We start from the raw sequence: 487,319 nt of genomic DNA on the forward strand, positions 1-487,319 counted from the left end.
AGCGTCTCATATCACACACTCCATTGTCCCCCTCATCCCCCCCTGACGAGCTTGGTATAATGGGCGCCGTGGTATAGCGTAATACTATGTAGTCGTTCGGAAACGAGGTCTCAAACCCCCCCTCTCCACAAGATTACTACGCTTGATCCTTACCTTACGCCCCCCTCCACACCCACCCATCCACCCACCCACTATTCCACAGTCAAAGCTGCAGCCATTGTCCACGTCTTACTTCAGCTGGCCTCAAGGTCGTCAATCCTCCTCGCATTCACTTTCTCACTGGTTTTCTCTTCATACCTCTAAGCCTTGTGCACCATATCACTTTTCTATCTCTTGTCATTTCTTTTTCTGTGCCTATTTTGTCCATTCGTGGCCGTTGTTTGGTCAGAAGCTCCTCCTGCCAGCTCGCTCTTCTCGCTCTGTCCGATTGCTGGCTTGGCCACCGCCGACCTCATCTCTCTCTGATGAGCTTACCTACCTATTCTCGTACTGATCCTTCGCGGCTGTAGTCACCTCGAGCGGCCCCCTGCAGTCTCTCTTCACCCCTCCCAGATCGGCTATCTGACGACCAACTCTCCCCTCATCCAAGCCGAGTACTATCAAGGTTCTCGCCCCTCGCAGGACACACCCACCACGGAGCAACCAACAGAAACTGACCCTTCTGGGTCGCACAACCCGGCCGGCCTTGCGCCACCGGCTTCTCGTAATAACGGGAGATCACCATCCCCTGTGGGACGCATTAAGGGTGTCTTCAGGTCCAAGAAAAGCTTCTCGAAGCTCTCAGGGGGCAGCGATACCTCCAGCCCAGAGAGGCGTCCTGCAACCGCAAGTTCCAAGCCCTCGACCGAGTCGCTCGACGCACTCAAGATCACCGTTCCCGAGCCTTCGGCGAGCAGTTCCTCGACCGAGCCAGACACTTCCATACCACAACCAAAGGTTGCCGAGAAGACCACAGAGCAGAAGCAGGGGCTTGCTGAGCGTTTCACTCGTCGGTCGCGAGCCCAGTCCGTTGAGATCGGCACGCCGCCAAGAACCCCTCCCTCTGCCTCGGATAAGGGCACTCCTGTGATTGTCAACACCCCTCCCACGCCGACGAAGACTACCTCGCCGAGGACGTTCGAAACTCTACGCCGAGGGACCGACTCGACCAGTGGTGGCGGTTCACTCTCGGAGAGACGTGCGAGGTCTGGCTCGTCGAGCATTGTGCCTAGCAAGCTATCCTCCATCTCGTCGACACCGCTGACGCCCATCGAAAGCGTTGCTGCTACTCCTACCAACCAGCCAACCAGCGGCTTCTTTACGTCTGTCATCTCCGCGGCCCAGAGTGCTGCCCAGAATCTCAGCAACACCATCGCCAGCACCGGCCCCAGCAATCCCAAAAATAAAGGGTCCCCGGCCGCTCAACCACAACAGGACGACACAGCCGACGAGGACAAGGTCGAGGTCGAGCCGTCTGCGGCAGCAATCCCAAGCTCGTTGATGGAATCCCAAGAACCTGCGGTCAAGACGATAGGCATGGGTGACCTCAGTTTGAGCCAGCTGGGCATCAGCGAGCCTATCTCTCGAAGCACGACTCCCCTAACTGCCAAGTTTCCAGAGCATCCTGATCACCGCAGATCAAGGTCCGAGTCCGCCCCGGTTGAGGTCAGTCCTGTCAAGGCCGCCATCGATGCGCCCTGGGACGATGCGCAGCGACCAATGTCCTCGTATGAAACACCGGCATATTATGGAGACAAAACGCCGCCCACAGGCAGCGTCTATGATGAGCCTTCTGGTGTCCACAGAAGCGGCAGTGTCAGGAGTGCAATCGGTCGTCGCAACAACAGGAAACGCGGGAGTACCAGTGGTACAGGCGGTACGGGGACTACTATTGGTGCTGCCCTGTCGGCTGTGAACTCGTCATTGGCTCAGCCCGCCGCGTCGCTTGCACCCAAACTTACGGGGTTTGCGGTGGCCAGCAAGAAGCGGAACCGAGATTTCCATGCGCTTTTCAAAAGTGTGCCGGACGACGACTACCTGATCGAGGACTACAGCTGTGCCCTGCAGCGGGAGATTCTGGCTCATGGGCGGCTATACGTTTCCGAAGGACACCTATGTTTCAGCAGCAACATTCTCGGGTGGGTGACCACCTTGGTCATGAGCTTCGATGAGATCGTGTCAGTCGAGAAACGGAGCACGGCGCTGCTCTTCAAGAACGGCCTCATGATTTCTACTCTGCACGCAAAACATATTTTTGCGAGTTTTGCGAGCAGAGATTCCACATACGACTTGATTGTCAAGATCTGGAAGCTGGGCCACCCTGGACTTCAGAGCTCCCTTAACGGGGTGCGACTGGACGACACGGGTGGCGACAAGACCGAGAAGATCGATGCTGGATCTGCGGTTGGGGACAGCCGAAGTGCCTCGGCATCGGAAGAAGAAGAAGAGGAGGACGAGAGCGATGACGGCGAGGATGTGTATGATGAGGACGAAGAGGAGCACGAGAGCCACGAGGCGGCTCAGGCTGCAGAGACACCTTTACAGGAGTCCGCCATCGAGAAGCCACTCACTCGCAAGGCATCAGGACTTATCGCAAACGGCGGTGCCCCATCCGAGAAGCCAAAGGATGCACCAGCGGCCCCGGCCCTAGGAGAATTTCCAGGCCCGGCCACGCATGCACCCACGGAGTGCGGCGATGCTGACACACACTACCAGAGGGTTGCAGGCGACGATACTATCCCGCTACCAATGGGCAAGGTCTACGACACATTGTTTGGGCCTGGATCTGTGGCGTGGATGACAAAATTCCTCACGGTTGATCAAAAGTGCAGAGATCTGCAACTTGACGACAAGAAGGGCTTGACTCAGGACAACAAGACGCGTTCATATACGTATATCAAGCCTCTGAATGCCTCGATCGGACCGAAGCAAACCAAGTGTATCATAACGGAGACCTTGGAGAATTTGGACCTGGAGAAGGCCGTCAACGTCTTGATTACGACACAAAACCCAGACGTCCCGAGTGGCAATGTCTTTAGCGTCAAAACCAAGTACTGTCTTTCATGGGGCGAGCATAACTCTACCCGGGTTCAAATCAGCTGTGTTGTGGAGTGGACAGGCAAGAGCTGGCTCAAAGGTATCGTCCTCTTCCCCGCCTCACACCGTGACCCCCTCTCCCTCCTGGAAATAACAAAGTATCTAATCTATTTGGCAAAACAGGACCTATTGAGAACGGTGCTTACGATGGACAAGGGCAGTATTGCAAGGATCTCTTCGTCGCCCTGAAGGCTGCCGTCTCCAAGCGCTCCTCAGCGGCTGCGAATGGGGCTGGAGGTAAAACCCGGAAGAGAGGCAAGAAAGGAAAGACCGCTGCAGCCGCAAACGTCGCAAGTGACAATGAAGACGCGGCAAAGGGTTCTTCCAAGCAAGACTGGGGCATCTTGGAACCATTGCATGGCATTCTCGGCCCGGTGGTCGATATCGGCAAGCCTTTGCTTACGGGAAATGTTGTCTACGGCCTGCTGGTTGGTCTCCTGGTGGCCGCCTGGTTCGGATTCGGGTTCACGAACAAACCTGTGCCTGGGCCCTACGGAGCTCCCTTGGGTCTCTATGGGTACCCTGACCGGCTGGCTGCATATGAGGAGATGTGGCGACGCGAGGAGAGCGAGCTATGGGAATGGCTGGAGGAGCGCGTCGGCATGGACCGCCTGCACAGCGGGGAGCCGCAACCGCGGAAGAGGGTGGTAGAGGCGCGCACCTTGGAGGAGAGGCTTCGTGAAGACCGCATGGACGAGCGGGAGATCAAGGATGCCATCAAGATCACGGAGGAGAAATTGAAGGTCCTAAAGTCGGTCGTGGAAAAGAGCGAACAGACCACAACTTCGGTCAACTAAAAAGACGGCGGCGACTGGGGAGGGGAGAACAAGGTACGGGATGGAAAACCTCTCCTACGCATTGAACCTTTTTTTTTTTTTTTTTTTTTTTTTTTTGGTATACTTTTGTGTATGTTAGTACATACTGTCTTTCTATTTCTCTCCTTTCTTTTTGTTTCTTCTTCTTTTCAATTCTGTCTTTAGCGAGCATTAGCAACGGAGTGTAAAGTATGGTTGGTAGGGGTGGGCAAGCTCTATTACATCTCAACTAAGAGGGGGCCAGGTACATGTTGTATCATACAAATACATAGACTGTACTAGTATCATTTCGAATCTGGTGCGAAAACAAAATACAAAATTGGCCGAGTTTTACATTGCTTTCAGAGTTAGAGGGCCCAGGATTACGTGGCTATCTATGTATAAGTTTTAACGGTGAACAAGTTGTAGAAAAGGGAGGGAGGTATCAGGACCAATGATCTTGCTGGATGTATGATGTACTTTGTGATGTTTTGGTTCTTTTGTTCTTTTCTTCCCTCTATATGCCTTTTTTTTTCTTTTTCTTTTCAAGTACACACACACACACACATATATATATATTATATATATATATGTGTGTGTGTGTGTGTGTTTGTGTGTGTTTGTGTGCATTGTGCGTATTCGTGTGTATGCGTGTCTACAGAATAATCCATCACTTCTGTTGTATCAACCCTCCTACATCTTCTAACCGAATATTCTCAGGAGGCGCACCGCGATCTATCCGTCCCCATCCTGCATGCCACTCCGGCGCAGCACCACCAGCATGACCAGCACGGTTTTCTCTACTGTCATCATCATAGTCATCATCGCCGTGGCTGGTTAACGCCCTCCTCCCACAAGAGGAGCTACTACTCGCGCCCCCACGCGACCCCGCCGTGACGCTCCTGTGATGCTGTCCCGCCCTCGTCCTCCTCCACCACTGCCCTTTTCTCCTCGCCGGCAGTGGCCTGCCCGTGTTTAGATCTGTGCCTGTCCTCGCGCTGGTCCACATACTGCCGCCGCCGCCGCCGCCGCCGCCGCCGCCGCTGCCTCTTGCGCTGGCTGTCCGCGGATAGGCGAACCCGGCGGGCTTTCCGCCCAGAAAAGGGTTCATCATGCGGCGTGCGGGCCCGAGCCATCGTCGGCCTCGGCTGCTGCTACTACTGCGGGCGGTGGCCAGGTCGACGTGGGCTATGCTCCCGTTGACGCCTGCGTTGTAGCTCGTGGGGTCCTCGCCGGCGAGCTCCTCGAGGGTGAGCCCCTTGGTCTCGGGGATGAGCAGGGAGGCGAGGGTGCCGCAGAGCATGAACAGGGCGAACAGGCGCATCAGGCTTCCCAGCCACGGGTTGCTGCTGCTGCAGCGCGGCCCAAAGCAGTCGTCTTGCCGTGTTGCGAGCATGGGGATGGAGATGACCTGGGCGACGATGGCGCCGGCTTTCCCTGCGGCGGCGGAGAGGCCGTGGGCGGTGGCGCGGTACCGGGTGGGGAAGCACTCGCCCGGGACGATGAAGGTGGTTGTGTTGGGCCCGAGGTTGAAGAAGAACTGGGCCAGGACGTAGAGGGCCAGCAGGGCGCTCGACGAGAGGCGGTGGTAGGCGAAGCCGATGACGCAGAAGATGATGGTGAGGACGAGGAAGCCGAGGACCTGGAGGGGCTTGCGGCCCAGCGAGTCGATGGAGAAGATGGCGACCCAGTAGCCTGGGAGGGACCCCGCGACGGCGAGGATGATGGAGCCCACGGCGGTGTTGTAGAGCTGGGTGTAGAGAGAGGCGCCGTTGGAGTAGCCAATGGCGGCCAGGACGAGGGCGTTGTTGAGCCCGAGGCCGTAGAAGGCGAGGTCCTGGAAGAGAGGAGAAGGTTGTCAGTTCTGTATGGGTTTCGCCTTGCAAGAGAAAGAGAGAAAGGTCCCTATTCTTGTGCCAAACAAGATTCTCTATTGTCACACTTACAAGAAAGAACCAGGACAGAGTGGTACCCATGAGAACTCGAAAGTTCTTCCACTGTCCAAAGTACGATGTCAGATCCCGCCACGACGCAGCGGGCACCGAGAGGGATGGCCCAGACAGCTTCTTCAGCCGAGCCTGCCTGACAATGTCCACCTCCCCTTTGCCCTTGCTCGCCATAAAGGCCTGGATATCAGCATCGGCCATCTCGACGTCGTGAGCAACGTCGAAAGTGTATCTAGGTCTGTAGATTTCCCATAGAAGGATGGTGATAATAAATAATTAGTCTTGGGAGGAAGAAAGAGAAAGCAAAAAGAGAGAGAGAGAGAGAGTCCATCATTGAAGATGGAAGGGAAACAAAAAGATCATACGTTTCTGGGATTGTGAGCCTGTAATACAAGGCAAAGCACGCAGGAAGTGCTCCCATGCCCACGATGATGCGCCAGCATCTATCTGCCGCGGTTTGGCAACTGTAGTCACACTCTGATAAATCCGAGACGCCCGCGAAGGAACCCTTGAATGCCGCCGTCACGATCAGGGCTACGATGGCCGCGACCAGTTGGCCGACGCCCTGCATGGAGAAGACACCTGCCATCATGGCGCCTCGCCATCTTGTGGGTGCGAATCTGCACACACACACACACACAAGTGTCAGTGAGGATCGTGCAAGCGAATGAGGGGTGGTTAAATGAAGAAAATAATATGCTGGGTGGGACGTACTCGCTCATGATGACGGATGACAGAGGATAGTCGCCACCAATTCCAATACCCTGAAGATTTATCATCAAGACTCAGCAGCCATCCCAAGTTCTCATCTCTTGTCACTGGAAGGGGACTTTTCACCCCCAACCCCAAGACCCAACTTACCATCATGACCCTCCAAAAGGTCAACAAGGCCGTCGAGCTCATCGACTGGCTCGGGCTGACCATGGCAAAGAGCAACGTCGAGACCACAATGATAATCAACTCAATCCCATACATCCTCCGACGCCCAAATGCATCAGCCATCCATCCAAACACGATCTGCCCGAGAATAATGCCCGCGCTTGCAGATGCCTTCAACGCCTGCGACACAGGCGTCGGCAGCACGCCGTCGTTCCCACCGAACCCATAGCGGGCATCCTCTGCAGGTCCTGACCAGAAGGCAAGCCCCAGGAAGATGGTGATCAGGTTGATGGCGAAGATGTCATAGCTGTCGAGGAAGAAGCCCACGCCCGCGACGAGTATAGCTCGGATGTGATAAGGTCTGAAGGGAACCTTGTCGATCTCAGATAATGCCAGCCGTCGTCTCAAGTTCGGATCGGCGATATGAGAGTAGTCGTTGGCTATGGTGGTTCATTTTTGCGGCCTTTCAGTTAGCCTTGTGGCCTTTGGCTGGGCTTTCCTCAGCGACAGCCGCGAGGATGACGCTCTGCGAGGATGACGCTCGTGGAGGATGATACTCCTGGAGGAAGGTGTGGTAGCATACCGAAATTGTGAAAGGCACGATCGCCACCATACGCCCTGTATATTCCTCCTTCTGGCAGCGAGCTCATGCTGATATGCTGTTGGGGGACCTGGTCATGAAGGCTCGCTGCTGCTTAGCATGCCGCATGCTTTCCGTCCATCGAGGACGCAGAGAGATCTTGTCTGTTTCCTGACCAGCCTGTCCTAGAAGACGTCCCCTCACTGCTCAGGAAAGACGGTATATGTCTTGAAGAAATTCTCCAGGAGGTCAAAGAATATTGCGCGGATCCTGACAAGGCAGACGGTTGTCGAACACAGCGTGCGTCTCTTGAGGCTGAGATAGTCGTCTTTTGGAACCCACGAGGACGAGATTCTAGAAGAACACCAAGAAGAACGGGACGAAAGTTAATGCAACTAGTACCTCGGCCCGTCCGGAATATATCACGCCCCAGCAGTAGCAAAAGCAGCGAGTAAGGCTCTTTTGCAACCACGGTACTACAGGTCAGCGGGTGGCGTACCTGATTTAACTAAGGCTCCAGGATAAGGCGGCGTTACAGCGACATGGGGAGCCTCATTTGCTGCGCATGAGACGGACTCGGTCCAAGGAACCAAAGAGATCACAAAGCAAGCAAAGGAGGACTTGCTGTTGGTGGCTAGTTGGCGAGCGCTGGAGCTGCAGCCTTACTGGCACTGACACACAGACTGACAGTCAAAGGATCGGCGTGCTGATAAAGTGAGGAGAGGTGTTCATTAGTAATGTGTAGCATCGCGCATGTTCTTGGCGAGGGAAGCAAACCTATCCTTGTGCTGCCGTGCTACCCCTCCCATTCTTCCAAGGTGTGGCACGTTTCTACTGCGCAACACGCCCAACGAGGGTGCCAAAATGCAAGCCCCGTTGCACGACGCCTCTTCTTCTGCTGCAGCCAGCCCCCCACGGCTTGTCGCAATAGTACGCGCAATTTGTTATAGTACAAATCTGGGATTACGCGCCTGTCGCGATTAGGTAGGGACTTCGTCCAGGTTTACGAGAAGCTTGATTCAGCTGGGTCTTATTGTTTTATTTCCGAAAGAGGGGGGGGGGGGAGGTTTCGCCCGCCGGCGGCCTGGCGCCATGCAGGTCAGCAGTACTTTTTTTCGGCTGCATAAATTTGTCGAGAGGGGTTTGGGCCTGTCCGGGGCACGATAAACCTCGCCGCGAACCCCTTGGACCCAAGATACCTGCCTCTTTGAGGGTGGACGCCCCGCCGTTGGTGTACGCCCGTATGCGCCCTGAACAGCCTGAGCCAGCTTTCCACTCCAAACCCCCTTTTCAATGCAACCAATCCACGCTTGTTGCAGGAAGATGATGATTGACAAATTACTACTGGATAGTAGTAGTACATAGCAGTAGACCTGACCATGCTCCGTTGTATACTTCAGGGGGTTTCTCGAGACTCATCCAAAGAGCGGCGACTGGCTGCAGCAGATGTAAGTGGCTGAAATCCATCGAATCTGCCCACGTGCCCCCCGCCCCCCCCCCCCCCCTTGGCGTCTAGTAACCCATTGTTTTCGACCATGTGCTTTTCTGGTGACACTTCGCGCACGTTGCATGAACGAGATAGAACGAAGATCTGCCCTCCTACCTTTTTCTTTTCCCTCTTCCTTTTCTTTCTCCATCGATCAATTTACACACAGAGAGAGTTAGTTGACGATGACCAACTTGAAGTAACAAATCATGCCGTACTGCCAAGGTGGAGAACTCCGAGACATCGACCGCTGGGCTGGGTTCCCCCGTCACTGGCGTCGGTCGCAAGTAGATGGATGGTTGATCTTTGATTCGGAACTCCATCCTCATCCCGTCTGTCCCTCGCCTTTCACTAGAACCAAGCTTGAACCCAAGCCGGCGGGTTGAACGCCGTAAGCACCAACCCTTCATATGGAAGAAAAGAGAAAGAAAAAACTCCCACCAGAAGACCGCCCAAAGTGCCAGAAACGCTGAATCACGAGTTGAACATAATCCAATCTTGCTTCGCTTTTGCGCAGTTGTCCCAAATCTCTTTCCGAGGATCGACGTGTGGCAACAACCTCTTCTTTCTTCCCACCTCTACCAAGCCGTGATATCCTCCACTTCAGCTTCGCCAAACGTGCTACTCTTGGTCAGCTGACCGGCGGAGCTCACGATAGCCGCCGGTTCGCCGTCTTTTTGCATGATGTCGGGAAGGACCTCGTGGAGGAACTCCAGGATGTACTTGTTGACCTGCTCGAACTGGAGCAGGAATGCATCGTGACCCTCAGGGCTCTCGATCTTCCCGAGCCTGGCGTTTCTGATATGCTCAGCCAGCTCCTGCTGCTCGGCAAAGGTGAACAGACCGTCGCTCTCGATGCCCAGGACCAGAGCCGGCTGTTCGATAAGGGCGAGGGCTTCCGCAACGGTCGGAGCACGGTCACGGGACACGTCGTGGGTGTCCAACTTCCTCGTTATGGCGATGTAACAGTTGCTGTCAAAACGCTTGACGAATTTCCCTCCTTGGTACCTCAGATAGGACTGGGCGGAGAAGTACGTCGAGCTGGGCACGTTCTCCCCTCCTGCGAGACTCTCCTGCCTTGGGCCATGGAACTGAGGATCCAATGCCTGCTCGGCCGCACCGTCAGCTCCTGGTGCTGCTGGGCTGCTGGCCTCACTCGCCCGCGGTGTCTGGCTTGTCCTTCTTGAGTTGGCGGGTCGATTGATCTTGTGCCCATCATTGTGTATATTGAAGTGAGCTTCCGAGGGGGTGCTGGGCCGAGATCTTTCACGGATTGTCTGGCGCCTTGAAGGATCGGGAGTGTTCCGGCCGAAACGAGACTCGAATGAGTTGCGACTACGATAAGTCAAGAGCGCGGACATCCTCGCTGCCCCAAGACCTGTGGAAGGCGGGTCGTCGAAGGAGTAGTAGCCGTCATTATACTTGGGATCGGCGTAGATGCTCTGCCTCTGTGCCTCACCCCAGCTGATGCACCATGCGCTGTGCCGGCTGGATGTTGCGATGGGCACGATAGAACGAACATAGTCTTTGCCAAAGTAGGCCCACTCGAGCACCAGCATTCCACCCATGGAGCCACCGACGACGGCAGCGACCTGTTTGACCCCCAGGTCCTCCAGAAGCAGCCGGTGAAGCCTGTGAAGTGAATCAGATTAGACAGCCGCCGCATATGTCCATGCCGAGAGCGTAGGCGACCTACCGAACATCGTCACGTATTGTGGTCAGAGGAAACTCAGGCCCATATCTTTCATTGCTGCTGTCTCCATCCTTGGCGGTCACTGGACTGGCGGTGCCATACGGACTGCCCAAGCTGTTCATGCAGACCACGAAGAAGCGAGACACATCAAACGCACGCCCGTTCCCACCCAGTAACGGCCCCCACCAGTCACCTACATCAGCACTGCCGGTCAGAGCATGACATATCACCATGGCGTTGTTTCCGGATGGAGACAGTTTTCCCTTGGTGGTGTACGCGACAGGGACATTTTGTAATGTCACGCCAGACTCGAGAGTGAAGGATGGTATCACTGCAATCTGCTGGTCTGGGATCAAGCCTGAGAATGGATTCTCGACCTGTGATTGTATTCTTTCTTGCATGTATTCAGCCACTGGTCATTATGCGCATTGTCTCTGTCCAAGACGCCAGCTTACCATATTTGCAGCCGTCACGGCCATTTGTGGTTGTCATTGTCTGTTCTGGACTTTTAGAAGGGAAGATAGGAAGAATAAAATGGGCCTTTTTCTTATGAAATTGGATGAGAGTGGGCAGGTGACAAGTCTCTTGAAGATCAGGAAGAGAATCGTGTGACTATTTGCATAAAGATGCCGCTGATGACAAGCAAAGAAGAGTCAACATCTCAAATGACTGTCCAAGTAAATAGCGGCGGCATCTTTTTTTGCTCTTTTTCTTTTTCAGTTGCGATGCCGGAGACGTCATTGCCTGGTCGAACCTGCCAAGGGGGCACTGCTAGGACCCGCCCTAGCTATCCTAGCACGCATAGCAGCCCTTGTCATAACGCCCGTGCTTACTTAGTCAGAAGGGCCTGCCTTCCGGCCGGCAAAGGCGCGACCGACCCAACGTCGTTTCTTTGGTACCATGGCAATAGCAGCAGCAACTCGCGAGGCTCTCGCAATTGACAGCCTTAAAGTTCTTTTTTTTTTTTTTTTTTTTTTGTCTCGTCGACGACCTCGCCCAGTCATTCCCTCTGCTCGATCTCGACTTGGTGACGGAGTGGTGCACAATATTCACACTTTCGTAGCCTGAACCAATTTTCTTTGTCTATTTCTTAATCTTCTTGCTTCGCTCAGGGTCCTTTCACCTCTTCTCACGCCGCTCCGAGCGGCAGGCGAGACGTGCTTTCGAACTTTATTGATTCGCGGTCGCGCCAGAACAAAGAGATCTCATCCGCACCTCGCATCCACGCCCCTCCTCTTCTTCATCAGGTGCTTTCAATCAACTTCGTCTTACAGACTCCTGCGATTCTCCTCTCCGCACTGATGACATTGCCGTCGCAGATACCGATCTGATCATGGCTCCGAAGCGCAAGAGGACTGCCGACTCGGGAGCCACCCGCCCTTCACCTCACCGACCAGGCGACACCAACTTGGCCCAACATGACAGAGGCCGTACTGGCAGTGGCTCTAGGTCAAGGCGCAACGACCGCCGCGACTCAGGTGCCCCCTCGGCTGGCTCTGGCGCAGCAGCAGCAGCTCCTCCCAACCCATCATCTCTCGCCCGACCCTCCAGCGCATCATCTCAACCTGCCGTCGCCCCTGTGACCACGAACGCTCCCGTTCCACAGTCTCCTGCACATCCCTCGCCGATACAATCCGGCTACCGCTACGACATTGTGACTGATGCCCGACTGGGCAGTTGGGCGCAGGGCGGTCGCCAGGAGCTGATTCAGCATGGCATCCAGTCGCGTGATGACGAGGATTTGCAGGAGCTGTCTACGATCTTTCAGGAACTACTTCAGTCATGTCTTGACTACCGCCTGAGGGCTTCCGAGGCGGGCGAAGTCACTAAGGAGATCATTGGGCCCCACGATGCCGACAGCAGCGGCGCGCCCACCTTCGATGCCCACATCTTGTTTCTCGACACTGTCTCCGTCTACCTCGATGTTGAGACGAGCAAAAACGGTCAAAATCTGCGTGACTTTATGATCGCAACCAATATCGACCCTGCGCTGATGCGCCGTGTTCTCGAACCAGCCGTGCTGGAGCAGTTGGGGCTGATTCGCGAGACATTCACCAGGGTGGGAATTCGTCAGGCTACCAACATCTTGTACAAACAAGCAAATTATAACTTGTTGCGTGAGGAGACGGAGGGATATGCGAAGCTTGCAACGGAGCTCTTCACGACTTGCAACCACCAGGCCCCAAGCTCGGACGCGGTTCAAGCAGCCTTTGAGAGAGTCAAGGGTCTTATCGGTACTTTTGACCTGGACGTCGGTCGAGTCCTCGATGTCCTTCTCGACGTATTTGCCTCCGTTGTCATCAAGCAGAACCGGTTCTTCGTCAAGTTCTTGCGCATCAGTTCATGGTGGCCCCGCAGCCATGTGAAATCTTCGACTTTTTGTGGTGGGCTGCCAAAATGGGCGCTCCCGGAGTCGAGTCACTGGCAGATCAGCGAGGAGGACGAACAGATACTCAGCGCTGAATGCTTACAGCGAGACCTTGACTTTTGGAGCAGGGCCCGAGAAGGGCGTCTCAGAACATACTTTGAACTCGGTGGCCGACAACTTCAGGGATCCGAGCTTCAGCGCATCAAGGCTGTCCTTGAATCGAGCGACCAACCGCCCGATGACCTCTCCCATCTTGACTCGGAATCTCAATGGATCTTGGCCACCAAGACCCTGCCGCCTCAAGGAAACAGGGTCGCCGCCCAGCTGCTCGGCTTCAAGCTGCGTTTCTACGAATCGGATGTTCGGGATCAAGAGAACGATGTTATTCCTGCCAACCTCTTCTATATGACTGCACTGCTTATCAAGATCGGCTTCATTTCACTTGCAGACTTGTGGCCACACCTGTCCCCTGACGATGCCAACATGGAAGAGCATCGGAGGGAGAGAGAGAAGATACTCGAGGAGGAAGAGCGAAAGAAGACCGGCAGAGGCAACAACGCTCTGACCATGTCCGTCCTGACTAACGACTCCCCCGATCAACAGCCCACAAAGCCAGCTACCCAGACGAAAGCAACTGATGCATCCGAGGAAAAGGACAAGGACAAGGACAAGAAGCCCGAATATCCTCCTCAGAAAGTGCAGCTGCTGACCGAGCTTCTCACCATGGGGTCCATACCCGAAGCTCTCTATATCTTAACGCAATATCCGTGGCTTCCAGAGGCATATCCGAACCTCTACAAGCTCATCAATCGCCTCCTTTTGTACTCCATACAGAAGGTCTCCGACGAATGCAGGGTCGTTCCTCGGGATTCTGGAGTGCAATCCGAGATTCCGGCGAAACGCCTTCCAGATATTGAGCAGACAGGTGTCGCCAAGGGATCTGTGAGACTTGGCCAGACACTGCAGAGGCGACCTTTCCGCTGGCCACACCCCGACGGCGAGAGCAACAATACGCCTTACAGGTACTACTGGGACGAGTGGGCTGACAACGTACCCATCTGTCAAACTATCGATGATGTATTCACGCTTTGTGATACACTCATGAACCTGTCAGGAGTCAACATTGGCAGGAACCCGACGCTCCTTGCAAAGCTCGCTGGAATCGGGGCTATGAGTCTGTCTCAGGATCAGTCGCCTCAGAACGTGAACCGCTGGCAAGAACTACTCACACGTCTACTGGTCCCCGCCCTGAGCCTGACTGAACACAATTCTTTCGCTGTTCATGCTGTTTGGGATCTGCTGAAGCGATTCCCAATTACCACGCGGTACGCCATCTACTCGGAATGGTTCCTCGGCCGGACCTCGCGTAACACAGCGATCAAGTCGGCCTTCGCCCGTACCAAGGCAGAGACGAACAGTGTGCTCAAGCGGCTCTCCCTCACGAACCTGGCCTCGATGGCCAAAAAGCTCGCAAAGACTGCCTATTCGTCCCCTGGCGTCGTCTTCAAGACCGCTTTCGACCAGATCGAGGCCTATCCCAACCTGATCCAAGCCTTTGTCGAGTGCGCGAGATATTTCACCGATCTGGGCTATGACGTTCTGACGTGGTCTTTGATGAGTGCCTTGGGCGGAAAATCTCGAAGCCGGACACAAGAAGCATCCGTGTTACTCACCAGCAAATGGCTGCAAGCCCTGTCCAAGTTCTCTGGCCGTGTTTTCAAGCGATACCAGAACATGGCACCATCTCCGGTTCTTCAGTATGTCAACAGCCAATTGTCCAAAGGCAACTCTACAGACCTGGTGATACTTCGAGAGCTCATCCTGAGCATGGCTGGCGTGGTCTCCGATGTGGACTTCACGGATGCTCAATTGCGGGCAATGACGGGCGGCGAGGTTTTGCGTCGGCAAACCTTGATCAAACTCGGCGATCGGCGATTCGAGTATGTCAGCGGTGCAAACCGTCTTATGCAGTCGCTGGTCGACACGAAGCTGGCTGGGAGGCTCCTGATCAACTTGGCTCAGTATCGCCAGTCAGCACTCTATCAGGACGATGCTCATGTCAAGTATCTCGCCACAATCATGGACGAGGTTCAACAAGCATTGGCACAGTATCTTGATCTCCTCCGAAGCAATCTGACCCCGGATGACTTTGACAAGCTCATTCCTGGTGTCGTGGAGCTGATGGCAATCTACGGTCTCGACGTCAATCTGGCTTTCATGATTGGAAGGGCCAGCCTGGCCCATCGTATGGCCAATACCAAAGGACCGGCAACCTCATCCACCAAGGATGGCTCCTCAAACCCTCAGACGGCGCGAGAGGTTATCGATGTTGATGGCGACCTGGCGATGAATGAGACCATCGCTGATAGCCCGACGGACAAACAGGCGGCTGTCAAGAACGAGGCGGAGGATAAGATGGCTGTGGACGACATGCCTGTCCCAGAAAATTCAGGAGATGCGAGCGTGCCTCAAACGTCATCCGAGACACGAAAGCTTGACCCAATCGCAGACGTGCTACAGCCTATTGTTGATAGCATCCAGGACTCCTTCCCTCCATCGACCTGGAAGAGCCTCAGTCCAGAGTTCTATGTCACGTTCTGGTCTCTCTCTCTTGGCGACTTGCACGTGCCGCAGATGAGCTATGAGGCCGAAAACGATCGGCTCAACAAGGAATCCAACGACGTCATGAGAGATCGCACCGACATGACGCGACATGGAATGAACAAGAAAGAAGAAAAGAAGAAGGCTCTCCAGGCACTTGCACAGTCTATCAGGGAAGAATTGGGAAGCCATATCGAACGTTATCAAAAGACCAAATTCAGATTGGCCCGACAGGCCAAATACTGGTTTTCTGGGTCGATTGCAGAGTCGGCAGTGGTTGCTGATGCTCTATTGGAGCATTGCATATTGCCCAGGCTTCTCACCTCTGCGGCAGACACGGAATACTGCTTTCGATTGCTCAAATGCCTGCACGAGAACCAGACACCAAACTTCAAGCTCTTCACGCTCTATGAACAGCTCTTCAACGCAAACCGACTCCGTGCAATCATCTTCTCTGCAACAGTCCGCGAGGCCGAGTATTTGGGACGTTTCCTCAGATGCGTCCTCGAGGATCTGGCAAGGTGGCATGCTGATAAGACGGTCTATGAGAAGGAGGCTTTTGGGCCCAAGCGCAAGTATTTGAGCTTCGCCACCACCTTCGACGACGAAGGCAACCCAACGGCATTCGTCGAGCATCCATTTTTCCGAGATTCTCATTATGAGTGGCACAAGAACCTTAACATTGCGCTGAAAGCCTGTCTGCAGGGAACTAAGGAGTGGATGCATATCCGGAACGCTCTGACGGTTCTCAAATGGGTCGCAGAATTCTTCCCCGCCGTCAACTTCATGGGGAACCAGATGCTGAAAGTTCTCGACGAGATCAAGGCCCGTGAAGACGGTTCGAAGGGTGGGTCCGAAGAAGAGCACCGTGTCGACCTCTCAGTTGCTGCTCAGACGGTCTTCGCGATGTTGAAGAGGCGAGACTCCAAATGGGTTGCTGTGCAAGCATTCCGTCCCAATGTGGTGAGCAGTACAAGAGCTTTCAAGCAGGAGACCAGCAGCGCTAACGCACCCACGCAGTCTGTCACGCCGCAGGATGGACCGAAGGATGTCGACATGACCGTCCCAGGGGCAAGTTCCACTCTGCGCCCGACTGCAGTAGAATTCAAGCCTCAACAGAGCACCACGTCAGTACCCTCGACAACAACTGTAAAAAGAAAACCCACCGCTTACAAGATTTACTGACATGGAACAGAACTGCTGCATCTGCCCAACCCGGGGAGGTGGAAGATGGCGAGGTGAAGGATGGCAAGGAATCCAAAGCCTCAGCGAATTCTGCCCAGAACGAAGAGGCAAAGGCCGCACCCGCAGCCAGCAGGACTCCGGCCCAAGACAACGAGGCGCGAAAGGATTCTTCCAACAGGGACAAGCCTGCTGCACAGGGCAGCAGGCCCGCGACGCCCAAACCGGCTTTACCCATGCCGCCAGCCTCCACGTCAAATGTGCGCAGCGACAGTTCGCGGCCGTCATCCACGCCGAGACCAGAAAGATTGCCCCACGGCCTGCCAAATCGGCCTAATGTGCCGATCCCTGGTCGTTACCACCCACAGCACTCTACTCCTGAACGTCGCGATCTGCCCAGCAGAGACGCCCGGGAGTCAAAACAGCCTCGAGAGACAAGAGAGCCACGTGACGCAAGAGAGCGCCACCGTGACCCTAGGGACCTTCCTCGTGATCCTCGAGATCTGCGAGATCATCGTCAGCAGGACAGCGGGCGTGGAGACAGACGAGATCACCACGACTCGGACCGCAGAGGAAACGAGGGTGTCGCTCGCGAGCCCGGACGACTCTCGGAGCGTGACTGGGCAAGTCGACCTGAGACTGCACCGCGTCGAGGTGAGCCGGCCAATGACCCAGATACTCGCCCGACCCGAGATCGCACCCAGAGTCGTGATGGCCGTGGCCCCCGAGAGCAGCCTGTTGCGCCTCCTCAGTCTCAAACGGCAGCCTCCAAAGAGGGACAGGAAGAACCGCCAATGAACCCTCAAAGAGCAGCCCTGATCCAGGCGGATGATCGACCCGAGATGATCAATCCCCAACGTGCTGCACTCATACAAACCACACCAGGCAATCCATCGGCACGGTCGCCAAGAGAGACGGGACGCGATCGTGTGTCATCGCGCGCATCATCGCCGAGGAGAGACGACAGACCAAGTCGAGAGGACCGGCATAGCCGCAGGAATGGGAATGCGGCTGAGCCACCACTTCATCCTTCTGCTAGGGACAGTGAAGCGCCGCGAGATCAAAACCTTCCATCGAGCGACCGCAGCCGCGGCGATGCATCTCACCTGGGACCAGCCCCGCGCACGCACGACTCGGATCGGAGCCGGTCCAGTCAGCAGGACCCAAACTACGGACGATTGAACTCACTGCCTGCGGCATCCTCTGTCCCAGACACTGTTCCGCTGGGTCCTCGGGGTCGCGGATCCAGAAGCTCGTCTAGGGCGTCTTCGACGCTTCCCGCACCACCTCGATCAGAAGGGCGGATGTTGCCTCCTGACCCTCCTCCCAGAGCGCCTTCACCGGATCGCCAACCTCCGACGGGCCCCGCATCATCACGACCACGCAGAGCCCAGCCGAGTCAGGCCGAATCGGCTCAGGCCGCTGGAGCCTCCAGTGTGCATGCTTCCTCTAACACTGGGATGCACCCCGATCGTGTGAAGCACTTCGACTCGAACCCCAACCAGGTGCCAGTACATCCGGATCGGATGAATCATATCGCCTCAGTGCCACCGCCGCCTCCACCACCACCAGGCGGGCCTCCTCCGTCCCGTGGCCGACCGAATATGCCACCTCTCCACACCAACGACCGGATGCCCACACCGACCGGCCCATCTGGCTCGCGTCACGGCCAGGGCAGTCTACCAAACACGCCAGTCACAGAGCACAACTCTTCTTATCCTGCCCCGACCGGCCCCGCAGCAAGCCACGAGCGCCAGAGGGGCAGCGCCAGAAGACAGCTCCAGGACCTCCAGAATAGTATCACGCCTAACAGGCGAGATGCCGAGTATCGGAGACAGAGGACGAACCTGCCGGACTCTGACGCGCAGGTCCTGACGGGCGCGTCACCGGTTTCGACTCCGGTCCAGGAACGGCCAGATCCAATGCGGCGGAGTACCGTCCCGGATCGTCCTCAGGGAGGAACTGACAGCAGCAATGGACCACCGCCTCGGGAGCCGTCAAGATCTGGACCACATCAAGACGACGTCCCCAGCAGCAGGGGCGACTATGATCGCAACGGACGGAGGGACCATCGGGACCGGTCAGAACGGTCTGGTCGACATGGTGGTCGAGAGCGGAGTCCTCGTGGAGATCGCGAAGCGAGGGAGCCACGTGGCAGTGACAATCACGAACGACACGATCGACGGGCTGCTGTGCCGCCACCGGGGATGGACCTGAACCGTGATCGAGATCGAGATCCCAACCACGAACCGATCCAACCGAGACGGCCCATGCGGGATCTGGCCGCCAACAGCAGCAGCCGAGAACCTCTTCCTGCTGGTGGTGCCGGGGGCAGGGAGCCGTCAAGTTCCGGTCGCGAATCGCGGCACCGCGGGGAAAGGGGTGACAACAGTAGGGGCGAGATGGGCAGGGGTGATGGAGGCAACAGTGGTGGTAGACCTGGCGATGAATGGGCTGGCAACAGTCGAGGATCGATGCGTGGAGGACCCAGAGATTCTGGCCCTAGGGATGGCCCTCGAGACAGCGGATCTGGACGGCTCGGCAATGATCGGCGAGATGCTCGCGGCGACGAAAGATCGTCGGGAAGGAAGCGCAGGAGTGACGTCTCAGAAATGCCGCTGAACGAGCGGGACAAGAGGCCGAGACGGTAGCGCCCTTGACGCCATTTCAGTTCGCTATGTTTGCTGGCAAGAATGTATAATGTTGGGAGGGCCGAGATGGGAAGACAAAGAGAGAAAAAAAAAATCAAGACGACAGAATACTGAAAGAGAGAGTGAGAGAGAGAGAGAGTTCTGGTCGGACGCTGTTTTCCAGAAAGCCACAGATTGGACATCAGAACTGGTCAGGGGTGGTGTCCTTAGCGACGAAAAAAGAAGAATGTGTGCAACACTTGCAGATTACCCCTTTTGTTTCCCGTGCACCTGGATTGGGAGACTGAGTTTCTCTCTTCCTACGGGCAGAGAGTAATGGCTTTTTCATGGACGAGACCCTCCGAAGCTGCCACGCGTCAAATATTCAACACACATACAACCAAATCAACCCAACTCCTACCATACGGCAAGACATCCATAACAAGGCGTACCCTACAAACTGCTGTGGCCTTGCCTTTTGACTCTTGAAACTCCTGAAAAAGAAAGAAAAAAGTAACAAGAACAAACACGCCGACCCTCTTCAAGAGAATGTGTTCGTTTTATTCAGCAAACATCTACAACATGTCTCTATTCAACTCTTGAATTTGCCAGCCCGACATTGTCCCGTACAAGGATCTTTTTATTTTTGTAAATCATTTAAAACATCATCTCGCAAGTTTGGATTGAAAAGATACCCAATTTAAGGCGCGCAGCGACCTCTCGCGGTCCCGAAAAAGGACAAATTTAATTGCATCGGCGAGCATGATGGAATGTGTCTGGCGTTTGGACGGACAACGCGTATTTGGGTTGGGGAAAGGGAATGCAATGAATTTACCCTTTTTGCCTTCTTCTTGTTCTTTTTTCTTGGTGTCCTTGGTTTTCTTTCTCTCTTTTTCCTTCTTCCAGCACGGTGTTTCGCGCGTGAGAAAAGGTCGGCGATAATTCCACACAATGAAATTATAAGCTTGATTGGACATGGTTCCATGATGAGCAAATGGGACATGAATTGGGCGTGGACAGTTAGTTGCCTTTTTTTGTTGGTAACCTTATTATGATTCTGGTGATAATTGCTAGATAACTTCTTAGTACTGCCAGGCATCACCCCAGTCGACCGTCGAGATACCCTTTCCCTTCCCTTCCATGATGGCCTCCAGCTTGTCCTCGACCGTAACCCAGCCATTCCTCCTGGTGGCAATCGCATACCGAATCGACTGCGCCCACTCCCTCCACCACTGCTCCTCGCTCTGCACCACACACACCCTCCTCGCCGTCGTCGACCCGGCGGGCCCCATTCCAGCCAGCTGCTGCTGCTGCGACTCGTCCTCCTTGCTACACGAGGCAAAAGGCCACACGGCCTTGACAACCTCATACGTGCTCTTGCCCGAGAAGAGCGTCGTCAGGCCCGTGAAGAACTTGTTCACCTTGTCCGGGCTCTGCACGACCACTCTCGCGTGCGTCACGGGGAACGTCACGCTCACGACGCCCTTGTACCCCGTCGCGGCCACCAGGCTCCGCACCTGGCCCTCGAGCCAGCTGGTGTCGAGGTTGACGACCGTGCGCTCCAGCACAAACGCCTTGACGGGGCTCTTGTCCTCGACGAACCGCCGCGCCCAGGCCTCCAGGCCGGCGTGGTCGCCTAGGTCTGGCTCGAGGGATGGCCGGGTTCCGCCGCGCAGGGCGGGCTCGCCTGGTGCGACTGTGCGGATGTAGTCCATGCGCTGCTGCCCTCTCTTCCCGCCGGTGGTGGTTATGGTGATGGTGGCGGTCTCGTCTGGGACGAGCAGGTGCATGAGGTTGAGCTTGAGGGCAAAGTCGGGCTTGCCGTAAGAGTTGTTGGCGCGCGTGCCTGTGATGTGGAGCTGTGGCTTGGGCGGGACGCTGGCCTGGGCGCGGATGAGGTTGACGAGGGCGGATGCCGAGGAGGAGAGGTAGGGCGCTGTGGACTTCAGGGTGGTGCAGTCCGAGGAGAGCTCGAACAGGGGCGGGGCGTAGAGCTGGTAGTTGAGGAGAGGGAGGCCTGGGTGCTTGTGGGGAGGCTTTTGGTGGTGGGAGGAGGAGGGGGAGGAAGAGAAGGGAACGGAGGGCTGGCGTGGGGTTGAGGTGCTTGTGGGCCCGGAATAAGGTGGTGGTTCTGCTGATTGATGATATTGGGTGCTGCTGCTGCTGCTGCTGCTGCTGCTGTTGTTGTTGTTGTTGTTGTTGCTGTCGTCGTCGTCGTTGTTATTGGGCACCGCGGCAGGGCTGCTGAGCGCCGACAGGCTTACAGGACCGTTGCTGGAACCCATTGGGGAGATGGGGCTGCCGAGGGTGAGGGAAGTCGGCGTTGGTGGTAGGTCCCGGTCTGCTTGATGGCTGTAGTGGACGCGCAGCCGGTCCTTTTCTGATTGCTGCTTCTCATTGCCAGCCATGTCTATGCGCCAGAGAGTATCACTACCTCTGGTTCGAGAGTGCGACTCCTCTCCCACTCCACAATGCTTGAAGCAAGACGAAGCTGGGTGGTGAGGATCTGATGGTTTCCAGACGAAGGCGTGAGGTGAAACAATATCCTTTAGGGAATAGATCACGCGATGAGCACGGCTTGTCAATGTCCTCTCAATTCAATGGTCTAGAAAATCCCACAGTGGCAGGGGAAATAGATCCCTAGATGAACGGCAAACTGATATTAAAGTAGTTGCTTAAGATCTTGGGAGCCTCACAATGTTAGGTTGGTCTTTTGTAGAAGTCATATTGAAGGAAGATAGACAGAGGATTGGATGCCTCCCTCCCTTCTCCCATGTAAAGAACGCATGTTCAGTGTGGCGGAGTTCAGCTCGTCAGCACCTTAGAGCTGCAGCAGTTGCAGCGCTGATCTGGCGCTGACAGGCACAGGGCATGCTTGGCCCTGGTGTGTCATTGGCCTTATCTCTCTGCGGCCATGATGGCAGTGCAAGCATTCTGCTTTGTCTCGTGGCAATTTTCTAGCCGTACGTGGTTAGCAGAGATCGTTCACGTGTTTGCTGTCAGACGGAGCAATCCTCTTAAAGTGAAGTTTGAATTGGTGGTTCTTTGATTTAATCCGGAGCCGAGCTCACCCAGGAGGGGATTAGTCGTCTCTGCTGGGACGATCCAGAGCCTATGGCAGAATGCGAATTCTTCACTCTGTCCCTCTGAAGCATTGGGTCCCAAAAATTCTCCCAGAAGAGAGAAAGAGAAAATAAAGCCAAAACCTCCATATACATACATGTATATATATATATATGTATATATGTATATATATGTATGTGTGTGTGTATGACGTTGTGAACCTTTGGGAAAGAAAGAAGAAGAGGAAGAAGAAAGAAGAAGAAAAAGACGGCCAGGTCATCTCTCAGCCGTGTCTCTTCTTCTTCTTTTCTTTTTCCTTAGATTTCCTTTTCGCGCCTGGCGAATATAATTATTCGAGGTATGAACAAAACACTCTTCATGCCAGCTCAGACATGGAGGACAGCTCCCTCCTCTGCTGCTCCCACGTCTTCCTGCACGCCTCTTTCATGAGCCTCTTAGGCGCCAGTCGCCCCGTCATGAGCTCGAATGCCTCGATAGCCATCTCGCTCACATTCTCGAGTCCGTCGACCACAACCCAGGATGGATTCCTAGTATCCCTATAAACTTGCATTTGAGCAACCAGAGGTGTGATGAGAGGTTCGTAGGCCAACTGTAAGCAGTGTCAGTCTTGTTGTTTCTTGGAATCTCGTTCTTTCCCCCTCATTGGGTAGTGGGAAAGCAAGACGAAGCATGACAGGGACTGCGCAAAAAGGCGCGCTCTCTCGTAAGACTAACCTCAAGCACCACCCCTCCAGTTGGGCTACCGAGCCACTGCATAGGCATCTCGAAATCCGCCGGTGGCTTCCCTTCCACACCTGTGGCCGGCACACACGATATGATCATGGTCGGCTGCTCATATCCTTGTGGCCAGGGCTCGGAGATGGACGTCAAGACATGGCATATCTGCTTGAGCCCGCCTTTACCAGGAGTCATTCCTTGCTTGTGCGCCCAGTTGTTGAAATGATCCGCCACGACCTGGGCGTTGGATATAGTGCGGTTGAATATGAAAATGTGGCGGCAGCCGAGCTGGATCAGTGCATAAATTGCGGCTCTTGCCTGTCCTCCAGCGCCGATGACCAGCCCTGTCGTTTTGGACGCCCGCACGAAATTTCGCGGGCTCATGCTTCTCTGCAGACAGGTAAAGATGGACGACCAGTCGGTATTGTCGCCGTAGAACTCGCTCGTCAAGCCAGCCTTATTGCGTGAGACGGCGTGGTCAAGAATGTAGTTTGTCTTGCCTCGCAGGGGAAGCAGGACATTGACGGCTCCGATGACGGTGGCATGGTAGCTCTTCAGCTTCAGGTAGGGCACGATAGCAACCTTGAAGGGAGCTGTCAGTGACGCTCCACCGAACGAAGCATTGCTGCAGATCGAATTCACGTCCTCCAGCGTGGAGCATGGTTCGGCGGTAAAGCTGTGTGGCATGCCTGTGTACTCGTAGGCAGTGTGATGTATGCAGGGAGATAGCGAATAGGAGACGTCCGCCCCCAGCGTATAGAATTGTAGAGGCTGCAGTTCAAATTTGCGAAAGAGCGCATCAAAGCAGCTTGCTGCTGTGCAGACGGTCGCCAGGTGATCCCGTTCGTTCTCCATGTCTGGATGCTTGACAGGGCTGAAGATGCGGGACTGCACAGGATTCCTAACCCCAAGAACAGAGAAGTCGTACGCCACAAGGGGAGGCCGTGGGTTGGGCACTATGGTGGCTATCTTGTTTCGAAAGTCCGTGAGCATGTCCAGAGTGCTGTCGCCTGAGCAGAAGCGGACCATGCGGACGAGGTCGCAGCCGAGCGCCTTGGCATGCTGGTAGTCGCGAAGGTGACTGTCGTCTGACCAAGGTGTGGTCATCAGGCCGACATTCCAGTAGTTGCCCATAATCTTGGATCGACCCTTGTGGCTGAGAATTTTTTCTATGGGGAGGTCTTTGCGTTGCAGATCCAGACTCAGATAGTCCACGCCGAGCCGGAGACCAAGCTCGAGGAGCTCTGTGTCCATCTTGGTCTTCTCATCTGGCGGACGGCGCCGTTCTTCTCTGGGGTTTTCCTCGACGTGGTAGACGATAGGAACAGCCATCTTCCTCCGGATAAGCGCCACAAACCTGGCAATTTGATCTGTCATGTTCTCGGGCCAGTGGTCGATGATGAGCTCCACGCAGTCACCCCTCGCCTCGAAATCCTCCCATTCCAGATCCATGTGCACAAGATAGGACAGCCGTAATCGTAGGGCATATGAGTACTGCCTGAACTCGGGCGGAATAGCCCTCACCGCGAAGGGGCTCTCAAGGAAGAGTTTGGCCAGCCCCTGGCCCGTGACAAAGTCGATGAACCGGGTGAAGTCTTGCTTGGCGTCCAGCAGGCTAGACGGAGCTGCCATCTGCATGTCCCACTCGCCAGCAGTAGATCCATCATGGGACACGGCAGCCTTCGATTTGGACGAGTCGAAGAGGTTGTAATACTCAAGATTGGAGCACAGCCTGTGCTTCTGGTCTGCGCGGAGGATACGCTCTCCATCTGCAGACTCGAGAATGCGCAAGACCTCGTCCCTCTCTCGGTGGATGTAGATGACGGGATTGGTCTCTGAGAACTGACGCAGGGCCTCCTGGGCCTTCTCGGAGAAACTGCTCATACCGCACTCGATGATGCACTTGTGACGGTGCTCGTCAAGCATACGCTTGAAAACTTCATCGTTGCGACGGTTGAACTCATGCTTGCCATGCTTGCTGAGGAAAGCAAGACGCGTATAACCGGTGGCCTGCTGAAAATAGTAGTCCTCAGTGATAAGACGACGGCGTAGGTGAAGGGCGCCTATGAAACCCAAAGATCGTTTTCCAGCGCCACGGCAGCCGACGAGGACAACAGAGGCGTCTGCATTGAAAAGGCGCTCATTTAGCGGAGTGGTGATCTTGGCATCTTCGACGGCCATGTCGCCATGCCCTGGACATACCGTGGGTTAGAAGAGCCGCCGGCTGTGGAGTGAAACGATGGTGGTTCCTTTTTGGGTTTTTTATTTTATGTATCGGGAGCCCAAGGGTGGGGGGCGGTTGCTATTCTGGGTTGGGTTTGGACAAGACCCGTTTTGTCGTCACAGGAGGTTGTTGACGGTTCAACACCAACCCGAAGCGACAAAGAGACTGAGAAGGGGGAGGGACTTTGTCAGGTTCGGAGTTCCGTTCTCCGGCAGACGCAGACAGCGAGAAGAATGATGGGTGGCAGATGTGGTGTGGTGCGCTGTTGTCGGTACTTGAGGGTCATTAATCAGGAAATGGACTTGGCGGCGGAAAAGATATCTTCCCTCTCTAGTGTTGAGGGAAGCTCGAGGCCAACTCTGACTGGTTAAGGGCCTGGATTGTGAGTGAGACCAGGCTGTATAAAGTTGGAACCTGATTTTTCAAGTAGTACTTGTTCAAATGAACAGTGCTAATACTACTTTGAAGAGGAAGAAGAAGAAGATGATGATATTGAGTCCGTCTTGGTGACCAAGATTATGATGTGAGGTGTGTTGACATTGTCAAGAAGGCAGCTTGATGATGAGATGAGGGGCAGGAGGAAAGGCTCTCGATGCTGAACGCGATTTGACTCGTAATAAAAGAAATTCAGGGCATGTATAGCGAAAGGGAGCAGTAGCAGCAGGAACAGGAACACTACTAACTTTGGTCAATATACAATGTCAGCACTTCCTGTTAGAGAGTACCTATGCAGACCTTACGTAGGTAACTCCTTGTAATACAGCAGGAGCACCTCTATGTACAGTGCACATGCTATGCTAATTACCCTGGCCTCGGCAGTTCAACCAGCCCCTGCCCAATACTGCAACCGAGCACTGACTGACTAATCTAGTCTCAACAAGGCTTGTGGTCAGGAATCTGTGGGCAGGAGCAACTGCCAGGCTGCCAGGGCCTGCCGGGCCTGTAGGGCCTGTAGGCCCTACAGGGCATACACTGGCATTTTGTCAGGCTTAAACTAGACTAGAGAGGACTTTCCCCCTCATCAACATCATCAACAACAGCTATTACCCTTCCTTTTTTTTGCGGGGGTCTAGTGATCCTACTCTGATCTGATCTCAATAGGCTTGTGAGGGAGAATCCCGGGGATAAATTTGGCACCCTTTATTTTTTCCAGACATGATGGGGATGGCACTTATACACGTCCGCTGAATTTACCCCACCTAGTATCATGGTCAGTACTCGAGCCTTTCTTCTCCAATTGACCTTCACCATCACTGGCTGTGGGACAGAGCCTACAGAAGAACTTTGACAGGCGGGGGTGGCGCCTGAGGACTCACCAGAAAAAACCCCCTGAAGGTCAGCTTGTGGGGCCCCAGCTTCTTCTAGTGCCAAGCTACTCCAACAGAGCCCTACTGTAGAGTACAGTTTGAAGCAGCCACGACCCAGTGCACACCCCCTCTCCTTGGCTTTCAGAGCTCACTAATCTAGCTAAGCTGCTGGGGTCGTCAGCCACCGCTTCGCTGGGTCAGTACTATATCCCCGCATGTCCAAAGTGGGTTTTCTCCAACGTTGCTCCCCCCCTAAAGATCTCCATCACCATATTCAGCACCCGACGACTTCAACTGTCTCTTGTGTAATGACCCGAGAGCCCTTGCGGCTAAGATGAAAGGTTTTGGGTGCTCACCCTCACACCATACACTCAACACAACGCCTCGCACCACACACTCACAAGCCAGAGCTGGCAGTACAATGCCGATGCCGATGCTGAAGCTGATACCCACATCTCAGCATAAAGACCAAGACACACAAAAGCTGTAACGGTTAGCCGCGTTATCATGTCGGACTTGGACGACCTCAAGAACACTGGCGGCAACGTCGACTCCTCCATCCACGCCCAACCCCTCGACCGGGAACCAGATCTAGATACGGCCGCCTCGGTCGCCGGAGACTCAGTTGCTGGGACTGTTTCCGCCCCCGCCAACCCTCGCAAGAGGAAGAAGAGCTCTCGAGCGTCAGTCACAGTCTCCCCTGAACCTTCTTGTTCTTCTTGTTGTTGGCATTGTTGTTGTTACATCAATGCCACAGCACTCTGCACGAGCTGCTGCGTCTTGTGACAGCGGTCGCACGCCTCACAGAGCACAAGGCGCAGCCCTCGTTGTGTTAACCCCATCTTCATGCCCCTTACTCATCCTCGTTCTCTTACTACTCATCCATGCACCTGCACACTCACACTCATACTCACTCATGCTCCGTCAATCCGAGCCCTCCAAAGGGGGCCGGGAATGACCATCTGACTGACATATATCTTACTATCATCTCCAGCTGCGACTTCTGTCATGTGAACCACCAGCCCTGCGATAATGCCAAGCCACGTTGTGGCTATTGTGAGAGGCACAACAAGTCTTGTCTCTACTTGAGACCCCAGAAGAAACGAGGTCCCGCCCAGGGCTATCGCAGTGCCCTGCATACCCTGCGTGAGAGTGCAGCTGCGTGGGGCGCTGCTCTCAATCTTATCCCCAGTCTGGGTCCCGTCGTCGAGGGCTATCTGCGGCAGCCAGAGGGGAGGAGACTCGTCAAGGCCATCAAGGACCCGGCCCAACAGGAGTTTTTTATACAGGCCTGGCAGCAGAGCGGCGTATTCAAGACTTTTTTCCCCGATGAGACACAAGCAGCCGACAAGTCGAGTGTCACTCCAGATGGGCCGGCTCCTGCGTCTATCCCTCAGGCCTCCCCCTCTATGTCGATACAACAACAGCCTTTCGGCCCAGAGTCTGAGCCTCTCGCCCCCGCACAGAATACCGTTATATCGCCTCCCCAACCGCCTGCTTTGCCACAACTCGCCCAGCCTCCGCATTCCGATGGCCTGTCTATGCCCAAGCCCGACGGCCCTGCCTTTGGATATGTGCCGACCCCGTCGCCCTCCTCGCACGACGGCGGTGGTAGGCCCAGACAGTCCAGCATGTCCGCCCGAAACAAGCCCAGACAAGAGTCCATCTCATTCTCTGATATTTTGGCTAAAGATGCAGCCAGATCGTATGTGCATTGTTTCCCCCTGCACCCCAAGGTCCTAAACTTTTTCATTTCTTCTTCTTTCTGCTTCTCACTTTCCCTTGCGTTATCAGCGAATAAAGACTGACGGGGTACAAGGTCTCTTGGTATCTCTCAAACCCTCGGCTCTTTGGGCTTCGCACCGAATGAAACACTAGAGGACTTCCTCGACATGAGTTTCAACCCAGAACCAATAGAACAGCCTCCCGTGCAACAAGATCCCATACTTGGGAGCGAACAGGACCAGCAGGCCTACTACGAGCTGCTTATGGGCAGACGCTTCGGCTGAGACTGTCTTGCAGCGGAGTTCACGAGGCCTAGGGGCACCTGCTGCCATACTTGAGCCGCGGGCTTTGTGAGCCCCCAAAGCTTAGCTGCGGTCTAATCGCACCCATTCTCACCGACCGACAATTTACGATAGGATCAACTCTTCATGAAACTCACCGGAAGAACCGGCTGCCAGCTCGTTCTGGGGCATGGAGCCAGCACGCAGTTGCAACTACTCGACGGCTCATTTTGCAGCCCTCCTTAACTGCATAGCCATCTTCAGTAAGCATAAGTGGTGCAAGACTTTGTGCAACTTTGCATAAGACTGGTGAGACTGTGGGAGACGACGACATGTCTTGAGCTGTGTATACAGACGATCTGGGCATAGCATGATGGTATGCACGCCCAAAAAAAAAAACAGCTGCACGTCAACATCGCCCGTGCCGTGATGTACGACAGAGGGACGAGCTGCGAAGTTGAAAGTCCTCATACCGGCGACGCCGTGGCGAAGTGGACGGGCCTTTGACGTGACGTCAGACCCTTTTAACACATAGCATTTGCCCGCTGCCTAAGAAGTTGTGATTCGATGCAACGCGAGTATTAAAGTGCGGTCTGATGTTTCCTAACCAACCCGCCAATTTTGTGGCCTACAAGGGGCGAGGGGCCGGGTGGTGGGTTATATCGGTCATCCTACACACTGCTGCATACGTCGATGGCATCTTTTTTCCTTCTTCATTTTGCCTATATTTATATATCATATTCTATTCCTTCTCCTTTTATTCTCCTCTTCTTTCCCCATAAGTTTTGGCAAGTTTGGCGTAGAACATATTGACTTAGTCTATGGTCTAGGTAGACTGGTCATAGCTCGTAACATGGGGTAACATGGGTTTTGCTGGCATGGCAGCAACAGGTGACAAGGTCGAAGGATTTGTGGGTATGTTGTTCGGGATCGGTGGTAGGTATATTGATGTGATGGCCATGTGCAGTTGGTTTGTGCGAAGTAAGCAGCTACTTTAACTGGGGGCCGGAAGGGGAGCGCTCTACAATGATTGGAAAGTTGTGTATGACAAGCAGGGCGAAGAAGGGCCGAAGCCTATATGTGTGTATGACTGTGATTTGCGATGTCCTCGCACTCACACAGATATACATATAATCTGTAATACACACAAGACTGAGATCTATTTATTCCCGTCTGCTTTCCGTCCGTTGTGGGGAACATATGCCAGAAGAGAGGACGATTTTGAATGCCAAAATTGACATTGCACACAGCCATGACAGTCAATTGCACACTCAAGTTATCGAAATTGGCAAGGGTCAAGCACATCATCTCCACTCGGGATTTAAAGAAAGCCGTTGGCAACCTTGCAGGCCTCGTACTATAGTACATACGTATGGTAGTAGCAGGGAGGGGAAACGGAGACAGACAAAGAGCTTGCTAAGATTTCTCTCATCTCTCGAGACGGGACGAAGCGTGTACACAGTAGCTCAGCCTCAAACGTTGTGGGCTGTGAGTGGCCCAAGCCTCAGGAAGGCTTGCCCTGGGGGCCTTTCTGTGCTGAGGGGATGCTCGGATGCTTGAGGGGGACCCTGAAAGAAGAAGAAAGAGGGAAGGATCTGTGACTTGACCAGTGACCCTGCGGAATCAGAGACAAGGGGGGTGGAGGGGGGCATTGTCTTGGCGTAAGAGTATGGCGCCAACCGAGCTTCTGACACTGCAGTCCTCACCAGCAGGCCCTGCCTCGAGATCTACACACGCAGCGGGAAGAGACACTGGCGGAACCATGCAAAGGACCTTCTGGTCGAGTTTCTTGTTGGAGCCCTCCTCAGGTCCTCACGTCGCGGATTTCCAGTCAGTGCACTACCCACCCATTCTGCCTCCTTCGTCCCTGACCTATCCTTGAGCAATCACACACGCAATCATACTCCTTACAGTGCGCCTACTCCGCTACTGTACCCCTTGTGTACGTTAGCACGTACCACCACTAACCACCACAGTACGGGGGGAATGTACGGTACACTTTTTCCTTCATCATTCACTGCCCAACTGCCCGACTGACTGCCACCGTACCCAACCCGCCCACAACATCGCCAGCACCTAACCTAACCTGCTCACTTGCCGTTCCTTCATTCTTTTGTCCTTGTGCAACCTGCGAGCGGGTCGTAGTGCCAGGCGCCATATGAGATAGTGCTGACAATAACGGCCGCTGCGGTCGAAACAAGGCCAACCGTAATACGTCTCGCGTCACGGCTCCGCTTACTAGAGCCAACAACTCACATTACCACGATCGACCGACTTTGATCTACCTCACCTTGCCCTGATCGACTGGGCAAAAGAAAACCGAGCGAGCGCCCGCCCCTTCCGACCTCCCAGACCAACTTCTGGTCCTTTCTTGTCTGTCCTGTTTCCTTCCTCTCGGACACCATCCACGGCTCGTCGCCTGCATAAACAGCAACAAACAGTACACAGCCTCCCTCACCACTTCCACTCGTCCGTTTCGACGGCTCGACACGGACAAACTCGACTCGACTTCCACCGTCACAATAGCTCTCCCTCTCTCTTGTATTCGATGGGCTGGAGTCGCTCTCTTGCTCTACAAAAAAATTGGAAAACAATATCTCGAACATTTGCTGGTCAAATTGGAAAACCAACCCCACGAAATCCCTAGGGGTGAATACGACCGAATGTCATAAAGAGCTTGGTTCTATTTTTGGAAACAGACGGCAGTCCAGACAAAGGGGACCAGGAAGTTGGGAGACAGCCACACACACATACACACGCGAGAAACCAAGGCAACCCGATTGATTCTCTGGCTAGAGGCGCGCACACGGTCGAGAGCAACCCACGTGGAGACGACTGCTTGCGCAGTCACGATTGCCCAAGATGCAGTGGAGCGTCTGCAATACGACGGCGGAGACGCAAAACAGTAAGCAGTTGCAACGACGGCGGCGGTCGCGGAGGGTCTGTCTTCTCGTTTTGATGATTCACGCAGCTAATTCTCGCTCTGGCAGTCTCGGAAAAACCATTGTTCAAGGACAACACCCTGACGTTCCATCAATTGGCCATACTAATCTCTGCCGCCGCAGGGCTAGGGTCTTTTATGCTCAGCTTCTTCTTGATTTATATGCATGCTGCTCATTATACCAAGCCAGCAGAGCAAAGAAAGTGAGTTTTAGACGAAGAATCCTGGCGGGAAACGGGCTCGCCAGCCCCCTTGCGTCTTGTTCGGCATGTGTACTGATTACCCATTGTGACAATTAGCATCATTCGCATCCTCTTTATGATACCCATCTACGCGGCCTCCAACTTTCTTCAGCTCTATTTCTACCACCATGCCGTTTACTACTCAGTCATTTCTGACTGCTATGAGGCGTTCGCCATTGCCGCCTTCTTCAGCCTCATGTGCCAATATGTGGCACCGAACCTCCACGAGCAGAAGCAATTCTTCAGACAACTATCGCCGATTCAGCCCTGGGTGCTGCCACTGAATTGGTTCAAGGCCATGTGCGGAGGAGATAGGGGGCCTTGGCGCACGCCTAAGAGTGGCTTGACGTGGTTCAACATCATCTGGATCGGTGTCTACCACTACTGCTTCATCCGAGTCATCATGACCATTGTTGCCGTTGTGACCCAACATTTCAAGAAATATTGTGAAAGCTCACTTAGTCCCCTGTTCGCTCACATCTGGGTAAGAGATAGATAAACACCCCCTCCCCCCCCCTAAATCTCACGGGAAAGGAGACTTCTGCCGTTGGCTATACTAATCATCTGGATGCCGCAACAGGTTCTCGCTGTCGAGTGTGTTGCAGTCGCCATTGCCATGTACTGCATCATCCAGTATTATGTCCAATTCAAGCAGCAGCTGGCATACCACAAGCCCTTCCTCAAGGTGCTCTCCATCAAACTGGTCATCTTCCTGAGCTTCTGGCAGTCTGTGATCATCTCCATCATCTCGTCATCGTGGCTCACCCTCCTCCACTCCACCTCCACGCTCCAGTACCCCGACATCTCTACCGGCATACCCGCGCTGATGCTCTCTGTCGAGATGTTTATCTTCTCCATCCTGCACATCTATGCTTATCCCTGGCAGCCTTATCGCCAGGGTGCGCCGATCGTGTTCTACCCCAAGCCGAACCCGGACGCACGAGAACCACAGGAGAATACGCCGCAGCCGCCTCTCGGTGTCGGGAGGGCGCTGGTGGACGCGTTCAACTTCTGGGACGTCGTCAAGGCCTTTGGCCGTGGCATGCGCTGGCTCTTCGTGGGGGTTAAGCGCCGTCACGAGGACGTTAGCTACCAGAAGAACATGGCTATGGACATCGACATGGATGGTAAGGAAGACGATCATTCTCATGCTTTATACCCTTACCAGCCGCGCATCGGCAGGAGCACCGACCACCTGCCCATCGCGACTCAGTTTCGTAAGCACCACCGCCCTGGCGCCGGCGATATTGATCAGCTTCGCACTCTTGAGAGGCAATCCTGACAAGAGGGTCATGGAGGACCCTGTCTGCCTGTCTGCGGCAGCTCGCAATACCGCCACCAGCATTCTCCACCCCTGTTCTCTCGTTCTCTCTTTCTCCCCCATCCCGGCTCTAGGCAGGGCAAGCAAAGACTGATTGTCGACTTAGGGCAAAGCACATACGCGATGAACCACCATAGCGGTCGAGCGAACGGGGGTAATGAGGAGGGAGCTGGCCTAATTGCCCATGCCCAGGCAAACCCGTCCAGTAGGGCACTTTCTCCATCCCACGAGTACGATCAAGACGGTCAGCCTTACGAGTCCGATCTAGGATACCCAGGGGCGGCCCGGCAGATCCATCAGCCACCACCACCCATGCCTTACGAGCCGCATTCGATGAGCAGCAGCAGCAGAAGCAGCATCGACGGTGGTGAGCAGCGAGGCCGTGCCCAGCAGAGACAGTATACAGGGCAGAGTCACGCCATATCGACGAATGAATATTATGAGAGCCACAGTCCACCGAGACAGGGGACCAACATAGTAGCACCAGCATACTATGCAGACGAGGCGGGAAGCGACCCTCAGCGGAATGATTCACAGGCTCGCAATACGGCGCAGGCGACGATAGGCGCAGCGCTTTGGGGCCCGAACCCACACCAGCACCCAGACGGTCCCATGATATAAAGGAGGCGGGTAGATGAGTTGTTCTTCTTGTTGTCCACTTTTAAAAAGGGACCTACCTCATTGCATTCCAACACATAGGCGTTGTGGGCTCGAATTTTTACGGCATCGTATCGGCACGGCACGGCATGGCACGGTTCCAAAAGAGAAAGCCAGGGAATTCTTGTTTCACTCAAACGGCACTCTTTGCACTTCATCTTCCTCTTATCCCTCTTGTTCTTTTATTGTTTTATGAAATGTGTTGATGAAGGATGAAATTCTTTCCCACCATCCAGGGCTGGCTTCTTTCTCTTCGTTTCCCCCACCAAACAAGTTTTTACAGGCGTTTCCCTCACATTTGCGAGGCTTGCTTTTTTTTTCTCTTTTTTTTTTTTGGAACAAAGGATACCATTTTATTTATGTACTTTTCGCATGTTCTGTGTTGTATAGTATTAGATTGTCATGAGGCGGCCTGTGTCGGGTGGTTGGGATTGATTGACTGAAAGCGGGCCTAGGCTCAGCGAAGAGAAAAAGAGACGAGAGACAAGCGCGAGGCAGGCTGGAAGGAAATGGTCTAGACCATAAATAGCGCAGAGCTCTTGTTTCTTGGGCATGCATACTAGGTACTGTGAGCATAATGCAGTGTTGATCAGTCAACTGAAACCTGTGGTTTGCTTCCCATGATATCTCCTGGTCCATGAGTAATCAAATGCATCGATACACATGCGGCAGACGTTGCCCGACCACGTATGCTCATCATGGGCGAGAGAACAATAAATGCAAGAATGAGCAAGTTACGAAACTGATTTGTTGACAAATAAGAAGATAACCAGGCTCTACAATATTCATAACTACTTTGGAGGGGAAAAAAAGAATTACGCAAGCCACCCACACCCGTTCCCTATCAACACAAAACGACCGTCTCCCATCTCGGCGCACAACTTTTCCACATCTCAGCATTGACAAATCCGACCTCGACTCTGCGCATGGCAAGCGGCTCGCCGGGAACAGGCTCGACCAACATGACGTGAAGCAGCCGCACCGACTGCGCCCGCGACGACGACGAGGACTTACCCGACCACGGCCGACCGTTGGACACCCCTGCGCTCAGGACCACAAACTTGAATGTCGTGCGTTGTGCTGCTACTACGCTGTGCTGCTGCGAGGCGATCCACCCGGCACTAGCACCGCTCAGGTATCCCACTGTCTCCCCCGTGGCCGGCGCGACGATCCTGCCCATCTTGGCCGTGCCGTTTCGTCTCGCCTCCTGCTCAACCCACAGGTCCGCCGTTGTCGTGTTGAACACCAGCGCACCACCGGGAAGGAACCGCATCGCGGCGGCGCACGTGGCCGGGTCGAGGGCACGGTGGGCGAGCTTTTGGGCTGGTGTGTGGGGACAGTCGCTCCAGGTGTCTGTCGAGGTCCAGTCGTCTTCCTCGCTCCAGGGCCGTTCGTCCTGGTCTAGCATGCGCAGGCCACCCGAGTTGGACGGATCGTGGACGTATAGGTAGACAAGGGGTACGACATAGGTTAGCTTGAAGGAGTAGTGCCTGTCGTCGGACCAGTTGTAGTCTGCCGGGTGGCCCGCCGAGGCCCAGCTCCAGCTGGGGATATAGGACGGCATGCCCGCCACTGCCACCAACCCCATGTTATTGCTGTTGTCGTCTGCTGTCTGTGGCCTGTTGCTGACCCGGGCACGGCTCCACATTAGGGAATGGACCAGATGCCGCTCTGGGAGGCCAAAGAGCATGCGAGTACAAAGATCCCGCCCAAAGGCGTTGGCCACTCCCGTAAAGGCGTTCAGGATATCGGAGGGGAAACTCAGCTGTCGTGCCGTGTAGTCACTAACACTCTCGAAGTAGGTCTGGAGATCAGTGGGCGCTCCGATCTCGTACCGGCTGATGGACCAGCCGTCTACCACGGTGCGGCTGTCGTGGCTGTACAGGTCCTCGAACCCAGGCATCTGGAGGCGGTGCTGACGGCGTTTCTCCATGTTCTCCCTGACGTCAGCGGTCTGCTTGTCCACCGGATAAACACCCTGGACGTCGCCGAGGATAATGGCATCGCGGTTGCGAGGCAGATACGAAAGCTCCTCGTATGCAGTGCCAGATGAGCACTGGAAGATGACCTGAGACTCGGTGATGAACAGCCGGCGCCGCGAGAGGAGGCGCTCCTGGAACGTCCAGCCTCGCTTGTTCCACTCGCACACGTCCACGACCTTGCGCAAGCCGACAGGCAAGATCCCACGTCGGCTCCCCTCACAGGCGCGCGGCGGTAGCAGTACTGACGATACTCTCGGCCGGCCAGAACAGCCAGGGAGCCCGGCACTGCCGTCGCGCGAGTCCAGTGCCGCCATGATGGTGAAGTTGGCGGTGCTGTAGATGGTGTCCATGGCACCAATCTGGCCATGTTTGGACTCGGCATCGTCCTGGACGATGCAGAGGCGGTCGACCCATAGGTACCGCTCGCCGAGGCTGCGGCAGAGGGCGATGGCGTCTGTGATGATGGGCGGCAGATGGATGCTGCCCAGCCCGCCTTCGGCCTCCAGGCGTGTCCGGTTGACTCTGGTCAACTGGTCGTGAATATCGACGGCCATACCGCCGCCGTAGGTTGTGGTTTGCCACATGTAGCTAAGAGCGACGAAACCACGAGGTTCGACGGGTCTCGTCACCTTCATACGCTCCACGTCGATGACCCTGAAGTCTGGAGGTAGTGGTCCTTTTTGTGTGCATGTTTATCAGCAAAGCGTGTTCTCCTTCTTATGATGCATTGGAAAGGGGTGGGAGGTCGTCTCTCGCCTCACCTGTACCAGCATCTTGAATGATCTTCTCATGGCCATGAATACCATCACAGGTATGAATCCAGCTTCTCAGCAAGGAGGTGTCGAAATATGGCACCTCCCAAGGGTCGACACCTATCAGCATTGTAGGCTTGGATCTCGCATGTCTCAAACAAAACTGCGGCGTCATGTACAAGGGCGCGAGCATGTCGTCCCCTCTCGAGCAAAAGATGTCCAGCTTGATGATGAGGCGCAGCCTCGTGCAGGTCGGGTCGGACCAGTCCACCATCCAGCTACCCCCTGAGCCATTGTCGGGCGAGGCCTGCTCGTGACAGCCCGAGTGGAGGAAATAAGGGCCATAGTTGAGGATGAGGACGTCGTGCACGTTGAGGTTCGGGTCTGTGCGCTGCTCATGAGCGAGTCTGGTCTGAATCGCCTTGCTCAGCGCCTGACAGACGAGGCAGTGGGTATTGCTCAGCATCGACTGCAGCGTCGAGTCCACTGAGCCGGCGATTGGGTAACCCAGCCTCAGTGGGTTAATCCCGGACGAGATGGAGACCAGGTCGTCCCAGGGCCGACATCGCTCGCAGAGCTGCTGATTTGGACCGGTCCTCTGGTTGCTGCTGCCTGATTTGTCGACTGGGTGGCGCGCCATGGCTTGCTCCTGCTGCTTTTGCTGCTGCTGCTTTTGCTGCTGCTGCTCCTGCTGCGGCACGCACTATCGCTCAGCTCTTGTGGGAAGGTTCACAAATAATGTTGTTTCCTTTTTTGGCCCTGTACAGACATCGTCGTTGGGGGGATTTTTTTTTTTCCCAAGGGGAAGTACACTTCATAGGAAGGAAAGAGAGAAGAAAAGAAAGGATCCCGCATATGCTACGCACAGCCACATGATTGGGTTGCCTCAAAAAAAGATATGCAACCACTGATGCGAGGCCACGTCGTGTGGGTTTGGTACCAGCAAAGTGTGCACGGTTTTTTTGGTGGTTTTTTTTTCTTTCATCTTTCCCTCATTATTTTCCTTGTCCTAAAAAGACACTTACTCTACTCACTCCTCCGGCTAGGCTGTTCGAATTCCACTCACACTGCAACTATCCACTCCCAAACAGTAGATCCTTTCTCGTCCTCCGCTCCCACACCACCACGCCGTCGCTCTTCCGCTTGAAGTACAGGATCCTGTGCTGCGGGATAAACTCCTCATGTGTCTGCTCTAACTTCCACGCATCTAGTGCCTTCTCCATGGCGCCCAGAAACCTGTCCTCGTAGCCAACAACATGGTCTGCGCTGTCTAGCGATGGATCCCAACGCAGCCGGTTCAGCACATCGGCTGCAGTGCGGAATCTACCCGCCCCTTCAGGCTTAGGCACAACCACAGCGCGAGGCTGGTTGGTGATGGCTCTGGCGGGCTTCTTCTTCTTTGGGGCGTAGTTCTGATCCTCATATTCGTCGCCGAGGCTATGGTTTTGCGCTGCTGCTGCTGCGTCCTCTCCATCTTCGTCATCCGACTCGTCGTCCTCCCCTATGGCATATTTGCCCCATTCGCGCCTATCGACTTGTAGCGACCCGACTTCAGCAGCCTTGACGACGCTAGCGCTCATCCATGAGGATTGGGCATCAAAGTGCCTCGTGTCACCACGGATCTGCTCTGCGAAACGACCAAGGACCGAGAGCAGCGTGCCGTACATGACTTTCTCGTCCTCCGTCGACATGTTGTCTTCTTTCAGCTTGTCCAGACCAATGAGGTAGCAGCCCTGGTAGTCGCCCCCAGAGTCGTCATCAGCTGCAGGTGTACCAGCACGATGGGGGAGGACAGACGTGTCTTCGCTCTTCTCCGTCCAGCGAGCTGGCCAGAACCTTGCATGCAGCGCTGGCGCGCGTCTGTTCAGGTCCACAAGGAGCGAGACACATCGAGACTCCACCCAGCCAACAAAACCCCGACCTTTGGTGATGGATCCACCCCAGAACTGCACGTCAATCTTGACGTAGCTCCTGAATCCCCGCAGAAAATCAAATGTCCCGTCAGAGTTGACAAACTTGGGCCAGGTCATGCTCATGCTCTCCTCGGAGAGCAGGCTGGCAGCCCGCTTGAACTCGGCTGCGATGGTCCGAACCGATGGGGTCGACGCAGCAAGACTTGTATTGAGGGCGGGCGGGAAGTATCCCAGAATTGCCAGAGGCTCACGATCGGTTCTCCTATAGTTTAACGTCTTGTGAAAGAACGGGTCAAAAACCAGGTTCCGCTTCCAAGCAAAATCGGCATAGTGATGGAAGAATGTCGCCAGCACGTCAGCAACTGATAGCAAAGCCGCATCGCGCGCCAGGAGTTTGTACACCCTTGCCAGGAGAATCGTGATCTGGAAACCGCCCAGGTATCCAAACTTTGCAGTATAGATGCCACGGTTCTTGGCCCATGTCTTGATCAGACGATGTGCACGGGCGAACTTGGTCATGTCTGGGACGGAATGCCGAACATAGTCGAGGTCACGGATGGCTCTTAGTTTCGACAGCGTGCTGCTCGAGAGACGCCAAACAGCATGTGAAGTCGGGAACCTGAGGACGGCCGGCCAGAGCTCTACAACCGCTTGAGCAGACGCGTACTGGAGGTCAAACCTGGCACCCTGCAAATCCAGCTCCAGCATTGTGCCGGTATTCGCCTTTACGCGGCGTATGATCCTGACACCTCGATCGGCAGCCTTTCGCAACCTCTCCGTCGCGAGGGAGAAGAACGTAGGAGCGCTGAAGGGCCCAATACACAGGCAGTCGATGTCGGAGGACAACGTCCAGACGCCCAGGCCATACGATCCCACGGGCAAAAATATGAGAGCCGTCGCTGACTGCGCCGGTTCTGAAGATGAGGTATCAAGAATAACACCTTTCAGCAGATGAAATGCAGCGGCCCGAGTTCTGATGTCCTCATCGGAGGGAATTGCGCCAGCATTTTGCAAAGCCGTTTCCAGAGCTTCTGAGTCTGCCAGGGCGCCCTTCGCCGTTCTCGACTGGACAGGAACAAGCTGAGAAGTCGCTGACCTTGTGCTCTCGGTCTCGAACCCAAGCTTCAGGACAGTCCGGATACCCCAGTGGTCACTGGCGTACAAGGTCTGAGGGCCGCTTTCCCCATTAGCTTCTGTCGTAACGTCCCCAAACTTATTGAAGTGCAGGACGTGTAAGAATCCGTCTCCCTTGGCCAACACCCTATCAATCCGCTGAGGACGCATGCCGAATCCACTGCCCACAATCTCTGCGGCCAAGGCGTTGACGGTCGGATCATACGTCGCACCCTGCTCGCCTTCTAAGGCGAACTCAATGACTTCCTCGTCTGGTCCTGCCCCCTTCTCCAGCTGGAAAACGGTCCAGGCATCGACGAAGCCATTCCGTGTGAAGGTCGCATCAAGATTGCGAAGATGTGTGGCAGCCTGAGCGGAGACGACGTTCCTCTCGAGTGCCTGGCTAATCGTATAGGCTGACGAGGTTATGTTGAAGTCCCCTGCCAGGACTGTCGGGTGATCTGGGTAGTTCTGGGCCAAGTACTTCAGCATCTTATCGATCTCAGACTTCTTGGCTGCAATAGATCCATCTTTTAGGCCGTGAGTAAGATGGACGGTGGCCAGTATCAGAGGGGTGAAGTCGGCATCATCCCATCGCCCAAGGCCCTGGAACTTGACAACAAGTGCGTTCTTGTGCTCCCGGTTGAATGGTACGCTCTCCCATTCAAAAGCGTGCCTGCTGAGAACTATGATGTTGTTGTGACTCGGAAGCGGCTCGACGTCTTCCTGGTTGGGAGGGCCATGACTGCAGAAAGGAAACGCTTGTCGGATGTTTTGATCTGCCAGCAGGTAGGACAGAAAATCGTCAGTGACTTCCTGCAGGGCCAGAACATCAGTCTTGGCCTTCTTTGAGAGTATATTTTCGATGAGCAACGGGTATCGCTTGTGCGATGGCGGGTACTGGAACTCGGCCAGCACGTTGTATGTCGCCACCGCCAAGGTAGTAGAAGAAGCATCTTCAGCGGTCTCTGTCTCGGGGAAGGTCCTGTCTGGTGAGATCTTCTTCCACCCCTGTCCTCCATCATAATTGTACGGAGCCTCTGGCGCTGGAATTGACAAATTCCCATCGTCCAATGCCTGTAGCGTGGCGGACTGATAGATCGTGCCGTCTTTCAAAGAGATCGTCGCCCAGCCTTTCATCTGCGCCGACAACGAATCTCCCACCTGAACTCGTTCCCTCACGAGGAGGTGAAGCTCGTCAACCTCCCACTCGATCCCAGGAAGCAGTCTTGCCTTTTCAAGGAGGAAGTGGTGCCACGACTCATCGACATCCTCGCTTTGCCCAAGACTCATGTGCATCCGGTAGCCACCAGCGTCCTTAGGCCTGGCCCCAAGCGCCACAAGGATAGCCTGGCGCAGGCGGCCGAGCTGCTCCCTCCGCGCCTCGTCGTCATCGTACAGGAAGATGGTGTTGTCGTGCCGGTGCCGAAACACATCCGCCGCACCAAATTGTACTCGAAAGGGGTCTCGGCCCTGCACAGCGGACCGCACCAATTCCAACGCCCTGGGAAGAGCGTCGACCTGGACAAAGGGATAAATAAGGTTGACATGCGGTGGCCACTTGCCGTAGGCCTTGTCGTAACGTGATCTCAGGCGGTCGATCCTAGGCCACAGGCTTCTTGGGGGTACGATACACAGGGCGGTATCGTGGGATACAGTGGCCACCGCTGGTGCTGCTCCTCCTGCTGCTGTCTGCTCGAGGCCCCCCATGGTAGTTCTGCGTTTCCTCTGTGGAGTGGGGGAGCCCAGGTTGTGTTCTGGTGAGTGATCAAATGTGAAATTTGATTCTGTAGAGGGAGAAGAGAGATCGTTACGGGGAGTGATCTTCTCTGACTTCGACTTCGAAAAGGTCTGTATATATCGATGATGGATGGCGAGTTAAATAGTAGTTGATTTAAACAATGATATGGCAAAATGATTGCAGCCGAAAGATGTAAATTGTGATAATACAACGAAGCGTAGTGGTGAGATGCTAATTGTCAGGCAAGACAACCGTCACCATAGACAGAGAAACTTTGATATATATGTATATGTATATCATTAGACTGAACGCAATAACGGATGAACGAGATGCTCGACCAAGCGACCACCTCCTTGAGACCTTACCTCACTTACTTATACATATTGATTTCACTCAATCATTCCCCTAAATATCGGGTACATAATCCCAATACAAGAGCCAAAATAATAAAATTAAAAATTCCCAATTGGTGTAATCGTCCCTGGAAGCAAGGTCTACCTCACAGCGGGGCGCAGTGGTTGGCATGCGCCGGTTGAGTCAACTTGTATACATCGTGAGATCAGAATGACAGGGGGGGGGGGGTTTATTAGGGAACAGGGGCCAATAGGGCGGCTAGGTTGCACTGCACGTACCCACCCAGACACCTTCCTGTCAGGGTGCCTAAAGTCAGTCAGCAAGCTACCTGTTGCTACGATAGTTTAAGTCTGGCTGCCATTCCAAAACCAGGAGGGTGCGTAGCAAGAGGGAAGATCGGGGTTGATGCGAGGCATACCTTACAGTAGAGTCAACCTTCGCAATCGCGTGTAGTTGAATTGGGGAAAGTGTTCTGTGCTTAGGGGGGAAGACGTATGCCTTCTTTCAGGCGGGAACAAAAGGATAGGGGCTTGGCACGTGCAAGCCACACAGCAGCAAATGCACTCCATTGCGAGCCGATCCTTCTCCCACAAAATCGTGCCGAACTTTGTTGTCTCCTCACCACCTCACAGTCAATCCCCAGGAAAAAGTGACACACACACACACACACACACATTGACAACCAGCGATGATGCTCTTTGATTGTACTGAGCCGCTGACTATATGTGCTATCTAATCATGTTCCGATCTCAACTAGGTCTACATAAGTACTTGAAAAGGTTGGCCACGCAACAATCGAGAGTGCTGTCGCAGTGGTAAGAAAGGTAATCGTGCATGCCTCCATACTGATGAAAAGGACCGCCCCAAACAACTCAAACGCTCCTCACTAGGTGAGTGGATCATGCATGCAAGTCAGCATCATCAAAGGCTGAGCAAATCTCTCGACCGTCTCTTCAACATGCAATCGTCTCCCATCACCCAAACACCGGTGTCTCTGGACTTCTGCGACAGGACAAATGCTTCCGACCCATCCTTCCTAACCCAAACTCCTGTCGACCGAATACTCAAAGGTACAGAAACGAGAAACATGGAAGACGTATTAAAATGTGGCAAGGTGATGATAACACGCGAAGGAGGCAGATGAGAGCGAAGAGTAGAAAGAGCAAGGAGAAGCGAAAGGTATTCAAGAAGAACAAACAGTACAAACGAACGGATCAAGCCACACCAAGCACATGCCCACCTCGCATGGAGACAGTATTTGTCGCTTAGTCGCGTCCATCTCGATCGTCTGCCACCCGGCAACTCAGACCAGCTCGAAACCGTCCTCGTCGATCTCCACCTCCTCGCCCGCCAACTTCGCATCCGCCGCCGTGCCCTGACGCAGGTTGCGACGTGCCTTGCGGCCTCTGAGGGCATCACCGTTGGTATCGATGACCTCGTACTCCTTCTCCACGAACTTCTCGGTCTCGCGGCCTGTCGTCTTGACGAATATCTCCAGCGTCAGTGGCCGGCCGGGCGAGTCAGTTCGGTCGAAGCTGTACAGTACGTGGTCCATGGGGTTTGGCCTCTGGTGTTGCGGGCTGGCGGGCAGATAGTCGAGGACGGAACGAGACGCGCTGGCCGCCTCCTCTATCTCCTCTCGAGCAGACACCTTGGAGCGGATGTGCTTGTTCCCACACTCTCTTATCCGGCCGGTTGTACGAGCGTACTTGTTGATGTTTCCCTTGGGTTTGGTGAACGGAGCCAGGCTGCAGCGGCTCCAAGTCAGAACGTCTCGTTCCACCTACGTGGAATTAGGGGTTTTGGAATACACGCGGAGACTTACTTATCGCTGGGCTTCCCAAGAGGCCGACGCTTGAAACTTGGGTCCATGTCCGCATCAGACGACAGTGGTGGATACCACAGGAAGTCCCTTTTCGTGCCGTACGACCACTTGACATCGGCGTCCTTGTCGCGTTTCCACTCCTGGTTGGCGCTGCGGAGGTCGCGATCGAACTGGGCAGGAGACTCGGCGATGGGAGTAGCAGCCATGTTTGATACCGGAAGAGAAGCCTCGAGATTCACAAGAGAAGAGATGGTTGATGGTTGGCTGGGTTGGGAGATTGGAACGTGTTGACAGACACGATGTGTCGGATGCGTGCAGGAGGGCCAGGTATTCTGCCTGTAGGAGTACAGGGGAAGGATAGCGGTTGATTAGGTGGGTTGCTATGGAAAGGAAATAAGAGAAAGAGTTGAAAGATGAGAGAAGAGCGTGGAGTGTTCTGGAGAGAGAAAAAGGGGCACTTCTCTTGGTGGAGAGTGCAGGTGATGATGACACGAGCAGGAAGTCAACTGGTTTGCTGATTCCGAGGGGAGGGAAAGAGAGAGGAGAGAGGAAGGCAGGGCCGCTCAGTGGCTCTTGCAGATGTTGTTCGGCGTGATCTCTGATCCCGGAAAGAAGGCAGGCGTGGGCGTGGGCCGCTCTGGGATTTGTAAAATATCCGCTTTGGATTAGATGCTAATGACAATAACGGCGTGAGGCTAGTGAGGCTGTGAGGATTTGAGTTGCCGAGTGACTCAGACAAAGGAGTCACGGACAAAGGGTACAAAGGTCACACTTGGTGAGGATGACAAGTGGTGGGGAAGGGTGTCTAGGCGATACCGAGACAGGCCCAAAATGCGAGACAGGAAAGTCCAACAAGTTTGCAGTTGCAGTATTGTTTTGTTTGCGTTTGTATAGAAAAGTCAAGAGATCATGGCGAGGAAGCAAAGGCAAGCGCGTAACCTCTTTGTATACAAATCGGGGCGTTCTGTTCTGGTCTCTCGCTCTCTCTCTCTGGGTAATCTTATCAGGCCGTGTTCGGGATGACGGTGTTGGAGCTTATCAGTTTGGGATGTGATCAAGGCTGAGCAGGGGTCATCTCTGGTGTGCCCGTGTGCCCGGAGCGGCCGCGTGAGACAGGATGTGATGGATGGATGACCTCGTCTTCTACTTGCCTTGTCCGGGGGGACGGACCAAGTCACTATGCGCTGGGAACTCGCCCGCCGGGTGACATGTGTGTGCCCTGCGTCTGGTGAACTGGTTGGCACTGTATACTACATGAGGTCTCGTCATTGTTGGCTTCAACCTTGGAAGAGAGCAGCCCTGTGTCCAGCCTCTCATTCTCCTTGGTTCAGCCCACGCCCCTCCTCCGTGATGCTTGGCCAGCTGTGAGCCTGTCGCTACATCACCTTACCACATGAGAGGGATCGTTGTCGTCAGGCAGGCAGCCAACTATTCACTATTCTTGGTTGCATCTGGGTATGAGGAGGCCCTGAAGCGCGCCCTCTCTCTCTCAGTGGGTATGCCTGCTACTTACTTGGCTAGTACAGTACCCAGTACTATGATAAGTGGCCACTGCCAGTGACGAAATCCCCCTAACCCCCCTTCTGGCACATGAGGACTTGTCACGGGGTCCCCAATCCCCTAGGCTGGGTCTATCTACTAGTTACTAATAGTCAACTAGTTGGTTCCCTCGGCCCAAGCGGAGAGCCTGAAACGGGCTGCTTCGGCCCATACACTTCTAATAATGGGATTCCTTGTGTTCCCGGCTGCTCTTCGATGCAATTTCCGATTCCGCTGCATTGGTTATCGACGTCCTCTCCTCACTCATCGGGAGGGGAGGGGGGCCAAAGGAGTGGAAGTTGCACCACCGTATACGCCATTCATGCAATCGATGATGATGATGTTGTTGTTCTTTTTTCCCATGGCTTGCATCTGAGACATTTCAGCCTTGTCACTTCCAGGAGAGGCCCCAGACGCCCACTTGTGCCGCCACGCAGACACGGCCACACAAGTAGGAAATAGAGTCTTCCGCAGATCAGGAAAACCAGTCATGGCCTCCCCCTTCCCCATCATGCAGCTAGCGAGGCCAGTACATGTGAAACAGGCTCGTTCGTGTAGCTTATAGAAGGAGAATGGGCGCCCCCGGCATGCATCGAACACATCTTGAGGGGAGAGTCCCACCTATGCCGAGCGGTACGGCTGCGGGGTCTTGTTACTCCCCGGCCAGTCAGAGATGTCAATCTACTTATCTCGTTGAGCATTTTGTGTGGCTACTGGCCATTTTGCTGGGCAGTGACAAACCCGTCTTTCTCTCTAGATTACGAATTAGAATCCGCGAGTCCATCCGTCCATGGCAAGTGGCTCATCCACCAGACTGCAGCCGGTGAGCCGAGGGTGATGCATGACCTCTGGGGGTTGACGGTTGGCAGGCTGGCAGGCCTTAGACAGGCCATCATGCCCCCTGCCCCTCCCCTAAGAATAGGAACACTAACAATATACACAGTGCCAGCACGTCACCGCAGTTGTTACTGACCTTTGCTTGTACACCTGGACGGCTGTCGCTCCTGAAGTGGCTCAAGACACAAAAGAAAGAGGCGGCGGTCCGACAATACAAGGCAAGGCTTGTTCTCTGTTTCTTTTTGGGACAAAGGACGTAATTGTACAGCAAACACCCTGGCTTCGAAGATAAGGCCTCTGGGTGTTTGATCGATGCGCCAAAAAAGAGAAACGCTACAGAGGCAGCCGCCCGGTTCCTTCACTAAACCAAGGCGCATGACCCTCTGAATTTCTGAGACCGGGAGGGCTTGGGGGCCAGAAAAAGACGTCACTCGATTAAATGAGGAGAGCCAGACCAGACAGCGACTTTTTGAAACTATAGACGACGCGCTGTATGTCTTACGACTCTAGAAAGTCACTCTGCAGTTGGCTTATGTAAGTTCAGTCAACAAACAACGCTTGCACCCATTGGGAGAAACGACTCCTCGCGCCAAGCACTGCTGCAGATAATCTAATCCACCGAGAGAAGGGCGGTGCTCGCTCCTCCGCCCTCTCTCCCACTCTCCTTGATCTTCCCTCCAGCTCCCATCGCCTGCGTTTCAAGGCCCAGTGAATGGGGCAAGCGAGTCTCGGTCTGCGGGCATGGGCGAATCGCTTCTCTTCAATGATCGACCCGCCCATTGTTGCGCGCCGGGGGTCTTGAGCGTGGCATTCCAGTGACTGACTGGCTGGTGGAGGTGACACGATCGTCGCTGAGTTGGCCCTTGCGCGTGTAAAACTGCAACTGTATTTGGAGGATGGCTCAAATGAATTGTACATAGTACAAATACTACTTTGTTGCTAGGACCTCCAACTGAACTGGCTTGCCTGCTCGCTCCTGCTCGCTCCTGCTGCATCTGCATACATAGTTCACCTTTCTTACACAGATACAACAAACGCAGGAAGGAAAGAAGAGCACCCAAGAAAAGCGAAGAAGAAAAGGAAGGAGGAGAAAGGAAAGAAGCAAAAATCCCTCAACACGCATCCAGCCAACCCAAGGAGCCAACCAAACCAACGCAATCATGAGTTTCATCGGCGAGATGATCGAGGAGGTCGTCGGCAACAACATCGACAGCCGCAATGAGGCGCCCATGGACCCGCCATACGTGCAGCCTCCCTGGGTGACGCGCTGGGACGACGAGGCCGGCCGCTGGATCTTCATCAACGAGGCCACCGGCGAGCGCAGCTTCGAGAAACCCGTGTTCGAGGAAGCTGGTAAGTCGAACCTGCACCCGTGCCTGGCCACCCCCTCTCCCCTCCCCACTACACTACCATTCGACACGGACCAATGCTGCTCTTGGTATTACATTTCATCCCTCTGTGCTTTCAAGCTAATCCGCCCACCAAGCCGAGGACTTTGGTCGCGCCGAGGAGCACGTCGAGCGCAAGTGGGACGACGGCGTCCAGGACGTCGAGGACCTGCCCGAGGACGCAGCCCGCTGGACCGGCGAGGCCGTCGGCGCAGTGGAGTCTGTCCCTGACCGTGTCGAGGATGACTTCGACCGCGCCGAGGACAAGGTGGAGCGCGGGTGGGACAACACCGTCGACGCCGTGGAGGACGCGCCCGAGGACGTGGCCGGCTGGGTTGGCGAGGGGGTGGGCAAGGTGGAGCGGTTCGGAGACGAGGTCGGGGACTTTGGAGACAGCATGGAGGCGAGCTACGACCAGGGACGCGACGAGGAGCGGTACGACTAAAGTCGAGGAAATGTCTCTGCTTGGGTTGTATGAGGACGATGGTCATAATGGGGCCTTCTCTCTTCAATGGGGTTGGCATGGCCGTGCAGTCTTTTGAGGCCAACAATACCGTCTCTGGCTGTAGTCAACATCCCTCAAGCGCTTACGATCGTCCTATACAAAGACGACAAAACATTGTTGTCATTGTCCGTCAGAAATAGCAGATGAATGCTATTGAGTCTCCTGTAGTATAGGCTGGAGACAATAAACCCCCATCACAAAGACGTCAACAAAGCATGCTCACACAGGCATAATTTCTTCCGGATATGTAGACACTGGCCCCGTTCACAAGTAGTCATCTTCAAACTTCTTGTTCTGTAAAACATTTCAGAACCTTTTTTCTTTTCTCTTTTCTCTTTTTTTCTCTCCCCTTTCGAAAACAACGTCCGAGTTACCGGCAACCTCGCTAATAGTAGATTTCGTAATAATGAGATTAGAGAGAAAGGTAAAACGAAAGCTCCAGCAAGCAGCCCCGAAGACTCCTGCTTGCCAAAGCACTGTTCAGGTTGGTCTCCCAGATCCGGATACTCTCCCAACGTATAAGTACAACTCTGAGCCAGAGCATGGCAACAATATGGTGGACATTGTTTACACTGATTCTCGTCCAACCCCAAGACTCAGCGACTATGTGGTTGACCCAGCAGACTGTAAGTGGAACCTACTGACTCTTTACATCCCTCCTTTTCCTCCCAAAATTTCTCCTTCGAATCTTTAGAGAGCCAGTCCAGCCTACAACACCTGACTAACACACCAGCTCAGGGACCGCCAGCAAACGTGGCCGCCGTGTAAACGATCCCGGCGCCCCCCTCGGCAGCACCACGGTCGCCGACATCCTAAGCGCTGACATAGACGGCAGCCAGTGCGAGATCTGTGACGAGGTAGGTGCCGAGTGCCACGGTGAGCCCTGCATCACCAAGTTCCACGCAGCCCTGGCTCGTGTTGAGGCCCACTACATGGAAATCCGCAGGGCGGCGGTCGGATTCGGCGTATTCGCGAGACGTGCGATTCCCAAGGGCACAATGCTCTGCGAGTATGCGGGACGGCTGATGCCCTTGGACGCGCAGGTGTTTGAGCCTGACACCAGCTACGTGTTCATGCTCGGCGGCACCGCGCGCATCGACTCGATCGAGTACGGGAACATCTCGAGGTTTGTGAACCACCACTGCACGGCGTATAACCTGGAGGTGGTCGAGGTCATGTACGGCCGCCGCAAGGTGTTATGCTACAAGACCCAGCGTGACATCGCTGGGGGTGAGGAACTTTTTATCACGTATGGATCTCAGTACTGGTCTGATATGAAGCCTTGTCTCTGTGATGCAGATGAGTATCCACATACTCTTAATCGCTATCACAGGCTCGAGAGAGTAGTGGGAATGGCACCGACATGTCTGACGGGCTTGAAGGGGAAGAGAGTGACCCGAGCTGCTGTTGCTGCCGCTCGCAGGCGAGCAAAGGTAAATAGCTCGAGGCTATGAGGGGCCCAAACATGTTATAAGCATACTTTTATGAGTATTCTTACAGAATATGTAAGTAGTGAGGAAGTAATATTGAACGAATTGAAGCCATACGCAGTGTCTTTCCTTTCATGTGTACATCTCGCTGTGACGTCATACTTGAGCAGAAGTGCCAGAGTCAGGGGTCTTCCTGCACAGACCATGATCGGCAACTACTGTAAGCCGCCAGCTGGGGAAGTAACGTCCAGGGAGGCTCGCTTGCACTATGGTAAGGCTGAGCGACGACCCTTGGGCCAAAATTTCCAAGACCGAGCACGACACCCAAACTCCAACAATTGTCCCAACCCTTTTCACGTTCACGTCCCTACTACTGGGCATCCAGACACATCCGCCCACCCACTCATCCTCTCAAACACTCCCTCACCATCATGCCCTCCGACCTCTCCTCGTATCTCGCAACCCACTACCTCACCGCCGACACAAAACCCACTAAGAAGCGCAAGCGCAAGCACGACAAATCCTCCGGCGGCGGTCTCCTCATCCAAGACGACGACGAATGGGGCAGCGGTAGCAGCTCTCACCGAAGGTCGAGAGCCCACGGTGGCGATGGCGACGAGGACGATAACAGCCCCGTGACGGTCGGCAAGGTCAAGGAGTTCCGAAAAACCACAAAGGCGAACTGGAAGACCGTTGGAGGCAGGCCCGCCGCTGACGACGCGGAGGCAGCCGCGGCAGACGCCATCCTTGCCTCGGCGGCGGCGGAGAACGAGGCCGCGCGCAAGGCGGAGGACGATGACCCGACCGTGGTAGAGGAGTCATCCGACGCCGCCGCCGCCGCGGCGAGGATGGCGGATGGCACACATGCCGGCCTGCAGTCTGCCGCTGCGGTCACCGCGCAGCTGGAGCGGCGCCAGAAGGAGGAGCGCGAGCAGTTCGAGGCAGAGAGGCGCGCCGGCGTGGTCAAACATGGCGAGGAGGAGACGTATTATCGCGATGCGACCGGCCGGAGGGTCGATGTGAGCATGAAGCGTGCCGAGGCGCGGCGGGCCGCCCTGGAGGCGGAGGAGAAGGAGCGCATGAAGGAGGAGATGCTCAAGGGTGAGGTGCAGCTCGAGGAGGCAAGGAAGAGAAAAGAAGTGCTGGAGGATGCAAGGGGGATGGCCGTTGCGAGGACGGCAGACGACGAGGAGATGAACAGGGAGCTGAAGGAGCAGAGGCGGTGGAATGATCCTATGGCACGGTTTTTGGACGCAGAAGAGGAGAGGGCAGGTCCGAAAACGAGTGCAGGCGGTGTTGATGAGAAGGGGTCCAAAAAGGCAAGCAGGAAGCCTGTGTATAAGGGTCCTGCACCGCCAAATCGATATGGCATACGTCCAGGATACCGGTGGGATGGTGTTGACAGGAGTAATGGTTTCGAGGCGGAACGATTCAAGGCTATCAACCGGCGAGAGAGGAATAAGGGCCTAGACTACGCCTGGCAAATGGATGAGTAATGCATGACAAGAGGCGGACGATACCACTATACATCATCATGAACAAAGAGGCGTTGAAGCATCAGCTCTGTCAACCGTAGTCGTACTGCACGTCTCAAACCATCTTCTTAAGATCATTAGACACTGTTTCGTATCAAGTCCTTTGCATTCTCGGTGACTATCCTGCTTTACCATCATAGAGGGCGCTGCCGATTGCTTGGCTATGAATCATCTATGAACATACGTGGACGACCAGTGGCGTGGCCATGTCCCCACAGACACAATGATGGGCCAGTGAAGACTTTTCTGTCTTCTCACTACTTCGTGGCTAGCAGCATGCCACAGTTTGGCCTTACTTGGTCCGCTGTGAACTAATGCATATATGGACTGGGGTCTTCGAATTTCAAGTTTTCCCCAGCCAAACCACATCTGTTTTTGGATGCTGCTGACCCATGATGACCCTCCGAGCGGCGAGTGTACACACTCACGCGCCCTTGGGGCGCAAGAGCTTGTCCGGGCCCCACTTGGCATTATTCTTAACAAGCGTGATGAAGAGCTTCCTATCGCTCATACGCGGTCCCTTAAAGTATTGCGCCATCTGGCTAATGTTCATGCCCTCAGGGTGAGCGTTCAGGCATGCGATGATGTCCTCCGCTGTGAGCGGCGGTGATGAGTTTGGAGCCGAGGGGCTAGTAGCACGGCTGGGAGTTTGCGAGCCTGTGGTCGCGATGAGTATATATGAATCCTTGGAGGGGCCTCGAGGAGGACTTGATAAGGCAACAATCGATAGGGATGACTTACCTGGAGGAAGCTGCGACGAGCCAGGGACGGGACTGCCAGCCCTCGAGCCTGTTGGGGTTCCCTTGCCATGAGATCCAACGACCAGCTTGGATTTCTTCTTGAGAGCCTTGGGCCGGCCGCTGTCCGACATCTCGGTCGCAGTGGCCTCGCCATCACTGGAGGCACCAGGGATCTTCTTGGGCCGCTGCGACACTGGGGTGGATGCACGGCTGTCTCGGACAGAGCCCGTGGCAGCCTTCTTGGCCCTCTTCCGCGATGATTCGTTTCCGCTAGATTCCATCTCGGAAAGGTTGGGAGAACCGGGCCGTTTCAGATTGTTGACCTTCTTGGAGTCAGGGCCAGCTTTCAGCTTGCTGCTGCCCGAGGGCGTGCCGCTGGGGCCCTTGGTGGCTGTTCCCGCCTTCTGGTCTGGCGCATTCTTCTGCTCATCTTCCGGCTTGACCTCCTGTTTCTCGGCGTCGGACTCTTCGTCGGACTGGATTTTTGGTTAGCCAGAAGATGAAAAGCAGACGACGGCGATGACGCCGACGACGAGTAGGAGGTGGCGGAGCTGTACTTACGGAAGAATCCAGGCCCAGGTCCGAAGAATCGTCGGGGTCCTCCTTATACTCGAGATGCTTCTCATACTTGACGAGATGCTTCGCAAGGCCTTTCCCGAGGCGCTTCCTAGCCTCTTCCTCGGCCTCCTCGCGGGCCAGCTCTTCCTCGATCTCCTTTTCGTCAGCCTCGCCAAAGAGGTTAGCACCCAGCTGCTCGCGACGGACACGGTCCTTGGAGTCCTTGACCTCCTCGTCATTGTCGCGCTCAAAGGTGGGGTTCTCGTCATCGTCCTGGAACTCGTCTCCCGAGAAGTCGATGTCGTCATGCTCCTGCTTCTCTGAGCGCGCGGCTGACTTGAATGTGGTACTCTCCGACTTGACCATGGATCTTCCGTACAGAGCTTGTCTGGTGGCGTTCATCTCCTCCCTGTCCTTGTCCTTCTCGTCCTGCCTCATATGCCAGCGGCTCGGCACGGTCTGCTTCTTCATCAGTGCCTCAGCCTCCTCAATGCTGTAGGCCCTGAATGGAGGCTTGTGGGTAAACTTGTAGAACTTCTCCAAGGGGACGGCGCGAACTTGCGTGCCCTCAAACTGCAACGCAACCGTAGACTCGGACAGAGGACCCATGTACTGGCTCACAAAAGCGCTCTTCCCATCTGCATCTTCAATGACCCAGGGGAGGGACTCTTCGTAGCGCAGATTGTTCTCTTTCTTGCGTTCGACAGTCCGCTTGGCGTAGAATGCCTTTGTCTCAAGTCTCTCCTGCTTCTGGGCGGGCTTCTTGGCCGCGGCAGCATCTCTGGAGACGGGGGCGATCTGAGCCTGATCCAAGGCGCGCTGGGCTTCCTTGTCAGCCTTGATCTTTGCGAGGCGCTCTGCCTCGACCGAGTCGACAGGTGCTGGGCTCTCGCTCGGCTCTTTCTCCTCCACAGGCGCATTGTTCACGTCTCGTGCATCCTTTCGGTGGAGCGTAACCGGTCGCGGGAATTGCGTGTCGTCCATGATATCGATAACACCGCTGGTACGCGTCTTGGCGAATCGCATGACGTGAGCTCGCAGGCCCTCCTTGATATCGGCCTTGGTCATATAGACCGACACCTCGCGAAAGTCCTCGGCAGCAGGTGGGGGGTCCCACCATCCACCGTTCTGTCGTCGGCGCTGCTTCCACTCCTCCTGTGTCTTCAGATCCACCTTAGGGGCAGTCACGCCATAGAAATTGGACGAATTGTTGTTTGTGCTCTTGGAGGCGCCTGCCTTGGGCTTGCTCGAGCTGCTGGGTGCCTTGGACTGTTGGGTCGGCGGCGGAGCAGACTTCTTGCGCGCGACAAGCGGGTTGGAAGAAACAGGTCTTCTGCGGCGCAGAGGTGGTGCGCCTGGAGGACGATTACCGCCGTTAGGCAGGCCATTGGGAGTAGGGGCGCTCATGATGACGACGGGGGTAGATCGAGTTCGGGGCGGTCAGCTGCCGATGCCGCAGCGGGCAAGAGACGGTTGTTTTGAGCCGTCCGTTGAGGCGATATCAGAGACGAATCCTCGAGCGTGAATGACGCGACATGTGGAAGGGCAGCGGGCTGACGAATGTGTTTTATTTCCGGGGGGGCACCCAACGCAACGTGAAGAAGCTGACGATGACGGTCGGAGACGAACGTTCGGTGATACGAGTAACGTCTCGAGTACGATATTGTCGTCACCAGAAGGAAGATGTTGAGACGTTGAGGTCTGCTGAACAAAGTCTGCAATTGATCAGCTTTGTTCGAATGCTGATGTTGAAGAAAAGAATTGAAGGCAGCAAGGCACAAAGAAAGACGTGGGTTTGACAATGAGGTAGAGTAGTGCGGTGCAGGTGCGGGTGGGTGGGTCCAGGCAGGTGAGTCCCAGCCTAGGCCACACCATGCACAGTACTTAAGTACTTAGCTCCTAAATTCATTCACTGCGTCACTCACTCACTGTATTTCACGCTGGGAACAAGAGGACTGGGGCAAGCAAAATTGACACCTATTAAAAAGAAGAATAATAATAAGAAGAGTAGACCTCTAAAATATGTGCCCTTTCCATCTACTGCAACAGAAATTCTGCAAAGACATACATTCATAAAGAAAAGGAAATAGCCCAATGCAGGACACAAAAGTCTCATTACATTTACATGGGGACAAGCCAACAGACATCTTGCGCTTAGTAGAGTGCTGGCTGGACTCAGTGAAGGGACAAGCTACTAACCCACTTGGTACTTAGTATAGTCGGGCCTCTAGCCCACCAACCCCACCACCCCGTACTCTGCACTCTGCTGTCCCTTGTCACTTATCCAGCTTCAACGCTCCCAGATCCACAGGCTCGCATATCAACTCGACCTCAGAACACCTCCAAACCTTGTCATCACGAACACAAAACACATCTCAACTGATACAACCCTTGAAAAACTTTGGAGAAGGGCTACCAAGCTCAGCTATGATAGAGCAAGCAGGGTAGATCCCCACAAGACATCATCCTCTACAGACTGTGTCACCCGTTCAAACAGTGACAGTGGAGCCATCGACATTGCAGACATCCAACGAGCAAAATCTCTGAGAGAAGTCACCAGCAATTAGCAGTCACACAGCAGAATCAGGGCTCACAAGTTACATCGTACAACTCACAACTCGGGAACCTGCAGCATACATACAAGCAGGCAGGCAGTAGTCGCCCCTCCAACGAAAGATTCCCTTCACAGCAGCAGCAGCAGCAGCTCAGCAGCCTGTTTACTGCCAATCTCTTCCGGTGCCTTCAGTGCTGTCAACTCTACACCAACCTCACCCTTCACCCTCGATCAAACAGTCCATCTCTTCTTTCCATCTTCCTTGACATGGCAACAAGCATGATTCAACATCGGTAGCCAGTCCTTCCACAGCACTTCGAGCCAACCCTTCACCCTTCCTGCCTGGGGTAAATCGAGTCTCTCGCTCTCTTTTTCTCGTTTATTTCTCAACCGACAGCACGTGTCAGTGCCTTGTCACACAATCGTTTTGGGAGATCCGTTTGCCTCTTGATATCGGACGGGTCATCAAGTTACTGCAGCCGTGAATACAGCAAACAACAAGTGTGGGCCAAGAGGAGGACACCATGGCCGACGGCAACCAGCAAGACGACATGCCATTGGACGTACGAATGCGAAATCTCATCTTGAAGAATGCTGAGAAGTCTCAGACTGAGGGAGGTCTTCCTCCTACATCTCAGCATCCGCCTGTAGAGGGTGGTCCCGCGCAGAATGCGGATGCGCTCTCGCAACCAGACCCGTCTCCAAAATCGCGACAGAAGCGACCAAATCAGGCACAACGTCGCCAAATGTCTTCTCAGTTGAACATCCCCATCGACCACCGCTCCGTCCAAGCGCAGGAAAACCGACACCATGGGAATTTCTCCAGCCAGTACCACCACCGCCAGAACCACCAGCATCGAAATCAACGTTCGCAGCCGAATGCCATTCCGCCAGCCAACATGCACGACGGCTACGCGAGAGGCGGTCCTCCACCTCAGAACCGTCACCATCCCTCACCGTCTTACCCAGGCTTCTCGTCTTCGCCTGCTCACTCTGACTGGAGACAGCCAGGCGGTGGTCAGATGGGGTATCAGGGATACCAGACTGGTCCAGCACGTTCGAACCCCTTTGGGAGGAATTCTATGACCCAAGGCCGCTCGTTGTACAACCCGCACCTTGACCATGCTCAGCCGGACAATCTCGAGGCTCAGGTCGCCCTTCTAGAGAAACTCACCACGACAATACTCGCCAATGCCGAGATTGACCTTGCTCAGATCCAGGAGAAAGAGAACTTTCGGCTGCTCATAGAGGAAGCATGCCGAGCCGCCATTACTGAACACCACAATGCGATCAGTGGCCGGTCCGACTTCCCGCCCATGTCCGTCCAGCTGCGATGCTTCGGCAGCTTGGCGTCCGGATTTGCCACCAAATCTGCCGACATGGACCTTGGGCTTCTCTCCCCCCTCTCTCACCCACAGCCTGATGCTCCCGGCTCGGAGATTCCTCGCATAGTGGAGAAGACCTTCTTGAACATGGGCTTTGGTGCCCGTCTGCTCACCAAGACCAGAGTGCCTATCATCAAGGTCTGCCAGAAACCTCCGCAGAAGCTTTACGCAGACCTCTTGGAAGAGCGGGAGAGGTGGGAGAGGGGAGATGAGGAGGACCAGGACCTCGAAGAGGATGATCCTGTGAGCGCGCATGCCAGCAGCCCAAGTGGAGTGCATGATGAATCTACTACCCGTCACGACACACACGCTTCTGAACCTGTCATTTCTCCTCCCAACGGTGATGGCCAGCACGATGATCCCTACCAGGCCCAGCTCAATAAGTTGAAGCAGGGAGGAAAGGCTTTGTCAACTTATTACGGGGCTGCAAAGAAGTTGCTTCGAGAACTTGGGGGACGAGACATCACCAATTCCACGGCAGCAAGCTTCAGCAAGGGTGATTTCCGCATCCTCAACGATGTCTGCTCTGCCTTTGTCCACGGCCTGGCCGATGGTGACTTGAGGACGCGACTGCAGAGATATCTGTCCCTCTCTTTCGATTCAACAGCTCCCATGTCCATCAATCGTTCGATATATGGAGTCATTTTACAGATCGAGGGTGAAAAGATGGTCATGGCTTGGGAGTCACGCTCCATCTATGAGAAGGATCAGCAATCTGAGATGAGGGGAAAACTACGGATCAATCAGTGGATTGATCTTCAGAACAGGCCAACTTTCGGCTTGGACCCCCTCGCTTACAACAAAGAGCTCCAGCTTGCGGTCGAGACGCTCAGGAATATTCCCTCGGTTGCCTTGATTCTTCTAGAGCAAGGTCAATTCGAGTCAGCCTCATCCTACCACAGTCGAGTCATCAAGCTGATGGTTGAGCTGGGTGGGCAGCACCTCTCGGCCGCTCAAACACCGTTATCAATTGCCATCGTCCAACAATATGCACACGGCATATACGATACCGCAATTCGATCGCAGGTCACGAAATACATGCGCTCTGTGGACATGCCCAGTCTTCAAGCGGTTGCAAGACGACACAAATCTTTGCAACTTGCCCGAGAACTTGAGAAGGCCCTGGATAAGGACCTGTATTCGCCTGATGATCGAGCTGACATTCAACGTTATATTGAGCTATTACGTGGGCCAATGGAATCCGGCGAGAGGCCTGAAGTGCAATCTGGTTATGTGCTGCCCATGACGCGGGAAGACTGGGCGTTGGTAGCCAAGATGCGCGACCTTCCAGACCCGTCTCGTATGACCCCGAACCAGCCTCGCGATCGCTATCATGATCGGCTAGAGTATCCCAAAAACGGCATCGGTGTTCAGTGCGATATCAACTTCTCGGCGCAGCTCGCACTTCAGAACACGTATCTGCTGAGATGTTACTCTCTTACGGATCCTCGCGTCAGACCAATCGTCCTGTTCGTCAAGCACTGGGCTAAAGTTCGAGGCATCAATACCGCATACCGCGGAACGCTGTCCAGTTACGGCTATGTTTTACTCGTGTTGCATTATCTCATGAACGTTGCTCGACCCGCCGTCTGCCCCAACCTGCAGCTCCTGGCGCCGCCAGTGCCTCCAGATCTCACTCCAGAGCAGATCGAGAACTCGGTTCAGTGCAAGGGTAGAGATATCCGATTCTGGAGGGATGCGGACCAAATAGCCGACGCTGCTCAGCGCGGCTTACTGAGTCAGAACACTGAGAGTATCGGCTTTCTTCTGCATGGCTTCTTTGAGTACTACGCTCAGAACAAAATCATGGGCGCTGGCCACATGCGAGGCTTCGACTGGGGTAGGGACGTCATCAGCATCCGTTCTCTTGGGGGCCTCTTGACCAAGCGGCAGAAAGGTTGGACAGGTGCGAAGACGGTGCTCGAGGTCCAGCAGCCCGACAAGCCTCCTGTCGCGACAGAATCAGTGGCCCAGACACCAAACCTTGCGCCGGCAGCTGAAAGTCAGGACGACGGTCCATCAGGTTCAGCAGCCCATCCACTACTACCTTCGCCCGGCCTTCCTACCGTGCCAGCGTCTGTTCAAGACCGCGGTAAGCCCGAAGTCAAGGAAGTGCGCCACCGTTTTCTAGTTGCGATTGAGGATCCCTTCGAGTTGGATCACAACGTTGCCCGAACGGTCACTCACAACGGCATTGTCTCGATCCGCGACGAGTTCCGCCGCGCCTGGAGGATCATCCAGAATGCCGGAAAGGGCCAGTCAGATGAATACTTGTTACGGGATGTCTCTCTGGAAGAGAAGAAGACTGACCAGTCATCCTTCTGGGAGCTCCTGGACGACATTCATGGTCAGCCGCCTCCGAGTATGACAGCTTAGCTCGTAGTAGTTGTGCTTATTGTATGGGCAAATTGAGACTATGCTTGTGTGGCAGGGAGTCCGTTAAAGGGAACCGAGTTTTTGGAGGGGTAATTTTGCTGGCATTGAAGGGTGCATCATTTGATGCATAGGCATTGGCGCTTGATTGTCTGTATTGGTATTCTACTCAATTGAAGGAGCATCTGCGACAACTGTATACTTTAGAGGTAGCACTGTATGTGAAGTCAAGAAAGGCATCAAAAAACCGACTAGCCATAAACGCTGAGGTTGTTCTTGTAAGAATAGATTTCCGAAATGGTCAACCTTGACCATCGACTCGAGCCAAAGGGGGCCGAAGGGTGATAATTGGAGTCCATCACGTTGTCTGGCTAAGATTGCTCCAGAGTGCGACTTGGGGCCAAGAATAATGTCGTTGGTGTCAAAAACACACTCATATTCAGCCAACCAAAAAACACTGTTTCACAAAAGGTCCAAGGCCAGTCCGGGCCTCTCCATAAGTGTTCAGCGCACATCATCTAATTATTCAACTCTGCTTCCTGGGGGCCGAAGGGATCCACACAAAACTACAGCATATGGAGACTGGGCGTATGAAGACTGTAACGAAATAAACAGCGCGGCTGAGCTAACAGCTGGTTGCGTTGGTTGTCACAAACGCACAGAGGTGGAGAAGAGAGGATGCCGGCCTTGGGGGGCGGACCTGGATCGATGCTATTCGCGGCCTACTCTGGCCTTGTTGGCCGGCCGAATCAGATTCATAGCCTTTCGAAAACATGTGATGAATTTCAACTGCAAGTCACTTTTGGTATCTTGACTCAAAATCCGAATTATTTAAGTAGACAAGATCTGCTCTGTTGAGTCTCTGAAATATTAAGAGCTCCCTCATCAACTTGCACATCTGAAAGACAGGCTTTCCCGAAATAAACCAGCAAAACTCTCTTATATTACCTCTCTGCCCTTGAATCAATTCCTCTCACCATTAGCCAACAAAAAAAAACAAAAAAAATGCATTCTAGATTCGCAATCGCCATGATCGCCGGGCTGGCTGCCAACATGGCATGCGCAGAGGACCTCGGGTTCAAAGAGTATACCACTACAGACTGGTCAGTACATTTGCCTCTGTTTCACCGATTCCATTCTTAAAGCAACACAGAGATGATACTGACAGGCACCCACAGCAGCGACAGTGACCCCATCAGTCACAGCGCGTACGCCCTTACTGACGACGGCTCGGCCGACGTGAACTGTATTGGGCTTGAAGACACCACCGTGGCTGTCACAGGCTACTGTACGTAATGCTTGAACAAAGACCTCTCTTCATATCAACTTGAAGGCTTCGGCCTACTCACACTCATCGTGATCATCATCCCGAGCCATCCTCGTCATTTTTTTTTATTTTTTTTTTTACTTTGCTGACTAGAAGAAAAACATCACACAGGGAGTGTCAACGACGGCGGCTATTTATACGCATACAACACCACGGATTGCAGTAATAACCTCCTCGACAGCATCCCACTCAAGACCTGCTGGACGGTGGACAACTTTATGGGCTGGGGCGAGACGGTCAAGGGTATCAGTTTTGTAGCAAGGGTGGCTTGAGTGGTCTTGAGTGGCAACATCTTCTTCAGCTGCTTTAGAAAGGACGATAATTGCCGGATGATATTCGTTCTTGCAGGTCAGAATCAGGTGTCTTGAAGGATGGGTGGTTTTATGCTATAATGGAGCAGGCTGGTTTCTTCGCTTAAATTTGAACTCTAACTCTTTTGAACATTTAATGTTGCCCACGGGTCCCTTCTTCATATCGAGACAGTGGATTACCTTGGGTGATTATTTTGCGAGCTCGTGGAGATATCGTCTCTATACCTCGAAAATGCCTTTTCATTGCGGCCAGGCGTCTCAACCCTGTGATTCAGATTTGCTAATAATGGCATTTGGTGTAAGCGATGCTCTTCGGAACGGAAATGGCGAACTTCAACAGACATAACGACGACGCGTCTAATAGTGTTCTTTCTGTCAAGATACTTAATTCCTTGCTGTTGCTCGAAGCAATCAGAATATCGAAGCCCGACAACTCAGTCGGCGGATCCTACTGCCACAATCACCTTAAGTTGGGAGAGAGACAAAACCTCAATACTTGTCATTCTGCCCTCTTAATACTCTCTACGAATACGGATATAATTATGCGAACAACCTTTCAAGTCCCGAGCTCGTCTATTGAAGCTCGAATTGCACGTCACGATGGCAAAGATACACCACATTCAGTCTGATTACGATGGGGCAATATTTTGTTGGACCCAGGCGTTAACGGAAGTTAGAAAATTCCAGTTGTCCAGTGGGCGTATAACTCGAGTGATTATGATGTCCATCTGCGACGTGCCAAGTCGTCTTGGTCAGTTCTCGTTGGTGCACCAAACTCTGGAGGAGGTGAAAACTCGGTCAACATGGCAAAGGCAGGAAGTGCCCAGTACTGGATTGCAGGCATATATCGTTGGTCACAATATTTGGAGTCTCAACCTCATAGTCTCCTATGATAGCTCATCTATTTGAAAGGAGAGTCCGATATTCATGGCTACTTTGTAGGTTGTCCATGTGACAACTTTCGGCACCTCCCACGGTGATATGAGACGCACGACATGGGCGTGGCTGTCTTTGTTCATTCTCGAGGTAATCAATGTTCTACCCCCCCTTACTTTCCATTCTCTCGAAGTGTACTGGTATAAATCGCTGGCCTTGAAAGGCTGGTGTGTCACATTGTTGAATCCCCCACCGCTCTTTGTTCGCCTGTAACACTCGTGGAATAGTATCTTCCGGATCCGTCAAGGGACACAATGGATAGCAATTTGATTTGTCTGTCTCTAGCAGAGGAAAAGAAATAGTAAGAGAATAAAAAGATAAAAAGGAAGAACGAGAGGAAAAGAAGAGGAGGGGGGAAATCCCCACAAAGTTCTATTCAGTTGGGAAGACGTTTGTACGTAGCCGGATCATCGAGCTCAAAGGCAAGAAGATTTTGAAAATTACCTGACCATTACAAGATTTCAACTAAGCTGTGAGAAAAGGGCTATAGTCAGAGAAAGAAGGAAAATATGGCTCCAAGACCAACAAGGTCTGTCTCACCCTCGTTCACCCCGTATCACTTACTCGCGGCTCTGAGAAGACTCTTCTGATATTGACATCTAGTGATAGTGATGATTCCAGCATCCCCAACGTCAGCGCAAGCGATAATGACAAGGAGGAGCGCGGAAACAACAAAGAAATCCAGATGAGGGTCAGGGCACGCAACACCGGGCGGGCCAAATGGCTTCGAGGCCTTGACGCCATCAGACGGCCGACACCACTGTACAGCGGTGTGGGTGTCCTGCAGCTTACCGTAGGCATGCCCCCGAAAAAGCAGACATTCGTGGACCTCCTAAGCGACAGTGATGACAATGGCAAGAACAAAACAACCAATAAGGGGACCGCCGCCGCCGCCCCGCCACAGTCCACAACAACCACCGTACCACTACACGCCATCTCGCCACCCCACGCAGTAGAACCCCAGACCTTCTACGGGCTTCCCGCCCAGGCAACAGGCCAGGGCGTCCGCAGCCAGCTGCGCTACCAGATCCGCGTGTCCAATATCGGACGACACCCATCACCAGCAGTAGGGACTCGGTTCGACCTGTCCCTGCTCCGTGACGACCTGGGCGGGCGCGAGGCCGACGCCAACGAAGACGCGGTGCAAGACTACCTGGCCTTCATAGACGTGACCACGCCGTTTACCTTTGAGCGGGCGGTGCAGCAGTACTGGCTGCGCGACGCGGCGACAACAGGCGCTCTGCTCCGGGGGTTCCCCATGATGGAGGAGGTGGCGTTCTTCCGGGCGGGCAACTACCGTGGGGCGCAGTCAAACTGCTACTGGAAGGCTGTGGCATATGTGGTGTACGGACATCACTGGTATGCCAGCAGGGTCAAGGCCGAGCATCTGACTTACTTTGGCGAGATCCTCGAGCGGCCTGACCACCCCCGGCACGCATATTATACAGACCTAAACCGCCTCTTTGTGCCCAGTTGGGTGACAAATCAAGGGAAGACGATCACGACCAGGGTGAATCTGTACCAGCAGTTGACCGTTCCTGCAGTGTGGACGTCAGACTCCATGTTCACCGTCACCGCCGACCTATACAACTTGTTCATCGTGACATACCGCGTGGAAGGCCTCCGAGGCCATGATGCGACAGCCAAAGCCGCCGCCGATGGGTACGTTCGAGCTCCCATCATCTACGGCTCTTACAACGCCAGGCATGTCTTCTTTCTGGGTCTCAACGGCCAGCATTATCAACCCATGGTTCCGAACGACTATTATGCGACGGAGTTTCAGCTACCGCGGCCCACGTTCGATTCCACGTATGGATACGAAACCACCGAGCGGAGACCAGACAGGGCAGCATCACTTTCGACAGAGCATCCTTGGAGGCGCAACAATAATGTGCCCAACATGCCCAGGGCGGAGGGACCGACGCCAGTGAATGTGTTCTATGACAAAAATTCGCTGAGGACCGTGATCACAGGCGATCCAATGGAGATTGAGGACGAAAGTTGATTCTTGCCTACATTATATATGCGCGTATGTCTCAAGGTGTTATCTTGCCTGCTGCCCACCCTTCCGAAGAAGTGACCAGGTCATGACAGCAGGCCTTCTTGTCTCGAGTTTGATCTGCCAACGGTCCGTTAAGAACTCATCCATGGAGAGCGGATTGAGTCCCTGCTACCAAAGGGTAGCAACGCTGGGAAAAGGGAAGGGATGATCCCTTGATGATAGTCATCGCATCTGAGCAGGTGATAGCGCAGGTGCTGCGCTGTTAGAAGGGAATAAGCTTTTATTTGAGAAGCCTAGACTGGTAACCTGAAGAGTCAATGCATAACAAAGTGCACGAGCCTGCCCTGGGCGCCTGTGCCCAGGGACAAAAGAAATATCAATCAATACCTTGACGCCGCGCTTCGATTGGCCCAGAAAGCATTCTGGTTTAGCAAAAATTCCTCCCAAGAAAGAAGTGACGAAATCATAACCACACTTGTCGCGTAGGATGCCGCTCTGCCTGACGAGATGGTATGCTAATCCTGGATGTGCTGAAACAGTGGGCTGATTGATTCGCCATAGTGGTTGCGCCGGATGGCCTCGGAGAGGAGATAGGACAGGTCGAGAACGGTGAGCTTGGAGGCGTTCCTAGCCCGCTCCTCGCTGATGGGATAGCTGTTGGTAACAACAATGGCGTCAATGCATTCGCACTTCTGCATCTGCTCGAGGGCATCACCACCAAAGACACCGTGAGTGGCAATGCAATAGACCTTCTTGGCGAAACCCCTCTTCACCACAGTCTCAGCAGCTGCGACCCAGGAACCGGCCTTATCGATCATGTCGTCGATGATCAAGACTGTGCGATTCTTCACATCGCCGACGAGGGTGATCATATGCTCGACCTTGGGGTCCCTCAGCTTCTCCTCTTCCTCGTCAGAGCTGGGTTCCGCGTCGCCGGATCCGCCCAGTGCATGGCCGTCCTGTGCGAAGAAGGACGATTCCTGCGACTGGAGCATCTGCGACTGAAGCATAGGGTCGTCCTCGGCGATGGTTGTGTCCGCAGCTGACATAGCTGGCGAGGGGAAGTCATCTGGCACAATGTGGCCCTGGACGAGGCGGCCATGCGTTACTTCTGAGGCCCTCTGGTCGTTGTAGTCAAGCACATCGCCCTCTGCCGAGCTGCTCGCCCTGTCCTGTACTGAAGAGGAAGCTGACAGCGGAGAGCCCCCATTCGCGACCGCACGGCTGGTCTGCACTCGCAGGCCATTGGACTGCGCTGCAGATTTTTGTCTCTCTTCATCGGCGAGGCTAGGCTGCACGATCAGAGTCCGCGGGGTCGGCGTCGACGACTGGACAAAGCTGTTTCTTGCGATGCGGTTCGCAGCAGGCTCCAGAGGCTCCAGACCCTCCAGCTGGTTCAAAAGCATGCTGTGTGTCATGCCGCCCCCTCTCTTCCGATCAGTGGTAACCATGCCAAAGTTGAGCTTGAGAGCGTCGGCCAAGGACGTGACACGCTTCGTGCCACCGGCGTTCTTGGACACCACGACCGCCTCTCGCCAGTTGGGCACGTTGTGACGGATCCAGCGGGCGATCAGTGGTTCGGCGTGGAGGTTGTCGACTGGACACTTGAAGAAACCCTGCATCTGGGAGGCGTGCAGGTCGACCGTGATAACGTGCTTGACACCAGCAATCCCTAACAGGTTCGATAGCAGTCTCGCAGTTATGGCACCCCTATGTGACTTCTTTTTGGACTGTCGACTGTATGGGAAGTATGGGAGAACGGCTAGACGGATGTTGTCAGCCGCAAGGACCAATGGAACAAGGACTTGCAGCAGATTGCGCGACTAACCAGTAATCTTGGTGGCAGAACCTCCTTTGCAGGCAGAGATCATGATCAGCAGTTCCATGATAGTATCGTTGATCTTGGGGCTGCCGGACTGGACGATAAAGACATCCTTCTCTCGAACGCTGTTCGAGATCTTGACACTCGTCTCGCCCTAAATAGACAAGGAAAGAAAATTGTGAGCACGGTCAGGTCCTGCCGAGATGACTTTCTTTTTGACGATGATAAAAGGCAAGGCAAGGCAAGCACAGGGCCAACAAGGCATCAACCAACATTTGAGAATTGGGAAAGCTCCGCCTCAGCAGGCGGCATGCCAAGGTTCTCACATATCTTGCTGGTGAGAGCTGGGCAGGAAGAGCCCCCGAAAATCAGCGTGTTTCGCATCGTGTCGAGGTTGAGTTGTGAAGGGGAAGAAGGGGTGGGGGGAGAGCAGATGTTTTTTTTTGAGCCAGAAATTTTGGGTGGAGCTCTTTCGTACGGCCCCTGTGGAAGATGGTTGCTAGTTGAGGTGAGGTAGGGGGGGGGCGCGGGGGGGGGCAGGCAGGAGTCACTGGCCTTTTTAAGAGTTGAACTGTCCCGCTCAAACACAAGCGCAGACACATCCTTGTCGCTGACGGTGCCCCGCCATTTCCCAAATATCCTAGCTCTCAGCTCAGTGTAGGAAGCTCGGTCTTTACTAAACTTAATGTATGAACTCATGGTCTTGAGAAGACTTGGACGAAAAGAGAGAGACAGAGAACGGAAAATAAAAACTGGGTATCATCATGCTGACATCTAATCATCTATGCTCAAGGCGTCAAATAGGTTCGACGAAGCTGACCGGGACAGTTTCGACTGCCGTTGAACGACAGGCTTGTTCTTACTCTCCCCCTTCCGTCTCCCCTCTTTGGTCATCACTGGTCTCTGCTCGAATGCTGGCTCCGAAATACCCACGACCTTCGCCAGCATCTTCAGCGCTCCAACTTGGTACAGCTGCTGAAAGAGGCTTTCCATGTCCACAGGAGCTGGGAATTCTGCAATGCACGGCAGCGAGGCCAGACATGCCTCCATCTCACGCAGGTGTCTTTGCTCCTCCAGATCCAAGCTCGCAAACACAGACCCGACCTTGCACATCAAGACCTGTTGAAGTATACGCAGTGAGTACATGGCGCCCTGTATCATGGCAGCCAGGTGAAGAGTATCCCAGTTGCCCGGGTCGAGTCGTCCGCCGCACGCCTCGGCCTTTTGGAGAAGCTTTAGTGCCGTGGACTCGTTGCCCTCCGCGGCGGCGTGCGAGATTTCGAAGCCCATACACGTGGCGATCCACTGCAGCCTCCGCGCCTCTTTATCAGCAGAAGCAGCAGCAGCAACGGCAGGCGCCTTAAAGAATCCGAGAATGTAGTTGTGGGTGTCGCGTAGGGAGCCCATGACCTCGGAGAACCCCAGCAACTGCACTTGCTGCCCTGTAGACTTCTCGGACAACGTTCGCCGGTATTCCGTCACCGTCGAGACGGTACTCTGACCGGCAACTCGGCAGAGACTGTACGCCAACTGGCGTATGGGCGTGAACGCATTCCAAGCGCTGGCTCGGTCCCACCGGTCCAGCAAGGAAGGTAAATAGACAATTGGCCTCCGCGCCAGCGTGACAACTAGTGAAGAGGGCTCATGTCCTGCGAGAGCGGCCCAGTCCAGAACGAATTCGGACACTCTAGGGTCGAGGAGGCCCAAATAGACGGGGATAGGAATGAGAGACGCCTTAGATAGGAGATACTGAGATGTGAACTCGGCATACTGAGAAGCTTGACAAGTCGCCTGGCAAGCCCACTGTGACCGAGGTTTCGAAATCAGCGCTTGGAGCGTCCGATCTTGAGCCAGACTCATCTCGTACGCCAGGGCCAGCATCCCTCCTTGCCCAGCAGGCTCCATCGTCAGCCTCCCACAGATCTCCATTGGGCTGTACGTCAGGGCTGATATGCACGGGTTCCTCTTCGTTTCTCCTCCTCCTCCCACGCCGCTCAGCTCGGCCTGGACGTCTTGGAAAAAGACCACGCTGCCCGTCGGGCCGAGCTCGTAGAGAAGAAAATCAGAATCACCCGTCAGCAGCGTGCCACCATGCTGGCGCACATCGCTGGCGCAGTACGGGTCTGCCTCCCCTGGGACGAGATGCGTGATGCGTTGGTACCTCTCCAGAGACCGCAGGCACTCGAGGACAGCCGGCACGACAAAGGGCGGCAGGGGCAAAGACGGCCTTGCTGACGCTGCTGCTGCTGCTCTGCCAGGTACTCCTGCGCTCGTGGCCAGGAAATACTGGTTCGACCTGCTCGAGCTGCCACATGTCCTCCGTAGGCGCTCTTGTGCCTTGTAAGACGGAAGGTAGCCATCAAAGTAGATGGCCGCGCTGTCGAGCCGAAGGTCAGCGCGAGAAAAGAAAACACCAAGCTCAAGTTCAAGAAAAGAGGGAGCATAGGGATGATGTGGACTTTCTTACATTGTCACACCGCAAGACTGCAGCTCGTCAAGCCACCATGCGGCAGTCTGGCCCAGCACAGCATAGGTGGGCTCGTCGAGCACCGTCGAAACGCCGGCCTGGGCTCGCGCGACTGTGAGGATGTGGTATGCCAGCCCGGGCCCGTCGATCACAACGCGGCCGCGTAGTTCAGAGCGTGAAGCAAATGGTTTCAGCGCAGCTGTGAGTCCACGGATGCCCATTGCGCCAAGACGTATTTATGTGAGGTGGAGGAGGGTCGTCCTCTATGGGTTTTCTTGCGCATCAGACTTTTTGACGTTGGCTCGGTTTTTCATGCGACACCGCATGACTTTCTCCACCGGACAGAGAGAAGAAATAGAGATGGAAAAAAAAAAAAATTTGGAAAAAAGGAGAGGAAAGAACATACAGCCTACCCACGAACAGTTGTACAAAAATCAAGGGTTAGGAGAATCGCGATTACTGGAATTTTGAGGATGAGGGTCCGTCGAAATCCAAAGCGAAGACCGCTCACTACAAGATCTTGACCTAGAAAATATTCGTACCGTTGACCAATCACGAGCCGCCTTCATGCACACCCAATACAGACAACCAGCCGCCGCCTGCTGGCATTTTCAACCTAAACATATATTTTCTCCTGCTGACAAGAGACCATATTAAATGGGAGTGAAGGGCCCCTTTTTAAACAGCCATCAAGTGTTACACGGCAAGTCCATTCTCTATTCTATATGCTTCATATCCATCTTTATTCCAATGAATATCCAGCGACTAATTTAAGAAGGTAGAAGAATCTTGAAGGAACAGCACAACACGCCTTCGATATGTCCCTCACATTATAGGACCACATCCCTACCCATTTCAAGCCGACTTCTTGTACAGCTGTCCCGGTGAAGCCTAGAGAGAGAGAGAAAAGAAAGGACGGTCAGACACATACCCAAAACGACACTCAGGGCTGAACAGATACCACATGAAAAAGCTTACCTGGTGCTGTGGGAAAATCAGCGTATCAGCGACCACGACATTCTCCCTTCGAGTCGCTGTGAAGACGACAACCTCGGCGATATCGTCAGGAGTCAAAGGTTGCACACCCCTTTTCATACACCATTAGCCTATTGAAGTCTTCCTCCATCATAATCACCAAGGGCGACATGATTGATACTCACTCATAGACCTTGTCCGCCTTGGCCTTGTCTCCGTAGAATCGGACGACAGAAAACTCCTGCATCTTCATCAGTATTCCCACATCTACACACACTCTCTCTCTCTTTCTCGAAGGGACATACCGTCTCGACCTGGCCAGGGTCTATCTCAATAACCCGAATCCGCGTAGAGATCAGCTCTTTCCGCAGCGCATCCGTAAAGCTACGGACCGCCGCCTTGGTCGCGCAGTAGATGCTACCACCGGCATACGGTTCCCGGCCGGCGATGGAGCCGATCATGATGACATCGCCCGCGCCGCCGTCGGGCCTCGTCTTGAAGATGGGCAGCACTGCCTGCGTCATGTTGATGAGGCCCGTCACGTTGGTGTCGAACATGACTTTGATGTCCTCCTCCGCGATCTCGGGGGCCTTGGCGACGCCCTTGACCAAGCCTCTGAGGGGAAAGAGTAGGTTAGACAAACTTTTTTTTTCTCTTTTCCCCCCACATCATCACCACCATCATATGTGAGTGAAGAGGGGCAATTGGGAACTTACGCGTTGTTCACAAGCACATCAATACCCCTCCATTCTTCTGGCAGCCCCGGCACCAGGCCTTTCACCTGCGCCGGATCGCTCACGTCCAGCTTGACGGGCAGCACCTTCACACCCCCTTCGGTCTCCTTCTCAATGTCTGCCGCGATCTGCTGCAGCGTTTCCACCCGGCGCGCCGTCAGGATGATCCTGAGTCCGTTCTTGGGCGCCGTCCGCGCAAACTCGAAGGCGCAGCTCTTGCCGATGCCGGATGATGCGCCCGTGATGAGGACCGTCTTATCCTGGAGACGCCTGGCAGCAGCGGAGGAAGCCATGGTTCTTCTTAGGATGCTGGTGGTAGTGGTGGTAGCAGCAATGCTGGCTGTGAGAGCAAGTGAGGGATGACGAGGCGAGACGAGAAGACGCTGGACAGTGCGGGATGCTGTTCTCGCCTTGAGGAACATGTGATGGTCAATAGGATCTCTGTGTACGAAAGAAGAAGAAATTGGTCCGTGACAGTCAAAGAAAATTGTTGAAAGGATGTTTTTGGGAGAGAATTATCTACTTTCCCACCCCTGTCACTGCTCATAGCACGCCATCCCGATCTATGCCCCGCCATGTTCACCCTGAACCCGATAAGAGAGGGGCATTGCAGCTCTGACAGGGCCGGAGCTACCCCTCACTTCAGTGGAGCCGGCACTGAGAATGTCCGATCTACGGGCCACGTCTTACTTGCCTGGCACCCCTGGGTGAGACTCTAAGCTTAGGGGCAGTCCCCCTAGGCAGTACAGTAATTATTGCCAACCTGAGCAGTAAACTCCATAAGAGCGGCAGTGGACAACCACCGTTTCGACAAGTGTACATCTTTTTGTACTCGGCCAAACTTCCATGTGTAACCTGAAACAGGAGCGACTCCTAAACTGTCAAGGTATAAATGCAGTCAGTGTGCAAGTCATAAGAAACAAGAAACGCCGACAATGCCTCCAGCCAGTCTAACAATTTCCCCCTCCAAACGCCCATCAAGATTTATACAACCGTCATCAATTTCTTTAGTTGAACAATCTCCCAGCCCGCGAGAATTATACAGTCTTTTGAATCGGGCTTCGGAATCCTTACAGTCAGGCTGACCGATTGGATGCATTTGAGCCCACCGATTCCTTCTCAGCACGGCGGCGCTCGGTCTCTTTTCGGACCTGCTGCTGTCTCTGCTCAGCAATCGACAGCCTGCCGCGGCGGTAGGTCCCTAATGTGATGAGGACGCCGACACCTGCGACTATCGCACACACCTTCATCGTCTCGGTGAAGGAATCGTTGTACGTTTTGCGGATCACGGCAAGCTGAGCTTCAGTCAGGTTCGCCTCTGCGCCCTTCAGATCCGCAAGGGCAGCGGGCGAGACAATTCCGACCAGATGTGTCCGCTGCTGAGCCGCAAGTACCGCTGAGGACATGGCAATCCCGATGCTTCCTCCGAGCATGCGGGACTGCGAGATGATACCCTGAGCGGGAGCTGGCGAGGAGCTTGTTTAGCCTTGATGTGCAATGGATCCCGGGTCATTAACCACCGCTGGGAGACACTTACCATGCTCCGGAATGGGCGACTCCAGCGACGTGAACATCGTCGCCGAGGATGCGATCATCCCATAGCCGAGACCGATGAAGACCAGGAATCCCAGGAATTTTGGCTCCACCTCTAAAGAGTCTGTTACCGTCGTCTCCAGCGCGAGACCTAGCATGACCATGGCTGTTGCGACTGTCATCGTCTCGCTCAGGTGATTTTGCTTCTTGCTAAACATCCCGGTGAGCGCGCTGCCAATACCTGTCCCTCCCAGCATGGGGAGCATCAGGATGCCGGCCATGATTGGGCTCTTCCCATTGACGACCTGCAGGCGTAGGGGCACCGCAAAGAGCGTGGCCAGGTAGGCAAACCCCAGGAAGACAGTGTTCAGCGTAGACGCCGCAAAGACATGGTTTCTGAAGAGGCCTAGAGGCATAGCTGCCATTTTCCGGGGCCAGGCACGTTTGAACACAAATTCCCACCCGAGCAGCGCAACCCAGCAGATGATCCCAGCCACGAGCGGCCCGATAAAGAGCCCTCTTGCCCAGGGGTTCGTCTCCTCCACCTCCGTGCCGGCATTCTGGAATGCGAAGGTGACGAGAACGGCAGCTGCGACGACAAGAAAGGATCCCAGAAAATCCATATCCTTCCAGGATCGCTTGCGGATGTCAGGGAGGTGCTCTGCCTTCGGCCAAGCGAGGTAAAAGAGGATCATGGACACAAAACCAAGAGGGCCACTAAGAGAACCCAGTCAGTACGGACTGCACAATAGCAGTAGTAACAGCCCCAGATCCAAGCAAACAAAAAGGCCATGAAACTGACTTGATCCAGAATACCCATCGCCATGACACGTATTTCGTAAACACACCGCCGAGGATGGGACCAAGCACGCCACCGGTAGAGATGATCATCCCTATCAGAGGTGCGATGCGGTTTGTGTAATTCGGAGGGGTCAGCTCAGGAAATATGATCATCGTCACTGAGAACCTAACTCAGAGTCAGTCTCATGTCAGCCTGGTGGACGGTGGTGGCCCTTGAGTTTGCTCACAGGCCGGCGCCGCCAATGCCTTGAAAGGCTCGGCACGCAATAATAGAGTTCATATCTTGAGAGAAGCCGCAGCCGAGCGAAAACGCAAAGAAGAGAACAAAGGCTGCAATGAAGGCGTTACGTCTGCCAACGACATCGGCCATGCTGGCAAAGAAGACGGAGCACCCGAGAAATGCCAGTGTATATGCCAGGGCGATCCAGTTTATATGCTCGAGGTCGTTAAAATCTGTACCGATGGTGTAGAGACTTGTGGCAACGATGGAGGCATCCATCATGGCCATGAGGAGGCCAAGGGAGAGGCTGTTTGACTTGTCAGTCAGGCCAGCGATCAACACAATTTGGCTGTCTTGGAAGAAGGGGGGGGGGGTGGGGGTCAGCCCGATGTTAGCTTACCCAACACAGAGGAAGGCGAAGCGCCATGGTGGGATAGCAGACTCTCGAAAGAGCAATTCTGATTCGAGCCGGGTGATCTGGTCTGCAGTATCATCAGGCTTGCCCTCATGTTCCTGCTGTCCGCCATGAGCTAATGGCACGTCTCGGAGGGCTACCATGCTGGCAGGCCCTTTCCATTCGAAAGGGGGTTAATGAGGCGAGAGACGGCTAAGAGATCGTCAAGAGGTTCCAGGTTATATGGTAGAGTGTTGCACTGTGGAACAAGGCGAGGCGGGTCCGAGGTGCGTTGCTGTGCTGTACAGTACGGTGCGAGTAGGCGGGTGAACGTGTCTTAAATTTCCTTTTATGGGTGAGACCTCCTCAGACGCGCCTCGACAGAAGCTTGCTGTCGTGCCTGTACTCATCGGCGAGTTCAAGGCACCACTGGTGCAGCACAGGGTCCTTGAAACTGGCTCAGGTCGGAGTCGGACTGATGAATCTCTCCTTGAGTCAGGTGGGGGTTTGGGTTACAGGTATTGTTTGGTGCGATAGGAAAAGTGCAAGACAGAGAGGAGAAGGATTTGAAGACACAGGGGATTTCTGAAAGAAACCTGTCGTTCTCGTTTTGGAGGTGGAGTGACGATATGACCGTTCACGAGATGGTCGTTTGCAATGCATGTAGCAGGCTAAGCCCCCAACCCGCCTCTGCCCTCGAAATCCATGCTAAAAGGAAGGAAGCGACAGGTCATCTTGCCACCTGCCAAACAAATCGTATCTTCCAGCTTGGATCCCGTTGTCATTCGTTAGTAGGATTGGCAAGCACGATGGAGAAGCTGACACAAGAGGGTAGGGAAGTGGGTAGATGAGGGCCCGGAAGTACACTCGTACCACGTCAAAAGCTTTCAAAAGGCTTTCCTTTCACCTAAAGCACAAGGTCAAACACAGTCTACGATACTGTGGTACAAGTGCTTGGAAAACTGTAGCAACAAATCGCATCCTTCTAAAGAAAGGGGAAAATGCCAGAGTTCAATGTTCATCCGAGTGTGCCTTCCAAGTGGTGTGAAGAGTAAGAGAAACTTACTACTATGGCGCTTACTATGGTGTTAGTAGCTGTCGCATAGCTCGCATTCTCGCATTCTCGCACTCTCGCATTCGCTTCCTGCAGCTAAGGTTAGGCTAACCTAGCCGTGATGGGCCCAAGATAAGAAGACACGCCCACCAACGGATCCCCCTCCCCTTCCAATTTTTTTTGTTCTTCTTTCTTTCGTTTACCGAATCATTCAAAACCAATCAATGTCTACCATATCACTCGCTTCGGATTTATTCGCACCCATACAAGATCATATTTTTACCTACAGGCACAAAGTGAAGTGAGTCCCTCCCTCTACCTGTCCAAAGCCAAAGAAGGTACGGGGACGGTGAAACAAAGGGATCCGTTTGTCATAGTCTAGTTTACACAGTAAGTATCCTGTAGAACGACTGCACGCACGCACCACCGCCTTGCCTTTGCTGGCCCAAGAGTAATAAAAAAAAATGGACTCGCCAATTTGAATGAGCCTGGCACGATCTCGTGCTACATCTATACGCTGCGATGTTCCGCTTGCCAACTGTGCGCTGCCGCTCAGGCAACTACACCAGAAACGTCGTGAACCGCCCACCCTCACGGCCGTAACTTGGTCAGCCACTCTTCCCAACTTGGCTGACCGCCCACGCCCAGGTCCCAGCTGAACAGAAGTGTTCAGCTGAAGAGACATTGAAGTTTATCCTAGACGGGGCCTTTTATTCCACTCATTCTGTGAAGATGCACTGTATCAGCAGAGGACAATTGTGATGTTTACGTCTCAGCTGAGCCGCCCACTAGAGTGCCGCCTGTTTGCTCAACGCATCTCCCTCGCGAGAGGCTTATTACGGTCCACACCAAGCATGACACATGTCCACCTACCTATGTAGGATGACTACCTGGGTTTGTATCCGATAGGGGAAGAAAAGATCGTCAGAGTGACAGTGCATGATCTGCTAGAAGACCCTACTATTTGATATTGTCACTGTCTATAGATGATATGTGTGTACTGTGCAAAATCGGGTATGCACCTGACGCAGTCCCTGCTTTCGAGATCCCAGGCTATCGGAGAAAAGTCTGCCCTTCGTCCTCTTCCAGTGATACATGCAAAAAGATGGCTTGCAATTCGTGGTTTGAGACGCAAGACTCAGATGAATCTGGACACAGGCATCCTGTGGTGCTCAGCCAACCCAGGTAATCCTTTTCAAACCATTCGGAGAGGAAGGTCAATTCACTAAATGTGTTGATCCGTAATTGACAGCTTGGAGGATTTGTAACGTTGAGGTCATAGCCTCGAAGAGGCCAAGATAAGGGTCGCTCATGCCTTCGTTGCTTTTGATCTTCAATTGTTTATTCAACTTCAGATATTTACTCCAATCGTTACATGTATCTGCCTTCCAGAAAGGCAGGAATTGTGAACTTCTTTCCGCCTGTCCATGTTTCCTTGTCAGAACCATCGGGTGTGTAGGCTCTGGGGTTCCAGCCAGGAATTCTGCTCCCAATATGATACACCACCATATTAGAACAGCTCTGTAGATCAAAACGTGACTTATGAGACCTTGACCTTCGTGGGTCTTCTATCGCGATCATGCTTTTACAAACCATCAACATGAGGAGGACTTGACACTTTCAGGACAGGTCAGGTAGGCCCAGACTCCTTTCAAGGTTGAGTAAGAGGCAGAACATTGTAGATATACACATTTCATGATACACTTATCCATAGCTTACCTAAATACCTAGTGAGTCTTAGAACCTTGAGTCTCATAAGACTTTTTGACACTAACAAGTCTGTTTCTGGTAAGTTCAAAGGCCTGCCACATGGTCTCTGACGGGGTTTCTTACGATCTTGTTGAATCAGCCTCCTAAGCCACAAATGTAATTATTGAATAAATTCATGGGAAAGGGCCCATTAATTGATAATTGAGAAGTAGATCAGTTGGTAGTCTGGTTGTAGAAGTAAGTCAATTCAATCATCCAGATATAAGTCCCGTCGCTTGCACCAAGAGCACGGATGGATAAACTTACAGTAGACTTCTACACCAGCTTCCAGCCAGAAGAAAGACAAAACACAGGCGCTGGGTGCGTATCTTGTCATACTGCATTGAAGATGTTGTATCTTTGATGCTATTGTATTTTCTCTATATATTTCAAGCTTGGGTGCCTTCTAACTCTACAAACATCTCTAACCGTATGCATGAGTGACAGCCACAGAATGACCCAGTTCAAGATCTTGACCTCAGAACAACACTGTAATGATGAAGATGAGATGTGATATAGAACAGCAATGGATGCAGTCCTCTACTGGACTTTATAAGGTTGCAAAGCAAGTCTGGTCCACTACTCATTCAAGACTACATATGTACTTGAGACACTATGCCGGCCCACTCAAGTCCGCGTGTTGATAATCGGGCCTTTCTTGAGGATCCGAATCAGGTCACAGAGCAACACTAATTTGAATTCTTGATAACGAGCGGCTTACTTAAGAACTTGCTCAGAGCCCCATCGAGCCTTTACAGCTCTTGAGATTGCAGGCTGACGCTGCTCAGCCCGGAAGAGCAGTGACCACACACATCCGTAGATGGGTTGGAGATAGGTATACCATGAAGTTCGTCTCATGTCCAGGAACGCAGTGAGTATGAAACAGCGACATTGAGTCTCCTTCATGGCATGTGTTGGTATATATGGGGGCGCATGATGGTTCATCCAAATCCCAAGCAAACTATAATGGAGTCCCCCCAAACATGGCCAACCATCCTCATGGTGTCCAATAAAGGACCTGAGATTTAATATAACAATATGAGATGAACTTGAGTAAGTATCTAATTGAATTGGGATCCACTGTCAGGCTGTCCAGTAGCCGAGTATATCAGTTCGCCCTGACATGTTGAGCATTCATTACAAGATGTGTCAATTACGTCTGAGATGCCTCAAATGAGTTGATCTTGACTTCAGTCACTTGTGAATTGCACCAGAGCAGAAAGATCGTATATAAGCAATAGCTCATAATGAGACCAATGACACTATCTGCCATGGCGCACATATGAGGCGAAAGCAATTTTCTATTTAGTTCTACTGGAATCTCCTCACCTAGGACCGGCAACAGTGCAAAACAACGTCCAGCCAACAGCTGAACACTGCACGATAACTTTTCTTCAGAAACACAGAACACAATTATTGCACGGCAGGGTCTGCAGGCTCACCTGTCATAGGCGTCCTGCAGTCCAGCAGCAGCCCTCCAACGCTCAAGTACCGGCATGACAGGCTATTACCTCCTCACAAGCAAAGCCCAGGGTCTTCCAACCAGACGTAGAGTGCAGAATGGGAACCGGGGGGGGGGGGCGGGGGGCTGTGGGAAAACCTCGCCAAAGAATACAGAAAGGGCCCCAGCCGATCTTCATTCTGCAAACATTGCTTTACCACACCTGGACGAACACAGCAAGGAGGAGGGTTTTCTCCGCTTTTTGGTCATCAAGTTGCTCTCATCACCACCCCATCCCGATCTGCAAGCCTCTTGACACCGTCGTATGTATGTATGTATGTATGTATGTATGTATGCTGCACCCCAGAAAAGACGACGCTGCCATGTGATAGACATCTGCAACCCCAAACTTGTTTTGGAGAGAAGGGAGAAAGAAAGGTGCGTTGCAACCGGCTTTCCCCCTCCTCCCTTACCCCTCTCAAGCTTCTTGCAGACGGGACAGAAAGTCTTGGTTCCGACAACATATCAAGTGCACGGCCACTATATTCCACGCCCCCCCCCCCCCCTTTTCCCTTCCCTTCCCTCCCTTGATTAAGCTCACGATCACCACAGAGATCATGAGAGATGGGACCAGTCGAAATGACTCGTCAGAGAGACCGTGCAAGTCAAAGGCTTCAGGGCCGAAGAGCCTTAAAGCACCTCGACTCCCGGATTACGCGCGCCTCTCACAGACCTCTGCAGCGGTTTCCGCGCCGCCCGGCTACCCCCGGCTTGATCGTGAACCGGTTTTTCTCCACCCTTGTCTCGACCCGCGGCCGAGGCCCGGGCTTTCGCCCTGCCGACGGGCCCGACGTCCATAGCAAACAGGGGAGGAGGGGAAGACATACCAAGCCTTTATGGGCAGCTATATCGAGTGAGTCACCTTGACATATGATAATGATATGATATCTCTGGAAAATGAGGCTGGCCCAACACTTTCTTTCTTCCTCTTCTCGCCCTGTTACACAGTGAAGGCAAAGCAAGAGAACTTTGAGCAACGAACCTTTTAATCGTTCCATCCTTCCCATACGTAAATATAGAGTCAATTCGCCACTGAACAGATTGGATGTAAGAAGAAACATTGCGGTCACTCTGTGAACATGATCCATTCCCGAATTTGCTAGCCAACATCAAGCCCAGCAACAATAACATGGCTGCGCCTCTGAGAAAGTGCGCAAAGGTACTTGATGGAAGGCTCGGAGACGATCGGAAATCTTGTTTCTGAGCTATCATCCGAAGCCAGCCACAAGAATTGTTGGGAAAGACCCAATATCTGACCCAACACTACGGAGAGACTCTGTATTATCATGGAGAGTGGACTTAATGCCTGTCGAAGTACAGTATATGGTGCTTGAATAACCGCTTTGATGCTCGAGCACAGTCTTGGCTCTCTAAATTAAGATTGTTGCTGGCTTACTTTGTTCTTGGCTCACGTCGAGCTCGTTGGTAGCCATGGCCAGGAATCTCTTGCTTTGCGCAGTTCATTAGCCAGAGAATATCTATAGGATGACATGGGGATCTGAACCCAGGTCCCTCTTTTGCTGCAAGACTCTCTACCTCGTATATTTCGAGGATGCTGATGGTTCCATGAAACCTACTCTGGGATGGCCTGCCTAGGATATTCAGTTTCGCAACAACTTCCTAAGCAAGGCGTTTTGTTCACAACCCTGAATCGTTCTCGAATGTTCGATCATGGGTTGTCCAGAAGATTGTCCTTTTTGTCGATGGCTGGACCATGCTTGTTGATCTCACTGCAGTCTACTGAAAGTATTGGTTGACCTTACTATGGCTTGTAATATGTACAGTAGGAGGTACCTGAAAGGTGCCGGGAAAGCGCTAGCTTCGGGTGGGTGTTGCCAGCATTGACTGCTGATTCAGCCGGGTTGTACAAGGCATTTACTGCTCTTTCCCTAGCAGGACGGGACCTTTCCCAGTTGCCTTTTGGCATTTGGTCCATCGAAGAGAAGCTACCCATATTTCCACGGCCCCCCCTCCTTTTCCTCTTCATCCCCCCTCTTCCAACAAAGTCATAAGCTGCACCAGCGGGTACTCTTACACGCAGATCACGTGACAGCACGCAGGGAGCGGTCCAAGCAGCCCCCGACGACCTAACGACGGATCGCGCAGCCCGGACCGCCTCACCGGCACTACAGAACAACATTGCAAGGACTGAAAGGCACGGATACCCCAGATCCTTATACCCGGGCGAGGGGAAGGATCCACATTCAATGAGAAGGAGAGGGTGGGATGCACTGGTAGTGGAGCATCGTGGGGGAAGAGAGAAAGAGTTGAGGTAGGAATTTTGGACGAGTCGATGGAACTGAGGCGCCCACCCCCCCTTCGTCACACCGTCTCCAGAGAGGGATTCTGAGACCGTGCACCTGATGGATCGCTACGGGCCGTCTCTCCATATTGCTGTCTTGTGGAGAAGGCAGAGAAAGGAAAGAAGAAGAAAACAGACTCTCACGCAACCTTGGTACTATGCACGCATTCTCCCACGCAGGCGCCAATCGCATCGCTACCACGGTCCTTTGCGCTGGTCCCACCACTCATCAGTCCAGCAGCGTTCCGCAATTCTATTTCTTTTTAACCTTCTTTTCTTCGTTTCACGCTCCCCCCCCCCCCCCCGGGGCTCCTTTCCACCTTCTCTGCTGCCGGGTACCGTGCCTTGTGCCTGACCTGACAGTGAATCCACCAAAGAATGGAAAGGACGGGCATGCAATCCATGATGGGGGGCTAATTTGGTCTCGTTGGCAGGGCTGGGCGTCAATGCTCTCCCCTGTCCCTCGTCCTCTCCTTCCTCCTGTCCGCTGTCCATTGGGGACCCTGACGTGGTGAGGAGGAAGAGGAGAAGCAGGAGGACCCGTCACCTTGGTAGGCTTTCGCTTCAATCTACCTACTACGGTAATAGTACATAGTAGTACTTCCAACGCCGTCTCCACGTTTCATTGCCCAGGACCAACACGGCCCGAAGACGCCTCGCAATGGTGGTCGAAAGCCCTGCAATACCTGGCGGAGATCGCCTTTTCTTTGGCCCCCTTCTGCCTTCTAACCCCCCTTTCCCTCCTTCCCAGGATCATCTTCTCCCAGAAACGAAGAAGAATCAAATTGACGGTTACCCTGGGATGTGAGATATGTGGAGAGGGAATGTGGGAGGGCGCTACAGAAGTGTCACCTGGGCTTGTGAGAATGCCTCCAGTCTGTCTGTCTCTCTCTCTCTCTCCCTCTCTCTCTCTCTCTATGGGACAACACGATCTTGTAAAGGGCATGGCTGGTTGTACCACCCCTGTCAAGGTGACATTCAGCGCATAGGGTGAATGATACATACCGTAGTACACACACACACAGAGAGAGAGAGGGAGAGACAGAGAGAGTGGTGGGGACCCTGGATATTGATCTGCACACGCTCACACCCCTTCTTGTCGTTCTCCTCCGGCGCTTTTTTAGAGTGGATTTGGTCGATCTGGAAGAGTGGTGAGAATCATCTCGAATGCTGGTCTCCGAGAAGATCCTCGTCGCCGACAGGAAGAACCAAAGCAGCAAGGTCTTCGAGGAAAAACAAGAGGACCAGAAAGGGGATAGGGCAGAAGGGAGAGAGAGGGAGAGAGAAAGAGAGGGAGAGAGAGAGAGAGGAAGAGAGCATGAATGTGCGTCCTGAAGCCCATACAACCAACCCAGCAGGTGTCTCATCAAGGCGCCGGAAATATCCTGAGGCCCCTCTCATCAAACTTGTGTCTGTCTCTTCTCTGTCTTTCCAACCAATCACCTACCAGGCTTTTTCTCGCCCAAGGCGGCTGACTGAATTTATTGTGCGCCTCCAACACCAAACTGATAACTAGGACAGAAACTTTTCCCTTTCTCTCTCTTTGCATAAATCACATGTTACAGGCGAGGAAAACGACATCACAAGTACAGTCATGGCCGGCTTTTCCCAACACCCGGCCCGGGTACAGTTCGTTTTCTGACCAATGGACACGTTCACAGCGAGGGTGTGTGCAAGTATAATTTTTCGTCACCTACATTTCGTGTTTGTCAGATGTCAGAAGAAATAGGAAACACAAAATACCTTGACATGTAAGTGAAGTCGGCTGCCGATGTGCCGAGGAAACCTATTCTTGTTTCCATCTGATACCAGCAACAATTCTTCTTCTAGCGGAGGACGGAGGTGCAACACCCCTTATGCTCTTCCTCCCCCTACCCTTGTCCAAAATAGCCTGCCTGTCTACTACTTGTCACCAGCCTTTGTCTATGGTTGCACAACACGTCACTGTTAAGTCTCTGTCTGCCTGTTCATCCATGCATCCATCCATTTGTCTCCGTTGGTAAGGGCAGACCACAAGGTAAAGCTGGCCCCCGATAGGCAGAATACCCTTTGGGGCTTCCCCATGGGGAATGCCCGGTGTGTGTGCGCGCGTGCATCTGTGTGTAGCACTTGCGCGATGCGCGTGTTGCTATCGGACCTGCATCTCCCATATTCTCTTGGGAAGGGGTCCTCGACTTGGGGTTTAGCCCCCTCAAAAAGAAAAGCGCACCATGCAGATCGATCGGACTGTTGTGCTACAACAATGCAGGGGCGGCTCTCTCTCTCTCTGTATCTCTCGCCTTGGATGAAAAGACGAATGGGGTACATGTGACGTGGCTGGACTTTTGGAGGAGGGCGGGGGATAGTGGTGTGGGTGGTAGTGAAGGTGAAGAGGAGAAAGAGGAGGAGGAGGAGAAGAAAGAGGGGTGGGAATTCTTCCCTCCCTCCTCAGCTCGACTCGTCTCATGTGCCTGCTGTTTACAGTTCTTGACTCGCGGAAAACGCATGAACGGCTTATTCCGAATGAGCCAGGAAGGGTGTACCGGTTTCAATCCTTGTTTTTCTCTTCTTTTCTTTCTTTTCTTTTACTTGTATATTTTTCTTTCAATTCGCTACCAGAGCCTTATGCGGCGGATCCTTGGAAACCCCCTCCCAAATTGGTGGTGGGTGACAAGCCGACTCTTTGTAATCCATCCCACCCTTTCTTCCCCGGACTTGTGTCCCGCTTGTGTAAAAGACTTTGAAACGAGGAAGAAAAGAAGTAAAAAGATACCGAGAAGATGTGTGTGAACGAGTGAATGAGAGAATAGGAAAGACAGAATAATCTGCAACCAAGGGACTTTTTTTTTTCTTCAAAAGGGTTGTTCTTTTGTTTAGGTTTTGTTTTCCCTCAAGGGGGTGTTTGGCTTCGTCAGGTCATGAATACTGGTTGTCTCTCACAGGAACATTGAAAAACATACACACCACCACACAAAGGGGAAAAAAATCAGTCTCGTTGCTCCCTTCCGTTAGTACCTGAAAAAGAAGAGGGGGAGAAAGAAAAAAAAAGAATCATGAGCCACCAAAGAAAAGAAACAGACACAAGTGTCAATTTGGGGTAGTAGTGGTTGGGAACAAAGTAGAAAGTAGAAGAGTAATCATAAAAAAAAAAAATTTACAAGATTGCGTTTTGTCGTTTCTGGCAGGCACACACACACACACACACTCTGACTGACATACACACCATCCCCAATCCTTAGCATGCTCATCCAACTTTCAATGTACAAAACCATATCCAGCAGTCTCCAGGGTGCCAGGATGTCCAGTGGCTGTTGTCGTCAGCAGGTTGTAGTCCAGGGGTATGCCGGCCAACCCACCATCCGTTGGTACGGGCGGGTATGGATCAAGGCCCAGGTCGTCGGCAGCCTGGGATGGCCAGTACATGCCTTCTGGGTCGAGCAACATCCCCTGCTGGTCCAGCATGCCCATCATGGACATTCCCTCGGGCCCGTCCAGCCCGATTGGCGACATGAGCTGGTCGCCAGCCGGAGGAGACGTGGCAAAGAGCCCGCCCAAGTCCTGATGCTGTTGCTGCTGCTGCTGCTGCTGTTGTTGTTGGTGGTGGAGATGATGATGGTGTTGTGACAGGAAGCTCTGCAGCGAGGTCGGGCTGAGGGGTGTGTCGATAGCCTCGCCTCGTGGCGCCCCTCCACCACGCGTCTGTGCAATGGTCCGGCTCGCCTCGTACATGCGCGTGACGACCTCGCGGCTGCGGCGGGCGGCCAGCGACCAGTCCTCCATGGCCTCGAGCAGCTCGATGATGGTGTCGATCTGCTTGTGCCAGTCGGGCACGCGCGGGCTGTCCCACTGCCAAAAGACCGACACGAGCGGCACCATGGCCGCCTGGTACAGGAACCACGCCGCGTTCCACCCGGACATCTGGTTGCGGCTCCACTCGCGCGCAATGTCGTCCACCGTGTGCTTGGCCAGCTCGCGGCACATCTCCACCGCCGCAACGTCTGCCTCGGCCGCCGACGTCGCGTTGCTGCTCGCCAGGCTGAGGAGCACGGGCCGGTGGATCAGCATCCGCAGGTTCTGGTAGCGCCACTTGATGATGCACCGCGCAATGTAGAGCGGCTCTGCGCACGGGTCCGTCGTCCTGAGCAGCCAGGGCAGGCTGCTGTACCAGCTGACCAGCTGCCCGTCCAGGTTGTGCCGGTCGTCCGTGGTGAGGAGCGGCGCGACGGCGAGCATGTCCTGGATCGACGTGGCAATCTTGCAGAACTTGATGTTCTCCACCAGCGGTAGGATCCCTGCGTGCTGTGACGAGTCTCGTGAGGTGTTGACCCCAAACTCGGGCGCGCGTATGTTCACAGCCGGGCCCCAGCGGCCGAACGACGGGCGGCCCATGGTGGTGGTGGCCCATGTGTCCAGGCAAAAGAGGCTCCACCACGTGCGTCTTCGCGTCTCGGCGGCGGCCACGTCGTTGGTGCTCTGCGCCAGGCTCTCCCTGTGCAGGCCGAGGGCGCTGGCCATCCTGATGGTTCCTCCCAGGACGGCATTGGCCATGTTCGGCCGGTTGATGTAGTGCAGGTAGTAGCCGCCGATGATGGCGAGGGCCTGCACCGTCTCGATGTGGCTGCTCCCCAGCGCGTCGAGCGGCAGGTGCTCCATGGCCCGGTTGTAGTAGTTGATGTGGTTGTGGTCGTCGGATTTCATGGCCACGATGCTGCCCATGGCAAAGACCATGTTGAGGAGCGCGAGCCAGGGCCCATCGAACCGCTGTCCCTCCAGGTAGTCGGCCCGGAACGACGTCTCGTCCAGCATCGGGATAAAGACGTGGATCCTCTTGAAGTAGGCATCAATCAACGTCTGTCCCTTCCAGGACCAAGGAATCCGCTGTGGGTCCTTTTGCGCGCTCGGCTTGCTGGTACGGGCCGCAGGAAAGCTGTGTGGCACCTCCGATGTGCTCAGCGGCGCGCTCAGGGCGCTCCTTAGCTGTGGCTGGACCTTGAGCATGACCATCAGGGCCGCCTTGATCGACGACGCTCCCAGGTACGACGTTTGACGGTCGACAGACAGAGACAGGGCATTCACATCGTCTGCCTCTGCCGGGATCGGGTCTCTCCCTCTTCGCTCCTCATCCCACTCTGTGTTCCTTGCAGGCAGCTGTTCCAGCCCGCAGAGGCTTTCGGTCGAGGATGGACAGATGGGTGAGTCTAGGTCGCCGCCAGGGAGCGGTGATGTAAGTGGAGGTGACGGCAGACCTCCCGAGGTCTCGTTGCCCGATCGGTCCAGGAGGTTGAGCAGATCGTTCCGGGAGAGTGGCAGAAGAGCCTGGACGTCGTGGTTGGGATATAGCCGCTTCAGGATGGACCGGCACTCCTCCAGAGACTGAGACAGCGCCTCCAGAGTCCTGTGTCCGTCACGATTAGTATCATCAGCTCAACAACCGCCATCGGAAATAGGCACCAAGGATCTGTTTCGACGACTTACTTCCTCGACGGTATCACCCTCTGACGGTGCTTGTCGTAGAAGCACCGCTTGGGAGCGCGGCTCGAGAGACATTGACCGCAGGGCTGCTGTCCATCACATCGACTGAAGGGAGGGAGAAGGAGTGCACAGTCAATTCAAAAAAGTTCTAGACGCTCCATCCATTGGAACCAGATATTAGAACTCACATCTTGCGGCGCTTGCACTCAGCACATGCATGTGGTGTTGTTATCCTCTTGGCTGTTGTGCTGATTGTGGTCTTTGGGTTCTCCTGCGGTTCCGTGGCCGGCTTCCTGGGGGTGACACCCTGGAACGTGTGAAACATGCCACCCTGAGAGGCAATTGTGATTGTCGGTGCCATGGTGTATGTATGTATGTATGTATGTATGTGTGTGTGTGTGTGTGTGTGTGTGTGTTGATGTTGGTGTGTGTACACCGTCTCAAAAAAAAAAAAAAGAAAAAAAGCCCAATGGTGATGAGTATGAAGATGTAAACAAGAAAGAAAAAATAGGACTAGCCCGAGAAGACGATGCCTTGAGCAACGTAGCACATATACACCGGTAATATGAGAACAGTATAGTATAGTATGTATGTACAAGAACGGGCCCCTCTTGTGATGGAGTCTGGGGTATCGATAAACTTCACGTCAAGAGGGGGTGTCTTCTCATCAAAGAGGGATCGTCCAGGTTCCAGACCGACAAGAGGCGAGGATGGGGAATAACGAAATATATATATGTATATATATACACATATACATATATATATATATATATACACACACACACACACACACACACATTTATTGCCACTCACTGTATACATACAGATGTGCTGACGGCCCACCTGGAGTTGCATGTACCATAGTATGGGACTGTGGGTGGGAGTTGTGACCATTTTGGTCCATCGAACCGGCGGCCGTGCTCCCAGTCCGTCCCAGGGAAGCCTTGACAGCCTGGCAGTCTGCGAGGGAGGGGGGTATAATGAGGGCATGTGCACCAAAGTCGATGCTTCACTGCAAGGGTAGGACGCAAGAAGAAGTAGAGATGAGGTGGGTACAACAAAGACAATCCTATCTCCATTGGTCGATTACCAAGTGAATGAATGGGTGGGTGCAGAACAGCCTTGGAGGGGGGATGGATGGGCAGAAAGTCACACGCATTACTGGCCAATGCCGCGGCGGTGAGCCCCGTCTGACGACGCAAGACATTGACAAGGACCAACGGAAGAAGTAAGTAGTAGTAGAGGGAGGGGCCCAGGTCCATACCACGGCTTAGGAGCCGTCCGAGATAAACAGCTCGACCAGAGAACTGGAGCGCATAGCAGGACCCAACAAACCGAAAAAGAAAGAAAAAAAGACCCACCTACAGCAGAACTGCAGCCCAGAATCTGTTCTGCGAGCTAAATACTTGACAGCTGCGTCAATGCATGGCCTTTAGGGAGACCAGTCTTGATTGATTGGGCGCTGCTCTCATCCAGAAGCAGAGGCAGTTCATAAGGGAAGAGTTGGCTCCAGAAGCAAAGCTTCCGACAGCAGACCCCAAAAGTAGGATGAGGAGAAGTATGGAGAAACCTGTTGCGCGTGGGTCTGAGGGAAAAGAAAGAAAAGACCCAAAAATGGTAAAAGTAAGGGTAGTTGCACAGGGGGAAGACACAAGTGGTATACTTCACGGGTTCCGGCGAACCGCGACGATCGTCAGGTACTCCGTGCACAGCAACCGAGAGATGGGGTGCAGAGAAAGAAGATCATGCAGCTAAGCGACGGTACTGTATTGTACCTCGAATGTATCGGCTTGAAGGTCCAGAATGCCTGGAGAACCGGGGGCTAAGCCCGCAGGCCAGGGCCAGGTGACGATATGTTGGCCGGCAAAGCAAGATCCCTGGTGCTGATCTGTCAAGGGTTAAGTGAGGGGGATCAAAGAGTGGAGGAGCTCCAAATGCGTGTGTATGTGTGTGCTTCCTCTTGGGGAAGGGGAGGGGGTTGGAATTGGAGGGAGGGGACCCCCCTTCGAGCGTCAGCCAGGAACAGAACCAAGACTGCATCGGCTGTACCGTAGTTGGGCGGCAAGGAGACCAAGACAAGGGGGCTGCTCGGCTAATCGTCCAAGTTATGTGACGAGTAACCTTAACCTTATTCCTAAAGGTGGGTATGGGGTGTGGTATAATGGTTGTCCTCACAAATCCCCCTGCTAGTCCTCCCGCGGGTTGGTGTATGGGAGACGAAGATTTGAAGAAACCGTCTCGCTTGTAGGCTCGGATATTGCTCGTCGTAGAGCCGTTAGTCCCTAGCCTCTTGTCACTCTTGAAACATGCCAAACAGGAGGCACACGGCTTAACAAGATGAGATCCCGACCACTAAGATTGACTGCGATGAAGGATCTCTTGGAATCTTGCGATCCGTCGTCGAGCCCTCCTGGGGTCCATGACGAAGGATGAGACCATCTCCATCTGTGCCTCCAATCTTTGCTCCTGCTGCAAAAGACTCAAATCAGACACGTCCCAGAGGAAAAGAAGCATGGCGTCGTACTTCATCAGCAAGGAAAAATAACACAACTGAGACCAAAGGATTCTCCGCCGATCGGGTGGCGGACTTTCAGACATCCAGTCTGCACGTGGCCATGAGAAATGACAAAATCAAACTTTGCTCCCCCCCCCCTTTTTTTTTCTTTTTCTTCTTCTCTTTCACCCAACGCCAGGGTTTGAGAGGTTTTACCGGTTGAAAGCGTCATGGTCACTGGGCCTGATTCGTTCAGAACAGTGAAAAGGCAAACAATTAATTTCCGGTGACGGCCTGGTAGTGGCCCATCTGATATTAAGTGCCACACTTGGTGCCCGTCCAAGAAGCTCACAACTTTGCTTCTGCTGGCACTGGATGCACGGCACATAGTATATCACCAGCTCGACTGGTTCGCCTAGCACCCCTTCACGGCGGCTTGCAGAGTTACTTATTCCTTGTAGTGGCATCTCGGCCCTGAGGCTCTGTCTCATGACCCAATGTTTAATATGTGCGCGTTGCCGCTAGCGTCTCTGGTCTCATGTGGAAGCAAGCTGAGAGCTTGGTTCTCAGACGTTTCGAGGTACGACTAACCAGCTCGCTTCCAGCTCTTCGCCAGCCGCCTGCATAAGCTCTGCTCTGGCTGGTGCCTCGAACTGAGGCATGGCGGGCTCAGCTCGGCTCTGTCACCACAACCCCCCCCCCCTGGGCCGAGTTTGGTCACATAGCAATATCTTCCTGTGGAAATGTGACTTCAGCCGGTACGACATGTGTATCCAACAAGCTGGTCCCATGTAAACCTGCCATCCATTGGGTAATCAAGACACGCACCAAGGGAGACTCGTCACCTTCGCTGGCCTGACAACTCGACAGACCTACACTTACTGTCGCCCAGTGTGGTGGAGGTGGTGATGCCGGTGATTCGTTTTTTCCTCCTCATTTTCTTTCAACCCGCACAATCCGCTAATGACATATTGTTGTCAGATTGCCATTGATAGGTTGCGCCGTGCAGTTGGATCGACATACGTCGAAGCGAGGGTTCATGTGGCTACCTGAGTTCCTGCGTTGGGTCGTGGAGCGTAGCATTCGCGGTCTGCTTCCTCTCGCTGCCGCCAGTGGCGGGCCGCCACATTCTCCACATTCCATCTGGTGGTGCGGTTATACAGGCGGTATAACGTCGCCTCACATGTTCGCCTGCAGACGACAGACTGATCATGGTAGCGGCTTGGCAGCCTGCAGTCCGCTCGACCAGTACCGGCCTCGAGTGATGACTCTTTGGACCTGCAGACGTCCTAGAGGGAGATGGTCAGGGGGAAGAAGAAAAAAAAGAGAGAGAGAAGGGGGGGGGGGGGGGCACAGACTGAAGCGAGACTACTCAGCTTGGCCAGTCACGCCTGCAGTTATCTCCTCCACACATTGTGTCTGGCCGGATTCAATCCAAAGGGCCTTCTAAGCCCGTTAGGAAGTCGAGATCCTGCAGATGAGATGCCCCCCCTGCTCGAGGCCGGATCGAGTTCAGTGTCCAAATGATACATCACGTGGCGATCTTGAAGATATCACAAACTTGAGGGTTTTTCCCACGTCTCGAATCATTGCCTATTTTGGGCGTTGATTGTATCAGAATATGACTTGACCTGCCCAAGCGAGCAGATGTGAAGGTTGCAGCTCGTGCAATCGTACTGCCCCACGCTTACAGCTGTGATTTATTATATCGAGTGACGTGCCCCTGACAAGCCCAACAACTCGGCCACTGTTGTGGCACAGAAGCGAGCATGCAGAAGTCGAGTAATTGGATGGAACCTTCATGGAGTCGGTAAATTCAAGCGACTTGAATGGTTTCTCCATCCCGACGGCCCAATGAATCGGGCTCACTTGACTTACGACTTATCATTCGAGGAGTTCTGCCACCCTTCCTTCGAGGATCTCACATTCTCCACCTCTGCGTATGTTTGAATCGCATCCTAAGAGGAGGGCTGACAGCGCGTCTACCCGCAAATATGCAGTCGCAAAGCGAGGGAACCGCCGCTGGCTAACCGAACCTACATGGCTGGTGGGACGGGAATGCGCCGGACGAGTGGGACCTCGGACTGCCCCCGAAGTCCCAGTCTCGGCAGACGGGCAGAACTTCCTGATGCAGTCTCATCAGCATGAAGATTTTGCGTGTCCACATGTCCATGAGATGCAGGTGGCCGCATTCAGCGGGAAACCAATCCTCTGCTAGACGACCTTTGGGTTAATGAGATGGAGAGGCACGCAGCTGGTCGGTACAGGTCTCGTTCGAGCCACTGGTGACACCTTGTCTGATTTCCCTTCTACTCGATACGTCAATCCGTGGCGTGGAAGGCTCACCACGTCATCAGTACATTTCTGAGAGGCTTGTAGTTTGGAAAGATCGTTTCCGCATCTGCGCAGCTTGGTTCCCACGTCTAGGAGGATCCAGTCTTTCAGTTTCGTGCAACGACGGGCGCCACTGCACTGCATATTCCTTGGGCAACTTACCGGCGCCGGTTGCTCGAATATGGTCCTCCAATGAAGAGTCAAAGGATCCAGCCTTCAGTTCCCTCCATTTCCAAAGCTTGTTGTTCATGCTTCAGGAGGTCTGCATGCTTGGGGTAACCCAGCAGGCATCCACACCTGCAGTGGACCTGGGTTGCTATGCAGGGCCACCCCCGCCTGTCAGTATGAGTACCCTAGGAACGATGAATGATTTCCTGCAACGCTGGTCTGAGGTGTGTTGTTTCATTTTCAGTCTGCCCATTTTCAAGCCGTAATGGAACTTACAGTCATCTGTTCGTACCGGCAATACCTTCGGCACTGATTTATCGCCTTTGCATAATAGACAACTAAACTACGCTTGAACATTTAGCAGCTGAACTCCTTCATTTCCTTCACGGGGAAGAGACAGACCTGGTCCCAGAGAATCTGATGGTGGTTTGATCAATTGAACTCACCATGCTATTCTTCCACCTTACGTTTTTGTCCTTCCAGCTTGTGCAAATCACTAGTACATCAGGGACTCAAGAAGGTGGAACTGAACAGAAATTCAACGGAAGACGGCCGTTCACCTGTCACCGGCTGCTATGTGCCCAGCATGGCTCCTTCCGAGGCTGTTGCAGATTTTCGGTCTCAATAGTGGTTCTGTAATTGCATGGCTGTGCTCGAACTGTTATGATGTCAGTGATGTTGTACCAAGTGGGAAGCGGGCGCGCAAGGTGACACATGGGCCGAGAGCCTTGTGTGACTTTCCATAGCCGCGATCCCAATACAGCCCGATCAAATGAGGGGCAAAATGGATGTGAACTTGAACTCTGGCTTGATTCCCCGACCTTTGCGGCCCCACTATCTCGGAGTGACCACCCTACCTGTGCATACAACGATCTCAGGGTTGCAGTACTGCTAGGACATGCGGTCCGAAGAGATTCCCCCTCTTTTGGATGTGACCCGGTCTCGAACTGTCAGCGGCCCGAAGGGGGCGATGGAAGATGCAGTGATTACCGCCTACTGGTCAGAGATCCCATGCTGGCGCACAATAAACATAGTCAGGGAGCTGCCCAGCTGTACCCTCCACCAGTCCTTTCCCAGTTCCCAGCCCTAATTCAGCCGGAGCTGCGAGGCCGGTGACGAACAGTCTTCTGCTGTTTCGTCTGCAACGCCGCCTTGATTCAGAACCACAACCCTCCAGCACTGGACCTCAAGTGATGTGAAATAAAAAAGAGACAGGCAGGGCACCTATTGAATCCCTCGCTGCGGCTCACAAGCGAAGTACCTGGCACCTGCTGCTTATACCGTCGAAAATGCAGGTGTTGTCGACAGGTATATACTGTTTAGTGATGATCTTAATTATCTCCTGGGCCACCATGCCACCGGTCAAGGCGGATGTGTTGTGTAGTTCTCCGCCACCAGCACGGGCAACCTCCTCAGCAACCTTGACCACTCGTCCATTCTTCGCGGCATCTGGAACAATATCTCCGATGGTCTTCACAATCTCTTCTGTGGAGGCCTGGGGATTGTGTGACGTCGCAAACAGAGCAAGGTAGATGGGGATCAGCGAAAGGGGCGACATCGTGACCTCCGCATTTGCGTCCTGAGCCAGTTGCTCTCCTGCATTGGGAGTCAATCTCATGTGACCCTTACCTACCGCACGACCTGCAGAACTGAGAATGAAGCCCAGCGGGGTGGTGACACTTACCTGCAACCCTTGCCAGACGATCAGCGTCCGCACCACCATTATTGACAAGCTTGACGAAGGCAGCGTTCTTGCAAAAGAGCTCCACCTCATCAGGATCGACGTTCTCGCCACCTGGAGACTGCCTGACTGTTTCGAGCACCTCGGCAACGTCCCGCCGAGCCCTATTCTTGTATATATTTTGGAGTTGGATGTAGACCTTGGACTGTGCCTTCATGTCTGGTACGTTGCCAGGCAGTGGCAAACTACCGTGCTTCTCATGGAACCTCTTGACCGCGTCGGCGATGATCCAGAAGCTCGATTGTTGCTCAATCTAGACAAGCTCACATTAGCACCTCAAGATTAAACCACTGTAACACTCCGTGGCCGACAAATGGGGAAAGGACCCACCGGATCATCGTGAGTGTACTCAAACACTTCTTTCAGACTTAATGGTATGCTGGGCGGCACTACCGTCTTAACTACGGCGGCGACCGCCTCGTCAAAGTTCTCTTCGCCACCTTCTGGGTTGTTGGTCCTTGCCCCAGCTGCAACCATCTTCCTGAACGCCGTCTTCTCGGCATATTTCCTTGGATAGTCTCCATGAACATCCTTCCACTTTCCCAGAAAGTACAGCAAGATGACCACGTATGGTAAGTGTCCATGCTCATGGTTGTCCATAGCGTCAATATCCTCCGTCAGGTCAGTGGCGAAAGTCTGCAGCTCGGGCCATGGTGAGAGCAGTCGCAGATCAGTTGTGGCGGTTTCGTCTGGGTGTGTGTCGACGATGGGAAAACTGCCAGGTAGGCCTACTCGAAAGTACGAGTAGAGGCCTGCGGAGTGGACGGCAACCAACGGTGTGAGGTGCTCGCTGCCGTAGTCTTCGAGGACCTTCAAATCATCTGGACGGATGGGGAAAGTGTAGACGATCATGGTGAAAGTCGGCACCTCAGAGAGCACCTTGCCCAGGTCCAACGACTCCTATACCCGTGTCTTGGTCAGCCAGATGCATCGTGGAAATGCCATGCTTCAAGACACGAAAAGAGACTGACTTGGTTCTTAGGAAACCAGTCACCTTGGACCTCCGGGTTCAGCTCTAGCAGGAGCTCTGCGCAAGACTGTGCCCTTGGCTTGCCCACAGAAGCCTCGTCGAGGAAGAAGTTGATGCCAAGATCAGCCTCAGTGGTGACAGCGTCATCAATGATCGTGAAGCGACCAATACCTGCGAACTCTTAGCAACCCCTTGTCTCGCTTATAGCATTGGGAAGTGACGTACCGGGCAGAACCAGATTTTTGAGCGTCTCTACTCCTACAGTGCCCGCGCCCGTGTTGAAGAGGAGGATGTTTGCGGACTCAAGTGCTGCTTGGCCGCTTGCAGCCCACAGACGAAGCTGTCGATCATACTTCTTCTCCTTGTCAGACGGTCCGTGGAGTATGGGCGGCGTTTGAGTCGCCACGACTTCTGTCATTTTGAGTGCCGTTGAGACTGCCGAGAGGTTCGACTTCCCAGAAGTGTTGCGTGGATTGAGGGGAGTATTCTGAATCCCAGGCTCTTCCTTCCCTCGCCTGCGTTCTTGAAAGGGCTACTAAGCAGCTTCGACCGGTGTCTTGGTAAGAAGAAGTCAAACGATAGTGATCCTGGGAAGGTGCAAGAAGCTCTGTGTGGAAGGTGCCCCACAACTTCCCCTCCACAAGCATAAGCTGGTTATGTAATCATACCTACTGAAGATTGTTCTTTCACTGCTTTCGAATTTCACCATGATTGCACACTGTCCTCTTTTTTTTCTTCTTTCTTCCCCTAGACATATGATACCCTGTGAGTGACTCTGATGGCTTTCTGACAAGATCCACAACGATGGATTACACATTTCGCTGCAACGACACTCATTGTCGGGCGGAGCTGCGTCAGCAAGCCCTGGTGACATCCTGCAAGTAAGTACACATGAAATAAGCTGTGCTTCACCAGCATGCTCAATACCCACACGAACTTGTCCACTGACTGTGTCTTCTGTGTAGCCATATCATCTGCGTTGACTGTGGCAACAGTGCTGGACTCAATGGTCCCTCTCCTGACCACCGCAACTGCCCACTCTGTGGAACACACCTCCCTAGACCAGACGATGTCTATGTTACCATGCTGAATCCCACAGAGGAATTCAAGACAAGAGCCCTGACTGGACTCGACCCAGATTCCATCATGGAGTGTGCAGGGCGTGCTCTGAAGTTCTGGTCATTGCAAATGACGCATGATCTGTTTGTGACTCTACTGGCAGCCAGGCTATTACCTGTCCTGAGGCCATGCTGACTAGCGTGGTGGTCCAGGACCTGGGAAAGCCACAGATTCAAGACCTTGAGAGATCGTTACGCTTTTCTGCAAGATTCAGTTGACGCAGAAATAAAAGATGCTAATTCTAAAATGACAAGCCTGCACAGCACGATTGCCAGTGAGCCTTGGCCCACTCATGGTAGAACACCAACGACTTATGCTGAATCATCGCAGGCATGTCTCTAGACCAAGAGTCACTCCAAAAGAAGTACAATGATCTCTGTCGGGCATACAGAGAAAAAAACCATAAATTATCGCAGACGCAGGAGCTGTACGACAAGCTCAAGCGTAAGGCAATGCTTGGCCACATACAGGATGCTGCATCTGATGCTGTTGACACGTCTCTGTATGGCTCAAACTGGGGGAGACCCCAAAGGCCCTATCAACAGCAATTGAGAACATCTCATATGGCCAGTCAATATGGCAACGGGCTGAATTCCCAGGTTTCGGTGTCTACCTCGCCCCCAGTGGGCCCACCAGATATCCCAAATTTGGCCTGGGCAAGGCCAACATCTTCGCATGGTATGTTGAGGCATCACAGAGACCCAAGATACCAAGGTTGCTGAAATTTGATAGTTGATGTGCCTGTGACGTCTTCAAACAATGGACAGCACCCAGGTACAGATGGCATGGGCTCTCCCGCAGGGCCGGGATTCATTGCTGGAGATCCAGCGGCCCTGCACGGCTTAGGCAGGACTCGACAGCCTATGCGAGAGTTACATCGCAACCAGCGTAGCAATGCTGACGCCTTCCGTGGAGTCGGGTTGAGTTCCCATGTGAAGACCAGCCAAGGACCTGTGGTGGTTGGTGCCGTTGTTTCCCCTGTGCGACCACGTGGTAGGAGGCTCCATTTCCTGACCTGTTTGGCCGAGACTCTACTGATCTTTTCGGCAGTCCATCGTTCAGGCGCCCCGTTGTTTGGTGACATCGCGCGAGGTTCCCACGGCATTGGTGGCAACTTTCCATCCTGAGCTGGAAGTTTGAATGACAAGGAGGTGCTCATACTGAAGCGTGCCGGCTTTACTGTTATGGCGGCTTGTGATTTAGGTACACTGACCAGATTGCTGGCTTGAAGATCATGATGTTTTGCAAAGCTTTCGGGGCCTTGCGTTGTAGCAGCTCAGGCACGAACGCGCCTGTCTCGCTACACTCGGTCTATCAGTGCTATTACAGCGTAATTGTCCAAGGCTTGACCGTGGTCGTTATCATGGGTCCGTATTCGAGCACGAAGATGGGTTCTTTGTCGCTTATCTGACTGTCAATTATCCCCGTCTTTGCAACAAAGCAAAGGTACGAACAATGGTGATTGTATTCACAATGAAAGAGGCATTAAATGAATCGCAGCGGCCATGGAGTCGGACAGCTCATCTGTTACCTAACGAGAGGAGGCCGAGTAAGCCCCTTATATCTAGTTACGAGGACCCGTCAGCTTCGTCGCCACTTACCAAGTGTAGCTGTGAGTTTGTTCTGAATAAGGGATGTCTTGGAGGGTTTTCATCTTCTCTTTTATCAGTCTCGAATTGCTCCAACGTGCACTGCCATGCTTCCCCTCAAGACCGGGCTCGCTCTCCGGGAGCCGATCTATCTTGGGTCAGCCTCACCAGCCGATACAAATGGGTGGTCGTTGTCTGGGCTGGACCATGCCCCCCGACGCCTCGCCCAGTCGACCCGCTGGTGCTCTCCTTCTTCTCATGGTGCCATCGATGCTGTGTGGTCGAATGCGGAACCCACGGCCATAAGCTGCGGGAGACTCCCCTTTGCCTTGGCACGGCTGTATAAGCGAGTCGAGAAGACTCCTCCGCAGCTGAGGAAGAGACAAGCCGTTTCAGGCCTTAGAGATCACATCTCCGAGCTTGTGAACATTAATGTGGACGTAGCACTTGATCCGTCCTTTCAGTTCAATGGAAAAGCCCTCGAGGTGAGCCTTGGCTACTCGCCTTCCCTCCTTCCTTCTTCCAACCTTTCTCTCTTCCCTGCCGAGAGACGTCTCCAAAGCTTCTGCCTTCCTCCCGTGCGCCACCCCTTCCCCCGTGCCCGCCTGTCTTGGCCTGGAAGGCCTCAGCCTCATTCTACAGACCGTATCCTAGCAGCATATCACACCGTGTCCTCGCGCTCGCCAAAGCGTCGTGGAAACAACGGGAGAAGAGGTAGGAGGTACAGAGGGAAGAAGATACCCTTGCTGCCTACCGTCTTCGAAGAGGCTTCAGAGGTACTCCGTGGGAATAGATTTTCCTTCGTTGATCACAAACCTGACCGGCGGCTCCGAGTCGGTAAGGTGAGCTCGCCGGCTAACATCCCGGACTTTCCAAGCCCACGCAGCGCACACGCCCACCAGCTCATGGAGGATAACAGCCAACTGCAGACGGACAACCGCGAGCTGAACTCGGCTCTCCACGATGCGATCTCGCAGCGCGTTGTTGTGACCGAGGAGCTCCAGAACCTAAAAAAACACCACGCGGTTATGGAGGAGACGCTGAAGACCCTGTGGACACTGGTCAAGGAGGACATTTCGGAATTCCAGGACATAACCACCATGGCAGAGATCCAGGACCAGGTCTACAAAATCTCGCGCTTGCAAGTCCAAAATGCTGTTGTTACGCAACGTCCCGAGGGACAAGAGGAGCCAGATACTGACCAAAAGGCGAGGCCCACTTCTCTTGAGCGGAAGCTTGCTCAGCGAGATGTCTTCCTCGAGCACTACAAGAGGGCCGAGGCTCTTTCGCGTCGCAAAGCGGAGAGGCTGACTCAAGAAAACCAGCAGCTCAGAACCCAGCTCGACAAGGCCGAGCAGGAGCGGAAGGGCCTGCAATTGAGTCTGAGTACGACTGAGAAGAGGCTGACATGGGTCGAGCAGCATTTCCCCTCCTCGGATAGACAAGATCTGGCGCCGCGCGATCCATCCGCTCAACAACAACAGCAGATTTGGATATAATGTTCCCGGAATTTTGCTGTTTCAAGCACATCTCGTACATATACATATATGAAGAGCCTGTATGCTCGTGTATCAGTCATATATCCAGTTAGTTACTGGCAAGGATTAAGTACCTTGTTGCGCAATCACGAAAATTCAACACAAACTTGCATGTTCAGCTAAACCCTCCTCTGTACATCTCCCGAGAGCCTGTGACATGAAAGCTTCACCCCTGGTATCCGGGATCCATTCTCGGGCGATGATGCTCCATGACGTATCCGTGGTCCTCAGGAAGGTGGTCATGATATATCAAATTGAAACAACGCCATGCTGGTACACAGTAGCTGAAGGCGAGGTGGTGCGGGGGTGATTCGGGGATACTGTGTACAGCACGCAGTTAGTCAAGGTAAGGGGGGCTTACGTGGGCCTCGTCGCAGATTTGGGGTGCCACGCAAAAAGGTGGCAAGACCGAGGCGACTTTTTTTTTTCCACTGGGGGGAAAGTAGGGTGCTTGGATTTCCAATAGTCTGTGACAATGCTGTGCACAAATAGCTGCAAGGGATGACCTGCAGTGGCCTGGTCTATTGAAAACGTCAAAAGGTAAGTCGAAAGGCGTCAAGGAGAAATTGAATACCAAGGCCTTTGCCAAGTTGCCACAAGTGCAGTAGACTGACAGTGGTGTGGAAACTAAGAATAGCAGTGGAGCCAGGGGGGCGTTCCCGTCCTGCCCAGGCGGCCGTTTCCAGGCTGGCCAGGGAAAAGACGACCCATGAAAAGAGATGCAGGCTAGGCGGGTAAGCAAGGGATGCACTGTTTTCGACGCCCCAGACCAGGCACTCTTGGCACTGGACGGCTATCTGGAACCCCCCACGAGCACGCTGGTGCACAGTAGAAGCCAACCGACATTTCCATGTGCCAATTCCCTCGTAACCAAACCTCGAAGATCCTGCCTCCTCCCAAAACCTGGGCTCTCATCCCGACCATGCCTAATCCATTCGACCCCTTCCCTCGTTAATCGATGCGAACGTATCACCATTTTTTAAGACATTGCAATTCTTTTTTATCACTCGCTACGATAATCCGACTTTTACCCACCACCCAATTCATCTCAAACCTGCTTTGCATCGGCGCGTCCCCTCGTTCTGCGCGGCGAGCAAGGCATTTCCGTTTCTAGTGATCCATTTTACCGTTCTTATCGTGCCTATTCTCGCTTGTCCTCCCCCCCCCCCTCTCGACCGACCACGAAGGTGTCACGATTCCGAGGCGACGTCACAAATATTCCATCTTTATCTTCGATTCACCATCATTGATTTCGTAATACGTCTCGATTCCGTCCTCACGAGGGCGATCGCGCTCTCCGACGTCGATAACGAGATCATTCGAGAGACATACGATCGATAGTTGATTCAAACCTTGACCCGTACTTGACGGAAAAGGCCACCGTCACGACGTCCCGATGGGCAAGAAATGTGCGCAATTTATCCATTCCACGACCGTTTTCTAAGAACAACGATGGCTGATGTTCCATGTATACAGGGAGATGGGGAGTCGTTCTCGATGCTGGCTCTTCAGGGACTCGACTGCACATATACAAATGGAAGGACCCCGCAAAGGCTAGAAAACATGCTTTGGAGGAAGAACTGCACAGCCTGCCGAAACTGGTGACAGAGAAGAAATGGACTAAGAAGATCAAACCAGGCGTGTCGACATTTGGGGAGAACCCAACAGCCGTTGGCGACGACCATCTCAAGGGCCTCGTCGACCACGCCCTCGGCGTAATTCCCAAGGACCAGATCGAGGACACGCCCATCTTTTTGATGGCGACTGCTGGCATGCGACTTCTCCCCAAGGTACAACAATCGGCCTTGACACGCGAGATCTGTTCCTACCTCAAAAGCACTACCGACTTCTCTCTGCCTGACTGCGACTTGCACATTCAGATCATCCCGGGCGAGACAGAGGGACTGTATGGTTGGATAGCATCGAATTACCTGCTGGGCGGCTTCGACCACCCGGAGGAGCACAACCATGGAAAAGGACACAACACCTACGGATTTTTGGACATGGGTGGCGCCTCGGCACAGATCGCCTTCGCCCCGAATGCGACAGAGGCTGCGAAGCATGCCAACGACCTGAAGCTGTTGCGCATGCGGACCCTGGACGGGCAGCGATCCGAGTACAAAGTCTTCACAGCGACTTGGCTCGGATTTGGCGTCAACCAGGCTCGCGAGTCTTATGTCAAGAAGCTGATCGATACGTACGATCCTGATGCCCAAGAGATCCCCGATCCGTGCTTGCCCAAGGGTCTGCGTACCACGACGTCGGGTGAATTACTGGAGCCTGGCCATTCGACGGGCTTGACACTACTCGGGACCGGTGACTTTACCAGCTGCTTGAAGCAGACATATCCCCTACTTGGAAAGGACGCCCCCTGCTTGGATGAGCCTTGTCTATTAAACGGCCAACATGTCCCCGCCATCGATTTTGATGTCAATCACTTCATCGGAGTTTCCGAGTACTGGCATACGACGCATGGTGTCTTTGGCAAGGGCGACATGGCTTACGACTTGAAGACGTATCAGGGCAAGGTCGAGGAATTTTGCACGAACAATTGGGACACGATCGTCAGCAAAGTGGACTCGGCAAAGAAAAAAGACAACGTCAAGGAAGCGCAGGAGGCATGCTTCAAGGCTTCTTGGCTGATCAACGTCATGCACGATGGCATTGGCATTCCGCGCTTGGGGCTCGAGCAGCCACCGAGTGTGAATGCTTCAAAGGGTGCCCTAGAAGACGCGAAAGAGAAGGGCTTCCTGGACCCATTCCAGCCAGTAGACAAGATTGACGGCATCGAGGTCAGTTGGACGCTGGGTCCGATGGTTCTTTACGCCGCAGGTCAAATCCCGCCCAGATCTAGCGATTACCTCCCCGTTGGGTTCGGCAGCAACACGCTGGAGGTCCCGGCCGACTTCAACTACGCAGGGTCTAAGTGGAAGGAGGATGATGACGACGATGACTGGGACGATACGCTGGAAGACCTGGTCGATCATGCAAAGCCGAGCAAGTTCTCGACCTTCTTGTTCTTCGTCTTGGTCCTGGCGGTTCTGGCCTACTTCCTCCGGAGGAAGGAACGTCGCATGCGATTGATGAGCAAGATCGACAGCTTCACTGGCCGATCTAGGAAGCCCGGCAGTCCACGGAAACCAGCACGGGGGCTCGCCGGGCTTACGAACAAGCTTTTCGGCAGATCCATAGCCCATTATGAACGCATCGCCGAAGAGGGCGAAGCGAGCCAATTCGAATTGGGCGACGTCGACTCAGACGAGAACGATCACTCGGACGGGTCAGAGGAGTCGAGATTTGGCCGGACATCGGGGCTTGCCACTCCTAAGCTGAACGACCGATTCGACACCAGCTCTGCGCTTGACAGGGAGGGGTTGTTTGTCCGCACAGAAAGCCGCGACTCGTTGAGGCTTCCACCAAGCATGTCGAATGCGGGAAGACGGTCTCGAACTGGTAGTCCCGCGAGAAAGAGCCCACTGGCGACAGCATGAGAAGAGAGAAGAGAAAGAGAGAGAGAGAGAGAGAGCACTGGACTCTCATCTCCTGTCCCTTCTGGAGAAATGACGAAAAGATACCACTTCTATTATGATTTTTAATGTACCACTTACAGGATTATTTATTTTCTTCCCTGGCGTGAGAATATACGAATTTAAATTTCTCCAACCCTGGGAAGGACTCGATTCGCGCCTGCGTCTCTGACCAACGCTGGAAAACAGTTTCTGGAAATTTTTTAATTTTTTTTTCCCCCTGTCAAGGGGCTTTAGAGGGATTGTCTGACTTAACTTGAGAAGCATGGTGACATGGAGTATCGATAGATCTTTTGGGCTCTGCAGACCTTTGACTGATCAGCGCCATCAAATACGGTGTGATTGAATTTTACTACCTTTTCCCTCTTCTTGGCTCCTGCACCTCTTCTCCTAGGTACGGGATATACTAGCTACGATTCTCTGACTTGCCACATGATCACCATCTCTTGCTAGCATCGTGTCTTGATATGCCCTTTGTGACCTGCATGCCGCCTTTCCTACTCTGATTTGCTCGCTCTGTTGTCGCAATAGATACCACCCCAGCTTGGCTCCACTGCCCACCTTTATTCAGTCGATAGGATGTCGTGAGAGGGGAGAGGTCAGCTTATGCCCACCAACGCTGACAATTCCAGTAACTGACTCTCCTCCCTTGATATGCTACCAGACTTTTTCCTTCTTTTCCCCTCCCCCTCCCCCCTGCTATCTATCTAGCGCGGAGCAAGACTGCCACAAAGACGTAGCTTCATACACGCCTTGTCCACCCACCCATGCACACAAATGCACTTGCGAAATCGGGGCACTAATGACCACACCACATAAGCGCCCACAGTACAAGACTGTCACGGGGTCATGTCGATCACATCTCACTGCGTTGATGCTATAGGGGCCGGGGGAGGGTGATTCCAAAGACGGCACGTCGATAAGGGTGACGACTCCCCTCTTCTTTAGGTAGCCCACGATCCTGGGCAGGCAGGGACAACTAAGCTAGCCAGCCCGCTCGCCTGCCAGCCTGCTGTGTGTATGACAAAAAGAACAACAGGAGGAGGATGGGGAGAGACGTTGTGACGCTGGTGTCAGCATACATGCAGTCATTACCGCCCCGACACCTTTCATTATTCGTCCCGCTCAAGGAATCCCGGGTCCGTTCGCACCCTACTCTCGAACTTGCGCCACCAGTCCTCGAAGGCGCGCAGGGGCACGACCTCGACCTGACCCGCCTGCCCAGAGAAGCTAGACAGGAAGTTGAAGGCATTCTTAATGATCCTCTGCGCGAGCACGAGCGTGCTTGGCTGGGTCCTTCCAGCTCCGGACCCCGCCGGCACGAGCGCGAGGGAACTCCCAGGCGGGGAGGAGGAGGAGGCCTTGGCCGCGTTCAGCCCCTCGATCCTGGCACCTACGGAGGCGCCATCCTCTATACTGACTCCCAGGATGACCTGGCCCGACGGCGACGACGCCTCGTTGAGCTTGAAGATGGCCGACTCCTTGCCGGGCCCCACGCCGCCGAGGAACCTCGAGTTTGGGGCGGTCTGCCCCTGTGCTGGGTTCGGCGGCGTGACGAGGTAGATGGCGGCTGCTGTGTTCTCCGGGAGAATGATGCCCGGCAGCAGGAAGATGACGACGTGGGAGAAGGGCTTCTGACCTGTTGGGATTGAGTAGACGAAGGAGGTAGGCGTGGGTGTCTCAGTGGGTTGTGTGATGACTGGTAGCCCAGCTGGGACGAGGCCGAAGAGGGGCTGGGCCATGGTTTTGGTTGGTTGGTCGAGCGAGTGAGGAAGTGAGCGCTGGGCAGGGCTGGAGGATAAAGATTAGCGCGAATATTGAGAAGAGAGAGAGCCTGTGTTGTGTCGGCTGTATTGAAAGCCAAGGCCAATGAGATGTGTTGAGCAGCCCTATCGGGAGAGATGTCCTAACCAGGCAAAGATGCTTGCAAGTGGGTGTGGATGACGAATTGTGGACTGAAGTTCGAGACCCCTTCCCCTCAGCGTCTGGTGTTGACTCGCTGTAACTAATAGATATAATAGATCAGCTCGGATCAAGGCATAAGAGTGAGGTCATCCCAATCCGACATGGCTTAGGTGTGGTGCAGATAAAAGTCCCAGAGAAGGAGTCACTACCCTTGTTGTTTTTGTAAGCGTTCTTGTTGCTGCTGTCCTCGGCTAGCGTGTCTGGATTGAGATTCTTGGGATGACACCAAGTTGTTTAGAGAAGTGGTGGAGCTTGGCCAATAGTTATCAGCCAAGTCCACTTGCTGATGGGCTTGAGAGGTAGCAGGTCGTAAGACTTTGATGTTGTGCGCTGTCACTTTTTCTTTTCTGCCTCAATCATGTCGGTGCCGTAATCTCGCTGCTGCCGTGTACGAGGATGACATCAAACTTGCATTCCACTGCAGCTTCCACAGTCCCTCAATCCTCATCCAACGGGAAAGTGGTGTGGTGATGCCAAGGACCTAATTAATCCATTTCTAGAAGAAGCGAGAACCTTTGGGAGCAACAACCAACCCCACTACGGCTGCCCCGTTCCGTACAGTAGCCTGACAATCCCTGCTTCAGAACGCTGCCCTGTAAATCCTTCAGAAGTCACCTGGTCATGTAGCTTCTCTGATCCCAAGTTGGTTACCTTCTCGTACAATAAACTGATTTACAAGGGTTATAAGACAATTGTATGTTAGCCCCGCATGCAATATGCCATCTCTCTCTCTCTCTTCCTGGAATGCCTTTCTTGCGGCATGTACTATAGTAGCTTTCACTGCATTGTACGCCAACACCTTTTGTGACTATGCAGCCTCTTTGCACAAGGGCACCATGTACAGCGGATAAGCATACTGCTCTTTCTTTGTTGTTGCAAGATGGCATGAAATAGGTGTCAAGTGTGCATTGGCCTGTCACACAAACATCAATAATCTGTATGTACATGAAGAGAGGGGGCGCTTTCACTACCCGTATTTCTTATTTAGGTGTCTATTTATTATTTTCATGAATCATGAACGGGCATGCAGTGGCACGGATCACCATCATCACCATTATCATCCATACATCCATCCATCGGCGAACCAAAATGGGGTTATCCAGCCTTGCTCAAAAACGAGGATGGACACTCCCTCGTCTCCCCCTAAAAGCCCAAGGGCGGTTGTCACCTGAATGCCCAGAGCGGCAGTCGACATATGAAAGGTAGACCAGGAAAGCAACGGGGTATTTGCGGTGTGCTACCTTCGTCTCGGGTTGAGAGGTGTCTCACTCATACAGCCTTGAGCAACAGCACTGGCAAACGGTGGCACCCGAGGGAGCAAGCATGGGCTGTGCTGGGGGGAGGGAGATCAAAGTAGTGTGTGTGTGTGTGTGTGTGTGTACAAGAGAGAGGGGGAAGGGTGAGGGGTGGTGATCGTGCCATTGTGTACATGGCCAGTAGTAGCACAGGTACATTCTCTGCCAAGTGACGACTGATCTTGATGCGACATGCGGCTCCGCCTCACCATTTCTTACACACCTCTGCCAGATGGTTCAGAAAGCTTATGACGATCTTCATAGTATTATACAGTACACTGGGCCTGGCCTGGCCTATTTATGCATGTGACGGATAATAGAATTAGGCTTGGAACAAAAACCCTTCATAATTCAGAGTCCACACGGGCAAGTGAGCATGCCCGCATATTGTGGATAAAGAGTAATACGGCGGAGATAAATACGCAGGGTATGGATTGACAAGACATCCTGGAGGTGGCTAAATGTTGGCCGAGATCTCATCCCCCCCCCCCCCCCCCGGGGGCCCCCCGGGGACCGCAAGTGAGAAAGCAAGTGATCCCACCAGCGCTTTAGGAAAGGCTTCAGATTTAAAAAGCATTAGTCCCTCAAAACAGGGGCCCACGTTAAGAGATTTGCCACGTGAAGAACCTCACTGATGTGCTTGGAGAGATATAAGCAGAGAAAGAAGAGCCAAAACAGAAAAATTGCTTGGGGGCTGGGCGGGATTAGGTATGGTAAGTCGAGGGTAACGTGTGGGACGTCCATCTTATGCCAACAGGTAGCCGCAATACTATCGGAATAAATGAGGTGAGCATCTTGATGCCGGCCAGTCTTGGCTCCCGTCTATAAAGAGGCTTTGCTACTTTTATGCGATCCATCCGTAATTTCCTGTAGCTCTAGTTTCTTTCCTCCCTCGTCTCTCCCTTTCTCCCACTAATAGCGTGCTGTTGGTACTGCATGATCCATCAGAGCCTTGGTGTTCAAACAAATCTTGCGTAGAAGCCCAGACATCGAACCATCACCAAGACAAATTATGGCTGACGCGGGAGGAACAATGGCGACGAGCCGCCTCACGAGCAGGGACCTGCTGGATCGTTGTGATGGGTAAGTCTCTGGATTTCCATCGATTCTCTGAACCCAATCGGTCCAGGACACACGCCGTTGTCAAGAATACCGTCCATGCCTGCGTGATCCTTGTTCTCCATCGGGCGCCATTATTAGGTTGACTCTTGAGTCAACCTCTTTCTGCCCACCTGCATTCTCGTGCGACATCGGAAGGAAAAGGCGTCAGTCACGGAAGGCCAGAGTGTTGCCATGTAGGAAACAGCTGCAGCTCTCCTTCGCTCCATATAGTACGCGCCAGGCCTTATTTTTTTTTTTTTTTTTTTTTTTTAAAGTGTCGGTAGCTCACGGAACTGACTGTACATTGCAGTTTCCCCCTGGTCGAAAGGGAGCCTGAGAGATACGCCAAGATGATGAATGATCTGTACACCGTCATCTGGGAAGACGAGAAGGGCACATTCCCGATCGGCTACATGTTGAGCAGCGTGTTTGAAGAGATCAAAAAGGTGCCAGCAAGCATCAGGGGAGAAATTGTCTTCAATCCTTATGACAGGACGGTCAAGATGTTCCATAGGCCAGCGACGGAACGGATGCGAACCGACCTCGTGGCTGCGACCACACATTATCTGCGGATGCACCGAACCTTCAAGATCCTTGGGAACTGGAGGAATGAGCTGTGGCCCGTGTATGGTCGCAGCGGAGAACTTTTGTTCAGCATGGAGCGGTCGTCGATGGGACTCTGGGGGTATATGCGGTATGGCATTCACCTCATTGCGTACGTACGCTGCCCGACAGCACCCCATGGGATCAAGCTCTGGGTACCAAAACGATCCAAGCTCAAGAATGCGTGGCCTGGTATGTTCGACAACACGGTGGCAGGTGGCCTGACGACAGGTGAAGAACCTTTGGAGTGCGTTATTCGCGAGGCCGACGAGGAAGCCAGTCTGCCCGAGTATATAATTCGCGAGCACGCAAAGCTGGCAGGTACCATCAGGTACATATACACGACCGAACAACGACCTGGTATTGATGACGGGTATATCTACCCTGAGTGTCAATGGGTATATGATGTGGAGCTACCTGACGATGTGGTCCCGGCCCCGAACGACGGGGAAGTTGAGTCGTTCAGTCTCTGCACGGTAGATGAGGTCAGAGAGCAACTCGCGGCAGGCCGGTGGAAGCCAAACTGTGCTGTCATTATCCTTGACTTCTTCATTCGCATGGGCATTCTCACCCCCGACAACGAGCCTGACTGCGATGAGATCGAAACACGTCTTCGTAGGAAGATGCCTTTCCCTGGAACTTTCGAAGAAGACGAATAAAAGTCATCAACTTCGACGATGACAAAGAGAGAAACACCCAGGAGGAAGAGGAGGAGGAGGCAGGCGAGTCTTCCTTGCGGATGTTTCGGGTGTCGGAGGGAGTAGTGATGAGAGAATGAGGCCCATGGCCTTTATAATATATCAGTTAAATTATTACAAGCAATTCGTTTCAGGTTTGCGTACTTACTGTTGGTCCGATGCGACGCTGGAAGCGGCGTGGTGAGAACCATACCTACCTAGTCCAAGGCTCTCTAAGTCTTGATCAGGAGGTATACGCTGTCCACACGCAGTGGGGTGAGCTTTGCATCAGGACCTTCCAGTGCCATGAGCAGGCCACCAAACGAGGCGTAGACTTTCCTGTTTTCGTCACATTCCTGTCAGTGAAAGCTTTAGGGGTGGAGGTCGATAGCGCAACGCACAGGGTCTTTGCCGCCTTGCCGTCCTCAAACTTGTAGATCTTGCCATGGCAGACGTAGTCGTAGCCATCAGCCAGGGTCTGCACGCCCCCTTTGCCAACATCGCGCCAGCCCCTCTCTTCGTCGACAGAACCATCCAAGCTCAGAGTCGATGCCACGCACACCTCAATGTTCTCGTCGGGGGAGATGGGCAGCAGCTCGGTGTTAATGTCCAGCTCCAGCTTGGTGAGGTTGTCGTGGGAGATGGCTGTGAGGCGCGCGGCACGGTCGTACTTCTTGTGGTCCTTGGCCGTGATGACGAAAGGCTCCTCGTAGAGCACGGCATCGTTGGTAGATTCGGCCATTGTGATGCAGCTAAAACGATGGGAGAATTCGATTTGGGAAGAGGTACAGGCAGCGTAACGCGTCAGGGTTTTGGCTTGGTGGTGTTGGGTTGGGACAAAAGCAAAAAGCTGACGAGGAAAACTTTCTACATAGGCGATCGCCTGCGGCTTGTGAGCGCGGCAGGCAGGCGGTAAGTTCACTGTAGCTCACTTGCACTTGGGGCAGCAGCTGCTGCTAGGTTAGTGCCGGCAGAATCACCCAGACCGCCTAAAGTTCTGGCATGGGACAAAATAAGCTCAATCTCGAGAATTCGGCCACAAGTCCTCACCCTTCAGCATATACCGGTCATACAAGCATCTTGCCATGTCTTTTCGAAAGAGAAATGCAGTGATATCTGCATCTTCTTCGCCTCAGGCTGCTCAGACTCGACCAGAGGCGCAACTTGCGCCAGGGCTGCGGCCATCGCCCCTCGACGGGCGGGTCACCACCTCTACAGGCACCGCGTCCCTGGACAGTATTCTTGCTGGACACGCCGGCCTGCCGCTTGGCTCGTCTCTTCTTATTGAGGAGCATGGGACGACAGACTTCTCGGGGACCCTGCTCAAATACTACGCTGCCGAGGGGCTCGTACAAGGCCATCAAGTACATGTTCTTGGTTATCCCGAAGTGTGGAAACACGAGTTGCCAGCCGTGTCTACCAGACAAAACATAAATCCCAAGAAAGCATCGGACCATACAGATGAGAAGATGAAGATTGCATGGAGGTACGAGAGCCTTGCTAGTAGGAATTCACATAGCAGTGGGCCAAAGGGTGCGTGCAAAGATTCCGGCTGCGAGCTAAATCACGATGAATCGGTTTTCTGACTGGTAGATAGACGTAGATGATGATATGAAGGCTGTCTTCTGCCATGCCTTTGACCTTACAAAGAGGCTCGCGGCGTCATCCATCGTGGGCACAATGTTCGCAACTCCGGCGGCCACCCCCATGAGCCCTGCCCTTGAGGCTAGAGAAACACCATCTGCGTTCAAGCTGTTCATCAAGGACTTGCAGCAAAAACTTCACGTTTCAGCTCCCTCAACGATTCACAGGGCAGTCATCCCTAATCTCTTGACACCATCACTCTACGCACCAAGTGCGTGTCAGCCGGTCGAGGTCCTACAATTCCTGCACGCCCTCAGGTCCTTGTTGCGCCAGTATCCTGGACAGCTGACGGCTCTCATCACGTTACCCGTCTCACTGTTTCCACGAACCAACGGCATGACAAGATGGACGGAACTCTTGTCGGATGGTGTTCTGGAGATGGTCCCGTTGCCACCAAAGCTCGGTGCCACTCCGCCATCGTCTGGAAGCGGCCCAAAAGTCCAGGATCAAAGTCAAGGCATCTTGAGGGTCCACAGCCTACCTGTGTTTCACGAGAGAGGAGGCGGTGGTGCCTCGAACAACCACTTCCGAGAGGACCTGTCATTTCACATGAGTAGCACGAAGGGTTTAGTTATCCAACCCTACGTACTGCCGCCAATGGAGGAGGAAGACCACACGGAGAAATCACCTGCAAGTACCGTCAAGGATGGAATCGAATTTTGAAGGCCTCAGGGCGTTGGCCTGATTTCCCAACGCCCTCTTCCAGCGAAATCCAGGCTCAAAACGAGACAAATCCTTTTCGACATGACACCGAGCTCTTGTGGATTTTATATGCCCTGCTCAAGAACCATTACAGTACTATGGGTCCATGTGGCAGCGTGAGCCAAGCGATACTAGCCCTAACCCTCGATCCCGGTACCCGCTTTTTCAACCAACTGCCCTGCCAACAAAAGCTGCAGGAATTTTCTCTGCACTTTTTCTTCCCTCTCGAAACGACAACATCTTTAACAGTGCAAGTAAGTCAACTCGAATTTCTTTCACAGCCACTCACATCCGTGCTTTCGAATGATTCAAACAACATCTACAATCTGTCAATCCCCTGAGATCATCAGTGACGAAACAATTTGTGTCAAAAATTATGACTCGCACCTCACCATCTGGCTCACTCAAAACCTCACATCTGAGCGAGCACTGAGCTGACGACACCCACAACAGACGCACTATTAATGAGAGTCGAAACTGCCCTTCAATGGCGGAACTCATCCGAATCTCCAAGGTGGGCGGCCGGTACCTCGTTTTCGAGGTAAAGGACGTAGCTACCCTCCGCCGCGAGCACTGCATCTGCGCTGTGTTCGTGGGGACCACGCCGCAGAACCCTAATCAGAACGTCTTCTCAGGGCTACCAATAGAGCTCCTCGCCGAGGAGGCCAAGCTGCTTGTGGACAAGGGTGCCGCGTTCATCGCAGACGATGCCACCTCTCACCTGACACCCATGGATGCGTCCACCAAGCAGGCGTATCTGCAGTCGCTCAAGACGAGACGGAGGATTTTCCAGCGTGCTGCGGACGAGGAGAAAGTGGAACTGCAAAAGATTGGGGAGAAAATGAAAGCAGCGAGCCTGGCAAAGAAGGCGGCCTCCGGTGCTACCAGAAATCGGGGAGACACTGGCCGGACTCCAGAGGTCAAAGAGGACGACCCGGAAGGAGAGGACGACTCAAAATCAGCTTCAGTAGACGCTGGAGACTCGTCATCCGCCGCCGACAACTCTCTCTTTGAGTCCTCTTCAGCCCCTAGGAAAACCGGCCCGTCCTTGCCTGGAGTGAGCACACTTGGCCGGCATATCACGCCCACGACCAGCGTAGACATCCTCGCAGACCCCCAGGCCCATCGTGTCTCTATCCAAACGCCCCGCGCTTACCCGCTGTACAAGCACCTAAACGCCGGAGGCTACTACATTACACCAGGTATCAGGTTTGGTGCTGACTACAGCGTGTATCCTGGTGACCCCTTTCGATATCATGCCCACTTTATGGCCACAAGTTTCGAGTGGGATGAGGAGATCACCGTGCTAGATCTCGTCACTGGAGGACGGCTAGGCACAGGTGTCAAGAAGGGGTTCCTTATCGGTGGCGAAGCTCCGTCTGAGGAGGCAGCACAGGGTGCTGGTAAAGACAGAGTCAGAGCTTTCACGATCGAGTGGGCGGCCATGTAGTAGTGGAAAGCGAGCACATTGCCGGATTACAAGAACGGGGGGATGAACAGACAAGAAAAGAAAGAAGAAACAAAGCAATGACGCCTCGCAGGTCTAAGCCCATGTTCTTATGTAATCACAATCGTCCTTGAATTGTGACGTTGAGTCTACATTATGTACTGAGGAACGAACAGTTGCTACTGCAATCAAGAACGAAGAAAGAAAAACGCCCCCGCGCCCGGCCATGCCATTCATGACTTGATCGCTTCCGATCGCTTATGTACACTGCAACAACGATGAGGAAAAACCTCCAAATGAGATCACTGTTTCCCCAACACGACCCGGTCAAGGCACGTAGATACGACTGAAACTGATCACCTCTCTCCTACAGCAGACACACTTGTCGTAGTTATTCAGAGCAAGCGACACCCGGCAGTCATCACAGAGGCTGAGGCACCGGCACGGCCAAACAATCACCGTCCGCGGAGAGCTGTGACACACGACACATTGCGGACCGTCCGAGCCCATGCCAGCTGCGCCATCGGCCCAGCTGGCCGAGCCAGCGCCCTCGGCACCAAAAGGACCTGCATCGCCATCGGTAGGTGCGGCTGTGGCGGCACGCCGTTCAAGTAGGATCTGCTCAAGCACTTGGACTTCTTCTTCGGGTGTCATCTTGGCGGAGCCTCGAACATAGCGGCTGGGAAAGAGGACTTGTGACCGCTGCGCCTGCTCGTAGCGCCTGAAGCCGGCCCGTGTCATGACGCGGTCCGAGCCAAGGTGAGCGGCGAGAGCGCGTGCCTGACCGCGCTCTTCGACGCTGCGTGGGTGGAGCAGGGCTGCCAGGTCAGCTGCCTGTACAGGTGTGTCGACAACGGGAGAGGCTTCTCTCGAGGAGAATGGAGATCGCTGGGTTGGCGTCCGCTGACCATCGTCGATGCCATCAACGTCCTCCCAGTCCTGCCCATCCTCATCGTCGCTTGCTGAATACAAAGATTCTGTAGTCGAGATGACGCTTGTCGCATCAAAGTCGGGATCTTCCACTTCTGCAGCCGGGGCATACTCGCCACTTGTGTCGGTCTTGCCCCACCAACCACCATGGAGCCACCACTGGTAGAGGTTGCTGTCGATCCACCGTTCGCGGGTGCCTTCGTCGTCAAGAGGATTATGCTCAGTGTATAGCCGACGCATTTCTCGCTCTACATCAACCCGATCAGATCGTTGGATGCCGGGGATCCCTGTGGCCCCGAAGCCCTGAATCACACTGTCGTATTGCCGTCCCCTTCTCGACCGCTTCTCTTCAGGTTTTGCGGATTTGGGCAGTTTGGACCAGTTCTTGAGCCATCTCGGGGGATTTCGCACGCCAGTCTTGGCCAAGGACCAACACAAGCCCATGGCGGAAAACGTGCAACATAGCTTGCCGATGTGCCTCAGATAGTAGAAGGCTAATAGCCAGCGGCCGCTTCGTTCTGCGGCGCCAATGCCGTCTCGTATGGCGCGGCGCTCGCCAGTGATGGAGCTTGAAAGCTTCTGTGCGGCTCTCTCGCGTGCATATCCACTGGTTGCCCTAAGCTGGCCGTCCTTGACCGGCACCAAACCGATGACACCAGAGGTATCATACCGTGAGCCAGGTACACCAGAGCTGATCCAGTTCATTTTTAGCTCCTCGATCTCGCGGTACCGTTCCTCCTCAAGCCAGGTTGTGCGCTTGAGATTCACGCTTCGGTCTTCGTTCAGGTAAACGGCTTCGGTGGCCATCGTGATTGCACCGAACCCAGCTCGCAGGAGTGCCGTATAGAAGTCCATCTCCAACGTGATCCTCAGGTCGGAAAATGATAAATTGGCCTGCATATTAGAGTGCGCAAGAGCAATGCGTTCCCTGAACGTCAGCCGCTCTCCTTGCGCTGTGCTGGACGGAGTCGCTAGCGCAGATATACAGAGTGCCATGGAGTAGATGGAGAAGCAGACCACAATCCCTGATAAAACCAGAACATGAGGTATGAACCCAATAATACAGACCGTAGGATATCTCAACAGCCCTTGGCTTGATGAGTCTTCCAGCGAGAATGTGATGGCACTCCAGACGATACTACTCATGAAGCACAGCGCCCAGAAACCCGTGCTGATCAGGCGAAACTTTGCCTGCTTGCCAAATACTCCTAGGAGGTGGCTTGTAATATGGCTCATTGTGGAAAAGAAGGCGATAAGGAGCACCTCGGGAGGTGTATTGACTCGTTTCATGATCATGGATCTGCTGATCGCATTCGCAGCCATAGTCGATTGGGCCGTCGCATCAGCTGCTGTAGGGCTAAAGATACCCCAGCCAAGCTGATTGCTGATTGCAGCTTCGGCCTCGGCAAACGCAAGGGAATGTTCGAAAAGAGTCATACCCGTCTCAGCAGAGACCGACTTTCCCTGAACTGCGCAGGAGATGGTCTCGATGAACTGGCTCAGACAGAAGGTACCGAACAGAGGCCACAGAAGCGACAGAGAGCCCTTCAGATCAGGTGACTCCTCATCCGCCGCTGGAATCATGTGCACGGCCAAGCATGACTCCTCGTCTGTCGCACCAAACAACAGCATGGAGCTCATGTCATGCAGCAGGGGATTGCGCTGAGAGAACATAAGATCTGAGCTCTTGCTAGCATTTCCCCACCGCAACTCGGCAAAATCCGGCGATGTCTGACATTGTATGGACTGAAGTAGACTCCGAGCTTGTATGTAGAAGAGAAGGAGAGGAGTGATTCGGATCACAAGTCGTACGGACCACCGCAGCCGTATTCGCCGTCTCGTCGCCGCGAAAATATGGGTTCGGTTTAGGACGACTGCCATGGCGATACAGCATAGCGCCCACTTGCTGGTGGCGTAGCTGAACACGCTGCCTAGGCCCTTGGCACCCTCCATCGAGAAACGATACATCACAGGATCTTTCTCGGCGAGGTCTGAGGGCGTGGCGGAAGCGGGATTGCGGGTAGTGTAGGTGTTGGAGCCGTAGAGGGAGGATGTCGAGGAGAAGAGGTCGGAACCAGTCGCATCAGGCACGACTCGTTGGCCGAACCCGTCAATTGCATCGGGAACCGCTATGAAGGAGCCGAGTCTGCCGAGCTTCATGACCATCCTGGGACCAGCCCACACAAGGTCCTCCAGAGACGGGGTGTATCTCGAGACGTTGACTCCGAGGTGAGTCGAGGTCAAATTGAGGAAATTATGCCATATGCTTGCATTGTCGAACAGCGCGACAGCCTGGTGGTGATCCAGTGATTCGATGGCGTGCTCCATAATGTCTCTGCAGCAGTCAGGGCTCAACCGTGGTTGTGCCTGGCGTGTATCTGTTGTTCGGCTGATCCGGCCTGGGCGCCGCTTGCTCGTCGGCAGTGGTCTGCGCGGTGATGTCAGATGAACGATAAGGGTGGAAAGAGAACGAGTGTTGCGGGGCTGGAATGGGCGGAACAATCAAACAGACAGGCCCGTTCATCAAGAACTTGGTGCTGGATACATAGTGAGCGCGGGCAGAAGGAAGTCAACATCCAACACCCTCTGGGAGGCACGGGGATTGAAAATGGACACTGAGCGCATGTGGTGGTTTAGTCAGACGTATGCACAATGGCAGGAGAAAGGGACCTTGGCGGAGGGGGGTGGGCTGCTGGAGTGCATCGTTGATCCGAGGGTCGGCAGCCACAACTGGCAGGGGCCCGCATGTCAATGTACCTACGCACAGACGCCCTCATGACGAAGACGCCTATTACCCCCTTCTACAACCTCGTTTTGTTTTAACTTCCTTTGCTAGAGCTTTTCATCCACGTCAGAATGACCTCTTTCTGGAACTGGGAGTTCAGATAGTAACTGGGAGTTCAGATAGTAGTCACAATTCGTTTTTTAAGTGGGCAATTTTACTAGGTACTTGATGCCTAAACTCCTTTCACCCAGATGCGTCCCATGCATATTTCCGGCCGTTGCCCCATACAATGTCTACCCATTTCCTGTGTGTAGCCCAAAAACCAGATATTCTCTCATGCTCTCGTTACCAGCTTTTCAAGATCCTCCTCAATATGTAGTCCAGGTACTGCTGCTTACGAGAGGATACCCGTAGCCTCGAAGGGTAGCATTGCCGTACTCTTATTTCAGTACTGGAGCTCTTCAGCTGTCCTGGCTCACTATCTCCTTCAATGATTCAGCCAGCACGCGATTTGCGCTCTGGGACGCTAATACGCCCTTCTCGACCATCTCCGTGTACAGCCTCGGGTTCGTTGCTGGCAGGTCGCCCTTGAACCAAAGGTTTGTGATTTCTTCTCGCACGGGTAAGTATGCAACGCAACACGCTGCCAGTATCTTGTCATGCTGAGATGCCAGAGGATCAACCACAAGTTCTGGTTGGGAGCCATCGTGAGCGGTGCTGACGAGAGCTGCAACCCCTCCTGCTACCGTGTCCACGCAGTCGATCCCAGCATCAACCAGCGCCGCCGAGGCCACTGTGATGCATCCTGCCAGCACGTTCATCGTATCCCACGCCTCGTCGTACTCGCCACGACTGAGGCTCCGGTCTTGGTCGCCCTCGATCACTGAGACGATGATGTCGACGCCACTCTTAGGCCACCTGTCCGCGATGATGGCTCCTCGCAGCGCCGTCTCGAGGTGGATGCTGAGGTCCCGCTCTGTCGAGTCCCTGATGTAGCCTCGTCTTTGCTTTGTCGCGAATGGCGCATATTTGACGTGAGTAGTGAGGATGATGTGTGGTGAAAAGGGCGTTGACCTCGGTAGTGCTCTAGGTCCGTGGACCGTACAGCTCAATTTGAGGCCAGAAGCACCTGGCTTTGCTGATGTCTGGATTTCCAGATAAGCGGAACCAGATGCTGAAGGCGTGACACCAGTCTTGAGGTCTATGAAAATGTGTTAGAGGTATTCACCAAGCATTATGAAAGTGCGTGATAACTCACACATCGGTCTGGCAGTGTTGGCCGACCTTGTTCTGCCCTTCACTTCCTCGATGAGATTTTCGGCATCCTCGCCCGCAAACACTGGCGGCAGAGTACCGCCAACAGGACCATTCACGCGCCTTCTGTCTGTCATTTTGCTTTCTTTTGCGGTCTCGTGTGTCTGTGGTCAATAACAGAAGCCTCTGAGAATTTGTCGTTAGGAGAGCCGAGCGGCATGCGATGGATGCTGGTAATGCAGCTGTTTGGCTCCAACGGAACAAACCAGGCCCAGCGTGCCAGGGTGCTTTTAGCGTCCACGAGCGCCCCACTCCAGAGCAGCCAGCTACAAAATTTCTGCGAACACAACTATGCTCTCAGTTTTTTTTTCCTTCCACAGCACGCGATCTTCCAACATCTGGATGTCAAAATCGCAACACCACTCCAGCTCAGATGGGTTCCAGATGCCTGCCACAACGTGAGCGATATGTCGAGTGTCTCAGTCGTGCGATGGTTTCTTGCATATATCTAGCTTTCGATACTCGATCAGCAAGTGCTGTCACAGAGCGCGGTTGAGGCGGGCCTTTCTGGTCTCGTGGGTCAGACCGTGTCGGGTCGACTGCTCATCTGCTCAAACCTCCAGCTGTTGATTTTCTGGTATGTGCCTGCATCTCCTCCCTCAGACTCAATCCTCTACGAAGCTGGACTGGACGCCGCTAGTGATGAAATCACATCCACTGTTCATCGCGATCTTCTGTGAGCGAAGACGAACAAACATGCACTACCATCTGAAGCATCAGGCTGCCAGTTCATGCTACCTCCTTCTTCCAAGATGCGTGTCACGGTTACTGACGGATCTCAACAGTCCAATTTCATTCACCAACCACAGCAGGATCATCACCCTGCTCTCACTCTTGCTATGTAAGTAGCCTTGACCGATTTCTCCATCCCTCCCCTCTTGGTGACTTTCGTGATGAAATCTTTCAATTCAGTTCTGCTTCTGAGAATACTTGAAGATACCCATATACCAAAACAAACTCTGATCACAGCCTCAATTCTACGTCCTGCCGTTTACTCTTAGCTGGGATTGTACACCATGGCTAACACACCTGCACCCAGGCCAGATACGAACGCCCGTCGATGCCTTCGCCAGGACAAGGCATGGGTCCGATACGTTCCCAAGCTCTTGTCCCCATGCATATAAGGTCAGTCGGTATTTTCTTTCAAGATAGAACAAAAAACTTCCCGCATCATCTTGTATGATGATAATAGCTTATCCATTCAACGACATGTACGAACCGAGCCATCCTCCCGCACTAGAGCCGCCTTGTGTGGTGATGACCAGTAGTGGAGTCTTTCCTTCGGGAATATAATTTTGCTTTTGTGCCCGAGACCTTCATGGCCCGTTTTGGGATGTGAATGTTCTTGGGCCGGCCAGTACAGCTGAGTTAAACGGCTTTCTGACAGGTGTTTGGGAGGCGATACGATGTTGCCACGAGTCTAGACTTACAACTAGTTCACTGCTAATCGACTGAACTGCAGGCCCCGAAATTCTTGTCTTGCATTTTCGTAGAGGTAGAGTCAGGTATCCGCCACTGAAGGTAGGTTTGTTGGATGACTTAGAGTAGTAGCCTGTAGCATATGAGTAGGATAACGTCGTCAGCAGCACTTTATTACTTCTGGATGACATGTCCTCACGTAAGAACTAAAATGCTTTTTTATCAGGATCAAAACAAAGAAAGAAAGACAGAAAAGGAAAAAGAAAATTCAAGAATAAAGACGATCCCACCGTTTGAGCATCCCTTGTGAAGCTCGAGAAAATTGTCCACCTGCGCCCCATCTCTGAGACAGGCGTGGAGCATGGACGGCACACACCTCTCAGTTGCTATAGTACAACGGGAAACTACGTGCCGCAGGGAGCAAGTAATGTTAGAACCAGAAGCCCCCTGTGAGAAATGTATATTTCCGGCACTGAGCTGTGTTGCTCCGCTTGCAGCTACCTATCCCGCCCCTGTAGAGAGTAACTGTTCGGGTGCATGGGGCATGGGTCTTTCCATCTTGGCACCTATCAAGCCGCCTACCCTGCACTATTAGAGGACCCCTGCGCTGGCATTAGCACTGCGAGGCTGATTGATGCCTTGCAGGACACCTGCACTCCTCTGAGGCAATACGAACTTGGTGCTTTCTTTTCCCACGACAGCGTCTTACCCTCTGCCACCATGATGAGGTCGGCTCAATTCCTTCTCGCCTGATCACCTCGTCTCGCATTCATCGCTGAGCTTGTCATCAGCCCTGTTTGCGTGCCTGGACAGGGCCTACCTGTCACTGTCCTCTCCCTTGGACTTTCACCACGGGGCCCTCGAGAGATCGCGATCGACCTCGACAGCATCATCTACACGTTCCACGCTGTCCTCGACTAGTCGGCCCAATGCTGCCAACATACTCGACATCCGGCTCCAAGGTGGTGCCAAGGCATCACGCTGGCGGGTTTGCAAATGGCTACCCTAGAAAGAAGGACCTGAACTTTGACATATCACCACATCGGTAGGGTGCCCGCCCCTCCGCCCCAAGCGGCCGCCCTTGCTACTCCAGTGGCAGCGTCGAGTCCGTCGTACGGCGACCCTTGCTGACCTTTTCTCTCCAATTTCCTGACAGATTTCAACCTCGTGGTACGACACCAGCATTTCGACGGCGCCGGCGCCTGTTCGTGAGGATCGGCATAGTACTAGCTGTCGCGTTTCTCTTCGGGATATTTGTTTGGCCAGGGGCAAGAGGAGGGTCCTTTGCGTCGCTGTTCTCCCTCGGCTTGATATCTACAGAGGACTTTCAGCTCGAAACCGTGCGCTACTATGACCTGTCTAATGTACAGGGCACCGCACGGGGCTGGGAGCGCGAGGAGCGCATTCTCCTTTGCGTGCCCCTCCGCGAAGCCGAAGCCCACCTGCCGATGTTCTTTTCGCACCTTAACAATTTCACCTACCCGCACCACCTGATAGACCTTGCATTTCTAGTCTCCGACTCGAAGGACCGAACACTGGAGGTATTAACGGACGGACTGGAGGCCCTGCAGGCGTCAGAAAACTACAATATGCATTATGGAGAGATATCCATCATTGAGAAGGACTTTGGGCAGAAGGTCGAACAAGATGCGGAGAGTCGGCACGGGTTTGCTGCGCAGGCGAGCAGGAGAAAGCTGATGGCCCAGGCCAGGAACTGGCTCCTGACCGCTGCGCTTCGCCCCTATCACTCGTGGGTCTATTGGAGGGACGTCGACGTGGAGACTGCCCCATTCACCATTCTGGAGGACCTGATGCGGCATAACAAGGACGTCATAGTACCAAGTAAGTCTAAGCAAAGACGGCCAACCAGACAAGTGTGGTACTGACGATAGCGTGCAGATGTATGGCGACCTCTCCCGGACTGGCTTGGCGGAGAACAGCCATATGATCTCAATTCCTGGCAAGAGTCAGAGACTGCCCTGGCACTGGCCGATACCCTGGACGAGGACGCCGTGATTGTCGAAGGATACGCAGAATACGCAACATGGAGACCGCACTTGGCTTACCTACGAGACCCTTATGGCGATCCAGACATGGAAATGGAGATTGACGGCGTCGGCGGTGTCAGTATCTTGGCCAAGGCCCGCGTATTCCGATATGGCGTACACTTCCCAGCCTTCAGCTTTGAGAAACATGCGGAGACGGAAGGATTTGGAAAGGTAAGCCGCCAGCTTCCCTAAGCCTCCGCGACTCATCAAACTAACAATGTGCAGATGGCTAGGAAAATGGATTTCTCAGTCGTTGGTCTACCTCACTACACCATATGGCATCTCTATGAGCCGAGTGTGGACGACATCAAACACATGGAGGTAGGGCTTCCCCGGCTCGGCCGCATTGATGATACCAGCTGACGCAGCGTACAGGAGATGGAGCAAGAGAAGCTCGCCCATGAGGCAGAAGAACAGGAGAAGGCTGAGAAAGAGAAGAAGCTGAAAGAAGGGTACAGCTTTGACGACGCGAGCCAACAGTGGGAGAAGGACAAAGATGCCGTGTCGAACATGGCCAACACCAAGGCAGGGAGGGAAAATCCTGGATCTGACACCGCGCAGAAGCCTGAGAAGTCCGGCCAGGCAGAACCCGCAAGAAGCGAGGATGATCTGAGAAGGAAGCAGCCATAGACGTTCAGGATACATTGCCAGGTCTGCTGGTCCGCTAGCAGTGGGCTCGGATGCGAAGCCTCAGTCCCCTTAGATCATTGCTTACGACTTACATTTTTTTTCTTCTCTCTCTTTCTTTCCTGAACAGCATATATTCTGGTCGAGGAGTGAAGAAGGTGGACAAGGGAGACATCTCTGCACACGCACGATCCATGGCGTTCGAGGAGACTGATGGCTTTGGAAGACAAAACGGACGAACAAACATCAACTTTACATGCTGTACAGGATTATGAATACGGCCGATGAACACCATGGCTCAACTTGGGGCGCTCTGGGATCTTGAGACTTTAGGATGATGACCCCTCATGACCGACAGATCCATTGCCTCCAAAATGAGTGGAGGTATTATTGATTGTTTCCTGACGCCCTTTGACTCCCCGTGCCTTGGATCTCTTGAGACGTTGGGACTAGACAATCAAATCAAGTTTCCAAATCGTTGTATTCCTTTTAATTTCATCTTTCTCAGCTTCCTTTCCCCCCTTCAGCTTTAAATTCTTTTGTCTTTCCAAAATATTGTGGCAAAGTGAAAATAATTGTTCATAAATCTGACCGACATGATCTGCCGGCCGCGCTGGGGCGTTTGCCTGCCGATTGGACGTCACATTCTGGGTGGAATTCAAAGCTCCAGGTGTTCGGTTCGATAACCCGGCGATAACCCAGAAAAGAACTACGAACCTCGGGGACAGCTAACACTCATAGTACTTCTGTTCCCAATCCTTCGATAATTTTTCTGTCTCTTTCTCTCAAGTCTGCACCCATGGAGCACTGGTAATTTTATGTTTGATTTTTGTCATTATACAATAACGGGAAATCAATACCTCGAATGCAAATACCTACAGCCGGCGCATTAGGACAAGCTCTGGAAATCACCGAGCCCTGGAAAGCCAGTCTCAACCTCGAACTTTGTTCACATCTCACTTTCTCCAACCTCGTCAGCATCACTCTTCTGTAAGAATGAGCCAAGATGCGCTTATCCCACAGATAATGGAGCCCCAGGTTTCTCCTCTGCCCTCGCGGCCCACGACGCCGTTGTCTCGTCGGGCGCAACACCACTCCCCTCGGATGCAGTACCGGAGCCGCCCAGTTGCTGTCGCGGTAGACCCGGTCTCTCTCGTGATAGCCGAGTGCATAGCGATCACCTCAGCTTGCCAAAAACATGCGCGATCTCCTCACTCGTCCGTGGCAGCCATTCTCGGCGGCGGGCCCAGTCCGGTGCAGCTGGGACCCTCGAATTCCGTGTCCCTCGGCAAGGGGAGGAGCAAGACCGCGGCAGCCAATATCACAGGCGATGGCACAGCTGACCTGGTGCGCTGGGGGCTGAGGGGGAAGAAGGGAAAGAGCATGCAAGACAATCCGTTGATCTCGGGTTTTGGAAGGCTGAGGCATGAATTGACGGGTGTGAAAGGTGCGCTCACAGTATTGGGAGGGGATGGTATGTACAGGCGCCAGTGATCACCCAGGCTGACAAATGCCACAGATATACACAAATTCGATGCCTTGACGATGCTCTACCCCTTCCTCCAGATCGTACAGGCAAAAGGTACCGCCGCCCCTGTCACAATCCTGGCCCTGAGAGCCATACGGAAATTCCTCGCCTACGGTTTCATCTCTCCCGAGTCGCCCCGTTTCGCCGTCGCGATGCAGTCCCTGTCCGCCGCCATCACACACTGTCAGTTCGATATAAGCGATTCCGCGCAAGAGGAGGTCGTTCTCTTGATGATCCTGCATCTGATGGAGGACATGCTCTCGGGACCGGGCGGCGACATACTGAGCGACGAAAGTGTCTGTGACATGATGGGACGTGGCCTGACGATATGTTCGCGGCCCAGGTTCTCTGAGGTGCTCAGACAGACGGCAGAAGCCTCGATGGTTCGGATGTGTCAGATCATCTTCGAGGACTTGAAGCATCTCGAGGAAGAAGCCGGAGAAGAAAGCGACGCGCTTGACAAAAAGACCAATGGGGATATGGACACTGTCAACATGGATCCATCAGCAAATGGCACCGAGATCCCGGTGTCGGCGGCGGAAACGGCCTCCGACCTACCACGAACCTCCGAGTCAGCAAGCACCGACTCGTCTGGAACGGCAGAGGCAGACCAAGCAACTATTGCATCTGAAACCGCAACGGCAGAGTCCCTGGACCTCAGGCCTTATTCGTTGCCATCTGTCCGAGAACTGTTCAGAGTCCTCGTCAACTTTCTTGACCCACATGACCGCAAACATCCAGATACTATGAGGGTCATGGCGCTGCGGATAATACATGTCGCGCTCGAGGTCGCTGGACCATCGATCGCGAGGCACCCGGCCCTGGCAACGATCGCCGAAGATCGGTTGTGCTTCTACCTCTTCCAACTGATACGTTCTGACCACACGGCCATCCTGCAAGAGTCCTTGCTAGTGGCGGGAACCCTCTTGTCAACTTGCAGGGGCGTTCTGAAGCTGCAGCAGGAGAAGTTCTTGTCCTACTTGGTCGCGTGCCTTCATGTGTCCTTGGAGATCCCCCGAGAACCTGGGATTGACCCGTCTCTTTATGCTGACATTCCTCAAACGCCAAAACTCGTCAGACCGCCCCCGTCGCAGATGGGCAGTGGCCGTGCAACACCGGTACCGGTGAGGGAACGGCAGAGCTTAGGCCTAGAGGGTGGCGCGAGAAAGCCGGATGCAAGACAGGCAATGGTTGAGAACATCTGTGTTCTAGCACGAATGCCTACATTCCTGGTCGAGCTGTTTGTCAACTATGACTGCGACCCAAACCTCGCGGATCTGTGCGAAGATATGGTTGGTATGCTCTCGAGAAATGCCCTGCCCGACTCGGCTACTTGGAGCACCACTAGTGTGCCCCCGTTGTGCCTCGACGCACTGTTGCGATATATCCAATCCATCACAGAAAGGCTAGACCAGCCGCCGCAGGCTGATGGCTATCCGGATCCATTACTTCTCCGGGAACAGCGGCGGAGAAAAAAGCTGATTATCAAAGGCATGAACAAGTTCAATGAGAGCACGCGGGGCGGTCTCGCTTTCTTGCAAGACAAGGGCATCATTGAGTCCGCAACAGACCCCGAATGTGTTGCTGCGTTCCTCAGGAGCACTACTCTGGCCTCAAAGAAGGTTCTGGGGGAATTTATATCTAAGAGAGGCAACGAGGCGATTCTGGACGCTTTTCTGGACTCTTTCGACTTCACTGGCAAGCGTGTCGATGAAGCATTGAGATCCCTTCTCGAGACATTTCGTCTTCCGGGCGAATCTCCGCTCATTGAGAGAATTGTGACATCGTTCTCCAAGAAATTCTTGGACAGCGATATACCTGGAGAAGTTGCAAATCCCGACGCCGCCTACGTCCTCACATATGCAACAATCATGCTCAATACCGACCAACATAACCCTAATGTCAAATCTCAAGCTCGCATGAAGGTAGAGGATTTCGCGAGGAATCTGCGCGGAGTGAACGACGGGAAAGACTTTGCGCCCGAATATCTCCAGGCCGTCTACGATGCCATCAAAACGAACGAGATCATCTTGCCTGAGGAGCACGATAACAAGCATGCTCTGGACTACGCATGGAAGGAGTTGCTGTCCAAGACAGAAGCTGCAGGTCCTCTCATAACATGTGACACGAACATATATGACGCAGACATGTTTGCTGCGACATGGAGACCTATTGTCTCAACCCTGTCCTATGTTTTCATGTCTGCGACGGATGATACAGTCTTCATGCGGATCGTATCTGGTTTCGACGAGTGCGCTCGTATTGCCGCCAAATACAACATCACGGAGGCGTTGGATCAAATCATCTACACCTTGAGCGTCATGACGACCCTTTCTACCGAGATGGTCTCCAACACAAGCCTAAACACCGAGGTCCAGGTGGATGAGAGGAGCGTGATGGTGAGCGAGCTTGCGGTTAAGCTGGGACGCAACTTCAGAGCCCAGCTTGCAATCCTCGTCCTGTTCCGGGTCGTGACGTCTAAGGAGCACATCATCCGGAAAGGTTGGAAAGACGTAAGTTCTCATTTCAACACACACTTGGTATTGACTCGTCTGACACAAGTTTATACATAGATTATTCGCATATGGCTGAACTTATTTGTGAACTCGCTCATCACGTTCTCAAGTGATCGCAGTAAACTGGCGCTGTCCAATATACCGCTGCGAACCCCACAGCAAGTCATAAATCGTGCCAACAAGCAGAACGACACCGGACTATTCTCAGCTTTCTCGAATTTCATCAGCAGCTATGCGGCGGATGACCCTCCAGAGCCTTCTCAAGAGGAGCTCGACAGCACACTCAGCACAGTGGACTGCATAAACCAGTGCCAGATGGATGACATTTTTGCAAACATCTCGTGAGTCCATATGGTCTTCTTGTGCTTTTTCGGGGTTTCTAACACCTACCAGGAATCTACCAGATGAGAGTCTTGAGGCTCTGGTCGATGCTCTGTTAGACCAGATACCAGAGGACAGCGGATCAGAAGCCGTAATCACCGTCAAGGCCGACAATGTTCCCTCTTCATCTCCAGCTCTAGCTCAGAAGCCAAACCATGCCGTGGCCTACGACCCGGGGTTGGTCTACATCTTGGAACTCAGCACAGTACAGGCTTTGCGAGACAATTATACCGTGCAGCTGCTTGGCAAGCGCGTGGTCGATGCGCTTCAGGCCATATTACGCGATCTCAGCCACCACCATCCTATCATCATAGCAAGGACGACCTTTTACCTCTTCAGACTACTTCAAGCTAGCTATGTAAGTTCCACGAAATATCACCAAAGGAAAGCAGAGGCTCAACTCGACGTCCAGGAGTACGATTTCATCCGCGTGCCTATTCTGCTCCACACTGTCTCCAGCTTCCCTCCCGAGCTTCTCAGGAAGACATCCAAACTCATCCTCCAAGGAATTAAGCTTTGTGTTGACGAGCCCGGCCCGCTGCGAAATGAGATGATGACCTCGCCGGACTTCTGGGCCATTCTTCGCAATCTTTCAACAGTCCCGCAAGTCGCGCCCGTCGTCTTCGATATACTTGAGACCGGTGTGATGCCGCCCTCCACGGCCATCATGGCGGACAACTATGAGGCAGCCATCACTCTGCTGAATGAGTTCGCCTCTGCCGCGAGCGCGACCGTGACTAAGGAGCCCAAGCCTGATCGCAGGCAACCGCGGAAAGCAGCGAGCCGCCCCAATTCCGCGAAAGCGGAAGCTTCCAAGTACGTTTTCATTTCCCCAGCGATTGAAACTGCACGCGCTGACCTTACAAAGTGAAAGCCCTGTTGTCCAGCGGGGCATCAAGGCTGTCAATATCATCTACAGCATGACCTCGCGCATCCCGCAACTCATTGAGCAGTCTCACCTGGAGACAAATGAGGGTAAGCAGAGCTGGCACATTTCCTCATCAACCTGCAATGTCTGACATGTCACCAGCGTGGTCTGCGTATTGGCTGCCTATATTCGAGGCGCTCACAACGCAGTGCACAAACCCGCGCCGAGAAGTACGCCAGCTGGCGTTCAATTCTCTACAGCGTGCGCTGTTTTCGCCTGAGTTGACGTCGAGTGATCATCGCGAATGGACCGCGATCTTTGGCGAGGTCCTTTTCCCGTTGATTCTGAAGTTGCTGAAGCCCGAGGTCTTCTCCACCGACAGGGACGGCATGAGCGAGACGAGAGTCCAGGCGGCTTCTCTTCTTTGCAAAGTATTTCTCCAATACTTGGTGCTCCTGTCTGAATGGGATGGCATGTTGGATCTTTGGCTCAAGATCATTGACATCATGGACCGTCTCATGAACAGTGGACAAGGAGACAGTCTGGTGAGTCACTCCTGTATTCCTTCCTCATATATGCAATGTGTGCATCTGCTGACACTGTTGACTACAGGAGGAGGCTGTTCCGGAGAATCTCAAGAATGTGCTCCTATTCATGTCGAGCAACGGTTATCTAGTGCCACCAAGCAAGGACCCATCCAAGGAGAAAATATGGTCGGAATCTTGGAAACGTATAGACCGGTTCTTGCCGGATCTGAGGAAAGATCTTGCGCTGGATGTGGAAGAAGAACAGCAGACCAAGGAGGCGGCAGCAGCAGCAGACCCTCCTCCACCTCCAGCAGAAGAAGGAGAGAAGGCCGACGAGAAGTCAGCATGAGAATAGAAATGACGACCTGGATGTACTAGGCGGACTCTGTGCATTATTATTATTCTATAAACGGCATGAGAAAATAGACTACCTACATGAGACGCAATGGAAGACCACCCTTCAATCTTGATGTCTCGTGACTACAGCCGACAGCATTTCTCTAAGTAGAGTCTACTCAGCTACCATAAACCACGAGGTGTATATCGGTTGGTTTCAATCAAAATCTAGAATTTGTAGGTGCATGGGACTCACATTCAATTTTGGTAAGTGGTGTAGACAATAGTATAGTACGGTGCGAATATACAGTATGAAAGGTTAATAAACTGTATGACCGGAGTTGGGGGCTAAAGCTCGTTCTACTTCCAGGCACGAAACAACACCAAGCTCATTCGTTTTCCCTTCGCGACGCAACGACTTTCACTTCTCTCAACCACCACGTCCACTTGGTCTGATCCCTCCTGAGTCTTAAAAAGCTGGAGACAACATAGCAATATGGCAACTCAAGGAGCACCAGTCACCACGTATGTGTCATTGCACCCCGACACTACGTAGGTAGAAGATGGTTGTGTGGCTAACCTTTCTGTCTCCCAATCACAGCGTATATGTACGGAACCTCGAGGAGCGCGTCAAGCCCGACCCGCTCAAGGAGGCCCTCCGTGTCATTTTCTCCGAGTTCGGCAATGTCATCGACATTGTAGCCAAGACGAACCTCAAGGCCAAGGGCCAGGCGTTCATCGTCTACGACAATCCCGAGTCGGCGCGCCAGGCTATCGAGGAGGCGGATGGGTTCGACCTGTTCGACAAGCCGATGCAGGTCGCGTTGGCGAGGACGAGGAGTGACGCCACGGTGCAGGCGTTTGAGAGCGAGGAGGCGTTGGAGCTGCACAAGAGGAAGAGAACAGCGGAGAAAGGTAAGGGTCCCCCCCCCCCCCGCCCTTCGACTTCACACACCTTCGACATGCTGCCCGAATCGATAAACCCCATGCAAAGAACTCGTGCAATTTTGCTAACATGGACGCTTTTCCCCCACGCCTTTACAGAGCGGAAGAAGGCTCTCGAGGCAGAACAACAACGCCTCAAGCGGCCTGCAACAGATCAAGGCGGCCGCCCACCAAAAACCAGCCGAGGTGCCGGCCTCAAGGCCACCGGCCCCGCCGCCGCCACTGTTGTGCCCGACGAGTACCTCCCTCCGAACAAGATTCTCTTCGTTCAGCACCTGCCCGATGACTGCGATGTCGAGGCTCTCACTGGCATATTCGGCCACTTTGAGGGCTTCCGCGAGGTCCGTCTGGTACCTGGACGGCGCGGTATTGCATTTGTAGAGTACGAGAACGAGGCGGGTGCTATCAGCGCCAAGGAGAGTACAGCGGGCATGCAGCTCGACGGCGGCAAGAACATCAAGGTCACATACCAGAGGCAGTAAGGACAGGCAGGGTCTTCTCCTTTCGAGTTAAAATTAGATGCAAGAATTGGCTCTCAGGATGGATGGTGGTATGATTATAATACAGGCAGACTGGCAGGCGCTTGGCGTAAGGCAGAAAATATGATACTAACTCCATACATGATCCCATTGGTCCTCTTTGTGTTCGTGCGCGTAGATGGACGTGCCACAATGTACACACTAGCTTGGCACGCGCGGCTGGTTTAGAAGATGACATCCTCTTCCTCTTCGGCCCCGAGAATGTCTGCTGGGCCGGAATCCTGATCACCATCGTTCTCCTTCTTGCCCTGCGCCTCCTTCCTGGCCTTCATCTCGGCATCCGCTGCAGCGTTGTCTCGCTGCTTCTTGTTGGCGACCTTCTTCAAGCGGTAGAACTCCTCTCTGTCCACCTCGTCAAGTTCGGAGTTGATATCTTTACTGTATGTCAGCCACGGTTGCCCAGAAAATCTCGGATAGCCCAGAATTCCTCCAATAAAACCCACATTTGATTGTATTCTCAGTTCGAGGAATGATGACGTGTTCACTGTGCCCCAGGTCAGCATCTCCATATATACAGGGGGAGTCCTTGGGGGGGTTCATGTACATAGCATTCACTGCAAATAGGTCAGCAATAGAGCTCAATATCTAGATCCAGGGGAGAAGGGGGGGGGGGGCTCACCTCTTCGGTTCACAACCTTGATAACCTCGTCCAGGATCACGAAAGCAGTCTGCAGGCTGGCAAGCTCCACAAGCGCCTCGACTGCCCTGGCATACGTCTCGCGGCATCTCTGTACCTGCTGGCCACCCTTACCAAGACCCGTCATGGCGAAGTCGTTGATGCCCTCCTCCGTGTAGCTCTCGAAGGCGGGCAGCAGCACACCGGAGACGTTCTCCTGCTTTGAACGGACGCGGAAGCGTGCCTGCTTGACCGACTCTTGCACCTGGTAGCCAATATCACCGCCCACGGCATATGTGACCTCGGCGAGGGAGAAGGAGGCGATCTGCATGACCCGGCCCATCTTGCGCTTGGCTTCGTCGATTCGACGTGTGATTTCTGTGCGCTGTACGTCAGACAACTGGTCAGAAGGCTTATGGGAACGTCTCAAATCTCGGTACCTCGGAAGCGCCTGTCACGCAGCAGCATATTAGCAGATGTTGTGCAGTCGGAGAATCATGTGGTAGGTGTGCGTACTTGGTGAGAGCTTCACTCTTCCTCTTCAACAGACTGTGGCCCTGCTCGGCTCCCTTGAGCTTGGCCTTCATTATTCCCAGACTCTGCCGAGTCGGGAAGACCGCCTCTCTGTCCTATTATGCCGTATGAGCTTCCAGTCACGGCATGTCTTGTCTGACGACGGATCACGGTGGGTCTTACTCCTGCTCCTGACATCGTGACGATCCGTTAAGCGACTGCACAAATTCCAACAAACGGTTCGCAAAACGCCTGATTTCCAATGGATAGTTCGTGGTACAAGTTGAAAAGTAGCCGGCTGCGCGTGCGTCGAGAGAGTGCGATTGAATCGTCGTTATCTGGTGTCGTTGGAAGCTGGGTAAGGAGGGTCTATTTCTGGAGCTTGGTGTCGTCAGTAAGACCGGCCGGCATAGAGTACTACGGTCAACAGCTCTAGAGGTGGGGAAATCATAGTAGGAATAGTGAGCACTAGGTGGTATCGCTGCCCATAGTACAGGCCCAACCACAGCGCCAGAACCGTGCTCAGCGGCTGAGTGGGTCGACCTTTTCGGCAGCTACTGCCGTTGAACCAGGCCAGCGCCAACGCGCTCTCTCGAAAAATTGGCCCAGCCTTTAACTTACAACGTCGCTCAAGACCATCGTCCACCAGCGCCCAGCACGCCCCGTCCCATCCTCACCTCGAACGCCCGAACAGCAATGTCCTAGGCCAGGACCTCAGCCTTAAAGCTGACTTCTGCTCACGCCCGTGCGGCTGTTCCCCCCCGCCGCAGCCTCGAGCACAATGCCCGCCATGCCGTCAACCGCGCTCCTAAACAACGGCGTTGCGCGCAAGCCCGATCTGTCTCTCGTGTCCGACGACGACCTTGTCTACGAGCAGGACATACAGCGTAGCCCCGGCAGCATAAAACCATGGCTGGCGTACATCGAGTTCAAGCTCCAGCACGGCACCGTGCAGGAGCAGGCCTACGTCCTCGAGCGCGCCTGTAACCAGTTGCCGCGGTCCTACAAGCTGTGGAAACCTTACCTCACCTTCCGGACCAAGCACGTCTCCAAGCTTAACGCTGCCGTGTTCGCCTCTGAATATCGCAAGGTTAATGCGCTTTTTGAGCGGGCGCTGATCCTGCTCAACAAGATGCCGAGGATATGGGAGATGTACCTCAAGTTTTTGATGCTTCAGCCCCTCGTCACGCTGACGCGACACACCTTCGATCGCGCCCTGAGAGCGCTTCCTTTGACCCAGCACAACAGGATATGGGCACTCTACCGACCATTTGCAAACTCGGCCGGCGGCTTGACGGCGGTCAAGATCTGGCGGCGATACATGCAGGTTCATCCAGAAGACGCAGAGGACTTCATCGAGCTGCTCGTCCAAGAGGGCCTCTATAATGAGGCCATCCACAAGTACATATCCGTACTCAACAACCCGCGGTTCCAGAGCAAGAACGGAAGAGGGCACTACGAGCTGTGGAGCGAGATGGTGGACCTCATCGTCGAGCACGCCGCCACAGTTGAGACAGGCCACGAGACGGGAATCGACGTCGAGCGAATTATACGGAGTGGGATTGAGAAATTCGCGGACCAGAGGGGCAAGTTGTGGGTTGGACTCGCGTCGTACTGGATGAGGAGGGGGAGCTTCGAGCGAGCAAGAGACACATTCGAGGAGGGCATCACAACCGTTATGACCGTTCGCGACTTCACCCTGGTTTTCGACTCATACGCCGAGTTCGAAGAGTCCATCATAGGCGCACTGATGGAGGTCGCACAGACTCGCGGCGAGCAGGGGATTGTTGACGAAAATGCAGACTTCGACTTGGACATCCGGATGATGAGGTTCGAGCATCTGATGGATCGCCGCCCATTTCTCTTGAACGATGTACTGCTGCGCCAGAACCCAAACAATGTCAACGAGTGGGAGAAACGCGTGGCATTATGGGGTGACAACAAGGTACAGGTTGTGCAGACATATACGGATGCCATCGCGGCGATACAACCTAAAAAGGCCGTCGGGGCCTTCCATCAACTCTGGGCAAACTATGCCAAGTTTTACGAGAAGGGAGGCGATGTCAGAAACGCACGGATCATCATGGAGAAGGCCGTCAAGGTGCCATTCAAGTCCGTGGCCGAGCTGGCCGACATGTGGATCGAGTGGGCAGAGATGGAGTTGCGAAACGAGAATTTCGACGAGGCTGTCAAGATCATGGCCAAGGCGGTACAGTCACCTAAGCGCTCGACAGTGGACTATTTCGACGAGACGCTTTCACCACAGCAAAGAGTCCACAAGAGCTGGAAACTGTGGAGCTTCTACGTCGACCTGGTAGAAAGCGTCAGCTCCCTTGAGGAAACGAAGAAAGTCTACGAGAGGATATTTGAGCTTCGGATCGCCACACCACAGACGGTGGTCAACTATGCCAATCTACTGGAGGAAAACAATTATTACGAGGAATCTTTCAAGATATACGAACGCGGCCTCGATCTCTTCAGCTACCCGGTTGCCTTTGAGCTGTGGAATCTATACCTCACCAAAGCCGTGGACCGAGAAATTGGCATCGAAAGGCTGCGAGACCTGTTTGAGCAAGCCATTGAGGACTGTCCGCCAAAGTTTGCCAAAGTTCTGTACCTAATGTATGGAAACCTGGAAGAGGAGCGGGGCCTCGCTCGACACGCAATGCGCATCTACGAGAGAGCGACAAGAGCAGTAGCGGATGAGGACCGCGCGGACATGTTTAATTTCTACATCACCAAGTCGGCGTCCAACTTTGGCCTGCCGTCAACCAGACCAATCTACGAGCGAGCCATCGCCGCCCTACCAGACAGCGAGGCACGCGATATGTGTCTCAAGTTTGCGGACATGGAGAAGAGACTGGGCGAGATCGATCGTGCCCGCGCCATCTACGGACACGCCTCGCAGTTTTGCGACCCACGCACCAACCCAGACTTCTGGACCAAGTGGGAGCGTTTCGAGGTGCAGCACGGAAACGAGGATACGTTCAAGGAGATGCGCCGGATCAAGCGCAGTGTCCAGGCGCAGTACAACACCGATGTCAACTTCATCGCATCACAGGCCATCGCAAGGAGTCAGGCGGCGGCGGCAGCAGCACAGGCGCAAGGAGAAGGCGGCGGGGGCGAGGCGGACCAGGAGGTCATGGACGCCATGGCGGCACTGGAGAGACAAGCTCGGGCGCCTGTCGGCTTCGTTGCCGCAGAAGACAACCCCAGAGGCGAACCGGCCGCCCAACCCGTGGCCGCGAACCCGGATGCGATTGAACTTGATGATATGGACGAATGATAGATATTTGATTTATGTCGGCCAGATATAGGGCAACGATGGGGCCGGCAAACCTGGGGCGGCAAGGCACCAACAAAAACACTACTGGAAGACGCCCACTTTGGTTTACTCCTAGTCATTTCCCTGCGTCCAGGCATGACGACCCAAGGGGGCAGAAATGCACCGCCTTTACGTTTTCTTTTCCATGGCAGTCAACTTTATTCAATTGAAAAAGATATTTACTAACTCCCCGGGAACAAACACCAACATTGTCGTGTGCAATATGTGCCATCCCCAACCCTTCTGGCCTTTTACTTGTATTACTCAACAACGCCAGCCAGCCTTCTCGAAATTTCAGAGAACCCATCCAAAATTGGTGCCCAACGCCTTTTTTTGGGCTTTGGCGACGGAGGTTGTCATTCATCATCACCACTATCTGGGCGGCGGCGTCTTCTTGTCTCCTTCACCTATTTCTTCCCCCAGCCCTTCTCAGCGAGCTTGTCGTGGTACTTGTCCGCGTAATTCTTGTCAACATGGCCATCTCTCGACGCGGGCGTCGAGTAGATGGAGCCCTTGCGCCGCTGGAACCTGCTGGGCGGCGTCTTGGAGGCATCCCACTCTGCGCTCATGCGGCGGTCGCCAGCCGACGAGGTTGGGGAGGTGCCGAAGTTGGCCAAGCCTGGGGCTTCTTCGATGCCTGTGACCTGGGTTTGTTCTTGGTCTAATGGAACTTGGGAGATCAGTGAAAATTCTTTGATACAGGGGGGATATACACGAAGTATCGGAAGGGGGGGGGGGTTCACAAACCGGTCATGATGGTGGCAATGGTGGATTGCTTTAGGATAATGGTGTTGATAACGAGCCTCTTCTTAAAGGATTCTGTTAGGTGTGTCTTCTCAAGATTCTATGAGTTGTTCTCGACTGTTTGACTCGAAGACGATTTTTAGGTGAGCATAGAAGATCGCGAGGCTCAATCCAAGTCTCTCACATTGGAGGGGAGGAGGGGGGAAGCCTTCGCCTTTTGTACTCGTTGACGAGTTGGAGGGATCGGCAAGGATATACCGTACGTAGTAGCAGGGAAGGGAGGGAAGGCGCGGCTTCTTTCGAGATGGACAGGATGGGATGGACGGGCCATTGGCCAAGCTCAACTAAGGAGGCAGGAGGTACGTACATGTGTGCTATAGCATAGCACGAAGCCATCTAAAACTGCGTAGTGCAAGTTTCTGGAGTTGGGAAGGAGGGGGGAGGAGGGATGAAGGTACAACACGTCTACTTTCTTTTTCTTTTTCTTTCTTTTCTGTGATTGTACAGTTACGTCTATCAATGTGTCTCTCTAGAACACAACTAATTGTTGACCCCGGCCCCCCTCCAACGATCTGACGAGGGAAAAGATAAGAGGAGGAGGGATTAATTCTAGAGGCCCAACACGGCTCAGATTGACAACAAAGCAAGCCAAGACAGAAGGAGGACAGGATTGGCAAAGTGACTGCTTGAACGGGGCAACAGGTGATGGAGGTTTCTCTTGGAGAAGAGGCTGTGCCGGCCATTACGTCACAGAGCAGACCTTCCCACCACACCTCATCCATGATCTCCTCGCCCCTAGTTTCATGCGCGTCAAGAAGAACTATCAAGAGGTTGTGTGGCAGCAGTAGTAAAAGCTCTTTGAACGCGGAGAGGTCGGCCTGTATCCAACCACTCTGTCAGGATTAACTTTGGCCCAGCGCACAGTTTAGTTAGTGTCGAGGCTGAGTGGGTGTGTACAACCAGTGAGTATCGAGTGACTATAGTAAAAAAGCAAGGCGGCCGAGAGAGGGTCGGCACACCCTCGACTCCACTGCACTAATACTCAATGTCTTACCACGAACCACTACGACTTTATCGACAGCCAAGCCGCTTTGCCGCTGTGCCCCCTCCATTGGTCTTGGCCTCAGAAGTGACATTGTAGCCGCGGCCTTCGAGAGCCCTGTCGTTTTCTTTTTAGTTCACAAAGCCACATAAGAGTCGCCTGACCGGTTGAAAGATGGGGAAAGATGGCCACTAGTTCGACAATTCGTCGTTGCGGTTGACCAGATTGACGAAGAAGGAGGGAAGAGCAGGTACTATAGTACCAGCAAACCACGCGCCGCCACACCCCCCCCCCCCCAAATTCACCCTCTCGATTCTCCTCTTGATGCGAGATGAGGTTGGTGATGCATGGGCTCCACGAATGGGATGCGCCCGTAGGCCACCCCCCGGATTTGCCTCTAGCTCCAACATTGAAATCCAGATCTCAATATGGCCTTGGAGTCTAGACCCTCCATCATGTAGATCTCGCCAAGTCTCTCTTGTTGCGTGCAGGATGCTGCTCGCGTGCCCGCTCATCGTTTTCTGTGGAGAACGTTCCGCCAGCGTCATGGCGTCAAAGGGCCTGGAATCTTTTTTCTATTGAAAGATTAGGTTTTTCGAGGTTGGTCAGGGAAAAGAAAAGGGCCTTTTTTTTCTTTTTTTTTTTTTTTCTTTGGCTTGTCAAAGGTGAGAGAAAAGATAGAGTTGGAAAAAGGTGGGAAGGTTGACAGACGGGCGGCGCTACTCTGCTACCAAAAAAGGTGGTCCCTTGGTCGAAAACATCAATTTTCCCCCACGTATCACTGCTGTTGTCTGGCTAAAAATATAAGTAAGACAGATCGAGACTATTCTAGTTGACCGGTCCCTGACGTCTAAGTCAAAGATGGTTTATTTGCTAGCACGGTCTACGGGTAGCCTAGCAACGTTTGCAGGTAGTGGAACCAGACGGAGACGGCAGAGATACATAATATTTTCTTTATGTCTGTGTATAAGATTTCTCTGCCAAGAATCTCGATGCCTCTCGATGTCAAAGATCAAGTAATGAGTTCACGATTTTATTTGTTGAGAAGCTCACGTCAAGAGTTCGCAGGGGAGGAAAACAAAGGTTGACAAAGGAGCGTGTGTCGACAAGAGCATCTAGCCCTTGAATTCAGAACTCATTAATAAAATACAAAAGTAATTATATTGCATTGTCAGCATCAGTTTCCAGCAGCTCTGTTCCTTGTTGATATTCCCCTCATCCATACTCCCAACGTTGCCCAATCGGCCCGTAGACCAGCCCAGAGCTTCCCTAGATGTCTTCGTCGTCCTCGCGCAGATCCTCACGCTCCTCGATGCTAATCCAGCGAGCTGATGCTTCTCCCTCAAGAGGGCCTTTCTTCCTCGCTCTCTGTGCCGCGAGCGGCGGCGGCAGTATTGTAGCTGGCACCAGCCATTTGCATAAGGAATATACCGCCGAAGGCTCCTGTTCGTGCAAAATTCTGGCACCGCACAAGGCAGACGTTGTTCTTTCCAACGGCTTTGCCAGTACAGGCTTGGTTGGTCGGAAGTGCAACGTTGAGGAGGAAGTCGGTAGTGGAATCATCTTTGAAAGTTGCTTGTTGGCTGCCTATCTGATGATGAACTACTTGTCGCCGTTCATGATGTCGAGTGACTTCAAAACTTGCCCGATTGCAACCGTTGCTAGCCAGGGGCCTTTGGGTGACCTCGATATCTGTTCACTGATGTGCAGGGTTGTCATCATTGACTATGCACAAGTATGGGCCGGCCCCGTCACTGTTGAGCTGGCGGACAACCATGTTGACTGAACCGCCGGAGCTGCAGAGAAAAAAATGATTGTTGTTGATGGAAGTGACTATACTAACAGAGGATAATTCAGTACTCGTATTCAAGGGAGAATGAGGGCCATTTTTTAGATCTTGAACAGAGACGACCACGATATGCCCGCTGTGTACTAAAGTTTGCTGTTATCACATCTTCTCACATCCTACTGCCCTTTTTGAGTAGCTCTCTGGGGCTCTTTGTCAAAACAACCAGCAGCTGAGGCTATCCCGCGCATGTTCACCTTTATTGGGCCAAAGAGCCAAGCAGTACGGAGGGAGACGGCGACGCTTGTAGCATGCCATCACAGCCGTGGCATCATGAATTCTGCCAAGAATTTCCTACGTCGTAGAGCCTGCTACCCTCGACGCACGGTCGATCGTGGCCTAGCATAGCCTCACAACGCCCGAAGAAGAAAAAAAAGGCGAGAGGTGCCGACAAAGACTCACAATATGCCGCGCATCAACAGAGATATGGGGCACGAAGCATCGCCGACAAAGTCCCTGGCCCTGCTGTCAGCGAAGCTTTTGCCAAGTCTGCACTATGCGAACCGCCGCAGATCATGAACTAACCGAATGTCAAGGCGATCATACACCAGGTATCGCCCGGGCTGTGTCTATCTGGGCTTTCTTCGTTACCTGTTATAATTGAATTCCACGTGACGGAATGGGGGTAATCCTCGAGGAACAGCCTTAAGTCCATCTTGGCTCCAAAGAAAGGGAAGACTGCCTAGCAGACTGAAGCCCATTACATGCCAAGCTTGCGTTAAGTATACTTGACCAACGGGCCTGTGCAAGATACAAGTTGGGAAGGGTCGGAAAGGTGGCAAACAAGACACCTGATTCGGGTATCAATGCAGCACCCAACCTCTCGTAGCACAGCCTGACAATGGTCCATGTATCCACCTGTCGAGTACCTTTGAGCACGCCAAGCGAGGGGTTCTGCTTGGCTGGCTGCCTCGTGATGCTACTGCAGCCTCGAGGCTTAGGATGCTAGCTCCGAGGCCAAGACCCAAGCCACTGTGGGTTATGGCTTATAACCTCAGAGTACCGAAGCATGTGACACAATTGCAATGCTGTCCAAGGGCAAGACCCACTGTCATCTCCCGTGCTGCTGTAGTCTTTCACTTGCTGTGGTGCATGTAGTCTGAGGACGAATGCAGATGGGAGGAACAGATAAGAAACTGGCAAAAGAGCCCAAGGGAGGACCCCAGCCCACGATGTGTTCACTGAGGAGCCGCGATCCTCATCTCGCTGGCTGCCTCCCAAATGGCGTGAACTTTGTTGTGCACTGAGCCAACCCAATCATGCCCAAAGACCCCGCATCATCCCGATGACGGCGTCACACACACTGCCTCAAACTCCTATCAACATGTTCAGAGACACTGCCGGACGGAATGTCAAAGAAAGGAACAGAAGTCGCAGGGATATTCGGGCGCCTCCAAGGGCACGGGTCGAGACGCAGAGAGGTCGGACGAGAACAGTACGCGAAGCCTGAACATGAGACAGTATACAGCAGCAGCGCAAGCTTTGTGATGATGCTGTCTCGTCAGACCAATTGCTGGATGGGGGTTGTCCCTGGTGAGTAGTATTTGAAGATGCCTCTGGAAGCAACTTTGGATCCGGAAGTTGACTGAGAGAGAGAGAAAAGTCCGCATTATTCCTATGAGGCCGAGCATGCTCACTACAGCATGGTCGTGGGATATGCCAATGAGACGAAGAGAGACCAAGAGCCAGAGAGTTCTTGAGGCGAAACATCATCATCCATGATGGTGTGCCCTCTGTAGAAAATACGTAGGTGTGGCAGCCTCTGCTGCATGGTGCTGGCAGTATGATTCGTTTTATGGATGGAGTGAATGAAGTGCATGGAAAGCGCAAATCGGTTGTTGGAGGAAACTACAGGTCCAATTTCTGCAGAGGCTTTGATTGGTTAAGCTGGCTAGCATATGCTTACCTAAGCATCAACATCCATCTTCTGTTGCACTCACTCATCAAACTGCACTGGCGAGTTCTCATTGACCGTTTCTTCACAACACAGTCTGGTTGCATTTGGCAAAAAAGATGGTCAGCCTCATTTCAGCAGTCTGAGTCTGCAAGAATCTGTCTAGCAGTCTCGTCCATTTTCCCATGCAGGCTTTTCTGCAAGGGGTTTTCATGAGTCAACACGGGCCATACACAAACTTCCCCGATGACAACAAATGCTGCACCTTCCACAATCAAGGGTGCCTAAGACCGGACTAAGCATCTGCTACTGATTGAGTCATATCGATGGTTTTTGATGTATCGAGTTACATCCAGAGTCTTACTCTCCAGAACCAGTCGTTTGGGATTGCCTTGGTCCTGGCAGATGAAGAGAAAACTCAGTCCAGCCAGTGCCAATATGACGACCACACTGCAACTGGATCCTCTCGAGAAACAGCTCAAGAAGCTGCTCCTTGATGCAGCTGCCTACATTGATAAGGCTGAGGACAAGAAGGAGGTAGATCAGCAACTCGTTCTGAGATGGGCAGGTGGCTGGGTTCGCGACAAGCTCTTAGGCCAGCAGAGCCACGACATTGATGTCGCCATCAACTGCATGACTGGGGAGGTTTTTGGCAACAAGCTGCGCGACTTCTGCGATGTGCCCCAAAACAGGGAGAAGCACAACCTGCGCAAGGAAGACCTAGGGAATCTGCACAAGATTGCCAAGAACCCAGAGAAGTCAAAAAATCTGGAGACAGCCACGGTCAAGATATTTGGCCTGGATGTTGATTTTGTCAATCTACGCACTGAGACGTACGCTGAAGACAGTCGTAACCCTCAGATGGATTTTGGCACAGCACAGGAGGACGCCAGCAGACGCGATGCGACAGTGAACGCGCTCTTCTACAACATACATACGGACGAGGTGGAAGACTTTGTTGGTGGTCTGGAGGACATGCAGAGGAGAGTCATACGCACGCCACTGGAGCCTTTTCAAACTTTTATGGATGACCCTCTACGTGTGCTCAGACTTGTGCGTTTTGCGAGTCGTCTTGGATTCACCATCGAGCCTCCTGTGAAGGAGTACATGGGCAATGAGAAGGTTCTCAGCGCGCTCCGGGCCAAAATCAGCCGTGAGAGGGTCGGTGTGGAGGTCGAGAAGATGCTAAAGGGTAAGTTGGTCCCCAGAACACAGTCAGCTCCTGAGCCTACACCTTTGTTTTCTCTGTCCGTCGCGAGAATAAACAAGCCAGCTGACTATCTGGCACGCATTAGGAGAGCACCCTCGAGACGCGGTTCGCTACATCCATGAACTCGGGTTGTATTATACAGTCTTTACGGACCCCGCAAAGGCTGATATGCCTGAGCCTAGTCTGGAAAGCTGGAGCGATACCTATGATTTCCTTAACAACCTCGCGACAAACCCCTTGTACGACATTCTCATCACATCAGACGAGGAACGCTACTTGGCCTGGGTCCTTGCGTGCGTGGTCCCATTTAGTAGGATTCCCTTCGACAACTCGTTCGCGGGTCTCAAAAAGAACCCGCCCGCTGCAACGCTGGCCGCACGTGAGGGCATCAAGGCTCCAAATAAGCTCACGGAACTCGTCACAGCCGCTGTGCGGCATCGTGAGGAGATTATTGAACTTAAAAAGACCGTCATTTCCAGAGGCGAGCGTATGAACGAGAGGGACTACCTGGGTATGCCGATCCGCAGATGGGAGGCCCAAGGGAAACACTGGCGCTTGCAAGTTCTCTTTGCCATTCTCGATGATGTGATGAGTCGTGCGCAGGACTCATCCCAGGACGATCTCAACCCCACGCTCGACGCTGTCCGGGAGAGCTGGCGGGTCTTCATGGAACACATTCAGAGCCTGGATCTCTTAGATGCGCCGTCTATCAAGCCGCTGGTTGATGGGCGTCAGCTCTCAAAGGCACTAGGAATCAAGCCCGGCAAGTGGATGTCGTCCGCGCTGGACGTCTGCGTGGCGTGGCAGCTGCGAAATCCCAAGGAGACCGATCCAGCTGGGGCGATTGACGAAGTGCGGCGGCGCGAAGGTGAGCTTGGTATCGCAGAGCTGCTGAAATAATGACCTATACCGGTCTTCTGCCTACTCTGCATGATTTAAGATGACCAGGGCAAAACTGGGAGGATGGTTATAACTTAGATACCCAATAAACTTCAGAAAACTGGGCATTCCTCGGGACTGGCCCCCGTGGCTTCAAGCTATTCCGCCTAGCATTACGAATTATTTTGACAAAACCATAACGAGAAGGAGTTGTAGAAAGTAAATACTCATCAAGTTACAGCACATTCTCATGTGACTTGCTATGTCTATTTTCTCTACTACTGGATATCACCTGGATGCACATAATTTTCTTGTGAGGCACGGGTTTACCATGGGAGGCTAATGGAGGCGCCAGGGCCGTCTGACTGTTTAGCGGTGGGTTGCCTAAACGGACAGTGGGGGGATCGCCTGTGATGAGCGTTTGCTCCAGCGCCTTCTGCCCCGCCGCTCACTAAGCTTTAGGGCGTTCAACCACTGAACTGCTAACCTGCTGCAGTGAATCTCAGGCTTTCAACTGCCACCTAGAAAGTAAAGAAGGAAAAAAACCCTCCACAAGACTGCCCAGATCAAAACGCTTCTTCATGCTGCTGTATGTGCTTCTAGCTGCACGCAACACATCCGCCTTATGACTTGATACCCCGAGACCGATATTATGTCTGTCTTTACCGAGCTTGTGAACGCCATCGACACACTCCCATCATCCACGGTCTTCACGGACCACATCTGGCAAAAGCTAGGCGCCCGTGAGTCTCAACCTGGTCTCATCGAATCAGTGTCGGAACATCTGAGTTGACAATCATGGATGCAGACGTGCCAGAGCAGGTTACCTTTGCAAGCCTTGCTGATGAAGCATTGGGCCTGAGGCCGACGACGGTATTGTCCTCAATAATCCCTTTGTATTATGTTGTGCATGTGTATACTCATTACGAAACTTTCTACTTAGAGTTGCGAGACTTGTCTTGTTGCCATCCTTGCCTGTCTCAAGGACAGGGGGAGAGTCAAAAGGGAGCCAGGTGATGAGGCATCTGTACAGCATCTCTGTGACTGGGTCTCTGAAATTATTGCCCCACGCGTGACAGCCGAGGAGGAGAAGAGTGCAGGTGTGTAGAAACCTTGCAAGCAGAGAAAGGACCCCGCGCGGAGCCGTATCTCACACAAAAGGAATAGCAAACGATGAGCCGCCCGAGTACGAGCAGGTCGCACAGCAAAGTCGCGAACTAGGACGCTATGGCGTCGAAATACTGTGGCTCTGCAGCAATGACCACGCGGCCACGCTCAGCGAGGAGGTGCTCCTCACCGTCATCTCCTTCACTGCTACCAAGACAGCAAGTGTGTCCGACGTCTCAGACAAGACGTCGGAGGCATACCCATGGACGGACCAGGAAACGAGTCGTCTTTCCCAGGAGGTCGTGCAGCTACAACTCTCAAGCCACGTACAAAAAGACGACTTCATAGTGGAGACCATCCTGAAGGGCTACCTGCGCCCTATGTTCTCCAGATCCAGACCTAGAACTGTCACGGCATCAGGAAGGAAGGCCGAGTTCCCGGACGAGAACGATCCCCACCGCGGGCTAACAGACGAGACCAAGGAGGTCAAGCCGTGGAAGTATGCAGACCACAGGTCAATAGCCGTCTTCGAATGGGCGGTCCAAGGGGCGGATGTAGGTCTCCCCTCCCCCCTCTCCCTCTTTCCTTTTTCTTCTTCTCAAACAGCCTCTTGATATCGCAAGCTGCAACTGACTTTTTTGTTCGTCATCAAATGATTCAGGAATATCTCATTAGCAAACAGTGGCCACTGTTCATCCCGGTTCTCCTAACGATGGCAGACGACGGGACAACCAGAGTCCGAGCTCGCGGCCTCATCCTCCTGAACATCTTCCTAATGAAATTCCCCGACACCATCCTCCGGGACACCGGCCTCAGCAGCTTGTTCCAAGATGCCATCTTCCCTACGCTGCACTTCCTGCCCAGCATCACGCCCGAGGAGGACTCGGTCCAGCTCCTCGGGCCGGCCTACAGAGCGCTTCTGACGCTTGCGCAGAAAGCAAATGTGGACAACAAGGCTCAGCAGGGGGGATCAGAGGGCAGTCGCTCACCGAGGGCCAGGCTCTTGGATAGGATCTTGCGCCACGGTATCTTCTCGGCTTATTTTCACGCCAAAGAGCACGTGCGCATCGTCAGTGTGTTGCTTTCGCAGACGGCCGACATTGTCAGGGAGATGGGCATTCAAGCCGTCAAACATCTGAAAGTGAGTAATCAAGTTTATAAAAACCGCGATTGCAATTGCTTGCTTATGAGGGTATCTAAACAGTGCTAATTATATGCGTACAGGATCTGATCCCTATGCACTCTGAAGTCATGACAAATCCCTTTGCGCCCTTGGCGCCAGACATGCTGCTTTCCGCTCTACATTCCCTCGAATCGTTAATTTCAATTTGTTGGCCGCGACTCTCCACACCGGCCTACCAGGATGAACTGGTCAAGGCTCTCGTCGTCTGCTTTCTGAACGTGCACGACGAGAAGAGCAACGACTCCGACAAGGACTTGGTGCTGATCCAGACCACTCTCATCCGGACAGCAGCCATGCTTTCCAATGCGATAAAGAGCGGCCAAGAGGGAGACGGCCTGAAGGGAAAAGTAGCACCGCTGATCGCGCAAGAGCCTCTCCTCGCAGATCTCTTCAAGGATCTTTGACAACCTGTCTCTGAAGAAAGAAATGGCCTACCGCCACTCGCCAGGCCTAGCCGACTCCTAGTCGACAGGTTGCTGCTTGAACAGGCTCTTTCCACGAAGCCACTTGCCATAGGCTTTGTAGCGCTTCTTGTGCACGTCCTCCTCCTTTACCGTCAGCGGGTCCTCTCCAACCTTCAGCAGCTCAGAGTACATGTGCCAGTAATCATCGACCGCACTGCCGCCACCACCGCCGCCGCCTCCTCCTCCTTCTCCTCCTCCACCACCCCCAGCGAGACCTGCGCTTCCTGAAGAGGATCCAGGCGGCATGAGCAACAGACCATCACTCTGCCAGCTCCCGTTGATGTACTCCTGGTATTCGCTGTCGGCCACATCGGCCGGTGTGTCGGACGATACCACCAGCGGAAGATTTTGCGGATGACTGACATAACGAATGTAGTCTTCAGCCTCTTGCGCGCTGACGGACGGGTTCAGGGACTCATGGACGACTTTTGTAAAGGTCCACTGCGCCTGGCGAGATTTCTCAAGCGGCGTTGCCTTGACCTTGGGCTGGTTGGCTTCGGCTGGGAGCTCGACATTCCCATTCACAACCGGTGTAGCAGGCTCCTTCATGATGCCGTGCGGGCTGCCGTTCAGGGGAGGCTTGTCCTGGACAGGTGACTGGTGGAGCCAGCGCTGCAGCGAGAGGCCCTTGTTTGTGTGGCCCGCCTTCCCAGACGCAATGGACGCGGTGTCGTCGTCACCATCACCGGCCTTGGCGATTTCATTTGGGTCCAGTATCGTCACGCCCTTTTTTGGTTTGCGCTTGTCGTGGCCATCGGCGTCTGTCTCGGTACGGGCGCGCACATGGAATGGGCTGAGGTCGTAGCGGCCGTCCTGCGTGGACTTGAAAGGTATGTACTTGATGGTTGAGTTCATCTTGTACGGGAACATCTTCTGCAGGGACGACAGGGTCAGAGGGCGATAGTACTCGAGCCAGTAGTCGTCGAAGTAAGAAATTGGCATCTTGGCGGCGGCGCCCTTGGGCGGCGCATAGTCCGGCAGTGTGTGTTCCTTGAGAAAGTCCGGCGTGTACCACTCGATATAGCTCCTTTTGTTCTCGTTCGCCCATGTCCTCGGGTCTGCATGGTGCAAGTAATAATCCGTCGCCAGGTCCCACAGCATCGGCTGCCCCTGCGCAAAGATGTAGTTACCCAGGAATAAATTATAGGCCTCCTGCCGCTGCCCGTCCATGAAAGAGTTGTTGTAGTATCGCTTGAAGCTCTCAATCATATCGCGGCTGTGGCTCGTCCACTGGTTGATCTTGCGGTACGTTTCCATGGTGTTGACGAGCTGCGATCCGCCGTACTGTACAGCGATGGTGTCCCCGTGGTCGTGGTACATGTGCGTAAACAGGTTGACCGCGTCCGTGTCATACTCGATCGCCGTGTCGCCCAGGATCCCCAGGGCGTGCAGCTGGTGGCCGAGCGCGCGCTTGCCGATCACAAACTGCGCGGCGTTGGTTCGGTCCAAGCAGTCGATGCAATTGGTGCGTGCGACACCATTCTGCACGCGCTTGGGGCTGACCACCCCGTCGCCGTTCTGGAAGAAGCCGGTCGTCACGACAACGTCCTCGGCGATGTCCTCCAGGGTCTGGATGACGTCCTGGGCGGGGTCCTTGGCGGCGCGGGACATGTCCCAGTGGCGCTGGATGATCTGGTTCTTCTCGGGCAAAAACTGGTTGAGGTACGTGATGGCCCTGCGAAACTCGTCCAACAGCTTGGACTCGCGAGGCGTCCGCTCCTTGGCCTTGACGAGGTTGAGCACGTAGATGGGTGAGCCGTAGCGCTCGAATAAATTGTCAAAGTGCAGCGCGGCGGCGCTGTAGAAAGGATCGACCAGGTTGAGCTCGATGGGTGGCTTCGGAGTGACACCTGTATTGTCCTGTGTCCAGTAGAGAGGGATGGATCCACGGTGCTGAACATAGGACGTATACTCCGGGCTGGCATAAAGCTTCCCGCCGGGTGCATGGAAGGATGTCGTGAGCGCCTCGGATACGATCTGTTCCGTCTCGACATCGTTTGCCACATAGCCAAGGTCATTGGCTCCGCGCTTCAGAAAACGAGCTCCTGCAAAATACCTGGATCGCCGTGCGATGATGGCAATGAACGCAGTCCGACCGTAGATGGACACCGAAGCCTGGTCTACATAGCCGTGTATGATGGGACGGCACCAGTCAAAGGGATCTTTGAGGGCGTCCACCGCAGGTCGCAGGAGATGACTATTCCAAACGAACATTGTGTTCGGGTCGTCATCCACCGAGCAGGGCAGGCCATTGTTCAGGGCGATGCGCTCCTTGGTGATGTTGTGCTGTAGGGTCCGCGTGACATCATACGAGTAGCTGTAGTAGAAGGACCTGGTGAGGTCAAGGTTGTTGAGGATGGACAGGAAACGAGACTCTTCGGTGTTCCGCCCGTCGGTCTTGTACCTGGCGGGAGTGAGGGGGATGAGCTCGGTGCCCTCGATCTGGTAGATGTAGTGGCCACCGAGCATAGCCACAATGCTCCTCTTGGTGATGAGCAGCATGTAGTAGGGCCCAGTAAACTTGATGAACCCCAGGAGGCCCCAGGTGGTGCACTTCAGCCTGATGCCTCCAGTACCCTTGTTCCCGTCGTCGATGGTGTCGAGAAGCTGGTTCATCTGCTTCTGCGTATAGACGATCTTGTCATCAGTGATGCTCAGATCGCTGTCGTCAACCATCCTGTCGATCTTGAGGATGCGATACCGCTTCTCTGTCACGTCCCCTCCCACGATATAGTACCTGCTCGCCGTCTCGTACAGGCTGAACTTGTGCATCTTGTGCACGAGCCTCCTCCTCGGCCTGCCCTCCTCGCCAGCGTCCTCTGTCCCAGTGACGCCATCGAACTCCTCCTCGGACGCAAGCCCGTGTGTGCCACTCCGGCTCGCTGGATCTGGGCTCGACGTGCGGTGAAAGGGCTCTGCGACGGTAGGGTCATCGTCATCGTTGGCCTCTGCCGTCGGTGGTACGTGGGAGGCAGACTTGGCAGGTAGGGGCCGGCCATCCTGCTCTGGGTCGTTCCGCAGCTGTGGAAAGGGGGCCTGAGGGCCGACAATGTTGACAGGAGTGGGCGGGTTCGAACTCGAGGGCGTACCGGTGCCAATGGTAATGCCAATGCCAATACCGCCGGCGCCTGGAGAAGATGGACCAGGCACCGAGTCTGGGCCCTCGTCACCAATCGTGTTGTCCATCTGTGCGTGAGAGAGGAAGATTCCGTGCTCTGGCCCGGAGGCCGTCTGAGCTTCTCGGCGTGGTTTGTGTTATATTAGTTGCGTGCGAGTGTTGTGGAAAGGTTTCGAGTTGGGTGCAATCACAAGCTGGGTCAGGCGCTGTCGTATGTAGCACTAACATCCTTGAGTGCTGCCAGCAAGCCTTGCCTTTGGGAGACAATGATGCAAGTCCCCGCTGTTGCAGTTAGCTTGCCTTATCATTACTAGCCCGAGGTAGGCGCAGGATAACCTCTGACCAATCATCTCACACCAATCATCAGCGCAGCATACAAGTACAGGCTCTGTTCTCTTGATGATGATTATCAAATACAAATCATCTTGACATAGACACCCCATTCCACCTGCCCTATACAATGATTGTGCTGACAAAGGACCAGTATGACTTGCATAAGAAAGCGGGGCGAACTCAGGCCCTACTATGCAAGTACAGTAAATGATGGACTGAAAAGGGAACAAGGCGGGATAGGGCGGAAGCATCTTACGCGACCCAATGACAGGCGTGGGATTTGTGATTTGGAATACACGTATCTCAAAATGGACGATATAGTAGCTTTAAGGCGACGCTATTTATCTTTGGAAGAAGAGGGAGGGGTGGTGGAAAACCACAAGTACTTATATAAACTCGTGCGGGGTGGTGAACGAGTGAGAGCATCCGAGCCCATCTTCAGAACTCCAGAATTCATTCCCCCCAGTTTCAAGCAAAGGACCAATTTGCCCTATAAAAGACCTTGGACTCGCGAGAAATTCAAAAAATGCCTCTTCCAGCAGACGAGCACGTGGTGGAGACTAGTAAAGGGCTGGTTGACACCCTTCACGGAATCTTTGGTCCTCATCCTGGATTCCGCCCCGGTTCGGATTCCCTCTACTGATTGCATTCCTTGTTATGATAATAGTAGGGAAGAAATGTGCTAAAGGTATCACGTCGTACCAAATATGTAGCCCACGCAAAGGGTATCCTTCTCAAGGGCACCTTTACACCAACGGCAGAGGCGGGCAAACTCTCCATGGCACAGCATTTTAACGAGCCTTCGACCCCAGTCATCGCTCGGTTCTCCAACTGTGAGTGCGCGAACCAACCCCAGGCTGTAGATTCCTCTTCATCGTAAGCATGGATGCAAACAAAAGCTAATCACTATAAAAACAGCGACCGGTCTGCCCGACGTCTCTGACGCCTCGCCTAACGCCCAGCCCAATGGCTTTGCACTTCGCTTCCAGCTCGCCTCGCACCCGCGGCGCAAGCACACGGACATCATCGGCCACAGCGTCGACGGCTTCCCCGGCTCCAACGGTGACGAGGCCCTCGCCTTCTTCCGGGCGCTAAAGGACGGCGAGATTGAGTCGTACCTGGGCACACACCCCAAGGCGCTGGCTTTCGTGCAGGCGCCCAAGCCGTTCCCGGAGAGCTTCGCGACCCAGCGCTTCTTCTCGGTCAACGCGTTCAAGCTGGTCGACGCGGGCGGGAAGGGTACGTTTGTGCGCTACAGGATCGAGCCCGCAGTGGGCCTCAAGACGCTGAGCGCCGAGGAAGTGGCCTCGAAGGCGGAAGACTACCTGTTCAGCGAGGTCCCCAGGCTGCTGGGGACTGGCCCTATCAAGTTCAGGCTGACAGTGCAGGTGGCGGAGGAAGGGGATGTGACGGATGACTGCTGTGTTCACTGGCCAGAGGAGAGGCAGGTGGTAGAGCTCGGGACGATCAACCTGGAGGGGCTGGTGGAGGATGATGCGGCGGAGCAGAAGCAGATCATCTTCGATCCGATCCCGAGAGATGTCCCGGGCGTCGAGCCCTCAGGTGACCCTCTGCTGGACGTCAGGGCTGCCATGTATCTCATCAGCGGGCGAGAGCGTCGTGCTGCCTGATTTTCTGTCGTCCAAAGCCATTCTGGCTGCGTGGCCCTTGTTTTATTTGTTGCGCAGTTATCGACTGCTGAACAATTAGATCAACTTCAACCCTGATTTCCCCCCCCCCCCCCAATATCTCCACGACCCCGGTTCTCCACCGTTACTTCGGGCCGGTCGAGCCCGTGTAGCAGCGGCCCGTTGGTGGGGCCTGTCAAAGTAAGACCCGGCCAGCACCGGCGTGCCCAAATACTATGTACTTTAAGTATATTGTAGTATATAAAATAGTGTGGCTGGCCAGATCCTCAAGGATTGTGTGCGAACTTAAACGCTGATCTGTTTGGGTGATCTACAATGACCAGGCCCCGACCACGCCTCACTCGAGCCAGACATGTACACGAAAATGACACAAGTCATCAAGCCAGGAGGGAGAGCAGAAACTGGGATATTCCAACGCATTATTTGTAAAGAGGGAAGAAAGAAAGGAAAAAGAAGAGCTCCATGAGATTTGTTATTACCACCGTCTTGACACCCTGGAGAGAGAAACGATGATCATCGTGTCATCGTCACCAAACAGTAAGACCGTTTCCCCCCTCTCTCATGCGGCGGCGCCCGCTCCATGCATGAATGCCCATGGATAATTCGAGAAACCGTCCTTGTCAGATCATATCGCGAATTCTCCTTCAACCCTCCGATCGAAGAAGTTCCATGCAGCTTGACGTCGAAAAGGCGGTGGACCCCTTCCTCTCCCAAAAGTACGATGTACGAGGACGACCTTTCTTGCGACCCTTGAGAAAAGGATCTTACGATGCCACACCCTGAAAACGTGGGCGGGGGCAGCAGCCATTACCATAGTTTAAGTCCACCCACCAAAAGCGGGGCTTCATGGTGTATGGTGGCGGGGTACGATGATGTCAATCTGCAGTGAATGTGGCTCGTGCAAATTTGCATGGCACGTTGATGAGAAGATGTCATGGCTCTGGTGTAGAAATATTCCAGCTGGACATGTTCAGTATTCATGAGAGCCCAAATATTTGGAGCCCATCAGCTGCACAGTCCTGCATTGCACATCAAATTTCAGGAGTGACAGATCTCATAGACAAGCCACAATAGACGATCAATATGGGATAGCAGTTTGTGAGTGTCGTCCACAGGGGATGAATTTAAGAGAAGAGAGGGCTGGCTTATCGTTAGGGGTCCCGCCACTCCTGCAACGCAGAATGACATCAGTGGGTTGTCAGGGGTGGGATACCCTGCGTCTTGTCTTCCAACCAACCGCATGGCAGCGCGGAGTATTTCTCTCACCACACCACATCGTACCACTCGCAATATTTCAGCTACTATACTCCTATATACTCTATATCAGACCAGACTACTAGAAAAAATGGTTACTTTGGTGACTGCCGGTCCGAGCTAACTGACCATGTCAAGATGGGGTTCTCTTTGACTCCTGTTGGCACCTGCGTGTGACACATTCCACTGGCCATGCGTGTTGTGTTGCATCACACTTTCCATGTCGTACGCTACCCACCTCATCCATTTGCCGACCCCTAATTTTGTACAAAAGAACAGCCAGAGGCTTCTTCTAGGCATCAAATTAGTATAGGTGGGTGACTAGTCTCACTATCAAACAATATCCCGAGACCTATCAATTATTGTTTCACTCAATTTTGACCTCATTCTTGTGCTTTTGTTTTCTGGAAAGACACCCATATCCTGAGAATAAAATAGCGTCATGTCCTCATCGAGGCGACACAGAACAAAGAACGCCGACTACAAAGACGCCTCTACCAGCAGTGAAGATGGCTCGCGCCGTCGCCATTCGAATCTATCCCGTGGCTACCGGCCGGGCGTCCAGAGGGAGGATTCCCTTATAAAAACAACCCATCAGCCCGAGGCCCAAAAGAAATACGACAGCGGATGGGATACCGACTACGACCCCAAGGATAAATATTACCTCTCAGACGAGGAAGACCCTCTGGACTCGTACTTCTCGCCCAGGGCGGCAGCGAGGGAGCCTGCCAAGGAGGAGAATGATGGCAGGGAGCAGCGGCGGCAGAGCACCTCGAGAAGGAGGAAGGGGGACAGCCAGACTCGCTCGCATGGGCACTCTCGACGGCGCTCACCCTCACCTTCACGCCACCGCTCACGAGAAGACGATGCAGATGACGACGACGGACACAGAAGACACAAAACCACATCCTCGAAGCCGAACCCAGCTTCACACACAAACCATCACTCCCGGCCCCAGACAACGAGGGCTGCCTCGTCATACCGCCAGCACCGCAACCACGCCGCCACCACCTCCTCCTCCTCCTCCCGGCCACGCACTACCAGGGCAGCCTCATCAACCTACACGGGCTCCCGCGCCAGCCGCCCACGGCCACGGCGCGGCCTGTCCGACAAGTCGATCCGGACCATGCCCAAACACGTCCAGAGCATGGTGAAGCGGCTGGACCCCAGATCCGTCGCCGAGATATCGCGGTTCTGGGACGATTTCCCTTGGCAGGACGCCGCCAAGGTGGCTATGCAGGCCGGCACCATCGCCGCCATCAAGGTCGGCACCGACTCGATCCCCTGGCCCGTCAAGGGGACCAAGATCGCCTCGGCTGCGCTTGGTGCCGCTGTCGTGGATCATGTCTTCAAGCCTAAGAAGAAAGGCGGGATCAAGTACGTCGCCATGCGCCACCTGGCTGAGGCGGCGGTGGGCAGTCTAGTTGTTGGACCGGCTTTGGGAAAGGCGAGCAAGCGGTCAAGTGGTGGTGGAGGAGGAGGAGGAGGAGGAGGAGGGAGAACGAAGAGGTAAGAGTGAATCTGAAAGAAACAGCGTTGAGTCGACGGCGTATGTATGAATGGCCTAGGTCTGAAGAGAAACGGTGAACGGTCTTGTCAATGCTCAAAATCGAACCATTTGGTCCTTGAACGTCGAATTATACACATCTACAAGTAGACAGATGAGACACAGTCAATTGAAGCCAATGTGAATTCCGATCATGAAGACTTATGCCGCACAAAGACAAGAACCCCGAGATTGTCAGTATAAGCGATCTATAACTTTCGCATCCTCAGCGAAGGAGCTTCATATGGACATACCTGAATAATCACATATGTGAGTGAATATAGCAGCAATATAATGAGCGTGCTTCTCTTCGCCTTTCATGTATTACACCTCGAGACGAAAAGTCCTCAAGTCTTCCAAATATGCCCTTCGCCCCCGGGAAATTGTCCACCCGATTATGACCGAGGCCCGTTTTCCTGCGTTGATTCTCTTGTTTGTCGCTTTTGGATGCTCTGGAACATTCAGTACGCGTTGACGTTCTTCTATACTAGAAAATCAAAACGGGCGTACTTGACTCTTTTTCCTGCTTGCACAGACTGCCGATTGGAATCTTGTTGGCAGTTGGCCTCGGTCACGAAGCATGGGCATACATAAGTACTTAAGGTATCTAACATTACTTTTTGTGATACATATAATAGTGGCGTATATGCTTTTATACAGATGAGAAATTACGATCACATATATAATGCTCTTGACACGACTGTAGTAACTTTGTCCTTTATTCTTATCTCTTTCTCTCAACATCTTCGAAGGAGGGGTGGCCAAAGCGGGGGCCGCACCCCAGTCAGTCAGCCATGCTCTAAACCATCGTACCGGCTCTTTTTGATTTGCTTTATAAACATTTTCACAACAAAACTTACCAGCGAAGTAGCAAGATACTTAATCTGTTCAGAAATCATTCTGCCCAATACTGCAGAGTCCGTGAGGGTTCTGCTCTTCGCTTTTGATTTTTATTTTATTTTAAAATCTATCTCTCTTTTTTCTTTCCATCTGCCTCCTACCTGCGTGGAAACACAGGATGATCAGGCCGGGCAGTTGTACTTCTGCCTTGGGGCTGGACTCATGGTGCAGTCGGCAGGGCGTGAGATTTGACTTGGACAAACAATACTGAGCTTTCCTACCAAATCAAGATCAAGAGTTCGAACCAACGTGAATCCGTTAGTCCATTTCTCCATTTCGCTCGTGTGAGGTTGTGACGTTTTTATTTGTCCATACTCATTCATTGCTGAGAAAAACTTCTGAAACTCATCCGGCGCCCTGAATATTCTCACATGAACCAGGTTACATCCGGTGCACAGGTGAATGGCGTATTCAGAACTGCCTCATGGCACGCAAGATCCAACACAAAGATGACGATGCCATTCTCCTGCAGATTTCATGAGAGCTAAGTATGTACATAGAGACTCTGAAGCCGAGGTGCATGTTGCCCTTCAAAAAGCTTGTGTTAAGTTATGGGTTGACGACGCGGTGCATGGTGTTGGGGAATGCTTGGCCAGCAGTAATATGGATTTGCATTTTAATACAAATCTATTTCATTGTGACCACCAACGCCATCTATCATAACGCAGAGCAGGTTAATTTTAGCCGACTTGCCCTGCTGCGTTCGTCATCGGGTCTCCTATGTTTTGTCCCTCAGAGACCATTGACATCCTTGACCAGTTCCGCGATCTTGTTCGACACATCTGTGGTTCGGGGGATGTCATGGCCGCCCATGTGATCAAACATCCTCCGATTATCGCAAAAGTAGGCCAGCTGGATACCCGCCGGCCATCTCGGGTCCTTTGCGCCGTAGATGTGTGCCGTCGGGATCTTGATCCTAATGTCCTTGGGAAACTTGGTAAAGTCGAGCCCGTAGCAGTCCGTCTCGTCGGGGAGCTCATCAAAGTCGTGTTCGAGGTCGGCCGTGTTGTCCCATAGGCCCTGGCCCTTGGGTAGCTTGTCGATGTCGTACAGCATAGCGCTCTTAGCCCGCATGAGGATGGATGTCCTCTCGTGCAGCTCGTGGGCACGCTGCGGCACCTCGAGGCCGAGGTCCTCCAGGACGGGCAGCGGCATGCCTCCGCAGATGAAGATGGCGGAGCGGAAGGGCAGTGGCTTCTCGGGCTTCTCCTTTGCGTGGTACAGCAGGTAGCTCCCAATCAAGGAGCAACCCTGGGAGAAGCAGCAGACCGCATCGTAGGGGCCGTGCTCATCGATGTAGTCCTCCAGCCAGAGGTGGGCGCCGCGCACGGCGTTGATGGTATTGTGAAGCCACCAGGTGTAGGTCGGGCTGCCGAAGAGAAGGTCGATGCCTGGGTGTGGTTTGGCCGAGAAGGGTGCGTCAGGGAAGTCCCATTCCCAGTCTGAGGGTAGTTTGCCCCGGAAGGAGGCTGAACAAGGCAGAGAACATTCATGAATTGGGTCAGCCACGGGAGAATTTACTTTACATCCTCCTTACAAGGAAGAAGAGATTCTCTTGAGAAGTTAGGGCGTGACAAACCCGACTGAGATTTGAAGATGGCACCACTTACGCCCTGCCCGTGCAGACAGAGGATCTTCATACTTGAGACAGACCAGAAGCTAAGTGACAAGAAGGCGGCGGATTCAAGATCAAGCGGATGGTAGGAAAACGGAGTAAGAAGTTAGTAGTTGAAGGATGACCCCGGAAGACGCAGGACTCGCTCAGAGGCGTGTGCGTGTGTGTGCGCGTGAAAAGGTGCGACCAGGCAAAAGAAGCTCACCGAAAGGAAGAGAGAAAAAAAAGTCCGGATTCCTGAGAGCTGCTGCAGTGACAAGGTGAGATGAGGGAACCGGCCGTCGAAGCACTCACTCCTCTGCTGTGCACAAACCTGTGCTACGTACTTTGGTTAGATAATACACTCAGGTATATGCAGTTGGGATTCTACTTCTTAGGCCGGCCTTTAAGGCTGGCTACTAATGCACCGATCACATCGGGGTCCGAAAGACATCTGGGCGTGATGGGGAATACCGTTGGTAAACCCCCGGGCCTGCGGACCTCTGAACCTTCTTCACACACCCGCTGCAGCTCACAAGACCCAGCATGTACCCGTACCTAGGCCTTCCAAAGGGGAGGGTGGAGGGGGGAGGGGGGCTGCTAACCCCACCCTCTGCTGTTTTGTATGCTTCTGGAAGACTGAGAGAAGAATGCAACCGACACCCGTTTCTGCCGGGCCTTTTTTTTTTTTTTTTGTTGCGTTTCATGTGCTTGGGGTTGCGGCGATCTACCTCGCAACGTTGTCTTTTGTTTTTGTTTCCTGTGTTTTCTCTCCTTCCAAGATCGGTTGAGCATTAGAGAGTTTCGCAAAGAGGTAGGTGAGTGCGCGTCCTAGAAGGAATGTCGGGTCCCACTGAGCTGAAGGAAAGACGCCCCCCTCGCCCCGGTTGGCCCACCGGTTGTCGGTGTTGGCGCACTTTGGTTGGAGCTGGGTCCTTCTTTCCCTTCCAAACCGCCAAAGGTAGAGGGCGGTCTTCGTAGCGCCCGACAGCGCCGGACGGACTCCTCTCAACCAAGTCCCGGACGTGTGTAGTGTACTCTATCTCTCTGCTGTAGGAGGTTCCTTCATTTTGCACTGCAGAAGGAATGAGAAAACAGAAGACGAGCCGTTGTTTTATCCCCTCGGCCATTCCAGGACTTGACCTCTCTTTCCCTTTTTTGCTTGACGTAATGTGAGTATTGTCATTAACAAAACAGTCAGATTATCAAAAAATAAAAATAAAAAAGACTTAGCCATGAACGACAGCGGCTCATAAAACCACCTCCGTTCTCCTTCGATGACAACACAACCTCTCTCGGGCAAACATGATTGCACCAGAGACCTCTCCTAAGCCACAGATCTCAGCCTCTTCATCCTCGCCTGCTGCTGCTGCTGCTGCTGCTGCTGCCGCCGCCACCCAGACAACACAATTCCGGACCTCAGGGCAACAGCAGGAATACTCCTGTCTTCTCTGTAAGCAGCGGAAAGTCCGCTGTGATAGGGCAAATCCTTGCAGTGGATGTGTTCGAGCCGGCGTGGATTGTGTCCCGGGCGTGAGACAACCTTACAAGCGTCGCAAGCGAAATGATTCTTCTTCGTCGTCGACGAGAGAGCAGAGGCCTCGTTCGGATTCCATCTCGTCGAAGATCCCAGGCGCTACGAACACCACCAGACCCATAGCGATTGAGGAAGAACCACGACCTGACAGGCCACAGGTTCCGACCTTTGGACAGTGAGTTTGCTAATTCCCAAGTCTTCTCCTTCTTTCGTTGCTTGGGAACCTACTCAGTACTTCCAATTTTGGTCTCCTTCATCGCAGTCCACAGCATATATGTATTGACAATCATCTATAGGAACTTATGGACTGGCTTAACTGAAGAGGTTCGACTCCTGCTGCTCCGCGCCTACTCTACTTACCTGTGTTTCTCCCTTCTCTACAAGATCAGTTTAAAAAGGAAAAGAATGCCAACTGAAGCCTGGCCCCCTAGTTCCAAGACCCGTCAGTCAACAAGTCGTCCTCGAGTGAAGAGGATGTGGCCGCAGACCCGGAACCAAACTCCCTCCTAGACCCCTCCACCCTACTTTTCTCCTCCATCCGTGATGTAGTCAACCTCCGCGACTTTCACCCCCCGCCCATGCACGCTTTCATGCTGTGGCAAACCTTCCTCCAAAACGTCAATCCCTTGTCCAAAGTCATCCATGCGCCCCTCGTTCAGCCCCAGGTCATCGAGGCCAGCAAGGACTTCGATTCGGTCCCTAAGCCCTCCGTGGCCCTGCTCTTCGCCATCTATGCGGCGGCCGTCATGTCGCTCAAGGAGGAGGACTGCCGCAGCCAGCTGAACGGGCCCAAGACAGTCCTGCTTAGTCGGTATTTTTCTGCCTGTCAACAGGCCCTGGCGGCCGCGTCTTTTATGAAATCTCGGAGCATTGTCACGCTCCAGGCCTTTGTTGTCTTTTTGGTACTGACGTCTTCGAACCCCCCGGCCCCTCCCTATTGTTTGGTTCCCGCACGACCATAACATACGGTCATCATACTGACCATTATTCTACAGCTTCCCGCTCGGCAGATCTACGATGCCCAGACTTTCTGGCTTCTGGCCGGCATTGCCGTCCGCTTGGGGCTGAGGATGGCAGGGCAGGGCGGCCATGGCCTCTCTAACGATTCGGTGTATAACTCGCAGCTGCGGAGGCGCCTCTGGCGGCAGATTGTATGGATAGACGGGCGAAGTCATTCACAGATCGGGGTCAGACCGTCTCTGCAGGAAATTCGCATCTCTCCTTTGCCTGCGAACCTCAATGATGCCGACATCAACCCTGACATGGCTGAGATGCCCATGGTCCACAAAGGTCCAACAGAGATGACTTGTGAGTGCTGAGTCGTCAAGGAGTTATCTTCTTTTCTTCTTCTTCTTCTTCTTCTTTGGATTGCTGACTCAGGTTCTACACACAGTCTGCCTGTGTCGTTACGAGGTTGGTGAGTTCATGACGCTTCACGCCAGAAAGCTGCATGATCCCGACGTTCCTGTCCGGACCAAAGACCAGCTCATCGACCAATTCGAGTCCCATATGGAAGACACATATCTCAAATATCTGGACTCAGCCATTCCGCTGCACCTCATGGCCGAAGGAGGCGTGCGATCGGCCGTGTGCAAGTTGAGGCTGATGGCCCACCACCCGGCCCAGTACAAGGGGAAATCGATGCCTCGGGCCGAGAGGGACATGCTCTTCGCCATCAGCGTGCAGATGGTCGAGTACGACGTGTTGGGCAAGTCCACCAAGGCCCTCGACACCTTCTCGTGGCACCTCGACGTCGCCTTCCAGATCGATGCGTTCGTCTTCATGCTCATCGCCTCCCGTACCCAAGCCGCAGACAGCCCCATGACCGAGAGGGCCTGGCGTCTCGTGTCAGACATGTACAAGTACAGACCTGCCCTGCTGGAGGATGGGCGGAACGAGCTGTATGCGGCCGTGCGAGCTCTCACTCTGCGCGCGTGGGAGGCCCGCGAGGCGGATATCGCGCGCAAGGACCTCGACCCTCTCGCCGTGCCGAACATCATCAGCGAGCTACGGGAGCGAAAATCAAGAAAAGCAAGGACTGCATCCATGGCGTCTATCTTGGTCCCTCCCGATGCGTCGGCTCTTCACCAGCTCGCCGGCGTCGCGACGCAGGTCGACACGAGATACAACGACATGAATCAGAACTTGGCCTCCTCTCTCGGAGGCGGCATAAACACGGGCACCGACGCGATGGGAGGCCCGTTCATACCGGACCTGGACCTGCAATTTGACAGCATGTTTAGCAATCTCACAGCTGATGTCGATGTCACCGGATGGGCGCCTGTGGACTGGGATTATTGGAATGCTCTGCTGGAACGCAATAATGTGCTCCAGTGAGAGATGCCACGTAACGATACAGAGATAGAGCATGATGAACAAAGCATCCGTGTTGTTAGACCTTGACAAGTCGACAGGCCTTGCCGCACTGGTAAGCATGATCTCTCCTCCTACCTTTGGTCATGCTTGTGAATGCATATCAGCGTCTCATTTCCAGTGTCTTTACATCTCAGGCTGACCTGAATCCTTACTTGTAGCTCACTTCATGTCTCGGCCACTGAACATGGCAACACCTTGAGGCGCAATACTTCAAGCTGGATCCCGCCGAAGTAAGCTTGGTTCATAAGTAACAATGATCACGATTCAATCGCGATGGTCCTTCGTTAGCCTTTCAAACCCGCAGTCTGAACACACACTACGTCCATAAGGAAGGGAAAAAGAAGAGAGAAGGAGGAAAAAAGAACTAATGTTGAGAGAGCGATCTCCCTTTGCTACTCTGGTGTGCAAGGTAAAGAAAAGACGCTTGTAGGATGACAAGGACGTTGCTGGCCATATTTGCAATACGCACACCATCAAGTAAACGGTAATAAGAGGCTCAAATAGCGCATTGTACCATCTGAGAGAAGTTGCAAAAACTTGGGAAGACGCTCGTATTGTACGGTATCTTCTTCCCCCATGCACGTAATTCCCCTCGGTTGACGTCACAAGAGTATGGCATAAGTACATCTATGTCGCTGCGGGCATTCTTCTCTTACGTCGTGGCCTCTTCTTTTCCGCAATGCTTGGAAATAAGGCCAACAAGTTACCTTGATATTATTGACATATCAATTTCTTTTCTTTTGTATTCTTTATTGTCTACATCGGAACCATCTCAACATGTCGCTACCCAAGACCGCCCTCCTCGTAATCGACATGCAAAAGTTCTTCGCCCCCATGACCACCGCCGCTCTTCCCAACATCCAAAAGCTCACCTCCTTCTTCCAGTCCACCTCGGCGCCTCTCGTCTTCACCATGCATGGCCACAGCAGAGACGAGCTCGATACGGTGCCCTCGCCCAGCCAGCTTGTTCGGAAGTGGGGTCCTGACGGCTCGATCGCGTACGGATCCGAGGACTGGGAACTGCAGAAGGAGATGGAAGCATACGTGGAAGACGAGGATGCGACGACACGACGAAAGAATGATGACTGGCAGCCTCAGGTCGTGCACAAGAACACATATGATGCTTTTATCAACACGGAACTTGGGCGGGTGCTGGAGGAGGCCGAGGTGGAGAGGGTGGTTGTTTGTGGTGTCATGACAGATTGCTGCTGGTAAGCAAAGCATGTCGTTTTCTGCCCCCCCCCCCCCCAAAATTAATCATTGTCTCTGTATATATATTTGTTGACTCCTGACAACAACCAAAAAACGCTACATGCGTGTGTCTGTACGTATGTAGCGATACTACAGCGAGGAGTGCGTTTAATCGCGGGTATGAAACGGTGCTTGTCAGTGATGCTTGTGGGTCTGCGAACAAGACACAGCACGAGAGGGGACTTCGTGGATTTGGGTTTGCTTTTGGGGATGTTCTTAGTACGGAGGAGGTCCTGCAGTTGTTGAAGAGAGAGCACACGTGAAAAAACACAAAGACTTTTCTCAAACCTTACGAGGCGGTAGTGAAGAAAGGGTATGCTGAGGGTCAGGGCCCTGGTGTACAGTTCGAGTTTTATAAATGTTTCCCTGGCAAATTGAACCGTCATCTTCTGAGTTCGGGATGGGAGAGAGGTGAAGAGTGTTTATCACAGGAAAACAGCTCTCTTTCTCTCTCTTTGGATATGATTCAGATAATCAATTAATTGGGGTTTCTAATTAATTTGGTTCTCGCCCCCCCCCCCCCCTCTTCAGTGCTATTTTGTTATGTTCTTCAGTCGTAGGGATGTTCTAATAATGCGCGCCACCCCCCTGTGGTACAAACCTCTGGGGTACATCGGTACCTACTACCCCAGTTGTGGTCAAGCCCAAAAAGTTCCCAGGCTTGTCCCTCTGTAACCTTGTAACGTCAACCGCCAACCGCCCATCGACCATCCGGAAAAGTGCCAGGACCTTGTTTGCTGCCACGCAACAGCCCAGAACACAGCTGCTGCACACAAGAGCGTGCTCATGAGAGGAAGGTCTGGTCTCATGTCAGCTTCAGTACAAGCTCTGCTGCCCCGCGCTCACGTACAAGGTCCATCCGTCCCCTGCATGACAGAAAGTCAGCCCGCTCAGATCATCGTCGCCTCTCCGAACCCGACCGACCAATCGTGGGCCCAACACTGTCACAATACAACACACAGAGAGCTGTAGACCCTCCCTCCTCTCTCTCTCTCTCTCTCTCTCTCTCACACACACACACCCACACGATACCTCCCAATACCTCTACTCTCTACCGCTTGCTTCGAAGCCCACTCCTTGCCTATGTCTGTCGACAATGACTCCGGCTCTGGCGAACCCATCAGCTCCCCGCCCATGGCGGCCTCCATAAGGAAGAACACCATCGACAGCATGTCTCTCTCCCAGTCCGAACTCAGCCTTCCCCAGCGACGCTCCCACCCATCAGCTGCCAGCCTCTATGCCTCGACACTCACACCACCGGGCTCCCGGTCCATGTCCCCCGTCGGCAGGGGCTCTCCGGCACGGCCGTTCTCGAGAGGGCGCGCAGGGTCGCTGCTAGTAACACAGTCCCTTGCCGATACCGATGCTGCTACGACGCCTGGCGACCCGCTGAACCTCGCGCTCAAGGCCTTTGTGCCACACGTCGCCATATATGCCTCGCCAGAGACGGACGGCCTGGTCAGGGAGAAGGGTTTCGAGCAAGGGCTCTGGGAGCTGCTGCGGCCGTTCGGCGAGCGCGTGCCGGGAAAGGTGACGATACGAGATAGCAACGGGGCGAGTAGGTCATGGGAGGACTTCTCGGTGCGGTTCACGCAGTTTGGGGACAATATCGAACCGCCAGAGGGGCTGCTTGAGGCGACAACCAACGGCCAGCCGTCAGAACAGACCAGCTCGGGGCGGAGGATCCCGGACGTGGAGGCGGTGGTGAGTCGACACCTGAAATACGCCGAGCAGTCCTTCTCCAACCTCATACAGCCGAGTACACCCACGACACATGGGCTGGACATGGATGTGACATCACCATACTACGCACTCTACCTCCGACGACTGCTTTCGGGCATACCGATGTCTGCGCACGAGTCCTGGTCACACCCCGTGGCGTGTGTGATCGCTGCCAGCTCCCGCGAGCGGGCACCCATCGAGACGTTCAGGAGGCTCTATCACGAATCGACGAACGGTGACAGGAGGTTGCCGCCTTGGATCGACGCGGAGTATCTGCGCTATTACGTACTTGTCCACGACGAGGAGAACAGCGACATCTCCAAGACCATGGCGCTGTTCGACCAGATGAAGAGACACCTCGGGCTGCACTGCCACCTGTTGCGGATACGGAGCAGCCAGAGCGCCGAGACGGACGACGACAGCATACCGCTGCCCAGGAGCGACTGGATGACCGCCCAGGAGGAGCTCGCCGACATAGAGAGGCACGAGGGCCAGGAGGAGTTTGAGGATCCGACAAGGTACATGTTCGAGTCAGATGCGACAGCAATACGGACTTTTATCCGCGAGATGGTGACACAGTCGATAATACCGACAATGGAGCGCAACATCTCTGTATGGAACGACCAGGTCGCATCCAAACGGAAGGGTTTCAGCGGGAGGTTCATGAGTCTGTCCAAGAGGTTCACGACCTTTGGCGGCGCGTCGAGAAACTCGACAGGGAGCTCGTCTTCAAACAACTTCCACGCGGGAGGGTACTACACCGCCGATGCGCCCGAGGCGATCATGCGCAAGCTGGCCGACTATGCCTTTATGCTGCGCGACTGGAAGCTCGCCATGTCGACATACGAGCTCATCCGGTCTGACTTTGGCAACGACAAGGCCTGGAAGTACCACGCAGCCGCTAATGAGATGGCCGCGTTATCGCTGCTTATCATGCCGCCAAATATGTCCTCCAAGACACGCCTCGACAATATCGTGTCCATGCTGGAGCAGGCCTCCTACTCGTACCTCACCCGCTGCAGCTCCCCGTACGGGACCCTCCGGTGCATGGCGCTCGGCCTCGAGCTTCTGCGCATGCGTGGTGGGCCGGCAGTCGACGAGTCGGTCAAGTGGGGGGTGCGTATCATGGAGAGCCGCATCGTGGGGCCCGTCGGCGACGCGCTTCTCAAGGAGCGCATGGCAGTCTGCTGTGCGACGAAGCAGGGCGTGGGGTCCATGACCTTTGGAAGCTGGCGGCGCAGGTCTGCGTTCTGGAGCGTCCTGGGCGCGCAGGCGTGGGTCGACCAGGCCAAGTACATCCAGGCGCAGAGGTGTCTCAACGAGGCGAGGAAGATGTACAGCTCGCTGCCGAGCGAGGTCGGCATCGGTGCGTGGTCCCTGGCCAGCGAGTACATGGCCAGGCTGCACCTGCAGCTCAAGGACGGCCTGGCGCAGGACGGCCTGCAGGATAGCACTGCCCTCGCCGAGGACGGAGCCGAGGAGATCGAAGTCTTGGAGCAGGCGGAGCCCGAGGCGCTCCACAGGGCCAACAAGCGCATGTCTAGACGGATGAGCCTGGTCAACCCGCCCGGGGGACCAGGCGGGATTCTGGAGACCGCACCGCTCAAGCCAACAGTGGATGGTCAGGGAGATGAGAAGACCGCAGCTGTGGTTGATGATGGCTTCAGCTAGGTTATGCAAAAGCCGAGGAAGATGTCCCCTCCCCCACAACAACCACAACAACAACAACACCTCGCAACGATGATATGTAAACTTATGATAGAGCCTAGAGATGTAATTCCATCAGGACAGCGCCATCTGCCTAACAATGGGGAAGGGGCAAAAAATCAAACATTTCATGTAACTTGGAAACACTGTTTGCATCCGTTATCTTGGTCTTGAGTTTCTCTTTCGATGGGTAGTAGATGTGGTATCATTATCAAGTGAACAGCAAAGTAATAGACGACAAACGAAGGCAAAAAACGAGCCGTAGGTCGTCAAGGCCAGCATCATCATCATCGTCAATCTCATCATCCTAGTTCTTCTCCTTCTTCTTCTTCTTCTTCTTCTTTAATATTTCCACCACACGACCTACTAAACCCTCCAGTGTGTCCTCCAGCGGCACGTCCAACCTCTGACACGCAGCCTGCACATTCCCCCTCTTCCAGAACCCGCCCTCGCACCCGACCACCGCCCTCCCGGAGCGCACGCACAGCCCCAGCTCGAGCAGGCTCACGGGGGCCTTGCTCTCTGCGACAAAGAACACCACGACATGGGACGAGGAGTCGATGCGGTCCATCTCCCAGTCGGTCTGGGCGCGAAAACGGTCGTCGTGGTGGTAGTCCTCCTTCCAGGTCTTGTCCCACTTCTCCTGGAAGGGGTTGTAGATGGTGATGGGGTCGGGAGGGAGGTCGTCGTGGTCGAGGAGGCGGGACTTGAGGTGGGCGAGAAAGTCTTGGCGCCAGGGAAACTCGGTGGGGCCTGCGAGGAAGATGGTTGTTGGGTGGAGGGGTGTTTGGGAGGGTGTGTTGGGGGTGATGATTTGGATCTTGGGGGAGGAGGGGACTGGGGAGGAGGCCATCGTCGATTCTCTCTCTCTCTCTCTCTCTCTCTATATTGATTTGATCGTGAATGAAATGCTTACGAGGTGGTAGTGGTGGTGGTGGTGGTGGTGGTGGTGGTAAAAATCACGATGGTATTAACTGCTCAGGCCTGTATACTTAGAGATTGAGTTGCCTCCAGACTAGAAGTGTATAAAATACAGTATTGTTTGTATCCACGTCAAGATGAGGGGCATTTCCCACTCAGCCGCCTGTGAGGCGCACCCATACGCCACCACCACGACTCAACACAGAGCCTCATCTGCAATGAGTACGGTACAGTAAACAATATCTTTCTTCTTTTCCCTCCAAAAATAAGAGAGAGAGAGAAAAAATACTGTGGACAAACGGGTGGCAAATGAGTGGGTGTGTGACAGGCAAATACATTTTGTTAGACAAACCTTAAAAAAGAAACAATCAATAAGGGGAATAGTAGATAAAACAACAGTTTTTTATCAGATCCGATACGGTAACTGTCGTGACTGTGCAGGGCTCTACTCACTAACTGTAAGTCACTCACTGGTCCCTTGTCAAGTAATCTGTGGCTTGTCCCACTATCAGCCGCCTATCATTACAGCTTGGCTTATCTCTGGCCTAGAAGATAGCTGCCGGACTAGGCCAGTGCTTACACCGGTAGCCGCCGAGGTCAGCGAGGCTCACCTCTTCTATTCTCGGGCGCCTCCGCGTTGACCTGGACGATCCTCCCCGCTGTCCTACCTGCCATGTTCTACTTATCATAGTATAAATATTGTGGAAGGCACTCCGCCTCTCCTTCCCCAGATCCGTCTCCTTTGTTTCTCTATTTACCTACTCAAGTATACCTACTTCTTACCAGTATTGTTCCTAAATTCGCTGTCAACCATACTTTTCCAAGCAATCAAAGAGAAGAAAGTTCACATAAGAACAACAACACACGAGGAAGGCTCTCATCTCCTCCTGTGTTATTATCAATCAATATCAGTCATGGCTGCCATCACAGTTCAGCCTCTGTCCTCCACCACCGAGGGTTCCGGCATCAAGTTCGGCGCCGTCGTTGACAACGTTGATATTGAGAATCTCACGGGTAAGATACGATGAGCCACACACGCGCATCGTTGCATCTGCCGCTGCATCGTGATATGTGATTTATGATGTGAAATATGCATGTATGGCGAGAACTATACCCGTAATGCCTTTTTTCCCAAGGCTAAATCGGTAACCTCGTCGGTGAGTATTTTCCCTCAAGAAGACTTCTTGAGCCCTCCTCCATCCCCAAGACAATCATGACTAACTTCCGACACGCAGATGCCGATTTCGATGTGATTCGTAATGCCCTTTTCAACAACCAGGTCCTGGTCTTCAAGAACCAGAGCCATGTCACCCCCAAGGCACAGTTCGAGCTCACCCGCCGCTTTGATCCTGCCGGCACATCATATGGCCACGGCAAGACCATCGACGCGAAGCGCTCCATCCTGCACCCAGACCTGAAGACCATCCGTGAGTACTCACTGCCTCCTCATCATCCTCTGCATCAGCCTGGATGCTGATAATTTTTCCGCAGCCCACCAGCCTCAAGTCCAGGTGATCGGCAACGGCTTCGTGCCAGAGTACGAGGGTCTCAAGAACATCCAGCTCCGCCACCCACACCACAAGACCTTCCACGCAACCTCGATCCCAGCCGAGGAGGACCTCGACTTCACACGCTTTTACAGGTGGCACATCGACGCTGCTCTGTACGGCCTCGCCCCACCCATCGTGACGACCCTCCTCGCCGTTAAAGTCCCTGGCGGCCGTCGCCAGATCTGCCGTTACGACGACGGCACAGGCGACGAGATGGAGGTGCCCCTTGGCACGACAGCCTTTGCGAGCGGCTACGAGATGTTCGACGCCCTGTCGCCCGAGGACCAGGCCTTTGCCCGCTCCACGCGCGTCGAGTACGCCCCACACCCATACATCTGGATGAGCGGTGCCCGGTCGCGGTCCACAGGCTTGGGCCTGGAGACGGAAGGCAAAGAGATTCCTCTTGACCAGCTGCCCGAGATCGAGGAGGACAAGATCCAGATCCTGCCCATGTGCTGGCGGAACCCCGTCAACGGGAAGCTGGCCCTGCAAGTGCATCCTTCTGCCGTGCGCAAGCTGCACCTCGCGGATGGAACCGTCGTCGATGACCTGGGCAAGGTGCGCGAGACGGTCTACCGCCTGCAGAGGCAAGGGATCGCGCCCGGCAAGATCTACGCGCACGACTGGCAGGAGGGTGACCTGGTGCTGTTCCACAACCGGGGACTCATCCACAGCGTCGTCGGCGCATTTGCTGAGGACGAGGTCCGTCTGTTCCGCCAGTGCAATATTGCTGCGAGTCACCTGCCTGAAGGTCCCGTGGAGGTCGCACAGGCTGCTTAGAAGAGTGTAGAGTTTTCACGAGATGGCTTTTCTTTTTACAATTTGCTAGAATAGAGAATTTACAGCGTTTCCATGTTCTTTTACTTATACTTGACATATACTCGCTTTGCCTTTTGTATCCCATATGAGCCGCATCATTCGAGCATGCATAAGAGACTGCTTGATTCTATGCCATTTACAGTAACTTATAAAGGCGGAATCTCCACCCCCAGAAAATGAATCATACTGTACAGTGATGAGTCGAAATGATCATGATGTTGTATGGTATTCTCAAATAGTATTAAAAGTCGCATACTGGAGATGTCTTGTCCATTTCATAAGTCGTCATGACCTTTTGAAACTCCCTGTTGGAACAACCATCCGAACTCATTTTACTTACAACAACACAGCAAACATGGGAACACCACAGCAATACCTTCCGCCCACCCTATCGGATCCCACCATCCAGTCCCTCCTCACCTCCCTCTCCTTGCCGCCAGCAAAACTCATCAGTCCCCTCATCGTCGCTGCAGCCTACCACACCCTCTACCTCCTCACCTTCCCGCCCGAGGCCAACGCCCAAGGTGAGCTGGCCCCGGCCCTGCCCCAAGAACCAGACGGCTCTACAACCCTCGTCCTCCGCGTCTCGGGCCGCCACCTGCCCCGCATCAAGACGACTAACGAGGTTGCCGTCATGCAATGGGTTCGAGCTAATACCTCGATTCCCGTCCCGGCTGTGGTGCGGTTCGACGCCACCGAGGCCAACCCGCTCGGCCACGAGTACACACTGCTGGAGCGCGCCCCGGGTATCAGCGTCGATAAGGTGCTAGACAGGCTCGACGAGGCGGCGCGGCGCGACCTGGTCGCTCAGCTAGCGGACCTCGTGGCCCAGCTGCACGCGCACGAGTGGACGGCGGTCGGGGGGCTGGAACCCTCCTCTGCAGACGGAGGCGGCTCGGCGATTGTTCCGGGCCAGGTGCTGGACGAGACGTTTTGGCAGGCGCCGGATGTGGAGAGGTACTGGCCGGGTGGGCACGAGACCGTCTCGACTTTGAACATAGGGGGGCCTTATGAGAGCTACACGGCCCTCTGCGCCGCGAGCGTGGACAAGTACGTCTACGCAATCGAGAGGCACGAGCGCCTTGCCTGGATGAGGGATCTCGTCCCACGGCTGAGGGCATTCGTGGGGCTGCTCAGGGGCGGCGACGGGCAAGGAAGGGCACGAGAGCTCAAGCTGGACGACACGAGGCTCGTCCTGGCGCACAGGGACCTTCACTTTGCGAACATCATGTTGGATCCTCTTACGAACAGGATCACGGGCATACTTGATTGGGAGTTTGCGGGGGTCGTGCCTGCGTCCAGGTGGAATCCCGTCAAGGCATTCCTGTGGAACATGAAGGAGGGCGACGAGTCTAGGGCCGAAAAGGCAGAGCTCATGAGGGTGTTTGAGGAAGTCTGTGCAGTAAAAGGTCTCACTATTCTAAGCGATGCCAGGGCTAATGAATATCAAGAGGCCATGCAGTTGGTGGTGAACTACGTGCGGGCGATCGTGGAAGTGTGCCCAAGGGGTGAAAAGGAGGAGGCTGCGAGGGAATGGAGGAGGCTGGCGGAGGAGGCGATGAGGAAACTTGGAGTCTAAAAGGTCAATATGAGAGAGAAAGTTGAAGACGTTGACATCCACGAGATACTTCAAAGACAATAAGTACTTGGTTATGTAGAGCGATGTACTTGTTTTGACAGTAGATAAGCTACTATTCAGGAGTGTAGTCTCGGCGGTAGAACAAGGTACAGCGTTTAGTATAGCGGAAGGCTAAGAGAGGCCAGAGGACCCCTGACACCTCAGCAAGTGGCTCTGTATTCAGGCGACGCCCGCCTATAAAGCTAGGGCGACGCTCAGAAGTCATGTGGGCCTGATAACCAGCGCAGATAGCGGCTGCTGCAGGAGTAAACAAGACAATGCCCTTCTGCAGACCGCGATTTCGCGCTCCGGCCAACATCCAAAACCTTAATGTTGCTTTTGATGTTTTCAAAACTCTGAGGACTTCTCCAGGACCACTTCCTGCTCATGCCTTTGAGGGACCAGTCGCGAGGAGAGGAGGTGCCCGCGACCGCAGTGCTCCGCCGTGCCCAGCAGCAACGACGTCATCTGCCACTTCTTCGTCCACGTCGAGGCAGCGATCTCACATCACAAGATGAGCAACGCACTGGAGTGGCTTGTCGAACATGAGCCGGGCTTCAGAAGGTACCTGGCCTGCTTCCCATTTTCCCCCTCTCACCCCCTTCCTCAAATTATATGCAGACACGTAGACTAGACGAGCTCGATACGCATCATAATGGACTAACAAAAAGAGGAAAAAAGGTCTCGTCTTCCCGCCTTGTATTCCGACTTTCGAGGCCAGCGTACCACAAACCCAGATGGCTTTCAAGCCAACATATCAGCCTGGCGACATGGTCTAGCCAGCCTCGTACGCGCAGGCTTTGCAGAGTCAGGCTCATCAGTGTCCACCCCAAACCACGTCGTCTTAAACGCCGACGAATCCCTCCTCCGAGCCCTCGAGAGCAAACAGTACGGAAGCCCCCTCGCCCTCGGCGCCGTCATAAGAGAAGCCGCACAGCATAAGGATCTCGTGCCGCTGCAGGAGTTCTTGAGCGCACAGCAGAGCATATACTACAAGTCATGGGGCTCCATACCCTGGAGCATCGCCTCGTGGGGCTTCAGGCAGCTGGGTCTGACTGGGGCCTTCACATTTGGCAGTGAAGACCGACTACCAGGCGGACAGTTCGTGGTCATAGCGAATCTGGAGGCCGCATCTAGGTCAGTGCTTGAGCAGACCACGGGCCTGACTTCTCGCTTTGAGAGGACCTTCTCCAAGGTGCAGTTCCAGACGGAGTTCAGAGACGCGATATTGAAGGGCCAGAAGCTGTCAGAGACAGACTTGGAGGTCTTGTTGAGATTCATGTCGCGGGACCAAGGACTGCTACTCTACGATGGCAAGACGATCAAGCTCAAAACCACCGGTGTCAACGACACAATGATTACAGCCGAGGACGAGACGATCGCATCGCTCAAGGAGTTGACCGAGTATCTGGAGCATCAGACGGCGGTGCTGGAGAAGAAAATTGAGGAGCTTTCCATCACAGCTAAGGAGGCGGTTGCTAAGAAGAACCGCGTCTCCGCTCTCGCGGCTCTGAAATCCAAGAAACTGGCCGAGTCGTCCCTGCAGAAGCGGTTCGCCACGCTCAGCCAGCTCGAAGAGGTGTCGGCCAAGATCGAGCAGGCATCGGACAACGTCCAGCTGGTCAAGGTCATGGGCTCCAGCACAGGCGTCCTGAAGAGCCTCAACGCACAAGTCGGCGGCGCAGAAGGCGTCGAGGAGGTGGTGGACCACCTGCGTGAGCAGATGAGCCAGGCCGACGAGGTATCCAGCATCCTCGCGGAGCAAGCACCGGTCGTTGACGAGAGCGAGATCGACGACGAGCTCGAGACCATGTTGCGGGAGGAGAAGAGCAGGGAGGAAGAGGTCGAGCGTGCAAAGACGGAGGCCGAGGAGAGAAAGCAGGCCGAGGCCACGGCAAGGAGGTTGGCAGAGCTGGATGCTCTGAAACCAGTTCCGGATCGCATTCAGGATACAGAGGAAGACCCGTCAGAGGAGCTTAGTCAAATGTCGTTGGGGAAGACGCCACAAGCGCAGGTAGAAGGGTGATCTGAGACGCCGCGTAGCATAGGAAATACACTGAAGGTTTTAAGCAAGACTTGCATGTGTTCATAGCGTGTGTATATATAGGTGGCTTTGGATGACTTCTCCATACAGACGAGACAATTATGTGACTGCATCGCACCGATTAGACTGCTCTTACGTTTACGTGAAAGGCCTTTGTTTGGGATGGCTTGCTCATCATCATGAAAGTCTCGCATCATGGCCTGCTCTCCGCGTAGGTTGTTGTAAGAGCCGAGTCTCTAAGCATGTTTGCTTGGTCCTCGACACGCCGAGTCGAATGTTAAACTGCGGTATTACTCTGCCGTAAAAGACAAGTTACTGAAGCCAATACACCAAGGACAGACTTTCATGATTGTGATCACTATTGTGTGCATGACGCTGAAATGCACAAATGGATGCAAACACCAGATCGCTTTCTGCTCTTCTACAACGCCCGCTAAAGCAACCTAAATATGGAAGCGGCAGCACTCACGGTGACTACACCGGTACTAAAGATCTGAAGTTGAAGCTGATGCTGGGTTATGATGGCGCGCCTGCAGACGCAGAACCGGTGACTGCATTTATTCCTGGGATCGAACTGTCACCACTGGGTATATCAGCTCCTCTGGCACCCTCAATTTTCCTCGGTGACGACAAATCAATGATCTCCGAGGTCCTAATTGGCCCGTCCTTAGGATGTGCCGCATCTACGTCCCCAAGCTCTGGAGAATGCTCACACCTCGTGCCGTTGACCCGCGGCTGTTCGGAATCAGTTTTGTCGCCGAACGATGAGGCTACATCCCGCGTTCTGTCTTCTACCTTTTTATGCGACTTTCGCGCTTGAGAAATGAGGTTGTTGAAAGAGTTGTTGTGCTTGGCGGACCAGCCTGCACCGTCGAAGTCCTTGTCCTTGATCTGGGCACCCAAGTTTGCGGAGAGGGACATCGTTGAGGCATTGCCACCCTGCGTGCGCTCCCATGTGTCCAGATCCTGCATTAATTCTCGCTTCGTCTTGGGCCGTGCCGAGTCACAATTTGCGTTCCAAATCATGACCCATTCTTTGTGCCTCTTTTCCAAAAGTAAGCGAGAGCCCCAGGTCGGTATTCCGAGATCCGCAAGTTTCTTCTTTAGCTTTGTATCATTCAGTAGGGAATAGTTGGTTGACGGAATTCTCTCGAACGTTATGGCTGGGGGTGTCCCTGAAGACCGTGCTGATGGCAACCCAAAGGTCTTCTTCGTTTTTGACGGGCTCGGCTGAGGCTGTGGCTCTCCTGGACAGTCGGTGTCGAGATGTTTATCGACTCTCTCAGGTTTCATTCGCCACTGACAGATCGGGCATGCAACTAAGCCGTCATCTGTGACACATGCTGTTAGGCAAAATCCTCGAAGACCATTTGTTCCAGGACGTACGGGGACCTTACCAGGGACATATTCTTCTACTTCCTCCGCCTCGGGCACGTCTGCTTCTTGTTCCATCATGGCTGCCGTGGTAATTGCTGCCCTCGCACTGCTCGATCGGGTAGACATCCTAGTCCTCTTACTCGTGGATTCGCCGTTGGTAGACCCTTCGCGGGCTTTCCTCTTGGTCGTCGCAAACGGACCTGCTGAAGTCTCACCAGCAAGCGGCCGGCGTGCAAGGTCCAGCATCACCTCCCTGGAGCTCACAAAGGCCTCAACAGCCTCCCTGATGGCCCAGTTGCCCCTCAGCTTCGATTCTTGATCCGGTGTGCGGCACAAGGGGCATTTCCCGTCGGTGTTGAGAGCCCTCCGTATGCAGAGGGAGCAGAAAGTGTGAGAACAAGATGTGATGAGGGGCGATTGAAAGAAGTCTTTGCAGACGTGGCATCGCAGCGACTGCTCGACCTGCATAAGACTGGACAGGGGAGTCCCAAACCAGTCTGTTGGGTCTGAGACATCGTAGGCATCGTCCTTGGTGGCGGGGCCCGCAGTCCGAGAGTCCATTCTCGCCGTTCCACTTGCGAAATTATCTTATGTACATCAAACCAAAAGCAATGGATAGATATAATGGAGCACGTGACAAGTGAGGTATGTGCTGTTGAAGGAAAGGTGAAGAGAGTGGTAGGACGGCTGAAGGGTCTTGCCGACCGAAGAGGATGAGGCGGCAAACGAAGGCGCGAGGCGCGTCATCGAGGACAGTAATTTTTGGGGAAGGCGCGTTTTACTTAAGTGCGGATTACTTTAAGGGCCCCACCACGCGTCTCGAAATGGTAGGCTTGTGTCTACGACACTCACTGGCATTGCTTTCTTGTTCCATTTCCGACATTTTGCATGTATTTTCCTTTGCCGTTTTAAATTTTTTTGCATGTGCTTTTCGAAGGCTAAGTGAATCTTGGTGCAGCCTTGGGCCAATTCTACCTTTCAAGATGGAGGATTACAGGAAGTACCTCGCTGAGCAGGTCGTCTCAGAGGGCAAGATTGTGAGAAGGACCTGCGTGCAATCCTCGACCTCGACTTTGCGTGTCCTGACAATATGTCCAGATCACCTACCGGACTTTGAGTCGGGCGCTGGGGGTCAACGTCAACATTGCTAAGCAGTGAGTTCTTGTGAATTGCACGCATTAGAATTACTGCTCACCCGACTACAGAATGCTCTACGACTACCATGGCTGGCAGAATGGAAAACGCTCTGGGGCTGTGCATGCGACCTACATGATCTATGGTAACAAGAAATCAGTTCATACCAATGGCCATTCGCAGCAAGACGGAGACGTGGAGATGACCAGCTCTCCTCCAGAGCCCATGTCAGTTGCCGAAGAAGTGCCTGTGATGACGTTGTCTCTCGTCGCGGAAGAGAATCTCAAAGGTACACCATGCTATTCCATCCAAGGCTCGGATATCTGGAGTTGACTTATTTCAGACGTCCTTTCCCTGTACGAGAACGTCGTATCCCTTCATGTCTACAGTTTAAGTGCACATCAGATTAAGGTCCGTGTCGTGCCCTTGCTCAAGCATTGTGATTGACTAACTAGAGCTTCAGGACATGCAAATTCTCTCAGACAGTGCCAAGCCAGTCCCTGACGTGGGAACTGAAGGCGTTCACGGCGATCAGCCGAAGATCACTGCGCCCATTCACAACCCTCATGTCCGACGAAGAGAGCGCCGCGAAGCCGCCCGGGTGGCAGCCGCTCCTGTCTCCAAGCCCGTCGGGACGAAGCCAGCACCGTCGAAGCCCGCTCCTGCCGCGACCGTCAAGGAGGAGCCGAAAGTAGAGCAGAAGCCGTTGTCCAAGGAGTCAACTCCGGTGTCATCAGGAACCAAGAAGCCTGCGCCGAAGCGCGGTGCACCCGGTGGTATCATGCAGTCGTTTGCTAAAGCTGCATCAAAGCCAAAGAGGGCAGAAAACTCTCAGTCAGCGACCTCCACTGCAGCCGACGACTCAAGCATGCCGACACTCTCAGACGATGGTGAAGACGATTCGATAACGATGTCTGAGCCAAAGAAGGCGAGCGACACGGGGCGAAAGACCAAGAAGGATCGTCAGGAAGAGCTGAAGCGGATGATGGAGGAGAGCAGTGAGGATGAAGAGCCAGAGAAGGAGGACACTCCCATGGAGGAGCCCGAAGAGGAGCCGGCAGCGCCACAGCCTGAAGACAAGGCAGACGAGGAGCCGGCTGAAGTCGTCTCAAGCACTGGAAACGGGAGACGCCGCGGAAGGAGGCGCGTGCTGAAGAAAAAGACCGCCATAGACGACAAGGGTTATCTGGGTAAGTTCAATGACACAAGCTTAAGAGTTCGGCTACTAACACATGTCAGTCACCATACAGGAACCCGGCTGGGAGTCCTTCTCGGAAGATGAGGCAGCGGCGCCTGCCAAGAAGAAGACCGAGACCGCGGTACAACCCGCAAAGGCAAAGAAGCCGGCGCCAAAGGGCCAGGGCAATATCATGTCTTTTTTCGGCAAGAAATAAGATAGTTACATGTATTCAAACGCTAGGCTGCGGCATCATTTAGACGAGCAAAGATCATCGAGCCGCATACTACAGTATATGGGAATTCGATGGGGGTATTAATGAGGCGACAACTCTCAATTGAAAAATGTCTGCATGACACAAAGACAACCAGGTCCCTGCATATCTCAGCAAAGCGCCGCAGCATCGTGAATAGTATGGACCTACCCTAGTTGCCTTGGCACACTGCGGCCCCTTGTGTCCAGCGCCGGATCAGGGGCCTCTAGCCTACATAGGAGACCCCGTTGGAGATCCCTGCACGTAACGCGGGGTACTTATTCCCCTGTAGGATAGGGGTCCGCGGCTTGAGTGTCTCCGGAAACCTGGGGTACGTGGACAATAGAGCTGGCCAATCTCCAACTCCAACGTTTCCTAGCACATGAACTCTTGTCTCCCTCAACTACACCCACACACGGTCCCACGATTTCCCTCCCTTATTTACACTTCGCTATAATGAAGTAGTCACGAATTTTCACTCTTGACGACTGATGACAGAGGTGGAGGCCGACGGGCGCTACTTTCCTTTACTGTCTATAGGAAAGGCAGGTTTGCGCCTCGCCGCTTATATTGTGCTCCCTCGTGACGACCAAACCGCCTGTCGCGCTCCATCTTTCTCGGCTACGACTTATTACACACTCCTTTCAGTATGGGCTGGGGATACTTAGCGTTGAGCTACGCCCTGTGGCTGCGCATTGTCTTGTGCGCAGGGCAGCTCGGGAGCATACAAGAGAAGCCGGTGACCGAAGACGACAGGATAGACTGGGCCGCGGTGTGTCCCGATTACTCCAAGTACTCTAAACACCCACATGGACCAAACAGCGAGGGACCTCTGGCACTACCCTTCCAGCGGCCCCATCCAAAATGTCGAACGTTCCACTCGGACGCGGTCGAACAGGTCATCCGCGATGTCACCTCGCGCATGAAAGACCCCGACCTCGCACGGCTCTTCGAGAACGCCTTTCCTTCGACGACAGATACGACGGTCAAATTTCATACCGATGGGACTAAGAAGTTCAAGAAGAAGAGCTCTGGACAGAGCGTACTGGACAATGGCGCATGGGAGGGGCCGCAGTCCTTTATTGTGACGGGAGATATCACAGCAGAATGGCTACGGGATAGTTGCAACCAATTATCGCCCTACATGCCGCTCGCGAAGAAGGACAAGGCAATCTTTAACTTGATACTCGGCGCCGTCAATACCCAAGCGGAGTATGTGATCCAGTCGCCCTACTGTAACGCTTTCCAGCCACCGCCCATCTCGGGGCTCAAGGTCTCGTTCAACGGTCAAGACGATATCGTCCATCCGGCTTACGAGCCAGCTGTCGTCTTCGAGTGCAAGTACGAGCTCGATTCTCTTGGTCATTTCCTGACCCTGTCCAACAACTTCTACGAAGCCACCGGGTCTCTCGATTTTGTGACTTCGCGCTGGCTCCTGGCCCTGGACACGGTGCTGAAGGTGCTTCAGCAGCAGAGCATGTCTACCTTCAACCCCAAGACCGGGCAATTCCAGAGGAACCAGTACACTTTCAAGCGTCAAGCATGGACGGGAACCGAGACGCTGAACCTGGACGGAGTGGGGAACCCGCTGAACAACGGCACGGGCCTCGTCCGCAGCGCCTTCAGGCCCAGCGACGACGCGACCATACTAGGCTTCTTCATCCCGGCGAATGCCATGATGGCAGTCGAGCTTAAGAGGGCGGCTGCTGTCCTCAAGGCTGCCAGCGACGATGAACGGGCACAGAAGCTCGAGCAATGGAGCATGACGATCACAGACGGGATCTGGGAGCACGGCGTGGTCCAGCACGCAAAGTTCGGACGGGTCTTTGCGTACGAGGTAGACGGGTATGGTTCGTCCATTTTGATGGACGATGCCAACTATCCAAGTCTGCTGGCCCTGCCTCTCATGGGCTTTGTGCCGTCGGACGATGAGGTGTATCAAAATACACGCAAGATGTTGCTGAGCAGGACATCAAACCCGTACTATCTGGTGGGAAGGGAGTTTCAAGGCATCGGCGGTAAGACTGGAGAGATTTCTTGTTCAAGACCTCGCCGCGACCAGAGGACTGACTAGACCCGCAGGTCCGCACATTGGCCTCTCGAACGCGTGGCCAATGAGCCTCCTCATCCAGGCACAGACAAGCCAGGACGACGATGAGATTGCGGGCTGCCTGGACTTTGTCCTCAAATCCGCCAAGCTTGGCCTGATACACGAGAGTATTGATGTCAACAGCCGGGCTTCCTATACCAGTGAGTCATGATGTCCAATCTGGGAATATATCAAGTAAGATGCTGGTAACTGACTACGCCGCCACTTTCTTTTCTTTTCTTTAGGAAGCTGGTTTGCCTGGGCAAATGGTGTTTTCGCCGAGACCATCTTGGACCTAGCCAAACGGAAACCGCATCTGATATTGAAGGATTCGACACCATATGAGTTATAGAAGAATGAGGAGGGCAAAAAGCGTTGTGAAAGGGGTGCATGAGCATGGAGATTGATTAGACGTTTGCACCATGTATTTCTTAGCAGCTGTTCTAGCGATATCCTTGAATACCCCATGAAGCGTTTTGAACCTGTGCCGCGCAGAGAGCAAACAACAGGATGCCATGACTAAAGAAACAACAACCACCGAGCCAAAGTAAACGTGCACCGTATCAGTCTACTTTGTATCCTTTCCCACATGATCCCAGACCCGTTGCTAGAGCCGCGCACATAATATTTATAAGCTAACGGCGACGCCTCGCGACGGTAGTGATGGGTTCCTGACCCACCGCGATCCTCTGCTCGTTGATCTCGTCGTTGACGCTGGACATCCCAAACTTGGCGAAGATAGTCCGAGCCCAAGCCATGATGGGCGTGTTGTTGAGGTTATCGTATCCCACCGCGTACGTCCTCGGCCACGTATCAATATATATTTGGCTGGCAGAGGTATAGTAGAGGATTGTGACGTCCTGTCTACCAAGGCCCTCAAGGGTACCCTTACTTGCGCTACCGAGGAAGGTCCTTTTGGCGCCCTCCGTAACTTTCTTGAAAGCCTCTACCGCTTTGGAATGGTCTGCTACTGGTACGAGGTGATGCCGTTCTTTATCGGGATTGTCTGGGTTGAGGCTTTGCAGCGCGACATCGACAAAACTGGCGATGACCAGCTGCATCTTGCCGCGGACATCGCGCTGCTCCCTATCGTCAGGATCATAGGGCAACGTAATGTCTTGCCATCCTTCGTACGGCTCTACTAAGTCCCTGCCAAAGCCTCTTTCGCGCCGGTCCGCGTCAAGATCGTCGCTAAAGACGGCCGTGACGTACAACTTTTTATAGGCCTACTCCCCGCCAGCCTTCAACATTTCTCACTGTGTGCCCACTCCCGGCAATTACCACCTACGTATTCTTTGCTCGTTCTCTATCCGTCCGAGGAAATGTCAAGCCCACCTTATCTATCTTCATTCCAATTGATAATGCGAGGTTTCCAGGACTCTCAAGAAGACCAGAACGGTGGAGAAAAGTCATTTCCCAATAGGCAAGAAGCACACTGTGCATTTATGGGATCTCAAACTGATTATTCACAGAGTTCCTTCCAAGTATGAGGCTTGGACAATTCTGTACAAGCACGGAGGCTTTCGCCCTACCAAGAATGTGAGATTGCTTGGTGTTAAGATTTGGGAACAGCGGCAATACGAAAAGCCCACAATCGCTTCTGTCCGGCGGCATGCGTATTTGAAGAACGACGATCTCGAACATATCTTCCAGACGGAAGTTCGGAATCACGCAGCGACACCACTCAAGACGAAAAAGGAACAGATATACGTCCATAATATGGATCTTTACTATTCAAGTATTCTTCAAGCCCTTAGGCAGCTAGACCGGGAGATACAGCGAGTTGTTGACTTGCTGTGTCATAGGGTTGAGGAAGGGACTGTAGAGCTATGGAATCCGGTCGTCCTGCATGTAATGAATGACTGGCGGCGGCTTGAATGTGGTTTTGCGGCCACTACATTGCTGGCGTAGGTGTTCGCGAGCTTGTGCATTGTCGGAATTTCATCTTGTGCTGCGGCAGGCGCGAGCTACATAGTTCGGTTTCAGCCGTGGAACCAATGATCACACACAATCTCTCGCGAGCCCAGAAACAATCTTGCTGGCGCGAGCACTGCTCTCCGTCTGAAAGCAAGGCCTGCCCCATGGATAGCGAGGACAAGGCAATGCAATGCGTGCTTCTCAAAGTTTCCTTAGCCATTATTCTTGCCTGAAATATGTCAGTCTCGTCAGAGATGATTCTGAGGGTTTTTTAAAAAGTGGCCCATAGGGTCGATACCAGCCGTAGTTGCTTACGGTGTGAGAATACGTCTCCGCGCATCGATGCCAGGAGCTTATTGTGGAGGCTGACTAATTATGGAAAACTATTTTCCCGGAAGTGGCTCAGCTCGGTGGCTGGGGCTGGGCGGCAAACTCCGTACAGACCAAATGCCGCGAAACGCGTCTTCGTTCGGTCCCTTCCAACCCTCCTCCCATCTCAGGAACGTCCCATCCGCCATGGCAGATCAATCTCAGTCAAAGATCATCGAAAGCAATCCTATTGGGAAAGGCCTTGATGCCTTCCGCGCTTCATTCAGTTCGATCTGCGAAGGCGCGAGTGTCTCCTGCACTCCGGACGCGTTAGAGCAGCTTAGCCAAGATGGTACGAAAAGACATCCTACTTCCGTTCCAGTACGCTCCTCTGACCATTATTCAGATCTCCAGAATGTCGTCCTCGATCTTCTATTCGCTCTACGCAACCTCCCCACGATTCGTTTCCTGCGATCAAAGACAGGCTATGGCACCCTTCGCAACGATCTCCTCAAACTGATCTCTGCTGTCAGTTCCGACAACTTCGACTTCAACCGCATCAAGCCTCTCCTAAAGGCAGCCCTCGCCGATGATCCTGATGATGCGCTCATCTGGAACCAACTCTACAATGCCGTTACCGAATCCACCCCGCCTCCCCGACCGATAGCCTCTTCCTTGCAACAAACCCCATGGCTGCACAACACGAGCAGCTTCGCGAACTCCTCCGAGTATCGCGATGATGTGGACAGAGTCCTTAGGAATGAACTCGGCGCTTTGTACGTCGGGCTTCCTCAATTCCATGAGGCTTTTTTTGGACGGGTGGCAGGTCTTAAGACAGCATCCGAGGCTGTCTTTAAAAAGTGCACGGAAGGCAGCGAACCACTCTTCAGTAATGGGTGGAGCGGATGGCCGAGAGATGCAAATCAGAACGGTGTCTTGAGCTGGTTTGCGGAATTGAACGAGAAACTGGCGATATTAGCAGAAGAATGCAAGTTAGCCCCAACAAATCGACGAAGGCCACTGGCACAACCCAACAAGCCGATCCAGGGTTCTACAGCAGAACGCAAGTTGGACGTCGGCTTCGTGGACAACCCTAAGGCTGGGAAAGACTCTCGATGTCACTGGTCGCATATCCTCGTACCGGGCGAGTTGAAGAGCAATCCATCGGCTGACAAAGCATCAAAGGCATGGCTTGATCTTGGGACGTATGCGAGAGAAGTGCTTGCTGCTCAAGATACCCGTCGCTTCGTCTTGGGCTTTACCATTTGTGGATCTCTCATGAGGATATGGGAGTTTGACCGGCTTGGAGGGATTGCATCCGAACAATTCGATATCAACAAAGATGGGCTGCAGTTTGTATCCACAATCCTTGGGTTCCTCTGGATGAGCAAGGAGGAGCTTGGCTTCGACCCGACAATCATAACAGCAAATGATAAGCGATTCATTGAGATCAAGCGGAATGGTTCAACAGAGCGCCTTATCATTGATAAGGTGATGTTACGCGCACGTTGCATAGCTGGCCGGGCTACAACTTGCTGGAAAGCCCATCGCGAAGGACACCCACAGATACTGCTCGTTATCAAAGACTCATGGCAATACCCCGAGCGCGATGAGGAGGGCGAATTGTTACGCGAGGCAACTAATCAAGGCGTTATCAACGTGGCTCGATATTACTATCACGAGACAGTTCAAGTACACGGCATGGATGATGATATTCGAAGAAACGTTCGCAGAGAACTAGATGTTACCACAGCTACGAACTACCAGCCGGAACGCTCGATGCCGCCGCCGCCGAGTATAATCGCGTCTGGGGCTTTACGGAGGCGCAGCAGCAGCCGCGCTACTAGCAAAAAGCGACCATCCAGTCAGATTAGCGCCCCTCTGCCCCCCAGCAAGCGATCCCGTTCGGCATTTCCAACGAAGGCTGGCGGCGATGCACTATCAAACCGGGTGCATCGACGTATTATTCTTCGTGACTATGGAAAGCCTATCTACAAGGCAAGCTCCCGATCGGCCCTGCTTGCTGCGTTGGAAAGCTGCATTGAAGGACATGAGTCCTTGCGGCGCAAGGCCAGCTTCCTCCACAGAGATATCTCCATCAACAATCTCATGATTAACGAGGATGACAACAACCCCTCCTGGCCTTCGTTCTTGATTGATCTGGACCTCGCCATCAGAGAGCAACGAGAGGGCGCCTCTGGAGCAAAGAGCAAGACCGGCACGAGGGCATTCATGGCAATCGGGACGCTTCTGGGCGAGCAGCATTCTTTCATGCACGACCTCGAGTCATTCTTCTGGGTGCTCTTCTGGATATGCATCCACTATGATGCGAATGGTGAGGATATCGGGCCAACTGAGTTCGACAGTTGGAATTACGAGAGTGATAACAAACTGGTTCGATCAAAAGTTGGTACGATAGGCGATAAGAGTATCTTTCTCAAGATCGTGGAAGAGAACTTTAGTTCATACTACCAGCCATTGATTCCATGGGTCAATAGGCTGCGCAGAGGGGTATTCCCAGGTGGTGAAAGACGGAAAAGACCGGAGCCTGAGCTCTATTCCTTAATGAAGAAGATACTTCAAGACGCACAGCAGGATGCTGAAGTTACAGCGGGCGGATAATGTATAGTATAGGTATTAATTATTGCCTAGGAGCAAGTTGATCTGATAATTCAGTCATTTTCTTCGTTTTCTTTTTCCTCGTCTCATTTGCGAGGATAGAGCTTCCTTCTGGTGACTTGACATTCGAGGCAAAAAACAAGCCAGCCAGGTGACGAAATCAACCATCGGCTGTGGCAATGCAGCAAGCAGGCCCTCAACCTGGTAGCTATGACGCCCCGCTCAACAGGCCCTGGCAGGGCCAACCTATACTACGCCATTGTTTACTCCGCACTTCCCTTAAGCACGAGGGGAAACCTGGCATGATTTAGTCAATCCTCTATGATCCGCACGTGAGGTTCTTGTTCACTGAAGTACAGGGGATATCATTCTACTAGCAGAATCGTATTGACTTTTGGTAGCGACTTCCGTACCTCATGTGCATTTTCCCACAGCTGTGCTTTTCCACATCTGTGCTTCGTGTGTTAGCCAGGACGGATAATAAGAGAAGAAAAAGTGCTCTTGACCGAAATAGGAAATGAGCACAGAAAGATGCTCCGAAGTATCCAGATGGCTGGGCCGTCGCGAAGCAGGTGTTTAGCAGACGCAGTTTAGTGGGTCGTTAGAGTAACAAGCTTCGTATCTTCACGCAGCTAGGTGGTCGGTCAGTAATTAGCACCCCCATTTTAGAACACCCTTCCCGTTCAGCCGGGGGCACAAAAATGTGCTCCAACATAGGACCATTTTGAGCCATTTGCAGGATTATAGACAGACTTCAGGAGACGGCAACTGCCAGTCGAGAGCAAGTCAACTAGCCGCGGATGGGGTCTTGTAATGATGCACTGCAATATCCGAAGATCCTGAAGTACACAAAGGGTTTATGCTAACAAGAGCGGTATCAAAGTAATAACCAATCGAATACGGAAATATAACTGAGTAATCTGTGCAAGTGCTTTCATTCGCCTTTGGGGCTATTCAAGTGTGTAACAAATGAATACTTAGATTGACGACTGAAGAGCTATATCCTGGTAGTCTATCTAATGGTAATGAACATATTCTTATATATCCAGCTCTTCATCGTGGCTCTGTGGATCTGGTGGCAGATTCATAGATCCATGGTATAAGGATCTGAGGCTCTGAGAGCAGACTTACAGATCCTCCCTCCATTACAACTCTAACCCTGGATTATGTAATACTGCCTGTTGTCCGACGTTGGGTTGTGACACCTGGTCCCTTGTTGCCGGGGCCTGTTCCGTGACCTGCATGTTGGATGGGTCATAACAGGTCTAGGCATTGCTGATTGGCAGTAGCATGCGGAGCTTGTTGGGCCTTATTCCTGGGGAGGGGTCAAGGTAGCTCGTGACCGAATTGGAAAGTAGCACTGGACGGTGCTCCAGCCTATATTCAGCCACGATAGGATGCACACGTAGGCAAATCTCATTGACTCAATTTTAATGTAGAAATTTGAGACGGAAAGGAGAAAAGAAAAAGAAAAAAGAAGAAGAAAAAAAGGCTTCCACTTTAGGCCCCTTCTTCCGACGGCGCAAAATTGTGTTCCACCATTAATTTGATATAATTCACTATTTTAAGCGATCTACAGGATGACGCTTCGCTAACGCTGCGGAGAGATAAAATGCAGGTATGAGTTGGCGCTGAAGTTTGATACCTGTCCGGAACACACACAATAATCGGCGGCATCCCAAACTGGCAAAGGGCACAGAAGGTGCTCAAGCTCATTTTGGGCCTAGGGCATTAACCACATTGACTTGGCTCCATTCAGGATGACGGCCGGTCGGCTCCAGCACCGCCACCATACCACCAGGCAGCTGACACCGAGTAGCTTGGGAAAGAGACGGATATACATTCCTAATCATGATTCGCTGGCTCTTCTTGTCCACCGTGGCAGGAATACGGGTTATTTGAGGAAGGGGATCACCGAGAAACTGGGGGGCGCCAAATTGTCTGATATCACTGCTCGACTCAGCCAACGCTCATTGTTTGGCACTCCGATAAAATGGGGCCAGGAAATGCATTTCTTGGATCGTACGTACGGAGAACTGGGAACACCTCTAGCCTTCACATGCCACCAAGGCTGTCACTTAGCTCAATGTACCGGCCGGACGACAACTCTCGGACGTGATAGCATCCTAACATCCCGAAAGTCAACGCATGTTCAAATCAAGACATTTCGCGTAAGCGGTCAAAGTTCAAAGCAACCGTGTTCAGACCCCATGGCCGTAAGCCAGACTGCGAATTCCACGACAGTTGGCGAATGCGCTCCGGCGGAATGAAAATGAAAATGCGGGCGCCATCATTGGGGCGTGTGCCAGTTGGGGTATCCAACTGAGCATCTGTGTAGAGCTTGAAGAAAGCGCCGGGGGCATCACCATCTGGAACCCAGTTTATGTCGAACCAGACCTTCTCCATGCGAGAATGCGATCGCCACGACGCAAGGGCAGAGATCTTGGTCAATCGCACTAGCGGGTGCGAGGAGTCTGAAGAACTGCTATCGAAGGCATCAGTACAACAGCTTTCACATCACCGTGCCAGAAACCTGTTGTTCTGGTCGTGACTGGTACATAGGTGAAAGCGAGGTGGTACCGACTTGGTAAAATCAACCCGCCTCTTGGAGAAATCAACCCGCCCCCCACCGCTCTAGCCGTATTTGGCAGAACATACCGCACGGCGCCCACACTGTAAGCCATAACAGAGATCTTGTAAATTGCGCATGCAGCCTCAACACAAGCGCACTGCATGTGCTCACATATATTTGGTGAGAACATGCAGTGCACTCATGACATCCCTGCGTTACAAATTGATTTGCATTGTAAGATGTGTCTATTAAGATTGATCTATTGCTATGAATGTCAAGTTGCTTGACTTTGGCTGTGGTGGACAAATAGCGCTAGTTGTAACGTGGGCACACGTCGTGTGCTTCAACAGTTTGTAAATATTTACTTCAAGCGCGCGCTATACCGCGTCTGCGCTTACGATTTTTCTTTCTTCACCAACAGGCATCATCAACAGGGCAGTATTTCCTCAACACCACAACACTTTTTTTAACCTGCTGATCAATTGTCTAGGATTCAAGATGGCCTCGGACTCTGTTACGTCTTCCTCGTCTCTCAACGCCACCGCGGCTGCGGCTCCTGCCGCTTCGCGGTCATCTCCCACTGCGTGGGAGTATGTTAAGACGGTTGTGCCAGAGTACAGGACTGCGCCAGAGTTTCGGGGCGAGGAGCCTACCGGTATATTCGAGAGGCTTGGCTCGCTGCTAGCTGTCAATAGCCTTGTTCCAAATCCTCATCGCGCGACCCTCGAGCGGGAGGCTGGTCAGGTCTTTGACCTGGGCCGTACTGGTGGTCGCTCCAGATTCAACATCAACCTGAAGGCTATCCTTGTCCAAGCCTCAGGTATTGCCTCAGCCTCACCAGCTGAGGCATGCGACAACTGTCGCAATCTGCGTGGCCTCTGGCAAGGATGTGTTCGGGCTCCTGTGTCTGAACCCAACGCGCTTCCTTATGGGGCTTGTAGCAATTGTACATACAATAGCTATTCATGATCTTATATTACAGAATCTGTGATTGGCTATACTGCTCCGCTTGTATTCCATACAGCGCCTCCTGCCCCCTCTGTAGCTTCGCAGCCTGCTCAATCAGCGGCTGCTCTGTCTATGCCTGCGCCTGGGCCTGCTTCCAATGCTGTGCCCGCAGCTGCTCCTGTTGTGTCTGCTTCAGCAGATACAGCAGCGGTTCCTCCTGCTGTGGTGGAAGCAGATGCTGGTTCTGTAGCAGCTGCGGATCATACAGCTGCGGATTCCTCAGGCAGGTTGTTACTGGGCAATTCTGCAGGTATAGAAGACGAGCAGCTATTCCTACCTTTTGAGTCGGTGGGTTCATCTGACCATGGGAACAATATACAAGAACCAGAGGGCGGATGAGCACCTGAGGCTGATATGGGATGGGGTTGGGAGGGCGACATCGTGGAGGAGGAGGCAGTTGATGAGGCAGTCGGGGAGATCGTCGAGGGGATTGTTGACGAGGCTGTCGCGGAGGAGAACGCGGTCGAGGAGGACGCGGTCGAGGAGGAGGAGGAGGAGGAGGACGACGAGGTCGTGGAGGAGAGTGCCCATCCGCCCCAGGACCCAGAGGGAGGCTCTCGGAAGCGTAAACTCCCAATCCACAAGTTGGATAGCATGGGCTAGAAGCTTGTGCCTGAAGACGACATGGAAAGGGAGGAAGACGATGATGCGGATGATGAGTATTTGCGACGCCAAGAAAAGATCTGGAGGCAGCGGCATTAGAGGATGATGCACTGCTTTCGGGCTCATGAACCAGCTCTCTTTGTTCAGCCTGGCTCTGTCAGGTCTTTTGAGCAAGGGGAGCGAAGATATGCAAGAGCCTCTTCCGTGTTTGGGCAGGAGATTGCTCCTCGCCCTCCTCGGCTAATTAACTCGATGCGAGACAAAGAAGGGTTTATAGCAATAGACCTTCCTTCAGATCCACCACCTCGCAAGCGATTGAAAAAGGCATGCAAGAAAAACGATGAAGGCCAGTCGCGGGCCTCAACAGTATTAGACCAGGCCCTGCATCTTGGGTATGATCCCACTGTTTAGGGGCAAGGCCTGGTCCAGCGTGTGTTTTCTCTGTTTCCTTTTGTTTTCTTCATCTAATAGTAATATGTAGTTCCCGTGAAGGCGCCAAGTGGCGTGCGATCAAGTGGGGCTGTCAAGTGTCGGTCATTGCAATGTTTCCTTGAAGGAAGCACGTGAAGACTGATTATCTTAGTTGAGCATATGAAGAGAGATTACTATTATTGTGCGAGCTGACTTGCTATGACTGCGCACACTGCATGTGCTTATGTGTAACACGTGAGCACATGCTGTGTGCGTAGTTATATCAAGTTAATCTACTCGAGATCAGCATATGAAGAAAAATTACTATCATTGTGCGAGTTGACTTGATGTGACTGCGCATACTGCATGTGCCTACATCAAGTCAATCTACACGAGAAGAACTGCAATACACTCAAAATTCTATGATCTGTTCCCCCACGGATAATCGCTCATCTTTCCGCTTCCGACTCTAGCTTATCTGGCTAAGCTCAATTGATGCAGAGCTTAGTACTGATGCTGAAGCCTCGTGAGCTTGTCTCTGGATACGAGGAGGTGCAGAGGAAGGCGGAGTGCAGGGATCCAGGAGTGATGAAACTGGTGGCAATCGGCGCTCCTTGCGCAAGCTGGACATTGCCATCATAAGATCTTCTCTCAGCACTGCAACATGAGCAGCAGTACTTCGTGATCTTCGTCTCTTTTTGGGAGGCTTATCGTGAAATTGAATGTATTGTGTACTGCCTGATTCTGCTGGCAGATTGGCAGCCCAGTCTTCTAAGCTCTGGGCGCCACGCTTTTGAGCATGTCTGCTTGGGAGGACTCGAGAGTCTGGTATATTGTAAAGCCGGATATTATCCAGCGAAAGTGGACAATCTTTTCGAATATTCCAATGAGGATGGATATCAGTGAGTTGAAGGCAAAGAGATTGGCTTGCGAGACTGATCATAGTATGGCAACATGGAAGACCGTATTGCTGAGCAAAGAAGCCTGAACACGCTGTAGCTGGCAGTTCATTCCGAGCTATCTTTCCTGCAAGATCAAATTGATCTTTCATCAACTCCAAGCTCTTCCTTGAGCAAGATCGGTTGATATTCTTGAAGAATGCAGCTTGTTGCAATCCCAGATAAAATCTGCATTGATCTCTGGCCTTGTTGCTTTCAAACTGATGCTGTTGCTGCTCCAGCATAGTTATGATTGCTTTATGAAGCTTCTCGAGACTTGTAAGCCGATTGCGAAGATGTGCTTTCAAAGCAGCATGAGCACTCTCTGCTCGTGAGGAAACTCGAATGCCGTAATTACGGAAAGAATTAACAGCGTATTCGCAGAATTCATGCTTCCAGGGCAGCCAGGTATTCTGAAGATAATTGATTATCTCTATCAACAGATTAGTCATAACTTAACTCATAGTGGCTACAGCGCGCACTGCATGTGCTCACATATCTTGTGTGAGCACATGCAGTGCGCGCTGTATTTGTAGAGAGAACTTACCTGGTTGGTCATGAAAATCTTGGCACAAACTTTTCCATATATCACGAGCGCTTTTTTCTGTCTTTGCATAGACCATATCCTGCCATGCGAATAGAATGCCATCTGCATTATCGCACCATTTGCGCCCTAGCCCTGGTTCAGGTCTGAGGATCTTCTCAAGCTTGGTTCTCGTCTTATTTCCATACCGAGCCTCCTGATCAGGTTTACTGAGCAGACGAGAAGCGAGACTGTTCATCTTCCGATTCTCATCTACCATGATTGCTTCAGCTTCATCCTGTATGATAAAGCCATTGCCGATAGCACGAGATATCGAGGTGCTTAAGAAAGGAGCATTACGAAGCCCACTGCCAATCCCACCGCCTCTCTCACCTAGTGCAGTGCCTGCCAGAGAACCGTTCCACTTTTGTCGAATATGATGAGCAACATTCTTCATGATATGCCAGCGGCAGAGCTGCTGTGCGATCTCAATTAGCTCTCCTTGGCCTTCCGAAGTAGAAAGTAAGGCATTGATAGCGTTCTTGTATGCGAGATCACAATCGCTGATCATCACAAGAGGAAGCTCAATGCTTTTTGCCTTAGCTAAAGCGAACAACTGATCAAGTACCCATCTGAATGAATCCTCTCGTTCTCCACTGAGAAGATAGAATGCAATACTGAAGTTGGTATAGCATGAAGAGATACCGCCCAGCTGACAAAGTAGCATATTGAACCGATTGACGTTGTATGTGTTATCAATGCTGATGACTTCAGAATGCTCTTTCCACATCTCGAGATTCCATTTGTACGTCCAGAAGATCCGCACAGGGCGTGAGGTAAGATCTCCAGGGACCTTGTAATCAATAATAACAGTTGCTTTACCAAGGGATTGCATTGCTTCCAGATCCGAGATCATCCTCTGCGTGGCTGTTCTTGATTCAAATTGATGAGCTCGATCCCGTACAAGAATATACTTGATATCATTAGCGTGGATAGGAGCGTGAAGCTCTCGGCGTAGCTGAGCTGCAATATCGCTATGCGTGTTCTTGCTATTCTGAGCAAGTGTGAGGATTCGATTGATGATCTCGGGTGTTCGGTAAGATCGACGGTTTGCTGGATGCATAGAAGCATTATGTTGATTCAGATCGTGGCCATGATGATGATCGTTCTCAGTCTTCAGGTTGAAATACCATCGCCCATCAGCATGCTCATTTGCTGTTGCCTTCCATTGGCAATCAGACTTTGCCGTATTCAAGGACTCCTTGGTCTTCGCATGCTGACCATATACACATCGGATATCGACTCTTCCACGGGTTCCACCCCCACGATGATCTTTGCGTATACGTGCTTTGAATACACCAAACCCCATCTCACAAGCGCGGTTTTGAACAGCTTCGAGCAGAAGTTCCAGCGTATCATAATCATCAGTTGTAAGCTGGAAAGGAGAGCTGTGGTCCAGGGCATCAGCTAGGTGCTGATCAAGCTCGAGGTCCGAGTATCTCTCCGAGTGTCCCTCCGAGTGTCCCTCCGATTGAGCCTCCGATTGAGCCTTCAATTGAGCCTCCAATTGAGCCTCGAGGTCCGAATGTCCCTCCGATTGATTCTCCGAGTATCCCTCTGTTTGCTCTAAGCAAGTTAGATCTAAAGACTCTAAATCCGAAGACTCAGATCCAGAGGATGCAGATCCATGCTGCTGAAAGAGAAAGCCCTGAGTAGACATAGTGATGATTTGATGAGAGGTAGTATTGCGTATTCAGTATATGGCAATGTATGGTAAAGATAGTTGGCGGTGTGTCACAAGCACACACCGCCAACTGAATTTTGCAACATCTCATACATACGCATCTCCAGCACAGGACATGTGCTCACAAGATTCTTGTGAGCACATGTCCTGTGCTGGAGATGCGTATGTATGAGATGTATATTACTGATTCCCTTCACTCAGTTCGTATGTACTACTCCAGAGCTCTGGTGCAATTGCTGGCAGCAGCTAATGGCTCCTCAAAAGCTGACTCAGGCAGCTGATGAGTACAGGTAATTTGATATCTAGCACAGTATGAAAAATGGCTGTGCACTTAGATGGCTGTTTACTTTAGGTATAGCGCCGGTGGGGGCCGGGTTGATTTCTCCAGGAGGCGGGTTGATTTTACTAAATCGGGTGGTACTTTGAGGCCCGTTTCTCGACCCGCTTCCGGGTGCTGAAATCTTCAGGGGCTTATACCCCGGAAAAGGCATCTAAAAACCACTTCACCACTCTGAAGGTTGTAAGACAGGTCGTAAGCAGACCAAATTGTCCTGTTCCCGCTTCAGTAAACGATCGGATATTTGGCAGTATGCGAGCGATAACGAGAACGGCAGTGCACTAAGTGGCTGTATGCGACCCGCCTGGGGCAGTGCTGAAAGGCGCTGGCGTATGCTATGGGCTACTATGCACATTACGACAACAGTACCCATATTACTTCTCATGCAGTGGTTGGTAGGACAGGTAAGTGCTTTAGTACGTGCTATAGTACGTTGTTGCCGTGCTGAGAGGGAGGAGGCTTAACCAACATGACTCGTAAGCCGTGTCAGGAACGACCCCACGTCTCACTCCTTCACCCAGGGTCTCTCTCACAGTATCGCTATGCTGTCACTATTGCCTTGTACCAATTGGTATGTATGTAGCGACCTGCAGCCTTGTTCCTTCCTTCGACTGGCGTCCCGGCACTTCCGTGCTGGTGGTGAATCAATGGAAGGTCCTTCCAACAATCCTTCCTTGGGAGGAGAGGGAACCCACCTCGTTCTCGTTTGGCTCGCAAAGCTGGGAAGCTGAGCTGAGAGGAAAGTCTCTCAACCGCGCGAGGGCATTGTAATGTGATAGAAATGAATTGTCGAGAGGGGGAGGGAGAGAGATGGCATTTAAAAGGAGGCAAGGCTCCTCATCTTGAGAGGAGTTTGTAGCATTGCTGTTGCTCCCTTTGTATCCAGCTCACATCACAATCCTTGGACCACAAAGACGTACAAACCACTGTCATTTCTCCTTCCCTTCAACTCTTCCTTGTGTTGGGTTTTCCCTTTCCTCTAAGAGATATGGCCTTCCGTGACCCGGGGCAAAACAACTATGGCCCAATCGGCAAGTTGGTCCAGGGCCTGGCAGTCGGAGTCGGGCTGGCCTCCGAAAGCATTCAGCACCACAAGGAGAAAAAGCAACAGAAAAAGCTCGAGGGCGCCCGGGCGGTAGCAGCAGCAGCAGACGATGGAGAATCACCAACACAGCGCGACCTGATGCTCCAGGACAGCCGGGAGGATGAAGACGAGGAAAAGGTGCAGACCCCACGAGCTTTAGACGAGGCGGCATGGCAGCTCGACGACATGCAGGCCGAACTTAGCGGCGAGGTTCCTCCACCACCATATGGGGAGCTCGATCAGGCCGGTTATCAGTCAACCGGCATTGTAGGGAGTGCAGTGGACGAGCCAGCACTCGCCGCCAGCTTCATAGGCGAGCATCCTCTGCCGTCGCCCTCTGCCGAGCCAGTCGCCCGTCGTCTCGACCTCCCTGTCATCCTCACCCAGCGCCGGCCCAAGGCGCGGACGAGAGGCTTTGTGCGTGCCTATGCGCCGATCCTGGAGGATGTGGGGATCGACCAGCCGACCTTTCTGGACTTTATCAACAAGCTGAACAAGGCGATGGAGCCCAGCCCGTGGATCCAGACCATCAACCTGGCCTCATTCGCGGCGCAGCACGTGCCCGAGCCCGTCACCGTTGCCGTGTCCATCGCGTGCAAGATCGCAGCCGATGCCGCCGCCGAGGTGCACAGCCGGTCCAAGACGAACAAGTTCTTGGACACGGTAAATGAGGACTTTTTCCGGCCGCGGGGCCTGGTCGCCATCCTCATGACCTGGAAGCCCAGCGACCCGTCCATGTTGACGGACGTTGACTTTAATCTCGGCTCCAAGATCTCGAGCGCCACCTCCACATCCGAGGGGCAGCAGGGCAGCACTTTGGGCAAGCTCAGGCACCGCATGCAGGCGTCCTCGGGCACCAGCAGTTTCGAGTTCCCTGAGACAGCCCCCCTGATCTTCCCGGCCCTGGACGAGCTAGCCGCGTCGCGGTCCGAGGACCCAGACGCAGAGGCCAAGAAACAGAACGCCGTCAAGCGCGGCGGCCAGTTCCTCCAGGACTACTTGGACCGCCGCGCCGTGGCCAAGTGGGCGGGCGACAACCCCGACAGTAAGATGGCCAACGCCCAGCCCAAGCCTGAGTTCCGCTCGCGGTATGCCGATCCAACGCACCCGGCCAGCAGCGGCGACCTGCTCGCCTTCGTCACGGGCGGGAAGCTCACGAGCCAGCCTGGCCTGGTCGAGCGCAGCGGCATCAAGAGCATCTCGACGGCGGGCAGGCGCTCTGCGGTCCTAGAGGTCAGGGGCCTCGCGCAACGTGGCTTTGACCGTGGGTCGATCCTGGACAGAACGGCGGGGGCTCTGCAGGCTCGAGGCTTGCGGGGTGGACTCGGGTCGCTTGGGCCTGGGCCTCGTGGGCGGCCTGGGCTTCCAGCACCTCATGCGCCGTATGGAGGACAAGTTACTACCGGCCGAGGTGATGCATACGATCAAGGAGAGTATGGAGGAGATGCGAGGTATGACGGGCCGTTGGTGAGCAGGCGGCTTACCCCGGAAAGGGGAGGACTAAGTGGCAGAGGAGTAGGTGGTGGTGGTGGTGGACTGGCGGGGGGCGTCAAGAAGTTGCTGCAGAGCGTAAGTCAAAACACTTCCTCTTTATTCCCACCCTTTTCTTGCACACCACATGAGCGTGGGCTAACGTTTCTTTCTCTCTCACCAGGACGTCTTATATCTCATGATTGTCAACAGACCTGATGAGGAGGCGATCGCTGAAGCCATGTCGCACATCCAGAGAGACGGGACGTATCAATAATACTTTAGCATGAGCGTTTGTACAAAATAAACAATGTAGCGTTGGAACAAGGCGAGCCAAGAATCTTGGCCCTGCTGCTGTGGTGGCCCGAGAAAGTGGATCACATCCGCTCCAAGTGCCGACAGAAGAGAGCCAAATAAGATCCTGGCCGGGGAGAACCTCCATACTTCTGAGTACTTACATGCTTCTCTCGCACTGCGCAGAAGCAGACGATGATGGTAAAAGATTGAAGATGGACCCCCAGCAAAAAGTAGAACCCCATCTCTCGAACTCCTCCACCCTGGTTTATGCTTTTCTATCTCCTTTATTTAGTATACAGTATCAACGGAAATCTCGGCTCTCTCGGAGCTGTCTCGTCTTCCGTATAATTAGTAGCAACATTACTTCCGTGACAAGTACTTGTACGTAGTAAATATCGCATGACGCAGCGGATGGGGTCGCATGAGCCAAGACTTTTGTTGTGCTCCAGCCCAATCTCGGATGGCTGGCCTACATTTCTCAGCTGAGAAGAAATGGTTTGGGGAAGGGGGGAGGGTTGTGGCAGACCAAGCAACCTACGAGCGAAGCCATCGCGAGACTTGCAACAAAAACAACAAGAAGAGGAATAAAGACGAGGAAGAACATGTTGGTTTCCTGGATGTTGGCATTTTTGTGAGGAATTGGACAGACGCCGGGATTTCTGCACCGCCACGAACCCGACTCATCAACACGTTACGCAATGATGGATTCCCGCCTTGACCACGACATATCCACTATCGTAAACATGGCTACTACCGTCAAGTTGGGCCTTTCTCTTCACAAAGCCTTTTAGATAGAGTATGTTTGCTCCATAATATCAAAATCAGGGGTCCCGCAGACTCCACACAGCTGATATTTGTACGCGTGGGCCCCTGTCGAGCCACCCTTTTGTCGACAAATGCTCTGGCTCCGGCGAGGGGGCGATATAAAGGGGGCTTGCTTTGGAAGGCCATTGTTTTTCTCTGCAGAGTCGATTCTTGCGTGTGGTCTTATTCATCACATTGAATACTGCATTATTCACTTTTGCTCCTCATCCACAAACTCTTTACTTGGGGTCGACCAAAAGACACAAAGATGCCCGAAGTCGCCCCACCTCAACAACAACAGCCCATGGAGGCCCCAGCGTCCGGGCCCATCGTCAACAGACAGCCCGTAAGCGAACAAACCCTAACTTGAGAAAAAGGGGGCCATTGTTTCTTTTTCGACTCCTTGACTGACTGGGAGAATCCTCTTGCTAATCATCGAAACAGACTGGCGAGGCACCCATGACGATGAGTATCCGCGGCGGCGACGGCGAGGACTGTGACTGCTGCTGCCTCTGCTGTAACTTTGGCTGTGGAGATGACGACAGGCCGCCTGAGGGAGGTGGTTTCGGCGGGCCAGGAGGGCCAGGAGGGCCAGGAGGGCCGGAGGGTCCAGGTGGATGGGGCGGTGGTGGCCCCGGAGGTCCTGGAGGGCCGGAAGGACCCGGTGGTTGGGGCGGTGGTGGCCCTGGTGGCCCAGGAGGACCTGGGGGTCCTGGAGGACCGGGTGGTCCGCCGCCGGGATATTAATCGGCTTTTGTGGTGGTATGGGAGGTCGAAACAGATTTCTTGATACCTTTAAGGGGGAGTGAAGGAAGCGAGGATGAGGACAAGAGGCGAGACATGAGCTCTGACAGAAAGGACTCGCAAGCTAAGGAAAGGCTTGGCTGGGCTCTGAACCAGCCTAAGCTAGACGAGACGCCCATAGTATCTAGGGCGTCAATTGAACATATCGATATATTGAGAAGGGGACACCCCTCTGCTCAAGGAATATATATCTGGCCCGGGAACGGTTCACAAGAAGACCAGTATCTCATGCCTCGGCCATAAATGGCCTTCACCAGCAGAATGTATCAGGACTTGATGGGGAGGGGGGGGGGGTTTAGAAAAAAATACCTTTTTCCTGTCTGTTTTTCTTCTTATCTTTTTGTCTTCTCTTTCCTTTTGGGAGAGGGTTGTTTACAATATCTTGTACGTTCGTCTAGAGAGCGTTCTTGGTGTACTAATTCTATCAAGTAATTTAGGTTACTGTATCTAGTTTTGAATTCTTGAATACTTGGACCGGGTGGCTTAGGGGGAAAGAACAAAAAGTAGAAGAAGAAAAAAAACAAGAGAAGGGAAGAAGGAAAAAAAAAAAAGGGAAAAAAAAGGAAAGTAAATGATTCGTAGAAGGAACGCACAGCAAGAAAAAAGGACTTGAAGACATCGACGAGACTTCTATAGCTCCGCTTCTGAACAGCGACTCGATAGCCCACGTTACTAACTAATTGGCGCTCACCTCTTTTAGAGACAGATGATGTCAGATCGTAAGTCGGCTTTGTCGCGCGACCTTTGCTTTGGTGCGATCTGCTGCATGTGTGTAAGCCGGACGAAACTGCAGGAGACGCATAGTTATAACCCGAGCCTATGCGACCGCCCGAATCGGTGGTTCGCGTGCCGGCCTCTCCCTTGCCACCCGCAGTCTGACCACTGGCATACTACATGTACAGTAAGTTGGAGAAGATGGTGGCAGGTTAGGATTGGTGTTCTGAATCCTGCCATTTATGCCTGCGTTCCATGGATAATCCGATAGGTGGCTGTTGGCTAGGTGCAGTACCGCTTCCTACTAACGGAAAGCAAGATACTCGTTGCAACATGTAGCAATTCTCTTCCCCGTTGGGCGGTTTGCTATTCGTTGCCTGTGCGCTTGCTTGAGAAGGGAGAGGCCAACATATGCTCGCTCGGCTCGCGTAATTTGTCGTGCCCGACTTTGCGGTATTCTCTTCGTTCCTCACAATGAATTGTGTGCATCAACGTGCGCCACGATGGAAATAACCACGAGCCTTGCCATGTTGCAGTACATATTGGAAGAGAGTATAAGGAGAGTGGTGTTCCCAGGTCGGATGGAGGAGAAAAAATAGGGTCTGGCCGGAGTCACACCAATATCAGAGCATACACCAGAGAATTCATCTCGAAGAAGTCATTGTGATTGGACGTTTCGATTAGGACAACAACATCAAATACCAACGCGAGCAACCAACATGTCAGCTACTGATGTGCTCATTGTCGGCGCGGGCCCAGCAGGCCTAACTCTCGCCTTGGAGCTGTCCATGCAGAACATCCCCTTCCGCCTCGTTGAGAAAGAATTGGAGCGCTCCGACAAGTCACGCGCCCTGGGCGTGCACTCGCGCACTCTCGAGGTGCTGACTAGGTACGGCGACTCCATTCAGCAGCTGTTGGACTGTGCAGGGCGCATCGCTGGCAACAATCTATGGATCAACAAGAAGCGCTACAGTGGCTTCGACGCCAGCCTTCTGGGCCTGACCAAGGTACAGTCCGACACGAGGTACCCCGGCGTGTTCACCGCCTCGCAGGTGTATACCGAGGCCTGGTTCGACCGTCGTCTGGGGGAGAGAGGTATCGTCATCGAGCGCCCGGTCACGGTGAAGAGTATCGTGCAGGACGGGGAAGGGGCGACTGCTGTTCTGGCCAAGCAGGATGGGTCGGAAGAGTCTGTGCGCGCTCGATACATCGTAGGTACTTTCCTCTCAGCCCAAACTCTCCAGGAGAAGGGGTTGTTGTTTCCTTCTTCTAAACTGACAAACTCTCTTCATTTAGGTCGGATGTGATGGCGCTCACAGCATCGTTCGGCACAGCATGGACGTCGAGTTTGTAGGAGATGCCTACCCGCAAGAGTTCATCCTGACCGACACCGGGTGCGAGTGGCCTGAAGGCCAAGGCAGAGCCCACATCTTTCTCGGCGACAGCATGATGATATTCTTGCCGATGAAGGGAGGGAAGGCTCGCCTTGTTGCCTCGCGCCCAGAGCATCTCGCCTCCGACGCGGATCCAACCCTCAAGGACTTCCAAGACTGCATCGCCACCATGCTCCCAGAAGATATTCCCAAACCGAAGCTTCACGACCCATACTGGCTGGCCCGTTTCCACCTGCATCACCGCTGCGTGTCCAAGTACCGCGACGGCAGGCTGTTCGTCGCTGGTGACGCTGCTCATATCCACAGGTGCGTCGAAAAAGAGAGAAAGAGAGAAGTCTCCTTGGACATGGAACCTGAGTAGTAATAAAGCACACTAACCTATTCTCCTAACGAGTTTACAGTCCGATCGGCGGCCAGGGTTTGAACACTGGCATCCAGGACAGCGTCAACTTAGGGTGGAAGCTCGCAGCCGTCCTCAGAGGCGACAAGCCAGACGCCTTCCTGGACTCGTACCATGAGGAACGCTGGCCCATCGGACAACACCTCCTCAGGGAGACGGACCAGCTCTTCACCTTCCTGACGACCCCCGACCCTCAGATGAAGGACATGCGCAACATGCTCCTGCCGCACGCCCTGCCGTCCCTGGTGGGCACGCGTGAGACTGGCAGTAAGATGTTTATCTACTTCTCCCAGCTGAGGGTCAAGTACCGCCACAGCTCCATCGTGCACACCGCTGCTGGCTTCGAGGGGCCGGTGCTGGGCGGGTATCGGGCGCCGGATGGCAAGATCAGGACGGCGAAGGACGAGGGAGAGGAGTCGTGGCTCCAGGACCTGTTCAGGGGGACTGGGCACCACCTCTTGCTGTTCTCGACTGGGAACGATGGCGGAGAGGAGGCCGTCGCAGAGGCCAAGGCAAGGTTTCTCTCTGCCTCGAAGGAGAAGAACGGGGTAGAGGGAAGCGTCCATATCATCGACAAGAACGTGGTTGTGGACGCTACGATTTACGAGCGCTATGGCTTTGCTGACAAGTCTGGCTACGTTTATGTTCGTCCCGATGGTTATGTCGAGAATATTGGGTATCTTGATAGCTTTGAGGAGTTGCTGAAGGAGCTGTAGGTAGAATTAAGATGAGATGGACTAAGAGTAATAGCAACAATGCAAGGAGATGATCATCGTCGCCACTTATTCATTTGTGTTTTGCTTTTGACCTTATCATGGTGTGGCAAGTGTATCTACCAAGATCCCCAAATATTTTATGCATGTCAAAAGAAAGCAGCCAACGTCTTGTGCCCGCTTGCCTTCCCTTCCTGTGATGCCTCTTCCGGTTTCCCCTCCCATAACGACTGAACGACCCGTCCAAGCCTCGCCACACCCTCCACCAGATCCTCCTCATCCTCCCACGAGAAGCACAACCTGATGCTCTTCTCAAACCTCGCCGTCTCCTCGTCCCTCTTCACCTCAAACATACTTCCCGGCGGCACAATCAGATTCTCGTCCCGCATCGCCCGCTCCGTAATGTCCTTGGCCGCCGGACCCCGAGGAAACGTAATCCAGACAAAATACCCTCCATACGTGGCGGGCTGCCCCGCCCCCTCCCCCTGCCCGCCCAGGTTCCCATCCAAAACCTCAATACCAAACCTGTCCAGCTGCTCATGCACAGCCCGCATCAACAACCCATGCCGCCTCTGCAGCCCGGGCCTGCACACCGCGTCAATATGCCGCGCCAGGTCGCCGCGCCGCATCACCTCGCAGACCAGCGTGGCCGACAGCTGCGACGGCGCCCCGCCCGACCCGGTCGAGCCCGTCTGCGCCGTTCCCAGGGCAAAATCCCGTGTCCCCTCTACCCAGCCGGTGCGCACGCCTGGGGCCACGATCTTGGAGAAGGAGCCGTTGCTGATGGCATGGCCAAACCAGCGGCCGTCTGGGCGGGCGGCGTCGTGCTTGCTGGGGCCGAGGGCGCGGTCGATGTCGGCTAGGCGGGGGAGGGGTTTGGTCCTGGGGAGAGGAGGGACAGTTGTGGAGATGGAGGAGGAGGAGGACAATGGGTCCGAGACGCTGCTGGAGACGGGCCACTGGAGAAAATCATAGACGTCATCGCAGATGACGAGGCAGTCGTACTCGCGGGCGAGGCGGACCAGCCCCTCCCTCCGCCGCAGGGTCATGGTCTTGCCGCTCGGGTTGGCAGAGGAAGGCACGACGTAGATGACATGCCGGTAGATCTTCCTCAAGTTCGGGTCCTTGTACACGGGCCGCTCATCCGGGTCCAGCTCCTCCTGAAACGACCTGAGCCCCTTCTCCAGAAAGTCCAGGTCCACGCCCTCGCTGTCCTCAGGCACGGCGCGCAGCCGCCCCCTGAACCCTGAGTCCTCAAAGATCGGACACGCAAGGTAATAGCAGGGCGCCACGGCCCACACGGCCTTGGTGTACACGGGCTCCGTGAACGACTGCAGCAGACACGCCATGCTCTGACTCGCCCCGCCCGTGATGCAGAGCCTCTCTGCGTCGGGCTCCGTGTCGTAGTAGCTGCTCAGAAAGCGGGCCAGCTCTTCCCTGAGGGGCTGATAGCCTGGCTCGGGGCCGTACTGGAGACCTGGCACGAAGATGTCGGGATCGGAGAGGACCTTGGCAGACGCGGTCTTGAGGAGGTCTGCTGGTAATACGTGCGTGGATGGCCAGCCGCGGAGGAGGTTGATAAGCTTCTTCTCTGTCTCCTCCTCCCTCTGACCCGGTACAGGCTCCATAGGCGTCATGGTTGTTGGGGGTGGAGAATCTTCGAGAATAACGAGAGGTGAAGAAAGTCTTCGAGATAGAAGTGTTTATTCTTATGAGGAAGAGACGATGAGGGTAATTTCGAAAAGCCAGCATCGACGAGATGGAGCCATTTGTTGTGAAATGTTGTTGATGGGCTAAGTAGGGAGCAAAGTGCAGGAGGTGAGCTCCGGCGGCGACTTTGATGGAGCGGCAAAAAGTCACGGGTGCCGGAAGTGGGGGTTGGCCGATATCGACCGGTATGTACTACGGGCGCCGTGCTTAGGAAATCGGAGCCTCGGGTCGACGACCCCTTCGCCAACCTGCTCGGTTATTGAACCTGGTTCAAAAGACAGAATTATTCACCTGGATACGATCAACGGCCCGACATTCAAATGACTCCTCATACAAGTTTCATTGCTCATAAAAAAAAAAGAAAAGAAAAAGGGGTATCTCTGCTAATATGTACACTTGACAAGTCCCACATTCAATCTGACCATGGGCTCGGTACTGCCTCCCTTGATCTTGTCTGGCCCGTTCTGGTCTCGTCTTATCTCTACCATCCCCATGTCCTGTTAGAAGCAGTAAACACGGGCGGCTTCCACTGGATACGGTCTGGGTCGATACTCCGCATAATCTTCTTCTTCCTCTTCTCGTGCGCCTCTATCTGGCTGTTGGGGATGATGATCTTGTGCTCGGACCTATGGTAGATCTGCATCTTGTACGCCTGGAGGGTATGCTCCACGTCCTGGTTCGTCATGGCCAGCGACGTGGCGATCTGGTCGAGGCTACACCTCTCATCTTTCTCGTGGTACTCCAGCAGCATGTCCACGATGTTCTCGATCCAGTACTGACGATAGCTGAGGAGACCCAGATCAGACAGCGGCTTCTCGGGCGACCCCAGCTTGCCCTCGATCTTGGACAGCTCGTACGAGAACTGGATCAGCAGCCGTCCGTATCCCTTTCGCTGGTACTGCGGCAGCGTCAGGATACAGGCGACGTTGTAGTTGTCCGCGCTCTCTTTCTCCTTCGAGAAGTAGCCCAGAAGATGGCATCCCTTGTCGTCGCGACAGGTCATGACATAGAATAGGAAGGGGTCTACATCATAGTAGAGGGTCTTGTGATCGAGAAACATCTTTGAGAGCAGACAGAGATTGCGGCACCAGGTCCGCTGCCTCCGCCCGTCGATCTCATAGAAGGAGATATGGTCGTCTCGGTAGATTTCGTTGCCAGGAGGGTGCTGCAGCGTGCACTTGTGCCGGTGCCGCGTGAAGCTCTTCAGGTTGCCGTAGTAGCTCAGGCAGAACTCGCAGATGTAGACGACATCCTCCTGGCCGAACTCTTCCGGGTAGGGCGAGAAATACCATGGGAAGAGGTCGTATCTGCCAAACTGCACCGTCGAGATGTTCCTGATCCGGGCGATCTCGGCAGGGTTCTGCGTCATAGAGCCTGACGTGCGCAGCTTCTCGATCTCCTGCTCCCTACTGAAACTACCCGCCTTGGGCGTCTCGTCGCCATCCACATCCATCTCGTCGCCAGCCATGGGTGTGGGCGCACCACCCTCTGGACCAGGTGTGGCGATTTCCTCCGCGGCAGGCGTGCCCTTCTGTGTCTGTGACTCGACAAACTCTGTCCAGGGGTGCGGCGTCTGCGCCTCGGACGTGATCGACTGCTCTCGCTTGTTCGCGGGCCGCTTCTGTTGCTTTTTACCGGGCACGCTCTTCTTCGCCGGGGCCGTGGCCCCCTTCTTCGTCTTGCCATCCTTGGGCTTGTCCTTGTCGGGATTTGGCCACTCGACGTCGTGTTCGAAGTCAATTCTCGAGACGGGCACCCACTCGTCCAACCGCTTGTTGAAGTTGTCAAAGTTGCAGTAGTACTGTCGCCCGCTCTTGGTGTCCTTGATGCCCAGGATTTCAGCTCGGCGGGGCTGACCTTCCTTCTCAACCATGGCGATGCACCCAATGATGATCGTGTCGGCCGTCGCCTTGCCCTTTCTGCGAGCCCCATCGCCTCCCACAGACGGCTCTCCGCCGATAGCGCCTGGGCTCATGATGGAATTATCGATGTGGTGTTGGTGGTTGATGGATAGGTTGTGCTCTGCAGAGCGTTGTAGGCCGTTGAGAAGCGTCGGAAAGAAATTCGGCTAGTCCCGAAGATATTCGCTGCCGCGACCGCGATGCTTTAGAACCACCTGGCTTATCTTATCTTAGCGCGTCGCACTTTACATCCATGCCTGCCTTAGAACACCGCTTTACAGACCCCTGGTTCTAGCCTAGCATAGAATCTTCTGTCATTCACACTCAGTCTTGGGAGGTCAAGACTTTGCTTCTCTTCTACACAAATACATCATTTCGATTGGCGCTTCTGCAGCCTGTGCGAGTCTCGTACAAGTAATACGACAATACTTGTCATGGTCTGAGATCTAGCCATCTGGTTCCTTCCCCGCTTTCAGTTCCAGTAACAGGACTGTCATGGCTCCCGAACTTTCCTCAAATTGGAAAACACTGCAGGCCAAGATTCAGCAGGAATCGAACAAGACCAGAGGGCAGAAGCGGAAATCAACAGACGACATTCATCACAACGACGGCCCAGCTCAAGCGATTTCTAGTGCCAGAAAGAGAGCAAAAGTCAGCCCCAGGCATCCTTCGCGAAAACCAGCTGAGCAGGTTTCCGAGAGCAGGAAGCCCAAGGCGGCTCAGAAGTCATCTATGGGCGCAGTGCAGTCTCAGACCAGCAAGCCTGGCATATCCGCATCCCTGGCGCTGTGGGCAGAAGACAACGACATCTCCCCAGAAACCCTCTCGGAGGCTTATGGCCTGGGTACCAAGGATAGCTCGATGCTCACAGCCACAGCGGTGCGGCCCAATGAAGGTCTTGCCAACAATGTCCAGCTCGGCAAGTACATTGCTATCGACTGCGAGATGGTCGGGGTAGGGGAAGGAGGCTACGGCCACGCGCTGGCCAGGGTGAGCATTGCCGACTTTCATGGGCGCCAGGTCTATGATTCCTATGTCCGCCCCAAGGAGCGAGTGACCGATTGGAGGACCAGGATCAGCGGCATTGCACCTAAGCACATGGCCACAGCTAGGGATTTCGAGGAGGTTCAGGCGCAGGTCGCAGAGCTTCTGCACGGGCGGATCGTTGTTGGTCATGATATTCGCCACGACTTGGACGTTCTCATGTTGGACCACCCGAGAAAGGATATTCGTGATACCGCCAAGTTCTCGGATTTCAAAAAGTACGGTCACGGTCCGAAGCCTGCCTTGAGAGTTCTCGCCAGGGAGATTTTGGGTGTCGAGATCCAGACAGGCCAGCACTCAAGTCTCGAAGATGCCAGGGTTGCAATGCTGCTTTTCAGGAAGCACAAGCCCGCTTTCGACGTTGAACACGCCAATCGGTATCCCGAGCCCGCCCCGATAACGTCTCAACACAAGGCGGCCAAGCCAAGGCAGAAAAGGACGAAGAAGAAGCGGCGGAACTAAAGAAGAAGAAAGAAAAAAAATCTCGATCTAATGGGTCTAGCTTCGTCTAATTTGTAGTCTTCTCTATCGCCCAAGCGAAATGGTTGTGCTCGGACAGGACGAGATGGTCATGATCAAGTACTGTATGGGCTCCACTGCTCGACCCAATATGCGCATCGCTCAGGCTCTCATCATGTTGGAATGCCCTCCATCAGCTCCAGTGCGCCTTCTCGACCAACCGTAATGATCACGTCCCCCAAAGTCTTACTAAGGAAGCCAGCTTCACAGTATGTGAAGTAGTACTTTCAGCGAGAATTAGCGGAGGACAGGTACATTTCATCGCGTGCCTAAGATGCTTGCTTACCTCCCACTTCCTCCTGAAGACTGAAACCTCTACGTCCGTCATATAACCGCGCTTCTCGAGGAGCGCCGGTTTGATCTTGGCCTCGAAATTATTCATGAAGCTTTCCCGCCAGAGTCTCAAAGTCTTGGCGTAGTGACCACCGATGTTCTCCACTTGCTCAACAATCAGGGTTCCCTTTGACTCGGTGCTGATATGATTTATTAACTGCGAGATGGATGGCAGATGGCCGCCCGGGAAGATGTAATGATTGATGAAACTATGCAAGTGTCAGCAACGCACGGTCACTCCATGGGAGCACAGCTTACTCTTCACTCTTGGAATACGCCTCATAGCGCCCTTCAGGCATTGTGATGCACTGGAAGACCGCGATACCACCATCCTTCTTCAGCAACCGGTCGATACACGCAAAGTAAGTGCCCAGGAACTCCCTTCCGACCGCCTCCAACATCTCGATAGAGACGATCTTGTCGTACGGCCGTTGAGGCACAGGCAAGGCTCGGTAGTCCATCAGAAGTACGTCAATTCGGTTGCTCAGTCCGGCATCGGCGATCCTTTTCTCTGCAAGCACTTTCTGTTCCTTCGACAGGGTCAGACTGGTGACTCGGCAGCCAGTCTTCTGAACGGCCAATATCGCAAAAGAGCCCCACCCAGTCCCGATCTCCAGGATGTGGTCGGTTGACTTGATGTGCGCGCCATCTACAAACCTCTGCAGCTTTCTCATCTGTGCCTCCTCCAGCGTCTCCTCCGGCGCATCTGGATGACTGCGCTTCCAGACAGGACAGGAATATGTCATGTCGGGAGAGAGAAATGCCGCGAACATCTCGTTACTGATATCGTAGTGGGCCTGGATGTTGAGCAGGGCGTTGGACATTGTGTTGGTCCTCCGCGCCAACGTCGAAGCTAAGCTGGAGAAGGCGGACAGGACCGTGGTTCCGTTGCCGAGTTGTTCTCGATTTGCGATGAAGAGCTACAGGCCACAAGATGTCAGCAAAGGTAGGCTACCATCCTGAAGCACAAGATGGCACTCATACCTGGAAGAAAGCTGTCAGGTCGTTACACTCCACCTCACCCAGCATGTACGACTCGGCGAAGCCCATGTCTGCGAACAGGACAAGGCGCATCCAGAAGGCGCTCTCCTTCACAACCAATTCAACCTGAAGAGCACCGGCCAGCTTGTCGCTGCCGCTGACCGGTTTGCCAGGCACCTTGAAGCCGCTGGGTTTCCCGCCGTAGACCTGGCTGGTCCCGTCGGCCTCGTCCAGCACAATCAGGGTGCCAACCTCAACGTTACTGAAGAGTGAGTGGACAGCCCACTTGGCAGCCTTCAGACTCGGGCCCCAGGTGACGCCTCCAACGGCGCCGCGAGCTGAGTCGAGCCATTGGCCGGCTGGTCGCGTGACAAAGCCTGGTAGAAGCGACATGGCTGGCCAGGTCGATGCGTACCTCAAGTGTTCCAGACTACTTGCGCCTGAATAGCGACAATGAGAACCTCAAAGTTCAAAAAGAAAATTTAAATTAAAGGTCAAGTCGTTGCTCGAGAACACATGATCATGTACTGTTGAAGTACACAAAAATGCCACCGGGCTGAGGTGCACGATCATCTAGTGTGGTGGGTGTGTGGGAAGTCGCAAACATGATAGCGACCTAGCCACCACTTTCTTCCAGTCACCAATGTGATCCTCGGTCGAACAAGGAAGGGGCACCCTCGGGGGCTTCGCTCGTCATCGACTTCTCATGACTTTTGCGAAAGGGACAACCCCTCCCCTCTACCCCTCCAGGGCGTGCCGCATTGCATGGATCCAGGGTACTTCAGAAACCACGGGGCGATGCTACTTTCGGAAAAGGACCAGCACCCTGAGGCGGCTCGTGCGGTCTTTTGGTGTTGGTGAGACCTCCCGACTGTAAGGCTCGGGTTCGGGTAGTTCAGGTCCGTAACGGGCCTGGGAGGCCGGACGATCGGCGGCGGGAATGAAAGGGGGAGGGAGCCCATCCTTGAGCAGAGAGAGCTTGGCGTTTGTCCTGAACTTCAGGAGCTAGTTGTGATTGCTACTAAACCGTGCAGTTACCCATACCAAACGAGCCAGAGATCTGCCAGCACGCACTCAATCGATAAGAGAGGCAGAGAGGCGCACGAGGATAAAGTGTCGCAAGGGGGAGGGAGTGTGGCACCTTTCGGAATGCCTCACCAACTTCCTTTCTCATGCATAGTTGGACCCAATGGAAAGAATTGCGCCAGATTCTGGTACGAGAGCTTACTGCTTGACGGCAATTCTGCATTCGTGCCTCCTCCACACAGCTTCGGATGGTGGGGTCCAAAGGAGGTTACCAGAGGAACGAACCGGCGTTGGCCCACTGCATGCATGGGACTGTCTCATCGAGGCTCAAGCGCTCGCATCGGGTTCTCTCGGTCCGCGTATGCAGAGACATGGAACTTTGGATCGAACCCAAACTCAACTCCACCCTGACCAACCTCAGGCATTGGACGGTAGCTTCCTATGTGAGCCTGCTGGGTGGAGGCATGGCTGGACGCCGGTTGCGATCTCACCGAAGGCTGTTCCTGGGGTCGTATTACTTTACTGTGGCGCTTTGAACTATTTGCTGTTGCGTTGCTGCAACCGGATACTGTCACTGTGTCACTGCAATGTTGGAGAAGCTCGTTTCCTCCCATAAAAGTACTGTCATAAAGGTACACACCTTGTAAACCTCAGCTTAACCCTACCATCAATATCATTTCCTATCCAGGAGAAGTCATCTACAATATCACATGGGAAAAATCGACGACAGTCTATCGATTCCTTCTTTCAGTCAGATAAACGGCATTTTGAAATTTCCACTTGTGACGTCAATGACTCAACGACGCCTTGTAAATCGCGACGTCCTCGGACATCTAATCTACCCGTCCGCACCTGGCCCTCCAATTTTTTCTTTTTGGTCGTAGCACGTTGCAATGCATGTGCAATTTTGGCTAACTAGAGAAGAGATTCTATGCGAGTGCGAAGTTTTTTATTTGGAAATGTGGGTTGAGTGGCTGTTCTTTTGTGTGAGGTATGTGTCAAGAACATCTGTAGTGTGCGCGCAGATGCCAGTCAAATAGAGAGGCTGCCAAATACAACGTATCCTAACCTAGGATGGGTCCATTTTATAGAAAGAGGAGAAACAGCTCATGGTTGATCAGCATCTTCCCATATTAAGCTCATTTCACTATCACCCTTGATCATCCCGCAGTGTGCAACATCTGCGTGGCCTTAGATATGGATCATTCGTTCTCCCGTGTGATAGCGTAAAGGCTGGCCACAGGACATCGACACGTTCTCCCGTCTCTCAATAGCCCGCACTCTGCGCTTCAGCTACCCATGAACGACCGCCAATTGTGTATCTTGTTGATATATGTGGTTGGATTGCTCTTTGGCTGGCTTGACATTGTACTCAAGTAGTTAGCATGGCACCCCGGGTACTCAGTGTGTAACCCTGCTTTGGGTTTGACCAGAGATAAGGGTTCTTATCGATAACAGTCCCATCTACGCGTCTTGATGGGCTAGTGTCCTCACACGCGTCAAAACACTACCACGGCCCTGGGATGGATCACTCGTAATCGTGACACCCTGTTGATACATTTACACACCAATAAAGGACATGGAGCAACCAATGCTCTCCGTTGACTCAAGGTCGAACACCACCGCAAGGACAACAGCCCACCTACTGCCCTGTCGAATTCACCACGATGGCCCGGTGGGCTCAACCAAGTCATATTGGGTGCCCAAGACAGATCAAGGTATGGCTAACAGCTTTGCAGGGCCCCCAGCGTTAGGTGAAGTGACCACCCGGCTGATCAATGTCGCAGGAGGTAAAAGGACAGCGCACTTCAGGGGCCGTGAACTTCACGGCAAGCCACTGAAGGTTCCCGATGGCTACCACGGCGCCATTATGGTGAAGAAGGATGCCCCCGAGCCGGAGGCCCCAAAACCAGGGGCGCCGGAGGTCGTCGACCTTGACGCAGAAGAGGAGGACCTACCCCTTGGCGCGCTGGAAACGAGGGCTGAGTTTGAGGAGATGGTCATCTGGGGCCACGAGTCCACGGCGGAGGTATCTTCAGATCCTTACGTCAGGGGTATAGAGGAGTGGATGAAATTATCTGCACAGGTTCGCATCATGGCCACTGAGAATTGGAATTTGGATGTTCTGAGGCTGACATTGGTGTTCTGCAGATACATTCGTACGAGGAAAAGGGGCACTGAAGTCGCTGAATTGCAGGACTTTCATAGCATTATCTGTCCAGCCTTGTGAATGCCACTATTTTTTGACTGACAGCCTTGGAATTGAAGATAGAAAGAGAGACAGAGACGGAGAGAGACATCCATTCGTCATCAAAGAAAAGGAAAATATAGAGTAAAGAAATAATACATAAACATGAAATCGCATTTACAAGATACCTTGTCTTCAAGGCTAAATGAATAGACGAGTGGGCTGTCGCGCATCCGTGTAAATAAACTTCCTAACTTAGTTTAGTGTCATGCAAGCATTCAACGGGTAACGCGAAAATTCGCGTCTCATTTTCAGTAGCCAAAATTAAGTGATTCCCTAGCCTTGAATCGACCATGTGCCATCCCACTTCGCCTACTTTCTGACAAGTTCCCAATTTGATGATCGAGCAATCGACTTGTCGACCCTTCTCTTCCTCCCATATCATACTTGAAGCGAGAGTGTGAATCCCAAAGATGGCGGCAACAGCGGCAATGTCCAGCGATGCTGGTTTTCCAATGTCGGACGGCCTCTCGAGGACGCCCCGGCAACGTCGTGCAAATGCGCCCAGCTCATCGGCTGCTGGAAGGCCTCGTGGACCTCCTTCAGAAAGTCTTGGGGCAACGAGTGACGACGAGGGCAATGACGGCTTCGAGGACGACCAGATTCCCAATAAACGACCGGGAGACACGCAGAACATTCCAAAGGTCGAGGACAAGCTTGGTGTCCTTGTCCAGAAGCACTTTGAGGACTTCATCGAGGGGTATGTATGAATTACGAGCAGGGTCCTGCCTCTAGGTTCTCCATGTGCTGATGCTGACCCTCTTCCAGCTTCATAGAGGACCCGACGTCTTCTGGCGCACCGACATCGAGTGCCATCACCACAGACAAGGTCTACATTGCCCAGATCCGTGGTATGCGCCACTACGCCTTATCGACCTTCTACGTCGACTTCAAACACCTCCAGTCATGGACCGACGGCACCCTTGCGGACGGTATTGTGGATCAGTACTATCGATTCTTGCCTTACCTTACCTCCGCTCTTCACAATATGATTGCCAAGTACGAAACGGCCTACTTCCGTGAGCACAGACAGCCCACAGCCTCCAGCAACATGACCACGTCTGGAGCGAGCAATGTTGGCTCAGCCAGCCAGTCCGGGTCTGGAAGCAAGACTGTCAACCAGCAGACGGACAAGGTCTTTTCTATTGCCTTCTACAACATGCCTTTGGTCTCCAGAGTGCGAAGTCTTCGAGCTGGAAATATTGGCCAGCTCCTCTCCATCTCTGGCACAGTCACACGGACATCCGAGGTACGGCCCGAGTTGTCAGTGGCTACGTTTGTGTGCGAGGCCTGCCGTGCTGTAGTTCCCAATGTCGAGCAGACTTTCCGCTACACCGAGCCTACACAATGTCCCAACCAGACCTGCAACAACCGCCAGGCCTGGAAGCTCGACATCCGCCAGAGCACATTCATCGATTGGCAGAAGGTGCGGATCCAGGAGAACAGCTCCGAGATCCCAACGGGCAGCATGCCTCGCACAATGGACGTCATCCTGCGCGGCGAGATTGTTGACCGCGCCAAGGCTGGCGAGAAGTGCATCTTTACAGGCGCTCTGATTGTTGTGCCGGATGTGAGCCAGCTAGGACTTCCAGGTCAACATGCACAAGCTGCTCGGGACGACCGCAATGCCCCTCGCGGAGGTGATGCTGGCGGCAGCGGTGTCAGCGGTCTCAAGTCACTTGGTGTGCGTGATCTGACCTACCGACTCGCCTTTTTGGCCTGTATGGTGGCACCAGACACGACTGCCCTGGGCGGTGGTGTAGGAGATATCATGGCGGCTCTTAACTCTGCCAATAGCGAGAATGCGCAACAGGCACAAGAAGCCGTGCTTGCTTCCTTTGGGCCCTCAGAAATCGAGGACCTCAGAAAAATGGTGCACAGTGACCACATCTACTCGCGCCTGGTGAACTCCCTGGCACCGATGGTATATGGTCATGAGGTGGTCAAGAAGGGGCTTTTGTTGCAGCTCATGTCTGGTGTGCACAAGTCCACGGCTGAGGGCATGCAGCTGAGAGGTGACATCAACATCTGCATCGTCGGCGACCCATCAACCTCCAAGTCCCAGTTCTTGAAGTATGTCTGCTCCTTCGCGCCTCGTGCTGTCTACACAAGTGGAAAGGCCTCCTCCGCTGCTGGTTTGACAGCCGCCGTGGTAAAGGACGAAGAGACCGGCGAATTCACTATTGAGGCTGGTGCTCTCATGCTAGCGGACAACGGCATCTGCGCCATTGATGAGTTCGACAAGATGGACATTGCGGACCAGGTTGCTATCCACGAAGCCATGGAGCAGCAGACCATCTCCATCGCGAAAGCTGGCATCCAGGCAACCCTGAACGCGCGGACCTCTATCCTCGCGGCCGCAAACCCCGTCGGCGGCCGGTACAACCGCAAGACGACGCTGCGTGCAAACATCAACATGTCGGCGCCAATCATGTCACGTTTTGACCTCTTCTTTGTCATCCTCGACGAGTGCAACGAGCAGGTCGACCGCCATCTCGCTGAGCACATCGTCGGCATCCACCAGCTCCGCGACGACGCCATCGAGCCCGAGTTCAGTACAGAGCAGCTCCAGCGATACATCCGCTTCGCGCGGACTTTCCGGCCCGAATTCACTGATGAGGCCAAGGAGGTCCTCGTCGAGAGGTACCGGGAGCTGCGTGCTGATGACTCGCAGGGAGGCGCCGGCAAGAACAGCTACCGTATCACAGTACGTCAGCTGGAGAGCATGATCCGCCTGAGCGAGGCTATCGCAAAGGCGAACTGTGTAGAGGAGATCACCCCCGACATGGTCAATGAGGCGTTCAATCTGCTGCGGCAGAGCATCATCTCTGTGGAACATGACGATGTTGAGGTGGATGAGGATGACGAACCACCGGCCGAGGACGGCCAGACGCTCCGGCGTGCAGCGTCTGAGGCGGCAGGTGTGAGCACAGGAGACCAGGATGGAGATGCGCAGATGGATGAAGACCGCGAGGATACAGAGATGGCCGATGCCGCTGCGGGTCAGAGAGCGAGACAGACCATCTCGTACGACAAGTACATCAGCATGGTCAATATGATCGTGACCCGCGTCGCGAATGATGAAGCCGGCAGCGGCGAGGGTCTTGACGGCGAAGGGCTGATCCAGTGGTACCTGGAGCAGAAAGAGGATGAGCTAGACGGCGAAGAGGACTACCACAAGGAGCACGCACTGGCGAAGATGGTGCTGAAGAAGATGGTCAAGGTGAGTTGTCACGGTGCTTTTTATTTGTTATCAATCGCGACTGCTATTGAATTGTGGACTTGCTCTGACATTTCCCGAACCTCTACAGGAAAACATCCTCATGGCTATCCGCGGCGAAGGCATGGCGACCAACGATGCCGATGCGGGCGAGGCTTCCGCGTCGCAGCAACAGTCACAGAACATTGTCTATGTCTTGCACCCGAACTGTGCAGTCGAAGAGTTCTGAATTGCTTGCACCTACCTGTGAGCAGAGATTGTTTTAATATGTATTCATGTACCTACTACTACGACTGTTACCTGTGGAGTTTATGGAGTTCATCAACACGGTCCCACGACGCATGGAGGCAGGGTTTCATGATAATGCGTTTAGGATGGATATCAAGTAAGAATGCGAATTACCGTTTGCCAATGTATTGTATCCGTCTGTGATACATTTGCTTCCATCATCACTCTTTCACGAGCTCCTTTTGATGCTTGTGGTGATCTTGCTTCTTCAGGATTGACCGTCATGCCCTGTGTTCAGAGGCGGCTTGAGATATACACCCAGAGATCCAGACTCCTCCAACAACGTGTCACAGTCAGGCACACGAGACACAAATGTCAGTCATTTGCATTTTATTCTGCCTATCATAAGCTCTGGTCTGCCAGAGGAAATAGTTCCAGCTTCTTCGCCCGAAAGGGAGGATCGTCCTTTTGTTTTCGTGTTGATTTGATAGACGATCTGCCTCTCGTATCGAGCAGAAAATATGTGGCCTCGTCGGGGAAGAGAGAAAGAAGAAGAGACAATCTTCCTCGAGGCCACTTCCAAAGTCAGTAAAGACGGAGAAGATCTTCTTCCATCTCAAATCATTTCTCGAACTTCGCACGAAAAGCCGTTTCCTTGCTCTTCCTTCATAATACGAAGTTGACTGTGTTCTTAAACGTGGACGCAGCATTCTCTGCTTGCTCTGCAGCACCCACCATAGTAGTAGTGTCGGACAGGGATTGCCACGACTGAAATAAAGAAAACAAGAGCCAAACACACGGCGACAGGTGAGTCACTCCTTTGCAAAGTACGCAGAGCCTCTTCCTCTTTTTGATCGCATGAGCTCGTGGCCAGCGAAAGAATCAAGTCCGTCCCCCGCTGTTCCGACCACACTCGAAGCTTTCTGTCAAACCCGCTACCGCCAGTGTCTTCCAAAGCCGCAATAGCATGCCCCCAAGGTTGGGTAAAATGATCTTCCGTGAGTGTGAAGTCGTAGAAAGGATACAGAAACTATCTGTCTAGCTGATGACAGCCTAGGATCAGACGAATTTTTGCAAGTCGGCCGAATGCAAACAAGGATGTGCACAAGGCAGTTCCATTACAGAACGACTCTGTAGTAGATGAAGACAGACACCAGTGCAACGAAGCCAGATTATTGACCAAGTCGTAATGTGTCACAGTCGGCAATTTGCGGCGGAGACGGAATTCCTGAATGCCCAGCTTACTGGGTCTGGATAGCCGGTGCTGCGGCACGACCCCAGTTGTCAGATCTTCCACGGTAGCCTCGGCCACCGCGGCCAGCCCCGCTGCCAGTGTTTGCTCCCGAGGCTGACGGTTGCTCAGGAGAATATGGAGTGGCAGAGTCTCGGCCACGGTTCCCACCTCGATAGGAGGAGCCGTAGCGCGAGGGGCCACGGCTACCCCGCCGAGGATTAGGGCTTCGAAGGCTACCTCGTGAAACGCTCTTCCGGTCTGGACCGTTTGGCAACTGAATGAAGATATTTCTGCTGTCAGGGAAGAACGGTAGAGCCTCAGCCGTAGTAGCCATCACCGGGAGCAGTCTCCTATCCTGTCGTGGTGGGGCTTTTGCGAGGTTGTAAGCCGCATCAGGGATGTCCGCCGGAAGGTGAACGAGTGGCAATGAGCCCATTTCTTGCTCCTCAAAACAATCCTCATCCATCTTCTTGGTGGTGAAGGAGCGCTCGTTAACGATGGTGCTTGGTGCGTAGATGAATGGCAGTGACACAGTAGCTGGCGTGGCAGGGGATGGTTGTAACAAGGCAGTCCTGCTGGACGAGTTGACACTTGATGGCTTGTCTGCAAAGAGATTTTTGATGCGATCCATGATTGGTGTGTTCACGCCTTGGCTGGTACCCGTGTGTGAAGCACCGAAACTCGGCTTCAAAGCCTGGCCACGTCCTGCGCCATCGTCCCGAAGCGAGGGCCCTTGACCCCAGCTGGGACCTGGCTGGCCGTGTCGTTGTGATGCAGGTGGTGCAGTGACTGTCGGAGCCGGAGGAAGCTTCACTCTGATGGGTGGAGCCGCGTGGGAGTACAGAGTATCGCCACCAAATGCGTCCTCTTCAAAAGGCCGACCTGTATCCGGAGCCAGAGGCTCTAATTGCTGCGCATCCCTACCCGAAGGAAAGAATCTAGATTGCGAAGTGGCGGCAGCACTGCCATTTTGACCTGCAGATGGTGGAACTGCGACGCGTCGCTGGTCGTCCTGCCCAGCTCCAGGCGTGACGTGCCATGGTGCAGAAGCGTTGCTATAGGTCAACTCTGCACGCTTTTGGACTTTGCCTTCCTCGTTTCTCTCCATCCACGAATCCTGGATCGGCGCATCCATGTCTGCATAGCTCAAGCCTCGTGCTCTCATGTCTCGTTCCAGTTCCGCACGGCGTTCTCGCTCTTCGGCCAGCAGATCTTCATCAGCCGCCATCGCTGCTTGAGCCCAACGACTCCTGTTCCTCTCCTTCTCGTCTGTGGAACGTGGCTCATGACGCTGAGGCGGCCCGATGGGGCCCAGTCGAGACGACGGACCGCTCGAGGCGGCGCCCCTCGGTGGCGCGATAGGCCCAGGAACTGGGCGATTGCCGTGCATCGGGGCTGGCTGGGGTGGCTGAGTATCGAAGCCCGCGTTTGCGCTGAATGTACCGTTGCCAAGTGTCCGATCGTTATTAGGAGCGCCCCAGAGGTTTCGGGGGGGTTGGCTGCCGGAGCCCCAGATGCGCTCAGGCTGGTTCGGCATGCGAGGCTGCCATGGGTGGGCATGCTTGTTCTCTGCAACTGGAGGCTGTTCGGGACCGGTCGATGGTCTGGATCGTGCTTGAGGCTCTGGCTGTACGCCATTTGGAAGTAAGGTAGATTTGTCGTCTGCCATTGCGTTGGTTGGCTGTGCCTCCTTTGGTCCTGGAGCCTGAGCGGTCTCGATCGTCTCACTGGACTGAGCAGCCGGTGTCTTGGCTGCTTCGTGTGAGTCTTCCTTCTTCGCACTCTTCCGCTCTGGAGCTGGCCCGAGAGCCGCGAGCTTCTTTGCCAGTCTCTCCTTCCTCGCTGCTTCCTCCTGGGCCTCTTCCTCCTGTCGCCGCTTGATAGCCTCTGCGCGACGCTCCTGCATGAGTCGCTTCTGGAACTCCACAGTGTTCTCTACCGCTGGTTGCGGCGGCACTGCTGCCTCCTGGACGTCAGGAACGACGGGAGCAGCAGATGACATAGCAGGAGAGACTCGAGACTGATACGGCGAGGCATTGGAGCGTGGAGCTCCCTGTGGTCCAGCTTGGGGACCAGGAGGCGGAAAATTGTGTGGAGGAAGAGGGGGGTGGTCACCGACACTAGCAAGCGAGCTCCGCCTTGCGTTGAACACCTCAGCAGGGGGCATAGAGTGGTCGTAAGGCCGACCCATCCTCTGGTAGCTCCCACTACCGCCACTGACATTGGACGAATTGCGCCGTCTACCGAACCCACCGCTGGTATGAGAGGTCTGGAACGCAGCCGATGGCTCTGCAGGACCCTGCATTTCGGAGTGCATAGGACGCTGAAGTACCGCAGGCTGTCTTTGGGGATATTCAGCCCGCGGCATCCCACGCCGGTCAGGGACGGGTTCGTAGCGACCCGAGTGGGAGTTATAAAGCTGCTGATTGTCTCGACGCGGTGATCGGCTGAAGTCATCGGCAGCAATCTCTCGAGCCGCTGGTGGTGGTCCGCCTCGCAGACCGTAACCCTGACCTGGTGGCGCGAAGCCTCGCTGTTGTTGGTCATGAGGAACATCCATAGGCGAAATCTTGGAGATAGGTGGGAGTGGAGCCCAGGGCGACTTGACAGGCGTCGGTGGCGCAGGAGGTTTTGCGACCAGGGTAGGCTTCTCCGACGATGCTCCCCTCGTCAAGACAAGGCCCTTGCCAGAAGCCAAAGAGCCGGGCTTCACAGAGGGCGAGCTGGAGGGTGGTACTGAGACTGGAGGTGCTGGGGAAAGAGGCTTGTCAATGGGCTTGGTCTCTTGGATCACAGGCTGCTCGGGTACGGTCGTCGTCTCGTCGACGTGCGGGATAGTTGTCTTGGTGCCATCAGTCCAGGTGATTGCTTCAGGTGCGTCCCAATCCTCATCATCGTCATCTATGTCGGCCCACGCATTAGATTGGCCTTTCGTGTCGTCTGCTTGGATTCGGTGCGCCATGTGGATGCCAATCTTGGCCAGCTCCTCGTCCGTGAACTTCTTAGGATCGGGGACTGGGACAGCTATACGTAAAATGTTTGTCAGTACTCTCGCGTCGGGGAGAAGTCTCACAAGTCAACGCAATCAAAGTAGCAGCAGTGGACGTACGTCGGTTCTTGTTCCACACAGCACTTCCATCGGGTGCAGGCCGTCCGTTCTGAGACAGAGATGCCTTGGAGGCATCGCGCAGACCCCCTGCAGTTTTGGCGACGAGTCGAGGTTTAGGTGTGCTAGATGTACTCGAAGGCGCGGCGGTCGCGGGCACGGGTGTTGAAGGTTTTTCGCCGACCTTGGGCACGCTCGTACTCGAAGTTGCTTTGGATGCCAGGAAGGTCTTGTTCACGGAGACAGGCTTGAAGGTAGCAGGTTTCTTGACGGACGAGGTTCGAGAGTGGCCCTTGTCGTCCTTCTTGAGCTGGTCTGGCCTGGAAGCTTCGGTGTCGGAGCCTCCACTGATGCTGACCTCGGCAGAGTTGACGACCTCGTCGACTATGTCGTGGACCAGCCTGTCGACTGCGGCCGCCGGAAATTCGCCATGCACGTTGGACCCAGCGGGGGCCTCCGTGGAGGATTCTCCAACGACGTCGTGACTGGCATCATCTGTCTGTGTCTGGTTATGGCCGAAAGATACTTAGCTGCAGGGCCTGCGACGACGCGCCAGGCAGTGAGATATGACTTACGCGCAAAACAACAGGAGTCGCAGTTTCTTCGACGGACTGTTGTGGCGTTGGTTCCGCCGCCATCGTCCGACAAACACTGTCAATGGGTTGCCTCTGGGATGCTACCACTAGATGAGGTGAGGAGAACTATGATGACTGTAAAGAAGTGTGCGTGGATGCAGAATAATTCACGAGCACCAGTCGTGGACGTGGACGTGGCCGTGTTTGAATGGCGAGATCGAACGTGGCTGGAGTCGAGAAATCGAAATCGGATCGATCGAGTGACGCAGCCAAAAAGTTGGCGCGACGGGGGCAGGGGTAGGGGCTGAAGTCTGCGGTCGAGTTGTGAAGGAATGGGCCTCGCTATGGAGCGACCAAAGGGTATGGACAAAAAGATATGCGACTGCCTTCCCTGGGGAGAAAGAAGGAGAATCGTCTCGTAGACGAACCGTTGGCCGTTTTTCGAGGTCGTCGTCGCAACCGCTGTACTGTTGCTTGAATATGGGACCTGGGCATGCTGGGGGCCTGGGTTTCCGATGAGAACCCACACCTAAGCTTGGCTAGCGTTGATGCACGGACCACCTTCTACAACAACAGCTCCAGTCAGACAAATACTCGAAACTGCAGCCTAACAAAAGCCAAACGCACCGCGTGTGCTCAGTGCAGGACTGATGAGGAAGGGCCGCCTGGGATCTTTCCCTCAGCCATTACGCAGAACTTAATTAAGAATATTCCCATGTTTTGGACAACCAGCATCCCTTCCCACTTGCTCAATTGCCGTACCTTCAAGCTGCTGCAATATGCCCCCCTGATCTGTTCTTCCCAGCAGCAATAACTTTCGTGCACATGTCTTCACAGACCCCTTCGTAAACACACCTCTCCTATGTCATAGGTCTACTTGTCATTAGGGAGGCAACTGCACCTTCATGCATATCCAATCCATGCTCGTAGGTAGTATGTTGTCTTGATCACGCATTTTCAACCCTCACAAGACAGATGGAAGACCTCTTAAGATGAATAGGATATTTCTGCAACCAAAGAAAATCTTTTTCAGTGTGATTCGCACTCACTTCCTCTCTATGGCTGGTATCTACATGTCATATCTGACGGACGGAGCTCCATTTCCCTCCCAAAAGTCTCTAATGAGCGTTGTTCTTGTGGTGGCCTGGGAAACATTGTCAGCATCAACGATTCAACACATTTCCCCCCAAGAGACTTGAGACTTACGCAAGTGGAAGTAGTAGTTCTGGGCGTATCCAACTGCAACTAGGAAGACAATGACGTGGATGATAGCTGGAGAAGCAGTGTCAGTACCAGAACAGAGAGCATTGCGAACCATTGCAGGATAGGAGAATATTGGAGAGCAGCTCTCGCTCACGTACGCTTCGCAGTCGGGTTCTTGCCGAAGTGCTTGGCCTGGTACCTGCCGAGAATGCCGGTGGCCTTGACCTCGGGCGCGGGGCCCCGGGGCAGCTTCTCGTAAAAGTTGACAACGCGCTTCATCGCAATGGCGTTGGGGTCGGAGCCGATCGCCTGGGTATCGCAACGTCAGCCCTGCAGTCCTCTAGTTGATCCAATGAATGCCCTGCGCCCGCTCCAATGCCCGCCGTGGCTGTCCTTTTCCATGTCTTGTAACTCGTTCTGTGTATTGTCCGCCACGATGATCGGGCTCCGTTCGATCTCGATGCACGTACCTTAGGCGAAGCGACCTACAAGACATGTTATTAGCAAACGTGTGGCCCGCGCATTGGTAGAGTTCATTTTACCTTGGGAGGAATGAGCGTCGAGAGCGCTCGGCGTGTGACGAAGCTCATCTTGAGTTTTGTGCCGGATTTCCCGTGGAATGGAAGGATGGAGTCGTTTCGGAGGGTGTACAGATCGTCGACAAACAATTGAGCGCGGCTGGAATCGCTTCAATTGAACCTATGTCGAAGATGTGGTCGTTGACGTTGAAAGTTTGGCGGCTGAAGCCGGAGCCGGGACAGGAACAGGACTGCAGAGACCGGACCCAGTGCGCTGATTTTCCGACAGCCAATCAGGACGCACCTGACTCCCGCCCGCCCAAACGTCAGCGACCTCCCATAGTTCTCTTCCACATCGACTCGTCGTCGTTACCTTGACCACTTTAAATCGGTCTGGTGAACTGCAAACAGCTCAATTGACCATGGCGTCTCTCAGAACACCTCAGGCAGCTCGCATGCTGCGGGCGGCCACGTCACGATTTGTACACTTTGACGGTCTTCGCCACTCGTCTACCTCGATCATCAACGCCAGGCGGCCCCAGAACGAGCCCTCGCAGGGTGCTGTTGGACAGAACCAGCCTGACTATGGCGCTCACATTGACAAGGCTACATCGTATGTGGTCCCACGCATTGTCCAGGACACCTCCTGCTGGTCGTTCTCCCAGATCAGAACTGACCCCTTCCTAGCACCTTCACTCCCGTCCCCAAACGCCTTCTCGACGGCTCTGAGCCTGGTGTCGCCCTCCCTGCTGCTGTGCTCTCAGGCGCACCGATCGAATTGCAGGCACGCACGGTGCGCATTTACAAGAAGGCCAAGCCCGCTACGCAGTCGGGCGACTGGCAGTCCAAGAAGTGGCGGATGGACTGGGACGTGCTGCCCAAGGGCAACCGGTGGGAGAACCCGCTGATGGGTTGGCAGTCGTCTGGCGACTACATGCAGGGCACGCACCTCAACTTCAAGAGCAAGGAGGACGCGATCAATTTTGCTGAGAAGCAGGGCTATGAGTACTTCGTGCAGGAGCCCAACGAGAGGAAGTTCACGCCCAAGGCGTATGCGAACAACTTCTTGTACTCACCGGGCAAGTTGAAGCACATCAGGACGAAGTAGAGGAGCCCGTTTGAGGGCATGGTTTGCGGAAAGGTACGGAAGGGGATAGAGGGATCAAGAGTGAAAGGCTGTACATATATGATAAATGGCAAGGATCAGAATTGAAGTCTTTGGAAATCGTCCCCCCCCCCCCCACCCCAAGCACACGTTGTGCGCTGATAATCATTTCTGGTCGACAAGAGGGACATCGTGCAAGATAAAAGGTCTTAAAAGAAAAGCGCCCACTGGTGGCCGAGCTCGTAGACTACAATCTGAGGAGAGAATTGTAGCTTAATCAGACCATCCGGGCAACTGCAATGCCGGTGATGAATTCAAAGCCAGCAACATCCTAGCATCATTTTGCGGGCTTCAGAGGCCATAGTGCGCAGTGAAAATCAAGGTGTCAAGAGCGACAAACTACACTTTGCCAAGTACTTGCTTTATTCACAGCTCAGAGACCTCCAACCAAAACTCGCTTCCTCAGTTCTAATCCGGCCCGTTGTATATCTAACGGGGGCGGAGTTAGGCACATAGGAGGAAGTAACACACTGTTTTCTCCTGGTAGTGGTAGCTACACAGCCTTTTATATAACACAAGTGATTTGGTGGTGGCCAGTGGCCCGCGGAAACAATGGAGATGCATGTCATGTCACATTCGTAGGAAAGTAAGTACTGACACAGCTACTCATAACACCTCTGAGAGGCCATGGTAGCGTAATAACATTTGAATCATAACTCGTTAAGACAATTTTGCATGAAAATGCCATTCCAGTATCATCTGGTACCTCTCCAAAGAACGCCGAGGGTATCCTCTGTATCGCTTCCGCCCATTGTAAAATCGCTCTTGGCGGACCTGAACGCCAGTAACTCTGCCTTACCCACCGAAAGTAAAATCCAGCCCTACCCAAACACCGTAAAAAATGAGAAGAACAAATCATGGAACAAAGAAGCGTTACGGGTCATAAGAAAGGATTCTCACCCCGCGTGAGTCCCGAGGTATGGGTTCATGCTAGGTTGTGATCATAGCCTCAGACCCATTCTCGTGGGAGGTGCCATCGGGGTCGTCGCCATTCAGCCCAAGCCCCAGCCGCTCGGGCAGGTCCTTGCGTGCGCTGCGTGCAGAATCCTCTGCCCAGGTCCGCACCTTGACAAGCTGTCGGATGGCTGCCTCGCGACGTTTGGTCTGGCGAAGAATAATCGCCATATTGACCTTGTCCGCAACCTCTCTTCGTAGGTCGGGGTGTAGAAGCGCCTGCTGCTCTGGCCTCAACTCGTTTCTGGGATAAAGGAACAAGGCCATGGTCTGCTCGAGCTGCTCCAAGAACTCGGAGTTCTTAGGCGCACGAGGACCAAGCTGCTGCGACGCGAAGTGAATCGCATGCAGCATGCTTTTGTCACCGTCTTCAGAGTTGCGAATCAGCTCAATAAGCTGTAGTCGGAGCAACGCAAAGTGGAGACGAGCGTCCTTGTCCAAGATCTGATACATGATCAGCTAGAGAATTTGAAGAGCGGTTTGATGGACGCATGAAGGTAAATGAGATCACATTCATAAAAAAAGTGGTTGTTTATCATCAACGGCCAAAGGCCATATGCGTGGTGCATGTAAACTCGTGTTCTAATCATGTGAAAGGGGGTTGTGGGGTCGAGAAGGTAAAAATTTTGACATACCTCAGGATCTAATTCGTTCAGGGCCTCAATAGCCTCCATGATGTTTCCCTGGTGGATCGAGTTTTTGATCTGCTGCCGGGCCTTAATAGCGGGATCCTCTTGCCGGGGTTGAAGGTTTGCCTCTTTCGAGAACTTGGCGGCTGCCAGAGGGTAGCCCTCCATTGTCAAGTAGTCCAGAATCAGGAGGTTTATATCGCTATTGAGCTTTGTCAGTAAGTTGTGTGGTGGACATGATTGCCAATAGCTGAGCCGCATTGTTGAGGATGGATAGAGTCGATCAGTAGTAAATTATAGATAAGTTCTCCGCATACTTGTCTCGGAGAGATTCCCATTGATATCTTGATAGCATCATATGACTCGGTGCGAGCTGCCCGTCTTGGTTTGACGGCAGTTAAGCGACGCAGAAAGAGAGAATAACTAACCTCTTGGGAGCCTTGGTCTCCATGACCCTGGATTCGAAGACATGCCGGACCGGCGTGGCAGTGGAAGTGGTCGACGTCTAGGGCGTCAATGGTCAGTGTTGGGGGTCTTGGTGGCCACGTCGCGAACAGCAGAGCAAGCGTACCATATCGCCAAATTTAAGTCGAAATTCTGCAGCAAAATTGGCCCAGAACGCCGTGTCATCGGAGCCCGGAGGTTGGAAGTCGATCGCGGGAGGGCCAGCAGAACTCATACGACTAGCTGGCTGGTGGCATTGATACTGACTGAGATGATTCCAGACAGTATCAGTGGTGGCTGTCGTGATGGGAAGAAGTGATGTTGTGATGTATCGTGGGTGTTTGAGGTGGGTGCGGTTGAATGAAAAGGTAACGAACGGAATTTGTGTTGGAGCTCGAGAGGTGGGTGCAGAAAGCAGAAAACTGCAGCTGCCTGCAGCGCTAAGGCGCCCCCACACCCTGCCGAGCTGCTGACCTGAGCCACACTCTGGTAGCACTAGCCACAGCCGGCCTGGCCCTGACTTTATCTGGTATTGGAAAACCATAGCAAGGAATTCTAATAGCAGCCAGCACTTTCGGGGCCCAGTGGCTGCTGCAGGACACTTTGGCGGGGGCCAGTTTCTGTTAATTCACCTCTTCCACACTTTGCGGTCATCTCATCTACTCAGAAATTTAGATCTACTTGTATTCTTTTGCTCCGTTCTGGGTCCTTCCCCACGATCAATGCTGAATTAGGTCGCTGTTTGACCCAATCAACTAGACTCTCTGTGCTACACATCATCACATGCCAGAGGTGAGAGCACCTGACCTTTCAGAGTTTCAATATTTAAATGACAGAGGCTGAGTGTTGTTATAGTGCCCATACTCCGCTTTTATTGTCTGAGTCTTTCCCAAGGGCTCATCTTCTCACTACTTTCAGCTCTTTCATTCTCTTCCTCTCTCTCTCTCTCTCTCTCTGTGCGTGTGTGTTTGTGTGTGTCTCTCTCTGTCAGAGGCACCACAGATCACTATGGACCCCGGATGCGCAGCGAACGCGATCGCTAAGAGGGCACACTACTCGCCACCGTGGGCCGACGTCAGCCTCATAGGCATAGCAGGGAGCTCGGGGTCTGGAAAGTCGACGCTGTCCAGGACCATCGTCAACAAGTTGAACCTACCATGGGTTGTTATTCTGTCTATGGTAAGTGGCTATATGATGCCGCTTCGTGGCAGGCCTGCACAGGCTGATCGCAAGTACTTAGGACTCGTTCTATAAAAGCTTGGATCCAGAATCGTCCAAAAAGGCATTCCTCAACGAGTACGACTTCGACTCTCCGGAAGCAATCGACTTTGATAAGCTCGTGGAGTGTCTCCAAGACCTGAAAGCCGGGTGCGTCAGTAAATGAACGAGGGTCTAATCTGAACCTTAAGTAACTTATGATCCGGTCTTGCAGAAAACGAGCAGAGATCCCTGTCTACTCGTTCGAGAAACATGCACGCCTGGACAAGACGACGGCAATATACTCACCCCACGTCCTTATCGTAGAGGGAATCTTCGCCCTGTACGACCCGAGGGTGCTTGAGTTGCTGGACATGAAGGTAACTTGATGTCGTGTCCCGTGACAAACCCGGCAGAGAGCTGATGCGCATTCAGATCTTTTGCGAGGCCGATGCAGATACTTGTCTCTCAAGACGAATACTGAGAGATGTCGAATGTCGTGGCAGGAGCGTGGAGGGCGTGATCAAGCAGTGGTTTATGTGGGTGAAACCAAACTTTGAAAAAGTGAGTAGATGTTCCTAAATGGCACCCAGTCTCTTGCTAACCTCTGCTGGCAGTTTGTTGATCCACAGCGGAAGAACGGAGGTCAGTCAACGCCGCCGATGGAGATTTTGAATCTTACTGAGTCAGAGCAGATATCATAGTACCGAGGGGCGTCGAGAACTTGGTTGCCATAAGTGCGTGAATACATGGTACCCCGAACAAGACTCAGGCTGACAGACACGAAGATATGGTCGTCCAATTCATCGAGCAGAAGCTTCTTGAAAAGTCCAGGCATCATCGAGCAGCGCTTCTGCAGTTAGAGCTACAGGCACAGTCAGAACCGCTCAGCAAGAAGGTCGTTGTACTCAGGCCCACGCCACAGCTCAAGGCTATGAACACCATCATCAAGGATATCGATACGACCTCAGAAGATTTCATTTTCTATTTCGACAGGCTGGCTGCCTTGATAATTGAGCAGTGAGTCTGAGGATCCCGCTAGAGACATTGGTTGCTGATTCTGTTTGCAGAGCCATGAACAATGTGCGCTTCGAATCTACGACTGTGAACACGCCTGCGGGGCATCAGTACGTAGGCCTTAAATCCCAAGGCGAGGTATCAGCCGTCCTCCTACTTCGCGGTGGGGCTGCACTGGAGACAGGGCTCAAGCGTGTCATACCAGACTGTCGTTCCAGCCGGATCCTGATCCAATCCAGCATCAGGACAGGAGAACCGGAACTGCACTATAGCCGGCTGTCCAAGGATATTGAGACACATGAGAGTGTGCTGGTTCTTGATGCACAGATGTCAAGTGGCGGCTCTGCTCTCATGGCGGTCCAAGTCCTTGTGGATCATGGCGTGGCGCAGGACCGAATTGTATTTGCGACGTATTCTGCTGGGCGTATGGGGCTCCATCGCCTGACAGCTGTATTTCCGGATATCACGGTGGTTGTGGGCAACATTCTGCCTGATATCGAGGATCGATGGATCGAGAGGAGGTACTTCAGATGTTGAAGGATGGACACACTGGGGAAATGGAATTATTTTCTTCCCCTGGGAGCGCACTGAGAAGTGAGCATCTTGCATAGCGAGCGGCCAACCAAGGTCCTTCTTTCCTCGGGACATGAACGAAAGACTCGAGAGATTGGTGAAATGTATGTCTGCGTTCGTCCCTGAGCCTCAAGCGCCTCTTTGCAGCCATTTCGCCGCTGTGGCGTAGCCTGCTGTGCGACAAGAATTCTCCATATGAGACAACCTGCCAACCTGCTAGTGCACCATGGGAAGATTACCAAAATATGCAGCCGACCGGGGCCGAACGCACGAAGCGGCTCCTTCGCTATTCCACTCGCATGTACGATTTTAGCTGCGGTCCATCCCTAGCGATATCGGGTGCACCGGATGAAAAGAGGATACCTGTTGCGAGATTTTCTTCTCACACCTGTGATAATTTTTAGTCGGAGCTGCAGAGAGAAAACTGTTCGTGCGCTTTCTTGTGAGACATAAGAGCCTCTCTCTTTGAGGGAGGGGTTTTGTTTCTTTTACTTTTCACATATTGTTGTTCATGGCTAAATCAACTGACAGGCAGTATGCGTGGAATACAGGCGTTCGAATCTAAAACCTGGCCACTGACTTGTAAGTGGTAGTGTTGTAGTGACAACTTGGATCAGCGGGCTCTTGCCGCGCTAGAGAGCTATTTTCCTAAGTAATGACGTACTGAGAACAGGGAAGCTTCAGGGGCAGGGGTAGTGGCGCGCTCGTGCCTTAAGAAAGTCCCAGTCAGTCGGGATCTTGAGTGGTTACCAACTGAGCGCTGGTTCTGCATAGTAGTCCTGCATAGATGAAGTGGCTTGTTTCTTTTATTTTCCGCGGACTTCGTTTCTTCTCCTTATTCTTCTAATCACCTGGGCAAGGTGTGTTTTTATACTTTGGGTTCCAATTGCTTGTCTTGCCGCCTTCGCTGCCGAACTAAACATCGTGTTTCGAGTGTCTCGTCCCGTACTCGACTCTTGGTACTCTTGGTGACGTCGCGCGATGCCGTCGCAGTCCTCACTTGGCGCTGCTGCTGCCCGCGCAAGTCGTCAACGAAACTTGGCATTGCCTCGTCAAAACTCATCTATTTACAGAATACAGACTCGAAACGCACAAGCTCGAAGCCTGAGTAGAACAACTCGACTGAGTGCTCCTCAGCCCACCACCCAAAGACCCTTCTCCCAACGCTTGCAGTCCCGACCATCCTCGCTCTTTACACCCAACAAGCTCGCCATCCGATTCATACACGGAAAGCCATTGCCACAAAGGAGTTCGTGGTTCCTCAACTTCGCTTATCGGACGGCAGCGGTGGTAGGCAGCGGTATCGTATGCGTGGGCCTGGCTGTTGGCGCCTTCTTCATCTATGTGGGTTCCAGTATTTACTTTTCTGTGGCGTTCGTCGTAGCTGATGAGACGTAGGACGCAAGTACATACAGCGAGCATGCCGTCGCGACCGAATGCCATGTGTCTGAACTGGCACTGAACCCCCACAAAGGCGGCCCGAAGAACCTGCCGATCGCCGAGGTTCTTATAGACGACGACGATAGTGAAGAGAGTAGGAGTAAGAAAGAGAAGCCGAAGCTCGTCATTCTTGGAGGTGGTTGGGGCAGCGTGGCTCTGTTGAAGGAGTTGAACCCGGACGACTATCATGTCACCGTCATCTCGCCAGCGAACTACTTCCTTTTCACGCCAATGCTGCCGTCTGCCACAGTGGGGACGCTTGAGCTGAGGTCGCTCGTGGAGCCTATCAGGAGAATACTATCAAGAGTGAAGGGCCACTTCATCAGGGGCAAGGCCGAAGATGTTTGCTTCTCCGAGAGGTTAGTCGAGGTGTCTCAGACTGACGCATCGGGGAAAGAGACTAGTTTCTACGTTCCCTACGACAAGCTGGTCATTGCCGTCGGGTCACAGACAAACCCTCACGGCGTGAAGGGCTTGGAGAACTGCTTTTTCTTGAAGGACATCAACGATGCGCGCAAGATCCGAAACCAAGTGATAGCGAACCTCGAACTGGCCTGTCTTCCCACAACTTCGGATGAGGAGCGACGGCGGTTGCTGTCATTTGTGGTCAGCGGTGGAGGTCCAACCGGTGTTGAGTTTGCTGCGGAGCTGTACGATCTCCTCAATGAGGACCTCACGAAACACTTTCCAAAATTGCTGCGCAACGAGATCTCAGTGCATCTCATCCAGAGCCGTGGACACATCCTGAACACATACGACGAAGCTGTCTCGAAATACGCAGAAGAGCGCTTCGCACGAGACAATATCGATGTGCTCACGAACTCCAGGGTGAGCGAGGTACGGAAGGACAGTATCCTTTTCACCCAGAAAGGAAAGAACGGAGAAACTGTTACCAAGGAGCTCCCCATGGGCTTCTGTCTGTGGTCGACTGGCGTCTCCCAAACCGACTTTTGCCAGAAGCTGGCGACCAAGCTCGGCGACTACCAGAACAACCGACATGCGCTCGAGACAGACACCCACCTCCGTCTTATTGGCTCACCGTTGGGTGATGTCTATGCCATCGGCGACAGCTCCACCGTTCAGAATAACGTTACCGATAGCATCGTGACTTTCCTCCGTGGCATGGCCTGGAAGCACGGCAAAGACCCCGAGAAACTGGAGCTTCATTTCTCGGACTGGCGTGATGTGGCTGCCACGGTCAGGCGCAAGTTCCCTCAGGCAGTTGGTCACCTCAAGCGCCTTGATAAGTTGTTCGCCGAGTTTGACAAAGACCAATCTGGTACTCTTGACTTCGGCGAGCTTCGCGAGCTGCTCAAGCAGATCGACAGCAAGCTTACCTCCCTACCGGCAACGGCACAACGCGCCCATCAGCAGGGACAGTATCTTGCGCATAAATTCAACAAGATGGCACATGCCGCACCTGGACTGCAGGCGAATGACATTCGCGACGGGGATTTGGATGACGCAGTATACAAGGCCTTTGAGTACCACCACCTAGGAAGCCTAGCGTATATCGGCAACTCGGCCGTGTTCGATCTAGGTGGAGGATGGAACCTCAGCGGTGGGCTCTGGGCGGTGTACACCTGGCGAAGTGCTTACTTTGCACAGAGTGTGAGTCTCAGGACGAGGATGTTGATGATGATGGACTGGACAAAGCGTGGTCTCTTTGGACGAGGTTAGTCTTGTTTCCCCTTACCATTCCATTGTCCACACACTCACTAACTTTGCTGCAGACTTGATAAGCCTATAGAATTGATGTTGTGCACACGCCTTCCTTAGTGTATCGAGCGCGGCGTATTGGAAGTGGGCAAAAGTAGGGGCAAGGTCTGCTTCGATATTTGTAGCTTCTACGCCGTCAGCGGCGTTTTTCGAGATAGGTATCATAGTAAATATGGAAGGGAAGGGGGGAAATAACATATTAATCTCAAAATTTGGTGTATAAGTGCATAAATGATATGCATACGTGGGAGAAGACGAGTCTCTAGGGACTCTGCAAGTGGCTGGCCTTTCTTCTGTCTTTGGGAAGTATCTATAGCCTCGTAATGTCGAAGTCCTTGTGTGTCCACTTCTCGGTAAACTTGACCTTGGCCTGCTTCCTGAAAGGAATCTTCCTCCTGGCCTCCAACTTGCCCCTGACGAGCATACTCCTGTACCGATCCTTGAGCAGATTTCCCTCAGGTTTCAGCAGCCTCAAAGACTCCTGCAGCTCATCGGGCAGGACGAGCTCGAGGTCCTTCTCTGGCAGTTTGAATTTGCCAAGCTGCCTCCTTCTCAACTCCACCTCATTGCCCTCGCTCTCTCCATCGCTCATCTCCATCTTCTGCACAGCCAGTTCCATCCGCCTCGCGTCCACCTGCTCCGCAATCTCCTTGATGTGCCGAGCCTGCTGCTCTTTTCTCCTCATCGCCGCCTCATGTTTCAGTCTGCCCTCCTCTGCCTTCCTGCGCTTGACCTTGTTCCGCTGCGCAGGCGTCTTCCGCTTGGGTCGCTTCGCGGACACACCTTCCGCCTCGCTCTCGAATCCCTCCCACGCCGAATCCTCATCCCACTCTGACAATTCCGCGCGAGCCTCTGCTGCCTCTGCCTCAGCAGCAGACCGCGCTGCTGCCTCTTGCTTGCGCAGGTCAGCCTCAGCCGCCTCTTGCCGCTTGCGCTCTGCCTCGAGGGCCTTCTCCCCTTCTTTCTCGAGACGAGCCATGTAGTCAGTCACCACTGGATTGTAGCTGTACCCACCGGCCGGCTTGGGGACAGCAGGTACATGCTTGCCATTTGCGGCGAGTGAGATGGGCTTTTTGGCGAGTGTCGTGGGCGCCTTTGCCCTGGGTGGCTCGGAAACCCATTCGTTCTTCTGTTCCTCTGCCCCACCTGCGGTCACAGAGGAGGGGCCGACGGCCCAAGGATCATAGGTTGCATCAGTGACGGTTACCGTGGACTCATGGTGTCCGTCTGCGGCTTTCTTGATCCGGGCAAGCTCCTTGTGCGTAACGTATGTCCCCGTCTTCTGGCGCTTGGTGGGGAGGATGCCATCAGTTGTCTTGTCACCTGGTCGCTTCTTGGACGAGACGGCGGGTACGACGGATCGAGCAGAGATAATCTCATCGGCCTTGAGGTTTTTGACCTTGGGAATCTTCCTGGAGCTGACTGCATCGCCACGGGTGTCGACGATGAAGAGGTCGCCAGAGTCCTTCTCGGCAATGACACCACTGGAGATTGAGAAAGAAAGTCAGTTGGTGATTGATCCCAAAAAACATGGAAAGTTTCCCCCTTACCCCTGTATGATCTCTTCGCTCAGGTCCTCAAGGCCCTTCTGAACCTCAGTCACGTCGACATTTTTTCTCCATGCTTTCTTGCCTTTCCTTGAGGGCTGACTATGCTGTTGGGGGGCGTTGGGGTTGCCCGCCTGGCCCCTGAGGACGGGCATGATGGTAATCGGTAGCGGTCCTGGTTGGCTCACAGATTCTGAATGTGGAAGAAAAAAGTGTCGTGAGGTAATACTGTTTCAACTCGATTCTGGTTGTAGAGGTAGGTCGCAAGAATCGTAGATTCGGCCTGCTTCACCTTAGCCCTGGCAGGCCGCAGAGAAGCGACAATAAATTTCTGACGGGTAAGCTTATCGATAACTAAGATGCCCCGAAGCCGCGGTAGGCTCTCAGGTTCTGACAGCGCATCCTGACCAATCCCTAGCGCCTGGTCGGGGCCCCCACACTTTGGGGCCTATGAAGACGTGGTGGGCTGCGAAAGGGGATCGTGGATACCAGGCCCATTTCGCGCCCATGTAGACAGACCTTCAAAGAACAACTAAATCTACACCGTCAGTTCCCGCCCTCTGCATTTCGCCCTCTTTTGTATCTGTCCAGAACAAAGCGCACTCTCTGTAACTTTTCGATATCACTCTTCTCCAGACCAATCAATTGTAAGCCCAGCCTCGAGGACCCGAGATCAGGTTACAGGTGTTTTATCGACAGAGGTAACCACAACAATCCTCCGCCTCGTGGGTTCCTCTTCCTGGGCCTTGTCCAACGTCACAAGCGATAGCCAGTCCCTCCGAAGCCACTGCTCCCTCCGCAAATCTACACCATGGCGCAAGCAGGGGTATCGTACAACAACCCCCTCAAGAAGTTCAAGTAAGTTGCTCAGCCCTCAGGCGCGAAGCGAAGCGGATGGGAAGCTTACCTGATCTGCTCGACAACAGGCTGGTCTTCTTGGGGGAGCAAAGTGGTAAGTCGGATCCTCAGGCCACATTCTCACAGTACGCAGAGAGCTTCAGCTGACAAGGCGCGACAGTGGGCAAGACGTCCCTCATCACCAGGTTCATGTACGACTCGTTCGACAACATGTACCAGGCGACCATCGGCATCGACTTCCTCTCAAAGGTGACTCGCGACTGGAACTTCCGAACCGCTTGTGCCGGAGGCTGATCTGGGGATTTCTAGACGATGTACCTGGAAGACAGGACGGTCAGGCTGCAATTGTGGGACACGGCTGGCCAGGAGCGATTCCGATCCCTTATCCCATCCTATATTCGAGACTCGAGCGTCGCCGTGGTGGTCTATGATATTTCTAGTGAGCACCACCCCATGTTCCTGTGGAAGCTTTTTAGGTGCCGGTCAAGCAGGATCTCGTGTTGACACCGCGGGCATCTTTCAGATGCGAAGTCGTTCCAGAATACGAGGAAATGGATTGACGACGTCCGGGCCGAGCGCGGAAACGATGTGATCATCGTGCTCGTGGGGAACAAGACCGATTTGAACGACAAGCGGGAAGTCACCACGCAACAGGGTGAGGAGGAGGCCAAGAAAAACAACTTGATGTTCGTCGAGACGAGTGCCAAGTTGGGCCACAACGTGAAGACCCTTTTTAAGAGGATAGCGCAGGCTCTGCCCGGCATGGAGGGAACCGATGCTGCCGCACAGGCGTCCAACCAGAGTGAGCTCGAGCCGTATCCCAAAGACTACCAGAAGTTTCCCGTGCTGACACATGCATAGTGATCGACGTCAAGACAGCCAACACACCAGCAGCCCAAGAAGGATGCTCTTGCTAAGCAGACAGGAACCCAGAGACAGCTGCAGAGAGAGAGAGAGAGAGAGAGAGAGAGAGAGAGAGAGAAAACAATGGATCGCCATGTTCGCAGTGGCAAAAAAGTTCTATCCCTATAATAAGGTCTTGTAGAAAGCAAGAACTGCAGCCAGAAAGGCCGGCATGGCGTTGGCCAGATCTTCACAGCATGAGCGATTGTATAATAAAACAACGATTGATGGGTCATGAGTGTCACGACCCTTGCACTGATAAGACCTTTTTAGTACTATATATAATTCATCTTCGAGGAGAAATTTACCTCTGGTCACATGCATTATGCTCCAAGGTACTGCTTCGTCACCTCATATCTCTCACACGCGATGCAGGCCTGGCACTAGACTAGGCTACTCAATGATTTATCACGGCGGTGTCCCACCAGATCTCAGATCTCACTGGGTCCCATGTAGGAATATTCTTGTCTTTCTATCGTTGGGATGTCTTTAAACCCGAAGCATGAAATGTCTTTAGGTGTACAGTATGACGTCTCGATGCCACAATCACGATGCTTTCCTCACCTCTACCGACCCATCTGCCATACCAAAATAAGCCGCACACGGCTTCTGGCCTCCACTCATCACCTGACTATTGTGCCCAGTAAAGAGGCCCGTCTCTACCACACCCACGATCTTGATGAGCTTGTCCGCCAGCCCGTCAACCGTCCACACCCCATTTGACCCGTCCTGTCCCGTGAGGTCCTTCGCCAGAGCCAGCGGAGGGAACGGCGCATCGATGAGAGAGTTGCCGTTATCCGTCACCACTGCGCCGGCCTTGGCTGGGAGGCCAGACCGCAACTTTGGGTTCAGCGACCCCAGCTTCTTGAGCTCTGCTAAGACGTGGCCTGTGGCCTGGGTGACGACCTCGATGGGGATGCCCTTCTTCCAGTTGGTCCCTAGCCGCGTGGAGAATTTTCTAAAGTCTGTAGCATGTCAGCAAGAAGCCCTGTTGGGGAGCGGTAACCATCACCAGTCCGATTCCCAAGGGCCGGGTCAGTTAGAGATTAATCTCACCAGCAACACACACAAACTTCTTCCCCCTTGTCGCAACCAGCTTCTCCTGGAACAGACACGCCCCACCACCCTTGATCAGGTTCAAGTCATCATCGACCTCATCCGCACCGTCAAAAACGACATCCAGCTGCACGCCCTCTGGCAAATCCTGGATGTACCGCAGCGGGAACCCGGCACCCTTGATGAGCTCGCGGCTCTGGTCGCCGGTGGGATAGAAGCTCATCTTCTTGGTGAGCTCTGGTCCCATGGCGGCGATGGCCTCGACGACGTAGATCACTGTGCTGCCGGAGCCTATGCCGATGTGCCTGTACCCAGCGTCCATGTGCTCCTGGACGGCCTGGTGCGCGGCGGCGCGCTTGGACTCCTCGATCAATTTGGCCTGCTCAACTGCCGAGAGGGCAGAGGAGGATGTAGTTGCCATTCTTCTTGTCTGAAACTGAATAGAGTGCCTCGGAATGGTATAGCCTCGATTCAATTGGATCGGTATGACACTGGCTGGTAGTTGTATCGCAGGGCAGATGGTGACGATGAGCCTGCGGGTTATTTGTGCTCTGTCGGGTTTGAAGGCGTGGAGATTGTAAGGTCTGGTAAGTCGTTGCCGCATGAAACAAGCAGAAAAATGACACTGATCTCTTGAGCCTTGAGTGACGACCTGGGCGTTAAATTGGAAATTCATCCAAGAGAGTCATGTCAAGAGTTATTTTCGTTGTCCCGATCGCGGTGCACGAGATGATCACACCAGCATCACATGTACGTAGGTAGTACTATGGTTCTCATCATAGTACTTGCTAAGCAGGGCCTGTAGTGGGGCCGGACAAGTCTTAGACCGGCCGCCCCATACTACAGCAGTAAAAGGTTTCCGGCCAGCCCCGCCATTTCAGCAGCTGTCAAGGAAACACAACATGCAATACTGAGGACAGGGGGTGGTGGGTCTAGGTCCCCTGACGTCCGACTGATCCGTCACCAGTTTTAGTCCTCAACCAACCTGCATGATTTCGGACCATCATACTTCACCCAGAGAACGACCTACCTTGCACCACCTCGAATCTTTTGCATTTGCGTTCCTCCAGTTCAAGAAGGTTGCAGGACTACCAGAAAACATGGCCACATCAAGAGGCTCATGGTTTCGGCTTCCCAAGCCCAAGGCAAGTCCTCCCACGCCCGCACGACCACCAGCCGGCCCAGCCAGCCCAGCCAGCCCATGGCGTCAGGTGTCAAACGACCGCCAAAGAAACTAACACCAGTACCCTGCAGACCTTCCTTGGACTCATGTCCCTACAGACAGGCACCGAGATCATCACCATCACCCTCCTCATCAACAAACTCACGGGTCTGTACGGGCTTCTCGCCATCCTCACGGGTTTCGCCCTCGACGCGGTACAGCTGTCCATGTACATCTACTCGACAGCCGTTCTCATCACTCTCGCCTTTCTACTCCCGCACGTCCGAAAACAGACTCCCTTCCAAGTCCTTCTGCTAGCCTGGCTGTATATCGTGGATACAGCCCTGAACGCCGCCTACACGGCCTTTTTCGCGATCGAGTGGTTCATTGCCAGCGAGGGGAACCCTGCAGGAGACGCAGTTGAGCAGGCGACGGACACGGCGGCGAGCATGGTTCTTATTGTGGTATTAACGCTGGTGAGGTTGTACCTGATGCTAGTGGTTATGTCTTTCACGCGGCAGGCTCTCCGCCGCTACGTGGCTGGTGCAGCCCGGGAGAAGGGGGCTATCGGCGATCTATTCGCAGTTGACTCACCGGAGGGCGAGGGCTTGAAGGGCAGACTGGGCCGGGTGATGGTATTTGTGGGCCAGGACTACTGGCTCGGAACAAAGGACGATGAGGAATGGGTGGGTAACGAGGGTGCGAGGGTGCCGCTCGCAAGTGCTGTGGATGAGGAGTATTAGCAGGCTTTAATTGCAGGCTTGTGTACATATGGAGGCCATTTGTTGTAATATAAAGTGTATGCTATGGGCAGCAGGAGTTGGTTTTAATACAGCATCGACTTGGTTTTAACGCAGCATACGGTAGACCTGGGCGTTGGCTTTGCGGGAGGACGACAGTAATAATGCCAAGAACATTCAATGGCATGGGGTTTTCAGGCAGACTAAAATTGATGCTGGCTCATAGGCCAAGTTCGCTATTGCATTGCATTGAAATGAACATGTGCCTGATCTCTTGTGTAGGTTCTACACCATTAACATGCAGCAAAAAAAAAAAAAAAAAAGGTTGCACAACTTTGAAGCTCTCTACAAACAGGCAAATGAGCATTCACTTCAACACTTGTAGAGAAATACATGTAGGGCGAATTTGAAGGCCAAGTAAGTAGTTAGGAAGAAACAAAAAGAAGGCTTCAGACAGCTGCACGAGTTCTCTTGTGGCCCCTGGCCTTGAGCTCCAGTCTTGTTCCTGTAGTATTCAAAGAGAAGAGTATCAAAGACATTCTTTTTCCCATTTTTCTCTCTTCTCTCTCCTTTCCTTGTTGTCATTGACGGGCTAGGAGAGTAAATATTCCTCGCCACCCTTTCGTTATCTTTGATACTTGTGCCCCTCCTTGCCCACAAAAGGACCCTCCCTGAAGCCTCACTGTCGTTCCAAGGCTCCTCTGATCTGGACGCTTGGTCTGTCATATGCATGCGCAGCTACATGCAACCTCAGCCTCGTTGAGATTCTTGTGCATAGTGACGAGTCCTGGCAACTGGTAAATCAGAGTTAGTACCCTGCTGCTGGCGCAAGTGTAATGTTTGCTGGCCTTTTTCATAGAAATCACTGCAGGCACGAGGGACTAATCTATCCTGACAAAAGCCATCATGACCATGATCAACTTCACTGGGTCTATATACGGGCATCAGGCACTCATACACCGAGGATATGCGCCTCAGCCTCAAAAAAAAAAAAAAAAAAGGGGGGGGGGGAGGTAATCTGGGACAGTGTCATTTAATTCGTCTTGGAATACACCTTGGCTATGGTCTTGGCAGGGTTGGTCCAAGAACAAGTCAGTCATTCAGCCAGTCACCCAATTAGTTACACAATACTATTACTTGGAAGTCATCCATAAAGAGAGACTCCATCCAGATATGACCAGCGGCAAGCACATCATGCAGGTCTCAAGGCAACATCGAATGTCGAAGAGACAATACCATGAAATCGGAAGGGCGGATGATGTGATGTATGAGAGAGAAAAGAAAGGTTGTCGGGCAAGCCCCTGCACAAAGCGGCTGCGGCTCTTCATAAGCGACGGTTTAGCGGCTAACTTTAAAGGCCGAGGAACCGCTGAGGCGGCTCTCGGGCTCCATTTGTCACCAGAAATGGGACCCTGCCATGCTGCCAGGCGTGCCAGGCGGGCGGGTGGCAGTTGTGCTGCAGCTTCTGCAGCTTCTCGGGTGAGGGTGACCCGTTTTTCCGTGTTAATGCAATATACGCCATTGGTCAGCCGGTATATGGTATGCTCTCCCCAGATCACTGGGTGTTGAATCATGAAAACAGAAGCGGGATTCTCGCCCCAATCTTTGCCCCAAGACCACCAACCATTTCACGGCAGGGACGCTAAGAGCAATCACGCCATCGCTCCTGGCCATGAGCAACTGCTGCTGCCCAGCTAGTCTTGACGCGTGAAAAAAAATTATGCCAGAAGCCGAGCCAACTCCATCCCATCCCACCTGCAGCAGACCCCTGGCCCAGCATGGCGGGGCACACTTCGCGCGTCTAAGCACCCATTGAAAGGAATTACTGAGCACATCTAATGCTGTAATCAACTAAAAAGTGTTGACGGCAGAGAATATCCACCTCCGGATCGGACTGAGGCAGCGAGCGCCCTGGCAAGTCAATCCTTGGCTTGGACGATAGATATATCCCTGGCTTGGGCCCAGATGTGGCCCAACTAGAGCTCTTCTCACGATGTCCTTCCTCTTCAAGGCCTTTGACACCTCAACCTCCCTCCGGCCGAAGGCCTCCGTACTAGATAATCTTCCAGACCACATGGCATCCTCTCCCTTCCCTGGCATCCGGACGCCTGCTGAGGCTGGTACGTTGCTGCACTTTGTCTGCTTGGGCACCATCCACGCCTCGTCGTTTCTGCCCTGTCCTACGTTCCATGATATATACACACACACCGAACAAAGAAGAAGAAAAGAAAGTAGGCTATAGAGAGGATTGCTGACAATGCGCTGCCACAGTTGCCCGGATCGCATACCAAGCCAGCGATGTGATTGTCAGCGTACAGCCTTCTCTGGCTGCTGACTCCGAATTCTCGAGCCATCTCAAGAGATACCATGGTAGAAAGGAGCGAAGTCTGGTCGCGAAGAATGTTGAGTCTGTCCCAGAGGTGCGCCATGGTCTAAATATCCCCCCGTCGTATATGTATTTATACACACATCAATGGTTCGGCCTGGGCTTTGTGGTCTGACCTATATGATAGCTCGTCTCCGTGAGGCACAACGCCGACCCATTGCTTTCTGTCTTCGAGCCTGCTCGAAACGGCCTTCTGGTCTCCGTCACGACCTCTTCCAGGATATTACTCCCATCGGTCGGCCACCTCTACAAGCTGGCCAACTATCCTGTTGTTATCCACGTCGCCCTCCACCCTGATCAGTTCCCAGACTACTCCGCCATAACCTCGATCAGGAACTCAGGATGGTCGTTCCTGCAGTCCGAGTCTATCCAGGAGGCCCAGGATATGGCCCTGACTGCCCATGCTTTGGCGGTCCGGTCAGGAAAGGGTGTCATACATTTCTTCAGCTCTTCTGCTTGCAAGGATGACAAGCCCATCGAGTACGAGGTGCCGAGTACCCTGCGCGAGGTGCTGAACATGGATCTAGTGCGGCGCCTGCAGAACTCCAACATCCCAGAGTCTGGTATTTATGCCGACGGTGGGCGGGTGGCCTTGGCTGAGAACCTGATCGACCTGGGCCCCGAGGTGACGTCGCCCAAGTCACCCAAGCTGAATGGCCTGAGCGCGCCCGAGGGCACCGACGGCAAGATCTCCTCGCAGGCGTCCGAGAAGTCGAGCCAGCAAAGCGTGACAAGCAGCCCTCCCAGCGAGTCTTCGGCGACGACGATCGAGGCCCAGCCTGCAACGGTCACTTCCGAGCATATCTACAACTACGTGAACCTGATCTGGGCCCAGATCAAGAAGCTCTCAGGGCGGGAATATCACGTCTTCGAGTACTCGGGCTCTGCGACAGCTGAGACCTGCCTCTTCATTTTCGGATCCGATGCGGGCCTGTTTGGCGATGCAATCGACCGGGCACCTCCTACCGAGAGCTTCACCAGCTGCGCCATTCTCACCCCACGGCTGTACAGGCCATGGCTGGGTGTCAAGCTGATTGATATTCTGCCAAGAACAGTAAAGAAAGTTGCCGTCTTGGAGCAGGTCTCGAAAAAGACGACTAAGTGGGGACCCCTACTGATTGATGTCCTAACCTCCCTCAAGAGCGGAATGGGAGGCGTAGAGACCATTGTGGGGTACCAGCTTGGGTATCTTACCCATGAGACGGCCACGCAGGCTCTGCGTGGTATCTACCAGAACTTGATTTCGGACAAGCCTATTCAAAATCTGGAGGTTGGCTCCCGACAAGGCCCGGAAGAGGCTTCCGAGTACGGGCTTGAGGTTCCCAAGCTTGAGACTGCCTACACCAAGATTCTGGATCAACTCTTTGGATCAAGAGTGTTCCTCGCCAACTCACTCCAGTCTGACAATGCTGGCGTCTCCACTACCATTTCTGCAAGCCCCGAGTACGGTTTCGGCTCTCTGCTGGCGCGCAAGGAGAGGAGGCGAAAATTTGTTGCCGATGTGAAGGAGACTGCTGCTTCGGGTACATTCCTGACGGAGACTCCTAAGCGAGCGCTTGCGCAATGGGCCTCGCACGCTGAGAACCCAGCCAAGATCGAACAGGTCGCGGAAGACGTCATCTCTACACTCGAGACGGACAACTCCTCTACTTCCCGAAAGATCCTCACCAACAAGGCTTTCTTCTGCAAGGAGTCTTTATGGCTGGTGGGCTCGGATGCGTGGGCATACGATCTCGGCAATTCTGGTGTGCACCACGTTCTGGCCTCTGGCGAGAATGTCAACATGCTCATCATTGACTCGACTCCATATTCTGAGCGGGCAGCAGCTGATGCTGCCAGGAGGAAGAAGGATATTGGTCTTTATGCGATGAACTTTGGCAATGCCTACGTCGCGTCCGTAGCTGTGTACAGCTCGTACACACAGGTGTTGCAGGCCATGGACGAGGCTGACAAGTTCGACGGCCCGTCGGTCGTTCTGGCATACCTGCCGTACAACGGTGAGCACGACTCACCTCTGACAGTTCTCCAGGAGACCAAGCAGGCAGTTGATATCGGCTACTGGCCCCTATACCGCTGGAACCCAAGTAACGAAAAGAAGGGCGAGCCGGCCTTCGCTTTGGACTCAGAGAGGATCAAGAAGGAGCTGAAGGAGTTCCTGGACAGGGACAACCACATGACCCAGCTCATGGCAAAGGAGCCCAAGTACGCTCCGGTCTTGTCCGAGGACTACGGTACCGAAATTCGCAAGCAGCAGAAGCGGAAAGCCAAGGATGCGTATGCTCAACTACTGGAAGGCCTGCAAGGTGCACCTCTCATGATTTTGTTCGCGTCGGATGGCGGCAATGCGCAGTCACTTGCAAAGCGTCTGGGCAACCGGGGCAAGGCGAGAGGTCTGAAGACGACTGTCTTGGCAATGGAAGACTACCCAGTTGAGGATCTCTCGACCGAGGAAAACGTCGTCTTCATCACTTCTACTGCTGGCCAAGGAGAGTTCCCACAGAACGGGCATGCGCTCTGGAACGCCATCAAGGACAGCACTGAGCTCGACCTGGCCACCACCAACTACTCAGTCTTTGCTCTCGGTGACAGCCACTACTGGCCGAGGAAGGAGGATAAGATCTACTACAACAAGCCTGGCAAGGACCTCGACAGGAAGTTGGCGGACTTTGGTGGCAAGCGCCTGGCAGAGATCGGACTTGGTGATGATCAGGACCCTGATGGCTACCAGACCGGATATACTGAGTGGGAGCCGAAGATCTGGCAAGCTCTTGGCGTGGCAAACGTCGAGGGCCTCCCTGAGGAGCCCCCGCCATTGACCAACGAGGACATCAAGATCGCGTCCAATTATCTCCGCGGCACGATTGTCGAGGGACTCAATGACCCCACCACCGGAGCAATCTCGGCCGCAGATCAGCAGCTGACCAAGTTCCACGGTACCTACATGCAGGATGACAGAGATCTCCGGGACGAAAGAAAGGCCCAAGGCCTAGAGCCAGCATATTCTTTCATGATTCGGTGTCGACTGCCAAGTGGTGTCTCCACGCCAAAGCAATGGATTCAGATGGACGACATCAGCAACCAGCTCGGAAATGAGACCATGAAGTTGACGACACGGCAGACTTTCCAGTTCCACGGTGTCGTTAAGGGCAAGCTCAAGCCTGCCATGCAGGCTATCAACCGAGCTCTCATGACGACTATCGCCGCTTGCGGTGATGTGAACCGAAACGTCATGTGCAGCTCCCTGCCTACCCAGTCCAAGTTCCACGGCGAGGTGCACGAGTGCTCGAAGCGGATCAGCGATCACCTCCTGCCATCGACCACCGCCTACCACGAGATCTGGCTGACAGATGACGACAACAAGAAGACTCAGATTGCTGGCGACGCCGTGCAAGACTTTGAGCCTCTGTATGGCCCTACTTACCTGCCCCGAAAGTTCAAGATCACCATCGCCGTTCCTCCTCACAACGATACCGACGTCTATGCCCACGACATTGGTCTGATCGCCATCAAGGGCGATGATGGCCACCTTGTCGGCTTTAACTTGATGGCCGGCGGTGGTATGGGTGCGACGCACAACAACAAGAAGACCTATCCACAGACTGGCCGCATGCTGGGCTTTGTAAGCCGCGAGGAGGTGCACATTGCTTGCGAGAAGGTCATGCTGGTCCAACGAGACCACGGAGACCGCAAGAACCGTAAGCACGCACGACTTAAGTATACGATCGACGACATGGGCGTGGATGTCTTCAAGTCCAAGGTCGAGGATCTGTGGGGTAAGACCTTTGACAAGCCCAAGCCGTTCAAGTTCGAGTCCAATGTCGACACTTTCGGCTGGCAGCGCGACGAGCTCGGCATGAACCACTTCACCCTCTTCATCGAGAACGGCCGTATCGAGGATACCCCCACTTTCCAGATGAAGACGGGCATGCGCGAGATCGCCAAGGTGCACAAGGGAGAGTTCCGCCTGACAGGCAACCAGCACGTCATCCTGAGCAATGTTGCTGATGAGGACCTTGACGACATGAAGGCCCTCCTGAAGAAGTACAAGCTCGACAACATCAAGTTCTCCGGTCTGCGCCTTAGCTCCTCTGCCTGCGTTGCCTTCCCAACCTGCGGTCTCGCCATGGCCGAGTCGGAGCGCTATCTTCCCGTGCTGATCTCCAAATTGGAGGACTGCCTCGAGGAGAACGGCCTGCGACAGGACTCCATCGTCATGCGCATGACAGGCTGCCCCAACGGTTGCGCACGTCCCTGGCTGGCTGAAGTGGCCTTCGTCGGCAAAGCCTACGGCGCGTACAACATGTACCTCGGCGGTGGATACCACGGCCAGCGGCTGAACAAGTTGTACCGGTCCAGCATCAAGGAGGAGGAGATCCTGAGCATCATGAAGCCTCTTCTGAAGCAGTATGCCCTGGAGAGAGAAGAGGGCGAGAGGTTTGGAGATTTCTGTATCAGGACGGGTTACATCAAGGCGACGACCGACGGTACAAACTTCCATGCTGATGTAAGTACACCCATCTACGCACTCTAGCATATTCCCCTGCTGCAGCTCATTACATACCGAACCAAAATGCTGACTGCCCTTGTAATAGGTTGCTGAGGAAGATGACGATGAGGAGTGAAAAGCTTATAAATTGCTAAGCGTTTGTGCTTGTATCACACTGCCGGCTCATTCATTTGGCGCGAAGGGTATTGGTTTGGGGCAACCCAACAAAATAGGTAAAAAAAGAGAAAACAAACCCAAGGGCAAAAAAGGAAAGCACGATTCCCACAAAATATCGGTCCGCATTTATGGCGTTTCAAAAAAAATGACGGGTCAGCTTTTCTTGACTTTTTGTAAATAGCGCGAAGAAATGGATCGCTTCTTTTTTCAATACTAAAGTAATCTCTCGTTGAAGAAAGACAGATTGCCATGTAGATAAGAAAAACCTAGGACGACAAGAAGTGAGAGCCTCTGCCGCCACGTCTTGGAACCAGAGCATGTGCACGGGGCACCAGAACAGCTTGTGGCCGCAACGTGAGGCATCACATTATGATCATCAAAAGCTGCTTTACTTGGGCGGGTCCGAAATTGAGTGTAAACGATTGATGCCATTTAGTTTACATGATCTACTGCTAGACTGTGAGAAACCCCCCTGACACCCATATCATCCATCACTATTCATGAGCCTCGAGTCGTTTGTTTCCTGGTGTTTCCCAAAGCGTTAAGTACTCGCCGTTTTGTCTCCATGTTGTTTACCAGAGCCCAGCATCGTATAACCTGGCAGTCGTAATATCCATCACGCCTTCAACCCAATCCGAAACAACCGTGATCCCCAAGTCCCAATGTGCAAAGAGCACGCCGTTCTCGTCGGCGCACTTCCGGTATCATAAAAAATGCTTCGAAGAAAAAGAAAACATGTCCCTGAAACAGGCACCGAGGAACAAAGATACAAAAACATATCTCAACCTCTTCCTTGTCATCTACCGCCTGACGCTACTTCCAACGCTGCTGAGGGTGTCAGAGATCCGACTGCCGACACCGCCCAACCACTTTGGTATCTTCAAGCTGAGACGAACACGGCCCTCGACGATTATATTGATCATGTTGATGATGGCAAAGATGCCTGAGCCGAGGGCACGAAAAGCTGCCAAGACAGCGACACTCCACAGGATGAAAGCGAGGTAGATGTTGTTACCGACCTCTCCGGTGCCATAGATCTCGCTAACCGACATGGCCAGGATGCCGTTCGCAATCATCCAGGTGCTCACCATCCATGTCCTCACGGACTTGTAGTAGTCCTCTTGTAGCTGGTTCTCGGAAACAGGCGAGCTGGGGACTTCGACACGATCACGGAGGTTACGCAGAGCCTCGTCGTACCCGGAGTCAATGTCGAGCTGCTCGGAGGGCATCTCAAGCTCGACGGTAGAGCCCTTTCCGACGGCACCTCCCAGATCGGTCTTCATAACATTGTCTCCCTTCGTCCCCCATGTGACATCGTGCGTATTGCAGAATGCATAGACTTGAAGTGTGCAAATGTACGAGGGCAGCATAATAAAATACTGTAGAAGAGAGGTGAACATGTGCCATGGCTCAAAGTACAGGAACGACATGAAAAAGTAGAGGCCGAATGTCGAGAGCACCGATAGGATCATGTTGGTCATGATGGAGTTGTCGAAATCAATGCCGTTGCTCTTTCGTATCTCGTAGACGACGATGTAGATGCTTGCGAACATCGTGTAAACCATGATGATGGCGTAGGTGACCATAGATCCTAGATACAGCTTTCTGGCACCCTGCGGTCGATTTCCTAGCGACAGGATGAACTGAGTGCAGATGAGCAACACCAGGGTGTATTTGAGGAGGTAGAAGATGTATTTGCCGAAGTTGTGTGGAAACGGGTCCACCGTCGGATCAGCAATGCCGCCGGCCACGAAGTAGAAGGTCAGGAAGAAGTTGGCGAGCGAGAAGTATGTGAAGAGGAGCTGGATGAACTGGTAGAAAGACTCGATGAGGAGTAATGCCTTGCGCGCAACGGTGTGGTCTGTTGCCAAAAGCTGCTTGAAATGAACAAGCGAGTACACTGCTGCGAAAAATGCACCGTTCAACCATCTGCGGCGCTGCGAGACGAACTCGGGTACAGTATCTGTCACATCCCCATTAGTATCAAGTCTGCGAGATTCGGTCCCGCTAGAGAGCAAAGTTCAGACTTACCAGGCACATCGGTTTCGCCAGTGCAGTTCTTCACATACTTGAGAACCCAGCTCTCGCCGCGTTTAGCCACGAGTTCCCAGCAGAGGATTCGATCCTCAGCCAGATACATGTTCGCAGTAAAGACGTCGGCATGCTGTCCGTGTAGAACTTCACCCTTGAAGTACTGGCTGAGAGGGCCGTGGCCAGTCTCATCGTTGAGTAGGGCATGGTACCGATACGCACTGAGAGCGCCCGGCAATACGGTAATGTATCCGAATACACTCTCCAGGGGCTTGTCCAAGATGTTCGACATCTTGTATTCGAAGTTTTGTGAGGCCACAAGGGGGTTCAGGAGACTAGAGCCCCATTTTCCTTTCATCGCTCTGATCTCGCCGCAGGCTCCAGCAACGTTGGAATCGGTGTCAAAGGCCTTCCAGAGGTGATACAGCGAGTTGCTGCCAGGCTTAGTGCCAACATCAAGAAGGATACACACGTTCGGGTTCAAGGCCTTGCCGAAGGCATTGAAGCACCAGCGATGCGAGTTGAGCTTCTTTGCGTTCTTCTCTTTGAGGCAGAAGATCATCTGACAGGGGACAATACCCTTCTCGGCTCCCTTGAACTTCAGGTCGGAGTCGAGTGAGACCTGGGTGGTGTACTCGTACACATGGGCCTGGACGGCCCTCTGGTTGACGTAGTTCTTGGCGATACCATGCTGGTAGACGCCCATGGCGGACAGGGCGTCGAGCGTTCGCGGGTGGATATTTTCTCGACCGTCGGAGATAATTGAGACGACGATCTTCTGCCAGCCGTTCTCGCCCCAGGTCCTCGACTTGGTGCGGCTGCAGAAGTGGGCGATGTTCTTCATGACCGCGTGCATCGTTCTTGTAAAGCCGATCTCGTCCTCGTTGTACATGGTGACACAGATGAACAGCTCGGTCTCGCGTGTAGTCCTTCCGATGTTCTGGCGGAGCTTGTATCCCTTGTCGACGAAATCGTCGGGGTCGCAGGTGACGGCCGTATACCGCATATGGGTGAACTCGATCTCGTCTCGTCTTGGCAAGAAGCTGTACAGAATGGTGGGGATCTTGCACTCCAGTACAAGCTCGCCGTTGATGAGCTGAACTTCCTTCCGGCTCATCTGCGGAGCCCGCGCTCCCCTGCGCTCCTGTCTACCCGCCGGGGCTGGGCCGTAGTGCGCAAACTTCTCATTGAATGGGGTCTCGAGCTCATCCTCGTTCAGTGTCTCCTGGGACTGAGACAAGTAAGACTCGCGCCTCCTCTTGTCGCCCAAGTCAGGGGACTCAGGGCCGCTGCTGAAGAAGTCCTGGTCAACTTCAGTACCGAGCGGGATGGAGACCGTTGCATCGTCGGCGAAAGAGCCTCGAGCTGAATCAGAGAACAGAGGCTTGGGAGGCAGAGGACGCCTGGGGCTGCCCCCATATCTAGATGAGGGGCTTCCGGGCCGGGGACTGCCATTGAGATCAGCCGGCTCGTATGTCGGGGAGACTGGAGACATCCTATCGTAGGTAGACCGAGTGGGGCTATAAGACCCGTGACTGCCGTCGTCGTCGTTGCGTCGAAATGGCACGTAGGTGGAGTCAGGCGGCGGCATGCTGGGGGGGTCAACGATCGAGGCGTGATGGGAGTGTGTGGAAAAGACCGAAGGCTGGTATGAGCCTCGCGCTTGATGGCTACTAGAAACGTTTGTGTGTGAGCTTCTGCTATAGGCTGCTGGTAAAGACACCGGAAGAGCACGAGGCTCGCTGTTGGACTTCCTCAGCGATTCTCTGCGGGGGGAGATGCCCTCTGGAATGACGGGCAGTGTCGATAGGATCTCTTCTTGCCAGACGTGGTCGGGCTTGGTCTTCTTCTGCAGCTTGACTGTTGAGGCCCTCGCGGGCTTCTTGCTCCTTGTGCCGCGCTCAGCAGCAGCAGCAGTAGCAACTGGCCTACGCCGCGGTAATGACTCCATGGCGTGGTCCTCAAGCACAAATTTGACAGTGGGACCTGTAGTCTTCTTGGGTGGACTGGAAGCGATACCCTGACCCATGACCTCCTCCTGCTGCACCTTGTGGGGGGGGGCGGCGAGATGCTCCGTAGTACGACTGCTTGCCTTGGGGGAGCGCTTGATCCCCGCTGCTGGTAAAGAAAGAGGGGCTGGACGAAGAAGCTGTTGCGATACATACGGTCGAGTTGGTGACATATCCTCATCCATGGACGTTAGCAACCTGACAGCGGCTGCGGTATTGCCCTGACCGAGGCCCAGATCTTCTTGGTCGTCGTCGCCGTAGTACGAGTGACCATAGTCTGGAGGCCGCGACGGGGTGGTGGGACGATCCATATTGACCAGCTGGGGGTTAAAGTAAAGTAAGTACTGGGTGACTCTGGAATGTTTGACGGGTGAAAAATGAAGGTTTCCCAGGTGACGAGCGCTGGACCTCGACCTGGTTGGATATTCACAAACGCAAGCAGGTAGAGGTGGATGGATGAATGAGAGAAAGATGAACGAATGTAGCTTTGCTTGGTGTGTGCTGCTTGATGGGAAGAGGGGTGTCCCTGGTGAATAATCGAGAGGTTGGGAATGAAACTCTCAATTGGCCTCCCAGAGTAGCCTGGAGGGAAAGAAAGGGCTGGCTTAGTGCTGTTGAACAGACCTTCCCAGATCGAAATCAGGAACAGGATCAAAGAAACAGAACCAGGCACAGGGTCGACAACAGCAACGGCGGACGGCACATGGGAGAATGCACGTCAAAGTATAGGCTGGAGTGTGGATACATTACTCCCAAGACGTGCTTTGCGCCTTGGGCCAGGCCGTAGTGAAGGGGGCCTTCGAGAGAGAGGATGTTCTGGTGTTTGGGCGGTTAGAACGAGGTATCCACAGCAACGCGCCGATAAGATAAGCATTTTTGGGTGGCTGGCATGACGCACCCCAGCCCACTTCAATCCCATCCTGGCACGCCTCACCCATCAACAGCCAATCACCGTCATTTCTGCAGTGGGACTTCCCCCGGCCGACGACCTTATAATATGGGGACCCTAGGCGCCTCATCCACATTGTATTGGAAAATGGGAGGCTGGAGGAAACTAAACAAAGACCTGGGGAATTTAGTGGCTCTGGGACCCTTCAACGACGCGTCGGGTACGTCGTCGTGGATTGAAGCCACGAGCCTACAGCACGGCCCTTCGTTTTCGTTGTCTTGGGAGATCTGTGAATGAACGATGGATATGTAACTATGTAATTGTGTTGCAACTCAAGGGCCGACGACAAGTCTTCTCAAGAACTTCTCGGACTAGCCTTGGGCTGACAACAGAATAGCTCCTGGCCTAGGAGCCTTCCGAGTCTTACCACACAGTACTGCTTCAAGAAGGCTGGACCCCAAGCGAGTTTCTGTCAATTCGTAAAGCCTCATCACGCTAATAGCTGCATGGCCATCTTTGAACGATGTTGCCCTTGTTGGTGGACTTTGGAGGCGGGCTCTACAGGTGGGGCGGGATCCATACTATGTATAATACAGTGGCAGTGAAGGAGGCTTGTCGCGCGCCTCATAACCCCGAAAGAAAAAGAAGAATGGAAAAAGAAAATAATGAAAACTAGAGTCAATTAATGTTCCTCGCATCCGAGGGTCCCGGCCGCTCAACGCAATAGAAACGAATCAAAAATAACTACGACCTAGGCCCTGACCTATGGCGTAATCTCAGACACGACTTGCCCCGCCGCAGTCGAGTCTGCCTCCCACCTGTGTTTTTCTCAATTTGAAGAAACCAGCTGGAGCACGGAAACCTCATCAAGACGGCATTTATCCTCGAGCGGACTTGAACATGGAACATTCGAGAGTTCACAGGGTCCTAAAGAAGACCAATTGACCAGGAGCCGTTGAGAGCCCAGACGCCATCTTTACATCATCGAGCCGAGTTGCCATGGTCCGTTGCCCAGAAGCAAGTCCAAATCCATTGTCTCACCCTGACACGCAGTAAGCCCACTTGCACGGCTCGCGCGGAACGAGCTGTTTGTGGCTGATCGCGGACAGTCGGGGCTCGTAGCTGCAGCTGAAGACCGGCGCTGACTGAGTAATTCTCGGGTTTTTCCTACTTTCCTTCTCTTTCTTCTGGATTGATATCAATATCCCTCATGCAAGCACTCGTTACATTGGTAGAAGTCACTTTGGTGCAAGTGTAGAAGCCAGAACGGCATCCCTTTGGGAAAACTTGAAAGCTCGGACGGATACGAACCCAAGATAAAATGAAATTGGCAATGCCTCGAGCCATGAGGCAATGATTGGTATTGAATATGTAGTTCTGCTCCACGACAATGGTCTGCTCCATCAGATAGCCCAAATCTCGTGCCACCTTCTAGAGTCCGTCCTCAACGGACCATCAAGGCGACCGAATCGTGCAGGCATCTCAGAGTTCGCCTCAGGCAGACACAACCACTCTCGCACGGCGTCAGGCACTTCCTCTTTGATATGGCTGATGCAAATCAGGGCCTGCTGGTCTGATAAACCAGTCACCTTGACGTTGCCAGCCCTGGCCTGCTCGCTATCAACAACCACAGTTTCCGTCGTGGTGTTGGAGCCTCCGCCGCTGGTGACCTCTCCCGTGCTCGTTGCATATGTTTTAGCCTCGCCCTCAGCGAGGAAAAGCATGCACTTGTCCCTGACGGCCTCGTCCATGCCGCTGAAGGCCTCGTCTAGAACGACGACGTCCGGGTTCTTGATCATAGACCGAATGAAGAGCAGAACCCGCTGTGCGCTGAAGGAAAGCTCGCCAAAGATGTAGCTGCTCGCCCAAGACAGACCAGATGGCACCTCCCTGTTGTGAGAGGGGTTCAGCTCTGGTTCGAACCAGTGCAGACACGCGTCAACCTTGGCGCGGGCCTCGTCACTCAATTTTGGTTTCAGCAAGAACGTGTCGGCCCAGGCATTCTCGATGACCTGCCGGATGGTCAGGCTTCGGGGCATGTGCTGGTGTACCTCTGGGCTGGAGTGCCCTATCCGGGACTGGATGTCCCAGAAGGTGAGCGGCAGCTGTCCAGAACCGGGCTCCGGCAGTCGACTGCGGCCAAATAGCTTGATCGGTAGAGAGTATGTTTGAGGGTGGTCTGAGCAGAGAAGCGATACGATGGTCGTCTTCCCAGAGCCGTTGGGCCCGAAGACACCCCACCGCTCTCCTCTCCTCACTGTCCACGACAGTCCCTTGACAGGCTGTCCGCCCTTCTCTTCCGTCCAGTTGCCCAGTGCGACCTTGTTGCCATATCGCACCTGACAACCCTCCATCTCAACCATAGGCTCTCCCAGCGACTTGGGCCTCAGCTCGTGCTCTGGCCTAGGCACAGTCGCGCCAGCAAATGTCTCTCCTTCCTCGCCTAAGCCGGCCCCTCTGATCCCGCCCTCTGTCAATACCCTCCCCATCTCTCTGAATGCTCTCACGGGCATCGCCTCATCTTCCGCCAGCGCGCCCTTCCTGACACCCGTCAGGTACTTCCTCAACCCCTCCATAACGACCTCCCTCTCTCCCATTGCTCCCACCTGGCAATCATTCCGCAGATACACCAGATGCGTGACCCACTCCGGTAGGGGATCCTGTGGCCTGGCGCTGAGCACCAGCCTCGGCGCTGCCTTCTCAGCCATGCCCTTCAGTAGCGGACTGATCGAAGCCACGGTAGGCGGGTCGAGGCCCATAAAGGGCTCATCCAGAAGAAGCACCTCGGGGCTCGTCAGCAATGCGCGCGCGATGCGAGCCCTCCGGCCCTGTCCGTTGGAGAGAAACGCCACTGGCAGGTCGAGAAGGGGCCGCAGCCGCAGGTCTGTCACGACACGGTCCATGAGGCCCGCGCTGATGCCGTCGTCCTCGCCGGGAAGGTGGAAGGGGTTCAGCTGCGTGTTGCCGAGGAGGAAGTCTCTGAGGGAGAAGTCGGTGCTCTCGCGCCGGGACTCATATCTTGCGGACAGGTATGCAGATGTTGCCGGGCCCAGTCCGCCGCCAGAGCGCTCTGCGTCGAAGCCCACATATTGGATTGCCTTGTTTGCGGCCTTGAGACGGTGGGGGACGTCGTCTGTAGCCAGGTAAGGGTAGGTTCGTGCTGTAGGAGGGATGCAGAGGTGCTGGCCCCTCAAGACCTGAAGAAAGGTCGTCTTTCCTGAGAGGGACGGGCCAACCACACACCAGCGGTCTCTGGACTTGGTGTCTGACGGGAGCTCAAAGGTAAGGTCTGAGAAGAAAGGCGGGTTGGGGTGTGCTAGCTGCGCCGAAGGGTGGTGCCGGTAAAACGTGCCATTGCTGATGCGTACTATTGGCGGACGCACTGGAATAGGCTTCATGATAGCTGGGGGCTTTGAAGATTCAAAGCCATGTCCATTTACAATAAAAATCAAAACTGGATTGGTTGACTACTCTGGTGGTTAGTTGCTCAATTTAGGCGTGAGGAAGTTACTCATTTACTGTGTCTGTACTACTACGTGACTTAGTATGTGGGCGGTCATAACACCGGGGATAAGACACAACCACCCCCCACCTGTAATGTATCAAAGGCAGGCAAGCCCTGGTCCGTGCCCAGCGCGCCCAGGTAGCATTACATCCACGCAGCTCTTGGCAGCCTGCGGCTCGACCTGTTGCTAAGCTTCCACACAAGACAAGACAGACGACATCCACCTTCCCGACCTTCCACGACCCCCAGACCAAAGAAACTCTCTCCATCAAACCCCTTTCGCTCTTGTTTAAAGTACGAATACAGACCCACGGAGGAGTCGATACCAAATCAAACAAGACTTCTCACCTCCCCAAAACGACATCCACCCCAAGCCGCCCAAGATGGTAAGCCGCACCCTTCCAATCCAACCCAACCTACTTACCCTCCTCCTCCTCCTCCTCCTCCTCCTCCTCCTCCTCCTCCAAACGCTAACCTGACCACCTCAGTCTCTCCGCATCGTCCCCGCCGACGCGCACGCCTCCACCTACTCCCACATCCGCCCCTCCGCCCATGGCGCCCCTTCCGCCCCAGGCCTCCACGACACCCTCCGCGCCGGCGTGGGCCCAGACCCCTTCGCCCAGACCTACAACTCCACGGCCCCCAGCTCCGCCCACCCCCTTGAGACGCGCCTCAAGCAGTGGGAGACCACACAGGAGAGTCTGCGCATGGAGTCCCTCCGGCGGACGTTTGGCATCGCGGAGCCCATCCGCCGCGGCATGGAGCTCAAGATCACCCGGGAGGGCCAGTGGCGGCCGCTGGCCCTGGGCGGGGGCGCCGCCGGGAGCGTGCACGAGGATATACTCAAGGGGCGCGAGGCCACCGTCGACTGGGAGGATGTGTTCTCCGGTGAGGACCAGAGGGGTGTTGTTGGCGTGCACGAGGAGATGGAGAGAAAATTGAAGATCTGAGGCACGAGTTGTGAGTGCGATCCTGATGGTGTGTGTCGGAGAAAAGGAGAGTGAGCCTCTACGGTCGCGAAGGGAGGTATTTCAGAAAGCGAGTCTGTTCATCTCTATAGCTGACGGCAAGGAGGCTCTGTACGACTACGACTACGGTGCATAGATGAATATCAGCATAGACACCACAGAGAGTGGAGGCCAAGTGGCAACGCACCACAGTCACCTTGTGGCGGGCACCATTCTCTGGTTGGCACTGCAAATAACGAATGACCACAAAGACCATAAACTGAGTATATGAACTTCCAAGGATTGAATTCCTACCCACAATATGGACATGTGTGCTCCACTCGTCTGCGTACTGCTGTCGACAGTGGAAGAGATAGCAATGGACCCAGCAAAACCCCCAAGATTACCGATAATTTGCGCCAACAATAAAACCCATACCTGCCTCCTAGCCACTACAAAGCAGTAAAGATTGAGCCCTAAACACCACGGAGAGCAGCCTCTTCTTCCTTAATGATGCCTCCAACAAGTGACAAAAAAGGAAGAGAAAACAAGGGAGGGGGGGCAAACAAAATGCAATTCGAGGCATGTAGATAAGTGAAAGAGGGCCGTTCGGATCGTCAAGTGCGTCGATATCGATGAGGTTTAACAGTTCTCAGCTGTGCAGCTCCCAGGAAAGCCGGATCAGAGTACTGTGGTCGATGCCCCTCAAGACTCCCGGTTTCTAGGTAAGTAGCGCGGCACTGTTCAAGCTTTCCATGCTGCACGCACCCGTTCGAGTCTTGGTGAGAAGTGTGGTATGTGGGTGGAGGATGAGGGATGCCGGATATCAGACGTGTCTCGGAACAGGCGCCAAAAAGCCTGAGTGCTGATGTTTTTATAATATAACGCAGCATCCTGATCCGCCCTCGCTGTTCCTGCCTCCTCCGCTGCTGCTTTTACCTTTGCCGGCCTCGTCCTCCTCCAGCATCTCAGCCGGTTTGACAGACATGTGGACAACGTTGGGAGCTTCAGCGCTGAAGCGGTACTCTGTTGTCAAAGAGTAGACTGTTAGCCTCTTCTTCATGCCTCTGGACATAGTCATAATGTGAACAAAGTTGCGAGAGGATGAACAACTCACTTTTCAGCGGTTCCTTATCGTCGAGCAGTTTCCCAAAGTGAATCAGTCGTATACTGCTCGGGCTGGCTGGCTTGCCGTCCCATTCCTCGCGCCACTCCCGCAATATCAGCTCCTTGAGCTTGTACACGCTGATGCTGAACGGGTCTTTCTTGCCACTCTCTGTCATCTCGGGCACGTCGACGTTGCGCTTCGTCAGATATCTGTCATCGATCTTGTACGGATGCCTCGCTCCGGTGGGCAAGAGCAGGGTGATGTTGCATGCGGGCCCGTCGGCAGGATTGACAGGCGTGATGGGTACTGGTGAGTCGGCAGCACCTATTGACAGCGAGTCGGTCCGCTCCTGGCGATTGGATGACGGCGCGACCTCCTTGCCCTTGGAGGAGGACGCCTCGGCGTCGTTTGCTTCAGGTGCGTCGTCCTTGGCGGGGACTGAGGGCTGTGGCGAGTCCATCTTCTTCATCTCAACAGCGTCCTTGTTCTCCGCCGGGCCGCCCTGGCCGCCTTGACCACCGCTCATCACGGTCTGCTCTGTATCGGCCATGGCTGGAATGTGTGAAAGGGCAGTGGTGGTGGTACGACCCGGAAGGTGGACGGGCGGGATTGGCGGAAATAAAAGGAGCCTACGAGATGCCGGACTATGTCATATGCAAAGGGGGCTCGAGGTTGATAAACAAGACAAGAAGGGAGTCCTGATTGCGAGGGGAGACCGGTCGTGGACGGATGGGGATGTCGTCGTGGTTGGCAGGAGGGATTCGAAACAAGGATGGATGATGCAGGTAACACCGCTCCACACACGCGCGCGCAGTCGCTTGAGAGGGGGTAGAGCAGGCCAGACCAGGCCAGACAGACCTCAAACAGAGCGAAAAGAGCAAATCCGTATAGGATGGGCAGAAGCTGAAAAGAGTCGTCGCCGGGACGGGGTTGATTCGTCCTGCAAGTCGGGATGCAATGGGATTCAACGAGATGGTTGATGGATGGAATTGATTGATTGTGACCTAAACGGCGAGAATTCTGAATTCGATGGACGGACGGCACGGGTATTGGTGTAATTGAGAACGGATACAAAGCCTAGAATGAGGAGTGGTGACCCGAATCCCCAAGTTTGGATGGGAATCTGGCTGCACAGGCCGTATTGGCGACAGGAGTGTCCGGGAAATAGCGAGCCCAGGTGGGGACACTCTTGGGGGGTTGGAGAGACGGCCGAGGGGGGGCCCCTGCCCAGTCAATTCAGGCTTGAAGTTGCTGCGTACGGTGTGCCCACGACTCATGTAGACATTGTCGGCACACCAGTGATGTACTGCTCTACACTGTACTATACTATGGCAGGAAAAAAACGAAAAGACAATACATTTGACAGAGGAAGAAAGGAAAGGTTGACGCTTAGGCTGTCCTGTCCCTGGGGTCTCTCTTGGCTCTTGGCAAGCAGCAGCAGCAAGGTCGCAACAGGGCGTTACTGTGCAGATATAGTCGAGAGGAACCCTAGTCCCTGCTCTCAGTCTGGGGCCTGCTTCGAGTAGAGACTCGATTAGCTGCATCGGATCCAAGATCTAGTGAAATGCCTCACCAGGTCGCTCGTTTTTTGTTGTTTTTTTTTGGATCTGGCGGCCGTCCCGGTCATCCAGGCCAAGGTACAAATGAGCAGCAGAGGACAGGCTGGAGAGGGAAAACAGTGACGACACCCCCATTTCCAGTTCTCGTACTACGGCACATCGGATGGTCTGGCCCCCAGGTTAGACATCCAGCTACTATGCCGCCATGGACTTTATGGTTGCTGTTACTACTCTAGCACCACCTCCCATCTTCTTATTGTCCCATCCGGTAATCTGGCAATGGAAGGCTGCTAGGCTCGATCCGGGGAAACTCCGCACTACGGAGTAATCCCGCAAGAGGCATTGCTAAGAAATTCAGGACTTCTTGCAGGCCTGAATCCTCACCCAAGAATCGTGCATCATAGACCCTTGTGGACGCTCTGGCTTTGGCAAACAAGGTGGATGACGAAGTGGTTTGCCTTGTGGTGGAGAGTCAAGGTTGTGATGCGGTCTCAACACAGAGCTTAATCTTGGCTAGATCTACTTGTACGTGTTTGTAGTGTCCCTCTACATAGTATTTCGTGCTTTGTCACCTACATGGCTGAGTAACAGTACCTGCCCTACTGCCCACACGCTCAACGGATCGAGCCGTGCAAGTGGGTTCTGAACGCGGCTGAAGCGGGAAAGGGCCATCCTGGTCCCACCTCAGCACCCCTAGTCTTAGTTCCTCATACGCTGGGGGCCTCTGTTGCAGGTCTTTTTCAAACTTCGGATCATAAAAACTCAACAATAATACTGCCTATGACAACATGCTGTCACCTATACCAACCAGCCCTATGTATGCATAATTCCCAAACATATTTTGACCATCCCAAGCCTGTTTTTCCATGTTGCATGGAAGTTTTTCCAGAGGCGAGTCCTTGGCCTTATCTTTGGCGTTCACCTGGGATGCCATCAAGCTTGCCACTCAGAAGTCAATGACACGCACTGTGTATTCCCCTTTTCAACCTCCCCTCCTTTCTCATGAAACAAATACCTAGCTGAATAATTTGGATGGCTCACAGTATCAACCTGTCTTTGTATGCTTAATGGCAAGCTTCGCAGGTACAAGTTGTCCTGCTTTCTGCTTTGTTTCAAGCTGTACAAGTTTTCGCATTTTTCTTCCAAATGTCCAAGTTCAATGTCTTGACACACAGCTTCTGTTCAAAGTTGATTTCCCTGATCAAGCAAATACACAAAAGAGCAGAGGGCGAGAGGAAGGGGGGGGATACCAAAATTCTTTGTGCTACAACCTGGGGGAAAATATTGTGTCGAAAGTCACTTGAAGACCTAGACTGCACTGCCTGCATCACAACCATTATCTGTTCCTAACAATAAGTGGTGCAACTCCAAGCGGAGGAGGGTGGTATCGTGTGGACAAGTCACTCAGCGTTGCAAGGCAAGGTGTGCTTGGCTGTTCTCATATACTAGCAGCATGGAGATATCCAGCAGTGGCACACACCACATATTTGATCGTCCATGGATACTATTAGAACAAGGGGCCCTGCAAACAGAAGTCTTTGTAGAAGCAGGATAATGGATGAGAAATCGTGTCTGACAGAGGCAGTCCTGATGGACGCAAGGGCAATAAGAGGCACCCGTCGCAACAAAAGGCCTAGATCAGAGGAAGGGGTGCTCTTCCTCCGTGGTCATGGACTGCAGGTCCAAGAAACTCTGGTCAATTGGACAACTGGACTAGGCAATCTGCTGAAGATATGACACCTAGAGAGGAGGTAATTAATGGGACAGAATCTTGTGAGACCTCAGGGGATGCGGTCCTTTGATGACGGTGCAGTCAGTACTGTGGGCGGAGATTAGGGTGATAGCAGCATGCATGCATACAACGGGATGGCCCAAGATCACAGCAGCAAGAGTTTTCATCCCATATTCCAGTTCCTGTGTGGTTGGCCACTAAGGTCTCTAACCTGAGGGTCTCGCCAATCGTTAGTGCCTCTCTGTTGGGCTTGCATGTGGTGATTTCGAGGGGCCATTACTTGACGCGACTTTTCGCGACCTGTGCCAACATCACCTCCCCCCTCCACCTCTCCTCCACCCTTCCTCAGTTGACGATTCTTCCCAGCCCACCCATCTCTTTGAAACACGCTTGCAGTCCATCCAATCAATCACTGTGAAGAAGCGTTGATCATTCAAAAGCCGCTACGCATTGAACTCATTACAAGATCAATTCGAACTGCATCATCATGATGCTCATCCACTTCCTTGTCAGCCTCATGCTGGCTGTCTCTGGCATCTTTAGCCAGGCTGCTGCCAACATGGCCAGCAAGGGTGTTACCAGCCAGACCACCTCTGGTGAGGGATGTAAGTAGAACTCTACTGGTGTACAGGATCTCAAAGTAATATGTGCTGACATTGTCGGATAGCTGCCGTGTCCACTGGTACCACCGCTGCTGGTTTGGTTGGTGCTGTCGATGCCATCTTGCCCAATTCCACTGGTAGTGAGTACACCAAGTCTTCAAGATATCCTCATGTTGATCTACCTGCCTAACTCGCTGTACTAGACCACTCTCTGGTTTTCACTCAGACCTACAATGTCCCTGCTGTCAAGAACGCCTCGACTACTACTGGTGACACCACGTCCAGCGCGATCACCACCTCTTGGACTTCTGTCACCATGGTTTGTAAGTACTTACTCGTCTACCTGGCATATACATTCGCCGCACATCTTGATCGATTGGACTGCCCAGCTGACCTACTCGGTCAGACACCACAGTCGAGACTTTCGTCTACAAACCCATCACTCGCAGTGGTAACTAAATTTCCAGCTTCTTGGACCCAGAGAGGGACCAGCATTGTGATACTAATGCTCGTCTGCAGAGGTTGTCACAGTTCTGTCCACTCTTTATACCACCATCGTTACCACGAAAGGTTACCTCTCTCCCACTGAGACAATCAGCTATGTTGCCATCATCTCGTACTCTACTGAGTCCATTTACACAACATCCTGGCTGGCACCTCCCACAGAGATCGACGCAACAGAGACCTACATTCGCACGACTACTTTAGAAGAGATTGTGGTGCCCACTGATGCGACATACCTTCTCACCTCAGTCCCACCCTCTCCTCCTGCAGTTACCACCACCACCCGTCATGATTCTCTTGTCAAGCGTAGCCTCACTTGGCGATTCGTGGGTGGCAACATCACCAGCTTCGTCCCTTTCAGCAGCCCTGCAGTCTACACTGAGGAGATTGCTACTGGCAACGCTGTCAGCCCTGTCACGACCCTGACTCTGGATTACATTCCTACTGTTCAGTCTGGCTCTGCAGTCCTCGACAACAGCGCGCCTGTGGGCATGGTCACTGTCACAGAGAACGAGACTCTGCCTCTGGTGACAACCATCTCGTCTCCAGCCACGCTGGTTTCTGCCTCTACCAACATTGCATGCTCTGAGGACACCACAACCTCTGTGGATACCACTTCCTCTGTGGACACCACTTCCTCCTTCATGGCTATGGGCATATCCTCTATGGACACCATGTCCGGTGACAATGCCTTCTCGGTTCAAGCTGCCACCACCGGCTCAGACACCACTACTAATGCGGACTGCTCTTCCAGCTGCCTGGGCCTTACGACCACCATCATTGTCCCCAAGCCCTTTCCCACCACAGTTACCATGAGTGACTACACCGTCATTCTCACGAAGAACGTGACGGTCACTCACAGCGTGACTATCACCACGGGCGCTGGCACCGCCGTCCCAGACACAACCGACCCCAGCACTGCCATGCCAGACTCGACGAAGGGCTCCGGCCAGAGCAGTGGCGCTGGTAGTCTCCGCACCAGCATCCTCCTGGCCATCCTCCTGGCCGTGTTCATCGATGTCGCCATCGTCTAGGCCTCAGGCCCCAGACCCCCTTTTTGTCCTAGTCGTCTCTTTGCATTATGCATCCTGTTTCTTTCCCTCTCTTTCTCTCGGTGTTTGGAAGCATGGAATGGCGTTTCAAGGGACCCGGTCAAGATGGCAACTGGCTCAATGTCGGTAGGCTGGCGTTGGGGGATCAAAGGGAAAATTGGAGAGAGGCGGTTTCTTCTTCTTTCGTTCCTCTTTTTCCCACTGACATACTCAGAAATGAGTTGTTGTTTTTTTACGATATGCGCTTGTTTGTTCGGAGGCATGAGGATATGCCCACCTGAACTTTCGCCTGGTCATTGGGCGACTCCTCTCTTTGGGGTTAGTTGTTCCATAGGACAGTACAATAAAAATTGATTTTCCAACCATTATATAAAAAATGGAAAGGTATTGTGATGTGACTGTGAGAGTGCTCCTCCTGAAGTTAGGAGGGCCCCCAAGGCGGTGAGTTCGTCCGTAGATATGATGCGAGTCGGACGGAAATATCATCGAGGCCATCATCATACCTTTTATCATCGGCCATAGGTGCTCCAGACTGAATGGACGAGAGCGGCCCATCGCAATCTTCTCATCTGCGTTTCCTAAATGGACCCATATGAAGATGGCTGGACAATGGGCGGACAAACAATACTCGCCAGTATAGTATGAAGAGAACCAGAGAAAATGGAGAATAGGCTGGTCAACATGACAAGCCATGCGTTAGATTCACATATAATTACTAGGTATCGTACTCTGTCACGCACTTTTCCTTCTCCTTTAAATACATTAGCTTGCAAAGTTGCACCCTGCCAACACCGCACGCAGCCCTCAATCCTCAAGGCCATGTTCTCCCCTTCCCCCTTTTCAAAACATCAACAGATCCCCGTTAGATCCGACACCCTGTGCAGGCTGGAATACCTGCTGCGGCGCGTATTGATTCACCACATACCCAGCCTCGTGGCCCGACCCTCCACCGAAAGCGTCACCTTCAGCATCCTGGATCCGCATTGCCTGCATTTGCTGGCTGCCAATCCCCGCAAAATATGCGTCCGCATCATTGACCGCCTGCGCGAGATTGCCGTTGCTATTCGACGCGGCACCAGACGCAAACGTGCGCGGGTCCACATCAGTAGGCTGCCCACCCTGGCCGAACTGGCTGAGCGTCTTGTTCGTATCGAAGCCGGCCATGGGGGCCTGGCCGTCGACAATGTAGCTTCTCTGCAGCGCGGGTGACTCCACCAGGCGCCGGGGGCGGGCGTTGCGGAATACGGTCTGTACGGGCTTGAGGTAGACGGTCGCGAGCGTGCCTACGTTGAGGCACATCTCCTCCAGGGTCTGCGGGTCGAGTCGTTCGGATTCAGCCGTGATCGGAGGTTTCTCGCCCATGACGACCTGCTTGGCGGTGTTCATGTCGGTGGACAGGAGGCGCCAGTACATGTAGGCGCGGTCGCGCAGGTCGGGGTTGTCGGTCTCCTCCGTGGCCCACTTCAGGACCTTGGGGACCAGCTCTTGTCCTTTGGTCGGTCTCTGTATAAAGAGTTTGACGGTAGCTGTGAGCAGGGCCAGCTGCACCTCTACCGGCTCTTCAGAGAAGGAGAACAGAAAGTCTTCCAGCAACACATCGCTGTTCTCGATGCGGCTTGCGTACTGTCCAATGACCCAGACCATGGCAGCTTTGGCCTCGGGCTCGTCCAGGCTGTCCAGATGCTCGCACAGTGTTCCGATGATGGACTCGTATTGGTTGGGGTATTTCCTGAAGATGTTGCGAATGACAACCGTCGCCTCCTGTACGATGTATGTCACCTTGGTGGCGACGAGTTCAAGAAGGAGGTTGATACACCTCCTTGCACCTGGCTCGATCTTGATGGCAAGCTTGCCGATGGCACGAACGGCCTTGCGCACAAAGTGCACGTCGATCTCTGTCGCATATTCTCGCAGTTCCGTCAACACCTCGTCGATGTTGTTTTCATTTGCGAGCATGAAGATCAACTCCAGCTTGGTGACCTTGACATAAATAGGGTCGTTGTATTTGCAGAAAAACACGCGGATGTCATTTCTCAGCACGTCAGGCCGTCGCTGGAGCATGAGCAGCGCATTTCGCAGGGCAAGGTACTGCACCTCGGGTCCCTTGGCAAGCAGAGTGACCAGAGGCGGAGAGAGCTTCCGACAGAGTGCTGCAATCTGCTTCTCCTCGGCCATGTAGTTCATGAGGTAAAGGATGACACGAATGCAGGTTAACACCACGGCGGAGTTGGAGTGAGAAAGCCGGGGCGAGATGCGCTCCGCCAGTAAGTGTGCCTCCCCCGTCTCCTGAGGCACGTAGGACATGAGGGCTTCTAGTATGTACGTTTGACCCCATCTGTTTGTTGCAGAGTCAGTGGAAAAGGAACGTCAACACTCATCTGGGGCGGGACATGGGACGTACTCCGAACAGTCGGGAAGGATGGCCACCATCTTGGACGCATTGGAGTAGTCGATGGTGAGCTTGATGGCGTCGCTCCTCTCCCATATATCCATCAAACTTGCCAGGGCGCTTGCGACAACTGTGGGGTTGTCATCCCTCAGTAGCGAGTTGAGCCTGTCGATGAGGTCGGACCGCTCGACCATGTGCCTATCGTGGTCGTAGAGCTTCGCAACACAGAATGCTGCCGTCTTGCGCACGTACGGGTCAAGGTCTTGCAAAAGCCGCTTCACAAGTGGTACCGTTGCCGCGACGAACTCCCGAACGTGAATGTACGACATTGTGCGGAGGGCGAGCGCTCGAACGAGGGGGTTGGCATCTTCCATGTCCTGCAACAGCGTCAGCCGGGCACGCGTGACCCACAGTCGTCCACCGGGCTTGTACGCACATGTTCGAGCACGGGTATCGCCTTGACGGCAATCTCTGTCCTCATCCTCGCGTAGTTCACCAAGAACAGAAAGCACCTAGCGCAGCCACTGTCAGCCTTCCCTGCCTCGTCTTGTCGGCCTCCTCAAGAACTCCCTAGCTCTTACATCTTCTTGATCTCCAGGCTCGGTATGTTCATGCAGCCGATGATGTCGGGGAATAGGGCGACCATATCGTTGTTGCTCATGGTCATGTTGGCGACGATCTTCTTGAGGGCGACCTTCTTGACAGAGTGGTTCTTGTCCTTTTTCCCGCCGCTGTTCAACTCGAGGCGCAGCTCTGCCACCTTGCCCTGTTGTCTGATGCGTGAGTTACTGTTGTGCGCCGTGCCTCCCGGAGGGAGATATGCCAAATACATGATGTTGGGAGGTTTGGGCTGGCATCCGCCCCTGCTTGACGGGCCCTAAAAGACCCGTGAGAGTTTCGAGGGCCCAGGCACGAGGCAGCCAGTGGGGGGGGAATAATGTAGGCACGGAACAAGAGGAAGAATGGCTGCGCTCAGGACATAAGCGGGCGGCGAAATGGGAGTCTAAGACATGCCCTTCGTAGCCGAGACGTGATCAAAAAGGTGGCGGGCCGGGAGAGGCCATGTGTAAGAACATAGGGAGGGGAGGCTGGAGGGTAAAAAGAGTAGGATGTAGCTTACCCGAGCGAACAGCTTTGAATCCCCTCCTCCCTGGACGGTTGCCATGTTCGAGGTGTGGATGGATATGGTATGGGCTCGGGAGGTGTGGCTGCTGCAGGTCGCGCCGCCGTTAAGGTTGATGTCGCGTAAACCCTATGAGCCAGCAGGGCCCCCCCTTTCCACGAGTTTATGGCTTTTTACTACAGAAACACCACCCCCAAGATTTGGTGCTGCCTTGCTATTGGTGATAGCGACACCCCGACAATTGTAGGACAATGCGCCTCAACCAATTAGGCCTTGTCCACCACACAATGCGACAAGGGCTTGTCAGGACCCCTCACTCCCTTCTCAATCTGCTTCGCGGCTATTCTGGAACTCCCGCTTCAGGCTCGCCTATCTTGCTTTCGTTTGTAGGAAAGAACTTGCGGCTGTAGCAGCTCCCCGGGGAGGAGGGGGGGGGGGGAGGGTTTCGATCGGGCTCAGAGTTTCGTGGCTGGGGCTGGTCGATCAGCTGGAAAGGCTAGCGATACGATGTGATGTGTAAAGACGGTGCGTTGGAATGTGAACTGGACAACAGCAGTTGTTGCGCCAGGACGTTCGATGAGGTGTGTCTCCCCAAGGTCTCCCCAAGGTTGTGGATGTCTCAGCCTGTACGCCTATGATGAAAAGGGCCAGTCAATGTCGTCGCCAACTTCTTGTTTGTTCGTATCGGTCGAGAGTTGTTGAAATCACCGTGCAGGATTGGTATTCTGCTTGCTTTTCGGCAAGGTCAACGTCGTCAATGTCGAGATCGAAATAACAGCAGAGCCCGAACCGACCGAAAAAAGATGTCTGGACTTCAATCTCGCACCTCATCACTAAAGTCCGTCAAGCCCCTGAAGATGTCTCCGGTGTTAGCGGGGCCCACTAGGCGATCGACAGTTACTATGATGTACTATGTACTACTCTTGTTACTACAATATGTACGTTAGTGGGCATGGGCGGCCCACTAGTAAGGATTACTGTCAGCAATAGTGATAGCAAGCTATCAGCTCGCTCCAGGGTACTGTCGACACTTTCCCGGAATTCCAACGTCAACTCATCGAGACGAGCCCTCTAGACACACACGCATTTTAACATCTTACCACCCTCCTGCCTCTTCCTCTGCACGACGACAGAAAGCATGTCAGAGCTCAAGACACACCCAGAGACTCCCAAATGGGTCTCTGACCTCAAGTCGCCCCCTCCATACAAGTCCAAGGCCGGCGGTATTCCAGACCCTCTAGGCTTTCCATCTCAGACCTCAGGCTCCAAGGTCCGCACGGCAGAGCTCCTATACTTCCCTTGGAAGACTCAGCTAATATTCCTGGACAGAAGCGAGATGCCTCGAAAGACACAAAGATCCAGCCGCGAAAGCAAGCTACGCCGGAAGAGATGGATACCCTGAAGCTGAAGAAGGCCTGGGAGGTGGCCCTCGCCCCAATCAAGAGCTTGCCCATGACCGCCATCATGATGTACATGACCGGCAATTCGTTACAGATATTCAGCATCATGATGGTCTTCATGGCTTTCAAGAACCCGATTGCCGGACTGATAGCTACCAATCAGGCGTTTGAGCGCTTCGAGACGGAGACGAACAAGGTCAAGATGCTGCAGGCCAAGCTGGCCTACGTCGCCATGCAATTCGTTGCCCTGGCGGTGGGAATATGGAAAGTCAACTCAATGGGGCTCTTACCGACCACGCGCTCAGATTGGCTGGCTTGGGAGGCGCAGAGGGAACCTTTGGAGGCCGCCGTTGTGGCACTATAGACCTCGTGGCAGGATTGCGATCATCAGCCAACAAAGGGACCAGCATCAATTGATATTGTTGCAGTCTTAAATCATGTTCTTCAACGCAATGACATGAGACCCTTCGAGTCACCTGGCTACTTACCCTGTACCGTGCCCGTGCCACCTCCGCGGTCCGAAGAATTGGACTTAGAGACATACTTGTCATAGTCTACGGCAATAAGTTTCATTTGGCTACGAGGCACATGAAATCATGGATCATGATGATGATCATACCCCAGTGGTCATTTTGCAAACAATGAAGGCTGGTAGTGATCAAGCTACCACTGAGGCAGCGTAGCGTGGGCGGCGCTCCAAGAACAACGCGGCTTTACTTTAGCGGCTGACTCTAGGAGAACGAAATGACATTTGCATCGCCATGGTTCCATGAAGGCATCGTAGTACCTACGCCAGCGGCCCGTAGTGGCGACGACCTTGAATCTTATTGGAAACTTCAACCAAATTATCCACCTAGCTACAGCACGGCAGTTCGTCGTTTGGATAATTTCTACTCACCTTGGAAATGCTGGCTCGATTTCTAGCCAGGTTTCTTGGCGTGCAGAAATACTTATCCACCTTCTCGGTCAGTCTTGACCCGGCGCGGATCTAGGTGAGCGATGCGGTATGGATTAATGGTTAATTAAGTCTTCCCACCAGCTAATTCCGCACCACTCGCGACCGCTCGAGCCAGGTTCTCAGCGCTGATCATCACCGCGTGGGATATTGAGGCTCACGAACCCTAATGATGGTAGCCGCCGATACAAATAGGCACTTGTCTGCATGCCATGATGCACGTAGTACCCTTCAGTTATCCTGCCTTGCCATCTCCATAACATGTTCACGCTCCTTTCTAAGCAACCTTTCACGTTCAAGATGAGGCCGACGGCAATAATGCTGCTGTGCCCGGTACTCCTGGCAACAGCAGCAGCAGCAGCTTCAGCTCAGTATGTCAAAATACCACAGGCGCCTTCAGAACCGCGGTGGTCTACTGCCGACAAACATGTAATAGAGTCCAGAACTGGGAATTCCTCCGTCTGGCCGTACGGCCCTTTCAGTACTGAAGGGAGGAATATCGTCAACACCCGGGGCGACACCATTACCTGGGCTGGAGTCAACTGGCCCCTCAATCTCGAGACGATGATTCCGGAGGGTCTTGAATGGGTTTCAGTTGAACAAATCATTGACAATGTAGCCAGTGTCGGGTTCAACTTCATGCGGATGTAAGACTAAATCATCAAGTCATATTCATGGAATTTATCACGGAGGGGGGGTGAGAGGCTGATCTGACCTGCAGGGGCTACGCCATCGAGATGGTTGACCAGATATATGAGCGGGATGGTGAAGACGTGCCTCTAGAAGTGGCCATGATCCAGGCACTAGGTTATGTCAACGGCACGAGGATCATAAACGAGATCATGGCCAACAACCCGACCTGGACGCGCGAGACAACACGGTTTGAGATCTGGTCCGATATCGCAAGAATCGCTGCTGAGAAGGGCGTCTTCGTCCATCCAGACGTTCACGTGGGGAAAGCAGAGTGGTGTTGCTCGCACGTCGACGGCAATGCATGGTTCGACGACCTGACATTCAACACTACAAACTGGCTGAGGGGCCTCTCTTACGTTGCGACATGGGCCAAACAGCATCCAAACATCGTCTCCATGTCCCTGCGCAATGAGCTGCGCGAATCCTGGAACAACACGGATCTCTACTACAACTGGCAGACACTGGTCGGCAACATGACGGCGGGCTGTGATGCCATCCACCAGGCCAACCCGGATATCTTGATTACCTGGTCAGGCATGCAATACGACGAGGATCTCTCGGCGCTGACAACAAAGAAGAATATCCTGACAGCGCCTTGCTACAAGTGCACGGCGATCGTCGACGCATACCGGCGGGACCCTGTCTACTTTGACCTAGACAGCCACGCCTGGGCGGACAAGTTAGTCTGGGAGCTGCATCTGTACTCATCCAGCGAGGATGTGGACACCGGCACTTGCCCCATCATCGAGGCTGGCCTGTACAGGAACGGATTCAATGCCCTCGGGATCGATCCTCCTGCCGCCTGCAACATCACCAACGACTGTTCCCCCGCACAGCGAATCACACCTGTCATCCTGACAGAGTTTGGGCACAACCAAGACCCGACCATGTACAACGACACCCTACAGAGCTGTCTCAAAAATTACACCGAGAAGAACGGCGTCAGCTGGGCTATGTGGAGCCTCGCCGGCAGCTATCGGATTCGCTCGGGCCAGCAGGGACTTGAGGACACTTGGGGCTTGACGAGTTATAACTGGTCAGGTTGGCATTTCCCAGCTGGTATTGAGGATTATTGGAAGCCTTGGGTGGAAGCGATGAACGTCACCAAGTTGGCATAGTTATGCTTATTGAGATGGCAAAAGCCAGTGCTCCCAAGGAACTAACTAACCCAACTCAGTCTTGCAGATCTTCAGTAATTTAAGTTATATTTATTATTCCAAGAGATTCTGTGCAGTTATTTTTCGAGATCATCCTCAACCCGGATGCTCATACATGCCAAGTGTGTCTGAGACTCCTAAACCGGGGCCGTTCGTGACATGACACTGATGCCAAGATACTCGGCCATGTTTCTGGACCTTCAAGTTTGCCTTTTCGGGACGTCATCTCATAATTATGTAGTTTAGGAAGCAGTAGTCTCTATTTCTGGCTCATCCAGCGATCTTTTCCTACTCAACATCTTCCAAGCCCGAGTGTCTCAAATGTGTTCGGAAACTGGTTTGCAGGACCTCAGTTCATCATGTCACGCCTTGCTACAGTTGGCCGAATGATTGAAGGCAAGAATGGCCGTGCTTTGGTTTAATACTAGGGATTAATGATCCCATTCCATTTATCCATAACTTGCTCTTTCTGTAAGTTTCTTTTTCACCCTTTCAGTTTGCATTCCCTTCTGGCCGAGCAGCGCTCTGGTCACCACCCATCACTCCAATTCCATCCGTCGAACGGATCGATTCCTTTCTCTTTTCTCCCATTCTTTGGTCACGATGCAATTTCCTTGCATTCTTGCAGCCGTCTTGGCTTTCAGCGAGGCGGGCCTCGCCTTCTCGGTAAGTATCGAATCACCCGCCACATCTCCCCTCGCATAGCCGCCTTCGACATCTCACTTCTGACTTCTCTCCTCTAGGGCGGCTACACTGGACAAGTAGCGACCCACATCAAATGGAAGTCTCCGACGGTCAAAGAACGAGGGGACCTCACTATAGGAGGACTGACTCTGGGTAGTGGGGACAACGGCGGTCAGCCAGGGGGAGCAGCAGCCGCTACTGGCACCACAGCTGCTGGTCAATCCAACAGCACAAATACCGGAGGCGGAGGAGGCTCCAGCTTGACACTGCCTAATGGGCTGACTCTCGGTGGAGACGGAGGAGGCAACGCCAATGCAAACGCAAACGCAAACACTCAGAATTCAGCTCTCGATGGCTTCCTTGCAGCGGCTCAGGGAGCCGCAAAGAATCAAACAGGCACCGCTGACGCGGCTACAGCTGGTACGGCTCAGACAAGTCCAGGACAAGGCGAGGCTGCCTCCCCAACTGTTGCAGCTGAAGGAGCGACGGGAGCTGGCACGGCAGAAACTGCACAGGCGGCCGAAGCAGGTCAGCCCAAAGCCGTTGCGGAGTCTGATCAGTTCTCTGAGGATGCGGGCATCACCCTAGACTCCAATGGTAACGCGCAGAATTTGGGAGGAGACCTGGGCATCACGAAGGTGAGCAGTCTGACTCTATTGAAGCGGGCACCTGCACCAAGCGTACCAATGGCTATCGGATGAAACAAGCACATGCTGACCTTGGTCTCAACACAGGGCTCGGATGGATCCACGTCTGTTGGAGGTGCTAGTGGCATCAATATCTCGCCTGCAGCGTCTGCGTAGGGCTCGGGACTGAGGTTGGAAGCCGCTGAATTGTGGCAGAAGATTCGCTACGAGTGCAAAGCTCTTATTTCGACTATGAGGAATCCAAAATCTACAACATATCTCAGCTCACAGCTCTTTGATGTTGTAGAAGATCTGTGAAGTACGATATCATTATCAAATTCAGCTGGAGCTGTCCTCTAGGAGACCTGAATCGAAGCACGAGGCTGAGCATCCGAGACCAAAGCAAATAACAACCTCGCCAGATTTCCCGAGCATAATTTAAGCATATGGAGGCAGAAACACGTCAATATTCATGGGCCCATTTGGGAAGAGGCTGAAAATAGTGTTGGCCACTCATGACCGTCATCTGTTCGCCTCGTGAAATACCTAAGCACATTTGCGAATGTGGCACACCACTGCAGAGAACAGTTCACTTTTCTTCTTGAGAGTAGAGCACCACACAATACAAAATTATGTTACTAACAAACTCTTGAATAACGACGCTATTTGTTGACGATTATATCATCACCTCTCTTCTAAAATAGGGCAATCAGATGAGAGTTAACGTTGTCGAATTCCATAGCAGGTCGTGACATCGCTGGACCAATGAGAAGTATACATCACGGAACGATCAGTTCAAACGGTCAGAGTTTGCTGAGTCTTATCATACACACGTTCTCGCTTTGTGTGCGTGAGTGGACGTGGTGTGGCTCTGGCCTCCTTAGCCTTCCTTCCAGACCAGGACCGCTTCAACGTTGACGTTCAGTCATTTGCAGTACATGGTCCAGCCACGACCTCAGACAACCATACATCCATACATAGACGATATGCTAGAACAACCCAGGTTTCAATATTCGAGCAGTGATCGTGCGTACAAACAAGTTTTTAGCCCGCCGAAAGCGTCTGAGCTGCGAATGCAAGGAAGCTCTTGTCTTTTTCTCTCCCCCCAGCTTGTCTCTGAACGAAACTCCCTGGAGAGCACCTTTTAATCATGAACGATTGCAGATCGCTTGGCCAGCTGCTCATATTCTTGCTTCATGAAAATTATATAAAGCAGGTGATGCATCCCTCTAGATCCTCAAGAGCTGTCCAGCGCGCCTCAACAAACACTTTATCGAGACGCGGATACATCAAACACCTATACTCACAACTCGAACCCTACTCAACCATGTCTGACTTCGACCTCACCAATGCCACTGCCTGGGCTGAAACCCCTGGCCTTTATGCGGTCTTCAACGTCGACAGTCAGACCGCCCTTGACAAGGATCGCGACGCGAAGCCTCAGGTCATTCAATGCTGGTGTGTACCTTACTTTCTTGTTCTATTATCGTGAGTGAAGCCTTTCACCTAGGACGCTAATTTCTCCTTTTCTTTTCTGGCAGTCATGAAGCTCACTCTAGAGATTACAGTATCTATAGCGTCAAGTTCAACGGAAACTGCCTGGTTCTCACAATGGTAACGGCGCCAACGGCACCAAGATCAAGTGTGCCACCCAGATCCAAGTGAAGAAGGGTTAGATCTGGGTTATCAAGAACCAAAAGCAGGCAGGCATGAGAGACGAGGCCTCTCTTGCACTTGGAATTTTCTATTCAATATGAAGGAGGCCCTTGCAGATAGACAGTAGACTTATTACTTCAAAGAAGATCTGCACGCCAACAAACACCTAAGTATGAATTCACACGCTCTTGAACTCCAGCTCACGCTTTTCGTTATCTTCATCAGTCTCGAAGTCCGAGTCTAATTACTTTGTCCACTTACACATCCTGCCATCGATCCCATCGATCAGTTTGCTTAGTACCCCAACTTGGATCGGGCAATAAATTCTGTTTGCATAGTTTTCCACCCTTACTTTTTTTCCATAGGATCGGCATTCCTCTAGGAGCTAAACGTTTAGAAACATGCCTAGAAAAGCCCCCTTCGCAGCTTTGCCACAATGTGCTTCGTGAGGGCCTTTTGCCCAGATAGCAGACCAAAAGGGGTCAAACTGAGACCCTAGTAGGCATATTACTCGTAGGCACCGGCATCTCAAGAGGATTCCGTTGGCTACACCAACGTCTACATTAATGCAATCAAAAATAGAGTAAAGTACCCCCAAGACAATTTTACTCCTAGATTGTGTAATATAGTAGTATATTGGAAGCCATTCTGATTTCGGTGGGTGTTGTCTATTTAGTACTTACTTGTCTAAGGAGTCATTGATGTCCAAATTTGGGTGTTTGAAAAGGTCTCACCCGCGCAGGCATGCGTTGTAATTACAAGAAGCTGTACAGGACTTACGAGGTTGCAGGTGAATCCCTGTAACCCTTATAAGTCAGTTTTTAGCCCACTTTTCAAAATGCTTACATGAGACCGCACGCGCGGGGGGTAGATTAGCCCCGCAGGGCAATGACTTGAGGTTATCTTTTCTGTCCATCTAACGGTATGACGACTGCATGAGTCAATCAGGGGAAGTGCACGGAGAACGCATCAGTTATTGTGCTCTGCGCGCTTTGAACTGCAGCGATCGTCTCTTACCTTTCAGGTAATCAAATGACAATCTGCCCCCTTGCGTGCGTAATGCAGGGCGATCTGACGTGCAGAAGATCCCGTACAATACCGCATCACCCGTCGTTGATCTTTCCCGATGCTGCCCAGTGTCCAGGCCCTCTGTGGGGACAGCACGTTGGCGATCCTCTCCACCCCACTACACCCACCACAAGTACACTCCAAACAACGTTTCAAGGTCTAGCCTCTTGTGAGTCCTGATAAACATTTGTTTGTTTGCATGAAGCTATTCTATCCTACGTCTTTCTTTCTATATATATGTATATATCGTGTGTATCATCGGTTAGAATGTTTCGCCGGCGCAGGAAAGTAACATGGGGGCTAGCTGCAGAGAAACTTGGATTCAGAAATGTCGAGGCCTGAATGAGGTGGGCATGCACATTCGAGGTGTAGACTGACCAAAGATATGTATTTTACCTCGCTTTGACACATTCCAAAGTATGGACGCCACGAATCCCATAGTTTACCGCTTTGGCTCGAGTCTCGGTCCACCTTGAGAAGGACTTGCGTTTCAAGTCCGGGTGTCGATTGGGTGTCGAACTAGGCCATTGGTTGGGGGCCATGTGGGTCTGAGGTCGTGGTACGTACTTACACCAAGATCCCTTTGCGCCTCCTTCCTTCACGACGGACGAGGATGAGGCAGGAGATAGGCGCCACCAGGCGGTATGGGCTGCTTTATTTTGCCGCGGTCAAAAGTTACTTCTTTCACCGGCAAGCCCCCTTCCCAAACACAAGCAAACACATTAAAAAGTGTCATGGGGTCCACGCACAAGAAGAGCCCACGATGGTGAGTTCAGGCACTCCAGACTTCTCCTTCATTGTCCTTCCTTAGATTCTTCTCTCAACAACCGCCAACATGGTTGGCTTCCATTCCTTTTCTTCAACATGTCTGCTGGCAGCCTCGCTCGTCAGCGCCGCCCCTTCTCTTCTCTTGGACGCTGGCTCGTCCCCTCCACTCCTTGACCGGCGCCAAAACACCACAACTTCGTCCGACAAGCTCGTTTTCTGCCATTTCATGGTGGGTATCATCTCAGACCGAACCAGCGCGGCAGACTGGGACTCGGACATGCAGATAGCCAAAGACCTAGGCATAGATGCTTTCGCCCTGAACATAGGCACAGATGATTTCACCGACACGCAGCTTGGGTATGCGTACGAATCGGCGGCCAACAACGGCATGTCCGTGTTTATCTCCTTTGACTTCAACTGGTGGGACCCGTCTACCGATGCGGCCGAGATTGGTGATATGATCGCCAAGTATGGGGCCGAGACGGCGCAGCTCATGGTGGACGGAAAAATCTTTGCCTCATCTTTTGCCGGCGATGGTCTCGACGTCGCCGCCGTGCGAAGCGCTGTTGGGGCTGATATTTTCTTCGCCCCCAACTTCCACCCTTCCGAGACCACCGACCCCAGTGCCAGCATCGATGGTGCGCTGAACTGGATGGGATGGAACAACAACGGAGACAACAAAGCGCCGGTCGCGGGCGGGACCAACATCACTGTCGTCGACGGCGATGACACGTACAAATCCTGGTTGTCCACCATGCCGTACATTGCCCCCATCTCGCCATGGTTCAGCACCCACTACGGCCCCGAGGTCACCTATTCTAAGAACTTTGTCTTCCCAAGTGATCTGCTGTGGTTCACTCGCTGGACCGAGATCCTGACCCTCAGCCCCCACTATGTAGAAATGATCACATGGAACGACTATGGTGAGAGCCACTACATCGGACCGCTCTCGTCCATGCATTATGACGACGGGGCGTCCAAGTGGGTTAACGACATGCCTCATGATGGCTTCCGGACACTTGCCAAGCCCTTTATCTCAGCCTACAAGGCAGGAGCAGCAGCGGTCGACTCATACATCACCGAAGACCAGATCGTCTACTGGTACCGACCAACCCCGAGCACCGTGGACTGCGACTCGACGGATAATACGATGGGGGCCGCGGACAACAGCAGTGGGAACTACTTCAACGGCAAGCCAAATGGCTATGAAGATCTCGAGGACGCCGTCTTCGTCGTCACACTCCTGACTGCTGATGGTACCCTGAGCGTCACCTCTGGCGATACCACCCAGACCTTTGATGCCAAAGCTGGGGCCAACGCTTTTCGAATGCCCATGGGCGTCGGACAGCAGACTTTCTCCTTGACCCGAGACTCCAAGACCGTCTTGAGTGGTACAAGCCTGAAAGACATTCAAGATTCCTGTAAGTGGCCTTAACAATTGCAATCCGAAGGATACGTTTCTGCCCCGATGTATCTATATATCGTTGGCTGACTCCCGTTATGTATAGGTATTTGCGGAATTTACAATTTCAATACCTATGTGGGAACATTGCCCGCCGAGGACTCAGATCCTCTGGGTGCCGACGGCTTGGCCTCATTCTTGACTGGATTGTCCGTGACTACGTGCCTTGCCACTCCATCGCTGGGCACCCCAACCGCCGTCGCAGCATCGACGACTGGCGCGGGAAGTTCGGTTGCGAGTGTCACTGGTGGAGGCCAACCGACCGCTACAGCTGCCACACAGACGACTGCGGCAGTTTCGAGCTCACAGGTCACTGCAGGCGCGTCTGCCGCTTCGCAGACCCAATCCTCTGCTACCGCATCACAGGCACAATCCTCAGCCGCGGCAGCCTCTCAGACGCAGTCCTCTGCCTCCTCGACCGCATCTAGCACTCCCGACTGTAACGCCGGTACCGTTGCCGATGGCGTGTCACTCAATCTGCTGGGCCTGTGCACCTTTGCCTGTGCTGCTGGGTTCTGCCCCACCGACACCTGTGTTTGTACATCGACCGGCACTGTGGTGACCTACGAGGCTGGCGTCGCGACCACCGGGTGTGCCCTCTCGGGAGAGGATGCTATCTACGATACGCTCTGTGCCTATACGTGTCAGCTTGGATATTGCCCGGATACTGCCTGCTCTACCGACTGCAGCAGTTGAATTCTGTTGTTATGATTGCACGATTATTGCCTTCTCTTCTCGTCGCTCCTTGCCCTCGTGGCCTATACTTGGGGAAAGAAACATGTTTGTTGGATACCCGGGGATGTTTCCAGAGTTGTCCTTCTTTGCCTCGAAGGCAGATGTATAAAGTTTTCAAAAATGAAATTCTACTACTTTGCTCGCGCTTGTATGACCTAAGGAGAAGTATTCTTCAGTTAGTATGGACTGGTGACGATTTTTGACCTAGAACACTCAACTCATTTGAAATGTATGCGCACCCACACAGTCAAGTAATCTCTCCTCTTGTCTCCATTTGGCCTCATAAATAGTACTAGCGTCTCCAAGCTGCTTCTCATCGTAACACCCGCAATGCTGTATCACTAGATGTTGGTCAGTCAAGGCGAATTTGGTGAATCACCAGCCTTCGAAGCACAGCCGCATACGAGGTTGGGCTGCGTAATGCTATATAAGAGGGAAAGGGAGACAGGCGTTGATCTATCAACTACATAGAATAGGACTGTTTCTCTTGGACTTGATCTCGCCATCCATTGCAGCAGGCATTTCCAAGACGTGGTTTGGTACAAATTTCACAAGACAAGCACCTAAGTACTTACACACACAACAGCCTACAATGCGCCTTCCAGTCCTCGTCCCCATAACATCACTTCTCCTGAGCACCACCACCGCACAGAACTTCTCAAACTACGCCCACGACTGCGCAGAGACTGGATACAGCGCGGACTACACCACAGCGACCGGCTCGGACTGCGCCTTCAACATCACCCACAGGCCGTTCCCGCCAGAGTCTTTCCTTAGCCTTGATAACTGCCTGTCCTTTGACGGGCAGAATCTTGTAGGGAATCAAGGGTGAGTTGCAGTGGTACCTTATAAGATTTTTTTCAATGGTACAATTTTCGGTACAATGTGTGTCTGTGTGGTTGATTATGGCTCCAGACTGACTTGAAGTGGTGATGCTGTTGGGGATGATGTAGTGGTGGATATCGGTCTCATTGTAGCAGTTGCGTAGGCACGGATGCATACTACTATGCCTGTATATGTGAGGGAGTCAACGTTTCGTGCAGTCTGAGTGAGTAGAAGTCATTGCCCATTGTTTTTTTCCCCTATACCAACCCCCTCCCCCCCCCCCCAAAAACTTTCTGTCTCTGACCATGGTGGCATGTAGATGATTTTATAGGGGTCAACTGGACCGACGGAAGTATCTGCTGCAACTCAGGCACGGAAGACAGTCCACGAGTCTCGTGTGGTACATTTGGTGGCTGAAATGGTCGATGGTCAGGAGGAAGGCTGTAGAGGGGCCTGGAAGAAAAACAACAAGAAACGAACATAAAAATAAAAATAAAATAAAAAAAATAAGAAGAAAAAAGACCTTGGTAGATATATTCTGACGACATTGCCTGTCTTGCTCTTCTTTTTCTCGGTCTTTTGGGTCAGGGTTCGGGATGGTGCATCATACAGATTACTCCCTCCGATGGCGGTGGGTTTGCGTCTCTCGCCCACTGTAGGACCCTGAATTTCTTCACCAAAGGGTTTGCCCAGTTAGCGCCGAGGAATTTTGCGAGGAGTTTCGACCGCTGAAATGACGCACGTCAAGCCGCCGAGCCAGGCGCCCGAAACGTGCTGTGGAGCGCGTCTTGGTTGGGTCATGTCGGGGGTTAACAAGGAGTTTCTGCCCGGGTTTGCGGGAGACGCCCCCGGGGAGAGCCTTGCATTCTTGATCTTTTCATTCAACAACGGCTCTTGTCCGTGTCATCATTATCTACTTTTCCTTGAAGGACCGTACCGGCGTCAAGTTTTCTTCTCTCTCTCTATGACAGACACACAAAACGCCACCCCCCTTTCTCGCCCTAAATTGCCTTAGAAAATCTATCTATTATAGTTTAATACACTCCAGCACATCAGCAAGATGAGTGCCACAGCGTCGACTGCGCTTCCAGCGCTCAAGACCAACCCCACGCACATCTTCTTCACCGATTTTGACGGCACCATCACCCTCCAGGACAGCAATGATTTCATAACGGACAATCTCGGCTTCGGGACCGAGCTGAGGAAGAAGGGCAACCAGGACGTCCTGTTTGGCAAGAGGGATTTCCGGGACTCGTTCCTGGAGATGATGGAGAGCATAAGCACCCCTTACGACCAGTGCATCCAGCTGCTCCTCAAGAACATCCAGCTCGACCCTTACTTCAAGGAGTTCCATGCCTATGCCAAGCAAAACAACATCCCCATCGTCGTCTTGAGCGGCGGTATGGAGCCCATTATCCGCGCCCTGCTGGGCCACCTGCTGGGCGAGAAGGACGCCAGCGAGCTGCAGATCGTGAGCAACAACGTCAAGGCCCGGCCTGGGAAGGACATCAACGAGGAGAGAGGGTGGCAGATCGAGTTCCATGATGACAGGTGAGTACTACCGCCCTTGCTCTATAACTCCCCTTACTCCTTCCTGGCATCTAAACCTGAACCTCCCCCCCTTCGTTAAGAAGCGAGAAAACCTATACTGACGATGCAAAACAGCGGCTTTGGGCATGACAAGTCCCTCGAGATTCGAAAATACTCACAGCTGCCCGAGGACCAGAGGCCATATCTGTTCTACGCCGGCGATGGAGTGTCGGATCTGTCGGCGGCCAAGGAGACGGACCTCATGTTTGCCAAGGCAGGCAGAGATCTTGTTACGTACTGTGAGAAGGAGAAGGTGCCCTTTACGACGTTTGAGGACTTCTCGGACATCCTCTCTGTTGTCAAGGACGTTGTCTCTGGAAAGATCAGCGTTAAGGAGGCCGCCAACTAAAGTCAGACGGATTTTATAGATGGCCAGGTTGTTGTTGATTTTTCTTTTCATGCTGCTTATCATAACCCGGATAGAGTAGACGGACCAGACCTAGATGAGAGCTAGACATATCCAGAAATAGAGTCAAATCGCTTGATAGATAGAGGATCAAGGGGATAGCTCATATTAAATGGAATCTCACAAAGAATATTGCCATCTCTGAGTAGAAGGTACCCATGCTCATGTTCCTGCTGTACATGTGAAAAGTACAGAAATTGGGGGTGCGAATTGAGTGAGGGGCAGTTGAGCTCTGCCCTCCAGTTCACAAGCAGTAATAGTGCTTGACCTCAATCACTCAGACAAGGGTCTGAGCGATAAGATAAGAAAAATTTCGAGACAACCCTTGCTCGCTGTAGTCCAATTCTAACCTCAATTCAATGCACATCGCCATTGCAGCCAGTTTGAGAAAGTTCTACCCATTCCTCTACACTTTCTCAACAAACAAGATCTCAACCATGGCTCCCACGAAAACAGTCGTGAAGCAGAACGATAAGGCGCCTCAATTCGAGGTCGACCCTGATCAGGTAAATCCATCCCAACCAGACAAAATAACCATGATGTCTTTTTTCCATGGGAAAACCTCTATTTGAACACGAGACTGACAAAGAAAACGCTTCATTCCCTCCTCCCAAAACAGGCTCTCAAAGCCTCCAAGGCTCTCCTGGCACACATCCAGAAAACCGCAGCCGAGACTGCCGCCAACGCAACCAAGAAGAACATTCTCGACGTCGCCGACAACGAGGAGGACGCACCCTCGGCCGCCGAGACGCCCATCTGGCTGACCATCACCACCAAGCGCCACATCCACGACACCAAGAAGCTGCAGCCCGCCAAGATCGCCCTCCCGCACCCCCTGCGCGATGCCGACGCCGACCAGGAGGCCACCATCTGCCTGATCGTGCCGGAGCCCCAGCGCCACTACAAGAACCTCGTCGCCTCGGATGACTTCCCCGACCACCTGCGGGCGCGCATCACCCGCGTCGTCGACCTCAAGCACCTGACCGCCAAGTTCAGGCAGTACGAGGCCCAGCGCAAGCTCGCCTCCGAGCACGACATCTTCCTCGGCGACGACCGCATCATCAACCGCCTGCCCAAGGCCCTGGGCAAGAGCTTCTACAAGACCACCGCCAAGAGGCCCATCCCTGTCGTCTTGTCGAAAAAGAAGCAACAGCGCGACGGCGAGGCAAAAGCCCCGCGGAGTAAGAAGTCGGCCGCTGCTGCTGCTGCTGCGGCGGACCCGGACAACATCAACTGCAGATCCGCCAAGGAGGTCGCCGCCGAGATCGAGAAGGCCCTCGGCTGCGCCCTCGTGCACCTGTCGCCCTCCACCAACACGGCCGTCAAGGTTGGCATCGCCAGCCTGGGGCCCCAGGCGCTGTCTGAGAATATCGTGAAGGTGGCCGGCGAGATAGCCACCAAGTACGTGCCCAAGAAGAAGAACGGCATCAAGGCCATCTTTGTCAAGGGACCCCAGACCGTGGCCCTGCCAATTTGGCAGTCTGCCGAGCTGTGGGTGGACGCCGAGACCGATGTGATCGCGAACGGCTCCGAGCAGGCCAAGGCCATCGAGGCCAAGAAGGAGCAGGCCAATATCGGCAAGAAGCGCAAGACTGCCGGCTCTGCGGAGGAGGAGGAGCCCGAGGCCAAGAAGGCCAAGCGGGCAAACCTCCCCGAGAGCAACGATGACAAGCTCGACAAGCAGATCGCCGAGCGGAAGGCCAAGCTGCGCGGCGCAAAGGCCAAGGCGAAGTCTGCTCTGGACGAGTAGACAGCCAGAACACGCAGCTTCTTTTGTTATCTTGGATTGTATATATTCGGGGCGTTCAGAGGAGTTGGTGGCGCGGCCTACATTTCAACTGTGCATGCAGATACCTAGACGAACTCTACTACGCCCCCAACTGCAGTGGGGTTACAGGACAGGGTCATGAAAATAGAAGAAAGTGAGGGCTTTTCCCTCTTCTTCCTGAAGTCTCTTTCGAAATGCGCTTATTCATCTCGCGAGCATCTTTGAAAGTCATAACGCAATAATAGGTATTCGTTCACCAATATTGCAGACGGTCTGGGGCAACCACCTTAACCCCCGATTAGGGCTACTATCGATTGATGTGTGTATGTAAGTCAGGTTGTAAGAGCACGGGAACTATTCTAGGATGAATGATGGACGCAATGCGTCACACATGTGACATCTCATCAGCCAAGCGTCGAGAAATTGGTGTAGGCCAGCTCCACGATGAATCCCGCAGCAACCTTGGCAAACTCCAGCATGTATTCGAAGTCGATATGATCGATGGTGTCGTTTGCTGAGTGGATCCAGGGGTATCCATTTGGCCGCCCAGCTTGGCTATTGATATAAGCCGACTCGCCGATCATGGCGGAGGGAAAGCCGTACTTGAAGGCGCTGGCGTGGTCGGAGCACGGGTAACCGCAGGCCATGTCGCCTGCTGTTGCGTTTGGGTATGTCCCGATCAGCTTCTTGGTGAAGGCCTTCAGATTCTCGTCGATGTGATCCCCCTGTACCGCAATGGTGGGTAGTTCCTCATCACGATCGCCCCTATAGCCCACCATATCGAGGTTCAACATGGCCTTGACCGGCCAGGACTGATTTTGGTATTGTGCGAAAACGGAGTCTGAGCCATGCAGACCAATCTCCTCGGCGGCATACCTTTGGGGGGGGGGGGAGGGGGTAGGGTTGTCAGCCGGGATGGGGGCTATTAGACGAGAACGTGGTTCACAGCGCGACTTACCAGTGAAATTGAACCTCATTCACAACGTGTTTCTCTGCGAACAGAGGAGCTAGGGCCCGGAGAACCTCCAGAAGGACAACTACGCCCGACCCGTTGTCATCAGCCCCTGGGGCTACCATATCATCAATATCTTGCTGCTTGTCAGAATGGTTGATCGAGTCCATATGGGCCCTTTTATCCGTTTGGGACGAGGAAGTCTCGTCAGCCACACCAACTCATGTTTTCAGAAGATCCTTGGGGGGGAGGGGGGGGGGGCACACGCAACATACCCAACGACTATTGTATCTTTGGGCGCGTACCACCCGTGAGGCTCTTCGCCGAGGATCCTGAAGATGAAGCTCTGTTGAGGGGTGTCCGTTAAGACAGTTCTGAAGCTGGAGGGGAAGCTTGATGTTCCGTTCAGCACGCCGCGGGGGCTTCTCAAGTCGTTAATGACAATCATCTCCAATACTCTCTTGAAATTCACGCCATGTTTCGATTTGCAATGTCGATTAGGGAAGATGGCACTATTGGTGAACTGAAGGAGCTCCTCCTTCATCCGGGTCGCGTTGAGGCGGGGGAAGACCTCGTTCTTGAGAAGGGTCTCTTGGCGCATCACATCGGGGAAGACAGCCGCCGGCTCGCGACGTTGGACGAAGGAATTCACAAGTGGGCAGAAGCGAGGGCCCAGCTCGGAAATGCAGGGAGGCACCAGCGCGGAGGCCTGTATGACGAAAGAGCTGATGAGAAGAGCGAGCATTGAAGCCATTTTGGGTAATAAGGTGGTACTGATGCTTTCGAATGGTTACTGGGTAGGGAGAATGATCATGCTTCAGAAGAAGGATACACGGCGGGCTGAAGAAAGCAAGTGGGAGCTCCAATGTGATGGAATCCATCATGTATGTCATTGTCTCCTTCCTACAGAGTGTTTTCTCACGGCTTCTTCTCCGTGGCTCATTTGATGGCTCCTGCCCCGTCTAAATGGTTGCGATCTGAGAAGCTGATCATTTGTTCAACCCTCTTCTCACATGAGCTGCGCATGTAGATGGACTTTCCAAACATCAACCATCCTACCAAGAAACTCTGCGAACAATTGAAACTCGTAATTAGAACCTCCTCGAGTCACTCAAACTCATATAAGGGAAAGAGAGACCCGCTCGGCGAAAGGAAGGAGGGGGAAGGGGGGGGGGGGCGCGGCGTTTGCCTTTCCTAAACAGAATCATCTCTGCCCAGTGCTGATCAGATGTTTTCCTCTTATAAGGTGCTTTGCGTGTTTACCAGGCAAGGAGAGAACACCTCTCGAGAGGTCCGTGTCTCAATGCTCTGCTGTACGGACCTGATAGCCTCCTATGGGATATTCATGAAAAATCTTTTATGACTGTCAACGAATGATTTTGATCATGAGCCCTGGCACAGGTGAAAATTCAAGCTGGAGTAATGAATGCCTAAGAGCTCAAGCTATCCCAAGAGTTCCTTAACACAAGAAAAAACGGCCTGTTGTCGAGTCGGCATTTTTGATTACCCGGCTCAGTCCCCAGTCCCGGCCGCGCCTCCCCCGCGCCGGCCAAGCGAGACCCTGGCTTTCTCGGGGCTCCGGTCCGGCAACTGTTACGCAACCGAGAACAATTACCGACTTGGCCACAACTTTAAAGTGAATCATCCCTTCTCCTTCCCTTCCTCTCGCTGGCTACGATGCCGCTCAATCACCTACACATACCCCTGCTGCAAAAGACCCGAGCTTCCGGTCCGCCTTGAGATAGAGCAGCAGGGTGTGACACCTCTCCCCGCCTCCACGTAATTAATGTTCCGACTTCGCCGAACAGAAGAGGGAGGGCCGGGTCGCCTGAGACTTCTCTCCTTTTCCCGGATTCTGAAGCTCTTGGGACGCCATGGATCAACGCGGGATCTATCGTACGCTATACCTAGCTGTGTCATGCACGAGAGCAAGCGGTTGAGACAGAGCCGGTAAACAAGCTCTTGGTCCTGCTTGTTTCTGGCAAGGTAGAAAAGGCAGCGCCAGGAGGGGAAACATGCCACCTTTCGGGCCCCGAGATGCCAATGCAAGCGTGACACACACGAGTACATATACTTTTTCTATGTTGACCAGTTATTGATTACGCGCGCAAGATATACCTTGCAAGTACGTACACATATGTACATTGCAGCGGATCCGAGGCTTTGGAAAACATTGGCTGGTGATTGCCACGGCGCAGACCTGCAGCAACCCGAGAGGGAAGGTTTGAGATGAGCGGGACCCTCCACATCTCTATTCCTTGAGGAGTCGTCTTCTTGTCTGTCTTGTCTGTCTTGTCTGTTTATCTCTCTTTACCATTCATACCCTGAGATCAAGAACCTCGCAGGCACAACCAGTTCTCACCTCCCTCAACCACCACCTCAACCCACCAACCCCCCCCCCCCCCCGGCTCTCATCGACCCGACAAGACGCAACGATGGCGTCCTCCTCCGCACCCGACCGTCCCAAGACCGAGAACCAGGCCTCCGACCTCCCCGGCGTCAAAGTCCTGATCACCTCCCACAACGGCGAGGGCAAGGCCGTCGTCAGGGACACTGAGCCCGTCAAGGTACTCATTCTTATCTCTCCAACCCTTTCCTTCCACGTTCCACTAAGCACCTACATCCTTTCACCTCACGAAAACATACCAATAACAACAACTAACACCACCCCCTCCAGTGGGTTCTCTACGACCAAGACCGCCTAGCCATGTCTATCCTCTGGACGACCCAATTCCCAACAGACCTAAACGACGAGGCCGACCTCAAGCTGCACAAGGACCGCATGGCCAAGGGCGCCACAGGGCTCGCCCTCGGCGGCGGCACCGTCCTTCGCTACGTCGACTTTGCCCCGGGCTATCAGGTGAGCTGAGTGCGAGAACGCGCACATCTTCTTTGTCTAACCCCCTCTCCTTCTTACCTTTATCTCTTATCATCAAACCTGTCTACGTACTCACAACGAAATACGCAACTCGCAATAGGCAGTGATGCACCGCACCCAATCCGTAGACTACGGCATCGTGACAGCGGTAAGTTGAAAATTCTCACTTGAAACCCTTCTTTCAAAAGTCACCCACGCACAAAGATGGGATACCCTGTTTCCTCTCCACCATCTCTTTTTTTCTTTCTCCTTCCCCAGTCGTTTGACAACCTCCAGGGGAGCATCATCGCCGGCTTCGACTCTGGAGAGGAGCACCTCATGCAAACCGGCGACGTCTGTGTCCAGCGCGCCACCATGCACTCATGGAGGAACCCCAGCGACACCGAGTGGGCCCGCATGATCTTCTGCCTCCAGGACGCCAAACCCCTGTTTGTCGGCGAGGAGCGCCTGAAGGAGGCTGGTCTCGACGAGGTCGATGATATCCCACCCTCGGGCAACGACGAGTAGAAGGACATAGAGTCAGGTGCTTGAACTGGGATCGGACCATGGGATAGACTTAGGGAAAGAGTTGGGAGTTCGGCCTTCGTCACACACAACAAAAATTTTTTTTTTCCCAGTCTCAAGCTGGCAAAGGGCTGGCAATGAAATTTGGTATTTGATGGCACAAGCCTGTTCTGATGTCTCGACATAACTTTGAATCGCTCCCTCCAAACAAGTTTTTAATTCTAGCCTAAGCTCCGTTGAGAATAAGTAAAATAACGGCCATGTGGACAAAAAAATTAACGGGATGTCCATGTGTTCAAGCCCATATGCACCATTCATCCATCTATCCCCCTCTGCTCTGTGATGCAACCGATCATCCCTTGATGCCGGCGTGTTTGCAAATCCCCCCAAGGATGCCGTACAAGTACATAAAGGGGTGGGTATTTTGGTAAGAATATCAATGTATTTTAAAGTGAAGCGAATGTTGACAAATGTGGTGAGAAATTTTGGGGAACGAGTGTCATCCGTAGAAGTCTCGGCTCATAAACGCATGAATCTCTACCTGGGTTCCAAAAAGAACAAATAAGAAAAGGGGGGAGAGAAGGGGAAAAAAAAAGAGAAGTGAAGAGGCATGAACGAGGGCTGGTAATGTGGTAAATCATTTGTGGAACTTCAACATAACGCCATCGAGCTGGCTTGCGCCATTCAGTCTGCTTGAATCAATCGCGACGGGCAGGCGGAACTTGTGGAAGGGCGGTGGGCACTTAATAAGCCTGCCCGGGCGCCGGGTTGCCTGCAGCAGGGTCTCGGTATCGGTTGTCGAGACTGGGTCGGTATTTCAGTTGCCTATTGCTAGGTCCTGGAGGGCCATATTTCCTGCCCGAGCCGCTGGGAGACTGAGCTCGTTGGCTAGATCCGCCCGGGGACTGTGGCCGAGGCCCTGGACCCATCGGACGCATATAGCCTGGACCGCGCTGTCCAGCAGGGCCAGGAGGGTAAGGCTGGGTGCTCGGGGGTCCCATGGGTCTGCCTGCCGGTGGATAGTTCGGGCCGGGACCGTGCTGGCTGCGCTGGCTGCTGACAGACGGGCCTCGAGGTCTGCCTTGAGGATTGATCGGTGGTCCTCTTGGGACACCTCCGTGAGGTGGTGTTCGCGGCTTGACAGGTCGTGTCGACAGGCAGGTGCGCGGCACGACGCCTTGTTCAGAGCGGTCGAGGCGGATGCAGAGGGCCTGAATACAAAGAAGGGTTAGCTTGTAAATCATGCGGGAGCAGGTATAGCAGGAAGAAACATACCCATCCGTCGTCGTACTCGTGGAGCAGCCTGACGAGCTGGCCAGCCTGCAGACCCATCTCGTCGTCCAGACCTGGCTTAAAGTCTAGCTGGACGCGGTGAACTGTCGAGTTGGCAGGCCCGCCCGCTTCAGCAATGGCGGCTGCACTGGCAGAGGCTATAGGAGACTGATCTGGTTCGAGCTCGTGCATGCTGAACTCGGTGCCTGCGGGGCTGGGTGGTACAGCCGATAGCTTGGGAGGAAGTGTAAGGTCAGGAGGGGCCGGGACATTCTCCTTTCGTACGGACTGCCTACGCTCGGACGGCTGACGCTCCACAGTAGACAAGAAGGCGCCATCATCTTCGGTAAAAGGAGTTGGCTCGGTTGACGTGATGGCCTGTCCTACAGGAATGTCGTCTGCAGACTCGATGGGAGAGACCTCGGCAGAGTGGGGTGGCGAGCGAGGCAGACTGTAAGTCACAAGTGGCGGCACGGTAGCACTGTCCATCGTGATGGCGGACACCCTGCCGGTGGTGGCCGTGTTTGCAGTGAGCGCAGAGACGCGGGGCGCCGGTGCCAGGCCGACTCTTTGCTCTGGCGAAGCGCCGTGCGTGCTTGCCTCGCTTATAGGCGTCATAGGGCCCAGGGCGTCCCCAGGCGTGCCGGGATCCTCCAGTACCTGCGCGTTCCTGCCGAAAGGGTCCTGGTCGCTCGAGCTGTCGCTCGTCATCGGACGCTCCCATGGGCTGTTGCCAGGAGCACGCTTCGCCCCGGGACCAGCAGCCATCGCGATCGACCCGTTGGTCTGGTGATTGGCCTGACCTGGCCCGCTCATGCCAGTGAACATCTCAGTCATGGGTCGCAGGGGATGGAGCTGAGGAGCTTCTGCCGCAGTCGCGCTGGCAGGGCCCTCATCTTCTGATCCGCCGAGTTTCTCGTCGTCAATCGCCTTGCGCTGCTCCTCCTCAAGCTGCTTCCGTCGGCGCACGATCAGCCAGTACACCAGGGCGAGTACCACGAAAAGACCACCCAGAACTCCCAGCGCAATACCGGCCTTGGTCGCGACGTCGTCAGAGCCCGAGGACTTGCTGGAAGACGTAGCAGCTGTCGTCGACGCTGAGGCTGCGGCTGCCGTGTTCGAGGTCGAGGTCGCGGACGTCGTCGATGTCGCAGACGTCGTACTCGCAGCAGAACTACCTCCCTCTGTCATGAGTGGAATACCACCTATGGCCGATGAACCTGACGACGCCAAGGTAATGGCTGTTGGCAGAGCTGAACTCGAACTGCCGGCGACAACGACACCCTTTGCGATCCCCTTAGGATTACTCGTCTCCTCTGCTTCATTGGTCGTCGTCGTCGTCGTTGTCGTGTCCTCGGTGCTGGATTCCTCCGTTGGTAGTGTGGTCAAGTCACCCGTCCAGCCGGATGAGGTGACAGTCGTGTAGACAGTTACAATCCCCCTTTTCTCAATGATGGGTATTATGATGGGCTGGTCTTGAGGACCATCCAAGATCACATCGCGCGGTCTCGCGTGGCCATGGCCGCGTCTCTGAGGCATCTCGGCCGTCCACACACAGAGCTCCGATACTCACAACAGATCTTGGTTCGTCTGCAGGTCCGCTGCGCAGATGGGATTGCCAAAATCGGTAGATGGAATTCGGGCGATACGATGAGGTTTATGTCGTACACGTAAACCGGATGTCAATTTGGCGACGACACATTAATTTGATTGTTGATGGTCTTTTCGCTTGATCGGGTGGTTATTGTCAAAATTGGGTCCTTGCTTGCTCCTTCGCAAAGCAGAAAGCGCCGGTAATTCCAAGAAAGAAGGATTAAGAAGAAAATCAAGAGGCTCGTGGTGATGAGAGTAAGCCAAGAGTCGAGCTGGACGGGCAGAAAAGAAATGGAAGCAGTGTAAGGCTCGGCTGATGGGTCGAGCTGCTCGGTGGGAGGAGACCAAAAAGGAAGGAATCGATTACGATTATCTCGATTGGCAAGTACGCCGAAGCAGATAGAAGGTCGCAGGGAAGGGCGAGCGAGGCCAGTTGGGGTGGCTGCGTGCGCGTTTGTGTTGTGTGACGTGAAAGCCAGTATTATCGATAATACAGAAAGAAAAAGAAAAAAACCCCAAGGCGAAGGAGGAGGTGACGAAGGAAGGTTTCTCTCTACACAGGAGAGGAAAGTGAGTATCCCTTTCTCACGCACGCACGCATGCACGAGAGATCTTGGTGAAAGGAGCAGCAGTAGCAGCAAACAGGAGCACCGCACAGGAGAAAGAAAAACCCTCCCCCCCCAAACCGGTGTGAGCGACGGCGCAGTCTGGCGGTACGCAATAAGGCGAGAAAGAACGGGGGTGGGTTCCAAAAAGAGGGACGGGAAGGAAGCAGTGGACAGGATGGACCACATGAGATGGCGTTGGGAGGATCTGATAGATCAGCACTTGAGAGGCTGTGTGCGTGGTGCCTGGGTGTGTGCGCGCATGTACCAATGTATCATAGTATTATCATGGTACGTACCATCTTTTGAGTGCTATGCCCAGGAGATGGAGTTGCATCCACTACTACCATAATGACACCTACCACGATAATACACCAGCACCTTTGGTATATCGTAAGAGAGGGAGAGGGAGACAGAGAGAGCAAGACCCACCGAGGACCCCAATGTCAGAACCCACCAAACTAGAGGTTGGTTGGGCGGGGACGGGTTTGTGAAAGGGGAGGGGGCCTTGCAGAAGTGCAGTGTGCAGAATGCATGTGTGCTGCAGTCAGATTCAAGAGTAAGATGAGGGTGGTGTGGTCCCTCGATTGCTGACGGACGAACTGACGGACGAACTGACGGACTTTTTTTTTTGTCTTCACCAGAGCGGAAACCGTTGGGAGGGGTACATTCGACCAACAGACCAGGGGTCAAGATCCAGCTGCCAGGGTGGTTTGGTTCTTTGTGTGTGCAGACGTCGTTGGGGTTAGCACAAGACAACACAAAACAAGCCTGCAGGGGACGGACGTGGCGGGGCCGTCGAGCTACTAAGTAGCATATAGTACAAAGGGCGCCAGCCGTCTTTCAGCAGGGCACACAGGGTCTGGATGCCCCGTCTCAGTCTACATCTCAGTGTAAGAGGGAGAAAAAAAGGAGAAGACTTATGAAAGATGCAGCTAGATAATTCATTTCCCGACCCAGTGGGTCCCACACATACACACACACACACAGAGACAGACAGACAGAGAGAGAGAGAGAGAGAGAGAGAGGCTGACTTGCTATGCAATGTCATGTCATGCCATGCCAGTAAGATGGTTGGCACTAGTGACAAGGAAGGCGGAGGAGTCCATCGTGGCATGGCCATCTCGTGCTCGACCAGGTGGGGATCTGCTGCCATAGCGCAGCAGCAAACAGCCGGAGAAAAAAACAAAACAATCGGCAAGAACGAAAAAGAAAAAGAGGGACAACGCAAGACACATTGTTTCCCTACATTTGGTCCGAGCACCACCTCCAGCTGCTACTATGTCTCCACATGAAACAACCCACTGGCCCATGCCACTCTTCAGGCACAGCTCCCCCGCCATTGGTCAACCAGACGGATGGACCCATCGCGTGCGAGCTAAGCGAGATAGGACAAGTCAGGGGTCATTTTTGGAAACCCTATTTTTCTTTTTTACATGGTACTTTTCCTCTTTCTTTCCGTTCCCCCCCCTCCCTCGGCTGATCCCTGCCGCGTTCGCCTGATCAAAATACATACAACTACCATGATAGTATGATAGCACGAGGGCATTTCTGGCCGCCAAGGATCGTCGAGGTCATTCCTCTTGTCGGATTTGGAAGATGACAAGACCCTCCCTCCAGATGGTCAATATTCATGCATGGTGGTCAGTGACATGGTATGACTGGTCTCCCTCCTTCGGTCTTATAGTTAGTTCTCTTCCCTCCCCCCCCCCCCCATCTTGTCATCAGCTAGTACTATGCAGGGCCCTCGAGGCCCGACGGGATAGCCTCGGTCGAATCGTATCCGTATCTGTGGTGATGGATTAACAATTTCCACTCAGAACCAGCAGCATTTCTCATTGCTTAGAGGAAAGAAACAAGAAAAATAAAAAAAGGAAAGAGGGGGACGACAGCCTCATTTCATTGCGTTGTCTGCCAGCCTCAACCAGCACTACAGACCCGCTTCCTCATGGCTAGTGTACTTTTTGGTTTGTTGATGAGCGTCCTAGCCTTGGGGGCAGTGTGCACGGCCTATCCTGTGCTTCTCTCAAAATTAATCTCGCCCCGCTGAGCTGCTGAGCACCTTTGGAATCCGGCGTCCCGGCCCCCACAGCAGCGAAGCAGCTCAACGACGATCCTTATCAGCTGGCAAGCTGCGCGCAGCAGCTGATGGAAGCGGCCAACAGCAGGCCAACCTGGAGAGGGAGAGAGGGAAAGAGACACAGGGAAACAAGACCGGGGGGAGGGGGGCGGCCGGGTCGGTGGAACCCTATTACTATTGTCAAGCTTAATGGGGCTTTCTCCCTCGTGGCCAAAAAAACCTCCCCGACCGACGGCCTCATTGGGTTCAGATCATCATCTCTCTGAGTGGAGGTGATGAGCGCCCGTTGCTGCGGATTAAAATTGCGATGCGATATTTTTTCTCTTTCTCTCTCAAGCAACTGGGGGAATGCCGACACGGCGGCGTTTGGCATCTGATCATGACGCGATGGTAAGCGGCGATCTTGTCACAATCAATCATCATGGACAAATGGCTGCTCCACGACCCGCAAGGGCTCGGCACTTCTCTCTCTCTCTGCCTGCACTGACTGGTGTTGCCGAGCATCACATCTCACGGCTCGAGATGCACAGAGCTCCGGGGCGCTCGTGGCGGTTTTGCAGTCGATCATCTTGCCCGTGCGCTGCTCAGCAAATACGTTTCAAGGCGCGAGGCTAGGCTTTGTTGGCGCTTGAGCGGTGATCACCAGTCCACTGCATTCGATAGAACATGACTCTGACCAGTTAGGGAGGTATCACGAAAAATCATTTCGATTCGGATGAGTTGTCGTCTTTTTCAGGTAACTCAGACTATGGATCCTGTATGCCGTGTGGCGATAAGTGCATGGCATTTTCTGCGGGATGATGTTCCCTATCACAGTGACACAGCATAACTGATGCTGTACCACCCGGGTGACTGGCTCAGCTATCCTCCCCTCTTGGAGACATCTTGTGGCTGTCCCACCGCGTAAAGAACTAAGGGGGAGAGATCGACACCGTCATCACCTAATGAGCTCGTCGATCTTGGTCGTTGCCATCACCCTCGTCATCCAGGACTGACTCGCGCCCGTGTGCCTTCTGTGCGACAAGCCTGATGATCTCGAGAGCTCGTTGGACATCCTATCCCCAACGCTGCTGCGACTGACTGTTCTGGGCTTGTCCGCCACCATAGTAGTTGGGATACTGGTAATTGTTTGGCGGCGGCGCCGAGGCGTTCGCTGCCCCATTTGGAGGATATGGCACGGGCATGCTGTATCCTCCTGTCGGCGGCGAGTAGCTTGCCTGCTGTGGCGGCCTCTGCGCTGTTGGGGTGGGCCAGTTTGGCACGGGAGGTACTGGTGGGAAGGGGAACGGTACAGACTGACCAGTAGCACCCCAGTTGGGCATCGCGTAGCCTGTGCTGGGTGCGTTGGGGTTGGAAGGCGCAGAGCCGCCAAACTGGGGAGGCACAGGGGGCATCGGAAAAGGCCACTGGCCTGGCACAGGAGGTGGGTTCGTTGCGAAGGGAGGAGGTGGTTGGTAGTTGTTCTGAGGCTGCGGGACCGACTGGTGACCGTTATGCCCATGAGAGCCACGGCCTCGCCCGCTGAAGCCTCTTCCTCGGCCAACACGGCCGCGGGAATCCCCACGCCGGCCTTGATGCTGGCCACCGCGGCCGCTGTGTGCGGCTGGGAAAGCCGACACGCCTGGGGGTGGTGGTGGAGGCAGACCCATCCCGAAGTTGGCTGGCCGTGACAAGGGCTTATAGGGGCCATCGTCATCCTCGTCGTATCGCAGATTGCCTTCGCCATTGTTGTTGTTCACGCGCCAGTCATGATCGTCGCCCCTGTTGTTGGACTTACCCTTGCCTCGCTTGCGGTTTTTCTTCTCCCGCTTGTGAGCTTGCTCCTGCTCGTCATCCGAGTACTCCACCTCGTCCGGCCCAACCTCCTCATCGTGCAAGTTACTGGCATCGGACCCCTTCTCCTGCCTGAGCTGTGAGGGGAAAACAAGATTTGCAAGTGACTTTGGGTACCAGATCTGTGTGCCCCTCTCCAGTCCGGCTGCCTTGACCTCCTCTTCACTCTTAAATTTGAGGACGTACATGGGTTTGTGGACAGTCGCGATAGTGTCGTGAACAGTGCCAAGGACGGTTCGATCCTCTTTGCACAACGGAGTTCCACGATCAAGAACAGTGTTGGCGGTGCCGTCCTGAAGAGCTTCAATGACGATTTGGACGCCCTCAACGATGTGGCGCACGATTCCAAGTGGCATAATGGCCTCACCTGCTTCGATCTTGATGTCGGGCATTGGCTCAGGCTCGTCGGGTTGCTCATTCTTAGTGCGCACACCAGCAGCCTGCTTCGCCGCTCTCACACCATCCATCTCGTCATCACTGCCTCCATCTGCCTCCATCAGCAGCCGTGCTGTCTCTTCGATACCCAGTTTTGACTCCTCCACGTCTGATTCATCGTCCTCGGAGCTATCAGAACTGTCGGAGCTTGAAGATTCGTACGGCGAGGAGTCAACCTCCCACTCAGGGTTTTCGTCGGCCGTGCCCTCGACGGGTGGGTGATCGGATGCGGGGATCGGGTTCTCGTGAACAGGGTTTTCTGAGAGCTGCTCACCGCCGGCCTGATTACCATCGGGTGTCACGGTGTTCTCTGTAGCGACTTGATTTGCAGGCCCAAGGAAACCATCAAGTACAGCTTCCAGCGCATCTGTAATACGCGGCGACGCTGCTGGCGACCCTCCAGCAACTTGCTGTACCCGGACCTCCTCGAAACCAGCCATATCACTGTCTTGTGGACCGGGCACAGCCACAGAGGTCGTGGTTGCTGGCGCTGTCGCATCGTCCTCATGGCTCTGCTGATCCTGCATATTCACATCTTCGGCAGAACCCTCGTCGACCACCACATTGCTGTCTTGCACTTTGATCGCATCGTACACTTGTGCTTCTGTGTCGGCTAATGACGTCTGCGCAGTGGTCCCTAAATTCTCGCCTGTTGCAAGGCCGACACTGCGTTCCTCGGTCATATTGATGTCGGGTACACCGTTGGCGGCCACGGGTGTGCTGTCGCTCTCGATGACTGGATCTGAGGGTTGAGAAGTATCGATGGACTCCAGCTGGCCGAGGCCAGGAATGGGTAGGTTCGAGTTCATGACGGAGGCTGACCGCTGCGAAATCTTGACATAGGCTTGGAATCGGTGTTGTTTGAGTTTTGAACTGAGATGTATGTATCCAAGAACTGAAAAATCCTCCCTTCAGAGACGTTGTGGTTCGCTGTGCTCTGCAGAGATATGAATGTCAAGGTTTTGAAAAGTGATGATGAGCAAGACCCTCAACTCTCAACCACTCAATATGGTAGTATGCAATCCTGAGAAAAGAAAAAAGAATATTGTTTGTCAACTGGTGCTACACAACAGGATTGCTGGAGGTGTGATTGTTGCAATGGCAGAAAGTAGAAGATGGTTGGGTAGAAGAGTTCTGAAATAGTTCACTTTGCCGAACTTTTTTCTGGGTCGTCTGGTATCGATAAGATCTTTGTTCAAGGTGGCAGGGGACAAGTGACGTTGACTGACAGGGATTGCTCCAGTGGACACTTTCTTGTCGTTACTGTTAGCTGGCAGCTAAACTCTCCACCAGCCTGATCAACAGCACCTTAGCCTGGGTGCTGAGCTACAAGGTGTCGTCCCATCAAAATTATTCATGTGTGCGTCGTTTGAACTGTCTTTGAGCTTGTGCTTGCCAACAATCATCTTCCCATTGATCATCTGCGGCGGCGACAGCCCTGACCCATGCCATCATGGCTCCTCCAGCCCAAGAGCATCAGTTTGTGCATCCTGAGGCTGCGCATGCCATGAGGAGGTGAGCCCATCCACCAGAGACTATGTGAGACAAAGGTGTGAGCTAATAGTATGATGCCGACCAGAGCCCCAAGCCTCTTTGTTATACCCCCCATCTACGCGCTTGGTATCTTCTTTGTCACAGCCTTGTTTGCAGCCTTGTTCAATCCCATCCAGGACTGTGACGAGACCTTTAACTTTTGGGAACCGACTCACTACCTCTCCCATGGCTATGGACTGCAGACCTGGGAGTGGTCGCCTGAATATGGCATCAGAGACTGGTTGTATATTGCTCCCCATGCAATATTGAGTCTTATTCGCCGCGTATCACCACAATCTACAAAGGCATGAACATCTGTGACAAACACTGCCATTTTTATCTTTATTGAAAACAGAGTACTGACGCGTGAAATAGCTTGGGGAGTTCTACTTCGTCCGTTATGTTCTGGCTGCCGTCTGCGCCCTCTGTCAGACCATCCTCTACCGTGTCATCACTCTTACCATTCATCCCCGAATCGGCGCTTTCTTCATCTTGGCCACCGTCCTCAGTGCTGGCAACTTCCATGCCAGCACCGCCTATGTCCCTTCCAGTTTCACCATGTACACGGGCATGCTCGGGGCTGCAGCCTTCATGACCTGGGAGGGAGCCCCGCGCACAGCGGCTGGAATTGCATGGTTTGCTGCTGGCGGTATTATTGGCTGGCCGTTCGCCATGTTTTTGTGCGCTCCATTCCTGCTGGAGGAGGCTCTGTTCGTGGCTGTGAGCTTGCGGGACTCCGACCGCTTCCTCTTCGCAGCCAAGCGCATCTTCCAGGGTTGTGGCGTCGCGTTACTCATACTGGTGCGTCGTAATAAATGCCCCTCCACGCCTGAGTCAGGAGATGCTAATCGAACGCAGGCCGCCGACTCACTTGTCAATTCCTACTTCTACAGGAAGCCCGGCATCGTCGTAGCATGGAACATTATCGACTACAACGTACTCTCAAAGGGTGGCGGTCCCAATCTATACGGCACGGAGCCATGGACGTTTTATTTCAAGAACCTGACCCTCAACTTCAATCTCTGGTTCTTACTATCTCTCGTGGCCCTGCCGCTGTTCGCTCTACAGAAGATCTTCGCTCCCTCCGGCCGCGGGTTCTCGTCCGGTCTGAGGACGGTCGTTTTTCTCTCGCCCTTCTACATCTGGTTTGGTCTCTTCACTTTGCAGCCACATAAAGAGGAGCGTTTCATGTACCCAGCGTATCCTTTCCTGGCCCTCAATGCTGCGGTCTCCGCCCATATTCTCCTCACATTTCTCGGGCACATCAGTCGAAGAACCGTGATCGGAAAGATTCCCGCCAAGATCAGGCTCCTCGGTTTCGTGGTGGTGCCATTCCTGCTCGTCGTCTCTGTGACGGTGCTCCGCATTATCGGGGTGTACACGGCGTATGGCGCGCCGTTGTCTCTGTATGAGCCTCTCGGTGCAGGAGTTCGCGATGGGCAAATTGGTGAAGTTGGGGAGCGTGGCGATTTCGTCTGCTATGGAAAGGAATGGTATCGATTCCCTACCTCCTACTTCCTCCCTCGCCAGATGCAGGCCAAATTCATCCGTTCAGAATTCCGTGGACTTCTTCCCGGGGAGTTTGCCCACCACTCGAACAAAGCCGGCCTCTTGTCTGGGACGTGGATGATACCAGAAGGCATGAATGACCGCAATGAGGAGGACATGGGAAAGTACACGGACATTGGCCACTGCAATTTTCTGGTGGATACGCAATACCCTCTCAATATGGAGAAGGGTTTGACTCTGCCTCCCAATGAGCCCGACTATGTCGCTGACACGGACAACTGGGAGGTGGTCAAGTGCCTTCCATTCCTCGACGCAGGAAACACAGGCCTCATTCCCAGGATGTTATATGTCCCTGCCTGGAGCTTCATCCCCGAGAAGTTCCAACGAAAATGGGGACAGCACTGCCTGCTCCGGCGGCGAGCCCCCGCTATGCCTGCTGGCGGTGCATAAATTTCTGCAGATACTCCAAGGTCATGGGAGCCATCAGAAAGTTGGATTTCGATTTGACCTGGTAATGATGGAAATGCTGTTGGTGACAGGCATAGACAATGGATAGAAAAGCCAGACGTGATGTAAAGAATACAGCTACAAGGTTCGTGCACTTGTTTTCCTTCTTGTTCTTGTGGATCTTGGTGAATAGAGATATATAAATGAACAATAAGCAGGTCGGTGTTGGCATGAACCTGCATCTAATGATGCTGACTTTGGAGCTCCGATAGTCCTCGATGCAGATGACCACTTTTTGTCCCAACAGTGTACTGGGCGTTCGTGGTTGGTCTGGTTAGTGGCTGTCTGTGCCTGTTCTTTCACATCGATCGACCAGTTCAGAAGGAAAGCTGAATCGCTACTCCCAAAACCAGTCATGCCAGCACGAGAGAGTCGCATATTAGGCTAGAGCCGTCTCCTTGCTCTTTCCCTTATTTACAATAGGTAGGCCTCCTTCCTTTTCACCCTTATAACGAAAGAAGATAGTGTACAAGTCCGTACTAATATATCAGTAATTAAGATATCTATCAATCAGTCTCAGCAAATTTTCCTTTTCCTGGAGTATCATCCAAAGGGAGGTCCTGAGCTGGCTGCTCGAGTGTGGGCTGTGACAATTCCTACGTCACCGCTTGGTCACTTCCCTAGACATCTCATTTCCACATAAATTGCCAACTGTGAAAAACCCAAGTCAGTCATCAGTGAAGCGTTTCCCCAACTGCTCTTCAGCTCTCCCACAAGTTTCCCGAGTCTGTGCGAGATCTCGTTACACTTGTACGTGTCTGCCCACCCTCTATCATACGAAACGATTCCTTAGACTCACCATCCTACTCTACTAAGGTCGTGGACATACACGTCGCGTTTCAGCCAACTCCAACGATAGAGTACTTTGGCTCAAGTTTGACCCTAACACGCCCACCTCCTCCTACGAGACGTTCTCTACGACACATTCTACCTCAACATGAAAACCATACCCGCCACCATTGTCCTGCTCGCCACGGTGAACGCGACGCAGGCAACGACGGCATCCCTAAACCCCTTCTCGCCTATGCCCGCTACTGGCGACACTACCAGCCTCGATTACAAGCAGACCAGCACTCTGCCTCGCCACGTCAATGCCATGGGCGTTGGCTCCTCCTGCGCCGGCTCCGAGGGCGCCTGGTACTGCATGTCAAGTGCCTTCCAGCGGTGCGCGTCCGGCCAGTGGAGCCGCGTGGTCGACTGCGCTGAGGGTACCGTATGCGAGCCCGAGGGCCTTAGCTACGAGTTCCAGACCGCCTTCGGCATCTCTGCCGCCACAGGTGGGGCCACTGCCACCACCGTCACCATTCCCTCACCTACGGCGGTGGTAACAACTTCTTCGGGCACTAGCACTGCGGGCGCAAACTCCTCCTCGGCTGAGACTACCTGTGCCGATACGTCTTCTGCCTGCTCAGTTGCTGCTACGAAGACGGTAGCAACTACGAGCACGTCTACGACTGCCTCGAGCACAGCGACTCCTGGCGCTCCAAAGCAGGATACCTCGGGAGGGGCACCTCCTGGGACCGATCTCTCTCCATTGATGGGTAGCCTGATTGTGGGAGGTGCTTTGCTATCACTGATTGCCGTCTGAAGGCGGCGGGGTTTCTTTTCTTTTGGGGGTAACGGTGGACTTGGAGGCCAAATACTACAGAGACGAAGACCATAAATCCTCTGCAAGATCTTACTCTTTGCTGCGTCTCATTTGGTACGGTCTTCAAGAAGCTAGCCAGAGACGGAGGTGTAGAGAACGAGACGACGGAGAGCTAGACAACCAAAGTATTGGGCTTTATAAAGCATTGTCGATCTGCAAAGACAAGAATTCTCTCTGTGTGGATCGTCTGCTATTTTTACCCCGATGATTTACTCCCATGCTGCGTCTCATTTGACTTCGCATATCCATATCAAGCCAGCGCCCAACAGACAAACTCAGTCATCCAGAGCCAGCCCATCAAGAGCGGAATGGCTGCCAGCAGGACCCACCAGATTTCGCTGGTGTTCTGCCGCCTCATCCTGCGAGCCCATATCCTCCTCCAGTCTCTCCGGTGCGTACACTGGGGCGTGTTGTAAATGAGACAGCCTAGGCCCGGCCGCGACTCGCACTCGAGGTGTTCTCGCCGCCTCTGCATGAGTATACTGCGGGAGAATTAGTTTTTGCAAACAGGAAAAATATCTTGACGGTTTTTAGAGAGAAAGGGGGAGGGGCCATAGTGGGCGTATGTGAGTAATGTAACATACCTGACGGTGTCCCTACAAAATTCGCGGTCCGTACGGAGGATGCATTTCCTGTCTTTCGGACAGTCCAGAAGTAGCATGCGGCGCTCCATGAGCCAGTCTACCTTCAACCACACGCCGGTGTCGACGAAGTTGTAGAAATAGCGGCTGGTGTGCTTCAGGGACAGCGCGTCTGGGTAGATGAGCTGCTGGCTGATCATAACGTGAATCTCGGGCGGGAGGCTCATGAAGGATGTGCTTGTGTGGGTTGTTGGTGAGGAGGGGTCTTCTAATGTTTCCTCAGACCACGACCTCGACGACTTGGTCATAGGGAAGGAGGGTTGATGGTGGCGGTGGAGGGGTGAAGCCATCTTGAGGCAGGATTGGCTCGAGGCGTGCCTAAAAAAGGGAATGAACCTGACTGAAATTCCGCGGAGACGAGTTTACAGAACTCGGAAAAGTTGAATCCATTTTACTGAGAGAAAAGATCTCTTGATAAGATAAGTGGTGTTTATGAAATACTGCTGCCTTGTGAAAAGGACAGGTTTGATAGAGCCGAAATGAGGCCACCTCCAGCTGGGTACGGTATACGAGAAGTCTTTCCGGGGTAATGTTTGCTAAGCCCGTTTTGTCCATGCCCTGGTCTGGCACAGCAGATGGCTATTTTACGATTTGATGTTCTCTGTTTTGCAGAACGACTGAGCACCAATTATAGAACATGCAGTATAGAGAAGAAGTGCTTGGACCTTTGGAACTATGCGGTATAGCAAAATAAATACTTCTTGAAGCGGCAGCGCTGCGGGACACCACCTGGCAAGCAACTACACGCTGATGCTTTGATTTTGAAGAGATAGAACACGCATCAGCAGTGTCTTTCTTCAATGCATAAGAAGTGAGAGAGGTTTGGAAATGCCCTCCCTTATGTACAATATGACACATATGCACCTTATAAGTTGGTGAATCCACAGCAGTACTACAAGACAGCATAAGAGAAGTATGGGGGATGATCCTAGTAGAAAACCACCCCTGTAAGTCGCTGTGCACTAGAAAGGCTGTAAGCTGTCAGCCTAGTCCCTCTAAGGCCGGACGGAGTACGGACCAACCATTCACTTCTCGATTATTCCCAAACGTCCGCTGTAATCCCGGCCAGGGAGTCATGACGCAGACCAGGCCACCCACTCCTCGATGACGCGCCCGCCTACACAAGCAGCGGAATGAATTTTCATCCACGCCGCCGCTATGGCCATGGCGTCCACTCTGGATCACGACAGCGATGACGACTTTGGCTACGACCTATCCCTCGAGGACGAGAGGCTGCTAGCTTCTCTCGCCGACAGCGCCAGCCCGGCTCCCATCCAAGTCCCAACACCCGGCGTGTCTCTTCCTGCGTCGTCAAGAGGAGACAGCAGTCGAGATGCGGATGGCAATCTTCCGCATAGCAGCCCTATCGGCAGCAATAGGGCCCTTATTGGTGTCGCGAGGACCAGCAGCATCGACGCTTTCGTGCGCAGGACACAAGCACAGTCTATTCCGTCGTTCGTTGCCACGGATGATGTCCAATATCCAGATCGTAGGTACTCCCCTCTTCTCCCTCACCCTCACCCTCTTTTAGCCTCTCTCCATTGGCCGTAGGATAAAGGCGCTATCCTGACTGACTCTGAAGGTCCCAGTCAGTAGAGATCTCACTAGCTTAGAGCAGTCGCTGGAGACGCCGCAGCAGCCAGACACTCCTCTCGAGCAGCCGTCGCGGCATGACCCTAGGTCACCTTTACTCCGCTTCCGAACATTTCCAAAGAAACCGCTGTCTGTATCAGACCTGACGGGTGGGGCATGGTGTGAGCTGCAGTATGAGTACACCTTGACTCGGCTGCCTGGAGGGAAGAAGACCCGGACGACGGCCATGAAGGAGGGCAGCAAGGTTCACCAAAAATTAGAGGACCAAGTCCACACCACGGTTCAGGTCGAGATCGCTACCAAGGAGGATGCATTTGGCCTGAAGATCTGGAACATCGTACAGGGCCTACGGACACTTCGGGACACAGGCCTGACCAGGGAGCTGGAAGTATGGGGCCTGGTCGACGGGAATGTTGTCAATGGCCTGATTGACTTTCTGGGTTATGAGAATCCGAATCCAGAATTTGAGCAGGAATGGCTGAGTAGTCAGGGGAGCCAACCTGGAGCAGACGATGATGATGACTCTCAGAAAAAGATCACCAACTTCTTTCCGTCAGATCGGGCAGAGGAACCGCAGCCCAGGGACACCCGCAAGGTTTACCTCACAGACGTGAAAACGAGAGGCGCCAAGAGTGTGCCGAAGGGGGCGGCAATACGACCCACCAAGGTGCAGCTCTACTTGTACCACCGCTTCCTGTCCGACATGGCCTCGGACAAACTCGACTTCTTGCGGGTTTTCAGGAGGTACGGGCTAGACGTCGAGGCGCCCTTCTCTGATGCGTTTCTCGCGCAGATCGGCGAGCTCCACGACGACCTTTTTTATGAATCTAACTCGGTCATCTCCTCCACCTCGCCACCGTCGCCGGACTCCGACACCCATGACCTCCTCCGCTATCGCACTCTACGGGAGCTGGTCCCTCTACTGCGGAGCGAGCTGCGCCTAACATTCCCTGCAGGCGCAGACAGCATCGGAAGCGTTGTGTCAGTGGAATACCGCCTGCGTGGTGAAGAGGGCTCCCTAATAGGGACGAATATTCTCGCCGTGGACAACGGGGTCCTCGACCAGTATCTCGAGGGTTATATGCAATGGTGGAACGGCGATCGACGTGCGAGCGGGGTAGACGTGGAGGAGGCGTATAAGTGCTCTTATTGTGAGTTTGCCGAGACTTGCTCCTGGAGGGAGGAGATGGACTTGGCACACTTGAAGAGGGCGAGGCAGAAGACGGCGTCGCGGGCTGGGCCAGAATCGGGTCTTGATGCGGTTCCGCTGACGGGACGCAAGTCGCCCAGACCCAGGAGGCGGAAGAGTGTGTCCCCAGGGTGAACATAAGAAAGAGGATAAATATACTGAATATGATCATAAAATATCACGATACCATCATCTATCATTTTGGGGCATTCGAACGTCGAAACGGAGCGGGAGGCCGCCGGCCCCACAAAGCCGAGCCAAGGCCGTCTCGACACCGGTCGGGACCGCAGGTGTGTCTGCCTCAAGATTGACTGACCAGCGCCTATGGCTGGAGAAGCAGTGAATACATAGGGGAAAAAAATCAATCAACAGCAAGTTGGGCCTCGGATGTATCTATTTGGTATTCCGCGATCCTTCTCAAAATAGCTAAATTGCGCAACATATCTCATAGCACCGTGGCTGAGTGCCTTGCTCCGCCAGGTTTGCCTGCTGGCGACAGGGGTTTTTGCAGGAACTCGGGCGCGAAATCCTTGGGAAGGTTCGCATCTTCACTGACAACTCTTCTTCCCACAACAACAATACCATTCGAAACACCTCAACTGGTTTCATATCTCACGACAACAAAGCTTGGTCGTCCCTCGTAGGATTTCTGTTTTCAGTGTTCTCTTGGCAGACTCAAAATGCCCTTGCACGGGATCAGCGCGAGTCAACTCATCGCTGCCGGAAGAGAATATGTCGACAAAATCAAGTATGTTTTCTTTTTCGCCCAGTCAAACAGGTTACCCAACACTTTTGACTGTCCCAAATCCCACTTGCCAACCTCTCTTACTGACTCGACCTCGCTTTCAGAAAGCACAGCGAAGTCAAAGTCGAGAAGAAGGCTCTCCTCAAGCTCCTTCGCGCCAAGCTCGACGGCGACGCAACAGCTGCTGAGCTCGAGGAGCCGCTTGAGTACACCAGGCGGTGTAGGACATCGGCAGTTTTGGTGGCCACCTCGCTCATCGATATCAACGGCATCCAGGTCACCAAGCTGGCGTCCAAGATCCTCGCCAGGCATGCTGGCTTGTCGCTGGAGGCTTTGAGTCATTGGGCCCTGGTGGTGGTGGACCGGGGCGAGGGGGTGTGTTATTTGTATGATCTGATGAGTGATCGTGAGAGACTTGTGCCACCCTTCTTCAGCTTTCTTCACTTGGGAATAATCTGCTGACTTCAGGGGGGGGGGGGTCAGAAATGCTGCCGACGAATAAGGTCATGAAGAACTATCCGCGCTGCTTCCCTGTCACGGAGCAGATGGTCGAGTCCTGGACAGGCTGCTCGTACATTGGTGAGACGACTCGGACACATGACCAGATTCTGGAATTGGGTGAGTATACATACACTTTCTTATTTTTTTTTCTTCCCCCCCCCCCCCTCCTTTTTCCCCCAGTGTGAACTCTGACCGGGTTGACTACTAAAAGAGACATGGGAGACTAACCTACTTTCTTGTAGCCGCGAGGTTCATATCCGAGCACCCTCGGTATAATCTCTTCTCGAACAACTGCCAGCACCTAGCGGAGCAGCTCGTGCGAGAACTCTGCAACGGCAAGGTGATCAGCCAGGCCAACCTCGGCGTAGAGGCCAAGATGCTCTCGACGAAACTCTCTTCGGCGCTTCTTATGAAGGCCCATCTCAATTCGGACGCTCTTCGGGAGCTGAAGTCGAATATCAAGTCTTCTGGCGACCGTCTCATTGCTGAGAGAGGATCCAAGGTGGTCCCTTGAAGGCCCATCTTGAGACTCCGTCAACGATACACGCCCATGTATCTACATACTTCTTTTGAGTACTCGATACCTCTGGATATGTGAGTGCTTACAGGTAGGTGTTTGAGCCAAATCTCCTGACCATCAAGGGGCTAGTTGCCTTTGTTCAACAACGTCCACCTTATCATTCCGTCCAGAAGATCATACCCAAGACAGCACTCAGATCTGGCGCATTGTCTTCATGATGTCTTCCAGGTCTTGAATTTGGTGGTTAGTGGCTTTGTCCTAATTTGGTTATTCTTTGCATACTGCATCTTCATGGTTCTTACAATGCTGCAGGAGAACCCAACGACTAAGCAGCCCACATGGCTGCAAGTTTGCGTCGCCACATTCTGCAGACACCAGGGTTTCTCGTCTTGCAGGATGTGCTTTGTTTCTCCCTGTCTATCCTCGCAATCCTTGGGGACCTAAATTCTGCTTAACACGAGCCCTGGCATAGCCCAAGACACGACCCCTCTCGAGGTTGCTTTGCCAACACCACGCTCTCTTTGGCCTTAAGAGAAGATCAAGTGGTAAGTTCTTGACTGCATTCCCGTTTTTGGTGTCTTGTTTCCACTCTGTTTCCTCTACCAAGGTGTTCTCGCCCGTTGCTTGCCCACGATCTACAAAGCACCCCGTGGTCCAATACTCTTCGCTGACCTGTCATCGTACCAGCTCACGAAAGAAGGCTCCCTCTGCATTGTCCCTCCACATTACAGATTCTAGTCCTACTACGCGCCTTGGAAAACCCGGAGCTTCGTTCTGCTGAACCCAGACGCGTTCTGCGCAACATCAAGTAGGTATCCAGATCATCTACTCTGGTCCTGAGCCATACTAACCTGGTCCAGAGTACAAAATGGCTACCACCGAGGCTGCCTTTCGTCTTTGCAAGGCAAACGTGGCCATGTTCCGCGAGGTTTCGGACTTCTACGATCTCGATATCTCCTGGCTCACCTCGCAATTCGAGCAGTACACCAGCAAGAAAGGAATCACTCCCTTTTGCATAAGCACTCAGTCGCACCACTCCAAGAATAGTATCAACGAAGACGTTGACGAGGTCGCCTTCGAGATCAGCTTCCACCCGAAGAATGCCAACCTTATCCAATGCATCCGCTTCCACGAGATGCCCTCTGATAAGCACTTCATCATCACCGAGACATCGATGCTGCATACTCAGCAGAGCACCGGTTGCCGCCTCTGGCTCGAGCTTCCACGAGGCGCACTGGAGAATGAAAAGGGCGGCGGCGACAGCTCTGTACTGGACCCAATGGAAGTCAACATCTGCTGCGACGGCTGGAAGGAGTTCATCCCTCCCGTCCCTGCGACCGAGCTCGAGCGCACCCACCTCTTCCTCTGGCTCAAGGAGCAAGTTGACCAGAACGACAGCGCCGTGCTTCGGATCAAGAACCAGGTCGCGCACGAGCGCATCAAGGGGAACAAGCTCAAGAATGCCAACGAGAAGCTTCAGAAGGAAAGTGCCGCGCTCAAGGCCGAGATCAAGGTCATCCAATCGTCCATCGAGAGCCGCACGGCGGGTCTTGAGAAATTGCTCGAGCAGTACAAGGCCCTGGTCCAAGAGCTCAGAGCTGAGCTGGAGGATATGAAGGCCACCATCGTCCCTGATGAGTCCGACTGTCCCACTCCCAAGGCCACGCCTGTTCCTCGTGATGCCAAGGTGGCTGAGGCAGAGGGCCATCAGACCACCCCCACGAAGAAGAATGGTTAACTTCTCTCCTTGAGCGGTCTTCTCTCTTGATCATCTCGTTGGGTGATCTTACTCGGCTTTTGGGCGCCTGCAATTCCTGGTGGGTCCACTTTGGGATATTTATCCTTCCAGTATGGGTGCAGACAAGTGTAGCGCGTGCAGGCCTGTTCGCGACGGCTGAGTGTAGGTAGTGCTGAGAGAATCTGCTGCCTAAGAATCAGGTACTACGCAGTTCTTTAGATAGCCGTCATGAATAAACAGATGTCTCAAGAGATGTAAGATTGCGTATTCACATTAGTTCCCAAGGTGTTTCGCTTCGTAGATGTCTCTCGTGTATATTCCGAGCACTGAAAATTCCACGAACTCCATCTTGTTATAGAATAGGTAGGACTGAGAAGAACATTTCGTTCTACAAGTAAACATTTTTAACCAGGAGAAGTTTCAAGGAAAAGGGGGGGGGGTGGAAAAAAAATGGAGGGGAGGCGCTTTCGAGACTGCAAAACTCGGATATATACTTGGTATTTATAGAAAGTGGAGATCTTGATAAGTATGAAACGAACGTTTTCTGTTCTCAGTTTGTCTTGAAGCTTTCGGTGTTTTTCAATCATTCTTTTCTTCTGTTCTTTTCTTTTCTTTTCTTCTTCTCATTCTTGTTTTAAAATTCGTCTCGACTATTCAAAAGACCAAAGTGTTGAGTTGACATCACAATTTCGTCTTAGCTTCCTCGAGTGCAGACGGAAGGAACCTCTCACTAACACTTCACTTCACTTCCTTCTTCTTTTTTTCATTTCCCACTTTTTGACATGATTTCATGCGCAACCTGCACACGAACTCATCCAACATGAAACTCCCGGCCGAACCAGGCATGCAATATGCCTACACGGCCACCAACGACGGGCTGTGCCTCGCTCTACAGACCTCTCTCCCGCTAGAAGACCTCCCCAGCTCCGGCCCCGGCTCCGCGTCCGACCCCCGCCGCAAGACCTGCATCCTCCTCATGCACGGCTTCAGCGGCAGCTCGGCCTACTTCACGCGCAACTACGCTGCCCTCTCCGAATCTCACTGGGTCGTCGCCCCAGACATGCGCGGCCACGGCGCCTCGGGCCGGTGTAAAGGCGGCTACCACGTCGCCCGCCTCGCCGCCGACCTGCGCAGCATCCTCGTGCGCCTGCGACTGAGCCAGCCGGACGTGCGCATCGTGCCCGTCGGCTGCTCGATCGGCGCCGCCGTGCTGTGGACGTACGTCGAGCTGTTTGGCGACGACGAGTTCGCCGGGTTCGTCTTTGCAGACCAGGCGCCGCTGCAGGACCGGAGCACCTTTGGCGGCGGGTGGGACGCGACCAAGAGCCACACGGGCTGCTATGACGAGGAGACGATGCTCACCGCGCAGCAGGACTGGGTGAACGAGCCGCTACGAGCGTATCGGTCGCTGGTCGAGGGCTGCCTCGGGTACCGGGCCGACCCAGAGAGGCCGGGCATCGGCGGGGCGCAGGAGTCGCAGGACGAGGCGTTCTTCGTGGCCATCAGCCAGCTGTGCGACTCGGTGTGGCTCGCGAGGTTGCTCGCGGACCATACGAGGTACGATCACAGGGAGGCCATCGAGCAGATCAGGAAGCCCACGCTTGTAATCGCGGGACGGAAGTCAGGCTGTTTCCCACTGGAAGGGACCAAGGAGTCGGTGAGGCGGGTGAACGAGGGCAGCGGGCGGGACCTTGCCAGGTGGTCTGTCTTTGAGAGCGGCCATTGGATGTTCTACGAGGAGCCGGAGAGGTTTAACAAGGAGGTTGCGGAATTTGTTGCTGACTGTGTGGCCGGGACGCAGTGAGGAACCGGAGGAAACAGGCTGATGGTGAGGATGGTCCAGCATTGGATCGCCAAAAAAAAAAAAAATCTCAGACGTTTTATGCCTAGAGCTCAGAAATGGACCAGAGACCTTTTCATGCTCCATAGGTACCTAAAAGCATAGTCGAGCCAACCAGCGAGCCAAATTCAGAATCATGAGTCTCTGCCAATACTCGAGCACCGCAGTCGTCTATATATGAAACGAAGGAACAGATCCTCACTTGACTGGAACCGAATTTACCTGGAGTGCAGAGACTCCCTCCCTGATAAGCCAGGCCGCCATAAGAGAATGAAGCCACCGCCCAACAGCGCTCTCCAGAAGCGTCGGCTTCTCACCGTCCCTCCTCCGCCAGAGCCACGTCTCATTCGCAAAGACCACCAAGCCCGTCGCATCCCCTCCAGCAGCCTCGACAGAAGCAACGATCATGCCATCGGACTTGGGCCCAGTATACCCCTCAGGAGCATCCAGCCTCAACTCCACCCGCTGCCCATGGATGCCCTCGGGGCCAGCGCCGCGGTGCTGGACGGTATATACCCCATCCACCCGCTGCCCTACCTGCCGAAAATCCATTGTGTCAATATACCCTTTCTCAAAGGTAAGGCGAACATCCGCGGGTACCATCTTCCAGAGAAGGCCGGACTGTGGCGTCTTCGCGAAGGCGCACATCGTGCCGCGGACGTAGCGGGTGAGAATCTCGTCTACCTCCTGCTCGTCCCATTCGCGACCTACTAAGGCGGACAGGAGCACGGGTTTAGAGACGACACGTTCGTGCCAGACAATGTGGTCGGCGAAGTCATTGGCTGCCACGGAGGAAGGGAAAGACTGTGGGAGGGGAGGTGTGAGGTCCAAGGTCGAGACTGGGGCTGAGATCGCCCTATCTGTTTTTTGTGCTGTAGTTCTTTTTGATAACCGGCCTGATGTGTAGCTGGACGTGTCGCGCATGATGTATGCCCTTATGAGGAGCACAGATGCAGCAGGTGCGGCAACGGCGAGGAGGAGCAGCGTCCGCCGGGATGAAAAGGTAATGTTGTCGAACATTCTAACAAGTGTTGATCTGGGAGACCGGACTGAAATTATGCCGCACTGTTGACGGTACTTCACATATTAACGACCAGGAGGACGTAGCATCACGAAGTTATCGACATGTCGACCTGGAAGTTGGGGCTTCCAGTGAGTCCTCTGGTTCATAATGAGCGTCAGCTCGATCTTGGCAAATCGACATAGCGCTACGTTGGACTGACGTTCTTTTCTGAATTAAGAATATTAACAGCGAAAAAGAAAAAGAGGAGAGGAGATGAAATCCAATAACTAAAAGGAGACAGGACCTTTGTAAGTCCTGGCAAAACGTAAATCGATCCTCCACGGACTCGAACCGTGAACCTTCACCAACTAACCGATGGAAGACCGGAAAGTGACGCGCTACCATTGCGCCAAAGGACCTTTTTCTGAGTTGGCAGCAGAAAGATAATTATGAAGAGACTTTTCGTTCCTAGCGACTACGCATTTTCACTTTTACAACCAGATGTTCAATGGGAACACAATTTATTTCTTCAAGTAGATTTTCCGACAGCGCTTGTGTTTTGCAAAAGGCTAGTATGATATTTGCATTATTTAATCATAGGCAGTACATTGGCCAGCCCCCGTATTGTTTGTCGAAGCCATGGCAACTCGTCAGCCTTGTTGAAAGATGATTAAAAGCCTGGCAATGCATCAAATTTCTTTGATTCTTCTTGATATTCTGAGACAAAATAACCAAGGCTCAGATTAGTTACTTCACGTCATGCTTGACTTGAGCTAGGCATACGACTGTGTCGCATACCGGAAAGATCGGTCAGCCAGTTCCACACCAATCGAAACCCATATTCCACGTCACAGAGGAAACCTTCCCACCTACACTTGTGACATCGAAGCTGACTGACTGGAGAGTCTGTGACGGGCTTTTGCGTTACTCAGGAGGCTGCTGCATGACTTCTTCCTAGCTTCGGTCTGAAGAATGTCTGAAGTCTGGGCGCCATTGAAGACGCGAATTAATGATCATATTGGCCGTTACGTTGGCCTTTACGGTAGTTAGGTCTTGCCATACTGACAGATGTGAAGTCAAAACTTGAGGTCAATCAATTGAGCTCATGGTCCTAAAGGTGAAGGCCACCTCCAGCCACGGTTCATTGCATATGCATAAGCCTGATCCAGGTCTGTGAACAACTCGCACCTGTTACCAGAGGGAACGAAGGTCTCCAGTGCAGTAGAGGCAGAGCGATTCTCACTCGAGATAGCGTATCGTAGTACTGCCTTGTCCAGAGCTTTGAGACCTACCATTAACCGCGGCTGGAACGTTGGCTCAAGTGCATGACGATTCGACCCGATCACTGCCGCGCTTATCTTAAATGTCGAGCTTGGGATTGAAGAATTGGACTCATTATCAGGGTTCCAAAATGATGGACGTGAAGGATGTTTCGATTAAAGCAAGAATTGATCAGTTTGAGGAAATCGCATAGCTGATGAAATCCCCTCGGAGTCGCGGTGCTTTGCTAGATGTATATGGCGGGTGTGATGTGAGACAGGGGTATACTCTGCGATCAAGAGACTGGACATGCTCATATGGAATACTCAGTGCTAATCTTTTTTCGATTTTCCTCTGCAATCTTGTATATGTACACCTTTCACTGGCCCCCCCCCCCTCCACTTCACTACTATGACGAGCTGCTTCCCGATGCCTCTTTCTGCGCCTTCTCGTGCTCTCTTATTTGCCTCGTCCAGCTGTCCTCGGGTTAGCCCAGACATGATTTCCAACATAAGAATGCTCGTTCGGTTGAATACGCACTTTCGACTTGGGAAGAACCGGCCTGGCTCGGGCATCTTGTGTCTGAACTCGCGCTCGGCACTCAGGTTCCACACGAGGGCAGTGATTCCCACCACGACAGCGCCGAAAATCGCGGTGTTCTTTCGCCAGTTCGAGGGTTGTGCGTACCAGCCACCGGCAGGTGACCAGACGTGCTTGGGATACCTAGATTGTGGTTGTCAGAATGGCTGGAGGAGGGACCGGAGTGTGTGGCCTAGGAATGGCTGAAGAATCGGGAGTACGGACGGAACTTTAGGACCACCACCCTGCGTGACTGTTAGCAGAAGATAAGGGTAGAAGAGGTTTGGTATCAGCCAGACTCACCATTTTGACCTAGTTGGTTCGTAGACGGGGAGTAATGGTTCTGAGAAGGGAGATGGATGACTGTCGTCGATGGGAAGCCTGGAGTTGACGTCGAATTGCCTGGAGAGGGATTGGCTACACCAAAAGCGTGTGGGACCTCTGCGAACCCAGATTTGCCTGCCGGAATGGTCTGTAGCCTGACCCTGGACTGCATTATGTCAGCTTGAGGAACCGCCTACAGGGGCGCCGGGCTGCTGCACAGCTCACGCGAGCGACCCCGGCACCGACCGTGTTAGCGTCCATTCTCGAGCTCACCATTTTTTTTCCAGACTTTGCGCGACGGAGAACCATCGAGCAGCACGACCCCACGACTACGAGTTGACGACTCCCATGACGGCGACCCCTCCCCACCCGACCGCTTCCTGATAAAACGGTGCTGTGTCTCAATTTGTTTTTGGGACTACGGCTTGCACAAATTTTGTCTCCATGAAGAGGTTAAGGTTGGAAAAATGGTCAGGGCACCTGCTCTCAGCTCGACCGGGAGCCGCGACAACTTGTTCGAGATCGAGTCTCTCCGCGGCATGCCTTCGAGTGCAAGGTCAAGGGCTTAAGAGAAGTCAGGCCCAACATGCTCTCTCTTCTGCACCAAGGCGTTGTCAATCGACAATAACGAATGCAAGAGGGCTCGAGGCGGAGATTAGGCAGGCCGCCCACGAACCAGCCGGCACCCCTCCTCTCTCTTCTGAGGCACAAGATCCACAATCTTCCCCCATCGCCACGACGTCGAGTGCTGAGCCTACACAATGGCCGCCAATAGACCCAGATCAATACCTCGGAGAGCCGCCCTCGCCTCTACCCAACAAGGCTCTCCGCTCCGCCAAGCTCGCCGCCTTACACGCACGACTCGCCCTCTCCGACAAGATTCCCCTGCAGACACTGGCAAGGACCCTCGTGGATCCCTCGGCCGACGCCGCCCCTCTCTTCAACAACTCCAACCTCTCCTTCCTCGGCCAGACACTGATCAGCTACTACACATCGGAGATGCTCATGTGCCGGTACCCTAGGCTGCCCATGGAGATCATGCATGCGGCCATGAAGGCTTACGCTGGAGACAAGACGCTGTTCTACGTATCAAGGTCATGGGGCGTCGAGAATGCAGCCGCACCGGGTGTGGAGGTTGACCCGGGTCTGCTACAATTTTCGCTGGATGCGCCTAGGGCCTTCAACACGAAGTGGGGTTTCGTGCGGTCAGAGTACCAGCACAAATACAGATATAGGCGAGGTATCTCGAGCAGAGTGGTCATGGACGACGACTTTGGCGAGGTCATCCCACGTTCGGAGGAGGACAGCACCCGAGGCCCAGACGTCGAGGATGTGATGAAGGCGATGAAGGCGGAGGAGGAGGGCCAGTCGTCACAGCTTCCGCTCGAGAGGGCACTCAGCCTGGGCGATCCTGACGAGAAGAAAGCCAGGTCTCACAACATCCACGGCCAGTTCGTGAGGGCCGTCGTGGGCGCCATCTACACACATTCTGGCCGGGAGGCAGCACGGTCATTCGTCAAGGCGCACATCCTGTCGCGGCAGCTCGACCTCGAGAGGCTGTTCACCTTCAAGCTCCCCCTGCGCGAGCTCGCGAGGCTGTGCATGCGGGAGGAATTCGAGCAGCCCGTCGCGAGGCTGCTGTCCGAGACGGGCAGGCTCTCGAGGACGCCCGTGTTCGTCGTGGGCATCTTCAGCGGCAATGATAAGCTCGGCGAGGGCACGGCGGCGAGCCTGGACCACGCTCGCAAGAAGGCCGCCATGAACGCACTCAAGGCCTGGTACCTGTACAGCCCCGGCGAGGACGTCCGCGTGCCGAGCGATATGATGCTGGAGGGCGCCAAGCCCTGGGAGCCCGTGTATGTGGATATTGGCGAGGTCATCACTTCTGGTATTTAGAGGGTCTGGCGGTTGCGGTTACATGCACACATCTATCTCTCTACTCATCATGCAGAAGCAGGCGGGGTGGGAGGCTTGGGACGCTCGGGCCGGGATGGGCTAGACGGGTGGCATCTGTGGCGCAATATAGAACTAGGGATGTGCGAGAAAGGAAGAGCGTGGCAAAATCATACACATTGTTGATGACCCAGAGGCCAGTGAGTCGGCACAGGAAGAAAGTCCTCTCTTGGGAGATGAGGCGAGCATGAAGAAGAAGCGGAGGAGGAAGAGGAGGAGGGGATGGCTGGGCTTGCTGCTCACTCCTTCGGGAATTGTATATTTTTGTTGAAAAGAAAAAGGAAAATTAACCCTCAATATGAAGATGAGCATCGCTGAAGCCGTAAAAGTCATAGCTGCAAAAGTTCCTCTGCCCTGGGTGCTACAGTCCATAAGAGTAAGACAAGCCTCAACGCAGTCGATATGCAGAGTCCGTCCAAGATAAGGGCTGTCAGGAAAGGGGGGGGGGGGGGAAGGAATGCTGAAAGAATCGAGTGAGGCTATCCGAAGAGACACATCAAGACAGAGCAGGTTTACGAGGCTTGCATGATAGGGTGAGACCGGTTGAGGAGCCGCAAGGTTGAATGTCCTGTCGCCTCTTGCAGCACAATAGGCTTTTTAGTGTGTGATCGTCTCTATTTGGGGTATCTACCTAGTAACCTTCTCCCATCCAACCCCCTCGAGCAGTAATTCCATCGCTGCTTACACCCAACGCCTTTTGGCCATGGTAATCTCAACTGAAATGATCCCCCTCGCCCAGCTTCCCGCTAACCCCGAGGCTAACCTCCCTTCTCCTCCTCTCCGCCTTCAATGCCTTTTCCCTTTCCAATCTCCTCCTCTTCTTCCTCTCATACACTGCCCTGATCGTCTTGCGTATCTTCTCCCGCCCCTCATCATAGTTTGCCCTCGCCAGCGCGACCACCTTCTCTACCTCTTCCGGAGTATACACAAAGTTCCACGTGCTCATATATTCGCTCTGCCCGGGGTCCACGCTCTCGACCTTGTCATTCTTGAGGAAGGGCATGTACACGACCGTGATGCCGGCGTCGGGCTCCATCAGCTGCCACGCGTCGGCGTCCTCCAGCGCCTTGGAGGGCGGCGGCGGCTCGCTGCTGCGCTCCTGCGTGGTACCAACCCACACTGTGCAGTACCCCAGCTCGCCTGAGGTCTCTTCGCCCTTTTCGAACTTGTGCGTGCCCTCAACGTCACTCTCCTGGACACCAGCCTCGAGCCGCCGGGCTGCCTGGTCTATCTTGGCCTCGGTGAGCTTCCGCTCTGCCTCGGTTGCCGAGACGGACTCGGACTGGTCGAGCTCCTTGGCGACCTGGGTGTCGCTCTCGCCCGGCCTGGGCCAACCCACGCCCAAGGGCCAGCCCTTGATACCTCTTTGTCGGGCGTATCCGTCCGCCACAGACAGCCAGTTATCTGTCCTCACGTCGGCAGAGGCATCGAAGGCGATAATGACTTCGATGTTGCGGCCTGGGCGCAGGAGCGGGTAGATGGGCAGGTTGTTCGACATACCCGCGTCCATGAGCTGCAGGTACTCGTGATTGTAGATACTCGTGGGTGTGGTCTGTCGGAGTTTCCCCTCCATGCCATAGGTAAAATTCGGGATCGTCGCAGGATCGATCGGGTGTACTTTACTCAAGTCCTCGTTGTGGCCCGAAATCATCTCATCGATGGTCGCAAATCCCGTCAAGCTCTGCATGAGCGGTCGCACTTCGCGGTAGTAGTGAGACAGAGTAGCGCAGAACGCGCTGCCAAAAATACCCATGAGCAACGGCATGCGGACCTCTGGTAGATGGAAGCCGTCTTCGGGAGGGATATCACGACCATCTTTGAATCTACGACCCAGAGCCCAGGTCGGGATACCAGCAGCGAACTCCTCACAGAAGACCTCGTAAGGGGTGAGCTCGAACCACTGAAACCAGGCTTCCCTCACAGCTTCTTCCTTGGCCGCCTCTGATGCATTGCCGGTCGAGCTGCCCGTCACAGCCTCGACGTTTGGAATCTCATGGCGGACCGCGGTATAGATGGGCAATGGGTGTTGCCCGTATCTGATGTACTGTCGCTGGTTTGAGAGCTTGAAGTCCCGACCGTCCACACCAAGCTCGCCTTTGGGCACGAGGAGTCGCGCGGAAAGGAGCAGGCCATACACGTCGACGAGGCCAATGTAGGAATTCGGATCGCCCTTGAGCTTTTCGACCAGGCCGCTCAGCAGATACTTGCTCGTGGGGGCGGAGGAAAGAGACGAGAAGGCCACGGGCGGGTACGCAATGTGTACACCGATCCTTGACTTGAGATGGTCGAGAACACGGTCCAGGCTGCCTGCTGCGAAGGAAGAGTGGTATAGCGCTTGAAGCCAGCATGAGCCGCTCACTCCAGAGGTATATGTGACGCAGTCAAAGAGGCCATCCTCCTCCGTGGCGAGCATGGAGCCCGCCCCTGCGACAAGGGCCCGCAGCCCGCCGCCTGAGCCGCACATTGCCACAGTGGGTACATCATCCTCATGAACATCGTCCTCCTCTAATCCGAGATATTTGGCCAGTGCGACTGCGGTCATCTTCTTCCTCCGCGCCAGGTACTGCATCTCATCATCACATAGCTCCTGGGAAACCCGGACTTGGGCCGAGTGGCGAATCTCAGGGTTGATATCTGGGTCGTGCGCCTCTTGCCATATTTCATCTGCTAATGAGCCAGGCGCCATGGAGAGCTCTCGCTGCAACTTGCGGATGAAGCCGGGGAGCATCTTGGACCACTCCGGCAGGATGTAATCGAGCATCTTATCGGGAACATTGCGCCACTCGGTGTCCGTGATGATGCGGAAGTTTTCAAAGGTTGTGGCAAAGTTGAACCAAGCACCGCTGTCCTGGCTCTTTGCCGCCTGGTCGTCGTCGTCGACCTTGCTCTCGCCTTGAATCTGTGCTGACGACGGACTCTCTTTGGTGACGTCGTTTGCTTCCAAAGCACGCTCTGGGCCAGGCTGAAGCTCCCTAATAATATCTGATGGGTACAATGACCAGATCAGTAGGGTGCCGATCAGGATCGCGGTGGGAAGCGTACGGTTGGAGCTTGGCTGCCTGCTCTTAGACGAGAAGAAGATGTGGCGGATCTGTTGGGCGGGCGAGGGCAGACACCTTGCTCGATGCGCTGGGGTGGCTGTCTTGGAGGTCCATTGGTGCCACAGGTGTCCAGGGTGCCCGTCCAGCCTGGTCCGTGGTATTGTGGTACCTCGCAGGTACGTATGTCGAGGAAATCTCATTGTGGCCGTCTGATTAGTTTGTTGGCAAAAAGAGTGTGTCCAATGTCAAGTCCATGGTCCGCCAGCCGATCAAACATGTCAAACTCCCAGAAATAGAACAAATCCAGGGCACATAAGAAGAAATAGAGTCAGTCTATTCATCTGGGTTTTCTGTGCTCTCCTCACGTCTGATAAGCGTTCGAAAGTTCACCAATCTGGAGGTTTTTAGTTGGGAATTTTTGAGATGACGCCACGCCTGTCTCAACAACTTTTATTTGGTGTTTTTTTTATTGTTTTTTTTATAATACCTCGGGAGTGAGTCGAGGGTGATATCATCGCGCAGACAAATTATTGGGTGGAGCTCTCGGCCGGCACGGGAAATGCAGGTACTCGCCGCCACGGCTTCCGTCCCATCCCAGCCCAGTTAAGAATAAAGTAGTTTCTGCGCAATGCTCGGGTGTCGTCGTATGTCGGGATTAGTTTATCGTCTGTTCTCCCTTGTTTTTCCCTTCTTTAATCCCTTCCCTTTCTCAACCCCCCGAAACCAAATGAATTTTAACAAATCATTGCAAAAATCTCTGTTCTTTGACACACTGCTAGTACTGGGATTGCCTTTGAAGGCCTTGCATCGCCTCGACAAGCAATACATCATCACTGCATGAGGAGCATCAGCCCTATGGCGCGACGCTACCGTTGAAACCTGCTTCCCATCCTCAAGGTTTCTAGCCCTCTTCGAGAATCACACGCCAACCTACAGAATGCCGCTGCAGAGGGATTGCCACGTACGTACATAGGCTAGACGAACGGACATGGTCTTGTGGAGAGAGAAGGAAAGAAAGATTTGGAACATGTTGTGTCAGTATTCAATTGGCTTATGGTTTTCCAACAAGGGCTTCAAATAAGCAAGGAGGGAAGGCGGATATTAATTTGTTCCTTTCCTTTCTTTTCTATTTTTGGCCCCTTCTGCTGTTGCGGAAAAGGAAAAAGGAAAAAGGAAAAAGGAAAGAAGAAAACAAAAGAAGGTGGAGAACCATTTAAAGAGCAATTGTGGATGGTAACAAGGCTTCGTTACGAGCCTCATCGGATCCACATGAGGGCCTTGCCGATAAGTATTCCAGTAAATAATATTGTATCTCAATCCCTTAACTCGGTCAAAAGCATGCAAGGGTACCACCGGGGGGGGGGCGCCCAGATGAAGAAACGATCAAGATGAAGAGGGAGGGCCAGATTTTGGTGCCGCTGCTCGTGTATCGTATAGACCACCTGGCAGCCTAACTAACCAGGGCTGGCAATTTCCACCAGCAGGCCCGGACCAACCACCTACCACCAAGACAACAACGCCCAGCTGCCGCGTCGCCTGAAGGAGATGTGAATTTCCAGCCAATTGAGCTCGTGGAAGGGGAGGATTTTTTGGCACCTCAAACCTCGTACATGCATGTCCTAGCAGTAGTATGTGTGTGTGGTACTACCAACCAACCCACCCCTGCAGCGTTCTGATTTCTCCACCCATTGGTGAGGCAGGACGGCCAAAACCACAAACCCCCCTTTTATTTTCTGCCAAATATGCAGCACAAGAACCTACAGTGCAGCGGGGCGGGCAGCTCATCATGCAACCGGCAGTGAGCAGGGTAAAATATGAGTGCCTTTTGGATCTGCTCCAATCTGGCCTGATCAGGCTTGGCGTGTTCACTCGAGTTGAGCCAGGGGGGCACGGTCCTCTGTATGGACCCTAGGCGGTACCCTGTGGGTCACTGGGGAATTGGGACGACCGGGGGCCTCACTGGCTCAGGGACCAAGCTCGTAGCAAGCGAAGTGACCATGTCGTCCTACCCGTGCTTGCCAAATTTCCCCCTTTGCAAACCCTCTCTGCACACCCATCTTCACATTACACACTTCATCTCCACGTCTTCTTCCTTCCCGTGCAAAATTTCCCACGACCAGACCTTACCTGTCTGTTCATCTTCGTTGTTATCACCAGTTACACCTTTTTCTTTCTCTTCCTTCCTTCTTGTTCCTCCCTTTTCGTCACCTTCTACAGACTCCTCAATCCGACAAGACAAAGACGTCTCACCTGTCTATCTCCTTAACGCGCGTTGGCCCGAGCTGCGTGTGTCTTCTTCCTGGTACGTCCCCCCAAGGCTGTGATTTCCCAAGTTCGCGGGCAGAAAAAAACCCTCCTCTGTCGCTACTCCTTCATCTCCAAACCAGACCTGTGTGTCTCATCTGGCAGCTGTCTCTGGGCGATTGATACCTCCTAAGCTCTGCTAGTGACGACAGTTTGGCGTTTCGCCCATGAGTCTGGTCTAGGATTTAGGAGGCTTGACTTTTTGGTACCTGGAGCTTTAGTGCGCTGCTACTATTGCTACTGCCGAGCCTCTCCCCTGAATGACGACCCTCTTGCTAACATATTTTTTTGGTCGCTGCCTTTTTCTAGTCACTCGTTCTATCCTCATTTTCCGAAACATAAATCGGTTGCACATACACAATGGGTAAGGACTTCCTCTCCTGCTTTTGATGGTCAAATGGAGGGAGCGATGCAAGAAACAAGCCCGCTGGCCATGACCGCGCGTGGACCCAATCGAACGGTTTTCTACATCCCAACCAACCCGACCCAATCCACCCACCTCTCGATTCAACGATCTGTCTCTCCAGCTGCCTATCACCGACTGGGTCTAGTCCTTCTTGACAGCATCTCCCATGATCGTCCTCGGGGCATCGCTGTGCGAATTCATTATTCATCATCCGTGATCTCGCACCGAGATACTAGCCTCCATCTCGGCATCGTGGAAAGGCTAGAGCGGCTGCAGGGAGACGACCGAGTTTGTCGTAGCGACATCTGTCACAGCGCAACATGTCATTCGACAGGAACCATGCGATAAAGACTCGTCCCCGCAGTGTTCAACTGGATGAGACCGTTGCCAGCGCCCCTAATTCTCCGAACCTTACCCCGCCCGCTGTAGCGACGAGGTCCAGCAGCCTCGCCTACCACATACCCAGGAACTTCGTCTACCGCAGCATGTTGGATATTGGCGCCGTACCCAGCATCGCACCTCTCATGGCCCTGGACCTGAACGAACTCCGCCGCGAAATCATGCCGCCACGCTCCGAGTGTCAGGTTCCTCGGCTCTGCATTGCTCCCTGAAACCGACCGAACATCTTCATTGTCAATGCCTCAGGAAAAGAAAGAAAGAAGAAACACATGACTAACCTGATCGTTGTCTTCTAGCTTCTAACGGCGCCCCTGTCTCCACCCCTCCAGAGCCTCCTACTGGCAAGCCCTCCTCTCCTGTGGACCAAGTTGCCTCTGAGCCAGAGCAGCGTTCTAACCTCCCCGCTACAGCCACATCTGGCGGCGTGATTGAGAACAAGAACATTGTTCGCAGGAAGCTGACTGGATACGTTGGCTTTGCCAACCTGCCAAACCAATGGCACCGCAAGAGTGTCCGCAAGGGTTTCAACTTCAACGTGATGGTTGTTGGTACGTTTTTCAGGAAGCCTCATCCATCTGCAAGTTTTCATATCTAATGCTCGTCTCAGGCGAGTCGGGTCTTGGAAAGTCTACCCTCGTGAACACGCTTTTCAACACCTCCCTCTACCCACCTAAGGAGCGGAAGGGACCCAGCCTCGATATCCTTCCCAAGACTGTGACCATCCAGTCTATCAGCGCTGATATTGAGGAGGCTGGTGTCCGTCTCCGACTGACGGTCGTTGACACGCCTGGCTTCGGTGACTTTGTCAACAATGACGAGTCCTGGCGGCCTATCACGGACAACATCGAGCAGCGATTCGATGCTTACCTGGACGCCGAGAACAAGGTCAACCGCATGAACATCGTGGACAACCGCATCCACGCTTGTGTTTTCTTCATCCAACCCACGGGCCACTCTTTGAAGCCTCTGGATATCGAGGTCATGAAGCGCCTCCACACCAAGGTCAACCTGATTCCCGTCATCGCCAAGTCTGACACCCTGACAGATGAGGAGGTGACCGCCTTCAAGGCCAGAGTAAGTGTTGTCGAGTCATGCCAGAACTTTCCCATCAGCCGCTAACCAGTCACTAGATCCTGGCAGATATCAAGCACCACAACGTCCAGATCTTCGAGGGTCCCCGCTACGAGCTCGATGACGAGGAGACCATCGCCGAGAACAACGAGATAATGTCCAAGGTTCCCTTCGCCGTGGTTGGTGCGACCAACGAGATCACCAATGCCGACGGGCGCAAGGTCCGAGGCCGTCAGTACCCTTGGGGCGTCATTGAGGTCGACAACGAGGAGCACTGTGACTTCGTCAAGCTCCGCCAGATGTTGATCCGGACCCACATGGAGGAGCTCAAGGAGCATACCAACAACCTCCTCTACGAGAACTACCGCACGGACAAGCTCATCCAGATGGGAGTCTCTCAAGACCCCAGCGTCTTCAAGGAGGTCAACCCCGCCGTCAAGCAGGAAGAGGAGCGTGCCCTCCACGAGCAGAAGCTCGCCAAGATGGAGGCAGAGATGAAGATGGTCTTCCAACAGAAGGTGGCTGAGAAGGAGTCCAAGCTCAAGCAGAGCGAGGAAGAGCTGTACGCGCGGCATCGCGAGATGAAGGAACAGCTCGACCGCCAGCGGCAGGAACTCGAAGACAAGAAGTCGAGAGTCGAGAGCGGGCGGCCCATCGAGAAGGAAGGCAAGAGGAAGGGATTCTCCCTCCGATAAACAGCCTCTCTCCTACCTTTCCCTCGAAGATCATGCCCGCGCACGCCTCATGCCCTCGCCAAACCAACCCCGCCGATTTCCAAGTCTTGTCTTTCCGTTTTTTCTTCTTTTTCTCCAGTTTAATCTCAACCTACTTAATCGTCGAAAAGTCACACATGGCTCGACCAACCGGACCAGCCTGCGGGTGGAACCTGGCAACCAGGCGCGTCATACGAAACGGCAATGTCGAAATGTATCGACAATCGCTTTGCTGCCGCGACTTAGTTGTCACTGGCAGCTCAGATCAGGATCCTTGAACCACTTTTTGCGATATACGATTTGGTTTGGAGCTTTTCCGAGCAAAGGTCCCCTGCATCCTTCAAAGACGGTCTAGAACACCTTTCCCTCACATTCGATCCGGAGTCGACTCGGCATTCGCGGTTTTCCTGGCGCACGCGTACGGACAGCGCTGGCCTTTATTTGCTTCTTTTCATTACTTGTTCAGAGATATCTGTCGAGCCGACACTTGAGAATACGACTTCTTATAATTCACGACGGACTTTAGCATCCCTCCTCGCCGGAAGGACCTAATTCATTTTCAATGGCACCCCACGACCAACCATTCGGGGGAACTCTTTTCTCATATCCCTGGGGGGCGTTGAATGAATCCCCAGAGGACTCTATAGGGGCGCGTATTTGGATGCGTGCTGTGTGGTGGAGGGGAGGTGAGCATTGGTTTGCGGCACCTAGTGACTGGGGAATAAGACAGGAGGATGTGTGACCCGGTGGTCGGATGGGTAGCCCACGAGCATGGCAGGTGTGGATGCGTCCGGATTCTCGAAGTCGGTATCTCGTTGGAGGAGCTGGGATCGCATTGGAAGGCTCTCTACTTACATACCCCTGCCTCTCAAGCATGTTTTTTCTCTTTCCCGGCCCGTTCAGTGTCGACTACTACTACTACTACTACTACTACTACTACTACAGTATTTTCCTTGTTGTCACCCTGCAGCTCTTCTTTTAGTCTAGTGGTTCAGAGTCAGAAAACGATGGACATCCATCACAAACCTGTTTGTGCTCATGATGCCTGGTGCAGTTCGGTGCCGTGCCATTGGTAGGAGAGAAGGATCCATCCATCCTTCCACATGATAAGGTTAAAAAGAAAGGCGGATCAGGCCGTCAGCCGTGGCGGCGGGCCGTTGATCGTGCCGTTGACCTCTAAAACGGCGTCTTAGCTGATGGCAACCCTGAGGCTGATGTCGCTCAATGGGTAAGCTGATTTAAGACACACCCTAACTGAGCAGCAGCGGTAGTAGCGACTCTTATTGCTCGCGTATTCACGTGCCATCCATTGAGAAAGCATTTCGTCGTTCCAGAAATTGGTTGCAAAGGGCGAACAGAAAAGGAAGGTATTGTCAAGTGGTGGTGTTACATTTGCGCTTTTGCTGGATTCTCCCCCCCCCCCCCCGGGCCCATCACATCCCTCCATCATCTATGTCTAAGGATCCATCTTGCGAATGCGCCCCCGCCCCCCGTCCCTCCCCCTTCACAGGAGACTGGGCGAGTATATACAGGGTATACCAAGCTCAAGATTTTTTTAATCGTACTCAGAGTGGGCGGCATCCGTACCGACGACACAAATTGAAATCTTCGTATGGATGTCTGTTTGTACGCTGCGCTCGGTCTCCCCCTGAAATTTCTTTCTGATTTGTAATTATTTTTCCTTTTTCTGAGCCCCAATCTCGGTCACTATCTTCTCCTTAGATACCAGTTGAAAGCCAGCTGCATCACATTCGGCGGGAACGGGCTTGGCACCTCGGCGTAGCCCTGCCTCGCGACCGGATGCCTCAGGTACACGGCCGCACATATGTTCTGGTTCACCTCGAGATATCGTGGGATAAAGGCAAAGGGGCTCATGAACCGCCTTGGCTGCCACGGTGTGAGGTATGGCTTGCTCTCGTCCAATGGGTTCTCCTCGTACTCCCGCACCATCTCCGCCAGCCGGCTCGCCTCCTCGTCCGACATCTCGTAGCGCACTGAATCCGCCGGTGCCGGCGGTGGTGGCGCCGGGTTTGCTGCATCTGCGGCGGCAACTGCCTGTGCAGTCGCCTCGGCGGAGAAGGCGCCAGATTGTTTGGCCCGAGTGGCGGCATTGGGATCATTGATGACGAGTTCTTTGAGCATCGAGTTGATGGTGCCGACGATGTCGTTGGTGACGGCGTTTTGGCCGTCCTTGCGGCCAATTTGCGATGAGATATTGCGAGCCTCCTTGACAAAGGATCGAATCTGCTGCTTTTTCTTGACCGAGAGGTCGCCCTTCTCCGCCTGGAGGAAACCCTTGGCCATTTTGGAGAGGACCTTTAGTTGCTTGGCCACTTGCTCCTTGTCGGTCTCTGGTGCTGCCTTGGCCGCGTCTGCTTCTGCTGAGTCCTCAGCGGCGGCTTCTTCCGAGCCTTCTGCTGCATCCTCGGGCTCTTCTGCCTCTTCATCCGTGCCTGGTGGCTTGCCCTCCTTTGTCTCTACATGTGTATGCTTCTTCCTGCCAGTTGCGTACATGACCATGTCTGGGTCGACCTGGAACATGTCGCCGGGGTTCAGGAGATAACTCGGATGTGTCATCTGTGCAGACACCGCGAGTTAGCAGTTTGCTCGACCTTTCTTTTCTCATACTCGCAAGTCGAGAAGCACTAGGGGGGGACCACCTACCACCTGCCCGTTGACCTTGACAGCACCGTGAATCACAAATTGCCTCGCCTGACGACTGCTGCTCGCAAACAGGGCCCTGAAAATGGCGACATCAATCCTCCTCTCGAGTGGCGCAAATGTCATGTTCATATAAGGCGTCTGTCCGGAGAACTGCTGTGTGTTCATCGCGTTCTTATTGGCTCTGCGGTCCCCGCCGACCGTGACCTCCGTCATATCGGCGTGGACCGGTAGCGGGAGGCCCTTGACATTGTGCTTGCGCTTCTGGCCCCTCTCGTGCCAGGGCGTCTCGTCCTCTGCCCGGGGTATGTCACGGCCCGAGCCCCGACCTGTGGCCTGCTCGGAACCGTCGTTCAGAGCCATATAGACAGGATCCATGTTGACGACAGATTGCAGGCGGCGGCTGAACATACGGTTCCACTTGGACTCTCGAATGTGCTCGCCGTGGTAGGCGCGGGTCAGGGCCTTCGCGGTCCATTTCTGCTGGAAGAAGGTCCGGCGGATGAAGTTGGGAATGGTCCGCTCGACTTTGGAGAGGTTGTAGAGATTGTATTTGTTCCAGGTCGCTCGAACTCTCTATAATTGGGCACGGAAAGGAAAAGAGGGAGGCGTCAATTGAGGATGTCACCCAAAAAACAAAAAAAAAAACGGTTGAGATTTGGTCGCAAGCAATCGGATGATGAGAACAGGAATTTTGTGGCATTGCTTACCCCCTTCTTAAGGTGATGATAATTGAACGTCCTCCTTAACCTCATTTTGAGTCTTGTAGAGCTGGATTGACAAGCTCCAGGTCGAGTTGAGCCTTTGGTGGTGATTTGCCGGCCAGTTACTGCGCAGGTGCAGGTGCAGTATTTAACCTTGAGCCGTCGCGATTTTGTCTCGTCGCGATTTCCAAAATTTAGAATGGAAGCACGCACGGGCCACTTACAGCCTCAGCCATGCAGCCTGGAGCTCCCTGGAAGTTTTGGGGGGGGGTCCATGTGGGGTATACAGGGTATCACTGCAATCGATACGGTTGTTTGCAGGCCAGGAAGACGGAGAAGAAAAAAAAAAGTTCCATTTCGCTAGTGATCTACAATCCCTCCTCCTCTTCTACTTCTTTCTTCCTCTTCACCTTCTCCTCACCACGACAATTTCTTCACCTCCTTCTGCACAATTGTCAGAATAATTTCCAATGTCCAGCTATTGATAGACGTGTTGTCCATTCCTACTCAGAATTCTGCAACCCAGACAGACTAGGAGGTCTAGCTTCTGAGCTACCACTGATCACTGCGACCCTGCGATCGCATTCGGGCCCTTCCTTAGAAAACGACAGCCTGTTGACGATCTGTGAATTACCCCACCACCAGCCTGACCTTACATCTTGCTGTCCTCAGCCTCCAGCGAAGGATCTCAACTTCCTCCAGGGAATTGGGGGCGATAGACACCTCTATTTCCCAAGAATCCTTTATTCGGAGCGGCCATATTGAATCACCCAACGCACTATCCATCAAAACACTACCACTACCACAATGGCTGAGGAGACTGTCAACGTTGAGGCTGCTCAGGCACCTGTCGAGGCTGTCCCTGAACCTGTCCCTGAATCTGTTCCCGCGGAGACTGCTGCTGTTACAGAGACTGCTCCTACCACCGACGAGGCTCCCAATGAGAACGTGGAGGCTGAGAATGTCAAGAGCGAAGAGCCTAAGACTGAGGGAGCCAAGGAGGACGGCAAGGAGGCTGGCCCTACGGAGGAGACTGAGAACAAGGACACCAGCATGCTGAAAACCAAGGCCCGCGCCTACACCAATCCCCGCAAGAACAAGAAGTTCGACCCTTCCGTCCTGCCAGAATCCGACAACCCATCTGAGATCCGAGCCCAGGTATGGTCGCAGCCAGAACTGCACGCGACCCATGCACGCACACTAACACTTGTTTCCAGGTCGAGTTTTACTTTTCCGACAACAACCTGCCCAAGGATGAGTATCTCTGGAACCTCTGTGGCGGTGCCGAGAACAAGCCCGTCGAGGTGTCTAAGATCCACGTCTTCGGCCGCATGCGCCGCTTCCAACCCTACTCCGCCGTCGTCAAGGCTCTTCGCGACAGCAGCTCCCTGGAGGTCACCGGCGAAGAGGGCCACGAGATGGTCTCCCGCAAGCAAGCCTACGACCCCACCAAGGCCCGCAAGCTCATGCCATGCTCCGTCTACGTCAAGGGCTTCGGCGACGAACAGCCCTCCACCCAGTTCGATATCGAGGCTTTCTTTGCTAAGTTTGACACTGTCAATGCCATTCGTCTGCGCCGTACCCCTGAGAACCTTTTCAAGGGCTCCGTCTTCGTCGAGTTCGAGACCGAGGAGCAGGCCAAGGCCTTCTTGGCTCTTGACCCTCCACCCAAGTGGAAGGGCCACGACCTGAAAATCATGTCCAAGCAAGACTACGTCGAGGAAAAGAACAAGCTCATCGAGGAGGGCAAGCTCCAGCCTACCGAGCGCCGCGCCTTCTTTGAAGGTCGTACCGGCCGTGGTGGCGGTCGTGGTGGTAAGAACTTCCACAACCGCAACTCCGACCCTAACGACTGGAAGGCTCGCAAGGCCGATGATCGGCAGCACGGACACAAATTTGGTCGCGGTCGTGGTGGCCGTGGCCGTGGCCGTGGTGGGCGCGATCGCCGGGATCGCGACAGCAAGCGCGAGGGCAGCAACGAGAACTCGAAGCGTGCTCGCGACGACGAACCCGCTGCCGAAGAGCCCCCTGCTAAGAAAGTCGACGCCAAGCCCGAGGCTGCTGTCGAGGCGACCGAGTGAGCGTACTGCCGTGGAGAGCATGTGATTGGAAAAAGTCAAACACTGATTGATACCCGGTTTCTGGTCTGTTGGCATCGCCATTGGCATTCATCTTTCTAAACAGAACTTCTGAAGGAAGCAAACTGGGTCGGATGGGGGGACATGGCGTTATAAGGACGGTTGAAATAAAGCATTTCATGAGGGACGATATGAGCGGCTCCCTCTTTCTTGTTAGGGGCAACGCCTGCTCCTGTACAGCAGTGATCATCCACAAGCCCGAGTGACTTCAAAAAGGAATGGAGTAAAGTCTGGCGACCACCAAGTCAGGACTCTTGTCGCATGCATGTCGTGCGCAAAAGGCATTTGCGCTCTCGGGCCATAAGGCTTTCTCAGGTAATCAGAAGGCTGGAATCAACATTTTCATAAACTGTGAATTCTTGCAGGCACTTTTCGTCTGGTTGAAAGGGCCGGGCTCTCTCGTGGTCTATTGTCTGTGTGTTTGGAAGAACGCAGACTACTCGTCTAACCTCACGAGCGATGGATAAGAGCTTCGACTATTGAGAAGAGACACTGGCTTGCGGGGCCACTATCAGGGATTCTAGTTCTCGAGCCCGCCATTCCTCCTAAGGCACTTAGATGGCCCTTTTATTCTTCTTCTATTATTCAGCACCCAGTCCCCGTCATACCATACACGCCATCCTCGGCTGTATAAGAACAAGTTCCTACCGCCCCTTCGGCAACGGTGCCGTTCTGTAGCAGGTCAAGGCTAATGTTCCTCATGGCAATGTTGTAGCAGGGGTTTCTCGCAGAACATGACACGGCGGCGGTGCGGGTGGCCGAGTTGACGTAGCCTGTGAAGTTCACAAAAGCCACGTTGGAGACCAACATGTTGGAGGTGCCGGGATATGAACCTGTCCCCCGGATGTCAGTGAGTGAATGGCCTTGAGAGAGTCGTGTCCATATGCTGGGGGGTTTTCCGGGTGGGTGGAAGCATGAACGGATTTGGACAGGCTGCTTACCATTATCGCCAGAATCTTGGGTGATGTCCATTCCGACGGAAGGGCCCTGGAGGTAAAAGTTCTCGAACAGAATGTTCGTGACGACGCCCCTGTATTTCCAAAAAGAACAGGAAATATGAATGAGCCATCTGTGAATAAAATGAAGAGGGGAAAAGAACAAACAGCTGTTTTGGTAACAAGACTCACCATCCCCCGCCTCGCGGCAGATAATCACTCTCATAGCTACTCTGCGGCACCAGCTCGCCAACCCAGGTCTTGATGTACGCGCCCGTCTCTAGATCGTCATTGTAGGTGAGGATCTGCGCGTCCTTCACTATGACGTTCTCTACTGATGAATCCTCCAGATACTGACCCAGACTGCCGATGGCGACGCCGTTGCCGCCATGAACGGTGATCTAGCATCAAGAACAGGTCAGTCCGGGCATGTTGACAGAGACAAGTGTGTGGGTGGGTGAATCGAGGGGGCAATGTACATTCTGAATATAGACGTTATACGAGCGAGGCTTAATGGCTATTGCGTCGTCTCCTCTGTTGTGTATCTTGAGATTAGTAATCGGATATCCTTCTAGTGATGATTCAGTGGTGATGTCTCTTTCTTCTCGCGAAACTTACCCCTGATACACAAAATTGGTAAGCCTAATGTTGTATGCGTCCATGGTGTCGAAGCCATCTGTATTCTGCACCCAATTGGTGCCATAGGGTGCGTCCAGGGCAGTATTGTTGACGTAGATATCATCAAACCACATTTCTGTGCCGTTCATGATATTGATAGACCACAACGGGCTCTGCGTCACGGTGACTAACACACGCAAGAGACAATTTATTATTAGCACGGACAATTTGGCCCAGGAGAAGGAGAAGAAACGAAAAGAAGGGGAGGGGGAGATTGAGCCCAAATGCATAAAACCTACAGTGCTCAACCAGGACATCCGAGACGTTCCACCAGACAAACGGCATAGGCCGACCGGGCTGGGTGTCGCCCGCCTCAGCGGTATACCACGTATTTCCCGAACCATTGATCTTGCCCGTGCCGTAGCCATTCAGGTGTATCCTCTCGCCCGAGATGACAAACCCGGCATGATGGTTCTGAAATGCGATCGGATACGAGTTGTTGCGCCAGTAGTCCAGGTCGTCCGAGAACAGCCACTCCCCCTTCCAGTCGATCGTGACGTCGGAGAGGACCGGGTTCAGGCGGGTCGCGATGTAGAAGGTTGCGTTCTCTGGGAAGACGACGGTGCCGCCGTTGTTGCAGTCCTCAAAGGCCGTGAGGATCTGGGGGACGTCGTCCTGGCCGCTGCCTAGCGGGGTGAGGGTACAGGTCTTGCCGGTGCTGGCTGGGCTGCGAGGCCTGGTCATGGGGAGGTGGGCGGTCGCGGAGGCCAGGGAGGGCAGGGTGACCAGGCCTAGGAGAGGGAGATGGAGGATGAGACTTTTCAAGTGAGTAGCCATTGTGTCAACGTGTATGTCGATAGGGAACAGACTGTTACTGCTTTGCCTTTGTGAGGTGATGGGACTCGAACTCCTACATCATCATCATCATCGCCGTCATGGAGGAAGGGCAACCACTTGAAGGGGGCGTCTTGATTTGAATATATACATGTACATATATTTTCTAATAAATACTTGCTGCATCATGACGGAGTGCATAGCGAGATGAGAGGGCCAGGGCAGCAAAGATGCTGTGTGCTGCTCCTCCCACAATTTTGTCCTAATGCAGGGCTCGAAGCGGGCGCATTCTGGATTGAGTAACTTCATTGATGAACGGGTGAGGGATGCTACAATTTTTGATTGGAGGCAAAACAAGCTCCAGGAAACCCCAGGCCCGTGAGTACTTTGGAGAGAGACAGAGAGAGAAATAGAATTCGCTTAATCCTCCCCCCTCCCCCGGCAAACACAGGGGGTCTTGTCTTGTTCCCCAGATTACGGCGCCGTCCCAGGTATGCGCATGCGGGGGAAGGGAGGCAGGGAGGGTCACTTGCTTTCTGGACCGTTTCGGTGCAGTCCTGGCCGAACTCTGGACCTCACCCAAGCAGTCCAAGGTAATTATTATGCAGGTGCTAGCAAGCTACTGTACCATAGTACATCGTTGGCGTTGGCAATTGTCGATCCCAATGGCTCCTCGTGCATGACCTATCTGATTCATCCAGAGGTTGCGTGTCTATACTATGGTAACAAAAGAGGTCGACAGATGTTCGTCCCTTCACACGTATACATGAGGATTGAAGAAATGAGGGAAAATCTATACTTGCCTCAGGTCATATGATGACTCCCCTCTTCTTTTCGTGTGCCCACACGAACTGATGCGCTCCATATTGAGTGTCAACGTATTGGATCTCGTATCTCGAGCTGTGCCCACCTCGCATCTGAGATATCAGATCTCATATTTGTTGTGCGAAGGTCCGTTGATGTTGATAATTGAGCAGAGCTGCAGTGAAAAATCGGTTATTTATATGAACAACTCCGCAGCGGGCTCTGTAGTCGCAACGACACCGGCTGAATCGTCGTATGTATACAAGAATTGGCGTAGGAAAGGGACAGTCTCTATTAGTTGCTTTTTTCCATTTGTTGATTCGTTATTTATTGACTCATTCATGCTTGTCTTCTCGTTCTGTTTGTTTCCCCCCACTTGCCTTTCCCGTGGCCAAGTGTCAGAAAGAATGGAAGGACCGTTGACAAGAATGAAAGGGAGGAGCACCTCTACTGGGAGCACGACCTTGAGAAGGCAGCTGTAGCCTAGGGCTTCCTTCTTCTTTCTCTTCTTCTTCTTTCTCTTCTTCTTCTTTCTCTTCTTCTCCTCCTCCTCCTCCTCCTCCTTCCTGTAATCATCCGACGACGCATGTTCTCCCGATGCAGGCCACTTCATCTTTTCCGACACTATTTCCCTTAACCGCCTTGATACAGGATATTTGTACTCGTCATCAGGTCTCATCGTCGCCAGAGCTGATAACTCTGCGCATGAAGAGTCCGCACATCAATCAATGAGGTGACATTCCACCACAATTCCTGTCTCAGTCCACCATCCCACTCTCGCAGCCTCGCCGTCATGGCTGTCTCGGGAGACCTTGGCTGTGATTAGTAGACCCTAACCCTCCATACCCTCAGCAGCCTCTCCCGCCTTGTCTGATGTGAGCCGTTGGCTTAAGGTCCGGACCATCCCGCAACCCCCGATGCCCTCCTACTTTCTATGAGAGGGAGTCCCTCTGTCTCTTTGACCACGACGACGCAGAGTCGATCCCAAGGCCCAGTAACACATCAGAGGTCGATCCATGCCTCTCATCTCAACGAAAGCAGCGTTATCCGTGCTCACAGGAGGTCGGGTCGTCTTCTTGGTCTAGGCCTCATGGTCAGGTGGTCGGTCAGAATCCGCTGCGCAAAACGTCGCCCATCATCGTCCGTGCCACATAGGACCTAAAAGTACAAACCTGTCTGAACGGACCAGACACTACTGAGCACATATGCCGCACGCTACTTGTCTAGTCCAACGTCGCCGAGGCTCACCTGGATCATCATCATTTCAGAGTGAAGGCCTTATCCGACCGGATCTGGTCAACCTGAAGCGTGCTCGCATCGGCCACGCCAAGCTTGCGCGAACCATCTTGGATGGGTGGGGGGAAATAGGTCACTCCGAGCCTTTCAGAGATCGACAAGTCTTCTCTTACATTCTTATACAGCCAAGACGAGGGTCCTCTCCTCCTTTGTGTGTTTGTGATTGTATGTGTTTGTGTGCGCGTGCGGGTCTCTGCATTTTTATGTTTCCTTTTTCTGACACTCGGGCGCACGTCTCTCTTATTGCTTGCTCGCAGGGTATCACCAAGAGGAATAACTCCGCGGACTCGTGTCCGCTCCCCAACACACTGTCTTGGACTTCTCCGCGGCGCTGAGGGTCATCTCTTCTTGATTCTATTGGCTCATCTCAGCCGATCAGCTGTGCCCCCAAACGAACAGACCCATCTCACTGCTTGAGGCCCTGGGCCAATATGGAACCCTCCTCGGGTCCTCGGCCTACCCTGCAGCCGCCTCAAGGCGCTGGCGATTCCTCCTTGGTTGGTCCTCTGCAAGCACAGCAGCGCGTGACAAAGAAGAAATCGAGATCTCGAGCCGATCCTACAAATCAGAAACGACGGTGCGTCAGTACGGCATGTATTGCCTGTAGGAAGAGGAAGTCCAAGTGTGACGGGGCCCTGCCGAGCTGTGCGGCGTGTAGATCCGTCTACAATACCGATTGTATCTACGATCCAAACTCAGACCACCGTCGCAAGGGGGTCTATCGTGAGAGAGTCGACAGCACCAGGGCCAAAAATTCAACACTGCAGGTTCTCATCGAGGCCATTCTCAACGCGAACGAGGACGATGTCCCCGAGATCGTACGGAGGATACGCACCTGTGATAGTCTCGACGCCGTCGCCGATGCCATCTCGAAGGAGGATTGGACCGCCAGTCATGAAAGTGGAGGAGGGGGTGGTGGTGGTGGTGGTGGTGGAGGAGGAGACGATGCCGATAATGATCTCGCTGAGGTTCACCTCGCTGACGGACCCATGGATGGGGAAAGGGATCTAGCGAGCAAGATGGGAGAGCTGAGGATGAGGAACGGAGTGGTTCGGTACATCGGCGGCACCTCACATCTCATCTACCAGGGAGAAGAACACGAAGCAGCAGCGGAGTCGGACTCACCAGACCTCCAGCTGGATGAAGACCCCTTCACCAGCTGGTCAGAAGTCACCAAGGACAAGGACCTGGTGACACACCTCCTCAACATGTACTGGAGTTGGCACTATCCTTACTTCACAACCCTTTCGAAGAAGCTGTTCTGGCAGGATTTCCTCAAGGGCAGGCCAGCAAAGGCGCCGAGGATCTCTGTGTACTGCTCCTCCCCGCTGGTCAATGCCATGCTTGCGCTCGGCTGTCATTTCACAGATGCATCGGGCGCGTGCGCGGTTTCTGGGGACAGTCGCACGAAGGGTGATCACTTCTTTGCCGAGGCCAAGAGGCTGGTCTTTGACAACGACGAGTACACGGTCCCCTCTCTCACTACGACCCAGGCGCTCGCCCTCATGTCTGTCCGCGAGGCAGGCTGCGGGCGGGAGGCAAGGGGTTGGGCCTACAGCGGCATGAGTTTCCGGATGGCCCAGGACGTCGGCCTGAACATGGAGCCTGAGGCCATCGCGGGGGAAACGAGACGCATGAGCGAGGACGAAGTAGACGCCAGGAAGATCACGTTCTGGGGCTGCTTTCTCTTCGACAAGACCTGGTCCAACTACCTGGGCCGTCTACCCCAGCTACCCAAAAACTCTTACAACGTATCGAAATTTGAGGTATACCCAGATGAGGACGGTGAATCCTGGATCCCATACACGGACAGAGGCTTTGACGAGAAATCGAGGCAGCCTGCCCGCACCCGAGCTATCGGCCTCCAGCTCTCCAAGCTCTGCGAGATCAGCAGTGATCTGTTACTGTTCTTCTACCACCCGAAGCATATCGGCAGGTCGAATGGAAAGTCGGTCGAGCTCAAGAAGCTCAGCGAGCTGCACAGACAGCTCGAGGACTGGCGCAAGGGGCTCCCGAGGGAGTTCGAGCCCAGGGAAGGCCAGCTGCCGAATGCGATCCTCATGCAGTATGTCGCTCTACCTTGACCACTTCTTTTTACTTGTACTAACCCTGGCTCTCTCTCTCTCTCTCTCTCTTTTTTCCTCACTCACAGCATGTTCTATCACCTACAATATATCCATTTGTTTCGCCCGTTTCTCAAGTACAATCCTTCGGCGTCGCCACTACCGGCGCATGTGTCACCGCGACGTATCTGTACGGCGAATGCAGGGTTCATATCGAAGTTGATGAGGCTGTACAAGAAGCAGTACAATCTACGGCAGATCTGCAACATAGCTGTGTACATGCTGCACTCGGCCTGCACCATTCATCTCCTCAACTTGCCCGAGAAGAGCGCGAGGCGTGACATCACCCATGGCGTAAAACACCTCGAGGAGATGGCCGAGGACTGGCTCTGTTCCAGGCGAACCCTGAGTATACTCAGTGTCCTGGCCAGGAAATGGAATTGCGAGCTCCCGGAGGAGGCAGCCGTGGTGCTGAAGCGGACGGACCAAAAGTACGGCCATCTAGTCATGGCGGATGTGCCCTCACCGATCACGTACAAGGTGTCGTCCTTCCCAGCCTCGCCACCATCAGCTCCTCAATCCCCAAACCAGCTACAACCACCACAAGGCCACGAGGGGGCTGGTATTGCGGAGGCCATGCAGCAAGACATGGCAGCCGGCTTACTCCGAGAGCCAGCGACAACCATGTCGTCATCCGAGTTCCTACCGAGTCTAGGCTCGATACCTTCTCCTGTGACCGTCCAACCGCTGAGAATACCAAACACCACGGCGGCCGACCCGTCCACCACGACTATGTCTTTTGCTCCCAATGACAACAACCCCTCCTGGGCTATGCCCGGCTTCAGCCAACCCGGTCTACCACGCTATTTCCAGGCTTATGCACCAGTCCAGCAGTCCACTGGTAGCGGTGCCCCGTCGACGTCTTCGAGTTCTCACCAACGGTCCCCCGAAACCCCCTATACGGTGGACGCAAAGGACTGGTACCTCAAGGACGGTGTTAATTGGCAACAAAACTTTGAGAGCTGGGGCCTTGGTGCAAACTCCCTCGTTGCCGGCAGTGGGAATGATGCTGGACTCAGCGTCGGCGGCTTAACTGGAGGAGATTTGTTCATGTTCAGAGGCCTGCAAGGCTCGGACCCGGACACGGGGGATGGCTGGGATTTTGACAGTTCCATGACGAACCTGGACATGATAGGCGGGCTGGAGTGATATTCGATGGCTGATAAAATTTTCTTTCACTACGGGGGCGGGCATTACATAGTGTTGAGTGTTTAAAATCTTGTGTTCAGATCAGCAGCGCTCGGTGTTGGTGTCTTTGTCTAATTTGCAGATATTTTGTTGCAAGTGCGATCAATATATTCGATGGGACCAAAGCTGTTTGATGTGGAACACGCACCTTGTTCATTTCCTATGCAGAACAGGAAAAGCAAACGAAAGAGAAAAGAAGAAAAGAAGACGAAAAAACCAATACAGCACCACAGCTCCTACGCCATAAATAGCCGTCACTCGTCGCCCCCCTCACCTCTCTCTCTCTCCCCTCTTTCCTCTCCTCCTTCCAGCTCCGTCAACTCCCTTCTAAAGACCTCGGCCTCAGCCTCCATCTCCTCCAACGACCTCGCCACCCTCGCGCTGTCCTCAATCCTGTCAAACTGCCCGCCCGGCTCCGGCCGCCTGCTGAACCCCCCTTCCTTGTCCTCCGTGGCTGCCGTCTCCCGCGCCCGGTCCCGGTCCCACAGCGCCCCGCCCACGTTGCCCTCTTCCCCCGCCATTTTTTCGTAGATCTCGTCGCCCCCGCTGCTGCTGCCGGCGGCGGCGGGAAGGCGGGGTATGATGTGAACGTGGACGTGGGGCACGGTCTGGCCTGCCTCGGGACCGTCCTGGAGGGCAACGTTGAAGGATCCGCGGCTGATGTAGTCTTGTTGTTGTTGGTCAACGTCCTCTCCCTTGCCCTCATTTCTTTTTATTCTCGAGGACCCCGCTCCTCCTTCCCCTTCTCCTGCTCCTGCTGCATCGGCTCCAGATCCAGACGGAGAGGACTGGGGGCTTGCGGTGGCGGGGGGAACAAAGCAGTGCCGCGCCAGCATCCTCTGCACACGCTGGACGGTGGTGAAGAGGTCTGTGACCTCGGGGGTGGTGAGATCTGTGAGACGCTTGTGAGGGAGTTTAGGGCAGACCAGGACATGGCCTTTTTGGAGGGGTTTGAGGTTGACGAGGGCGAAGGAGTGGGGGGTTGTGAGGAAGACCTTGGTGGGGGGGGGGGGGGGAGAGAGCGAAATGTCAGTGTCAATTTTTAATTTCCAAATCTGCTGCAGGAGGAGGAAGAGGAGGAGGAATGTTTTGTCTGTACTACTATAGGAAACTTGGGAGGGGAGGGAGGTTCTCTTGCTACTTCATCTACTCACCTGAGTAGTCACCTCAAAATTCCCAAACATGATCTTTTCCTTGTTCTGGCCTCCATGTTCTGTGCTCATGATTCTGGTTCTGAAGACCTCCTTGATAGCAAGTGGTTTTGATATTCTCGTAGAGTGGTGCCTGAGAGTAAATTGGGATGCCAGAAGTTTCATGTTGGGAAGTATGGGCTGGCTGGAGAGTGTAGTTTTGGGTCAGTGAGTAAGGAAGTGAGTGGTGGCAGTGCGCTGTGGGTCTCTATAACAAGTGGGCGCTACAGCACAGTAGTAGAAAAAGGCAGTGCAAGCAAGGCCTCGAGCGTTCTACTGCAATGACAGGGTATATATGATTTGACCAGCCAAGACTTGATTTGACAAAATGTGCCACTGCTTGTGACTTTCTCTTGTTTTCCTCCTTTTCTTTAGTTCATTTTATTTTTCTTTCAAGTTTCAAGAAGGTACGACAGATTAAAGCAGTTTGGCTGTAAACCTTCAAGATTCATTTATCAAAGGCTTGTGCATGGCTGACAGGACGGAGGGCTGCTGCGGGGAGCGCTCATTGAGACCACCGTATATCCAACTATGCATATACACACATAGAAAATGTATAGATCACTTCTTAACATCTGGAAATTGTTACATAGCTCATATCTGCAGTCATCGCTATTCATACAACAAACAACAAGTCCCTCTGGCTCTTGGGCCGACATCCGTGGTCACTGTCTATCTCTATCCTGAAATGAAAAAGCAAAATTCACATTCTGTACTTACAAATATCCTTAAAAAGATCATCATGTAGGTAATTTGTGGTATATATGCAGAAAAAAAAAAAAGACAAAAGGACTCAATCGCATACAAGAAATTATTGGCAACATTTCCCATTGTCAGATCTGGGGCACGACCTCGTCGTCGGACAGCGTGTCCGCGCGGTGATAGTTGGGCCGCACGGGCTCCTCTTCTGATCCCTCCTCCTCGGGCCTGTCGAGCTCCTTCACGAAGACTATCGGTAGCTAGGTCAGCCGAGATCTTGTTGAAGGGATAGTGGGGAAGTGAAAGAGAAAGAAAAAAGGAGAGGAGGGGGGGGGGGCTCACCATGTGGCCGCACCATGGTCGACAGAACAAGAATCACAAGAAATAGGCTGGTCAGTGCAACAAATACGGCCTGCGGGAACGTCTTCACCGTAGCCGCATATAGCCCGTTGAAGACGACGGGGGAGATGATCCTGGAGAGGGCGTGCAGCAGGCCAACGGCGCCTAATACGGCTCCAGTTCGCTCGGCAGGCATGTGCTTGGAAAGCATGCTCTGGATGGTAGCCGAGCCAAGGCCGCCAAAAGCAGTGACGACGCCGCTTAGTACAAAGAGGGCCTCTGTGCGCGCGAAGATGTATCCGGCCAAGCCAATAACGTCCGAAAAAATAGCAAAGCGCAGGATCCACACATCGAGATCGTCGGCGCCGGCATTGCTCTCGACAATGGGGCCCGAAACGCGGCGGCGGTTGGCGGCGGGGCGGGTGCGGAAGAGGTAGTTGACGACGGGAAAGATGGCGAGAAGGACGAAGACGCGCACCATGGAGACGAGGGAGATGAAGCGCGAGGTCTCGAAATTGCCCCAGCCAAAGATGTACTCGCTGTACAGCAGCGTCACCTGGCCCGAGCTCATGGCCGCGCCGAGAATCACCATGTCCGTAAGGGCCAGGAGCACTAGGTTCCGGCGCACGCGGGCGTTCTCCGGGCCCCTGGGCGCAAGCACCTTGAGCGGCTCGAAGGGGTTGGCCGACCGGATGGAGGCGATGAGGTTGGCATACTTGGGGGTAGCAAATATGGACCAGAACCAACGGCTGCCCGCGGAGGCGGCGGGGGCGGCGTCGTCATTGTTATTATTGTTATCAGTGGTGGCAAGGTAGGCGGAAGCCCACTCGCGGGTGCGCCTGTCGCGCTTCTCTACATCGGCGGCGTGCCTCTCGCGGGCAAGCAGCTGGCGGCGCCGGGAGACGGACTCGGGGATGACAAAGCTGACACACAAGATGAAGAAGATGTGGCAGCCCAGGGTAACGTAGAAGACAGACAAGAGGGAGCCGGTCCACTTGACAAAATAACCGGCGATCAGGGGGCCAAAGGCCAGGCCGCTGAACAGGCACGAGTGCAGGTAGCCGATGGCGACGCCGCGCTTGGAGGGAGGCGTGCAGTCGCTAGTGTACGAGTGGCTGAGCACAGAGCCGGCGGTAAAGGAACCAGCGAGGCCGTCGAAGGCAAAGCCTAGGAGCAGCCACCTGTAGTGGATGACGTCGGGGAACCTGGCGGCGCAGATGGTGACAATCTCGGCCATGACACCGCCGAAGGAGGCGAGGGCTAGCAGCTTCTTGCGGCCATAACGGTCGGAGAGGGAGCCGATCTTGGGCGCCGTGTAGGCGCTGAGGGAGCCGACGAGGACGTTGAGCACGAGGGTGAACGCGGCGACATGCTGCTGGACCTCGGGGCTCTTGCACTGCGGGTTGTCGCCGCCTAGTACCACAGGGGCCACCATGAAGTGGCCATCGTGCATGGTCTGCTCAGCAAAATAACGCTGGCAGACCAGGTCGATGATCAGGTTGAGCTTGGGCACGATGGAACCGCCAAATGCCAGGGTGAAGAGCGCATATGGCGGTATTAACCAGTAGACCTTGAACACAGAGTTTCATCGTGTTAGCAGAGTTGAGTCTGGCATGTTCTCTGGGCAGTAAGTACACAGTACAGAACAGGACATACAGTGGGCCTCCTGTGCCACGGCAGGTGTTCGTACTCCTTGTAACCGTCCCACGAATCTTTCCTCGAGGATGCACCGGTGTCTGGATCCTCTGAACCTACTGCCGCGGCGTCGTACCGGTGATTCCGGGTGCCCGCACCCAACAGGCCAGTGGTCTCGTCAGGCATGCCTGTGATCTCTGTCTCGCCCTCTTGCGTGGTAGAAAGTGATTGCATGTCATCCCAGGCGCTCTTGGGCACGTCAGCCTTGCTATCGTCTGGCTCTGACATTGTGACCAAGAGACAGTACAATGGCGCTCAATCAATCGGAGTTCCCCTCTTGTCAAAAGGTGATGGTCCTCCAATAAGAACCCAGAGCGCAAGTTTTGCTTTGAGAATTGCGCCCGAGTAGTCCACGTCGCGTGGTGGTTGTCCTTGTTCTTCCTGCTTGAGAAAGAAAAGAGAGGGGGGGGGGGGGATGAGTATCAGATAAGTCCGGCTATCCGCAACTCAGTGAGAATAGAGCGCGCGCTCGCGCAAGACAGAGAGGGTCACGATGACGTGCTGGACACCCGGGGTTTCATTCGCGAAGACTGACTATCGAAAGCACATTTCGTTTCCTCCAGCTGGTTGTTTGTAGGAGAGAAATAAGAGTGGATGAATTGGTCAATGACAAAAAAAAAAGAAGAAGAAGAAAAAAGGGAAGTTTGAGGGAGAAGAGTTGACAGGAAGAGAAGAGAGGATAAGAGAAACAGAGAGTTCGTGGGTAGCTGCAGAAGTCAAATGCATACACGTACACGTATACACACCACACCCACACGCATACCAATGAACTGGATCAGACGGACTTTTTGGAAGACTTATTCCTGATCCCAAGAGGGATGGGAAATCGAATCAGATCAATCAAAACAGCCGGGTTTCCTGTCAAGGCCGATAAGCCCGTGGGGCAAGCTAGGATTGTTGGCAAGCAGCGGGTGGACAATTCTGAGGGAAGGAGATGATGCACCACGCATTGCCAGCTCTTTCCCACGCACACAAAACCACCGTGGCAGGAAAACTGCCACCCCCACTAGTCTACGTTTCATATGCTCCTCCCTCGCTCAACCTCTCACAGAAAAATTTGACAATGAAAAGAAAACTACTAATGATTATCCCAAGACACTTTCAAGCCCCAACACGAAAGGAAAGGAATGTACATCAGTAAGCGGTGTCTTATTCTAGCACAGAAAAGGGATACAATAAATGATGACGTACTATTCAAAGTCCCCTTTGTTGGCATTTCCAAGCAAAAGAAGGACCTCGGTACTGCTTACCACCACATCATAGTGCATGATAATGTGGTACGGACTTCGGCTCTCGATTTCAGCCGCCGCTGAGAGAAACACAAGGGGCTCTGTGAGGCTTACTATAGCCACGCAGTCAAGCCAAGCCAGTTGGAAAGAGGCCGACGCACAGCTGTTGTTACACCAGTAATGGATGTGAACGAACCAAGCCCGTTGGTACCGGCCGCCTGGGAGGCGCTACTGGGAATAGAGAGGACGAGGACCCCCCAACACTCTGGGGGCCATGATTCATCGCTGCGCTGCGCTACCCCAATAGCCTACCGAGGCCCTGGTGATTACTTAGCACTTACCACTGTGCTATGGTATGTAGTAAGCCTATAGCTATCGCGGACCTTTTCTTCCTTGGACTGCGCGTAAGGTCGCTGGCCGACGAGTCCCATCCAACATCACCTCTTTTTCATTTACACACACACGTGTTAGTAGAAAATTACTTAGGCTCCTCTAGAAAGATAGCCAGAGCGGTTTACTTGTAGTGTTGAGCCCCCAGAAAGAAGCAGCTTTGTCATCCTCATCTCACCTGGATGTTTCTCACTCTCAGCCCAGGCAGGATTCATAAGCCGCCTCGTGCATTCACCAGACCTGGCGATTTTTGAAAGAGGTGAACTTTGTAACGCTTGTCTATGATCGCAGGAGACCTCGATTTTCGAAGATTGTGACCCTCTGCGTTTTCCTTTTTGCCAAACCTTTCCCAAAAAATCTCAAAACAGTCCATTACCCACCATCTCAATGCGTGTCCAATGACACATACTACTGAATATGTACACACACAATTAGACAGACATGTATATATGTAACACAGGCAGATGAAGCCAATCATGCTGGGACGCAGCCCTCTCCGGCAAAAAACTTCTTCGACTCGAGACACCTCTCGCTCTTGCAGCCCGGGCACCTCAGCCCCATCTGCTTCGAGCTGGTGATCCCGCTGTCCAGGTGCGTCTTCGCGATGTCTGCCAGTGCTTTGATGAAGATGGGGCTGCCGTTCAGACTCTCGGCCCGCTTGACCGTCTCCGGGGAGCCCGAGTCCCCTATCACCTCCTTGTCCAGCTCGTACAACGTCTCGATGTGGTCAGACGTAAATGCGATCGGGATTAAGATGAGATCTTTCTGGCCCTTGTGCACAAACTCTTCCACCGAGCTAGCCGTCTGAGGACCCAGCCACGGCTGTGGTCCAACCTGTGACTGCCAGCACAATCGGTACTGATTAGAGAACCCTAGACGCTGCTGAACCGCGTAGACGGTTGCTGCCACCTCGGCAGGATACGGGTCACCTGAAGAATGGCTGTCAGCTTACCGAACATGAACGCGCTCTCCCTCGAACCTAGGACATGGTCACATACCTCGGTTTACAACCGACATGGGCAGGCTGTGCGCAGAATACAGCAGCACGACCTTATCCCGTCTTTCCGGTGGGTACTCCAACAGCTTGTCCTCAATATTCTTCGCAAAAGCTTCCACCAGCCCTGGATGTACTGGCCATCTATCAATTACACTCCATTGTATTGCGCACTGGTCGTCTTGCTTCTCCAGTCTCTGCCGCCATTTCCAGAGCTCATTCAGCGAGCTGCCGGTCGTCGAACATGAGTACTGTGGATACTGCGTGAAGGCCACCGCACGCCCGCCCCGCCCCTTGCCGAATCCATCTTCGAACAACTTGTTGTACATTTCCTCGGTCAGAGGATCTGCGTAGCGGAAGGCGACGTAGGGTTTATGTGGCGCTGTTTCGGGGTGAATCTCGTCGAGGATCTTACACATTTCTGCGTTTTGATATTCAGACCACTTTCGGATGGGGGAGCCGCCGCCAATGTCGGCGTATTGTTTTTGGATCTTGGGCGTACGGCGTTTCGAAATCAAGGGTCCGATGTAGTTTTGTAGCCTCCCGAGGGGAATAAGATCGCCATCAGCCTGTCATAGGACGGACTCCCGTTAGCTTTTGATACAGCACGAGAAGAGCACATGCTTCTCCGGGGAGAGGGGGTGGGCATGCATACGAAGAGCCGGCTGAGGAAGTCCCCCACCTCATCTGTGGTGGAGGGACCGCCCATATTCAAGAAGACCATTGCTGTTGGCCCTTTGGATCCTGCAGAGTTCTGTGTGACCGGAGGCGTATGAGCTGTGGCCATACATCTTGCTGCTTGGGCAAGGCTCTTGGGCAGGAAGAGTGACGCTGCCGATTGGCCCGGTCGCGAGATGCTCCTCGAGAGCTTCGTCGCAGACTGCCGCAGAGCCATGGCGACAAGTTATTTCCTAGACGTATGGCTTTACCAAGTTATTTCTCAGTGTTTGTGACTTCGAATTGATGCGACAAGGTGAGGACAAAGATGTTAGAGAAATGTTGGGCGGAAGTATTGTGTGCATGTATTTTGAAGAGGGAGAAAGTCTCGATCTTGGGACGATCGCCAAGTCGGCCGGAGAACTTGCAGATCCCGCAACTGCGGCGAGCCAGCAGTTGATGACGGGTTGTCATCAACTCGACCCCACAGTGGAGGCAACAGGACCTGGTGCAGGCGGTAGTGGTCTCGCCCCACTATAGCTTCTGTCTATAGGTACCGTATTACAGTGGGGTTCCAAAAGTCTGTTTACACTCCACCCCCGCCACCCTTTTTAAAGTGCTTGCATACAACCCACCCCTTTCTCTTTTTCTTTCCTCAACAACCCAAAATGCCGTCAAATCAGCTCAATTTTATCAACACTATTAGTACTCGACGAGGCGAAAACGATGAGCTTACTCCGGAGCTCAGATCTGCAGTTTTGACGGCTTTAGACCTAGGTCTTTCTAAGGCCGAGGTTGCACGGCGATTTCGGATCACGAGGCCCTCGGTATACTCAACAGTTGCACGCTGGCAACAAGACCAAAGCCTTGAAAGCAAGCCTCGTACTGGTCGAAAGCCTTTAGTTACACCTCAAACAAGCGGTTTATCAAGTTAACAGTACGCCGTTACCCCCGAGCCTCCCAGAAAGCTGTTCTTCTAGTATAGGTGGGGGTATAAGCTCTTGAACCTTGAAGAGACAGCTACGCACTCAAAAGATCTTCTATTTACATGCAGTGAAGAAGATTCCGCTCAAAGCTTACGATGCTCAAGGCCGGATACGCTTTTACAGGCACTGGAGGTCCAGAGAGGACGAACTGATGCGTGTAAGTGCAGTACTCCTGAGGGTTGACAAGGCTAACAAGGAATCCTCACAGACTATCTTCTCTGACGAGTGCTCTATCCAAAATTCGCCCTCAAATCCATCACAGTTTGTTTGGAGATACTCCCATGAGCGATTTAGGCCTGATCTTGTTAATCTAAAGGTTCATGTGAAGCCTACTATCTCGATAATGGTATGGGCAGGCATTTGGAAGGGTAGCCGTACTCGTCTTATAGTAATGTAGCGAGATTTGACCTCAAAACGGCATGGATATACAGCTAAATCATATCTCAAGGCTCTTCAGGAGGGCCTCTTGCCTATCTATGATGGTACTCGTCATTTCCAACAGGATAACGCGAGGATTCACGGTCAAAAGGATGTAGTTCGCTGGTTTGAGCAGCACGCCGTTTCTGTGATTGAATGGCCGCCGCATTCGCCAGATCTCAACCCCATCGAGCACGTTTGGAAGCTACTAAAGGATGAGATGCATAGGCAATGCCCTGAACTTTCAGAAATGAGAGCAAATTCCATAGAAATCGCAAAGTTCAAGGAAAAGTTGGCACATGTATGGGAAGGGTTGGATCAAAGGAGGTGTGATGATGCACTGCAATATCCGAAGATCCTGAAGTACACAAAGGGTTTATGCTAACAAGAGCGGTGTCAAAGTGTCAATCCCTGAATACGGAAATATAACTGGGCAAACTGTGCAAGTGCTTCAACTGCCTTTGGGGCTATTCAAGTGTAGAACAAATGAATACTTAGATTGACGACTGAAGAGCTATATCTAGTGGTCTATCTGATGGTAATGAACGTGTCCTTATATATCCAGCTCTTCAGTGTGGCTCACTTGGATCACCAGGTCTGGCTCACCGTGATCCAATGAGTGGCTCACTTCCGACTAAGTGAGCGGCTCACTTCTGGCTGGTGATCCCACCCTAACCCTTGCTTACGTAATCCTGGTTGGTTTGTCCGACGCTGGGGTTGTGACACCTGGTTCTTTGTTGGCGGGGCCTGTTTCCGTGACCTGCATGTTGGATAGGTCATAACAGGAGGATTGATGCCCTTATTGATTCACTGCCAACTAGGCTTATAGCATTACGTCGGGCTAGGGGCTGGTATATCCACCATTAATATCTATGTATCTAGAAACATATTTCTGTCTTTTTTATGTATTTTGCATCAAATTTGGCTGAGAAATGGCTAAATTGGTGATAGGTGGTACTTGTGGCGGTTCGGGAGAACTTGTAAGTGTAAACAGACTTTTGGCACCCCACTGTACATAGTACACGCCATAGTACCTTCTACTAGCTAGTTATGTAGGTGGGGTGGAAGCCCTGGGTACGCAGCACACGCCCCAAGCTAGAGGTGTCTGCCTAGAAGCGCGTCCATTCCATAGCTTAGACGCGGCCGGTGCCTAAAGTGCTTTGGCGTCCACCCATCCAACTGCACATCTGGGCGTCTCACTTCGTCTTCTCCTCTTCACCAGGAAGGGAAGATCTGGTCGAGCAACCCAAGTGCATATTTTTTAGCAGCAGTGAAGATGGCCTACAATCGGGACGAAGAGGACCGGCGAGATGAGGACGATGGCGACGACGAGATCGGCGAGACTGTAAGTTTTACGCATGCAATCTGAAAACTGATATATGGCACATTCTGACTATATCAAAGGATTACAAGAGCCAGAAAGACGCAGTCCTGTTCGCCATCGAGGTCAGCAAGTCCATGTTGGAGTCCCCGTCCGAGGAGGAATCCAAGGACAAGGATAGCGCAGTCACGGCAGCGCTGAAGAGCGCAAGCCTGATGATGCAACAACGAATCATTGCTCAGCCGAAGGATATGATGGGCCTCATCTTCTACGGGACAGAGAAGACCAAGTTCCGTGGGAACACCAACAGTTCCTCGTCACAGTATCCTCACTGCTATGTGCACACAGACCTTGACATCCCGTCGGCAGAGGTCGTCAGAACCCTAAAGGACATGGCAGAGAACAACGACGATCCAGAGGGTGTTCTGAAGCCCGCAGGAAGCGATCCTCCGATCAGAGATATGCTCTTCTGCGCAAACCAAATCTTCACCACCGGCGCCCCGAACTTCGGTTCCCGCAGGCTGTTCATTGTCACAGACAACGACGACCCTTTTTCGGGAGACAAGAAGTTACGGGAGCAGGCAGCCGTACGCGCCAAGGACCTGTTCGACCTTGGGGTGACCATCGAGCTGTTCCCCATCAGCCGGGAAGGGCGCAAGTTTGACCTCGACAAGTTCTACAGCGTAAGTCCATGCTTTCCGCCACCAGCCTTGTCTTAACAGCCTCGAGTTAACATTCTTTAGGATATCATCTACCTCGATCCACTTCAGGTCGCGGACCCAGACGCAGCAGACGAGATCAAGACCATCAAGTCCGGCGACGGTATCTCGCTTCTGCAGTCCCTCACCTCAAGCATCACTGCCAAGCAGACGCCGAAGCGCGCCTACTTCTCCAGCATGCCCTTTCAGCTCGCCCCCGGGATGACCATCTCGGTCAACGGCTATCTCATCATGCACCGACAAGTCGCCCAGAGAAACTGTTACGTCTACATTGAGGATGAAAACGCCCCAACGCAGCTTGTCAAGAGTGAGACGACCAAGACTGAGGACGGCTCGATGCGGACCGTGGAGAAGACAGAGCTCAAGAAGGCTTACAAATTCGGTGCTGGAGGCGACCTCATATACTTTACACCCCGTGAGCTTGAGCAGATCAAGGAGTTTGAGCCTCCGTGCATTCGCATCATTGGGTTCAAACCACAATCAATGCTCCCTTCCTGGGCAGCTATCAAGAAGTCGATATTCATCTTCCCTACCGAGGCAGGCTTTGTAGGCTCCACACGAGTGTTCTCTGCACTCTGGCAGAAGCTTCTCGACAGCAAAAAGATGGCCATCGCGTGGCACATCGCGCGGAAGAACGCCCTTCCTCAGCTTGTCGCAATTCTGCCGTCCCATAAGCCGTCAGATGAAGACTCGGGCACGCACTACCTCCCCGCAGGGCTGTGGCTCTTCCCCCTGCCATTCGTTGACGACAGGCGGGACCTCGAGCCCATCAAGCAGCAACCCGTAGTCCGTGCTTCAGACGAGCTGATCACACAAATGCGAAGCATCGTGCAGAACCTGCAGCTGCCCAAGAGCAAGTATGACCCGAGCAAATATCCTAACCCAGCCCTACAGTATCACTACAAGGTTCTTCAGGCCCTGGCCCTAGACGAGGATATACCTGGGCTAAAGCAGGAGGACCATACGCTACCCCGGTACAGACAGATCAACAAAAGAGTCGGGGCCTATCAGGCCGAGTTCAAAGAGAAGCTGGACGAGGAGGCAGCAATTGTGAGACAAGAGATGGCCATCAAGCGGGAGGCTGAGGAGGATGCAGACGATCGACCCAAAAAGCGGACCAAGACCGCCCCAAAGAAGGCGGGAGCAGCTGGCGGCACGACCCTGAAGGACCTGAACGAAGCCATTATGGACGGCTCTCTCAATAAGAGAACTGTCGTCGACTTGAAGGCGATATGCACTGAGAGAGGCCTGAGCACCAGCGGCAAGAAGGCTGATCTGCTGGAAAGGATCGAGCAGTGGACCGAAAGCCAGAACTGAGTTCTTGGCACGGACGCGTACTCTTTGCACAACTATTATGGCGTTAGGAGGTGATTTCGGGCAGAAGGGAATGTCCACTGGCGACATCGGCGTTGTGCATCGCAAAGGAAAATTTCTTTTACCCAGCTAACAGGTTTAAATAAGAGGTTTGATATCCAGAAATGTCACTAATATGGTCTAGCGTGCCGATCCCCCACCATGGGGAGATCCGGGGAAACCGGGGCCAGAGGCATCGGGCAAATGGCGTCCGAACTTGACCTGCTATTGTCCCAGCCGCCATTTCGGCTCGACCCCGGCCATACACGGTTCACCCTGCCTCCTCTCGGGCTCGAAGCGAACGGTGACCGCCTGCTTTCCCCAAAAATCTTTTCTCACGATCCTCGCTCGATATGTACCTGAGTGGGACGGCAGCCCCTCACTCTGTATGTGGCTGGGGTCAATGGCGTCTGCACTCCGCACTTCGTCATGTGCAGTGACGATGTTTGGTTGTGGGGTATATGCGGCCGTTTTCTTGATAGCTTCCCAAGTCCGCAAAATGAGGATAGGCTAGAGTTAAAAATGATGAGGGGCAGCACCGTGTTGGTGACTGCCGCCTTCCTTGATCCTTTCTCCTTCCTCACCTCGCGCCCTATACATCTCCTCTTGATCAAGAATGCTGGGCTCTGCTCTCCTCGTCCCTCTGTATCACTGATCACGTCCAATTGCCCAGTATAGTTACAATGAGTCGGTTGCTTCTCCCAGTGCTGCTGGGCAGCTATGCCGCTGCCCAGTCTGCGACTGGTACTGTCACTGCGAGTTCGGCGCTCACGGTGACGACCTCGCTCGAACTGTCTGTCGATGGTAAGCTCATAGCACATCCGGAACCCCAGAGACATCTGACGCTGACCACATAAACAGATCTCTGGGACATCGTCATCGGCCCTGTCTCGGTTGCCAATATCACCTCGACTGTGGCGGCTACTCCGGTGCCTTCCAGCTCCCTGGTCCCACCGCCTAATCTGGCATCCTATGGTTTTCCTACTGGGAGACAGATACCTGAGGTAGTGGCCAACAGCTCGTGGAGTTTCCCCAAGGACTTTATGTTGGGCGTCGCCGGCGCTGCGTTCCAGGTTGAGGGCGCGGCGAAGGACGAGGGGAGAGGCCCCAGTGTGTGGGACAAGCTCGTCCGCGTGGTAAGCTGTCACCCTATGGGGCATCAATTTCTTCGAAAGATGTATTAGCGATGTTAACGTATCGAATGAATGTAGCCTGGCTATACCGTTGCGAATCAGACTGGCGACATAACAGATAATCACTACTATCTCTACAAGCAAGGTGAGTGAAGAAAATATTCAAGAAAAAGAAAGAAAGAACAAAGGGAGAAAGACCAGGGGGGTGGGTGTTTGAGGTTGTGACGGGACTATACTGACCTGAATGGCCAGATATTGCTCGCATCGCCGCCATGGGGATCAATACCTACTCCTTCTCGATCTCGTGGTCTCGCATCTATCCTTTCGGCAGCGGGCCGGTCAACCAGGCTGGTATAGACCACTATAACGATGTGATCAACACTTGTCTGCAGTACAATGTCACGCCCATCGCGACTCTTTACCACTGGGACACTCCTCTGTTCCTGCAGGAAAAGTACGGAGGATGGCTGTCGGAAGACATTGTCGCAGACTTTGTCGCCTACGCCAACACGTCCTTTCAAGCGTTTGGTGATCGGGTCAAGACGTGGTTCACAGTCAACGAGCCGATCGTCTTCTGCGAGCAGTACCCGCTCCCCGACCAGTACTTCAAGAACCTCACCGTCCCGTACAAGCAGCAGCAGTACTACTGCGGGCGCAATGTGGTGCTCGCGCACGCGCAGGCCTACCGCCTCGGCAAATCCCTCCTGGGAAACGACACGCTCATCTCGTACAAGAACAACGGCGGCTACAAGATCCCGCTGACCAGCAGCAGCGCAGACGCACTGGCCGTGCAGCGCGCATATGACTTCAACGAGGGCTGGTTTGCCGACCCCATCTTCCTGACGGGCACATGGCCCGACTCGCTGAATGAGTACCTGTCCACCTTTCTGGACCCCTTCACGGACGAACAGCAGGAGATAATCAAGGGCTCGGCCGACTTCTTCGCCCATGACGCCTACACCTCGCAGTTCTACTATGCACCCGACGCGGGCATCGATGCGTGCCTCAACGACACGTCCAACTCGCTGTACCCGGGCTGCTTCAACACAAGCTACACGTACTCGGCTGCCGACGGCGGCTGGCTCATTGGGGCTGCGGCTGACCCCCTCGCGTCGTGGCTGCATAAGGCCAACGACTGGGTTCCTGCGCTGCTGCACTACATCAACGACACGTGGGCGCCACCCTTGGGCCGGATCGTGGTCAGTGAGTTCGGGTTTGCTGAGCCGTTGTGAGTATCCTTCTTGCTCTCTTCCCCTTCTCTCTCTCTCTCTCTCTCTCTCTCTCTCTCTCTCTCTCTCTCTCTTTTACAGACACTCTGAAAGCACCGCCAATGTGTTTTGATTTCTAACTCTTGCGCAGTGAGGTCTACAAGACGATCCCAGCAGATATCTTGACGGATCAGATCCGGTCAGACTACTACAAGGGATATCTTGAGGGGATCCTGATTGCCCTGAGCGAAGGATTAAACGTCATGGGTTGCTTTGCGTGGTCCTTTGTTGACAACCTGGAGTGGGCAGACGGCTTCATGGTTAAGTTTGGTTTGCAGAGGGTGGACTTCGACAGCCCTGGGCTGGAGAGGAGCTATAAGGCCAGTTTCTTCCAGTATGTGGATGTCTACAAGAAATATGTAGAGCAGTGAGGGTAGCTAGAGTGCATCGCTGGTATAATAAGGACTTATTAGCCACATTCATATATATATATATATATATATATATATATGAATGTGCAAGAGTTATTGTGTTCGATCAGGCATCTCAAGTGACAAGAATAAGTGGGTAGTTTCAGTCCTAGGTGGTGATAATAATCGAGCAGTGCCAAGGTAAATCAAGGGTATGAAGATCCTATGTTTACATTGATGTAATAAAGCCATTAGTCAATCCTCGTTCCAATTGTGACTTTTCAAACCCAAAGACTCTCGAGACAACAGAGAAAGAGTGTTGAGTTGAGTTGAGTGGGAAGGGAAAGTTGGTGTTCGGGGGGTAACTAAGTACTCTAAATACAGTGGTGATCCTTTTGCGGGGGCGGGGGACTCAATCAATTAATCCAAGTACTTTATGCTGCACCTTCCCAAAACGCGGCCTACCACAGAAGTCAAAGACGCGCTGGGCACACTGCACCAGTATCGCCCTCCCCACTCGCCCGCGCCGTTGCCCGTGCATTTGTTCAGTCCAATCATCCTGGTTCACGAGCGCGTCACGACGCGATCCATGTTGCGAAACAAGCCATCGCCACCATGCGGCGTGACAAGGAGGCGGCCGTGAGAGCGGCATCCCACCAACGCACGTTGCCGCGGTCACAACAGCAGCAAGCAATGGACGACTTCCTCCTCGATACACCTAGGTCGACCTACGCTTGCAACTCCGTCGAGGATCTCAAGGAACAGCTCGCGAATCTGCGCCTGGCCAAGGTCACCGAGTCCAGGGCCGAGCACATCTCTGCAACCTTCGAGTTCCCATCCAGCGCCGCCTTCAGTATACCTGAGACGGAGGATGACGCTTCTGCCGCCGCCTCCGCCGCCAGTCCGGTTCGCGATGGCCCTGACGCTGCTGTGCCTGGGACCGCCGTCGGCAGCAGAGCCAACTATGCGACACGCGAGATCAGAGCCCACGATGTGCTTGTAAACCAGCCCGCCGACGACCCAGCGCTCCAGAAGGCTGTCGCGAGGCATGTCATCGCGTCACTTGGAGGGATGGACAACAGCTCTTGGGCGGTTTGTTCGGTCTCCAGGGGTGCCGCGGGCTGGAGCTTCCACTATCTCTGCAGGGGCTCTACGCGGGCATGGCAGCGCCAGGCCTCCAAAGATGCTGCCAAGGTGCTTGTGGGGGAGTCCAGTGGGAAGGACGGTCAGGACCCCGTGAACCTGGGTAAGACCTCGTCCATATTTGCTTGTGCAGTTGACACTGTTTTCTTCTTCGTTTTCTTTCTGTATACTGATCGTCAAGTGTAAATTCAGCTCGTCCTGCCTTCGACTGTCGTGGTTCAGTCACCATAGCCTTTGTCAAGAACAGCCGTCTGATCACCGTGAAACTCGAGCATACCCCCTTCCACAAGACCGTGGCGGACCTCGCGGAGCTGTATAAACCTCCTCCACCACCCGCAGGAATAGAGCCAAGGCGCAGGGAGGGAGGGCGCAAGAAGAGAAAGAGCCAAGCCGTCGAGGGCGCTACGAATGAAGAGAGTCCAAAGAAGAAACGGAAGAAGAAGAGCGAAAATCCAGAAGGCACGAATGCCGAAGGCACGAATGCTGAAGGCACACAGACACCAAAACCCAAAAGACCACAGTCAGCGAGAGCGAGCATTACTGCCGCTGGCGGTGGAGAGGCGCAAGGGCATGACCAGCAGCAGCTTACGCTACTCAATCTGTCCCCAGGCGAGATGGCTCGCCGTCGTGACGAGGCTACGAAGAAATTGAGCGACAACGGTGTTGACCCCAGTACACTCTCAACTGAGCAATTTGAGATCTTCGCGAACCAGTCGCCCGAGCTCCAGAACGAGTCCCTGGCCATGTTGATCAGGTATGGTGCCGAACGACTGAGGATTGTACACCCTGACAAGGACGATGCCTCATCGTCAAACGCCAACCCGGCAAACGGGGCCGCTTCTGATAGCTCGGGGAAAAGGAAGAAGAAAAAGAAATACAATACAGATGGCACCGAGAGGGTCAGGAAGACACGGGGCAGCTGTCAGTCGTGCAGGACCAAGAAGAAGAAGGCAAGTCGGACCCGGGCCCTCGCGTTCGCCGTCTATGATCAAAATCTAACTCATCGTAGTGCTCCAAGGAGAAACCTGCATGTTCCCAGTGCCTCAAGTCAGGTCTATCTTGTCACTACCCACCACAGCAGAGTCAAGCGCCATTCAAGTCGGCCGCCGTGGCCCACGACGAACCTGATGATCCCAATGCAGAGGTTTCTGCAGAGATCTCTGCAGAAATTGTTGCAGAGGCTTCAGCGCCAGCACCTGCCCCGGCACAAGTGACAGGATCTGTTGTCGAACCAGCGGCTCCTGGAGCAGAAGAAGCCTCAGATCTGGGCTCGCCTGGCTTTACCAGCTCTTACGCCCCTGGGCCGGAAACACTGCCACAACCAGCGGATACCTCATCACACTACCAAGAAGCCTCTCATGACTTCTTCCACCAACCTGGCACAAGCGGCCATTCATACTCGCAAGCCGTGCCGGATCAGATGTCGAACGGAATGGACTACTCGGCGTATCCTGCGGAAGCTCTGCAGCAGCACGCTGGACCAGGCAGTATGACCTATCACCACCAGTCGCAGCAAGTGTCACAAACAGATCATCGAGACCTACTCGGCACAGCCCCTCCTCCAGCGCCAGCGCCAGCGCCTGGTCCACCTCCGGAGCCTACCCAGCCTGTGCAGTCTCCGATTCAACGGGCCCCTTCTACATCCTCGCCTTCTGGTGTACATCGCAGAATGACACCCAGTTCAGTCCAATCACAGGCTGCCTTTCCAAGTTCTGCGTCTACGACTCATGGCTCCAGTTGGCCGATGGCAGCCTTCTCGGCAGGAACCGCGCAGACCTTCTCAGGCTCGCCGCCTAGAAAATCGACACCTGTCCAGGCCACAGCGGCTCCTCCTTCTGATAGACTACAACAGGACGAGCTTCGGACTGTTGCAATCTTGTCTCAGGCAGCTTTGCAGAAGGCTCAGCCTCCACCGGCCACACGTACCGTATCTCCGTTTCAAGTCCCAAAACAAGCTGCACGCCCGGCGGCCAGGGCCAAGTCGAGACAAGGCCAGAGACCTCAGAAGAGCCTGACAACAGCACCACCGTTGCAACACAATCCTGCGGCTCAGGTCCCTCCCTCTGCGAGCACATCGGCCATGTCCAACTCAGCCAATGCGGCACACACCAACAATGTCCCAAATTACGATCAGTATTCTCGCTATACTACGGCGGATAACCAAGATGGCCAGGTAACCTCGCGCAGGGCTTATGATCTTTACCCTCTACAACAAAATGTCTCTAATAATAATGCATCCACTTCTTACTCGGGCTATGATGCGTACAACTCACAGTCTCCTACGCCGACCACAACCGGCCTTGCGGCTCCCATGACCCAGACGATGACTTCGTCGTCCTCTGGAACGGCCACCGGCGCAAGCTCTGCGAACTGGCCCAAAGGCACGGCTCGGCGAGACAGCAACTCCTACGACAATAACAGTGTCGCGACGTCTACCAACTCGGCATATCACCTGCCCACCGCCCCAATCCACCATCAAAAGCAGCAGCAGCAGCAGCAGCAGCCGCCGCTCCAGCTGTCCGCAGCGATGCAGTCATCGAACAAAAGGCCACAGTCGACTACGCGCAGCAGTCGGACCAAGGCTTCTGCGTCTTACAAAGCTCGCCAACAGGCCCAGCAGCCTCGAGAGCAACCACAGTCCTACGGCCACTACCCGTCCCAGTCACACAACGCCTCGAGCCAGCAGCAACAGCAACAGCAACAGCAACAACATGACTGGTCTGCATTCGGGTCCACAAACGACGCAAACCCCGGTTATGGATCGAGCTCACGAGGTTCTGCCAGCTATGGCCACTCGGGCTCGGGCAGCGTTCCTTATGGGCAGCAACGGGCCGCGGGCCACTCGGGCAATACCTACCAGGGCTTGGATCAACATTTGTACGAGATGCTGAGGAACAACCAAGGGTAGTAGGGAGGCTTTCAAGGCCTCGTCGACGACGAGTTCACACGACAAGTCTGGTTATGAATTATTATTATTAATTTTTTTTTTTTTTTTTTTTTTTTTTTTTGGCATCTAGTCAGCAGTGAGCTTAACAGATCTCGCCAACTTGTTAGCCGGCGTTTTCGGTGTATTTTAGGCGCAAGAAGTATTCAATTTTACGGCGCTCCAACCTTGATGGGACGATTTCTTTACGTGTAGCAATTACAAGACACCCCCCATTCTGTTGGGTTATGAGTCGACGACAGGCATGAGAAGAGATATTGGCTGCATATCAGACACAACCCCAAGTCCTGCGAGCCAAAAGCCGGGGTTTCAAAATCACAGGGCTCATCCAGGTCAGGAAGAGAAATAAACTCAGTCTACCAATCCTTTTTCTTCTTCTTTTCCAACTAGCAAGCCGTTGTTGTGCCGAGTTGGCGGTCTAGATGCGTCGGCGCCTGGACGAAGTTCTGGTTCTTCACCGATGCTTCCCCGCACAATTGAACCGCAACGCGTCATCCCTCATGGAACATGTCGGTAAGTAGGCGTGCCAGGTACGTAAGGCAATCCTCAGCGACGTCCGGCTGTTGAGGTTCTGTATCCATTGGCTCTTTTGCAGAGATGCTGTGCCAAGGTGCTTACATTTCGTAGGGCCGAGTCTGGAAAAATGTGGTCGTGACCACTTAGGAGGCATGGGGTTTGACAACAAACTTGGTGTAAAGTGAAATTCTTAATAAAAATAAAAAATAAAAAGAAATGCTGGTTGGATGGATATCTCGTTACCCAATGGCAAATCTACACATATACAAATCCTCATTCGAAATAATCCGAGACACATTCTTCTCCACGGGGGGCCGTACGTTCGAGGCGCAGGAGTCTTTCGACACTAGCAATTAAGACATACATCGCACTGAGCCAGTCGAATCCACAGGAAGACTCACAAAAGACATGTGCAGATGCTCGTCCTTCTCGGAAGCAAAGATGAGGGCTTTTTCACCGGTGCACCGAGTAGCCTAACAGTTCTCCCAGGGCGTGATCGTCGTGATCGGTTTTTTTTTTTTTTTTTTGCTTTCCACCCAATAAGAAGATCAAGAGCGAACTTTCTGGAATTGGCGGTCTCGACACAAGAGAGTCAGAGAGATAACCCAGCCATCTATAAATAAGCGCTCTCAAACTCATGTGAGCTGGCGGGTAACGAACCCAGCCATTGGCGGGGGACACGGGAGCAGTATCAAATTGTTTCATTGGTGTGATGTCTCACATCTCTCATCCTCAGCAAAAAAAGTCCACTCGCTTGTCGCATGGTCAAAGAAGAAAAAAGGAAAATAAATGGAGATTTGGTGAGCGACCAACAAGCCCCCAGCCCGGGCCCCCCCCCCCTTCCTCCTCCTCCTCCTCCTCCCATCGCCCGTCTTCTCTCCTTGTTTTCTTTTGTTTTCCCCCCTCCCAAAAAATTTAGTAACCGCCGGAGACGGAACACCGGGGGGCCAGCCGCGTCAATTCCCGCCCCCCCCCCCCGGGCGCACCACCACCGTCCCAAAGATGTGGGGCCTCCTCTCCCCGGCCGTGTGAGAAAGGACCGGACAGTCTTTTCGATGGGCTGGGAAATGACTTGAAGGGCCTGGATAAGATTCGAGCCGGCGCCTTTCGACCAACTTTCTTGGCGTTGGGGAGGGATGGCAGCTTGCCGAGCAAATTGGGGGGGGGGGGGGGGGAAACCTTTCCTTGCTCGATTTCTATCTACTAATAATGCCTAGTAGTCGCCAGCAGGGGGAGGGGGGGAGGCTGCTCAGTCAGTCTTGTTGAGAAGAAAGCCGAGGGTTGTGATGGATGGGCTCACATGTTGTGCAGAGGAACGTTGTGCAGGGGGAAGAGCAGGTTTGGCGAAAGTATCGCTACTATGGGATGATGCCCCGTGTTGTACATTTCGGTGTAAAGGAAAGAGAGATAAAAAGACAAACCGCACGTGGGCGCTGATCTCTTCTTTTTGGGATCTTTTGAAGCACACCGACTATTCTCTAGGTGGAAGAAGAGGGGGGGGGGTTGGTGAACCCCTCCACTTCCTTTCCTTTTCCCTTTTTTTTTATTTTTTTTTATGTTTTTTTGCGCTCTCCCCTACCCTGGCCATGGCGATCTTGGTGATCCATATTGCTGGGCCACCTGACGAGCTTGCCGCTGGGCACGTACGCGCCGGACCCAATTACAACCCGGCCATATGTGGTGAACCATAAGGAACAGTAAGAAATGTGGTGGTGGGTTATTATTCTTCTTCTTTTTGCCTATCGTACATGTAACAACATAGGCGGGGGAGCGGGACCCTTGGTGCGTTGGATGCGTGCCGTCGAGGTTTGGGATGCCACATTTTACCTCAAGATCTACCGTAGCATTGGCGAAGAGGGACAAGAGCAGCCGCACTTTTTTTTTCTTCCTTTTTTCCCCGCCTCTCTCTCCTCTTCTTTGGACAACCATAGTATGCTACATACTTCGTGTTGAAAAGGTGGGATGTGTGTGAGTGAGGTGTGGATGGATGGAGAAGGAGAGAGACAAAAGAGAGGGTGTGAGCAAGTGAGCCTCATACGATACTAGGGTGGCGAAAGAGAAGCAGGTTAGTAGTAAACAAATGCTGGGCTACATACAGTAAGACAAGTCCTCGTAAACCAAGAGGCGCTAATGCCACTCGGGATGGATCTGTTCTTGCATGTTTTCCCCGCCTTCTCTCTTTTCCCATGGCATTGCACCATGTGTTTCTTGGCCCAGTGGTTTCTCTCTTCTTCTTCTTCCCCATGCATGTGCATGCATGCATGCATATATAGTACATAAGTGCGTGCATGCATGCATGCATCCCATTCTTTCCTTCGAAATAGTTTACTTAACGTATGCGTGGGGTCTAAAGGTAGAAAAAGATGGCGACATATGTGGAGGCGCCGTCTTTGCCGGTGAAGAATGGTAGGGCAGTCCATGATGACCACACTCGTCTCGATATTCGCCTCCCTCGGGTGCACTTCACATGAGACCAGATGCGAGAACCCATTCGATCAATGGGGTTAAAACTGCCACACCCTGCTACAGGTGGTGTGAGGTGGTGTTCGCCCATGTATACTGTGCTGTACTATACTATGATCAGCGGCTGGTCAAGCACAAGACACAGCAACCGACTTGCCTAAACAGTCCAGGTTCGTCTGTTCTCTGGCTTGAACCAAGAAGGGCCCATGCTTCCTATCTGATAGGAGCCACTGTTGATTTAGACTGATATCAAAACCTCGAAAGATGTCGTGCCTGTGCGCGCGCGTATGTGTGTGTGTGTGTGTGTGTGTGTGCAAGGCTATGTTAGCAGAGTCGGTGTTATTTTGCGGAATGTGGTACTACTCTCAAGAGACACCCAAGCACGGTGCATATCGGTCTGTTGTTGTCTCTGATCTTGGGGGGTAAAAACTGAGACACCCGAACAAGAGGTAAAGTCACTTAGGTCACCACACCCCGCCCTTCAGCGTCGGGGGAAACGAGGACGCCATACAGAGGACGCCATCGGCTTCCACAAGGTCAATGAATTTTCGCGATCCTGTGTAGAGAAGCAAGATAACGAAGGCCAGGTGCACAGAACATTCAAAGCGACTCTCTCTTGCCAGTAGCCCCCCAGATAGACCAGATAACAAGAAGCTTTCACCGGGCGTTTTCGATGACAAGGTTGTTCCCTGGCGGCAGCTTGAGTTTGATTGAGGGAGTGTAGAGCTTCTTTTCCCTTGCATGGCCCCCTTTGCCACTCAAGCTGATCACACAAGTACTATGGTAATATAGTATGGGAATTAATTAGGGTACAGGCCCCCCTAAACTTACCCCTCTCAAAAGGCTCAAGGAAAACAACGAGGTTTTCGGCGGATTAAGTGTCAAGTCCCTCCATCTCGAGATTGCAGCAATTTACAGCTCATGGCATCGTCTCTCGGTAGGGGTCCGTTCCGGGGGCTGAACTCGAGAGCGAGGTGGAGTTAGTTTGTCCGGCGGGGGGGGGGGGGCGGCTTTGTGGCTTGCCCTTCTTCGCAAGCCCTTGCTCCGGAGATTCGTGTGCTAAAAGTAAACAAAACAAAAAAAAGTTTAAAACCAAAACAGCGAATACTCTTTTGGAACTGTATGGGGCCCCCGTCTCGTTCCGTACACACATATAAGACAGACATACGGGCCGCCCGGCAGTTGCGGCAATACCGAGCGATGTCTGCGCACCAGCCTTGCCAGGCCTTCGTCCGGGGTCTTCAGGCCGTCCCGTGGTATTTGATGGCGCCCTCCCGTGCCGTCTGTGCTTGCTCGTAGGTATGTTTATTTCATTCATGTCTGGGATCATCATGATGATGAATAATGACTCTTGGTACGCCCCGAGAGAGAGAGAGAGAGAGAGCCCCCATGATGGGTTGGTGAGCCTGAAAATTCATTCCAACGGTACCGAGGGACCTGTCAAAGAGAGAGAGGTCTTTTTGTCAAGTTGTGATGGTTGGAGAGCCGAATGGGTTACGGGTTTAAGACACAACCCCGTGGCCGGCACGCACTGTCAACAGTGAGCAAAAGCTCGAGCTCCCGCCGATACGAGAGAGGCGCCTGGAAAAACGAGAGTGGACCACTTGGCGTGCTCATGGGTTTTGTTGTGGCGACGTGCAAATGGCAACCTTGTCGCTCACTCACTCACGCACGTGAAGTGGTTGCGGGCGCGTGCAAGGCGCCACAACAACCTGTGAGCTGGAACCAACGCGCAGGTAACGTGATGTTGTCCTGGTGCACCCAAACAATCACATACATACGGGAAGATCACTTCGTCTCGCCTCGCAGCACATCCTCATCGTCTTCCCCGCCCCAAACCAGATGTATCAAATGTCTGAGAGGTCAATTGAGCCCCTTCATTTTATTTACCGAGATGCTCGCAGGGAAGAGAGAGAATGTCGATCACCAGTCACAAACGACAAGCTGGCAAAAGTGGCTGTGGTGTGGGTGTGTGGTGTGGGTGTGGGGTGTGGCCCGAGTCCGTGAGCGCCGCAGCAGCAACCTCAACCTCAACATGAGATTGGAACCCACCGACAGGCTTTGGTGGTGCAGAGGGCCAGGGCCCTGTCATATCATCAATTGTACTTGTACGATATAGCATAGCACTATGGAAGGTCCGGGCGTGGGGGGAAAAAGAGAGAAGGTGCTGTGGGTCTCCTTTTCTCTCTCTCTCTTTCTCTATTGTAACCCTGAGGCAACGCGTCCTCTTGTGACCCACCGTTCTTTGCCTTTCCACCCGGGCATCCACATGCAAAGGACAGGGGAGAGGGGGGGGGCTCTTGGAGGATCGTTTGTACTGTATGCAGATGGTGACGACATCACCAAGGGCCAGGGACAGGGTCAGGGATCCGAACTGTGTAGATTGCAACCTCGTGTGCTTTCCTCTCTTGACTTTTCTGCTTCTGTTCTCCTTTCTGTTTTCTTCCTCTGTCTCTCAATGGCTGCGCATCATCTTCAGAGTCGATTCGATCATGTTCAATTGATCAACTAGATTAAATGCGTAACACACATTTTTCAGAGTAAGGGACCTGCAAGGAAGGCCAGGAAGGAAGTGCAGGAAGGAACTTGACGCAAAAAAGGGGAGGAGGAGGGAGTGTGGGAGCACCGAGCAGCCCGAAAATAAATTGAAATGGTCCAAGGTGTATTATCAACACGAAGCTCACTCAGACGGGCCTTTTGTTGTTGACGGGATGAGATCTTCCAATCAGAGTGCTTCCCGCTACTCCCTCTTCTTTTCTTTCTCTTTGCTGTCTTCTCCCAGGTGGAGGGGCTGGAGCAGTTCACTCCTACCAGGACAGTACCGATTGACTGCGTGTGCTTCCTTTCCGTCCTAGTAAGTAACCCTTCAGTAGTGGCAGTGGCAGAGCAGTGCTATACTATGGTAGTGGCTTCAGGGCAGCTGGCCTGTTAGCTGTCGGGCTGTCCCTGCTTGCTGTGCCGACGAGCCGACTGCGAAAACGCTAATGGGGGTACGGTTGATTGTATGGTGGTAGGTGGTGCACGCTGTATCTTGCCGGGTGTCGAGGGATTCCACTGCATCACAGACACACACAACAGACACACAAGAATCTATGCTGATCTCTGAATTTATCCTGCGTATTTACACAGGTAGTGTAAAAGACGCCAGTTGAGCCAAGATTCTATATATACATATATATATTATACTGCTACTACTAAACTATAGTAGGTATATATTGAACTATGAGTTCAATGAATACTTCATATTCGCTCATCATAGAGACGTTACGGGGCATTTCTGCCATTTTTGGGCAAGGTGCCAGAAATAGGCCCGATGGGGGTTGCTATTGATGCCTTGTTGGGTTTGCGGCGATGGAGATGTTTTAGTCTTTTCCTGTTCAGAAGCAGATCCTCCGCCACTAACTGTTACAGTGGTATCTGCTCATCCTGGTCTCTGCTGTGGACTATGTACAGCAGGTTACCGCCTCCCCTGCAGCCACTGACTCTGGCTTTCACGGTATGCTGTACTGTGTGCTGGTCTCTGCCCTGCGTGGCTGCTTTCCTCTCCTCCTCATCTGAATCAGCGTCGGCCTCTTCATCGCTCCATTTTGACATCGCTACGGTATTATCATGTAGTCCTTTTCTTTCTTTCATTTTTCCTTCGCCTGTTCACTGCTATAGGTCATTATGCACGTTGTTGTCACCATCATCGCATCCTATCAGATTGGTGCAGCAGCGTAGCAAGAATACAGTACAAAGCAGCCGGCTCCTGGCGCTATCGCTGGCGCTACCGTTACTGCTGCTACTGTACTTGCTCCAGTATGGTGCATGTCGGCGCTAGCACGAAACAAACGTTGGTTCTCCCAAAGTTGATCTGATTGATATCGTAACTCTTACCCTTTCTCCTTTATTCTTCTGCCGTCGCTCTCACTTGCCCCTGCTTCTTGTTTTTCTTTCTCTCCTCCGCCTCTACTCCCTCCTACCAGGTTCCCTCGGCTTCGTCCCCCAGCAGCCGCGTGCACACCCTCCATATCTCGTGCTAGGTACTACTGTACACAGTAGCACCCGCCATCTCCACTTTGCAAGTTTTGGGCCGAAAGCCTGTCTCTCGGTTCTAGGTTCCAGCGCGAGACCCTCTTTCTATGCCGGGGCAACCCTGAGCTCCAATCTGGGAAAGTTGGCTCCTGGTTCTTCCCGGTCTGTGTTTTTTCTTTCCTTCGGGTTCTCCTCTCTTGGCTGGGTCCGTCGATGCATGGCTGCGTCTTTCACTCGCTCTTGCGCCTTGCTTTCTTGGTTTCTGCTCTGGTCTCCTCCCTTCTGTCCCGCGCAGTCGACCACCACCACCAACATCACACCTCACCTCACACTCGCTTCTCTTCCTACTCCTCACCCCTCACGCAGTGCTCCTTTCACGGGCTTCTCCTTCCACGCCACCACCCTTCGACTCGACTTGCACCTGCACGACCCCGTCCCAGTGAGTCAGGCTGCTCAACAACTGTCTGCTCGACAGCGTGCCGAACAAGAGACAACCGGTCTTTGTCTCTGCCCGAGAGCTTCACGACCACAGGCCCTTCATTAGGTCGACCCGGCAGATCTGCACCGGACTTACGACGCCGTACGAGGTCGATACTCTCCTCTCCCTGCGAGGCGGTCCAATTCATTCCTGGTCAATTGATTACTTGACTGCCGGCTCTGGGTATTTGCGAGATCAGATTCTGTCGGCATTTGCTCGAGGCGCGTGGCAGCCTTAAGAGTCGAACCGGTTCGATCCCGAATCATCTGTGCCATCATTGCCGCCTGCCTCATCATTTATCACCTCTTTGGCTGTTCGCTGTGATGGACTTGCCGGGACCATTCGTCAACCGCTTTTGAGAATATCTGTGCTGGGTTCGCGAAGGGCTACAGCGATAATAATCAGGACTTTTTTTTCTCTCTCTTTTTCCTCTTCTTCACTTATTGTATCAACATCATCACTCTCAAAGGTCAGTCCAGATATCTACCCTTGGCTCTCTTTTACCTCAGGGGCGGCCCGCTCCAACGCGCGTGGGGTGTTCTCCCCGCTTCGACCCCATCAATACATTCCAGAGGCTGTTTACAAAACGCCATATATATTTACAATCATGAGACTGACTCTGGTTGTTACTCAGACTTTCTGAATAAGCCCATCGCCAGATTTACGAGATGTCGTTCGTTTCCAAGTCTGCCGCCTCATTAGGCGCCCTCGTTGCTCTGGCCTCGCTATGCGTCTACCATGCCGCGGCGACGCCCTCGGTAGCAATCGCCTATTGCGCCAGCATTAATACCGGTACCACGGCTGCCAACAGCTCCATATACATGTCCGAAGGCCTATGCTACGACCAGTGCAATGACGAAGGTTACGCACTGGCTGTTCTGCAGGACGAAGATTGTTGGTGTGCCGATTACGTTCCCGACTCGGACGACCAGGTTGATACAAGCAAATGGTGAGTAAACCCATCCTCCCGTCGTAGTCAAGACCTGAACAAGCTTGCTGACTTGCAATCCAGCGATACTGCCTGTCCGGGCTATCCTTCTGACTATTGTGGAGGCGATGACCTGTACGGTTATCTTGCTCTAGACGCAGCAGTCTCGGGCACTTCTGGAGGCACTTCGTCAACGGCGACCTCCACGTCCACCACCCATACTTCTGTAAGTACCCCCTTTCTGTACGCGCCGCACTTAAAGCCACCCTATCTGCATGTCTCGCTCCCCACCACATCCGCGTTTCAATATTGTCTATACAATTATCGTCGGGTGTGGTCGAACGGTCGCTTAACGACTACGGGATGCAGACAACGGCGGAGACCCTGTCGATAACGACAACAACTGAGACTCTCCAGGCCTCAGTAACTACCACCTCTTCCTCCACTTCCACCTCCAATGACCCCACCACCTCCTCCACTTTGCTTACCAGTACCAAGTCTTCTTCCAAGACCTCGGACACCACCACGGACACCACGGTATGCGACTCATTTTTCTGTATATGCTTCTTAAGCTGTCTTGCGTGTGCCTTATTTATATCAATGTCTTTGTTCTGAGGCCTGGACATCGAGCCTGGTTTCTTTTTCTTCTTTTTTTGTTGGGGGGGGGGGGTTTTTTGTTTTTTTTTGGATGCATGCGATCACACTATTTTGGGAACCCCTTGCTAACGGACTTTCAGTCAACTGCCAAAACTACTACCACCAGTGACACGCCAACCGTTGTGACGAGCGTCCAGACGGTCACAAGCGACGGCACTGTCATTTACCAGACCGTGACGTCCATAGCGAAAGCCAGCTCAGGCTCCGGCGGCCTTTCCAAAGGGGCGATTGCGGGTCTTGTCATTGGTATTTTGGCTATCCTCGCGGCCTTTGTCGCCGGCGCTATTCTATATCGTCGCCACAAGAAAGCTCGGGAACAGGCAGAACAGGCACCGCTTGCCGCTGCGATGGCCGCTGCGCACAGGCGCGGGAGCTCGGCCGGCATCATGTCCAAGACGGGCACGATCTCTAGTCACGGTTATGGGCTGCCTATGGAGGAGGATACAAGCTACGGATCCCCGAGCAGGAGGATGAGCATGAAGCCCATGGACCCCCGGCTGGACCCCAAACAGACGTTTGGTCTGTACCGTGCTGCAAGCCATGACAGCATCAATACGCTCCGCGACGACCAGGATTACTCGCGAAGAGTACACGAGCCAACTCGAGCCCTCCGCGTTTTCAACCCCGACCCCGTCGATGACAACTAATGTGAGGGTCTCATTCTGGAGTTCAGTCACGGACCAAGGAGCAATCTTTGGATAGTCGCGACGGCATCTCACGACGCAAACGAATCTCATCCGCGCGTTTGGCCCCAAATTTTGGATTGCATACTGGCGTTACACTTGGAGATACCAGGACGGCGTTTTTTTATTTATTTTTGTTTCTAGGTTTTTCTTTTGAGCAAGTCAAGAGAGAAGAAAAGACGGGTCAGGGACACGGCTGGGTCAGGACGGTGTTGCTGGATTGGGGTTTGGTTAAAGCATTACAGGGGCAATTACACGCAGTCGGCTTCGCTGTCAGTTCACACTGGTCTGAGAGCAGGCGACGGTGAGCGACAGCTGCTTATTTCTTAGTGTCTATAAATCCAGCGCCACGATCAGGCGATGGAAGGAGGAACAGAAGCTGAGTTGTACAAAAAATGGCGTCACTCGAGCGCGCCCCGACCACGACCGTTCACACGGACACGGAGGCGAGAAGACAAGGACCTTTCCTTTCCAGAAAACTAAACTCATAATGGGGCGAGGTCGGGGCTGGACAAGCACTTTCTAATCAGGAAACATGTACATAAGACGGGACGTGTTGGATTGATATAGAGTATGTGGTATTCACAGCTTAGCAGCGAATAACACAAAACAAAAGAAGCAAAACATTGACAAGCGAAGCATTGATTGGCACGAACACCGGTTATTGGCACGAATAAGGACATTTTGATAGCCAAGTGAGTTACTTTGTGTGATGATGTTATTGTGTAGGACTGCTTCATGATCGCGATCTGTGGACATTCCAGCCACGTTCACATGGGGGGCGTGGGGCCACTTGGGCTCCAGCATCTGGTCATGGCCCGCGATCACAGATCAGCGGGCGGTTCGGAGTTCCCAACCCGTCCGCCCTGCCGCGCCGTCTCCACTGCAATGGCGCAAACATGTGATGATGCTGATGTGGTCTCCTCCCGCGCGCGGTCAGGGGTCGTTGCAGTAGACAATTCGTCACTACATACGAATCCACCCAGGAGGATGAGAGGGAAGGGGGAGAAAAGGAGGCAAGGGGAAAAGAAGAAAAGCACAAAGGGGATTGGTGTTTGCAATGTAAGCCCAATGAAAATTTGAGCTTGATTGATTGATTCATTTGAGGTCGCGTTCTTTTGCTTCTTACCATAATACTTTACATACAGTAAAAGAATTTGGTCATTTCATAAAATGCCTGCCAGTCAACCCATCAGCCAGTCAGCAATCATTCATTTTGCTTGAAACCGCCTTTTTTTTCTTTTTCTTTTTTCTTTTTCTCTTTCTTTTCCCTTCTTCTTTCTTGCTTTCTTTTCTTTTCCTTCCTTCTTTTTCTTTTTGCTTCTTGATATTTGGAAGAGGGGGTAATGTTGATCCCACTTTGGGACTTTCAAAGTTGGGTTTAGCTGCTTGATGAGGTGTGGTGCGGCGCTTGATGTCATGCTTCATTTTGTACTCGGAAAGTCGAGGCGAGGTTTTAATTGTGCTAACTGTGGTGTGGTTAACTTGTACCACACTGTTTACGTTAGCAATAGTACATAGTACATCCATCTGCTTGCTGGACAGCCCACTGGGATGGAGGTTTACTTGGTACTAGGCGAGCTCAGCTCCCACAAGTCACTGATCATCCTCATCAGCTACCGCATTTGAGCCTTCCATCTTGGTCACATAAGATTCGGCGTTTCATGATCTTCGGAGCTGGGTTTTTTTTTTTCTCTCTCTCTGTTGTCCCTTCCGTCCCCTGTCTCTCCTTTTCTTTCCCTTCCTCCTTTATTGGGCTTGGTTTTGGATGTTCCGATTGGTTCCTAATTTTCTTTCTCTCTCTCTCTCTTCCCCTCCCGAGGCGCCTGTGCAATCTTCCCTGTGCAGATCTACACGGTCCGTCCGCAAACCTCCCTCTTTGGCGAATGGTGATCATCAGCAGATAATTTGGGGGCCGAGGGCGTGCACTGTTTCGGGTGTGCGTTGGTGATCCAGGTAGAGTACTGTAGATGTTGGGACACGTGGGTTACTGGGTTCCTTGGTCTGATTTCTGGTTCTGGATTTCGTCCTCGGCCCCTCGTCCAATTTTTCGATTTGTCGAGATTTTTAGGAGATTTTCTTTCTCTCCCTCAGATTCCGCAGATCTATGATGTCTTTTTCACTTTTGCTCCATCAACAGATGGAACTTTTACCATATTCATATGTCAGCAAGCCATGTACCCCGGGTTGTTTTAACTCACCAATGCGAGTACCAAAGAGGTACCAAAAGAAAAAATCCCCCCCCCCCCCAAAGCCGTTACGACATTATATTCGTAGCTATTTTCTCCACTGGCAGACTGCGACTCACTTTTGAGCTTGAAACCATCTCGATCTGTCATGCATGGTTTTCTTGATATTCTCTGGACCGGTCAGTCGGGATGGAATGGCAGCACTGCCAGGCGCTCCGCCCGAGGAGGAGAGAGAAAGAAGAAAAAAGCATAGCCCAGACCTGGCGACGAGACTTGACATTTTTAGCTGGCATAGTGAACTAGAACGGCCGCTGGGGAAGACAAAGTCACAACAGTTGGTCAAATCGGGAGACCTGTTGGCGGTCTTCTCTTTCCTTCTTTCTTTCTTTCTATTCTATTCTTTCGTGTGGAATATGTGAGCAAAAATGTGGCCATCTTTGACGAGGCGCAGGATGCTCAAGGAGGCGTACTTGACGGCAAGGTCCATTGGCCCTTCGCTGGGCACATGAAGGGGACGGGTATGTAAGTACATAGGGCGGGTTGCTCTGCGTTGTGGTGAACACTGCTGTTCTTTATCTCAAATAAGTGTGGAGAAAGGTGCTGGGAGCATCTGAGCCTGTTCACGTTGTGTATCTATGCTGCGTGTGTGAAGAGCGATCCTATATCGCTGAAACACGACAGTGACTCTTCAAGGCGTTTCTCATGCTAAGAGGGGAGAAGAGTTTCTTTTGAGAGCGGTGTATTTGTTACCACAGTATGAATGGTTTCCTCTATGCCTGCCTGCCGTTCCTAAGTTTTCTCTCTATGTTTGAAAAACTATATGCAATGCTCCAGATCTTGGGCCTTTATTTTGTTAAGCCCATCATACATCACTTGGATAACCACTCATTCCTCCTCAAGATATCCTCCACTAGTCTCTTCCCGGGGAAATCCCCCATGATCACTCCAGTCTTGCCTTTCTCGCCCAGCTTCCCTCCTCCTCCTCCTTTCCCCTCCTTCTCATCCTCTTCGAGCCACAACCCCGTACGATCATTGATCCCCGCAATCACCGAGCCGTTGGTCCTATCCTCCAGCGGACCCGCCGCCGCCTCGATAGGTAAGACCCCCACGCTGGCGCTGAGATGGCTCAGGAACAGCTTGTCGGCGTCGCCTGCGCTCGCCCCCGCCAGCAGCAGGTTCTGCCGGACGGCGTCCCACTTGTTGTCCAGGAGCTGCGGGTCCAGGATGATCCACAGGTCCTCGAGAGCGATGTGGTCCGAGGTCCAGGGGATGCCGTAGTTGCTGGCGAGAGGAGTGTCGAACTCGTAGAGGACGAGGATCCTGCTGCGCAGCTCGCCCACGGTCGGGATGACGCGGGCTGACGATGGAGAGGAGGAGGAGGAAGAAGAAGACGGCCAGGGGAAGAGGAGGTGCTCCTCGCAGCCCTGTGCTGTGGCACTGTTCTGGAGGCGGTAGTAGTTGAAGGCCTCCTCAAAGGTCACATTGTAGACGCCCGTCGTCCAGATGTCCTGGTCGCCATCGCCACCAACGGGCAGCGGCGTGCCCTCCTCTTTGACCCGCATGACGATACCCTCTGAGGGATGTTCGTCCAGAAACGCAAACATGGCCAGCAGCACGTCCTGGAACGTGTAGCCAGTGTACACATGGCCATGGAAGATGCCAATGTTGGGCGGCGGCGCCTTGTCCGGCGCGCCCGAGCTGGTGGCGCCGTAGAGCAGCCTCCCTCGGATGTCAAAGTAGCGCAGCCCCGCGCGCAGCTGGGTCTGGAGGTTGTGGTTCTGGCACTGGAAGATATTGTTGTCCACCAGGTCGAAGGTGAAGGTGTCGTGCGTGCCTGGTATGGACAGGCTGGAGAGCGAGGCGGTGTCTGGGATGCTGGACATCCACTCTGGGTGCACAGCCTGGTCTAGATCGAAGGAGAAAGACGATGTGTAGTTGTGGTAGGTAGCTGGCGGTTGCCATTTTGGCCATGTAGGGCTGGAGAAGGGTAGAAAGGGCTGGAGTGGCGAGACGAGGAGGTGCAGGAGAGAGTAGCCGCCAAAGATGGCCACCAGGGTGAACATGACGATGCTGGCCCGGCTGCGCCGGTGATGGTAGAGAGGAGGCATCATGATCGACATGAGGCGCGGTAATCCCATCGAACAATTCGCAAGTCTGTCTGCCTAGAGAAAATGGTGGTCGTTGCTTTCAGTTATATGTGGCGTGAGCTCATTCGGCTCGTTGACGCCATCATTCAGCCAGTCAGGTCACGTCGTTCTCAGTTGTTGAGGATTTCGATACCGCTCAGAGCCAGCCATTGAGCCTTTCGTCAAAGGTTAGCAGATGGACATCTTGCGTGAATTCTCGCTTCTCTCTCTCTCTCTCTCTTTTAATCGAATCAGCCTGTTGACTCGAGGAACGGTTGATGAAGTGTGGAGCATGATGAGCTTGCCCATGTCAGACGTCGTCGAATTTCATGTATATTAAGTAAGCGAACAACCTGGCAAGGTCCCCTAATCCTATATCGCCCCTTGTACATTTATTGTTTGGGGGCCGGAAACGGAAGGGCAGGACAAGAACGCAAAGACAGAAATATCAAAATATCTACTTATCTTACATCTTCTAATTTATGATCATATTCATGGTTTGTATAATCATGACTGTTGATTCTAGTTTTATTCCCTACTCCACAAATCCTCTCCTGGATTTACTGGCCCTTTTCGATGTGTTTATTACCTCTGACAGTATCTATCAGGTATTCGAGAATCCGGGAGGGACGAGGTCTGATACATAGCAAGCTCCAGCGAGCTTCGGTTCTACAGTGGGTGTCTAAGACGTCATGTTGACACAAGTTATGATCTGGTCCAGACTTGTTTCGGTTACCATAACAGCCGCCTTGGTCTCGCAAATAGATGTCACCTGGGCTCGGCAATTTGTGCGCATTAAATAAATTTGTATTTTCTGCATAAAAGTGGTATCATGTTCGCTGCCGTAACTCTTGACATAGTAACTTCTAGAAAAGTCATCCCTACACGCCCCGAGTGAATGCATTCCAGAGGAGAGGAAAACCAGAGAAAGAGGCAGACAGCTCCAGCGTGAACATCGTTTAGTAATGACAGGTAGTAAAGGAGAAAGAAAGAAGAGAGACACGGGCCTAAATCGCCGACCCCTTTTCATTACCAACATGTGCCGAGATTTCTCAGCGTCGATCGGACCATCCCTCCCGCCAACGCACCTCCCAGGCTTCATGGCGCCTTCACACAACCACATCTAGTAGTAGATCTTCTCTTCCCAGACTGGAGGTCGGGCACCATCCTGGTCCCACACGAGCTTGTTCTTCTCGTTCAGCTCGCAGCCCTCGTCCGTGATGGGGATCACCTTGCTGGTCTGGGCAACCTCTTGTGCCGACACGCCGGCTTGGTCACGAGGGATCCACAGCAGCGGAGCCGAAGAGGTGACAGAGGGCGGGTAGTATGCATCTGCCTCGATCTGGTCGGTGTAGCCAAAGGCAATGTCATGTCGGGGGACGAGGCCCTGCATGGTGTAATAGTCGGCGTAGATCCACGGCTTGAAGAACTTGGTGAACAAATTGGCCTTCTTTGGCGCAGAAGTGTGCTGTCCTGGTTGTTAGTGTATGTGGTTCCAGCATGATATTTTCTATGGCGGTGGGGGTGGTGGTGATGATGATGGGACGCTTCCACTTACCGAGTGGCCATTCGTTTCACCATTCTTCGCACCGTCCTGCTTCTCATTACTGGATGGCGCGGCCAGATCGACACGGCGGGATTCCTCTTCGGCCATAAGGCTCTGGGGAAGGTTGTAGAGCAGTGGGTCGATCGCACTGTTCAGACTGATGTGGAAGAGGACCGTGAAGACGGTGAAGGCAATCATGAGAACCAGTGGGCCGATAGCCACCGATGCACCAAAGAGGCCAATGAGGCACAGCTCGCTCAGGTAGATACCGGTGAAGAGCTGCTTGACAGCGCGCGGGTAGATTAGACCTCTGGTGTCGATGCTCGTGTCCGTCACAAAGAGGACGTTGTACCGCCATGCAAAGTAGAACAGACCCATGCCGATTGTCGAGAATCCCAAGCAGAGAGGAGCAATGACGGCGTACACAATCGCAATAACCGTAATACATGTGTAGACGGGCAATGTGCTTCCCCACGAGATGGCGCTGAGCGAGGCCCACTTCTTATAGAGACCACGAGGCGTGCCGGTGAGGAATTTGTAGAGCAGTGTGAAGATAACGAAGCCAACTGCTTGGGAGATGACGCTCGCTGCGACCGACAGGCCCTGCACGATAAAGTAGGAGATATAAAAATTGGAAGCCTTGGGCAAGTTGCTGGCGAGGATCGAGGTGGCATCTTGAGGCGTGGAGATGATCTCGTTGACAACGGCCGATGCTGAAGATGTGACTGTCGTGACCAAGAAGACCTGGACAACCTGAAACACGAAGTAGGCATTCTGCGTGAACAACTCGACCCGCGTATACGACGGTTCGCCAGAGAGCTTCGCACAGAGCCGCATGATGACGGGCACCAATGACATCAGAATCGACAGCGCGACCGAGGGCAGAAGAGCCGTGATGACGCCCATGATCACAGAAGGAACCTTATTGAGGAAACTCAACCACGAGAACCTCTGCTCAAGATAGCTGACATTGCTGATGGCACCAACAACAGCGACCGGAACGGCCCAGAAGATGACGAGGGCGGTGATGAAGGCGACAACAGCATATCGACGGATGACTTTTTGCCACCAAGGAATTGTGAGAGACTTCCAGACGACGTCCTGAGGGGTGATTCCAATGTATCGAGGAGACATCTGCAGCGCCTGGTGATGAGCGAGAACCTGGTAGGCAGTCTCGGCCTCAGCCTGACTCCTGAACTCGATGAAGACGGCAGGTATTTTCTTGTAACTGCCGGTGCGGTATTCAGCCTGCGCGGTTTCCGTCTCGGGGATGAGCCTCGCAAGCTCGGAGCGGCACCAGTCGATCGAGTCAACCTTTTTTCCAATGAGCCCGAGGGGACCAGTCCTGTGGGTGGGCCGCTTCTTGGCGGGAACCCAGCGAGCAGCGATGCTACCTGATTCGGCGTCCAGCGCAGGCTGCTGCTCTTGTCCGTCGGCGGGAGCACCCTTGGTAGCCTTGAGGCGGTTCTTGTTGGCTGGTACATTGTCAGAATCGAGACTTGCTCCAAAATATCTCCCTAAAGGGCAAGAGTGGGTAATTGGGTAGAGGGGCAAACTCACCAAGCTTGATAAGCTTGATCTCGGCCTTCTCCAGCTTGAAAGCCGTCTTGTCACGCTTCTCGACCAGCTCGTCAATCTTCTTGATGTCGCCAGTAATCCAGACATGCCGGACAGAGTTTCCAAAGATCTTGCGCAGCTTTCTCTCCTCCAGGAAGTCGTCAGGGACCGAGGTGAACAGTACAGTCCGGGAGGACACTCGATCGGAGTACATGGGGCTGATTAGGAAAGCCTGGCGGAGATTGACATAGTAGATACACTCCCTCATGATCATATACATGACAAAGCCAAGGAAGACCCAGGCGACCAGGGCATGGGCAAAGTAGCGGTTCTTCTCGGTCTGCTGGTTGATATTGGAGTAGGACAGGACATCCAGCTGGCTCTGACCGCCACCGCCAGTCGCATTGACTGGGAACAGGACAGGCCAGGTGATGCAGCAACCGACGAAGGAGATGACGACGGTCAAGCGGATGAAGCGAAGGTAGAGGAAGGCATCGAGAGATTGGGTCTGGAGCGCCCAGCTGTCGGGAATCTTCCAAAAGTGGCCGATCCAATTGAAGAGGCCTCCCGGTAAAGCAGGTGTCCTCTCGGTCTCTCGCAAGCTCCCAATGTAGGAACGAGGCGCATAGAAACGCCTCTGGCTGCGGCGCAGGATGAGGAAGATCAAGAAGTAGATGCCCGCAACGACAGCGACGGGCGCGAGAGTCGAGATCAAGCCCGACAGGGACACTGGCGTCGTGTCCTGATTGGACCCCGCACTCGAACTCATGGTGAGGATTGACGCGAGATGGACCGCCCTAGATGGCTTCTGCCGTCTCGTCAGTGTATTTCAGTACCAAGTCAATAAAGGAGGGAGAAGACAGAAAATTCGAGTCAACAATTGTCACGTACGAGATCGAGACCCACTGTTCAATAGGCGCCCTGGGTAATGACGATGCAGAGCGATGGACTCAGCCTTTGGCAGGCCTATCCCACTGGATCCTTTGTTGTATAGGAGGGGGGATGTGAACGTGGTGTAGGTCAAGTGTAAAGGACCGGCACGTTGTGTAGAGAGAGCGAGAGGAAGAGAGAGTATGATCTCTTATTGTGTTAGATCAAGAAGTAAAAAGGTAGGAGGCGGCCTCTGGAGGTCGTGCGACCTTATCTCGAGGCAAGAAGGTAATGAGGCGACCACACAGGATAAACCACTTGGCTCAGCGCTAGAAAGAGAGTACCTAGCGGGGAGGTGCAGACCTGCACTGCTCTAGCTTTGGGTAGGACGACGATGTCACACCAAAAGCCAAAGAAAAGGGATGGACGGAGGAGGAGAAGGCCCTATTAAGAACCAAAAGAAGAAAACAGAAGGGAAAAATAAAATAAAAAATAAACCCCAAACCCGGGACCAGGCCCAGGCCTACGGCAGAGCACTGTAACTGAAGCAATCTCCCGAAGTAGCGCTGCAACTTGGCCATGATCCTTGCCTAACCACATTGCACCTTGAGCTTCGACGCCAAATCCCGTGAAAACAGTGTGGTTGGCCAATCTGCGATGACGTCTGAGGGGCATGATTCACGAAGCAGTATCCCTGCCTAGCTGGACGCGCTCGACCTGGGCGGCTGCTCCCCTGTTGGAAGAGAAGGGATGAGGCTTACCAGATCGAGTTTTGGGAGATTTTTTTTAGTGCAAGCAGGCAAGTAGCACCCGCAGTACTACGGTGCATCAGATCTCTCTTCCCCCTCTTCTTCCGTCTTGAACTTTTTTTCCTTTGTTTTTATTTTTTAGCTTCCCAATCTCCCCTCAATCAACATCAAACTCCAGCCAATGCACACACGCACACGGCCCAGTGGGCGAATCAGGCCGTTCAAAAAGCAAGGCCAGATGGGTCGATGTCTGAGACCAAAACCAGGAATCGTGCATCGACCGTAAATTGCACCCTTGCAATCGCGACCCGCAATCTCTCAAGGGTCTCACTCAATAGTGCTGGCATGTGTGTGGAGCCAGGTGTGTGGTGCTGCGGTACTCGAGACCCGAACCTGGCAGGACTGGCAGATGTACTGCACGTCGAACCAGCAAGAAATACGTCAAGGCCCTCCCCCCCTTCATGACACCTGCTTTTGAGCTCTGGCTCGTCTGGCTGCAGCCCATGCGATGATGCTGTAGGCTGCAGGGCCAGCGTTCTGACCGCAACTTGTTCTAGCTGGGCGTCTGTCGTCCGATGGGGCATTGTTGGTATGGGGACTAAGCTTCAGGGCTTGTCCCCGTTTCGGTCCACTGTCAACATGATCACTCACACAGCTTTTCTGTCGTGGTTGCGATCGAGGATCACGGTCCATCTTGTTTTCGATCCGTCCACCTCGCAGCAGTCACTCCCCAGCCTGCATGAGTCGCCGTGAATTGTAAAATATGGTGGTACATGTACTGTGTGGTGAAAAACCTTTAACGAGGGGGCGACAACATCATCGAATTGTTTTGCTGCTTCATCTTTCTGGCCCGTGAGCGACAACAAGTTTCTGATGAACGGTACTACAGATGATTTCAATGGAGCACTGCTCTATGCCGGATCCGGCAGCTTGTGGCTGTCCAGCTCTGCAACATCTGTTGGTCGCGTTACACAAAGAAAAAATCGGGTTTCCCATTCGAGCGGCGGCAACCAAGAGATCAAGATCAACGATCGACCGTCATCGTCGGAGGTGGGAGGGACCCTGAAATCCTTACTACTGAACTTGGAGGCTTGGAAGCAAACCACATAGGCTGAACTGCGGAGCGGGCTGTCTCCGGTTTTGGCGTCCAAGATCCTGCGAACTCCCCCGCTGCCCCAACCTAGCAACCAAGTTCAGATTGCGATGATCATCTCACATGTCATTTGGATACGAGACCAACGCATGGAATCCACAAATATTTTGTTCCTTTCTTTCTTTAGGAGATGTATGTCATGGCCGTACATCCTCCTCTTTCCGCGGAGATAAAAACACGTAGTAGAGGCTATAATGCATAACAATGGGTACGACGACGGACCACGCCGAGCAAGTGCGCCAGGACGCTAGTAGACACCCTAGTGGGATTTCCGAGGGAAGTGGGAGGGTGTTCAAAGACTGCCGTGACTGCTCAGCCATGAGCAAAGGCCTAGAACCCGCCCGCTGTCTGGCAGTGGGATTGGTTGGTGGGCTCCGAAAACCCTCGGCACCAGCTGCCATGGTGCATGACCTCTCACCAATAACGGAGGAGGTCGATTTGGGGAAGGGCTATGCGTAAGAGGCCTCGCAAAGCTGCTCCGACTCAGACGGTGCGTCCAAATAGTATGTTTAGAGCTGTTTCTGTTGTCGCTAGCATTCCCAACGGTCAGCAAATTCCCGTCCCTGCATGCGTTGTCTAACGGTGCAGCCGGTAGCAACCACCCCATTTTTTATTATCTTTTTGACTTTTTACTGCTGAGCCACATTCCAGCTGCGTCGGACGAAAACAGCGCGAGCATCGAGTCGCGCAAACTTCCACCAACAAAGAGAAATCAAAGTTGGTTTTTTTTTTTTTTACTAATAAATTTTTTTTTTTTAAAAAAAAAAAAAAACCACCACAAAAAAACCCCCTCTCCTCACCTAGTGATGAGTTATTTCATGAGATGTGAGGTGAGGCCTCCGGATTCGGTTGACATTTTTGAGGGGCTTTCGAGTCGCACTTTTGCGTCAAGAACAATGCCGGCGGGACATGCAACTGACCAGCCTTGTCGGGGGGGGGGGGGGCATCATGAACTGGCTAGCATGGTTTCCATGGTAATTACGTGTTGAGACGCATCTGCACAGTAACTCATGCGTACTATGTACAGGCGTCAGCATTCCTGTCCCTCCAGTGCCTTCTCCGTCCACTGCCAAAGCCTATCGGCCAAGTCCCTGTCCAGCGCCAGCCCTTCCTCAAGCCCGCCCTTCCCAACGGGCTCGTAGAACCTGCCACTCTCGACGCCTTGCACCGTCGTCGCCGCCCACAGCGGGTTCAGCACCCCTTCCTCCACGGGCCTCCCACGCTGCGGCGCGACAGTGGTCTGCAGCGTCTCCATCTGCGCATCCCCAGGCTCCCGCGAGAACAGCTCCGTGGCGACGGCGCCCGGGTCGACCGACACCGTCGTGAACTGCGGGAACCGTCTCGCCACCTCCTGCGCGTAGAGCACATTGGCCAGCTTGGACTGCGTGTACCGCTGGACGGGGCTCACGACGCTCGGGTCCATGATCTGATCACGGTCTGCGAGGGTGTCGAACTGGATCGTGCCGGCCGTCACGTACTTGTACCCCACTGACGCGAGGCTGACGACGCGCACATCGCTTGTGGCAGCAGCACCAGCAGCACCGGCATCAGCGGTGGTGGTGGTGGTGGTGGTGGTGGTGAGGAGCAGCGGGGTGAGGAGACGCAGCAGCAGTGCGTGGCCGAGGTGGTTCGTCGCGAACTGTACCTCGTAGCCGTCCTCGGACACGGCCGGCGGGCAGCCCATGATGCCAGCGTTGAGCAGCAGGATGTCGAGGCGGGCGGCCGAAGACAAAAACGCTCGCGCCGCGGCCCGCACCGAGGCCAAGGACGAGAGGTCGAGCTCCAGGAAGGAGACGGCTGTGCCGGCGGGCGCGTGTCTCTGGACGTCGGCGGCGGCTGCGCGGCCTTTTGTTGGGTGGCGCGCAGCCATCCAGAGATGAGAGGGGTTGTGCCTCGCGAGTTCGAGGGCGCTGGCCTTGCCCAGGCCGGTATTGGCGCCGGTGATGAGGATGGTCTTGCCTAGGAGCGAGGGAATGTCTTTGGCTGGGTTGAAGGCGATGTTGAGGGGAGGCATGATGGCCAGTTGTTACGAGAAGACTTGAGGAAGGGGAGGAAGAGTATGAGCTGTACAAATAAATCAGTGAGGAATGAATACTCTGGTGTATCTTCTCAACACTTTAGAGAACGGGGAGAGAGGCAGAGAGATCAAGAGAGAGCATTCAGTCTCTATTTATATGAAAAGGAATAACTCCCATGTTCTTCCACACAGATGGATCTGGGGCCTCGTTCACACTCGTTCCCTTGATCGTCATCTCCTCCTACCTAATGAGTAGGAAAGGGCTGTTTCGCCTTGAAGTCCTTTGGGGGCAGCCCTCATGGGGCACAGAGTCGTCTCTTACTTGACCAATTAATGGCAGTCTTACAACTTCTACTTTCGGTTTACTGGCCAAAAGCCGACGAATCATCTTACACAATTTCGCCCCACAAGGGTGCAAACTTGTGGATGACGGTGTTCTTCTTGTTGAAGGGCTTGTGGAGATTGCTTTGTATCACGACATGCAGGTTATTATGGTATTTCTGTGGGTTTTTTTGGTAGGGCAGGGATTTTTTTTGGAGAGAGAGAGAGAGAGAGAGACAGAGAGGGGGGGGGGGGGGGTGAGGCCACAAGGGGAGGCGGGAATGGAAAATACATTTGGTTGGTAAAATCTTCTGTCCTTTGTCGCAGGGCTTCTTTGTGATACTGTTCATGACAGGCATAGCGCCTGCTACATATCTGCCGACGAAAGAGATATTTCAAACAAGTATGGCCACAGCACTGGAATTCAGATACACTTGTCGGTGTCCTCGAGTTTCTTGATAAACATGCTCAAGCGATCGGAGTAGGAACTGACTGACGTGCTAAAAGGGTCAGTCTGAGCATTGTTTATAACGCCTTTTTGAATGACGGAAATGGAAAGCGAAGGCATGCACTTCAATACTGTGTATTATGAGCTGAAGCCCATTGTCAAAGAGACAACGAGACAACAAGAAGAAAACGACCAGTTCCGGCGACGGGAGGCAACAAATGGAACAATGAACGGGAGCTCACCAGCGCCGGGATGTCTGAGAAGCTGAGAAGACAAAAGAAAGTCCAGATCCATTTAATCAACCCAAGCTGGCCACATCCTCCTTCTCCCCCCTTTGAGCTCTCACTTCTGCAGGTTTGTGGGTGCTCGCAGGCTGCTTCTTCGCAACCCCTCATCTTTCTCACACATTCTCTCTCACTCTTGAACAGCCTCAACCCGACCGGCAGCAACTATACACACCTACCTTTCTGTCTGCAAGCACAAAGTCTGTCAGCAACACGGAAACAAATCAACTGTCAGCATGTCTCACGACATAGAGCACGAACACGAAGACAAAAACCACGGGCAGGGTGGCCAGATAGGCTACTACCATGGCACAGACTATGCCCTGCCCTACGTATCCCCCTGGTCACGAATCGTCAGTGAAGACGACGTCAACGCCCGCATGCTTGCCCACATGAACTGTTCCTACCTGGGCACCCCGGGCCACCCGCCTACGCTGCACGCCCTCAAGCAGCACGCCCAGTCCCTGGCGCTGCTCATCTCGTACTTGGACCCGAGCCTGCACAGCGGCCGCGTCGACGGACAACGCCAGGGCGACTGGGACGCGCGCGACAGTGACGACGGCACCGCGACGGCACCGAAAGACCCCTACGTCTTGAACCCTAAGCGGCGGCTCGAGATGGGCTCGGCCTTCGACTGGCTAGCGGACCTCGGGGTGCCGTACCAAAACGATGACCCGGAGCACTGGAAGCCCCTCAACGCGCTAATGAACGAGGTCGAGTCGCGCAACGACGCAGACGACACGCTGTTCCGCTGCCCCCTCACCGACGTGCCGCCGAGGGGGCTCAGGGAGGCGACCAAGAACCAGTACTATCAAGCCCAAGTGGCCAGGCAGCCGAACGCGAGCCACCACAACCTCGTCATGCACGCCAACGAGTGTCTGGAGCGGTTGGACCACGAGTACAGCCCAATGGGCGGGATCCTGGCGCTTGTGCCGCTGGAAGATGAAGAACATGGCAGCTCGGACGAGCTGCGTGGGGTCAAGAACTCCCTACTGGGCCAGCTGCTCATGCACGTGCAAGGCCTGACGATCCGCATGCACGAGATGGAGCTGGACATGGCCAACATGCGCGACGCGCTGGCCAAGGACGCCGTGGCGCCGATGCAGTCGCTAAATAGCAGCGAAGATAGCACCAACGGGCGGCCGGCTCGGGAGCTCGTGGCGGGCCAGGACCGCTATGTTCTAGTCAACGCGGGCGACGGGACCTGGGAAACTCTGCAGCGGCTCTTTGACGGCAAGGAAGGGATCGAGAGCCAGGTGGCCGAGACGTATCGTGAAGCCGGGCTGGTGGGCGAGAGGGCATTCGTGCAGACGCCTGGCGGGGCGGTGCACACATCTGGAGTGACGGCCATGGACATCCGCTCCAGAGTGTACCGGCTGAGAGGAAGCGGCCACTCGACCATCTTTCTCAGTCCCAACTTTCAAGAGGTGACGGCGGAGTTGGAGGCGCAGCCTGGGGTGCTCGGGCTCGTGCAGCCGCGTTGGCCGGAACGGGTGAGCTCATGGCAGAGGAAGTACGAGGAGCAGATTCGGGCGGCGACGTCGGCGTCGAGAGAGAACTCGCAGCTGCAGCGCGATAAGACGAACCAGGCGGCGCAGATCGAGGCGCTGAAGCACGAGCTGGAGGCGCAGAGGCACGCGGTCAAGACGGCCACGGACGCACTGCAGGCCGTGCGGGCAGGCAAGGAGAAGGAGGGCCAGTGGAAGGCAGCCAAGCAGACATGGGTCAGTCTGTCCAACGAAATTGGGAGCGCGCGCGCGAGGGAGGAGGCGGCGGCGGCGGAGCGCGACAGGGCGCTGGAGGAGCTAGGACGGCGACCTACGATTGGTGACCTGCGCGGTGTGAGAGCGCAGGTGTTGGATCTGAAGGAGCAGCTGCTGGCCATAAAGCAGCTGGTAACGGATAGAGACCTCTCGGCGGACGAGTTGCGCTCGCAGCTGGCGACATCCATAGTGACGCGCGATGTGGCGGCGGCAAGGACGACCGCGGCTGAGCAGACGAGGCGGACGACGGCTGGTGGGCAGGCTGGGGCTGGTATGGATATTGACGATCCATATTCTGATGATGATTATTAGTATGGTGTTGAAAAAGGAAGACAAAAGGAGAAGAAAAATATCAGAGGCAAGAAATGTGAGGCTGTCTTAAGGAAGGAGCAGGCTACTTGCTTGTTTGGGGTGGATTTTGGTTTGTATCTTGTGTGTTCAGGGGGAAGTCACAATGGATCAAATCATGAGTGGCAAGTCGGATAGAATTTCTTTTGTACTTTGGTCCTGCTGTCAGTCCATTGGCTATTAAATTCAAGCATCGTCATGTATCTTCATGTGTGTATATACAGTATTGTACCAGAGTAGAAATGAAAAGAGGTCAGCTACTATCATGATGGCCTTCCATTGTGTAAGTCATCACCCCAGCAACAGCCTTGTGCACGCGCCCCCTGCACCCCGACGTGCAGCTACCAGCCTCCTGTCAAATACTATTGTACCACTAGCACAGCACTATGTGTGGACGCGCAATGAGATGGATGACCAGAAATCTACGATTGGCCAGCCACGGTCAGCTACCAAGCACCAGATCCTCTTTTTTTTTTGTTGTGCTCCAAAACCTGTCAGGCGCAGCAGCACGCGAGTTCTTCTGAAGAAATCTTGGATGTGAATGTTACTCTTGTGTTGTATATGGGTATTAATTTCTCAGGGACCACACTTTTCTTTGTTTTATCTGCAGCCCTGTCCTTGTTGCATGTTGCACAGTACTACAGTACATGCAGCATATGCAAGATTGATTCCTGTTGTTGACCCTGCTCGGCATCGGATTTCCCTGACCCTCCAACCCATCATCACCAGCCACCCAATTCCCCGCTGTCCCAGTCGCCTCAACCCTGGACAAGTTTCCCTGTTGGACCCATACTATCACACTTACCACTTCAACCACAGACTATATTGAGGTCTTTTTTGATTTCGTACGATCTTCTCTTCTTCAAAGTGAAAAGGAACAGCTCATCTTGCATCACTTTCATGCACTGCAACATTGCAGCTGTCGTACAGCCTGAGTGAGCCAGGGTCCTTCTTCTGTTTTCGGGCTGTTGTTGTGTTTTGTTTCAACGCCTTCTCTATTGTCCTCCTCCTCCACCACCACCTGCACCCCAGACAACGCCCGGGCTCCCGGACAAGGCTGTCACGGATCTGCAACCACCCAGAGCAGATACGCATGATATAGGGTCAGGTCAAATGTTTTCCTTCTCATTTCTGTTCCGGGCCATCATCATGACTTGAGAGACAGGAACTCTCTCGTTGTGTGTAATGTGCAGGCCAGAAGACTTTTGAAGAAAAAAAAAGAAAAAGAAAAAAAACCAAAACCGAAAAGGAAGTGAAGCGAAAATTTAATTCAAGACATCTTTCTCTCTCTCTCCCCATCCAGCCAACCACTGGAATGCTGGACAGCACCGTCAAGACAAGGCGCTCCGGGGCGGCGGCGCTGTCGATCCGGAGAGGACCCTCGGCCATGACGATCATGGTCAATGTCATCCTAGCCTCGTCTGCCGTCTCCGCTGTAGCAGGTGCCAAGACAACATCGCTCCTGCCGTACATACCAACGACCATCCTCATACCTGGTGGCTTGGCAGAGGAGGCAAGCAGCAACAGCAGCAGCAACGACAACAGCACAGCATACATCTTGTCGCCCAACGACGATGGGAGCTCGGTCGACCTATTGTCCCTCGACATCTCGTCTACGTTGGCCTCTTCTTCTCTTACCAGTGCTGTCACGACACTCACATCTGGGCTGCCTTTTCTCTCGTCAACCAACACCACGTCATTCTCGCCCACGCTCGCAGCAGATGGATCCATTCTTGTCTTTGCGGGCGACTGTGCATCCGACGATAGCTCGTCAGTATGGATCTACAACACCACTTCTGGCAAGGCAGCATGGAAAGAACAACAAGATTCTTCTTCTCTAGACGGCACTACAGGTCCTAACTTCCTAGGAGGCGGCGTGGCCTTTTCCGAAGTTATTGCTCCGTCCATATCAACACCCCAAATCTACTCATACGGGGGCCAGTGTCCCAACGCGACCATAAATGGATCAACCACCTGGGTCAACGCGGCAGACTACTCCAACGCCATGATCAGGCTCACATCCTCGTCTTCGGCTGACGGCTATGAGGCCGAGATCTTGTCGCTGGCGTCCCAGCCCGTCGCAGAGGCCGGCTTTACCTTCACCCAGCTGCCCCCTTCTACGTCCAACATCTCAGGCACGGTGACCCAGACAGTCAATAGCATCGTGCTGGGCGGCCACACGCGCAATGCCTTTGTCAACATCTCGACGGCCGCCATCTGGTCCCTGCCTGAGGAGTCGTGGAGTTATGTTGCCATCTCCGGCCCGTCTGGTGCCTCGTCGTCGTCGTCCGTCGGCAGCGAGCTGGCCAAGAACGAAGATGGGGACGGCAATGTGCAGGTCCAGTCCCGCTCCGGGCACACGGCTGTGCTGAACGAGGCTGGCACGGCCTTGATTATTCTGGGGGGTTGGGTCGGCAATACGAGCACACCCGCGGAGCCACAGCTTGTGGTGTTAGACCTGAGCGGGAGCGCGTTTGGCGAGTGGACTTGGGTGGTTCCTGAAGACCAGCCTCTGACTGGTGGTGAGGGTATCTTTGGTCATGGTGCTGCGCTGCTGCCTGGCAATGTGATGATGGTGGCAGGTGGATACTCCGTCTCATCCTCGTCATCTACATCCAAACTGCGCACGAGAGACAGCATCGGCGTGGCCGGCGGACAGCTCAAGACATTCCTGAACCTCACCTCCCTCTCCTGGTCCGACTCATACACAAACCCAACGAGCTCATCATCCTCTTCCTCCTCGGGCACTGGCAGCTCTTCTTCCTCTTCAACAGACAACACAAAATTAGGTCTCGAAGTAGGTCTAGGCGCTGGCATCCCCCTCCTCTTGATTTTCCTCTGCGTCGCCTTTTTCTGCTTCCGTCGCCGCCAGCGCCACCGGCATGCCCACCGCGATGAGCACATTCGCGGCCTGACCTCGGGAGCACCCTTCATCACCCCAGAGGAAATGTACGAGACAGAACACGAGCAGCAGCATTACCCATGGGTTCCCAAGGCCGCAGCGCGCTGGTATTCGTATACCGGTGGACATGATCCGTATCTCCGCGATGAGAAGTCGTTGGGCTACGAGAGCCTCCGCGGTCAACGGGGTGGTCCTCAGCAACAGCAGCATCACGACTTTGGCGGCCTGGCGTCTATTGAGCCTCCTCTTGGGTACCGGGGTCCTACTCGCAGGAAACCTAACCCTCGCGTGGCGCAGGGCTTGTATCAGCCTACGGGTGTAGACGAGAGCAGGACGTTTGCGGCAATCTCGCCCATCATGGAGGACGAGGAGGACGAGATGTCTATGCACGGGGCCATGAGTCCCGATAAAGAGGTCGAGGGGACCGAGGATGACCCCTTTGTTACGCCTGTCAACGATACCATGCCGAGTCCTTTCGTTGTTGGGAACATGAACCCGCCCAGCAGCCCGACGGCAGAGGACCACGACCACGTCTACGAACACGACCACCGCGCGCCGACGCCCATGCCGACGCTGGTCCAGCCACAGCAGCAGCACCCAGAAGTGACAGGCTGGGTAACAGACGTTGACGCCTCGGACGCCCTCATTACAAGACGCCTGCAGCCCCGTGGTGCATCGGTGCGCATGGGCAAAATTTCACCCACCCGACGTTCGTCTGTCCGGTTTGCAGATGGAGAGTCCACCCCGACAACGCCCGGGGCGCGCACGGAGAGCGGTCTGTCCGACTCGAACCGTAGTGCCTTTAGCTTTCTGGTCAACCGGTCCGACTCCTTGCGGGTGGCTGCGCCTGGCGCTGGAGGAGGACTGCTCGCTGCCTCTGGGGCCAGCGGTGGTGCTGAGAAGAGAGGAGGCACCTCGCACTCGGACCACAGCAGCAGCAGCAACAGCAACAGCAGCTTTATCACGGCCAAGTCCATCCCAGCACTGCAGACTGAGGGTCCCACCTTACTCCTCGGCCGTCCAAGACCTATTTCGGACATCGAGGATCTGACGCACGTCTCGGACGACGATGGCGCACCGGGTAGCCCGAGTAAGAGCAAGACGCCGCGGAGGAGCTGGTTCGGCAGCCTAAGGAGGGTATTTAGCGGACCGAGCAGTAGTGGTAGCTCGGCGGCGGGCTCAAACCGCACGGAGAGTCCTACGCGGGGTGACACCAGCGACTATGACCGTTGGGGGCTCGGTGGCGGGCTGGGCTTGGGCGGGTATGGACTTCTGCAGAAGCGGAAGCAGGGAAGGTCGGCATGGGAGGATTATATTGGCGGGGGAACGGGCGGGTTTGCTGCTGCCCACGCTGACGGGCACGGGGATGAGGAGGACGACTGGGATGTTGAAAGGTCGGCGGAGCAGAGGCTTGTGCAGGTTATGTTCAGCGTCCCGAAGGAGAGATTAAGGATCGTTAATGGCGAGCCTGATGTCATCTCTATCGCGGAGTCTGCGGTAATCGTTGATCCGGAACATGACGGGGATAACGGCGACGACGATGGGGAAGAAGGGAGCATTGGGGGGCAGAGGGGAGGAGACGGAAGAAGAAGACCCTCGCTCATCTTTGAGGAAGAAAGAGAAGTTGACAGTGGGAGAAATGCTGGTGATGATGAGAACAACGAGGAGGAGCAGATGAGAAGGAGGAATTCGGGCAAGGCTGGGGCGCAAGAAAAGGGGAAGCAGCCCGAGGAGGTGGCACCATTATTACTCGTACAGAGAAGTTTCGAGAGCGCAACCAACGAGAAGGGAAAAGACCAAAACAACAGCAAAGAAGAAAACACAAAACGCCTGCTCGAGCAGAGGAGCTTTGAGAGCGCAACCAACGAGAAAGTCAAACAGGACGAGAGAAAGGCGCGACTGCTCGAGGTGCCCCAGCTGCGCCGCAGTGAGGACTCGTCTCACTACGAGGGCAGGAGGAGCCTCTCGCCAGGTGTTCCCATGCAGGCAGAGGAGGTCCGGTACGAAAGGCCGCGGACGAGGGTTCTGGATTTAGTCGAGACCTTTGAGCAGCGAAGTAGGAGCAACAGCCCGACGAAGGAGAGGCTGACTCCAGAACGGTCATGGTGAGAGAGGCATAAGGGGAGATTTACATATTTTTATGTGCATGTACAAGATGGAGGGAAATATAACTGTATAAGCCGGGAGGGTGGGCGACTGGGGGGCGTTCTGTTACACCTTGGTTTCACACAAAGAAGGTGCTCAGGAGTATAGTAAGTATAGGAATACCCAGGTGGTTCTGGATGGACTTGGCCATCTCTTGGTTGGATTAGGAAGCAGGCGTAAAGGAAATATGTAGCATCTTGAACAAAAGATCTTGAATCTATTTGTGCTTCTCAGATATGCAATCCTGATACTGGGCTTGTTTCTTATGATATATGGATACTACATTAGCTGTCTACATAGTATCAGGTGGCATTTCAGAGCAGAGGAATATCTCTCTTGGCCAGTTCAATTGTGTAGGACGTTTGAATTCTTGGCAACACTGCGCCTAGAGACTCATCTTTGATGAGTGAGTACCCGACAATGGTATTGTCTCATGAAAAAAAAAAACAAAAAAAAAACAAGAAACTGAAGTCATGTCTTGAAAACATGATAGAGGTGTCAAATCCTGTGCAAGGTGTGGTGAGCTGTCACAGCACCCATTGCAGCTTCACAGCTTCAAGGATATGCGAGATGTGTTCAGGGCGAGAAATCACCCGCCAGCCGCCACATTGGCACAGTACTCAAGTGCTAGCAATCAACCCTAGGGCCACCTGCTTACCTAAAAATGAGTACCCTGCCCCGCAATGCTGTCACAGGCCAGCAAGCTCCTGATAGGCCGTTGCTCCGGAAGCTGCCCCCCCTTCTAATTCCAGCGCTCACAACCCAGATACCTAGCTGATGCCTGGTCATTGAGACAAACAAGCCACCCGTGTCGTTCTCCCTCAACCCTTGCCAGGACAACAACATCCAACCTCAACGTCAAAGCTGGAAAGATTTCATCGAGCCACAGTCCCAAAAATCAACCATGGATAACTTCAAGAACTTTGGCAAAAGCCTTAGGTAAGAAAGAGGAAAAACCAGAAACTGCTCTCGAATCATCTCTAACCCCCTCCCCCACCCTCAATCTTGAGATGGGATGGCTTGGTCATGCAATACAAAAAGACCTCAGAAGCTGATGATTACCAGTGGCTTTGGGGCCCAGATCACCCCATTCGCATCCCGTACCTTCCAGTACACCAAAGAGCAGCTAGGCCAGGCTGATGATAAGGTCAGTATCAAATGGAGAAGAGGAGGAGAAGAAAAAAGACCCCAAGGAGGAAGGGGGGAGGGGGGGTACACAAACATACAGTACATGTGCTGACCGATCCGTGCTCTCCATAACATATAGACCCAACTCCCTCCCGACTACATCGACCTTGAAAAGCGCGTGGATGCTCTCAAGCAGGTCCACCAGAAGATGCTGGCTGTGACGTGAGTGCGATACCAGATACGATCCACGAACCCTGAAACGGAACCAAACGAGACATGATTTCACTGACCCATCGTCCCTTATCATGATGCAGCAACCAGTACTCTTCCGAGGCCTACGACTACCCACGCAACATCAACGAAACGTTCCAAGACCTCGGTCGTACAGTGAGCGAGAAGGTCCAGCTGCTATCAACTGCCAGCTCCCCGGCCGAGGCCCAGGCTGCCCTGACCGCCCCTCCCTCTGCGAAGCCTCAGCCCAAGACCTTCGCCCACGCCATCGCCCGCGCCTCTCTGGCTAGCAGCCAGCTCCTGCACCAGCAGCACACCGCCGCCGGCGAGGACCCACTGGCGACCGCCCTCGAGAAGTTTGCCCTGGCTGAGGAGCGCGTCGGCGAGGCCAGGCTGGCCCAGGATGCCCAGATTCAGAGTCGGTACCTGGCTGGCTGGAACACCACCCTAAACACCAACATCATGTTCGCCACCCGCGCGCGCAAGGGCGTCGAGAAGGCCCGCCTGACTCTGGACGCGGCCAAGACCAAGGCCAAGGGCGCCACCTGGAAGCTCCCCGTGCCGGCCGTCGCGGCCGCCCAGAGCCCGCGCGAGGGTGCACACGAGGAGGAGATCAGCCCCGAGGCGCAGGAGGAAATCGAGAAAGCCGAGGATGAGTTCGTGACGCAGACCGAAGAGGCCGTCGGAGTGATGAAGAATGTGAGCTGTTCTGCCCCTACGCCGCTGCTGTTGCATTTAGATAGAGAGAGAGAGAAAGAGAGAGAGAGAGAGACAAAAAGGCCGCGTTACTGACCATGAGCACAAACAACACAAAAATACAGGTTCTTGATACCCCTGAGCCTCTCCGCAACCTTGCCGAGCTCATCTCGGCCCAGATGGAGTACCACAAGAAGGCCTATGAGATCCTGAGCGAGCTTGCACCTACTATCGAGGGTCTGCAGGTGGAGCAGGAGGCAAGTCGCGCTTCGGCGTATTCGTTGCCCTGATCAAAAGAAAAATCCAACGCAAGACTGACATTCGGTCGTCATGAATTAGGCCAACTACCGGAAGAGCCGTGAGAGCACCTCCTAGATGCACTCTAAGCCGGATACGAAGTAGAAGTGATGTGGTCATGGAGGAGGAAGGTCTAGAACGATGAGGGGCATCGTCTCGTGAATAGTAACTTTAGTAGCTCAGTCAGGTGGATTTATATGTGTGTGGAGCTGGAATAGGCGATCGACAAACAGGTGGAAGGGCAGGACTTTTCTTTTTGATTCTATTCCTTCTACCCTTTGTTTCTCAAACACTTGCTAGGCATGAAGGAAAGGAAGGTATTCGCGCAGTGCTTGACCTGATTTATTCTCAGGGCTTTTCTTCTTAGGATGTTGATGATGATGAGCCTTTTGATATCATCTGTCTCTTTCTCTTTTTTTTCCCCTTGACTTGAAATAATAGATGTCTTCCTGAGATTAGATTGTATGGATGCGTATCCTTGAGTGCTCGGGTGCCCAGCTAGAGACTATAGTATGTAAGTATTCGGTGCTGCTTAAGTATAGTAAAGTAACCCATTGCGCTACGAATCCTTGACATGGTCCGTGCGTTTGGGGTTCGTACCAGTGACGCGGGACCTGCAGTTTGGCGAAGGAAGGCTGCATCTTTCCCAAAGCTCTCGACCAAAATAGCCATCTTCCATGCAGTAACACGACGATCCCCTTTCCAACCTCCGTCTCCCTCCCTCCCTCTCTCTTTCTTCTTTGTACAGAAAAGGAACAACCCTCTCCAACATGGTGTGTCATATTCCCTCCTTCCCAAATCTGCGTGCGCGCTCCCCCGCGTACATAGAGAAACTAATGATGGATGTCGTTTTCACGACTGGTTTTAGCTACCACTAGGCCTCCTCAACGCCGCCCAAGGGCACCCGATGCTCGTGGAGCTCAAGAGCGGCGAGACGCTCAACGGACACCTGGTCAACTGCGATACGTGGATGAACCTGACCCTGAAAGAAGTTATACAGACGAGCGCAGTATGTCGTCGCTCCTCCTCCGCTTCGGACGAACGAACAAACAAACCCCTCCTTGGCTGCGCGACGCAGTTGTCTTGTTGGATCGGCTGACAGTGGGATATTTTCTGGACTATAGGAAGGCGACAAGTTCATGCGGTTGACGGAGGCTTATGTCAAGGGAAACAATGTACGTGTCTTTGTTCATCCCCCGGGGAAAGAGAAGGAGCATTTGTGAAATTTGATTATTCAGTTGGGCTTTTATTTCTTCGTTGCTGACGGCGAATTGTCTGGGGTGGGGCAGATCAAATACCTTCGCGTTCCGGACGAGATCATCGACGTTGTCAAGGAGCAGCAGCAGAACCACCAGCAGGGCAACTTCCGGGGCGGCCGGGGTGGCGGCGGCGGTGGTGGTGGACAGAGAGGAGACCACGGTGGGAGGGGTGGTGGTGATCGGGGCGGGCGAGGCAGGGGGCAGAGGGGTGGACGGGGCCGTGGAAGAGGTGCGTGAGGGGCTGAGGAGGAAATCAAACGTGCGCTTGGATCTTGAAAGAGAAGTGGTGCCGCCTGCCATAATGATACCCGGGACTCTTGTTGCTGGAGGAGTAGGAAGAGGAGGAGTAGGCAAAGACAGAGCGGTGGTGGCATCACGGCGAGGATGCTGTAAGGGCCTTAGGGTATCCCTCTACGAAGGCAACATTGAGGCCTCTGCTGTGTGGGACCCAGGCTCGTCGAGAGCATACATCTGCTTGAGCATGCAGCTTGCAAGGACATTTAGGATTAATTTCTGTTGTCTGTACCTGTGCAGATACTGCTCCCATATGTTAACAGCGTGGCGTGGCATGGTATTTGCAGCAAGGTCGTCAGGGCATATATCACCGGTATACTGCTGTGAGATCAAGAATCATTTTCCTCAAGCAGTTCCTCGCCTTGTGCATGTTATCTTATTGTGGGTCTCCAAAACAGTTCATTGTCTAGAGATAATATGAAGGTGTGGATATATAGGAGCACCAACTCAGTTTTCTGTCTAAGGTAGATAAAATCAATTACTGTATAAGTAGGTAAGTATATACTTTTAAGTCATATCGACTCTTGGATGAATGGTGGGGTTCTTTCAACAACTTTCCGATCTGCGACAGGGATTCGAGCCAGGCATGCTTAGCCTATGTAAATACTTTGCCGAAAAGCTTCAGACTGCCCGTCCTGAAAACATTCGATAAATATTAACCTCTCATGAGCATGACAGCAAATCCATGTCTGGCGCGCGTGTTACGGTTGATGGGCTATGGCGTTGCCTGTGTCCTTCAATTGATTCCGTGATTTCTACAAGAGCGTTCTCCACAGCAATCCTGCCTCGACTGGCTGCGCGTACACGTCCTTCGAGAGGCAGCAATGGCGCCTCTAGCCGCGCACGAGCTGTAGTACGACCACTCCACACGACCGCACGGCGATGTCTTCAGGATGATGGACGACCTTTGAAGGATCCTTTCTCGGTGATGATCGACGCAGAGGTGCAGATGCAGCGAGGGAAGAAGACGCGCAGGACGAGAGCCACTGTGGACGAGCCTGCGACATGGAACAATCAGGACGAGGACGCGCAGGCTGGAGGACAGCGAGACCAGCCTGCCGAGGGGGGCTCGATCACGAATGATCCGACTTCCTCTGGTCCACTGGAGAACCCAGATGAGATGGCCAAAGACCCGCCTGGCCTGAATTCGTCAGTAGCTACCATCCGTAAAGTTCGGAACTCGGGGCGCGGGCGCGGCATTGTCGACAGGATCATCTCTATGAGACCGCCCTACGATAACTTCCCGCCCGGAACGACCCACCAGCATATATACGAGGCACTTCGGGCCACGCGACAGCTACCCCGGCCGGGGATGAGGAGGGTAACGGCGGCCCTGGTCAAGCATGTGCTAGCGGACGGCGCCCTACCCAACACCTTCTTGTACGAGACGATACTCATCCAGCATGCCCTGACCGATGGCTCTGCGGATGTGGTCAGGAAGCTGCTCAAGGAGATGCGGGAGAAGCAGGTCCCATGGTCGTCGACGGCGTACCACAGTGCCATCCGCGTATGTCTCCTGCAACCACCCTGATTTCTCTGACCAGATTCGTCATATCGTCATCATGTTTGCTGACTTGGAGCAACGCCCACACTGGCGGTTTTCAAATAGGCCTTGGCGATCCACCCTGACTACCTGCTTCGAAACGACGTGATACGAGAGATGAAAGAACGATGGATAGAGATACTGCCCAAGGGCCACCGGTACATTGCACTGGGCTTGCTTCGAGATGAGCAGTACGAGCTTGCCCTGGAAAAGTTACAAGAGATGATTCGCAACGGAATAGTGGTAGATCCGTGGGTATACCACATCTTCATCTACGTCTTTGCCAAGCTCGGGTTCACCGACGATGCTTTGCGGATCGTGCGCTACAGGCTCGACAAAGCAAAGAACGTGCCCGTCAACGTCTGGTACTTTTTGCTCGACGTTTGCAGCAAGCACCAGAATCACGAGGCGACTACCTACATCTGGAACCGTGCCGTCCAGGCGGGCGTGGTCAACCCGTCGGACGGCATCGCCCTCAATGTCCTGAACATGGCTGCAGCGTACGGCGACACAGAGCTTGCCACGAGGGTCATCCAGTATCTGGCCTCGCGAGGGACGAGGCTGAGCCGACCGCACTACGAGGCCTTGGCTGATGCATACAACGTGCAGGGAAACATGGAGAGGGCGATCGAGACATACTGCATCATGGATGGCGCCGGCGCAGAGGTCAACCAGTCCTCGACCGGCTCGTTACGCCAGGCACTCCGACGCAACCCGGCCCTGATCGACCAGGCCGTGCAGGCCATGGCGGACCTGAAGCTGCGATACAAGGTGCCCATCGGGATCTTCAACGCGGTGCTGAACGAGATGGCCCGGTCAGACGCGGACCACCCCGAAGAAGCATTTGGGAAGGCGCTCGATCTCTATCGGCGCATACGGGAATTCGTCCCCTCGGATCCCAACGTGGAAACGTTCCGGAACCTGCTCTGGAAGTGCACGAACCCGGACATTGCCCAATTTCTCGTGGGCGAGATGGTCCACTTCAAGGTCCGCAAGACGCTGGCCATCTGGGAGCTCATGTTCAAGATCCACGTCGAGCACCACGGGCCGACGCACCGGGTCAAGGAATACTTCTTCGCCGTCGCGCCGCACTTTAGGAAGGCTTATCTGCCGGAGAGTCGGAAGAGGCGGGCCATGATGGACCTGTCGGTCGAGCTCGTCAAGAGGCTGATTGCAGAGAGAGACCGAGAGGCCTGGCGGATCTTTGGCATCTGCAAGAAATATGGCCTCGAGGAGGATAGGATTAGTGCCCTGCGCGAGGAGGTCGAGGCTGGGAGGATACAAGCGCCCCCTGACGAGGAAGCCGCTGCGCCTACCATCGAGACAGAGACGGAGGATGCGCAGGCTGCAGAGAGGAAACATCTAGCAACGTACTGATACATGTTGCAATTGAGCCAACGGCTAGGGCTACTGCGGCGTCAACCTCCAACAGACGGACGGCTGTCTTGCTGTGGCGGTCGACTTATCTCACTATCGGCGTTAAATCGTCGGGGTTTTCATCATCAGCTGAAATGATATGGTTGGCAGGGAGTCATCGGCCCTGCACACACTTGCTCCCTCCAGCCATTTGTCGCATTGATTCAGCTACTACCATGTTGCCTGGCACGCATAATTGTCATGTCCCAAACAAACTCTAAACGAATCCCAACGGTTCCATATCTTTCTTACAAGGCACCATCTTCCTCACAAATCAAACATCAATTTCTAAGCTACACGATGACGCATCTGTCGTATCGACCAATGGGAACAGATTACCGACTACAAGACCCCCCCCCCCCCCCAATTTTGGCGTCTGAGGCTACTATAGAGTTATATCTCCTAGGCTCTTCCCCTGCAGCCCTGAACCGTCGCTGATAAATGCGCCTAAGACCATCGAAACGCTAAGAGGAGAAAAAGCAGGGATGTTTCGACCAAGGCGTTTACTAATCGCCGTCGAACGGGTGTAAGCCCTCTAAACCCCAGCCCTTCCTCAGCAAGAGGAATACGTTTACGTCTTGACTCGATTATCAGATTTCCTCTGCCTATGTCGTGCTTGTATCTTCCTTCTCTTTGATATCGGGGTCCGTAACCAAACTTTTGCGACTAGCAGCAGTTCGGCCTTACAACAGACTTGGCGCTTGGTAATGTCCGCTGCAAAGAATTCATCCGTTCGATGTCTAGATTGCGCGTAAGTACGCTCAATCTCCGTCAGCACACGGCACGGTTAGTAAACTGGGGCTTTGAGAGAGGTGTGTGAGAGAAGAGCGTGGTGTTTACATACACACATACTTCCATTTTGCTGTGCATTTTTGGTAAGGGATTCTTGATGAGAATAACACTATAAGTATATTGTCTTTCTCCCCCCTCCCCCTCGTTTCTCTTTTACAATGGATCATCAGATTACATCTAAATCATCCAGATCAAGTGGTCTTGGTCGACAATTGTTGGAAGGACTCTAGCTTTGCCTCTCAAGCCTCCAAAGAAGAGAGGGGGAAAAGATTATCTTTTTTTTTTTATTATATAAGACGCCCTCCAACCCCCTCTCTCACACATAAAATGTCAAGTGCTCTCCACAATACCGCATTGGGCGGGCTCATCCGCCTGGTCACCAGAAACAAGACCCTCAAGTACCCAGAAGAGGAACCAGATTTCAAACTGCCAGAGACATGGATCCAGCTCATGAACGACGAGATACTGGGCGAACCACCTGCATTCGGCAGCATCCCCAGCTCGTCCTTCGAATCATCAACGTCTGATGATGAAGAAAAAAAACAGGCGGTGGAGAACAGAGACGCACAGCCCTATGAGAAGGCTGCTGCTGGCGGTAGTGGTGATGGTGATGAACAGCGGGCGGACCTGCGTCTTCACCGGACCAGGACCAGGGAAGAGACGCTGCCGTACACACAGGATCGTCTCGAGGTCGACGAGATGCACGAGATGGAAAAGACAAAGTCGATCCCAGTCGTGCCGCGCAGGACCAAGGACGGGGCGATCCTCGTGGACTGGTACTACTCAGACGACCCCGAGAACCCGCAGAACTGGTCCAGCCTGCGCCGCGCCCTGGTCACCACCATCATCTGCCTCTACACCTTTGTCGTGTACATGTCCTCGGCCATCTACACCACCTCTGAGGAGGGCGTGATGGAGGAGTTTGGCGTCGGCAAGACCAAGGCCGCCCTCGGCCTGTCCCTGTTCGTGCTGGGCTACGGCACGGGCCCTCTTCTCTTCAGCCCGCTCTCTGAGCTCCCGGCCGTCGGCAGGAACCCCGTCTACGTGGTCACCATGTTCCTCTACACCATCGTGTCCATCCCCACGGCGCTGGTCGGCAACTACCCGGGCCTCATGGTCCTGCGCTTCCTCCAGGGCTTCTTCGGCTCGCCCTGCCTGGCCTCGGGCGGCGCCTCGGTCGGCGACATGTACAGCCTGCTCAGCCTCCCCTACGCCATGATCGCCTGGGTCAGCGCGGCCTACTGCGGCCCCGCCCTGGGCCCCCTGCTGAGCGGCTTCAGCGTCCCCGTCATGGGGTGGCGCTGGTCCCTGCTGGAGGTGATCTGGGCGGCCAGCCCCGTGTTCCTGCTCATGTTTGTGCTGCTGCCCGAGACGAGCGCGCAGGCCATCCTGCTGCGGCGGGCCCAGCGGCTGCGCAGGCGCACAGGCGACGCGCGGTTCCTGTCGCAGAGCGAGATTGACCAGCGCCACATGAAGGCGTCGGCGGTGCTGGTGGACGCGCTCATCAAGCCGCTCGAGATCACGCTCAAGGACCCGGCCATCCTGTTTGTGCAGATCTACACGGCCATCATCTACGGCATCTACTACAGCTTCTTCGAGGTGTTCCCGCTCGTCTACCCCGTGTACTACGGCATGACCCCCGGCCAGATCGGCCTCGTCTTCCTGTGCGTCCTCGTGGCGTGTCTCGTCGGTATCGCCATCTACACCAGCTACATCTACTTCTACATGAATCCCCGCATCCGCGCCAAGGGCTGGCCTGTCCAGGAAACCCGCCTCGTGCCCGCCCTCCTCGCCTCGTTTGGCCCCACCCTCGGCCTCTTCATCTTCGCCTGGACCGCCGCCCCGCGCTTTCCCTGGATCGCGCCCACCATCGGCATTACCGTCTATGGCGCGACTGTCTTTGTCGTCATGCAGTGCCTGTTTGTCTATATCCCCCTCAGCTATCCGCAGTATGCCGCCTCCCTGTTTGCAGGCAACGACTTCTTCCGCAGCGCCATGGCCTGTGGTAGTATCTTGTTCGCGGGCCCGCTGTACGGCAACTTGGGCGTGGCAAGGGGGACGAGTCTTCTGGGGGGCTTGAGCACGATTGGCATCCTTGGCATCTTTTTGCTGTATATTTATGGCGCCAGGCTGAGGGCGCTGAGCAAGTTTGCCGTGTCGTCGTCTGAGGAGTGATTGCAAGTGGGTTTGGTGGTTATTGCTGTTGGTGTACAAACAAGATTGTACGAGTACATGATTTCTTGGGGGGGGGGGGGGGGACAATGAAAGGATAGATGGTGTTGGGCTGTTTGGTTAGAGAAAATGGTCATGGACGTTATGAACGAGGCAATGAGTAATAAATAGCCCTTGGATATCTCTCTGCAAAGGGAATTGGGCAAAGAAAGAAGGAGCGAGGCGTTTGGGAAGGTGAATAGAGCCAAAGTAATAAAAGCGCCAACGTATCAGTTCGATCAGAAAAGGAAGAAAAAATTGAATATTCGTATCAAGTTGTACTACTGAGCCATCATCTTTTTGAATACTTACTACGTACAGTACAACTCTCAGGGTATAATTTTCACACTTCGCCACCTAGGCTGTACATGCTATACTATACAGAATCCAGGCTGAAATCAGACTCTTTTTGATAAATAAATACCAGTTTAGTGAATAGATACCAGAAAGTGAGCCAGACCTGTCTGTAATAAATATATCTTTTTAAAAAAAAAAAAAATGCGTAAATATAGGAGAAGTAATAATAAGTTCACTTGGCGAGTATGTACTGCCTGGGTGGCGAAGTGTGAAAATTATACCCTGAGAGTTGTACCTGCAGTAGGAGGCGTCACCCCCCCAATTGGCAAGTGGATGAGGGGCAATGTACAGGTACGAGTGTGGCCAGCAAATCTGTTTCCCGTTCAAGGTAGCTTTAAGCACGTCATTATACCTCATCGAAATAGCAAGGTACCCTCGTTTGTAGTGTGAATACACAGAGTAGGTCCGTATTCCGCTAGCACCATCTGCCAGAAACCCTCCGCTATCGGCTGAATACGCAATGCTGCTAGGGCCCTTATACAGCGTATCACAGCGTACCGGCCCCTCCGGCAGTACAGGTATCGATACATGGACCCGTTGCTTACCTTACCCCAGATTTCAGTGCTTGTATTCCGGAAAAGTTGCACGACTCGAATGACTCTTGAAACCTACAACAAGCATTCTTTCCAACCATTTACCAATCGTGTCCTCATACCAAACCAGCTCGCTTGAAGTTGTAAGTTACACACCAGTCGGTATCTTGTTCAGTGTTGCAACCCTTCAGGGTAGTTTGACTTCTCTCCCTCTGGCACGGAACCAATTAATTGACCGACCGACAAAACCTCAAGCCCAACACGTTTCCCTTCGTCCACCGAACGGTCGAAGTTCAACCAGGACTCATTGCTTCATTCTTGAGTCAACACCTAAGAAGTCCTCAGACCTCATCATCGACTGCGAATCAACTCCCCCCCCCCCCAAAAGAGGTGTATACTCTCTTATACAAAGATGGTCAACCAAGCGTCATCTGGCAATGGCGCGGCCGCCAAGAAGGCCTTCTCCAAGGTTGATCTCGACGGGCACAACCTGCCTCCCTCGCCTGCCCCCTCGAGCCCTGCAAACGGCCGGCGCCGCTATGCCCTCGCCACAGAACTCGTCTACACCGACAGCAAGGATCAGTATGGCGCGTCCAGCTTCCCCATCTACCGTTCCGCCACCTTCAAGCAGTCGGCCGCCAATCCCAACGGCGAGTACGACTACACCCGCTCCGGCAATCCCACCCGGACGCACCTGGAGCGTCACTTGGCCAAGATCATGAATGCCACCCGGACCCTTGCTGTAGGCTCTGGTATGGGTGCTCTGGACGTCATCACACGGCTGCTGCGGCCGGGCGACGAGGTCATCACTGGTGACGACCTGTACGGAGGTACCAACCGGCTGCTCACGTACCTGTCCACCAACCAGGGCATTATCGTCCACCACGTGGACACGACCAACGTCGACAAGGTCAAAGAGGTTCTGTCGCCCAAGACGGCCATGGTCCTGCTGGAGACGCCCACCAACCCTCTGATCAAGATCGTCGACATCCCCGCGATTACCAAGATGACACACGATTTCAACGGCAAGGCCCTGGTCGTGGCTGACAACACCATGATGTCCCCCATGCTCTGCAACCCGCTGGAGCTCGGCGTGGATATCAGCTACGAGTCCGGCACCAAGTACCTGTCTGGTCACCACGACATCATGGCTGGCGTCATCGCCTGCAACGACGCGTCCCTGGGAGACAAGATGTACTTCATGATCAACTCGACCGGCTGCGGTCTGTCTCCTGACGACTCATCCCTTCTGATGAGAGGCATCAAGACCCTCGCCATCCGTATGGAGAAGCAGCAGGCCAACGCACAGGCAATCGCCGAATTCCTCGAGACCCACGGCTTCCGGGTCCGGTACCCAGGCCTGAAGTCCCACCCCCAGTATGACCTTCACTGGAGCATGTCGCGCGGCGCTGGCGCCGTCTTGTCGTTCGAGACTGGTGACGTGACTGTCTCCGAGAGGATTGTGGAGGCTGCCAGGCTGTGGGGGATCAGTGTGAGCTTTGGCTGCGTGAACAGCCTCATCAGCATGCCGTGCCGCATGAGCCACGCAAGCATCGATCCCAAGACCAGGGCAGAGAGGCAGATGCCTGAGGATATAATAAGGCTCTGTGTGGGTATCGAGGATGTCAGCGATTTGATTGACGATCTTTCTAGAGCTGTAAGTTTCTCACCAATACAAAGCCCCTAATATTCCCCCAGCGCTTGTATAGCGATGACTAATCTTGTCTTTTTCTTCTTCTATACAGCTTGTTCAAGCCGGAGCAGTGAAGATCACAGTGGATGGCTTCCATGCTGCAGACACCACTGCGGGAGAGACAGCTGCAACGACTTCTTGATAAATTCTCTCATAAACAAGACCAAAAAGAGAAATGGATAGGCATGCATTAAATTCAGGGCTTCAAAAAAAGGCGTTTCGGTTTATTATATCACGCGCATTATCAAAGAATCTTGGAACAAATTCAACGTCGGATCGGGGCATAACCAATCCAAAAAATAAAAATCAATAAATATAGCATTCTCTTGGAATTGGGAATAAGCCCATCTCATTATAGAGGCATGCCGACATGGCATCAATCCAGTGCCGTTGAAGAAGTAAATGTGTTCCTTCTACAGCCCGTACCCATCCATCATCCACTACTGCTTCGAGACAGGCTTGTCCTGTCCCTTTTCCTAAACAAAATCCCAGCCAATGCCCAAAGTCAGCCAATAAAAAACTAAAGCTGTAAAAAGGTGAGGGAAAAGAGAATGGATGTATGGGAATGATATAGAGTGGGAGGGGGGCTGTCTCATCAATCGTACCTGACACATTTGCCGTTGAATGTACTCGGTAAAAGTAATATTGTCTTTGCCCGACTCACCCTCCCAGCGCTGGAGCATCTCAGACGGACGCTTCGAGGAGCGGGAGGAGTGGTGGTGGGAAGAGGAAGCGGAGGAGTAGGAAGAGGAGTGGGCATCCTTGGGTCTGCTTTTGTCCAAAAAAGAACCAGAAGAACATGGGCGGTGAAAACGTCAGCTTTTCTTTCTTTCTCTTTTTCCGTATCGTCTTGATGGTGGTGATGAAGGGGGGAGAAAAGGAATGTGGCTTCAAACCTGGAGGTGCTGCTGCCCTGGGACTGGACCACCTCTGTCTTGGTGGTCTGAGACATATCTACTGGACGATGGGGGTCTCAATATGTTTGTCGTGGTGGTTGCATGAGGTGGATAGTCAGGCTCAGTAAAGAGTGTTTGTCTTTTGGACAAGTATGAGAAGGAGGAGGAGGGCTGTGAGAATGATATAGATTCCAAGAAGCCAACAGAGGACATATAGACTGAGAAGCTTGGAAAAGAAGAAGACAAGAAAAGGAGACAACTCTCTCATCACTGTCAAGGACATACCATCACGCTCTCTTTATAGAAAAGCCTTTCCTCCCCCCTTCCCAGCGCGGCAGATCACAAAACCCTTCTACCTCTCTTCCTTCCCCCCTCTCAATACTTACATCATTGCAATAACCTCCCCCCCCCTTCAAATTCCTTCCCTCCCTCAACCCAAAGTTCCTTGATCCTTGAACCATCACAAGAACAAACGAACCCCCACGACGCTTTAGGCCTCGGTCAGGCGGTGCGCAACACCGGTATGGGCACCAGAATAGGCTCATCGCATACTGACCTATCGTCGTCGTTGGCTCCCCCCCCCCCCCCTTTTTCAATATAAGTCAGTCAGACACCGCCCGCGTGCCGTACCATTTCGAAACCCTCTGGCCCCGCCCCCCCTTTTTTTTCTTCTTCTTTCCTTCCCTCACATCTTGTGATAGTCACTCATGCCTTGCAGCTCGTAAGTGGCAGCCTACGTGATAGTGACTGTGACCTGGGCCCTTGCGTGATGTAACACACATACACACACGCCGTACCCAAGATTGCAGCCAAAGAGGGATGGGATGGGGGAGGCAGGGACATATCAACCAGAAATGATCAATCACAGCCATCTTTTCTCCCTATGAGCCAAGGGCAAGGGAAAGTAAGCCAGCCAGCCAGCCCACGAGGGAATCAAATAGAGAGACAGAGAGAGGTGATTTCACTCGCAGCTGTGCACCCACACACACCGTTGGCTAGCCTGTAACGCGTCTTAGACACACACACACACACCCTTACATAGAACATCCCGCGTTTTTTCTCCAAGACTTTTTGAGAGATGAGAAACGATATCTCTCTCTCTCGAAAGAGAAAAGAGGGGGGGGGAGGGAGGCATCCGTCCTCGACCAACAGCCGTTGCAGGTGAGCAAGCCACGCTGCATGCCTGTCAATGCTGATGATGGATGGGGCGACCTTTGCGAGAGATAGTTGCGTAAGTGGTGACGCAGAGTCAATCTGGCAAAGATGATTTCTCAGATCTCTGAAAAAGCTGTGGATATAGCGTTGTGGGCTAGGAAAGAGGGAGAAAAAGAGAAAGAGGGTTTTAGTCTATCATCTCCACCTCTCCACCCCTCCTTCCCTCCCTATCTCCTTTCCCCCAGGACCTTCTTTTCTGGTCTTCTGCTCAACGCTCGCTCGCCCACTCACAAAGCTCATTCGAATGTTGTTTTGGGACACAGAAGCGTCGACGGCACCTTGAGGTCTCGTATAAAAAAGCACAAGCAAAAAAGAAGCAAAAGGACAAGAAGAAGAGACCAACCATCAAAACAAACTGTGTCTCTCTCTCTTGTTTCAAAAGAAAAATAGTGCTCATTCTTCGGGTGCAACTCCCGTTGCCCAGACGGCCATCCCCGTCCAAGGGGGCGCGAAGGTCTCACGGCACAAACGCGTCCTCGTAGAGGCAAGAATTGCGGGTAGACACGTAGACAAGGACCTCAGCCAAGCTCGCGTGGGGCAAGCCCCCGATTCTAACACGATCGGTGAGATCGAGAATGATTTTTCCAGGCCTGCAGCTACCCGTCGACATGGATTCTTTGGTGCAGAGCACAATACCTCTCTCACGCAACCGAGGTACCGGTGTGAGAAGATGTGGACGCGCGTGACCTCCCTGGACAAATGAAATCTCATGCCGTCCCGTCCGATTGGGAGAAGGAAGAGATGCATGAAGACATGGAACTCCGTGACGGCCGAACACACACGGTAGGAGTGACCTTGTGCTGGACCTCTCGATTGGATAGAAAGAACCAAGGATCTGCTAAAGAGATGAACTGGGATCTCAACGGTGAGACAGAACTAGCCAGACAGCCTTACCACTTTCTGCTGCAGCCAGAAGCCATAGTGGCGATCGTCGCCCATTTAGGGAACACATATTTTCCAGGCGGCATCTTTAGGAGAGGCGTACCCAGTTCCTCTTCGAGCCGGCATAAACCGAATCTCGAGGCCGACAGCACTCCCTTTCTGGTATTCATGCATGCCGCCCAGGGACGAGGAAAGACGACAACAACCGAGACATGATGTGGACAAAATAACACTGTCGCGCATATCTTCTGCGGGAGCTGGGGCACGCACATGCAAGGTAAGCATATTTGGGGGGGGGGGGGGAAGAAACAACCAAGACGTCACGCACGCTGCCTTCTGTACTAACCGTCCGAGTCCTCCTCGCTCCCTTCCCCCGTAGATACTCTTCCCACCTCTCGTTCCCAGGCAGCGGGCCAGTACCGAGGGTTCATTGCATACTTTACCAGCCCTCCTCGGTCAGAGAAAAGAGAGAGTGGGGGGTATTTAGGAACGGCATGAGGGAGACCTAAGTAAGGGAGGGCCGGAGGGAGGGACGGCCCTCACCGCTTGATTGCTCACCTACCTAACCGAAATCAAAGTTCGCTTGCGTCCTTCAAGCGAAGCGTCACGTCGCACACGAGTATTGACGCGGCCTCGGTGGCGTCCTGGTGGGGGGGGGGGGGAGCGACATATATTCCGGTCTCTGCTCTCTTATTCTGTCCGGCGCAAGCACTAAGACAAGACACGGCAGAGCAAACACGCAGCATGCTCTTGTTGCTGCTGCACCTGCTGCATTAGGGCCCAAGTCAGGACAGAGGTCTAGAGCACGTCCATAGGCACATTGCAATCACATGGCCATAGACTAACCGACCTTGGGAAAACTATGAAGTGTACTGATGTCAGTACGCATCTGCCAGTATCTGTCAAGGGAAACAAGGGTGGGGGGGGGGGGGCCAGGTTCGGCCACTCAACATATGCAAACTCAATTTTTGGGTACAGTACGCGATATGTTATCGTGTACGTGGCCATCCATGAGGTATCAACACCAGATGACCTATCTTCCTTTCTTTTTTGCCCTCTCCTCTCCGCCACCCCCCAAAAAAAATAAAAATAAATGAAGATGGGGATGAATGCGTGATGTTGTTTCCCGTCTCAGATAGGCGCCTCACTTCGCTCTTCCACTGCACAAAATTCGAGGTTGCCGACATCTGGGCGCGGCAGGTAACCGCCTGGAGGCTGCACTTAAATATCGATGGAAGACGGCGGGTTGCATCTCGGTAATGAGAGGATACATCAGCAGCCCCTCGCAATGATTGGTCTAGGAGAGGATGGAGTTTGTCTGATGATGCCAATATTATGTATTGTGATGATGATGGTAGTACAGAATATGCTTTGACCAATTTGACCTCCCTTTGGTTTCTGAGACTACCAGCAGAACCAATCTCGTGTAAACAAATACAAAACGTACATTGAGTGCAGTCAAGGATGCACCCTCTTATCGGACCCTCCCCCCCTTTCTTTTTTGTCCATTTCTCATATTTCAAATCGATCAGGAAGGACGATGGGAGCGACCAGGGTCCAGGCGTACAAGCCGTAGCAGATCCAAGAGCTGATGATCTTGACCCAACTGGCCCACAAGGTGCGGCCGACCGTGGCGAAGTCACCATCCTGGTTCTCTGAATCGTAGCCCTGCGTGATCAGGGTAGCCACCCATGCCGTCGCAAGGAAGAAGATGATGTGAAACACGGCATAGTTGTACTGCGTGCTGCCGCGCTCGTCGTCATGTGCCGTGTTGCCGCCGCTCGACTCGTCATCTTCATCATCTGACAGGAGTGCGTCGGCCGGCAGACTGCCTTCCTCCACTGCCCTCCGCAACGCCTCGGCACGCATTTCCCTGCGTGCGCTAGGCTGCGTTGTCACGAGATCATGTTCATCCTCATCAGGGAGGCGAATCCCCCCGCGGTTGTTGCCCAGGCCGAGACTTTGCGTGGCAGCTCTTGTCGTCGTGTAAGCAACTGTGAGCATCGTGACGATGGCACCGAGAACCACTGTTGTAGTTCGTGTGCCTTGAGAGAAGGCCAGTGGGTTACAGTGCTTGTTTCCATTGCCGTCGGGCTCCATGGAAACCGCTGACATTGTCAGATAGGAACAGTAGATGGCGACCATAGCTGACTGGGCGAGACCGGCCTTGGGGTTGACATCCTGAACGGCTGGGTGGACGGAGATGACAGAGATGGCCAGCCACAGCAGGAGGTTGATGGTGATGACGGCCTGGTTCATCGAGCACCCGCTGCTGGCGAAGAAGATGTACTGGATGATGGTCATAGCGAGAGACCCCACGTACATGCCCAGGGTATAGCCGATCAGGACGAAGCGCCAGGGACCAGAATCTGACTCCTCAATCTGTCTCAGGCAGTACTCGGCCCACGTATGTGCCAGGTCGACCAGCAGGATCAGGCCGAGGATGAGGAACAGCATCGCGGCAAACAGAGCGATGTAATTGCCCCAGAACAGGAAGAAGGCATCCGGGATGAGAAATGATAGGACGATGAACGCCAGCCAGGCGATGACCTTGGGACCCCAGAAGCCATTCTGCAGGGCAGCGCGAGGATTCTTGGATGAGGTCACACCGACCAACAGCCCGGCAAAGATGAGGTGGAACAGGCCCAAGGCGAAATTTATACGGTGTACTGCCAGCCAGCCATAACATTGTCCGGTAGGGCATTCGATCTTGACGTAGTCGAGCATGAGGGACTGTAGTTTCGTGATAGCCCATGGGGTGAGCATGATCCAAGACAGTATCGAGTTGACGAGCAGGATGAGGGCATATGCGATACGAGTAGCCACACTTTTACCCCCAAACATGGGTTAGCCGAGCTGTCACACACACTAGAGCCAAGCAGAGGGCGGGAGTTCAAGAAAATGCATGCTCACCTGTTTCCGCACTTGCCACATGCACTACACACCATGGAGCAGGTGGCCGCCCCGCAGCAGCTGGCAGCAAAGGACAGGAGCTAGGAGGCGAGAAGGGTTCAGCGGATCACACTCGACAGGTCACATCGAGGCAGAGGTGACGATGGGAGGGGAGCAAACTCACAGTGCCGGCGCTGGGCAGCGCCATGAGCGGGATGGAAAGCAAGGCACCCATCTTGGGAGAGTTGGGCAGCCCTCAGGGAAGACCAGCCTCTATTGTCGGGAGGTGATGCGGGGGTATCGAGGTAGATAAAAGCACCAAGATGGTTCTCGTGAGATTCAGGTGCGTCGCCGGCCTGCGCCGTCCTCGTGGTTCAGTCAGGTGGTTGTTGTTGATGATGATGATGGAACGTTGAATCTTAGGTAAGTAAATTGCAGGGCTGGTTGTCGTTGCATGCCTTGCCCCCGGACCTGCCGTGGACCCTGGTGGGTGATTACGTAGCCCTGCAAGCCACAGCTAGAAGAGACGGGACCCCCCCCCCCCCCTCCGCCGGCAAGTTCTGCGCCACACACTGGCACATTACTGTACCTGAACCCTTGATGACCCATCTCCCTTCTCGATCATAGAGGTTTAGTAGTTGTGTCTCTTCCTTGTGTTTTTCTGCAAATCAGATTAACCTGCATAAACTTCGTATGGTAATACTACAGATACGTATGCATATTCATTCTGTATATGTACATTAATATACATATATCATCAATCAATCTCGTAGGCGAAAAGTCCGCTTGCGGCTTTGGGACTTTTGAAACCAAGATTATCGTCATTTGCCCAAGATAGGTCGTGGGGCTGCCACCAGGTTCGGTGACCGGCTGAAGGCCCCGCTGCACTCTGCTCCAGAAATCGGAGCTTACGGCAGATGCTTACCCACAGCCGCCAATCACAGCGCTGTCGCATGCTACCACGTATCACCTATCAGACGACCTGCAGCCATAGTGCAGCAATAGTGACCCCTTTCCGGAAAGCCTAAACGCGTACGTACGCCTTTGTCCACTTTCAACTTGCATCTATCTACTGTGTATTTTGGCTACTATCGTATCTGCGGAGCAGCCCATGTCATGTCACCTTTCTAGATCCTAGATTCCTTTTTTTCTTTCTATTTTGTTTATATTTCTTATAATTTTCACTCCTTCGTTTATGGATCGTCGTTGATTGTACGAATTGACCAGGCTGCTGCTCCAAATCAGTTTCCTTTGATCGTCTCCCTAACCTGTTCGAGCCTGCAACGAGCCAGCCAGACCCTCGTCTTGGTTGCCCTTCTCGAGAAACCCAGTGTGTGTCGTGATAAACGCCGCCCGCGAGGATGCAGGACCGGCAATTGCAGCGCGCGCGGATCATATCCAGCGTCGCAGCGACCATGATCTCCTTGGCCTGTGGAAGCAATGTATGTGCGACCAAAGCCATCCTCTTCCCCTTCCCGCCCCCTTTACACATTATATTCTTGCGTATCATCAAGTATCTGCATTGTAGTAGTGAACAAGGGCTGATAACGGACAATTCTTCTTCCTGGCTATAGTATGTCTACTCAGCATGGGCTCCCCAATTCGCTGAACGCCTCAAATACTCGACCACCGAGAGCAACCTCGTCGGTCTCGCAGGCAACCTCGGCATGTACGCATGCGGGTTGCCTATTGGATTATTCGTTGACAAGAAGGGCCCAAGACCGGCTGTGCTTATCGGATCCATCCTGCTGGGCCTGGGCTATTTCCCATTATACCAGGCATACAACAGCGGCTCGGGCCCGGTATTTCTGATGTGCCTATACTCATTCTTGAGTGGTCTGGGAGGGTGCACAGCTTTCGCTGCTGCCATCAAGACCTCTGCGCTGAACTGGTCAGTGTCTCTCTGGCAACATACGTATGCTTCGAAAGAATGTGTGGCTAACATTGAAGAGGGGGAAAAAGGCCACACCACAGAGGAACTGCGACCGCATTTCCCCTGGCTGCGTTCGGCCTCAGTGCCTTCTTCTTCTCTCTCATCGGAGGATTCCTCTTCCCTGGTGACACCAGCGACTTCCTACTCCTTCTGTCGTGTGGGACCTCGGGCATGACATTCTTGGGCTTCTGGTTCTTGCGCATCATCCCGCACGGCAACTACCAGTCCGTTGCGACCAGCGAGGAAGACAAGCCAGAGGAACCACAGCCCCGGCGCGGGGGCTTGTTCGAGCCAGGTAGGTTCATCACCAACCATGTCTCCTCACAGAAGAAAAAGGCCTTACACCCAGTCCAAGCGGATCAGGAATCCGGTATAAGGGTCTTCTCGGCCCGCAAGCCATTCGATCCGACCAGTGGTCGGACCGCAGGAGGAAGCACGTCCAATCCGACGACGGCGGCATCATCTACTATTGTTGCCGAGACCGACGACGACGAGGACGAGACATCTTCTCTCGTGTCCAAGGTATCCTCAGTGGCCGGTGAGGTCTATGTGCAGAATGTTGATATGGATCGCTCTCATCTTGTAGATGTCCGCGGCTGGGATCTACTCCGCAATCTCGAATTTTGGCAATTATTCGTTATCATGGGCATATTGGCTGGTATTGGTCTCATGACGATCAAGTAAGTCTCCTCGTGCGCGGGGACCACCCCAGGCATCGTGTGTAAAAGACAAGAAGAACAAGTTCAAGACTGACATTTATACTACCAGCAATATCGGGCACTCCGTACAAGCGCTCTGGCAACATTTCGACGACAGCATTAGCAACGACAGTCTTCTCAAGCTCCAAAACCTACACGTCTCGATCTTGTCCGTGTGCAGCTTTTCGGGCCGACTCATGAGTGGTGCGTCCTCTCTTTTCTTCCGTTCCCATGAACCAATATGAGCTCTGTACAAGTGACTGAACTGACCGTCCACTCAAGGCGTCGGGTCCGATTTCCTGGTGAAGGTGCTCCATGCCAGCCGGATCTGGTGTCTCTTCGTCGCGGGCTCCATCTTCTTCGTCGCACAAATCTGTGCCATGAACATTATCAACCCACACATGCTGGGCTTCGTTTCCGGCCTGTCCGGCCTGGGCTATGGCTTCCTGTTCGGGGTGTTCCCGTCCATTGTCGCCGAGAGCTTTGGTATCCACGGCCTCAGCCAGAACTGGGGACTAATGACCATGTCTCCCGTCCTCTCCGGCAACATCTTCAACCTCTTTTACGGTGTGGTCTTCGACCAGCACAGCGTCGTCGGCCCCAACGGTGAGCGCTCTTGCATCGAAGGCCTGGAGTGTTACCGCTCGGCCTATCTGGTCACCGTGGCTGCCTGCGCCTTGGGCTTTGCTCTGACGCTGTGGGTCATTCGGCACCAGTGGGTACAGAGGCAGAGGGATGCCAAGAGCAAGGATGGTCACCTGGAGGACTAAGAGACTTCAAAAGGAGTCAGTCCAGTGTGGTTCTTTTCAGCAGGCAGTGTGGCTATCTTGCATTTCAGATGAATTAAGTTGGCATTAGATGGTGCACAGGCGTTTAAGGGGAGAAGTCATAAAGATTTATATGGGGATCGGAGAGGTTGTTTTGCATGATAAACTTAGAGAGATCTTGGGGCGGCCAGACCTCGATTGAATTAGCCGACGAAGAGTAGGGCGGGGGTTTAGTCCTGTCCGAGAAGAGTTGCTATGGTCAAACGAGCCCAACACCCTAGGCAAGACAGATAGATAGATAAATTGCTCGCCTAGTAGATTACTTAGCAGGCAGGGTTAGAGGAAGATATAGGACACATTTAGTGTTTATAAACACCGTCACCTATCACCAGCTCGTTTTCGATATTTTTCTTTACTATAAAAAAGATTCATCATATTTCCTTATCGTCAGTTGATAACTGTTCCTTAGCTGAAGAACCTGAAGAACCAAGTGTCTACAGTGAAGTTGCATTAGTAGCCATGACAGCACGAGGCGCCCGCTTTCACAATCAGTAGGCGCTCTCTCTCTTGATATTCTTGTGTAGTTCGTATTATACATGTAAAAAAGCGTTCAAGACGCCATGCTTTCCATATGTGGTTCGCAGGACGAGACTACTCGCCTGTCACAGGTTTAGTCGGCGAACTCAACATGCTCGCACTCTGGCTGGTCGCCCTCCTCGGTGATCCACAGGTCAGGAGTGACGTCCTATGCGTCCTGATCCTCTGGCCCCTCGGGCTTCCCATGCTCTTGAGTGCCGTCCGTCGATGCTTCGTGCGCCTCGTCCTCCTTCTCAGGAACAGGCTCATCTTGAGTGGTCGTCGCCTCGAGATCTGCATCCTCCGTCTTGTCCGCCGTTGTGTCGTGAGGCTCCGAGTCTTCGACAACCTCGTCATGTTCCTCCTTTGATGCCTCGTCCTGGGTGTCGTCCTTCACCTCGGTAGTCGGCTCAGGCGCTTCCAATGTGCTCCGCTCCTCTTCGCCTGGCGACAGTTCGAGTTCTGAGTGTTCTTCAGGCTCGATTTCGTTCTCGGTCACTATTGGCTTCTCATCATGATGGCGAGTTTCTGATGGAGGAGCCGCGTCCTCGTGCTGCACAGCAGGCTCGGTTTGTGCCTCATCCATCATGCCGTGCTCAACAATTACAGGCACGTCAGCCGTCTCAGGCTCCTCGTCAACAGTGTCGGGCGCTGCTATACGCATATCTCCGAGCCGGCTGGTTACCTCCGAGCTCTCATCCTCGTCTGCTTCCATCACTGTCGTCACAGCACTCCCCGTTGAGGGGCTGCCCCTTATGTGTCGTCGCGTGTTTGTCCTGCCTGGGGGCAGGAGGTTCTCGTCTTCAGAGCGCTGCAGCAGGATAGGAGCCGGCATCAGGGACGGCTCCTTTTTAGTCCCACGGTCCATGCTCTCGGCCGCCGCTGCGGCACTCTCTAGCCCCTCGGCTTCGGGCGGCAGCTTGTAATTCTCAGCTGGCAACGTGTCGTAGGTGTCGCACACTGTCTTGAAGAAGACGTATAGGCCCGTCTGACCCTCAGAAGACCAAAATACACCCCTGTGTTGGAACCAGGCGTGGGCGAAGATGCGATGGAGCCGGCGGAAAACGTTGACGAGGTTCTTGATCGCGGCACCCTTGTCGTGACCAGGGCCCTCGCCGCCAGAAGGGGCCACAAACCGCGAAGGGAAGAGTTTGGGATTTGTGACGACGTTGGCAGCCCAGTCGAGGGTGTGGCAGCAATAGTCGATGGCACAGCACGACTTAGGTTGCTCGTGCACGGAGCAGAGGAACTGCCACTCGGAGGCGCGCATCTCTGGGCAGGTTTGCGCACTGCATGGAGGCGTATCGAAGAGGAATCCGACGATGAGGGTATTGCATTGCGCGATGAGGAAGCGGCAGAGCTCGTAAAGCCAGAGGTTTCGGTCGATGGACGGTGGAGGAGTGGCGAGAAGTTGGGCGGTCTCGCGGGTAATAGGCTGTGTGTTGTGCGCGGTGTGATGATAGTGGAGGGCGGCGAGGTGTTCCTGGAGCTGGAAAGCCGAGTCAAGCTGTGTAGCGGAGTGCCAGCCAGCGGTCAGCCGAATCCTGTTCACGAAACGAGGACGTATGCGATGAGGACAGCACGACACTTACCTCACTCAAGGGTATCAGTGGTGGGCCAGCGGCCATCTCGCAGTTCTTGGTTCCAGGGTGGATGCGCCTCTTCGCATTCGCGTTGAGGAGTGTCTGCTCCATCTGCTGCGACTCTGGATCCGCGATCGAGCCCAGTCCAGGCGATTTGGGTCCAATCTGGATCTCGGCTGCAGGAGGTGGACTCGGGAGGCGGGGAGACATCGCCGCCATCTTGACTCGAAAGTGCCAATGGCAGTGACTCTTACAAAACCAAGGGGCTGCTGATTGGAGGGCGAAGAACCGGACGCTGATGTTGCGACTGCAAATATTGTCCTGACCCTACCGGGCCATTCGCAGCGTAGACGTTTCCGAGGTTGGGGAGACAGACCGTATTGTGTTGACTGACAGCAGGCGCAAGACTCGAAATCTCACTGCTTGAAATAGCGAGGTTGCGAGCTAGAGCGCGCAGATGCTCAAAGCTCCTGACGATAGACGGCGGGTGCCTCGCAGGGATCCCTCGTCTGTTGTTATCGATAGGGACCCACCGAAAAGTTGCATTGCCTTTTCACGCAGGCGACTTAAATCCACTCCACTCGCGCTCTCTTGCATTTTCGCAACACCAACAACTAGAAGCATGTCTTCTCACAAAAATTCCAAAATGGGTCGTCGCGGTGTGTCGCCAACGCCTTCTGACGCCGAGGCTGACATATTCGACTCATTGTACACAGACAACGTCGAAAGCAGCAAGCCTAACCAGGCGGCAGTGGAAGAAGGTTTCGACTTCCTGAACGACGGTCCAGATGGCGTTGAAGAGGACGACGATGAGGCATTCATTGCCCTCAAGCAGGCTGCGTCGTATCGGAAGACGTCACAAATGAGCTCAAAATCTGCCAAGAAGAGCGGCCGTGGCTTTCAGACAATGGGTACGAGGCCAGGAGGAGACCTGCAGAGCTACTTTTGAGAGGGGACCATGCTGACAACCGTCCAGGATTGAACGAGAATCTCCTCAGGGCCATCCTCCGCAAGGGCTTCAAGCAGCCAACGCCGATCCAGCGCAAAGCGATACCCCTCGTTCTCGAAAGGAGAGACGTCGTCGGAATGGCCAGGACTGGATCCGGCAAGACCGCGGCGTTTGTCATACCGATGATAGAAAGGCTGAAAGCGCATAGTGCCAAGGTTGGGGTCCGGGCTCTGATCATGTCGCCGTCTCGAGAATTGGCACTGCAGACGTTGAAGGTCGTCAAGGAGTTTGGCAAGGGCACAGACCTGAAGTCTGTCCTGCTCGTCGGTGGTGACAGCTTGGAAGAGCAGTTCGGCTTCATGACGACAAATCCAGACATTGTCATTGCGACCCCTGGACGGTTCCTGCATCTGAAGGTGGAGATGTCGCTGAGCTTGTCCTCCATACAGTATGTCGTGTTTGACGAGGCAGATCGGTTGTTCGAGATGGGTTTTGCGGCTCAGCTCACGGAGATTCTACACTCGCTGCCGGCTTCGAGGCAGACACTGCTGTTCTCGGCCACGCTGCCAAAGTCGCTGGTGGAGTTCGCAAGAGCAGGATTGCAGGACCCCAGCCTGGTAAGGCTGGATGCCGAGACGAAGATCTCTCCGGACCTGGAGAGTGCGTTCTTTACCGTCAAGGCTGCGGAGAAAGAAGCTGGTCTTCTCCATGTCTTGCATGATGTGATCAAGGTGCCAGTTGGTGTACCAGAAGGAGCAATACAAGAGCCGGAAAGATTCTCCAAGAAGAGGAAACGAGGAGGCGACAATCCGAACCCAGTCGACAAACCAACAGAGCACTCAACCATAATTTTTGCTGCGACAAAGCATCATGTCGAATACCTGGGTTCCATTCTTCGCGAGCAGGGCTTCGCAGTGTCCTATGTCTACGGTTCTCTGGATCAGACAGCACGCAAGATCCAGGTTGACAATTTCCGAAAAGGTAGGACGAACATTCTGGTAGTGACAGACGTGGCGGCTCGTGGTATCGACATTCCGATCCTTGCGAATGTCATCAACTACGATTTTCCTCCCCAACCAAAGGTCTTTGTCCACCGTGTCGGTCGAACTGCGCGAGCCGGGAAGAAAGGTTGGAGTTACAGCATATTGCAAGACTCAGATGCACCTTACCTGCTCGACCTCCAGCTTTTCCTCGACAGGAAGATGGTGCTCGGTCGCGAAGTAGGGGACTTCCCGTCATACGCGACGGAAATGGTTGTCGGCGCTCTTGAGCGGTCCGAGGTGGAGATGCATATGGAGTGGCTGAATAAACTCTTCAAGGAGAACGAAGACATCAATGCCTTGCGCTCAGTTGCTGCCAAGGCCGAGAAGCTTTACATAAGAACTAGGAACTCTGCGTCAAATCAGAGTGCGAAAAGAGCCAAGGAAGTCGTCACATCCACTGGGTGGAGTCAACTGCATACACTGTTCGGGCCGATCGACGATGCAGCGGACCAGGCTCGGAACGACATGCTGGCTCGGATCAGCAACTGGAAACCGAAGGAGACCATCTTTGAGATCAATATGGGGAAGAAGCTAGTGTCGAACTCTGGAGCAGTTGTCATGAGGGAGATAAGGAAAAAGATCACGCCAAAGAACCGTATCGAGAAGAAGGCTGAGGACAATACCGAGGACGTGGTTATGGGCGAGGCTCCAAGAGCTGGCCGTGATAGCCTCTCGGATTCGGATGATGGTGGTAGCGATGAGGAGCTGTCGGACTCCGCAGATGACCCTGCCACCTTCGATCTTGATGGTGTAGTCGGGGAAGATGATTCAGAATCCGAACTCGAAGTGACTGTCTCGAAACACACCGATACCAAGGCCGACACGAAGCAAGCCTCAGCGCCCTGGAAAGATCCGGAATTCTTCATGTCCTACACCCCCCGCACGACCAACGTCGATGAAGACAAGGGCTACAGTATCAACGGCGGTGGCGGTGGCACCGGCCGCGGCGGGTCTTCCTTTGTGGAGGCAACCCGCGATGTCACGATGGACCTAACAAACGACGACGGCGCCAAGGCTTTCGGCGCGCCCGCTCGCGCCAAGATGCGCTGGGACAAGAAGCAGAACAAGTACGTGAACACAGCCAACGACGCCGACGGCTCAAAGGGTGCCAAGAGCCGCATGATCAAGGGCGAGAGTGGCGTCAAGATCGCGGCGAGCTTCCAGAGCGGGCGGTTCGATAGATGGCGCCGCGCACACCGCCTGGGCAAGTTGCCGCACGTGGGCGAGACGGAAAGGCCTGGGATGGCGCGGCTTGCGGCTGGGAATCCTGGCGGCGATGCTGGCTGGCGGCATTTCAAGCACAAGCAGGAGAGAGCACCCAAGGAGGCCGACAAATTCCGGGACGACTACCATGTACGCAAGAAGCGGGTGGCCGAGGCCAAGGAGAAGCGGATTGGAAAATTCAAGGATGGAGAGGGCAGCCGGAAGGAGATCAAAGGTGCGGAGGATATCCGCAGGGCGAGGAAGATTGAGCAAAGAAAGAAGGAGAAGAATGCCCGACCTACAAAGAAGGGCAAGCGGTGAGATGGCTGACAAGGTCTTGCGCGATATAGCTATATCTATCACCATGCCATTTTGAGAAGGGAAAGTCAACGGCCTTGAGAGCTTCAGAAACCGATTCCAGCTACGAGTTACCTGAAGAACTGCGTAAACGCCACACCATGGCATTCCAAGAACGCTTCCTCGTCCGGTGACCACGCCTGTTAGACATGCTCAGACGCCATCTATAGCCAGGCGCAAAGAGCAAAGGGGAAGGCAAAGTTGCAGTGACCACCGGTCTTGGACCGCCATTCATGTCTTAGACCACATCATCTGGGTCCCAATTTTCCTTGTCCGAGTCCTCCTGCCGACTTTCAAAAGCCTTCCTGATCTTCTTGGCAGATCTGTCACCGTGATTGTGCAGAGGCGCACTTCTTGGTTTCTTGGGCGGCGACCGGATCACTTCCTTCACATGCTTGTCCGATGCCTCTTTCGGCCGAAGGAATCGATTTTCCCGTAGTCGCAAGAATCGGTTCCGTCGAACTTGAACCTCCCGGTCATCAATGACCTGGTACTCCATGCTCTCGCCACGGTGCTCCACCCGAGACAGGCACGGTTCGTCATTAGCTCCTGCTGCGCTGACAGTTTCAACCTTTTGACTCGAAACAATCACTTGTCCCTGAGAACCTGCCCCTGTGTCATTCATGACGGTATGGCACACGGAAATCGAGCTTGATGGACTCCAAGTGTTTGTAGGCACTGTAGAGGAGGGCTCCATGGGTATGGGGAGACTGTAGATTGGCTGCTGAGGGTTAATTTGACACTGGAATCGTGCAGATTTGGGGGTGGGAGGTGTTTCGGTGTCGCTGATACTATGCTCCTTTGTCAGTCCTTCATCATGAATATATACACTTTGTGTAGGCTTACTTGAAAATCTCGACCGTGGCCGGCGTATCCGCCTCAGGTTGTTCATAGATCTCGAACCCCTCGGAATCGAATTCAACACTAAACGGATTTATCGATCAGTATCTGTGCCAACGGTAATAACGTGACGTTAGTACTATCGTCTTACGAATTTGAAGTCTCGAGGGCTGGCCCTTGCGGTGGTGAATTGTCCTCTAGAGATATAGCTCTGCGACGTTTGAGTTTCTGCTCCGCTGAAGGTGTTGTTGGCGAAGTTGGGAAAATACCATGGCGTGGAAGGATAGCTGAGGAGTTTTCTTGCTCGAAAATGCCGCTATTGCCCGGAGTCAGAGACAAGAGACCCATCAAGAATAGAGAGTGGAGGTGGTGCAGCTTACATTTCGAGATTCTGTCCATCTGAAGTGTCGCCTCCCTTGCGAGACGCCATCTCGACAGGATTATGATGCCTTTTAGAAGATGACGATATGAGCGAAGTTTCGAGCCGGATTTACCAAATGTCAATGTCGAACACGATACTAAAAACTGTCGGTTGAATTGTTGTGTGCTTGTCGTGGAGCATTCGAGCCGGTAATTCAGACGGGGTGTTTTGCCTTGACCAGGAGGACACGAGCAGCACAGCATGGCTCCTTCTTCTTCTTCATCTGCACCGTCCCTTCCCTCTATGCACGAATGAACGGTCAGTAACATGAGGATAGTACGTGCTTCAAATGCCTCAGATGTGCACATACCGATTCAGTTGAAGTTTACGGTACGCACACATTTTTTGGGCTTGCATGCAGCCACTGAGCACTTTTCCTACTCGAGCCTCTAGACAATCAATCTTCAGCAGTAACTAGACCAGTATCTCGCACTCTTGCATTCGGCAAGGTCTTTACTCGCATGCGCAGGTGTGTGTCTCACCCTGTGTATGTGCTGCTTGGAGCAGCATGGTGTCTCTCTGGAAGTGTCTTATCAACGAACGACTTCAGATAGTAAGCCAAACAAGTCTCGGCTACAATGCGTGTTCTGGTGGATACTGATACTATTTTGAACGTTGATTTTCTTCCTGGAACTGATCGCCCGCCTTGGATAATTAACACTTGTAAGTATCGTCATGTTGTTTAGCCCATGAGAGAACCCTAGAGACTGATGATGAAATTCCTCCCAGTCCCTTCCCGAGGGTCAACGTGACCAACGACGGGTGATGCTCTCACACTGTCTTCGAGGTAAGAAGTTGTCCTGCTTGGGAGATATTATCATGGTACACCGGACGCACTGCATCATTCCACGGCGTCCCTGCATCGTCGCCTAACTACTCGTCCACGCTCGCAAGTTGCTGCACCTGAAACGTCCACTCGGCCGGATTGTGGACCTTGGGTAGCATATAGCTAACTAAGATTGAGAATTGTTTGTCACCTTCACTTCCACAAAAGCTGCACTTGCGTGCCCAGGGAGTTTTACTTGGACGTGCAATCTCGAGTATCGCTGACTACTCATAGCGAGGAACGATGAGAAGACGAAGTCACGAACAGTCAGCCCGGGGCCCTAAGGGAGAGAGGTCACAGGAGAACCCTAACCCTATCAACGTCAACAGTTGATCGTCACCGAGTCTCCTCACTTGAGCCCAAGTCTCATTATTGTCCTGGTCTGCTGTATTTACCACACCTGGCCCTTTATGCTCGCCATTGGTATACAGGCATCGCCACTATGGCCACAGAGAACATAGGAATGCTACCGTCCCTACGGCAGCAGAATTTGCTGGCCGAATTGTACGTGTTTTGTGATCAACAACGTGCCTCGATACTTACTCTCAACTAGTTAGTATCTTGGCAGCTAATTTGGCCACAGTGCTGGACTCAAGCAGTCGTGTCCCCCGGGCATCTTCGTCAGTCTAACACCAGGTGACCCTTCATTGTGGTCGGGTGTGATCTTTGTGCGGAAAGGTGAGCTGACAACTCCTGACGATTCGCGACAAGAAGAGCACTGACACGGTGTGTGCCAGGTCCTTACGCTACAGCCATCCTGCGGTTCTGCATCTCGTTCCCAGCTACATATCCCGCGCTGCCACCGCTCGTCACGTTTTCCACCGACATCTTCCATCCTCTCATAACGCCTCTGTCGACATACATGTACACCACAGACATTCAAGAGGGCGGCACGGTCAGCGCAACCGACGACGAGCGTCTACCACCTGGGGGCTTCAGCCTGAGGCACGGTTTCCCAGGCTGGTTTGGCCGCGGTAGCAGGAGCAGGCACGCAGCCTCGCAACACTCCTCGATCCTGCAGACACCTCCCAGGTCCTCGAGAGCCATGAGTGGGGGCGGCAGGGACAGCAACTCCAGTACGCCCAATTCCAAAATCGCAGCATCGGACACCTCGCCCTCCCCCGCAGGTCGTGGACAAACAGGAGGCACGGGCGCCACCTTGGGAAGTACGCCGTTCAAGTCATTCATGGATGTACACAAGAGGGAGATCTCGACCTTCGAGGTTTTGAGTTACATCCGCAGCTCGTTTGATGACGAGAACGTGTTGGACCTAGTCCCCCTGGAGGCCGCTGGGAATCCAGGGGCTTGGCATGCCTGGAGAACTCACCGGGGCTATCATGCCTTGCCCGAAGGTGACCCATCTGCTAGGAAGCCTGGGGAGTGGAACTGGGAGGGTGTGTGGGAAGAAAGGGTGAAGAAGGGCATCGCGGCGTCCCTGTCAGAACCGGTGCTGTACGGGGGCGTTGGTGGAGGCGATGATACGGTAATTTTGAACCTATCCTCTTCTGTTCATCCCTGCTATTCATGCTGATCGAACCCTTTTTCTTTCTTTTTCTTTAGATCCGTTTCCTCAGCATGGAGGACACTGAAGTCGAGACAGTCAAAGACAATCTCTACAAGACCCTAGGCGAGTCGGCAAGAGCAGACCCTCTGGCTGTGCCTTCTGCCAACTCTTGAGTCCACAACAACGATGATGGAGAGAAGCTACGACTAGCAACGTCATGTCATTTGTCGCCATCATGTCGTCCATCTTGTCTCCAAATACGCAAATAACATTGCTTAGAAATTGATACCCATGACCGCTTCACTATCCATTCCGCTTCATCTACTCCTCATTCTCAGCAGCTATCTGCATTACAGCATCGCTTTTGAATATGAGTCCTGGCATCGGCATTATTGTGCTTTGGATTCTGGGACCGATTGCTCTGGTGGCTGGTGTTTCTTTCGTTCTGCTTACGTTGCGTGTGCCTATCTCGTGGGAATCGTCCGAAGAACCCTCGCCAGTCAGACGAGAAACTCACCGCAGGCCCCCTGCACAACATCTCTCCTCGAATTACTCATTCGCAGACTCCTGGTCAGACCTTGAGCATCTTACCCCGGAGACGAAAGTCTCGCGCCCTGTAAGACCCGGCGCTGACGACGAGTCTCTCATCGACAACCCCTCGGCAGTATGGAAACCTCCTCGCCGGAGTCGCCTCGACTGGGGCTTTCCCACACGCCTGGGCCACACACTTTACGATCAATGAAGCATGTTCGTCCACTCCGCATCGTGAAGCGGCCGGACAGCGTCTGCGGTGTATCAGTCGGGAACGTCGATGACCAGGCCTCCAGAAGGTCCAGCCAGGAAACAAACAAGAGTCGCGGCAGCGCCCCTGATCCTCCTGGTGGCGATAGACCCCTGACCCTGCCCAAGACCAGAGGTCATAGAAATAGTCGGTTGTTTGGAAATCTAGACAATGTGGACGAGACACCCGTACCTCTTGGACGAGGTCCGTACCTCTCGAAAGGTGTGCACCCAAGTCGTCTTGATATGAAAGTTGATTGACTCTTCATGCCAGGCTACGAAGGCTACTGTGGCGCTGAGGGTCTGTCCATGAACGGCCGAGCTTGCCCTCCAGACTCGTGCAACAGCCAAGCCACTTGGGACGCTCATGCTATGGACTCATTTCGGCCTCGTCATTCGCCCAAGCTTAGAGGCCGGGGCCTCGTAAGATCCGCAGCCGGATTTCGTGATCAGTTCAGCATTCTGAACTCGCAGCAGGCAATTTCCACAGCACACTGTCCATTTCCGGGGCTCATCGATATCATCCAGAGGTCGAAGACTGCTAACAGCCTCTCGTGTCGCGAGCCTTCGCCTCTGGCACTGTGCAATGACGGCGAGGTCTCCGATGACCCTTTTACAACACCAACGAGGCACACCGACTATGACATCGAGTTGGGCACTCTACTTGTACCGGATGTGAGAATCACTCCGGAAACACGTGTTGTAGACACAGGTTACCAAAGTTTCTGGATAGCAGTGGAGATATCGGCGCGCCTGCATCGACCTGATCATGGTCTCGAAGACTCAGCAGAAGACCACATCCCTCGCTCACAGAGACCTTTTAGCTCTGTAGGGTTTGGTGAGTGGGCCAAGTTCTTACATAGAATACTACGTTCTGGTGTTTTTTTTTGACACAGGATAGATACAAAGAGTGACGTCTTACACGACGTCCAGGTTGAGGTCGAATCCACTTCAAAAAGCCGCGTGCTTGAGGTCATAGAGCATGAAGCGTCTCCCAAGTAAGTCCACGTTTCAGCATCGACAACTTCATGGCACAGCACTGACATTGAGGAATAGAGTATTCGGTGTTGAGACCAGGGCTCTGGTCCTTGTAAACATTGAATTGAACTTTACCAACCTCTCCCGGCTCAGTGGCCATGTTCGGTCCCAGTCTGATGAGCTGATGGAAGATCTCGAGGATCATCTCGGCAGCGCGCAATGCGAGTATCTCAAAGTGAACATTATCTACCGACACTCGGTCTTTTCGTCCATGCTGGATCCCGCCAGCTTGTCTGGGCTGAATAGTGGCGTCGTCAGTTCCCAGACCAGGCTTCGCACTACTTTCACCGCCGCCATCGCCCGATACAATGCTGCGTCGCCGTGGTCACCCCCTCCAGCACCCACACCCAATCGTCTCTTGGGAATCATAGCCGCTCACTGGGGCATGGACGCTGCGGATGACCTCCTTCGGAATAAATTGGTACCTCAAAAAATCACTCCTCGCAAGACGACGTACCTCGCGTACCCAAGGATCTCATCACGAAGCCGCGGTCGAGATGCTGTAGAACGAGCCTCGAAGCCTGTGGTAGGGATGCACGTGGCCTCGCCTACACGGCCCGCACCGCCACCACCTATACAAGGTTCGTATCGCGGGCAGCGAAACGGCCATGATAAAGCGATTTCTAGAGCACATGAGGCCGCAGACGACGCGGAGGGCCCGTCTCTCGATGCAGCTTCCAAGATCTGGGAGAAGATCAGACGCTGCTCGGGACTCAGTATGGCCCCGCATCGGCGCAAGACTTCAACTTCTACGATCTCATCTGTTGCAGCCTCGGTGTCATTGCCCTTCTCTGTGGACAGCAGCGCAGACAGCTGGGCCATACGGCGCAAGAGGGCTAATGTTCATGGCAGCAACTCTTTGATGATACAGAGGCAGCGGTTGGCAGCCATGGGATCTAGAACAAGCCTGGTCGACCGGACGAACCTGAGCATGGTGGAGGACGGGTCGGTTCCTAGTACCAAGCGCAGAAGCCCCAAGGGGGACAACAGCGGTGGTGGGCGCAAGAGCTCTGGTAAATGGGGCTTCACGAACTGGTTGTTAAACGGCTGAATATCGGTTGTTGTCAAAAGGACTTGAACATGGCTTGCAAGCAAGTGTGGGTGGGGGAGAGCGGGCCTTAGTTGTTTAGGAGTCAGGTCGACTTAGTGTCTACAGAAATTGGCTTGAGACGTCAAGCATTCATTCGCATATTAGGTGAACAGATGGGACATTAAGACTGGTTCCAGCTAGAGGTACTTGATTCAGTACAGAGAATACAAATCAAACAATGGGTGTCTCGAGACAGAACTAGCAAGAATCCAAGGACGTGAACATAAGACCCCTTTCTCTTCAAGCCTATGTCAGTCAAGACATCTCCGGTCTGCGCGCTGCTTGTCCTTGTCCCAGATCGGAACCCCATCATCGTCAAACTCAGCCCATTGAAAGAAGGTGCATCCTTCTTTCCCCGGGACATAGCTCGTATGACACATCCAGAAATACCTGCCCCAGTTCTCTTTCTTCTTCTGGACGACCCTGAGCACGGCCGGGACGCCGCACTTGCACTTGGGCGTCGAGCTGGGGTGCAGGTGAGACTTGTAGTCGCGGTAGGTGACGTTGATGCGTCGGTTGCCTGCGACCGGGTGAGGGTCGATGGCCTGGGCCGGTGCGATGCTGTGTTTCCACTCTTCCTGCATCTCGGCGTGCATCACGAGGAGGGAATTATGGGGGAGGTGAATGGCGATCTGGCCCTCGGAGTCGCCGTCTGTCTTTGGGTTGCCGTCGTCATCCTTGGGGACTGGGACATAACTGTCGCGATTAGCAAAGGGGCTGCCTTCCGAACCGACCTGGAAGAAGTGTGCTCGAGCATCCTTTTTCTCTTTTCTTTTCATTTCTTTTCTTTTTCTTTCTTTGTCATTCTAGGAGAAAAGGGGAACAACAAACAGTGCAACAACGTACCGACCCTGCGGACTCGAAACTCACGCGCAACGCCGAGAGACAGTGATCCGATGACCGCGCGAGGTCCGAGATAGGTGAGCTGGTCCGAGTGCCAGCCGACAGACTCGGCTGGACCGTTGTAGCAATTTACAAAGGCGGCGTTGGGCACCCATGGAGGAGGGGGTTGGTATCTGAGTTTTCGACCGCCGGGATAACGGGTCGCTATGCGCTCTTGGATCTCACGGTTCACGGCCTCTTGCACTAGCGGCTTGACCTTATCGAGCTGTGGTGTAATTCTACGGACATCATCGAGGCGCGCTCCATTGTACAAGTACTACGTCCGAGGTCAGCATGCACTGTAATTCTCCTAAAGGCAGAGAGAAATAGAGGGTATCCTTATGGTCTAGGCAAACCTACCTCGAGCTTCTGTTCCTGCATCTCACCATACGTGCTCACGTAAAAGGATGAAGTGTGAGGGCTCGAGACGACGGTGTCAAAGAGCTTGAAGGTGATCTTCTGGAAACTTTTGGACTCCTCGAGCATCTCCTCGAGAAGGTCGTTGGCAAGAGCAGACGGTAAGAAATTGTGGATGATGGAGCATGGTGTGTGCTCAGCTATATCAACAGGATCGAAGAGATGTAGCGTCGCACCCTTACGAGAGAGAAGTCTGGCCTTCTTCGGTGATGATGATCCTCCTCGTCGATCTTGTTCTGACGCAGTGAAGGCCCGCAGAGATGCCTGATAGCCAACGTTTGATGAAGCATGGGAAGAAGAAGAAGAAGAAGAAGAGAGTTTCTTGGGAGAGGCCAACAATCTCTCAGGGCTAGGCACGGAGAGAGCACTGCAAGCCTCGGAGACAACACCGTCATGGGCGAGGAGAACATCGAGGAGTGCCTCTTGAGAGAAGTTGGGGTGTAGAGACGACAGAATGGCAAGCTTGATCTCTGTGGGGTCGTCTTCGTCTGCTGCAATATCGTGGCTGACATTGCGGTCATTCTCTTGTGCCGCTGGACCCGCTGCCGCCTTGCGCTTTTTTCTCGTGACGAAGGCGTCCATTGTCAGAAAACGCCTATCCGGGGTCAGGCTGATGTAGTGTCACGATAGCTAGTATTGTCGGCAGTATACGAATCATGGTCAACCTTGATGGCATCCAATGATAATCAAAGGCTACTATGGAAGGGGGAAAAAAAAAAGGAAGAAAAAAAGGGTCGACTGAAGGGCGCGCGCAGCTGACTGGGCCAGGGTAAGGACGTGAATGGAGAAGGAGACACGAACTCGCCACGAGGGCACGTGCTGCTGTGGATGCAACGGACTTGGAGAAGGCACCACCCATTGACTATTATATCATGTAATGATGAGCTCGGGCCGGTTTCGGCAAGCAGTGTGTCTACTTGGTAAACAGCCGAGGCTTGTGATCAGAATATTGACATCACACTATTGGCTCATCAGCGACTCGGAGTAATTCTATTCTCCCTCTTGCGTCTTCACACCTCACCCACCTTACGACAGGTGCTTTCCCCTTTTGTTTTGCATGGCCAGCACCTTGGTCGATCCAGTCCCTCCACAATGGCTGCGCCCATGCTTGAATTCCGCACTGGGGGCTGGAACCCTTATGCTGTGAAATACTCGCCCTACTACGACAACAGGGTGGCGGTAGCTACATCAGCCAACTTTGGCATCGTGGGCAATGGTCGTCTGTTTGCGCTAGGCCTTACAGCAAACGGGATCCAGGCAGAGAAAGTGTATGAAAGCTCACTGGTGCCTTGATTGTTACTTGTGAGAAACGAGGCGAGCACCTCAGATTTATTGACTCGAGTCTTGTGAAAACACAGCTTCGACACAAACGATGCACTCTATGACCTGGCATGGTCCGAGATCAACGAGAACCAGCTTCTTGCAGCATGTGGCGATGGGTCGATCAAGTTGTTTGACCTTGGTGTCGACACCTATCCTGTCATGAACTATCATGAGCACAAAAGAGAGACTTTCTCCGTCTTCTGGAACCAGACCACCAAAGACACTTTTGTATCAAGCTCATGGGATGGTACCGTCAAGATAGTATGCCTCCCCTTCTCTCCCAGCATGCCCCTTTCCCCCTCTCCTTTTTATAACTCTTCCATCCTCTCTGCTTCCCTGAATGTTGCTAACACGGCTCTGTCCCCCTTCCCCTTCTCTTCCAGTGGTCACCCACCCGGCAACACTCTCTCAAGACCCTCCCCATAGGCTCGTGCACCTACAGCACCGCATTCTCGCCCCACAACCCCTCCCTTCTCTCCGCCGTCTCTTCCGATTCTCGTCTGCGCATCTTCGACCTGCGCACCCCCACCTCCGCCAAATACCACCTCGTCTCCGACATCCCAGTGCACCAGACGCCCGCCTCCCGCAACCGCGTCGCCGCCTCTCACATGGACAGCGGCGCCGCCGCCGTGCCCCTGCCCCCTGGCCCCGCTGCCGAGATCCTAACCCACGACTGGAATAAGTACAGCGATACCGGCGTGATCGCCACGGCCGGCGTGGACAGGGTGATCCGGACCTTTGACCTGCGCATGCCGTACAACGGGCCCCTGGCGGTCATGGCCGGACACGAGTACGCGGTCCGGCGGCTCGCGTGGAGCCCTCACGCCAGCGACGTGCTTGTCAGCGCCAGCTACGACATGACGGTTCGGGTCTGGACGGACGGCTCGACCATGGCGGGCATAGGGCCGGACGGAGGGCCGCCGAGTGATCCCAACGCGCCGGTCAGGCCCGGGCGCCAGCTTGGACTGATGAATCGGCATACGGAATTCGCCACGGGCGTGGACTGGTGTCTGTTTGGGGCGGGTGGCTGGGTAGCGAGCACGGGTTGGGATGAGAGGGTGCTGTTGTGGGATGCAAACATGCTGTTAAGGCGATAGAAGACGAGAGAGGAGGGATAGTGACGGTGATGATGATGAAGAAGAAGAAGAAGAAGAGGAAACGTGGTGGCTCCGGCCAAGTTGGTGACAATATCGATACCCAAAAAGGAAAAGCAACGAACGACGTTAGAGATAGGAGGAAATATCTTGGGGATGTAGCATTCAGATTTATATGGCCGGTAGGCTGGAAACATATAACTATACATTTTTCATGGAAACACATTTTTGTCTCGCTGCTGCTCCTGTCAACAACTTCGTATGAGTCCGGAAATCGAAATTCTCGACATTGCCCCAAAGGCACTTCGAAACCTCCAAGGCAAACAATCTTCCTTCATTCCATGCTGCTGCGACCACCTCCACTAATGTTTCCCCACTTAGCTCTTCTTCAACTCCTCTCCTCCACCATTCTTCCGTAGCTTCCTTCCCTCCCCCCCCTGCAATGCGTCCCTCCTAGCAGACTCCCCTTCGTCGTCACGGTACTCAATTACAGCCTCGACACCAGCCCTGGCAGGCTCCCTCTGCAGAGCCCAAGGCGAAATCCGCAGGAACAAAGCCATCAACACACACACGGCGGCCGCACCGAGCTGGAAGAGCAGCCACAGGAACGGCAGAGGCGTGGGGCCGGCGAAGCGGAGGAACTCGTTGACCTGGTAGAGGTCTTCCTGCTTGGCGATCTTCCACTGGCGGGGCCCGCTTGGGGTGTCCTTTTCCTTTTCATAGTCGTTGTCATCGTTACCTCTCGAAGACCTGGTTGGGGTTTCGTCTCTCACGAGGTCGAGGATGGTGACGAGACGGACGTGGGCGTGGTACATGGGGATGAACCAGACGGAGAAGGTTTGCCGGATGTCGAGATAGATCTTGTCGCGGGCCTCGTCGTGTACTATATTTTGACATTAAAACGTTAAGCCACGAGCCCAATTTGTATCAAAATTACATACAGTTGCCTCACTGTGGTCAACTTGCCACCCCTATAAGGAAACTGAAAAAAAGAGGGAAAAGAGAAGGATCAAACCACCTACACACAGAGTCTATCTCGATATCAATCCGCGGCGAAAGCATCCGATACCACTGAAAGATGCCCCGAACCACATCCCGTGAGCTGAGCCGGCCGCCCAGCAGCGGCACGCGCACCCCGTCAAAGTGCGGCACGGCGCAGAACGGGTGGACGAAGGAGGCGTCCCTGGTGAAGTAGCGGTCGAGGGTGCGGCGCTGCTCGTCTGCTGTTCCTTGGCAGAGGGATCGGACGACTTGTCGGATCTCGTGGTCTGCTTATTATTTAGAAGAAGGAAAGAAGAAGGAGAAAATATTTACACAAATGAGAAGAGGTGTCTGGGTGTATGGGAGGAGGGAAGGGAAGGGAAGGGAAGGGAAGGGAAGGGAACAAAGGGGGCGGGCAGTACCTGGATTCTCCATGGTGGTTTCTTCGGACGGTGGATGGGATGCCTTTCTTGTGTGAATAAGGATGGATTGTAGATGCAAGTTGGGTTTAGCTGGAGTGTTGACTATGAGGGATGAATAGTCTCAACTGAAGGAATTTGACCTATTGTCCAAGTCCAAGATAATTAAGTAATACAGCTTGGTTTCCCTAGTTTCTACCTTTCTTTCTCTCCCCCCTTTGGGCATGTTTCAAGAAAATCCAAGACTGTTGTGGTTCCCAGTAACAAATAGAAGGCACAGGGGGAGAAACAGTGCTCTAAAAAGAGTGATGTCATTCCCGGGCCTGGTCCACACAAGCAAGCAGCAGATCGACGCCTCCCACAACAGTAGCATGTGAAAGCCACACTGACTGCACCGCACCTACAACACTGCACTGCCCTCTCTGCCGGCACCAGCCGCCCGAATGCCAAGATGGGACCATCCGAGGCCTGGGCCGTGTTCCTGCATTCGAGAGGGAAACCGTTTTCACTGTGAAGGTACTCTCTCTCTCTCTCTCTTTTCTTCCCACTCCTTCTCATTGAAAACGATTGAAAATACAACTTTAGATCTATCTGTAGCCTTCTAGATATCTCTTCCTCTGCCTTTTGGATGGTAGACGGTGTGCTGAGGATCGTTCCTAAACGACCAATCAAATACTGAATGAGGCAGGGGCGTCACCGGACACTTATTAATCTTTTGGAATGTGTCATTTCTCCTTTTTCAAAATTGCTCGAAGCGAAAGCCATATGTGGTATTTGAGCAAATAAAGTTTACAGTGTGCAGTCAAGATCCTCTACACAACCCCTCGCCCCTCCTGTTCCTCCTTCTGCAGACAGTACATACTGCCAGCTGATCCGCTGCCCCCTCAAAAAGAAGAACACACAGCAAAGGATATCAAAGTCGTATCAAGTAACATCATATAACCCCGTAGAAACAAAATCGGACCTCCGAACCCTGTGAGCTCAGAGGTCTCCTCAAAACCAACAGTAACCAAATGCACCACCTCCAATGCTGCTGCCGCCTCATCTTGGCCCGATGCCGCGTCACGTCCCCGAGGTCATTCCAATCGTGCATGCCAAGAACAACAGCAGCTCTGGCGAGTCCTGTTTCTCTCATTCTTCTTGTCATCCTCCCCACCACCGCATTAATTATATAAATCATCGCCCGTGCCGGCTTGACCTTCTCACATCTCGAAAGGATGCATCGCCACCCGCGAACCTGTCAGGTTCCACCTCCCTGAAGCCCGACTCGCGCCTCGTGCTAGAGCTGTGTCGTCGGTGGCTTCTGGATTTGTGTCTCCTGGGCGGGCTGTGCTCCTCGATCACGACCACCTCGTCATCCTCATCGTCTGTCACGATCCTCGGGGCCGGCGGTGCGGCCATGGGCGGGGGCGCCATGGGCGGCGGGGCCTGCGAGCTCGTCCTGCGGATCTGCTCCTCGACCACCACCCTCTCGGGCTGCGGTGCCATGCGGCTGGTGCGGATCTCGACCGTCTCGCGGCGCGGCGACCGGTGGTGGTGCCGTGATTGCCGCCTGCGCGACTTGCGCGTCACCACGCTGGCCGTACCATACGAGCTGACCGTATCGCCGCGGCCGCCCATCTGGAAGCACGTGTAGATCAGCCACAGGAGGAGCAGGAACCCGGCCACTGAGCCGAGCACGATGCCCACCACCGTGCCCGGGTCAGGCCCTGAGTTGAGGCCCGGGTAGTTGCCGGGAACGGTGTCGGTCTCCTGGCGTGCGTGCACCAGAAGGCTACTGCTCGGCGCGTCGAGGACGGGCGTCTTGAGAGTTCTGGAGGCGACTTGTGGTGGTATCGAGGCGGCGTGGAAGCGTCCGGCGATCGCTGCTGTGTCTGGGGAGGAAGCTTGTTGGAACCGAGGCTCAAGCCCGCGCGGTGCAAACGATTCCACCATGGCGGTTGGCAGCCGCGACGACAATATAATCGGGGCCATCGCGAATGCGCTGGGAACCCGAAGGTCTCGGAAAGGTGGTGTCTTGCGCAAGGGCGTCAGTCGCAAAGAAAACGAGGCGTTTCTATCGCAGTGGTACGACACAGACCACAAGCCGGGTAAATATCAGCGTAGGTTGCGTGGCTGGGTGTTGAGCATTGCCTAGCGTGCTCTCTGTACGACAAGACGGCGCCTCTAGAGGCTTAAAAGGGCTGCAGATCGTTGGCACAAGGAGCCGAGACTTTGTTGGATAGCCACGTCTATAACCGAACCGGATGCTGTGGCGAATTGTAGTCGTTGAGGTACGAATCGATCGTCGCGTAGACCGAAGATTGGAGGCCTGAACCTTTACTCGGGCTGTCGGCGCGAGGATGCCGGCGAGAGGATGCAATCGCGGATTGGATGAGACGATTCCAAGACACGCACTGTCGTGTATATGACGGCGCAGAAAGGGTGGGTGTGTGTGTGTGTATGTGTGTAGGTGGAAAGCCGAGTCAAAATGTACAAGTCGGCAGAGGCGACGTTCCTGGGGCCAGTCTAGAAATGAGAGTGAAAGATCGCAGATAAAGTGGGAAGAGGCACGTAATTTGGACAGGACATGCAAAGGTCGAGGGAAGAATCCGCAGGGGGCCCCAAGAATAGAAGGACGAGAAGTGAAGGGCAAGCAAGAAACTTGGCCAGTCGGGCGCGCGCGAGAGACAGAGAGAGAAAGTGGGTTGCACATGCATGTGCAGAAGCAGTAGGATTCACTGTATTTACTGGGCAGGGTGTGGGAAAATAAAACAAAAAAAGGCAAGGCGCAGTGGAAGGTGAGATTGGGGGGGGGGGGGGGGTTGCACCTGGGGGATTGGATTGGATCCCCCCACCATGATGATGCTGGCAATTCCCCTTCCCCCCCCTGGAACAGCGTATTTAGTACGTTAGTAAACAGGGCCCTCCAGTTCACCAACCACCGCATTTACACCTGCCACGCCGCGCCTTTTTCGACATCAGCTTTCTTGGTGTCTCGTCATCCCAAGCTCAACAGCAATATCTATCAGATAAAGTTATGGAGTCACTTGCAGCATGCCGACAAGGCTAAGATCTGATCTGCAAAAATCCTTCACTAAGGAGTATTCTGGTATAACTTGTTGTTGACTTGAGGGACGCAACTCTCGCAAAAACGACAATGGGTACCATAGTGTACAAGTATACTACTAGGTACGACTATTTACTGACTAGGCCGCTAGAGCTAGGTCTTCTATCTAAGCCGCGAACTTGTCACTAGCATGCAAGAGGACCAAACTGCAAATCATAGTTCAGCTTGGATATCTTGTGATAAAACATTAAAACAAAACACAAAAAAACTATCTGTCTATATGCAGTCTACACTTTAAGTGATGTAATCAAAGTCTCCCAGCTTCGATTTTCCAATACGCCAGGTAAAGTCCAGTGGACTGATCCATCATCCAACACACAACTCCTCATACGAAGCCTCGGATCCCTCGTATGCCCGAAGATTTCTTGTCCTTGTCCTTCTTTTCCTTTCGCGAATTCTGAACGCCGCCTGCGCAAAGATGGTCAGTCCAATGTTCATCAGAGTCTACTAACACAGCGCCAGGAGATCAACCAAGACTTACCTCGCCCGTAATGCCGTACTACTTCCGGCTCAGCCGTTGACGATGAGCTTACGGTCCCAGATGCCGGCGTCGAGGGCCGGTGCAGCGCCGTCTTGGCTGACGAGCTCGCCAACGCATCGAGTGGTGGCGTGACGTTGTATTGTGCGCCCTCAACGACGGCCTCAGGGTCCGAGAAGCCTCGCTCACGGAGTGATCTCTTGCGAATTGGGCTCAGCGGATCACTGTTCTGCACGATCGCCGAAATCTCGGCATCTGAAGAGTCCGAAGCGATGCCTGACCTCATGGGCAAGGATTGTGCTCTGGCGGCATTCATGTCGAGGAAGGATGACTGGAGGTTGGTGTACTTCCTGACCAGCTGGGTGTGCTGCCTCTGCAGCTCGGCCATCTTGGCCCGGCTGGCCGCCAGAGAGCTTTCGACGGCTTGCTTGGAGTCGCGCTTTCGTCTTGACAACCCTATGCTACCACTAGACAGCGCCTCCTGGAGCTGCTTATTGAGCTCTGCAATCTGTGACTCGTACAACTTCCTCGTTTCCTGGATTTCCGAATCGCGAGCATCCAATTGCATGCTCAACATGACCGAACGGCTGATCGACACGGCGGCCTCGGCCAGTCGCCCTTCTGCCTCCTGCTCCCTCGCCTGATACGTCCGCTCCAGCTCGACGAAGCGGTTGACCTCGGCCTTCAGTCTGGCAATCTCTTCGGCATGATCGTTGACCGCCTGTTGGTTCTGTTTCGAGTTCAGCTCTGTCGTCTCGTATTCACACAGCATCTTGGTCAGCTTCACAGACTCCTGCGTCTTGACCTCGAGATCGCGCCTGAGAGTTGCGCCCTCGCTGCCCCACTTCTTCTGCTCCTCGCGAAGAAGCTTAAGCTTGGCCGCCAGATCGGTCTCCCACTTCTTAGACAGATTGCGACGGTTGTCGGACTCTTTCTTTGCGCGGAGTTCGGACCGCTTGGCCTCTTCCAGGCGATTGCGCAGGCTGCGATTGATCAGGATCAGATTTTGCGTCTCGGCTTCTGTAGCTGCCTCTCTCAACTGCCGCCTCTTCAGCTCGCCAATGTGAGCCATGTGCTGTTGCTTCATGTACCGCTCAAACGCCAGGTCATTACTCAGCAGCAAGATCTCCTTGCGAAGTTGCGAGACCTGATCACTGCCGTTGCCTGGTGTTGCTGGGGAGAGCTCTGGAGGAGGCACTGTCGCGGCCGCAGAGACCTTGCTTGCCGGCCTTTCAGGTGCCGAGTCTTGGTGACTGAGAGATAAGGAAGGCACGCTGTCATTGGCCATAGACTGGTGCAGCCCAGACTTGATCACCTTGTTGGAATTGATCATGTCCTGCAGATTGGTGTGCGAAGTTGACATGGTCAAGGACGGCGGCAAGGTCGGACTATCAGCCAACGCCTCACGATTGTTGCGCGTAGACGGAGCATGGCTCGACTGAGACTGACGTCGGAAGACCGAGGACTGCGTACGGCTATCTTCCAGTGACCCTGTGAAGATGGCTGACCGCCAACTCTGATCTCGGGATGACGAACGGTCCAGAATGGCCTGGCCTGTGAGGAACGGTTGATCCGCCCTGCTTCTCGCAGTGTATCCGACCTCAGATAACCCAAAGTCTTGCTGGGCTCCGATTTCAAGCCCAGACCCAAAGTCTGTGGCCAGACAAAGCGCTGTGCAGTCCGCCACGACCTCAGACGCTTCGCTCTTAAGCCATCGGCTGAGATCGGTCTTCTCGCTCTCCACAGTGAGGCAGTAGAAGTTTGGATGCAGCACATGGTACTGCCTGAATCGTTCTGACTTCTGCCGGATTTCTGAAGGCTGTACTTCAATAGTGTCCGCCTGCGGGTCATCAGCGTGGCGCAAATAGCGCTCGGGCTTCCTGATGTAATCGAGGAAGTTCAGAGGAAATAAACCATATAAAATGGTGAAGTAGCTGAGGAGGTTGGGTTTTGATGCGTGGTCAATGTCGTGTGAGAAGACGCACTGCTCCCAATCCGAAGGCGGCGCAACCCGGTTGGCCTCGGGTTCCGCGCCTGGAATCTCAGCAGCTAGCGATCTCTCCCGGTCCCAAAAAAGTAATCTAGCGTAAACATTGAACAATTTCGGGAGGTACGGCACCAATGAGCTCGGTACATTCGGTAACAACATGGTCAAGGCGGTGACAGCGATCGTGACGACCGTTGTCGAGGTGTCATGTTGAAGACAGCGCAAGATATTGTCGAACAGCGGTGTCTCTAGGACAACATGCAGATGCGGAGGCTGGCTCTGTACAAACTCGCAGAGGAGCGTGAGAGCTTGCGCTCGGAAGTCTCTCTGCACCATGAAGGCGTCCAAGGCAACCAGGAGGCCCTACGAGGAAATCACAGTCAATATCACCCACTCATCACTCAGGGCTCACTTTTGAGTAGAAGAGGAAGAAGAAGAAAAGCGACTTACCTTAGGTCTCTTCCGGCCATAGCTCAGTAGCCCTCCACGTATCAAATTCGCCCTGAGCGACGCCGAGGAGCTGTCACCCTGGCCGGGGAGGTGGGTGGACTGCATCCATATGTTCAGCAGCCGGATCGCAAGCTGCTGCGAGCCATCGTTCTCTGCAACATGGTCGCCGGTGAGGACGGCGAGGGTGTTGGCCCAGGCTTCCGACCGAAGGACCTTATCCTCCGTCAGGTGATTCAAGACGGGCTCTTGCACACGATCCCACCAGTCGATGATAAAGGCTGGGTTGTTCAGGGCTGGCAGCAGTTCACGCAGAATAGCAAGCCATGCAGCCTGCGAAGCCGGACTATCTTTGACAGACTTTTCCCAGATCGACAGCAGCTCCTCGTGAAGGCGTTCCGAAGGTCCCTCGTCGCCGTGTCTGTCCAGGTAAGCCTCGATTACCGACACAAGCTCTTCCGGTAGGGGAAGACTCGCGCCAGGTACGAAGGCGTTGATAGCCCTAACTAGGTCCTTCGTGGAGCTGTAACGTGGTTAGAGAGTCATGGCCTAGGATGAAGTGTGTAACAAAGAGAGGTCAAGGCGTTACTGAAACACCGAGCACAAGAACACCCCACATTGATCGACGACTCCACGCCCGACCTGGGCAGAAGGAAAAGCTTTGACCCCGTTCTAAAGGGGGGGAAGAAAATAAACATACCCGGAAGAAGACATGGTTGAGATGACAGCAGAGGACGACGTTCGAAACGGCCCAGAAGAGAACACTCAGCGAGTGAGAAACGGGGTCAGACCAGGATTTGTTGGGTCCAGTGAGGTGGCAAATGGATCTCGCGTATGCAGGTGAGACAGCTGCAAGATTTGTCACGATCAAGAAACATGGCTATAACGGTCAGACCAGCGGAAGGCGGCGGTGGTGGTGACAAAAAAGGCTCCTGATTGCGCCGGCAATGGCACCACCACATACCACCGGCAATCGAATGATAAGGTCAAGACGCGGCGGCAGAGGCCGGCTCAAAAGACGCTGGCAGTGGGTCGAGCTTGGGAGCATCCACCTTGCTGCAAGCACGGATCTGGGAGCGGGTTTCTTCCCTGTAGCTTTAGTGCCATTTCCCCGCGATATCCCACCTGCATTCCCCACAGCGATCCCGACACTTCACGTCAGGGGACAAGGGCCTTGAGGTGTGGTCTGATGAAGATGGTGTGGTGTTACTTGGATGTTCAAGAGGTCAGCTCACATCTAGAATTGACTCATTCAGGGGAGAAGCAGCATTGAGGTCTGGTAATGAGGAAATTAATGGCAATACGAGAGCTTCCTTTGAGAAAGATCCAGTTCAGGGGGGAGAAGTGGGGGGGAGAGAACACATACAGCCAAACCTCTCAAGCTCTGTGGGATGATCTGCCACAGAAGAACCTAAGCTGAATTACTGCTTTATGTTCACATTAGGATGTCTGCATTGCAGCTGATGTGTTGGGCCCCACCAGACCAGATGATGTATGGACTATGGCATAGCCTGCAAGCCAGAGATGGGACGCGTGAGCGCGGGAACAAGCTTCCAACCCCGCAGTGCAGCAGCAGCATAAGAGGGAGCTTGGGGGAGGTGAGGGGAGGGGCACGGGACACCTGACACCTGTTTCCTGCACACCAGATCAAAGGAAAAACCTCTTTTTCTTCTCCAAAACAACGTCGTTTACCTGCACAAGAATAAGCCACATCATCAACCTCAATCAACTCTGTCCTGCACAGCTTCTATCCATCATCCAGCCAATTGATCACGACAACAAGACTATCTGAGGATTGTCTACTAGTGTTTGATTGATTCACTCCCAAGCACAAAGCGCCTCTTTCAGCTTTTCCCAGCCTTTTATCCAACCCCAATAGTTGCCCAAGATGGCCTCCAAGACGAGTGCAGTGGCGAATGAAGAGCCTGTTGATGTGCTCTTCGCCCTGCACGACAAGTTCAATATTCTGGACCTGGCTGGTCCCCTTGAGGTCTTGACCAAGTCCCTTCACGACATCAACAACTCTGGTACAGACCTTACACCCACCCAAGCATACTCATACAGCCCTACCTTACTCCTTTAGCTCTGTTCAGCGCGGCATTGCTTACTGACCCTATTGCTATCACCTCAGCATCCAAGGCTTTCGATATTACCATCGCCGCTGCAGAGCCCAAGGTCCTCTCTGATGCTGGTGTCATCATCGGCTCCCAGATCTCCTTCAAGGAGGCGCACGAGCGTCTTGAGGACTTTGACGTTGTTGTTGTTCTAGGCGGCAACACTGACCCCGTCCTCAAGGCCAAGGCTGAACCCCTCGACCTCATCACCGCCTACAGCGAGGTCCAGAAGAAGGATCCCGCCCGAGAGTAAGCACTATCCCCCTTCCTAATAATTGTGCTTTGAACACCCGACAGCATTTCTTTTACTGACGCTGTCGCCCACCATCCTAGGCGCACCCTGATGTCTGTCTGTACCGGCTCCCTGTTCCTCGCCCAGCAGGGTATCCTGTCCGGTCTCTCCGCCACTACCCACCCCGATGCCATCATCCGGTTCGAGAACATTTGCAGTCAGGCTGCCCAGCGTGACCTGACTGAGCGCACTGATGTTGACGAGAACTCCCGCTACATCGTCAACAACCTGCGCTTTGAGCTCGGCGACGAGGATGAGAACCCCTACGTCCGTCATGAGAAACCCGACGGGCGCCGCCCCTCCAATGCCCGGTATGCCAGCCCTATCTCCTCCCCCCCCCTCCCCTTTTTCGGAGCTCATGAATATCAATACGCTTGCCTGCTAACTGCAAACCCCCTCCCCCCAACAGAAAGGGCAGCATGTCCTTCAAGAGCTCCAACTCTCGTCGTGAGTCGATTACTCGCCGTGCCGCGATGCGTCTTGGTGGGCTTCGAGTTATCACATCTGGGGGAGTCAGCGCTGGCATTGATGCTGCCTTGTATCTTGTCAGCGCCCTGGTCTCTGAGGAGTCCGCCAATGAGGTCGCCCGCATCCTGTGCTGGAACTGGACGCGTGGCACAGTCGTCGATGGCCTTGATGTCTAGGTGTAAAATTCCTGGATTAAGAGTCCTTTGTATCCTGCGGACAAGTCTTGTTCGCAAAGTAGAAGGATCTCGACGACTCCAGGCGTAGATCTGGAACGGTCTGCGCCCTTTCTCAAATCTCAAGCCATCGGACCTGAGCACATGAGAAACACTTCATTGGTACTACATGGAAGCAGACTAAAGAAGGAAAGAAAAGAAAAAGCTAAATTAAGAAAAAATAACACCCCCCCTTTTCAAATTACTCTTCCTCTCCTCATATTGTACTACTATAATGCATTCTAAGCACGATCCTGATGTCACAATCAATGTCGTAGGTCGGAGGTGGATGCTCTCGTGGGGGTGCTTGGCCGTCTAGCCCCACCAGTGTAATGCGGGCCGCTTTCGCTCGGCTCGACCAGGCTTAGCGTGATCTGAGGGTTCGAAATTCTGCAAGCGCGCAGCGGCGAGCTCAATTGCTACTTCACACTCACTCGACTGACTGTCGTTGCACAGGCGGTCCTAAAGATCGTCCACAACCCACACCCATACACACACACAAAATGGCAACGAAAGCAGTAGCTAAAGCGGCAGATACCGCCGTCGAGGGTATTGCGCGCAAGGCGCCTTTCAGACTGGGCCAGAAACAGGTCTACCTGTAAGTAGGAGAGACCCTGCGGCGCATCAGGCTCAGATCAATTATCACCTTGACAACAAGGCCTCGTGAAAGGTGGTGGCTAATGACACACATTTCGTCTCTCTTTCATATAGGCCGAATCACATCATAACCTTCCTCCGCCCCAAGGAAGGCCAGTCGCCCACGACCGCCACCTTCCAGGTGCCCCTCACCTTCAACAAGCTCGACTTCCGCGACTACCTGTACAACGTGTACGACGTGGAGGTGAACTCGGTTCGGTCCTTCATCAACCAGAAGAGGCCTCAGCAGCGATCCCTCGGCGGCATGGGCGGGCGGTGGTACCGGCCGCGGTCGCAGAAGCTGATGATTGTGGACCTGAAGAAGCCCTTTGTGTGGCCTGAGCGGCCCGCCGAGGAGGACATGGCGCCCTGGGACCACGCGCTGTTCAAGAACGTGGAGGGGGGCCATGAAAAGGACGTTTCTGAGGCGGAGAGGAGGGTGCGAGGCACGCCGGTGCTGCGGATGTACGACGAGAAGGACCTGGACCGGGCCAGGCTGGCGAAGCGGGCCAAGGAGCTGCTGGAGGGAAAGAGGAAGTGGACGCCGGGCTCGGAGTGGGTAGAGGTTGAGAACGAGGAGGAGCAGGAGGAGGCCCTTCAGGCATCGATATCACCAGAGGCCGTGTCTGGAGAGGGCGAGCTGGAGACTACGGCGGGGGCGACAAGTGAAAAAGATGTAAAGAGGCCATGATGAACGAATGAGACATCAGAGTCTGACTGTAGAAATTGTACCAAAACCAACAGGGCATCACGGGGGTGGCTAGATTACCACTTTAGAACGGTGCACATAGCTCAAGAGTCAGCTTTTCATCGTGGCTACGATTCTACCCAGTACTCGGGCTGCTGGAATTTCAGAACCTCGTCTCCCCAACTCCACCATCCTGCGGTGAGATTTCTGGCGAATATTTCAAGACCCTTGTTGCTTGGGACAAGTACATCCTCAAAAAGACCACGCAAGTTAGGCTTGCGCGAGTGGAGATCTGGCACAGAGACAAGAACCCGGCCTCGACAGGCCGGTTTCCTACTGCTTCCACGCCTGCGAGCTATCAGGATCCGCTCCCATGGCTTCCGCCAGGTTGAACCGACATCCACGATCGGCTCTCCGGATGTGGTGATCTTCAGCCATGTCCACTCGTCGACCTGTTCCAGACCCCACTGGGCAAACAGACCTCTCGGGCCTGTCAAGAGCTCGACGACGCCTGCCTTGTTGGTGATCCACACGGCAAGCAGTCCGTCTGGGGCGAGGTGGGCAGCGATGGGGATGAGGGACAGCGTTTCTCGGATCGAGCCGAGGCTGTCCGCTACTCTGTAGTTGCGCTGCTTCCGGCGTGCGGAGCGGTTGGGCCAGGGAGGATCGAGGACGATGAGATCAAACACGGGGGCTTCAGCGGCGAAGCGGTCTCGTTCAGAGGAGACCGTGCCGTGCAGGAAGAATGAGCCTTTGGGAACAAAAGCAGACTTGAGGGGGTTTGGTCTCGTCTCTACCACCGAATCTCCAATAGGAGGAGGCACGTTGTCGCCATCGGGCAATCGGGCTGTCGTCCTCTTCCGCTTGTTGATTTTGTCACTTCTGCCCGCTACCACAACGTCCTCGTCTCCGACCGCAGCCACAACACGAGGCAGACAGAAAGGACCTGCGTACGACTCTTGCAGCACCCTTAGAGCTTCCGTAGCGGCGGCTGCAATCATGAGATCCGACACCGATTCTGTAAGGCCGCCTGAGCCAGCCTTAGGCTCGGGCGTCTTGAAGGGCAGGTGAGGCGGCTCGGACGAGATAAGCCTCCTCCTCTTCCTCAACGGACCAGCATCGCATCCGACCTCTTCAGGGGACGCTTGAGCCTCTTCAATAGACGTGGGCACGTCGATGAGGACGATGCTGCGGTCTTGGTTCTGAAAGAGGATAGACCGCGCCTCGCGCCTCGCCGCCTCGTCGCCTCGTCTGTGTTCCCTGCCATTCATTTGCAGTCGCCACACACCTTCCTCCCGTTTGCGCTCTGACCGGCCTACAGTCCCTTCTTTCGACTGACAAGAGCAGTCAGTAAATCAAAATTGCCCGCCATTTCGTAGGAGTGTATTGTGCATTTAGGCAACTCGGTGCTTACCAGAATGTTCTGCACGGCTTCCCCGGGGATGGACGGAAGGGGGCTACTCGGCCCTCGGTTATTTAGAAAAGTTACGGAGAGGGCGAGGGCGCTATGGGGTCCAGATCTAGGGGACGGAGCCCAGTGGCCCCTCTGTGTGGTTGGCCTGGCCGGCTACATGCGGACCGCTGAACAACACAGAGTCCCTGAGTGGCCTGTATAATGCACGAACACCATACGCTATACAGCACTGACTTCAGTGGGAGGGAGGCTCTACAGGGGGGCACTGGATGTCCCGAAAGGCGTAGTGTGAAAATGCAATGACGTCCCGCGCCGCGGTAAAAGTGTCTCGTGCACACTCTCACGATTGCTCAGCCCGGCTTAAGCCATTTCCCGGCACTTAAGTAATCCTCGTCCTTCTCCGCCCCGACAGGTTGCCGATTTGTTGATCTCGAACCACCCCTCCTCTCTCTATTCGAGGCGTAGACGCCCCAGGCCTCTGTCCTCCACTCCAGGTCTTGTTTGTTAATTTCCAAGGGCATAACTACGATCTGCAAGCAGCGGCGCAACCGGGGAACGATTGATCGGCGTGGGGATGCCGGCAGCCCTGTTGGAGAATGCCTCAATGTCGGCTCTTTCACAACACGAACCACGAAAGGATACCGACGGACGGGTCGGTCGCCTCTCCAAGGAAGATGTCACCGTGCTCCCTGCGCCAGACGAGGCGGTAGCATCGGGAAAGAAGGTGGACAAGCAGAGCCTGGACTATCTATGGCGATCTGGGATGGCCGGCGGCCTTGCCGGATGTGCAGTAAGTCTTGCTTGCGGCCTCTCTCTCTCTCTCTCTCTCTCTCGTGTGTTTTACACTGCGCCAGGACTGGAAGTAGGTCGAGTACTGACTGTGTCTTGGCCAGGGCAAAACCGTGGTGGCACCCCTCGACCGCGTCAAGATCCTCTTCCAGGCGAGAAACCCACAGTTCATAAAATATTCGGGATCATGGGCTGGCACGATCACTGCTATGAGCGAGATTTATCGCCAAAATGGTATGCTGGGGCTGTTCAGGGGCCATTCGGCGACTCTCCTGCGGGTCTTTCCCTACGCTGGGATCAAATTTCTGGCTTACGAACAAATTCGCTCCTTCGTCATCCCGAATAAGCAGCATGAGACGCCCGTCCGAAGGGCGCTCAGCGGTTCTCTGGCCGGCGCTACCTCGGTGTTCTTTACATACCCGCTGGAAGTGATACGGGTCAGGTTGGCCTTCGAGACAAAGAGGGACGGCCGATCCTCTCTGTCCTCCATATGCAAACAGATCTACTACGAGCACCCGACGCTCCCACCAGCCGGGACCCAGGTGCAGGGACCCTCGGCCGTGAGGGCTGCCAGCGTGGCTGCAACTCCGGCCGTCGAGGCTGTCGCGCCCAAGTATGGGTTGATCAATTTCTATCGCGGCTTCTCGCCCACAATGCTCGGCATGCTCCCGTACGCGGGCATATCCTTCCTGACCCATGACACGATGGGCGACCTGCTGCGCCACCACCTCATCGCTGAATGGACAACGCTGCCGCAGCCCAAGAACGCGCCCGAGGGCAAAGCGGCCCCTTTGCAGTTCTGGGCTGAGCTGTTCGCCGGCGGTGTGGCAGGACTGGTCTCTCAGACGTCCTCGTACCCGCTGGAGGTCATCAGGCGGCGGATGCAGGTAGCTGGTGCTGTGGGCGACGGCCGAAGGTTGCGCATCGCGGAGACGGCGGCGCTGATCATGAAAGAGAGGGGAATCTCCGGCTTCTTTGTTGGGCTGACGATCGGATATGTCAAGGTGGTCCCGATGGCTGCTGTCGCATTCTTCACTTACGAGAGAGTCAAGACGGTGTTTGGCATCTAGAACGGAACTCTCAGAGAGAGAAAAACACACTGGCGTTTGGCGCACTGACAGTAGGTGGCAAAGCATTGTCCTTTTCGAAGTTTCCTGGGGCAGGGGGTTTTGGGGCAGGCACAACATGCGTACCAGAGCAAAAGGTGGCAAGAAGAATACATATCAGCTGTGGCAAGGGGGGCCCTGCGATGGCAGGATGGTTCAACATGTCCTACCACACACAGCAGTAGAGCAGAACATCTGCATTCCAATGCTATGCTTTTGTCCTCACGCTTTTTCGACTTATTTTACTTGTTGATCGCTCAGGCCTTCCTTCACGTCGAACGCTTCTGCCACGGTCAGCAATCCAGATGGCGCAGGCCTCGCTTTGTCTCAGTTCTTTTTTTTTTTAAAAAAAAAAAAATTTGGTGCGATGCGCAGCCGGAAGGACAGCTCCGCCGAGATCTGAGTTGGTCACACTTTCCACAGCCTGTGAGGATTGGCGGCAATCGTGATGTGAGTGTCCTTCCTGTTTTTCGGTGTTAACCTGAGTTGGAGTTGCTTCTGCGATCCTGACCAATTTTCAGATGCTCGGAGCCATTGCGGACGGACCACAGCACCGAGACCTCGCGTCCTCGAAACCTGACAGCCTCTTGTATTCTCGTCACGGTCTTACAACATTTGTCTGATCATCGTCTTCGAATGTCGCCCGTGAGATCGACCACCTACGTCCTATAAAAATTCCCCTATGCCTCCGCCCTAATCCTTCTCTCTGCACAAGAGCGGGGACAACATGGTCCAAAGCCATCCAGGTCTCCACCCGGAGGTCATCAGGCACGTTGGGCCATCTCGACAGTTTTATTCCCGACCAAACCTCTCTTATCGTCGACCTATCAATATCCCATGAGCACCGTCTTGCCTTCTGGTTCTCCCTCGGGTGTCTGGAGCACCAGTTCTGGGCCCAAGAACATTGACCCGCCACGACCGGCCAGGGATAGCTTCGAGTGGGTGTGGTATCCAGACGGGTACTGGGCCGAGAGGCCGCTCGAGCATCATATGAGCTCCAAAGATGAGGCTCAGCGCCACAGCCTGGAACCGACTTCTCCCAGCGGCAGCAAGTTCTTCAGGTGGTCCCCAAGAGCAAGCCGGAGCTCAAAGTTCATCTCGAAGTTTCCTAGGCCTGAGCAGGGCCAGAGCCGTCAGGTCTCGCCGACGAGCAACCCGAGGACTTCGCACATCCTGCCACCCAGAAGCATTCCTCAGAGTCCCTACCTCTCAGAGTCCGAACAGGTCGCTGCGCTCCAGCATCCCTCAGACCTACAGAGTCCGCCTGGGCTGCGCAGCAGCCGTGACACCTGGACCAGCTTCAGCCCGAACACAACTCCAATCGACGAGTTGTTATCACAAGATGTGAGGGAGGTCAAGAACCCACCAATTTCGAAAGCTGCATGGAAAATTATACAAAGGCACATGGTAAGCCCATACTCGACGATTCACCAGGCCTCTGGACGTGTGGTCTGATATGGAGCAGGTGTGGAAATCAGCCGAGAGCTCAGAAGGACAACCACGTACAGAACCGAGTATAGAGAGTGCTCCAGGCTACTTTTCGCAAAAGCCTATTCCATTCCGTTCAGACCCTGCTCCACAACAGGCAAAAAAGGACAGATACAAGGCTCTTCGACAGGCATCGCCAGCGCCATCTCAATCATCGACCGCATCTACAACGAGAGGCCTGCGTAAGTGGCTCCTGAAATTTCCACGAAGCCGCAAGGTTTCTGCCTCGTCAGCAACGGAAAGCATTACGAGTCCCATTTATCAAGAAAAGTGGCCAAACACCCCGTCATCGGAGAGTACAAACGAAAGCGTCGTGGCCTTCAACCGTCCAGGTAGGAAAACCCAAGCCGCAGCCCACATGCTTGAAGCGGAACCTGACCTTGCCATTTAGTGCATATTCCAGGCTCAACGAGGTCATATCCTGTAAGTTTTCACGTCCCAGCTTGAGCTGCATGAAAGACCAAAGAGACTGAAGGCAGTAGAAAGCCATGCATGTAGAAACGCCACCGCTCAAGCAACAAACTGCGGGTGGAAACCCACGTAGCCTCTTTATGGATATCAAGCATCCCCACCCTTTCGAGGATGATGCCAGCGCCTCCTCCAACTCCAGAAGGACAGCGCCGTGGGGATCATCCTACCACAAGGAGCAGCCGTACGATCAGAGGGAGTGGTGGGACGCACCCGTGAGCGGGGACCCTGCTCGGGACACATCCTTCTTCGAGTTTGATCTGCCCGAACATCTTCCCAGCAGCCCGATGTGCCCAGCCAATCCAAAGCATAAGGGTAAAGGGAAACTGGTCTGCGTGGTGAGCCTTGGCTGCTGGATCTTGCGTTTGCTTCAATGTGACATTAGCTGACAGTTTCAATTTATTCAAAGTATCATGGGAGAGGCAGGCAGGCGTCAACTGTCCAGGGCGACGAAACTGAGGAGAGTGATTGATAATTTGGAAGATGAAGCAGAGAGGAAGGATTGTTACAAACTGAGGGCTTGACTGGAGGGCGTAATTGTTCTAGGGAAATGGAGAGAAGAAAGAAAAGGAAAAGCAAATCAAAAAAATCAAAAAAGGGCTAAGGGGAAAAGGGAAAATAGCTCAATACCGAGAATGCAAGATTTATAGAGTCTATCAATTCGAAAATCCATTCCTTCTGAAGCATCGTCAGCGTTCTGATCTGGTATCTGTGACGGTTTCTGTCTTCTTCTTTCCCTTGTGTTTTTCTTTGGCTTTTGGTTGTTGTTTCTTTTTTTTTTGGGGGGGGGGGTTCTCTCTCCCTCTTAAATCAATTCCCATTTGTATTGGAGGGGTGAAGTCTCGGGGGGGGGGGGGCGGTTCCTAGCCTGTCGATGGGCTAGCGAGCACAGCCCTTGTCCTAGCTTAACTGCAGCAATTATCTTGTGGAGCCACACGTCGACCTTTGGACGTTCTCTATCCCATAACACTCTTCCCTCTCAGCTCAAAACACCTCTGTCCCTCCCAGCCAGCACCCTCAAACTGGAGTCTCCTTCTCCTTCACCGTCCATACAGAACTGAAAAGTGAACTAGTCTCCGAGCTGGCCTGGTCGATCGACCTGCGACCATGTCTGCGGTCGAACAAGATGCCCTGCTGCTCCTGCGGCAGTCGATCGCCGCAGAGCAAGCCATGGTGCCTGTCGCATCGCCAGATTCGACTGAGGAAACGGCGCTTTCAACCGCGACTCACCTCCGCCTTGTCCACCCGCAGCCTGCCGTCCTGCCCCTTGAGACGCCGACCCGGTTCACGGTCAACGACTTCAAGGTGCCCGTCGATCTGCGCTCCATCTACTTCGCCTGGGTGAACCGCGACCTGCTCATCCCCGCGTACAATGCCGCCGCGACGCAGCTCAACGAGCAGCTGGCGGCCTCCGGGTCTGGCGCGACCGTCCACAAGCTCACGTTTGTCGAGCGCGTCAACTTGATCACGTGGATCGAGGGCGGCGGCGAGAGCGAGTACATCAAGCCGCTGCCTGGTGAGAAGGAGATAGGGTCCGCCGCGGCCGAGGCGCTCAAGAGCTCGTCGGCGCCAGCTGCCGCCGCGGCGCGGTCAGGGAAGGGCACCCTCGACCCGAGGCTACAGGTGATTTATGCTGGCGAGCGGAAGATGGGGGATCGCAACGCTGCCCTCAGGGGCACAAAACTAGTGGTACGTTTATATATGTCCTCGGCGAGGTGTCGAAGGGTCCTTGATCCGCCGCACGCTTAGGACGCCTCGTTGGCCTTTTTTTTTCTTCTTTCTCTCTCTCTCTCTCTGTGTGTGTATGTATGTGTATCTATGTACTGACAGGAATTGCTTCGTAGGACTTCTCAGGGGTGCGCAAGAACGCCCTAGTCTTCATAAACAAGAAGCCCGGGCAGTCAATAGGTGCCCCCGCCCATAGCCCACAACTCTCTCTTAACCAGAAACTCATCCGCGGCGGCCTCCACCCCATCATCCTGATCTCGCCATCGGCCTCCTCCCTGCTCCGACTCTCGAATGCCCGCTCCTTCCTCGAGGGGTACAGATACGAGCCCGCCAAAACAGGCAGCGACTCGAGCATGATCCACATCACTCATCTGATGCGCGATATCGATCCTAATAGACCGATGCGCTTCATCCTCGTCGAGAACGTCGAGCAGTTCAAGCCCGAGTACTGGAACCGCCTGGTGGCTGTCTTCACGACGGGCCAGACCTGGCAGTTCAAGAACTACAGGTGGTCACGACCCGAGGACCTGTTCTCGCACGTGCTGGGGGTCTATGTCGGGTGGCGCGGCGAGCAGGTACCGGATAACGTCCGCAACTGGGGGCATCGCGTGCAGGCCTTTGAGGTGGACAAGTGGAGGGAGCCAGGCATGCCGGGGGCTGATTCCAGTCGGTTCAGGGATCGGGAGGTGGTCGACATGCTCTGGAAGAAGATCGAGTCAAACATGAGGGCGAAAGGGTGGAGGAAGGACGTAGTGCCGGAGTCCATCTGAGTCTTTTTTGGGGGTAGAGGGGCGGGGGTTGTGATGTGACGGGTATGAGGCTCTCATGAGACTCGGCCGGAATGTGGTTGGTTTTTCCTCTTTCTTTCTTCGGTCCACCAAAGCCCAGATTGAGTATCCAGGCCACAGACTCGGCGGTTTAGGGCAGGCAGGCAGAGAGGCACGGCGTTTTTATTGCAAAAAGAGGATATAAAAAAAGGGAAGTGCTATCTCAAATCACACGCTCAGGAGTTTTGCAACCAGAAATGATACCATCTACTTGAATTATGATGCCGTCTTCGGGGAGCTGTATCTACATTTTCTAACTCGTCACACCAATATCTTGTCGTCCTTGTGTACACCAAGGTTAATTCTTATCATGGTACATATATGGATTTTGGCTTTTATTGAAAAGGATAAAGCGACCGCAGCTCAACCACACAGAAGCAAAAGCCAAGGCCGGGCATCATCTGGTCAGGTGCTCAGCAGGTACTCCGGTACTTTGACTCATTGGTTGTTGTTGCCTTCAGCATCCATCGAACCTTCCCCCTCCCAAGAAGAAAAAAAGGTAGGGGAAGGAAATTTCAAACCTTGTCGTCTGCGTCTCTCATTCCCATCCTTCACATCTGACCACGACAAACGAACGGACAAGCAACTTAGCACTCGTCGCCGTGGTGCCCTCGCCATCTTCTGGCCCTATGCAGTGGTCATGGCGAGGTTGCAATGGGGCGCCAAAGGTTGCTCGAGCACAAGGTTGCACCTCACCGCTGGCTGGTATCTGCTTCCCATCTCACTAGACTCCTCCGAGGAAAGAGGATCGTGTGAATGGATGCGCCTGGATTGGCTGGCTGACCATCACTGGCGTGACTTGAGTCACGCTGTGGCTTCTCTCTCCTTCTGCCTTCTCCCAGGAGCTGTGTGTTCAGCCAGTCCCATGGCGGTCAGGAGAAAGGCCGACAGGATTCAGGCGTGGAGCTGGTGGCTTTTGAAGCTCGTCAAGGCCCCTCTCGCAGCTGCTTCGTCTCGACGCCGGAAGAGGCGTTGTGCAAGAGGGACGTGTGCCCATTGTTCACACGCTTACGGCCAGCGTCACTTGACGACGGCTCCATCTCAATACAACTTTGGATTGATAGCTCGATTGTGGCGAGGCTGGATATCATTCCGAGTGGCTGGCCATCAGGCTTCTCCGGATGGCTTCAGGAGTCTTCCTCCATCCTAGTTCACGTCGAGTCGAGTTCAGCCTTCCCATCCCCCCGGGAAGTCCTTGAGACATACCGGAACTCATTCAACCTGAGAACGGAACCCAGAAATGCCACCGTGGTCGCCCGACCTGCCCAATGCACGAGGCAACCCCCAAGGGCAGTTCGCCGAGTGTGCTCTGGCTGGTCTCTTGTATATTCGGGTTTCTCACCGTTCAAACTCGACCCTGATCGCCGTCGTGCGGGAAAGGATTGGCCTTGCCAATTTCCATAGCTCGTACTCGGGATATGGTATTATTGGGGGCTGTGGAGTAGTTCCCTTGTTCTCTTCCATTGTCCTCCTACAGCTGAACTCACACATGCAGGTTCCAATTCATGTCCCTGCCTGATATCGGACATGGGAGCATCGCAAACCTACGACCACAACAGGACCTTCGCATGCCACCGGGCAGGGGGAGAGATGACGTACGGGGCAAGTCTCTCTCGTCTGCAGGATGGCGGTGGAAGAACGGTTAGACAATGAACTATTGGTGCGGCAAAGCCACCTGCACCAGCCTACGCTCGGCCCGCTGCTTCGCTGCCGCCAGCAGCTGTGTTTTTGGTTGGAAAGTGGAACATGGGGTGTGTGGTGGTGTGGGATTCACCGTGTGAATTTAACAGGTCCACTTGGGATGGGCTCCGCATTGCTGCATGGGACGGACGGAGTCGGGCCTTGGCGTGGGCTGATGTCCCGGAAGATGGCCGAGGTTCTGCCCTCCTGTCGCCCGCTCGCGCCGGGGCCGGGGCACATTTTCTTCTATGTTTTGGGAAGAAGATCTTCGGTGTCATCTGGGGAAGGATGTCTACCTGGTACCGTTCCGGCGGCCGGGCCCTCCTTTACGAATAGTCTTGTCCGGATTCGGTGAAGCAAATGGAGGGAGGGAGAGGGACAGAGAGTCATTGACTTGTGTGACTCTTTCCCATTCGTATACCACTGCTGCCATCCGTTTGTCTATCCCTAGCTTCTGGTCTGAGGAAAGCACACACCCTTCTTCTCAGACCGGAAAAGGAATGACTTAGAGACAAGGGGATGGGAACCGTAAAAAGTCCAGGAGCTAGAGCGTCCGCTCACAGATGGTCTGCTGGCTGAACTAGCCATCCCAAGTGGGTACGGCTTCAAGCCATGGCTGCCTTTCCTCTCAACCGTCGCCGTGTCCCCCCCCCCTCTTTCTCCAACGTATTATCTCAACATCAAAGCAGAGGGCGTCTGGCTTGCTTAGTCTCTGACTGCTCAGCACTGATCGTGATCGTACAACTCGATCCTGAGAGCGCTCGCAAGGCCCAAAACGTCGGGATATATCTTTTGGGGCTGGCTGAAGAATCATTTCCAGCAGCGCAGGTGGGGTGGCGGCTGACATCTGCCTCTATGGGGCTGGCTGCGAGGTGCCACCGCTTCTTGCCCCATGTGGTCGGAAAAGTACAGCACAGGACATCTGGGAAGAGCGCCCAACGTCCCGACAGCTTGGATGCTTGTTTCGGGCGAGGGAAGAAAATGGGGGGGAGGGAGGGAGACCAGTGGGGTTGCCACGTGGAAAGAGATCCAAACAAAACTGGCCATGTGTGCGTGTGTGTGCGGCCGTTGTTGTTTGTGTAGGGAACAGTCAGAGAGGAAAGGAGATGATGCAGCTGGGCCCCCTCATCGTCGACAACAAATCAGACGCCTGCTTTTCTCGGTAACTGAACGGCTGCGACGTGAGTATCGCTTATTACTACGCAGCCGGGTCCAGCTGTACGGCCCTTGGGCCGGGGGGGGGGGGGGGGGCGACAGAGAGAGTGAACGGCAGTGCTTCGTCCTCGAACCGAGCAGCTCGATCGCTCAACTCAAATCAGGACTTGGTGTTCAGGTGGCTGGCTGGGGAAGCGAGTATCCGCACCGTCGAGCGCGTGGTGCCGTGACACCCTGGCACAACCGAGCGTCAAGCACGTTTTTTATATTATGTTTTATATTGGACTTCTGCGAGACATGGCTGCCGTCTCACGACCGACCACAGCCGAGAGACCATGGTGCGTATGTCCATCCTGTCGTGCGCCCCCCGGTCTGCTCTGTGCAAGTTGAGCTCGCCAGAAAGGAGGGATGAGCTGGGGACGGAATCAAAGGGAGGGAGGAGAGGAGGAGGGGAGAAAGAGCAGACGATGTTGGTGTATCTGCTCTCGCTCTCGCTCTCTCGCTCTTTCGCTCTTCTCAAAGAAACCAAAGGCACCACAAGGTTTCGCAAGGCTCGCCTACAGTAGCTAGATGAAGAAGTCCTTTGCTTTGGCCACTGGCCGGCGCTCAGAGGGTGTACACACGTCACATCGCCAAGTCTGGAATCGGAAAGAACGCAAAAGAGGACGAAGAGGGACCGTCGCCCATGTGAGTGGTGGTGGTGGTGTGTCAATTCCGGAGTTCCCAGTCCGCACCCTCCGCCAGAGCATCATCATGCTGTAACACAAACACTACTGCAAGTATTGCATAGGACCACATTGACTACTGACTCTTTGGGATGATGATGCGTCATTAACGTCCACGGTGTTGGTCATGACACCGGTGAACGGTACGCAGGAGGAAGCTCATGGCGCTGACACACACAACGAGTACGTGTTACCAAGGCTAGGGTGCGACACGCAGATTCGGCATATGCTGACCTCGTACCACGCGAGGGGCTGGTGAAAGACTTTGTTGGGGGGTGGGGGCTGCAAGAGAGAAGATGGATAGAGAGACTCTCTATGGTTCCCTGCGTATCTGTTGTGCGACCATATGAAGCGCAATCTCGTCCAATCACCGGAGGGGTCTCTGTCCCCTGTGAGACGACCGGACGAGATCAGACAGAGTGTGCGCCACTCATCCATAATCATCAAGGCCCGCCTGCTGTATCTATCTCATGTCGTCGTCAGACCGGACGACTGTAGCCTGGGTTTGTCCTTCTGAGCCTTGTTGCCTACTAGCCTGCAGAGAAAGAGAGAGAGAGAGAGAGAGCGCGAGAGCAATATGCAGACACTCGTACGACGACGACAACAACAACAGCAACAGCAACAGCAACAACAAAAATACAAGCTTGTATCTTACGCGTCACCATTGACTCAACTCGGAGACAACTCTCGTGAGCCGCTTGCAGCCTACTGCTCACACAGAATGTTCCGCTAGCGGCCAAGGGCAAGAGTCAGCGTTGTAACCCTCTTCCTCCCTCACTTGCATTAATTACCGGTCCCCATTTCCGGGAACCAGAGGGAGAGACAAGAGAGAGACACACACATGTGTGTTCCGAGTATCTGGTACTTTGGTTTTCGGGTTTCTTCTCTTCTGGTTTTTTTCTTCTTCTTTTTTTGTCTTTCCTTCTTTCTTTCTTCATTCTGCACTTTAGTTTTTCTCAGCTTGTCGGTTTCTTTAACAGAAAAAAACGAAAAAAATAAAAACCAACCTGATGTCCCGCATCGCATCCTCCTTTCTGTATGAATACTGTCAACACGGGCCCGTTCCGGATGCAGCAATGACCACAGTAAGCAGCAGCGAGGGGAAGCTGCTTCGGATGGCCAGTCTGGGAATTCCGACGAGGCGTCGTTGGTGTATGCAGCTACTGGTCCCATTTCGTTCCAAAGACGCCATTTCTTATGCCCTACCCTACCTTATTACCCTCCCTCCCACCACCCCCTGGTCCCAACATCCTCTCACCTTATTCTCATTCTTTTCCCTTTTCCTTCTTCTTTCCCATTTTCCCATATTCTGGATCCACTACACCATCGTCAAACAAGGTCTAGAATAAGACCAGGGAGGCGAGAACGGGGGGGCGGGGATGGAGAGGTAACCTGACAAATGCATGTTAATTTTCGATTCTCCGCGGATTATAGACAATATGACCCGTATCCTTGCTAGCGAGCTTCTTTTTTTCCTTTTTTTTTTTCCTTCTTTCCCCTTCTTTTGCACGCACCAAGTGGCGCCAAAACAAGGGCGACAATGGCTAACCTAGGGTGGCATAGAACCAAAAAGGGAAAAAGATGAAGGAAAGGAAGAAAAAAAAAGAAAGGGAGAAGAGGGGGGAGGGGGTGGAAAACAGAAGAGGCAGATAGAAAGAGAAAAAAAAAAAGAGAATGAAGAAGGGAAAAAGCCCCCATAGCGGCCACGGCAGTCGGTGCGGAATGATGGCCCTTTCGCCTAGCCCTGGCTAGTGCTCACGCTGATCAGCGACGACCATTAAGTCTGGCGTCTCTCAACTCTGGTACTAAGTATCGCCAACAGGGCTTTTCTTCTCTCGGAGCTGGAATGAGGGGGGGGTAGAGAGAGGGGGGGTGGCGCGTTTAAAAAAAACGTGTGGCTTGGGGTAGCCACGTGGCCGCCCCGCAATTTTCTTGGGCTTCTTTTTCTTGCCCGTGCATTCCATCCATCATCGTAGCTGCGCAGTAGTGGTGGTATGGTAGTGGTGGTGGTAGTCTGTCGTATGTACTGTAGACTACCTCTCTCTCTGTCGTTGCTGTATGTGTGTGTGCATGTGTGTGTGCATGTGTGTGTGCATGTGTGTGTGCATGTGTGTGTGCATGTTGGGTGCTTGACGAGATGGTTGCTGACAATGCATTGTGTACTTAAGCCTCGAGCTTGAAACTAAGTACTTACCAAAAAATGTCTCGATTTGCTGCTGTTGATGATTATTCATCAACGTCACTGTCTCTCTCTGTCTCTTTTCCTCCTTGGTCGGACCAGACCTAAACCACGAGGCTGGATCTGTTATGTCGATCTCGTCAGCACTAATGTCTTCTCCTCAGAGCGTATTATCTCTCTCTCTCTCTCTCTCTCTGTGTGTGTGTGTGTGTGCATCTCTCCATCCCCGCACCCCCCCCCCCTTACACGAAGGATGCCTGGAAGAATTGAGGAGAGAGGGGTGAAGTAACCCCGTGACACAAATACCCTGTAGCCATGATGAGGTGCTCGCACCCCTTGGCACTTAGTACGCGAAGCCGGTAGGGAGAGGGACTTTGGGTCTTTGGATTCTCTTATTCCTTGCTGCTATAGTAGAGAACTCGCAGCGATCAGTAATCATGGCACGGGGCTATTCAATGATTCCCCTGCTAGCGCCATTGTAGCCAGGTCTCGGAGGAGAAAGAAAAGGAAATCTAAGAGGGAAATGAATATTCACTCTGGGCTGTGTTTCTTACCCCCCTCTTGGCTCTTTGCAAACCTTCCATGCTATTGTAATCATACTAGAGATTCTTTTTTCTTTCTTTTTCTTCTCTTCTGGATTTTGATTAGAATTTGGCATCGGGTGTCACACCACCCCCTTCCCCCCTTCCTCCCTTTCGCTTCTTCGCTTATCTGCCCGAGCAAGCCACAGACGAGCACGTCCCGAAGATCTAGTCTCGGTGCGTGTCATCATTCATCATCGGAATGGACGATGAATGGGCAATTTTCCAATTCCATCACGAGTCATAATCTTAATTTATATATAAATATATACATATAGTCACATAAATGTACGTACAATATAGATGGCAAATAGAGAGAGAGAGAGACACACACACACACACACACAAATATAAACATGGGATTTCTGGATGAAATGATGGGAATCTGTCCCAGCCAGCCTCCTCCTCCTCCTTGCTCCCGTGAGGAAAGGGGAACCTAGTCCTGTTGAGAATCAAGACCCCTTTCAGCCCAAGCTTTCTCAGCTGAGCCTTCCTCCTGGACACCGCATCCATCTATGCCTTCCCACTCAGGTGAACAATAAGCTTTCTCCTTGTTGGAGCAAAAGAGGCGGTCAGCTGGCGAAACTGGTTTTTAATTGTATTTTACTTGTTTCACGTGAGCACAGGACAACATTGTATGACAAAGTTCCAGGTTGCGTACCAAAGCAACATACGACACACAGAGAGAGACAGAGAAAAAAAACGGGCCGTACGAGATGTCCCTTGCTGGCCGTTCATGCACCGTGTTTGGCTATATGGACACGGGGGGGGGAAAGGGGGGTCCCTGTCCTGGCCTATCCCTCAGCTGGCCATCCCATTTGCTTTCGTTGTCATTCGTGGGTTCTTCCGCTAAATGTTCGACCCTGACGACCCAGGGCAAAAGCAAAATGAAGGGCAGGGCTTGGCCTGGCTTAGGAGTAACCCCCCGGCTTTGGAACTAAGGCAGCAGCAGAAAACAAGATAGGGAATCAAGCCCCAGGGTGGACGAAGTTCGGGACTGATGGTACACACTGTTTAGGCCCCGTAGGCCCTTGCTATCCATCATCCATGGGGCCGGCTCACGGCCTTTTTTTCTTGTCTTCTTTTGTCTTTTTCAAGGATCCTCAGGAAATACATTCCTACCCTCTTTTGGGCGGTGATGTGCACTGTGCGCTGTCCCTCTCCATTGATCTGCCCCCTTGATTTTTTCCTTCTCCTGCATTATCAAGATCCTCATGCCACGTGGGAAAAACCACTAGGGGCAACCACACGCCCGCCCTGCCGATCCTCTTTCATCATGCAAAGCGCGGCGTGAGGCGGCAGCCCCTTTGGCTCCAGGACGCTGCCCTGCGATCGGTCTCAGATTTTTTATATATTGATTCTACCCCAGGAGGAACAAATGTGAAACACTTGAGTGATCATGACCCAGAGTTCCGTCTGAAGGGAAGAGGAGAGCGGTGAGAGAGAGAGGCGCAAAAGACACTGGACCGGACCACCGATGATGGCCAAAGAAGCATTCTGACTGTCCATTCTTGTCTTCTCTCCCTCGTGTTTGCTTGTCGTCTTGCGCTAAATATAGAAGAAGAAAAAATCAGAAATAAATAAAGGTTCAAAGGGCGTTCTGCCGTCATGCTGGATCTTGCATCCCTCCATGTCGTGGCGGAGGAAAGAAGAAAGAAAAAGTCAAAAAGAGAAGGCGAATTGTAAAGACGGGGTCGCCGAGGTGGAGAGTTCCTGTTCTCTGCGCGCAACATGGCGGCGGACAGAGCTGATTTGGCCATGGGTTGTTGTTTTGCTCCTTGCCTTCTCCTCTGGGACACGCTGGAGAACCACAAAAAGAAGAGAGAGATTCCCGATGTGGTCTGATTTGATCACTTTGGATGGTGGATGATGATCATGATGATCATGACGTTTGATGGCCACGACCCTGGGGCTTCACGCCGGAAAGCGCGACTGTGTTATGCCTGCAGGTGTCGATAGTAGCTAGTAGTTGTACACATTATTACTATGCAAGTACTTTCTCCGTATTTTTTTTCTTCCTTTTTTCCTTGATCTTCCTTGGAGAACACCCCCCCCCCCAACCCCTCTCCCCCATATTTTCAGCCCTGCCGACCAGATTGCGATCTGGGCGATCCGACGTCAAATCTCGGCAACGCCACCAAAAATGACCAGTCCGGTGCAAAACACATGGATTGGTTTGCAGCCCAGCCCAGCCTCGCATCCAGCGCTTGATGAGGAAGGCCTGTCATGCAGTTGATGACAGCTCCGGTTTCCGATCTGGAACACGCTTTCTTCCCCTCTTTCGTCCCATATACCCCCTCCCCCCTTCTTTCCTTCCTGTATGGCCGGGCAAGGTCGGGCCTGCGTCGCTGTCTCCGGCTGGGGGGGCTTTTCGAGGCTAAGGCGGTGACCGACAGAATGACAACCAAGGGGTATTGGGATTGAAGGAGATAGGTGAGATTGTGACATTTCTCTCCTCCTCGTCATCATGGTCATCCCATCTTTGTGGTCCAAACGAACCACAACAGTGCTCGGTCATCAAACCGACACCCTAAGTAAGAAATCACTTGCCTTCTCATTTTACTAATTGTAGCTCGAGGCGTTGTTGTGCGCGCGCCCGCTCGGAGTCTTCCGGCTGGGCACCGCCTGGTAAAATCCATTCTCTCACGTCCTCAAAGAAGTATCATTATGTATCCTCCTGCCTTGTGAAGAGAGCAGAGGTCTGGTTGGACCCACCGACTCAGCCAGCTGAATCGACCCTCAAAGCTGTTCCCAAAAGAACCATCTCCATTCTTCCCATCTCCGATGGAGCTTCGGTTCCTTTGGCACATGTCCTTAGATGCGGCCCAGTCCCTAGCTTCCTCTCCTTGGCAGCCAATCCTCCCGAGCAAAACTCTGGGTGGGGGGTTTTATCCTCATCCTCCTTGACAATAAAAGAAAAGAAGAAAAAAAAAAGACGAACAGGAAATCACACGAGAAATGTCAAACAGAACTGATCGCCGTCCAGGATCCCAGAATCTTACCTGCTGCTGCCGCATGAACATGCTTTCTCGCCTCGCCGCTTAGCCTGCGGGTCGTCGTCGGGATATTTTCATTCCTTTCTACAACGCCCTAAGTCGTCAGCCGCGTCACAACACGCAGAGTTCACAGGGGTGTGTGTGGTGGGCAGCGACTGCTACTGGGAACGCACACTTGATGAATCCATTGCCGGTTCGTGATCCATCTCAAATCTCAAGTGCATGCATGAACCTTGGGCCTGGCTGGATATGTGGCTGGCTGGGTCCCTCTCTTTCTCTACTCTCACACACAATTCTCAGCGCTCCGCCTCGCTTCCGCCGTCCTTCTAGAAAAGGTCTTGGAACGTTTCAACACCCCTTGATCCCGGCTTCAGGTAAGCGTGATGTATCCATCACGTCAGAAAAAGGAAGGCAGGAGGAGCCACAAGAGGAAGAAGTAGAAGAAAAAAAGAATGGGAAAAAGCAAAGTTTCGGGGATCGTCTCGTGGCAACAAGGGCCTTCGTCAGGCAAGGGGCCCTGGGGAAGGGTGACAAGAAAAAACAAAAAAAAACAAAAAATCCAGAAAAACAGGGACCAAACACGACCATATGGGATGGGACCCTCGGGCCACGCACGGTTGGCCCGCCCGCCCACGACCTACTGTACTACTGCGGTTACGTACGATCTCGGCGTGTCCTTTTCCCCCCTCTCACATCCTTTCCCATCGTGAGCCATGTCGGCGTGGCAACCTGCTGCCGCTGCTACCAAAGTGTAGATAGTATAGCACTATAGTATACTTTTGGGGGCCACGATTCCATCCACCCACTCTAAAGAAGGGGCCACCTTTTTATCTATTTATTGTTTCGGTCGACTCCAGCGCTCGTCTATGCGGCCGCGCCGCAGCAGTGCGAGCTGCACTTCTGCTGTACCGTTGCTATGATACCAAGTAGTAACGTAGCAGATGGCAGGCAACGCACGCGCCCGCGTCAGTGCGGATGGTGAACCATGTGGGAACGGGCGGGCGGAGACCTCTTCCCTGTCTGTCTCCTCCCCCTTCAGGATTCGAGAGATATCCTGCCTCCTCCTCCTCCTCTCTCTGTCTTTCTTTTCTTGTCTGCGCGAGATTGGACAACCCGCTTTCCCGTTAGGGTAACTCTTGCGTTATTTCGTGTTGTGGATAGGATAGGAATTCCTTTTATACAAAAGCAGATACGCACACAGACAGAGGGGGGGGATACATAGCACATAGTACAACTTTCAGCCTCCTCTTGGCGGGCCTCCTCCCCTCCCCCAATTCTGCAGGACCATCTCTTTCACAATACTGAGACCAGAGCGGAGCAACCGAAAACAGCAGAAAGAAAAGAAAAAATAAGCAATTAAACTTGTAGAGCCATAAAAAAAATTTAAAAAAAGAAGGATATGAAAAGAGAGAGAACACCACAGAGAGGAAAACTCATACTGTATGGGTATATACATACCATGCATGTACTTACACAGACACACACCCCATACACCGCTTTTGCGGCTCTTGCTGAGACCCAGAACAGGCCGCCCCCAGGGCCTGGGCCTGGGCTGGGCTGAGTGGTTGGGTCTGCTTGAGATTGGATCTTGGGTGTTTTGTGGTAAAAGTACAGTACATTGCAGTCAGCTTAAGGGTACGCGCACACACCTGTTCGCAGGATCTGCCCGACCCAAAACACGTGGTTGTTCCCGCCTAACGGTCTAAGAAGTCACCACACGACGGCTCGATACATGCCTGTCCCACGTTCCACCCCAGCTTCCTTCTTTTGTTGTCTTCTTATTTCTTTTCTTTTCCCTTCTATTGTCGTTTATGCTGCTGGGCTATCGGATCCTGTCCGCCCTGGGCCTCCTTCCCTTCCCTATTCCCCCATTATTCCTCCTCCAACCTGCATACGCGTAAATACATACCAGAGATAAGGTGGGAGGGATGAAATGGTAGAAGGGGATCGGGACCCAGCCAATGAATGACACTGACCTACCTTGACTCTCGCCTTCTCTCTCTTTATGACGCATCACACCGCCCCCCCCCCTCCCCGGCCTAGCAATGGGGCAGGAGGAGGAAGGGGAAGACGAGGGAGACAAGGAACATGAGGACCCCTGATTCTGTTGTGGGATCTCAAGGGTACCACTGCGTAGCCAAGCAAAATACATATGGATGACCCTTTGGTTTAGTAGTACTGAAGTGTCTCGATTCCCGAGGGGGATCACCACCACCACGTAGCCAGGTAAAATGCACAAGGGACCTTTTGCACATTTTCCCCTTATTTGCTCCCGGGTAATCTCCGCCCAGATATAGCTCTCAAAATGACTTGAACGAGCGATGGGATAGAAGGGAGGCGGAGTAGTCGGTCGCGCGCGAGGCATCAAAATTAGCTACTTCCATATACCGTGACCATAGCACGTGCGAAACACCCGTAGCGTCGTAACAAATAGCAGCTACAGTAGTCAGTAGTCAGCAGTCAGCAGCACACCAGGTGGTTGGTTGATTGGTTGTGTCCAAAGACTGGACTGCTGCGTTGGGAGTAGAAGATGGGGGTTGGGGCGCCACCCAATGCCACAAGGAGGCGTCCTGCAATAAAAGCCACGCTAACCTCTTGTCCAGTGCCTGCCCCACCACCACTGGATGGTCTCTCTCTTGTTCGGGTTGCAGCTTGCCTGCTCTGCTTTGCTATCCCGGAAAGTCACGGGCATCATCGGCGGTGGAGCCCCGTTTTGATGGGGTCTTCCTGTTGGTCTAAAGTTCTCAAGCAAGCCTGAGGCGGAGTACGGGAATAGCGCCCGGAGGAGAGAGATGGGGGGCGCTGCGGTATGTCCGGCTGGGATTCTGAGTCAGAAGGTTCGTGAAGAAGGGTTGAAGAGCAGGGCAGCCAGACAGGTTTGGCAGGTTTGTTGATCTCAGGAACCCAGGCCAAGAAAAGCATACCGCAAATGCGAGAAGAGGGGATTGTGGGGGGTTTGAGCTGTCACCGCCGCCGCCGCCTACTGTTACTCCTCCTCATCCTCCTCCGCAGACATCGTGTTCCTCTTTTGTCTCCAAGATTTCAGGGTTCGCTTCCCTCCCACTCCCACATAGTATCAAGGTTAGATACCACGGTACGGTATGACGGTTAAGCGGGTCAACCTCTCTCTCTCTTTTTCTTCTTTTCTTCTTTCTTTCACTCCCCTCCCCATCGTCTTCGCTTTGAGGATGTCGTCTCGCCGCCCCCCTCCGCCAAGACAAGCGCCCATGTGTGTCCGCAAAGATAGAGTTTGTGGGTAGTTGAAAAATTGGACGGGCAAGTCCAAGGCGCCGATCAGCAGGGTACTAATGTATGGATACTATTATTATTACTGTTAGTACAAACCAAACGGCCACAAGACGGGGTTAAATTAATTGTGGCGGCGGAGGAGGAGGAGGAGACGACGAAAGCGCGAGCATGTTAGGCATCGAGATGACAAGACGACTTTGTAGGAGGGGGAGTGACTGACAAGTACTGTGTGCTAAGTAGAATTGTACCATAGCAGGTTAGTAAGTTAGGGCGAATCTTGCCTCTTCCGCCCCTACCACTTCAGCACGCACGTACTTGTGTGGTACCGTAGACATGTCCAGACTGACCCCACATGCTGTGCATGCATTATGCCACCGACATTCTGTTCTCTCTCTCTCTCTCTCTCTCTCTCTGTGTGTGTGTGTGTGTGTGTGTGTGTGCCTGCAGCCAGTGCCAATGCCTCGTTGCCATGTGCTGTGCCTCGTGTCTGCGCGGGCTGCAGGGGCCCAAACCCCCAGGGCGTGCGAGAGGAGATTGGCCACCTGCACGAGCCTCGAAGTAGGAAGGGGGGAAGGGGGTGGGGAGGAGGGGAAGGGGGGGCAGAAAAGGAAAGGGAAGAGAAAGGGCAAGAGCCAGGGGTCCCCTCACACCCCCTCCTGCCCTCCTCAACAAGGTGAGATGCGTGTGCTTCAGGCCTCGTGGGAGAAGCGTGCGGGAAGCGTGGGAAGGGAAAGCAACCGGAAGCCAGGAGTCACAAACCTGTGGCTCATCCCTGAAGCCATGTGCAGATCCTGCCGGGCCATGTTGTGCTTCCCTCCACATTCTTTTCCGGCCCCCTCCTGCTAGACTTGCAAGTCCACCCATGAGACCGCGACCTCCCCACCCTTTCAAGGCCCCCTGCCCGGCACGAAAGTTCGCTCTTTTCGTGCTGTCGCGCGACTGGCTGACTATCTCGAAGAGGGGGGGGGGGTGCGTGGGTAGGCGAACAAGGTGCGTGGTGGGGCCCCTCCTGCGGATGGTAACAAAACATGGACGACCCGCTCTCACACAGTGTGAGTGACGGATGATGAACCCTCATCACTTATCTCTCCATACACAAAACCATACACAGTTTCTGTCTCATCCCCCCCCCAAGAGCACTTACTATTGTATTTTGTTGTGTCGTTTTTGATAGTGGATATACTCCATAGTATACATCGTTTCAATTTTGACGGTCGAGATGCCTCTCTCCCTCTCCCCCTCTCTCCTCGTTTACCTCTAAGCGCGAGACAGGCGGGCCTTCGGCTAGAATTTAGAGAGAGAGAGGGTAAAGAAGGGACCCCTCAGCAGCGGGATACGACCCTGCTCAAGAGGGATAAATGCATGCCCCCCAAGAGGTTTCAGTCTCGATCCATTGGTTCTATTTTGGGGTCCAGAAAATGGGGAGCCTAGATGGTTGCAAACCCTCAACTTTGCTCCATATTTCTCGTATGCGCTGCAAACATCTTCTCATGTCTGGTGAGAAAGAAGGTCCTATCTACTCAAAACTATTTTCCCCCTTCATTTTTGTTTAAAAACCTTAATTCATGATTTTCTCTTTGCTCCAAGCTCTTTCCTCAAGGGGGGAGGGGTTGCTGCAGCAAGATGACAAAATCGACCGGGGCCCTTTTGTGGGCATCTACAGTAGCAAATCAGCACACCCCAGAGGATGCACTACCACGTGGCATCCAGCTTCTTCACTCACACAGTATTGCTGCCCGTCATCATGGTGTGATCATCTTCCTTGGCTGCTTGGGGAGCTTATTCATGGCAGCAATACCAGGGCACATTCCAAAAAAACTTTTCCTTTTCTTCTTCTTTCCATATTGCTATCGGGTCGATAATCTATTTCCTGAACGTGGCGGCCCCTCTTTTCCTTTTCCTCATGCCATCATCGTTCTACAGGTCACCCGGAAGGCCCCTCCTTCTATGCTGTCGGGTCTTCCGTTGAAAGCGAGCCAGCCACACCAGCCCGGCACAAGCTCTTGTCCCTTAGATCCCACGTGCTTTGACACTCACTTCTCAGGAACCAGAGTCAATGTCTTGTTCTTAGGGAAAAGGGCTTTTCATGTCATATTCAGCCGAGTCATGCGGGAATGCCTTTGCCGTCATGGGGACTCAAAATGTCGGCTCTTTCCCCTACCTCCCCGCGAACCGATCTATCACTTATCAACAGGCATGATGAATGGATGATTGAATGGATATAGAGATGTCCTGGGTGAATGATGAATATACTGCTGCCAGGGGGTGTTGAGGGGCGGGGGTTGAGGTGGCAAGTGATTGAATGCTTCCAGAATACCGTTTCGATGTTTCCGTCGCTGTCGGTGGGCCGCCCTTGTCTCAGAGTCAGACGATGACGCCCGATCTTCTCCATTCTTGCTATCATCCCGCCCCTTGTCCTGTTCTAACTTTCTGTCATAAGTGATGAAAAGGGCTGTTCTGATGGCTGATCGTGTCTTATTTATACATGATACACCCTTGACAATAGGGAGGCTGCTTACGGCCCCTTTGTTGTGAGGACGGCAAGTTCGGGATTGGATGTGTGGCGTAGATGATTGGGAAGACGAGGGTTAAAGAGAGGCTAGGCAGAATAAACACATTGGTGTCAAATCTGACCCAGGTAGGTTTTGAAAATTCTCTCCTTTTTTTTATTATTTTTCGGTTTGGTCTTTTTACCTCATGAAGGGAAAGGGATCCCATGCACAGTATGTGCAGCACCAGCAACACTATGTATCATCGTGCTACTATTAGTACCGTAGTATGCAGTACTGGCCGCTACCACACCTTTACAGGATGTGCCGGGGGTGCACTGTACGTAGTAGCAGTGATGTGAGGCTGCGGCGTCACCGGCCACTTCTATTGACCGGGACGAGCCCGACTTGAGAAAAGTGCATAGTCAGATCTCAACCTCATGCTGTGCTCCCCTGCACGCTTTCTTTTTGTATCTTTTCCCCCTCCTTTTCTTCCTCTTTTCTTCTTTTTTTTTTTTTTACCCCCTCTAAGCTCATAAACTCTTTTAGCTTGAATGCCATAGGGAAGGGGGAGGGGAGAGTACGGGATATGTAAGCACTGCTGCGCTTCTGCTCCATACATTGGTACATTCTGTAAATTCATGTGGCTGCCAAGAGTGCCATGTGGCCGTCACCTTTGTTCCGTGCTTGCCACCCTATCTCGTGTGTGCCTCGAGTCTTCCCTGTCCCGGTCTCTCTACATGATATGTACATCCCATAGCAGTACCGTAATACCGTAGTACAGCTCTTATCTGTGCTCTCCCATTCTCTCTCACACCCATTCTCTCCCTCTCTGTCTCTCCTATGGTGGAGGACTGAAGACGCAGAATGTCACTGTCTAGAGTCGAACCATCGCGTTCAGAAAATTTGGGTCTTTTCCTAAGCGACCCGTCTGTTCCTTGCCTGGGCGGTACGTACAGTAGTAAAACCACCCCATACTAGTACTGTGCGAACGGCCTCTGCAGCACCCCTGCAGAGAGTTCTCTACTACGTATCACCGAGGTACTGCACTGTACTTGTGCCCTTCACCTTTTTTGGCGCGCTCATCCACCCTGACGACACCCATGTCCTGCACCCTTGGGCGACTTGACCCCTCTTGTACCCACCATACTCCACGCCTTTAGCACATGGCGTTCGGGGTCTGCCCTGGTCCGCGCCCTGTCCTGCAAATCTCTCTCCCTTCTGATGATGGAGTACTCTGGTACCCAAGCAGATGGGGGAGTGGAGAGAGAGGGAGAGAGAGAGAGGGAAGGGAAAAGAGAGAGTGCGAGAGGAGAAGGAGAGAGCAGAACGGGGCAAAGGAAAGAGACACATTCTTTGGGTGTACCATTGTACCATACCACTTTTGTACCTCGCTCCTGCTCCATCGCGTTGCGCAGCAAAGGAACAAGCAGTAGCAGAGTACCCAGTAGCCAGGAAAACCGACCTGGACTAGAAAGAAAGAAGTTTGAGCTGCCAATCCGACACCCTTTTTCGGCACCTCCCAAGAACAGTCAAGACACACACACCCCTTCTCCCCTCCGAGTTCGTCCTCTGCCGTGTCCATCAAGACAAGCCTCTTTTGGAACTTTGTGTGTTTGTGTGGGTGGGTGGTTCATCACTGTCACTTTGTCACTTTTTCACCCTCCAATTCTTTTTTTCCCCCCTCCCAATTACTGTTATTATTACCTGCCGGCTCAGACTTCCTGTCAGGTCAGGTCACAGGTCAGATCAGGCCAGGCCAGGCCACGCCCAGGTCGTCGTGTTCAATCCATCCATCCATCTCACCCAAGCCTGCAAATCCATCCGTCATTCAATCTCCTTCTGTCGCATCCGGCAGCGTGTGGTTTGAACCTACTGCAAGCCGCCACACGGCTACAGAAAGCCAACCGAGGGGGCGTGAGCAATTGCTGCGTGCGTATTATCTTTCCTCTTTTCTCTCGACTCTTTCCCTTTTCACCATTCTCCCCTTCTCCCCTGGACACAGCTCACATCTCAACCCTTCTGACCCTGTTACTCATTCTTCCCTTTTCTCTTTTGGTCCTACGGGTTTTCCCCTTGATCTTTGTCCTCCACTTCCTCCTGTGACTTCGCTTTCTTGTTCCCGGCCCATCCCGCCTCGCTTAATGATCGTCTCTCATCGCCATCACATCACGTAGCCAGCCCATCTGGACGCCTCCTCTGCTCCTCTGTGTCTCTCTCTATCTCTGTCTCCATCACACGCTCGTTGCTGCTCTGTTGGACACTGCCCACCCCAGCTGCACGAACACGGTTCAGTGACTGTACCTGCATCAATCAGCTGGATTTTGTATGGGTCGGTACATGTTACGGATCACTGCGCACGGCACGAGCGAGACACGACGACACGAGGGCCCCTCTGCTGCTCAATGCCCGCTCATTTCCTGTCCAACAACGGCCAGCACGATCATCCCCTTTGCATCAGCAGGCAAGCCTTCTTTTTTTTGTTCCCTCATCCCCTGGCCTTCCCCTTCTTCCTCCTTGCCCTCTCCCCTCCTCTCATCTCCTAAAGATCCATCATCACACATCAGAAGGCCTCTTGCTCGTCCTCAAAAAGAGGCAAAGTGATGCGGCGTCCAGACAAACCCACAACCGACCACAAGTACATGCAACTACATCAACATCAAATAAAATACCACTGCCACTATTACCACCACCTCCACCTCCCATCATCAAAATACCCACTCCATAGTCAGCCTGGTCCCGCCGGAATCTTGACAAGACTCAGTTGCCCTAGTCCATGTCACGTCGCTGGTGTCCACAATCCACCGCCGCCGCTGCCCTGCGCCTGGTCTTGGGCCTTGGACTGACCTTGACCTTGACCTTGACCTTGAACCTGACCCGATCTCCCCTCCCCCCATTTATCCTCCCACCTCCTCTTGCACACCGCACACACGCAGCGCACACACAAGACCAGGACTAGAACCAGAAAAAGAAGACCCCGACCAAGGGACTTCTTTTCTTCTTTTTCTTTCTTTCCACTCTTGCTAACTCAAGACCTTCTTCTCTCTTTGGCCCTTTGTTAGATGGCTGCCGGCGTCTCATCTTCTCCTCGACCAGCTCATCTCCACAATAATACCACCGGCGGCAACCATTCGTCCTCATCACTCCTCAACTCTTCTGCCTCACTCTCGTCCCTACCGTCCACGCCGAGCTCCGTCTCCGACCAGGACTCCGAGCCCTCTCCCAGCTCTACTGCTGCCACTGCCTCGACAGTCTCGCTACCATCCTCCAACAACAACAATAACAACAACACCGCGGGCCAGGACCGTTTCCGCCATCGCCCAAGTCCTGTCAATCTCAGCGGTCCCTACTCGGCACCGGTCACGCCTCCCGCCGCACTACTACCACCACACCCTTCACTAGATTCCGTCGCAGAACTCGGCCCTTCACCCTCCTCCTCGTCCTCCAGGCCTTCACTCCTGCTGCAGGGCCGCCGCAAGTCGCAGTCGCAGCAGCAGCAGCAGTATCAGCAGTTTGGCGCCAGCTCCACCCGCGGGGATCTGAGAGGTCAGAGGTCAGGCGGATTCTTTGCTTTTGCCGCGTCTGCGTTGGACCGCACCCAGACGGCCATTGCCAACACAATTTCCGATCCCAACGTTCGCCATAAGCGATCTCTGAGCCGCCTGTCGATCACTGGGGATATCGCTGCCCTCTCGCGTGGTGCTGCCGATCCCTCCTCGCCGGATAAGACCTCGCGCCACCACCGACCTGCCTCGGTTCTGTCCTCTTCGTCATCCACGAACCTGCTCAGCACCTCCCAGCAAGGCCCCTCCTACAACAAGGCGGTTCCAGCCAGCCAGCCCAACCTGGCTCGGGAAGGGTTTCACGCCCAGCCTTACTCCAAGACCGATCCTTCGCAACCTCCTCCAGTTCACCTGCCGAAAATCGACAACAAGATGCATCAGACGTCTTCGAGGCTACTGCGGATGACGGATGATGATAGGCCGTTCACGAAAGTAAGTCTCGACTTTGACTGGGCCCCCGCTTCCCCTCCACCTTCCCTCTTCCCCTCTCAACTTTTCATTCGTCTTTATTTGCCCAGCTGCTCCACACACTCGGGAGGAGATAAGGGAAGGAGAAGAAAACAAGAAGAACTCCATGCTGCACCATTGGCATGTGGCGTCGACGAACAACCCCTCCTGCTTCCGGACTACAAGCGTTCTCAATCGCACACAACACGGCAGGAAACCAATGCTGACGAACCCGCCTGCAGGACTTCAAGGACCTCTTCGCGACGCTCATCGTCAGCCTGTTACCGCTCTCGGCCCACCGCGTAAGGTTAACAAAGGTCGAGCACACCTTCCTCTCCGAAGATGCCATCAACAACCTGGGCTCGTTGAAATTCTCCCAGTCGAACCGCATGCCCGACCCGAAAGACCCCTCCCGTATCGTCACAACCACAACGACAACCACCTTCTCAATGGCCAAGGACATGGCTCGCTCCATATGTCAGCGCTTCCTCGAGGCCCGCCTGATTGAATCCGCCGATGGCAAGCTGCAGCAGGTCTACACTATGAAGGGATCGGTCTGGCAGCTGACGCCCAAGGGGATCGCCATCCTGGACCAATTCTGTTCCAAGAACGGTATCCAGCAGAAGCAGGTGGCCGAGCTGATCGGCCCCGCGCTCACGCAGCTGGTATCCCTGGAGAGGGAAAGCTCGACGGACAAGCTACAGACGGACCGGGCGACCATGGAGGTCGTGTTTAGGAGATTTACCGGCCTGAAGGGTCTGAACATCAAGAGCAACGTGAACGCCGCCGACTCGGAGTCGTTGTCCGACTATAGTGACGGTCTGACCGGCGTTAAGATGGCTGCTGAGCGCAAAATAGGAGGCAAGACCTACAAGGAGACATTCACAGGCAAGGCCGCGACGGACTGGCTGATGGACTGCTCTACCACGGTCGACCGGCGAGAGACGGTAGAGATCGCAAGCTACTTTGTCGAGTTCGGGCTCATGGAGTGCGTCCAGCAGGACCGGGCCTACACGGCGCAGTACCCTGGCAGCCAGCTCTTCCAACCGACCAAGCACTCCATTTACCAAATCACGCCCAACGGCAAGGATCTCATCAATGGCATGAACTCGCGAGGGCGGACGTCAGATGCAGAGTCGACCCCTCGCGATCACAAGCCGAACGAGAAGCTGCCCCGTGACTCAAACACGCAGCGGCTGGAGAAGATCCTCAGCGACCCGGCACTGCGCCTGCTCTTCCGCGAGAACCTGCGGGAGACGCACTGCGAGGAGAATCTGTCCTTCTACCTCGACGTAGACGAATTTGTGAAGCAGTGCAAGTTGGCAATCCGGAACGCGCAAAAGAACCCCTCCACGACGTCGATGGACGGCATCAAGGAGATCATGGCACAGGCATATGGCATTTACAACGCGTTCCTCGCCCCGGGCTCACCCTGTGAGCTCAACATCGACCACCAGCTCCGCAGCAACCTTGCTACTCGTATGACCAAGGCGGTGGGGCAAGATGTGGCTATGATCGACACCCTGCACGAGGTGACGGCCCTCTTCGAGGATGCTCAGAATGCTGTGTTCAAGCTCATGGCCAGCGTAAGTTGATAGTGGACTTTTTCTTTTGCTTTTCTGATTTAATCCTTCTCTACGCAAACCCGAGGGACAAGTGAACTGATCTGATTCGCAAAACAGGACTCGGTCCCCAAGTTCCTTCGTACCTCGAAATACGAGTCGGTCCTCAAGAACTACGACTTTGATTCGGTATCATATCCTGTTGGAAAGGGCCTCGATCGGAGTCAGAGTCGGTCGAACCGCAAGTAGGAGTTGTGGGATCTGGCAGCGCTCTTTTCACCGCGGGAAATTCCATGACTTTTGAGGGTTGGAGATGATCTGCTTCCAGGTCGTGATGGCCACGACACGCACATCCACCTTCCGATGATACTGGCTGGAGCTGTTTGTAAGATCACCAGCTGTAAGCGACAGCACCGCACTTGCCCCCCGAGTGGAGGCGTATGGAGACGGAACAGCCTAGGATTTACCGTTTTGTCTTGCTCGACACCTCAAAAGGAGTTCGACACCGACGACATATCGCCAACCACGACACGTTCTTTCGGAACGCAGGCGCGCAGTTCACCGAAGTGGTATCTATTTGCTGCAGCGACAGCAGTGCACCATTCAGAACCACTGACTCGGCGCTTCATATACATAAACTGAATCGGGTTGAGGGTTCTGGGCAGCCTTACGCCATCTTCCCGAATCTCTGCTCGCATCCAGCGCCACAATGTGCGCCTTTTTTTCTTCAATTTTTCTCGGTTTTGTGGGCATGGAGGTGATGGCGTTTTTGATGGACTGGGTTATAGATGTCGCCTTAAGGAGAGGTGAGCACGAAACGAGAAGAAGTGGTGTGGGGGGTTTAGGTTCGTCGTCGATTCACTGCGTGGGTCACATATTTGACCTTTTCACCTCGCGGTCGAACCCGAAACAAGCAACGCTGACGCACGGTGTCAACGGAGTCTCCTTTTTATTTATCTTTTTTATTTGGCATGTCGGTGACCAAAAGGGGAGGATCATGAAGAGAGGGAAAGAAAGAGAGATATATTCATTGACCGTGTGGTTAGGAGCTTTTTTAGAGTGTGCTCCAAGCCGGGGTCGGGGTGGACATTAAATTCTTTTTGGGACAAGAATTTGATGAAGAAGAAGACACATGGGTGGGGAGGGAAGGACTTCTTTCCCTCGGCGAGACCAAATGGGACATCATCTATATCTGGGCGGCCAAGTCAAGAGAGTTGTGCACGATGGGTTGAAGAGACGTCATCCCATCTTCAACCGTGTCCGTCACGGCGGGGTCCAAATCGAGAAAAGGTTGGCTTTCCAAGCATCAAAGAGAGAAAGAGAGAGAGAGAGAGAGAGAGAGAGAGAGAATGTGCGTGTGTATATATCGATGAATCAGTTGCGGGCAAACGATACCAAAATCCAAACCAACCGGTGACATCACCCATAATCGCCTCCTTCGCCTTGTCAAAGCAGCAGAGAAATGGATCGAGAGAGTCAGATTTGCTAAGAAAAAAGGATCGCCAAACTATGATTTCAACAGGTTCCAGAATGCAGGTCGCGTTTGATTGGCAGGTCGCGTATGTGTCGCGCCGAAGCGGCCTGGTGGAATGCAAAGCACATCGGCGTGCCCGCGACCAGCTCTCGTCTTCTTCGCACCTCCATTCCATCCAGCAGATTTCTCTAGCCTAGACGCGGTTCGACGCGGTATGTCGCGGACTTTCTCTATTACACACGATGTTGAAAGTAATTTGGCTGACTGTTAGGCTTCGGCCCCCTCGAGCAAAACTCGATCGCCACGCAGGTTTCATTTACCACACGGGTTTTCTTCATTCTCCAGAGGGGCTCATCGCGTGATGTTGTTTCCCTTTTCCTTTTCTGTGCCGTGAGACAAGACGGCAAATGGATCAGCACGCCACTTGGTCGTTTACACACACGCACACACACAAACACACATACTCTCTCTCTCTTCTTCTCGCGTCTTTGATTCTCATGGGGAGATTCCTTGTTGATGGACGCGTTGTCTTGCGGGGTATAAGAAGAGGGAGGTTTCGTCTCCCTGAAGAAGATGCTGGTTGGGTCTTTTCATCATCATCGACCAACATTCACTTACTCATAAGCCTCTCTACTCGAACCTCATCATCATATCGGCTCAAAACCTAAAGATGCAGATCAAGGCCCTCATGACCCCCCTCGCGGCCGCGGCCGTCGTCTCCGCGGTCGCAGACGGTGGGCCCCCTCCTCAGGTTGCCCCCATCGTCATCGCGGCCTCGAGCGGGGCCCCGCCTCCTCCTCCTCCCCCTCCTCCTGCCTCGAGCAGCGCGCCCAGCAGCTGGACCGTCGTCGACTGGTTCACGACCGTGTGCCCTACGCCTACTGTGGTCACGTACAATAATGTGTTTTACACGGCTACTACGGATTATGAGACTATTACTATTACCAACTGCCCTTGCACCGTGGCAGCCGGCTGGGTATGTGATTCTTGTTTTCTCTCTCCTGTCACTTGACTCCTCTCCTCCCGCCATGAGAGAATCATGTGGATATATCCTAGAGAGAGGACCTGGGAAACTGACGATGGAAAAACAAAACAGGGATCTGGCGCACAGGGAGGTGGTGCTGCAGGTGGTGCCGCGGCGGGTGGTGCAGGCCAGGCTGGAGTCGTCACTGCCGCTGCTGCCACCTATGTCCAGGCCACCGCGGCCGTGGCTCCACCTGTCGCGTATGTGACTGGTGCCGCCGACAAGCAGCAGCACGCCATGGCTGGTGTTTTGGGCATGGCTGGTCTTGCTGCCATGGTCTTGTAAGAAGTGGAACTGAAGACAAAAGGAAAGGGGAAGAAAGCGAAGAGAGGAAGAAGGAAGGAAGGGTTGGAGGAGGAAGCTATGATTTGAGGGGGAAGTTTTCTTGTCACAAAAGATTATTCTTTTTTTTTTCGGTGTTCCTTTTTTTCTTCTTCTTCCCATTCTTCGGGGTCAGGCGGGTAGGGGGCGACGGAAGGGGGAAGGGAGGGCAACAACCTGTCGAGGGATAAGAAGAAGAGGAGGCGAAAGGTGTTGACCTGCCTATGTGCATGGGATAATATTTTTGTGCTATCATTCAAGGCTTTCTTTCAAGTGTAGATAATGATAATCAGGGGCGACATATATACCTTGACAATATTGATTGATGGTTTATCATACTTTTTCAAGGCCTTTCTTTCCATTTGATGCTGCAGACTCTCAGAGTGTATAGTTGTCTATTTCATGCAATAGCTTACAACGATATAGGTATGACCTCTACAACAAATGAATGCTCATTCATGCACGTTGAAAAGAAAGAAGGGTAAACAAATAACCAGTTCAACGATTGGTGGGGTATCCAGACTGAAACGCTAAAAGGACAAAAGGAGAAGGGAAAGAGGAAGAGGAAGAGAAACAAACAAACGCCGCGTCATGCTTGCTTCTCTCAAAAATCAAACTCGGCAACAAACGGTCCATCCAGACGCCCACTGAACCCTGTGCTGTCGCTCCTCACACCACCACTACCAGGCCTCAACACCGCAGGACAGTCAAAATCATTCTCCTTCCCCTCCTCCTCCTCCTTTCTCCACTCAGCAGCATTGCTCATGACACCCAACCCAGCCACGACTGGCGCTGCTGCTGCTGCCGCTGCCGGCGGTAGCGGTGGCGTCCGTGGGGCAGGCTCGTCAGGCGAGCTGCTTCCGTCCGTGGAGCAGTACGGGCTCAGGTGTGGATAATCTGGGTGCTGCGCCTCGCTGCTGGTTGAGAGCGAGGAGGGGAGGCTTTTCCCGGGGTAGTGACTGCCTGCCGACCCGACCGAGGAGCCGCGGATGCGCAAGGCCGAGGGAACGCTCAAGGGGTCGTGGAGGTGGTTGTGGTGGTGATGAAGCGGGCGAGCTGCTGGTGGTTCTGGAGGGGAGTAGGAAGGAGGAGGAGGAGGTGGTGGTGTTGTTGTTGTTGTTGTCATCGTCGTCGTTGTTGTCGTCGTTGAGGTTGACGCCGCTCTCTGGCGGGCGGCTGGAAACTGTGGGGCGTGGATGGGCACGCGGAGGGCTGAAGGACACGAGGCGTACAGCTGCGCGTGGACCTGGGCCTGCACGCTGTCCAGTCTGTGTGGGAGTGGCGGTGGTTGCTGGTCATACATTGTCGGCGGGGAAGGAGGAGGAGGCGAGCTGCTCCTCTGGTCCTCCAAGAAAAAGGGCGACGACGGCGGTGAGCTGATGGCCTGGGGCGGCGGCGATGGGGTCTGGACGGGCTTCCGTGGAAGGGAATGTTGACGAGTGGAGGAAGTCGTGGTGACAATCTGCGACGGGCTGTGCTGTCGCGGCGGCGAGAGAGGCGGTGATAGCGGCAGCACAAAGGCCGGCGAGACCGACCTGGTTCCGTCCTCCTCCTGCGGTGATGGTGATGATGATGATGATGATAATGATGGTGTTGTTGCTGCTGCTGCTGCTGCTGCTGCTGCTGCTGCTGGTGCCACGGACACGGCGCGGGCCTTCTCAACCAGCCTGTCGACCAGTGCGGCGTGGGACTTCTTCAGGTTCTTCTTGACGAAGCCTGTCATAAGGATGTTGCACCGCAGGTCGCAGTCCTCACGAAGATACAGCCCGCTTGCCGGGGCGCCGAGGCCCAGCTCGGGCCGCTCGGGGGGCTCACCGGGCAGGGTGCCGTTGAGGGTCCACCTGTTGCGGATGTCGACGCCCAGGGGAGCTCGGCAGTGCGTCTGGATGCCGGTGGGGAGGTCGTGGAAGGCGCAGGTGTAGCTCACGTCGCCTGAGACCTTGCCTCCGGGCAGGTAGTCGATCTTGTCTGTGAGGGAATACCAGACGCACGTCTTCTCGTCTAGGTCGGCGCCCTCGGGGGGCTCGATGGGGTGGCGCTCTATCACGAGCGGGTTGAGGTCGATCATCTCGGTGTGGTTGTGTAAAAAGTCGATGACCACCTCGCGAGAGACGCCCGCCGGTAACGGGCTGATGGTTGTAAAGACTGTTCTTTTAGACATGCTTGCTTCTTCTTCGTTTCCTTCTTCTTTTTCTTTTTATTCAGTTATTGTTTACTTTTCCCTGCGCGCGCTGTTTTAATGTGGCACATTTGGAAGATGATGATTGAGGAAGGAAAGAAATAACGCGAGAAGAGAAAGTCATTCCCAGTTCCAAAACTCGAGATGGCGGACAAGAGGAATAATAAGTAATATGGATGAAAGGGCCACTAAGCTGGTGTTACAGCCTCGCTTTATTACTCTCTCTCTCTCTCTGTGTGTGTGTGTGTGTGTGCCTATGAAGGGATTATTTCTCTTGCCATGTCAGGCGATCCTGGCTGCGGACGGCGGTTGACGGGGCTCCAAGTGGCGCAGCAGCAGAGAGAAACATTACTGTAGAGAGCAAACAAGACCACAGGCACTACGAACTAACCCGACTGTAGCACAGTAGATCCACATCCAGGCAAATAAACGAGAAACTAGGCAGCCAACATCAAAAAGCAAACTAAGCACCAAAGACCAGGTCAATCATTCCTGCCAAGAAGAATGGGCCACTAGTCTGTGGGAAAGAACAAAAGACCAACGTCGATCACTCTTTCTTTTTTCTTTCCCCCCTTCCTTCTCACTGTGTGAAGACATTGTTGCTTTCCTCTCGCTGGAGATCTCGCGAGGCGGTCTGATCTGACTTGTAATAGAAATAGACGAGACAAGACAAGACATCTAACAAGGCCGTACCGACCGTGTGGTGCTGATGCCGTAGGTCTCAACGCAGGTCCCAATTACGAAGCGGCAAATCAGCATTCCGTTTTATCCAGAGACACCCGAGCGGCCGCAAAACCCAATGAAATAAAATAATCATAATCAAAAATGCTGGTCTCCTACAGGATATAGTAGTACTGGCGACGAGACATGCTGTCATGCTGCAATCCGGTAGTACTACTGTACTTTCTTTTTTACTGCTGCACCGTGCGTCTACCAGGCTTTGCGGTGCAGGCCTCAAGGGTCCAAAATGCGTGAGAATCGGCGACCAGACCAATCAGAAGGACACCCGAAGAAGCAGGGGCTGTGCAACTGGGGGGGGAAAACGGTCCCACGCAAGCCCTAAAGATAGAGCTGAAAGGTGGATGCGCTGCTGTGCTGGCCAAAAGGATCCATCAGCCGCAATTGGAGAGAGATTTGCACGCAGAGACGAGGATCGTTACTGTAGCACGCTATGGTACCACCCAGCAGTAGCTGAACCTCTGAGGAACAAAAGGCCAGGCTGAATCCTTCGAGGCCCAAGGTTCTCTCGGGTGGGTCTGTTTCCGTGGGGACCCGACATATGGGGACGCCCATCAGGAGGCTGACTGACGGACTGGACCCTCCCCCATCTCCTTTCTCATGGTTTTGCTTCATCATAATGACTGCATGCGCTCCAGCTTCCCCTTGTTCATCTGCGAGCGAGAGGCGGGCCCAGCGTGCCGAATTCCGCCCCGTGCTGTGGGCTGATGCGCTGATGCAGGACAGTAACAGTATATTACAAAGCCACTGGCTCGCTCCTCTTTCATGGGTACTGCGCTGTGGCAACGCTCAGGCCTTGGACACGGCCACTGTGGGTGGTCTGCTGGAGAGAGACCTGCACAAACAGTTCGACTATAGCAGAAACAAACCATGAATTGGTATAACAAAGTGAGTGTCGGTAGTCGCCGCCAAGTAAGTGTCCTTCAAGAGCAGTTGCCCCAGGGAAGTTCTCGGTCATGGAAGGTTGTCAACCAACATCTCGTGTGGCCATTATCGAGTCAATGAGGGACCCTTCTATCCCTCCTCCCCTCGCAAGTAACGTGTCTTACATTTGATGAACCCGACCGAGGCCGAGAGTAAGTGAGCTGATGTAGACGGAGAGTTGAAGAGGTATTATAAACAGATTGAAAATGTGTAATAAATGTGTGAGAATGATCTCGTAGAAATTCTATTATTTATGATTATATAGATGTTACCTATAGAGCAGCTTCAGGAGCGAATAATTCTCTTCATTTCCACGTATTCTCGTATCTATGTGGCGACATATTCTATCATCTCATGTGTACGCCTCTGTTCTTTCCCTATGTATTTACTTACATTATTTAATACCCCACTCTACCCTTTCCTTCCTTCCTACATCTGATAGCAAAGGCGGTGGGACCTGCCCTAGATATACCCTTTCAAGACTCATTCTTGAGAACAAAGTCCACAATTGCCCTATTGGGTCCCTCCCACTGCGTCCGCGCCCGCACAACCCAGAGCGAAACCGCAAAGATCAACACCGCCCCCAGCACAGGCCCGCTATAGTTCATATTCGCCGCCGTGACGGGCAGATAATTGGGGAACGGTAGCCAGAGGATGGCATACACCGTGTACACCAGGCCTGCGACGTTGACGACAGTGCCCAGCCGCCTGCCCAGGTGCCAGCGGCCAAACTCGACTTTGCCCGTCAGGCGCGCGTACAACATGCACGCCAGCACGATGGTGTAGCTCAGGTAGATGGACATGGACGAGAGCGAGGTGATGGCGCTAAAGGCGATGTACGTCCCGCTGCCGATGTTGAGGAGGGAGAGGAGGGCTACGAGGATGCACACCATGGCGATGGCGCGTACGGGGACCCGGTACCTTGCGTCGACGTGGGCAAAATACTGCGGGAGGCCTGCGCGAGATAAGATCCCTGGTAGTCAACAATCCGATCAAGAAGGAAAGAAGAGGGACTGCGAATAACGCGCACCTCCGTCTCGAGCCCACGCCCAGGTCAGTCGAGACACAGAAGACACAAGCGCCATGTTCCCCGAGATGGACAGCACTGCCAGCCCAGCCACCATCGCAGTAGTAGCCGCGTTCGACCCTGTCGTGTTGAGGAGGATTGTGACCAGAGGGCTGGACGAGTTGAGGAGGGTGTCGAGAGAGGGCATGCATATCTGGACGAAGCACTCTTGAGATTATCCAGTTGCTGAACGGGGAGGGGAGAAGAGCATGCATACCCCAAAGGTGATGATCATGATGAGACCCAGTGACACATTAAAAATCATAGACCAGAACATGGCCTTGGGGACGACTGTCTTTGCATTACGGGTCTCTTCGCCGAGGTGGATTATTCCTTCAAAACCTGTAGGCCATTACCAAATGTCAATAAGCTGCCTGCATCTCGAGAAATTTACTCTCAGGCCTGTTTTTCCCCCTCCCTCTGTAGGGGCAGGAGCAGAAGGGACAAAATAAAACCACCCTAAATGAAAACCCACAGAGAAACACAAAGATATTGGACAAAGAACCAATGTTGGCAGAGACATAGCGGTTCTCCCATCCTGAGGCAATCTCGCTGGAGAAGAAGATATCCGAGCTGTTCCGCGGTGACAAGGTCCACATCACGACCAAAAAGATGACGAGCAGGCAAACGTTAAGGAAGCCCGACAGGAGTTCGAACCAGGGCACCAGCCAGAAGGCGAACACGTTGACGCCGGCGCATAGTAGGATGATGGCGAAGTTGATGACGGCCGTGTGCCAACCCTCGGCCGTGTAGCTGTGGTTCAGCTCAATCATGCCCTCGAGCATCACCGTGAGGCCATTGATGCAGCTCGCCAAGAGCGACACGTAGCCCGTCCAGGTGGCCCAGCCCTGGATCCAGGTGAGGAACCTCCGAGACCCTGCAGGGGCAAAGTTCCATGTCCAGTAGTACTGTGCGCCGGCGATGGGCTGGATCGATGCCAGCTCGCCGAACGTTGCTGCTTGGCAGAGCACACCGCTGCCCGCATTGTTCCAGGTCAGCAGTTGGTCGTTCAGTCAGAAGCAGGTGTTGCATGCAGAAAAGGGATGTTGGGATGGGCCAGAAAGGCTGGACTGACGCGGCGACAATGAGATAACTCCAGAACCAGGCTGCAGGACCACCGTTGGCGAGAGCAAAGTACATATTCCTTCAACAACAATAATGAAGTTTATAGAAATTAGTCATGTATTTGATTTGTATAACAAGTGCCCGCTTTTTTTTGGGGGGGGGGGGGAGATCGTAGTCTTCTTCATACATAGCAACCGAATACCATGTTCCCAAATAAACGATGGAGAAAGCGAATAGTTGTGGCATGGAAAAAAGTCTCCTCGTCCGGGTCTGTCTCTCGATCAGAGATGCCTGGTAAGTCGACTTTTCGGAAGTCGACTTCTCCGGAGAGGAAAAGTTTTGCTCCATGACAGAGACAGAACCCATCTCGGATTTGGTATTGTTATCAGCCATGCTGAATGAGGACAATTAGCTATGGGACGAGATCCAAAGATATCTCTATGACGGGATGGACCAATGCTGCTGCTGCTGCTGCTGCTGCTGGAGAATAGAAGTAGAAGAAAAATAGACGAACAAGGGATTGGAAGAGAAGCATAGGGCGGTGTCGCCTATAGATAACGAAGTAACGACGCAGCACTTTTTCTTCTCTTACCAGATGTGCGGATACTTATCTCGAAGAAATGGGGGGAAGAGAAGAATACTACTCGAGCGGGAGAGTCTTGACTACAAGCGATGTGACCTCTCCGCACACACTGCAGGTTCTTGCATAGCGATCCAGTAGAAGTCGAGTCTCGCATTGGTGGATGTATCGGGAGGGAAATGCACCGTCAGCCTGGGGGGTTTTTTATATCAATTTACAAAACAGTAAAACCAAGTGAATAAAATGAGAAAAAAGAAATGACGGAGCAGGACCGCTTGATCGCAAGAACACTCCATGTGACAGGATCACAACTCGCCTACGCGAGCAATAGAAAGCTTCCTGCCCATTTGCGTTGAAAGAGAAATAGCATGCAGAGAGTATCATCTCTATCACTTGGCAAGTTGAGCTTCACTATGGAACATACGGTTCCCATCTCGTTAGACGAGACAGCCACACATGACCGACCGGAAGAGTTTATAGATACGCACGAGATTCCATTCCTAAGTCCGAATAGCCTAGAGTATGCAGAGACTCATATCCGACTTGACAAAGTCGAATGCAGCAGATCGGTCATATCTCCCTGCACCACCTGGCAAGGACTGCGTTCAGTTTTACCGCGGCCGGGATCTCTTCCAGAATCACATCAACCTTCCACATCCTTCCCTCGATGCCGCCATGTCTGCCGCCCATCCCGGTGGGAAGAAGGAGCCCTAAAGAGACAAGCCGCTCCCACGCCATCTCAGCGACGCCTCGGCCCCAGACCCGTACACCTCCACCCAGGGCCAGCATTCCCGCTGCGGCCGACTGCACGCGCTGCCGTCCGATCAGTGTTGTATACTCGTCGTAGGCCATGGCGAAGTTCACAGTGTCCGTATGAGCCACGATATCAAGACGGGCTGCGGAGATGAGAAGCGCTAGGTCCAGATCTGATAAGGACCCAAGTAGGTGAAGCTTCGAGTCGGGCGGGTCGCTGGTGAGGGTCGGACTGAATCGCAGGGTCAGGTTTGTGGGGGAGAGGCCTGCTAAGGGGAGCACACAGCTTCCCAGGAACGCTGGTACGGATTTGTTGCTGCAGTAGTGATACTCGATGTGGTCCTTGAATGCCTGTTCTTCAAAGAGCGCATCGGTCTTCTTGGTCCAGTAGTCATGGAACTTGGCAAACCCCTTGACCGACGTATCGAGACCCTCCGACTTTGCGTCCTCGTCATCGACCACAAGTCCCTGCCTGCACACGCTCCAATATGCAGCCAGTGTCTTGGGCAGAGACATGTAGACATAGCGGTGACTAAATCGGCTCTTCACTCGCTTTTCGAGTCCCTCCACCACATCAATTTTGTTGGTCAGACCCAAGACTGCGATGGGCGCCTTTCGTGCTTGCGCAATGTCGAAAAGGTTGTACAGAAGCGTCTGCCTTGCATGAGTCGCAAACAAGTCAAACTCGTCGATGACGAAAACCACCGATGTGGACGTGACACCTTCTTGGGCCTCTGCGATCTCCGACGGGTGGGATAAGAGCGAGAGCAGCGATGCCAGCGTGTCAGCGTAGTTGTTGGCCTTGCCGATCAGGTCATCATCGACGTCCATCTCTTTGCCTAGCTGCCGCCAGATATCTTTCAGCGCCAATTTGTCGTCGGTGTGTATGAAACCGTTCAGACGGATAACATGAAACTCATTCTTGTGCTCCAGACTGAGGTCAGAGAGAACCGAGTCCACCATAGTCGTCTTTCCACACCCTCTGGCACCAATGACGAGCATGGAGTTTCCCTCGCCGGCCAGGATGGTCTGCTCTACCAACTGGAACGTTTTGTCGTAGGCATCGTCCTGTCCAAGCAGTTTAATCCGGCGCCTACCGGTACATCGATCTAGTAAGACCCGTTGCAATGATCGTAAATGTTGCTCAAGGTTGGTGATGTCAGGCACGTTCTCAACGGCCATGATCGATATGGCCTCCTTGTCTGATGCAATGACGCCAATTGATGCGTCTTGAGAACAGTCTTTGCACAACCAATCACCGTCTGGGATCTTGACCACACCATAACACATTTGATGCACAGCCATATCGCAGCTGTCGCAAAATAATATCTCGTTGGGCGGCTCTGAGTCGGGCTTAGAGCAGATAATGCAAACCTCATCATCTTCATCACCTTCTTCTTCGTCTTCTTCTTCCTCCTCCTCCTCCTCTCCATCTTCAACTTCGGGCTTGTCTGCATTCCCGAGCGGCTTGTTCTCCTTTCCAGATGGTCGCGTCTGCGATGGTGGTTTAGATTTTGCAGGTTTGTTCGGCAGATCAGCGAAGTAGATTTCATTGGTAGGGTTGTCGGTCGCATGCTCGTCGAAAGCAACAGTCTTGGCAGTTCGCTGGCTAAGCCTCCTGCTAGGGGTGAGGATGCCTTTGACCTTGGGTACAACGCTGTTGATCAAGGCGAGTGATAGCCCTTTGTCTGATTCCGTAGCTACTGGCGTGTGCACGTCTTCAGTGCCCGAACTCTCAATTTCCCCACGCTCAGTCTCTGAGACTGTGCTCCCAGCAACTTCGTCCTCATGGCCGTATCTCAGCCTGGACGTCGTTTGCGGAGCGCCTCTGGCCCCTGATGCAGAGCCCTGTGGAGCAGAAGGATCTGCCTTCCTCCTTATGGCCTTCTTTTCAATTGACTTCAACCCAGACTTCGGATCCGTGGGAGACTTAGTATTCGTCGAGCGCTCCCCTCCGCGTGTTCTCCTAGACGGAGTCTTCACGGGGCTTTGCTCCCCGTCGGAGCCCTGAAAATCGTATATGCCATCGATATCGAGACCAGATTGTTTCGTAGGGGCTGGGGACTTTTTAGTTGTTCCTCTTCCTGAGTGTGCTGCGGCGCGGTTGGTGAAGCCAAGTGCGTTGGGTTTGAGAGACTTCAAGGAGCTAGGAGTCGTGTGTTCGGTCGCAGCAGGCGACTCTCGTCGGACCCTCTTGGAGGACGGATTCCGGTCGACCTCATCTTTGCGGGGGCGGCCGCGCTTTCTGCTGCCCGGAGTGGCATTTGGTGCCATTGCTCGAGGGCGACAGTCTTGTGTGTGTTGGAGTGGTGAGACAAAGCTAGAACGCTGATGTACGGAATGGCAGCATTGGCAGCATAAACGACAGCCAAAGGGGACGTCTTGGTGTGACGTCGTGGCATGTTGCGAGACTGGGAGTCGGGAGAGCTTGACGCGTCGTTTAGCTGGCAGGCGCGTCGGGAATCTCGCCCCATTATTCAATCTAGTCCAGCCACAGCCAATTTGTGGCGTACGGACAGTGATCTTAACCCTCCTTGTCTTCCCTTTCCCCTTCTCTTTCTTTTTGGATTACCAATAATTGACTGCGAACATAAAATGACGATTATGTCTTTCTTTTCTCATAGACTCTAGTTCATCGTTTTAGCAGAATACTTATTCAATCATTATGCTACCATCATATGCTGTGTTGTCGGGAACAATGCTTCTGAAGCCTAACCCTAAAGCCCTTTTTATATCTGTAGTCCTTCTCTTTCCTTGATGCTCTTTCTATCTCACATCGCCCTTCGCCATGCTCTAAGCACAAGGATGCTGCATTGTGTTTCTTGCTGTAAGCACTAGACCTCTTAGAGCAGCTGCGCCAATAACTGAGTCACAAGTCGCCCTCCCGAGGCCCTGGGCTTTGAAAATAGGTCTTTGAATGAGGAAACATCAGTAATCTAGTGGTGAATCATCTTCCTCAGTGTGCGCATCCATGTCGTTTAGCTAGACCGTCAGTCTTTAAAGCTCACACTGACCCAGAAAGCACCTTCTCCTCCTGATCTTACCTTTGTTCAAAGATCAATGCTGCTCTGAGGGTTTGACCTGAACAGCTGACAGCGAACTCGGGTCCGCTGCGAATACGTCCACCTAAGCAGTGAACAGTTGTGGTTTTTGTTGAAGAACCATAACATAGACAGATCTCATCAGCCATGTCTAGTTCACAAGCCCCAGCACTGGGATCAGTGAGTGACAGCTTACTCTTGCACAATGGCTTGCTGCTTGGCTCCTGGACTCTCTTCTCTTTTCCTCCTCTCTCAGCATGAACTTGGTCAAAAGCCTCCCCATATGATGAGCTGAAAGTTAGCAGCAACTGAAAAAAAGTACACACGGGTTGAATTGTGCGCTGCAGGGAGAGAGCATGTAGCTACTGCCAGTACCACCTGAGCTCCTGCTAGACAGCCTCGACTTACTACTAAAGGCAGTATATTAGATCGGAACCAGGTTGGCCTTTGATCTGATTAGCTGTACTCGCTCCGTATAACACAATATAAAGCTGGAAGAACATGATATAGGTTCTCATTACAGGATGTGCTTGCAGCTCCATCCACCTCTTAAGGCAGCTTCCTGAGTAATTACCTAATAGCATATATGGTGGACACACCATATGGCAAGACTGCTGGAGCTCGAATAGGGAGGCCAGGGGAACCTTATTTGCATCTACCTGCTTGCCCGGTTCGCTTGCTCGGCTGGCGCGACGGTGGGCCGGCCACAAAGCCCTCCACAAGGTCTTCCACCATCCATCACCCTTTTCGACTGGTTCAAAGGCGCAGAACTGAACACGTTGTATAGCACCTCACCTCATCATCATCATCTTCCCCTGAATGGAACCCTCCATCTCCTTATTCCTGTGGTAGGCACAGATACCGGGTATATATATATATATATATATATATACCTACTTACTCACTGGAGGAGGACCCCAAGCTCAACCTTGGCTCCTGGGGCAGGGGGTGAGGGGGCGGGGGCTCCGCTGCGGACGACGGCTAGGGCAAGACAGGTCATGCCCTAGCACGCGTCAAACCAGTTTCGGACAGAGGGCGACGCCAACTGGGGGTCATTAGAGAATGAACAGATGCGAGATCTCATCGTACTTGAGAGGTGCTGGCCTGGCCCCCCTGTTCCGTGCTGTCTTTTCCGTCTGGCTATCGAGTCGTGCGTGTCTGAGACAGGCATTCGGTGAAGCGGAAGGAAAAGTGATCTTCAACAATGACAACACTTGCGAGATTTTCAATCAAGAGATCGGAGGATCAGGAAAGGCAGGCAAAAAGAGAGCATTGCGACGTGGTTGCCCGTGGATGACATGCGATCTGGAACTGGGGTCCAGTCGCATTGACAGACACATCCTGGAGTCGAGTCCGCTCTGTAGAGGCATCGCTGTCATGTGCCCCTCCTTTTCTGTATCATTCAATGAAACAAGTTGACGGGCACGCACTCCCCGAACTGAACACCCCCGGTTTGTTGTCAGCGTCAGAACGCTCAGCCTTTTGATCCATCTGATCCATACAAACCTTGGGGGGTGCGGTCGGTGCCGGAGATTTAAAAAGAGATAAGACACTTCATCTCTGCATCCTGTTGAATCAGACAATCCTTACCAACCACAGGTCGGCCGGCCGTTGAAGGGTGTCCACCACAAGACTAAAAGGTCCACCCATCAGGCTTGAAGCAAACTAGGTTTCGCCTGCACGTCCAACAACAACAAATAACATGTTATTGTATAGTTGGTCCAATTATTTGTTATTCTTCCTAGGGTCCGATCGCCAGTCAGGATTGACGTAGCGAGAATGGATGATGGATGGATGCTTGCGGCACTTGAGGTCGGATCTGCAAGAGGAAAAGAGAACTGGTCACTAGTGGTCTGGCCTCTCTCTGGCCTGTGTGATCAGATCCCATTGTTCCCGACTGGTTGACTCTATCACGCTGTGGGGCGCTATTGGGGGCCCTTGTGGATCCAACGCCTCTTGTGGATTGGCGTGGCCAGCTCCCTCCAGGTCTTGGAGGCCCTGTAACGGCAGAGGTGAGCGCTACCATCGTACTGCAGCCCCTCTGTAGTACGGTACACCACACGCCCAGGGCAGGCCTTAGATGCAGCGCTTACAAGGGTCTTGCAGCATACTGTAGTATCCATGTGTCTCCCATGGCAGCAGCCAAGTACTATACTTTTTGGTAACAGGGTACTGAACTGGCGTTTGTGATCCGCACCGCCCCTTGCCCTCCACCCGTGCCTCGCCCTCCATAGGCCCCAATCCCAAGGCCAATCCACCGTTCGGGCAGTGCACACTGCACACACACCACACACGCACTACCATCTCCCCACTGCCAACCAACTCTTTGCTTTCGATCGCCTCACGCAATCGCACCTCCTTCCTCGGTGTTCTCTAACCTTACCACCTCCACACCTCCCCCCCCCTTCAATCCGACGAGAACTCGACCACCACCTCCTCCACCCCTTACGGCTCAGAATAGTGCACACGACAGTTGTTGTTTTTCTCTTCTTTCCTTTCCTCTTTCCCTACTGCTCCTTTTCTCTTCTAGTGTGCGCGCAGGCGACCTTTTCCCCCCCATCTCTCCCTCCTTCCTCCTCCCCCTCCCCTCCTCTCTGACCTGGACCTTGGCCTTGACACGGTTCCTCGTCACCTCCGCACACTCCGCCCGCCCGTCCTATCCGAATCACCACCCTTCCACCCCCTCCTTGGCCTCCTCCTGCTTAACCCTTCCCCTTGGTTGAATAACCTCTCTCTCTCTCTCTCTCTCTCTCGACCAGGCTACTCTATCGTGGCCTCATCGTCGGTGTCCATGAGGAGCACATCATGCACGCCATGAATAAGATAGCAAACATGAGAAACTGGTCAGAGCGGATGAGTCCCGCCTTTGGCATGTCCTCGAGGCCCAGCGTGGGTATGTCGATGCAGGGTCTCCATCCACACCATAAGATCACGCCTCAGGGCGCCTCTCCCATAACGCCTCCACAGATTGGTGACTCGGTCATCCATCATGCCTTCAATGTTCCCTTCGCCTCCGAGCTCGCCGGCCCCGACACCGAGGACATCCTCCATGCCACCACCGACGCTGTCCTCAGGTGGACGCACCCTGCTGAGGCCCCTGATGACGTTCCCGTCCACGAGCTGCCCGTCCACGCCGACAATCTAGGCCGACTGAGGAAGATGTGTAAGGACATCACCAACAGCCAGCTGCCCATCGAGGCCCACGTCATCTCCACCACGCCCAAGCATATCAAGGGCCAGGTCACTACCGTCTGCCTCTCGGGCTCTCTGGACCTGGTCTGGCAAACTAGGGAGAAGCTCATGAACGAGACCCCTCTATCTCTGGTGTGTAGAGCCGAACTCCCCGCCTTGTTGTTGTTATCGTTGTTGCAATGCCACCTGCTCTCGAGATGTAGATCCACTGACCCATTCCCTACCTGTTCCAGCGCTGTACCACTGTGGATATCGACGGAGACATGGTCGCCGACCTCAACGCCGGCTCTCTTAAGCAGACTGTGATCGAGACCCTCGACAGCATATCGGCCTTCTGTGGCGTCGACATTTTCTTGCTCGGACCTAAGCTGACACCGCTTGTTGACGGCGTGAATGGTGATGTGGAGATCCGGAGGGACCAGCGATGGAGAGTGGCCATCTACGGTGACATATTGTCCACAGAACACGCAAAGACTCGCGTTCTGGTCTCCATCGATCAATGGGTACGAGAATGCTCCCTGACCTGCCTGCCTACCTGATTCCGAGGGGGCCACCGGCGGCTAATTTTATGTTGCTACTACAGCTTGGTCGGGTTATCGATGCTATGCACATGGATCTCTCGATCCAGCAGCTCATTTGCGGCCGAAACCGAAAGAACATCAAGCTGATCGAGTCCGCTACCGGCACTGCTATCTACTTCCCACCGCCCTTCTCGACTTACTTCCGGTACTGCCCTGGCAACGCCCAACCCCGGAACCCGAACGAGCTCCTCATCACCGGCGACAAGCCCCGACAGATTGAGCTTGCCAAGCTCAAGCTGCGGGATCTGCTGAGCCGCGTCCGGCTCTACGTCAAGGATGTCCCGATGCCGGCCGAAAAAATCGATACCATCCTCCTGACGCGTCTCGACAAGGTCCGCAAGATCGTCGAGACCAATGGGTCCTATATCCAGTTCCCCCCCTTGGGGTCGAGGCAGAACACGGTCAGGGTACAGGCTACCGAGAACCTGCATATCGAGCGTACAGTTCGGGAGCTTATGACCCTCGTAAGTTGAACAGAGGAGGCTATCAGTCTTCATTGTGAAGGTCGGTGCTGGACTGACAATGATTTTAGGCTGGACAGTTCTATAGCGGTTTTTGGGCGGCTCAGCCGGACGGCCGGAGGCTGCCGGAGGACAACGACATCAGGATCATGCTTGGCGACATTTGTGCCAACTCCGACGCCGAGATCTCTTTCCAGCGACTGTCGTTTACCATCGACGGTTCTGACGATGCGGTCAAGGCCGCGCTGCATGTGATATCCCAGATCAGATTTGTGACACAGTCGCAATACACCATCAGGGTGAAGATCGAACTTGCCAATGAGCACAAGGAGTTTGTGAGCGGCAAGAAGAACGGCAAGATCAACAAGATCATGGGACAAAGTACGTTAAACCCCCCACATTACCCTTACCTCGGTGGGAGTGATACTGACCTTCCGGGTAGGCAACGTCCAGATCATGTTCGAGAACTTCGGAGAGTACAACTTCAACATTGACGTCAACGCCTCGTCCTACGACTCTATGAAGCAGGGTCTGGGCCTGGTGGAGCAGGAGATGCCCGCTTCTATCTCGTTTCACGTGCCTGATCAGTACCACAAGCGGATCATTGGTATCGGCGGCCAGCACATCCAGCGCATCATGAAGAAGCACTCCGTCTTCGTCAAGTTCTCCAATGCCCAGGAGCGCAGTAAGTCTCCCTTTGGACCTCGGCATTCAGCCCAGATATGGTTCACCTCACTGACTTGTTCAGACGGCATGATCCGAGAGGATGATGACAACACGCTGGACAATGTGATCTGTCGGACACCGGCTCGCAATGCGCAGAGCCTCGAACTCGTCAAGTCGGAGATCCTGGAAATGGTGGACCGCGTTGTAAGTCATCCGCATCTCGTCCCAAGAAGAAAGAGAACAATGAAGGAAAAACCACTGACACTTCCGTAGGATTCCGAATTCACCTCTCAGGTTGTGCCTGTGGACCGTCTCTACCACCGTCAGCTGTTGGCCCGCCTGTCCGACATTGCGATCATGGAGAAGAAGTGGAACTGCAAGATCATCTTCCCTGGCACGGAACAGGCGAGCGATGAGGTTACCTTCACTGGGCCTCAATGGCAGGTGCCTCTTTGTGTTGATGAGTTTCTCGTGAGTTCAACTCTCTTTTCTGCCTTGCCCGCCCGAATGCATGCTGACCTCAGTAGGGAATGGTACCTGACAACCACGAGGTGGTGCTGGCTCGCACTCCCGTGCTGATCAAATACCTCGAGTCTCCGGATTTTGTCAACGAGGTTGTGCCGAAGCTCAAGGCCCAGCACGAAGTCGACCTCACCGTCCACGAGAATACCTCGGAGCTGACGGATGACGGCCAACCCACTGTCACGCTCTTGTGGACCTTCACCCGCAACAACGCTGGTGGTCTGCGCGATGCCATGGAGCTCCTGCATGGCCACTTCGCCACTGCAGGTGTCGAAGAGACTATCATCAAGGGATCTATCCCCCGGCCCAAGTCCGATACATTCGAGGAGTCACTCCCGTACTTCGATTCCAAGCTGCTGCAGCATGCACCCACGACAGTCGCGACCGACTCCCCTACCAAGTCCGCCTTTGGTGACGAGGTTGCTCGCGAGCGCAGCACCATTTTTGACAAGCTCCGCAAGCCCGGAAGCATGTCTTCGATTTCTTCTTTCCTGGACCGCCGCAAGAACAGCTCCCACTCGGCCACCGTCTCTTTGTTCAAAGGCTCGAGCAACGTGTCCAAGTCTTCGCTTATCTCGATTGAATCGACCCGCAGCTTCCACGCCGACCGAAACCCGTGGAACGACAGCGGTGTAAACCTACCCGACGACGACAGCCCCTGGCCGAGTCGCCCCTTTGGAAACAGCTCCGGTGATAAGCTGACGCCCAACGGCGTCCCTCAACCCGGCGATGTTACCCCCCGCCACAATACCCGACAGTCAGCAGACAGCGGCCGTCCTTCCACCTCTCACTCTACGAATTCTGGATACCCCGGTCCCATCGGACCTTATCGTTAGATTCTTGGCTCTTAGAAATTCGACGTCCAAATACCCCGGCTGGATATACCCTGGCGCGAAAAAAATACCCAGACAGTTTGTGTCACGCATTTGGTCGGCTCTATTTCCTTGTTCGACCCCTGATTTCGACCATGTCGTATGGTCCTTGTGTTGTTTCTCACGGACGGCAGTGCTATTCTCAGCAGTTCCATCCTCGTTCAAAACGAGGGTTGCTTACTGAATGGGGCAGGCAATACCGTGTGGGCGACACTTCAAGGACGATCCGATATGGCCTCCTCTGTTCTTCTTCCTTTTCGTTCTTTTTCTGTTGCTTGAGATTTCTTGGCGTTCATTGGCTTGTCTGAAGATTTATCTCGTTTCTTTTCTTTATTCCCTTTACAGTATATCATCGTCTTTTCATCGTCCGACTCTTATCACATAACACATACACGAAACCGAAAAGCAGTACACAAGAACGTGTAACACAAGACCACCAAAAAAAGAGAGAAAGGGCTTGCATGTCATTCGGACGAATCGGATCGCACCTAGGGGACGGGGATTGAGGTTGATGATACCATTTTCATGATATGGAAGAGGGATGAGATGATGAGTTGGACGGATGGACAGACGGATGGATGGATGAATGGACGGACGGTACGAAGTGTACGTGTCATTGGACCTTTTGTTGAAGGAATTAAAGAAGCGATTTACGGGACAGGTTGTTGGGGATGGGTGGGACCAGGTAGGAAATTGTATTCTTATGGCTTAGTTATAGCGATGGCAGAAATACAGATGATACCCAGCGAGTTGGTTTCACACATTCTCTCTCGATTCCCCCTCCCCTGAAGCGCAACGACTGCACGACCTCTGAAAACGCACGAGAAAAAGAGAGCATATAAATAGAAGATGCTTCATTGTTTTAGGTACTCGCGATTCCATACAAGATCCCGATGCAAAATTATCACACTCGCAAATGCTAGTAACAAGAAATAACCACATAACGCAGATCAACGAACCGGCGCATAGATCCCAATCCCCAAAAAAGACATCGATCTCGCTCTCGCAAGTCATCAAAATTTTATGAAAATGACAAAGTGATGCTCCCTCCCCGGTCATAAAACGCTCCTGCATTTAAAACATCCTCATTCCAATTCCATCCTCGGTCATCAACGTCTCAAAATCCACCCCGCAGGCCGCCATCCCCGTGCGTCATCCCGTCCCTGTGAAGTTGCTCCCTCTCCCTCTGCATGGCCAGGACGAGCTCCGTCAGCCTGTCGATCTTGTCGTTCAGCTCCGCGATCTTTACCTCCACCTGGGTCGGGGCGTCGACGTCATCGTTGAGTGCATCCGTCGCGGCCGTTGTGGGCGTGGCGGGCGTGGCAGCGCTTGGAGGCCCCTGCGTGGGCGAGTCCCTGGGCAACTGGACCGGGTCGAACACGCTCATGCTCATGCGCGAGGGTCGGCCGGAACGTCTCTGGTCGGACGATGACGCGGGCCTCATCTTGGCGCGGGAGGCCTTCCTGGACATGGTGCCGACGGCGGTATTGGCGGTGTCGAGGCGCGGGCCCTTGAAGCCGGCGTACTCGTCGGCGATGACCTTGCCGCGGATGGTCTCGTAAAGCATGATGGCACCAACGATGGGAAAGTGGGTCGCCTTGAGCAGGAGGATGCGGGCGGCGCGGAACTTGTGGTCGGACGGGAGGAAGATACGGAAGGGACGGAAGATGATGAGGGCCAGGAGGTTGAAGGGAGGGTAGAAGTGGGTGAGGCGGTTGGAGGTGGAGGCCTCGAGAACGTAGACGCTATAGACGTAGAGGTACTCTTCGCGGGCGTGGCTAATGACACGGGAGAAGGAGTTGGAGAGCATACCTTGTCGAGAATCAGTAGGTGAAGGTACAAGTGGAATGAAATATGTGGTCAACTCACCCGTCAGACTGCCCATGAGCAGAATGCTGGACAGTGTCACGAAGATGAACATCAAAGGAGGCCCTAGGATTGGGTCGATACGATTCATAATCTCAAAGCCGACGTAGCTCGAGCCGTAGAAAATCTTGGTCAGGTCCATTGCCATCTCTCTGAGGGTCTGTGGTGGTGGGGTTAGCAATAATAATAGCCTATACATCTTGATGTGCAGATGTGTAAAGATGAAGGAAAAAAAACCAAAAAACCGTACAAATTCCTCGCGGCCGATGAGCGAGAACGTGGTCAGGAATCCCATATAAAGAATAACAACGAGGACCATAAACCTAAAGATGCTACGATTAGACCCGTGTGTCTGGTAGTCTAGTGCAAGAAACGTACTTGATGAAATCCTTGCCCATCTCCTTCAGACAGGGAATGAGTGTGCCCCAGTAAGGCGACAGCGACAGGACGGAGCAGACGCGGGGAACCATGAATAGGGCCTCGAGCGAGAGTATGTCGAAAGACTGCTCGATGAGGTTCTCGTCATGCTTTGAGAGACCGATAATGCCTGTACTCCTGGTTAGATGACCACCACGCACAAGAGAAAGCCTTGAGCTCAAGTAAACGTACGCATCACCGCAAAAACAAATCCAATACATATCATGGTTATATCGAACAGATTCCATATCTGTAGCAGCAGCGTAAGCAAAGGATCCAGCATTCATGGGTATTGACAAACGAGATATTCTTACATCCGTCGCGTAAAAGATAGATCCCGCATCGCTCCATTCACTCAGTTCGTCGTAGAAGAAGGCAGCGAACCAGATGTACAAGAGGACTTCGGCGAAGCTGATCTTGGCTGGATTTCTCTCCACGAGTACAGAATAGTACAGAAAGAGGAAGAGAAAGAAGAAAAGGACCTCGAAGCTTTTCAGGTACTTGGGGACTCGCAGCCGAGAGAAGGGGTCTGCCGTCGTCTTGTTGTAGAATCGAGGTCGCTTGACTGAGTTGACCTCGAGTCCTGGCGGTCATGGTAGTCAGCTTTTGATGTTCTTCTTGTCATTATTCTTCACTCGCGAGTAAACACCTACTATCCCAAAACACAATGTCACCATTCCATATGCCGGTGATGATCTTCTGCACGACATGTTGGCTCAGGAAACGCTTGGCATTTGCGACAGCCGCGATCTCTAGGGCGTTGAGGGTGACAAAGGGCTTGGTCGGGTCTTCCTCCTCCTCCTCCTCGTCCTCGTCACCGTGCATGGTCAGACGGGAGATGGACTTCAACAGCTGATACCGCTTGTTGCTGCCAGTATTGAGAAAGGCGTTCTTGGCCGATGTCACCGTCTCGGCCAGCGACTGGGCAAGCAGGGCGGTGTTCTCGTCGACCTCCTCGGTCAGGCGACCGTCCTCCTCATCGCCATTGCCTGCCCTATTGTCGGGGTGCTCCGAATCCGGTATCTCATAGAGGCAGTAGTCCACGACTTCCCTCTCGGACAGGTGCGTCAAGAAACGCCAGGCCACAATCTCTGCCGCGTTGGCCCGGGCCTCATTGACGCTCTTCTCCTCGGTTGCGGCTCCATAGTGCCACTTGAGGGCGCTGGTTCAGCAGTGGTCAGCAGGTTGTATGACACAGAAGACGTGGTACATAGTTCATGTCGTTGTTCCAGGAAGATCAAAGGCGCACTCAAAGGTGTCATCGGTGATTCATCTCACTGAGGTCTGTACAGCCGACAGACCAGTTCTCAAAATTGACCTAGCCGGTCATGAGAGCAGCCAGTGAAAAGGTGGTGTCCTCATGCAGGGGGAATGGTCGACAAGAATAGAAATGGTGTGTGTGTGTGTGTGTCAGACGTCAGACAGCACGCAAGGTACCGTCGACCCTCCCGCGCGGCTGGATCAACAACATGCGGGTGTTTTTGTTTTTGTTTTTTTCATAAAAGAAGAAAAAAAAGGCAAGATTAACATTGTGTAAAGATCAGAAACTTACAGCAGAGCATTCACGATGGCAGGATTGCAACACGTCTTGCTCAGATGCTCGACCAGTTTTGTGAGGCCCGCGCCTGCAGATGTCGTCCTCAGTTGTTCGAAGGTGACGGGCAGGACCACCACCTCATTGAAGTATCTTTTTTTTGTTTGCGGGGGGTTGGAAAGTGCATGTCAGCGGTTGGCTGTTCGTCCCTCGCCCGCGACCTCTTCACACACGATGGGGGAAACAAGGTATGAGCTCACATGGACAGCTTCTTGATCACCTCCCGGAAGGAATCATCGTCGCGAACATCTGGCAGCCCGTGGTAGAAGACCAATCGCCCGCCTGGCGATGGTGTGCGTGGTGCGTCGTTCGCGCCGGGTTGAGGACGGAACTTGGCACGTACAGGCATGCTGTTGGCGGTGGCTGACTGTCCTCGTTTGCACTGATCGAAGCCACGTTGTGAACTCGCCAGATGAGGGTGACGACGAGTGGTTGACGACGGGCAGGTGGGATGGAGAGAAGGTTTGAAGGCGGGGAGGAGATTTGACTTTCGAGGCCCTGGTCTCGTCAACCGCGGCGTTTATTATCGTGTAAAGCCAAGGATCGTCCCTCCAGACTATCTTTAGCCCCTCCCTCATAACATCAAGGTCTCAAGTAAGTGGTAGCGTGGGGGCTTCCAGGGTTCAGCCCGGGAAGGTTGGGGTAGGCCTGGGCCCACTGCAACGCGCTGTAGTATGACGTCTCTTTAGAGGGTCCAGCAGCCCATGACACCCTATAAATCTTGCGACCCTGCATTTTCTCTCCTCTCTGCTGGAGGGTTCTTTTGAAGATCTACAATCTATGCCCATACACAAACTTCAAGGGCAACTCTATTATGATTTTTCCTGTGGCCATATCTTGATGGACTCATGATGGACTTCACATGATTTCAGGATCGTGGAGGATGTTCTCACCTCAACAGCGCATACATCAAATTTGGAACGCCCTTAATCCTCCAGAGGATCCAACTACAGGGCAAGTAGGTTCTTTCCTTGACAGCCCGCTGACTGCATGCATGCACTAAATATGCTGGTTCTCACTCTGTTCTGTGTACGTACCCTCTAAATCCAACCCTCTTTGGAAACAAAGAAAAAGCAGTCCCCATAACAATAACAGCAATAATTTGACGAAACTTTACCTCAATGAAGACTTATATCTCAATATGGTCGAAGGCAGTGATGCAAACGCACAAAAGAGATTGCAAAAAGACACAGCAGAGGTGCATCAAGGCTTTCCCATTTCCAAGTCCTCAAATCGAACCATACTTTTGAATCTACGCAATCCAAAGTCCAAAGTCCAAAACATCACCATAAAGTAAGTATTCACAAGCCTATTGGAATGAGACTGCTGCTAGCATCATGAAGTATCTAATCCTCTAGTTATTGCAACAATATGAGAGCTTAGCTTACCAAACATCATTGTGCTCACAACATTTCCCATGCATCTTGGAGCGCCTGATCGCGCTCTGGAGAGATCCAACTTCAGTTACCAGACTCTACAAGGAGATCACAGTAAAGATAGAATTGTTAATAATATCGCTTCTCTCCGGTCGCCCTGAATTGTACATGAGAAGATACATTACCATGCTGAGTCCTGATGATGCCCTGCCAGAGTGTGCTCTGGGAGGCCAGGCTACCGCATCGCCAAGGCGGGCGGGCCGTTTCGACCTCTAACCCTTTACCGATACACTAAGTCTGAACCATGCTTTACTCTTCATGTATGGATGTAAAACATCATTCTCTAGAAGAGGATGTTGAGTCCTACCAAACTTCTCGAGACTGCGGTATCGTGATATATACGTTCCTAGCCCGAACGAGCCTTGATGGCGCGGACCCCATTTGGCGCGCGACCCTGAAGAACCTAAAAGCAGCACAAGACAGCCTTGTCCAAAGCGCAGTATCGAAAATTCCGATTATACATATTGTTCTCAACCCAAAAGTCTATCTGGCAGCGCATATCTGAGAACAGATTATGTACCTACACATAAATCACAGTGAGCTGGCGACAGAACTTCTCAATCCGATGTTCTACGAATGTGGCATTCTGCTCGATGAGCCAGAAGCCGTCGATGAGGATGATTGGTCAACAGCGTTTCAAGGCAATCAAGACTCGGAGTGTAAACTGTGAGCCCGAAAAAAAAAAAATATGTATGAGGGGCCTTGACTTCTAAGACCTCGTCTCTCTCTCTTTCCATCTTCTATTATTCTTCCTATATTTCTATTTTCAGACTGCAAATTGCGACCGGCTGGTAGTAAGCTGTAAATATATTGCGTTGGGGGGGTTTTTGTGTATATTCGAGCCCCGATTTCTCCACCGGGGTTTAGCCGAGCAGGTGCTCTAGCGAATCGTCTTACATGGATTCGTGGAACCCGGTTCCCCTCGACCTTATGTTGTCTTTATAATTCTACCTGCTGCACATCACTTGCTGTGTTACAAAACAAGTACGGAGAAAATGTGTGTGAGGGCAAAAAGATTGCATTGCTGAGCGCTGAAGAGAAAAGAGAAAGGAAGAGAAACGCCACGAGGCCAGCTATCTGAGGCTATCAACAGATCTGGCTGTTGGCTGGCTGGAGGGGCCAGTGCACGGCCCTGGGCCAGTGACTCACTAGCCCTCGCACAAAATGAATAAAGCTGAGAAGAGTTCAAAGATTCTTTTGCCAGATTTTTTTCTTCTCTTTTCTTCTTACAAAAAAACATTCTTAAAAGAAAAGGGAGAGATCAAATATGTTGGTTAGCGGACTACTCAACGATGACAACACCAGGGAGTGACGCTCAGGTAAACAAAGACACCAGTAGCCCGTCAAGCACGAATTCAGACACAATACAAGACTTTCACCATTAGGCTGTATGGTAACTAAGCATATCTACAAGTATCTCCACCTCTTCCAACCCCATCCCTCCCACCTCACCATCATCCAGGAGATCTGGAAGGGTCCAGAAGAGGCATGTCCAAGGGTTCCGAAGTATTAGACGGAATCGAAGAGGTCCTTCGAAGACGGGTATGGCTAGGCCCCAGCTTCGAGGACGACAACTCTGCTGCTACATCAGGCAGCTTCATCGTCTCCTCTGTGAACTTCTTCCATAGTTCTCGCCGGTGCCACCACCCCACCGCCGTCACCAGAGACAGGGCCACCGAGGCCAGGGCGCCATTTATGTTCCAGTTCTTGGAGGCGCGAATTTCAGCTTCTGTGATGTTGCTCAGGCCAGCCCTGGCATTGGGGTTGGTTGGGTCGATCCAGGACCACGCGTCGACCTTTCGATGAAAAAAAAACAACAGGTTAGGTCGATTAGCCTGACAAGAAAAGAAATGCCACTCAAAATGACAGAGAGATTTGTTCTTCTCCTCTTATTAAAGCAAAAGAAGAAAGAAAGAAAAAAAGGACTGAAGGAATAACAAAAAGAAAAAGAGGGGAAGAAAAAAAAAAAAGAGATTCATGAGCGCTAGGCAGACTCACCTGACATGCACAGTTATAGTATACTCCAGTAATCTGCATAATAGTACCCCCAATGGCAGAGAAAAGCGATATAATCTGTGCTAGGAATTTGACAAATCCAGAAAGGTGAGCGAGGAGCGTAGCCGTGGTCCGAACAACCCAGTGAGCTTTGGCCCATGCCACCTGCACCCAGTGGTTGTGGACGGTCGATGTTCGCTGTGGTGGTGGCACCTGTATAATATGAATGTTTGCTCTTCTCCTCCAATTTGCGACTGTGCGGTGCGTGTCGAAGCTCCAGATGGCCACCTGGATGCACTGCGACAAGAAGAAGACGGTATGCGTCAGGCTCCTACAAGACAGCCCCTTCATCGGTGTGAGGTAGGAAGTCGTGAATGCTAGCACATACGGGATGGACAGCAGCAGGAGGGTAAGTGAGAGGGCAAAAGCCCAGTCTCTGCGGCCAAAGACCAAGGCGCTCTCGATGACCTTGACGGCGTCCGGCGGGCAATCGTCTCGGTGGATGTCTCTGATGACCTTGATGGTCTCGAACATCCAGGATTGCTTGTTGGGCCCGCGCTTCCACATGGCGACCGGCTCATAGGTGGACTCGTAGGCGGGCTTGGTGATGCTTCTCTTGAGGTCGTGGATCTTGCGCCTCGACGAGTTGGTGAGTCGTTCCAACGGGGTTTTGCCGGGGTTTTGGGTGTCTTGGAACTGTCGGGTTTTCTCGGCTTTCTTGCCAACGAGACCTTGCAATGTACTGGGGTCGTTGCTCGCGAGGAGGGTGTTGGAGATGACGGCTGTGTGTGGGATGTACATCCAAAACATGCCGAATGCGAGCGTGATTGCGACGGTCTCTTGGCCTGGGCTATTGTCGCTGTCTGCGATATTGTAGCCGAAACTGCCTATGAAAAAGACTGTAGGCGCACCAATGTATCCGCCAAAACTATTTTGGTTGTTTGCATTAGTTTCTCTGGGCTATTCGTTGATTTTGCCCCCCCACCCACCCCCCACGAAAAGAAATATGCAGAGAAGCGAATCAAAGAAAAGAAAAGGAAGGGAAAATGAATGAATATTTACCCTGGTTGAGCATCAAGTAGAGTCTGTAACTTCAGTCGCGGCCCAACGCGCGTGCCCTCGGCCTCAACAGCAACAACAGAGCTGTTTCGACCCGGAAAGGGGCTAAGACCAAGCCCGTCGACCTGACTGACGGCCTGTGGCTTGTCCTGACGAGCAGCAGTACTGTGATGATGAGCATTCTCCTCCAGCTGTCTTACCTCCTCGGCAATACTCATGATCTGGACCCATGCCGACCGCCCCTGCGCCTCTAAGAGCCCGCCCATCTCCTCCCCCTCCTCCTCGTCCTTGCCCTTATCATCTCGCATCTTCATGTTCCCAGCCACGGTACACAAGAGCAGCCGCGCCCTCGACACGTTGGGAACCCCTGCCCCTCTGTGCGCCAGCATGTCGAGGTTTTTCCAGTCCAAACGGTACTCGTACGCTGCGCTGATGATCATGGGCCCCGCCATGACGAAGCAGATAGCCATCCAGAGTAGCGTGTCGAGGGCCAGAACACCAAGCTCAAAGGTGACGGCCACAAGGATGACGAACCCATTTGCCCATACCCCTACGGACTTTCCGATGCGGCGGCACAGTCTAGAAAAAGAGGAGGAGGAGGAGGAGGGAGAAGACCGTGGAGCAGTAGGATTCGTGTCAGTCGGCGCCCGCAGGCCGAGGTCGAGATTGGGCTTCTCCCGCAGGAGGCCAACGCGGACCTTCCACTCGCGCGGAATGTTGTAGCAGAAGGCGATGCAGGGGAGGATAAACTGCACCAGCGGGCCCATGGCTCCTGACAAAGAGGCGGATTGCCATCCTGGTAGGCGGTTCAGACACCATTCGTACGGGACCCAGACCTCGGGTGGGCGTCCGGTGACGGAGGAGCAGATGGAGTCGTTGATGGCCGCGTCTAGGATGTCAGCGATGGTGGTGCTCGGGTCGAAGGCGAAGAAGTTGTCTGTCTTGGCGAGCTTGCCGTCGATGATGGTGAGAGAGTCGTTGAGTGCAAGGAGGCAGCCCTTGAGGAAGTTTTGTCCGCCTAGGTAAGGGGATCTGGTTGTTGTGTAGTTGCTGAGAGCTGATAATTCTGGAATAAAACACTGGATTGTTGAACATGATGCGGTTGCCATGATAACTAAGCGCCTGCCTGCTTTGAAAATGCGCTATTACTCATGCTATAATGATATCTTTCTCCCTCTTAGTAATTTAGTATGTATAGTAATATGGTACAAATTAATCATTCGAATGAAGCCCAGAATGTACGTAAAGAAAATAAAACAATCGCTAATGGTACGAAGGATGGGATAATATTCGAGAGAGAACATGAGAGAGGGGGACAGGAAAGCAAGAGCACTTCCAAATAATAAACGCTGCGTACTTTGGGGAGACATTTAATCCCAAGCAACTGAGCCGCCTCGGCGCACACTACAGCTTGCAGCAGCGGGTCTTTTGCACACGCAGAGAGAGAGACTTGGCCTACACCTCAACTTATCTCCCCACTAGTGTAGGACCCTATCAGTGAAATGGAGCTGATTTGGGGCGTATCAACTGACGCCGGCCGGAAACGCCACGCATGCCTGTAAGACGATAAATCGCTAAAGAAGGAAGTGAGGGTGTGTGCCATACACGCTCTACCGATCCGAAAACAAAAGAGGTCCCCATTCCTGATGATTCGGAGCAGCAGGAGGGGTCAATGATTGGTCTGCCAAGCAAATTCTATGGGGGTTTTCTTTCTTTTTGGTGTTGCTTTTCTTACTATCATGAGTACACCACCACTGGCGTTGTGGCTCAAGTACGGATGATTTGCCTGCCTTAAGGAGGTTAGCTTGGACAGCTTGGGTGTACCCTGGCTAGCTGAACTTCACAGCCTTATGAGGCTTGCATGCATGTGAGCAAAACGTGTATGCCTCTGGCACAGCCCAAAAAGTGGACATATCTTGGCTAGGTAAGGAAGAGAGACAGAAGGAGTCATTAAAGTGTTGTCTGTACCCTTGTGAGGCATATAAAGCCATGAGGCAATCTAACAAGATACACTACAGGAGGGAAGAGAGAGTTGAGAGGAATGGGCCATTAGTTGTAGGCAGAAGCATTCATGGATTGTCACAGCCACACGCCATCACCTCTTGACGGCCTTCCTTTCTCCCTCTCCCTCTCCCTCTCCCTCTCCCTCTCCCTCTCTCCTTCTCTCTGCCCAGAGGAATTCGACAAGATATGCCAAGACCAAGTATCAACAATGTGCCAGAACTCTCCCATTTAAAACAGGCCGTCAAAATTCCATGCTGCAAGCATCTCCACCTTTCGGGAACTCGTGCCGCTCTCTCTCAGCAGGCCCACCCCACCACCCCCACGCTCACTTTGGTACAGTAAGTCCTTGCTCCAGGACTGGACACTAGAGCGATGTCAGGCAATGCAGTTCGCCTCATTTGTAGTATTTCTCTCGTCAGAAAAGAATGATTCACATGTCTCACCGATTTGCCGTCATATGGCACCACCTTGGCAGCCGTTAGATTGGAAATGAGTATCGACTTTTCTTTCTTATTCTTCTTATTCTTTCTTATTCTTCTTATTCTTTCTTATTCTTCTTATTCTTTCTTATTCTTCTTATTCTTGCTTATTCTTCTTATTCTTTCTTATTCTTCTCTCCTTTCTTTCCCCCTCTTCTTTCTCTTGCAGCTGCGACACAGAAGGTGGACGGCAAATGACCTGCTGGCGCGTCAAGGCGTTCCAAAACAAATCCTGTATACATGATAGGAGGGGAAGCGTATATCTAGTTTAGACTCAATGTTGAAGGAAGAGAAAGGGACAACACAGAGATTTGGGGAAATGAAGCGTGGAGCATTGAAGCCCGTTTCGTTGTCAAGATTAACATAAAATAGGGTATGGTATCTCTATCCAGTCTATATGATTCCACTTGTCCATGGAATAGATGATGGGCAGGGCCAGTTATTTAAAATGGTTCCCAGAAACATTGTGCGCCTTCGCTTAAACCAGATATACCAATGTCAAAAACGACCCGCCTGCCCCTTTCTCCTTTTTTCTTCTTCTTCTTCTTCTTCTTCTTCTTCTTCTCCTCTTTCTGTTCTTGCATTTCCCTTCCATTCCACAAATCATTCATGTCCACATAAGATTTCTTGACTGTCGCCTAGACTGCAGCCAGAGCGGCCTTGCCTCAGCCACATCACCGGTGCTGCTCTCACGACCGCCACCGCTCATGCCGCCGTTGTTGACGCCGCCCTCGAGGTCGTCCTCGTCCTCCTCGCCAATCCGGCTCAGAGCGTCGTTGAAGTTGCGCGAGAAGTCATCAATCTCGGGGAATTGCTGCCACAGCGGTATCTGGTCCTCACCGGGGCTGTCGTGCGGGCTCGCATAGGCGCCCCTAAACGCACCGGAACCGGCGGCGGCAGCAGTACCAACACCAGCCGCGCCCACGCCCCAGGCAGCCTGGTCGTGATCGAGGAATTGAGCATCATCCGGGTGCGCCCCGTCGCTGCCATACTGCCACACTGTGTTCCTAGTCGACCCTGGGACGGCCCTGATCGTCCTCCCGGCGACAGGACCGCCCCTGCCGTCTGAAACCTGCTGTCCCAGTGGTACAAAGGCGCCGCCCCCACCACCGCCAGACATGGGGCTGATGTATTGCGTGTCGCCTGCGCGGGGGCCAGGTCCCTGGCGGGTGTTGCCTGCACGACGACGCAGCAGGTAGGCAGCAGCAGCGGCGAGCCCCACGACGGCGGCTACAGCGCCGATACTACCGCCCACGATAGCGCCCGTGCGGTTGACGCCGCTGGAGCTGCTTGCCTCCCCGCCGCTAGTCGCTGGCGCGGCGGTGGGTGTTGATCCCGACGTCGATGAGGAGGACACTGGAGAAGAACCTGATGAGGAGGAAGATCCTGTGGCAGAGGTTGGTGATGAGCTTCCTGGTGACGATGACGTCTTCGTCGTCGTCGTCATCATGGAGCTCATATCTGAGGTAGGGATAGGGATGACGAGTGTGGTCTTCGAGCTGGTGGATGAATCGCTCGATGAGGAGGAGGACGCTGTTGAGGAAGAGGACGGAGCGTCGCTGGAAGAGGACGAGGGTTCCGTAGGAGATGCTGAGCTGGTGTCGATCACCGAGGGGATATTAAGTGAGGTCGCTTCATGCGTAAATGAGACAGGCTCGCTGGTGAGGGAGACTTTGGTGGCGACGCCGGTGGCGCTCTCCAAGACGGTGGCGGCGAGGCTGCTCGCAGTGCCGCAGCCGAACTGCGAGTAGCCGCCCTCAAAGACATTTTTGTAGCAGACGTTGGCGCCCGTACAAGTGTAGACGTACGGGTTGACCTCGGTCTGGTGCCCGCTGTTGGCATCTACGCAGCCCGTGTAGACGCCAGCCGTGCAGGTGGGCTGGCCGTTGGGGCAGCAGCCGATGACGCCGTGATCCGTGTCCACGACGCAGTGCGACCCGGCTGAGCATGTTGCTGGCAGGGAAGGGTCGCCATCTATATAGCCGCAGATGGTGTTGGTGTTCTGCCTCCTCAGCAGCAGCAGCTCGTGAAGCGCCTGTGGTGTCTCGGGTGGTGGAGATGTAGGCGCCGAGGGCGGTGGATAGGCGACCACATTCAGCGGCCTGTGGGGCACGTTGGTGGGCGTCTGGCGGGCGATGTGGGCTGAGGTGAGGGACAGCACACTGCTGAGGAGGAGGAGGGCGGTTGGTCTGGGGAGGCGGAGGAACATGTCTGGAGGGAGCATGTTTGCGATTCCGTTTTCCCCCTTCTTCCGTCACCGGGGCATGGGTGGAGGAGGAGAAGGAGGTTGCTGCTGTGATGAGATATACAGCGTCTTGTTGTTTGTCTGTCTCTTTTGTGTGGTTGTGTAGTCGTTGGTATGTGTGTATGTGTGTACAGTATATGCGTAGCCTGGCACGCCCGAATATGATAAGAATAAATAAATATTGTATGTAGGTGGGCTGCGTAAGCGAGAGTATTCTGTCAGTTCAGCCAGGCGACGATGTTGTTGTTCCGAAAGCGAGTGTGAAGTAGAAGTCGTCGAGATCGGGTAGGAGCAGAGGAAAGGAAAAAGAGAAGAAAGTGCAACGAAGGAAACAGGCAGAACAAGAGAACCGTTTTCAAAGAAGACGTTGGCAGAGGAGGATGAAGAGAGGGAGGGGGGGGGGGCGAGATGAGGCAGTGAGCATGTCTAATAAGGATTGATTGATGGGGGTGTAAGAAAAAGAAGAGGGAAAGAGGCGTGGAGCAGGGGTGCAGCGCATAGGGCAAGGATTAAGGGTCTCCCGATCACCAGTGACGAAGCTAGCTGGTAAGGTAGCATTGCATGGCCGCTTACAGCCCACACACCACATCGTACTTGCCATGTACGTACCGCAGAGTTTAAGTTAGTGCTCTGTGGGTGGTACCGCTAGTACCTGGGAAAGGGTCAGAAGGGAGAAGGAGGGCAAAGAAGAAAAGGAAAGAAACAGAGAAGGAGGGAGAGAAAAAAAAGAAGCACATCAGGGCACAACAGGGCTGAGGTGCCCAGAGCCGCAATGTATTGTAAAGACTTGATTGACTGATCAAGGTCCAAGTGGACAGACAGACCCTGGAGGTTCTTCTGAATGGTATTCTTCGTCCATACTCACCAGGTACTTGCCTCAGTGGCATGACAGAGTTCGTACCTCTACTGGTACATGCTCTGGTGAGGCCACCGTTGTTTTGCAGATCCGAATCGATGGCGATGATAACCTTGATGAGTCGATGGCAGGCGCCAAACGCAGCAGTCAAAAGCAAAGGATCATTTGTGTGTTGTTTAGACATCTGACCAGCCGGGTGAGCGGGTGAGAGAGAGACCAAAACACACAGCAAAGGGGATCCACAGTCATTGGGCACGATATGCTCAACACAACGCAACGCAACCCGACCACATCACAACAACAGCGATTCATCTTGTCCAGATGGGGAACGGAAACAAGAGGAACGAATTTGGTATCGAGCTGCACGTCCAGGGTACATGTCTTACAGCCCCAAACGGCTGCAGCAGCTTGCAGGGACTCCACAGGCGGCAGTGCGGCGGGAACGAAGAGGAGGAGGAGGACTAGTGATGGTGGTGGTGGAGGTGGCGGTGGTCGGGTTGACACGTCGAAGTCAAGGTACTATTCTTTTTTTAGCCTGCACCATAACAGCAGCAGCAGTACATCGTAGCAGCACTATTAGTTTACTATTATGTGCAGTAGCAAAGTACTTGACAACCCGAGACCACACCCCAAAAAGGTGAGACACCCCCCCCCCCCCAAGTGCGATGGCGTTAGCCTCGTAGATCAGGGTTCTTCGCCACACACAAACACACATATATACACATTTAATTAGGGATTTAAGGTGTAAGGTGTAATTCCTATCCTGGCGGGGCGAGTGCTGTCAACCCACTACACCACCACCTCTTCCTCCACCTTGACCACCACCATGCAGCAGGTAAAAGTGGGATCCAGCAAACATGGCTAGCTGATAGGCATTCCTTTGTATTCTAGAAGGTGGTCAGTAGTGGTCAGTAAAAGAAGAAGAAAACGAAGCCAAAAAATTAAGACAATCGTATCCTCAGAAAACCCACCTAGGCATGCATGGCAGCGGAGAGTATTGCGGAGACCTGAATGTCCTCCCAGCCTCCCTCCCCTCTTCAGACGCCTCATGCGCAGGGCTATTTTTCAAGCAGCAGCAGCTCTACCCAACAGTTGGACATCGTTGCTGTGACCCGTTGCAGGCCAAGAAAACTTCCACCATCATTTGTCGTTTCTATTGCGGTGAGCGCAGGGTATTCCGACAAGGGCCATGTCATCGAAACAACGCCCCTCCACAAAAGCTTTCCCCCGGCAGCCCTGTCTGGCTGTTAGCGTCCCCTACCCCTGCCACACACAAACCACTAACAATCATCATAATTGTCGTCACTGCAGTTCTCCAACCAGATTTTGCTTTTTGCCACTTTCATACAACCTTACACCCCCATGGCAGGATGCCTCCTCTTACTCGTTAGAGCACCCTGACCCTTGATGTATGTACACACAGAGAAACCCGGCCGGCTCTCGCAACTCGCCATCTCGGTCGGGAGCTTGCCTATCCGATCCGGGAGGCCGCACCTTTTCCTTGTTTACATCGTTCGCCTCCTTGACACTGGTTGCCGGGGCCGGGGCCGGAGGGGGAGGGGGGCAACTATGACCATTTTCCTCCTTCCCCTCCTGGTATGGATAAATCTATTTCTCTTGTTCTCTTTCTTGTTATCGGTCTTGCACTTCACCGTTTTGAGATGGTGTTCCTCCTCTCCCCTGTCGTGCGCAGGAGGCCTGCGGCGCATGACCAGCTAGGGCGGTGCACGGCATCCCGAAGCTTCAGTCGCAGGGACCTCCGACCACAGGGAGGACGAAGGATCTCGTACGTGAGAGGGGCAAGGAAAAACTCTTGAAGCAACTTGCTGTTGTGCACTTTGCTGCGGTCACCGCAGCTCGTCTGTCCCATCGGACGATGCGTCGGCATAGCTAAACTAGAACTACCTCGACAAGCGATAGGCCGCAATCCGAGAGAAGGGGAGAAAGAGTAGCACGACCTTCACCTTACGATGTGTCATTTACCTGGCTCTTTTGAAGGCTCATCTGATGGAGTTGATGGCGTGTTTCAAGTCATCTGATGTCTATATATGTCTATCTGTCTGGACACCCGCCACCGAGCCACATTGAGAGAAAATACCTGGGACGGAGAGTTTGTCTCGGGCCCTGGCCATCAGCTGGAGCAAGCTGGTCGTCTGTATGTGTGTGAATCATAGTCATGAGTATGCTCGGCTCAGTGAGGCTCTACATTCTGTTCTCCCCTTTCCCCTGTCTGAAAATGCTAAGGGTTGCACAAACTATTCGTTGCTTAATTTCTAAAATTGCTGCGATGTTCTTATTTACTAGTGCCACTGTGGATGCGATGTAGCTCGATTATATTGGGCTGTAGAAAGTTCAACTCCTGAACTGTGTATTACAATTTCTAACCACATTGCTTAGGAAATTCTTCAAGGATTGAACAATTGTAACAATTATTGTAGATAGGGAAAACAAAAACAAAATGATAAAGAAAAGTAATAATCTCGTCCAACAATTGACTCATTTTTGGATCTCCCCCGCCTGGGATCGAACCAGGAATCTCTCGATTAACAGTCGAACGCCTTAGCCAATTAGGCCACGGAGGATACGATGCATATTCACGACGCAAAACCATTGGTATCATATAGTTTTAGTTATGAGAACACTTTGTGGTTATTCCGCAACGACTAATATTTGTGTTCAGAAGATTGTACTCAAGTATGATTGTTGCGATCGCAATCCCAGTCGCAATAGAATGTACTGGCAGAACCTGTTGCAACCAGCTACGAGTTTCTCTGCTTGCATTGATATGCTATTCAAGACAAGGCTATACTGACACAAATCAGCAATACATTGTTTGGCGATCGACCTGCCATCATTGAACACTTCATTTGTTCTTAACCACGTGTTAAAGGAATTACTGGATCATTATCAAAAGTTCTAGGACTCAAAAGTAAGTAGGTACAATGTAATCAAGTCAGATATAAATAATTAAAAATATAAAGGCTTAGTTCAGTAATCTTGCAGCAACACTGACAATGACAACAGCTTATTCTGTCCGAGAATTGACAAGGTTCCTGCGTCCAGTTTTGAGAAATTGTCCCTTCTTATCATGGCTTTATTCCAAGGCTCTCATCACTTTCTAGCTTTGCCCAGGTGCTACCAAGTTTCTTCAGAGGTACTAATTCTGATCTGATCAAGTCTTCCCCGTGCCACTACTTTGAATCTGCTCAATTTGTTGTTTGGGTGCTGCTCTCAAAGCTTCCCAGGGCTCCAGTCTGCTCATTAAACTTCCGCTACGCTTTTGTTTCTCCCAGTGTCATTGTGTTGATCTCGAATCTAGTAAAGAAAGGAAAACTTCGACTCAGCTCTTGAAATTTCAATATGCTACTCTTGCATCGTAAATCACTGCTCAGTTACTGCTTCCTCCAGCGCTTATATTTAAGCACTTTTCAAATCGATTGCTGTCCGACTTCAGATGCAGTATTGAGAGTTTTAGCTATGAACTTGGGTTACAACCAAAGAGCTCAACAACCTACCCAAAAGTTCTCAATATACACTTCTTGTTGATAGTTCACCCAAGCTGTTTTCTCTTGCTGTCATTGGGAATGCTGCAACATCAAAGCTAGATGCTAGTCACGCTTCATCAGCTTGTCCTTTTGCAATATATGTACTTCCTCGCCCCACATAGCAGTGCTCATCAAGCTGAGCGAGTCTAATGTAGACATTCGATGCAGTCAATTAGAGATTGAAGCAATGATGTGTGTATTGTAGAAAGAAGATCAGCCAACGCATGCTATAGAACCCAGGTGACACGTGAAACATTTAGTATTCATTAAGAATTTTGCAAACCGATAAATTAGAACTCGAGCGCTGTCACACGAAGTGAACCATCGCCGAAGCAATGAGCAAGAGTCTTCACAATCCAAGTGTGCCTGTGAAAAAATAACGACAGGGAATCAAGGCCATAATGGCACAAGAATAGGGTGGAAAGCTTACATTGGGCCTGTCCAGAGGGTTCAAAACGGAGAAAAGAAGGGAAAGATGTGTCGGTGTTGCTGCCTGTTTGACAATATTAAAAGGAGGTGATGCTGC

The 487,319-nt window shown here is 53.6% G+C and overlaps 152 protein-coding genes and 2 non-coding genes across 154 annotated transcripts; 85 read left to right on the forward strand and 69 right to left on the reverse strand.

The window, feature by feature from the left end:
- Window positions 1-1,023: 1,023 nt before the first annotated feature.
- M406DRAFT_254474 (uncharacterized protein) lies at window positions 1,024-3,872 on the forward strand (the record flags this gene model as incomplete). Its single annotated transcript, XM_040916966.1, has 2 exons — window positions 1,024-3,115; window positions 3,199-3,872. Coding segments are annotated over 2 exons (2,766 nt in total), but the record flags the coding sequence as incomplete, so codon positions are not given.
- A 482-nt stretch (window positions 3,873-4,354) lies between these two features.
- M406DRAFT_350570 (phosphate permease) lies at window positions 4,355-7,836 on the reverse strand. The gene is made up of 7 exons (XM_040922561.1): window positions 7,278-7,836; window positions 6,677-7,134; window positions 6,530-6,579; window positions 6,181-6,435; window positions 5,816-6,053; window positions 4,881-5,706; window positions 4,355-4,806 (listed from the first exon to the last, which is right to left on the reverse strand). The coding sequence occupies exons 1-7, from the start codon at window positions 7,342-7,344 to the stop codon at window positions 4,736-4,738; spliced, it is 1,965 nt and encodes a 654-aa protein (XP_040778421.1). The 5' UTR covers window positions 7,345-7,836; the 3' UTR covers window positions 4,355-4,735.
- A 1,502-nt stretch (window positions 7,837-9,338) lies between these two features.
- Window positions 9,339-10,945, reverse strand: M406DRAFT_328539 (homoserine O-acetyltransferase; the record flags this gene model as incomplete). The annotated part of the gene is made up of 3 exons (XM_040920339.1): window positions 9,339-10,392; window positions 10,457-10,847; window positions 10,909-10,945. 3 exons carry the CDS (start codon window positions 10,943-10,945, stop codon window positions 9,339-9,341), a joined length of 1,482 nt encoding a protein of 493 aa, XP_040778422.1.
- Window positions 10,946-20,316: 9,371 nt separating this feature from the next.
- On the reverse strand, window positions 20,317-21,519 carry M406DRAFT_253163 (uncharacterized protein; the record flags this gene model as incomplete). The annotated part of the gene is made up of 2 exons (XM_040916883.1): window positions 20,317-20,497; window positions 20,552-21,519. 2 exons carry the CDS (start codon window positions 21,517-21,519, stop codon window positions 20,317-20,319), a joined length of 1,149 nt encoding a protein of 382 aa, XP_040778423.1.
- Window positions 21,520-22,279: 760 nt separating this feature from the next.
- Window positions 22,280-25,216, reverse strand: M406DRAFT_288536 (uncharacterized protein; the record flags this gene model as incomplete). The annotated part of the gene is made up of 2 exons (XM_040918799.1): window positions 22,280-22,907; window positions 23,033-25,216. The coding sequence occupies 2 exons, from the start codon at window positions 25,214-25,216 to the stop codon at window positions 22,674-22,676; spliced, it is 2,418 nt and encodes an 805-aa protein (XP_040778424.1). The 3' UTR covers window positions 22,280-22,673.
- A 1,857-nt stretch (window positions 25,217-27,073) lies between these two features.
- On the forward strand, window positions 27,074-28,575 carry M406DRAFT_251945 (uncharacterized protein; the record flags this gene model as incomplete). Its single annotated transcript, XM_040916796.1, has 4 exons — window positions 27,074-27,249; window positions 27,561-27,924; window positions 27,964-28,271; window positions 28,386-28,575. The coding sequence occupies 4 exons, from the start codon at window positions 27,074-27,076 to the stop codon at window positions 28,573-28,575; spliced, it is 1,038 nt and encodes a 345-aa protein (XP_040778425.1).
- A 3,019-nt stretch (window positions 28,576-31,594) lies between these two features.
- Window positions 31,595-33,037, forward strand: M406DRAFT_252912 (DUF300-domain-containing protein; the record flags this gene model as incomplete). Its single annotated transcript, XM_040916870.1, has 3 exons — window positions 31,595-31,716; window positions 31,813-32,239; window positions 32,336-33,037. Coding segments are annotated over 3 exons (1,251 nt in total), but the record flags the coding sequence as incomplete, so codon positions are not given.
- A 623-nt stretch (window positions 33,038-33,660) lies between these two features.
- Window positions 33,661-33,891, reverse strand: M406DRAFT_101988 (uncharacterized protein; the record flags this gene model as incomplete). Its single annotated transcript, XM_040914979.1, has 1 exon — window positions 33,661-33,891. A coding segment is annotated over one exon (231 nt), but the record flags the coding sequence as incomplete, so codon positions are not given.
- A 686-nt stretch (window positions 33,892-34,577) lies between these two features.
- On the reverse strand, window positions 34,578-37,107 carry M406DRAFT_69611 (uncharacterized protein; the record flags this gene model as incomplete). Its single annotated transcript, XM_040925283.1, has 2 exons — window positions 34,578-36,391; window positions 36,477-37,107. 2 exons carry the CDS (start codon window positions 37,105-37,107, stop codon window positions 34,578-34,580), a joined length of 2,445 nt encoding a protein of 814 aa, XP_040778428.1.
- A 324-nt stretch (window positions 37,108-37,431) lies between these two features.
- M406DRAFT_288543 (uncharacterized protein) lies at window positions 37,432-41,203 on the reverse strand (the record flags this gene model as incomplete). The annotated part of the gene is made up of 1 exon (XM_040918800.1): window positions 37,432-41,203. One exon carries the CDS (start codon window positions 41,201-41,203, stop codon window positions 37,541-37,543), a length of 3,663 nt encoding a protein of 1,220 aa, XP_040778429.1. The 3' UTR covers window positions 37,432-37,540.
- A 1,062-nt stretch (window positions 41,204-42,265) lies between these two features.
- M406DRAFT_350576 (uncharacterized protein) lies at window positions 42,266-43,928 on the reverse strand. The gene is made up of 2 exons (XM_040922562.1): window positions 43,414-43,928; window positions 42,266-43,336 (listed from the first exon to the last, which is right to left on the reverse strand). Exons 1-2 carry the CDS (start codon window positions 43,617-43,619, stop codon window positions 42,892-42,894), a joined length of 651 nt encoding a protein of 216 aa, XP_040778430.1. The 5' UTR covers window positions 43,620-43,928; the 3' UTR covers window positions 42,266-42,891.
- A 3,021-nt stretch (window positions 43,929-46,949) lies between these two features.
- M406DRAFT_350577 (uncharacterized protein) lies at window positions 46,950-47,850 on the forward strand (the record flags this gene model as incomplete). Its single annotated transcript, XM_040922563.1, has 2 exons — window positions 46,950-47,142; window positions 47,276-47,850. 2 exons carry the CDS (start codon window positions 46,950-46,952, stop codon window positions 47,620-47,622), a joined length of 540 nt encoding a protein of 179 aa, XP_040778431.1. The 3' UTR covers window positions 47,623-47,850.
- A 1,619-nt stretch (window positions 47,851-49,469) lies between these two features.
- Window positions 49,470-50,608, forward strand: M406DRAFT_288544 (uncharacterized protein; the record flags this gene model as incomplete). The annotated part of the gene is made up of 1 exon (XM_040918801.1): window positions 49,470-50,608. The coding sequence occupies exon 1, from the start codon at window positions 49,544-49,546 to the stop codon at window positions 50,606-50,608; it is 1,065 nt and encodes a 354-aa protein (XP_040778432.1). The 5' UTR covers window positions 49,470-49,543.
- A 129-nt stretch (window positions 50,609-50,737) lies between these two features.
- M406DRAFT_288549 (uncharacterized protein) lies at window positions 50,738-51,863 on the reverse strand. The gene is made up of 2 exons (XM_040918802.1): window positions 51,389-51,863; window positions 50,738-51,304 (listed from the first exon to the last, which is right to left on the reverse strand). Exons 1-2 carry the CDS (start codon window positions 51,666-51,668, stop codon window positions 51,072-51,074), a joined length of 513 nt encoding a protein of 170 aa, XP_040778433.1. The 5' UTR covers window positions 51,669-51,863; the 3' UTR covers window positions 50,738-51,071.
- A 3,160-nt stretch (window positions 51,864-55,023) lies between these two features.
- On the forward strand, window positions 55,024-58,449 carry M406DRAFT_345466 (uncharacterized protein; the record flags this gene model as incomplete). Its single annotated transcript, XM_040922084.1, has 3 exons — window positions 55,024-55,117; window positions 55,193-56,127; window positions 56,236-58,449. The coding sequence occupies 3 exons, from the start codon at window positions 55,024-55,026 to the stop codon at window positions 58,258-58,260; spliced, it is 3,054 nt and encodes a 1,017-aa protein (XP_040778434.1). The 3' UTR covers window positions 58,261-58,449.
- An 813-nt stretch (window positions 58,450-59,262) lies between these two features.
- On the forward strand, window positions 59,263-59,856 carry M406DRAFT_69618 (uncharacterized protein; the record flags this gene model as incomplete). Its single annotated transcript, XM_040925284.1, has 3 exons — window positions 59,263-59,360; window positions 59,436-59,545; window positions 59,696-59,856. 3 exons carry the CDS (start codon window positions 59,263-59,265, stop codon window positions 59,854-59,856), a joined length of 369 nt encoding a protein of 122 aa, XP_040778435.1.
- Window positions 59,857-61,340: 1,484 nt separating this feature from the next.
- On the forward strand, window positions 61,341-62,836 carry M406DRAFT_328552 (uncharacterized protein; the record flags this gene model as incomplete). Its single annotated transcript, XM_040920340.1, has 2 exons — window positions 61,341-61,360; window positions 61,435-62,836. 2 exons carry the CDS (start codon window positions 61,341-61,343, stop codon window positions 62,834-62,836), a joined length of 1,422 nt encoding a protein of 473 aa, XP_040778436.1.
- A 512-nt stretch (window positions 62,837-63,348) lies between these two features.
- On the reverse strand, window positions 63,349-65,039 carry M406DRAFT_40577 (uncharacterized protein; the record flags this gene model as incomplete). Its single annotated transcript, XM_040924138.1, has 4 exons — window positions 63,349-63,981; window positions 64,069-64,595; window positions 64,662-64,809; window positions 64,929-65,039. 4 exons carry the CDS (start codon window positions 65,037-65,039, stop codon window positions 63,349-63,351), a joined length of 1,419 nt encoding a protein of 472 aa, XP_040778437.1.
- A 390-nt stretch (window positions 65,040-65,429) lies between these two features.
- M406DRAFT_69621 (uncharacterized protein) lies at window positions 65,430-67,343 on the reverse strand (the record flags this gene model as incomplete). The annotated part of the gene is made up of 2 exons (XM_040925285.1): window positions 65,430-67,032; window positions 67,123-67,343. The coding sequence occupies 2 exons, from the start codon at window positions 67,341-67,343 to the stop codon at window positions 65,430-65,432; spliced, it is 1,824 nt and encodes a 607-aa protein (XP_040778438.1).
- A 469-nt stretch (window positions 67,344-67,812) lies between these two features.
- On the reverse strand, window positions 67,813-69,295 carry M406DRAFT_321585 (NAD(P)-binding protein). The gene is made up of 5 exons (XM_040919527.1): window positions 68,814-69,295; window positions 68,403-68,712; window positions 68,283-68,338; window positions 68,101-68,209; window positions 67,813-68,013 (listed from the first exon to the last, which is right to left on the reverse strand). The coding sequence occupies exons 1-5, from the start codon at window positions 69,122-69,124 to the stop codon at window positions 67,978-67,980; spliced, it is 822 nt and encodes a 273-aa protein (XP_040778439.1). The 5' UTR covers window positions 69,125-69,295; the 3' UTR covers window positions 67,813-67,977.
- Window positions 69,296-69,907: 612 nt separating this feature from the next.
- M406DRAFT_39663 (uncharacterized protein) lies at window positions 69,908-71,943 on the reverse strand (the record flags this gene model as incomplete). The annotated part of the gene is made up of 5 exons (XM_040924110.1): window positions 69,908-70,296; window positions 70,369-70,770; window positions 71,147-71,331; window positions 71,393-71,692; window positions 71,786-71,943. The coding sequence occupies 5 exons, from the start codon at window positions 71,941-71,943 to the stop codon at window positions 69,908-69,910; spliced, it is 1,434 nt and encodes a 477-aa protein (XP_040778440.1).
- A 9,676-nt stretch (window positions 71,944-81,619) lies between these two features.
- M406DRAFT_328557 (uncharacterized protein) lies at window positions 81,620-84,197 on the reverse strand (the record flags this gene model as incomplete). The annotated part of the gene is made up of 4 exons (XM_040920341.1): window positions 81,620-81,672; window positions 81,721-83,759; window positions 83,840-83,941; window positions 84,025-84,197. 4 exons carry the CDS (start codon window positions 84,195-84,197, stop codon window positions 81,620-81,622), a joined length of 2,367 nt encoding a protein of 788 aa, XP_040778441.1.
- A 5,881-nt stretch (window positions 84,198-90,078) lies between these two features.
- Window positions 90,079-91,961, reverse strand: M406DRAFT_39084 (uncharacterized protein; the record flags this gene model as incomplete). The annotated part of the gene is made up of 5 exons (XM_040924090.1): window positions 90,079-90,428; window positions 90,517-90,826; window positions 90,904-91,470; window positions 91,545-91,714; window positions 91,769-91,961. The coding sequence occupies 5 exons, from the start codon at window positions 91,959-91,961 to the stop codon at window positions 90,079-90,081; spliced, it is 1,590 nt and encodes a 529-aa protein (XP_040778442.1).
- A 548-nt stretch (window positions 91,962-92,509) lies between these two features.
- On the forward strand, window positions 92,510-93,165 carry M406DRAFT_27726 (uncharacterized protein; the record flags this gene model as incomplete). The annotated part of the gene is made up of 3 exons (XM_040918307.1): window positions 92,510-92,779; window positions 92,840-92,957; window positions 92,993-93,165. Coding segments are annotated over 3 exons (561 nt in total), but the record flags the coding sequence as incomplete, so codon positions are not given.
- A 1,193-nt stretch (window positions 93,166-94,358) lies between these two features.
- Window positions 94,359-95,750, forward strand: M406DRAFT_69626 (uncharacterized protein; the record flags this gene model as incomplete). The annotated part of the gene is made up of 3 exons (XM_040925286.1): window positions 94,359-94,965; window positions 95,045-95,093; window positions 95,138-95,750. The coding sequence occupies 3 exons, from the start codon at window positions 94,359-94,361 to the stop codon at window positions 95,748-95,750; spliced, it is 1,269 nt and encodes a 422-aa protein (XP_040778444.1).
- A 1,435-nt stretch (window positions 95,751-97,185) lies between these two features.
- Window positions 97,186-99,280, forward strand: M406DRAFT_338242 (uncharacterized protein; the record flags this gene model as incomplete). The annotated part of the gene is made up of 2 exons (XM_040921325.1): window positions 97,186-97,198; window positions 97,266-99,280. 2 exons carry the CDS (start codon window positions 97,186-97,188, stop codon window positions 99,278-99,280), a joined length of 2,028 nt encoding a protein of 675 aa, XP_040778445.1.
- Window positions 99,281-100,428: 1,148 nt separating this feature from the next.
- On the reverse strand, window positions 100,429-101,058 carry M406DRAFT_252340 (uncharacterized protein; the record flags this gene model as incomplete). Its single annotated transcript, XM_040916835.1, has 1 exon — window positions 100,429-101,058. The coding sequence occupies one exon, from the start codon at window positions 101,056-101,058 to the stop codon at window positions 100,429-100,431; it is 630 nt and encodes a 209-aa protein (XP_040778446.1).
- A 2,551-nt stretch (window positions 101,059-103,609) lies between these two features.
- M406DRAFT_338244 (uncharacterized protein) lies at window positions 103,610-104,939 on the forward strand (the record flags this gene model as incomplete). Its single annotated transcript, XM_040921326.1, has 2 exons — window positions 103,610-103,659; window positions 103,988-104,939. The coding sequence occupies 2 exons, from the start codon at window positions 103,610-103,612 to the stop codon at window positions 104,937-104,939; spliced, it is 1,002 nt and encodes a 333-aa protein (XP_040778447.1).
- Window positions 104,940-105,190: 251 nt separating this feature from the next.
- On the reverse strand, window positions 105,191-105,699 carry M406DRAFT_338245 (RNA polymerase; the record flags this gene model as incomplete). The annotated part of the gene is made up of 2 exons (XM_040921327.1): window positions 105,191-105,296; window positions 105,359-105,699. The coding sequence occupies 2 exons, from the start codon at window positions 105,697-105,699 to the stop codon at window positions 105,191-105,193; spliced, it is 447 nt and encodes a 148-aa protein (XP_040778448.1).
- A 309-nt stretch (window positions 105,700-106,008) lies between these two features.
- M406DRAFT_288559 (PAXNEB-domain-containing protein) lies at window positions 106,009-107,264 on the forward strand (the record flags this gene model as incomplete). Its single annotated transcript, XM_040918803.1, has 2 exons — window positions 106,009-106,490; window positions 106,555-107,264. Exons 1-2 carry the CDS (start codon window positions 106,043-106,045, stop codon window positions 107,262-107,264), a joined length of 1,158 nt encoding a protein of 385 aa, XP_040778449.1. The 5' UTR covers window positions 106,009-106,042.
- A 493-nt stretch (window positions 107,265-107,757) lies between these two features.
- On the forward strand, window positions 107,758-108,870 carry M406DRAFT_288564 (SEN34 subunit of tRNA-splicing endonuclease). The gene is made up of 2 exons (XM_040918804.1): window positions 107,758-108,181; window positions 108,284-108,870. The coding sequence occupies exons 1-2, from the start codon at window positions 107,791-107,793 to the stop codon at window positions 108,751-108,753; spliced, it is 861 nt and encodes a 286-aa protein (XP_040778450.1). The 5' UTR covers window positions 107,758-107,790; the 3' UTR covers window positions 108,754-108,870.
- Window positions 108,871-109,077: 207 nt separating this feature from the next.
- On the reverse strand, window positions 109,078-111,969 carry M406DRAFT_216032 (uncharacterized protein; the record flags this gene model as incomplete). Its single annotated transcript, XM_040915476.1, has 1 exon — window positions 109,078-111,969. A coding segment is annotated over one exon (2,892 nt), but the record flags the coding sequence as incomplete, so codon positions are not given.
- An 897-nt stretch (window positions 111,970-112,866) lies between these two features.
- M406DRAFT_251969 (uncharacterized protein) lies at window positions 112,867-113,796 on the reverse strand (the record flags this gene model as incomplete). The annotated part of the gene is made up of 2 exons (XM_040916802.1): window positions 112,867-113,606; window positions 113,664-113,796. The coding sequence occupies 2 exons, from the start codon at window positions 113,794-113,796 to the stop codon at window positions 112,867-112,869; spliced, it is 873 nt and encodes a 290-aa protein (XP_040778452.1).
- A 2,050-nt stretch (window positions 113,797-115,846) lies between these two features.
- On the forward strand, window positions 115,847-118,113 carry M406DRAFT_97896 (family 62 glycosyltransferase). The gene is made up of 5 exons (XM_040926382.1): window positions 115,847-116,183; window positions 116,295-116,980; window positions 117,038-117,357; window positions 117,412-117,507; window positions 117,562-118,113. Exons 1-5 carry the CDS (start codon window positions 116,068-116,070, stop codon window positions 117,814-117,816), a joined length of 1,473 nt encoding a protein of 490 aa, XP_040778453.1. The 5' UTR covers window positions 115,847-116,067; the 3' UTR covers window positions 117,817-118,113.
- Window positions 118,114-118,839: 726 nt separating this feature from the next.
- M406DRAFT_338251 (Sec7-domain-containing protein) lies at window positions 118,840-123,982 on the forward strand (the record flags this gene model as incomplete). The annotated part of the gene is made up of 8 exons (XM_040921328.1): window positions 118,840-119,260; window positions 119,333-121,854; window positions 121,915-122,198; window positions 122,251-122,596; window positions 122,651-123,054; window positions 123,113-123,213; window positions 123,269-123,651; window positions 123,719-123,982. The coding sequence occupies 8 exons, from the start codon at window positions 118,840-118,842 to the stop codon at window positions 123,980-123,982; spliced, it is 4,725 nt and encodes a 1,574-aa protein (XP_040778454.1).
- A 791-nt stretch (window positions 123,983-124,773) lies between these two features.
- On the reverse strand, window positions 124,774-126,926 carry VMA-8 (hydrogen-transporting ATPase activity/subunit D). The gene is made up of 8 exons (XM_040923205.1): window positions 126,766-126,926; window positions 126,586-126,698; window positions 126,510-126,520; window positions 126,073-126,447; window positions 125,998-126,007; window positions 125,897-125,937; window positions 125,012-125,826; window positions 124,774-124,880 (listed from the first exon to the last, which is right to left on the reverse strand). Exons 1-7 carry the CDS (start codon window positions 126,778-126,780, stop codon window positions 125,618-125,620), a joined length of 774 nt encoding a protein of 257 aa, XP_040778455.1. The 5' UTR covers window positions 126,781-126,926; the 3' UTR covers window positions 124,774-124,880; window positions 125,012-125,617.
- Window positions 126,927-127,363: 437 nt separating this feature from the next.
- On the forward strand, window positions 127,364-130,091 carry M406DRAFT_350588 (TPR-like protein; the record flags this gene model as incomplete). Its single annotated transcript, XM_040922564.1, has 1 exon — window positions 127,364-130,091. One exon carries the CDS (start codon window positions 127,364-127,366, stop codon window positions 129,866-129,868), a length of 2,505 nt encoding a protein of 834 aa, XP_040778456.1. The 3' UTR covers window positions 129,869-130,091.
- A 223-nt stretch (window positions 130,092-130,314) lies between these two features.
- M406DRAFT_321593 (uncharacterized protein) lies at window positions 130,315-130,661 on the reverse strand (the record flags this gene model as incomplete). The annotated part of the gene is made up of 2 exons (XM_040919528.1): window positions 130,315-130,568; window positions 130,655-130,661. The coding sequence occupies 2 exons, from the start codon at window positions 130,659-130,661 to the stop codon at window positions 130,315-130,317; spliced, it is 261 nt and encodes an 86-aa protein (XP_040778457.1).
- A 2,374-nt stretch (window positions 130,662-133,035) lies between these two features.
- M406DRAFT_251743 (uncharacterized protein) lies at window positions 133,036-133,491 on the reverse strand (the record flags this gene model as incomplete). Its single annotated transcript, XM_040916783.1, has 2 exons — window positions 133,036-133,333; window positions 133,394-133,491. Coding segments are annotated over 2 exons (396 nt in total), but the record flags the coding sequence as incomplete, so codon positions are not given.
- Window positions 133,492-135,871: 2,380 nt separating this feature from the next.
- On the forward strand, window positions 135,872-137,648 carry M406DRAFT_288583 (poly A polymerase C-terminal region-like protein; the record flags this gene model as incomplete). Its single annotated transcript, XM_040918805.1, has 2 exons — window positions 135,872-136,625; window positions 136,729-137,648. 2 exons carry the CDS (start codon window positions 135,872-135,874, stop codon window positions 137,541-137,543), a joined length of 1,569 nt encoding a protein of 522 aa, XP_040778459.1. The 3' UTR covers window positions 137,544-137,648.
- A 1,244-nt stretch (window positions 137,649-138,892) lies between these two features.
- On the forward strand, window positions 138,893-140,216 carry M406DRAFT_252813 (uncharacterized protein; the record flags this gene model as incomplete). The annotated part of the gene is made up of 3 exons (XM_040916866.1): window positions 138,893-139,183; window positions 139,291-139,770; window positions 139,854-140,216. Coding segments are annotated over 3 exons (1,134 nt in total), but the record flags the coding sequence as incomplete, so codon positions are not given.
- Window positions 140,217-140,273: 57 nt separating this feature from the next.
- On the reverse strand, window positions 140,274-143,462 carry M406DRAFT_39276 (uncharacterized protein; the record flags this gene model as incomplete). Its single annotated transcript, XM_040924097.1, has 3 exons — window positions 140,274-140,430; window positions 140,530-143,067; window positions 143,119-143,462. The coding sequence occupies 3 exons, from the start codon at window positions 143,460-143,462 to the stop codon at window positions 140,274-140,276; spliced, it is 3,039 nt and encodes a 1,012-aa protein (XP_040778461.1).
- Window positions 143,463-144,175: 713 nt separating this feature from the next.
- Window positions 144,176-145,453, forward strand: M406DRAFT_321595 (heme-dependent catalase). The gene is made up of 3 exons (XM_040919529.1): window positions 144,176-144,350; window positions 144,441-144,560; window positions 144,646-145,453. The coding sequence occupies exons 1-3, from the start codon at window positions 144,254-144,256 to the stop codon at window positions 145,356-145,358; spliced, it is 930 nt and encodes a 309-aa protein (XP_040778462.1). The 5' UTR covers window positions 144,176-144,253; the 3' UTR covers window positions 145,359-145,453.
- A 1,619-nt stretch (window positions 145,454-147,072) lies between these two features.
- On the forward strand, window positions 147,073-148,217 carry M406DRAFT_69643 (uncharacterized protein; the record flags this gene model as incomplete). The annotated part of the gene is made up of 2 exons (XM_040925287.1): window positions 147,073-148,139; window positions 148,199-148,217. The coding sequence occupies 2 exons, from the start codon at window positions 147,073-147,075 to the stop codon at window positions 148,215-148,217; spliced, it is 1,086 nt and encodes a 361-aa protein (XP_040778463.1).
- Window positions 148,218-149,357: 1,140 nt separating this feature from the next.
- On the reverse strand, window positions 149,358-150,956 carry M406DRAFT_275071 (uncharacterized protein). Its single transcript, XM_040918243.1, has 2 exons — window positions 150,656-150,956; window positions 149,358-150,545 (listed from the first exon to the last, which is right to left on the reverse strand). The coding sequence occupies exons 1-2, from the start codon at window positions 150,714-150,716 to the stop codon at window positions 149,809-149,811; spliced, it is 798 nt and encodes a 265-aa protein (XP_040778464.1). The 5' UTR covers window positions 150,717-150,956; the 3' UTR covers window positions 149,358-149,808.
- A 1,019-nt stretch (window positions 150,957-151,975) lies between these two features.
- On the forward strand, window positions 151,976-154,544 carry M406DRAFT_328578 (uncharacterized protein; the record flags this gene model as incomplete). Its single annotated transcript, XM_040920342.1, has 5 exons — window positions 151,976-152,123; window positions 152,366-152,382; window positions 152,639-153,109; window positions 153,203-153,515; window positions 153,601-154,544. The coding sequence occupies 5 exons, from the start codon at window positions 151,976-151,978 to the stop codon at window positions 154,542-154,544; spliced, it is 1,893 nt and encodes a 630-aa protein (XP_040778465.1).
- Window positions 154,545-155,360: 816 nt separating this feature from the next.
- Window positions 155,361-156,097, forward strand: M406DRAFT_69646 (uncharacterized protein; the record flags this gene model as incomplete). The annotated part of the gene is made up of 2 exons (XM_040925288.1): window positions 155,361-155,794; window positions 155,920-156,097. 2 exons carry the CDS (start codon window positions 155,361-155,363, stop codon window positions 156,095-156,097), a joined length of 612 nt encoding a protein of 203 aa, XP_040778466.1.
- Window positions 156,098-156,905: 808 nt separating this feature from the next.
- On the forward strand, window positions 156,906-159,227 carry M406DRAFT_288598 (uncharacterized protein; the record flags this gene model as incomplete). Its single annotated transcript, XM_040918806.1, has 1 exon — window positions 156,906-159,227. The coding sequence occupies exon 1, from the start codon at window positions 156,918-156,920 to the stop codon at window positions 159,225-159,227; it is 2,310 nt and encodes a 769-aa protein (XP_040778467.1). The 5' UTR covers window positions 156,906-156,917.
- Window positions 159,228-159,570: 343 nt separating this feature from the next.
- On the reverse strand, window positions 159,571-160,116 carry M406DRAFT_252710 (uncharacterized protein; the record flags this gene model as incomplete). Its single annotated transcript, XM_040916859.1, has 1 exon — window positions 159,571-160,116. The coding sequence occupies one exon, from the start codon at window positions 160,114-160,116 to the stop codon at window positions 159,571-159,573; it is 546 nt and encodes a 181-aa protein (XP_040778468.1).
- Window positions 160,117-161,098: 982 nt separating this feature from the next.
- Window positions 161,099-162,591, forward strand: M406DRAFT_350595 (Clavaminate synthase-like protein; the record flags this gene model as incomplete). Its single annotated transcript, XM_040922565.1, has 3 exons — window positions 161,099-161,198; window positions 161,420-161,611; window positions 161,676-162,591. The coding sequence occupies 3 exons, from the start codon at window positions 161,099-161,101 to the stop codon at window positions 162,512-162,514; spliced, it is 1,131 nt and encodes a 376-aa protein (XP_040778469.1). The 3' UTR covers window positions 162,515-162,591.
- A 317-nt stretch (window positions 162,592-162,908) lies between these two features.
- On the forward strand, window positions 162,909-164,132 carry M406DRAFT_328583 (APH-domain-containing protein; the record flags this gene model as incomplete). The annotated part of the gene is made up of 1 exon (XM_040920343.1): window positions 162,909-164,132. The coding sequence occupies one exon, from the start codon at window positions 162,909-162,911 to the stop codon at window positions 164,130-164,132; it is 1,224 nt and encodes a 407-aa protein (XP_040778470.1).
- A 553-nt stretch (window positions 164,133-164,685) lies between these two features.
- M406DRAFT_345481 (uncharacterized protein) lies at window positions 164,686-166,335 on the forward strand (the record flags this gene model as incomplete). The annotated part of the gene is made up of 3 exons (XM_040922085.1): window positions 164,686-164,735; window positions 164,853-166,073; window positions 166,120-166,335. 3 exons carry the CDS (start codon window positions 164,686-164,688, stop codon window positions 166,187-166,189), a joined length of 1,341 nt encoding a protein of 446 aa, XP_040778471.1. The 3' UTR covers window positions 166,190-166,335.
- Window positions 166,336-166,731: 396 nt separating this feature from the next.
- On the reverse strand, window positions 166,732-168,153 carry M406DRAFT_252418 (uncharacterized protein; the record flags this gene model as incomplete). Its single annotated transcript, XM_040916842.1, has 2 exons — window positions 166,732-167,558; window positions 167,613-168,153. 2 exons carry the CDS (start codon window positions 168,151-168,153, stop codon window positions 166,732-166,734), a joined length of 1,368 nt encoding a protein of 455 aa, XP_040778472.1.
- A 422-nt stretch (window positions 168,154-168,575) lies between these two features.
- M406DRAFT_338265 (uncharacterized protein) lies at window positions 168,576-170,120 on the forward strand (the record flags this gene model as incomplete). Its single annotated transcript, XM_040921329.1, has 6 exons — window positions 168,576-168,629; window positions 168,691-168,746; window positions 168,798-169,015; window positions 169,070-169,137; window positions 169,190-169,916; window positions 169,966-170,120. 6 exons carry the CDS (start codon window positions 168,576-168,578, stop codon window positions 170,118-170,120), a joined length of 1,278 nt encoding a protein of 425 aa, XP_040778473.1.
- A 490-nt stretch (window positions 170,121-170,610) lies between these two features.
- On the forward strand, window positions 170,611-172,724 carry M406DRAFT_345482 (uncharacterized protein). The gene is made up of 4 exons (XM_040922086.1): window positions 170,611-170,858; window positions 170,913-172,174; window positions 172,239-172,406; window positions 172,491-172,724. Exons 1-4 carry the CDS (start codon window positions 170,806-170,808, stop codon window positions 172,595-172,597), a joined length of 1,590 nt encoding a protein of 529 aa, XP_040778474.1. The 5' UTR covers window positions 170,611-170,805; the 3' UTR covers window positions 172,598-172,724.
- Window positions 172,725-172,880: 156 nt separating this feature from the next.
- M406DRAFT_328588 (uncharacterized protein) lies at window positions 172,881-173,495 on the reverse strand (the record flags this gene model as incomplete). Its single annotated transcript, XM_040920344.1, has 2 exons — window positions 172,881-173,436; window positions 173,476-173,495. 2 exons carry the CDS (start codon window positions 173,493-173,495, stop codon window positions 172,881-172,883), a joined length of 576 nt encoding a protein of 191 aa, XP_040778475.1.
- A 1,171-nt stretch (window positions 173,496-174,666) lies between these two features.
- M406DRAFT_275086 (uncharacterized protein) lies at window positions 174,667-177,159 on the forward strand. The gene is made up of 2 exons (XM_040918244.1): window positions 174,667-174,823; window positions 174,878-177,159. The coding sequence occupies exons 1-2, from the start codon at window positions 174,679-174,681 to the stop codon at window positions 177,091-177,093; spliced, it is 2,361 nt and encodes a 786-aa protein (XP_040778476.1). The 5' UTR covers window positions 174,667-174,678; the 3' UTR covers window positions 177,094-177,159.
- A 3,001-nt stretch (window positions 177,160-180,160) lies between these two features.
- On the forward strand, window positions 180,161-181,273 carry M406DRAFT_69655 (uncharacterized protein; the record flags this gene model as incomplete). The annotated part of the gene is made up of 3 exons (XM_040925289.1): window positions 180,161-180,482; window positions 180,645-180,958; window positions 181,043-181,273. 3 exons carry the CDS (start codon window positions 180,161-180,163, stop codon window positions 181,271-181,273), a joined length of 867 nt encoding a protein of 288 aa, XP_040778477.1.
- A 4,595-nt stretch (window positions 181,274-185,868) lies between these two features.
- On the forward strand, window positions 185,869-188,429 carry M406DRAFT_345484 (uncharacterized protein; the record flags this gene model as incomplete). Its single annotated transcript, XM_040922087.1, has 3 exons — window positions 185,869-187,543; window positions 187,620-187,721; window positions 188,370-188,429. The coding sequence occupies exons 1-3, from the start codon at window positions 186,215-186,217 to the stop codon at window positions 188,427-188,429; spliced, it is 1,491 nt and encodes a 496-aa protein (XP_040778478.1). The 5' UTR covers window positions 185,869-186,214.
- Window positions 188,430-189,052: 623 nt separating this feature from the next.
- Window positions 189,053-189,818, forward strand: M406DRAFT_321601 (uncharacterized protein). The gene is made up of 2 exons (XM_040919530.1): window positions 189,053-189,227; window positions 189,326-189,818. Exon 2 carries the CDS (start codon window positions 189,417-189,419, stop codon window positions 189,669-189,671), a length of 255 nt encoding a protein of 84 aa, XP_040778479.1. The 5' UTR covers window positions 189,053-189,227; window positions 189,326-189,416; the 3' UTR covers window positions 189,672-189,818.
- A 1,300-nt stretch (window positions 189,819-191,118) lies between these two features.
- Window positions 191,119-192,663, forward strand: M406DRAFT_228570 (uncharacterized protein; the record flags this gene model as incomplete). Its single annotated transcript, XM_040915794.1, has 3 exons — window positions 191,119-191,610; window positions 191,696-192,099; window positions 192,195-192,663. Coding segments are annotated over 3 exons (1,365 nt in total), but the record flags the coding sequence as incomplete, so codon positions are not given.
- Window positions 192,664-193,055: 392 nt separating this feature from the next.
- Window positions 193,056-194,534, reverse strand: M406DRAFT_253675 (PLP-dependent transferase; the record flags this gene model as incomplete). Its single annotated transcript, XM_040916916.1, has 1 exon — window positions 193,056-194,534. The coding sequence occupies one exon, from the start codon at window positions 194,532-194,534 to the stop codon at window positions 193,056-193,058; it is 1,479 nt and encodes a 492-aa protein (XP_040778481.1).
- A 563-nt stretch (window positions 194,535-195,097) lies between these two features.
- On the reverse strand, window positions 195,098-196,647 carry M406DRAFT_288619 (histone acetyltransferase esa-1; the record flags this gene model as incomplete). Its single annotated transcript, XM_040918807.1, has 1 exon — window positions 195,098-196,647. The coding sequence occupies exon 1, from the start codon at window positions 196,589-196,591 to the stop codon at window positions 195,098-195,100; it is 1,494 nt and encodes a 497-aa protein (XP_040778482.1). The 5' UTR covers window positions 196,592-196,647.
- Window positions 196,648-197,021: 374 nt separating this feature from the next.
- On the forward strand, window positions 197,022-197,999 carry M406DRAFT_221849 (uncharacterized protein; the record flags this gene model as incomplete). Its single annotated transcript, XM_040915607.1, has 1 exon — window positions 197,022-197,999. A coding segment is annotated over one exon (978 nt), but the record flags the coding sequence as incomplete, so codon positions are not given.
- Window positions 198,000-198,193: 194 nt separating this feature from the next.
- M406DRAFT_252144 (cyclopropane-fatty-acyl-phospholipid synthase) lies at window positions 198,194-199,787 on the reverse strand (the record flags this gene model as incomplete). Its single annotated transcript, XM_040916817.1, has 4 exons — window positions 198,194-198,304; window positions 198,367-198,622; window positions 198,672-199,333; window positions 199,398-199,787. 4 exons carry the CDS (start codon window positions 199,785-199,787, stop codon window positions 198,194-198,196), a joined length of 1,419 nt encoding a protein of 472 aa, XP_040778484.1.
- Window positions 199,788-201,999: 2,212 nt separating this feature from the next.
- On the forward strand, window positions 202,000-202,650 carry M406DRAFT_252304 (uncharacterized protein; the record flags this gene model as incomplete). The annotated part of the gene is made up of 2 exons (XM_040916832.1): window positions 202,000-202,138; window positions 202,208-202,650. The coding sequence occupies 2 exons, from the start codon at window positions 202,000-202,002 to the stop codon at window positions 202,648-202,650; spliced, it is 582 nt and encodes a 193-aa protein (XP_040778485.1).
- Window positions 202,651-203,081: 431 nt separating this feature from the next.
- MCM6 (DNA replication licensing factor) lies at window positions 203,082-206,117 on the forward strand (the record flags this gene model as incomplete). Its single annotated transcript, XM_040924733.1, has 3 exons — window positions 203,082-203,368; window positions 203,437-205,891; window positions 205,980-206,117. The coding sequence occupies 3 exons, from the start codon at window positions 203,082-203,084 to the stop codon at window positions 206,115-206,117; spliced, it is 2,880 nt and encodes a 959-aa protein (XP_040778486.1).
- Window positions 206,118-206,490: 373 nt separating this feature from the next.
- On the reverse strand, window positions 206,491-208,952 carry M406DRAFT_355602 (uncharacterized protein). The gene has a single exon (XM_040923206.1). The coding sequence runs from the start codon at window positions 208,885-208,887 to the stop codon at window positions 207,358-207,360; it is 1,530 nt and encodes a 509-aa protein (XP_040778487.1). The 5' UTR covers window positions 208,888-208,952; the 3' UTR covers window positions 206,491-207,357.
- Window positions 208,953-211,555: 2,603 nt separating this feature from the next.
- Window positions 211,556-212,920, reverse strand: M406DRAFT_355603 (uncharacterized protein). Its single transcript, XM_040923207.1, is given in 6 exon segments — window positions 211,556-211,573; window positions 211,590-212,175; window positions 212,238-212,303; window positions 212,393-212,543; window positions 212,705-212,719; window positions 212,777-212,920. 5 exon segments carry the CDS (start codon window positions 212,822-212,824, stop codon window positions 212,150-212,152), a joined length of 306 nt encoding a protein of 101 aa, XP_040778488.1. The 5' UTR covers window positions 212,825-212,920; the 3' UTR covers window positions 211,556-211,573; window positions 211,590-212,149.
- A 230-nt stretch (window positions 212,921-213,150) lies between these two features.
- Window positions 213,151-213,980, forward strand: M406DRAFT_355606 (uncharacterized protein). Its single transcript, XM_040923208.1, has 2 exons — window positions 213,151-213,365; window positions 213,440-213,980. The coding sequence occupies exons 1-2, from the start codon at window positions 213,175-213,177 to the stop codon at window positions 213,858-213,860; spliced, it is 612 nt and encodes a 203-aa protein (XP_040778489.1). The 5' UTR covers window positions 213,151-213,174; the 3' UTR covers window positions 213,861-213,980.
- Window positions 213,981-214,508: 528 nt separating this feature from the next.
- Window positions 214,509-216,300, reverse strand: M406DRAFT_355607 (uncharacterized protein). The gene is made up of 4 exons (XM_040923209.1): window positions 216,072-216,300; window positions 215,929-216,005; window positions 215,507-215,702; window positions 214,509-215,315 (listed from the first exon to the last, which is right to left on the reverse strand). The coding sequence occupies exons 1-4, from the start codon at window positions 216,177-216,179 to the stop codon at window positions 214,848-214,850; spliced, it is 849 nt and encodes a 282-aa protein (XP_040778490.1). The 5' UTR covers window positions 216,180-216,300; the 3' UTR covers window positions 214,509-214,847.
- Window positions 216,301-216,952: 652 nt separating this feature from the next.
- M406DRAFT_288633 (uridine kinase) lies at window positions 216,953-218,804 on the forward strand (the record flags this gene model as incomplete). Its single annotated transcript, XM_040918808.1, has 8 exons — window positions 216,953-217,123; window positions 217,185-217,312; window positions 217,377-217,521; window positions 217,577-217,705; window positions 217,759-217,786; window positions 217,834-217,878; window positions 217,930-218,161; window positions 218,212-218,804. 8 exons carry the CDS (start codon window positions 216,953-216,955, stop codon window positions 218,693-218,695), a joined length of 1,362 nt encoding a protein of 453 aa, XP_040778491.1. The 3' UTR covers window positions 218,696-218,804.
- A 908-nt stretch (window positions 218,805-219,712) lies between these two features.
- Window positions 219,713-221,851, forward strand: M406DRAFT_40746 (uncharacterized protein; the record flags this gene model as incomplete). The annotated part of the gene is made up of 2 exons (XM_040924147.1): window positions 219,713-220,075; window positions 220,130-221,851. 2 exons carry the CDS (start codon window positions 219,713-219,715, stop codon window positions 221,849-221,851), a joined length of 2,085 nt encoding a protein of 694 aa, XP_040778492.1.
- A 349-nt stretch (window positions 221,852-222,200) lies between these two features.
- On the reverse strand, window positions 222,201-223,592 carry M406DRAFT_338281 (P60-like protein; the record flags this gene model as incomplete). Its single annotated transcript, XM_040921330.1, has 2 exons — window positions 222,201-223,374; window positions 223,441-223,592. 2 exons carry the CDS (start codon window positions 223,590-223,592, stop codon window positions 222,201-222,203), a joined length of 1,326 nt encoding a protein of 441 aa, XP_040778493.1.
- A 386-nt stretch (window positions 223,593-223,978) lies between these two features.
- Window positions 223,979-225,498, forward strand: M406DRAFT_106619 (putative ras small monomeric GTPase Rab6). Its single transcript, XM_040915202.1, has 6 exons — window positions 223,979-224,295; window positions 224,364-224,389; window positions 224,456-224,544; window positions 224,605-224,734; window positions 224,819-225,097; window positions 225,157-225,498. Exons 1-6 carry the CDS (start codon window positions 224,249-224,251, stop codon window positions 225,210-225,212), a joined length of 627 nt encoding a protein of 208 aa, XP_040778494.1. The 5' UTR covers window positions 223,979-224,248; the 3' UTR covers window positions 225,213-225,498.
- Window positions 225,499-225,652: 154 nt separating this feature from the next.
- M406DRAFT_321612 (ribose 5-phosphate isomerase) lies at window positions 225,653-226,965 on the reverse strand. Its single transcript, XM_040919531.1, has 2 exons — window positions 226,255-226,965; window positions 225,653-226,163 (listed from the first exon to the last, which is right to left on the reverse strand). Exons 1-2 carry the CDS (start codon window positions 226,673-226,675, stop codon window positions 225,745-225,747), a joined length of 840 nt encoding a protein of 279 aa, XP_040778495.1. The 5' UTR covers window positions 226,676-226,965; the 3' UTR covers window positions 225,653-225,744.
- A 329-nt stretch (window positions 226,966-227,294) lies between these two features.
- M406DRAFT_355611 (DUF1753-domain-containing protein) lies at window positions 227,295-228,420 on the forward strand. Its single transcript, XM_040923210.1, has 2 exons — window positions 227,295-227,399; window positions 227,509-228,420. The coding sequence occupies exons 1-2, from the start codon at window positions 227,355-227,357 to the stop codon at window positions 228,157-228,159; spliced, it is 696 nt and encodes a 231-aa protein (XP_040778496.1). The 5' UTR covers window positions 227,295-227,354; the 3' UTR covers window positions 228,160-228,420.
- A 1,729-nt stretch (window positions 228,421-230,149) lies between these two features.
- M406DRAFT_345495 (thiamine diphosphate-binding protein) lies at window positions 230,150-235,440 on the forward strand (the record flags this gene model as incomplete). Its single annotated transcript, XM_040922088.1, has 4 exons — window positions 230,150-230,276; window positions 230,428-230,576; window positions 230,670-235,046; window positions 235,135-235,440. The coding sequence occupies 4 exons, from the start codon at window positions 230,150-230,152 to the stop codon at window positions 235,162-235,164; spliced, it is 4,683 nt and encodes a 1,560-aa protein (XP_040778497.1). The 3' UTR covers window positions 235,165-235,440.
- A 175-nt stretch (window positions 235,441-235,615) lies between these two features.
- Window positions 235,616-239,497, reverse strand: M406DRAFT_79995 (family 2 glycosyltransferase). Its single transcript, XM_040925997.1, has 3 exons — window positions 239,402-239,497; window positions 237,237-238,909; window positions 235,616-237,168 (listed from the first exon to the last, which is right to left on the reverse strand). Exons 1-3 carry the CDS (start codon window positions 239,428-239,430, stop codon window positions 236,006-236,008), a joined length of 2,865 nt encoding a protein of 954 aa, XP_040778498.1. The 5' UTR covers window positions 239,431-239,497; the 3' UTR covers window positions 235,616-236,005.
- A 2,040-nt stretch (window positions 239,498-241,537) lies between these two features.
- On the reverse strand, window positions 241,538-243,694 carry M406DRAFT_61405 (uncharacterized protein; the record flags this gene model as incomplete). The annotated part of the gene is made up of 2 exons (XM_040924734.1): window positions 241,538-243,516; window positions 243,676-243,694. The coding sequence occupies 2 exons, from the start codon at window positions 243,692-243,694 to the stop codon at window positions 241,538-241,540; spliced, it is 1,998 nt and encodes a 665-aa protein (XP_040778499.1).
- Window positions 243,695-244,022: 328 nt separating this feature from the next.
- On the forward strand, window positions 244,023-244,589 carry M406DRAFT_328610 (proteasome maturation factor UMP1; the record flags this gene model as incomplete). Its single annotated transcript, XM_040920345.1, has 2 exons — window positions 244,023-244,025; window positions 244,128-244,589. The coding sequence occupies 2 exons, from the start codon at window positions 244,023-244,025 to the stop codon at window positions 244,587-244,589; spliced, it is 465 nt and encodes a 154-aa protein (XP_040778500.1).
- Window positions 244,590-245,460: 871 nt separating this feature from the next.
- On the reverse strand, window positions 245,461-246,154 carry M406DRAFT_252385 (uncharacterized protein; the record flags this gene model as incomplete). The annotated part of the gene is made up of 2 exons (XM_040916841.1): window positions 245,461-245,612; window positions 245,704-246,154. 2 exons carry the CDS (start codon window positions 246,152-246,154, stop codon window positions 245,461-245,463), a joined length of 603 nt encoding a protein of 200 aa, XP_040778501.1.
- Window positions 246,155-249,472: 3,318 nt separating this feature from the next.
- On the forward strand, window positions 249,473-250,046 carry M406DRAFT_328612 (uncharacterized protein; the record flags this gene model as incomplete). The annotated part of the gene is made up of 4 exons (XM_040920346.1): window positions 249,473-249,590; window positions 249,653-249,727; window positions 249,791-249,910; window positions 249,994-250,046. The coding sequence occupies 4 exons, from the start codon at window positions 249,473-249,475 to the stop codon at window positions 250,044-250,046; spliced, it is 366 nt and encodes a 121-aa protein (XP_040778502.1).
- A 1,937-nt stretch (window positions 250,047-251,983) lies between these two features.
- On the reverse strand, window positions 251,984-254,697 carry M406DRAFT_254812 (Adaptor protein complex beta subunit; the record flags this gene model as incomplete). The annotated part of the gene is made up of 5 exons (XM_040916985.1): window positions 251,984-253,478; window positions 253,545-253,909; window positions 253,969-254,044; window positions 254,114-254,298; window positions 254,653-254,697. The coding sequence occupies 5 exons, from the start codon at window positions 254,695-254,697 to the stop codon at window positions 251,984-251,986; spliced, it is 2,166 nt and encodes a 721-aa protein (XP_040778503.1).
- A 1,096-nt stretch (window positions 254,698-255,793) lies between these two features.
- M406DRAFT_252494 (uncharacterized protein) lies at window positions 255,794-256,419 on the forward strand (the record flags this gene model as incomplete). The annotated part of the gene is made up of 2 exons (XM_040916849.1): window positions 255,794-255,925; window positions 255,988-256,419. The coding sequence occupies 2 exons, from the start codon at window positions 255,794-255,796 to the stop codon at window positions 256,417-256,419; spliced, it is 564 nt and encodes a 187-aa protein (XP_040778504.1).
- A 964-nt stretch (window positions 256,420-257,383) lies between these two features.
- On the forward strand, window positions 257,384-258,821 carry M406DRAFT_61409 (family 5 glycoside hydrolase; the record flags this gene model as incomplete). The annotated part of the gene is made up of 3 exons (XM_040924735.1): window positions 257,384-257,417; window positions 257,447-257,657; window positions 257,732-258,821. The coding sequence occupies 3 exons, from the start codon at window positions 257,384-257,386 to the stop codon at window positions 258,819-258,821; spliced, it is 1,335 nt and encodes a 444-aa protein (XP_040778505.1).
- A 642-nt stretch (window positions 258,822-259,463) lies between these two features.
- On the forward strand, window positions 259,464-260,347 carry M406DRAFT_328616 (uncharacterized protein; the record flags this gene model as incomplete). Its single annotated transcript, XM_040920347.1, has 3 exons — window positions 259,464-259,526; window positions 259,604-260,182; window positions 260,279-260,347. The coding sequence occupies 3 exons, from the start codon at window positions 259,464-259,466 to the stop codon at window positions 260,345-260,347; spliced, it is 711 nt and encodes a 236-aa protein (XP_040778506.1).
- Window positions 260,348-263,729: 3,382 nt separating this feature from the next.
- M406DRAFT_288656 (glycoside hydrolase family 71 /Carbohydrate-binding module family 24) lies at window positions 263,730-266,004 on the forward strand (the record flags this gene model as incomplete). Its single annotated transcript, XM_040918809.1, has 3 exons — window positions 263,730-265,083; window positions 265,171-265,364; window positions 265,527-266,004. The coding sequence occupies 3 exons, from the start codon at window positions 263,730-263,732 to the stop codon at window positions 265,818-265,820; spliced, it is 1,842 nt and encodes a 613-aa protein (XP_040778507.1). The 3' UTR covers window positions 265,821-266,004.
- Window positions 266,005-267,950: 1,946 nt separating this feature from the next.
- M406DRAFT_321615 (uncharacterized protein) lies at window positions 267,951-268,804 on the forward strand (the record flags this gene model as incomplete). Its single annotated transcript, XM_040919532.1, has 2 exons — window positions 267,951-268,235; window positions 268,350-268,804. Coding segments are annotated over 2 exons (559 nt in total), but the record flags the coding sequence as incomplete, so codon positions are not given.
- A 313-nt stretch (window positions 268,805-269,117) lies between these two features.
- Window positions 269,118-270,430, forward strand: M406DRAFT_328619 (ribosomal protein L1; the record flags this gene model as incomplete). Its single annotated transcript, XM_040920348.1, has 2 exons — window positions 269,118-269,186; window positions 269,300-270,430. The coding sequence occupies 2 exons, from the start codon at window positions 269,118-269,120 to the stop codon at window positions 270,428-270,430; spliced, it is 1,200 nt and encodes a 399-aa protein (XP_040778509.1).
- Window positions 270,431-270,852: 422 nt separating this feature from the next.
- On the reverse strand, window positions 270,853-271,570 carry M406DRAFT_254980 (Zn-dependent exopeptidase; the record flags this gene model as incomplete). Its single annotated transcript, XM_040917000.1, has 2 exons — window positions 270,853-271,324; window positions 271,407-271,570. 2 exons carry the CDS (start codon window positions 271,568-271,570, stop codon window positions 270,853-270,855), a joined length of 636 nt encoding a protein of 211 aa, XP_040778510.1.
- A 2,265-nt stretch (window positions 271,571-273,835) lies between these two features.
- M406DRAFT_345500 (uncharacterized protein) lies at window positions 273,836-275,606 on the forward strand (the record flags this gene model as incomplete). The annotated part of the gene is made up of 6 exons (XM_040922089.1): window positions 273,836-273,967; window positions 274,078-274,260; window positions 274,379-274,426; window positions 274,555-274,738; window positions 274,833-274,863; window positions 275,514-275,606. The coding sequence occupies 6 exons, from the start codon at window positions 273,836-273,838 to the stop codon at window positions 275,527-275,529; spliced, it is 594 nt and encodes a 197-aa protein (XP_040778511.1). The 3' UTR covers window positions 275,530-275,606.
- On the reverse strand, window positions 275,526-277,245 carry M406DRAFT_338297 (uncharacterized protein; the record flags this gene model as incomplete). The annotated part of the gene is made up of 3 exons (XM_040921331.1): window positions 275,526-275,993; window positions 276,058-276,366; window positions 276,442-277,245. 3 exons carry the CDS (start codon window positions 277,243-277,245, stop codon window positions 275,526-275,528), a joined length of 1,581 nt encoding a protein of 526 aa, XP_040778512.1.
- A 3,803-nt stretch (window positions 277,246-281,048) lies between these two features.
- M406DRAFT_355614 (uncharacterized protein) lies at window positions 281,049-281,918 on the reverse strand. Its single transcript, XM_040923211.1, has one exon. The coding sequence runs from the start codon at window positions 281,831-281,833 to the stop codon at window positions 281,270-281,272; it is 564 nt and encodes a 187-aa protein (XP_040778513.1). The 5' UTR covers window positions 281,834-281,918; the 3' UTR covers window positions 281,049-281,269.
- A 2,135-nt stretch (window positions 281,919-284,053) lies between these two features.
- Window positions 284,054-286,092, forward strand: M406DRAFT_97923 (family 22 glycosyltransferase; the record flags this gene model as incomplete). The annotated part of the gene is made up of 4 exons (XM_040926383.1): window positions 284,054-284,115; window positions 284,180-284,417; window positions 284,509-284,934; window positions 284,992-286,092. 4 exons carry the CDS (start codon window positions 284,054-284,056, stop codon window positions 286,090-286,092), a joined length of 1,827 nt encoding a protein of 608 aa, XP_040778514.1.
- A 994-nt stretch (window positions 286,093-287,086) lies between these two features.
- On the forward strand, window positions 287,087-287,694 carry M406DRAFT_328625 (uncharacterized protein; the record flags this gene model as incomplete). Its single annotated transcript, XM_040920349.1, has 2 exons — window positions 287,087-287,426; window positions 287,528-287,694. The coding sequence occupies 2 exons, from the start codon at window positions 287,087-287,089 to the stop codon at window positions 287,692-287,694; spliced, it is 507 nt and encodes a 168-aa protein (XP_040778515.1).
- A 353-nt stretch (window positions 287,695-288,047) lies between these two features.
- On the reverse strand, window positions 288,048-288,686 carry M406DRAFT_253493 (uncharacterized protein; the record flags this gene model as incomplete). The annotated part of the gene is made up of 2 exons (XM_040916904.1): window positions 288,048-288,279; window positions 288,382-288,686. 2 exons carry the CDS (start codon window positions 288,684-288,686, stop codon window positions 288,048-288,050), a joined length of 537 nt encoding a protein of 178 aa, XP_040778516.1.
- Window positions 288,687-290,110: 1,424 nt separating this feature from the next.
- Window positions 290,111-291,355, forward strand: M406DRAFT_254965 (uncharacterized protein; the record flags this gene model as incomplete). The annotated part of the gene is made up of 1 exon (XM_040916999.1): window positions 290,111-291,355. A coding segment is annotated over one exon (1,245 nt), but the record flags the coding sequence as incomplete, so codon positions are not given.
- An 841-nt stretch (window positions 291,356-292,196) lies between these two features.
- On the forward strand, window positions 292,197-292,980 carry M406DRAFT_41078 (uncharacterized protein; the record flags this gene model as incomplete). The annotated part of the gene is made up of 3 exons (XM_040924156.1): window positions 292,197-292,382; window positions 292,469-292,583; window positions 292,709-292,980. Coding segments are annotated over 3 exons (573 nt in total), but the record flags the coding sequence as incomplete, so codon positions are not given.
- Window positions 292,981-293,854: 874 nt separating this feature from the next.
- Window positions 293,855-294,724, forward strand: M406DRAFT_328629 (uncharacterized protein; the record flags this gene model as incomplete). The annotated part of the gene is made up of 1 exon (XM_040920350.1): window positions 293,855-294,724. One exon carries the CDS (start codon window positions 293,855-293,857, stop codon window positions 294,722-294,724), a length of 870 nt encoding a protein of 289 aa, XP_040778519.1.
- Window positions 294,725-295,568: 844 nt separating this feature from the next.
- Window positions 295,569-296,528, forward strand: M406DRAFT_252248 (alpha/beta-hydrolase; the record flags this gene model as incomplete). The annotated part of the gene is made up of 1 exon (XM_040916824.1): window positions 295,569-296,528. The coding sequence occupies one exon, from the start codon at window positions 295,569-295,571 to the stop codon at window positions 296,526-296,528; it is 960 nt and encodes a 319-aa protein (XP_040778520.1).
- Window positions 296,529-296,762: 234 nt separating this feature from the next.
- On the reverse strand, window positions 296,763-297,584 carry M406DRAFT_69696 (uncharacterized protein; the record flags this gene model as incomplete). Its single annotated transcript, XM_040925290.1, has 1 exon — window positions 296,763-297,584. The coding sequence occupies one exon, from the start codon at window positions 297,582-297,584 to the stop codon at window positions 296,763-296,765; it is 822 nt and encodes a 273-aa protein (XP_040778521.1).
- Window positions 297,585-297,898: 314 nt separating this feature from the next.
- On the reverse strand, window positions 297,899-297,986 carry M406DRAFT_t47. The gene has a single exon. It is a non-coding gene; the product is annotated as a tRNA-Arg (tRNA).
- Window positions 297,987-299,236: 1,250 nt separating this feature from the next.
- Window positions 299,237-299,902, reverse strand: M406DRAFT_338303 (uncharacterized protein; the record flags this gene model as incomplete). The annotated part of the gene is made up of 3 exons (XM_040921332.1): window positions 299,237-299,303; window positions 299,368-299,550; window positions 299,856-299,902. The coding sequence occupies 3 exons, from the start codon at window positions 299,900-299,902 to the stop codon at window positions 299,237-299,239; spliced, it is 297 nt and encodes a 98-aa protein (XP_040778522.1).
- Window positions 299,903-300,121: 219 nt separating this feature from the next.
- On the forward strand, window positions 300,122-302,014 carry M406DRAFT_345505 (ribonuclease III). Its single transcript, XM_040922090.1, has 3 exons — window positions 300,122-300,256; window positions 300,410-301,011; window positions 301,183-302,014. Exons 1-3 carry the CDS (start codon window positions 300,175-300,177, stop codon window positions 301,624-301,626), a joined length of 1,128 nt encoding a protein of 375 aa, XP_040778523.1. The 5' UTR covers window positions 300,122-300,174; the 3' UTR covers window positions 301,627-302,014.
- A 268-nt stretch (window positions 302,015-302,282) lies between these two features.
- On the reverse strand, window positions 302,283-305,753 carry M406DRAFT_345506 (FabD/lysophospholipase-like protein; the record flags this gene model as incomplete). The annotated part of the gene is made up of 2 exons (XM_040922091.1): window positions 302,283-304,546; window positions 305,694-305,753. 2 exons carry the CDS (start codon window positions 305,751-305,753, stop codon window positions 302,396-302,398), a joined length of 2,211 nt encoding a protein of 736 aa, XP_040778524.1. The 3' UTR covers window positions 302,283-302,395.
- Window positions 305,754-306,771: 1,018 nt separating this feature from the next.
- M406DRAFT_355615 (uncharacterized protein) lies at window positions 306,772-310,644 on the forward strand. Its single transcript, XM_040923212.1, has 6 exons — window positions 306,772-307,026; window positions 307,338-307,392; window positions 308,130-308,174; window positions 308,244-308,381; window positions 308,441-308,907; window positions 308,964-310,644. The coding sequence occupies exons 2-6, from the start codon at window positions 307,389-307,391 to the stop codon at window positions 309,597-309,599; spliced, it is 1,290 nt and encodes a 429-aa protein (XP_040778525.1). The 5' UTR covers window positions 306,772-307,026; window positions 307,338-307,388; the 3' UTR covers window positions 309,600-310,644.
- Window positions 310,645-311,324: 680 nt separating this feature from the next.
- Window positions 311,325-313,033, reverse strand: M406DRAFT_252276 (alpha-L RNA-binding motif-containing protein; the record flags this gene model as incomplete). Its single annotated transcript, XM_040916827.1, has 5 exons — window positions 311,325-311,600; window positions 311,670-312,194; window positions 312,264-312,419; window positions 312,507-312,854; window positions 312,989-313,033. The coding sequence occupies 5 exons, from the start codon at window positions 313,031-313,033 to the stop codon at window positions 311,325-311,327; spliced, it is 1,350 nt and encodes a 449-aa protein (XP_040778526.1).
- Window positions 313,034-315,705: 2,672 nt separating this feature from the next.
- Window positions 315,706-317,417, reverse strand: M406DRAFT_251729 (family 28 glycoside hydrolase; the record flags this gene model as incomplete). The annotated part of the gene is made up of 6 exons (XM_040916782.1): window positions 315,706-315,953; window positions 316,062-316,150; window positions 316,248-316,456; window positions 316,535-316,589; window positions 316,674-316,860; window positions 316,973-317,417. 6 exons carry the CDS (start codon window positions 317,415-317,417, stop codon window positions 315,706-315,708), a joined length of 1,233 nt encoding a protein of 410 aa, XP_040778527.1.
- A 2,455-nt stretch (window positions 317,418-319,872) lies between these two features.
- Window positions 319,873-323,730, forward strand: M406DRAFT_345509 (uncharacterized protein). The gene is made up of 4 exons (XM_040922092.1): window positions 319,873-320,104; window positions 320,141-320,498; window positions 320,544-321,672; window positions 321,760-323,730. The coding sequence occupies exons 1-4, from the start codon at window positions 320,039-320,041 to the stop codon at window positions 322,877-322,879; spliced, it is 2,673 nt and encodes an 890-aa protein (XP_040778528.1). The 5' UTR covers window positions 319,873-320,038; the 3' UTR covers window positions 322,880-323,730.
- A 1,342-nt stretch (window positions 323,731-325,072) lies between these two features.
- On the reverse strand, window positions 325,073-326,967 carry M406DRAFT_254104 (MFS general substrate transporter; the record flags this gene model as incomplete). The annotated part of the gene is made up of 3 exons (XM_040916938.1): window positions 325,073-325,895; window positions 325,974-326,716; window positions 326,803-326,967. 3 exons carry the CDS (start codon window positions 326,965-326,967, stop codon window positions 325,073-325,075), a joined length of 1,731 nt encoding a protein of 576 aa, XP_040778529.1.
- Window positions 326,968-328,741: 1,774 nt separating this feature from the next.
- On the reverse strand, window positions 328,742-330,485 carry M406DRAFT_288687 (ferrochelatase-domain-containing protein). The gene is made up of 3 exons (XM_040918810.1): window positions 330,110-330,485; window positions 329,459-330,023; window positions 328,742-329,389 (listed from the first exon to the last, which is right to left on the reverse strand). The coding sequence occupies exons 1-3, from the start codon at window positions 330,347-330,349 to the stop codon at window positions 328,935-328,937; spliced, it is 1,260 nt and encodes a 419-aa protein (XP_040778530.1). The 5' UTR covers window positions 330,350-330,485; the 3' UTR covers window positions 328,742-328,934.
- Window positions 330,486-332,790: 2,305 nt separating this feature from the next.
- MUS-51 (Ku DNA-binding complex, Ku70 subunit) lies at window positions 332,791-334,871 on the forward strand (the record flags this gene model as incomplete). The annotated part of the gene is made up of 3 exons (XM_040921333.1): window positions 332,791-332,859; window positions 332,919-333,518; window positions 333,579-334,871. The coding sequence occupies 3 exons, from the start codon at window positions 332,791-332,793 to the stop codon at window positions 334,869-334,871; spliced, it is 1,962 nt and encodes a 653-aa protein (XP_040778531.1).
- A 719-nt stretch (window positions 334,872-335,590) lies between these two features.
- Window positions 335,591-337,679, forward strand: M406DRAFT_254036 (family 1 glycoside hydrolase; the record flags this gene model as incomplete). The annotated part of the gene is made up of 5 exons (XM_040916935.1): window positions 335,591-335,711; window positions 335,769-336,040; window positions 336,119-336,185; window positions 336,293-337,268; window positions 337,400-337,679. The coding sequence occupies 5 exons, from the start codon at window positions 335,591-335,593 to the stop codon at window positions 337,677-337,679; spliced, it is 1,716 nt and encodes a 571-aa protein (XP_040778532.1).
- Window positions 337,680-345,381: 7,702 nt separating this feature from the next.
- Window positions 345,382-346,544, reverse strand: M406DRAFT_328645 (uncharacterized protein; the record flags this gene model as incomplete). Its single annotated transcript, XM_040920351.1, has 5 exons — window positions 345,382-345,502; window positions 345,893-346,007; window positions 346,257-346,305; window positions 346,394-346,443; window positions 346,502-346,544. 5 exons carry the CDS (start codon window positions 346,542-346,544, stop codon window positions 345,382-345,384), a joined length of 378 nt encoding a protein of 125 aa, XP_040778533.1.
- Window positions 346,545-348,641: 2,097 nt separating this feature from the next.
- On the forward strand, window positions 348,642-349,318 carry M406DRAFT_321623 (uncharacterized protein). The gene has a single exon (XM_040919533.1). The coding sequence runs from the start codon at window positions 348,956-348,958 to the stop codon at window positions 349,280-349,282; it is 327 nt and encodes a 108-aa protein (XP_040778534.1). The 5' UTR covers window positions 348,642-348,955; the 3' UTR covers window positions 349,283-349,318.
- A 566-nt stretch (window positions 349,319-349,884) lies between these two features.
- Window positions 349,885-351,448, forward strand: M406DRAFT_253841 (uncharacterized protein; the record flags this gene model as incomplete). The annotated part of the gene is made up of 3 exons (XM_040916926.1): window positions 349,885-350,165; window positions 350,229-350,370; window positions 350,882-351,448. The coding sequence occupies 3 exons, from the start codon at window positions 349,885-349,887 to the stop codon at window positions 351,446-351,448; spliced, it is 990 nt and encodes a 329-aa protein (XP_040778535.1).
- A 3,100-nt stretch (window positions 351,449-354,548) lies between these two features.
- M406DRAFT_221241 (PLC-like phosphodiesterase) lies at window positions 354,549-355,616 on the reverse strand (the record flags this gene model as incomplete). The annotated part of the gene is made up of 1 exon (XM_040915587.1): window positions 354,549-355,616. A coding segment is annotated over one exon (1,068 nt), but the record flags the coding sequence as incomplete, so codon positions are not given.
- A 1,306-nt stretch (window positions 355,617-356,922) lies between these two features.
- On the reverse strand, window positions 356,923-359,671 carry M406DRAFT_338319 (DUF221-domain-containing protein; the record flags this gene model as incomplete). The annotated part of the gene is made up of 3 exons (XM_040921334.1): window positions 356,923-357,246; window positions 357,358-358,820; window positions 358,906-359,671. The coding sequence occupies 3 exons, from the start codon at window positions 359,669-359,671 to the stop codon at window positions 356,923-356,925; spliced, it is 2,553 nt and encodes an 850-aa protein (XP_040778537.1).
- Window positions 359,672-362,704: 3,033 nt separating this feature from the next.
- M406DRAFT_251657 (NAD(P)-binding protein) lies at window positions 362,705-363,688 on the reverse strand (the record flags this gene model as incomplete). Its single annotated transcript, XM_040916774.1, has 1 exon — window positions 362,705-363,688. The coding sequence occupies one exon, from the start codon at window positions 363,686-363,688 to the stop codon at window positions 362,705-362,707; it is 984 nt and encodes a 327-aa protein (XP_040778538.1).
- Window positions 363,689-365,049: 1,361 nt separating this feature from the next.
- Window positions 365,050-366,345, forward strand: M406DRAFT_14684 (uncharacterized protein; the record flags this gene model as incomplete). The annotated part of the gene is made up of 2 exons (XM_040915393.1): window positions 365,050-365,256; window positions 365,350-366,345. Coding segments are annotated over 2 exons (1,203 nt in total), but the record flags the coding sequence as incomplete, so codon positions are not given.
- A 1,906-nt stretch (window positions 366,346-368,251) lies between these two features.
- M406DRAFT_69714 (uncharacterized protein) lies at window positions 368,252-371,866 on the forward strand (the record flags this gene model as incomplete). The annotated part of the gene is made up of 1 exon (XM_040925291.1): window positions 368,252-371,866. One exon carries the CDS (start codon window positions 368,252-368,254, stop codon window positions 371,864-371,866), a length of 3,615 nt encoding a protein of 1,204 aa, XP_040778540.1.
- A 940-nt stretch (window positions 371,867-372,806) lies between these two features.
- Window positions 372,807-374,332, forward strand: M406DRAFT_338322 (uncharacterized protein; the record flags this gene model as incomplete). The annotated part of the gene is made up of 6 exons (XM_040921335.1): window positions 372,807-372,841; window positions 372,968-373,049; window positions 373,170-373,252; window positions 373,345-373,960; window positions 374,083-374,214; window positions 374,297-374,332. 6 exons carry the CDS (start codon window positions 372,807-372,809, stop codon window positions 374,330-374,332), a joined length of 984 nt encoding a protein of 327 aa, XP_040778541.1.
- Window positions 374,333-375,750: 1,418 nt separating this feature from the next.
- On the reverse strand, window positions 375,751-376,152 carry M406DRAFT_55285 (uncharacterized protein). Its single transcript, XM_040924552.1, has one exon. The coding sequence runs from the start codon at window positions 376,081-376,083 to the stop codon at window positions 375,925-375,927; it is 159 nt and encodes a 52-aa protein (XP_040778542.1). The 5' UTR covers window positions 376,084-376,152; the 3' UTR covers window positions 375,751-375,924.
- Window positions 376,153-377,074: 922 nt separating this feature from the next.
- Window positions 377,075-378,343, forward strand: M406DRAFT_217485 (uncharacterized protein; the record flags this gene model as incomplete). The annotated part of the gene is made up of 2 exons (XM_040915501.1): window positions 377,075-377,314; window positions 377,417-378,343. Coding segments are annotated over 2 exons (1,167 nt in total), but the record flags the coding sequence as incomplete, so codon positions are not given.
- A 1,542-nt stretch (window positions 378,344-379,885) lies between these two features.
- Window positions 379,886-381,733, forward strand: M406DRAFT_251667 (MFS general substrate transporter; the record flags this gene model as incomplete). The annotated part of the gene is made up of 2 exons (XM_040916775.1): window positions 379,886-380,061; window positions 380,212-381,733. The coding sequence occupies 2 exons, from the start codon at window positions 379,886-379,888 to the stop codon at window positions 381,731-381,733; spliced, it is 1,698 nt and encodes a 565-aa protein (XP_040778544.1).
- Window positions 381,734-383,071: 1,338 nt separating this feature from the next.
- M406DRAFT_328656 (cystathionine beta-l) lies at window positions 383,072-384,494 on the forward strand (the record flags this gene model as incomplete). Its single annotated transcript, XM_040920352.1, has 2 exons — window positions 383,072-384,316; window positions 384,405-384,494. 2 exons carry the CDS (start codon window positions 383,072-383,074, stop codon window positions 384,492-384,494), a joined length of 1,335 nt encoding a protein of 444 aa, XP_040778545.1.
- Window positions 384,495-388,666: 4,172 nt separating this feature from the next.
- Window positions 388,667-390,472, reverse strand: M406DRAFT_350629 (TMS membrane protein/tumor differentially expressed protein; the record flags this gene model as incomplete). Its single annotated transcript, XM_040922566.1, has 4 exons — window positions 388,667-389,372; window positions 389,415-390,172; window positions 390,259-390,338; window positions 390,422-390,472. 4 exons carry the CDS (start codon window positions 390,470-390,472, stop codon window positions 388,858-388,860), a joined length of 1,404 nt encoding a protein of 467 aa, XP_040778546.1. The 3' UTR covers window positions 388,667-388,857.
- Window positions 390,473-391,358: 886 nt separating this feature from the next.
- On the forward strand, window positions 391,359-394,025 carry M406DRAFT_350630 (MFS general substrate transporter). Its single transcript, XM_040922567.1, has 6 exons — window positions 391,359-391,679; window positions 391,812-392,128; window positions 392,200-392,465; window positions 392,526-392,850; window positions 392,939-393,072; window positions 393,151-394,025. Exons 1-6 carry the CDS (start codon window positions 391,599-391,601, stop codon window positions 393,636-393,638), a joined length of 1,611 nt encoding a protein of 536 aa, XP_040778547.1. The 5' UTR covers window positions 391,359-391,598; the 3' UTR covers window positions 393,639-394,025.
- A 24-nt stretch (window positions 394,026-394,049) lies between these two features.
- On the reverse strand, window positions 394,050-396,105 carry M406DRAFT_345518 (Mob1/phocein). The gene is made up of 3 exons (XM_040922093.1): window positions 395,804-396,105; window positions 394,771-395,718; window positions 394,050-394,590 (listed from the first exon to the last, which is right to left on the reverse strand). Exons 1-3 carry the CDS (start codon window positions 396,011-396,013, stop codon window positions 394,381-394,383), a joined length of 1,368 nt encoding a protein of 455 aa, XP_040778548.1. The 5' UTR covers window positions 396,014-396,105; the 3' UTR covers window positions 394,050-394,380.
- Window positions 396,106-396,440: 335 nt separating this feature from the next.
- On the forward strand, window positions 396,441-399,310 carry M406DRAFT_39706 (uncharacterized protein; the record flags this gene model as incomplete). Its single annotated transcript, XM_040924112.1, has 2 exons — window positions 396,441-396,705; window positions 396,771-399,310. 2 exons carry the CDS (start codon window positions 396,441-396,443, stop codon window positions 399,308-399,310), a joined length of 2,805 nt encoding a protein of 934 aa, XP_040778549.1.
- Window positions 399,311-401,875: 2,565 nt separating this feature from the next.
- M406DRAFT_61441 (uncharacterized protein) lies at window positions 401,876-403,110 on the forward strand (the record flags this gene model as incomplete). The annotated part of the gene is made up of 6 exons (XM_040924736.1): window positions 401,876-401,937; window positions 402,017-402,111; window positions 402,171-402,407; window positions 402,484-402,509; window positions 402,614-402,916; window positions 402,994-403,110. The coding sequence occupies 6 exons, from the start codon at window positions 401,876-401,878 to the stop codon at window positions 403,108-403,110; spliced, it is 840 nt and encodes a 279-aa protein (XP_040778550.1).
- Window positions 403,111-403,675: 565 nt separating this feature from the next.
- Window positions 403,676-405,806, forward strand: M406DRAFT_328662 (uncharacterized protein; the record flags this gene model as incomplete). Its single annotated transcript, XM_040920353.1, has 5 exons — window positions 403,676-403,940; window positions 403,992-404,555; window positions 404,619-404,715; window positions 404,849-405,336; window positions 405,400-405,806. 5 exons carry the CDS (start codon window positions 403,676-403,678, stop codon window positions 405,804-405,806), a joined length of 1,821 nt encoding a protein of 606 aa, XP_040778551.1.
- A 290-nt stretch (window positions 405,807-406,096) lies between these two features.
- On the reverse strand, window positions 406,097-407,726 carry M406DRAFT_252568 (uncharacterized protein; the record flags this gene model as incomplete). Its single annotated transcript, XM_040916855.1, has 4 exons — window positions 406,097-406,530; window positions 406,692-407,004; window positions 407,088-407,465; window positions 407,502-407,726. The coding sequence occupies 4 exons, from the start codon at window positions 407,724-407,726 to the stop codon at window positions 406,097-406,099; spliced, it is 1,350 nt and encodes a 449-aa protein (XP_040778552.1).
- A 510-nt stretch (window positions 407,727-408,236) lies between these two features.
- On the forward strand, window positions 408,237-409,564 carry PEX7 (protein import into peroxisome matrix; the record flags this gene model as incomplete). Its single annotated transcript, XM_040924102.1, has 3 exons — window positions 408,237-408,412; window positions 408,503-408,728; window positions 408,851-409,564. The coding sequence occupies 3 exons, from the start codon at window positions 408,237-408,239 to the stop codon at window positions 409,562-409,564; spliced, it is 1,116 nt and encodes a 371-aa protein (XP_040778553.1).
- A 548-nt stretch (window positions 409,565-410,112) lies between these two features.
- Window positions 410,113-410,824, reverse strand: M406DRAFT_29134 (uncharacterized protein; the record flags this gene model as incomplete). The annotated part of the gene is made up of 2 exons (XM_040918957.1): window positions 410,113-410,444; window positions 410,584-410,824. Coding segments are annotated over 2 exons (573 nt in total), but the record flags the coding sequence as incomplete, so codon positions are not given.
- Window positions 410,825-412,137: 1,313 nt separating this feature from the next.
- On the reverse strand, window positions 412,138-412,896 carry M406DRAFT_69728 (uncharacterized protein; the record flags this gene model as incomplete). The annotated part of the gene is made up of 1 exon (XM_040925292.1): window positions 412,138-412,896. One exon carries the CDS (start codon window positions 412,894-412,896, stop codon window positions 412,138-412,140), a length of 759 nt encoding a protein of 252 aa, XP_040778555.1.
- Window positions 412,897-414,395: 1,499 nt separating this feature from the next.
- On the reverse strand, window positions 414,396-417,680 carry M406DRAFT_61444 (uncharacterized protein; the record flags this gene model as incomplete). The annotated part of the gene is made up of 4 exons (XM_040924737.1): window positions 414,396-414,478; window positions 414,552-416,898; window positions 416,986-417,505; window positions 417,625-417,680. 4 exons carry the CDS (start codon window positions 417,678-417,680, stop codon window positions 414,396-414,398), a joined length of 3,006 nt encoding a protein of 1,001 aa, XP_040778556.1.
- Window positions 417,681-418,634: 954 nt separating this feature from the next.
- Window positions 418,635-420,272, forward strand: M406DRAFT_355625 (class I glutamine amidotransferase-like protein). The gene is made up of 4 exons (XM_040923213.1): window positions 418,635-419,009; window positions 419,114-419,345; window positions 419,430-419,699; window positions 419,798-420,272. The coding sequence occupies exons 1-4, from the start codon at window positions 418,871-418,873 to the stop codon at window positions 420,030-420,032; spliced, it is 876 nt and encodes a 291-aa protein (XP_040778557.1). The 5' UTR covers window positions 418,635-418,870; the 3' UTR covers window positions 420,033-420,272.
- Window positions 420,273-420,571: 299 nt separating this feature from the next.
- On the forward strand, window positions 420,572-421,395 carry M406DRAFT_338336 (uncharacterized protein; the record flags this gene model as incomplete). The annotated part of the gene is made up of 3 exons (XM_040921336.1): window positions 420,572-420,666; window positions 420,780-421,263; window positions 421,339-421,395. 3 exons carry the CDS (start codon window positions 420,572-420,574, stop codon window positions 421,393-421,395), a joined length of 636 nt encoding a protein of 211 aa, XP_040778558.1.
- A 93-nt stretch (window positions 421,396-421,488) lies between these two features.
- M406DRAFT_288717 (MT-A70-domain-containing protein) lies at window positions 421,489-422,663 on the reverse strand (the record flags this gene model as incomplete). Its single annotated transcript, XM_040918812.1, has 2 exons — window positions 421,489-422,183; window positions 422,316-422,663. The coding sequence occupies 2 exons, from the start codon at window positions 422,661-422,663 to the stop codon at window positions 421,521-421,523; spliced, it is 1,011 nt and encodes a 336-aa protein (XP_040778559.1). The 3' UTR covers window positions 421,489-421,520.
- Window positions 422,664-423,252: 589 nt separating this feature from the next.
- On the forward strand, window positions 423,253-424,925 carry M406DRAFT_355627 (mitochondrial carrier). Its single transcript, XM_040923214.1, has 2 exons — window positions 423,253-423,596; window positions 423,700-424,925. The coding sequence occupies exons 1-2, from the start codon at window positions 423,381-423,383 to the stop codon at window positions 424,663-424,665; spliced, it is 1,182 nt and encodes a 393-aa protein (XP_040778560.1). The 5' UTR covers window positions 423,253-423,380; the 3' UTR covers window positions 424,666-424,925.
- A 1,793-nt stretch (window positions 424,926-426,718) lies between these two features.
- Window positions 426,719-427,338, forward strand: M406DRAFT_321631 (uncharacterized protein). The gene is made up of 2 exons (XM_040919534.1): window positions 426,719-426,995; window positions 427,067-427,338. Exons 1-2 carry the CDS (start codon window positions 426,741-426,743, stop codon window positions 427,127-427,129), a joined length of 318 nt encoding a protein of 105 aa, XP_040778561.1. The 5' UTR covers window positions 426,719-426,740; the 3' UTR covers window positions 427,130-427,338.
- A 426-nt stretch (window positions 427,339-427,764) lies between these two features.
- On the forward strand, window positions 427,765-429,426 carry M406DRAFT_350638 (CDC73-domain-containing protein; the record flags this gene model as incomplete). The annotated part of the gene is made up of 2 exons (XM_040922568.1): window positions 427,765-428,346; window positions 428,502-429,426. The coding sequence occupies 2 exons, from the start codon at window positions 427,765-427,767 to the stop codon at window positions 429,153-429,155; spliced, it is 1,236 nt and encodes a 411-aa protein (XP_040778562.1). The 3' UTR covers window positions 429,156-429,426.
- An 18,775-nt stretch (window positions 429,427-448,201) lies between these two features.
- On the forward strand, window positions 448,202-450,087 carry M406DRAFT_61450 (uncharacterized protein; the record flags this gene model as incomplete). The annotated part of the gene is made up of 3 exons (XM_040924738.1): window positions 448,202-448,261; window positions 448,519-449,862; window positions 449,959-450,087. The coding sequence occupies 3 exons, from the start codon at window positions 448,202-448,204 to the stop codon at window positions 450,085-450,087; spliced, it is 1,533 nt and encodes a 510-aa protein (XP_040778563.1).
- Window positions 450,088-450,538: 451 nt separating this feature from the next.
- On the forward strand, window positions 450,539-451,263 carry M406DRAFT_102036 (uncharacterized protein). Its single transcript, XM_040914980.1, has one exon. It carries the CDS (start codon window positions 450,548-450,550, stop codon window positions 450,929-450,931), a length of 384 nt encoding a protein of 127 aa, XP_040778564.1. The 5' UTR covers window positions 450,539-450,547; the 3' UTR covers window positions 450,932-451,263.
- A 719-nt stretch (window positions 451,264-451,982) lies between these two features.
- Window positions 451,983-452,621, forward strand: M406DRAFT_328674 (uncharacterized protein; the record flags this gene model as incomplete). Its single annotated transcript, XM_040920354.1, has 2 exons — window positions 451,983-452,288; window positions 452,409-452,621. The coding sequence occupies 2 exons, from the start codon at window positions 451,983-451,985 to the stop codon at window positions 452,619-452,621; spliced, it is 519 nt and encodes a 172-aa protein (XP_040778565.1).
- A 1,687-nt stretch (window positions 452,622-454,308) lies between these two features.
- M406DRAFT_321632 (uncharacterized protein) lies at window positions 454,309-454,934 on the reverse strand (the record flags this gene model as incomplete). The annotated part of the gene is made up of 1 exon (XM_040919535.1): window positions 454,309-454,934. A coding segment is annotated over exon 1 (503 nt), but the record flags the coding sequence as incomplete, so codon positions are not given.
- A 2,040-nt stretch (window positions 454,935-456,974) lies between these two features.
- On the reverse strand, window positions 456,975-458,977 carry M406DRAFT_40378 (uncharacterized protein; the record flags this gene model as incomplete). The annotated part of the gene is made up of 6 exons (XM_040924132.1): window positions 456,975-457,453; window positions 457,523-457,718; window positions 457,782-457,906; window positions 458,040-458,539; window positions 458,640-458,708; window positions 458,817-458,977. The coding sequence occupies 6 exons, from the start codon at window positions 458,975-458,977 to the stop codon at window positions 456,975-456,977; spliced, it is 1,530 nt and encodes a 509-aa protein (XP_040778567.1).
- Window positions 458,978-459,779: 802 nt separating this feature from the next.
- M406DRAFT_40012 (uncharacterized protein) lies at window positions 459,780-461,351 on the reverse strand (the record flags this gene model as incomplete). The annotated part of the gene is made up of 1 exon (XM_040924125.1): window positions 459,780-461,351. A coding segment is annotated over one exon (1,572 nt), but the record flags the coding sequence as incomplete, so codon positions are not given.
- Window positions 461,352-465,389: 4,038 nt separating this feature from the next.
- On the forward strand, window positions 465,390-470,245 carry M406DRAFT_350641 (uncharacterized protein). Its single transcript, XM_040922569.1, has 8 exons — window positions 465,390-466,327; window positions 466,429-466,698; window positions 466,779-467,240; window positions 467,309-467,618; window positions 467,680-467,922; window positions 467,986-468,107; window positions 468,177-468,374; window positions 468,431-470,245. Exons 1-8 carry the CDS (start codon window positions 465,809-465,811, stop codon window positions 469,259-469,261), a joined length of 2,955 nt encoding a protein of 984 aa, XP_040778569.1. The 5' UTR covers window positions 465,390-465,808; the 3' UTR covers window positions 469,262-470,245.
- A 169-nt stretch (window positions 470,246-470,414) lies between these two features.
- On the reverse strand, window positions 470,415-473,523 carry M406DRAFT_328679 (uncharacterized protein; the record flags this gene model as incomplete). The annotated part of the gene is made up of 9 exons (XM_040920355.1): window positions 470,415-471,109; window positions 471,167-471,323; window positions 471,414-471,495; window positions 471,542-471,710; window positions 471,773-471,830; window positions 471,895-472,163; window positions 472,234-472,742; window positions 473,133-473,267; window positions 473,375-473,523. The coding sequence occupies 9 exons, from the start codon at window positions 473,521-473,523 to the stop codon at window positions 470,415-470,417; spliced, it is 2,223 nt and encodes a 740-aa protein (XP_040778570.1).
- A 2,541-nt stretch (window positions 473,524-476,064) lies between these two features.
- On the reverse strand, window positions 476,065-478,759 carry M406DRAFT_328680 (uncharacterized protein; the record flags this gene model as incomplete). The annotated part of the gene is made up of 5 exons (XM_040920356.1): window positions 476,065-476,406; window positions 476,861-477,533; window positions 477,668-477,813; window positions 477,865-478,696; window positions 478,743-478,759. The coding sequence occupies 5 exons, from the start codon at window positions 478,757-478,759 to the stop codon at window positions 476,065-476,067; spliced, it is 2,010 nt and encodes a 669-aa protein (XP_040778571.1).
- A 6,997-nt stretch (window positions 478,760-485,756) lies between these two features.
- On the reverse strand, window positions 485,757-485,830 carry M406DRAFT_t46. Its single transcript has one exon. It is a non-coding gene; the product is annotated as a tRNA-Asn (tRNA).
- Between the last annotated feature and the right edge of the window lie 1,489 nt (window positions 485,831-487,319).

Source organism: Cryphonectria parasitica, assembly GCF_011745365.1.
Source record: "Cryphonectria parasitica EP155 unplaced genomic scaffold M406scaffold_3, whole genome shotgun sequence".
NCBI classification, from domain to species: Eukaryota; Fungi; Ascomycota; class Sordariomycetes; order Diaporthales; family Cryphonectriaceae; genus Cryphonectria; species Cryphonectria parasitica.

Coding starts and splice junctions, on each gene's coding strand:
- M406DRAFT_321595 (XM_040919529.1), top strand. CDS start 144,254: ATGCCTCTTCCAGCAGACGAGCACGTGGTGGAGACTAGTAAAGGGCTG. Junction 144,351..144,440: donor TCATCCTGGATTCCGCCCCG/GTTCGGATTCCC, acceptor CCAAATATGTAG/CCCACGCAAAGGGTATCCTT. Junction 144,561..144,645: donor CATCGCTCGGTTCTCCAACT/GTGAGTGCGCGA, acceptor CTATAAAAACAG/CGACCGGTCTGCCCGACGTC.
- M406DRAFT_355614 (XM_040923211.1), bottom strand. CDS start 281,833: ATGGGCATAACGGTCACCAGTCGGTCCCGCAGCCTCAGAACAACTACC.
- M406DRAFT_321601 (XM_040919530.1), top strand. CDS start 189,417: ATGACGACAGGCCGCCTGAGGGAGGTGGTTTCGGCGGGCCAGGAGGGC.
- M406DRAFT_79995 (XM_040925997.1), bottom strand. CDS start 239,430: ATGGATGAGGATATGTCACCAACTCGACC. Junction 238,910..239,401: donor GATATGTCACCAACTCGACC/GTATGTATCGCA, acceptor AAACGTTTCTAG/TAGCCATCAAGCGCGAGGCT. Junction 237,169..237,236: donor TGGCGAAACCGATGTGCCTG/GTAAGTCTGAAC, acceptor GGGATGTGACAG/ATACTGTACCCGAGTTCGTC.
- M406DRAFT_355603 (XM_040923207.1), bottom strand. CDS start 212,824: ATGAGCTTCGTCACACGCCGAGCGCTCTCGACGCTCATTCCTCCCAAG. Junction 212,304..212,392: donor CAAGAACCCGACTGCGAAGC/GTACGTGAGCGA, acceptor CTGCTTCTCCAG/CTATCATCCACGTCATTGTC. Junction 212,176..212,237: donor GAACTACTACTTCCACTTGC/GTAAGTCTCAAG, acceptor AATGTTTCCCAG/GCCACCACAAGAACAACGCT.
- M406DRAFT_350576 (XM_040922562.1), bottom strand. CDS start 43,619: ATGGCTGCTACTCCCATCGCCGAGTCTCCTGCCCAGTTCGATCGCGAC. Junction 43,337..43,413: donor CTTGGGAAGCCCAGCGATAA/GTAAGTCTCCGC, acceptor GAGCCGCTGCAG/CCTGGCTCCGTTCACCAAAC.
- M406DRAFT_355602 (XM_040923206.1), bottom strand. CDS start 208,887: ATGCCGAACCAGCCTGAGCGCATCTGGGGCTCCGGCAGCCAACCCCCC.
- M406DRAFT_345505 (XM_040922090.1), top strand. CDS start 300,175: ATGAAGAGGTTAAGGTTGGAAAAATGGTCAGGGCACCTGCTCTCAGCT. Junction 300,257..300,409: donor GACAACTTGTTCGAGATCGA/GTCTCTCCGCGG, acceptor CCCACGAACCAG/CCGGCACCCCTCCTCTCTCT. Junction 301,012..301,182: donor TGGACGACGACTTTGGCGAG/GTCATCCCACGT, acceptor ATCCACGGCCAG/TTCGTGAGGGCCGTCGTGGG.
- M406DRAFT_355606 (XM_040923208.1), top strand. CDS start 213,175: ATGGCGTCTCTCAGAACACCTCAGGCAGCTCGCATGCTGCGGGCGGCC. Junction 213,366..213,439: donor CACATTGACAAGGCTACATC/GTATGTGGTCCC, acceptor ACCCCTTCCTAG/CACCTTCACTCCCGTCCCCA.
- VMA-8 (XM_040923205.1), bottom strand. Junction 125,827..125,896: donor AACTGAGAATACAATCAAAT/GTGGGTTTTATT, acceptor CATACAGTAAAG/ATATCAACTCCGAACTTGAC.
- M406DRAFT_97896 (XM_040926382.1), top strand. CDS start 116,068: ATGCTGCCAACATACTCGACATCCGGCTCCAAGGTGGTGCCAAGGCAT. Junction 116,184..116,294: donor TTTGACATATCACCACATCG/GTAGGGTGCCCG, acceptor ATTTCCTGACAG/ATTTCAACCTCGTGGTACGA. Junction 117,358..117,411: donor AGACGGAAGGATTTGGAAAG/GTAAGCCGCCAG, acceptor AACAATGTGCAG/ATGGCTAGGAAAATGGATTT.
- M406DRAFT_102036 (XM_040914980.1), top strand. CDS start 450,548: ATGTGCGCCTTTTTTTCTTCAATTTTTCTCGGTTTTGTGGGCATGGAG.
- M406DRAFT_355615 (XM_040923212.1), top strand. Junction 308,175..308,243: donor CCCTCCAGAGCCTCCTACTG/GCAAGCCCTCCT, acceptor TCCCCGCTACAG/CCACATCTGGCGGCGTGATT. Junction 308,382..308,440: donor CTTCAACGTGATGGTTGTTG/GTACGTTTTTCA, acceptor TGCTCGTCTCAG/GCGAGTCGGGTCTTGGAAAG.
- M406DRAFT_321623 (XM_040919533.1), top strand. CDS start 348,956: ATGGCTGCGTCTTTCACTCGCTCTTGCGCCTTGCTTTCTTGGTTTCTG.
- M406DRAFT_321612 (XM_040919531.1), bottom strand. CDS start 226,675: ATGGCAACTACATCCTCCTCTGCCCTCTCGGCAGTTGAGCAGGCCAAA. Junction 226,164..226,254: donor GAAGTTTGTGTGTGTTGCTG/GTGAGATTAATC, acceptor GACATGCTACAG/ACTTTAGAAAATTCTCCACG.
- M406DRAFT_345518 (XM_040922093.1), bottom strand. CDS start 396,013: ATGGCGGCGATGTCTCCCCGCCTCCCGAGTCCACCTCCTGCAGCCGAG. Junction 395,719..395,803: donor CACTGATACCCTTGAGTGAG/GTAAGTGTCGTG, acceptor TCCGCTACACAG/CTTGACTCGGCTTTCCAGCT. Junction 394,591..394,770: donor AGGCACAAACCGAGCCTGCT/GTGCAGCACGAG, acceptor GACGACACCCAG/GACGAGGCATCAAAGGAGGA.
- M406DRAFT_355627 (XM_040923214.1), top strand. CDS start 423,381: ATGCCGGCAGCCCTGTTGGAGAATGCCTCAATGTCGGCTCTTTCACAA. Junction 423,597..423,699: donor GCGGCCTTGCCGGATGTGCA/GTAAGTCTTGCT, acceptor TGTCTTGGCCAG/GGCAAAACCGTGGTGGCACC.
- M406DRAFT_355611 (XM_040923210.1), top strand. CDS start 227,355: ATGGCCACATCAAGAGGCTCATGGTTTCGGCTTCCCAAGCCCAAG. Junction 227,400..227,508: donor TTCGGCTTCCCAAGCCCAAG/GCAAGTCCTCCC, acceptor AGTACCCTGCAG/ACCTTCCTTGGACTCATGTC.
- M406DRAFT_288549 (XM_040918802.1), bottom strand. CDS start 51,668: ATGGAATCTAGCGGAAACGAATCATCGCGGAAGAGGGCCAAGAAGGCT. Junction 51,305..51,388: donor CTCGTCGCAGCTTCCTCCAG/GTAAGTCATCCC, acceptor TCGCGACCACAG/GCTCGCAAACTCCCAGCCGT.
- M406DRAFT_321585 (XM_040919527.1), bottom strand. CDS start 69,124: ATGGCTTCCTCCGCTGCTGCCAGGCGTCTCCAGGATAAGACGGTCCTC. Junction 68,713..68,813: donor GATGTGCTTGTGAACAACGC/GTAAGTTCCCAA, acceptor CTTTCCCCTCAG/AGGCTTGGTCAAGGGCGTCG. Junction 68,339..68,402: donor ACCCTGGCCAGGTCGAGACG/GTATGTCCCTTC, acceptor ATGAAGATGCAG/GAGTTTTCTGTCGTCCGATT.
- M406DRAFT_275086 (XM_040918244.1), top strand. CDS start 174,679: ATGGCAGATCAATCTCAGTCAAAGATCATCGAAAGCAATCCTATTGGG. Junction 174,824..174,877: donor AGAGCAGCTTAGCCAAGATG/GTACGAAAAGAC, acceptor ACCATTATTCAG/ATCTCCAGAATGTCGTCCTC.
- M406DRAFT_55285 (XM_040924552.1), bottom strand. CDS start 376,083: ATGCCACGCCACGCTGTTAACATATGGGAGCAGTATCTGCACAGGTAC.
- M406DRAFT_350641 (XM_040922569.1), top strand. CDS start 465,809: ATGCACGCCATGAATAAGATAGCAAACATGAGAAACTGGTCAGAGCGG. Junction 466,699..466,778: donor TGGTCTCCATCGATCAATGG/GTACGAGAATGC, acceptor TTGCTACTACAG/CTTGGTCGGGTTATCGATGC. Junction 467,241..467,308: donor TTCGGGAGCTTATGACCCTC/GTAAGTTGAACA, acceptor CAATGATTTTAG/GCTGGACAGTTCTATAGCGG.
- M406DRAFT_321631 (XM_040919534.1), top strand. CDS start 426,741: ATGGATATCAAGCATCCCCACCCTTTCGAGGATGATGCCAGCGCCTCC. Junction 426,996..427,066: donor AAGGGAAACTGGTCTGCGTG/GTGAGCCTTGGC, acceptor ATTTATTCAAAG/TATCATGGGAGAGGCAGGCA.
- M406DRAFT_275071 (XM_040918243.1), bottom strand. CDS start 150,716: ATGAAGATCCTCTGTCTGCACGGGCAGGGCGTAAGTGGTGCCATCTTC. Junction 150,546..150,655: donor CATCTTCAAATCTCAGTCGG/GTTTGTCACGCC, acceptor TGCCTTGTTCAG/CCTCCTTCCGGGGCAAACTA.
- M406DRAFT_288564 (XM_040918804.1), top strand. CDS start 107,791: ATGGCGGAACTCATCCGAATCTCCAAGGTGGGCGGCCGGTACCTCGTT. Junction 108,182..108,283: donor GGCAAAGAAGGCGGCCTCCG/GTGCTACCAGAA, acceptor TAGACGCTGGAG/ACTCGTCATCCGCCGCCGAC.
- M406DRAFT_355625 (XM_040923213.1), top strand. CDS start 418,871: ATGGCCTCCAAGACGAGTGCAGTGGCGAATGAAGAGCCTGTTGATGTG. Junction 419,010..419,113: donor TCACGACATCAACAACTCTG/GTACAGACCTTA, acceptor CTATCACCTCAG/CATCCAAGGCTTTCGATATT. Junction 419,346..419,429: donor AAGAAGGATCCCGCCCGAGA/GTAAGCACTATC, acceptor CCACCATCCTAG/GCGCACCCTGATGTCTGTCT.
- M406DRAFT_350570 (XM_040922561.1), bottom strand. CDS start 7,344: ATGAGCTCGCTGCCAGAAGGAGGAATATACAGGGCGTATGGTGGCGAT. Junction 7,135..7,277: donor TCGTGCCTTTCACAATTTCG/GTATGCTACCAC, acceptor GAACCACCATAG/CCAACGACTACTCTCATATC. Junction 6,436..6,529: donor TCATCCGTCATCATGAGCGA/GTACGTCCCACC, acceptor GTGTGTGTGCAG/ATTCGCACCCACAAGATGGC.
- M406DRAFT_345482 (XM_040922086.1), top strand. CDS start 170,806: ATGGGCTGGGGATACTTAGCGTTGAGCTACGCCCTGTGGCTGCGCATT. Junction 170,859..170,912: donor CTGTGGCTGCGCATTGTCTT/GTGCGCAGGGCA, acceptor CGAAGACGACAG/GATAGACTGGGCCGCGGTGT. Junction 172,407..172,490: donor CAGCCGGGCTTCCTATACCA/GTGAGTCATGAT, acceptor TCTTTTCTTTAG/GAAGCTGGTTTGCCTGGGCA.
- M406DRAFT_355607 (XM_040923209.1), bottom strand. CDS start 216,179: ATGAGTTCTGCTGGCCCTCCCGCGATCGACTTCCAACCTCCGGGCTCC. Junction 216,006..216,071: donor GACTTAAATTTGGCGATATG/GTACGCTTGCTC, acceptor TTGACGCCCTAG/ACGTCGACCACTTCCACTGC. Junction 215,316..215,506: donor TGAACGAATTAGATCCTGAG/GTATGTCAAAAT, acceptor ATCATGTATCAG/ATCTTGGACAAGGACGCTCG.
- M406DRAFT_288687 (XM_040918810.1), bottom strand. CDS start 330,349: ATGGCTCTGCGGCAGTCTGCGACGAAGCTCTCGAGGAGCATCTCGCGA. Junction 330,024..330,109: donor ACTTCCTCAGCCGGCTCTTC/GTATGCATGCCC, acceptor GTCCTATGACAG/GCTGATGGCGATCTTATTCC. Junction 329,390..329,458: donor CATGTCGGTTGTAAACCGAG/GTATGTGACCAT, acceptor GCCATTCTTCAG/GTGACCCGTATCCTGCCGAG.
- M406DRAFT_345509 (XM_040922092.1), top strand. CDS start 320,039: ATGGAACCCTCCTCGGGTCCTCGGCCTACCCTGCAGCCGCCTCAAGGC. Junction 320,105..320,140: donor GCGCTGGCGATTCCTCCTTG/GTTGGTCCTCTG, acceptor CGCGTGACAAAG/AAGAAATCGAGATCTCGAGC. Junction 320,499..320,543: donor GAAGGAGGATTGGACCGCCA/GTCATGAAAGTG, acceptor GTGGTGGTGGAG/GAGGAGACGATGCCGATAAT.
- M406DRAFT_350630 (XM_040922567.1), top strand. CDS start 391,599: ATGCAGGACCGGCAATTGCAGCGCGCGCGGATCATATCCAGCGTCGCA. Junction 392,466..392,525: donor CGGGGGCTTGTTCGAGCCAG/GTAGGTTCATCA, acceptor ACCCAGTCCAAG/CGGATCAGGAATCCGGTATA. Junction 392,851..392,938: donor ATTGGTCTCATGACGATCAA/GTAAGTCTCCTC, acceptor TTATACTACCAG/CAATATCGGGCACTCCGTAC.
- M406DRAFT_106619 (XM_040915202.1), top strand. CDS start 224,249: ATGGCGCAAGCAGGGGTATCGTACAACAACCCCCTCAAGAAGTTCAA. Junction 224,296..224,363: donor AACCCCCTCAAGAAGTTCAA/GTAAGTTGCTCA, acceptor GCTCGACAACAG/GCTGGTCTTCTTGGGGGAGC. Junction 225,098..225,156: donor CGCACAGGCGTCCAACCAGA/GTGAGCTCGAGC, acceptor ACACATGCATAG/TGATCGACGTCAAGACAGCC.